A 528149-nucleotide genomic window follows, 5' to 3' on the forward strand; every position below is an offset into this window, starting at 1 on the left:
CTTGGCGCCGCAAACGGCGCGGACTCGCAAGTCACAGCCCCGCTTCGCCCGCGCACCGAGGGGCGCTTGCGGCTCAAGCCGGGCATCCCAGTCTCCCCCGGACGAGCCGCCGTCCCGGTCGACGCAACCAGGCCGCGGGGGGCGCCTTTCAGGATGTTACGAGCTAGCCGGGAACGGAGCGCTCTGATCAAGCGACCGTCCCGGCCGCCATTTTGGCTCCTCCTACCTTCGGTACTTACACCTTATACCAGGTCCATTTATCCCTTATCAGTGAAGTAGTAGTGTTCTAGCAGCTCAGGCTGATAGAGGTAGCTATAGCAGAGCAGCTTAGGCTGAACTAGGAGACATGCAAAGCTCATGCAATACCACTTATAGTTACACAGTACGTATGCACAAGTAAAGACAATACTCAGTGTTGCCAAAAATAAAGGTATTTATTTGGGTGACACAGTACCAAAAATATCTTAGAGACAATACTCCTTCTGGAGGTAAGTATTATACACAATATATACACTAGACACCAAAATTAGACAAGTAAATAGTCATAGAACAATGCAAACAGTAGGAAATCCTATAGAATGCAATGGGAGAAAATAGGAGCAACACAAACCATATATTAAAAAAGTGGAATGTGAATCACAAATTCCCCCCTAGACAAGTGTAGTATGTGCGGAATCACTGGGAGAATAAGAATACAGTAAAGATAAGTAAATTACCCCACCCCAGAGCCCAGAAAAGCAGGAGTAAAGTACTGGAAGTTTCCTTAGGACACAATACACCTCGTTTTGGGGATTTTGCAGGAGCCAACCAAGTCTGCAAAGAACAACTGCTGGATTATTGGACCTGAAGACCTGCAAAGGAAGGGGACTAAGTCCAGAAGTCGAAAGATGCTCCATGAAGGACAGGAGCCCCTGCCAACCCAGAAGAGGGTGCAAAAGAAGAGTCCCTGGTTAGTTGAAGACTGCAGAAATGCACCTTAGGAAGATGCCAGTGGGTTTCTGCATGATGCAAAAAATGTCGTACGGCGTGAAGATCGTTGCAGATGAGATTTCATTTGGAAGGCGCCAACAAGCCTTGGCTACCGCAAAAGTGAGTTTTTCATCAAAATGGTGGTGGATGGACCCAGGAGGGACCTGGGGGCCTTAACTCAGTGTGAGAAGGAAGAGGGGGCTCTCAGCACTTTAGAGAGCCCTCAGGATGCCAGACTGCACCCCCAGAAGCCACAGGATCCAGGATCAAAGGAGGTGCAAAACGCAGTTGATGCAGCATAACAAAAGAAGGTCGTATGCCGGCAGAGAACAACTCCGCGAGTTGAGCATCACAGGGTGGAGTGCTGGGGACCTGGGCCAGGCTGTGCACGAAGGAATTTTGCAAAGAGTGCACAGATGCCTCAGGAGGCTAAGAAGACACAAAACACAGGGGTACCGTTGTTGTAGGGGAAGGCAAGGTCTTACCTCCTCCAAATTGTGTCAGCAGGACCACAAGACAGTCCATGTTGATGATGTCTACCCTATGGCCCTCATTCCAACATTGACGGGCGGCGGAGGCCGCCCGTCAATGTTGCGCGTCAGGAATACCGCTCCGCGGTCCAGAGACCGCGGAGGGTATTCCAAGTTTTCCCCTGGGCTGGCGGGCGGCCGCCGAAAGGCCGCCCGCCAGCCCTGGGGAAAACGACCTTCCCACCATGAAGCCGGCTCGTAATCGAGCCGGCGGAGTGGGAAGGTGCGACGGGTGCTACTGCACCCGTCGCGTATTTCACTGTCTGCTATGCAGACAGTGAAATACATTTTGGGGCCCTCTTACGGGGGCCCCTGCAGTGCCCATGCCGTTGGCATGGGCACTGCAGGGGCCCCCAGGGGCCCCGCGACTCCCCCTCCCGCCATCCGGTTCCCGGCGGGAGAACTGCCAGGAACTCGATGGCGGGAGGGGGAGTCGGAATCCCCAAGCCGGTGCAGCAAGCTGCGCCGGCTTGGAGGATTCCTTGGGGGCAGCGGGAAACCGGCGGGAGACCGCCGGTTTCCCTTCTCTGACCGCGGCTAAGCCGCCGCGGTCAGAATGCCCCACGGGGCACCGCCGGCCTGTCGGCGGTGCCACCGCGTCCCGCGGCCCTGGCGGAAGTAATCCGCCAGGGTCGTAATGACCACCTATGTGTCCTTAGGAGCACGCTCATCACCATGAGAGGAGCCCCAGGGTACCGGTCGTCACCTTGGAAGGTGCCTGCTTGGAGCAGGGCAGTGACTCTTTCACTCCACAGGAGAATTCTCAGTCCTTCTGGTGCAGGATGAAGACAGGGAGTCCCCAGAGCATGCACACCTTGGAAACTGTTGCAGTTGCTGACTTGGAGCTGAGGTTGCTGAAGTAAAGTGCCTCTTGTAGACACTTTGTTGCAGTTACAGTGTTTCTTGGAGCAGGCTGCGGTTGATCCGAGGTCAGAGTATGCTGAAGTTGTTGTAGAAGATTCCTGAAGGAAACTTGCAAGCAGAATCTGAAGAGAACCCACAGGAGAGACCCTAAATAGCCTTGAGAAGGGGACTGGCTACCTTATCAGGTATGGACCTATCAGGAGGGGTCTCTGACGTAACCTGCTGGCACTGGCCACTCAGAGCCCTCCAGAGTGCCCCCACACCTTACAAAGCAAGATGGCTGAAGTCTGGGACACACTGGAGGAGCTCTGGGCACCACCCCTGGGGTGGTGATGGACAGTGGAGTGGTCACTCCCCTTTCCTTTGCCCAGTTTCCCACCAGAGCAGGGGAGAAGGGGTCCCTGAACCGGTGTAGACTGGTTTATGCAAGGAGGCACCACCTGTGCCCTTCAAAGCATTTCCAGAGGCTGGGGGAGGCTATCCTTCCCCAGCCTGTAACACCCATTTCCGAAGGGACAGGGTGTAACACCCTGCTCTCAGAGGAAACGCTTTGTTCTGCCTTCCTGGGACTGGGCTGCCCAGACCCCAGGAGGGCAGAACCCTTGTATGTGAGGTGGCAACAACTGTAGCTGCAGTGCACGCCTCAGAGAGCTGGTTTGGCAGTACTGGGGGTCCATGGTGGAGCCCCCAGGATGCATGAATTGGCTCCCCATTATCAGATTTGGAATGGGGGGACAATTCCATGATCTTAGACAGGTTACATGGTCATATTCGGAGGTACCATTGTGAAGCTACATATAGGTATTGACCTATATGTAGTGCATGTGTGTAATGGCATCCCCGCACTCACAAAGTCCTGGGAAATGGCCCTGAACTATGTAAGGGCACCTTTGCTAGGGCAAGGGTGCCCTCACACTTGGTAACTTTGCACCTAACCTTCAGCAAGTGAAGGTTAGACATATAGGTGACTTCTAAGTTACTTAACTGCAGTGAAAATGGCTGTGAAAAAGAGTGTTCACTATTTCACTCAGGCTGCAATGGCAGTCCTGTGTTAGGGTTTGTCTGAGCTCCTTATGGGTGGCAAAAAAAAAATGCTGCAGCTCATATGGATCCCCATGGAACCCCTACGCCCTGGGTACCTGGGTACCATATACTAGGGACCTATAAGGGGGTCCAGTATGCCAATTGAAATTGGTAAATTAAGTCACTAGCCTACAGTGACACATTTAAAAGCACAGACAAAAACATACTGACATTTAGGTTTTTATCTCTGAGCACTGGGGTCCTGGCTAGCAGGATCCCAGTGACACAGTAAAAACACACTGACACACACTCACAAACAGCCCAAAAGTGGGGGTAACGATGATAGAAAGAGGCTACTTTCCTACACAACCCCCTCCCCCAAACAAAGGACAATAAGGCTAACCTTGGCCAGTTGAGATTTTATTGTCTAAGTGGTGATAAGTGGAGAGTAGATCTGCAATAGAGTGGTTACTCCCTTTATCATCCACTATATGGTTACTTCCATGTGGGGATGTAAACCACCCTGTCTGGAGATTTCTACCTAACCAACAGTGTGAGTGTAACTTTCCAGAGTTCCTATTAGTATGTTTTAAAGTTGGGTAGTGGGATTGGTCCACTGGGCCTATGTCAAATGCAGGAAATGCTAGACAGGGATTCTGTCTCCATAAAGCCATAGCTGTGCAAAAACTTTGGCCCTATGGCTGTAAGAGAGAACAGGGTTGCTGTTTCTCTTGCGTTGGAGCAGGGCAGGGCTGCTGTCCTATAAGTTCCACACCACGGCAGGGCTGCTGTCCTAAGTGTTTAGAGGTAGTGCAGGGCTGCTACACTAAAGTTTCTCTGGGAGGGCAGGAGGGATGCTCCATATTTACTAAAATGGGGCATTTTTGCACATCTGGATTAGTAGTTCCACGGAGAGGTACTTGTACCTCTGGGAGTCCAGCTGTGGCAACTGATGGCTCCTTTAGTACAGGTTCCACCCTAGTAGAGGGTTCTCCCACCAGATGAATGGTATCCTTAGTGGTAGGGTGGGGAAGGGATACTTTGATACCCTTTTTTACCCGTGGGTAGAGAGGGATCCTCAGATGTCAGGCCTTTTTCTCTCCTTTGCTGTTTCAATTTACCAGAAATGAGAGGAAGCAATTCCTTAGGGATACCCAGCATGGATGCATGGGTACTAAACTCTACCTCAGCCCAACCTGAGGCCTCTAGGAGACAATCTACAGGTAAGCTAGGTAATACCACTACCTGCTTAGGGCCAGCAACTCCACCCCAACTAAGTTGAACTACAACTAAGGGGAGAGACTGAGTGGAGTTATTGCCATCAACAACTTGGTACTTCTGTCCAAGGAGGTGTTGTGCAAGTGACACCAGGTTTTCAGTCACCAAAGTGATACTGGCACCTGTGTCACTGTAGGCCTGGGCCTCAACACCATTTATTAAGATTGAATGCATGTACTTATCCATGTTTAGGGGACAAGCAGCCAAGGTGGCAAGGCCAATGCCACCACGTGTGTCAGAAACTGTCTTGGGACTGTCTACCCCAGTTTCTATTATGGTCCCAAAAGTGAACCCAACTACACCTTTAGTTTGACTATTGCCAGTAGTCCCACCACTATTACCATTACTGCTAGGGGTACTAGAGTCTGATGTCTTAGTGGTGGTAGGCTCAGGGGCTTTACCTGTGTAGGGCCTATCCCCTGGCCAATGGCCTTTATTTCTATGCACATAGCACCAAGGCTTTTTCTGATTGTGTGAAAAGTTTGAAGAAGATTAAGAAGTTTTATCCCCACCCCCAGAGGAGTGTTTTGGACCTGAAGAAGGATCTTTGTGTTTAACTTTATCCCCATGTTTGTCCTGAGATTTTTCACAATTTTTCTTCTTGCCATCTTTGTCACCCCCTGTATGAGCTTTTCTGCTCACCCTTGTTCTGACCCTTTTATCTGCCTTCTTTCCCAATTCTTGGGGAGAGCTAAGATCTAAGTTCTTCCTGGGACTAGGCTGCCCAGACCCCAGGAGGGCAGAACCCTGTCTGTGAGGTGGCAGCAGCTGTTGCTGAAGTGCAAGCCTCAGAGAGCTGGTTTGGCAGTACTGGGGGTCCATGGTGGAGATCCCCAGGATGCATGGAATTGGCTCCCCAATACCATGTTCGGAATGGGGGAACACTTCCATGATGTTAGACATGTTACATGGCCATATTCGGAGTTACCATTGTGAAGCTACATATACGTGTTGCCCTATATGTAGTGCACGCATGTGATGGCGTCCCCGCACTCACAAAGCCCCGGGAAAAAGCCCTGGATTATGTGGGGGCCCTCACACTTAGTAAAGGGTGCCCTCACACTTCGTAACGTTGCACCTAACATTCAGCAAGTGAAGGTTAGACATATAGGTGACTTCTAAGTTACTTAAGTGCAGTGAAAATGGCTGTGAAAAAGAGTGTGCACTATTTCACGTAGGCTGCAATGGCAGTCCTGTGTAAGGGTTTGTCTGAGCTCCTTATGGGTAGCAAAAGAAATGCTGCAGCCCACATGGATTTCCTGGAACCCCAATGCCCTGGGTACCATATACCAGGGACTTATAAGGGGGGTCCAGTATGCCAATTGAAATTGGTAAATAAAGTCACTAGCCTACAGTGACAAATTTAAAAGCAGAGAGAGCATAAGCACTGAGGTTCTGATTAGCAGAGCCTCAGTGACACAGTTAGGCACTACACAGGCATACACATTAGGCCACAAACTATGAGCACTGTGGTCCTGGCTAGCAGGATCCCAGTGAGACAGGCAAAGACATACTGACATATAGGTTTTTATCTATGAGCACTGGGGTCCTGGCTCGCAGAATCCCAGTGACACAGTAAAAACACACTGACACACACTCACAAACAGGCCAAAAGTGGGGGTAACCATGCTAGAAAGAGGCTACTTTCCTACAATCATGGATGCCATAGTGGGACCCTGTAGAAGTAAATAGGACATCACTGACCTTACATGCACTGTGCTAAGGGACACATATGCTAAGTAGCTGAGCTCCATCCCATAGTCTGCACTGTGCATGTGTGGACAGTATAAATGCTGATTCAGGTTTTATCTCTTGCAGGGGATCATGGTTTTGATATACAGCCGTGGATGATTGACCCCATTTGCAAACCCAAGCACAGCAGCAGAGTGTGCATACAACGAGGGACACCGTAAGACACGCAATATTGTGGAAAGAACATTTGGCATACTGAAAACAAGATTCAGGTGCCTGGACCTCACAGGAGGCAGCCTTCTATGTGCCCCAAACATTGTGTGCAAAATCATCCTGAAATGTGCTATCCTGCACAACATATGTGTGCGGATGAAAGTTCCGATGTATGACCAGGTAGGTGACCTGCCTGCGGAGGAGGAGGAGGATGGTGGTGATGATCTCGAGGGGGAACAGCATAAAACATATGGTTGTTGCAGGGTGTAGCACTACATGAGTCTCTGGCCCAGTGTTAATGTTCAGATGTGTGGCTCTTACTCACCTGAGTGTCTGTGTCATTGTGTGATTGTAGTGGTGTGTCTATTGCACTGTTTTCCACTAGGATTACTAGCTCACTCCTCTCAGCTAGTTCACACTGAAATTTGTTGTCCACTTGCAGTGACTGTGATATGACATTAAACATGGTTTTCCATTCATGTCTTACATGTGGACCTGCCCCCTACACAATCGGTGAAGTGTTGCGATTTCAGGACCCAGATGCATCCAGTAAGTGTGATAATGTGTGTCCTGTGAAGTAATCCAGGGTTTTGTGTGAGTGAGTCTTGTGTGTTGAATACAATGGCAGATGTGATATGCTTTCCAATGATCAAATATCAAAGTAGGCTGGATTCTGATATCATGGCCCTTTTAATGGATCCCCATGCACCACCAGAAGGTCACATCTTGTGAGGCATGTGGTGCACAATGGGCAGCATCGTGTACACAAGGTAATAAAAAGCCACATGTAGGGCCATATGTGACTACGAATGACAGAGTGCAACGCTGTGAGAATATTGGTAGTGGCACACTCCATCATTCTCACAACACAGGAATGCACCATATTGAACCCAATTTGGTGCATCCCTGTATTGTCACAAAGATGGAGGAATGGGCTGGCAGTTGTCCCCCAGCATGGCACTCTGTCTTTTGCACTCCATGCATGTCACAATTATGCGGTATGTAATTGGCTTGATGCAGGTCAAGGCCAAACATGTGCTGGCATGGAAATGGGTGTGTAAGGAATAGTAGTGGCAGAGCAGGTATTGATGGGTGTCTACATCTGGACACATGAATGTAGATGTCATAGTCCTATGGATACCAGCCTTCTAGTTGTCAGCCCTCCTAACGTATGGTCCACTCCTTGACTCCATTTATGAGTGGGCCTGCCTTGGTGGATGACCAGGACAATTGAGATGATGGATTGCATGACCATCCCCCCTTAGACTCAGGGGGAGTCGAATACCAAATTTGTAAGTAGATGCGATGATCACAGTGTAGGTGACAGTCAAATCAAATTCAAAGAAGCTTTATTGCGGCTACAAGAGCCAAAAAAGCACGAGCAGTAATAAATACAAGTAAATGCACATAATAAAATAAAATTGCAGGTAAATATGGTGATAAAAGGGAGTAAAACATAAATAAAAATTAAAATGGAATAAAAATGAGATAGAATAAAATGGAATGAAATTAGATGAAATGAGATGAAATGAAATGCACTGTGCAGGATGTTGGGACAGTCTTATTTGGAGTCTTTGTCCAGGAGAGTTTTCCCTCTAATAAGCCAACTAGCTCCGAGGAATTTGGCGATAGCGATCACTAGCGTTGGCCTGGTGTCTGATCTAAGGATTCGCAGAGCTAGCGCAGAGCAGCGTGCTCCCAGTAGTCTGCATGCCGGGGCCAGCCATTTCCTACGGGGGGCAGTATACGCGGGGCATGCAAAAAGAAGGTGAGGGAGATTCTCGACGGGGGCTTTGCAAGCAGGGCATGCGGTGGATTCGTTGTGTGACCAGCTGCTGGTGAAAAGTCTTAATGGGAGTGTTCCAATGCGGAGCTGGAAGTACAGTTTCCTTTCCCTTGGGACCGTGATTAGGTCCCAAAAAGTTTCGTACTTGCATGACTCTTTTAGGTTGGCAAAGTCACAAGATAATGTAGTGTGGAGTGCAGCCCGAGTGTCTTCGTTGTTGGCCCTTTGCCAGTAAAGTTTCTTTAGTTCGCTTTTCGAGGGAAAGACTGACGTGGCTGGTGAGTTCCAGAGATCATCGAGCCCGATAGAGTGAAGTAAATCCTTGATGGATCGTAGCCAGGGGATTCTGTGCAGGTGGTCGGCTTTTAGGATGACCTGTAGAGCTTCGGTGAAGATGTCAAGTTCCGGAGTGGTCCAGAGACGTCGCCAGTACAGCAGAGGTCGCAGGCGGGCTTTGTGACCAATGCGTTTGATGCCGAGGTCCTTGAAAAGAGGGAACAGTGGGGTGCTTAGCGGAAGGGACACAAGATTTCTTAAGAAGTTGTTTTCAGCGGTGGTTAGGTCTTGGGTTTTGGTATAACCCCAAAGTTCAGCCCCGTAGAGCGCTGAGGAAACTGCCTGGGATTCGTATAACTGTAATGCTGGGCGAATTGGTTTTGTGTGTGAGAGGTGGAAATTTTTTAGTAGAGCCCCAGTTGTTTGTCTTAATTTAAGGGCTTGTTTTCCTATGTGTGGCTTCCAGGACATGTTGTCAGTGAGTGTTATGCCCAGGTAGCTGAAAATGCCCACCTTCTCGAGTGAGGAGCCCTCTAAAGTAAATTTCCCTTTGAAAGATCTGTGGGGATTAAGGGTCATTAGTTTGGTTTTCGTTGCGTTGATTTCGAGTCCCTGGGATGAACAGAAATGCTCGAAGCACGCAAGGAGTTTCCTTAGACCACTAGGGGTCTTAGATATCAAAAGAGTGTCATCGGCAAAGAGTAAGACTGGGATTTTTTGTGTGCCAAGTGAAGGTGCGTCAGCCTGCAGTCTGAGAAGGGAGGGGACAATTTCGTTGATGTACAGGGAAAAGAGGGTCGGGGCAAGTACGCAACCTTGCCGCACACCCCTAGAGACGTGGATTCTATCGGTAAGTTGGCCCTTGTTGCCCCACCTGACTTGTGCGTAGTTGTCCTCGTGGAGTCGTATCAAAATGGCAAGGATGTGTTCCGGGATTCCCATCCGAGAGAGAGTGACCCACAGTTTGTTGCGAGGTACTAGGTCAAAGGCAGATTTGAGGTCCACGAAAGCTACATAAAGGCTGCCTTTACCAATGAACACTGTTTTCCAATATAATAATAGGAATCTGAGGGCTTGATCAGTGGTGGAAATCTTCTTTCGGAAACCGGCTTGGAGGGGGCTAAGGATATCGTGGTCAATTATCCATTCTTCTATCTTCCCTAGGAGGCAGTGGCAGAAGACTTTTTGGACACAGTCAATTAGACTAATGGGTCTATAGTTACAGGGAAGAGATCTGTCGCCCTTTTTAAAGATTGGAATAACAATGGCCGCTTTCCAAGAGTCGGGAATTGGCGCCCCAGATGCTATTGCGTTAGCTAGAATGGTGAGATATCTTGACCAGGATGCTAGGTCTGTTGAGAATAGGTCTGCTGGGACGCAGTCTGAACCAGGGGCCCTGCCGCGTTTTAGAGTGCTTAGAGAATAAGTTATATCACTTTGGGAGAACAACAGGGGTGCTGCGGTGGTTGGTGCTGATGAGTGAAGTAGGAGGGGGCCCGTACAAACAGAGGTGGGGCTATCATGATCAGGGGAGTACAGACTACTAAAGTGGGCTATCCAGTCTCTTGGGGCAATATTGGTTGTGATGTCCAAACCACTGGTTTCTGGGCCTCGCGCTGCCAGGGACCAGAACAGACTATAATTTCTCTCGCGCACAGCGTCGCTGAGTGCTGTCCACCATTTGCTATCTTGATCACGCTTGGCTATGCATATTGCAGATTTATAGGACTTCCTAGCTACGCGGATGGCGATGGGGTCCTTGGATTTAATGGCTTGAACTAGGCGCTTGTTTAGGGACCGGCACGTTTTGTTGAACCAGCGGTGCCTGGCTTTGGGTCGTTTGTCGTCGTGGGCTGGGGGTGCTGAGAAGTGGGCTGCGATATCCCTAAAGCAGGAGGTGTGGATTGAGCTAATTTCCTGGTGGGGTGTTGCAGAACCCGCCTCTAGGTCCCTTAGTGTGGATTTTAGGGTGTTGTTGGCAGCATTGATGAGTGCGGGCCGGGCCACAATATTGACCCATTTTAGGTGTCTTTTGTTGTTGGCCAGGTTAATACCCTCGGGTGCTACTGCTGCGGGGTTAGACGTGGCTGGGAGGTTACCTAGGGCTAATGTGTGGACAGAGAGAGGGTTGTGATCACTTTCGGTCCTTTCGATGATTGTCATGTCGATGACTAGAGGCCATAATCTTATATCGAATAGGCAATAATCGATTCTGCTGGTGTGGTTCGTTTTGTTGTATGTGTGACTACCGTTGGTGTCTGAATTAGTTCTGCCATTTAGCGCCCTGAGTCCAAACTCCATGGTCAATGATTTAACCTGAATGGCAACCGACGTCCACCTTTTGATGGGTGGAATTGACAGGGCGGGGATAGACCAGGCTTGATCTTCCTCGCGGGTGGACCTGAGATCGTCCCAGTCAAGGGGTTCGAATGTGACGTTGAAGTCCCCAGCCACAATGGTTTTATGATGGCGGGGATAATTTTGTAAGAGGGCTACGAGGGCGCAGAGGGTTTTGGAGACTTGACCCCCCCTGACCCCTCGAGCGTAGATATTAAAGATGTTCACCACAGAGTCAGGCCCAAAGGATAGACGAAGGCCTAACAGGTCGGGAGAGGCGGTAGGTAGCTGTGATATATGGCAGCTAAGCGATGTTTTGATCCAGATGGTCAGACCCCCTGAGGGCCTGCCTCTCGTGCTGGCCACAGCGGGGATGTGGAAATTTGAGTAGCCTGTTCGGAAGAGTGGGTCGAGTGACCATGTTTCCTGTAGGAGACATATGTCATGTTCGTCAATAAATGAGGAGAAGGATGGAAGGGGAAGAATAGATTTCAGACCTGCCACGTTCCATGAGACAAGTCGTACCCCAGATTGTGACTGAGTTGTCCTGCCTAAATGCCCGGGGTTTGTGAAGTTGGCTGTCGGGGGTTGGTTTGGCAGATGTGGCTGAGGGAGCAGAGATGGGTTGATACCAATGTTGACAGTCATATTGATCAGGCTTGCATGTGTACCTATCAGCTCTGACCCCTTATGGTTACCAACAGCATCCCATCCTCCCAGTAACATGTCCAAGTTCCTGCTGATGTATGGTTGTAAATAGACACAGATGATGAGGAATATTGGGCCTGATCTATGTCAAGTTTGCACTGCCTTTCCATTATTGTTTATAATGCAAAAGCAATGCACACTGCCATGTGTCTGGTTCAGTGTTCGCATTTTGCGTCGCCTTAGTGGCAATAAAATGATGCTAAGGCAGTGCTGTCGTCACAATTATCAGGGCCATTGTCTTTTCTAGAATCTGAGTTGGAGTGCATGTGTAATTGGATGTAGCAGTGTAAGCTACTAATCTGTACAAACTCCACACAAAGATGACACTGATGGTTGCCTGTCTCCATTTCACAGCTGCCAACATGAGCAATGACGAACTACAGGCATTCCAAAAGAGGGCAGTGAAGTACCACCATTTCCTTGGCAGTGGAATCTGGATACCATCAATGGCTCGCCGCTGCCGTGCTGAGAGGGCAACGTGGGAATGGCGGGCATTCCCACAAGGGGTCCCCACAGTGGCAAACAAGGCACCGCAGACACAGAGCTCCTCAGCAGTGCAGGGGGGCACATCTGCCACCACTCCCACTACCTCATCTGCACCTAATTTGACGACTACAACAGTGCAACAACTCACACCACCTGCTGCCATGGTCATGCAATTGTTGGAGGATCTGAGGAGGGACGTTTACGTGGTCCTGACATGTTTGTACAGTTTAGAAACAGAGGTGGCTGCCAACACCAAGCAGCAGAAGTTCATTGAGGAAAAGCTGAAGCAGGCAAAACTGTGAAAGACTTCTGAACTGCCACCTCCAAGTTCTATCCCCTCCCTTCTGCTTTTAAGTTATGTTTTATTGTGGGTTTTAGGGGGATAGTGTTAGGTTAGTGTGGGCATGTAGTTTAGTTAGGTTAAGTGGATTTGGTGGGGGTTTACTTATTACGTGTTATGTGTTTAATAAAAAAAAAAATATATATATATATATACACACACACATATATATATATATATACACACACACACACACATATATATATAGATACATATATATATGTATATATATATATATATATATACACATATACATATATACAAATAATTGTTTTGTTTAGTTAGTATATTTGTAGTATTAGTATATGTTGTGCTGTATGTGTCCTGTAAGTTAAGGGGGGCAATGTTTAGAGCGTGGTGTTAAATGTGTTTGTTAAGTTTAGCATAGGCTAATTAGCTTTAGTTGTTGGTTAAGTATAGCTAGAATAGGTTAGTTTAGGTTAGGGTAGGTTTTAATATTTTTTTAGTTCAGTTTATTACTTAATAAAAAAATGTTCTTACCCCTATACATTTTGTGTGAAATGATAGTGCCCAAGGGTCTTCCCATGAGTGCACAGTGCAAATTGTGTTTTGGCCTAGGGTTTCCATTCTGTCTCCAACTACCTCTCTTGACATGTGAATCACCTTTTGACAACTGAGCTGTTACATTGGCAGGACAACACATCTAATGGTCCATGCATCTGCCATCCAGTGTACCCACCACTCAAGGTGACTATGTTAATTTTGTATTGGACAGGTAGGTGTGGTAATTCAGCTGTCAGTGTTGGGGTCCTGTCTAGGAATGTTGGGGACTGTGGCACATCTGACAACATCCTACATTTGAACTCTATCCTGCTAAAGTGAGCAGTGGCAATCACTAATGAGGTTAGGTACCTCTGTTTCACACCAATGTGTTCTACTGGCACTCCCACTGACGATATTGCCCGAGAACTATTTCACAACCATTCCTGCTGTATGTAGTGAGTGAAGCATACATGTGTTCCTCATTTTTTACATATTCAGTGAATTGCTTGTAGGGGATGAGACCAGCATTGACATTTATCATGTAGGAAGTTGTGTGTAGATATATGCCCCCATATTCCTGCACTCTTGTACTGACACTCTGTGACTAATGACATGGTTACACACATCAGAATTCATAAGCATAGTAGATGTGTCACAATACACAAAGACATGCTGTTTGTGTAAGAGGTTATTTACAAGTGTTGTAGTGCAATATTTACAATGTCCAGGTCAGTGACCCCATTTGTGAAATCCATACAATTGTGACACAACACAAGTCCAGGGTTGAGGGACATGTCATGGGACATGCTTGGGTGAATGTTGTTAAGTGCAGAGGAACATGATTTGCCAATTTGTAGGTGAGAGACAATGACAGCCCATAGCAGACAGGTCAACAGTGTGTCTTTGACGAGTGCACATATCCAACTGTGCTAACACTGGCTTGATTTCAAGCACAGGACAAAGGAAAACACTGCCCATGTGGCATGGGCTGGTGCTACTGGAAATTCTTACCAGTGAAGATGATCTGTTCCACATCTTCATCCTCAGATGTGTGTGGTGTCTCCTCTGCCCTTGATGGTGGTGGTAACGAGGTAGAGGGGGCCACACACACTTCAGTGGTTGGAGATGTGGAGTCTCGATTCCCAGCAGCTGCCATCTGTGGCACTACATATGGCATCACTGTAGCAAGGAGGAACTGTTGATTTTTTAGAAGAGCAGCAACATCCCGGTGGTAGGCAGCCATGTCTGCCCTGAGGGAGGCCAGTTCCTGGTGAATGGAGTTCATTTTGTTCTCAAGCATGCTGCTGACAGTTTGGGAGGGCAGTTGTTGTGGCCTCTCCCTCATGGCAGCAGTTATATCCCTCAGACACTACTAGACTCCATGCTGTGGGGAGTGTGTGTCTCGTTTGGCTGCAGTCTGTTCATTGGCCGTGATGAGGCATGTGCGCATACCCTCTAGGCTGACTACCACAGTCTCCATCCCCATCTGGACTCCTACCACTGTCCTCCCAAAGCTGGTCCCTGGGTCCTCAGAGTCCTCAGCTGTGTTGGAGCTGGCAAGTCGTACTATTGAGGTGTTGGGTGGGGCATCTGGGATGGCTGCTACATTATTTGTCTTCTTTGCGACTGGAGGTGGTGTCTGGAGGGATACCAGGACTTCTTGGGGGGGTCTCTTGGCTGATGGTTGTCAGCTGATCATCTAGGAACTCCAGGACAGGCAGATCAGCAGGAAAACCATAATTCTCTGCAATTTGATGGTGTAAAATCAATCTTTCTGTGTTGTGGCAGTTGACATGTCACCTCACTGACTAGCTATTGGAGTCTCATTGTCATCTTCCTTCCCAAACATTGTTCCTGTACATCCTGGTTGCAGTCTATCAGCCCTGTCACATGAGGGGAAGCTCAGGTGGCGCAATTGGCTGCGTAATATCTACTAGGTGTCATGTATATCCTTTTTGTGGCTTGACACCATCTTGTTATTGTCAACCCTCCCTATGCATCCATTTGCATGGTAGGGCCTTGCAATGGGTGCTGCAGTGGTCAAGCCACAGCACCACAAATGGCAATATACCCCTGTCCCAGTTTCACAAACACCTGTGCGGTACTAAAACCTTGCACCACCACAGGAATGCATTGCCAGGGCACTATGCTGTTGTTTCCTTTGATAGCTCCTCATGTTGATGTATGTGTATGTGTGCTACATTGCACAGCACACATGGACCTAGCATATTTCCATTTCATCTTCTGTCTGTGCCGGAAGGTGCGCCTTCCTACACAACTATGACCACCCCCTCAATGCAGCCATCCTTGCACTATGATGCAAGAGATGCAGCATAGTGGCAGTGCAGCTAAATTGACATAGGCACAGGGTTAGACCCAGTAATGGCCAGCATGGGTATCATTTTTTGCTGTGTACATCATTTCGTACATGACAGTGCCTGATGGTAACTTAGTTCATGGACGTAGACAGTTAACTGGAGTTGAACTTAGGTCAGGGCCTCAAGCTTGTTTGATGGTGATTTTGCAGGTAGTCATACTCGTCCCTCATTACAAGTGCGGCAGTCCTATGACCACCTGACTGCCAATGTCTAAATGACAACCCCTAACAGCGCAGGTGGCAGTGGCACATGTTGTCAAATGGGAATGCCCCATGGGCCAATGACCTGGCAGGTTTCCAGCAGCTTGCAAACTGGCAATGCCACCTGTCTTATGACACCAGGCCACTATTACGATCAACACTACCCTCAAGGTCTGTTCCTGCTTTTCCACCAGCCTTTGAATGGAGGTGAAAGCCCCATGCAAAGGTTGGTGGTGATATGGTGTGGTGTGCCCCTAGGAGCCTCTGCACAGCCCAGGCACCTGGCATGAGCAGTGCAGGGTGTCCCATGCCCTGCCCCTTTGACCTTTCCACTGCCTGATTTTCAGGGCTAAGTGCAGCGTGTTCTGTCACACCCAATGCACCCCAAGACTGGAACTCACTCTATTTGATCCATCAATAATGTTGTGCTAAGAGCCCCACAGAGCTACCATGAGCAGACTTATTTCCACCCGCCATCCCAACATGTGACTCATACTGCCAACCGCAAAGGGCACACTGCACTGGCAGTCTTACCGACACCAGACTTGCCCATACACCATCTCCCGCCCGTCATTGTGGAATTATACACCATTATGTTCACAGTCATACACCATGGGGGTCATTACAACATTGGCGGTAAAAGCCGCTTACCGCCGTGCAGAAGACCGCCAATACACCGCCGCGGCTGCGGAATTCCACCACAGCTATTATGACCCACATCTCGGAGTCCACCGAAATTCAGACACCCACACAAGTCCGCCACACCAAAGGTCAGTGATAAACTGGCGAAAACAAATCCTCCACCGTCGTGCCAACAGAAACACGCCCATGCTATTACGACCCACAAATCCACGCGGCGGTCTTTCAACCGCGGTATTCCATTGGCGGTACACACTGCCGCGCTCAAAATACACACACTCTTACAAAACACAGCCACATTGGACAATTCGAAATACACACACCTGATACACATACAAACACCACTCCCACACAATCAATACTATATAAAACACACACCCACATCACCCACAAACCCCTACGGCAAAACATTTTGACGAAGGCCAGAGAGACACTACAGCAATAGACAACCCCACCACACAGAGGCACACAACACCATCACGCACACTACATCCACGCACCTCACACAACACACCACTACACATCACCACACTCATCACCACATACACCACCCCACACATCACCTACACCACCCCATGTCACGTCAAAGACACCCCAGGTTTTCCAAGGAGGAGCTCAGGGTCATGGTGGAGGAAATCCTACGGGTAGAGCCACAGCTATTTGGAGCACAGGTGCAGCACACCTCCATAGCCAGGAAGATGGAGCTATGGCGGCGAGTCGTCGACAGGGTCAACGCTGTGGGACAGCATCCAAGAAATCGGGAGGACATCCGGAAGAGGTGGAACGACCTACGGGGGAAGGTGCATTCAGTGGTCTCCAGGCAAAACATCGCGATTCAGCAGACTGGCGGGGGACCCCCACCTCCTCCCCCACAACTAACAACATGGGAGGAGCAGGTCTTGACCATCATGCATCCAGGGGCCTCGGAGGAGTCGGTGGAGGAATGGACACTGGTAAGTCAAATCTTAACTATCATATCCCCCACCCTACCTGCATGCTATCACACACCCCCACCCTCACCCCTCCCCTATCACTACAACTCCTCACTAATGTACTAATAACACAAACCACATATCCCAACACCAAGCCCTGCATGACACAACTAAGCATGGACACCCAGCACTAAAGCATGCTCACTGCACATACCCATACCATCCCCCCAACCATCATCATACAAGCCCCCACACAGGAATGCTTGCACTGGGGTACACGCACACCCACCTATTGCACACCATGACACACACAGATGTAATAATCATGCTCTTATACCACTGCAGGACCACTACGTAACGTCACCACACAGGAGGGTCCAGACATCTCCACTCCACCCACAGAAGAGGCCCACAGTGACAACAGCAGCTCTGGCCAACTGGATCAAGATGACCAGCCCGGACCATCCTGGGCCTTGGGACAGTCAGTTCCCCTTGCACAGGAACAGCCCAACACTGACCTTCCACCCTCTGGTAACACCAGCACAGCACCCACTCAGCGGGCCCATACCTCTGTCCCCAGGACACGTCAATCAGCAGTGTGTCCACCACTACAGGGAACCCAGGGTAACCCAACACCCCAACAACAACAGGACCTGGGGGCAGTGGTAGTGGGCACACAGTCCAGGGGACGGAGGCACAGGAACACAGGGGAACTGGGAGGGCAGCTGTGCGACAGGGGGCGGACAGGCCAAGGGAACCCACTCTCCACGAGGCCCTCTCCTCCATCATGGGAGCCTACCACCACTCCCAGGAGACGATGGCTACGGTCCTGGCCAAGTTTCAGGAGACCCAGCGCCTGCAGGACAAACAGTATCTGGGGTTCAGGGAGGAGCTCAGAACTATCAGCTCCGCCCTGGGCACCATCGTAGGGGTGCTGAAGGACATACAAAAGACCATGAGGGACACCGTGGCACTCCAAGGGGCCCCTGACACTAGCCTGGACGATGAACTGCCCACCACCTCTGCCGGCGCTAGTGGACAGGATGCCCCGCCACAGGACCACCACACCAGCACCCCACCCTCTGCAGACGGACAACCACCCCGCAAGCGGTCCCTGAGATCCAGGAACAGGACAGAGCAAGATGTCAAGACCCCCGCCAGGAAATGAGACCACCCTGTTTGTCCTCCCACTGTCCCACTTTGTTACCCGGTCCACATTGGAACTGCCCCAGCTCCACTTCCCATGCCCATATGGGCAGTGCACCTGTGAGACTAATAGACTGGACTCTGCCATGGACATTCCTCCACCATCACCCATCACCATTTTGCCACCCCCTCCAATAATTAGCACTTCAATAAACACCCTTGAACCACAAAACAATCTGGAGTCAGTCTGTGATTTTGAAAATGTGTATTAGCAATGACTAATGTAATGCCAACATACCTATGTCACACATCACATGTCCATGAAGGATGCAAGCAGATGACACACTTTGGTAACCACACCTGTGAAACCATAATGGAAATGTACAACTCAGTTAACTGCTACTAATTGACAGACAGGATAGAGGTAGAAGTGTGAAAGTGAATGTAATGGTAAAAAAAATGGTTCTCACCTGTGTGTCACTGGAAATATTGCTGTATGACTGACTCCAGGTTGTCTATGTCTTCTTCCTCAGCTTCCTCCTCATCACTGTCCACAGGCTCCACAGGCTCCACAGCTGCCACAACACCGTCATCTGGACCATCCTCCTGCAGAAAAGGCACCTGGCGTTGCAAAGCAAGATTGTGAAGCATCGAGCAGGCGATGATGATCTGGCACACCTTCCTTGGTGAGTAGAATAGGGAAACACCTGCCATATGGAGGCATCTGAACCTGGCCTTCAGGAGGCCGAAGGTGCGTTCGATCACCCTCCTAGTCCGCCCATGGGCCTCATTGTAGCGTTCCTCTGCCCTGGTCCTGGTATTTCTCACTGGGGTCAATAGCCAGGACAGGTTGGGGTAACCAGAGTCCCCTAATAGCCCCACACGGTGCCTCTGGAGTTGACCCATCACATACGGGATGCTGCTATTCCGCAGGATGTAGGCGTCATGCACTGAGCCAGGGAACATAGCATTTACCTGTGAGATGTACTGGTCTGCCAAACACAACATCTGTACATTCATGGAATGATAACTCTTCCGGTTCCTGTACACCTGTTCACTCCTGTGGGGGGGGACCAGAGCTACATGGGTGCCATCATTTGCACCTATGATGTTGGGGATATGTCCCAGGGCATAGAAGTCACCTTTAACAGTAGCCAAATCCTCCACCTGAGGGAAAACGATGTAGCTCCTTACGTGTTTCAGCAGGGCAGACAACACTCTGGACAACATGTTGGAAAACATAGGCTGGGACATCCCTGATGCCATGGCCACTGTTGTTTGAAATTATCCACTTGCAAGGAAATGCAGCACTGATAGCACCTGCACTTCAGGGGGTATTCCTGTGGGATGGCGGATTGGTCAGATCAGGTCTGGCTCCAACTGGGTACACAGTTCCTGGATTGTGGCACGGTCAAACCTGTAGGTGATGATCAAATGTCGCTCCTCCATTGTTAACAGGTCCACCAGTGGTCTGTACACCGGAGGATTCCCCCATCTCCTCAAATGCCCCAGCTGACGGTGCCTAAGAAGGACAACAGCGATCACAGAGTCAACAAATTCCCATGTATGTACCCACAGCTACACAGAACACGACACCAAATACATAACTCTTCCTGCATGTGTGTGGAGTGTAGGCCTAGGTATGTGTGACGCAGTAGCAAATGAAGCCATGTGGGCCCCTGAAATGGTGGCTGCCTGACCTCTAAACGGGGACAATGGGATGTGAGGTAACTGCGCCGGCGTTGTACACCATCGCGGTAGGCGGGCGTAGACCGCGGCGCAATGCTGCATTGGTTAACATTGGACCCTATGGGTCCCAGGAGCCAATGATGAAGTGCGCCGGCGCTGATGATACGCACCGCCACGGACGTGACCGCCGCGGACGTGACCGCCATTTTCTATCTGTTCAATCACTCGATACCTGATCTTCGACAGGAGAGGACCTACACTGCAGGTGCTGCTGTGACCTCGGTCTGGAAGAGACAATGGCTGCTGCGTCTGGGGAAAGGGCCCCTGCCTTCACTGCTCAGGAGTTGGAGAAGCTTGTCGACGGGGTCCTCCCCCAGTACACGCTACTCTACGGTCCTCCAGACCAACAGGTAAGTACACAGGGAGCACGTTGTATGGGCTATGCTGGAAGGAGAGGGCTGGATGTCAGTGGGAAGGGGGCAGAGTTCAGCGACCATGAAGGACTGTGAATGCATGTGCCACATGGCAAGGGTAGGATGGGGGCCACTCACTTACACGGTGCAGTTGGTAATGATTTCTCTTCTTCCCCTGTACATGTCATGTAGGTCAGTGCCCACCAGAAGAAGGATATTTGGCGTGCCATCGCCAAGGACGTCTGGACCTTGGGGGTCCACCAGAGATGGGGCACCCACTGCCGTAAAAGATGGGAGGACATTCGCCGCTGGAGCAAGAAGACGGCGGAGGCTCAGCTGGTGATGGCCTCCCAACGTGGGAGGGGTGCCCGTCGCACCATGACCCCCCTGATGTTCAGGATCCTGGCGGTGGCCTACCCTGAGTTGGATGGGCGCTTAAGGGCATCACAGCAGACACAAGGGGGTGAGTACAACATCATTCAGCGGACTTTGCGTGCAGTGGAGGGGTCTGGGTGGGGGAGGAGGGCTGTGGGTTTCCCTAGGCCAGCACGAGTTACGTAGGCTAGGCCCCTCCGTAAAGCAGGCCATGTGGCACCCCACCTCTGTAGAGTGCCAAGTACAGGTATTAATGCCCCTGTGTCATCTATGTGTGCAGATGTCCACCATAGACATGTAGGCCAGATCCCAGGAATTGCATCTGTAGAGGCCAAGAGCACGGCGTAGTGCAGGGGGCTGCTGTGTCTGTATTGTCCGTCAATGGTAGCGGTAAGCCATGCACTCAACCTGTCTTTCCTCTGTTGTCCCCCCCCTTTTTGTGCTACCCCTGTTCTTTTGTGCATCAGCATCATCAGGCGGAGGTACAGTGGCACCGGAGCACGAGGGAGCTGCATCCCACATGGCCATGGAGGGCCACACCACAAACTCTGAATACACCAGTGGGACGGAAGGCGAGGGGAGCTTCACGTTGGTCACCGGATCAGCAGACAACGACACGGATTCGTCCGCCGATGTGAGCTCCCTTGTGGTGGCGGCACCATCTGTGCCCCCCACTTCTACAGGTACAGCCGCCACCCCCCCTACCAGCACCGCCCTCCCAGCAGCCCCTCAGCCTTCGCGCTGTGCCCGCTCACCCAGGAGGGTGGGCATCACCTTCGCCCCAGGCACCTCAGCCCCTGCCCCTGTCACCCCTGCTGCCCTCAGTGAGGAGGCCATTGACCTCCTCAGGTCACTCACTGTTGGGCAGTCTACCATTGTGAATGCCATCCAGGGTGTAGAAAGGGAGTTGCAACACGGTAATGCATTCCTGGAGGGCAATCATTCTGGTCAGGCTGCCCATCATCGAACCCTGCAATCTCTGGCCTCAGCACTGATGGCAGCCATTGTCCCTGCGTCTAGCCTCCCCCCTCCAACTTCCTCCACCCAGACCCAATCCCCTGTACCCCAGCCTATCCCAAGCACACCATCAGACAAGCATGCACACACCTCAACACCCAAAAGTAGCTCAGGCAAACATAAGAAACACACAACCCACAGGCACTCACACAAGCATCACCCACATACAGACACAGCAACATCCACTGCCTCCCCTGTGTCCCCCTCCTCGTCGTCTCCCTCCTCCCTCCCAGTGTCATCTACACTCTCACCTGCATGCACTACATCTACAGGCACTAGGACTCGCACCAGAACACCCAGCACCATACCCAGCTCACCTGCACTCACCACCCCCACTACCATTTACACGTCCCCTGTGTCCACTCCCAGTGTGTCTGTGACGCCCCCTCCCAAAGTACACAGACGCGGGCACCCACACACCCAACATCCATCCACCTCACGACAGCCTCCAGTACCTGCACCTGCACCCAAATCACCTAAAATTACACCTCCTACAACCACCTCCTCTTCCTCCACTCCCAGACCCCCTCCAGCTACCCATCCCAGTGTTCGTCAGAAACTCTTCCTCAGCAACGTTGACCTCTTTACCACCACCCCCACCCCTCCAATTCATAGGTCCCGTAGTAGCACCTCAGCCAAAAAAAGTCTGGTACCAGTGGTGCGTGTCAAAGGTGTGTGGAGTGCACCGGCCACCAGGGCAGCCAGTATGACACGAAGCCAAAGCACTGCCAGTCTACCCCCTGTAAAGCACCTTAAGTTGGAAAGTGGCCGACGGGAGAGGGTGAAGACTCCTGCCGGCAAAACAGCTCACAAGGGTCCCGGGGGGAGTGCCGAGTCAGCTGTGACACAAACCACCCACTGTAGAGACTTGAGAGACTGTGGCTTTGCACTCCCAGGATGGTACAGTGGGCAAACCACCCACTGTAGAGACTTGTGAGACTGTGGCTTTGCACTACCCAGGATGGTACAGTGGGCAAACCACCCACTGTAGAGACTTGAGAGACTGTGGCTTTGCACTCCCCAGGATGGTACAGTGGGCATGGAGCCCTGTCGTGGATCTGGCGTGGTGCTGTCATCCGGCTGAGGTGCCCCCCCTTCCCTTCCCCCTGAGGTGCCTGTTGTATTTCTATCTGATGCCCCTGCAGTGTTCTCTCCGTTTGTGGACAGGTATCTAGTGTGGGTCTCGCCCATGCATTTTGGGCCCAGTGGTCCCCAGACATTGATATGTGCATACCTGCAGTACTACTCATGATGTATGATTTATATGTATCTGTATATATTTGGTTACTCTATTTTAATACATTCCAATGTTTGGACTGATTTCCTTTTGTCTTTGCATTCTTCCGGGGGGGTTGTGGGTTATTACTGTGCTGTTTGGAAATGCATTGGTGTGTGTGTTGTAGTGGGTGAGGGTCGGGTTGGGGGTGGGGGTGTTGTGTGTGTGTCCCCCTGACTTTTGCCTTCCCCCAACCCTATGTCGTAGGTGCAGTACTCACCGTTGTCTTCGGCGCCTACGTTGCTGATGTTCATAGAAGAGCAGGTAGACAAGCGCAGGGAGTATTTGGAGTTCGGGCTCCATGGTGGCCTCCTTCCTCGTGGCGTGTGTTAAGGTGAGCGTTTTCCCATTGCAATAGCTGTTTCCGCTGTGTTTTTATCCACGGTGAATCTGCCCCGGAAAAGGTGGCGGATTGGCGGGTTGTAATACTGTGGGCGGTACATTGTCTGTTGCCGGTGACCGCCGCGCTGCTTGTCTGTACCGCCGTGGCGGTCGGAGTTTTAAAGTGGCTGTCTATGTTGGCGGTTTCCGCCGCGGTCATAATTCCCTTTTTTGGTCCGCCGGCCTGTTTGCGGTATTACCGCAGCTTTAACACCGCCCACCAGGGTTGTAACGACCGCCCATGTGTTGCATGGTTGTTTTTATTTCCCTAACCCTACGTGTCTCACATGTTTGTGTCAGAGTAGTTGTGGGCTCAGCCTGTAACTGTTGTGACCTACTGTTTGCTATCTGTGGTACATATTTTCTGTAGTGGCACATTTCTGTTCAGTATCAAGGTGTGTGGTTCCACACTACACCAGTTTAGTTCCTCTGGGTAGTGGCCTGTTTCCAGTGATACAGGACCAGCCTGCGATTCCCTCAGCGCCTGCTCAGATTATTTTTCACTGCACCCAGGGGGCTTCCTCACTGCATGATGGCGTGGTGGCTGCCTTATGTGGATGTGTTGTCAATGTGTGGGCAGGTGGTGCTACCGGCACATGTCTGGGTACTGTTGGGACGGTTGCAATTAATTGTGTGCTGTGAGGGCAATGAGGCAAGGCAGTTGCAGGGTGTCACTGCAAGGGACACCACCATGATGTAACCCCAGCAATGGTATTGACTGACTACCTAGTCTCTGAAGTCTTGGTCGTATTGGTAGGGTTAATTTGACTATTTGAAAGGGATGTTGTAATGACACAACCAGAGGCACAGTCATTACACATGCCATGCTATCCATCCCATGTGTTGCATGTGTACATGTAGGTATTTTGGTGTTTGTGCAGTTTTGCATCAAACATTATAAATGTGGTCTTACGGTCAAAAGGAATCATTGCAGAGGGACTCTCACTGACCTTGGTTTGGTATGTTCCTGATAAGAATTCTCCATCTAGAATCTCAATCCATCTCACAGCTCGATGCTTACATGGGAGCAGAATGGAACCACACAGCTTCTGATCAGCATCCCTTAGAGATATAACACAGTGAACTATGCTCAGGCATGTGGGAGTCTTTAGAGAAGGGCCATCCAGGATTAGATTTTGCAAAGTTAGTAAAGTTTGTCACTGTGGGTTCTCCAGCAAAGTAGTTTTACATTCTCTGTTGTTAACAACTGGAATCTCCCTTTCAAACTGTTTTCATATATGTACCACAACTCACTTCATAATTTCCCCCAAAATCATAATTAGACTCTCAAAGATGTGTCATCACTTGAGTTCAGGGTAGATTGTTTAATTCATAATCTACTTGGACAGGCAATTTCCTCTCTGAGACTCGTTTATGAAACCCATCCTCCAGTGGTATACAAGCTATTCCTTTCTCACACAGGCAAATACTTCCTTGCTGTTCAATCTTACTTGCCACTACAAGCCATCCATGGTTACTTTTAAAAGGCCCCAAAACAAGTTATCATTACTTAATTAGAAATAATATTTATTCTTTGGTGCTACCACAATCTTCTGGGTTTTTCTGTAAGTGTATTTCAAACATTGTGTACAGTTCACATGCATTAAATTCTATGTCAGGATTGGAGGCAAGGATTGTGTAAGGTTGACGTCATGCAGGCCTCAGAGTGAATTTTAAGAGGAGAACTCCTTATCCTTCATGCAATAGGATGATGAATTTTACCAGGCGGTGGACAACGTCATTTATGGGGCTGTAAGTGAAGCTATGGCCTCCCCTAGAAGAGCGCCTATGTCACGAGATTGCACTGCAATGTGCCAAGTCCCCAAGGGCAGACCCCACACTATCCCCTTCTCCTATCTCCCTTCGCAGGAGGCACAGGATGACAACTCCCAACCACAAAAATGAAAACTTGAGACAGGGACGGACCATGACACGTTGGCACACCTCAAGAGAACCTTCTTGGCCCGTTGTAACCTCCCCGGTGGGTCCCTCCGATACTTTGGACGTTTTCTCCGGTCCTTCCAGGTCAGATTCCCCAGACCATCAATATGGAGGGGGATTCCCCCAGAGATTCGGACTGCAATGCAGGTCTGTCCGGACCCTAGTGCTGCTCTCCTGACCCTGCTTGTGTAGGAAGGTGCCTCTTCCTACACAAAAACAATCCTGCCTGCAACACAGACACCCGTACACTATGATACAATGGTGCCTGTGTTGGCACTAGGCAGCCAAAAGTGAGGGCGCAAGCGCAAGGAGAGGACAGGAATACACCATATAGGGGGTTATTACAACTTTAGAGGAGGTGTTAATGCGTCCCAAAAGTGACGGTAAAGTGACGGATATACCACCAGCCGTATTACGAGTTCCATAGGATATAATGGACTCGTAATACGGCTGGTGGTATATCCGTCACTTTACCGTCACTTTTGGGACGGATTAACACCTCCTCCAAAGTTGTAATAACCTCCATAATGTTTAAATGACATGCCTTCCTGGCCACTCCCTTTAACACACTGCAGTGCAGCAAGGTTTTTGATGTGTTGTGTTGCGGTGTGTGAATTATGGTGAATCTGCACCTGGGTTATTGTCTGAGAGAGGTCAGCCCTCTAATGAAATAATAAACACAGACTTTCTCAAATTGAACCACTCTCAGAGTAAACCCCAAAAGTCAGTGACTAAACTTGTGCCTAACCCTCTGGTAGCTAAACAGAACCAGTCAGGCTTAATTTAGAGGCAATGTGTAAAGTACCTATACTGCACTCAAACAATATTACAGTGAAAATACAACAAATGAAAATCCCAAACCAATTTAGGAAAAAAGTGTATGTTTTAATAAATAAAATGACACCAAAATAACAAAAATCCAATAAATAGAACCCGGAGCTATGAATTTTTGGAGTTTGAGATAGAAATGTCACCAAGAAGCCCAAAGGCTTATCTGTTTAAGCTGGACCATGGCAAAGTTACAAATTCAGGCCGACTGCAATGGAGCATGGGTCAGATGCAGGGATACCAGGATCATCCCAGAGGAGACTTTACCTTGTCACACAGTCCAATTCCACGTGAGGATCCTCAGCCTAAACTTCAGGCTGGTGGGGGCAGAGAGGAGACTGTTGTCAGCGTGAACAGCAGTCACTGTCGGAGCTTCATGTTGGCGAAAACCACAAGTGGTCATTGCTGATGGGAAGAGCAGGTTGCCATTGGATCTTTGCCCTGGAGGGAGACACATGCAGCTGTTTGCAGATACAAAGAGCCCAAAACTTCTAGATTTTCACCTGGGGTCCAGTTCTTTCAGATTTCTGGGTGGAGGAGTAAACTCCAACATAATCCAATACCCAGGGTATGGTGAGGCACCTTTTGGGGGTTAGGACTCAATCCAGCAGAGGCCAGTAGAATGGGCTCACACAGGTCCAGTTGGTGCTGGTCAGGTGGACAGTTACAAGGAAAACCTCTGGAAGCCTGTATGCCCCTGGAGCTCAATGAGGAGACTGGTCAAATTATCTTTGGAGTCACTTCTGGGGATCCGCAGTTCAAGGCAAGCAGGTCCAGTGACAGCAGGGCAGTCCTTCTGAATTTCCCACAAGTCCCTGAATGTTCTGATGAGAGGTTGTGAAGGTGGCTCTTTTATACCCAGTGCCAGCCTGTGTATGGGGGTCCCTCTCTTTGTCTACCCTAAATTGATTATGGTCAATTCTTCCCCTTACAATTCCAAACTGTCTGGGGTAACAAAGGACAAACAGGCCCAAGTGTGAGCTACATTTGCTAGTGACAGCACAGACAGCTTCAGGTGTCAGGGGGGGTTGGGCACATCCCTCAGGCTATCCTTTGACGCTCAGGAAGGACTGAGTACAACCCTAGGCCACCCTGCTCAGGAGAGGAACACCCTTCCACACACCCAAGGTGCATATGTCCCCTTTCTAGAAAGAATACACATCACAGAAGAGCCATTAACAGTCATGTGATGATGGACACTACAGAAATGCACATTTGGTTTAGGTAGATAAATAGCAACTTTCTAAGTGGCAGTTTCAAAACAGTAATTTAAAATCCAACTTTGCCATTGACAAGGATTTTAAATTATAATTCATATGTAGGGAAGAAGTATTTCTCCATCTATTTCCAAACTAAAGTTATCACTTATTAAAAGTATAATGAGGTAACCCAGTGTTAGTCTGTGGGAGAGGCAGACTTACTATAGTGAAAACAACTTTAGTTTTTCTCATTCAGGACATGGAAAGCTTAACTACATATGTCCTATTTTTTAAATACAATGCGCACAGCCCCAGTGAGCCTTTAGGACCTCACTTAGGGGTGACTTGTAAGTATTAAAAATAAAGTTTTAGGCCTTTCAAAAGGTTTATTTTACCAGGTTGAAAAAGCAATTTAAAACTGATCTTTAGATTGCAGTGGAAGGCCTGAGACAATTTCCATGGCTATTTTAGTGGGTGGGGCAATGCATGGTGAAGCCCACTTGTAGCATTTAATTTACAGGCCTTAGGTACATATAGTATTATATACTCTAGACTTATAAATAAATTAAAGCTGCCGTTTAGGTGTTTACCAATTTTACCATGTTTAAGGAAGATCACAAGCAATTTCCCATTGGTTAGCAGGGTCCTAATGCCAACAAAATCGGGTTCAGAAAAAAACAGGATAGTGAGGGCAAAATGTTTAGGCCAATACCATGCTAAATGTGTCAGATCTAACATGTGTACCCCCTCCTGCTTCCCAGCGGAAAGCAGGGAGAACTACCCACCCTTGTGGGAACTCTTATTGGTAAGGCAGAAACACCTAGAAAGACCATCAGTATTGGCATGGTCAGACCCAGGATGATGTTCCACTGTAAAGTCCATTCCCTCTAAGGAGATGGACCACCTCAACAGTTTGGGATTCTCATTCCTTATATGCATCGGCCGTCTGACGGGTCAGGGGTCTGTTTAAACCTGGAAGTAAGACCCAAACAGTTACGGCCTCAACTTCTTCAGTGGCAGATCACTACATATGCCTCCCTTTTTACTGCACTTCACCTCTGTTCCCTTGGAAGTAGCCTTCCGCTGGTGAATGCCACAGGTTAGTCCAATCTCTTCTCATTTAGCTGTGAAAGATCAGCCCCAATGCCTTGCTCTGAAGAATCTGTCTGTACTACAAATTCCTTGGATAAATTGGATGCCTTGATCATCAGTGCTGTGCGCATAGCTTCCTTCAGGGTATCGAATGCTTTCTGGCACATCTCTGTCCAGATCAACTTTTTGGGCTGCTGTTTGGAAGTTAACTCATTTGAAGGGGCTACAATTGTGCCATACTCTTAACAAATCCCCTTTAATATCCGGTGAGGCCTAGGATGACTTTCAATTCAGTCTGGATCTTAGGGCATTCCCAAGCCACAATGGTCTGTATCCTGGGCTGGAAGGGCGGCACTCTGTCCCCACCAACATGGTGGCCAAAGTGCACATTTGACACCCTGCTCTATCTGGCACTTACTGGCCTTGATAGCCAGGCCTGCCCATTACAGGGCTGGAAACACTGCTCAGGGGTGGTGCAGGTGGTGATCCCAGCTGAAGCTGAAGACAGCAATGCCATCTAGGTAGGCAGCACTGGAGTTCCCCAACCCAGTCAGGACCCGGTTGACCAACCTTGTGAAGATGGCAGAGGCATTCTTGAACTGAAAATGAATCATTCTAACTTGAAAGTGGCCCTCTGGGGTGGTGAATACTGACTTTTCCTTTTCCCCTTCAATTAAGGCAATCTCCCAGTACCATGATGTCAGATCAAAGGTACTCCAGAACTTAGCAGCTCTCAACTTGTAAATAAACTTATCAGCTCGGGGATAGAGTGAGCGACAGTCTTGGTGACTAAATTGAGATCCCTGTAATCTACAAAGAACTGCAGTTCTGTAGTGCTGCCCGGTGGGGCAACCTTAAGTACCTGTACCACTGGACAGGACCAGGAAATACGGGGGGCTCAGTCATCCCCTAATCCAGCATCCTGGACACCTCATCCTTAATACTGGCTCTCGCCTCATCAGACTGCCTATACATTTTGTTATTTATAGGCATGCTGTCCTCCGTGTCTATATCGAGGTATACCAATCGGTGAGCCCTAGAATAAGTGAGAAAAGAGGGATGAATTACCCCAGCAAGTGGCAACAGTTCCTCTGTAGCTCTGGGATCAGGGGAGGGGAGATGACAAACCCTTCTACAGACCCATCTTGCTCCTTGGAAGATAGGTGGTAGGGGAGAGGCTCGCTCTCCTCCTCCTCAATTTCATTTGTCACCAGGAGTACGGTTACTTCGGACCTCTCAAAGTGAGGCTTGAGTCGGTTTACATGAAGGACAGTTAAAGGGTTCCTAGATGTCCTGAGGTTCACCAGGTTGGTGACCACCCCTTTCTACTCCTTAACCAATTAAGGCCTGGTCCTCCAGTCCTTTAATGCCCTTAGCTCCACAGGCTTCATCACCTACACTTTCCTCACAGGCTGATAATTTACCAGAGTGGCCTTCTGATCGTATCAGTGCTTCATTACTTCCTGTCTGGCTCCCACATTCGCAGCGGTGATGAAACACGTGTTGTTATTTCATACATTGGAAAATTTGGAAGATAAAATAAGGAAGAGAAATAACGCTTGTAAACACAGACTGTTTATTGTGTTTACATAAAGGAGGATATAACAGAGAAAAGGAAATTACTTATGGAACATTGATGACATTATATGGTGCAAATAAAGACCATGCAAATATGTAGGATGAAATAAATTAGGTTTGGAACTATTGGGAATTAATAAAGTTCGGAATAATCATGTATGGTTTGTAAGGAGCTATGACAATTTGATATTGCAGGAAACCTAGGATCGCCAGCCTATTGTGTTAGAGGGGTTTCAATGCTTTAGCATGGCTATTCCTCCTTTTATGCCCTGTGTCAGGGGACCTATTGGTATGGATACATTTGTTGGCTGGTGGCCATTCCTTGCCTTTGGCTATGCCAGAGAGTGATTTCCATGCTGTTGTTCAAGGGGGTCCTAACAGTATACTTAATTAGCTTTTTATAACAATGATTTTGATAACATCCCTAATTCTAGGTTTCCTGGCCTGTTCCAGTACATTGGCTCCCTTCTGGATAACGCATTCAGTGAGGGGTGCCAAGTGTATCTGTGCCTTGCTGGGGAATGATGACCAAACGGGCCAGGATCTGGAGGCCTTTATATCGTCGTTCGATTTGTGCAATGTGATGGATGAGGTCAGTATTACCAACGCGCGGATACCAACATTCTGTTATCGACTACATTTTCCCTACTGGCAATTTAGTAAACTCCCTACTGTGTGGTGCCATCATAAGTTCACACTATGGAGATAATAACCCGATTGAGGCAGCTCTGGTCATGCCAGCCAGGGCATCTTTTGATGTGGGGAATGGGATCGGTGATTTACAGCCTTCTACTTACAATCTAAGAGTGGCATGGAAACTTCCAATTCTCCAAAATTCAATTTCTGGGCATAGTAGTGAAAGAGAACCTAGGACTGGTGCTGAGTTGCTTAGCAGATGACGGAGATGACAGGGGGAAGTTAGTGCATTTGTTTCCTTTTGTTTAAACATTAAAAAATCCTTCTTGAAACCCATTAGAGCACACTTTTCAGGACCACAATAGTTCAACTATGAATGCCCAGCAGCCAATCGTCTTTTGGGAAGGCCCCTTTTTGCCAGACCCAGGGACCCCGCTGTAGTTGCTACACTCCGAAAACAGTAGAAAGCTATTATTGCGAACAGGCGAGTGGAGGTCATCGCTTAGCAGTGAGACATACTAATGCATGCAGCGTCCAAGAATGACAATAAGTTATGTTGGAAAGCTATGTTGGCTATGAGAAATGTCAATCACATCCAGACGTCAATTGGCTGCCATATCGCTAGTGAGGCGCGGGAGTAGCACTTTACCGAAATTTACTCAGACCTCGAAACTACTTCACACTTTAGTCTCTATGATAATAATCATGCAGACATACAGGCTACCCTAGGCAAAGGTCTTGCCGCTAACCAAACATAGTGCAGGCGGCATGGTACTTAGACCAGATGGGGTCTACATTGATTTGATCAAATGTAACCTCTACCTTTGGGCCCCACTGCTGACTAATATCTATAACAATCTTAAGCATTCAGCAGTACCGAGTTCTTTGGCTTCATTCACTACTGTTCCCATTTTAAAGAAGGGGAACTGATCCTCGCCAAGTTTCTATAGACCCATCTCATTGATCGAATGCGCTGTTAAAAGTTTGAGAACAGTCCTTTATAACAGGATCAAGAAGTGGGCTGTAGATAATGCTGTTATACATTTCTATCAATACGGCTTTAGAAACTGAATTGATACTATCGAGCAATGCCTGAACCTTATCTTGATCCTAGGTAAGAACACAACTGAAAAGCTTTAATGGATCTGTCCATGTCATTTGACTGTGTCAATCACCCTAAGCTGTGGCAACTCCTTCCCTTACTGGGGATGGACATAGCCATGCTTATCTACATGAGAACATGAAGGCCAGGGTAAGATTTGGGCAAAATGGCGAAGTCTCCAAATAAATTATCAGACGTGGGATGTGGTAATGATGCATGCTCGCCCCCTTACTGTTTATTTTAAATATCAATAAGCTTAATACCCACACTTGTACTCCTGATGTTCTTAAGGTAAAGGGTGCTCCACTCCCAGTACAGGTGTACGCCAATGACGCTGTGCCGATGGCAGGTGCTCCTAATACTCTAAGATTGCTGGTAAACTCATTTGTATTGTTTATGGCCGAATTCGTTTTACAAACCAATTTTTCCAAATCTTATATCATGGCGTGCGGCCCTAAGGGTTCTTGGCTTTCTAGCACTGCAACCATCACAAACCGCTTGCAGAGCATCAGCATGTTTTCTTATTTGTGTGTCACCTTCGATGCAGCAAGCTCATGGGGACCTAATATCACTCAATGCAGAATAAAGCTCTCTAAGGCAGTCGGTTCTCTCCTCTGTCTCCCACAACCATCAGAGGGTAGGGCACTCGCCCCTCTACTACAGATATATCCTACCCAATGCGCCCCTGAGGCCACCTACCGGGCTGAGATGTGGGGTTTTGTGGATAGTGCTGATTTGCAAGTAGAGGAAAATTGTTTCTGTCACAACGTTCTGTCTTTCCCTTCTTCCTCCCACTTCATCTGCCACATAGAGCTGGGTTTAGACTATCTGAGTAACTGCATAAGAGCTTGCCCTCTGATCTTGTGATGAGGTTTGGAGAACCGAGAAGGTGACCATCACCAGAGATCATTAGCGACTGTCTTGCATGTGACAAAGTTAACTCTATCCCGTGGCTGGCGTAGGTAAGCAAACCTCTGCAAAAGACTGGGCTGACCCACGCATTTCTTAACCCTGCCCTGAGCACCAAATCAAACAGCCTCCAGGGGGCTATGAGACTCCGGAGCTGACTGATACCTTGACGCTCACTGCCATTCTTTGCCCTCTTTCGAAGACTGCTGCTCACAATGTGGTGATGCCCACTCCAGAGCCTCCATGGCGAGCAGACTTGGCTCCCTAGGTACTGAACTGAGCTTCCTATGTGATGACACATCGCAAGCTTGCAGATAAGGTTTTGGATGGGAGAAGACTCTGACTATCTTACCACTACTGGAAACTGACAACCCGGAGGCAATCCGGGACTTTCAAGAACATGTCCGATACCTTGAGGACAGGGTGAAAGACACAAAAGGCAGCTCCCGGACAAGCAATGTGCAAATCTTGGGGCTGAAGGAGGATGTTGAGGGTCAAGACCCCATTTCCTATTTAGATACTTGGTTCAAGACATTTACCTCACCACTGGATCTCACTCCTTTCTTTTCCTTCTTTTCCCTGGAGAGAGCTCAGCGTGTGTCTGCCCACTGCTCCCCCTAAGTGCCCCCCATCCCTTATCCCATGGTGGCTAAGCTCCTACACTTCCAGGACTGTGATGGTATTCTGCATGAAGACAGACAAGCAAGCCCACTTCGAGCAGAGGATAAACTCATCATGTTGTTCCTGGACTACACCCATGATGTTCAGTGCCAGCGCTCCTCCTTCCTGGAGGTTAAATGAAGTCTCTGCCAGTTGGGGGTTCAGTATTAGTTGCTGTTCCTGCCCTGCCTTAAGTTCATGTCCAATGGGACCTCCACATTCTTCACGGACCCTAGGGACGCCTGGGACTGGGTAGACAGATACGATTGGGAATTAGTGTCAGAACGGGCACGGCCCGCCCAGTGGAAGGGCAAACCACGAAACCTGCACTTCCTCAACTAAATCCCCTGATCTTGAGCAGATTATTAAGGGTAGCAGGCGAGCATTGCACGCTGCAGCTAACCTAAGAGCCCATGTTGGAACCACAGACGATGAGATGGGCCCACACATTTTCACATGTAAGGATGGAACGCTCTGCTCCGACCACTCACACCAGGGCTCCCAGTCTCCCCTGATGTTGAACCCTCAAACAGCAGACAACCTCATTTAAACACTTCCATCCTCCTTTCTTGGACACTGGGCAAACTTGGTGCATGCTGCTCATGTTTATATTGTTGCCTTGTTTATCATACTGTTAAATTCTTAAATCCATTAACAGAGCACACCACCTATTATGCACCCACTATTGCGCTACCCTCCCTTTACCCGGTAGGTACGTTGATATCACCTTCATTTCCCATTACTAGCAGATATGTTGCACCCATTCTGGTTCGCTGCCTCCTGTTTGCTTGCCCCCCTTCTTTACCCTCCTCTAAAGGTGGGTTCCTGGGCTTCTGGGCCCTACATGACTCAGCTCTACTTAAACAGGGCAAGCCAGGCCACACCCAGATGCTACATTAGAGTTCTACTTTGATTATGCTCCTTTTCGGCATACTACTGGTTGTGGTTGACTCCACTAGTTGTTTCCCCCTTTTAAGTCAAGTTTCTTCTGTCCCATTCCCCCTTTATTCACAGCTACCTATGGCAGCTGGCCTTGCAAACTTTCCGAGTCATGGGCTGTGTGGTCAAGGTGGTGGGATTTACCTTGACAGGCCAGCCACCATGCGTACTGCACATACCTCCTTTTATAAGTTATGGCTCCCACATGTGATATCCGACACCTCACGCTAAATGTGCGTGAATGCACATAGTTAGGAAGAGGTACACAGTTTATATTTATTCATATGCCAAACACCAACTGGCTCACATAATCCTTTTACAGAAAATCACATAATGAAAGTGGAACCAACTCGTCTCCGTAAGCGTTGGAGAGGAACCATACATGCCACTATTTACTCTGCATATGCACAGTGCGCCATGATCTAGATCAGGCCAGTAAGTCCATTTCAAGTGATGGAAACAATTGAAGAAACAGATGGCAGGTATGTGCTCCTCGAAGGCTGCCTGGACGGCAGGCCCTTGCTCATATGGTGTATATATGCTTTCAACGTCAATCAAGAGCCTTTTGGGCTATTCTCTTTGCCGAACTAGCACGTTAGGCGCCGATGCCGTAGATATTAGGGGTGACTACAACTGTGTAGTGGATCCAGAATTAGACAGGTTTCACCCTCATTTACTTAGCCCCCACCACCTCTTTATGCGCAGGCAGCTCACCTTCGGGTTTGGTCACATCAATTGTCCCTCTCAGATGCTTGGGTGCTCTCCATCCTTAGGCCAAATTCTGTTCCTTTTATACAGTTTCTCACAACCTCTGCATGCGCCTGGACCGTTTCCTCTGCTCTACTTTCTTAGTGTCCCTTCTTCGTCACTCAGACTATTTGAGACCTACTCTCTTGGGTTATGATGCTCACATCATAGACCTCCGATGGCAGCTCCCATGCTTTCCAACACAGATATGGCAGGTCCCGTGAAACTGCCTGGAGGATCCAGTTTTATTTAGATGCAGGAGACACATTTCCGGCAATATTCTGCCAAAAATCACAATAAGGTCTCCACTAGGACCCTCAAATGGGACACCTTCAAAGTAGTAATGAGAGGTGCCTGTATGGAGGAAATTGTGGGTGTCCGCAGGACACTGGACAAAGAAATAACAGAAGCTGAGCAGCTTCTTGTTGAATTGGGGAAGGTGGCAGACCGCAACCCTGCGTATATTCCTGCATTTGCACCAGCAAAAACTGACTACACAGCTCTCCCAGAATGTTTAAGGTGCTTTATCTTTACGGTCTATGCAACCAAGGTCTATAGAGAAGGGGATAAATTGAACAGTTTCCTAACCTGGCCGATTAAATAGGGGACCTCTGTCAGTCCCATCACAGAAACAGTCACATGCTCAGGAACTATAGTGTGTGCATAGAGTGAGACCCTGCAGGAGTTCCATGCCTACCATTCCTCGTTCTACCAAGCACCGCTGGACATCTCAGTGGAGACATTGTGCTTGTTCTTGATAAATATTCCCCTTCTGCCATTGCTGACCCCACCAGGCTCTTCCTGGATGCCATAATCACGACTTCTGAGGTCGTGCAGGCAATCAAGGATATAGCCCACAACAAAACACCAGGCATAGATGGGTTACCCCTAGAATATTACGCTACCTTCTCCTTGATGCTAGCCCCCTGTCTCGTGGAAATGTTTGAGCTAGGCCTCTACTTGATGAACTTCTGCAATCGCTCCAGGAGTCCCCCTTAGTCTCTATTCCAGAGCCCTAAAGGGACCTCATACGCCTGGGGTCCTATCGCGCTTTCAGCATCCTTGATGCACATTATAACATTTTGGGAAATATTCTTACCACCATGTACACCCAGATCCTCCCAGAGCTCATACACATATCATAACAGGTTCATCCCAGGCCGAAAAACCTCCCAAAATATAAGGCACCTTTTTCGTATATAAGACCAGCTACATTTGCCATTTCCACATGCCGCTGCCTTATATTAAACCTGGAGAAGGCGTCTGACACATTGACATGGGAATATCTTTTCTTGGTACTAGCTTGTATGAGCATCGGGCAAAGGCTGCTTGCATATACCAGGCTGCTCTACACCAGACCATCCTCTTGGATTTGCGTAGGATGGCTCATCTCTGCCCCCGTCTGGTGGTACATGGTATCAGACAGGGGGTGCCCGCTTACCCCACTTCATTTCATTTCAATGAAGCACCTTGCAATCTGATTGTGCGGGGAGTACCGGGAATGAGATATACCCTATGTGGATAGAACACATGCTGTATCGTTATATGCAGATGACCTACTGTTATGCCTCCTAGATGTGACATTGATCTCTCCCCACTTCACGACTCCCTAGCTGCATGTGCCGGGGCTGATAAACTCTGGGTCAACAGGCCAAAATCGGCAATCTATCCTCTTTGCCCCAGTCAGTCACCAGGAATTATATACCATGGCAAGGCACAGCTTCACTGGTGTGAAAAGGCGATCCGCTACCTGGGGATCTGTCTTTAGCATACCACATTTGATCTGTATGAGAGGAACCTCTAAAGGGGCCTAGCTAGCATCAGATCACTAGTGCAATTTGGCAGCCCTTTCCCCAATAGTCAAATTTGCGTTGGCTGAAATGTTTTTTTTGCCTCCCATATTGTATTACTTTGCAAACCTACTTGTCATCCCACAGAAGTCATTTTTAATGAACTGGATTCGTTTTGGTGTACACTCATTTGGGAAAACATGCTTTGTTGTGTTACCCTTAAGAAGTTACAGCTCTTGATGGGCAGAGGAGGACTAAGCACCCCCTCATTTGAGGCATACCTTCTGGCAGCACAGCTGCAATAGCGGTCCCGCTGAACTGCAGGACACTATATGGGAGAAACAAGAGATGAGCAAGGTTATCATACCAGTAGTCACGATATAGAGCTTCCTCCTTCTCGCATGTTGGACTCTGTCAAATGCCCCCAACACTCCGCCTGATCGGTCTCTCCCATTTCCCAGATTATTATTCACCCGAGAATATGGGACCCTGGACAAACCGACCGCTGATCACGGTGGGAGACCTATATTCTGACGGTCAGTATCTCACCTTTGACCAACTGACTATGGAGCACCGCCACCCACCAGGATTGTTTCTTACCCACCGACAACTTCCCAAACCCTCGGGCGCCTCAGTAATGGAACCCAGCATACATCCAGTATTGCAGGCCATACTCACCAAGGGCGAGGGTCGTCATCTGATCACATGGCTGTATAAAGCCATTCACAAATTTACGGATATTCCACTTACAGCACTATGGCATAAATAGAAAGATGATTTTGGGAGAGTACTCCATGATAGAAAATGGGAACAAGCGTTGGATTTCCTCCAGCAGGTTTCCTGGAATTCTCAGTTCAAAAACATCCAGCTCTTTATATTACACAGCGTACCTCTCTCCTGCTCAATTGAATCACTACTTTCCTGAAGTGAAGATCTGTTGTCCCTGACGTTATACCCCTGACGCAGACCTCACACATACTCTATGGTTCTGCCAGGCCCTAAAAAGTTGTTGCCAATCCTTACACACCACCGTACGGGAGGTCACAGAGCTGCCTGATCTCCACATGTGGGAAGCATGTACCTTAGGCATTTTAAGCATAGGATGCAAAACAAAGTGCGCACATGATTCGCAGCACTGCTTGCTAAATGCACGCTTGCACTCAAATGGCGATCACTGACAACTCCACCGGTGGTGGCCTGTCATGGGGCAATGTGCGGGGGCAGAGGAGGAGACCCTCAGCTATAAGGAGATCCGTCATCTCTGTAAATTACCAATTTCTCCTCAGTGGGCTACCCTTCTTATACAATTTCTGTAGGGGCTCAGAAATGATGAGCTCCAATTGTGAGCTATACAGACCAGCGCAGTGGTCATCGCTTAACATATGTGCAAGGGGGAGCCCCATCGGACCACCCCACCCCCAACCCCATCCTTATTCAGAACACCCCATTCCCAACACCGTCGGAGACCATCCCATCCTCATCAGACCACCCCAACCTCATCCCCATTGGGCCACCCCAACCCCATACCCTTCGGACCACCCCATCCTCAACCCCATCCCCATTGGACCACCACATCCCCATCAGACCACCCCGTCCCCAACCCCATCATACCACCCCATCCCCATCGGACCTCCCCATCGGACACCCCATGCCAAAGATCTGCCCAACCACTCATAGTACCAACATCTTAAAGAGCACAACGCATTTCTCTTCCAATAGTAAAGGCCTGCTATCGTAATTTCATCAACACGTCCTGTTCCTCCCCCAGTTTTGTTTCTAAACCCAATAAATGACACTGTGGCAAGCTACGAGAAGTACTCACTGGCTTATATCGCAAAATCCTACACGGCTCTCTTTTTTATTGAAAAATGTAATATGCACATTCCGTTATATGACTCTCCTCCATCAATGTACACTCACATGGGATGTTCTTCAACAAAGTAACTATGGATAGCCTATCTTGTCGCTTATGTTGTCTAAACTATAAAACTCAATACATACTTTTTTGAAAAAAAACAGATAAAGTGATCACCAGAATTGTTGCAAGCTGCCTGGGCCTCGGACTGCCACCATAAGTCCTCAAGAGTTTGGCACTCCCTCTGTGCTTTTCAGAACTCTGCCTGTGATGCCCCCCCCCTCCAGTTTGTAACCCTGCTAACTTAGGTAGGAATGCCAAAGCAGCAATGTCTTCCCCTATAGATACCAGGGTGTCACTCTCAGGATCAGCCTCCTCCCAGATGTGTGAACCTCAGAGGCGGGATTACGGCACCCCCGCTCTTCCTCTTTTTGGCAGGCACCTGGGCCATTTTTCCTGGCTTGCGATCCTGCTGACACCCCTGATGGGGTGCCATTGACCATGTGGTCTGGCACATCCAGTCAGGCAATCCCAACACCCAACATCTGAGCTCCACCCCTTTCTAGGTGGTGTGCTCCAGTCATTTCCTAACAGACAGTCAACAGGTATTGTTGGACTCTCAGCTACCTGAGATCCCGCCCCATTCAAAGGAATTACAGCCACTGGATAGTGGCTAACCTGGTTGTTTGCTGTCGCAATCTCGTGGACTACACCAGGTACTGCCTGATCTCAGGACACCAAATGAAACATTACAGTAGTCATACTGTATCCAGTGTCTCTTAGAGCCCCTACACTCTGCCCATTGATTGTGATCCACTGCTTAAACATCTTGGTATTGTCAGGCATGGGATCCTTTGGCACCATATTCCTGTCATCCAGGGACAGTAGAGTAATCTTGGTTCTTTCCCCAACACCAACTGGGGCCACCCCCTTACTGAGCACATCCCTGGGGGAGGCCCACCAGTTGGGGGAGAGGGGCTCCTTCTTGTGCTAACAGATGGGTTCCCCCTTAAAGTGCCCATACTGGTTTTACTCATGGCAGTAAGCTTAGGATCTACTATGTGTTGGAGTAGCTCTTGTAAACAATTACTGAATATGTGCTCTTTTAAAACAAGATTGTACAGCTCTTTATAATTATTCACTTTACTGCTCTTCACCCAGCCATAGGCGCCTTAAGAGTAATCAACTAAATCCACCCAGGACTGGTGAAACAGCTTCTGAATGTCCCTAACCTTCAGCTTGTACATCTCTGGGGTAAGGCCGTATTTCACAACCAGGGATTCTTTCATTAGAGCATACTTAATTGATCCTCCTGTACCAGAGGGCAAGTAGGGTATCCCTCTCTGAACTGGGAATATGTTTCTAAAGACTAGCCCCTCCATCCTCCTCAGGGACTCTGTGCATTTCTAAAGCCACCTCATAGGCCTCAAACCGCTTGTCAATGTCATCCCCCACCAAGGAGCTAGGCATTAGGTATCTTGGAATGTACTGCTGCTGCCATTCTCATTTGACTGTGTGAACCTTTTAGCCTTCAAGTCCAGTTCCTCCTAACAAATCTCATGGGTTAGCAACATTTTCTTCTCCTCCATATCTAGTTTTCTTTCCTCCAAGGCCCTCCCAGTCTTGGTCTTTTTCTTCTCTTAAAGCTCTTGTTGCAGCAGCTTCCACTTTCTTTTTTTCCTTTGCTAGAGCCATGATGCTTCAGCTCTCTTTCAGCCCTCCTGAACTCCAAATCTTTAGGTGTCAGGTTGTGAAGGGACACACAGTTTTCTGCTCTGGATCCAGCTGGAGATCTCACTGCTGTGGGGCCTCCTCTCTTCTCTGGTTCTAGGGCCATCATCAGGAGGTTATCTTTCTTCCTTCATTTTATCCTCCCCTGCCACATCATCATCATCCTCCTCCTGCTCCTGTGATGTGGAATGCAGCTGGAGAGCTATCTCCCAGACTCTGAGGGCTACCTGGTACTCCATTTTCTTGGAGCCTCTGGATACTTGCAGTCCCCTCTCCCTGCACAATATTTTCAGGTCCACCACAGTTTAGCCTTTACTGTTGCTGAGGCCTCCTTCCATTTTTGAAAATGAAAATCACAGGCCAAGGTATGTGACAGAAGGTGAATTAGGGAAACGGAAAAAAATGGCCAATCAAAAAATCTGATTATGATGTCAGACTATCACAAGGGATTTTTGGTGTTACACAAATCACTGAGTGGCACTGCACAAACAGAAGTACTGAATCCCACAGCTGAACACTAATGTAAGAAAACAAGTTATTAGTTGAGCCCCACTCAAATGACGGAATCTTTGTCAGGATGAACCTCAAAAATCACCAACTGAATCAGTGTTTAACCCTCTGGTAGCTTGGTACAAAAGCAGCCAGGCTTAACTTAGAGACAAGATGTAAAATATTTATACAGAACTCAAACAGAAATAACTTTAAAACACATCAGTGGAGGAATCGCAAACCAATTTTGAAAAATAGAGTTAATTTTAGTAAATAAAATGACGCCAAAATGACAATAATTTGATAAGTAGAATCATTGTTATTAATTTTTAAATATTCAGGGGCTACCATTAAGAAGCACAAAGGGCCCTTCGCAGATATCTGGTCGTGCTGGACTTGGTTAGAGGTACAAGCTGATGGGGTCCGCGATAGCGCGTGGGTCGGATAGAAGGTACCAGGTTTGTCCTGATGGAGAGTTTACCTTCTCACCCAGTCCATTTCCATGTGGGGATCTTTAACATGAGTTTCACACTGGAGAAGGCTGCAAGGACGATAGTTATTGGCTCCAAGAAGAGATTACTGTAGGAGCTTCACATTGGTGCAACCATGGGCAGTCGTTGTTCGTGTGTAAAGCAGGTCATCGTCAGATCGGTGTGCTGACAGGAGACGCGGGTGGTTGCAAACAGCCAAAAAAATCCGGATTTTCACCCAGAGCCTAGTTTTGGCAGATTGCAGAGTGGAGAAGCAGACTCTAACACCGGATCCAGGACCTGGGGAGGCACCTCTTGGGGCCAGGACGCACTCTTGCAGAGGCTAGTAGCAGGGCTCAGGCAGGCGTAGTTGGTGCTGGTCAGCTGGGCAGTAGCAAGGAAGGCCTCTGGAATCTTGCTATGTCCTTGTATCTCAAAGGGGAGGTCAGTCAACTAACCCTTACAACTTCGGGAGATCTTTGGTCGAAGGCAAGCAGGTCCAGTCTTATGTTCTGATGAGAGGTTCTGAAGGTGCCACTTTTATACTCAGTGCAGCCTGTGTGCGGAAGTACCACTCTTTGTCCATCCCTAAACTGGTTCTGTTCCCCTTCTGCTGGGCTTCATTCCAAACTGTCTAAAGTGACAAAGGGCAGGCAGGCCCAGGTGTGAGCTACATTTGCGAGGAACAGTGTAGGCTACATTCAAAGTCATGAAGGGGGCTGGCTATCCGTTGAAACTCAAGAAAGACTGATTACAACAACCCAGGCCATCCTGCTCAGGAGAGAAATACCTTTTTCCACACCCACAGCCCTTTTGTTTCTTGTCTGAAAGGAATACATATCACATCAGAGGACGGCCATTAACAGTCATTTGTCCACGAGCACTGGCGGAAAGGCATATTTGGTTCAGCCTTGCTACAGTGAAAAAACGACTTCAGGAGTTTTTCACTGTCAGGACATGTAAAGATAATTTCATATGTGCAATTTTTTAACCACCATGTGCCCTGCTCTACAAGTCTTCGGGCCCTAGGTTAGGAATGACTTATACATATTAAAAGTAAAGTGTAGGCCTGGCAAAATGTTTATTTTGCCAGGTCAAAATGGCAGTCTGCACTACAGGCTGCAGTGGCAGGCCTGAGACATGATTTACAGTGCTATTTAAGGTGTGTCAATGAGTGCTGCAGCCCACTTGTAGCATTTAATTGAGAGGCCTTGAGTACATGTAGTTTAATATACTAGGGACTTATAAGTAAATTAAAGGTGCCAACTAGGTGTATACCAATTTTACCATATTTAAGAGAGAGAGCACAGGCACTTTGTCATTGTCTAGCAGAGGTAAAGTGTACAGTCATAATAATATACAAACAAAACGGGTGCAGCAAAAACAGCGTAGGAAAGGCAACAAGTCTAGGGGAAAACAATGCCAAAGTTGTCAGGTCTAACAGTAAGTTTGTTTAGAAAATCTTTTTCTTTTTTATGGAAGACATCAGCAAATGGCATTGTGAGTAATTTTCGATCAGATTCTTCAGTGGCTGCTATGGTACATATAAGTCCTTCAGCTAAATTACTATATGGCCTTGCGAGTCACTATTTTTTTAAAAACAATGTTTCTGGCAATGTTGAGAATGGAAAGAAATGGTTAGAGAGGAGCAACTGATTTGTCGGCCATATAGTCATCCATGGAAATCTTAACAGCATCTTAAATTAGGGAGGCCTAATCACATTGAAGGAAATTGTCTCAATGTGACCATACCCGATGAACTGTAGGGTCACATTAATAGTCTGAAAATGAATAAATCCATAGGTTAGGTCCTTGCCATCTATGGCTGAAACCTTTTCTGGCTGTTTGGTTGGGGTCAAAGGGCGTGCAACAGAGTGTGCAAACTGAGCCTCAATGAAGTTCACAGTCGCTCCAGAATCAATCATTAAATTCACTGGCACCGAAGTATGGGGAAAACACAATACTGATAGTGTTAAATGTTCAATGGCCGATTGTAATGTATTCGCCATATGAAGGGGAAGGATACGGTTTGATGCCCAGGACAGCCTCTCTTATTACTGCTCAGTGGTCAGGTTGACTATCAATGGACGCTTGGGTGGACACGTCTTTCTGCAGTGTCCGGCATTACCACAGTAAAGGCACAGGTTACCGTTGTGCCTTCATTTTTTTCACTCTTAGAGAAAGAGTAATTAGTACATTCTTTCTGCATTGGCTCTTCCTCCCACTTTCGTTCAGTCTTGAAGGATAAAAATGAAAGCTCAACCAGTTTCTTTTCCCATCTTTCTGAAATCAAATGGTCCACATCGAATACGAGGTCAATCAGATCTGCACAGGTCTGCGGCTGAAGCACAATGCGTGACAGGGCTTAAAACATTGAGGCTCTATTCTCCTCAGGCCAATCAGACTCTGCCACTAACTGGATTAATCAGATTGCAAACCTAACCAGATTGCACAACAGAATGACTCCTATTGTATCTGAATTGCCTGGTTAGTGCAATGAAATTAGGCTAGCTCGCCTCAAAGAAGAGAGCAGCAATTTTGTACGTACCATAGTAAGAGTGGTGGATCTGAAGATGGAAAGCTTACCAGGTCAGTACCGATAGAAGGAGCTATAGGCATAAGCGAGAACCTTTAGGGACATGAACAAAGGACATTTTGGTTGAGTCTGAGAAATCAGAAATATAAATGCTGCTTGTGTATGGTAGGATAACATGTTGGTGGGTGTGTGCACAAGAGTCAAGTGATTGGAACTCGGGGTCACTAAGGCTGAGGGCAGTATTGAAGTAAATATGAAGATTATCTTGAAATTACTAGACATGGAAAACAAGTTAACTGAAAGATTTGAGCCTTTAGAAAATCCTACGAGGTGCATCAATCAGCGTATCACTAGTATCTGATGCCACTGATGTGGATGATATTGAAGACATTCACAGTAATTCTATTCAAAAAGCACAGTATTGAACGAGTAATGTGAGAAGGAATTTAGTAAAGAGATACAGAAGATACCTAGAAACCCTTTCAGGCATAACTCAAGAAGGCTTGAACCGAAGAAAATATTGGTTAATTGTGTGTCTATACTGCCAAAGAAAAAGCCCTAAATACAACTACAGCCACGAATGACTTCTAGAGGGCAGGTAATACCTTTACAATATGTTTGAATGTCCCAAGCAGCACATGGCATGTGAAGGGAACCTGGGAATAAAATGGGGGATTTAAGGGCAGGAGCTGCAATGGTATAGTTAAAGTTGTCTGCACTAATAAAGTAAAGGGGGAATAACAAGACGTCCGTGCATGAAGCTGACGAACTGCTGGAATCCTTCAGCATATATGTTTGAGGCTCTCTGTTGCTGAAAAATCCTGTCGTATTTGTATTCACCCACCTTTTTTACCGGTATACCTCAGTCTAGCAATTGTTTGATATAGTCACAAAGAGTAGATGCTCTGTGGGGTTAGGAGACATGGGGCCTCATTATGACCCTGGCGGGCGGCGGAGGCCGCCCGCCATGATCCCGCCCTCCAAATTACCGCGCCGCGGTCAAGAGACCGCGGCGGGTATTACGAGTTTTCCCCTGGGCTGGCGGGCGGTTCCAGTAAAACCGCCCGCCAGCCCTGGGGAAAACGACCTTCCCACGAGGATGCCGGCTCGTAATCGAGCCGGCGGAGTGGGAAGGTGCGACGGGTGCAGTGGCACCCGTCGCGTATTTCAGTGTCTGCAAGGCAGACACTGAAATACTTTGCGGGGCCCTCTTACGGGGGCCCCTGCCGTGCCCATGCCATTGGCATGGGCACGGCAGGGGCCCCCAGGGGCCCCGCGACCCCCCCTACCGCCATCCTGTTCATGGCGGCTTTCCCGCCATGAACTGGATGGCGGTAGGGGGGGTCAGAATCCTCATGGCTGCGGAGCGCGCTCCGCAGCCATGGAGGATTCCAAAGAGCAGCGGAAAGTCAGCGGGAGACCGCTGACTTTCCGCTTCTGACCGCGGCTGAACCGCCGCGGTCAGAATGCTCATTGGAGCACCGCCAGCCTGTTGGCGGTGCTCCCGTGGTCGGTGGCCCTGGCGGCCACCGGCCGCCAGGGTCAGAATGACCCTCATGGTCATTACAACCCTGGCGGTCGGTGTTAAAGCGGCGGTAAGACCGCCAACAGGCCAGCAGTAAAACATTTGGAATTACGACGTGGCGGAAACCGCCAACAAAGACAGCCACTTTAACACACCGCCCGCCACGGCGGTACAGACAAGCAGCGTGGCGGTCACCGCCAACAGACAGGTGGAAGACAATGTACCGCCCATAGTATCACAACCCACCAATCCGCCACCTTTTCCGGGGCGGATTCACCGTGGATAAAAACACGGCGGAAACAGCTTTTGCTATGGGAAAACGCTCACCTGAACACATCCCACGAGGAACGAGGACTCCATGGACCCGGAACTCCAAATACTCCCTGCCCTTGTCTTTCTGCTCCTCTACGACCATCATCTACGTAGGCGCCGAAGACAACGGTGAGTACTGCACCTACAACATGGGGGAGGGGAGAGGCAAAAGTTAGGGGGACACCCACCGAACACCCCCACCCTCGCATATTACAACATACACACCAATGCATCCACAAAAACCACAGTAACAACCCACAATCCCCCCGGAAGAATGAAAAGACAAAGCGAAATCCGCTCAAACATTGTAATGTTGCAATATACATGTCTTACAAAAATATACAGATATATATGAAAATCAGTCAGAAATATATACATTACGAGAAGTAGTGCAGATATGTACATAACAATGTCCGTGCACAGTCCAAAAATGCATGGGCGAGGCCCACACAAGATACCTGACCATAATCGGAGAGAACACTGCCGGGGCATCAGATAGAAATACTACAGGCACCTCAGGAGGAAGGGAAGGGGGGGCACCTCAGCCAGATTACTGCAAAGCCAGATCCACGACGGGGCTCCATGCCCATTGATGTATCCTGGGGAGTGCAAAGCCACAGTCTCTCAAGTCTCTACAGTGGGTGGGGTGCACACCGTGCCATCCTGGGGAGTGCAAAGCCACAGTCTCTCAAGTCTCTACAGTGGGTGGGGTGCCCACCGTGCCATCCTGGGGAGTGCAAAGCCACAGTCTCTCAAGTCTCTACAGTGGGTTGGGTGCCCACCGTGCCATCCTGGGGAGTGCAAAGCCACAGTCTCTCAAGTCGATAACATTCTCCACTGGTTCTGGGGGGGACTGGTGCCCAGAGTGCCTCATCCTGTGCAGGACTGAGGTAGTGGATGCATCTCTCCACTGGTTCTGGAGGGGACTGGTGCTCAGACTGGATGAGTCTCCCCGTGAAAGTTCCTGTCCTGTCACTGTCCCAGCTGCACATGGGATAAGGATGCCTGATGTGGCGGTCTATTCATTCCTACCCGGTGCTTGCCCTGTTCAGCGGTCTTCACCATGGCGGTCTTTGCCCTGTTCAGCGATGCTTTGCCATGGCGGTTCTGGTACGGACATTGGTGTGTGGCATGACGCTCCCTACACTGGGCATTGGTGTGTGGCATGACGTTCCCTAAACTGGGCATTGGTGTGTGGCATGACGTTCCATTATAGCCCACCTGGGCTGTGGCAGCCGGGGCCTTCCTGGGCACTGACTCCGGCGGTCGTCTCCTGACCAGTGACGATACTTGGGCCCTCCTGGGCTGTGACTCCGGCGGTGGTCTCCTGACCAGTGACGATACTTGGGCCCTCCTGGGCTGTGACTCTGGCGGTGGTCTCCTGACCAGTGACGATACTTGGGCCCTCCTGGGCTGTGACTCCGGCGGTGGTCTCCTGACCAGTGACGATACTTGGGCCCTCCTGGGCTGTGACTACGGCGGTAGTCTCCTGACCAGTGACAATACTTGGGCCCTCCTGGGCTGTGACTCCGGCGGTGGTCTCCTGACCAGTGACGATACTTGGGCCCTCCTGGGCTGTGACTCTGGCGGTGGTCTCCTGACCAGTGACGAGGCTTGGGCCCTCCTGGGCAATGACTCCGGCGGTGGCGGGGTCTCCTGACCAGTGACGACGGTGCTGGCGGTTGTGTCTCGACCGCCGGGAATGATGGCGCCCTTCTCCGCCGTGACACACACAACAGGCTGGGCAGACTTCCTCTGGCCCTTCCCCACCTTTGGTGGAGTCACAGCTGACTCTCCAATCCCCTTGGAACCCATGTGAGTTGTTTTCCCACCAGGAGTCTTCACACGGTCCCGTCGTCCACTCTCCAATTTTAGAGCCTTTACAGGGGGTGGGCTGCCAGTGCCTTGGCTCCGGGTCACACTGCCTGCCTTGGTGGCCGGTGCACTCCACAACCTTGAACAGGCACCACTGGTATTGGAGGCTTTTTGTCTGAGGCGCTACGACGGGACTGATGATTTGGAGGGGGGGTGGGAGCAAAAAGGTCAACTTTACAGAGGGACAGTTTCTGACGTCCACTGGGATGGGTAGTTGGAGGGGGTCTGGGAGTGGAGGAAGAGGAGGTGGTTGTCGGAGGTGTCACTTTAGGTGTTTTGGGTGCAGGTACTGGAGGCTGTCGTGAGGTGGATGGATGTTGGGTGTGTGGGTGCCCGCGTTTGTGTACTTTGGGAGGGGGTGTCACAGACACACTGGGAGAGGACACAGGGGACGTGTAAATGGCAGTGGAGGTGGTGAGTGCAGGTGAGCGGCTTGTGGTGCTGGGTCTCCTTGTGCGATTCATGGTGTCTGTAGATTTGGTGCATGCAGGTGTGTGTGTAGACGAGACTGGGAGGGAGGAGGGAGAAGAGGAGGAGGGGGACACAGTGGAGGCAGTGGATGTTGCTGTGTCTGTATGTGGGTGAGGCTTGCGTGAGTGCTGTGGGTTGTGTGGTGCCTATGTTTGCTTGAACTACTTGTGTGTGCTGACTTGTGTGCATGCTGGTCTATAGGTGTGCTTGGGATGGGCTGGGGTACAGGAGATTGGGTCTGGGTAGAGCAGTTTGGAGGGGGGAGGGTGGACACAGGGACAATGGCTGCCATCAGTGCTGAGGCCAGAGATTGCAGGGTTCGCTGAAGGACAGCCTGACCAGAATGAATGCCCTCCAGGAATGCATTACGTGTTGCAACTCTTGTTCTACACCCTGGATGGCATTCACAATGGTAGACTGCCCAACAGTGAGTGACCTGAGGAGGTCAATGGCCTCCTCACTGAGGGCAGTAGGGGTGACTGGGGCAGGGCCTGAGGTGCCTGGGGCGAAGGTGATGCCCACCCTCCTGGGTGACCGGGCACGGGGCGAACGCTGAGGGGCTGCTGGGAGGGCGGTGCTGGTAGGGGAGGTGGCGGCTGTACCTGTAGAAGTGGGGCGCACAGATGGTGCCGCCACCACAAGGGAGCCCCCATCGGCGAACGAGTCTGTGTCGCTGCTTGGTGATCCGGTGGCCGACGTGAAGCTCCCCTCGCCCTCCGTCCCACTGGTGCATTCAGAGTCCATGGTGTGGCCCTCCATGGCCATGTGGGATGCAGCCCCCTCGTGCTCCGGTGCCACTGTACCTCCGCCTGATGATGCTGATGTACAAAAGGACAGGGAGAGTAGAAAAAGGGGGGGGGCAGAATAAAGAGAGTTTTAGTGCATGGCATACCGCTACCATTGCCGGACAAGACAGACACAGCAGCCCCCTGCATTACGTCGTGCTCCTGCCCTCTGCACATGCAATCTCTGGGATATGGCCTACATGGCAATGGTGGACATCTGCACACATGGATGCCACAGGGGCAACTATACCTGTACTTGACACTCTGCTGAGGTGGGGTAGAGTGCCACATGGCCTGCATTACGGAGGGGCCTTGCCTACTGAACACGCCCTGGCCTAGGGACACCCACAGCCCACCTCCTCCACCCAGACACCTCCACTGCGCGCAAAGTCAGCAGAATGTGAGTGTACTCACCCCCTTGTGTCTGCTGTGATGCCCTCAAGCGCCCATCCAACTCAGGGTAGGCCACCACCAGGATCCGGAACATCAGGGGGGTCATGGTGCGACGGGCACCCCTCCCACGTTGGGAGGCCACCCCCAGCTGAGCCTCCGCCGTCTTCTTGCTGCAACGGCGAATGTCCTCCCATCTTTTACGGCAGTGGGTGCCCCGTCTCTGGTGGGCCCCCAGGGTCCGGACCTCCTTGGCAATGGCACGCCAAATGTCCCTCTTCTGGTGGGCGCTGACCTACATGACATGCACAAGGAAAGAGGATCAGTCATTACCAACTGCACCGTCGATGTGAGTGGCACCCTCCCTACTCTGGCCATGTGGCCCATTCATTCCCATGCATTAATGTTCTATGAACTCTGGCCCCTTCCCTCTTCCAACCAGCCCTCTCCACCCAGGCCTAGCCCATACAACGTGCTCCCTGTGTACTAACCTGTTGGTCTGGAGGACCGTAGAGTAGCTTGTACTGGGGGAGGACCCCGTCTACCAGTTTCTCCAACTCCTGTGCAGTGAAGGCAGGGGCCCTTTCCCCAGACGCAGCAGCCATTGTCGCTTCCAGACCGAGGTCACAGCAGCTCTTGCAGTGAAGGTCCTCTCCTGTCGAAGGTCAGGTATCTAGTGATTGAACAGATAGAAAATGGCGGTGACGTCCGTGGCAGTGACGTCTGCGGCGGTGCGCACCTGTTCATTGGCTCCTGCGACCCATAGGGTCCAATGTTGACCAATGCAGCATTGCGCCACGGTCTATGACGGCCTACCGCGACGGTGTGCAATGCCAGTGCAGTTACCCCACAATCCAATTGTCCCAGTTTAGAGGTCAGGCAGCCGCCATTTCAGGGGCCCACATGGCTTCATTTACCTATGCGTCACACATAGCTAAGCCTACACTCAACACACATACAGGAAGGGTTTTGTGAGTGGTGTAGTCTTGTGTGTAACTGTGGGTACATACCTGGAGGAATAATGACTGATTCGTCGCTGTTGTCCTTCGTAGGCACCGTCAGCTGGGACAGTTGAGAAGATGGCGGAATCCTCCGGTGTACCGACCGCTGGTGGACCTGTTGACAATGGAAGAGCGACATGTCATCGTCACCTACCAGTTTGACCGTGCCACAATCCAGGAACTATGTACCCAGTTGGAGCCAGACATGATGTCACCAATCCGTCATCCGACTGGAATCCCCCCTGACGTGCAGGTGCTGTCAGTGCTCCATTTCCTTGCAAGTGGGTCTTTTCAGACAACAGTGGCCATGGCATCAGGGATGTCCCAGCCTATGTTTTCCAACGTGCTGTCCAGAGTGTTGTCTGCCCTGCTGAAACACGTAAGGAGATACATAATTTTCCCTGAGGTGGCAGATTTGCCTACAGTGAAAGGTGACTTCTATGCCCTTGGACATATCCCCAACATCATAGGTGCCATTGATGGGACCCATGTAGCTCTGGTCCCCCCCCACAGGAGTGAACAGGTGTACAGGAACAGGAAGAGTTATCATTCTATGAATGTACAGATGGTCTGTTTGGCAGACCAGTACATCTCCCAGGTAAATGATATGTTCCCTGGCTCAGTGCATGACGCCTACATCCTGCGGAATAGCAGCATCCCTGATATGATGGGTCAACTCCAGAGGCACTGTGTATGGCTATTGGGGGACTCTGGTTACCCCAACCTTTCGTGGCTATTGACCCCAGTGAGGAATCCCAGGACCAGGGCAGAGGAACGGTACAATGAGGCCCATGGGCGGACTAGGAGGGTGATCGAACGCACCTTCGGCCTCCTGAAGGCCAGGTTCAGGTGCCTCCATATGACAGGTGTATCCCTATTCTACTCACCGAAGAAGGTGTGCCAGATCATCATCGCCTGCTCCATGCTTCATAATTTGGCTTTGCGACGCCAGGTGCCTTTTCTGCAGGAGGATGATCCAGATGATGGTGTTGTAGCAGCTGTTGAGCCTGTGGAGCCTGTGGACAGTGATGAGGAGGAAGCTGAGGAAGAAGACAACGACAACAGGGAGTCAGTCATACAGCAATATTTCCAGTGACAAACAGGTGAGAACATTTTCATGTTTAACATTACGTTAACTTTCACACGTCTACCTCTATCCTGTCTGTCGATTTCTACCAGTATTTGGTAACTGAGTTGTACCTTTCCATTACGGTTTCACAGGTGTGGTTACCAACGTGTCATCTGCTTGCATCCTTCAAGGACTTGTGATGTGGGACATAGGTATGTTAGCCTTACAATAGGAAACGCATTATGACACTGTCATTGATAATACATATTTACTAAATCACAGACTGACTCAAGATTGTTTTGTGTTTCAAGGGTGTTTATTGAAGTGCTCAGAAATGGGAGGGGGTTGTTAAATGAGGATGGGTGATGGTGGAGGAATGTCCATGGCAGAGTCCAGTCTATTAGTCTCACAGGTGCACTGCCCATATGGGCATAGGAAGTGGAGCTGGGGCAGTTTAAGTATGGACAGGATAACAAGGTGGGACAGTGGGAGGACAAACAGGGTGGTCTCATTTCCTGGCGGGGGTCTTGACATCTTGCTCTGTCCTGTTCCTGGATCTCAGGGACCGCTTGCGTGGTGGTTGTCCGTCTGCAGGGGGTGGGGTGCTGGTGTGGTGGTCCTGTGGCAGGGCGTCCTGTCCACTAGCGCCGGCAGAGGTGGTGGGCAGTTCATCGTCCTGGCTAGTGTCAGGGGCCCCTTGGAGTGCCACGGTGTCCCTCAAGGTCTGCTGTATGTCCTTCAGCACCCCTACGATGGTGCCCAAGGCGGAGCTGATGGTCCTGAGCTCCTCCCTGAACCCCAAATACTGTTCCTCCTGCAGGCGCACGGTCTCCTGCAACTTGTCCAGGACTGTCGCCATCGTCTCCTGGGAGTGGTGGTAGGCTCCCATGATGGAGGATAGGGCCTCGTGGAGAGTGGGTTCCCTTGGCCTGTCCGCCCCCTGTCGCACTGCAGCCCTCCCAGTTGCCCTGTGTTCCTGTGCCTCCGTCCCCTGGACCGTGTGCCCACTACCGCTGCCCCCAGGTCCCTGTTGTTGTTGGGGTGGTGGGTTATCCTGGGTTCCCTGTAGTGGTGGACACACCGCTGATTGACCTGTCCTGGGTAGGGAGGTTTGGGCCCGCTGGGTGGGTGCTGGTGTTACCAGAGGGTGGAAGGTCGGTGTTGGGCTGTGCCTGTGCAAGGGGAACCGACTGTCCAGAGGCCCACGATGGTCCGGGCTGGTCATCAGGATCTAGTAGGGCAGAGCTGCTATTGTCACTGTGGGCCTCTTCTAAGGGTGGAGTGGTGTTGTCTGGACCCTCTGGTGTGGTGACGGTCCTTCGGGTTCCTGCAGGAGCATAAGAGCATGATTATTGCATGTGTGTGTGTAATGGTGTGCAATGGGTGGGTGAGCGTGTACCCCAGTGCAAGCATTCCTGTGTGGGAGCTTGTGTGATGGTGGTTTAGGGGGTTGTATGGGTATGTGCAGTGGGCATGCTTTACTTTAGTGCTGGGTGTCCATGCTTTGTTGTGTCATGCAGGGCTTGGTGTTGGCATGTGTGGTTTGTGTTATTAGTACATTAGTGAGGAGTTGGAATGATAGGGGAGGGTGTGAGGGTGGGGGTGTGTGATAGCATGCAGGTGGGTGGGGGATATGATAGTTAAGATTTGACTTACCAGTGTCCCATCCTCCACCGACTCCTGCGAGGCCCTCTGGATGCATGATGGTCAAGACTTGCTCCTCCCATGTTGTTAGTTGTGGAGGAGGAGGTGGGGGTCTGCCGCCAGTCTGCTGAACCGCGATGTTGTGCCTGGAGACCGTTGAATGCACCTTCCCCCGTAGGTCGTTCCACCTCTTCCTGATGTCCTCCCTATTTCTTGGGTGCTGTCCCACGGCGTTGACCCTGTCGACTATTCTTCGCCATAGCTCCATCTTCCTGGCTATTGAAGTGTGCTGTACCTGTGAGCCAAATAGCTGAGGCTCTACCCGGATGATTTCCTCCACCATGACCCTGAGCTCCTCCTCGGAGAAGCGGGGGTGTCTTTGGCGTGACATGGGGTGGTGTGTGTGATGTGTGGGGTGGTGTGAGTGTTGAGGTGTGTGGTGATGTGCAGTGGTGTGTGGTGTTTTGTGCGTGGGCGTGGGTTGGGTGATGGTGTTGTGTGCCTCTGTATGGTGGTGTTGTCTTGGCTGTGCAGTCTCTCTGGCCTTCTCTCTGTAATTGTGGTGGTAGGGGTTTGTGGGTGATGTGGGTGTGTGTTTTATATTGTGTTGGGTGTGTGGGAGTGGTGTTTGTATGTGTGTCAGGTGTGTGTATTTTGAATTGTCCAATGTAGCGGTGTTTTGGAGATGTGTGTGTATTTTGAGCGCGGCGGTGTGTACCGCCAATGGAATACCGCGGTTGAAAGACCGCAGCGTGGATTCGTGGGTCGTGATAGCATGGGCATGTTTCTGTAGGCGTGACGGTGGAGGATTTGTTATCGCCAGTTTATCACTGACCTTTGGTGTGGCGGACTTGTGTGGGTGTCTGAATTTCGGCAGATTCCGAGATGTGTGTCATAATAGCTGTGGCGGTATTCTGCGGCCGTGGCGGTGTATTGGCGGTCCTCTGCACGGCGGTAAGCGGCTTTTACCGCCAATGTTGTAATGACCCCCAAGGTCACTAAATGAGAAGATTAATTTTATGTCTCTGAATCCCACTTTCAGAAAGACAAATACAATTAAATACAAAACATCAAAAGGATGTATGAATTCTCTGTCTGCAGTTTGACCCAAAAAGGTATCCTATAAGGACAAAAATTGGTCAAGGGTTGCCCAGGGTGGGGATGCAGAGAAGGGTTACCAGGGAAGTTGGAGGTGTAGGGAAGGAAGGTGATGGAGTGGGTAAAAACTAAGGGACAGAATTACGAACATTTAACGCAATGCAGTGAAGTAACCTAAGTTGCTCTGGAGTGTCATTTGACATGAAGAGAGCAGGACAGCACCATATCTATTGGGAATTGGTGGTGCTGCTTTCTTCCCAAGTGCATGTGCTCTTTCTGACTGCCTAGTGCCACACACACTTTTGCACCGTATTCGAAGGGTGTCTGCATGAGCCTAATATAGGATTTGTACTGGAAGGCTACCCTTCCAGTACAAAATCATGCGTGTGGAATTACTTGGAAACTGCTTCCAGGTTTTATGTGTGATGTGCACTACAACACACGTACAAAGTTAGAAGGCTTAGGAGAAAGGAATATTTTTCTCCTTTTTGTGTCTGTCACGAGGATGCATAATTATTTGATGCAAAGCCTTGTTTACAAATGTTAGTAGATAGGGTTTTGCAGCAAAAACTGTGGTGGTTGTGTGGAAATGCCCATACACTACCAATAGGACACCCCTTGATGCAAAGTAAAGCAAAAGTAGTTTTGTGTTCCCTTTGGGTAACTTTCCAGTGCAAAACACATTTTGGGCTGGAAATCAAATCTCAATCAGCACTTTGTACTGGTTTGAGCCACCTTTGTTGACTCTGTACTGGTGCAAACTCTGTATAAATCTGGCCCTAAGTGAAACAGTAGTCCTCAAGTAGCGTAGCCAGACGAGCTAATTTGTCACATTGTAGTGCTTTTGAAGAAAGCTGATGGAAATTTCAGGTTTGGTAATGCTCCTCAAGTTAAAATTTGGTCCTACAATGTTACCCGTCTGAGAGGGAAGAAAAAGAGAGAGAGTGAGAGCGTATTAGAGTACATTAGGATGAAAAATGTTGATGTATTATTACATTAGACACACTTACCTGAGCCTTAGCTTCATTATCTCCTAACATCAACAGGGGCAGAGGTATGTTTACAAAGGGTATAGCAATACTGATCAGATGAGAAAGAGATTAGGGGTGTAGGCAAGAAAAGTGATCTGGGGAAGAAAGGTCATTGCAAACATACAACTTGCTATCTTGCACTGCACTATAGCTTCAGAAGCGAACCTTAAGTTACACAGCTATTCTTCTGCTTTTCATTATTTCTTCTGTCCCTGTGTAGTTGTACTGGCACCTTCTCATCTATCTTCAGAATAATTTTGTGTTAGAGCACCTTACATTTTCCTAAACTATTGCTAAACATCTTAGCTTACAAGTATCTCATAAGACTGAAGTAGTGTTATCCTTAATTTGCAATATCTTTGAGACCTCAACTTTGCTGTTACTGACCCTCACAATAACAATCTTCCTTTTCTTGAACTCAATATATGTTGAAGTATCCAGTAACAATGATGGTATTCTCACCTTAGACCCCAGGGAAGTTGCCTGGTACTGTCATTTCTACCAATTTAGCTTTCGACTCCCTCTGATGTACCATATCACAGATCATGGTACAAGGAGGACATGAATCGGCCAACATCTGAGTATAATGCCCCCAATAATTACTTTATTATTCTTTGCAGACCTGGTGTATTCTTGCCATTGGCTCAACATATGACTGTATATGTCCCTTCCTATCACACTTGTGACACCATGATCTCAATGTGGGGACTCAATGGTATTGATAGTGTAGTTCTCTAAGCCACAATAGAAATGGTTAATCGCCCCTTCATCTACTCTTCTCTTTACGTTTGAAAGATGCATTTTTCCCACCATTAGTACCTACATAATTACTGACCTAGTTCTTTATTGGCTCTTGTACTACCCATAAAACATATCCTTTCTTCCACTCAGTCTTTATATTTGCAGAATCTTTGTTCCCTTTCTCTACTCACCCATCCTCCTCACAATATCTTCGGCTTCCTCAAGAATGGTATTCCTCGCACTTCATAGCTTTTCCAGAGTTTGGTGGTTTTATGTGATACTTATCCTCATTCACCATAGTATTGAACAAGGGTGTAAAGTTATGAAAGAATAATTAACCACATTAGTCTTCTTGCAAAGATGTTCTTCTAATTTCCTCCTTACTTTGCAGTAGACTGTCACTCACCTCATTACTCGACTGCAGGGTGTCACTCATGAACCTTTGTCGCCCTCATGGTCACTGGCAGACAAATGTCTAAAGATCCATAAAACTAATTCTCAAGTACAGGAGCGTTAATTACTTCTTTTCCTCTGAGAACCTTTTACATCCAGCAGCAAGCAAGCAACCCTAAAACAAGGCTTTCCACTCCTTACAGAATGTAAGCTCGTTAGGACTTGCGAAAAAAGCACAGGATATGACTAGACTATACACTACAAAACAGAATACGCCTCAAAGGTATACCAGAAACATTTACCTAACTGGCCAAAACAATTATCAGAGTTTCATACCTAGTTGTACAGAGAAAACATTGCTTGTTGGACAGTACTCAAGTACACTTACTGTATCTATGTTGCAAGCGTGCTTGCAACAGCACCTTTGCATACAGGGGTGTGCGTTGATCTTTATTTTTCAAGAGGTGTCAGTGCTCACACACTGCAAGTCAAACACTCTCATCAGAAGTCCCCTTCTTCTTGCTTGCATAAGCGGTACCAGTGGCAGATGTTCTGAGTCAGGCAGCCCTAAAGAGTTCAGCTTCCTGGACCTCGGGTTTGAGCAGTCCTTTCACTAAACTGAAATCCCCGTGCTGATACAAATAGCAGATCATCAGCTGAATATAACTCCTTGCACAGTATTTATCTATGTTAACTATGATGTTCGGTAGAAACGTCCCACCTCAACTAAAAAATGAACATTCCACCTTGCACATACTTCGAATACTGGTGTGGTAACTATCAACCATACTAGGAATATAATTTAGTTGTTCTTCAACATAGATCCTTTTAAAACGTTCCACCTTCTTCTCTAAGGTTCTTCCATTGCAATCGGAGTCCGGAGCACCAATCCAAACATGATTTATATCAATTATTAACATTACAGCAGCGACCGTAGTTGTGTCTAGGACCAATTGGGGAGTTACAGCAAATCACAGACATAAAATCCACTTGATGGGAAGCATTGACAATGACTTTAAAATGTAAGATATGCTTTGATGGTGACAACTGATCTGTGAAGAGTTCAAATTGAATATTTTAGTTTTGAACAGTTTCCTGATTCAGAAATGCCTTATGGTGGAGCTCAAGGCGGCCCTAAGTTTTTCAGTGCCCTGTATTCCTCAAGACCCATTATTGTTTTTCATCCTTTTGAACAACATTTTTTAACCTGGGATCCACGTCACTTCCTCTGAGGTTTGTTGACCATTTGGAAAATTAAAAAATAGTACCAGATTAATAAAGTATATAAAAAAGTATATACAAAATGTTCTGTAAATGTGACAGAACTTACAACTGTAGGCTAAAAATTAAGTTATCTATACCTTTCTTCACGGGAGGAGTGCAGTAAAGTAATAATAGAATCTAGCATTGATGATTGGTAGTATGCACTCACAAAAAAGAGCATGCGTTAGGAGCAAAAAAGACAAAGCGACATGCTAGTGTCTAGGATATCACTTCGTCTTTTAGAAACAAAATCAAAATTTGAAAAACTGCAACATTCCTATTAAAATTAGAGCCCTCTTTTTCAGTCCCCTCTGCTACTCACATACTGAAGCCATTCTCACAGAGAAGAAGGAAATACAGAGACTTAAGTGGAAAGGTGCCTCCACTGGGATCTCTCAACATTACTCCAAAGACACTGGCAAGAAACGTAAGGCATTTCTTTACCAAAGAAAAACTCTGAAAGATCTGGCAATACAATTTTCGTTTATTGGTCCTGCATGAATAAAAGCAACTTACAATAGTGAAACCATCATTTTTGAAGACCCTAAGAAACTGGACTTCTATGCTGTGGAAATCCAAGACCTGAAAATTACTTCTTAAAAAACTCGGAAGGAATGGCTAACACTTAGCACGAATCCTTCCTACTAACTTTCTACTCACTGAGTAACATTTGATAATCAAGGCTGCTAACAAATGGCCTAAACAAAACCCAATTCACGTTCTTCCCATAACGCTGCAGAACTATGATCCACCCATGGGATCCACACACTGGGGTACAAGCTCATTCTTCCCTAATAACTGTAACAGGCTGAAATATTTGTTTTTGAGTTGCTTCCACTTCTTTAAACCGAGACACGATAAATAAAGTGGTCAGCAACCTACAAAACCTTTACTAAACTAACTAGCACCTCCTAACCTAGTAATAAGCTAACAATAAATCAAACAACCTACTGTTAATCCTAACCAATGGTAAGATTTCTCTTCTCTTCTTCAACGATTGGTACTGTATCTCTATAACGGCCTTCAAACTACTCTCGTTAAATCGGATGTTTTATAATTGCCTTCAACCCGATGATGGATTTATTGCAATGTTTCATCTTCTCACTTTCAACGGAATTTAGATTTATCAAATCTCATATTGACATTAACTAATATTGATACCAGCCACACATTCATAATATCATACAAATCTAGTGCGACCCAATGAGTACTTAGCTGTAGTCCAATTGCTATCGAAACTGCGTTTTGACCCACAAACTGGACAAGACAAAAATTGCTAACGTTTATCCGCACCACCTGCAATACAGTAACCTGGAGCGACTTGACCGACTCACTTCCATATGTGTTGAATCAATGTTGAGAATATGCTGCCACTATGTAAACATTGTGCTGGTATTAGGTTGATAATATGCTGGTTCTAGGTAGACACCTTACTGATAACTCGTTGAAACTCTGTTAGCTCTACATTGACACTATGTTGATATTATGTTAGCACTATAATTAGAGTAAGTGGAGATTTACTTCAAACTGCACACTGCACTCCATAATTATTAAACACATCGGGTACCGTTTTTCACAACCCTGACTGTTTTACTTAGCAGAAATAATGACACATGTCACCAACTTACACCAACCCGCAAATAGCCACCTCAATCACTACAAATATTACACTTTCAATATATACTACAACTACTATACCTTCAAATACATTAATATAAACAACAGAAAACACATTATTATCCCCTCCCACTAAAAGCCAACTAGCTCATTAGGAACCACTATGGAAACAAAGCCAGGCACTCCAGCCGCCGCACAAAATAGGTAAACATACCCTACTTAGACACTGCGGTGACTCTTAATACACACCCTATTCTATACAGGGCGTGGCAAAACTGCACTCCAGACCTAGGCTTGACCACAAGTGTCCTCCGTCATCCTCTCCTAAGTTAGATTTTGCAAGATAACTCTCAGTGGTATCTAGATTCTAATCAGTAATATTTAATCACTCACCATACTATCATTTTCTTCTCCATTTTCCTTTTACGTTTCATATCTTTTCTCCTGTCCTGTACTTTGCTACTCTACTATCTCCTTTCCCTCCACCCTACCCCTCCCCTTCCTCTCCCACCCTTTCCGTTTCCCCTCACCCGTGCCATCCCTTCAAACCCAAACAACCACTCCCCTCCCCTACCTTAAATGCACTGGCAAATAATAACTGCCATTTAGCTGGTTACATTGATGAGAAGACTCACCTCCCACAAAAATGCAGAACATAAAAATACTCTCTCTTGACCCCTTCTGTGCCGTGGACGTAATGGTTACGTCCACCGGCACAGTGCTTCTGTGCTGAGGATGTAACCATTACGTCCTTGGCACTGAGCTCAGAGGGAGCACTAGCGCTCCCTCTGTGGGCTTCCCTTCCACCCCCCCAAGGCAGGGATGGAAGGGGAAGCCCTTCCCCTTCCACCCCCAACCCCCACAGGCTGACCTCATCATAGGCCACTTCCCCATTGCGCTGAAAGCTCAGCTTCCAGCGCGATCGGAAGAGAAATGCTTTGCATTTCTCTTCCGATCATGTGATGGGGGCCTGAGAGGCTTCAAAGGGAAGGAAAGGAATTTCCTTCCTTTTGAAGTCTCTCAGAGCATTTCAGAAGCCGGATCGTAAAGCGATCCGGCTTCTGAAATGCCCACTAGACACCAGGGATTTTTCTGTAACTAGAAATTGGCATAAGGGGAGCAACCCTTTAGGCAAGGGTCGCTCCCCAGGGGGGGCAATTTTTTTCAAGGCCTTTTCTGCCCCGGGGGGGCAGAAACCACTAGGCACCAGGGATCATTTTTTTTGTTTGTTTTTTGGAGTTGGGGTGCGACCCGTTAGGCAAGGGTCGCTCCCCTAGGGGGCACATTATATTTAGGTCATTTCTTCCCCCCTTGGGGGCAGATCGGCCTATTTTATGAGGCCTGTCTGCCACCAAGGGGGGCATAAACCACTAGACACCAGGGAGGGTTTTTTTTATGACGAATTCACGGAAGGGGAGCGACCCCTTAGGCAAGGGTCACTCCCCGGGTGGGCAAATTTATTTTAGGCCATTTCTGCACCCCCTGGGGGCAGATCGGCCTTTTGTTATTAGGCCGATCTGCCCCCAGGGGGGCAGAAACCTCTAGGCGTCAGGGATCTTTTTTTTTTTTTAGAGGTGGGGAGCGACCCCTTAGGCAAGGGTCGCTCCCCTGGGGTGCAAGTTGTATTAGACCATTTTTGCCCCCCTTGGGGCAGATCGGATGATTTTTGGTAGGCCAATCTGCCCCCAAGGGGGGCAGAAAACACTAGGCACCAGGGATTTTTTTTGTACCAATTTAACACAAGGGCCGCGACCCCTTAGGCAAGGGTCGCTCCCTGGGAGAGGGGGCACATTTATTTTAGGCTATTTCTGCCCCCCGGGGGCAGATCAGCCTATTGTTATTAGGCCGATTTGACCCGGGGAGCAGAAACCTCTAGGCACCAGGGATCATTTTTTTTTTTTTATTGTTTTTAGAGGTAGGGAGCAACCCCTTAGCCAAGGGTCGCTCCCCTGGGGGGCAAGTTGTATTTAGACCATTACTGCCCCCATTGGGGGCAGATCGGCTGATTTTTGTTAGGCAAATCTGCCCCAAGGGGGGGCAGAAACCACTAGGCACCGGGTATTTTTTTTTGCGTATTTTCACGCAGGGGGAACAAACCCCTTCAGCATAGGTCGCTCACCGGGGGGGGGGGGAGAATTTATTTTATGGCATTTCTGCCCCCCTCTAGGCGCCAGGGATAATTTTATTTGTTTTTTCTTTTATTTTTTTTAGAGGTGGGGAGCGACCCCTTAGGCAAGGGTCGCTTTCCTGGGGGGGGGGGGGGGAGCAAATTTATTTTTTGCCATTTCTGCTCCCCTTGGGGGCAGATCGGCATATTTCTATTACGCCGATCTGCCCCCCGGGGGGGGCATAAACCACTTAGGCACCAGGGATTGATGCATGTGTATGTGTGTGTTTTCTTTAGGGGGCAGCCCCTTGGGTATGGGTCGCTCCCCATGGGGGCACAATACTCTTGGCCATATCTGTCCCCCTTGGGGGTAGATTGGTCTATTTTTGGAAATAATAAATAAATGGGGCCAATTACCCCTGATCCACACCCCGGGGGGCAGAAAGTCTAATAGAAGGAGGCCGATTAACCTTTTGACCACGTTCGGAGACTTCCCAGTACGAGGTATCTTTCTGGCATCACAAAATCAATATCTCAATAACCCAATCAATCTCTTAGTAACTAATCAACAAGATAATGAACAACATTTAATAAGAATCAATAATGAAATCACCATGACCTTTCGGCCAATGAATAACCACACAAATCTAGTTAAGTGTTAGGATATTTATTCCCTATTGATTACAATCTACTAGTCATCTTCGTTAATCTCATTAGCAATCAATCTCATTAGTAACTCTTCAGATACATAATTTGAACACAGTCAATCAACGCATAGAGAATATTCATTAAGCATTAACACATCACTAATAAGAAGCAGATTAGCAAAGTCTCAGAGTACAAGATTCAACAAAGCAAGAACTCAGTCATTTGTCTATTTGCGTCAGATGTTAGTGAACACCTTAACTAACCTCGAATTAGCATCGGCATGTTGGGCTTCATGCAAAACAATTTAACAAACACACATTTGGAAAACATCTAACTATGGCCTCCATCAAAAGAGCAGTTGGTACCTAGAAAGAAAAGGCAAACAGACAATTACAATTATCATCCGATAGTTACCCCTCCAACAAATCAGCAAACAGCATCAGTCTTCGTCCTCAGGACATCAGTCGATTCGGCATCAGCAAAGACAGGACAGGGCAAAGTCTCAGTATGGCATAGCTAAGAATAAGGCTCTTCCCTCATAAGGAGGAGAAGTAAGTAAGGTAAGAGTTCACTAGAGGATGGTTTAAAGTATTAGAAGGATAAACAGCAAAGTCTCAAGGAATAATGGCAGAGTATGGCTCAGTGGAATGTCCAGAAATGGCTGATTTCTCCACAGGTCATGCGGTTATATCAAAACAGTCAAACTAGCCTTTAATTCCCTATTGGATCAATTTTGGTGCATCATTATCTCTGTCCAACAATTCTCCACACACCTTAGTAGAATTTTCCACAAAACACAGTTCTCATGCAGTTGGTTGGCTCCTGTAATTGACGTCTTCATCGGGTGGAATTTCAGGTAAGAAAAGTTACACTTTACGCTCCAGTCAGTAGTCCCATTGTCTTCTCCTAGTCTAGGCAGCCTTGCACCTGTTACTAATTACACTGTTGCATTCGGCAAGAATGTCTCCTTGTGCAAGTCTGGTCCCATGAGAAAAAATTTACTATGGCTACACACACATCTCTAGCTTCTGGAAAAGTACAGTTTCGTGTCCTTCAGGAAAGCAGTACATTGCACGTTAGAAAAACACAGTTTAATATGAGACCAGGCAGCTAGGCCCAGACCCTCGCTAACTAAGGCCTAGTAATTTATTTAGCAAAACCCCAATCCATGACTTTAATCATAATATGCTAATACAAATACATACGTTAGTGCATCATTAATTCATCATTAATAAGTTTCTTTAGTCTTCGTATACATTGGTGGCCACTCCCCGTGGGCATATTTCAAACGTGTGTATTATTTTCTACGTTAACAGATTTTCTATGCAGCTTCATTATACATTATATTGCAAGCTTTTCATGTTAATATTGATTTGAAAGGTCACACTCCAACAATCCCCCTCTGATGACTCTTGTCATCACACCAACCTTTCCCCTTACATTTTACATTCTAGAATTCGTTCATTTCAATTTCTTCTCTCAATCGTTCCCCCTTAGATTTTGCCCTGAATAATTTTTCCCTTTGTTTTTCTTCCCTCCTATTATTTTTCGCCATTTTCAATTTTATTCTTTTACTAATTTTACATGACAGCCATAATCCAAAGAAGCAAGCTATAACAATCAATATTCCCTGTATTATATTCGCCAATATCCCATGCCAAGTACTACTAAACCAACTCCCCACCGAAGCAAGTCCTTTCCCAACCTTTTCCCAAACACCTTGGGCCATATTTATACTTTTCGACGCACAACTGCGCCAACGCAGTTGTGCGTCAAAAAATTTAACGCCGGCTAACGCCATTCTGAAGCGCCATGCGGGCGCCGTATTTATTCAATGACGTTAGCCGGCGTTAGCCGGCGGAGCTGCCTGGTGTGCGTGAAAAAAAATGACGTACACCAGGCAGCGCCGGCATAGGGGAATATGGAGCTTGGGTGCCAAAAAATGGGGCGAGTCAGGCTGAGGCAAAATTTTCGCCTCAACCCGATTTGCGCCATTTTTTTAAAACTCCCAACCCCCATTGAAATGACTCCTGTCTTAGCAAAGACAGGAGTCATGCCCCCTTGCCCAATGGCCATGCCCAGGGGACTCCTGTCCCCTGGGCATGGTCATTGGGCATAGTGGCATGTAGGGGGGCACAAATCAGGCCCCCCTATGTCACAAAAAAAAAAAAAAATTACTTACCTGAACTTACCTTATGTTCCCTGGGATGGGTCCCTCCATCCTTAGGCGTCCTCCTGGGGTGGGCAAGGGTGACAGGGGGGGTCCCTGGGGGCATGGGAGGGCACCTCGGGGCTCCTTTCTAGCCCACAGGTCCCTTAACGCCTGCCCTGACCAGGCGCTAAAAAACTACGCAAAAGCGGCTGGACGTCATTTTTTTTGACCCGCCCACTCCCTGGCGTGATTTTTGCCCGGGAGTGTAAATACGGCGCACATGCCTTGGAGTCAATTTTTTAGACGGGAACACCTACCTTGCATATCATTAACGCAAAGTAGGTGTCCACGCAAAAAAGTGACGCAAACTCCATGGACTTTGGCGCTAGACGCGTCTAATGCCAGAGTATAAATATGGAGTTAGTTTTGCGTCGAATTTGCGTTAAAAAAAATGATGCAAATCCGGCGCAAACGGAGTATAAATATGCCCCCTTGTTCTTTCAGTTCCTTCAAATCTGTACTATCCCTAGTACGTTAGTAAGCTTGTTTCTACTCTCATTACTATTGTCAGGTATGTAAGCACAACAATGACGCACATTAAGCATCTTACAGACACCGCAATGTTTCGCTAAAAGAATGTCTAAAGCTAGCCTGTTTTGAAGCGTCATAGCACTCTCCGCAGCAAGTTCAGTATCCATCAGGAGTATAGCCCCTGTAAAATTTGTAAGCATGTTAATCCCAATAGTAGACAACTTTCGAATCTCTCGAATCCCCACTGACGGAACTATCGCCCCAAATATGTCTCCTACTACACCAGCAGCAGTCTCTCTCTTTTGTCTATTTCGATGTAATTCAGACAATTTCGGAAACCTTTTCAAGTCCTCAAGTTGATATATCTTTGGGAAAACTATCCCCAAATAACATGTCCCATACCATTCCTTTGGAAGATGGTAATAAGCATTAAGTCCACATATATAATAGATCCCAGGGGTTGCTGGATCCTGTCCATTTAACATGAACGTCCACTTACTCTGAAACAAAAACACATGCTTACATTCACTCATTCCCACAAACACATTGTAGCAATACGACTTTGGTCTAGATATGCAAAGCTTGCCTACGTGTAGTGCATCTAAAGCTAACTTCCCCTGTTCCCTAACCGCATTGTAACTCTAACTACTACCAAAAGTTCGCTGCTGCAATCCTTCCTGTAACTTACCCTTCAATGCCCTTCTTTTGTCTTCTTTATGATCTAAAAAGCTTTTCACTACAGGTGTAAGTAAACACGTCAAGTTATTGCGGTGTGCATAGGATGTACTAAATGTTAATGTTGCCTCAAAGAATCCCTTAACTAGCTTTATGCTATAGTACTTAGCTAATCTACTCAAATCCTCTATGATAGGCACATAAGAAAACACAAGGTCATGGTTCGAATAAAAATATTGAATCTCTTCCTGGTTATAGAATCTTGTTAGTAACAGACTACAACTTATCCCATATGTTAAAGGTAGACTATGATAGGTAACCCCCTCTTGTACCGAAACAGGAATCTGTGTACACACATAGGCCCTCATTACAACCCTGGCGGACGGTGTTAAAGCTGCGGTAATACCGCAAACAGGCCGGCAGACAAAAAAATGGATTTACGACCCTGGCGGAAACCGCCAACAAAGACAGCCACTTTAACACATCGCCTGCCACGGCGGTACAGACAAACAGCGCGGCGGTCACCGCCAACAGACAGGCGGAAGACAAAGTGCCGCCCACACTATCACAACACACCAATCCGCCACCTTTTCCGGGGCGGATTCACCGTAGATAAAAACACGGCGGAAACAGCTTTTGCTATGGGAAAACGCTCACCTCAACACATCCCACGAGGAACGAGGACTCCATGGACCCGGAACTACAAATCTTACCTGCCCTTGCATTCCTGCTCATCTACGACCAACAGCGACGTAGGCGCAGAACATACCGGTGAGTACTGCACCTACGACACGGGGGAGAGGGGAGGCAAAAGTTACAAGGACACCCACCAAACACCCCCACCCTCGCATATTACAACATACACACCAATGCAGTCACAAAAATCACAGTAACAACCCCCCCGGAAGAATGCAATGACAAAGCGAAGAGTGCCCAAACTTTGTATTGTGCCAATATACTACTCATTAAAAAATATACGGATATATATCATGAAATCTGTCAAAAATAAATGTACAAAACAAGAAGTAGTGCAGATATGTACACAACAATGTCCGTGTACCAACAGTTCAAAAATGCATGGGCGATGCCCACAATAGATACCTGACCAAAATCCGAGAGAACACTGCCAGGGCATCAGATAGAAACACTACAGGCACCTCAGGGGGAAGGGAAGGTGGGGCACCTCAGCCACATGAATGCGAAGCCAGATCCACGACGGGGCTCCATGCCCATTGATGTATCCTGGGGAGTGCAAAGCCACAGTCTCTCAAGTCACTACAGTGGGTGGTTTGCCCACTGTGCCATCCTGGGGAGTGCAAAGCCACAGTCTCTCAAGTGGATAACAGTGGGTGGGTTGCCCACTGCTTTATCCTGGGGAGTGCAAAGCCACAGTCTCTCAAGTCTATACAGTGCGTGGATTGCCCACTGCCGTATCCTGGGGAGTGCAAAGCCACAGTCTCTCAGGTAGATGCAGGTCTCCACTGGTTCTGGAGGGGGACTGGTGCCCAGACTGGATGAGTCTCCCCATGAAAGTACCTGTCCTGTCACTGTCCCAGCTGCACATGGGAGAACGATGCCTGATGTGCCGGACTATTCATACCCACATGGTCTTTGCCCTGTTCAGCGGTCTTCACCATGGCGGTCTTGGCCTTGTTCGGCGGTGCTTTGCCATGGCTGCCTATGGACTGTTCAGCGGTGCTTTGCCATGGCGGTCTTTGCACTGTTCAGCGGTCTTCACCATGGCGGTCTTGGCCTTGTTCGGCGGTGCTTTGCCATGGCTGCCGATGGACTGTTCAGCGGTGCTTTGCCATGGCGGTCTTTGCCCTGTTCAGCGGTCTTCACCATGGCGGTCTTGGCCTTGTTCGGCGGTGCTTTGCCATGGCTGCCTATGGACTGTTCAGCGGTGCTTTGCCATGGCGGTCTTTGCCCTGTTCAGCGGTCTTCACCATGGCGGTCTTGGCCTTGTTCAGCGGTGCATTGCCATGGCTGCCTATGGACTGTTCAGCGGTGCTTTGTCATGGCGGTCTTCGCCCTGTTCAGCGGTCTTCACCATGGCGGTCTTGGCCTTGTTCAGCGGTGCATTGCCATGGCTGCCTATGGACTGTTCAGCGGTGCTTTGCCATGGCGGTCTTCGCCCTGTTCAGCGGTCTTCACCATGGCGGTCTTGGCCTTGTTCAGCGGTGCATTGCCATGGCTGCCTATGGACTGTTCAGCGGTGCTTTGCCATGGCGGTCTTCGCCCTGTTCAGCGGTCTTCACCATGGCGGTCTTGGACTTGTTCAGCGGTGCTTTGCCATGGCTGCCTATGGACTGTTCAGCGGTAGCCTAAGATGGCGGTTCAGATACTGACATTGGTGTGTAGCATGACGATCTCCACACTGGACATTGGTGTGTGGCATGACGATCTCCACACTGGACATTGGTGTGTGGCATGACGTTCCATCATTGCCCAGCGGGGCTGTGAGATTCTGGACCCTCCTGGGCTGTGACTCCGGCAGTTGCGGTGGTCTCCTGACCAGTAACGAGACTTGAGCCCTCCTGTGCTGTGACTCCGGCGGTGGTCTCTGGACCAGTGACGATACTTGAGCCCTCCTGGGCTATGACTCTGGCGGTGGTCTCTGGACCAGTGACGATATTTGAGCCCTCCTGGGCTATGACTCCAGAGGTGGTCTCTGGACCAGTGACGATACTTGAGCCCTCCTGGGCTATGACTCCGGCGGTGGTCTCTGGACCAGTGACGATACTTGAGCCCTCCTGGGCTATGACTCCGGCGGTGGTCTCCGGACCAGTGACGATACTTGAGCCCTCCTGGGCTATGACTCTGGCGGTGGTCTCCGGACCAGTGACGATACTTGGGACCAGTGACGATACTTGAGCCCTCCTGGGCTATGACTCTGGCGGTGGTGTCCTGACCAGTAACGAGGGTGCTGGCGGTTGTGTCTGGACCGCCGGAAATGATGGCGCACTTCTCTGCCGTGATACTCACAACAGGTTGGGGAGACTTCCTCTGGACCTTCCCCACCTTCTTTTGAGTTACAGATGACTCACCAATCGCCTTGGATCCCATTTCACTGTTTGTACCACCAGGAGTCTTGACACGGTCCCGTCGTCCAATCTCCAATTTCGGAGCCTTCACAGGGGGTGGGCTGACAGTGCCTTGGCTCCGGGTCCTACCGCCTGCCCTGGTGGACGGGGCACTCCAAAAACCTGGAACACGCACCACTGGTACTGGAGGCATTTTGGCTGAGGCGCTACGACGGGACTGATGAATTGGAGGGGGGGGCAAAAAGGTCAATTTGACATAGGGACAGTTTCTGACGTACACTGGGAAGGGTAGTTGGAGGGGCTCTGGGAGTGGAGGAAGAGGAGGTGGTTGTAGGAGGTGTCACTTTAGGTGTTTTGGGTGCAGGTGCAGGTATTGGAGGCTGTCGTGAGGTGGATGGATGTTGGGTGAGTGATTGCCGGCGTTTGTGTACTTTCGGAGGGGGCGTCACAGACACACTGGGAGAGGACACAGGGGACGTGTATATGGCAGTGTAGGTGGGGAGTGCAGGTGAGCGGCTTGTGGTGCTGGGTGTCCTGGTGCGAGTCCTAGTGCCTGTAGATGTGGTGCATGCAGTTGTGTGTGTAGACGAGATTGGGAGGGAGGAGGGAGAAGAGTAGGAGGGAGACACAGTGGAGACAGTGGATGTTGCTGTGTCTGTATGGGTCTGATGCTTGTTTGAGTGCTTGTGGTGTGTGTGGTGCCTATGTTTGCTTGAGCTACTTTTGGGTGTTGACTTGTGTGCATGCTGGTCTGTAGGTGTGCTTGGGATGGGCTGGGGTACAGGGGATTGGGTCTGGGTGGAGGAAGTTGGAGGGGGGAGGCTGGACACAGGGACAATGGCTGCCATCAGTGCTGAGGCCAGAGATTGCAGGGTTCGCTGAAGGTCAGCCTGACCAGAATGAATGCCTTCCAGGAATGCATTACCGTGTTTCAACTCTCGTTCTACACCCTGGATGGCATTCACAATGGTAGACTGCCCAACAGTGAGTGACCTGAGGAGGTCAATGGCCTCCTCACTGAGGCAGCAGGGGTGACAGGGGCAGGGCCTGAGGTGCCTGGGCGAAGGTGATGCCCACCCTCCTGGGTGAGCGGGCACGGGGCGAACGCTGAGGGGCTGCTGGGAGGGCGGTGCTGGTAGGGGAGGTGGCGGCTGTACCTGTAGAAGTGGGGCGCACAGATGGTGGCGCCACCACAGGGGAGCTCACATCGGCGGACGAGTCCGTGTCGCTGTTTGGTGATCCTGTGGCCGACGTGAAGCTCCCCTCGCCCTCCGTCCCACTGGTGAAATCTGAGTCTGTGGTGTGGCCCTCCATGGCAATGTGGGATGCAGCTCCCTCGTGCTCCGGTGCTACTGTACCTCCGCCTGATGATGCTGATGTACAGAAGGACAGGGAGAGCAGAAAAAGGGTGGAGACAGAAGAAAGAGAGTTTTAGTGCATGGCATACCGCTACCGTTGGCGGACAAGACAAACGCAGCAGCCCCTTGCATTACGCCGTGCTCCTGCCCTCTGCACATGCAAATGGCCTACATGGCAATGGTAGAAATCTGCCCACATGGATGGCAAAGGGGCAACTATACATCAATTTGCCTTTTTTTTGAGCCGGGGTAGAGTGCCACATGGCCTACATAACGGAGGGGCCTTGCCTACCTAACTCGCCCTGGCCTAGGGACACCCACAGCCCACCACCCCCACCCAGCCAGCTCCACAGCACGCAAAGTCCATTGCATGAGGTTGAACTCACCCCCTTGTGCCTGCTGTGATGTCCTTAAGCGCCCATCCAACTCCGGGTAGGCCACCGCCAGGATCCGGAACATCAGGGGGGTCATGGTGCGACGGGCACCCCTCCCACGTTGGGAGACCATCCCCAGCTGAGCCTCCGCCGTCTTCTTGCTGCATCGGCGAATGTCCTACCATCTCTTCCGGCAGTGGGTGCCCAGTCTATGGTGGGCCCCCAGGGTCCGGACCTCCTTGGCGATGGCACGCCAAATGTCCCTCTTCTGGTGGGCGCTGACCTACATGACATGCACAAGGAAAGAGGAACAGTCATTACCTACTGCACCGTCGTTGTAATTGGCCCCCTCCCAACTCTATCCCTGTGGCCCATTCATCCCCATGCATGACTGTTCTATGTACTCTGCCCCCTTCCCTCATCCACCCAGCCCTCTCCACCCAGGCCTAGCCCATACAACGTGCTCCCTGTGTACTAACCTGTTGGTCTGGAGGACCGTAGAGTAGCGTATGCTGGGGGAGGACCCCATCCACAAGTTTCTCCAACTCCTGTGCAGTGAAGTCAGGGGCCCTTTCCCCAGACGCAGCAGCCATCGTCGCTTCCAGTCCGAAGTCACAGCAGCACTAGCAGTGTAGGTCCTCTCCTGTCGAAGGTCAGGTATCTAGTGATTGAACAGATAGAAAATGGTGGTGACGTCCGCGGCGGTGACGTCCGCGGCGGTGCGCATCATCACTGCCAGCGCACCTGTTCATTGGCTCCTGGGACCCATAGGGTCCAATGTTAACGAATGCAGCATTGCGCCGCGCTCTACGACCGCCTACCGCGACGGTGTGCAACGCCAGCGCAGTTACCCCACAATTCCATTGTCCCATTTTAGAGGTCAGGCAACCGCCATTTCAGGGGCCCACATGGCTTCATTTACTACTGCGTCACACATACCGAGGCCTACACTCAAAACCTTTCCCGGATGTGTTAATTGTCTGGTGTAGTCTTGTGTATGACTGTGGGTACATACCTGGAGGCATGCTGACAGTTTTTTCGCTGTTGTCCTTCTTAGGCACCGTCAGTTGGGACATATTGGAAGATGGCGGAATCCGCCGGTGTACCGACCGCTGGTGGACCTGTTGACAATGGAAGAGCGACATGTCATTGTGACCTACCGGTTTGACCGTGCCACAATCCGGGAACTATGTACCCAGTTGGAGCCTGACCTGATGTCACCAATCCGCCATCCGACTGGAATCCCCCCTGACGTGCAGGTGCTGTCAGTGCTCCATTTCCTTGCAAGTGGGTCTTTTCAGACAACAGTAGCCATGGCATCAGGGATGTCCCAGCCTATGTTTTCCAACGTCTTGTCCAGAGTGTTGGCTGCCCTGCTGAAACACGTAAGGAGATACATAATTTTCCCTGAGGTGGCGGATTTGCCTACAGTGAAAGGTGACTTCTATGCCCTGGGACATATCCCCAACGTCATAGGTGCCATTGATGGGGCCCATGTAGCTCTGTCCCCCCCGCAGGAATGAACAGGTGTACAGGAACCGGAAGAGTTATCATTCGATGAATGTCCAGATGGTCTGTTTGGCAGACCAGTACATCTCGCAGGTAAATGCGATGTTCCCTGGCTCAGTGCATGACGCCTACATCCTGCGGAATAGCAGCATCCCTGATATGATGGGTGAACTCCAGAGGCACCGTGTATGGCTATTGGGGGACTCTGGTTACCCCAACCTGTCCTGGCTACTGACCCCAGTGAGGAATCCCAGGACCAGGGCAGAGGAACGCTACAATGAGGCCCATGGGCGGACTAGGAGGGAAATCGAGCGGACCTTCGGCCTCCTGAAGGCCAGGTTCAGGTGCCTCCATATGACAGGTAGGTCCCTATTCTACTCACCGAAGAAGGTGTGCGACATCATCATCGCCTGCTCCATGCTCCATAACTTGGCATTGCGACGCCAGGTGCCTTTTCTGCAGGAGGATGATCCAGATGACGGTGTTGTTGCAGCTGTTGAGCCTGTGGAGCCTGTGGACAGTGATGAGGAGGAAGCTGATGAAGATGAAAACGACAACAGGGAGTCAGTCATACAGCAATATTTTCAATGAGACACAGGTGAGTACAATTTCATGTTTCACATTATATTACATTTCACACGTCTACCCCTATCTTGTACCTACATTTCACTCCCTATTTGTTAACGGAGTTGTCCACTTCCATTTCAGTTTCACTAATGTGTTGACCTACGTGTCAACAGCTTGTACCCTTGAAAGGCTTGTGATGTGTGACATTGGTATGTTGACCTTCCAATGGCTAACCTTTTTTAACACTGTAATTGACAATACAAAGTTCACAATCATTGACTGACTCCAATATTATTGAGTTTTCAAGGGTGTTTATTGAAGTGCATAAAAATGTAGGGGGGTTGTGAAATGGGGAGAAGTCATGGTGGAATAATGTCCATGGCAGAGTCCAGTCTATTAGTCTCACAGGTACATTGCACATCTGGGCATTGGAAGTGGAGCTGGGGCAGTTCCAATCTGGACAGGGTAATAAAGTGGGACAGTGGGGGGACAATCAAGGTAGTCTAATTTCCTGGCGGGGGTCTTGCCATCTTGCTCTGTCCTGTTCCTGGATCTCAGGGCCCGATTGCGTGGTGGTTGTCTGTCTGCAGGGGGTGGGGTGCTGGTGTGGTGGTCCTGTGGCGGGGCGTCCTGTCCACTGGCGCCGGTGGAGGTGGTGGGCAGTTCGTCATCCTGGCTAGTGTCAGGGGTCCCTTGGAGTGCCACTGTGTCCCTCAAGGTCTTTTAAATGTCCGTCAGCACCCCTACGATGGTACCCAGTGCGGAGCCGATGGTCCTGAGCTCCTCCCTGAACCCCAAATACTGCTCCTCCTGCAGGCGCAGGGTCCCCTGCAACTTGTCCAGGACCGTTGCCATCGTCTCCTGGGAGTGGTGGTATGCTCCCATGATGGAGGATAGGGCCTCGTGGAGAGTGGGTTCCCTTGGCCTGTCCTCCCTCTGTCGCACATCAGCCCTCCCAGTTCCCCTGTGTTCCTGTGCCTCCGTCCCCTGGACCGTGTGCCCACTACCACTGCCCCCAGGTCCCTGTTGTTGTTGGGGTGGTGGGTTAGCCTGGGTGCCCTGTAGTGGTGGACACACCGCTGATTGACCTGTCCTGGGTAGGGAGGTATGGGTCCGCTGGGTGGGTGCTGTGCTGGTGTTCCCAGAGGGTGGCAGTTCGGTGTTGGGCTGTGGCTGGGCAAGGGGAACCGACTGTCCTGAGGCCCACGATGGTCCGGGCTGGTCATCAAGATCCAGTAGGGCAGAGCTGCTGTTGTCACTGTGGGCCTCTTCTGGGGGTAGAGTGGTGTTGTTTGGACCCTCTGGTGTGGTGACGGTCCTTCGGGTTCCTGCAGGGGTATGAGAACATGATTATTGCATGTGTGTGTTTCATGGTGTGCAATGGATGGGTGTGCGTGAACCCCAGTGCAGGCATTCATGTGTGGGGGCTTGTGTGGTGATGGTTGGGGGGTGTTGTGGGTCTGTGCAGTGGGCATGCTTTAGTGATGGGTGTCCATGCTTAGTTGTGTCATTCAGGTCTTGGGGTTGGGATGGGTGGTTGGTGTCATGGGTGGATTGGTGAGGATTTGGGGTGATAGGGGAGGGTGTGATGGTGGGGGTGTGTGATAGCATGCAGGTAGGATGGGGGTTATGATGGTTAAAATTAGCCTTACCAGTGTCCGTTCCTCCGACGACTCCTCCGAGGCCCTCAGGATGCAAGATGGACAAGACTTGCTCCTCCCATGTTGTTAGTTGTGGGGGAGGAGGTGGGGGTCCGCCGCCAGTCCGCTGTACCGCGATGTGGTGCCTGGATACCATTGAACGCACCTTCCCCCGTAGGTCGTTCCACCTCTTACTGATGTCCTCCCTATTTCTTGGGTGCTGTCCCACAGCGTTGACCCTGTCGACTATTCTTTGCCATAGCTCCATCTTCCTGGCTATGGATGTGTACTGTACCTGTGCGCCAAATAGCTGTGGCTCTACCCTTTTGATTTCCTCCACCATGACCCTGAGCTCCTCCTCAGAGAAGCGGGGGTGTCTTTGGCGTGCCATGGGGTGGTGTGGGTGATGTGTGGGGTGGTGTATGTGGTGATGAGTGTGGTGAGTGTAGTGGTATGGGGTGTTTTGTGCGTGGATGTTGTGTGGGTGATGGTGTAGTGTGCCTCTGTGTGATGGTGTTATCTATTCTGTGCTGTCTCTCTCTGGCCTTCGTCTCTAATTTGTGGTCGTAGGGGTTTGTGGGTGATGTGAGTGTGTGTTTTAAATTGTATTGGATGTGTGGGAGTGGTGTTTGTATGTGTATCAGGTGTGTGTATTTTGAATTGTCCTATGTGGCGGTGTTTTGGAGAGGTGTGTGTATTTTGAGCGCGGCGGTGTGTACAGCCAATGGAATACAGCGGTTGAAAGACCGCCGCGTGGATTCGTGGGTCGTAATAGCATGGGCGTGTTTCTGTTGGCGTGGAGGTGGAGGATTTGTTTCCGCATATTTATCGCTGACCTTTGGTGTGGCGGACTTGTGTGGGTGTCTGAATTTCGGCGGATTCCGTGATGTGTGTCATAATAGCTGTGGCGGTCTCCTGCCGCCGCCGCGGTCTATTGGCGGTCTTCTGCACGGCGGTAAGCGTCTTTTACCGCCAATGTTGTAATGACCCCCATAACAATCTTTCACATCCATAGTGTCAACATACTCACTCAGCAAGCGATAGAAAACATTAGTTGATAATTCCCCTTTTGCGTTAGTCCACTCATGCAAATATTTTGTATCCTGCTCAAACTTCTCCCAGGCTGTTAGTGCAGTGGCAGTCTCAGGAATGGTAGCATTGTTAGTTCCACTCTTACCCACTAATGGCATACCCACAATCACAACTATAATGAATATCACACACACGACACCCAAATCAACACCCAAACATTTACAATGCCTACTTACCCTATTATCCTCTCTAGTGTTAGCCATGATCTATAAAGAATCAGAAAGTGAAGGATGATTAGTTCAAACAACAACCAATAGAGGACGGTTAAAACTCTTTTTTTTTTTCCTTTCAGCAAAGTTAAAGCAAGCGAAAGTCTTACTTCAGCAATTATTTACAGCTTTCCGTTTCACGCCCAGGATCCTTGTCAATTCAGGTTAGCAGCTTGTCAAAATCGTGTTTCAAAAGTCAACTCACGTTAACCATGTCACATTCGGTAAGTTATCAGTCTCTTTTCTCAACTTTTGTTCTTTAATTCAATTCTTAGGTCAACCCAGTCTCTTTGGCCAGACTCAGGTGCCAATGTATTGACCTGGGACTTCTCGATCAAAACAGAACGCCAAAAACTCTTTTTGCCATTCAGCTGACGTTGCATACGCCCATTCAGGACCTGCGTATCTTTTTGTTTGCTACTCTCTTTCTTTCCAACTTGCGATCACCTTGCAACTCTCCTTCACTCAGATCTTCTCTCCTTGTTGTATCAACCTCTTCCTCTATTGCATCTTCGACAACCACTTTCCCCCTTTTCACTTGTAATTCTGGGCACTTATCTCCTTTCAGCGTCTCTCTGGCCTTTGGTCTTCCTTGGGGCAACCCTTCGCCCTCCTCTGACTCTATGGTGTTTTCTCTTGATGGACATGTAATTTTTTTCAGGAGGAGTCTGTACACTCTGACTCTCTTCCGCCTCAACTCCTTCGCCTTCTGGGTCTGTCAGAGGCTCAATTTAATTTCCATATTCGTCTGCTTCTGGAAGAACCCCCTTCTGACTTGGCTCTCCAGGTGCCTCAGTTGAGATAGGCTCACCATCAACCTTCTGGGTCTCTTCTCCTTCGTCTCATACTGGAGTGACTAAGCCGTCCTCAACGGGCTCTCCTTCTGTCTCAGTTCCCCTTTGATCACTCTCCGGCCCAGAGACTTCCTTTTCTGTTGTGGGTACTTTCAACAACTCAACTTCCTTATCAGTTGGACACGTTACCTTCTTCGTGTGACTGGCATGGATCCAGTTCGGAATTCCCGCACACTTCACAGCAGTAATAGTCATTAGTATTACTTGATATGGCCCCTTCCAACGTGGCTCCAAACACGACTTCCTTACATGTTTCTTGATGACAACCCAGTCACCAGCCTTCAGGTTGTGCCCTGGATCATTTATGGGTGGCATGGTGGTAGCTTCCACCTGGGGAGAGAAAGAGTGGACCACGTCAGCCAGACCCTTGCAGTTGTCCAACACCATATCATCCGTGATATTCACAAGAGCATTCGCAGGCACTGCGGGGAGTCGCATAGCTCGGCCCATGAGAATCTCATGAGGGGACAGTCCTGTTTTCTTGTTGAGCGTATTTCTCATTGACATTAACACCAAAGGCAACGCATCGGGACATTTCAAATTCGTGGCTGCACACATTTTTGCCATTCTCGACTTCAGGGTACCATTCATCTGCTCCACTAGTCCTGATGCTTCAGGGCGGTAGCTACATTGGAACTTCTGTTCAATGTTCAATGCTGCACACAAGAGTTTAACCACCTTGTTGTTGAAGTGACTTCCCCTATCTGACTCTAAAGAGATTGGAAACCCAAAACGTGGTATTAATTCACTAAGCAGCAGCTTCGCTACTGTGATACTGTCATTCCTGTGTGTAGGGTATGCTTCGATCCAGTGGCTAAAGATACACACAATCACCAACACATATCTCAAACCTCCACACACAGGCATCTCAATAAAATCCAATTTCATTCTGCTAAATGGACCTCCTGCTCTCCTGATGTGGCTCAAATTTATCACGGTCCCTTTCCCCGCATTCATCTGTTGACAGATGATACACCTGTGACAAATCGCTTCTGCAGCTGGTTTGAACTTTGGGTTAAACCAGTCAATTTTGAACAAACTGATCATGGCATCTCTCCCAATATGTGCTTGCCCATGGTAAAACCTTGCAAACTGTGACAGAAGACTGTTCGGCAAAACCATTTTCCCCTCATCTGAGGCCCACAAGTCATCTGGTCTTTGTACACAGTGCATCCTAACCCAAGAATGCTTCTCATCTTTGCTGGCACGTCCCTGCAACAATCTAAATTCTTCTAACGTGTCAATCACCCTTAATGCGTAACCTGTGCATGTCTCATTTTCTGTTCCAGGTAACAGTTCCCACTGATCCTTAAACGATATACAGTTCAATGCGCAAAACCTTGCGACTTGATCAGCATATCCATTTCCCATTGAAACAAAGTCTTGTGATTTCAAATGGGCACTGCATTTCACCACGGCAATTTCATGAGGTAACTGAATCGCGTGCAACAACTCCTTAATTCTCTCACCATTTTTCACTGGAGAACCTGAAGAGGTCAAGAAACCCCTCTGTGACCATAGTTGGCCAAAATCATGAACAATTCCAAATGGGCAGAAGCATGGCATGCTCTAGTAAGAGCAACCAATTCAGCCACTTGAGCAGAATATACTCTCTCAAGCCAAGACACTTCAAGGATACCAGAGATCGTACATGCAGCGTATCTGGCTCTCAGCACTCCTACTTAATCTCTTAAGCATGAGCCATCTACAAAAATAATTTGGTCATTTTCTTACAATTGGGTATCTTTAATATCAGGCCTCGGTTTGATGCACATTTCTGTTACCTCAAGACAATCATGTTCTACATCTTCAACATCTTCAACTTCTGTGTTTTCATTTGGAAGCAAGTTGCTGGGTTCAGCACTGTACATATCTTCAACGTTACATTTGGTGACCCCAATATAATCGTTTCATATTTTGTCAGTCTTGCGTTTGTCATGTGTTGCGTTTTGGTACGGGTTAACAGGGTGTCAACTGAGTGAGGGACTATGACTGTTAAAGGATGTCCCATCACTATGCCTTCACACTGTGTGAGGCTTTGACCAACTGCTGCTACTGCATGCAGACAACCTGGTAAGGCTGCTGCAACTGGGTCCAAAGTAGCTGAACAATATGCTACTGGCCGGTTTACATATCCATGGACCTTTGTCAGGACAGACAAAGAACATGCATCACGTTCATGACAAAACAGAACAAAAGGCTTTGTGTAGTCAGGCATACCTAAAGCTGGAGCCCTGCACGTGCTCTCCCTTAGCTCAGTAAACGCCTTCATTTCTTTCTCTGACAGTACTATGACAACTGGCCCTTCTTTGACTGTCAGTCTCACCAATGGCTTGGAGATGACTGAGAAATTTGGGATCCACTGACGACAGTAGCCCACCATTCCCAGAAGCATCCTAACATCTCTCTGTGTCATTGGGGGATTCATCTGAAACAGGGCAGTCACGCTCTCCCTGGATAGCTTCCTCGACCCTTTCTCAATTTGATGACCCAAGTATTTCGCCTCTTTCTGGCAATATTGCAACTTCTTTGGGGACACCTTGTGCCCGTTCTTTCCCAAGTGGTTCAGTAAGGCAATCGAATCATACTTGCACTCATCCCTCATTTTGGATGTGATCAACAGATCATCAATGTACTGCACTAGAGTCGATTGAAAAGGCAATTCCAATGACTCCAAATCCTTCTTCAGTATCTGATTGAATATGGAAGGTGATTCCGAAAACCCTTGAGGAATTCAACACCAATTGTAAACCTTATCCAGGAATTTGAAACTGAAAAGAAATTGGCTGTCCTCATGAAGAGGCACAGAAAAGAACACTTGGGACAAATCAATTACTGTCTACCACTCTGCATCACATGGAACCTGGAACATAATTACAGCTGGATTTGGCACCACTGGCCAACATTTCATCACTATATTGTTAATCTTTCTCAAGTCTTGGACAATTCGAACTTTCCCACAAGGCTTTCTCAGCCCCATTATTGGTGAGTTACACGGACTGCTCATCACCTCTTTCAAGGCTCCCTGTTTCACAAAGTCTGCAATTAACTGCGCCACCTTTATAAGGACATCTTGCGCCATATGGTACTGCGGTACCTGGGGGAACACAGCATTTGGCTTCACACTAACTTTAACTGGTTCTACTCCTTTTATCAGTCCTACTTCTTTCCCTGTCAAGTCCCACACCTTCTCTTGGACTGTCCCCTGCAAGTCTGCTGGCTGATCAGTCACTGTGAACATTGGGAAGAAGTTAATCAGAGGATACTCCTCATCTGTGGTCTCTGTTTCAGGCTCTGAAACCTGCTCCTCGTCTCCTTCATCATCACTGTTTGTCTGAACCTATATTCCCTCATTGGAACAGGTGATCGAACACCTTGTCTTGCACATGAAGGGCCAGATGTAGCAATGTCCGATTTTGCGAATCGGAAATTGCGAGTCGGTGCAACTCGCAATTTCCGAGTCGCAAAATCAGATGCAGAACGGTGTCTCAGACACCGTCTGCGAATCGCTATGGAGTCGCAAAGACCCACCTCATTAATATTAATGAGGTGGTCGCATTTTGCGACCCCATAGCGATTCCCTGCACTCACAGGGATGGTGGCCTACTGGAGACAGCAGACCTCCATGCCTGTGACTGCTTTTTAAATAAAGCTGTTTTTTTTTTGTATTGCAGCCCGTTTTCCTTAAAGGAAAACGAGTTGCAATACAAAAAAAATAACGAAACCATTTGGTTTCGTTTTTTCAGAGAAGGCAGTGGTCCATTGGACCACTGCCTGCTCTGAGAAAACATTTCTGGCAACATTCACAAAGGGGAAGGGGTCCCGTGGGGACCCCTTCCCTTTTGAGAATGGGTTACCACCAGTGTGACACTGGTGGTAATTGTGAATTGCTTTGCGACCGCGTTCCCGGTCACAAAGCAATTTAGCATTGCGGTGCGAGTCGCAAATAGAAAAGGGACACCCCTTCCTATTTGCAAGTCGCATTCCCATTTTGTGAGTCGGTACCGACTCGCAAAATGGGAATGAGCATCGCAATGTGCATTTTGTATGGGGCAAACTGCAATTTTCGCAGTTTGTGCCATGCAAAATGCTACCTACATCTGGCCCTAAGTCTCTTCCTAGTAGGGACACGGGACTCGAATCGCAAACAACAAACCTGTGCAACCCCTGGAAAGTGCCAAGCTCAACCTGAACCGGATCTGTGATTGGGTTAGTCAAGAACTGATTCGCCACTCCTACTACTTTGACTGTACGTCCTGAAAGGGGCAATTTCAGAACCTCTGCACTTCTGACCGTAGAGCGTGTAGCTCCTGTGTCAACCAAGAATGAAACCTTGTGACCCATTACCTTCCCCTGAACATAGGGCCCTTTCTGATCTACTTCTAGGGACGCTGCAAGCCGGCACTCCTCACTATCTGAACTTTCATCCGACCATTCGTCGTTTATTCCATTCTCACCACGCAATGGGAACTGTTGTACTGCGTTACTTTGACTCATTCTTTGACCTGTGGCCTGTTGAGGAAGCATCACCTGTTGCTGTTCCATTGGCGCTAAGGGCAATTGCATTTGCTGTCTAGGTACCATGGGAACCTGCTGTTGCATTTGCTGTATCTGCATCGGTTTTACACGTGGCATCTGCACCTGCTGCATGGGTTGAAGACCCTGCATCTGAATCATGTTATTCTGAAAGTTCGGATTAGGACCTCTCAGCCTCGGTCCCTTCAAGTTTTGAAATGCACTGACATCATTGCTTTGATGAACAACACCCTCCTGCACCATCATCGGGCACTCCTGCTTCCAATGTCCAACGCCCCCGCAAGCATGACAATGTAACATCTTCTTCATCCCCTGCACATTGTTTTGAACCACTATAGTATTCAAGTCTGTGCTTCTGTTCACAAAACCTCCTCAACCTCTGCTTCTCACTTGCGCCTGAAACATCCTGTGTCCTTGCGGCTGTTGTAGACAACCTCCCTGCATCCCTGACTGTGCTGCCTTAATTTGCATTACCATCGCTTTCTCCTTCAGCTTCCTCTGCTTCAACTCAATCTCGTCACTACAGTACTTTGCATAGTGCAACACCTCGTCAATCCGCTTCGCTTGCCAACAGATCAAATGATTCTTAATCATCTGACTAATCTCTGGTCTCAATCCCTCAACGAATCTGAACACAAGGTGATTCATGTCCTTCGCCTCAACAACCTCTATACCACTGTAGTTCTTGAACGCTTTCAACAACCTCTCATAAAAGGCATGTATCAACTCTTTGGGTTCCTGTGCCGTCCTGTCAATCTTTTGCCAGTCAACATTCTGTGGCGAAACTCTCTGTTTCAAGAACTCAATCACCTTATAGTAGTATCTCATCACCTCAGGAGACGGTGCTCCTGTGACTCTATCCCTTTCCGGTTCCGCAGCCGGCCAATCTACACTCCTCTTGCAATCAAGCCACAGATTGGCTGGAACTATGATCTCGAAGAGAGTATTCAGGTCTTCCAAGAGACATTTCGCAAGCTTCACAAACCTGTCCGTCTGCTGATACCACTCTATCGGCTTCTCCCTCAGCCTGGGAAAGTCATTCGTAAATGACAAATATCACCTCTAGTCCACGGCACATGGACAAGAACGCCTCCAGCCATCTCTCTCATCAGTAACATTTTCATGGCACCTACATCCTGTGAGGCTTTGGCTGGCTGCTCTATGCATTTACTTTTCCTCTTGTCTCTTTTCTTTGTCCATCTGCCTTCCCATTTCTCGAAGACTCCCCAAACGTGTGCACTCTGCAGTATTTCTTTCAGGTGTGCCTTCATTCCAGTAGACCTCATGTGTTCAAAATCTTTAGACTCAAAGTCTAATCTGTAACTTCTCTTCAGATGTTTAGTACTTTCTATATTTATCTGCCAAATTTGCCAACTTCTGGTGCACCCTGCTTACTTCTTTGGTTATTTTTGGACACAAATACCTCAATTCTGCTTCCGTGTATGATTCTATCCTGTTCACTCCCATGCGTCCTTCAACTAGTTCATTTGCCTCCATGCCCAACCTCACAAAATTCAGATACTCTTCTCCTTCTGACCTCCCTGCTGCTGCAGGATTAGACTGTGGTGAATTTAACTTGTCTAACCAATTGTTTAGTTGTTGGACAGTTAAACCTTGTAAGGAGATATTCCCAGCCTGCACTATCGGCGTTTGCTGTATGTTTGTACTCGAGATCTGCGGAGTCAGCAGTCCCAAACCTGATTGTCTCATGGCATCTGGAGGAGCCCCAATCGAACTGAAGTCTAATAAAACCTAGACCTTTCGAATGTCGGTTCCACTGGAGTCACCCCTTGAGAGCTCCCTACAAACCCTCCTCTTGTCATCTCTTAGGTCATTATTCCTTGATCACATACACTAGGCTTCGCCTGTGCATACAATGGTACTGGTGGACCAACTGTAATGGGCACGGATATGGCGGCTGGCGTTTGCCTATTTCCCAAAACCTGTGGAGTATTGACTCCCATATTCTGGTTCATTATTGGTGCCATGGCTGACTGCGGTCCTGTGACTAAAGTGTAATTCGAAATCATTTGTTGCTGCACCTGGGGCAGTAAAGGTGGAGTTGGCTCGGTCTGTATCAGCTTTGGTCTCGTATATGTCGGATCTGAAGGCACCATCAAATTTGTTGTAGTCTCTAATATTGGGACATCAGGGTAAAGTCTCTGAACCTGAGGTGGCTGTATCTGAGGTCGCATCTCTGGAGCAGTAGACACACTAATTCTACTCTGCACCGGAACTGGTGTCGAGACAGGACCAACCTGTATTGGATTCACTGTACCTTGCTCTGAATCGAACTTACAGGACCTGTACTAGTACTCGGTCTGTTGTCATCTATTGCCTATGGCAGTGGTCGGTCGTTCAGTAACTGATTAAGGAACTCATCATCGTCTGAGTCATCCATCTCTGACCAGGGCTTCTTAGCCTCTTTGTCTTTGGAAGACCTTTTGTCAGTCTTACAAGTAGCTTTCCATCCTTTGTCTTCACCTTCTTGAGCTATTGCTGGAAACATCCTAATTCCGTCTATTGTTTCTCTCCTCCAAACTCTCTGTGCACTATCCCACCTAGCCTCCGCTAGTGTCTTTTCTGCTTTCCTCATTCTCCTCTCAAATTTCTGCTGCTGTTGTCGTATTGCCATCAATTCCCAATTTGCTAACGCCTCAAACTGTGCTGGCTTCTGAGGTGGCTTTAGCTCATTTAGCACCCTCCTCAAATTTTCCAAAATCCTAATATTGAACGTTCCGTGCTCTGGAAACGCCAAACACACTTCTTTCTCTGTCGCTTTGCACCATTGCCTTAGCCAGAGACATGGCGCGACTCCCCTCCCCTCCATTACGGCATAAGCCGGTGTATCCTCTGGCAGTGTAACCTCCCCTACACTCGCTGTAATATATGTATCTCCCCTCAAAGCGCTCTTTAAAGCCTTGAAAAACTTCATATTTGCGTATTTTATTTTGTTTGCAATCAAATCAGGAAGTGACTTTAATTCCCAGAACTCTCTTCGCTTACCTTCTCAACCAATTGCCTCTCACGGACGGCTGCTAATCCATGCACGACCCTTCTTACTAATCTATCCCATCACGGCTCCAATGACGTCACACTCACACACACTGCGGCTGACAAAGTCTTGCGGCTTGTCTTCCTCACTCTCGATTCACACAAAACTAATGCAATATATTGCGAGCACCAACAAAACTCAAATTTGCCGGTTTACTACAGGAAAGGGTAACACAATCGCTTCAGAACTTTACAGAGATTTTGCTTAGCCTCAGCCGCTACTCTCTCCTTCTCAGATCCCGCACTCGCAAGCAAAATTTGACCCGCAAATTTTACCCTTGACTTGTCAATGGGTTGTTCTAGTGCACTTTAGAACTCACCAAATCTCCATCGAAGTTTTCATTCACTCACATTGACTCAAAATCGACTCGTCAACCACGCCCAATTGACCTATTAAACGTGCAAATTACAACATAAACCAAGTGTCTCATACACTTATCAATATACTCTGGAGTCTGTACATCACCAACAACCACGTGGACAATTTTTTAGCACAAAGCGCCACACTCACATAAAGTTCGCCAACTTCCCTACTCTCATACTGCGGAGTACGCACACTCCTGCTAAAACATCATCATTTGGCCTAAAATCCTCACAGACTTCACACTTCACCTGCGGTATGCATAAGTTGTGCAAGCGCAATCCCTACTTCATTCACGCTATCACTAGAACGGCAAGAACATACTCAACTCACTTCGGCAGGCTCCGAGATTCTGGGAAAGTAATTTGGGACTTAGGGGCACATAATTTTTCCAATTTGTATCATTTTAAAAAGAACAATTTTCCCAAAACCCAATTTTCCGATACACCTTGCTTATTTCCAAACTACACTCATCAATTTTTACCAGACCCTTTGAACCAACAATCTCATCATACAGTGATCCCTCGTCCTGGGGCCCCAAAGGGCCAAACCATTACCTCTGCTACCAAAAACTTATAGCGCGCCAGAACCTTGATAAGTAAACATACAAGGAGACATGCCTAGGCCAATGAACCTTTTGACCACGTTTGGAGACTTCCCAGTACGAGGTATCTTTCTGGCATGACAAAATCAATATCTCAATAACCCAATCAATCTCTTAGTAACTAATCAACAAGATAATCAATAACATTTAATAAGAATCAATAATGAAATTACCAGGACCTTTCGGTCAATGAATAACCACACAAATCTAGTTAAGTGTTAGGATATTTATTCCCTATTGATTACAATCTACTAGTCATCTTCGTTAATCTCATTAGCAATCAATCCCATTAGTAACTCTTCAGATACATAATTTGAACACAGTCAATCAACGCATAGAGAATATTCATTAAGCATTAACACATCACTAATAAGAAGCAGCTTAGCAAAGTCTCAGAGTACAAGATTCAACAAAGCAAGAACTCAGTCCTTTGTCTATTTGCGTCAGATTTTAGTAAACACCTTAACTAACCTCGAATTAGCATCAGCATGTTGGGCTTCATGCAAAACAATTTAGCAAACACAAATTTGGAAACCATCTAACTATGGCTTCTATCAAAAGAGCAGTTGGTACCTAGAAAGAAAAGGCAAACAGACAATTACAATTATCATCAGATAGTTACCACTCCAACGAATCAGCAAACAGCATCAGTCTTCGTCCTCAGGACGTCAGTCGATTCGGCATCAGCATAGACAGTACAGGGCAAAATCTCAGTATGGCATAGCTAAGAATACGGCTCTTCCTTCATAAGGAGGAGAAATAAGTAAGGTAAGAGTTCACTAGAGGATGGTTTAAAGTATTAGAAGGATAAACAGCAAAGTCTCAAAGAATAATGGCAGAGTATGGCTCGGTGGAATGTCCAGAAATGGCTGATTTCTCCTCGAGTCATGCGGTTATATCAAAACAGTTGAACTAGCCCTTAATTCCCTATTGGATCAATTTTGGTGCATCATTATCTCTGTCCAATAATTCTCCATGCACCTTACACAAAACACAGTTCTCATGCAGGAGATTGGCTCCTGTAACTGGCGTCTTCATCGGGTGGAATGTCAAGTAAGAAAAGTTACACTTTACGCTCCAGGCAGTAGTCCCATTGTCTTCTCCTAGTCTAGGCAGCCTTGCACCTGTTACTAATTACACTGTTGCATTCGGCAAGAATGTCTCCTTGTGCAAGTCTGGTCCCATGTGAAAAAATTTACTATGGCTACACACACATCTCTAGCTTCTGGAAAAGTACAGTTTCGTGTCCTTCAGGAAAGCAGCACATTGCACGTTAGAAAAACACAGTTTCATATGAGACCAGGCAGCTGGGCCCAGACCCTCGCTAACTAAGGCCTAGTAATTTATTTAGCAAAACCCCAATACATGACTTTAATCATAATATGCTAATACAAATCCATACGTTAGTGCATCATTAATAAGTTTCATTAGTCTTCGTATACATTGGTGGCCACTCCCCGTGGGCATATTTCAAATGTGTATATTATTTTCTACGTTAACAGATTTTCTATGCAGCTTCATTATACATTATATTGCAAGCTTTTCATGTTAATATTGATTTTAAAGGTAACACTCCAACACAAGTGAGGTACCATTTTTATCGGGAGACTTGGGGGAACGCTGGGCGGAATGAAATTTGTGGCTCCTCTCTGATTCCAGAACTTTCAGTCACCGAAATGAGAGGAAAATGTGTTTTTTTGCAAAATTTTGAGGTTTGCAAAGGATTCTGGGTAACAGAACCTGTTCAGAGCCCCACAAGTCACCCCCATCTTGGATTCCCCTAGGTGTCTAGTTTTCAAAACTGCACAGTTTTGCTAGGTTTCCCTAGGTGCCGGCTGAGCTAGAGGCCAAAATCCACAGCTAGGCACTTTGCAAAAAACAGCTCTGTTTTCTTTGTGAAAATGTGATGTGTCCACGTTTGGTTTGCGGCATATTGTGTTGCGGCCGCTAGGCCTACCCATGCAAGTGAGGTACCATTTTTATCGGGAGACTTGGAGGAACACAGAATACCAAAACAAGTGTTATTGCCACTTGTCTTTCTACATTTTTTCCTTCCAAATGTAAGACAGTGTGTAAAAAAGACGTCTATTTGAGGAATGCCCTGTAATTCACATGCTAGTATGGGCACCCCGGAATTCAGAGATGTTGAAATAACCACTGCTTCTCAACACCTTATCTTGTGGCCATTTTGGAAATACAAAAGTTTTCTTGATACCTATTTTTTACTTTTTATATTTCAGCAAATGAATTGCTGTATACCCGGTATAGAATGAAAACCTATTGCAAGGTGCAGCTCATTTATTGGCTCTGGGTACGTAGGTTCTTGATGAACCTACTAACCCTATATATACCCGCAACCAAAAGAGTCCAGCTGACGTAACGGTATATTGCTTTAAAAAATCTGACATCGCGGGAAAAAGTTACAGACATGGAGAAAAATGCCTGTTTTTTTCCCCTCAATTTCAATATTCTTTTATTTCAGCTGTTATGTTCTGTAGAAAAAACTTCTAGGATCTACACAAATGACCCCTTGCTGAATTCAGAATTTTGTCTACATTTCAGAAATGTTTAGCTTTCTGGGATCTAGCAGTGGTTTCTCACCCATTTCTGTCACTAACTGGAAGGAGGCTGAAAGCACAAAAAATAGTAAAAATGGGGTATGTCCCAGCAAAATGTCACAATTGTGTTGAAAAATTGGGTTTTCTAATTCAAGTCTGCCTGTTCCTGAAAGCTGGGAAGACGGTGATTTTACCACCACAAACCCTTTGTTAATGCCATTTTCAGGGAAAAAACATGAGCCTTCTTCTGCAGCCCTTTTTTCCCATTTTTTTTTAAAACAAAAAAAGAAAATCGCTGTATTTTGGCTAATTTCTTGGTTTCCTTCAGGGGAACCCAAAAAGTCTGGGCACCTCTAAAATTCCTAGGATGTTGGAAAAAAAGGTCCCAAATTTGGCATGGGTAGCTTATGTGGAGAAAAAGTTAAGAGGGCTTAAGCGTGAACTGCCTCAAATAGCCAAAAAAAGGCTTGGCACAAGAGGGGAAAAGCCCTGGCAGCGAAGGGGTTAATGGCAAGGGCCTAAATCACCCAAACAAACAATAGACAATTCTAGACTATACAAATAAACTTAAGGGAGTCCTCATTCTCCTTTAAGAAACCAAGGTGACCATGAAAGATGCAATCCTCCTAAAAAAAAAAAGCATGGGTTAGTGACTTATAAAGCACCCCAGCCACAAACAAAAAAAAGGGATGATCACCCTTATCTTTAAAGCCTCTGGCCTCACTATCCTGTCCTTAGAAGCAGACACCGAAAGCAGATGGCTTCTTGCTAAAATGCAGAGGGACAACAATGAAATCGTAGCCATGAACATCTATGCCCTCAATAATGACAACCACATATTTTGGATTAATCTCAATAAAAAAACTCTCAATTTTACCTCCCAATTGCAGAATGATTCTAGAAGGAGATTTCAATTTACCCTGGGATGCCACCCTTGACAGGAATTCTGCATGTCAATTTAAACCCAACAAATCCCACAAGTAAATGATAAACGTGCAATTCTCTTAAATTTACGACATACGGAGACTATTCAATCCCACACGAAAAGATTACTAATTTTTCTCCCATCTGCACATTACATTCTCTCATATCAATTATATCTTAATTGATGAAACTCACGTCCCAGCCACCTCTTCTCCTACCATTGAACGAAACCTAGTCTCAGACCATGCCTCTATTTCATTACTCTACGATATCACTTGCAATGCATCAGGAACAAAAACATGGAGAATGAACGACTTCCTCACGAAGGAACCCTCCTTCAAGGAAATAATCAAACAGGGGATCAATGAATACATAGAACTCAATAGGTCTTCTGGTCCAAATGCACAATTCATCTGGGATGCCCTGAAATGCACTATCCGCAGGCACATGATTAAACGTATTTCAAAGAAAAACAAACTAGACAACAAAACCTTAGACCAACTAGAACTAAAAATAAAAGCATTAGAGAAAGATCTCAAACGAACCAAAGACAAAAGACAATTAAACAATCTAATTAAACTCAAGTATGAATACAACAAGATTCTGAGTAACAAAGCCCACCTAATAGTTTAAAAATACAAAAGCATCAATTTCTGTGGACGTAATAAAGCTAATTTAAAACAGGCCCATCAGAAGACAAGAATAACCTCTATAACCAACAAACATGGTGCCACATTGACAAATGAGAAGGACATCCTAAATACCTTCAAACAATATTACCACACCCTCTAATCCAAAAGTAATAACACTTCTTATGACATATGCATAAACAACCTCAACAAACTTAAAGGAACTAAGACAGATGAATCAACAAAAGAATAATTAGAAGATCCGATTTCTTGCAAAAAAATTATAAACGCAATCAAAGCAATGAAAGCCTGGAAGGCCCGGGCCCAGACTGCTTTCCAGCATCATTCTATCAAACTTGGGGTACCTCCCTAATCACTCCCTTAGAAGACTTATTCACCCACTTCTCCACTGGCTCCGTTGAGGGTTCCTCCGCAGGGGCAACCATAATTGGTATACCCAAAGAAAGGAAAGACCCATCCAGTCCCAAGAACTACTGGCCCATATCCCTCATAAACACAGACTGCAAAATATACGCAAAGATCCTAGCCCTCAGTATAAAGCCTGTTAGATATGGGGTCTTTGGTTAGCAGTCAGGTTACCCCCTGTCCAAGTAAGGACCCTCACTCTAGTCAGGGTAAAAGAGAATCACCCTCAGCTAACCCCGCTCACCCTCTTGGTAGCTTGGCACGAGCAGTAGGCTTAACTTCAGAGTGCTAGGTGTAAAATATTTGTACCAACACACACAGTAACTTAATGAAAACACTACAAAATGACACAACACAGGTTTAGAAAAATAGAAAATATGTATCTAAACAAAACAAAACCAAAACGACAAAATCCACAATACACAAGTTGTTATTATTTGAAAGCAAAAAGAGTCTTCATGTAATTTTAAACACAACGCTAATGCTGTTAGCGTGAAAATGTACCTTGGGTGTGTCAAAAATAACCCCGGATGGGCAAGTGTGCATCAAAAAGGGCTTGTAATGGGTCGATTTCACTCACAAGCGAGACCTTGCGTTGTTTCTTCTCTCCACAGGACAGCGATGCGTCGATCCGGTCAGTACTCTCGGGTCCGGGCAGGCCTTGCGTCATTTGTACACGCCCAGCAGTGTTTGCGTCAGAAATTCAGCCGCACAATGGTCCGATAACTACGCAGCGCAGTTGCGATCTCACCAGCCTCAGTCAGCGATGCTGCGTGTCGTTTCTCCAGCCGCAGGCGTCGATTTCCTGGTTGTGCTGCAGGCGAGCGTCGGTTTTCAGCCACGAAGCCGTGGCGTGTCGATTTTTCAGCTGCAGAATTGGAGTCGCGTCAATCTTTTCCCCGCACGGCGGTCTGTGCGTGGATTTCTCACTCTTGGGCTGCCAGCTTCTTTTCTCAGGGTCCCAGGAACTGGATGGGCACCACTTGGCAGAGTAGGAGTCTCTCCAGAGGCTCCAGGTGCTGGCAGAGAGAAGTCTTTGCTGTCCCTGAGATTTCAAACAACAGGTGGCAAGCTCTAAATCAAGCCCTTGGAGATCTTCACAAGCAGGAAGACAACACAAAAGTCCAGTCTTTGTCCTCTAGCACAGGCAGAAGCAGCAACTGCAGGATAGCTCCACAAAGCACAGTCACAGGCAGGGCAGCTCGTCTTCCTCAGCTCTTCAGCTCTTCTTCAGGCAGAGGTTCCTCTTGGTTTCCAGAAGCGTTCTAAAGTCTGTGGTTTTGGGTGCCCTTATTATACCCATTTTGCCCTATGAAGTAGGCTTACTTCAAAGAAAAGTCTCTCTTGTTTGTGAAATCCTGCCTTGCCCAGGCCAGGGCCCAGACACACACCAGGGGGTTGGAGACTGCATTGTGTGAGGGCAGGCACAACTATTTCAGGTATAAGTGACCACACCTCCCCTCCCTCCTAGTACAGATGGCTCATCAGGATATGCAGGCTACACCCCAGCTCCCTTTGTGTTACTGTCTAGTGAGCGGTGCATCCAGCCCAACTGTCAAACTGACCCAGATAGGGGAATCCACAAACAAGCAGTCACAGAAATGGTTTAAACAAAAAAATGCTCACTTTCCAAAAGTGGTATTTCCAAACACACAATCTCAAAATCAACTTTACTAAAAGATGTATTTTTTAATTGTGAGCTCATAGGCCCCAAACTCCACATGTCTATCCGCTCCCAAAGGGAATCTACACTTTAATCATATTTAAAGGTAGCCCCCATGTTAACCTATGAGAGGGACAGGCCTTGCAACAGTGAAAAACGAATTTAGCAGTATTTCACTGTCAGGACATATAAAACACATTACTATATGTCCTACCTTAACCATACACTGCACCCTGCCCTTGGAGCTACCTAGGACCTACCTTAGGGGTGCCTTACATGTAAGAAAAGGGAAGGTTTAGGCCTCGAAAGTGGGTACACTTGCCAAGTCGAATTTACAGTTTAAAACTGCACATCCAGACACTGCAGTGGCAGGTCTGAGACATGATTACAGGGCTACTCGTGGGTGGCACAACCAGTGCTGCAGGCCCACTAGTAGCATTTGGTTTACAGGCCCTGGGCACCTCTAGTGCACCTTACTAGGGACTTACTAGTAAATCAAATATGCCAATCATGGATAAACCAATCAACAATACAATTTACACAGAGAGCATATGCACTTTAGAACTGGTTAGCAGTGGTAAAGTGCTCAGCGTTTAAAAGCCATCAGCAACAGGTCAGAAAAAATAGGAGGCAAGAGGCAAAAAGATCGGGGATGACCCTGCATAAGGAAAAAAGTCCAACAAAGCCCATTCTCAGAAACATAATACATCCTTCTCAATCAAGATTTATCAAAGGAAGATTCAGCGCAGATAACATAAGACTTTTTAGACATGCAATTGAAATAGGCAAACTCCTCACCAACCAACCTGCACAATAGCACCAGATGCAGAGTAGGCCTTTGATAAGTTATTGTGAACTTTCTTCCAAGCCTCACTCACCTCCTTCAGCTTTGATTGTGCTCTCTCAAAAATGATCCTTCCTCTACACAAAGAGCCGAAAGCTAGAAAAAACATCAATGGAAAGTTGTCTAATCTCTTTTACCCTCCAGCAAGGAACCAGAGAAGGGTGCCCTCTTTCCCTCCTACTATTTCTACTAACGCTAGAATCCCTACTTACATTGATCAGAGAAAATCCATTTATCTCCGGTATCCCTTTCTCATCAGACCCACAAAAACTAGCCACCTACGCAGATGACATTCTCCTTTTTACCACCCAGACACTCAGCCTTGCCCCACATCATATCCACCATCAACGACTACTCTAAGATGTCAGGTTACTGCGTCAACAAGGAAAAGGCAGAGGTTCTTCCTCTTCATTTGTACTGCAACAGTTCACACATCAGCCCCTAGGAACTCAAATGGGCCCCAGATAAGATAAAATACCTGGGTATATGGTTCACCCATAACCTTAAAGACTCCATCGATGTTACTGAGAAAAAGGCACTAGATAACATTAAAGATAGCTTAGACTAATGGTAAACTAGGTTATTTACTTGGTGGGGTAGAATAGAATCTATCAAAATGAGGATTACCCCGCTCATTAACTTTTTAATCAGCATGTCCCCCATATACCTCTCAGACACCTTTTTTACTAAAATAGGCATGTTACCTATCAAATTCCTCTGGAAGTCTAAAAAGCACAGAATTGCTCTAAAGAAACTGATAATTCCTAAAATACTTGCCAGCCTAAACTTACCAGACTACCGGAGATACCATCATGCCTTCCCAGCGAAATAGGGGACCCCCTGGCTCCTAGCCACCACCAAACCCTTCCCACCATGGCTCGCTATTGAAATCTCACTTGCTAAACCCTTATCCCTCACTTCACTTCAAATGAAAACACACCACTCTATAATTCTATCCAGCACAGCACATGCACTGCGACAAAATTGACAAAAACCTACCCAACTAAATTAAACACTCATGTCTAGCCTTGCTATGACACAATAAAAACTTAAAACTAGAAGGGAGACCGATGTATATAGAGAAATGGGCAGGAAAATATATTCTCCTGGTGAGAGATTTCGGCACTCCCTCCGAACGCATATAATTCTCTCAAATTAAAGACAAATTTGATTTAAATGACCTAGACTTTCACTATTTCCTTAAAATAAAATCACTTATAGCGAAACATAAACCTTCAACCCCTCCAACCTACCCAACACATTACCTACCTGGAGGAACCTCACTTCCAACATGATAACTCCATCACTAGCACAAAGCAGATACTGGATTGCCAATATGGCCCACTGGCCTCTGGACAAACTTTATAAACTAGGCCTCCCATCCTCCGACACATGCTGGTGCTGTCAGAAGGAAACAGGAGACTTAAAACACATGCTAATGGAGTGCACCTCTACCAAAATGTTCTGGCAGGACATCGGTAATATAATATCTCAAATACTTCATACAAAATGGATTCCTATTAGCCTCTATTACACTGGGCATCCTCCCCACTGACATTAAACAGGCCCTAAACAAAGAAGACCGTCTCCTATGGGACACTCTAGTCACAACTGGCCTTAAAGTTATCCTCAATGAATGGAAAGACTCATTCAAACTATCCCCCACACATGGTGGGAATGGGTCCAATTCACCAGAACTGCCTGTAACTCACTAAACTTACACTTGATAACAACACCAATGAAGAACTGTAAACTCTGGTGCAAACTAGACCACTTTATGTCTCACTCGTCTATGTAACCACAATCATTTGATCACTCAATCATTCATGCATTCACTCACTCATTTTCCCACCCTCCCCACTTTCCCCCTCTCAACACCCACCCCCCTTCCTCATGTACTCCCTACTTTTCATCCCCTTCACCTTCTTCTTCTCTTCTCTCGTCTCCGCTCTTTTACTCAGACCTATTCATCTACAACTGAGGTACCTCAATCATCCACCACAACATCAAAAACCGCAGTTACAATACATACACTAATTAACCTCACCATTGCAAACAAATACACTTCTTTCCACCCTCTACTTTTATAAATGTGGACCAACTCCTCATGCTATACCCTAAACTACTGTTCCCACTTGATTTGATTGTATCACACAATGTATCGTTTCTTTGATGTTATTTAATTTTCCTATTGCATAAAATACTCTTGAAATAAAATTAAAATTGATTTTTGTATATTTTTTGTAAGTGAATTAAAATATGTTATAATGTGTTTGCTTAATGTATACTTCTTTCCTTATTTTTGTCTTTTGCCTTAGGATGTCAATATAGCGGATGCTTAGGCCAAGACACTTGACTTACAGTACTAATTCAGTAGGGGTCTACAGAAACCAAAATTTGAAGAACTGCTGCTTTTCGAGGGCCGTTGATAATTCCCCAGGGTAGACAAAGATTTGAGGTTTCTGGCAGCAGTGTAAGGAAGTGTGACATTAAGACGTTTTATGTGAACTGCACACATTGCAACAGCATTTATTATAAGAAAGGAGGGAAGAAGAATCAGGGGGCCACGTTGTATTAATAATGTGATCATTTTATCACATACTTGGTGTTGCTATATGCATATTTATATGTTTTTTAAAGAGGAAAACTAACTTGTATCTTGTAAGATTAGCTTCTATAATACAATTATACAAGTGTAAAAATAGAAGGATTAATTTTAACGGACAGGAAAAGGGCTCTAACAAATAATTCAACCAATCCGCCATATCCCTAGTAAAAGTAACAAATAAAAATAAAAGTTAGAACAATGTTGATTGCAATCAATTATGTTCACAAGAATGCAGGAGTATATTTTACTGATGAGCTGATAATAACTTTGGCAACAGAATTAGTGACATTTGGTGCAAAAGGGACCAAAGGAGGGCCTTGCATACACTCCAGGTAAATCAAGCATGTTTTTATAGTACATTAAAAAAAAATGAATTTGGGCAACAGCTACTCCACCCTATAAGTAAGATCGTCACAGCACATTAGTCGGACCGCCCAGACTTTGTTAGCACACAAACAACAGTTACCTCTAAAATCATTTACACTGCAGGATGTTTCAAGTGTCTTCTTGCAAAATCTGAATACCTCGAGTAGTATTCTATTGACAGTCTTTACTTAAATATTGACAGAAGAATGTAGCGGGCAATTTAAAGTGTACAGACTTAAACAAAACACCACACCATAAACTTGCAAATGTATTTTAACCTAGTCATTGTGTTTTCTATCTGGCAGGAAATGGAGGGCATGGCTTTATTTCTCAATAAGTTCAGCCTTGCGTCATGGTTCTATCTGTCCTTGATCCTGTTCTACATTCAGGGTGAGACTGGGGCAAAAAATAGGCCAGAGCAACAAAATAAAAGCGACCCTCATTAGCAAATCAGATACCTAAAAATGTGGCCCACATTTGCAAATCAGATCAGTTTTTTTTACTTTAGAAATACACGCAGTATAAGTGTTTTGCAAGATATGGAACATTGCATAAATTTAAGCTTGCTACAGGCAATGTTTATTCTAACACAACAGTAAAACCTTCTCACTGGGCCATAAAATAAGTCCATAAACAGCCAAGAAATTGACCTACACACTGATCTGTCACACCAGCCCACCTGGCATTGCCTGATTACCCTAGAAGCCAATCCGACCATGTCTACATTGGGGCAACTAATGAGATTTTAATCTCTTCATCGCCAAGGACGTAATGGTTACATCCCATGGCTCAGCGCTCAGGCGCCATGGACGTAAGCATTACGTCCTTGTACCGGCCCACGAGGGAAGTGCTAGCGCTCCCCGAGGGCCTCCCTCCTCCAGGGCAGGTACGGAAGAGGAATCGCTTCCCCTTCCACCCCGACCACACCCCCATCTAATGACGTCAGCTAACAATTGCGCGCTGACATCAATAGAGGGTGCCGGTCGAGCTGGAAGCCATTTGCTTCCAGCGCGACAAGGGAGAATAAGGTAAGTTTGTCCTCCGGCTGGGGGGATGGGAGGATTCCTGTAAAGGAGGCACCGGGGGAAAGGAAAGGGTTTTCCTTTCCCTCAATGGGGGTCATTCTGACCCTGGCAGTCATGGACCGCCAGGGGCAACGACCGCGGAAGCACCGCCAACAGGCTGGCGGTGCTTCCGGGGGCATTCTGACCGCGGCGGTAAAGCCGCGGTCAGAAAAGGGAAGCCAGCGGTTTCCCGCCAGCTTCCCACTGCCCCAGGGAATCCTCCACGGCGGCGCTGCCATGGGGATTCCGACCCCCTTCCCGCCAGCCTGGTTCTGGCGGTTCTCACCACCAGAACCTGGCTGGCGGGAACGGGTGTCGTGGGGCCCCTGGGGGCCCCTGCAGTGCCCATGCCACTGGCATGGGCACTGCAGGGGCCCCCTAACAGGGCCCCACATTGATTTTCAGTGTCTGCATGGCAGACACTGAAAATCGCGACGGGTGCAACTGCACCCGTCGCACACCAGCAACTCCGCCGGCTCCATTCGGAGCCGGCTTCCTAGTTGCTGGTGCTTTCCCGCTGGGCGGGCGGGCGGCCTTTTGGCGGTCGCCTGCCAGCCCAGCGGGAAAGTCAGAATGACCGCCTCGGTCTTTTGACCGCGGTACGGTCTTCTGGCAGTTCCCGCCAGGCCGGCGGCTTCCGCCGCCGGCGGGGGTCAGAATGAACCCCAATGTCTCTTTCAGCATTCCTGCTGCCCAATCGTGATGCGATCAGGCAGCAGGAATACCCGCTAGACACCAGGGATTATTTATTTATTCAATTTCATGTTAGGGGGAGCAGCCCCTTGGCCAAGGGTTGCTCCTCTAAGGGGTCATAATGTTTGGCGCCATTCCTGCACCCCCGGGGGCAGATCGGCCTATTATTTCTAGACCACGATGACACCTGGGACTATTTACTTTTGTTCTTTTTGTCTGGGGGCCGACCCCTTGGGTAAAGGTCACCCCCACAAAGGGGGCACAGCACTGTAGGCCATTTCTGCTTCCTTTGGGGGCAGAGCAGCCTATTTGTTTTAGGCCCATCTGCCCCAATGGGGGCAAAAGGCACTAAGGCACCAGGGATTTTTGTTTTTTGTCAACTTCAGTATGGGGGAGCGGCCCTTTGGTCAAGGGTCGCTCCCCTTTGGGGGGCAATTTGTTTTACACCATTTCTGCCCTCCTTGGGGGCAGATTGGCCTATTATTTTAAGGCCGATCTGCCCCCAAGGGGGGCAGGAACCACGATGACACCAGGGATTGTTTACTTTTTTTTTTTGCGTTAGGGCGGCGACCCCTTGGGTAAGGGTCGCCCCTCAAATGGGGCACAGCACTGTTGGCCATTTCTGTCCTCTTGAGGGCAGATTGGCCTATTTTGTTTAGGCCCATCAGCCCTCAAGGGGGACAGAAGCCACTATGGCACCAGGGATGGTTTTTGTTTTTTTGTGGGGGTGGTGGCCCTTGGGCAAGGGTCACTCCCCTTTGTGGGGTCAATATATCTGTTGCCGGTTCTGCCGATTGGCCTATTATCCTTAGGCCCACCCTCCCAATGGGGGCAGAAACCACTAGACACCCGGGGAAATGTCTAAATATTTGTCAAATTTGCGATTATATTGTTCCAGTTCAAAGCTTTTGCTTCCTTTGCTTTGACTCCTTGCGGTTTTGGCAGTGGTTGACCAACTGTTTGCGTAATTGCATGTTTTAAGTAAGAAAAAACTATTTACAACAAATGACTATTGTTGCCATGCATGAATGACATTTTGTAAGTGTTATACTAAATGCAGGAATGTTTGTGAAATTGTCCCTAGATTGGTGCACAATGATATTTGTGTTGTCTTATATGTAATTTTCTGTTGTTTTTTTCTTTTTAGTGGGATATCATTTGTGGTTGCTGTGGCTGTGCAGACTAGCTGCAGGTGAGTCTTGCTTTTTCAGAAAAGTGAGTGGTATAGTTTTTGAGTTTATAACTCTTAGAGATAGAGCCACACTTTGTTTATTACTTATCTTGCACAGTGCTGGTTGTTGGTGGTGCATTTGTTCAGTTACGTTTTGTCGGATTGATCAAGGCTAGCCGCAGGGTGATTGCTCAGCAGGTTGTTGGTATGCTTTTTGAGTCGTCTTCTGACCATGATTATGAGACTGACTCTGCATCTGAGGCAGAGGAGGAAGTGCAAGACTCTGGAAGTTAATTTTCTGTCAGAGAGGAAACATCTGATGATGAAGCTACTCTCAGTGCTGATGAAGTGCCTATTTTAGAGGAGGACACTGATGTGCCAATAGTGCAGCAGTCAGTGGCTGAAAGGCTTCCCATATGAAGACCTGACCTCTGGGTTTCCCCAAACATGGAGAAGCCGGAGTTGCCTGCCTCTACTGGTCTCTCCGGGTGTAGGGTGAATACAGAAACTTTTTTGCCTGTCAGTTTCTTCCAGTTGTTTATGGACAATGTATTTTTGGAAGAGATTGTTAAGCAGACTAATTTGTGTGCGGAGCAGTATTTGAGGGACAATGCTGCCAGACTTCGGCCACACTCTAGAGCTAGGCGGTGGATTCCCACAAATCTGGAAGAGTTGAAAAAGTTCTTGGGATTAACTTTTTTGATAGGGATGATAAGGAAGCCATCACTGTCTTCATGTTGGTCTACTAGTACCTTGATGGCAACTGCCATATTTCCTGCAACCATGAGTTGTAACCGGTATGAGCTTCCTTTTCGGATGCTGAATTTTGTTGATAATGCTTTAGCCTTGCCATGAGATCACCCTGATTCTGACCGTCTTTTTAAGACTAGACCTGTCCTTGATCATTTTGTAGATCGTTTTTCAGAAGTCTATGTTCCAGGGAAAGAAATAGCTGTGGACGAGTCTTTGGTCCTGGTCAACGATCGTTTGGTAATTAGTCAGTACATTCCTAGCAAGAGGGCACAGTATGGAATTAAAATGTATATGCTGTCTGAAAGTAGTACAGGATATGTTTATAATTTCCGGGTTTACACTGGTAGAGATTCCAGTATTGACCCCCCTAGTTGTCCACCCACTTTTGGAGTTAGTGAGAAAATTGTGTGGGAACTTGGTAAACGACTGTTTAACAAAGGTCATCACTTGTATGTAGATAATGTCTACACTGGAGTGCAGTTGTTCAAGGAGTTTGTTCAGAGTGGACACTGTTGCTTGTGGCACAATCCGCTCTAACCGGAAAGGCTATCCAAGGGAGCTTGTCTGTAAAAAACTTCAGAGGGGACAGTGCAGTTCCTTGCAGAATGATGAGCCGCTAGCAGACAGGAGGGATGTCGACATGCTAACTACCATCCATGTTAAGCGTACTTCACCTGTGGCTCTTTGGAGTCAGGTTCCTGAAGTGCGCAAACCTGTGTGCATTTTAGACTACAATAAGCACATGGGTGGTGCTGATAGAGTAGATCAGAGGTTGGAACCTTATACTGCTGTCGTAAGGCTTACGTTTGGTATGAGAAATTAGAAATTCATCTTTTCCATTTGGCAACTTTTAATGCTTTTGTTGTGTTCATGACTAGTTCTCCAGAGTCAAGGAAGGCATTTGTGAAATTTCAGGAGTCTGTCATAGCGAGCCTGGTTGTGGTGGAACAGGCAAGAGTTCCTAGAGAAGCAGTGGTGGAGGATGTGGCTAGATTGAAAGATTGCCACTTTGCTGAGCACATTCCTCCCATGGACAAATAAGACTTTCCCACTAGGAAATGTAGAGTCTGTGCTCAAAGAGGTATCCGGAAGGAGACTCATATATACTGCCCCGATTGTCTTTCAAAGCCTGGGCTGTGTGTGTGTGGCTGTTTCAGGAGTTACCACACCCAAAAACATTACGGGAACTACCGTGAGCGTAGACTGCCTGTTTTATATTTTTATATGTATAGTTTCATGTTTGGCATTACTGTCATGTATTTAGTTAGAGCTTTTGTGTTTGTAGTTTTGTACTTATTTATAATTAGTTAGCGGTTTCTTTGTTGTTTAAAAAAAAATGTGATGGCGGTGTGTATGGAGTGGCGCTTGGCTGGCGGTGTGCATGGAGTGGCGCTTGGCTGGCGGTGTGCGTGGAGTGGCGCTTGGCTCGCGGTGTGCGTGGAATGGCTCTTGGTTGGCAGTGTGCGTAGAGTGGCACTTGGCTGGCTGTGCAAATAGTGACTTGCTGTTGGCCACTACAACAAACTGCTAGCCAAAAGCCAGTCCACAGGCTCCCATTAGCTGGTGTGATTGCTGTATCAGGCATGTGGGCGAATGAAAGTGATGGGCCCTTGAATGGCGCTGTCTGTTGATGTGAGTGTTGTAATGTGCTGGGCCCGCAGCAGGCAGTGTGAATGGTCTTGTGTATGTCACGTATGAAAGGTGTCTGAATGGACTGTAAAGCGGTTGGTGCCTTGATGTGGCTTTACAGCTCACAAGCTGTCATTGGTTCGGTTTTTTGGTTTTCAGTTATTAATACTGCATTTCATTTTTGTCAAATCTCGTGGTAAGAAAATTTAATCTACTGAACCATCACTCACCCTCGTGCCAAATCCAATCCGTATGTGTGGTAAAAAGTAAAAAAACTGCTCTGCTGTAATCAGGAGTCAAAGCACACCCGTGACTTGCTAGGTATCTTGTGTGGGACTCCGATGATGAAGCATGCCACCAACTAGGTTGGTTGGTGAGGGGTCTTTTTAATATAACCTAAGTGCGTTTCTTTTCACAATTTTAGTGTTTGGAACATCATAAAAGGACATGGACACATCAAAAGGATCTATTACAAAACAATCTGTTTTTGCAGAGGGGAGCATCTACGGTTTTGGTCCCGGGTGCGGCGGTCATCTAGGGAAACCTACCAAACCCAGACATTTTTAAAAACAAGACCCCCGGTGGAGACCAGGGAGGTGTGGCTTGCATGGATCCCCCAACATTTTCTTACCCATACTCTCTGCAACCTTCAAAATCTGCTTAAAAAAATCATATTTTTCTCACTTTTCTTTGTAGGATTACCGCGCCAGCACAAATTTCCTACCACCCAGCTTCCCCCTCAGTCTCACAAGTAAAATGATACCTCACTTATGTGGTCCCCAAAGCAGAGTCAGACAAAAAATGTATAAAACAAATGTGCTTATCATCTTGCTGTGCTATCTCCTCACTCGCTACACGTGTTTGGCCTTTTCCTGCTGCAAGCACCTGGGCCACCCTCACAAGTGAGGTATCATTTTTATCGGCAGACCAATGGGGACATTAGGTGGTAGGAAATTTGTACCGGCACGGTGAGCCTACAAATAAAAGTGTGGAAATGTGTTTTTTTTTTAGCTATATTTGAGGTTTGCAGAGGAGTCTTGGTAAGAAAATGTTAGGGGATCCACGCAAGCCACACCTCCCTGGATTCCTCCAGGTGTCTAGTATTAAAAAATGTCTGGGTTTGGTAGGTTTACCTAGATGACCGCTGCACCTGGGACCAAAAACGCTGGTGCCCCCCTGCAAAAATAGGTAGTTTTGTAATAGATAATTTTTATGTGTCCACATTGTGTTTTACTGCATTTACTAATGCAGGCACTGGGTCTACCCCTACAAGTGAGGTAAATTTTTATTGGGAGACCTGGGGGAAACACTGGGTAAAAGGAAGTTTGTGGCCCCATCAGATTCCAGAACTTTCCATCAAAGAAATGTGAGGAAAAAGTGTTTTTGTTGCCAAATTTCGAGGTTTGGAAAGGATTCTGGGTAACAGAACCTGGCAAGAGCTCCACAAGTCACCTCATTCTGAATTTCCCCAAGTGTCTAGTTTAAAAAAATATATAGGTATGCTAGGTTTCCCTAGGTGGCGGCTGAGCTAGAGGCCAAAATCCACAGCTAAGCACTTTGCAAAAAACAGGTCAGTTTTCTTTGGGAAAATGTGATGTGTCCATGTTGTGTTTTGGGGCACTTTCTGTTGGAGGCACTAGGCCTACCCACACAAGTGAGGTACCATTTTCATCAGGAGACTTCGGGGAATGCTGGGTGGAAGGAAATTTGTGTCTCCTCTCAGATTCCAGATCTTTCTGTCACCGAAATGAGAGGAAAAAGTGTTTTTTGGCCAAATTCTGAGGTTTGCAAAGGATTCTGGGTAACAGAACTTGGTCAGAGCCCCACAGGTCACCCAATCTTGGATTCCCCTAGGTGTCTAGTTTTAAAAAATGCACAGGTTTGCTATGTTTCTCTATGTGCTGGCTGAGCTAGAGGCCAAAATCCAGAGCTAGGCACTTTGCAAAAAACAGCTCTGCTTTCTTTGTGAAAATGTGATGTGTCCACGTTGTGTTTTGGGGTATTTCCTGTTGTGGGCGCTAGGCCTACCCACACAAGTGAGGTATCATTTTTATCGGGAGACTTGGGGGAATCCTGGGTGGAATGAAATTTGTGGCTCCTCTCAGATTCCAGAACTTTCTGTCACGGAAATGAGAGGAAAAAGTGTTTTTTGGCCAAATTCTGAGGTTTGCAAAGGATTCTGGGTAACAGAACTTGGTCAGAGCCCCACAGGTCACCCAATCTTGGATTCCCCTAGGTGTCTAGTTTTAAAAAATGCACAGGTTTGCTATGTTTCTCTATGTGCTGGCTGAGCTAGAGGCCAAAATCCAGAGCTAGGCACTTTGCAAAAAACAGCTCTGCTTTCTTTGTGAAAATGTGATGTGTCCACGTTGTGTTTTGGGGTATTTCCTGTTGTGGGCGCTAGGCCTACCCACACAAGTGAGGTATCATTTTTATCGGGAGACTTGGGGGAATCCTGGGTGGAATGAAATTTGTGGCTCCTCTCAGATTCCAGAACTTTCTGTCACGGAAATGAGAGGAAAAAGTGTTTTTTGGCCAAATTCTGAGGTTTGCAAAGGATTCTGGGTAACAGAACTTGGTCAGAGCCCCACAGGTCACCCAATCTTGGATTCCCCTAGGTGTCTAGTTTTAAAAAATGCACAGGTTTGCTATGTTTCTCTATGTGCTGGCTGAGCTAGAGGCCAAAATCCAGAGCTAGGCACTTTGCAAAAAACAGCTCTGCTTTCTTTGTGAAAATGTGATGTGTCCACGTTGTGTTTTGGGGTATTTCCTGTTGTGGGCGCTAGGCCTACCCACACAAGTGAGGTATCATTTTTATCGGGAGACTTGGGGGAATCCTGGGTGGAATGAAATTTGTGGCTCCTCTCAGATTCCAGAACTTTCTGTCACGGAAATGAGAGGAAAAAGTGTATTTTTGGCCAAATTTTGAGGTTTGCAAAGGATTCTGGGTAACAGAACCTGGTCAGAGCCCCACAAGTCACCCCATCTTGGATTCCCCTAGGTGTCTAGTGTTAAGAAATGTGCAGGTTTGGTAGGTTTCCCTAGGTGCTGGCTGAGCTAGAGGCCAAAATCTACAGCTAGGCACTTTGCAAAAAACATGTCAGCATTATGCATTAGGCCTACCCACGCAAGTGAAGTACCATATGTATTGGGAGACTTGGGGGAACACAGAATAGCAAAACAAGTGTTATTGCCCCTTGTCTTCCTCTACATTTTTTCCTTCCAAATGTAAGAGAGTGTGTAAAAAAGACGTCTATGTGAGACATGCCCTGTAATTCACATGCTAGTATGGGCACCACAGACTTCAGAGATGTGCAAATAACCACTGCTTCTCATCACCCTATCTTGTGCCCATTTTGGAAATACAGAGGTTTTCTTGATACCTATTTTTCACTTTTTATATTTCAGCTAATTAATTGCTGTATACCCGGTATATAATGAAATCCCATTGCAAGGTGCAGCTCATTTATTGGCTCTGGTGACCTAAGGTTCCTGATGAACCTACAAGTCCTATATATCCCCACAACCAGAAGAGTCCAGCAGACATAACGGTATATTGCTTTGAAAAATCTGACATCGCAGGAAAAAGTTACAGAGTAAAACATGGAGAAAAATGGCTGGTTTTTTTCACCTCAATTTCAATATTGTTTTATTTCAGCTGTTATTTTCTGTAGGAAACACTTGTAGGATCTACACAAATTACCCCTTGCTGAATTCAGAATGTTGTCTACTTTTTAGAAATGTTTAGCTTTCTGGGATCCAACACTGGTTTCACACCCATTTCTGTCACTAAGTGGAAGGAGGCTGAAAGCACAAATGTGTGTTCTAAAAATATCATTTTTAAAAAGGTAAAAGATCCTGCTATGTTTGTCCTCATGAACTCTGATGCTTGTGTGACCATAGTTTGTGTAGCTTGGGATCTCAACTCAAGAGAGTGAATGAGGACACAAACAGTTGGAACATGGATACAAGAATATTTTATTGGCATTTTAATAGAAAACAAAACAATAATTGACATACAATAGAAACATTAGCTAAAAATATCCTGAAATTCTATGGTTATAAAACATCTCTCATAAATATGAGGCTACAGAAGCGCAAATGTGTTCACCATTATTAAATATTATAATTTCTGCCTATTTACAAGGTTATTTTAGCGCACTTACACTTATATGGGTGCCGGGATTACAGCATCTACATTGGAAAGCACCAGCAGGGTCTGAAAGGCACGACGGCTATGCTTATTTTTATTTATGCAACTCAAAAGCTTCATTAGGCGGACAGATGAATGGAGAACAAGAATGATCAATGGACGGACACCCATCGCTCTCCAATCAACAACAGGGTGTGTGTTGCACAGGGCGGCCACCCTGGAACAGAGAGAGCATGGTAACAGGTCAAGCATGGTGTACTTTAATAAAGCAGTCAATGACAGGACAGCACATGTTGTATTACTCTTCCTGGGCTTGCAGCTGTTTTAGTGTAGGGTTCATTTAAGGGGCAAGAAAAATGATCTTAGAAGAACTGTCTCCAGGAAGTAACAAAGGATAGAACAACAACCAGACACAGGGGCATATTTATACTCTGTTTGCGCCGGAATTGCGTCGTTTTTTTTGACGCAATTCCGACGCAAAACTAACTCCATATTTATACTTTGGCGTTAGACGCGTCTAGAGCCAAAGTCGATGGAGTTTGCGTAATTTTTTAGCGTGGACACCTACTTTGCGTTAATGATATGCAAGGTAGGCGTTCCCGTCTAAAAAAATTGACTCCGAGGCATGTGCGCCGTATTTACACTCCCGGGCAAAATTCACGCCCGGGAGTGGGCGGGTCCAAAAAAATTACGTACGGCCGCTTTTGCGCCGTTTTTTAGCTCCTGGACAAGGCAGGCGTTAAGGGACCTGTGGGCTCGGAAGGAGCCCAGAGGTGCCCTCCCATGCCCCCAGGGACACCCCCTGTCACCCTTGCCCACCCCAGGAGGACACCCAAGGCTGGAGGGACCCATCCCAGGGACATTAAGGTAAGTTCCAGTAAGTATTTTTTTTTTTTTAAATTGTGGCATCGGGGGGCCTAATTTGTGCCCCCCTACATGCCACTATGCCCAATGACCATGCCCAGGGGACAGAAGTCCCCTGGGCATGGCCATTGGGCAAGGGGGCATGACTCCTGTCTTTGCTAAGACAGGAGTCATTTCTATGGGGGTTGGGAGTCGAAAAAAATGGCGCAAATCGGGTTGAGGCGAAAAATTTGCCTCAGCCTGACTTGCCCCATTTTTTGGCGCCCAAGCTCCATATCCCCCTACGCCGGCGCTGCCTGGTGTACGTCGTTTTTTTCCACGCACACCAGGCAGCGCCGGCGGCTAACGCCAGCTAACGTCATTGATTAAATACGGCGCCCGCATGGCGCTAATTTTTTTGACGCAAAACTGCGTTAGCGCAGTTTTGCGTCAAAAAGTATAAATATGGCCCACAGTCTCTACATGTGTTCAGATCTGACACATGTATAGTGAGACACAGATTATGGTAGGACAACAAGGAATTAGACAACACGAGTGATGACAGGAGCCAGGGGGAGAGGACAAACATAAAATAACCATGTTTTGCTAGATTCTTTCGCCTCTAGGTGCATTTTAGAACCTGGAGGAATTGGCATTGGTCATCAGGTACTCCTCACCTTCCACTCCTCAACTAATTACACTGACACACAAATTATGGCAAGGAACAAATTGGCAAAACACTGGGCATAGGAATGACTAAAAGAATCAAACAGAAGCCGTGGTTTACCATGAAGTAATGGGATGTTCTGAGTGTAGTCTCTTCGTACAGAAGATGAGCACCTGCTGACGATGGAATGCAATGCGTGTGGATCACAGTGGTCTCTCTCATAAATGTATAGAGATGATGAGCTGTAACTGAATTAGATGACTGATGACTTTACCAAACTAAAGGGAACTGCGTGGGCTATGAGCTGGCTGTGAGTTACCTCTACAATTCTCTCTTGTTAAATTGCAAAGGTAGTGATTGAAGATGTGGTTAGAGGAGCTCACTGTTTTTTAAGTCTATCTTGGTGTAGTTGCTAAGCGATGAGTGGGGAAGATCCACTGAGTGTAATCACTGCTGGTGGTTGCTGGCACCTCAGGTTAGATGAAATAAGATAGTTACACACCTGTCAGTACTCTTGGAAAAGTGGAACAAGCTGTGAGGATGAAATGAGCCCTGTGTGGTCTCTGCAGAAGACACCTTGGCACTTGTCTGAGGGGTAGTAAGCTGCATGGGATATCTGCAGCTCTCTCAGTGAGATGGACAGGCAGTCACTGGGAAAGACTGGTTCTTGTCTCTCCCATGAGTGGCCAAACGATAAGTAGATATGGAATGAATTGTGGTCTCTAAAAGTGAACAGGCAGCAAGTGAAGATGGAATGAACTTAGTAAGCTTTTTGCAGGTCTCATAGACAAAGGGAGGGAATCGATTGAGCTTGGTAAGTTCTCAGCATGTGTCATAGGTGAATGTGTGAGGATTTATTGATAGATACATGCCTTGTGTGCAGAACTCTTGGTTCACTGATAAGGAATGGGTTGAACGTGATTATGAAATAGGTTTGCTCAGTATCTCAATGCTATTTTCGAGATCGCCTGAGCAACTTATGTGGACAGAACAACGGCACCCCATTTGAGAGTCTCTATTGGTTGCTTTTGTTGATGTTACCATGAGTTGTGTGCAGTACCTGATTGACTCACTTGATCAAATGGATGAATAACATGTCAGGATAAAATGTGCAGTACATATTCTCTGCATCTTACTTGACAGAGTCAATGGGCAGCGAGTGGGGGTAATATATTTTCAATCTCTCCTGTGAGCAGTGCGTGCAGTTAAATGAGTCGTGTGCAGTCTCTGCATGTGTGTTGTGCACCAGAGAGCCCAATTTAATTGGTAAATGCCGACTTCAGCTCTCTAAATGCAGCTCTTCGGTTTTGCATTTCCTCTTCTTGTCTTTTTATCAGTTCTTTCTCCGCCCTCATCTCTTCTTCAAATTTACTGCCAGCTGAAAGGGCCTGAACCTGCAAGAAAAGGGAAATAGAGAGAGATAATGTGAAAAACCCAGGGCCCGTGATTTATACCATCAAAAGAACTATTGGAACCAGTCAGTCATAGTAGGCAATTGTGAGACAATGTCATCAGTTGTATGACGCAACCAAGGGGAGCTGACGATCAAGACTACAAGCCCTGAGCACCTGTTCTCAACCGGGCTTCCTCGATTTTTTTTATCTAGTGACCTCTTTCTGGATTCCTAGGAGTCATGCGTTATACCTTCCTATTGGTTTTAGTTGTTTGTAGACTTCAAGCCTTTTGGTTATTTATTGTTGATTGATCTTTGCACTTGAAGCATCTCCTGTCCTGCCGGCCCAATATGTCTGATCTGTTGAAAGTGTACTCCATAATTGTACCTTAGGGCCCCGGCATAAAATGTATTACTTCTGCATATTTAGAGCTTTCAAAGTGAGGAGCTGCAAAAAGGCTTTGTGATTACCCATCCACCTTAGCGGTCTGTCTAGTCTGTACACACTCCCAGATTAATCAGAAACTTTGGTGGGCCTCAGGTTACAAAAGGGATGCAGAGCCTTTTTCAGGATTTATGGTGACACACACACAGTCCAACTAAGACTACCTGCCTAATTCAGTATAGATCACAGAGGCATGCCTAGCCTGGTTTTGTAATATATCAATAAGTTTTATAGTAGCAGCCGGGGCCTGAGCCAAATAGCCATAAATAGCACTAGCTACGCCTGCACACTCTTAAGGGGAAACTCTGTATGTGATCGTGTTTTCTATGTAGGACATGATACTCTTTATATTTTTGTCATTAGGTTTGCCACTTTCTGAATTAACTTATTTTTACCCCACTTGATATGCACACTACTGTATTTTCCCAGCCAGATACCGACCTTTCGGTCTATCCTTCGCTCTTACGTTTCCTTTTCATTGTGCACTGGTTAAGCAAAGCTCCTGTTATTGGTCACTTGTGTGAATCTTGTAATTACTGAGATGGTCCCACAGGCACCGTGTAGTTCTAGACGGTAACAATGGGTATATGTAGCTCGGCCAGATAAACGTGGAAGTAGCTCAAACCAGCAGGCGATCCTTGGTACACGGCAGTACCTTAGCGTATGCTAATCACCTGTGCTGCTTCTAAAGTTGATTCATTCTTTTGGGACAGTCTTTCTGAACTAAGCACATTCCACCACCTGGCTGCTATTTAGGCTGACAACTAATGCACCTGGTAATGACAATTTAACAGCGTGCTTACTGTCCATTGACCGATGGATGTGCAACATTTACTTGGATGAAGTAAAGAACTGTATAATAACCATTGTTAAATTCTCTAGTTAGGCAAATCTTGAACTTGATGGAGAAGTGTGGCACAATGGTTAGAGAGGCAGACCCTGATGCAGAGATCTGGCCTGGGACCAGGGTTCAATTCCTGCCTCAGCGGTTCTTGGGCTCAATTTCCCTGGACAGGATATTTCTCACCTCGGTGCCTAAACTAACTCATGGGTCTCACTCTGCAACTCTGGGCAATAGCTTGCTTAATCTCCACAACGGCCCCAACAGCGCTGGGATGCCTGGCTTCACCTTGGGGGTTGCCCAGGACTGGGCATCTTACAGGGAAAGCCAGGAGGGGTTCCACAGCTGTATGCGTTCAGCGCCTCGATACCTCCGGGAGTGCGCTTTACAAGTACGAATTTACATTTACATCAATAAAACTCGATTCTTCCACATAAATGCACTGATAAAAATCTTAACCTTAAGCTTCCTGCACTGGACACATGGGCTCGTATTTATACTGTTTTAGCGCTGCATTTGCGCCGCTTTAGGACGCAAAAGCGGCGCAAAGTTACAAAATACAATTGTATTTTGTAAATTTGCGCCGCTTTTGCGTCAAAAAGTGGCGCAAAGGCAGCGCTAAAAAAGTATAAATATGGGCCATGCTGTCTCAGCCCTTATTCTTTCTAGTGTGGACTTTTCCAACAGCACCCACCTGGGTTTGCCTAATTTCCTCCACTTCACTTGTAATGGTTCCCGAGTGCCTCTAACTGAAAGGTTCATGCAATTCGAACTCTGAACTGGCTGTCAGTCCTGAAATGAGTTATCTCTTATAGCCTTAGAACCCGCCGTAGCGAGCTCTACCGGCTATTAAAGGCCCACTCCCCGCGTCAAATGCCCGAGCCGAAGTTGAGAGGGACTTTAATAGCCGGTAGAGCCCGCTACGGCGGGTTCTAAGGCTATTAGAACATTCTGGTTTAACAAGGAGGACTGGGAGATTGGCCTGGTCCAGTGTACTTTCTCCCTACACGTAATCCTATAATAAATATGTACACTGTTCCACAAAGAAGAAAAAAGAAAAAGGAGTGGGCCAGGAAGGAAGACTGGAAAGCTGATATTGTGATGGTTGTAGGAGTGCCCTCAAGCATCACTATAGGATGCTAGGCATCATCATTGGGCTGACTCCTCGCCAGACTGGCACTGCAATATCTGACGGGCCACCACACAAGGGTAGTGGCTCTTCAACCAGGAAGTGATTCTACAGAACAGCTCAACTCCGCAAAATATATTGACAGAGGGAAAAAAAGGAGAGAGAAAAAATAAAATTAGCTATGAACACCTGATAACTCAATTTTATGTATGTAATACGGGTCAGGCCAAGGTTAAAAACTGGTAGGAGTAATCAGGGAATAATGTCTCCTATACTCCTAAGAGAAGGGAAGGAGGGAAGAGTCTCCACTCCTACCTCTAGGTCGACATGTTTCGCGCCTAATCGGTCAGAGATAGATCCACCGGCGCTTCATCAGGACCATTTCGTTGTAACTTCTCCTTCATATAACAAAATAAACCAAAAGATAGGTAAAGACCATAAATGCTAGGAGGTCACTTACAGTCTATGGACCATTCGTCACTGTCAGTCTAATAGAAAGTCGCCCATCCCATGTGAGGATAGGGCATCATAGGGACGCGTAAACCTTGTAAACACCGTGAGTTCATTGACCCTTGTGTACGGATGCCGTTTGTCTACCCCAGTCCGCGTCCCTGTATGACCTCCTACAACCATCACAATATCAGCTTTCCAGTCTTCCTTCCTCGCCCACTCCTTTTTCTTTTTTCTTATTAGAACATTCTGCCACTCAGGGCAGAATGTTCTATTAAAAAGAAAAATGTTCACGGAGCCCGAGGGGATTAAAATCCCCTCGGCTCCATGAGGCTTTGTTCACAGCTGTTGCTGTGAACAAAGCGAACATTGGAATGTTGGCGCTGCGGGCTTTTACCGGCCAGTAAAAGCCTGCAGCACTCCATTGTTTTCAATGGAGCCCCCAGCATTCCAATGTTCTAAAAAGCGTTTAATTCCAATGCTCCAGAAGGCTGGAGGAGGATGTTGTCCACTCAATGCTAGGGCTCAAGCCTTGATGGATTTCCAATAAACTTAATGATGACCCAACAACTCTACAGGCTGAGGCAATCGCTTAGGACTCATGTTACTGACCTAAACATGAAACTGCTTCCAGCATTTCACGGTGTTAATGTTAAATGTACACAGTTCTGACATATCACTACAGTGCTAGTCCAACTTGCTGGCAATGGCATGCTTAATAAAGTATGCATTGCATATAATGCCATAAAACATGATACACAACATAAACCATGAGAGTTCTAATTGTTCTTCAGAAAATGACATCACAGCTTCAGAAACAGCAAACAGAGGTTAACATGTTACCAATGAAGGAGCATTTATTGTGGCGCCATTAAAAATGAAAATGGGTGAAAAGTGGCATTTACAAAGCAGATGTTAGATTGAACTCTAAATAAGTCGGCACACATTCGATGCAGGTGGGATTTAACAGATGAGGAAGAAGAAAGGAAAAAGGAATATTAGTCACACTGGTCTCATTCATTCTAGATAAAGTAGCTGAGTTATGTTATGGTAATACCCAGAAGTATATAAGGGGATAAAGAAGATGTCCTACAATCCTGAAGACAGGAAAAATAATTTAGGTAGACTTTACTGTCAAAAGTATCTATCCCATTCTGAATTCTTGGGTAAGGTATGAAGCTCTGTAAGAACTGTCCATCAAAATAGAGAAACACTATGATTACTACACTTGTAAACTTCAAATGCACTTAAGTACCTTATTCGGGTTCATAAAAGGTGTTGCTAGGCAATGATTTTAAAGATGTCACACACAAAAGGAAATGTGATTTGAGCAAGGCATGTGGTGCTGTGAAGCATATACAAATCTCAAATAAGTGTCATTCAGGAATGATATCATCATGTATGAGGTGAGAGTGGTATTATTCAAACAATGATTCAAATATATTATATAGTTGCAGTTTGTCATGTAGAGGGGTGTTGTGTAGAATGTAAGTTTAATATGTTTATTTATGTCTGCGCTGGTGTGTCGGAGAGTTCTAGGCTTTGACAGATTATGGTAGTCGAGGTATGGAGCGAGTGTGAGAACACTGGTTCAACAACGTGTTTTGTTATATTAAAATATTTGGGGACATTTCTCGTGGTGAAACTTGTTTTATTACGGATCAACACAACATAATTTGGCGACAAGATGTTTGTCAGCACTGTTCAATGAACCTGCGTTTCTGTCTGCTGGCTATAGATACGTTCTCACTGCCAATCAGATTTCTTTGAAACTTCTTGTATGTTAAGGCTTAATTGCTTTACGATTTTCCAGTATGCAGGATTAAGGACACTTTACAAACTTTCAGGATAGGAAAAAGGATTGAATTCCAGTGGCGGCCGGCAGCTTTAGGAGGGAGGGGGGCGGGGGGGATACACACACACACACACACTCATTCTTTCACACACAGACACGCATGAACATCCATTAACAACACTCATACCATTCAAACATGCACGCACGTACCAAACATTCATTTTAAAAGATCGCACACACTCATTCTTTCACACACACACGCACACACATCCATCAACAACACTCATAACATTCAAACATGCACGCACGCACCAAGCATTCATTTTAAAACAACACACACACACACACACACTTACCTTCAGCCTCGGAGGTCCCAGGAGGGTTGGGACTGCTGCCTTCCCTCATTGGCTGACCTAGGGAAGGCAGCAGTCCCAGCCTCGTCACAGAGTGGGATGGGGTCAGTGAGACTGCTGACCCCACCCCACTCTGTGACGAAGTGTCACTGATTGACACCCTGGGCACTTCAGGGCTTAAACCTGAAGCGCCCAGGGAAAGTGTCAATTGGTGACGCTTTCCTCGTCACCCAGGGGAGGGCCTCGAGGCACCTTTGCTGAGCCGAGGAGGTCACACCCATAGGAGCTGTGACCTCCTCAGCCCAGCAAAGTTCAGCTCAGGCAGCCAGGAGTGTGCGCAAATCGCGCATGTCTGCTCCTGGCTGCCTGAGCTGAACATGGAGATTGTCTGTCGGGCTGACCTTTGTTCAGCCTGACAGACACTCTTCATGAGGGGCAAAAGGTGGGGGAGTGTGGCCACTCCGCCCTAAAGGACGGGCCGCCACTGTTGAATTCATTTTCAAATTCGACTGTTTGTGTCTCGTGCTGCTTGCGCAAGTCATTCATCTTGCTGAGGAGTCTTCGATCGACATTTGCGTACAAAATTCAGCTCTATCAGCTGTGGAAATTGACGTTTGATGATGTTGTCAGCTATCTTGGTTTTGGGCATAAAATAAGCCCTGTCAGCTATGGAAACTCACGTCTGACGACGCTGTCAGCCATCTTTGCTTTGGGAAATTCTTTACAGATTGAATGAGATAGCGACAGGCATGCTTTTAGTTTCCTGCAACTACCCATTTCACGGGGAGAAATACTTCGGGAGCAAGATACATGCAGCGATAGGCATGCTACTAACTGCCTATTGCATTACATTTCATACTAGCGTGCTATTAGTTGAAGTCTGTTGATTAGTTATGAAGTATGTTACTCATTCATGGGCACATAACATGATTGTTATGTAACTTTAAGTGCACCTTGATAAACAAGCTGGGTCTGTATTTTTACTAACATCTTCATTATCTAATACTATAATTCATTTATATACTTACAAGTTATTTAAAGGCTAATTTCTTCTTGTCAGAAAAAAAAAATGCAAAATGATAATGTTCCACTACCTTTTCTTCCTGAGCCAGGTGTACCTAGACTAAAGGGGCTTCATTGGTTTAGATCTTTTTAAAGTTATTTGGTGGCCACTGGTGGGGTAACATTTCTAGTGGCAAGGAAAAAGGCAATTTTGTACAACTGTCTTGGGGCAGAAGGTCGAAGAATTTTTGATAATCAACCACAATTATACCCTCCATCATCTATTCAGTGGAATGTGTTTACGAAAGCAGTGAAAAGACTTGAAAACCATTTTAAGTCTGATTTAAGTGTTATAGTAGAAAGAAATACAGTTTTCACAAGGAAACAATTTGAGTATGAAACCGTTGATCATTTTTTAGCAGAATTAAGACTTTTACCTCCACTTGCAAGTTTGAAGGTCCTTTGGATCAAAATTTAAGGGATCAGTTGGTCGTAAACTGTTTTGATGTCAGAGTTCAAGATAAGAATTAGTGTCGCAGAAACCCCAATTTAGGTGAAACATTAGGGGTAGCAAGAGGAACTGAACGTTCTGTGATGGCCTCTAAGGAGCTATGCAAAACTAAAATTGCTCAAACCGAGAATGTAGCGGTGGTTGCGTATAAAAACAAGAATCCAAAGAATTAAGGGCCATATTTATACTTTTCGACGCACAACTGCGCCAACGCAGTTGTGCGTCAAAAAATCTAACGCCGGCTAACACCATTCTGAAGCGCCATGCGGGCGCCGTATTTACTCAATGACGTTAGCCGGCGTTAGCCGGCGTTAGCCGGCGGAGCTGTCTGGTGTGCGTCAAAAAAAATGACGTACACCAGGCAGCGCCGACGTAGGGGAATATGGAGCTTGGGTGCCAAAAAATGGGGCAAGTCAGGCTGAGGCAAAATTTTCGCCTCAACCCGATTTGCGCAATTTTTTTTGACTCCCAACCCCCATTAAAATGACTCCTGTCTTAGCAAAGACAGGAATCATGCCCCCTTGCCCAATGGCCATGCCCAGGGGACTTCTGTTCCCTGGGCATGGTCATTGGGCATAGTGGCATGTAGGGGGGCACAAATCAGGCCCCCCTATGCCACAAAAAAAAAAATACTTACCTGAACTTACCTTATGTTCCCTGGGATGGGTCCCTCCATCCTTAGGCGTCCTCCTGGGGTGGGTGGGCAAGGGTGACAGGGGGGTCCCTGGGGGCATGGGAGGGCACCTCTGGGCTCCTTCCGAGCCCACAGGTCCCTTAACGCCTGCCCTGACCAGGCACTAAAAAACGACGCAAAAGCGGCAGGACGTCATTTTTTTGGACCCGCCCACTCCCGGGCGTCATTTTTGCCCGGGAGTGTAAATACGGCGCACATGCCTCGGAGTCACTTTTTTAGACGGGAACGCCTACCTTGCATATCATTAACGCAAAGTAGGTGTCCACGCTAAAAAGTGACGCAAACTCCAAGGACTTTGGCGCTAGACGCGTCTAACGCCAGAGTATAAATATGGAGTTAGTTTTGCGTCGAATTTGCGTAAAAAAAAACGACGCAAATTCGGCGCAAACGGAGTATAAATATGGCCCTAATTGTTTGAACAAAAGAGGGTTAATAGTAATACAACTTTTTATAGGTGTGGTTCCAAATCACATTTGGCGAATGCTAAAAATTGCCCTGCTTTAGGTAAGGTATGTGCAAAATGTAAAAAAGGTGGACATTTCGCTCAGATATGTAAGAACACTCAAAAAGTCATGGTTGTTGATTCACAACGTTTACCGGGCCAGACCCACTTCGATTTGATAAATAATGCTGATGAATTGGCTTTTGGAAAAAAGTGTGCGCTATCAATTAACATGCTGTCATCATCTAATACTTCACAAAGTAGTAAGTCTCATGGCACTAAGGATCGAATATGTGAGGTGCTAATTGGAGCAAATGTTATGAAGGTCACCGTTGATTCAGGTTCATCTAGCACTATAATTAAGGAGGATGATTACCATTATAAATGGAAGGAAATCACACTGTATCCACCGGACATTAAAACAGTTGCATTTGGGGGTCAAGAAATAAATATGATTGGTTATTTTGTAGAGAAAATTCTATATCAACACAAATGGATAAAGACCAAAATGTATGTAGCCAAGAAAGGATATATTATGTTAGGATGGAGAGACAAGGGTCAATTTGGAATGGTACTCAGACCTGGTACTGATGAACCTATTAAGTTTGTGGAGAAAATGAAAATGAAAGTGGAATTGTTACATGAGGTACTTAAGAAACAGGAGGTCATTTTTAAAGATAAATTAGGGATGGTGAAAGGTTTTGAACACAGAATTCCTCTCAAACCTGATCCTGTTCCTCTTGTTTACAAAGTGCGGAATGTCCCGTTAAGCATCAGAGGACAGTTAAAGGAGCATCTTAAAGGACTCTGTGATGAAGGTGTAATAGAACCTATAGATTCATCTCAATGGATTTCACCTATAGTGGTTGCTTTTAAGGAAAATGGTGATCTTAGACTATGCATTGACTTAACAACACTCAATAAAAACATAGAAGTCGATTGCTTTCTTTTACCTAGAATTCAAGACTTGCTGGCACAATTGGGAGGTATGAAAGTTTTTACTACCATTGATTTGAAAGCAGCATATCACCAAGTTGAACTTAACAAGGAGTACTGCTCTCTTACTGCATTTGTTACACCCTTTGGAGCATTCCATTTCTTATTTATGCTGTTTGGATTGGCTTCGGTAGCCTCTGTCTTTCAGAAACTTATGTATCATCTGTTTGGAGAAGTGGAGGATGTAATGGCCTATCAAGATGGTATATTGATTGGTTCAGATTCTGTGCAAAAGCACATATAAAACCTAGATATCCTGAAAGACCATGGTATCACAATAAAGAAAGAAAATTGTAAATTCATGATGGATACTGTGGAATATCTAGGACATAAAATATCGGCTTCTGGTATTTCACCAAAAGAAGATCTCATTATGGGGATAGAAAAATGTCCATTACCTACAGACAAAAACAAACTAAGATTGCCCATAGGTCTTTGTGAGTATTACTCACAATTTATACAGAATTTTGCACTACAGACTAAACTATTACGAAAAATGCTAAGAAAAGGGGAAACATTTTTATGGGAAAGTGTGCAGGAAGGAGCTTTTAAGACAATTAAGTCACTTATTGTCAGTTCTCCTGCTTTGCCCTTCAATGTCAGCACCCGTCTCCCCCCACTCTCCCATTTCCATGTCAGCACCCCCCTCACTCTTCCCGCATACATGCACATACCCCGCATACACTCATTCACCAACACATACACGCATTGACCAACACGCATACAAACATTCATTCACTCACATGCATACATACACTTGTTTACTCGCACCAACAGACACGCATTCACACAAACATTCCAGCATACACTCACTTCAATCATACACGCATTCAAACACCCATAAACACATGCATTGAAACACCCATGCACACACGCATTCAAACACTCAGGCACACATGTATTCATACACGCATACACACGCATGCGCACTTACATTCACACACCCAGACAACATCCACTCACACACAACACCCCCCTCCCCGTTGGACGATTGACTTACCTTGTCTGGCGAGGAGATCGTCCACCAGGGAACAGGAACAGGCGCTTCCATCGCCGGCAGCGCCCTGCCATCAGGACACCGCCACACCATATTACTGCTCGTAATACTGCGGGCAGAGTCCTTTTAGCGTGGTGGTGACGGCGGTGGAAGCACCACTGCGCCGCCGACTGCCAATACGACTGCTGGAGGATTTTCACCCAAATTGTGGCAGAAATTCTTCAGTACTCGTAATATGGAGGTTAGAAGACCGCCAGCACTGGCAGTCTTCTGGCGCCTGCAGCTTCCCGAAGTCATAATGAGTGCGTTAGTAAATCCAGTCCCAGATTAACAAGATTGTTATCAAAATTATATGACTTCAATATTGAGATGAAACATGTGGCTTGAAAATAAAACTGTAGGGCAGATTTTCTTTGTAGGTGTCACATGTCCAGGGGTGTAGAAGAAAGTGTGTGTCTGCAAGAAGAAGTATTAGTTGGAGTGATTGATTGTGTGAGTGTATTGGAGGGCATTATTTCACAACAGTGCTGGAGAGAGTCTGAGAGTAAAGACAAATGTCAGAAAATTTTGGCAAGGTACATCTCGAATGGGTGGCCCAGGGAAGGGTCACTGGCTGAGGATTTACAACCTTATTTCTAGGTCAAGGAAGAGTTAAGCGAAGAAGGAGGTTTGATAATGAGGGGAGAGAATTGAATTCCCTCCTGTGGATTTAAAGGGAAGCTTATAAAATTAGCTCACAGCTGCCATATAGGCATTACAGGCATGAGAAAGCGTATCAGGTAGTATTATTGGTGGCCGAAGATGGACAAAGAAATAGAGGTGATGGTGAACAGTTCTATGGAGTGTAATCAAGCTGATAAGAGAATGTGTGCTCGCAATGTACCACTGTGTCCAGGGCAGTTTCCAGAGAGACCTAAGGAAAAAGTGAGAATGGACTTTATAAGACCCATCAGTGATTTATGTGAAGTTAAACGCTATGGCTTGGTGGCTGTGGATTATCATTCCAAATCGATATCATATAAATTTTTAAGAGAAACTAATGCTGAAAGTGTGGTCACATTTCTTAAAGAGTTGTTTCGAAGTGAAGGGATACAAGCGTTTTTGGTCGCAGATAACGGTGTACAATTTGTGTTTCATGTTGTAAGAGAATGTTTGGAAAGAAAGAAATGTTAAACACCTTACTACTGCTTGTACAGTTCACAAGGTAATGGTTTGGTAGAAAGAGTAAATAGGATGCTTAAGGAGGTAATACAAATAGCCAATACCTCTGGGGGGTTAGTTCAGGATGAGGTAGCGGAAAGAGTATGGTGTTATCATAACACACCCCATTCTACCACAGGGGCATGTCCATTTGTCCTGTCAAGGGGAAGATATTCATCTAATGAGCTGTCTCTGACATGGGTATTTTACGAAACTAAAATGTGGGAAACTAGCCTGGTGTGTAGTGGGTACCTGAGGTACTTATACATTATACCAGCTCCAGGTATCCCTTATTAGTGAAATGTAGGCAGTGTCTAGGAGCTAGGCTCTCTAGAGGTAGCTGTGGATGAGCAGCCAAGACTTATCTAGGAGACATGCAAAGATCATGCAATACCACTGTAGTCACACAGCACTTACACACATGTGTTACAAAAAAAGGTACTTTATTATTGTAACACAACACCAAAATTACTATAGAGGCAATATTCCATTAGGAGGTAAGTAATACACAAGTTATATACACTAGGTGACAGAACACTGCAGTCGGGTTTGCGTGTCCGGATTCCACCAACAAGCCTTGGCACAGGCAAAACACGCGGTTGGTGGAAAGTGGCGCTGCCAGGGACCAGCAAGGCCCACAAGGACTCAGCCCAGAAGGGGGAGCCGGAGGTGACCCTCAGTGTCGCAGAGAGCCCACCGGAGCACACACAGGACTCCCACGGGACGGGGACACAGAAGGTACAAAAGGAGCCCACACAGCACTACGAAAAGGAGTCCTAGCCACAGGAGAGTCACTCAGGGAGCTGTACGTCACAGGAAGGAGTGCTTGGACTGGAGCTGCATGAACATGGTGCACGGGGTACTGTCCTGGGTGGGAAGACAAGGGCTTATCTCTACACAAGTTGGACGGCTGGTAGACAGGACCGTCTGGACCACTTCCGACCACCACCTGTATTGCAGGATCCACGCAGCTCAGCAGGAGAGGGGATCCAGGACCATTTGTCGTTGCTGTTGGTGCCTGCAGATGCAGGGGAGTGACTCCTTCACTCCAAGGGAGATTCCTCCTTCTTTCCTGTGCAGACTGAAGACGGGCTGTCCTCAGAGGATGCAGGACCGGGGAAATGTTGCAAAAGCTGGAGGGAGCCAGAGAAACAATGTTGCAGGTGAAGTCTTCGTCTTTGTTGCAGATTATCGGGTCCTGGAGAGTCCAGATTAAGTTTCTTTGGACAGAAGTTGAAGTAAGGGATGCAGAGGAATCCTGCTGGAATTTTGCAGGCCGAATCTGAGGAACCCCCCAATAGAGAGACCCTAAATAGCCCTGAAAGGGGGATTGGTCACCTAGATAGGTGACCACCTATTAGGAGGGGGCTCTGACATCACCTGCCTGGTCCGGCCACTCAGATGCTACCAGAGTTCCTTGCAACCTTGGATTCAAGATGGCAGAACCCAGGGACCCTCTGGAGGAGCTCTGGGCACCACCCCTGTGGTGGTAATGGGCAGGGCAGTGGTCATTTATCTTTCCACTGTCCAGTTTCACAGCAGAGCAGGGACTGGAGGTCCCTGAACTGGTGTAGACTGGTTTATGCACAGAGGGCACCAAATGTGCCCTTCAAAGCATACCAGTGGCTAGGGAAGGCTAGCCCTCCCAAGCCATGTAACACCAATTTAAAAAGGGAGAGGGTGTAACACCCCTCTCCTCAAGGAAATCCTTTGTTCGGCCTTCCTGGGCTTCAGCTGCTCAAGCAACAGGAGGGCAGAAACCTGTCTGTGAGGTGACAGTAGTTGGAACTGCCTGGAAAACCTCAGAAGGCTGTGGAAGCAATGTTGTGGGTCCTCTAATGAGCCCCCGGACTGCATGGAATCATACAACCAATATTTGTAAAAGTATTGGGGTATGATTTCAACTTGTTTGATACCAAATATGCCTAGTTTCGGAATTATCATTATGTAGCTGGACATAGGTAGTGACCAATGTCCAGTACATGCATACAATGGCGTCCCGGCACACACAAAGTTCAGGAAAATGGGTCTGGAATTTGTGGGGGCACCTCTGCTAGTGCAGGGATGCCCTCACACACAGGTACATGCACCCTGTCCTCTGGGCTGAGAGGACCTATCATAGGGGTGACTTATAGTGACCTGGTGTAGTGACCTATAGTGAAAACGGGTGTATGCACCCAGTTCATGCAGTCTGCAATGGCAGGCCTGTAGAACCATTTGCATGGGCTCAATTTGGGTGGCAGAATAACTGCTGCAGCCCATGGTGAATCCCTGGAACCCCCGTGTGCTGGGTACCTAAGTACCATATACTAGGGACTTATATGGATGCACCAGTATGCCAGTTGTGGGATGTAATACAGAGTTTTGGGAGAAAGAGCATAATCACTGGGGTCCTAGTTAGCAGGGCAGGATCCCAGTGAACGCAGTCAAACACATTGACATTAGGCAGAAAAGGGGGTAATCATGCCAAGAAAGACAGTACTTTCGTACATAATGTGAATGATAGAATCCCTGATATAAGTCAAGACAAGAGTTGATAATGCACGAGTGATAAGCAAGATGAGGTATGATTCGCTTAAAAATGTGAGTGATGTGCAGTTAAGAATAGGAGACAGAATTAAAGTTAGAGTACCTCAAAGGAAAGGATAGAAAGAGTCCAGATTTGACCCTGAAACTAAGGTGGTATGCACATCCCAACATGCAGTTAAAGTAGAAAATAGTAAGTGGTGGGATAAGAGAGATGTTGTTAAAATTCCAGACAGCATTACACTTTCCCGGAAACGTCAGAGAGGGACAAACAGGCGAGTAAATATTGGTGAAAGTGATGGATTTGTGGATAACATGAATAGAAATCGGGGGGATGTTAGTTGGAGCCTAAATGAGTTCCAGAATGATAATCATGAAGGGAGTGTGAGAAGTGTGGGTCAAGGAGATGGTGATGTGGATGAACTGATGAGGGGAAACGTGGTGGTAGGTTGAAGACACTCAAGTTGTAAATAGTAGTAGCACTGAGTATGTACAAGCAGATGTTAGAAATGAATTGGATGATTCTGCAGGAGTTGTACCTAATTTTGCTGCCAGTGATTTAAAGGGGAGGCTTAGAAAGAATATTAGACCTAAGTACTTGGATGCTTATAAAATGTTTTAAATAGGAAATGTTACTGATGATATCGTTTTTTTTATTTTCTGTATTGTGAAGGGGGAAGATGTGCTATGTAATAGCTGTGCAGAATGTAAGTTTAGAATGTTTATGTCTGCGCTGGTGTGTCGGGGAGTTCTAGGCTTTGACAGTTGATGCTGGTCGAGGTCTGGAGTGGCTGTGAGGACATTGGTGCTAACGTGCTCTATTATATTAAAATATCTGTGGACATTTGTTCGTGATGAAACTTGTTTTATTACGGATCACTCACAACAAGGGATCTCTCAACTCTGGCAGTCCAGATAACACAGTCAATCAGGAGAGAACTATGACCCTCCTCTTGGAAACTGGAGGGCTGATTAGGAGTGTGTAGGTCTGAAAAAGGTACATCGTTTCATACATTTCATCCACCGAAATAAACTATCCAAAAAAGAAACAAAATTACATGTGGAGGAGATACATTTACTATAGTAGTAAGACTGTATTATGCAGTACCTGAAAATATGTCTTTCCATTTTATAATTAGTTAAGTAGTGCATATTAAGCTTTGAAGTAGATAGTTATCACTGGAATGACATTCTATCAGCTTGTTCTGGGTGCTGATTCGTTTGCTGTTAAGTGCTTCTCACACAAGTTGGTTGAGCAGTGAATAAATCAGCTCTTATTTGATCCCATTGTATGGAACCGGCTTCCTAACAATTTGACAAGGTAATTTACACCACAAAGCTGCGCAGCACCAGCCTTGGACCATCATCTCTGGAAGAAAAAAAATGCCTGTATTGAGAAGGCAAGATTAGCATGTGTAAGGAAAAACACTGAGCAAATGACAACAAAAGGCTTGAACAAGTGACATAAAAGCTAAATAACCAAATGCAATTGATTTGAAGGGTCCACAAGAATAGCCTACATAAGTTGCCGGCTACTATTAACTGGCAAAGGAACAGGTGATAAATGGTTAGTATTTGTACGTGATGATGAGCAGCTCAATCAGTATAGGTGCTATTGAAGAGGGTTACTACTAGTGCTTTTAGACATTGTCGCGAGAGAGAGAACTTACCTGTGAATCTGGACCAAAGATATGGACATGGTGGGACGATAAGAAAGATACAACTGTTGCCTAGCTGTATGTATGTATGTATGTATGTATGTATGTATGTATGTATGTATGTAGGGGTATTTATAAAGCGCTTTCCGGCTCCGGAGAGCATCGAAGCGCTGAAAATGGAAGTGAGAACACAGAGCAGCGAGTGGAAGAAGACCAGAAACCTTCATCAGCTAACGTGGGAAGAGCCCGGTTTTAATCAATTTCCTGAAACTCAAATAACTGGATTCCTTTCTAATATAAAGAGGGAGAGTATTCCAGCATTTGGCCTGCTGCAACAGTAAAGGCCTTGTCCCCCCATCTAGCTTTGTGGGTCAGAGGAACCTGGATTTTAAAGGCCTCGAGAGACCTAAGATGACTCCTGGGTCTGTACCACAAAGACCCGAAACCAGGTAATGAGGGCCAATACCGTGCACCGCTTTGTGGGTGATACAAAGAGTTTTAAAAGTGATGCGTTGGGCCACCGGGACCCAGTGCAAATGTTTAATGCTGTTTGTGGCTGAAACAGAACAGGGTAACTTAAAAATAGATCTAGCTGCTAGATTCTGAATTAGCTGAAGTTTTTTCAAGGAAACACTGTCCAGGTTGCAGAGCAGGGCATTGCAATAATCCATCTTGGATGTGACTAGAGCTAGAGTAACTATAATTCTCCATTCCTGTTGCAGGTAGGGAAAACCTTTCCGCAACATTTTTAGCGTCCAATAACACCTGGAGACAGTGGAGTTTACCTGGTTTTTAAAGGGGAGGCGGTCATCGAAAATGACCCCCAAATTTCTACTAGCAGTGGTGGGGACAGGGAGAGCCCCACAATCTGCTGGACACCACAGAGGGCTGCACCGTTCAATGCCCGAGCCGAAACACAGAATTTCGGTCTTGGCACCGCTAAGTTTCGACCGATTGGTCCTCATCCAATTACTAATAGCTTGCATACAATTATTGCAGCGATCGGCTGCATCCTCCCAATTCTTGTTCACTGGGACGATTAACTGAGTATCGTCAGCGTAGAATGTGGGGAGAAAACCCAGTGGCCGAATCAAATTGGCAAGGGGGGCAATGTAAACATTGAACAGGGTCGGGCTTAATGAAGAGCCCTGTGGAACCCCGCAGGGTAAGAGATAGGCTGTAGATTTAAAATCACCTCCGCTTACCGAGGTCCATCTTTCAGTTAAAAAGGACTTCAGTAGCGTAAGTGCTTGATCTCTGATGCCTGCCTGAGAGAGACGGGCTAATAAAATCTGGGGAGAAATAGTGTCAAACGCCGCTGACAAATCCAGAAGAATTAGGATGGCCCCTTGTCCTTTATCCATCATTCTCCGGATGGAGTCTGATGATGAAATAAGGGCGGACTCCGTACTGTGGGCTGATCTAAAACCTTGTTGAGAAGGATCCAGAGTTCCTTCCTTCGTGAGAAACTTAGGGCCATATGTACGAAAGCTTTTTCCCATAGACACAGAATGGATAAAATACTTTGGTACATCTGGCCCTTAGTGAGTTCCTTATTAATATACTTTTCAAAGATTTTAGACAAGAACGGGAGAAGTGCAATGGGACGTAGGTTACTCAGATCTGAATTATCGCCATTAGGCTTTTTCTTCAGGGGGATGACAACAATCTCTTTCCAGGGAGCAGGATAGATCCCTAGAGAGAGGACCTCCTGAAAAATAGGAGCTATAGCATGTGAAAAGAGTGCAGGAGCCAACTGAAAGATAGAGGCAGGGCAGAGGTCCAAAGGGGAACCCGATTTGGTTTCAGCAATCAGCTTTTGAACACAATCCTGGGAAGGAGGTAAAAAATTGGCAAGGATCGTATGAGTATCGTTAGAGTCCAGGTTGGTCGGCATAGACGGGCTCACCAAATCCTCATGAATAATAAAACTAGAGTGAATTTGTAAAATTGTATTTTTAAAACGATCAGCAACCTTGTCACAAAAATCTTGAGAATTGATCAGTTCAGGTGACGAAGTAGAGGATGTGAGAGTTTTGATAACTTTAAAAAGCTCTCTAGGAGCATTAGAAGCCTTTTTGATTATAAGAGTGTAAAAATCTGATTTAGCTCTGAAACTCGCCAATTTGTAATTTTTAAGAGCAACTTTCAAATTGTCTTTCTCCACAGAAGGGGAATTAAATTTCCAGCGGCGCTCTTGACGATGATACACCTTCTGAAGATGTTTAAGATCTTGTGTAAACCAAGGTTGATTAAATTTCTTAGATTCGACAGACCTTAGTTTTTTGGGAGGGGCCAGTTGCTTCATAGCAGTTTCAATGCCCTGATTGAAGCTTTCTAATTTAGACAGGGACAGCTTACTTGCCCTGTTCCATCCCTCTTCTAAAGCCGGAAACAAATCTTCTGGCGTAACGCGATTCCATAATCTAATAAATTTACTATGGGCTGTGAGTGCCTGGGGGGGGGATGCTCGCTATTATTGTAAACATCAGAAGATTGTGATCCGTCCAACTCAGTGGAGTGTTAGTTAAGGCCAACTGATCTTCTGAGCGGGCAAAAACCCCATCTAATAAATGACCGGCTATGTGGGTAGCAGAAGAAACCCTAAGGGTCCAATCAAAGCTTGACATAAGGTCTAAAAATCCCCATACTGCCGGTTTATTAGTTTCCTCAAAATGCATGTTAAAATCCCCTACAATAATGGCCTTAGAGGACATAACTAAAGGCTCAATCAAATCAGGCCAGATTTGAAAGAAACTGGAAACAGGGCCGGGGGACGATAGAGTAAAATACCTTCTGTAGCGATAAGGAAACTGTAAGCTTTCCTGCACAGTTGAGTTAAGTGACAAGGCACACCTTGTGACATTCAGGGTGCAGAGGCGTATCTTAGGCAATATTGTTAGGAGGTGTGAATCTCAGATTTCCCAACAAGATACATAGGCCCATATTTATACTTTTTGACGCAAAACTGCGCCGGCGCGTTTTGCGTCAAAAATATTACTGACGGCTAACGCCATTTTGGTGCGCTGTGCGGGCGTCATATTTATACTTTGACGCACGGCGGCGCAAACAACAGGTGGGAGTCATTATTTTTGACGCACACCGCGGCGTCAAGTCGTAAAGGAAAACGACGTTAACGTGGCGGAAATGACTGTGGGTCGATTTACGACACCGCAAACCGGATATGCTCCGTTGTTTTTGACACAATAGCGTCAAAAACCCCAGCGAACACAGCCATTTCACCAGAGGAGAGCCAAAATGGATCCCAATGCCACTACAGACCCCAGGAAGATGACAGCAGACCAGGAACCAGCCAGAAGGACCCACACAAGAACCAGGACACTTTTAAGAAGAAAAGAAAGTGTTGCTTCAGTGCAGAGGAGCAGGAAATCCTGGTTAAAGAGATGACGGAACACCAGCACCAACTGTTTGTCACATCAAAGTTGCCAATCAGTAGAAGAGAGGCTATATGGCAACAAATTGTCAACAAGATTAACAGTGTGGCTGAAGTACGCAGAACTGTGATGCTGAGTGTGAACTGTCATGGTTCTGACATTTGTGTATTATTCATGTACATTATCAGAGGTTGCTGGTTGTGCTGAAAGCCCCGTACCCAATCCCTGCCTATGACCCTGGGACACTGTCACACTTTGTCATTCATGCATATATGCAACCCAGACAAGGGATGGGCCATGAATTTTGCATTTCCAAGAGGAAGTAACTCAAATGGTACAGTTAAAAGGCAGATGATGTTATACAATGTATTTGTGTATGCATGGAAGAAGCCCATGCCCAATGCCCCCTGATGAATGGCAGGTTTGCTAACGCAAGTGTGGTACATATGTAGACACAGGGATACTTTAGTGTGACGCACAGACAGTTGCCAGTCAGGCTGACAGAATGCAAGGTGATTCAGGAGCCAGCTACTGGACAGGTTACATAATCAGTGGTCTGACTGAGACTGTTTTGAGGACAAACTAGATAGTTGACATGTCAAACTGTGTACGTCCTGTGTTTTTGAAGGTGACAAATGAACCCAAGGGCTGTGTTACACGGCTTAATTAGTATCAATGGTTGATGGTGTATTTGACATAATGGCAACTCCTATGCTGGTCCAGGCATCATCAGGGGCAGTGCTTTTTTAAATGGGTGGTGTGCATGGAGGTGATCACAGGTGTGGGCTGCATCTGTTTCTCACCAGTCCTGTAGGTGAGACTTGCATTCTAAGGGCCAACAGACATTTTCACAAGGGGAAGCAATCTACATGTGCTAACAGGGCTTTGAAACTAGAAGACAGTGTATAAATTGACCTGACGTCCATGCAGTCAGATGTTATATGACAATGGCATACCTTAGGAAAGGGTGTAGCACACTGGTTTGCTAATGTAGGTCTGTGTGTGTAGAGGAGGTATTATCAGGGTACACATCTTAGTATTCCAGGGACCTCTTCCGACAGGTGGGTTGTGACCAGGTGCATGGGAGTGTCAGGAGTTAGGAAATGGGCTGACATGTGCATGGAATGTCATGTGCGCAATGCATGTCATATGTGTGGCACTTCTGCTGTCTCTGTTCTGCTTCTATGGGACTCTAGTCACAGATATTCCTTGCAAATATTGGATGCAGTTGGACTAACTGCTGTCAAGGGTCTTGTCAGACATTCCTGTTAGTGATGCCAAAGCACACTGACTGCCTCATGTATGAGGCTTGTTTTCCCCTTATTGAGTGATGGTGTCATAGTTGTGTGCCATATGCTGCGTTGGACCTTGCTTTCAACATGTATGTGTGAAATAGTTGTGGTCCTCTGCTATTGGCCTTCAAAGGAGATATGTACATGATATATGTCATTAAGAGTGTGTGTGTATGTGACCATTGTATGTTAGGCATCACATTAGCTCTGGGATGTTCCGTGTCCTACTCAGTATCTCAGCAATGCTCCATGAGGCAACACTCTTATTCTGATAAGTAGAGATGAAGGTGTGCAAAAAGGAATAGCCAGACCATGATATGGTGATTAGAATAGGTGTTTATTTAAATTAGTTAACTAAAGTGGTGAAGGTGATCATATTCAGAAGAAATTATTTACAATCTGTTGCCGCCTGCGTATACCAGCAGCTGTGTTCTGTAGTTCCCCCTCCTGTTGCAGGCCAGCATCCTCCTCTTCCTCCTCTTCAGGCATGTGTGGTTCTGGTTCCAGAAGGGGAATGTTTCTTCTGATACAAATGTTGTGCAATATTGCACATGTGAGGATGATCCTACAGACCATCTCGGGGGAATATAGGAGGCTACCACCAGTGATGTCGAGGCAGCGGAACCTTGACTTGAGGATGCCGAAGGTCCGCTCGACAATGCTGCATGTCCTCCTATGGGCCTCGTTGTATGCACGCTCTGCAGCAGTACTTGGGTTGCCAAATGGTGTCATAATCCATGGCTGGATGCCATACCACTGATCAGCTGCCACAGAAAATGAATGGGATCATGTTGATGTAGCTGGCACTATTGAAAAGACCTTTCATGGCAGTAGTTGTCTTGTGTTGTCTGTGACTCTTTTGTGTACTAATGTGACATCCTATGCTTGTAGGCTGTACCATCTGCAATGTGTTGTTTCCTTGGCTGAAAGAGTGTTTGTCTGCTAACCGTTTGTGAGCAGTATGTTTTGGGATTTGCAGTACAGTGTGCCCTCCCTAGCATTGTGACTTGTGATACAGGTGTCCGTGTGTCTTCACTGGGGGTGAGATGATAGTTCCATGCACAGTTAAAATTGAAAGTGTTGTTAACATGTTCATATCAAAGTACCCTGGACATCCCATACCTTGAAACTTATGCAATGTATTAATGTAAAGGTCATTGGGACACTTACAATTTGCAAGGTGACATTTAGGCAACCACACTCATTGACGTCTTGACATTAGGCTGTACAGTAATTTCCAATGTGTGACAGGTTCAATGGTGACTTAAGAAACATGGCTAGTGATGTCACGACCTCAGTGTGTTCCTGTTGACATGTTGCTGTTGTGGTGTATGTGTTGTGTGTCCTAGAGGGTTGCTGTGCAGTGAGTATATAAGTAGGTTTTTGTACTTACCAACAAGTAGTCCATTGCCATACCGTCCATCCTGGAAGTGTTCATTGATGGTGCAGTGACGGAAGATGTATGAGTCATGTACACTCCCAAGATATTTAGCCACGATGTTGGTGATCAATCCCTGGTGATCGACTATGGCCTGCACGTTGATGGAATGTGTGTACTTCCTGTTGCGGTAGAGGTGTTCAGTTGCAGCAGGTGGCACAAGGCGTACATGTGTGCAGTCGATTGCACCAAGGACGTGTGGAAAGCCACTGATTGCGTAGAACCCCTGTTTTGTTTCCTGCTGCTTCTGCACTGTGTTAGGGAAGCAGATGTGGCGGGGTGTCAGTCCAATGATGGCATCCAGTACTTTGGGCAAAAAGGCGGAGAATGATGGTTGTGATATTCCGCTAACCAGGGCACCAGTTTGGAAAGAGCCACTTGCCAGCATATGAAGTACGGAAAGCAGCTTTGTTTCTGTTGGGATGGTGCGGGGTGTCACCAAAGTGGGGGCCAACTGCTGTTCAATGTTTCGCAGCAGCTGCTGAATGGCCTGCCAGTTCAACCGGTACCTCTGGATGATGTCATGTTCCCTGAGGCCCTGAAGGGTTGTTCTTGGGCGGAATGTCCTCTCCTGCCTTCTGCGCTGCCTTTGGGGTCCCTGCTGGTGTTGTTGTGGCTGCTGTTGTTGCTGCTGGGCTCTGCATCTGCGTGCACGCTGGATTAGAATCACCTCATGGCTCCCTGTTGCTGCTGTGCTGCTCTGTTTGTTCTGTGTGTTCTGATTAAATACAGGTGTGTTTGCCCCATTTTAATGCCTGCCCTGACCCAGGTGTTAATTTTTTACGCAAATCGGGCTGTGCGTCATTTTCTGGCTCCGCCTCCCGGCCGTGCGCCATTTTTGCCTGAAAACATAAATACGACGCATGGCCGTTTAAGCCATTTTTTGGACGGGAACGCCTACCTTGCATATAATTAACGCAAGGCGGGTTGCCGCATCCAAAAAATGACGCACACGGTGGAATTTGGTCGTCCGCGGGCGTCAAAGTTTAAATACGGGCCAACGTTTGCGCTGATTGTGCGTCAAAATTTTTAACGCACAATCGGCGCAGACGGAGTATAAATATGCCCCATAGTGTACCCAACTATAAGGACCAGAGTGCTGGTGGTGCAGCTGAGTGGATGGTTAATAGGAATGCATGGGGTGTATTAGTGTTGAGCCATTTGGAACCAAATGAAACACAAAAATTACTCTTATTTCTGTTCTCCATTTGAGCATGTTCACCAAACCTTGAAAAGAATCTCTTCCCGAGATGTGCCTGTCCACGTGCACTGAGCTACAAATCACTCTTTGAGGTTATCTTGTCCTCTTGCTTCTTTTAAGGCACTGAACACCTACCCACTACCAAACCATGTTAGAAACACTGCCAACACTTTCTCTGAACCGCTTCACAATAATAAGGTGAAACAAAGACAAAGAATGTTCGGCCCCACCACCTTGCTCCATCTAAGTTGCAACACCCTCAGAAGCATCTTCTAGGGCCTTTGTCACTCAATACCAATAAACCTCTCACCCCAAATGCAGACAGAAAGCAGATTCGTCTCAGGGCTTTTCCTGAGACACTGGCCCCTAAACTAGCCACTAAGCCCATATATAGTGAGTCGGCTGAGTGATATGACTTCCTGGGATGGAAACTATAGGTTAGGGTCAAGGTAGGTCACTATGGCTTTTGGCTTTTCCAGGTACGAATCAGTTTTTGTCCTGTTGTAAACTTGTGCAGCTCAAGGCCTTTCTGAACAGCTAGGCTAGTAGTGGTCTCATCAAGTATTGCCTTCCTCTGCTTAGAGCAAAGGCAGTGGAATCCACAGAATTTAATTTAGTGAACTACAGGAGACATCAACCGGGCCTCAAAGAAGAGTATCTGGCAAACTTAATGAATCCATGGATTGGGTTAGGCTGTACCTACATTGCATCCTCTCTAATGAAAAGCACATCCATAGGGGCTAGAGTAATTTGGATTTCTGTAGGAAGGTACCATCTTGCCTGGCATGTTACCCCCATATTTCACTGTATATATGTTGTTTTAGTTTATGTGTCACTGGGACCCTGCCAGCCAGGGCCCCAGTGGTCATAAGTGTGCCCTGTAAGTGTTCCCTGTGTGATGACTAACTGTCTCACTGAGGCTCTGCTAACCAGAACCTCAGTGGTTATGCTCTTTCTGCTTTCCAAATTGTCACTAACAGGCTAGTTGCCAATTTCACCAATTCACTTTGGCATACTGGAACACCCTTATAATTCCCTAGTATATGGTACTGAGGTACCCAGGGTATTGGGGTTCCAGGAGATCCCTATGGGCTGCAGCATTTCTTTTGCCACCCATAGGGAGCTCTGACAATTCTTACACAGGCCTGTCACTGCAGCCTGAGTGAAATAATGCCCACGTTATTTCACAGCCATTTACCACTGCACATAAGTAACTTATAAGTCACCTATATGTCTAACCTTCACCTGGTGAAGGTTGGGTGCAAAGTTACTTAGTGTGTGGGCACCCTGGCACTAGCCAAGGTGCCCCCACATTGTTCAGGGCAAATTCCCCGGACTTTGTGAGTGCGGGGACACCATTTCACGCGTCCATTATACATAGGTCACTACCTATGTATAGCGTCACAATGGAAACTCCGAACATGGCCATGTAACATGTCTAAGATCGTGGAATTGTCACCAGATTGGCATTGGGGTGACAATTCCATGATCCCCCGGGTCTCTAGCACAGAACCCGGGTACTGCCAAACTGCCTTTCCTGGGGTTTCACTGCAGCTGCTGCTGCTGACAACCCCTCAGACAGCTTTCTGCCCTCCTGGGGTCCAGCCAGGCCTGGCCCAGGAAGGCAGAACAAAGGACTTCCTCAGAGAGAGGGTGTTACACCCCCTCCCTTTGGAAATAGATGTCAGGGCTGGGGAGGAGTAGCCTCCCCCAGCCTCTGGAAATGCTTTGATGGGCACAGATGGTGCCCACCTCTGCATAAGCCAGTCTACACTGGTTCAGGGATCCCCCAGCCCTGCTCTGGCGCGAAACTGGACAAAGGAAAGGGGAGTGACCACTCCCCTGACCTGCACCTCCCAAGGGAGGTGCCCAGAGCTCCTCCAGCGTGCCCCAGACCTCTGCCATCTTGGATTCAGAGGTGTGCTGGCACACTGGACTGCTCTGAGTGGCCAGGGCCAGAAGGTGACGTCAGAGACTCCTTCTGATAGGCTCTTACCTTTCTTACTAGCCTATCCTCCTTCCTAGGTAGCCAAACCTCCTTTTCTGGCTATTTAGGGTCTCAGCTTTGGGGAATTCTTCAGATACCGAATGCAAGAGCTTACCAGAGTTCCTCTGCATCTCCCTCTTCACCTTCTGCCAAAGGATCGACCGCTGACTGCTCAGGACGCCTTCAAAACTGCAACAAAGTAGCAAAGACGACTACTGCAACCTTGTATCGCTTCATCCTGCTGACTTTCTCGCCTGTTTCCTGGTGGTGCATGCTCTGGGGGTAGCCTGCCTCCTTGTTACACCAGGAGCTCTGAAGAAATCTCCTGTGGGTCGACGGAATCTTCCCCCTGCAACCGCAGGCAACAAAAGACTGCATAACAGGTCCTCTGGGTCCCCTCTCAGCACGACGAGCGTGGTCCCTGGAACTCAGCAATTCTGTCCAAGTGACTCCCACAGTCCAGTGACTCTTCAGTCCAAGTTTGGTGGAGGTAAGTCCTTGCCTCCCCAAGCTAGACTGCATTGCTGGGTACTGCGTGATTTGCAGCTGCTCCGGCTGCTGTGCACTCTTCCAGGATTTCCTTCATGCACAGCCAAGCCTGGGTCCCCGACACTCTAACCTGCAGTGCACAACCTTCTGAGTTGTCCTCCGGCGTCGTGGGACTCACTTTTCTGACTTCGGGTGGACTCCGGTTCACTCCTCTTCCAAGTGCCTGTTCCGGTACTTCTGCGGGTGCTGCCTGCTTCTGTGAGGGCTCCCTGACTTGCTGGGCGCCCCCTCTGTCTCCTCATCCAAGTGGCGACATCCTGGTCCCTCCTGGGCCACAGCAGCATCCAAAAACCCTAACTGCGACCCTTGCAGCTAGCAAGGCTTGTTTGCGGTCTTTCTGCGTGGGAAGACATCTGCAAGCTTCTTCACAACATGGGACATCCATCCTCCAAAGGGGAAGTTCCTAGTCCTCTTCGTTCTTGCAGAACACAAAGCTTCTTCCATTCGGTGGCAGCTTCCTTGCACCCTCAGCTGGCATTTCCTGGGCGTCTGCCCACTCTCGACACTGTCGCGACTCTTAGACTTGGTCCCCTTGTCTTACAGGTACTCAGGTCCGGAAATCCACTGTTGTTGCATTGCTGGTGTTGGTCTTCCTTGCAGAATCCCCCTATCACGACTTCTGTGCTCTCTGGGGGTTGTAGGTGCACTTTACACCTACCTTACAGGGTCTTGGGGTGGGCTATTTTTCTAACCCTCACTGTTTTCTTACAGCCCCAGCGACCCTCTACAAGCTCACATAGGTTTGGGGTCCATTCGTGGTTCGCATTCCACTTTTGGAGTATATGGTTTGTGTTGCCCCTAGGCCTATTGTCTCCTATTGCAATCTACTGTAACGTTACATTGCTTGCATTACTTCCTTTTGCTATTACTGCATATTTTTGGTATTGTGTACATATATCTTGTGTATATTTGGCATCCTCACACTGAGGGTACTCACTAATATACTTTTGGCATATTGTCATAAAAATAAAGTACCTTTATTTTTAGTATATCTGTGTATTGTGTTTTCTTTTGATATTGTGCATATGACACCAGTGGTATAGTAGGAGCTTTGCATGTCTCCTAGTTCAGCCTAAGCTGCTCTGCTATAGCTACCTTCTATCGGCCTAAGCTGCTAGAAACACCTCTTCTACACTGATAAGGGATAACTGGTCCTGGTACCCCTTGGTACCCACTACAAGCCAGGCCAGCCTCCTACAATGTCGCTGAAAGAACTCGAAGGGCCAGAACCAAAGAAGTTTAAGCAGCTTTCAGAATTGTAGGTGGTCTTGGTAAACTAATGGTTGGGGCATTCAAGAACTGGGTAACCTTGTGTTGCAATCCATTGGTAACTTTCTTGTTAAGACCTGTGTGTAGTGTTACCAAAAATCTGAATCCTACTGGCTCATTTTACAGATGTGTCTAGAGACTGAATTCACAATGGGAAGCCTCTTACGTAGAAGGTAGAAACGGCATCCAACAATGAGGCACGTACCTTCACAAGGTTCATGCCCCAATTCCAAGAGCTATGGGCTCAGATCAACTGCAGATGTCTCGTCCAAATGAAAAACAGAACAAACGTTGTACTTTATACCACAAAAATAGGTAATATTGATTGAAAAATATTGATGTATTTCTTTGTTTAGGAGTTTTGTAATGTTGTAGGTGTGACCATTAAGTAACTTCAGAACTTTCTTTACCATGTGTTTACAGGAGTCTATTTGTTCAGGGCCAAGAGCCAAGCATATACAGAATTCTCCTTTCTATCTAGGTGAATTCAAGGTAGAGGGTTTGGTGTAGAGGACATCTTCCATTCTGTGCATGGTCAGTTCTGTGTAGTGGAGCAGGCCCTTGCTGCTCCTTATATGCTGGGGAATGGGAGACCAATCAACCCAATGACAAAGTTTAGCTCCAGGGAGGCATGTGCAATCAGTGACTGCAGTCTCCCAAACACCCAGGATGCAAGGAGACCACAGGTACATTGTACAGGCACTTCACATGCTATTGTCACAATATCCATATGCCTAGTAGGCTGTAGGAGTTATCCAGGTATCTCATACATACAGGCATCAAGCAGGCTGCACAGGAAGTGCACACGCTTCTTGGAATGTTATACAGACATGACTTGAAGCAGGGTTTACAGAGACGTATGACACTCCAAAGACAGGGCCACGGCACCTCAGACTATTGATACAATATATGGTACCTCACGGGCTGCAGGTACATTCTACATATACTTTATCTGCTGACCAGGGTACTGGTGCCTCATGCTGTACGTAAGGCTGCGACCTTACCTAGAATACAAATGTGTTATATTACATGCAATGGCCTAGAGCAGGCTTATTAATACTCCAATGTAACAAAACAGGTGCCCGCAGATTATACAGAGTTCTCTGCTTCCAAGATGAGTATTATCAGAATCACACTCCAGAAGACATTTAACACTATAACAAAAGCGAAGTCCTGGTAATAGCATTATTAGAACTTTCCTGCCTTTGGGTAAATACTGTGCTTAGTGTGCCCCTAAAACCCCCATAAAGGTCACTTTACTCGCACTACAGGGATGAACGAGTTCAGGTGAACCCAAGGAAAGCAGCTGCCCTGCAGGGATTCTGTGAGTTTTACACCAAGAGCTACACATATGTGCCACACTAATCTGACGCCTGGTGACTCAGACACATGAGCTGTAAGCCTGCAAGAGTTAAACATCAGTACTGCTGCAGGGACTCAGAGTTAGAATCTGGCCTCGGCTCCTCGATGGAGACATGTGGAGGGTGGCTCCAACGTATGTTCTCACGTGTGGGGTCATTTCTTCACTCCAGCCCTGTCTGGACTAACAACCAGACCGACATTTGAGGGCTGTGTGACCCAGCTGAGCAATTATTGGGAGGGTGTTCATTCAAAACGCCCCCATTGAAGATATGCCCCTGCCAGGGTGTATGGGAGGTTGGTGGTAGCGCGTGGTGTTAGTGTAAATATAAGCTTCTGTCACTGTGCGCATGCGCTTTCTGACCTTTGCAGGATAGGAAGCGGAAGGTGGAGATTCTGGAGGAACATGCAGCCCGGTTGGGCATATGCACACTGTTGGGGAATGCGAAATTTCCTAGCTCTCGTTAAGGAAAGTTTCAATTCTGTTAAGGACACGTAGGCGAGGATTATGCAGAACTTTCTTCACTGTTTATTAAATAGCAAGTTCAAAGGTTAACAGAAAAAAAACACAAAGCGACTACAAGTCCCTTGAGTCCGCTTCTATGGCAACTATCCTCCAATGAGTGTCGGCCCTGCACGTTACTATAAATATCCTTGAGCACTTCACACTTCCTCGACTACACTGCGAAAGGAATGATAGGTGTCTCAAGTGGCCGTTGTTTCAGATCCTAAGGAAAAATATATGAAATTAGAGCAGAGGAAACATGGCTGATCGCCAATGAAAAGAAAATAACCTAATTGATATACAAGATGTCAGACGATTCCAATGAGATACATAGATATAATAAACAAAGGTCTGATATGTCTAGATGTTAACTGATGAACTAAAGCATGTAGGAAAAAACAGTTTTGTACATATGTATAAATAGATATACCACCTCAGTATGAGTAATCCGAAGACTTCAGGTGGGGTAAACACGAATGCCGTGTAGGGTGGGATAATCCTCGCCTCCGTGTCCTTATTAGAATTGAAACTTTCCTTCACGAGAGCTAGGAAATTTAGCATTCTATGGCAGGACCGGAGGTGAGGATTATGCAAGTTCAAAGCTTACTTACCACCAAAGAGACTGCCTCATGTATTGGTTTAAAGTAAAACTTTTTAAAAGTTGAGTCGGAAGACCAGTCTGTCGCATTCATGATGTCCTCTAATCTGCCACCAACATGGATGGCCGTTGAGGCCATGGCACCTCGAGTGGAGTGTGCCCCAAACACACGCACATTGATACCTGATTCTGCCAAAATCCATCTGATCCACCTGGCGATGGAAGGCGAACAGATAGCCTTAAAAGGTTTTTTTAATGATAGTAACAGTTGGTTCTCACCTGGAGGTCTAAGCTCCGCCGTTACCTCCTCGTAGACTTTCAAGCACTGTACCACACATAATTTGGAAGTATGAGGAAAAACAGGATAGGATACCGACCTGGTATTATTCTTCGTCCTCCTAGAGACCATAAAGGTTACTCCTTCTGGAGAAAACACTCTTGCTGAGATATCCAAGGCTCGAACATCCGAGACCCTTTTACAGGAAATGAGGCACAAAAGCATGGCTAGTTTAGCTGACAACTCCTTTCTTGAAAGATATTGATTGTCCTGCCATGAGGATAGTAGACGCAGTACTAGATTGACGTCCCAGAGCTCTGAATATCTGGGCTGCGGAGGTCTAGAAAGCCTGATACCTTTAAGAAGTTTACAGACCCAAGGGTGTTCCCCGATCGGACGGTTATCAAGAGGGGGATGACCCGCCGAGATGGCTGACCTAAAAGAGTTTATAGTACAATAAGCTAAACCCGACTCCGCTAATTCAGCGACGAAGTTTACGATGTCAGTAATGTGGGCCCCCATGGGATCGAAATGTCTGTCCATGCCCCAGCGAGACCATTTAGTCCATGCGGATCTATACCTTTTGCCCATCCCTGGTGCCCAGGCCTGTGCAATGAATTTCTTAGCCTCTTGTGAAAGTCGGCAATCTTGCCAGCGAGACCTGAAATCTTCCATACCACTAGAGGTAAATGACCTTGAAGGACCAGGGGGTGAAAGAGTCCTGTTGGGTCCCGGAGAATGGAGGGGAAGACCGGAAGACGAATTGGAAAATCGCACGAGAGTTCTTGTAGAGTCAGAAACCACGCCTGGGATCTCCACAGAGGGGTTATTAGAACTATTGTCGCTTTCTGACAGCGAACGAGAGCCGAAAACCTCTGGATAAGAAGGAAGGGGGAAAATGCATACCACTGGTGCGTTCCCCAGTTCTGCAGGAACGCATCCACTGCTGCCGCTCCCGGATCCGGGCGCCAACTGAAATACAGAGGAAGCTGCGTGTTCCACCTGGAGGCAAACAGGTCCACCGAGCAAGGACCCCACCGGTCCATGATCGACTAAAAAAATTGTCTGGTCCAGCTGCCAATCGCTGGAATCAGTCAGAAACCGGGAATTCCGGTAGAAAAATTATATATAGGGTAAACCCCTTTCCACTCTGTCAAAAGAAAGGAAAAAATTTTAAAATAATAAAATACTTGCTGTCTAAAAGAAACCTGAAGGTTTAGAAGCAGCAGTTATTATCTTCCCTAGCAGGGGTATTCAACCAATAGTGGTGTACAGTGGGGGGGGGGAAACACAGAGACAAGGCTCTGCTACCTTAATATGAAGTAAAAAAGGGAGTGCTGAGCGCAAAAGCGTCTCGAGCACTCCACGCGCACGTGAAAAATCAAAAGCGCACGCCCTCTAGCGGGCCCAATGTGTTACCAAAAGAAAAAGAATGCGCTCGGGCGAAACGCTTACCGCGCTTGGTAACGCGTCGCTAGCAACACTCGTTGCTAGAATAAATGTTGCTAAAAATAGCCACGTGCGCAAGCAGTCTAACAGCGCATGACAAGAATTTAAAGAAAGAGGAAGTGTGACGTGCTCGAGGATATTTATACTAGCGTGCAGGGCTGACACTCATTGGAGGATGGTTGCCATAGAAGTGGACTCATGGGACTTGTAGTCCCTTTGTGTTTTTTTCTGTTAACCTAAGAACTTGCTATTTAATAAACAGTGAAGAAAGTTCTGCATAATCCTCGCCTCCGGTCCTGCCATAGAATTACTACTTAGTTAGCACTGCAACAAATAGAGAACTTGGAATACTCAAAGGTGGGGCCTGCAAGAATGAAAATACCATGGTGTGAGGATTACAACAAAAGTACACTCCTTTCATTCAGTAGGGCAAAAAAAATTCCGGACTGATTTAAACAAGACAGCCCTGGCATGGAAACTACGTTGCGGATCTGAAAAAGCACTGAAAAGGGAAAGCTAACAAACGGACAAGTGATATGTTGCTTTACTGTATATATTTTGTGGTTTAAATTGTCTTCTATATAGTTATTTTAGCCTTGTAATTTGAAAGTGAGAAGAGGTGAAGGAGGGAGCTAGCATTCCCAGGTTTCGCTCTTCTTTTTTTAAATTGAGGACATTGATTTTGCCATGGAAACAATGGAGAACTCTTTTTGAAAGGTTTTAAATGACAACCTGAGGGTAAGACGTTTTCTCCCTGTGAGAAAATGTACATAAAGTTAATCATACACCATAGCTGCTAGGCATCTGTTTATCTTTATTATGTTGCCTTGTGCTCAACAAACCTCCTGAACTTTGATGATTGACCTTGTGCTCGCAGCCTTGGGCTGCAATCTGCTTATGGCTGCCATATTACTTTTTCCAATTACAGTTCTGAGAATTGTCGTGCTTAATCAGTAACTGCCAGAACAAGTTTGTACAGGTCGTTGCCTCCTCCTGCCAGCTGCATCTGTACCTTCTCCCACCACACGTGTATCCCTGAAATATTCTGAAGGCCGTAGAGGACCTTGAATACGCTAGGGGTGGAGTTGTCCTCTGACTAAGCAGTTTTGTGTGTATATAAGGTTGGGTGCCCCAGAGTGAAGGGGCAGCCTCCGTAGGACAGTCACTTGACTGTCCTGGGACTCTGTATCAGCTTGAGCTATAATCCATGTAATAAACTTCTCTTTATTTCTCCAGTTGGTGACTCTGTCTGATTTGTGAACTCTCTGCTAAACTGACCCTGAGGACAAGGGTGTCCCTCCACCGCTGGGAAGGAGACCCTGGGTGGGGGTCTAATCTTTCCTGGTTCCTCAGTTGGTGCCCGAACAGGGACCCGAGTCAGGCATCCTGGGGACCGACCAGGTGACAGAGGACTCACGATTGGATTTCCAAGGGAGGCGCCCCACACCAGATTCTGAGCTTCGTTCTCTGTTGTGGACCTGCGGATCTCCACTGTGTGTCTTCCAGCCGTCTCGAATTTTCCTGGCGCTGTCTGAATTCGGGTCTCTGTTTTCCATGAACTACTGGAGTCCCCAACTGTTGGACTATAACAGAAGTGTCAGGTAAGGACAGGAGTTGAAAGACTCCTGTCTAAAAATAGGTCTGTGAGTATTGTATGGTTTCTATCGCTCTTTGCAAAGATCGACATCAGTGGTAAGACTGACCTCAGTTGTCATTTAAGTATATAGGAAGCAAAAGGCATATTTGCCACTCATTTGGTATATTCAAACCACTGGTGTAAGAATATTTTTTATTTTTTTTAAATACTGAAAGAATGCCAGCGTTCAGTTGTTTCAGGAAATTGTGTTGTTGTCTTTGCAGTAGGGACTCCCGCCTGGAGGAAACATGCCCCGCTGCTCCGGCTGGGACTCCGAATCATGATATATATGTTAAATATGGTATAAGTCCGATTATTTGGTCTGATATATGGAGAAAAAGAACCAAAGGTAGTTCTGATTTACAATGGCCTATTCACAGGACATTTGATAAAGATAAATTAGACTATTTACAGGAACGTTTGTTTGTGACAAAAAGTATACCAGGGATGTTTGATTCACTACGGAATTGGCAGAAAGAAGCAGACCAAAGACGTAGGAAGGCAGAGAAAGAATTACAGAGACATAAGACCAGGACGGTGACTGAAAAGGTATATGACTCTGACGTAGCTGAACATCAACAGAAAATTTTAGAACATGACCGAAGGCTTCACTTAGAAACTGATAAGTGTTACCCTTCCAGAACAGTAGTGGATAAGCCACAAGAGGAAGACCCCCTTTTAAACGATATGTTAGATAAACCCCCGTTATATACTCCACCAATATATCCTACACTCCTACACTACATCCTCAACCTGCACCAGGTGACCCTATTGTGCCACCCCCGGTTGGATCTCAGGCGAGTGCTCCCCCACCCATCACCACCCCTCCTGTCACCAGACCTATAGGTGATACACCCCGCCCGACTGTACCCACCCCTCGACTGGCCCCCGTTTGGCCCACCCCTGACTCCTGTTTAGACACCACACATACCCCCCGTCCCATGACCCCGCGAAAGCGCACCCTGCGCGGACACTTGTACTCTAATTCACAAGAGGAAGATGTCATTGAAGAAATGACACAGAGGTGGATGACTAATTGGAATGACTATGGGGTCAGGGACATTGTCCACACTATGAAACAATGGGATAGTTTAGTTCAGTTACATGCAGCCACCCTTATGTGCAACATTATAATACAAGAATATGAGGATGATGGTTCCTCAGCTCCCGCGGGACTGGTGGACCTCCAAAAACACACCTCTACTGGGCTGCCGTTTGGTTCTGGTCTACATGATTATGTTGTTACTCTTCTCGTATATAGGGACCGCCTGTGGACATGTAGCCCTTCTATAAAGGCATCCATGTTTCCCATGAGAGAGGTTCCGCCGGTTTGGCGAGAACCGGTGACGGATGACGCTGGCCAAGTTATTACCGCAGGACATTTTCAACAAATGTGGGTACACACCCCATGGAAAAGATATGAAACATATACCCTAAAAGCTGCCTTACCTGACCCCCGTAAGAACCCTGCAGGATATTAAAAAGAATTGCAACAAATTCTTGAATCATGTACTATGACGTTGTCCGACATTGACATGTTAATGGCAGCAGTAGTCCCGCAGGAAGTATGGTCAAAAATACGGAGGCACGACCATGCTGAACTAGGGGGCACGTGGGACCAATTGCAAGCAGCAGAAAGAGACAGGGTTGGGGGAGCGAAACCAGTCCCACTTATATTGGCTCTCCCACTGCGTATTTTGGATTTAATGAAGACCATACTTGCACCACACAGGATAAATTGGGATAAATTGGCCGCCTGTAAACAGAAAAAGGACGAGGGTGTTTCAGACTTTTATACAAGGTTTGAGGGTGTCTTTTCTGATTACAGCGGCCAAGACATGACCACTGAAGGGGGGATAAGACTCTTTGTTGACAAATTCGTGGACAATTTATTACCAGACATAAAGGGAAAATTGAAATTGTGTGAAAGTACGTGGCCAGTCTCTACTGACAATGGCCCACTATTATGAGAACAGGGAGATAGAAGAACAAGAAAAGAATGAGAAAAAAACGAAGGAGTTGAAAACGAAGGTGTTATTTCAGCAGGCCTACCCTCAGCCCCGTCAACAGCAGTCCAGATTAAGGTCACAAGCACCTCCCAATGACAGAAGGCAGTCCCAACATCCTCCCCGTTCTTCCCTCTCCTACTATCAGTGCGTCTATTGCAAGCAGGAGGGCCACTGGAAGAGTGACTGCCCCAATAAGGACAACTTCACAGGCCGCCCCATGCCCCCACCGCAACAGGACTACAGACCACGCGGTAGGCCTGGTCCTGCAGACAGACCCCGCCAGCAGGCCCCTTCACGGTCCCACAGTACCCCCCGCCCGAATTATTTTGATGCTTCATCCCAGCGTCAATATTTTAATGACGACTATGATGCGTATGAAGGTCAGGGGTCCTCCTTTGACTAGGACAGCCTTCGACAGAGGGGGGTGGGACAAGTTTCTATTCCTGTTAGGCAAAATGGCCCTCACACTGAGGTACAATTAGACGGTACTCCACATGATTTTTTGGTAGACACTGGGGCCACCAAAAGTTCTGTCAAACAGGAAGAGGTCCAAGGGGTCCCTCTGTCTGGCAATATTAACGTCTCTATGGGTTTTTCTGGTGTTCCGGTGGCTAACCCCGTCTCCCAGCCTCTGCATGTTGCTATAGGTCCTTACACCTTTAGCTCCCCTCTCATTCTTACTTCGGCCTGTAGTGAGAATTTATTGGGTTTGGACTTATTAAAGAAATTGTACGCCACCATTTATTGCTCTCCGGATGGAGTTCATGTCACTTTACGTCCAAATATTTCCCCGTCACAATTTTTGTCAAAACCACTTCCACCCGAACTTCGAGATTTGCCAGACATTTTATGGGCCACACATAAGGACGATGTTGGATGTCTGGACATACCACCGTATATCATACGCTTGAAAGCCAATGCCAAATTGCCTCGTCTTCCCCAATGCAAATTATCCCAACACATTGAACAACAACTCAAAAATATTGTGACCCAGTTGATTGATTTGGGTGTCATTGAAGAAACGCGTGGTAATGATTGTAACAGTCCTGTCCTTCCTGTTCATAAAAAAGTATCTGATGGCACCGCGTCTCCAGGACTCCGATTTGTTATTGATTTATGGGCGGTCAATAAGATTGTAATACCCCAGTTCCCTGTTGTTCCTGACATTACAACATTATTAACAATGATACCTGCCTCCGCTACTTGGTTCTCTGTTATCGATCTTAAGAATGCATTCTTTAGCATTCCCATTCATCCAGACAGTAGACACATCTTTGGGTTTTCACTGGCTGGTCGCAGTTTCCGGTTCTGTCGCGCTCCACAAGGCTATACTGAATCGCCTAGCATTTTTAGCCATGCAATCAAGGGTCAATTAGATGCCCTTGTTTTTCCTTGCTCCTTGACGCTGGTTTAATATGTGGATGACCTTTTAATAGCATCCACTTCAGAACAAAATTGTAAAACAGATACTGTAGCCTTATTGAAACATCTTGCACACCATCACCATAAGGTCTCCCTCTCCAAATTGCAGTATTGTAGACAGAAGGTTATATACATAGGACACCTCCTGTCTAAGGAGGGACGTACGTTAACAGCTGAGAGAATACAAGCTATACGAGACATACCGGTTCCAAGGACACAGAGAGAGGTTAGGGCCTTTATAGGTATTACCTCCTTCTGTCGTCAATGGATTCCTAATTATTCTCGTTTGATAAAACCGTTTCTGCATCTCACCCACAAAGATTGTCCTGAAAAATTGAATGGAATGATGATTTTCAGTCTGGTATTGATGAATTGAAAAATACACTCTGCACAGCACCTGTACTGGGTACGCTTGATTATCGTAAAGATTTTCAGTTATATGTGAGCGAGAGAAATGGATGTTCACTATCAGTGTTAACCCAAGAGCATGGCGGCAAACAACGCCCCTGTGCTTATTTTTCGGCCCTACTGGATCCAGTGGCCTGTGCACTCCCGAGTTGTCTACGGGCAGTAGCCGCTGCAGCGGTCGCAGTGCGCCAGTCGGCCGGGATAGTCATGGATTCACCCCTCACCCTGTTGGTCCCACACACTGTTGACGCACTATTAAACAAAACAAAAACACAGCATCTTACTAATGCACGATTAACTACTTATGAACTGACACTTTTAGCTAGTCATATAACATTAAAAAGGTCCAACACGCTCAATCCTGCCACTTTATAGCCAATTACTTAAAAAACAGAAGATTCTTATGATGACATACATGACTGCATTCTCCAGACGGAGGATGAAACAAAAGGGAGAGTGGACTTACAGGACACTCCACTGAGAGACCCTGATGGCATATTATATGTAGATGGCTCATGCATCAAGCTACCCGATGGCACTACCTCTGCAGCCTATGCAGTTACAACAGCTACCACTGTAGTTGAAACAGCTAGAATACCACATAACTCTGCTCAGGCCGCAGAATTAATAGCTCTAACACGAGCCTGTGAGTTAAGTAAAGGACTTAATGTGAATGTTTACACGGACAGTCAGTATGCATTTGGCGTAGCACACAATTTTGGTCGCTTGTGGGCAGAACGAGGATTCCTCACTTCACATGGGACACGTATTCAACATGGGACCCTTATAACTAACTTACTTTCTGCCCTGGCGTTGCCCAAAACAATGGCTATCATGAAGTGTAGTGCACACAAAAAGGTGACGGATGAAACTGGACAGGGCAACGCCCTAGCCGATCAGACAGCAAAAGATACAGCGTATGCAAAGAGAGGACACATGTATGTGGTGGATAGTACAGAGAAGGTTCGTCCCCATGAAATATTTGGGAACACGGTAGAGAGTGTCAGCAAGATATAGGATGAGGCAACAGAACAGGAGAGAAAGGTATGGGAAGAAGGGAAGGCCAAGTTAGATGAAAATACGCTGTGCTGGACAGATCTGTCACAGAGGGAAAGATGGATGTTACCCGATGCATTCGTGCTGCCAGTAGTGACTATGGCCCATGGTCCTGCACACGTTAGTGCGAAAAGCATCTGTGATTTGCTTGATCCGGTTTGGTCTAATAAAAATATCAGAAGAGTAGCTGACCAACTGGTTCAATCCTGCATGATTTGTTTACAACATAACATAGGGAAGGGTGCCTCAGTCCCCGCTGGGCATTTTTCCCCACCAACGTATCCCTTTGAAGTACTACAAATGGATTATATTGAGATGGAAAGGTGTAAAAACTTGAAATATGTCCTAGTTGTGGTCTGTATGTTTAGTAAGTGGGTAGAAGCTTACCCTACTAAAGATAATACTGCCCTTACCACCGCAAAGGTACTTCTGAAGGAGTTCTTCCCACGGTTTGGGGTCCCAAGGTGTGTCTGGTCAGATAATGGGAGTCATTTTGTAGGGCAGGTGATGAAAAGGGTGTGTGAAGGGTTGGGCCTCCGCCAGACGTTTCATGCAGCTAACCACCCCCAGTCAGCAGGACTAGTTGAAAAATATAATGGCACACTTAAATTGAAGATGTCAAAAATATGCGCAGAACGCGGTATACGGTGGCCGGACGTGTTGCCCCTGGCTTTAATGTCTGTCAGGATGACGCCTCACTCTAGATCAGGGTTGCCACCCCATGAGATAGTGATGGGAAGGCCAGCAAATGTCTGGGGGGTCCCTCGACCTCACAAGTACTCAGAACTAGAACATCCTGTTTTGATGGACTATTTAAATGAACTCACTTAATTCTTTGCGTTCTATTCACCAACAGGTGCGTGAAGCACTCCCAATCGTATCCACTGATCCAGGCCACAAGATACTACCTGGAGACTGGGTCCTCGCAAAGAATTTCCAGCGGAAAAAGAGTCTCGAACCTCGATGGAAAGGTCTGCGACAGGTCCTTCTTGCTACTCGAACAGCAGTTAAAGTCGAGGGAGCTAAGAATTGGATACATGCATCCCACTGTAAGAAAGTACCTCTACTCATACCCACTGATGAAATAAAAAGTGGTGCCCACCAGACGACTGAGGACCATTTCAGCAACACTACGCGGAGTGATAAAAAACAGAACAACTGTGTGCTGCAGGAGGTTCCCTCAGATTTTGGTCACACTAAACAATTGTTTCCTGACCATACCATACCACAGTCCACAAGATACGATTTCCGTCCACGAAAATAAGAAAATGAACAATGAACTGATTGCTTGTCCCCTGTATTAAGTCTGACGATAGCTGCAGGGCCGTGATTTTGACTGTCGGGGCGGACCAGAGTGTGTCAATAGGACTGCTGGAATCACCCCACAGTGAAGCAACCACCAGTCACGGGCGGCACCTAGGTTGGACTAAACTGCTAGTGGGACAAGCAATAAAGAGAAATGGGTGTTGTCTCACCATAACAATACTATTTTTGGTACTCCTGTCTTGCATTGGGTGAGTAATACATGATTCTGACTCAGAGGTCTCACCAACTACGCCACACCAACTACGCCACTGCCTCAGAACACAGCCATGTTTCCTTACCACCCCATGAGGAAGGACGACGTAAGGAGTATGAAAACAATACCTTCATATCTATGTTACATCGACATCTGGCTGTAAATAGAACAAATTGTTGCATATGTGGCTTGCTACCGAGTTCCGTGCAAAGAAGGTTGCCATATATTGCATTCCCTTTTTCTTTTGATGGCTCCTGCAGCGCCTGGTATGAACTTTCAGCCATTTGGGCACCTCAATGGATACTACTAATTCCGGACTATGGGTCACACACCTATACCGGTTATGCTGGCCCACTGGAACGAGAGTTTATGGAACAAAGGAAGAAAAGTCAGAATATGCTGACTGACGAAATAGGTCTACTGACATATATTTTTTATCCTTTAATACCACCCCCCGGATTGGCCGAAGATTTTTTTGTGTTTTCAGAAAAGTGGTAATAGAAGTGTAGGTGTCAGTAACTGTAATGCTACAGTAATATTGAATGGAACTAATTGGCCTACCATGATACCATCACAAAACTCGTATTTTGTGTGTGGTAATAATGCCTACACCTCCTTGGTACCCACCTGGACCGGCACGTGTTACATTGCTTGGTTACTACCACCAACTTACACAGCTGGCCCTCAACACCACAGGACTCGGAGAGGGGTAATATCTGCAGAAGATACCTCAGCACAAGAAGCATTGGACTACTTTAAAGGAGGCCCTATGATGAACAGTAGGGATATAAGACATCTCACACGAGTCGTGGAAGCAACAATAAATGAAACAGCAGGAGCTCTGAGTAACATCACTGCAGAGCTCGCTGCTGACCGCCTTGTTCCTCTTCAAAACAGAATGGTTCTTGACATTATCTTGGCAGACTGTGGTGGAGTTTGTACTTTGATCGGATCGAGCTGCTGCATTTATATACCAGACAATGCCCCTTCAGTGTATAAAGCTATTCAAAGGTTGCATATGATAGCTTCCACAATACACCAAGACGAAGGAACATGGTCCTTGACCGACTGGTTTTGGGGCTTGATTTCCCAATGGGGCTGGAAGATACTAATATTCCTTTTTGTGCTTGCTGCTGTATTCCTCACCTGTTGTCTTTGTGTACAATGCCTACCTGCTTTGTGCGGTTGCTGTATGGCATCCCTTGCCCCCTGGCCTGTTCGCCCTCCTCAACACACGGCTATGCTGTCCCTTGAGCAGGAGATAAAAGACCTTATGTCCATTAACATAGACACTGAATGACGTTCAAATTTGCCTCACAATGGCAAAAGGAGGGATTGCGAAAATGTACATAAAGTTAATCATACACCATAGCTGCTAGGCATCTGTTTATCTTTATTATGTTGCCATGTGCTCGACAAACCTCCTGAACTTTGATGATTGACCTTGTGCTCGCAGCCTTGGGCTGCAATCTGCTTATCGCTGCCATATTACTTTTTCCAATTACAGTTCCGAGAATTGTCGTGCTTAATCAGTAACTGCCAGAACAAGTTTGTACAGGTCGTTGCCACCTCCTGCCAGCTGCATCTGTACCTTCTCCCACCACACGTGTATCCCTGAAATATTCTGAAGGCCGTAGAGGACCTTGAATACGCTAGGGGTGGAGTTGTCCTCTGACTAAGCAGTTTTGTGTGTATATAAGTTTGGGTGCCTCAGAGTGAAGGGGCAGCCTCCGTAGGATAGTCACTTGACTGTCCTGTGACTCTGTATTAGCTCGAGCTATAATCCATGTAATAAACTTCTCTTTATTCCTCCAGTTGGTGACTCCGTCTGATTTGTGAACTCTCTGCTAAACTGACCCTGAGGACAAGGGTGTCCCTCCACCGTTGCGAAGGAGACCCTGGGTGGGGGTCTAATCTTTCCTGGTTCCTCACCTGATAAAAGCAAATTGCTGTACTTCACAATGTGAGGCTAGACGTGAGAAAAGAATGGCCACCAATGTTAACGAAGAGTACTAATCAATGATTTAATACTTATGAAATGTTGAATATATGTTAGACTGATGCAGTAATATGTCATATTAAGGGTTATGAATTAAGCTTTAGCTTTATTAATTGTAGGTCTTAACTTAGCGAGTGTCTTGGCCTACTTGCCAGGCCTCATGTAAAAGCTGTATTTCTTAGCGTTTAATAAAATGGCTGTCCAAGTGAATTAAATTGTGAATTTCTATTACATTGTTTAAATGTGCTCATAACGGAAGCTTCTCGTGTGAACTGACTACTAGGAGATGATGTTCTTGCTAATGCAACATTTTATGTGTAATGTGTGTGAGACTGCCTTTCCCAGGACAAGAATGAAGATACTGACTAGAGTAGAAGCTGCAACAATATTGTTACCTGACTAACCGGATCATAAGAACATCGCAAGACAAACCAATCAACGACATGTGAACAGAGTAACATTAGAATTCATAGATTTAGGATTTTACTTTTATTGGCGTGTGTGAACATACGATTAACTGACCAATAGGGATTTGGGGGTAGTTTAGGTAACTTTCACTTAACAACACCGGACAGAGAGAAGACAGTCCTTTGCCCATTTTTTCCTGACCGAGAGGTTACTACTTTTCTTGTGCGTCTTGACAAGAGACGTGCTTAACTTTAATGCTAAAGACTTTGCCTTTCCTAAATCCTGATGCTGAAGCTTGATGCCTTGCTGATCGACTGATGTCCTAAGGACGAAGACTGATTCTGCTTTGCTGATCCACCCTGAGGATAGGTATATCCAAATTGTGATTATCATGCATATTTTCTTTTTATTTCTAAGTACCAACTGTGCTGTTTTGATAGAAACATAGTTAGATGTTTTCCAAATTTGTGTTACTAAATTGTTTTGCATGAAGCTAAACATGCTGATGCTAATCTGATGTTAGTTAAGGATCCTCACTAATGTATTATGATAACAGGGGTGAATGCTTGATTAATTTCTCAGCTAAACTTCATGTATGTTATCACATTGATGCAGCTGACTTTGCTGTTGAACTGCACCCTAACTTTAGAAAGTGTTGAAGTTCAAGCTTTGATTAGATTACTTTTTTTCCGCTGCTCTGGACAACCAGTATTGTTTCTGTATGTGTTTCATCTGCTATTGAGATTAATCTACATGACCTTAGCCTTGTTAATATGGGGAAATAAATATTCTAAACATTTACTAAAGGTGTGGTTATTCACGATTGAAAGGTCATGGTGTGTGACAATTACTGACTCCATTGATTATTGATTTTATTGATTGCTAATGATTACTGATAATTGCGTATTGATTATTGATTATGTACTGGATCTATGGTAAGAACATCTTAATTGCAAGTCAAAGGGTTCATCGACCTACCCACGTCCCCTTGTAAGTTTACTTATTAAGGTCAGATGCGCCAACACAAGTTTAAAGATTTTGGCAAGATATTCTGGGCCACGGATCTCTGCCAGGGAACAAGAAGTTAATAACAATTTGGCAGTATTATGCATTATGTCTTTAACATGTCATTTTGGTATGCACATAGATTCACAAATTAGAGACCAAGTAGTGTAATGCACCAATAATAAAAAAAGTACAGGAGAAACTGATTAGAAATAAACCCTAAGTTACAAGGAGGGGAACATTAGGGATAGCAGAGGACATAGAACACACTACTGGGGGATTAAAGAAATAAAACATAGGGGAGATAATAAAATGGCGGATGCAGTTGCAGTGGAAAGAAAAACAGATGGAGGCAAAACATTTAAATTATGAGGAATCAGAAGTATTAATAGGCTGAGAAGTAAGGGAGGTTTGAGGTGAACAAGAAGATGATTTGTACAACAATCACTTTCTTTTTACAAAAAAGCCTAGGGGTGATATTGTCACAAGTGGCAGAAGGAAAGGAGCAAGTAGTACCCTCAGACTCAAGAGCCCTGAAAGGAGTGAAATGTAACTAGTCCACAGTAGATTGGTAATCATTTGCCTATTATTGGGGTAGAGGGTGTTATAGGTTTTGTTTGTGGGGTGTATCTTTGGTTGTTAGCGCGGACCACAGATGGTTGGTGCATGTGTTTACATTAGAAGTATGGAAAGGGCAACACAAAGGATTGCGAGAAGAATGATATTAATGCAGGAACTCAACATTTATTGGAGTATATGCTGAGGGTGAAGAACAAGGCCCCAGCACGCCGACACCACTGGCCCTAGCCCCTAACTGAACAAGGCTATTTCGACACAACAAAAGTGAAAGTGTCTTAACAATGCATAGCGTTCAAACATTTACCTTTGCTTCAAAGAAGTTCTTGGCTCCCTTCACACCCTCAGTAGACACATCAATCTCTGAGAGCTTCGCAAGAGCCATGAGTCCACTGTCCTCCTGAAGTTCTCCTGCTGCCGCCTTATGAAAAATCAGCAGAAACTAGGAAGAATTAAGAGGATAGTATGTAAGCAATTTCTCCCACTGGGAGGGACATATTGAAAATATCAACATATCACAATATCTTTAGGAAAAAAAATCTGAAAATATTGCATGTAATAATTTGTGCATACCTTTGAAAATACATGCATTTACTGCAATAATACTACATTAAAAAAAAGCATCAACATGTGCATGAAGGTTGAAGAGGACTTGAATCCGGCATGCCTGCTGACCAAAGAACAATAATGAATTATTCAGGAGTCCCAGGGCTTTAGTGTTATTACTGATAATGGGGGTCATTCCGACCCTGGCGGCCGGCGGTATGTTGGCGGTAACACCGCCAACAAGGTGGCGGTGTTCCGCCAGCAATTCTGACCGTGGCGGAAAAGCCACGGTCAGACCGCCGGCCCCTCCACTTTCCCGCCAGGCTTCCGCCTGGCGGGCATAATCCCCAGGGCAGCGGTGCAAGCACCGCTGCCCTGGGGATTATGAGTCCCCGACCGCCAGCCTGTCCGTGGCGGTAAACACCGCCATTGAAAGGCTGGCGGTAAGGGGACTGGGGGTGCCCCTGGGGGCCCCTGCACTGTCCATGCACTTGGCATGGGCAGTGCAGGGGCCCCCAGGCATAGCCCCATCGCGCATTTCACTGCCCGAATTTCAGGCAGTGAAATGCGCGACGGGTGCTACTGCACCCTCTGCACATCAACATTGCCGCCGGCTCCATTACGAGCCGGCGGCAATGTTGATGTGCCATTTCCGCTGGGCCAGCGGAAATGTCGGAATAGGGAGGCATGAATACCACCGACAATGGCGGTATTCTGTCTCCCCCGGCCTCGGCGGTCTGAAGAAAAGACCGCCGAGGTCGGAATGACCCCCACGTCACAATATAGATCATGGTTTGTAGTCAAATCGCTATGGTCAGTGATAGGAGCAAATTCCTCTTGGTGTCTTATTCCTCGTTCAGTTAGCACTTTGCTGATACCTTTAAAAACCTATCTGAAACAGGTTAACCGCAATGCTTTGTCAAATGAGCAGCCATTTTTAATGGGTTATTTCAGCCACTACTCCCATTATTCAGGTTGCTACAATTGTGAACTGCAGTAGTAAACTATCATGTGTTTTCCACTAAGATGCGAAGATCACACAGAAGCATTAGATTTCAGGTATTTTGATGGCACAGGTGCTTCCCTTGCAGTTTTTAAGATGTCTCTTCCAAGAGTCATGGAACGTAAAGGGTCTCTTCAGCATTTTCTGCATTAGTATTCTGCAAAGGAAATGGCTTTTGGGCTTATTGTAGAAGAATGGGAAACAGGGAGTCATTTTAAGGTCTTGCCTGAGACAGCACATGCACTGTCATATGCAAGACATTTTGTTACCCATAAGGGGGCTTGGAGGCTTCCGCTTACCATTTGTTGGCTTGTCACTCTAATTTGCTGGCTCCTGATTGGTCACTGTGTGCCGGTTTTACTTTCTCTTTGTTTTTCCCTTCCATGGAGCACTGACCAAGTACTGATTGCCTTTGTTTGATTAATGTCCTTTTACTGTTTGTGTTCGGATTGAGGTCCTTTTTTAACTTTTTCACTCATCACCGTTGTTCCTTGTGAACCCTCCTGCGTCAATACTTGCCCCCTTCTGCGTTGCTGCTTGTCTGTCGTTGCTTGCTCTGTTACTGTTGCTTCCTTGTCCCGTTCCCCTGACAATCCTCCCCCCCACCAGTTGTTGCCTGCCCCTCCCTAGCCTTCCTGACACACATACACACTGGTAACGCCAAATGCTCTTGCATACGCAGTAGCTATTTGGGGTTATCAACGTGTTTTAAGCAATGTATTAGAGTAGCATGGCTGCTCTGCAGCATGGTCGAAAGTACAGGAAAAAAGCGCTGTGACATGGCTAACGTTCTTCACATCACAGATCTTTTTCATTTACTTTCAGTCATGCTGCACAGCTGTACAACATGTTCATTCTAGCAAACCTTCTTCTGGACCAAACTCAGTTTGGGTTCAGACCTGGGCATAGTACTGAAACTGCCTTAATTAAGGCCATGGAGGAGATAAGGGCTGAGCTGGATAGGGAAGGAGCTGCAGCACTTATCCTCCTCCACTTGGCCAGGTGGCCTTTGATGCAGTCAACCCCAAGCTGCTGATCGACCGTCTAGGAAAACTAGGAGTCAAAGATAAGGCTCTTTTCTTGCTGTCTTCATTTCTAACTGGCAGAGTACAAACCGTGGCTCTTGATCGGTATGTCTTCACTCCTTTCTCCCTTCCTTTGTGAGGTCCCATAGGAATCCTCGCTGCGTCCGATGTTACTCAATGTATGTGCAACAGGGCTTGCTACTCTTGTAAAAACCTTTGGCTTCTCCCTAACCTCCTATGGTGATGACACTCAAATTGTGGTACCAGTGTTAAGAAACAGAGAGATGCTCAGTTCATGTTCCAGGTATTTTTATTAAAGTTCAAGATTGTGAGAAATAACCACCACAACAGAGCCACAACAGAGCCTGCTCCTCCTGCTGCCTTCTTCCAACTCCCCTTGTTGCCTGGTTCCAGACATTCTCTGTGATGTACCCAAGAATCCATTAGGTACATCACAGTTAAAGTCACACCACAACAGCCAGCTTTAAATAATGATAACAACATCTGCACCAAATTCCACGACTGTATGTGTGCAACTAGTCTATGGATGAACAAACATTGGTGGAGGAACTGGGACTTCTTCTCATCCAGGTGACTAAGGCAAAGAACTTAGGAGTTGTCATTGACAGTAAACTGAACTTTGGAAGCCAGGTCAATGCTGTGGTTTCCACCTCATTCTTCACCCTGAGTATGATAAAAAATAAAATTCTGTGGTATATGTCGCCTAATACCAAAATAAAACTGTCATCACTGCTTTAGTATTATCTAAACATGACTATGTAAATATGCAGGGACAATATCTGAATAGATTACAGACTCTGCAAAATGTGCAGCGAGGCTGCAATTGGGTATTCCCAAATTGCAATTGTTTTCCCAGGCAATCTATAAGCTACACTGGTTGCCACTCAGAAGTCGTCTCAAATTCAAGGCTCTCTTTATTGCCCATAAGGACTTGCATGACACTGGCCCCGAGTTTCAGAGGTAGGTTTTTGAGTGGTACGAACCTAGCAGAATGCTGCGCTTCTCTGGGGCGAAGCAATGTGGTCTCCCGATTCCGAAGGACAAACTGGGGAGGAAGAAGTTTCATTACAGGGGCGACTAATTTCTGGAATCATCTTCCTCCACATAGCAGGGCTTTGCTCTCTCTGACTTCCTTTAGGAAGGAGCTGAAAATATGGCTTTTGATAAACTAATGGTCTATTTCTAGTTGTGCTTAAGTGAAGCTAGCGCCAAGACACCTACGGGTAAACTAATGCTTCATAAATCTATATAGCATTAACATTGACAAAGCCAATAGATCTCACATAGGAGAAACCTGCTTGCTTTGCCAATGATCGTTGTGTAAGCAGAAACTAGCTTGTTTCACCCATGCCAATTAGAATCTAGTATTGACCCTGTGGTATTCACCATCCCTGTCATCTTTATTGTTCTTTGGACCCAGGAGGTTGCACCTGGGCTATTTCCAGGGGTCCTAAAGTATCACTGCTTCTCGTTACTCTAATTCCCTTTGATGGCAACATTTTCTGTGGACTGGTATGCCATATTGTAAGTATGGGATCATACCATCTGCCCACACTCTTGGACTTTCAGTGTCCCCTTTGTAATTAGTCCTATGTTTGCCCCACTGCACTTGTGATTGCCAGGGAGTGAGATCTGGTTGTGGAAAGAAACAACTGCATCCAGACAACACCGGGGGATGCTATAGTCATATCATGTGCCTTCTCCCATGGCTCACAGGTCAGACTCATCCCATCTCCACCTCCAGGACAGTGACACTGTGCAAGCACTATTGCCCTCACTTTGCTCTTCTTAGGCTTTCTAGCATGGTTCCAGTAAATTGCCCTGGTGGTCATAGCTCTTTCTCTTAGCTGTCTTTTTCGTCTGACTGCAGAAGAAGGTTCAGGGGTTCCCTTGGTCTTTTATGTGTTCACATATTCCCCCTTCTGGCCCACTCTTAGCATTTTCAAAGACCCACAAAGATCTCAACTGCTGGCACTCATGAAGTCTAGTAGAAACTAGGAAGACAAGTGGTGCAGAATGTGGACATGAAAATGAACAGAACTAGAAGGAAGTCACACCAGGCACCGATGGCCACACCTATGTTTGCAGGGCTTTTGGTGGGAGTATCAAGGAGGCATGTCCTGTGGAATTAAGGGTGTGCCTTAAACTCAAACTAAATGTCCATGATTCCCTTAATGTGCCCACCCTCATGTGCCCACCCTCATACCCCCTCCGGATAAGTATTTTGGTTCTTCTCTGAGCTTTCAGGTATGCCATCCAGCTATATGACACACGCACTGACAGACAACCAGCCATGACTATTGGCTTTGTCAATGATTGCTGGCTGTAAAAGATAATTGCGTACCAACAATAGTTTTGTTGTAAATAATATTGAAAATGTTTTAATTCTGAAATGAAGAGACTGTGAATTAAAAATTATCAAGGAATGTGGAATGGGAAGTGGTCTTCAGAATGCCTCAATCACTCCTATAACATTACACCTTATCTCTTGTGTCTTCAGCATCTTCTTTTCACGATCTTTTGAATGCATCTCCTTGCACCTCCTTCACTTCACCATCCCCAATCACACAACCCACTCACTTTAACCACTGTGTTTTCTTTTACTTTTGCATTGTTAACATTTTGAAATCTGTGCACCTTCTTCACATACAATTGCAACTGGAATACATGACCGTTGCTCTGTGTGCTCAGCAGAGGTCTAGGATTGGATGAACATGTGTTCTGAAACTCTTTCGACCCACTGACATGCACTGCAAGAAAAACACACCTCCTTCAGCTCCATGTCCAGAGCTGTCAATTGCGGTCTGTTAAAAAACACCTAGAGGCGACTCAGTTTAAAGTATGCAGCCTAGAAGAGTGATACGCTCCATGGAATAAAATATAAAAATACAGCATCCTGGAAATAGCTTACTTAATCTTATATTCCCAAGTGTTAAACATGTGAAATATAAGCAAAGACTACATCGCTGACAAGGATTATCTTAACGTTTTTTATATTGTTTGTTTGAAACTCTATCAACGATTTTTGGCAGTAAAGTTAAGGACATTAATATAGGGCCCGATAGGGACTGGTTTCAATGTCCATTTTGATTTAATACCCGGTCTGAGACCAGGAGGGACCCGGTGCACCTAAAGACCTGTATGTAGGATTACTAACAGTCAACCTCTTACACTGCACCTGGCAATCTCCACTCGCAGAAAGGAGAAACCTGATAACCCTACAAAGTTATCATGGGATCAGTAGTGGCTCGTCTGCATGGGCAGAGTGGCCACACCACCCACTTTTTTGGACTGACAAGAAGTGTATCTGTCAGGCTGAACAAAGGCCATCATGACAGGCACTCCTATTAGTCAGGTCAGGGAGCCAGGAGCTAGACATGTGCTAAATGTCTGCCTCCCTCTGCATCTCCCCCCCTCCAACCAGGACAGGAATGAGTATTTAACAGTAAGTGCCAAATTTGACTCCTTGGCTTCTGTAAAAAGTGAGGAGAATGACCAGCAGCGTACCCTGTATTTGATGCAAAAGGCGTAACTCTGGTTGAGTCATGGGCAACCACCCTCAGCATTCAGTCCAGCTATTGAAGCCAGCCCTTGTTTAAAGATGGGTGTCAATGCTGAGGGAGGCAGATTACAACTTTAGCTCCTGCTTTGATGGGATTTGTTGGAGAAGATTCAATTCTATGTGGAGTTGAGGTTTACTGTTGTGATTAAGAAGACAAAAATAGTGATCAGGGGCAGGTCCTCCACTAAGGCAGAAGAGCCTCACCCCCCCTGTCTTTCAGCAGAAAGGGAAGGAAAAATAAAATGATAATAACGGAGAATTATTATCATTTTATTTTTCGGTGTGCCACGTTTGGGCGGGGTAGGGCTGGAGGGAGGAGTGGCTGGTGCACCATAAGTGTGCATGTGTGTTTGGCTGGCCGTGTTCGGCCGGCTAAACAGACATGCGCACTTTGCATTTCTCCACCTAACTGTATTGAACAGCCGGGAGTAGAAATTGTGCAGAGTACCACTCTCTCTGTGAGCGCCGAAGCAGGGCACTGATACCAATCACGGCACTGCTGTCATACCGATGACAGCAGCGTCATGATTAGAGGGGAGTCTGGAAGCCGGTGTGTCTGGGAAGAGGACGGAGGAGACGAACCCGTCTCCATAGGAAAGAGGTAAGTGGGCTTTTTTTATTTTTATTTCCCCCAGCCCCCCCTGTTTAGTGGCAGCCACCACTGATAGTGATGCTGATGCATTGTACTAAGACGTAAATGTGAATATCCTGTTTTAAAATGGTACTTAGTTTCAACATTAGTTCATGACTTGGTGTGGCAAATGTTGGCTTAAAAGGCAACTTCCACATTAAAAAACTGAGGTAAAGGAAGTTTAAGGCCCTGATTCATACTTTTTGGTGCAAAACTGCACTAACGCAGTTTTGCACCAAAACGTTTAGCACCAGCTTGCACCTTTTCTGTGCACCAGCCAGGCACCATATTTATGGAATGGTCTCAGTCAGTGCAAAGGGTAGACTAGTGTAAAAAAAAAAAAATTACGTTAGTCGGGTGGGGCTGGTGGTATGGAAAAAGGGGGTTTTGCACCAAAAAAATACATTAGGCAGGTTGAAGCAAAAAAATAAATTACTCTAACCTCCCTAGAGTCATTTTCTGACGCAAAACCATCCATACTACATGAGTTCTGTCTTAGAAAAGACAGGAGTCCTGCCCATCACCCCAACAGCCAGCAGAGGGGACCAGGGTCCTCTGGGCATGGCCATTGCACCCTGTGCCATTTATGGGGGCCCATTTCAGGGCCCTCTATGGCACTTTAAAAAATAAAATAAAATACTTACCTGTACTTACCTGGGATGGGGTCTCCAATCCTCCGCTGTCCTTCTGGTGTGGGTGGGGGTGTCCCTGGGGAGGGCACCTGTGTGCTTATTCCATGGTGTTCCACCATGGAAATAAGCCCACACGTCCTCTATCGCTTGCGCTGACCCAGGCGTTAAAAAATTGAGCAAAGCAAGCTTTGACCCCTCCTTCCTCCCGTGCTCCATTTTTGCACGGGAGTATAAATATGGTGTTAAAGCCATAGAGTTGTTTTTTGCACGGGAACGCCTACCTTGCATCTTATTGAGGAAAGGTATGTTTCAACGTATAAAAAATAACTTTAAGGCTCATATATATACTTTTTTAGCGCCGCATTTGCATCATTTTTTGATGCAAAAGCGGCGCAAACTTACAAAATACAGGGAGTGCAGAATTATTAGGCAAGTTGTATTTTTGAGGATTAATTTTATTATTGAACAACAACCATGTTCTCAATGAACCCAAAAAACTCATTAATATCAAAGCTGAATATTTTTGGAAGTAGTTTTTAGTTTGTTTTTAGTTTTAGCTATGTTAGGGGGATATCTGTGTGTGCAGGTGACTATCACTGTGCATAATTATTAGGCAACTTAACAAAAAAAAATATATACCCATTTCAATTATTTATTATTACCAGTGAAACCAATATAACATCTCAACATTCACAAATATACATTTCTGACATTCAAAAACAAAACAAAAACAAATCAGTGACCAATATAGCCACCTTTCTTTGCAAGGACACTCAAAAGCCTGCCATCCATGGATTCTGTCAGTGTTTTGATCTGTTCACCATCAACATTGCGTGCAGCAGCAACCACAGCCTCCCAGACACTGTTCAGAGAGGTGTACTGTTTTCCCTCCTTGTAAATCTCACATTTGATGATGGACCACAGTTTCTCAATGGGGTTCAGATCAGGTGAACAAGGAGGCCATGTCATTAGATTTCCTTCTTTTATACCCTTTCTTGCCAGCCACGCTGTGGAGTACTTGGACGCGTGTGATGGAGCATTGTCCTGCATGAAAATCATGTTTTTCTTGAAGGATGCAGACTTCTTCCTGTACCACTGCTTGAAGAAGGTGTCTTCCAGGAACTGGCAGTAGGACTGGGAGTTGAGCTTGACTCCATCCTCAACCCGAAAAGGCCCCACAAGCTCATCTTTGATGATACCAGCCCAAACCAGTACTCCACCTCCACCTTGCTGGCGTCTGAGTCGGACTGGAGCTCTCTGCCCTTTACCAATCCAGCCACGGGCCCATCCATCTGGCCCATCAAGACTCACTCTCATTTCATCAGTCCATAAAACCTTAGAAAAATCAGTCTTGAGATATTTCTTGGCCCAGTCTTGACGTTTCAGCTTGTGTGTCTTGTTCAGTGGTGGTCGTCTTTCAGCCTTTCTTACCTTGGCAATGTCTCTGAGTATTGCACACCTTGTGCTTTTGGGCACACCAGTGATGTTGCAGCTCTGAAATATGGCCAAACTGGTGGCAAGTGGCATCGTGGCAGCTGCACGCTTGACTTTTCTCAGTTCATGGGCAGTTATTTTGCGCCTTGGTTTTTCCACACGCTTCTTGCGACCCTGTTGACTATTTTGAATGAAACGCTTGATTGTTCGATGATCACGCTTCAGAAGCTTTGCAATTTTAAGAGTGCTGCATCCCTCTGCAAGATATCTCACTATTTTTGACTTTTCTGAGCCTGTCAAGTCCTTCTTTTGACCCATTTTGCCAAAGGAAAGGAAGTTGCCTAATAATTATGCACACCTGATATAGGGTGTTGATGTCATTAGACCACACCCCTTCTCATTACAGAGATGCACATCACCTAATATGCTTAATAGGTAGTAGGCTTTCGAGCCTATACAGCTTGGAGTAAGACAACATGCATAAACAGGATGATGTGGTCAAAATACTCATTTGCCTAATAATTCTGCACTCCCTGTACAATTGCATTTTGTAAGTTTGAGCCGCTTTTGCGTCAAAAGCGGTGCAAATGCGGTGTTAAAAAAGTATAAATATGGGCCTAACTCCATAAATTTGGCGCTAGACGGGGGTAGCGCCAAAGTATAAATATGGAGTTAGTTTTGCACTGAATTAGAGTAAAAAAAAAAAAAATTAGACTAATTCGGTACAAACAGAGTATAAATATGCCCCTAAATTATTAGACCAGGATCACACAGAGTGATTAAGTTGGTAAATGGGTCCTACCCGATTAGATCTCAACATAACATAACACGTGTATTTGTAAAGCGCACGTTCACCCAGAAGGGTATCTTGGCGCTGGATAACAGACGTTTATTGTTACCAAACTCAATGGTACTCATTTTTATTCATTTCCAACACGGCATGGGCCTGGTCTGTGCAGGTAGATCTCAATAGTCTGTTTTTTTGTATTTCAAATAACTTTTTTTCTTAATTAAAGAACGAGCGTAATGGTGCCTTAGATAAATGTTGAACGCAACTGCATAGTTATAATTTCCTTTATTTGTCTTGACGTGGAGGAAAGTAAGTCACAGGAAACATTTTTCACTTTAGTGTACTAGGCTCATTGTGGGAAAGAGAAGTGGTCACGTGGTTTAACTGGGAGATGGTAGATCCTGAAGACCTAACTGGATTAATATCTACTTCGGTAATTGTGCACTTTGTGTTAACCGGGCCATACCTAGGCAGCCTTTACGAGTCGCCCCTTAATTCTGGTGGGCAATGTACCGGAATTATAAGGTCTTGTTTCTTCTGGAGGTGTTGGATATTCAAAACAGCTGAATACTTTGGCAGAAACTGTTGGCAGGAGTGGGGAATTAAGGCACCACAAATTACTTATTCACTCAGCAATTCCCCATTAATTCGTTCAGTATCTTTGCGTGTGTGTTCTCTTTAAGGTTAACAATTGGAGTCCATTATTTGGCTCCGTTACTTTATTAAATGCTATATAGATTAAAAAAAAGTTGTTTGGATGAAATCTGGGCTCAGAAAATAAATATATTTATGAGGAAAAAATGCAGTGCAAAAACGAATCTAAAAACGAAGTTTTAATAAACCGCCACATGAGGGCAGCAGATTGCTCACTTTGCCTGGTTTGAGCGAAGGACTCGCTCAACATTACAAAAACAAACCTGCTCCCTTAGTTATATTGTGTTGCACTGTATAGATAACGTGCACTTCTACCATTGATTGGTGCGAGTATGTTTGGGTGTGAGATTTCCCGCAGACTGCATTGTATGGGCCGGATTACAAAACATTTTGACCGGCGCTATTTCATATCTCTGGTAGTAAGATGAGCTTGTGCTTGCTCCAAACAGCTTTTATTACTGCACTATGAAAGCAGGAGGAGATGTGTGACAACAATATTTGTGCATATTTGTTATGTGGTGTTTTTTGTCATGGTGATATGTTCCTTATTTTTGTGATGTATTATTGCATTGTGATTTTGTTGTACTGCACTGCAGGCATGTTGCATTCTGCTATAGTGTGATGTGTCCGATTCTGTTTTAAATTAGTTGTCACCTTTATTTCTGTATGTTATTATGCTATACTATCTGGTTTAATTAAAAATGTCAATACAAGCGGCTACGTTTTTAACAAATAGCAGTACAGGTCTTAAAAGTTCCTGCAACAAGTAAGCGCTGTCTAAGATGGTAAAATAGCGCTGCTCCAGCTCTTCAACTACTTAAGACTCCAGTGAACCCAAAACTGCGGTAGAGACCAAGTCTAAACTTAACACCCCTAGCGCTCGCTTTATGTCATATGGTGTAATAAGTCTTGATATGTCTTATTTCCAATGCTGTAACATCTCCACGTGTTCTTGTGTCCCTCAGTGCTGCATTGACCCCAGTTTCCTTATGTCCCAGTGTTAGTGTCTACCTAGTATGTCTTCCACTGACTGTGCCTCTGGGGTACATTTCAGGCGGTGTCTCCCTGTAACGCCTTATAATTGACAAGGTTGGGTCTGTACAGGACGGCTTCATCGCCATTCTCAAGTGGATGTGTGCCATGGTCCTTAGTGTGGCAAAAGCTCTAGGCCTGCTGTGTCACAGAGGGCCAGATTTCCGGACAGGCTGCCTACATGTGCTGCAGGAAAGATTTCGTGATTTTGCCCCATGTATGCTCATTATCTAGGATGCTCAGTACCTCCTGCAGAAGGGTGACACTGGATGAGTCGCTGGCTTTGGGCGAGAGGGCACAGCACAGACCACAGACACAGGTTTTGCAAGAAAAAACGCAGCTTTTTTTTAAACATGAGCACATCACACATTTTACTAGGCATTCTGCCTTATAAAACGAATGCCTCACTATACAAAAACAATCACCTACGCCATGCTACCCCCACCCCTAAATGTCCCCCCACATAACCTAACCATGTAACTATCTACATCCTACTCAAACTGAAGAAATCGTGACCTTTAACCTCCCCTATTTCTTATCACTGCATCTATTAATATACAAGTAAACTAACCTCATACAGTGTAATCTTTAACTTCCTGCCTTGTCCAGGTGTTCACACCCTCCCTTTCAGCCTGGTTTGCCAATGGTAGCAACAATAAAATGATCTAAACCCATACAAACGTCTCAGCCGACCGCCAACTGCACCTGCCTCAAAGCAACGACAATACAAAGCTCCAATCGGACCGGGCCCAAATGCCGCTGTCTGCAAATTCACACTCCTCCCAATAATAATAACCTGAGTGTGACCAGGGCTGAACTGGCCACTTTGGACTAGTGGCTTTGTTATAATTAACTATTATTGCACCAGTTCACAGGTAGGTCCTCTTGTACTGGCCACTTACCTTTAGGGTTACCACCTGTTTTTTAACTGGTATGATCCCAGTATTTAGTGTTCTGATTGGTACAAACCCGCAAGCCTCCAACACATGGGCAGGTGATGTTCATGATCCAGCAGGAGAGCTGGAGAAATTACCCCCCTCCGTGCCACCAACATGTGTAGAGCTGGACAGGTGAATGTTGTTTTTTTTACCAGCGAGTGTGGGTGGGCCATACACAACTCTGAAATTAAAAATAAAACTTGTGCCCTACTTCGTAGTCTTCTCCAACACCAGTCTGAGAGCAACTCTAGCTCCAGGTCGGAAGGGGAGAAAAAGCAATGCTCTGGCCCAGGCGGGCATGCTAGGAAAAACAAAGCTGACATCCGCTCCTGAGTGGTCTGCCTTACAGCCTAGGAGGCCAATCACCCTGTGTGCCGTGGTCACAGGGAAGGGTGCCTTGCCAGAAAACAACAGGCAAGACGCTGCCCCCGGATCCACATGGAGCACTCCGATGATGAGCTGCTAAAGACACATATAGTAGGGTGGATGTGGTGGTGATTATTGATTCGGCAGGCTACGCTGCACCCATGTTCACTATTGATGTATTTATCATACATTGTTTACATTTTCTGACAGTTACACGCATGCTTTTCATAGCGTAGCGAGCTCGCTACTACAGCTCTTTGTTAAAGAACACCCGAGGGGCTCTCATTATGCTTGATTAATACATTTTAGTCCAGTGATGTGGACACCAGCACTAACATTTGTTGCTCTAACCCCTGATGCGTGGTACTTGGCTGCATACTGTGTAAAATCTATTGATACCCATATACTGGCAACAGTTTGGTATCCAGCTGCTGCCTGCAATGGCGTAGCAATGGTGCAATGGACACTAATAAGAGTATGAAAAATGTACCCCCCTTGTCTTCATTTAAGTAGTGAAATACACAATTGGGATGCAAAAGGCCATTTATAACCCTGTTGCACTACTGTTAGCTACCCCTCTGCCAGCCTGGAGCCTGTAGACAGCAGTGCACTCCCGACAGCTGCCATGCATTTCTTGAGCCTACTGGGGGAGACTTAACTGGACATCTTGGAACATGCATCCAGATTCTATGTACGACCATGCTGACCGAAACCTTAAACTGCCTATATGATTATCAGAAATTCTGAGCATCTGCTACAACATGTTTCCTGTCCTGGACCTTACGTAAAAACCTAAGGCTTTACTGAAAGTTTGATTGAAAGGATACTCAGTAACAAAAGTGGTAGATGGCCCGTTTGCTGTACTACAAAACTATTACAGCACATGGCACTTGTAATACAATGGACAGGATATCCCTACCACGTTTTGATGGAGCATGCTGTCAGTCAAACTCTAAATAAGGGCTGATTTATGGTTTGGCAGAGTGTCAGGGCAATGGAGTACCTTCTCTGCCAAACTTTCAGTCCACCCTCCCAATTTAGAAGCATAAACCATCCTCTGATGGCCCAAGGGAGTAGGGGCTATCAGAAGAAAGTCATCCAAACATCCACCCTATGTAGAGTGGTCAGTTGGATGGGTTTTTGTTTACTGTCCATTCCCGCCTAGTTTATCCTGGTGGTGAGGGACAATAAATTAAGACAAATGAACCTCACACCATGGGAGGAAACTCCCATGGTTTGGGGGTCACTATTTTTTTTAGTCTTAAAAACAAACTAATACTTTAGGAGTTTGTTTTTCAAAAATAAAAAAAATGGAAAAAAGCGGATGGTTATCTATGTTTGATGGAGCCATCCATCAAACTTTAACTACACGGACAGGAGTAAAATCCTCCACCACCATGTCTGTCCTTACTCCATCTACTATGCTTTAAATCAGGTCCTTTGTTCCGTCCTGATGAAGTCCACAGCTTTGAAGGAATTGGACATTACCAGCATTTCAACATTAAAAACAGGAATAAGTATACATGAAAGTACGTCCCTCTTTCTAAATCTATTTCCCAACTTCTATTCCGGAAGTAAAAAACATCACCAATGTAAGCTGTTTGTTGAAAGTCACAATATTTTTTTTTAATTGGCACTATCGGGGCCAATGTCCTCAAACAACAAATGGCAAGATGTTCAGAACGTCATGATCATTCTATGGCCGTCAAACTCTTCACACACGATCCCTGCTAGACTGCTCACCATCAATAATTAAAGTGGGCTTCTGGATTACGGCACTTGTCTTAAATAAAGTCCTCAATAACAAAAGTATTGTTCCAGAGACTGTAATGAATGTGATTTGGTGTTTTACTGTTATTTGAAGAATTAAAAACATTTTCTAATATACATTAATAAAAGTAACACACATGAAAGATGACCCGGTGAATTTTTAGTGAGCTAGTGCATAATACTAAAATAGGACATATCAACTGCCTTTCAAATTCTGTGTCCAATTGATGTATATTAGAAATCACAAATACGTTCATATGTCATTCCCACAGCAACAGTTCAAATCAAAGTACAACACCCACAAATTTCACTCTTTCATATTGTAAAATCTGATCATTTTTTTAATGTAATTATTTTGCTCTGCTGAATTAGACAAATGAAAGAGAGGAGAGACAGCAAAGTAATCAAGAGGAAAGAGAACAGTAGAGCGAGAATGATGAAGTAGAGAAGGAGAAGATAAAGATGAGTTAAAGAGCTAGGTTTGGGAGAGATGTAAGATAAATGGAGAAGGTTTAGGTAGCCAGGAAGACGGACTCAGGGAGAAAGAAAGAGGAGGAAGTAGAGAAGGAGATGTTGAGAGATAGGTAAGGTTTTAGAGTGAGGTGGAGCTGTAGAGAGAAGGAAGGGAGTTGGGTACACTAATCGATGTGGCAGGAAGTGGAAAGGTAGTGAGAAAGGGAGAGGTACAGAGTCATGAGAGAAAGGGAATTGGTGAGGTAAAGGGAGAAGAGGCAACAAGACAGAGAAGTAGACAGAAAGAAGTGAAGTAGAGAAACAATACAGAGTAAGAGGGATGAGGTAGAGACAGAGGTATGTTAGACAGAGAATGGTAAGACGAAGAGCTCCAACTAAATGTTATAGTGGGCATGGTCCTTCTCAGTAGGTGACTTTGGAGACTCTCCAGCATCTATCCAAGGCTGTAGGCCCCTGGTCTGAGGCAACGGGCCTCCCCTGGGGATAAGCCCACAGTTTTAGCTCGGCTCCAACATCACTGCAAGCTCTAGGTGCAAAGTGCAGTTGCCTTTAGGGGCACCAAGCAGCAGCCGTTTAAGTGCACAAGATAAAAATCATGTCTTGTAATAGGCAGGGATCTCACATGCTTCCCGTTTTACAGTAAAAGTGGACATGGTCTTTCCCAACGTTTTGCGTTGGAGACTCTCCAGCGCTGGGTTCAAAGTCATAGGCCCTTGCATTCCTCAATCGTCCATCTAACAATGACCCCAGAGTTCTAGCCTACCATCGAGACAATAGCGAATTCAACGAGCGGGAGATAAGGGACAAGAACTTGCAGGTAAAATGCTGGCCCTGTAACGGTTATGGATTTTTTATTCTATATTCTTTCTTTGTTTCCTTTTTCTTTCTGATTTTCTTATTATTTCCTTTTTCAATTTCCATCTTTCTTTCACGTTCCACCTGTTTTCTTTTCCATGTTTCCTTTTTCTCTGTATTTCTTCCATTTACTATGTTTCATTCCTCCTTTTCTGTTTTAAAGTCTTCCCTTATTTACTTATTTTTTTCTGCTTCTGTTGTGCTCTTCCTGTATTTCCCACATACTTTCCCTTGAACTGCCCCTCTCACTTGTAATTCATTCTAATTTAAATAATTTCTCATGCTTTCTCTCTCTCTCTTGGCCACCATGTTCTGCCTCTTCGGATACTAAGGGGGTCATTCCGACCCTGGCGGTCCATGACCGCCAGGGCGGAGGGCAGCGGAAGCACCGCCAACAGGCTGGCGGTGCTTCCTGGGCGATTCTGACCGCGGCGGTAAAGCCGCGGTCAGAAAAGGGGAACCGGCGGTTTCCCGCCGGTTTCCCGCTGGCCCAGGGAATCCACCATGGCGGCGCTGCTTGCAGCGCCGCCATGGGGATTCCGACCCCCTTCCTGCCATCCTGTTCCTGGCGGTAATTACCGCCAGGAACAGGATGGCGGGAACAGGTGTCGTGGGGCCCCTGGGGGCCCCTGCACTGCCCCTGCCACCGGCATGGGCAGTGCAGGGGCCCCCTAACAGGGCCCTATAAAGATTTTCAGTGTCTGCTTTGCAGACACTGAAAATCGCGACGGGTGACACTGCACCCATCGCACCCCTTCAACTCCGCCGGCTCCATTCGGAGCCGGCTTCATTGTTGAAGGGGCTTTCCCGCTGGGCCGGCCGGCGGTCTTCTGGCGGTTGCCTGCCGGCCCAGCGGGAAAGCCGGAATGGCCGCCGCGGTCTTTCGGCGGGAACCGCTTGGCGGGCACCGCCTAAGTCCCTAACCTCCAGCCTTATAATCCTATTGCTTTACTTATGAGCTTCTAAACAATATAAACAACAAGCAAATAATTTGATAGAATAACCTGGATTTCCCAATTATTTTAATAGGAGGCCCAATGGAAGACATGGGGGGCTTGAGCAAATGTCCACTTTGCCCAGTGCATTAAAATGCTCTGGATGTCAATGTCACAAGTCCTTCCCTTCCTGAGACCATCAACATAACATAGGGTCCACTACTATTACCCTTTTTAAGGCACCTCAGGTCATCAACACTTTGAGAGTCGTTCGTCCATCATTGACATACAACCACACCAGGGAATATCAAGGGCGCTTCAAGGAGAGACAACATCCAGATGATCGCACATCCCCCCATGACAGATCTGCCTGTGCAATTTTACTCAGGATTCAGGTATAATTGGGGTTGGCCCCTTTGGAACCATTGACTTTGCTTAGATTTTGATGACATTGATAATGGGCATATTTTGAGTGACAATAGGAAGTAACATTCAATTTGCACAACAATGACTAGTAATTCTCAAGGACTGAAGTAGGCAGGCCTTCGGCGGTACCATCCCCAGTTCATCTGTCCTTCGGCGAACATTGCCTTTCTACATGGCATTTCTGATACCCCTGACATGGACGTCCATACCCACTGGTACCTCTCCCCTGCCTTAGCGGTGGCAAAAATGTGGGTCTTTCGCCACTGGCGTCAAGCTACCCTCCCCACCTTCGCAGAATGAGTGGTGGAGATTCATTGAGTGGCCCTGCATGAGCAATGAACATATAAGTTAAAGGATAAACTGAACGTCTTTGAAAGAGTATGCAGAGCCTTTATGGAGTCAGTCGACACCTTAGCCAGAAGCCCGCTTCACATATACTCCCCTGACTTTAACCCTTGGCTGGGTGCCCGACTACTATCTTGTGCCATCGTACCCCCTCCCGTACCCTTCTCCCGCTACACCTTCACTGAAGCGCGCATCTGCCCCTGTGCCCCCCACCCTCAGGCCTTACCTGTTCTATCATCGGAGCATCCGGAGGCCCTCGAGGGCCCATTACCACAGTGGGCCACCTGCCTGCATCACGCCAGACTGCCATACTGTTTCCTCCCTCCCTCCCTCTCTCCATAATTGGCTCACTCCCCCCTCCCGCTTCATTCGCTCTTCCCCTTATTAGAGGTTATGGTATTTTTGCGTGGTTGACATGGTTGGTTCTCTAAGCCCCTATCAGAGGTTTTTCCCTATGGTTCGGCCAGGCCTGGAAGTTTGGGGCCTGATTCTCCCCAACTTACTGCCTGCGGTGCATAGTTGTGCCTACGATGCCTTTGTTTACACTGATGCCCCCATTTATATCTCCAGACATGATTTATTATTTTATCAGCTTGTTCTGTGGGGGCTCTGCATATCTGTTTTTTGCCAGCCTGGTTGTGATGTTTTTGTGCAATGCTTTCTTCCATGGAAATATAAATAAAGGTTGTAAAAAAAAGACCTGAATTCCAGGTTTCTGTTACATCACTGTGATGGGAGCCCACTAGGTTTTGGGAATAAGGCCACGTTAATTATCTAAACTTAGCTTCTTAGGTGTTCTGAATGCCTTGCTGCTTAATACTAGGTTTTCCTTTCTACCAGCAGAAGGCTCAGGTTTAGAGGCAATGTGCAGGTTAGCAAGTTTAAATCGATCATTAAAAGCACCTCCTGCTAAAGGTGTAGCCATACTATGTTTGTGCACTTCTGCATTTTCTATGTGTTCCTTCTATTTTATGTTTTCTTGGGCTCTTTTCCCTTCTGCGACTTTCCCAACCGTTTCACCTGGGGTTTGTTGTATACTGAGGGGTTGTGTTAGTCAAGAGTAATACAGTAGGCACAGGGAGATCAAATAATTTGTCCAGAATCACAGGATATTGAGCCGATGTTGGGACAAGAATCTGGTTCCCAAGTTACAAAGTCGGCAGCACTGGCTATTAAGCCACATCTCATCTTTTCAGCCTGTGTGAATATTTCAGCATCAGGCATCTGTCCTTTACACCAATGGTTCCCAACCTTTTGACTTCTGTGGACCCACACTTTATTATTAATTGAACCCAGGGACCCCCACTGAATCATCATTGGAATTCAGGGACCCCCCCACTGAGTCATTACTGGAAGTTTGGGACCTAATTTGTCAATATTTGTCAATATTTCTTAATATTTTTTAAATATCTAAGCAGTTGCGGACCCCCTGAGAAGGCTTCGCAGACCCCCAGGGGTCCCCGGACCACAGGTTGGGAACCACTGCCTTACACCACTCTGCCTCCCACACACCAGCATATAGTAAGAGGCCACACTTCCTCAAGCAAGGTGATCAGCAGAGCTGACCAGTGAAACTACAGCATGAGTTGGGAGATACATTGATGGGAACACCTGCAGTAAAGATGGGTCACGGATGGTTTGGGGTAGCAGAGGCTCAAAATCTTGCATTGCATGATACTCTCATCCTACCTGTTGGCTGACATTGGTTTAAGCAGAGTGTATCCAACATGGTGGCGAGGTTGGTTTATTTAGGTCTCTGGTATCAATTTTTCTACATGTACATGTTTTCTGTTTATTGTTTTATAACCCAATGTTATTGATTTTTAGAGCTAACACACAGTTCATCTATTCCACACTGCTATGCAATAGGAACATAATCAGTTTATATACCATATTAGGATCCCATATCCAGCCCATGGCATTCCCACCACTTGCCTCAGATCTTGTCATGTTTTCCATGGGCATCCCCGTGCCCCTAAATCAGTCGCTCTTGGCAAGCGATAGCTGCTAGAAATGTCTTCTGTTTAAATGAACATGGACCAATGGTGAATTTGGTGTGGGCGCAGCTTGAGGGGGCATGCTTATTGTTGATGCAGTTGGTACGCCAACAGGCCATCTTTATTTTATTAGTATAAGACCATGTACTGCACCCATGACGAATTTGCTTTGCCATCTCCTGATTGACAGTCGTGTGTATTGCCTCTGTTGTCCTCTGTGTCTGCAGAATGGCAGATACTGGAGAAATACACATACCACTACCTGGTTGCCCTCCCATGCCTCAATAATGGAGACCACTGGTATTTGTATGAAAGAATAGAGGCTGCAGTTTATTGGCTGCTTTCACTTATCCATCATATGTTCAATTTGTGCTGTACAGACAAAGTGATAGCTTTATATTGTTTCTTTCTCCTAGACCCATCATATCGGTAACATCCAACACTCCATTCAGTCAGGTATACCAAGTGGCCTTATGGCAGAAGGCAAACGATGAACGTGTTTAACACATTCAAGAACAATCGTAACATAAAATGTGCTTGTAATATTAACACAGCAATGTTTCATACACCTTCAGCTAGTCAGGCATGCCATTCTCACCGCCTGTCAGTAACCAAACAGTAAGTTCCAGAAGGCACGAAACGTTTCAATATACTACCCCCATGTCTTGTTTAAGTGTAGATTCAGAGCTTGAAATGCCCGGAAATTGGGGGATGGATGTCAGTCCATCCTTAGCCTTGGGGCAAACCATATAATCCCTTCTAGTCTCCCTCAGCGGATGCCCCAGTAGTAGCCTGGCCATTTGTGTGGAGACGGGCCCGGAGCATAGAACAAGCAATGGCTGACGTGAGTTGGCACTTTGCCCCTTTCTACAAGCTTTGTATTTTTTTTGCATATGCTCTAGTAGAGAACTAAAGCTGACAGCAATTTGGGATAGGGCAAGGATACAAAAACATTTTACATTTATATCACCAAATCTTGACAAGTCTGTAGAGATTTTTTTTGCTGACATGAAAGTTGCGCAAGGATTGGACGAATGCTAGTGCTTTTGCCATGAACATTCAGTACCTTTCATATACAGAAATTGGTGAATGTGTGCAGATACTACATAATCTTGCCACCTTTAAAATCAATTTACACACGTCTTTTTTCTGCCAAATAGGTAACCTTTGCTGATTTTTTTAACAACTGTTTAACTCTTAGGTGCCTTACGAGAGATTTTTCTTGCTTGCATTTTGTTTAAACTCCCTTGGCCAAGTCTCAGTGTCCTTTAGCTTTCTTTCAAAGCCACTTTTCAGAAACACACAATACCCTTTGTGAATATTATAACACAAATGACCAATGAAAGTTTTGATAAACATTTTCCATAGCTTTGATGTGCTGAGGTGTTCTTTCCTTCTAAGGAACTAAAGGTCAAACATTTGTGGTTCTTCAGGTGAATGTATGAAGAGTATTCCCTTTTCATGCATTAACACTTTATTAATGTTTCTAGGAAATACCCTCAGCGGATGCCAAATGTTCTGAAAGATAACAACTGGCAGAGTTGATCTGATATTGTTTGTGATGATGTACAAAATCTGGGTGTTTTAGGCATAGCTATACAGAGGTGGGCAGGCCAGCCAACTCATAGAGAGAGCCGAGCAATAACTAAGCCAAGAATCTGGCTTTGCCATAAGAACCAAAACATGCGCCAAGATACTGAACACATTGGCAGACAAATCACACAACAAACACTATCTTAAAAATTAGAAGCACTAAAATTAAAACAGTTATTTTTTCAAACTTGGGGTGTCATTCCAACCCTGGCGGTCGGTGTTAAAGCGCCGGCCAAACCGCCAACAGGTTGGCGGTAAAAAAAATGCAATTCCGACCCTGGCGGAAACCGCCAACAGAGACCGCCACTTTAACACACCGCCCGCCACGACGGGACAAACAAACAGTGCGGTGGTCACCGCCAACAGACAGGCGGGAGACAATGTGCCGCCCACCCTATCACAACCCACCAATCCGTCACCTTTTCCGGGGCGGTAGCCCCGCGATAAAAACATGGCGAAAACAGACATTTCAAACGGAAAACGCTCACCTCCATACACCCCACGAGGAATCTGGACAGCATGGAACCCGAACTCCACATCCTACCAGCCATTGTCTTCCTGCTCCTCTACCAGGAGCACGAACGCCGGCGCAGAAGACAACGGTGAGTACTGCACCTACGACACAGGGGAGGGGGGAGGAGAAAATCTTACGGGGACACACATACACGACACACCCACCCCCACCCTCACCCACTACAACACACACATCAATGCATAGCAACACATCACAGTTACACCCCCAAACCCCCCGGAAGAATGCAAAGGCAAAAGGAAATGATTATAAATATAGAATTATATTGTAAGACTGAGTATAAAATATATCACACATCTATAACTTTATATACATAAATTGTCCAGTCCGATATGTCTATCAGCCATTGTTCGTGGGCCACTGGGCCTAAACACATGGGCAAAGCACACACAGGATACCTGCCTCCAACGGAGAGAACACTGCAGGGGCATCAGATAGGAAAACTACAGGCACCTCAGGGGGAAGGGAAGGGGGGGCACCTCAGCCAGATGAGTCCACGACGCCAGATCCATGAGGGGCCTCCATGGCCACTGTGCCATCCTGGGGAGTGCAAAGCCACAGTCTCACAAGTCTCTATAGTGGGTGGGTTGCCCACTGCCATATCCTGGGGAGTGCAAAGCCACAGTATCTCAAGTCTCTACAGTGGGTGGTTTGCCCACTGTGCCATCCTGGGGAGTGCAAAGCCACAGTCTCTCAAGTCTCTACAGTGGGTGGTTTGCCCACTGTGCCATCCTGGGGAGTGCAAAGCCACAGTCTCTCAAGTGGATAACAGTCTCCACTGGTACTGGAGGGGGACTAGTGCCCAGAGGGCTTCGTGCAGCCCTGCCTGACACAGATGCGGGCCTGCACCTTCCGCCAATGGGCCAGCGGTTCTTGAGATGAAGGGCCCAGTTCAGCGGTGCTTGAGACGGCGGTGCCCAGCGGAGCAGTGCTTGAGATGAAGGGCCCAGTTCAGCGGTGCTTGAGACGGCGGTGCCCAGCGGAGCAGTGCTTGAGATGAAGGGCCCAGTTCAGCGGTGCTTGAGACGGCGGTGCCCTGTTCAGCGGTGCTTGAGATGGCGGTGCCCAGCGGAGCAGTGCTTGAGATGAAGGGCCCTGTTCAGCGGTGCTTGAGACGGCGGTGCCCTGTTCAGCGGTGCTTGAGACGGTGGTGCCCAGCGGAGCAGTGCTTGAGATGAAGGGCCCTGTTTCAGCGGTGCTTGAGACGGCGGTGCCCAGCGGAGCAGTGCTTGAGACGGCGGTGCCCTGTTCAGCGGTGCTTGAGACGGCGGTGCCCAGAGGAGCAGTGCTTGAGACGCTGGTGCCCTGTTCAGCGGTGCTTGAGATGGCGATGCCCAGCGGAGCAGTGCTTGAGATGAAGGGCCCAGTTCAGCAGTGCTTGAGACGGCGGTGTCCTGTTCAGCGGTGCTTGAGACGGCGGTGCCCAGCGGAGCAGTGCTTGAGACGGTGGTGCCCTGTTCAGCGGTGCTTGAGATGGCGGTGCCCAGCGGAGCAGTGCTTGAGATGAAGGGCCCAGTTCAGCGGTGCTTGAGACTGCGGTGCCCAGCGGAGCAGTGCTTGAGATGAAGGGCCCAGTTCAGCGGTGCTTGAGACGGCGGTGCCCTGTTCAGCAGTGCTTGAGACGGCGGTGCCCTGTTCAGCGGTGCTTGAGACGGCGGTGCCCTGTTCAGCGGTGCTTGAGACGGCGGTGCCCAGCGGAGCAGTGCTTGAGATGAAGGGCCCTGTTCAGCGGTGCTTGAGACGGCGGTGCCCTGTTCAGCGGTGCTTGAGATGGCGGTACCCAGCGGAGCAGTGCTTGAGATGAAGGGCCCAGTTCAGCGGTGCTTGAGACGGCGGTGCCCTGTTCAGCGGTGCTTGAGACGGCGGTGCCCAGCGGAGCAGTGCTTGAGATGAAGGGCCCTGTTCAGCAGTGCTTGAGAAGGCGTGCCCAGCGGAGCAGTGCTTGAGATGAAGGGCCCTGTTCAGCAGTGCTTGAGAAGGCGGTGCCCAGCGGAGCAGTGCTTGAGATGAAGGGCCCTGTTCAGCGATGCTTGAGATGAAGGGCCCTGTTCAGCGGTGCTTGAGATGAAGGGCCCTGTTCAGCGGTGCTTGAGACGGCGGTGCCCTGTTCAGCTGTGCTTGAGATGAAGGGCCCTGTTCAGCGGTGCTTGAGACGGCGGTGCCCAGCGGAGCAGAGCTGGAGATGAAGGGCCCTGTTCAGCGGTGCTTGAGATGAGTGTCCTGGTCAGCGGATCCGGCCCAGGCATGGATGTCACTCGCCACCTGACATGTGGCTGGCGGGGCCTTCCTGCCCATCATTCTGGTGGCTTGCGGGGCCCTCCTGGGCTGCAGTACCCGGCCTGTGGGTGTCCTCCTGCCCACCTGGGACGTGGCTTGCGGGGCCCTTCTGGGCTGCAGTACCGGGCCTGTGGGTGTCCTCCTGCACACCTGGGATGGGGCTTGTGGGGCCCTCCTGGCCAGCTGCCGGACTTGTCGGGCGTGCTGCCCTTCCCACCCTTCCCTGTACGCTTGTGGCCCTTTCCCACCTTTGGCAGTGTGCCAGGTGGCACCCGACTTCCTGCCGGAGCCAATGTAGGAATTGTTGTCCCTGGGGTCTTTGGTCGCTCGCGCCGGGCACTGGCAATCTTAGGATGCATTTCCGGGGGTGGGCTGGCCGTGCCTTGGCTCCTAGCTGAACTGGATGCCCTTGAGGGTGGGGGACTCCACAGTCCATGGGCAACAGTCTTTATAGGTCGCGGTTTTGTGGTGGCTGAGGTGCTGATTGGAGTCTTATGAGATGGACGGGGTGGGGGAGTTGTAGGAAAGAGGTCAAGTTTGGAAAAGAAAAGCAATTTGGAAAGAGAGGGACGGGTAGGTGTAGTGGGTATGGGAGTGGAGGAAGAGGATGTGGTTGTAGGAGTGTGAAGTCTGCTGTCTTTGGGTGCAGGTGCTTTGGCTGGAGGCTGTCGTGAGGTGGATGGCTGTTGGGTGGGTGGCTGCCTGCGTTTGTGTAGTTTGGAAGAGGGGGTGACAGACACACTGGGAGAGGACACAGGGGACGTGTAAATGGTAGTGGGGGTGGTGACTGCACGTGTGCGGAGTGTTCTGGTGGGTGTGCTGGTGATGGACGTAGTGGCTGAAGATGTTGTGCATGCAAGTGTGAGTGGAGACGTCACAGGGAGGGAGGAGGGAGACGAGGAGGAGGGGGACACAGTGGAGGCAGTGGCTGTTGGTATGTCTGCATGTGGATGTTGCTTGTGTGAATGCTTGTGTGATGTGTGGTGCTTATGTCTGGAGGAGCTTCCCTTGGGTGTTGAGGTGTGTGCAGGCTGGTCTGTAGGTGTGTCTGGGATAGGCAGAGGTACAGGGGATTGGGTCTGGGTTGAGGAAGTTGGAGGGGGGAGGCTAGAGACAGGGACAATGGCTGCCGTCAGTGCTTAGGCCAGAGTGTTGAACGATCGCTGATGGGCAGCCTGACCGGAATGAATGCCCTCCAGGTATGCATTACTCTGGTGCACCTCTCTTTGTACACCCTGGATGGCATTCAAAAGGGTAGACTGCTCAACAATGATGGTCCTTAGGAGGCCAATGACCTCCTCACTGAGGGCAGCAGGGGCGACAGGGGCAGGGCCTGAGGTGCCTGGGGCGAAGGAGATGCCCACCTTCCTGGGTGAGCGGGCACGGGGCAAACGCTGAGGGGCTGCTGGGAGGGCGGTGCTGGTGCGCTGGGTGGCAGCTGTACCTGTTGTTGCGGGGGGCACGGATGTTGCCGCCACCACAAGGGAGCTCCCTTCAGAGGACGAGTCGCTGCCACTGACATCAGCACGAGTCCCCGCTGTGGAGCTCCCCTCGCCCTCCGTCCCACTGGTGTATTCGGACTCCGTTGCATGGCCCTCCAGGGCCATGTGGGATGCAGCTCCCTCGTGCTCCGATGCCACTTCTCCTCCGCCTGATGATGCTAATGCACACATGAACAGGAAGACCACAAAAAAGGGGGGGGGCGAGAAATAAAGACATGTTGAGTGCATGGATTACCGGTACCGTTGGCGGACTAGACAGACACAGAAGCCCCCTGCACTACGCCGCGCACTTGGGGTCCAGTACGCAATCCGTGGGACATGGCCTACAAGCCTATGGACGACAACTGCACACATAGATGACACAGGGCCATGGATACCTGTACTTGGCACCCTACAGAGGTGGGGGGCAGGGGCACAGGGCCATGCCTTACGGAGGGGCCTAGCCTACAGAAATCGCCCTGGCCTAGGGATACCCACAGCCCTCCTCCCCCACCCAGACACCTCCACTGCGCGCAAAGTCAGCAGAATGTAATTGTACTCACCCCCTTGTGTCTGCTGTGATGTCCTCACGCGCCCATCCAAATCGGATTAGGCCACCGCCAGGATCCGGGACATCAGGGGGGTCAAATGACGACTGGCACCCCTCCTACGTTGGGAGGCCATCCCCAGCTGAGCCTCCGCCGTCTTCCTGCTCCAGCGTCGGATGTCCTCCCACCTCTTCCGGCAGTGGGTGCCATGTCTGTTGTGGACCCCCAGGGTCCGGACGTCCTTGGCGATGGCACGCCAAATCGCGACTTTCTGGTGGGCGATGACCTATGTGACATGTACAGGGAGAGAAAAATTGTCATCACCTTCTGCATGCTCGATGTGAGTGGCCCCCCATCCCCACCCTTGGCATGTGGCACATGCTCTCATCTGTCGTTTGATGCATGCCTCAATCGCTCCCCTCCCCACCATCTTTCATCCACCCCACTCAACCCAGGCATTGCCCACTAAGCATGGTGCCAGTGTACTTACCTGTTGGTCTGGAGGACCGTAGAGTAGCGCATACTGGGGGAGGACCCCATCCACAAGTTTCTCCAACTCCTCCGCAGTGAAGGCAGGGGCCCTTTCCCCAGTTGCATGAGCCATTGTCTCTTCCAGACCGAGGTCACTGCAGCACTTGCAGTGTAGGTCCTCTCCTGTCGAAGATCAGGTATCGAGTGATTAAGCAGATAGAAAATGGCGGTCTCGCCCGCGGCGGTGCGTACCGCGACCGCCGGCGCACATCGTCATTGGCTCCTGAAACCCATAGGGTTCAATGTTAAGCAATGCGGCTTTGCGCCGCGGTCTTCGACCGCCTACCGCCGCGGTGTGCCACGCCAGTGCATTGACCTCACATCCCACTGTCGCACTTCACAGGTCAGGCAGCCGCCATTTCAAGGGGCCACATGGCCTAATTACCAACTGCGTCACACATACCTAGGCCTTGCACCAACACTCATACAAGCCATTCAATGCATTGGGAATCGTGTTATGTGCAAGCTGTGGTTACGTACCTCTGAGTTAGTTGACTCTGTGCTCGCTGTTGTCCTTCATAGGCACCGTCCGCTGGGACATGCGAGGAGATGGAGGAATCTTCCCGTGTACAGACCGCTGGTGGGCCTGTCGACAATGGAGGAACGACATGTCATACTGACATACAGGCTTGACCGAGCGACTATATAGGAACTGTGTGCCCAGCTGGAGCCAGACCTGATGTCACCCATCCGCCAACCCACAGGGATCCCCCCTCTAGTGCAGGTGCTGTCAGTACTCCATTTCTTAGCAAGTGGGTCATTTCAAACAACAGTGGCCATATCATCAGGGATGTCCCAGCCTATGTTTTCCAAGGTGTTGTCCAGAGTGTTGTCTGCCCTGCTGAAACACATGCGCAGCTACATCGTTTTCCCTGAGGTGGGGGATTTGCCTACAGTGAAGGGTGATTTCTATGCCCTTGGACATATCCCCAACATCATAGGTGCCATTGATGGGACACATGTTGCTTTGGTCCCCCCCAGCAGGAGTGAACAGGTGTACAGGAACCGGAAGAGTTATCATTCGATGAATGTACAGATGGTGTGTTTGGCTGACCAGTACATCTCCCATGTTAATGCCAAGTTCCCTGGGTCAGTGCATGACGCCTACATCCTGCGGAATAGCAGCATCCCGTACGTGATGGGTGAACTCCAGAGGCACCGGGTGTGGCTATTAGGGGACTCTGGTTACCCCAACCTGTCATGGCCAGTGAGGAATCCCAGGACAAGGGCAGAGGAACGGTACAATGAGGCCCATGGGCGGACTAGGAGGGTGATCGAGCGAACCTTTGGCCTCCTGAAGGCCAGGTTCAGGTGCCTCCATATGACAGGTGGATCCCTAATGTACTCACCAAAGAAGGTGTGCCAGATCATCGTGGCCTGCTGTATGCTTCACAACCTGGCTTTGCGCCGCCAGGTGCCTTTTCTGCAGGAGGATGGTCCAGATGGTGGTGTTGTAGCAGCTGTGGAGCCTGTGGAGAATGAAGAGGAGGAAGCCGAAGAGGACAACATAGAGAACAGGAACATAGTAATACAGCAGTATTTTCAGTGACACACAGGTAAGAGTACACACCGGCATATTACATTTACTTAAAGACTCCTACCTCTCTACTGTCTGACTTTTTCCCCCAGTGTATGGTAACTGTGTTGTGACTTTCCCTTCCGTTTTCAGAGATGTGGGCCCCACTGCGTGACATCTGCTTTGTTTACCCATGGACTACAGCTGTGTGACAGCGGTTTGTTGGCATCACAATATGAATGAACATTTTGGCACGGTCATGTCTAATACATTTGTTCTAAATCACAGCCAGACTCCAGATTGTTTTGTGCAATAAGTGTTTTTATTCAAGTGCTCTAAATAGGATGGGTGGTTGCAAATCGGTGAGGGGTGATGGTGGAGGATTGTCCATGGCAGAGTCCAGACTATCAGTTTCACAGGTGCATTGTCCAAATGCCTGTGGGAAGTGGAGCAGGGGCAGTTTAAGGTTGGACAGGGTGACAATGTGGGACAGTGGGATGACAATCAGGGCGGTATCCTTTGCTGGCGGGGGTCTTGACATATTACTCTGTCTTCTTCCTGGATCTCAGGGCCCGCTTGCGGGGTGGTTCTCCTTCTGCAGAGGGTGGGGTTCTGGTGGCCTGTTGGTCTTGTGTCGGGGCCTCCTGTCCACTAGCGCCGGCGGAGGTGGTAGGCAGTTCTTGGTGCATGCTAGTGTCAGGGGCCCTTTGAGGTGCCACAGTGTCCCGCAATGTGGTGACTACCTCATTCAGGGCCACTACGATGGTACCCATGGCGGAACTTATGTTTCTTAGTTCCTCTCTGAACCACATATACTGTTGCTCCTGCAGAAGCTGGATTTCCTGAAACCTGGCCAGGACCGTCGCCATCGTCTCCTGGGAGCGGTGGTATGCTCCCATGATGGAGGAGAGGGCCTCGTGGAGAGTGGGTTCCCTGGGCCTGTCCCCCCCCCGTCGCACAGCAGCCCTCCCAGTTCCCCTGTTTGCCTGGGCCTCTGTCCCCTGGACCGTGTGCCCACTACCACTGCCCCCAGGTCCCTGTTGTTGTTGGGGTGTTGGGTTAGCCTGGGTTCCCTGTAGTGGTGGACACACCACTGATTGACGTGTCCTGGGGACAGAGGTATGGGCCCGCTGGGTGGGTGCTGTGCTGGTGTTCCCAGAGGGGGGAAGGTCTGCTGTGGCCTGTGGCTGTGTGAGGGGAACCGACTGTCCTGAGGTCCCCGATGGACCGGGCTGGTCATCTAGATCCAGGGAGACAGAGCTGCTGTCCTCACTGTAGGCCTCTTCTGGGGGTGGAGTGGACATTTGTGGACTCTCCTGCGCGGTGACGTGGCGTTCGGGTCCTGCAGGGGTATAAAAGTATGGTTATTGCTTCTGTGTGTGCCATAGCGTGCAATGGGTGGGTGCCCGTGTACCCCAGTGCTGGCATTCCTTTGTGGGGGCTGTTGTGACGGAGGTTGGGGGGGGGGGGTTGTATGTGTATGTGCAGTGGGCATGCTTAGGTGATGGGTGTCCATGCTTTGTGGACGCATGCAGGGCTAGGTGTTGGGATGGGTGGGTTGTGATGGTGAGACATTTGCAAGGAGTAGGATGTGATGGGAGTGAGGGTGGGGGTATGAGTTGGCATGCAGGTGGGGTGGGGGTAAGAAGTAGTTAAGATTTGACTTACCAGAGTCCATTCCTCTGCCTACTCCTGCGAGGCCCTCAGGATGCAGGATGTTCAAGACTTGCTCCTCCCATGTTGTAAATTCTGGGGGAGGAGGTGGGGGTCCGCCGCCAGTCCGCTTCACCGCGATGTTGTGCCTGGATACCATGGAACGCATCTTCCCCCGTAGGTCGTTCCACCGCTTCCTGATGTCGTCCCGATTTCTTGGGTGCTGTCCCACAGCGTTGACCCTGTCCACTATTCTGCTCCATAGCTCCATCTTCCTGGCAATGGTGGTGTGCTGCACCTGTGCCCCGAACAGCTGTGGCTCTACTCGTACAATTTCCTCCACCATGACCCTGAATCATCATCAGAGAACCTGTAGTGTCTTTGCGGTGCCATGGGGTGGTGTGGGTGATGTGTAGGGTGGATTGTGTGGTGCTAAGTGTGGTGATGTGTATAGTTGTGTTGTGTGAAGTGCGTGCAAATATTGCTGGTTGACAGTGAATTGGGCGTCTGGGTGCTCGGATGTCTTTTCTCGGTGCGTGTTCACGAATCTCTAGGAGTGGAGGTTTGTGGGTGATGTGGGTGTGTATTTTATATTGTTATGGGTGTGTGGGAGTGGTGTGTGTATGTGTCTCAGGTGTGTGTATTTTTAATTGTCCAATGTGGTTGTGTTTTGTATAGGTGTGTGTATTTTGAGCGCGGCGGTGTGTACCGCCAATGGAATACCGCGGTTGAAAGACCGCCGCGTGGATTCGTGTGTCGTGATAGTGTGGGCGTATTTCTGTTGGCGTGACGGTGGAGGTTTGGTCATCGCCAGTTTCTCGCTGCCCTTTGGTGTGATGGACTTTTGTGGATGTCTGTATTTTGGCGGTTTGACTGTTGTGGGTCAGAATGACCGTGGCGGTTTACCGCGGCCGCGGCGGTGTTATGGCGGTTTTCTGGACGGCGGTAAGTGCCTTTTACCGCCGAGGTTGGAATGACCACCTTGGTGTTTAAATGTAGCACATTAGGCTATGTCACTACACTGTATGACATTTACTAAAAGTAATAGTTCTAAACATGCACTTAGAAGCATTGAAGAATAACCCAATCCCTGACGATGCTGCACTGAATGAACCAAGTAACTAAGTTTGTCATGTCTACTGTATGTATGAGCAATACTGTTGGTATATGAGGGCTAACATTATAGTCTATTAAACCATTTATTAGTGAGTTGTTGCACGAGACCGATAGTGATCTGCATTACTTCAAGGTGCTCATCTCTGCTAGTCAAGGAAAAAGAGACACCGTGAGGTAAAGTGGTTTGCTATGATCACACAATTTGGTCACATGGTGTAGCCAGGTTCTAAAGTGAAGCTTTCTTAATAACACGTAGAACAGTCCAACCGTTGGATGGATATGCCCTTGCCTTTCCAGTTTAGAACCAAAGGACATTGCTTTGTAATTATATGGAAACAACTTTGCATCGGGAGGAGGGGATAAATTGGGGGTCAAGGAATAGGAGACACAGGCCGGATGTAACAAACGGTTTTACCCATTCTGTGTCTATGGGAATATGTGTTCGTACATATGGCCCACAGTGAGGTAAAGTGGATCGCACAATTTGGTCACATGTTGTAGTCAGGTTCCAAATGACACGAAGAGCAATCCATCCACTGGATGGATATGTCCTTGTCTTTCCCATTTAGAACCTTTGCATCAAGGGAGTGGGGTATCCCATCTTTCTACTAAAAATGATAGACAGGGATTTGCACCAAAAGTTACACGTCTGTGAGGCAGATCAAACGTTGAAGAAACATTTTTTTACCCTCAAATTTTGAAATGTTATACATGTGCTGTACTGTACAGCACACATGCAAACTTTGAAAACTATGTCCTAGCATGGTATTTTGCAGTGGCAGGGTACACTTCCAGGACCAAACCTATGCTAGACATCATACACACATCTTTGCACTATGCGTTTGCATGGTGCAAGGCATTCTAACGTGCGTCAGGGCAGGGGAAGAGGTACAGTGCCATATCTTAGTAGATATGGCACTATTCTCATCTCTCCCTATTACATGTGCAACATTAATACATTTGGCCCTGCATTTTCATTCTAATCCCAGGCTCACACTTGAACAGACAGTTCACATCATGCCACTTGTCTCCCTATACATGAACCGTACCTGAGCCTTTGAGCTGAATGAATGAAAATAAAATCATACTAAAACACAAACTCCAGAGGAAGGATGCATCGCTATTGAGATGGTGGTATCTTAGACACCGTCTAAGTGGTGGTTCATGTTTGGGCATGCAGGTGGCACGCGATGCATTCAAGGACCCTGGAACAAGTCATGTGTATTTTGCTTCAGCACCCCCTGAATACCCTGAAAGGGAATTAAGGGGCGTGCATGGAAGTGGACAGTGGTCTTCAATTTTTGGATCTTGCAGTAGACGGGGAGGCAAAGGAGTTTGTAACAGATTTACAATTTAAAACTCCTGAAGCCCATTTAGTCACACAATGAGGATCAGGAATCAATATGGAAAGTTTAGTAGATTTATTACAAATTAATAATCACTGCAATATATATGCGCAGATCATTATCAAATTATAAAGATACAGCATTAAAACTGGCAAGCTGAAATGCCAGAATAAATTCAATCTCAACAGCATAAGACATACATAATTTACAGTCACAGCAATGAAGATACTAAGAAACAAAATTTGACATTCCTTAAAGGAATTCAGATTGATCCATCTAAGCATAAACAGATATAAAATCATCTATCTCAGTTCTAACTAAGAATGGGAAAACTCAAACTAAAGGGTCTCAAATGGTTCGGGAATGAAGCAAGGCAGGTGTCAGCATCATAAAGACTCCAGTAGAAGTCTTAAGAGGAAGGGATTCCATGTTAGCATAAAGCTAAACACTCTCAAAGGGCAAGGGAATGTAGAGAGGTCTGTACATCTCAAGGTCCAAAGGAATCTGATGTAAATTTAGCAATGCGAACACTAACTTAAAGTGGAAAGTTCCAAGAGCATCCATATCTCCAAACATGTCAACAGAAACAAACAATATTTCTCTTCCTAACGAAGCACACTTGCCACATTGGACGAATCTCCCATCCCACAGAACTCCAAAGACCAGGTTAACCTTGTAATGAATTGGAGGCTTCTTCTGCTTATTAAATCGCCCAGTCCATGACGAAAATTCACTTCTCAGGATGCTCTATCTCTAATACACAATACTTCTTTCTCTAGCGAAGAAATCACAAATGCACAGCCACAAAAGGAAAATACGCAGAGTATGGAAAAATACAAATTTATGTTAAAATGAGGACCTAGGTAAGCTAACTTAATAAATTATCAATGTACACTTCTAATACACAATTATTAGAGCATTATGTCAAAATAAATGCAAAACGTGAATAAATGAATTCATGATTACATATGCAATGCACTTTCAATAAATGTAATACATCAAATTCTGAGTGTAAGTGTGAATGAGAACTAGCTCCATGTTAAACATAAACATTAGAACACGCAAATATATGTACAACTCTACCTTCTATAGAGAATACACCTACAATATTATGTTTTGATGCTTCACTTTACATAACTAATATTAAGGCACAGAGAGTATATGATGTTGATTATATAACTGTATTACTTTTGTAACATATAGGGGTGCAGCCAAAGGTATGCTGCTCCAAGATAAAAAGGCAAATGATCAGTAAGTGGGCCTTCTATTTAGTTTTTATCTTGTAGAATCGGCTGCGCATTCAAAGGCAGAAGTCAAAATTCAAAAGTCAGGCAACATCTTCTGACAAACAGCTGTGTACTCTTTTTTTTTATCACAGAGATTGGTGCTTACTTTTCACTTCTCTTACTGCAGTGAGTGAATTTTTCAGCCAAGTGAGAATCCTCCTAGGGTACAGAGTGCGTACAAGGAAGAGGCTGCACCATGTTTCCTAACACAACAAAATTGAAATACTTGTAAACCAACTACAAATAGTTCAAAATATATCAGCGGCAAGTAAATAGCACATGAGTACAGAAGCTAGACAAGACAAACATTGAAAATGTGATGGAAGCAGAGATTTTGATAGGGTCAAAACAAACAAAGACACTTTACTTAAGTGACAAATATACACAGAAACAACATTTTCACACATTGTTTCTGCACCATGGGGTTTGAAATAAAATTGACTGTCTGATGCATATTTAGTGGTCATTTCAGCAGGATAATTCAGTAAAAAGTGCGCTCTCTGTAAACGGCAGTACCCAACCGCTCCATGTTTTAATACTATATTTGGGAAAGTGTGCTGCAAAATGCACACGCTGAACGCAGACTACAACCCTACCACCCTCCTGCTGAATGGACGTGGCTTATTTGCTACACTTGTCCTTCTTGAAGTGCTTTGTGTTTTTTTGTTTATTTTTACAAACCCTGTGACTCCTGAGAGGTAACATTGATGGCAGCACGTCCTCTCTGAAAATTGTTCCGGCACCACTAACTGCACTGCCTCTGGGTGTCTATTTGCAGGTTTGGGGCTTTAGAAAATATACAGGTGCGTATTTCACTTCCAGTCCCAGCCCATCCCAGCCCCACACACATTCAGTAGCTGAGTAATGGTTACTGTTCGCAGATGTCACCTGACTGCCAGATCAGGAGCAGCGATGCCTCACATACCACGTGGTGATTAATCATGAAAACAAGGATCTGTAGCACCCTGTGATCCGGATATTCATATTGTATATATTTATTCTGGGATGTAGGTGGCCTGCACCAACAAAAAGCAGCACGGGGAGTTCTAGGACTCCGGTTTCCTGATGCCGTTTGATGTCAAATACCTGCTCTGCGCTGGAAGCTGCCACCTCGATGGCTGCCACTTTGCTTAGAGTGACCAGCTGGCTCCATATTATCGAAACACCAGTTTTCCGTTCCTGGGCTTTGTTTTAGCCTATCACTATTATCAGTTGTGATGGCCAACTGCCTCTATTAAATTGAACCAGGACTACAACTTCCAGACAACACTGATCTGTAAAAAGCAAAGTCCAGATATGGAAAAGTGTTGTCACGGTGACATGGAGTCATCTGGACACTTTATTCTTGCTCCATGTCCCATTAGAGTAGCATCACTCCCGCACACAGCCCACAGGAGTTCATCTTAGTGCTTTAACCTCTTAGCGCTACAGAATTTGTGAGTAAATTAATTTGATAGCCATAGTGTCCATTTAAACTTGGAGAAGTTCTGCAGATTTGAGATTCAGTTGTCAGTGGCCTGGTTCTCACTAGACCTGCACAATGTTTTTGTTAGGCTGGTGCAATCTTGCGAAATTCCTGAATTTAGCATTGGAAAAGAAGAAAGGGAGAGTAGGCCTGTCAGGATTTAAACTTGTGACTAGGGGTCAAATCCAGATTCCTGCAATGAATGTATTAGTCTACCTAGTCACAAATTATGGTGTAATTCACTGATTTGGACAAGCTAAAAAACTTGTCTCTAAAATATATACACTACTTCCACTTTAAGAAAACAAGGTCGAGTGGAGACGTGGTGGGCTACTCACTTTATTAAAGTTAATGACCTCTAGTTCTAGACGTTATATGCTACGTTTTTCAGGCCTGGGACAAGTCTTTTTCTTAATTTCACTCAAAAGTCCTTTGCACAAGTTCATATAATGTGATAAACTTCAGAGGCTGGATTAGTAACAGGCTCTATTGTTTCAGTGCCAACAAGTTAACAGCTTCACGCATTAGGCTGGTGATCCTGTTGTCTGCATGAATGTTTGCTTGTTATCTTTACAATCCTTTAGGGTGGAGCCTGTAGATTCTTCTAGATTTTAGGGTCTTCTTGTCAATTGAGTACCAAAGGAGATCTGTGCAGGTTTTGCTCTTTGTTCACTATGAGGTGGGAAGAACGTTGCAAAATAATTAATAAAGGTGTAGAAAATAAAACCTATTCAGTTATCTCCTGATCCTAATCCAAAGCAAAAAGAACATTTGTGTACTGATTCTTTCACACATGCAGCAAATTGCTATGTGAGTGCATTGGTGACTTTATTAAAAACTGTGATTTTAGTGGAAGGTTTGTACGTAAGAGGGCATTGTCACTTCCAGAGATGCTCATAATGGCAAAGAACATATGACATTATTTCCTTATGTGACATTATTCTTGTCATGTTCTCAATCGCTCCTTGACGAAAGAAGACATTGCAACCTTTCACGCACCCACCACCCACCCCAGTTAAAAAGGCTGGACACTGTCGTTCCAATCCATTGATTTGAAGACATTGAGAAAACTCTTAACCCAGCAGTCCCACAGGCCTTCAAATAAAAGTAAAATCTTGAGAAAATTAGCTTATTTTGGAGGATTTTGCTAACAGAATAATATTACATAAAAAAATATACAGTGTGAAGTTATTTTTTTACAGATAACATTTTGTCCATGAGAATCTATGCAAACGTTAAAATCTGTTCTACTGTATTTCAACACATTGAGGAGTAAGCATAAATGTTGAGCAATGATTTTTGGAAATTTCTGTTTTAATTTAATCTGGCAATTCTTGGATTTGTATGTTAAGGAACGGGGTGAAGTACAACTATTTCACAGTTTTAGGTGGCTGATTTCAGATATTAGTTAAAACAGTGAGTGGATCAGAGACATTCCATACCCTACCGTGTAGCTGGTTGGCATGAAGTATAACAGTGTAAATGGTCCTTTTGCCACTGCAGAGCTAGTCAATCCTTCACCCTGGGCCCAGGACCTCTTGGCCCTGGGGTGTAAATATCCTTTATTTTCACAGTGACTGTATGTTATGCTCGCATTTGTATAGTGGGGTACAATATGTTTTCATTGTTTACAGTTATCGTATGTGATAGGAAATTGTGGCACAGATGTGGAACAACGGATGGCTATTCTTATCTTGATGGTCCCTGGACAGTTATGCTACAGAAACCAATCTAGCAAAAGTTGGCAAATCCAATTGGTCTCACTTTTTCAAAGCATTGGCATGATGAGGCAGGAGGAGGCGTGAAGGAGTTGGAGGGAGCAACAGCAGCAGGCAGCCATCTATAGTAAATACATTTTCTAAAATGGGCACCCTATTTAAAAGATAAACACACAGCCTGGGAAAAGGAGGAAAATGTGATGCTCATTCAAATTTCAGAGCACCTGTCCGTGGAAATACGCCAGGATCTATAAAGATTGCCCTCACCCACTAGAAGTGGCGTGCTTCATCCTCGGGCTTGCTACAACATTCCCGCGTAGACCACCGTCAGGGTTGGAGCACTGGGGAAAGACAATAAAAAAACACACATATGGGGATCTACTCTGCAGAACATACACAAGGAATAAATAAAACTATTGCATGAGGGTCCTACTCAAATTTTACTCACAGCCTCCCTGGACAGGATTAAAAGATAGATTGCCATTATGAAATGGGGATGTTAATACTCCTTTACCCCTACAATCTGCTCATTTGTTGACATGTTTCGGTCATTCAGCATTGCCCACCTCGGTCGGTCGGCCTTCCTCCGAGCCCATGTCCCTCCTTTTTAACACCCCGTATTTGTAATCGTTGTCTAAGGAATCGGGATGTGGTAACCTTAATAGTCCCTTATCAGTAAACACAAATGGGCGTTCCTAAAATAAACATAGAAAAACAAACAAAGTAGAAAAATAAACATTCATATTTCCAAGCATCCATCCATGGTTCAGTAACCATGAAACAGTCAATTCAAATCTGACATCATACACAGTGCACTATATAAGAGATTCCATGTGCAGAACCCCCTCTGTTTAATGACTTGTTGTCCAAACATAGTCAATGCATCACCACAAACGCATATCACCCAAGAACTCTGAAATGTTTCAGTGTATTCTGTAAAATACAACAGTTTTTACTCACAGAGTTTCATTTTTGATTTCTCTAAAATTGGAGTGCCAGTGGGAGCGCCTATATGTAGTCACACTCTTTAATGTGGGAAGATGACGTACAAAAAAACCCATTCAGTTAATATTCTTGCCTCCATTTAATTCCTCAACTACTTAATGCCCCGCTGCCCCGACTTCTCTCTCGGCCCAGGAATGTGGACCTCCATCGGATATAAGGGCTCAATGCTTTAACTTGGGAGTATTCCCTCATTGAATCAGCCGTGAAACAGGATTCCTCCTACCTGGTTGATCCTGCCTCCCCTTTCACCATGTGCTGCTCATGACCCCTTAGATTACTACTCACTTCAGATGTGCAGAGGTTGTCCTTATGCTTGCTGACCCTGATGTCTTGCTGATAAGATTCCCGGAATGCAGTATCCCGTGGAGAGGTATTTTCCTCTCTGCCATTTGACCTTACCCTTGAAATGCCCTTTTTAGAATTAGTAATACTTTTATTTTGCCCTTTCATAAGGCTTGTGCCTGAGCTTCTGATATTCTGACGATTTCTCTTTTGACGTATCTTTTGCCTAATTTAGATAGTATTCTGCAGTCCACGATTATCTTTTTTCAAATTATTTTTGTTCTTTTTGTGTTTTGCTAGCATGTATTCCTCCCCACACATGTATTTCCTTAATTTGGTTAGCTGTAGGTTTGACCTGTGCCCAACCTAAGATTGTTGACTCTGCTAAATTTGAACTGTCTAATGATTGTAAATTCTGAGCATTGCGTTAATTTATGTGCCTCAGATAGTTTTGTTAACTTTATTTATTCTTCTTCTTGAATGTCTAGTTTTATTAATGTCAGTTCGTCTGAACTCATTTCAGTACCTTGGGCAACCTTTGGTGATTATCTTTATAATTTGTTTTTTCGCATAGTCTACATGACTTTGAGCTTGTGTTTGTAATGAATCTTTTAACTATATTTCTGATTGGAGTTTTCCTTCTGTGGCCACATTAGTCATGGGCCCTCATTCTGACCTTGGCGGGCGGCGGAGGCCGCCCGCCAAAGTCCCGCCGTCAGGTTACCGTTCCGCGGTCGAAAGACCGCGGCGGTAATTCTGACTTTCCCGCTGGGCTGGCGGGCGGTCTCGTTCAGACCGCCAGCCAGCCCAGCGGGAAAGAGGCCTCCACGATGAAGCCGGCTCGGAATCGAGCCGGCGGAGTGGAAGCTGTGCGACGGGTGCAGTTGCACCCGTGGCGTATTTCACTGTCTGCGCAGCAGACAGTGAAATACATGTAGGGGCCCTCTTACGGGGGCCCCTGCAATGCCCATGCCAGTGGCATGGGCACTGCAGGGGCCCCCAGGGGCCCCGCGACCCCCCCTACCGCCATCCGGATCTCGGCGGTCCGACCGCCGGGATCTGGATGGCGGTAGGGGGGGTCAGAATCCCCGCGGCGGTGCAGCAAGCTGCGCCGCCGCGGAGGATTCAATGGGGCCGCGGTACACTGGCGGGACCCCGCCAGTGGTGCCGGTCCGACCGCGGCTTTACCGCCGCGGTCGGAATCCCCATTGAAGCACCGCCGGCTTGTCGGCGGTGCTCCCGCGGTCCTCCGCCCTGGCGGTCAAAGACCGCCAGGGTCAGAATGAGGGCCATGGTGTCTAAATTGTTGGGGTGGTGTTGAATATTGTTGATGGTTCACCACACATCTTTCTGGGTCCAAAGGTCAGTCGACCTTGTTGCTCATTTGATTCCTGTGCAGGATGAAAAAATGCGTACATAACACATGGAAACTGCCAAGAAAGAAGATGGAATTAAGCGGTGTTCAGAGGAAAAAAGAGAGAACTGTAATAAGTGACTTTATCATCCTGGAAATAGTACAGCAGCTTAAGGCCCCAGGTGTAGAGTTCCAGCAGAAGAGTGAAATGGGAAACAGAAAGAGAGTGAGTGGGACCCCGAGAGGAATCACAATACCAGGCAGAGGGGACACCCAATTACAGTTGGAAATTATGCAACCTTGAAGGTCTGTAAAAGAAGAAAGTAGGGAAACAGGCATAAAAAGAGATAAATGTAGAGTGAAGGTGCGGTGGTAGGCATAAATAAAAGGGAGGAGGCAACTCCAAAACAATCTGAGAAGAGTGGATCTTTAATGCCAGTTAGAGCTCCTAGAAGTGTGAAGAATGGAGAAGGATAAAATAGAAGAGATAGTCTGTGGGTATATCTGTAACCTTGTGGAAGAGAGCTAGGTAGAAAGTGTGTGAGGAAGCTCAAGCCTCTGAACCGCTCACACCTACTACCAGTGCTGGCCTAATGTCCTGGTTTATGTGAGATTGCATCGTGGGACATCGGGCAAATAAGGTTTACAACAAACCTAGAAGGAAAAGAGGTGACAAAAGCCCTCTCCTACTTTGGATGTGTAAAGCAGATGGTGGTGAGAGCTGAGGAAGAATTAGAGAAGGAGGGCATAAGACTGGTGCAGACGAGTGAGCTGGGAATACAAGGGAGGAGCCATTGGGCCCCGACCAGCCATGCAGGACTATGCCGAGATCAAGTGCAGCACAGCTCATTAGGGGTCCAACATATAAGAACATCTGTTGATAAAAGTGAGGTCAGTCTACGTATAACCATAGCAAATGACGCCACAGGTTCTAAGTTGAGCAATCGATTTGAGCCACTCTCTAATTCTATTTTAAGTTGCACTAATAGTAGTACGGGGAGATCAGTGACCTGGATTAGGAATTAGAGCCTACGTACAGCCTGCTGGTTTTATCTTGAATTTAGGGGGATATAAAAAAACACTTAACCCAAGACAGCTTTAAAGAGATGTTGGGAAGATATGATATCATGTGTTTTCAGGAGACTTGGCTGTGCAAAGTAACCAAACCATTAGACAGATTTTTAATGCTTTCTAACGATGCTACATGGCTAGGTCCATGTCGATCCTTGGATGGTCTGATCACCTTAGTACCAACTAAAATAGCCAACAAAGTAAAAATGCTGAAAGTTAAAAGTCGATGACTATTGACCAGTCTGATAGAGCGGTACAGTGGTCCTGGGGTTAAAAGACAAATAACAGTAATCAATATATATATATATCCAACCAGGTAATATTGTAGACTATGAAGCCCAGTTGAGATTCTTAGAAGAAGATTTGGAACCAATCTGCACGGCCAAGACAACTCAGTTGGGAATGATACGAGGAGATTTTAATCAAATTATATCCAACCGTTAGCAAAAAGATGCATAAAGATTTGCTGGCCGCCGTGCTGGTGCCCCCGGCTATTTTCCCTGGATCGGACAATACAACATGTGATGTAACCTTAGGAAAAATTCTAGGCTCCATAGAGCTTTTCTTTGTCAATGGACGTGTGGATACAGACCATCCTGCAAGTCAGACCTTCCGAACAGGCCATCAGATTTGTCCAATTGATTATGTCTTTATAAATGCCTGGCACTTCTCCGAGGTAGAGGAGGTTGAAGTGTTGCAAATGGAGGGTGCTGATCACTGGCCACTACAGGTAACACTTAAGGCAGAGAATGAAGAACAAAGAGATAGAGTTGTTGCGCTGCATCTAGAGTATCCTCATCGCATAACTGCCCATATAAAAGGACAGTTTAAAGCTGCTCAACGACCTGATGGTAGATTACAAGTTACTCAGCCTGGCTGAGGACCAGAATAATGCTCTGATATGGTACAACAGGGTAATTGAGCAAGTGATAAATTGGTTGAGGGTAAAACTTAAATCAGTGCCTGTGAATGAGGAACACAATCATGATAATTGGGACAAGAGAAATAGTTGGTTTAATCATGAGTGTAGGAGCCTAAAATTAAGGGTACGAAAATGGGAAAGAATATTAAGTAAACGGCGAGACAAGTTAACAATGGAGAGCCTCCACCTAGCAAAACTCAAGTACAAAAATACGCTGAGGAAAAGAAAACTGGAGTATACAAATATTAATTGGCAAAGTGATAAATACAAATAGTATTAGGAGGTTCTGGCAGTTGGTGTGCGACAGGACCAGGCCAGGAGAAATGAGGTGCTTAGTAGAGGAAGATGAATGGATTAACCACTTGGGTAATTGTAAGGTAATACCAATGCTGTGGAGGATTTAGAGAATACTGTTGAGGTAAGTGCGGATATTAAGTTGTATTTCTCTCTCCAGAAGATAAGAGACACCATCCTGTTTCCCAAGTTAACTAAAGCAGCAGGCCCAGATAACCCATCAGCAGTTATAATAAAAAAATAATTGGATTGGTGGGCAAGCCTTTTTTATGTAACATTTCAAAAAGTTGTGGTCTCTGGGTGTTTTCCAGAGAGTTGGAAATGGGCAATAATTAGGCCAATATATATGAAGGATGATGCCACACAGCCTAACTATTGTCTAATCAGTCTGCTTGATGTGGGGGAGAAAGTATTTGCTAAAGTGTTATTAGGTTTAATGAAGTCTTGGGTAAAGCAAAACAATATAGTCCCAATAGAGCATGGTGGCTTTAACCCCTTCTGTGCCACAGACGTAGTGGTTACGTCCTGCGGCACAGTGCTGCTGTGCCGAGGACGTAACCACTACGTCCTCGGCACACAGCCCAGAGGGAGTGCTCTCGCTCCCTCTGTGTGCTTCCCCCCACCCCCCCAAAGTCAGGGATGGAAGGGGAAGCCCTTCCCCTTCCACCCCGACCCCCCCACCCCCCCATAATGACGTCAGCGCGCGATCTTTCATTATGGGGATTTCGCCGCACAGGAAGCCATTTGCTTCCTGTGCGGCGAACGGAGAAGAGGTGAGTTCCTCTTCCCGGTGGGTGGGGGGTTTGGGCTAAAGAGGCACCGGGGGAAAGGAAAGGCTTTTCCTTTCCCCCGGTGTCTCTTTGAGCATTCCTGCTGCCCGATCGCATTGCGATCGGGCAGCAGGAATGCCCACTAGACACCAGGGATTTTTTTTTTTTGTTTATCTTCACCCTTTCTTGTTTGCGGGGAGCGGCCCCTTGGGCAAGGGTCGCTCCCCTTGTGGGGGCAATTAGTTACGGCCATTTCTGCCCCCCTTGGGGGCAGATTGGCCTACTTTTTAGGCGGATCTGCCCCCAAGGGGGGCAGAAACCACTGGATCACCAGGGATTTATATTTTCTGTGCATTTATGTTGGGGGGGGTGCCCCCTTGGGCAAGGGGCGCCCCCCCCAAGGGGGCAGAGAACTGTTGGCCTTTTCTGCCCCCCTTGGGGGCAGATCGGCCTATTTTTTTTAGGTCCATCTGCCCCCAAGGGGGGCAGAAGCCACTTAGGCACCAGGGATTGTGTGTGTAGTGAATGGGGGGGCGCCCCCTTGGGCAAGGGTCGCTCCCCTGTGGGGGGCATGTCCTTTAGGGCCATTTCTGCCCCCCTTGAGGGCAGATTGGCTACTTTTTAGCCAGATCTGCCCCCAAGGGGGGCAGAAAAAACTAGATCACCAGGGTTTTTTATTTTTATGTGTATTTATGTGGGGGGGGGTGCCCCCTTGGGCAAGGGGCGCCCCCCCCCAAGGGGGCAGAGAACTGTTGGCCTTTTCTACCCCCCTTGGGGGCAAATCGGCCTATTTTTTTTAGGTCCATCTGCCCCCAAGGGGGGCAGAAGCCACTTAGGCACCAGGGATTGTGTGTGTAGTGGATGGGGGGGCGCCCCCTTGGGCAAGGGTCGCTCCCCTTTGGGGGGCATGTCTTTTAGGGCCATTTCTGCCCCCCTTGAGGGCAGATCAGCCGATTATTTTTAGGCTGATCTGCCCCCAAGGGGGGCAGAAACCACTAGAACGCCAGGGATGTTTTTTTATGTGTTTATTTTTGTGGGGGGGCGTCCCCTTGGGCACGGGGCGCCCCCCCAAGGGGGGCATTGACCTGTTGGCCATTTCTGCCCCCCCTGGGGGCAGATGGGCCTATTTTTCTAGACCCACCTGCCCCCAAGCGGGGCAGAAGCCACGTAGACACCAGGGATAGTGTGTGTGTGTGTGTGTTAGTGGATGGGGGGGGGCTTGGGCAAGGGTCGCCCCCCACTTTGGGGGCACATGTACCCAGGCCATTTCTGCACCCCTTGGAGACAGATCAGCCTATTATTTTTAGGCTGATCTGCCCCCAAGGGGGGCAGAAACCACTAGAACGCCAGGGATTTTTTTTTATTTGTTTATTTTTGTGGGGGGCGTCCCCTTGGGCACGGGCCGCCCTCCCAGGGGGGGCATTGACCTGTTGGCCATTTCTGCCCCCCCTGGGGGCAGATGGGCCTATTTTTCTAGACCCACCTGCCCCCAAGGGGGGCAGAAGCCACATAGACACCAGGGATAGTGTGTGTGTGTGTTAGTGGATGGGGGGGGGCTTGGGCAAGGGTTGCCCCCCACTTTGGGGGCACATGTACCCAGGCCATTTCTGCACCCCTTGGAGACAGATCAGCCTATTATTTTTAGGCTGATCTGCCCCCAAGGGGGGCAGAAACCACTAGAACGCCAGGGATTTTTTTTTATTTGTTTATTTTTGTGGGGGGGCGTCCCCTTGGTCACGGGGCGCCCCCCCAAGGGGGGCATTGACCTGTTGGCCATTTCTACACCCCCTGGGGGCAGATGGGCCTATTTTCTTAGGCCCACCTGCCCCCAAGGGGGCAGAAGCCACTTAGGCACAAGGGATAGTGTTGTGTGTGTTTTTTTTGTTTTTTTTTGTTTGAGGGCTGTCCCCTTTGGCAAGGGTCGCTCTCCATGGGGACACAGTACTAAAGGTATTTTTTGGCTTCCTTGGGGCAGACAGGCCTATTTCTTTAGTAGGCCCATCTGCCCCTATGGCAGAATCCACTTAGGCACCAATTTCTAAAATGTTTGATGGTGGGGTGTTTGTCAACTGAAGAAGTCTTTGCATTTGTGATAAAAAATGTTTTCCTCCTTTTTGTTCTAGTTCAAAGCTTTTGCTTTATTTGCTGTGGCTCCTTGCGGTTTTGGCGGTGGTTGACCTGCAGTTTGCACAGTTGCATGTTTTAGGTAAGTAAAAACAATTTACTCCAAAGGAGTATTGTTGCCATGCATGAATGACATGTTTGCAGGGGGTGTACTAAATGCAGGATTGTGTGTGAAATTGTCCTTAGGTTTGTGCACAATGATATTTGTTTTGTCTTATTTCTAATTTGCCTTTCTTTCTTTCTTTTTAGTGGGATATCATTGGTGATTGCTGTGTAGTTGCTGGTGAATCAAGCTTTTTCAGGCAAGTGAGCGGTATAGTTTTTGAGTTTGTAACTCTTACTAACAAAGCTACACTTTGTTACTTGTCTTACACAGTGCTGGTTGTTGGTGGTGAATTTGTCCAGTTAATTTTAGCAGGAGAGATCATGGCTAGCCGCAGGATGACCGCTCAGCAGGTGGTTGGTATGCTTTTTGAGTCACAGTCTGATCATGACTATGAGACGGACTCTGCATCTGAGGCAGAGGAGGAAGTCAGAGATTCTGGCAGTGATGTTTCTGTTGGAGGGGAATCTTCTGATGATGAAGCCACACTCAGTGCAGATGAAGATTCTGTTTTAGAGGAGGACATTGATGTGCCAATAGTGCAGCAACCTGGGGCTGAAAGGTTTCCCGTTAGAAGACCTGATGTCTGGGTTGCCCCAAACATGGAGCAGCCAGAGTTGCCTGCCTTTACTGGTCTACCGGGGTGTAACGCCAATACAGAGAACTTTATGCCTATCAATTTCTTTGAGTTATTCATGGATGATGTGTTTTTGGAAGAGATTGTTGAGCAGACTAATTTGTATGCGGAGCAGCATTTGAGGGACAACGCTGCTAGACTTAGGCCACACTCTAGAGCTGCCCAGTGGATTCCCACAAATTTGGAGGAGATAAAAAAGTTTTTGGGTTTGACTTTTTTGATGGGGTTGATAAGGAAGCCGTCACTGGCTTCTTATTGGTCTACTAGTCCCTTGATGGCAACAGCTATATTTCCAGCTACCATGAGTCGTAATCGGTATTTGCTTCTTCTTAGGATGCTGCATTTTGTTGACAATGCATTAGCCTTGCCACGAGATCACCCAGATTCTGACCGTCTTTTTAAGATTAGGCCTGTCCTTGATCATTTTGTAGATCGGTTTTCGGAGGTCTATGTTCCAGGCAAAGAGATAAGTGTGGACGAGTCTTTGGTCCTCTTCAAGGGTCGTTTGGTTTTTAGGCAGTACATTCCTAGCAAAAGGGCACGATATGGAATTAAATTGTATATGCTGTCTGAAAGTAGGACAGGATATGTGTATAGTTTCCGTGTGTACACTGGTAGGGATTCCAATATTGACCCCCCTGGTTGTCCTCCCACTTTTGGAGTTACTGAGAAAATAGTGTGGGATCTTGTTAGACGACTGTTCAACAAAGGTCACCATTTGTATGTAGATAACTTCTACACTGGTGTGCAGTTGTTCAAGGAATTGTTTAGAGTGGACACAGTTGCTTGTCGCACAATCCGTTCTAACCGGAAAGGCTATCCAAGGGAGCTTGTCTGTAAAAAACTTGAGAGGGGACAGTGCTGTGCCTTGCGGAACGAGGAGCTGCTAGCTTTGAAATTTTCAGACAAGAGGGATGTCTACATGCTAAGTACCATCCATGATGAGAGTACTTCCCCTGTGACTGTTTGGGGCCAGGTTGCTGAAGTGCGCAAACCTGTGTGCATTTTAGATTATAATAAGCACATGGGAGGTGTAGATAGAGTTGACCAGAGGTTGGAACCTTATACTGCTATTCGTAAGTCTTATGTTTGGTATAAGAAGTTAGCACTTCACCTCTTCCACTTAGCAACCTTCAATGCTTTTATTGTGTTTAGGGATAGGTCTCCAGACTCAAAGATGACATTTGTGAAATTTCAGGAGTCAGTGATAGAGAGCCTTATTGTGGTGGAACAGGCCAGAGTTCCTAGAGAAGCAGTGGTGGAGGATGTGGCTAGATTGAAAGATCGCCACTTTGCTGAGCACATTCCTCCCACACCCAAAAAAGACTTTCCAGCTAAGAAATGTAGAGTGTGTTTTCGAAGAGGTATCCGGAGGGAGTCTCGAATGTACTGCCCAGATTGTCCTTCAAAGCCTGGGCTGTGTGTCGGTGCTTGTTTTAAGAATTACCACACCCAGAAGAATTTCTGGGAACAACCATGAGTGTAAACTCATGTCTGTTTTGTATTTTCATGTGTTTAGTTTCATGGTTAGCATTTCTGTCATGTTCTTAGTTAGAGCTTTTGTGTTTGTTGTTTTGTAATTCTTTCTACTTAGTTAGGGGTTCCTCTGTTTAAAAAAAAAAAAAAAATATGATGCCATTGTGTGTGGAGTGGGGCTTGGCTGAGACTGTACATATTGACTTGATGTTGGCTACTGCAACACACTGCCAGCCAAACACCAGTCCACACACTCCCATCAGCTGGTGTGATTGTTGTATCAGGCATGTGGGCGTATGTAAGTGATGGGCCCTTGAGTGGCGCTGTCTGTCGATGTGAGTGTTGTAATGTGCTGGGCCCGTGGCTGGCGGTGTGAATGGCCTTGTGTGTGTCATGTATGAAAGTTGTGTGAATGGACTGTAAAGCGGTTGGTGCCTTGTCGCGGCTTTACAGCTCACGAGCTGTGAGTCATTGGTTCAGTTTTTTGCCTTTCAGTTACTAACAGTGCTTTTCATTTTTGTGAAAGCTCTTGTTAGTAAAATTTGATCCACTGAACCATCACTCACCCTCGTGCCAAATCCAACCAGTATGTGTGGTAAAAATGACCAAACCTGCTCCGCTGTAATCAGGCGTCGCAGCACACCTATGACACGCTAGGTGCCTCAGGTGGGACCCCGATGATGAAGCATGCCACCAACTTGGTTGGTGGGTGAGGGGTCTTTTTCACATAACCTAAGTGTGTTTCTTTTCAAAATTTTAGTGTTTGGCACATCACGGACGTATGTGGGCACATCAAAACGATATATTACAAAACTACCTGTGTTTGGGGGGGGAGAGGGCACCTATGTTTTTGGTCCTGTGTGCGGCCTTCATCTAGGGAAACCTACCAAACCCAGACATTTTTTAAAACTAGACACCCCAAGGAGTCCAGGGAGGAGTGGCTTGCGTGGATCCCCCAACATTTTCTTACCCACACTCCTCTGTAAACCTCAAAATGTGCTTAAAAAAAGCATATTTTCCTGACTTTTCTTCGTACGATCACCACTCCAGCACAAAATTCCTACTCCCCAGTGTTCCCCTCAGTCTCCCAAATAAAATGACACCTCACGTATGTGGGTCCCCACAGCAGAGTCAGTCTAAAGATGTATAAAAGAATATGTCCTTATAAACTCGCAGTACTATCCCCTGTATCTCTACAAGTTTTGGGCCTTATTCTGTTGGAGGCACCTGGCCCACCCACACAAGTGAGGTATCATTTTTATCGGGAGACTTGGGGGAACGCTGGGTGGAAGGAAATTTGTGGCTCCACTCAGATTCCAGAACTTTCTGTCACCGAAATGTGTGAAAAATTCGTTTTTTTAGCCAAAATTTGAGGTTTGGAAAGGATTCTGGGTAACAGAACCTGGTCAGAGCCCCTCAAGTCACCCCATCTTGGATTCCCCTAGGTCTCTAGTTTTCAGAAATGCACAGGTTTGGTAGGTTTCCCTAGGTGCTGGCTGAGCTACAGGCCAAAAACTACAGGTAGATACTGTTCTCAATGAAAAAATGTGATGTGTCCACGCTGCGCTTTGGGGCGTTTCCTGTCGCGGGCGCTAGGCCTACCCACACAAGTGAGGTATCATTTTTATCGGGAGACGAGGGGGAACGCTGGGTGGAAGGAAATTTGTGGCCCCTCTCAGATTCCAGAACTTTCTGCCACAGAAATGTGAGGAACATGTGTTTTTTTAGCCAAATTTTGAGGTTTGCAAAGGATTCTGGGTAACAGAACCTGGTCCGAGCCACACAAATCACCCCATCTTGGATTCCCCTAGGTCTCTAGTTTTCAGAAATGCACAGGTTTGGTAGGTTTCCCTAGGTGGCGGCTGAGCTAGAGGCCAAAATCTACAGGTAGGCACTTTGCTAAAAACAGGTCTATTTTCTGTGATGTGTCCACGTTGCGCTTTGGGGCGTTTCCTGTCGCGGGCGCTAGGCCTACCCACACAAGTGAGGTATCATTTTTATCGGGAGACGTGGGGGAACGCTGGGTGGAAGGAAATTTGTGGCCCCTCTCAGATTCCAGAACTTTCTGCCACAGAAATGTGAGGAACATGTGTTTTTTTAGCCAAATTTTGAGGTTTGCAAAGGATTCTGGGTAACAGAACCTGGTCCGAGCCACACAAATCACCCCATCTTGGATTCCCCTAGGTCTCTAGTTTTCAGAAATGCACAGGTTTGGTAGGTTTCCCTAGGTGGCGGCTGAGCTAGAGGCCAAAATCTACAGGTAGGCACTTTGCTAAAAACAGGTCTATTTTCTGTGATGTGTCCACGTTGCGCTTTGGGGCGTTTCCTGTCGCGGGCGCTAGGCCTACCCACACAAGTGAGGTATCATTTTTATCGGGAGACGTGGGGGAACGCTGGGTGGAAGGAAATTTGTGGCTCCTCTCAGATTCCAGAACTTTCTGCCACAGAAATGTGAGGAACATGTGTTTTTTTAGCCAAATTTTGAGCTTTGCAAAGGATTCTGGGTAACAGAACCTGGTCCGAGCCCCGCCAGTCACCCCTCCTTGGATTCCCCTAGGTCTCTAGTTTTCAGAAATGTACAGGTTTGGTAGGTTTCCCTAGGTGCCGGCTGAGCTAGAGGCCAAAATCTACAGGTAGTCACTTCGCAAAAAACACCTCTGTTTTCTTCCAAAATTTTGGTGGTGTCCACGTTGCGCTTTGGGGCGTTTCCTGTCGCGGGCGCTAGGCCTACCCACGCAAGTGAGGTATCATTTTTATCGGGAGACTTGGGGGAACGCTGGGTGGAAGGAAATTTGTGGCTCCTCCCAGATTCCAGAACTTTCTGCCACAGAAATGTGAGGAACATGTGTTTTTTTTAGCCAATTTTTGAGCTTTGCAAAGGATTCTGGGTAACAGAACCTGGTCCGAGCCCCGCCAGTCACCCCTCCTTAGATTCCCCTAGGTCTCTAGTTTTCAGAAATGCACAGGTTTGGTAGGTTTCCCTAGGTGGCGGCTGAGCTAGAGGCCAAAATCTACAGGTAGGCACTTTGCTAAAAACAGGTCTGTTTTCTGTGATGTGTCCACGTTGCGCTTTGGTGCGTTTCCTGTCGCGGGCGCTAGGCCTACCCACACAAGTGAGGTATCATTTTTATCGGGAGACGTGGGGGAACGCTGAGTGGAAGGAAATTTGTGGCTCCTCTCAGATTCCAGAACTTTCTGCCACAGAAATGTGAGGAACATGTGTTTTTTTAGCCAATTTTTGAGCTTTGCAAAGGATTCTGGGTAACAGAACCTGGTCCGAGCCCCGCCAGTCACCCCTCCTTGGATTCCCCTAGGTCTCTAGTTTTCAGAAATGTACAGGTTTGGTAGGTTTCCCTAGGTGCCGGCTGAGCTAGAGGCCAAAACCTACAGGTAGTCACTTCGCAAAAAACACCTCTGTTTTCTTCCAAAATTTTGGTGGTGTCCACGTTGCGCTTTGGGGCGTTTCCTGTCGCGGGCGCTAGGCCTACCCACGCAAGTGAGGTATCATTTTTATCGGGAGACTTGGGGGAACGCTGGGTGCAAGGAAATTTGTGGCTCCTCCCAGATTCCAGCACTTTCTGCCACAGAAATGTGAGGAACATGTGTTTTTTTTAGCCAATTTTTGAGCTTTGCAAAGGATTGTGGGTAACAGAACCTGGTCCGAGCCCCACCAGTCACCCCTCCTTGGATTCCCCTAGGTCTCTAGTTTTCAGAAATGCACAGGTTTGGTAGGTTTCCCTAGGTGGCGGCTGAGCTAGAGGCCAAAATCTACAGGTAGGCACTTTGCTAAAAACAGGTCTGTTTTCTGTGATGTGTCCACGTTGTGCTTTGGGGCGTTTCCTGTCACGGGCGCTAGGCCTACCCACACAAGTGAGGTATCATTTTTATCGGGAGACGTGGGGGAACGCTGGGTGGACGGAAATTTGTGGCTCCTCTCAGATTCCAGAACTTTCTGCCACAGAAATGTGAGGAACATGTGTTTTTTTAGCCAAATTTTGAGGTTTGCAAAGGATTCTGGGTAACAGAACCTGGTCCGAGCCAGACAAATCACCCCATCTTGGATTCCCCTAGGTCTCTAGTTTTCAGAAATGCACAGGTTTGGTAGGTTTCCCTAGGTGGCGGCTGAGCTAGAGGCCAAAATCTACAGGTAGGCACTTTGCTAAAAACAGGTCTGTTTTCTGTGATGTGTCCACGTTGCGCTTTGGGGCGTTTCCTGTCGCGGGCGCTAGGCCTACCCACACAAGTGAGGTATCATTTTTATTGGGAGACGTGGGGGAACGCTGGGTGGAAGGAAATTTGTGGCTCCTCTCAGATTCCAGAACTTTCTGCCACAGAAATGTGAGGAACATGTGTTTTTTTAGCCAAATTTTGAGCTTTGCAAAGGATTCTGGGTAACAGAACCTGGTCCGAGCCACACAAATCACCCCATCTTGGATTCCCCTAGGTCTCTAGTTTTCAGAAATGCACAGGTTTGGTAGGTTTCCCTAGGTGCCGGCTGAGCTAGAGGCCAAAACCTACAGGTAGTCACTTCGCAAAAAACACCTCTATTTTCTTCCAAAATTTTGGTGGTGTCCACGTTGCGCTTTGGGGCGTTTCCTGTCGCAGGCGCTAGGCCTACCCACACAAGTGAGGTATCATTTTTATCGGGAGACGAGGGGGAACGCTGGGTGGAAGGAAATTTGTGGCCCCTCTCAGATTCCAGAACTTTCTGCCACAGAAATGTGAGGAACATGTGTTTTTTTAGCCAAATTTTGAGGTTTGCAAAGGATTCTGGGTAACAGAACCTGGTCCGAGCCACACAAATCACCCCATCTTGGATTCCCCTAGGTCTCTAGTTTTCAGAAATGCACAGGTTTGGTAGGTTTCCCTAGGTGGCGGCTGAGCTAGAGGCCAAAATCTACAGGTAGGCACTTTGCTAAAAACAGGTCTATTTTCTGTGATGTGTCCACGTTGCGCTTTGGGGCGTTTCCTGTCGCGGGCGCTAGGCCTACCCACACAAGTGAGGTATCATTTTTATCGGGAGACGTGGGGGAACGCTGGGTGGAAGGAAATTTGTGGCCCCTCTCAGATTCCAGAACTTTCTGCCACAGAAATGTGAGGAACATGTGTTTTTTTAGCCAAATTTTGAGGTTTGCAAAGGATTCTGGGTAACAGAACCTGGTCCGAGCCACACAAATCACCCCATCTTGGATTCCCCTAGGTCTCTAGTTTTCAGAAATGCACAGGTTTGGTAGGTTTCCCTAGGTGGCGGCTGAGCTAGAGGCCAAAATCTACAGGTAGGCACTTTGCTAAAAACAGGTCTATTTTCTGTGATGTGTCCACGTTGCGCTTTGGGGCGTTTCCTGTCGCGGGCGCTAGGCCTACCCACACAAGTGAGGTATCATTTTTATCGGGAGACGTGGGGGAACGCTGGGTGGAAGGAAATTTGTGGCTCCTCTCAGATTCCAGAACTTTCTGCCACAGAAATGTGAGGAACATGTGTTTTTTTAGCCAAATTTTGAGCTTTGCAAAGGATTCTGGGTAACAGAACCTGGTCCGAGCCCCGCCAGTCACCCCTCCTTGGATTCCCCTAGGTCTCTAGTTTTCAGAAATGTACAGGTTTGGTAGGTTTCCCTAGGTGCCGGCTGAGCTAGAGGCCAAAATCTACAGGTAGTCACTTCGCAAAAAACACCTCTGTTTTCTTCCAAAATTTTGGTGGTGTCCACGTTGCGCTTTGGGGCGTTTCCTGTCGCGGGCGCTAGGCCTACCCACGCAAGTGAGGTATCATTTTTATCGGGAGACTTGGGGGAACGCTGGGTGGAAGGAAATTTGTGGCTCCTCCCAGATTCCAGAACTTTCTGCCACAGAAATGTGAGGAACATGTGTTTTTTTTAGCCAATTTTTGAGCTTTGCAAAGGATTGTGGGTAACAGAACCTGGTCCGAGCCCCACCAGTCACCCCTCCTTGGATTCCCCTAGGTCTCTAGTTTTCAGAAATGCACAGGTTTGGTAGGTTTCCCTAGGTGGCGGCTGAGCTAGAGGCCAAAATCTACAGGTAGGCACTTTGCTAAAAACAGGTCTGTTTTCTGTGATGTGTCCACGTTGTGCTTTGGGGCGTTTCCTGTCACGGGCGCTAGGCCTACCCACACAAGTGAGGTATCATTTTTATCGGGAGACGTGGGGGAACGCTGGGTGGACGGAAATTTGTGGCTCCTCTCAGATTCCAGAACTTTCTGCCACAGAAATGTGAGGAACATGTGTTTTTTTAGCCAAATTTTGAGGTTTGCAAAGGATTCTGGGTAACAGAACCTGGTCCGAGCCACACAAATCACCCCATCTTGGATTCCCCTAGGTCTCTAGTTTTCAGAAATGCACAGGTTTGGTAGGTTTCCCTAGGTGGCGGCTGAGCTAGAGGCCAAAATCTACAGGTAGGCACTTTGCTAAAAACAGGTCTGTTTTCTGTGATGTGTCCACGTTGCGCTTTGGGGCGTTTCCTGTCGCGGGCGCTAGGCCTACCCACACAAGTGAGGTATCATTTTTATTGGGAGACGTGGGGGAACGCTGGGTGGAAGGAAATTTGTGGCTCCTCTCAGATTCCAGAACTTTCTGCCACAGAAATGTGAGGAACATGTGTTTTTTTAGCCAAATTTTGAGGTTTGCAAAGGATTCTGGGTAACAGAACCTGGTCCGAGCCACACAAATCACCCCATCTTGGATTCCCCTAGGTCTCTAGTTTTCAGAAATGCACAGGTTTGGTAGGTTTCCCTAGGTGGCGGCTGAGCTAGAGGCCAAAATCTACAGGTAGGCACTTTGCTAAAAACAGGTCTGTTTTCTGTGATGTGTCCACGTTGCGCTTTGGGGCGTTTCCTGTCGCGGGCGCTAGGCCTACCCACACAAGTGAGGTATCATTTTTATCGGGAGACGTGGGGGAACGCTGGGTGGAAGGAAATTTGTGGCTCCTCTCAGATTCCAGAACTTTCTGCCACAGAAATGTGAGGAACATGTGTTTTTTTAGCCAAATTTTGAGCTTTGCAAAGGATTCTGGGTAACAGAACCTGGTCCGAGCCCCGCCAGTCACCCCTCCTTGGATTCCCCTAGGTCTCTAGTTTTCAGAAATGTACAGGTTTGGTAGGTTTCCCTAGGTGCCGGCTGAGCTAGAGGCCAAAATCTACAGGTAGTCACTTCGCAAAAAACACCTCTGTTTTCTTCCAAAATTTTGGTGGTGTCCACGTTGCGCTTTGGGGCGTTTCCTGTCGCGGGCGCTAGGCCTACCCACGCAAGTGAGGTATCATTTTTATCGGGAGACTTGGGGGAACGCTGGGTGGAAGGAAATTTGTGGCTCCTCCCAGATTCCAGAACTTTCTGCCACAGAAATGTGAGGAACATGTGTTTTTTTTAGCCAATTTTTGAGCTTTGCAAAGGATTCTGGGTAACAGAACCTGGTCCGAGCCCCGCCAGTCACCCCTCCTTAGATTCCCCTAGGTCTCTAGTTTTCAGAAATGCACAGGTTTGGTAGGTTTCCCTAGGTGGCGGCTGAGCTAGAGGCCAAAATCTACAGGTAGGCACTTTGCTAAAAACAGGTCTGTTTTCTGTGATGTGTCCACGTTGCGCTTTGGGGCGTTTCCTGTCGCGGGCGCTAGGCCTACCCACACAAGTGAGGTATCATTTTTATCGGGAGACGTGGGGGAACGCTGGGTGGAAGGAAATTTGTGGCTCCTCTCAGATTCCAGAACTTTCTGCCACAGAAATGTGAGGAACATGTGTTTTTTTAGCCAAATTTTGAGCTTTGCAAAGGATTCTGGGTAACAGAACCTGGTCCGAGCCCCGCCAGTCACCCCTCCTTGGATTCGACTAGGTCTCTAGTTTTCAGAAATGCACAGGTTTGGTAGGTTTCCCTAGGTGGCGGCTGAGCTAGAGGCCAAAATCTACAGGTAGGCACTTTGCTAAAAACAGGTCTGTTTTCTGTGATGTGTCCACGTTGCGCTTTGGGGCGTTTCCTGTCGCGGGCGCTAGGCCTACCCACACAAGTGAGGTATCATTTTTATCGGGAGACGTGGGGGAACGCTGGGTGGAAGGAAATTTGTGGCTTCTCTCAGATTCCAGAACTTTCTGCCACAGAAATGTGAGGAACATGTGTTTTTTTAGCCAAATTTTGAGGTTTGCAAAGGATTCTGGGTAACAGAACCTGGTCCGAGCCACACAAATCACCCCATCTTGGATTCCCCTAGGTCTCTAGTTTTCAGAAATGCACAGGTTTGGTAGGTTTCCCTAGGTGGCGGCTGAGCTAGAGGCCAAAATCTACAAGTAGGCACTTTGCTAAAAACAGGTCTGTTTTCTGTGATGTGTCCACGTTGCGCTTTGGGGCGTTTCCTGTCGCGGGCGCTAGGCCTACCCACACAAGTGAGGTATCATTTTTATCGGGAGACTTGGGGGAACATAGAATAGCAAAACAAGTGTTATTGCCCCTTGTCTTTCTCTACATTTTTCCCTTCCAAATGTAAGACAGTGTGTAAAAAAGACGTCTATTTGAGAAATGCCCTGTAATTCACATGCTAGTATGGGCACCCCGGAATTCAGAGATGTGCAAATAACCACTGCTTCGCAACACCTTATCTTGTGCCCATTTTGGAAATACAAAGGTTTTCTTGATAGCTATTTTTTACTCTTTATATTTCAGCAAATGAATTGCTGTATACCCGGCATAGAATGAAAACCCACTGCAGGGTGCAGGTCATTTATTGGCTCTGGGTACCTAGAGTTCTTGATGAACCTACAAGCCCTATATATCCCCGCAACCAGAAGAGTCCAGCAGACGTAACGGTATATTGCTTTCGAAAATCTGACATTGCAGGAAAAAGTTACAGAGTAAAACTTAGAGAAAAATTGATGTTTTTTTCACCTCAATTTCAATATTTTTCTTTTTCAGTTGTTATTTTCTGTAGGAAACCCTTGTAGGATCTACACAAATTACCCCTTGCTGAATTCAGAATTTTGTCTACTTTTCAGAAATGTTGCGGTTTATGGGATCCAGCGTTGGTTTCATGCCCATTTCTGTCACTGACTGGAAGGAGGCTGAAAGCACAAAAAATCGTAAAAATGGGGTATGTCCCAGTAAAATGCCAAAATTGGGTTGAAAAATTGGGTTTTCTGATTCAAGTCTGCCTGTTCCTGAAAGCTGGGAAGCTGGTGATTTTATCACCGCAAACCCTTTGTTGATGCCCTTTTCAGGGAAAAAAACACAAGCCTTCTTCTGCAGCCCATTTTTCCAAATTTTTTTAAAAAAATGAAATTTTCACTGTTTTTTGGCTAATTTCTTGGCCTCCTTCTGGGGAACCCACAAAGTCTGGGTACCTGTAGAATCCCTAGGATGTTGGAAAAAAAGGACGCAAATTTGGCGTGGGTAGCTTACGTGAACAAAAAGTTATGAGGGCCTAAGCGCGAACTGCTCCAAATAGCCAAAAAAAGGCTCGGCACAGGAGGGGGAAAAGGCCTGGCAGCGAAGGGGTTAAGGAAGGTCATTCAACAATACATCACTGCGTTAGTTTATGGGCAATGGCAAATAAGTCAATTGAGCTGTTAGGCAGGTTATTTTATTTTGTTGCTTTGAGGACTTCCAGGCCACCTTTGATCTGGATGATCAGAAACTGCTGTGGGATATGTTGAGGCAGCTCTGAATCAACAAGGCATTACTCTCACTTATTCAGGAATTGCATAGCCAGACCTGAGCCCGAGTGATCCTAGATACCCTTGGGACCTTATCAAAGAGAATATAGATAAAGAATGGCCTATGGCAGGGCTGTGTTCTGGCTCCCCTACTGTTGTCTTTATTCTTGTCCGACCTACCAATGTGAGTCTGGTAGTCTATGCCCCAACATGGGGAGGGGGAATGGGGGCATATCTCCTGCCTATTATAAGTTGATGATCTAGTGAGAGTTGACATGACAGAGCTGGGTTTGCAGCAGAAATTTTATTTTTTATGATTACTGCTTAACGAAAAAACTTACAGGTTAATCTAAATACGACAAAAATAATGGGGGGCGTGGACGAACGCGATGGAGCAAGTCACTCTGAGTAAGCTCGCACTGGCTGACCCCATCTGGCACAATCCTGACACTACAAATGGCTGTGGACCTCCCATAAAAATTGGGAACCTTTACCCAACGTCCCAAAGTGCTGGCGGACGACAGCTACTAAGAGCATTTGTAATTATGTGTGGCAGTGGAGAGCCAAGATCCAAGAGAGGAGTAGGCGGCCCCAAGATCGCAACTGGGGCCTCGTACGGAAAAGGGACTGATGTGCCAGTGCCCTTATTGAGGAAGAAATACTGGCCTGCAGGATAAGTAGAGGCAGCCGGGAGCGATATTGAACAGTGGATCCCTGGATGAAGACAAGAGGATGTTCTCGAGACTAATGGTGAGGACTGGGGGCATGTTCTGGCATGGGATAATTAGGCCCCGTGAAGCTGGGGAGAGCAGTGCGAAGGAAGAGAGCAGCCTGCGCATAGGATAGGCGGCACTGAGCCATGACAGAGCTCCGATGCTGGCACTGAAAGTTGGGAGTGGGCCCTGATGAAATTCGAGCCTGCGCCCGAGCCCTGGAGGCCCTGAAGCAGAACTGCTAGGGACGTTTTCTGCGGGCGGCAGAAGAAGGGAAGCGGCTGCGGCCTCACGGTGAGGTGGGGCAGCGCCGCCCGCTTGGGGCCTCTGATGCCCACGCTGCACAGTGCAAGACGAACAGCCACCTGAGTTACACAGCATTCCCCCTAACTCCTCTATTTCCAGTGTCAGCAGTGGCGCTCCAGTAGAGCAGATACAGGGCCCTATCAAATGCAGATGCCAACAACATAAATGGTACACAAGCAGATAAGAGGACCCAATAAGAGGCGAACAGCAACTCTGCACCTTATTCTCGTGTAACATGAAGGTGGTCACTCCTACCTATATACATATAAGAGGCTTCTACCCGTGCACGCTGAAACTGGGGGCCGGAGTACAGACTAGTAGTGGACAGACCCCACGCTAGCAGAGACCTGCTGGACCTTTACTGGGCCATCTAGGATTGCCACAGACCATGACCACACAAAGGTACTAAGCAAGTAGCACACCTCACTCCTGGAGGGCTAACTCTGAATCTGGCTGGGGCAAGAGTGAGTATTGAGCTGCACCACCATACCTGGTGGTGGTAATACCTAGACTGCATCAGTTGGGCCCCTAATAAATGGAACTAACTGACCTGGCCGACTGGATGGGGGAGTCCGGCAAGATGCTCCATGAATAAAGAGCCTGAGCGGGCCCACACTAAGACTGCATTTGCCCACTCTTCCTCACGGTGGGACCAAAATCAGGGAAGTCCAATCCACCACCCACCTTTGTTTCTTTTCGTCAGCTGAATTTCTGCAAAATGCTTCCCCCGCCCCCTCTGTGAGAACTAAGGCCTCACATACACATTGCTTTCTGAACTGAGGAGTGGGTAGTCCTCTCCCCTCGAAAATCATGGGGAAACCCACTAAGAAGAAAGACTTGAGACCGGAGGGTGCCCACTCTGAGAACCCCACTGCATCATCTCAAGCTGGAGGTGGTTGGGCAGACAATCACAGAAACTAAGGCAACCCTTCGCTCCATGACATATTACAAGCTATCACTGCCTCCAGAGAGATATTAGAGGCCAAAACAGACTCACTAGCAACAGACATGGGGATACTACGAGATGACCAACGGTGCCTATCTGAACAAGTCAGCAAAACTGAGAAAGACCTGAAAACTACTTTCCCGGCAGTCACTGATAGACTGATGGCCATGAAAATTAAAATCTGCACCCTGGAGAGGAGAGCAGAAGACGCAGAAAACAGGTTGTGCTGCAACAACATAAGGGTGATCGGTCTGTCAGAATGAATTGAAGGAAGTTGCATGGTGAGCTATCTAGAACACTGGCTCCGGGGGGAGGTAGTGGGTAAGGGCCTCTCCCCTTTCTTTGCAGTGGAGAGAGCACCCCTCCCTCTATATAGCACTCAGATTCTCCTGCGTGTATTGCACATTGTTTTGTTTAGATGGGTGTGCACGCCTGTTTATCCTAGGAATGGGGGTTGTGTTGCTAGTAGGTGGATGTTTGTGGGGGTTTATAAAAGTCATGTGTCACTTGGGTTTGCACGACTGCTAAGTATTGCATTTCTACGGTCGGTGAGATGGAAGGAGGATGGTGAGAGGGAGGGAGGATGATGAAGGGAGGTGTGGTTGGGAGAGATTGGCATCGCCATGATGGTTTCTACTTTGCCTTATAAGATTTTGTCCTGAAACTTAAAGGGGATTCACACGACGACAAAGTAATACAAAGAGTTTTCTTATCTGAATAGGAGGGGGATACATGTGGCGCTAATAGAAGAAACAAGCTCACTGCCAAAAAAGGAGCAGCGCTACATAGGTGTTGTAAAGGCCAGGCCTATTACACCACTTACTCTGACTATGCCAGAAGGACACTGATCTGGGTTAGGGCAGGGGTACCATTCAACATACTGATGACCTCATTGAACCTGAGGGCCGCTATGTAGCGGTAACTGGGCACCTAGAAGGTTGAGACATAGCTCTCAAACATATATGCTCCAAACATAGATCAGGGACCCTTCCTGACACGCCACTCGGCTAACTGGTCGCCCTACTTGGTCCACGCATCTGTAATTGGGGAGATTCTAACTGCATAGCTGACCCTATCCTAGACCATTCCCATCCTCCACTTCGGGACTTCCCAATTGTTAGGACAGTGCACCACTTTATGGAATGGCAGAAGAAAATGGGGCCTCATAGGTTCATGGTGCAGCAGGGACCCACAACAGCATGACTAGTCTTTCTTTTTGACATTACATGATCTTCACACACTATTAGACACCTTCTTGTGTACACCAGAGGCCCACAGTATGGTGCATGTGGTAGAATACCTGACCTGCACAATATTGGATTATAACCCGGTGCTTCTCTACCAACACTGGGGACGTCCCAAGGCTGGTACCCCAGGTGGCGGCTGAAACCTGAATCACTTGAAGACCCGACGTATCAGGAGGCAATCAGAAATCACATCGCCCAATACTTCACAGAGAATTAGGGCACAGCCTCCACGCCGTTAGTGGAATGGGATGCATTTAAAGCAGTCATGAGGGGAAAGTGCATAGCGAAGTTGGAGACAGGCACACTTCACTGCGAGAGTTTGAATGAGCAGAGCATCACCTGAGGGAGGAGAACAAGCGCAGACCAGGCAACCTGGTTTTCCAACATGGTAGAAGCCAAAGAGGCAGTAGCAAGTCATGTAGAGAGATGCCACTGTTTTGATTACAAACACTACATGATGTAGGCTCATGCGGAAAGGGATAAAATGTATTCCCTACTTGCATGGCTGGCTAACCTGGCCAAGAGAGACTACGTAATTGTGGAAATGCAGACAGGGGACAGTCAATGCCTATACAGGCAAGGTGACATTAATATGTGCTTAATGCACTATTATTCTTCTCTCTACAAGAGTCTAGCTAGAGGGGATGGTGATGAACTGTGCAACTTTTTTGCACCAATTGCTCTCGCCTCTATCATGTGGGAGGAAGCGGAGAATCTTGGAGGAGACATAACTCCCCAGGATTTAACGACACCGACCAAGTTAATGGTGCATGGATGGATGGGCTCCAGGCTGAATTTTACGTGATTTTTGCAATGGAATTGTCACCTTAATTAACAGACCTGTACAAGGTAGCAAAATATAAGGGGGTAATACCGTCCACTATCAGAGAGGCACTGAAAGTGACCTTATTAAAGCCAGGAAATTAGCGCAGGATTGTAAAGCCTAAATGCTCAATCTCGATTACAAAATCCTCAATAGGATTTTGGCCATTAGACTCCTTCCCTTGATGCGCAGACTTGTGCACCCTGACTGAACGGGGTTCATTCCAGGTGGCAACACAGCAATTAATGTTCACAGGCTCCTGGCAGGTTTGGAGGACACTACATATGACAAGGAGGAGGCCATGGCCTTCACTGTCAATATAGAGAAGGCTTTTGATAGCCTAGAATGGGAGTTCCTTTATGCACTCATGGCTAAGATGGGGCTGGGGGAAGGATTCATAGCATGGGTGAAACTACTATACATGAATCCCACAGCTAGAGACCGCACAGAGCACATAATCTTGGAGAGCTATCATATAGAGAGAGGGACAAGACAGGGCTGCCCCTTATCGCACCTACTATTTGCTCTGGCTATGGAGCCTTTGGCCAGTGCAGCACAAGAGGGAAACAGTTACTGAGGTCTCCAACTGGATTCATATTACCATTGCATAGCCCTCTATGCTGACGATCTGGTGATCTTCCTCTGAAATAAAACCTCAGATCTGGATGGAGCCAGAGATCTGCTGAAGATATCTGGTGACCTCTCTGGTCTGAAAATCAACTGGCAGAAATCCCACCTGTTCCGCCTGAAAGCCAATAGTACCCCACCAGAAACACCAGGAGAACCCCAATGCCTACCCTATTAGGGGACCAAAATATACCATGGCAAAAAAGACCTACTGGACGGCAATGTGGGCCAAGCCATTAGGTCAATTAGGTCCTGCGATGAGTTTTGTGCCACCCTACCCTTTTTATTAACGGGCAGAGTGACTCTACTTAAAATGATCATTCTCAGAAGGTTAATTTTCTTTTTCTTTCTTTTACAGTACTACCTTTGTTGATCCCCACGTTAGTGTTTAAAGACCTTGACACTATTGTGACATCCCTTTTATGGGGAGCAGGGTGGAGGAGAGTGGCCCTTATGAAACTGGAAAGACCATCAACAAATGGTGGTATGGCAGTCCCAGAATTAGAAACGTATTACCTTGCAGCACAACTGCAATTGTATGGTCAATGGCTGGCAAATCGCCAAACCCTGAAGATGACAGTGAGATTATTTACCCCCACACTAACAGCCTTAACTAGAACACTGCTGAGGGTGCGGAGGGGACCTGCTGAGGACGACTCATATGAATTCTGAGTAATACGTACATGTTGGCACCACTGCCTAGAGAAAACAAGAACACAGATCTTGTATTATCTAGACATGCCTTTGATCATGCTGAAGACTATAACCCACGGCGGTAGTTGGGCCGGGATGGCGGAATGGCGGAATGGCTGACGTTGGGGGCGACGAAGATGGGAGATTTATTTCAAGCTGGGGAGCCTCTCCCTTTTGAGGACTTCTCTGCAGAATGTGATATCCCACAAAACCACTTCCTTCTCCACAAGGCAGTTACTGCAGCCTTTCGCACACATTGGAAGACTGGACAAACAGAACTGAGACCGCATGCTGCTAGCCAATATCTGGTCCTTTCAGCAGGGACAATCAAAGCTGTCTCCTGTTTATACATAACACTGTGTGGGACGTGATTCAGCCATTGGAGACCTTACAGACAAAATGAGGGGAGGGCCCGCGGGGCCCTATTCCTGATAATGACTGAGTGATGATACTCAAGAGAATTCTGAAGACGTTGCAATGCCCGATTTAAACTGATTAACTATTTCATACTCCGAGGGCCTACCTCACCCTGGGTCATATTAACAGATGCTTCCACATAACGACTGCGACGTGCCCACAATGTTTGGAGATTGGGGCTGAGTTTACATATGATATGGGACTAGCCACATCTGAGGCTATTGGAGAGCAGTTACCAGAGTAGTGGCAGAAGGTACCAATAAAGAGGTACTGAAATCGATGAAGCATTGTATACTGGGTAGGTTCCCTCACATGGCTAAGACAAAGGTGACTAGAGGTTCAAGGACTTGGCCTTGGCGAAAAGGGAAATAACACGAGACTGGCAGGTGTTGGGGCCTGTGCATTGACACTTGGCAACGGAAGCTTGAGAGATAGGTGCTCCTCAGAGAAGCTAGACGGGAACTATGACAGATAGAGAGTGCCCGACCTTGAGAGGGGCTGGTGGATGGCCTAAAAGAGCCAGAGGAACAGCCTGAGTGAACTTCACCAGCAGGGTCGCCAACACAATTCCCCAGATCTCTCTCAATCTATTGAGAGAGATTAGGGACCGAACTGATTAGCACAGGCTGTCTTCTTCTCCAAATGTGTCCTTTCACTCCTCCTCTACACACAATACATTCTATTGGAAGATTATTCGTACAATCGCAGCAACAACCCAGCGACAGCTTCACTGCAGCACATTCTGCTACGGACTACCAATTGAGGGAGGGAGGGGCGAGTTATATGATAATCGCATTATATTCAGATGTTAAAGACTGATTCCTAACACCCGATGTATGTCTCTATTAATAAGAGGAAATTGTTTAGATGCACCTGGAACCTGGTGCTGTACTGTGTTATATAAAATTGTCAATAAAGTCTGTTTACAAAAAAAATAAAAAAAGATGAAAATAATGTTGCTGGGGAAAGGAAAGGGAGTTTTTAATTGGCGCCTGGGAGGGGATGACGTGGTTGACAAATATAAATACCTGGGTATGTGGTTCGACTCCAAACTAAGTCGGAGAGAACATATTGAGTTGATAAAATCAACAGCATTATCATCAGTATGAGGCCCACAACAGTTTAGTTGTAATTATGGAGGGCCGTCCGTACCCCCCATATTGTCTACTTTTAATGCAATGCTGCGTAAACAATTTCAAAATGGGGTGGAAATGTTAACTTTAACTGGAGAGATGGAGTTGAATACCGAAGAGAGTATATGCACTCCCAGCCTCAACCATGATCAATGGCATAACGGCATAACGCAGCTTACAGCATGGAGTTGCCAGGGGCTGCAATCAATGTTCATTTTTTGGCAGAGATTGAATGGAGAGGGGAACCCTAAAATAGCATATTGCTGTAAAAGGAAGATAGAGACAAATGATTTGAATTGGGCCTTCCAAGTTAGATGCATGTTAGGGAAGCTTTGTATTAAATTGTCATTAGCGGCTGACCAGTGGAAGACAGGGCAACAGATCTCTAAGCAGGAGTTATGCGCCATCGTAAGCAAACATACTAGAGAGGAGGACCTGTGCTATATGGAGGGCAAAATATCCACCCAGTTTTTTGGGCAAGGCTGGAGGAATGAGGATATGTTTCCTTATATTGAGGCCTTGCCATGTCTGAAGCTTAGGAATGCTGTGCTACAATTTAGGGTCAAATTAAATCCATGTTATGCAGACATGAAAATAAAAGCAGTAAAGAGAGATGCGCAGGGCTTGTGTACATGTGGGGTGAAAGTAAAATGTAGCAGGCTACATATTTTATTGGATTGTCTGTGGTTTCTAGGTGAATGGAAATAGTTTTTAAAGCTGATTTCCATTGCTTATAAGATTACTAATTGAGATCAAGCCCTCAGCTTGTAGATAAAAATGAAATTTTTAAATGTAGTATGTGCCATTGGGAGATTTTTAAATGCTATATGGGAGATCCTAAATGGGCTGCCATATAAACTGTAAGGGGTTAGGTGGGTGGCTTGTGGCTTTTTATCAACTGATTTACTTTTAACTTTCTTGTATGCACAGAGCTGCGCTTTCTAACCGTTTTTATATTAGTAAGGACCATAGTAAGTTAAATAGAGCATGTTTTCAGGCATAGTATCGATTGTGCTCCTCCATGAAGCTTAGAGATTTGCGCTTTATGATGCTTCTTTAGTTGGTTCTACATCTGAACTATGTGACATGATGATATTTTTTTTGTCTTATGTGCATGACACTTTACAATATCTTCATAGGTTTTCTTACCTTGGAGTATTGTTTTAAGATTGTGTATTTGGGCTTTTATGAAGTGATTTATAACAGTTTTTATAATTGTCTAGACATTATACTTCTTTATGGACTATGGCCAAATAAAGTCTATTTGAAAACTGAAAAAAACTGAACAAATATTCATGGGCTTTGTGCTGAATGGGAGCCCCTTGAAAAGATTGGGGGCCCCAGGAGCTGCAGGGACTTATTACACAGCTCAACAGAACTATAAGAGATGTACCCGAACAAGAGTCAGGAAATGCTACAGACAAACTAGATTTGGAATACAATTATACGGAATGCGATGTCAGGAATAAAAGATCAAGTAGGCTTTAGGGGAAGAAACAGGTTGACACACAAGACCCATGGGACACACATAAGACCTACAAGAACAATAAATGAGGCTCTAGAGATAGCGCTGGGATTTGGGAGAGGAGGATACGTAAATGACAGCTTGATACTGAAGAAGAAAGTAAGCCACAGGTAGGAAAAATAGTGTAAGGGGCAGTGTTACTAGAGATGGGGAAGAGAGCGCACAACTTCAGGGAAATTACAGTCACAGAACTGAGGTGGCAGAAGGAAGGGGCGGAACCAAGGACTGGTAGAAGGATCACTGCATGAATTGTTCTAAAGGTGCCACTCAGCGAGCTAAAGTCGACAAGACCATCACAGAGGAACAGAAAGAGCCACAAGAGGGATGCACAAGTAGAAGTGATAGACTTAGAGGTAGGATCACTGGGGTAAAGTGAGTCACAGGGTGGGATGTACCACAAGAAGGAGCAGAGGATGGAACACTAGGTGGAGAGATGCGGCCTGTTCAATAAACGGAAAGAATAGGGTCTTGGGTACAAGTGGACTCTGGCCTACTGCATTCTTCTCCCACCTGCAAAACTCTCTCTCGGGACACCAGAGATTTAAGTCAACTTAAACGTTCATCCTGTGATCACAAGTTCGAAATCTGGCAAAGTCCATTTAGCCCTCCATCGTCCTGAAGGTCAGAATGTTTGCTACTTCTAGGTATTACTAACAATCACTGATTTACAGGACATGAACCATCGCTGCTCTAGGGGAAGTGCAGCAGAGAAACTATTGCAGAGAACACCGTCATCTTTGTTCTGTGTGCTTGTCGCCCGAGTAAAGGTTGGATGGCTCTTGTCTTTGGAAAGCGCCAAAGATTCTGCAGCGGTGCTAAGTGCCTGGCTGAAGCTGTTTGCACGGAAAACGTTCCATCTTTGAGGGACAGCAGAGGTGTTGCTACAAATGGAAACAAAATTACTACAATATTCAGTGAATGAGCAATAAGGCTCTGGCATAGAAGCCACTGCAGCTCACTCACACCCAGCCCTCAGTCTTACACAGCTGCCAGGTTTTCAGGCTGCTTATGTGTGACATTTCCATGGTGTTAGTGGATCTCTGAGTGACATTTAACTGCCAAATGTGTGGCACAGACAGTGACACTTTCCTGTGAATAAAACCACGTACTAAGGTGCATGAAAAGAGATAAATATCAGAAATTACACACAATGAGAAGTTCTAAAAATATCTTGCAACTGAAGCAAAACCCCTGTGAGAAATTGGGTTGTTGGTTGACTGGGGTGTGAGCACTCGTCAAGCAACAGCCACAACCCCTTGCAGGGTGAACCACAGAAAGTCATTAAATTAACCTGTGCTTAACCCTAGGTAGATGGCACAAACAACAGTCAGGACAAACTTAGAGTCAATGTGTTAAGTATTTATTCAGCACATAAACAGCAAATCAGTGAAAACACAACACAATAAAAATCCCAAACCACCTTAGAAAAACAGAACATTTTAATGAATTATTTGACACCAAAACCATGAGAATCCAATTAGTAGAACAAGAGTTCTAAATTTTCAAGGCTTAAGGTTCAAAGTAGCAAGTCCTCAGTTTTAGAAAATGTCCACCTGGGCACCTTTGGCACCCCGACCAAAGGTCCAGGGTGGAGGGAGACCTCTTGGGGGTGCAAGACTCACTCAGGTTGGGTCCAGGTGCAGGTTTAAGATAATGGAAGCCTGTTATGTCCCTGGGGCTCAAAGAAGGAGACCAGCTGAACTAGCCCTTGGAGTCACTTCTGGAGTCCTTGGTGAAGGTGGTGATGCAGGGCTCTGCAGCAGGGCTGGTCTCTGAAGGTCCCAAGCAGGCTCCAGGCAGCAAAGCAGTCCTTCCAGGTACAGCAGTAATCTGGCAGAGTGCACAAAAGGTCAGTGCAGCAGGCAGTCCTCAGAGTACTTCCACAGGTCCAGAAGTGAACTATGGAGCAGGTCTGAGATTGCTCTTTTTATACCCTGGTGCCCTGCTCCTAGAAGGCGGGAGAAGTTTCCAGAAGGGTTCACTGAAGTTCAAGTACAGCGACGTTAAGCCTATTGTGCGGTGGCAGATCCCAGCCTATTTAGTTGCAAGTGGGGCTGTGCTTAGCTATGCCCCCCTTCAAGTGAGTTAATGGCTGATCCCACTATTGTGTGACTGTCAGGCACTGGTGTAGGTTGATATTTTACATTACTATTTTAGAAATGCCACTTTTAGAAAGTGGGCATTTCTCTATGCTTATAAAGCTGGTGCTTTGCAGCATGGTTCCAATGCACGTCTAGGCCAGGGTGACACCTCCACTTTGTGCATACTCCCCTGACAGCCATTCATGAGGGAGGGTTAGGTATGACAGGGTTACATCTGCATACTGATGGTCTTCTTTAGCTGGGAGATAGGGAGGCAGAGAGCACTTTACACCTGAATAGGTTGTGTTTTGCATTCACACAAAGGGCTTGTTTACCCCCAACTGATGTCTGGAGCCAGGGTAGAGGAGAAGGTGAATTCATGGAACTGGTTAGATCTAGCTGGAACTTTCTCCCACCTTCTAGAAGGTGGGCATTCTGAGTATAAAAGGAGGGGGTGTAGCTCCCTGATTTCTAGAGCACTTTGAGAGCACTTTTGAAACTGGGACCGAGCCTCTGTCAGAAGGACTGTACAAAGGACTCATCTGGACTGCTCTTCTGTTTGTTGTCCTGCTGCTTGGTGTCTGCTGGGTGGAGCACAGGACTCATCAGGATTGCTTTTCTGCTTGTTTCCCAGATGCCAGTAATCCCTTACTTGGACTTCCCTGGCACTGCTGGACTGCCAGGAAGAACCGCCACTCTTTGCCCTGGTGTGCTGGCCTGCCTAGCCCTGTGTACCCCCCAAGGGCCAACATGGGGAATATATCCTTGGGACTCTCTGGTCCTCTGTGTGCCCATGATTAATTGCAGCCAGCGCTGGGCATACCTGGGATCTTTGCCTGGGTTTTTGGAGTATAGCGCTGTGATTGCTGACCCCAGTGTTGTGCCCTCTTCCCTTTCAGAAAGAGCTCAGGAAAGGGAGAGGGGCAGCGACGACCATGGACGGTTCCAGCTCGGCGTAAACGAGGTGCGCACTCTGTGGTGCCCCCAGTGTACAAGCGGGCAGTCAACGCTGAAGCCAGAGCTCCACCTGACTGTTTGTGGTGCTTTTCACGAAGGGCAGAAAAGTGCTGTGCCTTCACCCTCAGAGACTGACGGGGGAGCCCGAGATGGAAGGAGTCTCTGGGCCGTCTCCCAGAAGTCGGAAGCAGTGTTGCATGGCCGAGGGCCGCCCGCTCTGGTGAGTGGAGATCCCTGACAGAAGGGAGGACCGAAGGAGGCCTCCCTGTCAATACCAGAGGTGTGGGGGCCCACCCCATGTGGCACATCACTTTGGGAGCAGTGATTGTGCTGATAGCCGCTCCGGTGTGGAGGCGGGCGGCTACTTGGAGTTCAGCCCTACAAGGGGACCCGAAAAGGTCTCCCCACCAGCGTGGGAACCATGTGTTTGCCCCCCCCAACCCTTGGGGATATACTTTTGCTTGTGTGGCCCGAAAAACAGGACAGGGTTGTGGTGACCCTTGACTGACGTTCCCGATCCTGCTCTCATTATTGGAGAAGTACTGCCCTGATGTAGAAGGGGTGCAGGAGGTCTTGGGTGGACCGAGGGCCTTTTTAGTTACCGCCCTGATATAATAGGAATGGGACGAGGAATGGACAAAGGAGATAATGAACACTAAATGCTTGAACATTTTGACGCAGCCTAGCTTATACTGTGTGTAATACAATTTTAAAACAATGTGCATATTCACATGCTTAGAGTGGCAGGCGGGGGCCTCGTAGCACTATAATACAGCAGTAACCAGCTACCACTGAGACAAGGAAATACTTCTGTTCCTCTCTGGTTACACACAAAACATATGCAGCGATTGCATTAACCAATTGAGATTCCGTAACATTAATGTAAAAGAATGCATTCCCCATGATTTTTTGGTTCATGCATCATTGCATGCATGATCATCTTTCATTTAAGGTGAGTGGTTATTTTGCATGTAGTTGTCTAAGACCAACAAAATGCCTATATTTGTTTCTGTTTTGCTGTGAGACTGGGGTTGCAGTGACTGCTGTGAGCAGTCAGAGCTAAACAACACTTATGCCTTACGACCTCTGTGGTTTCAAATATGACCACATATTTAAGAGTGTGTTTACAGCAAGGCATCCTAGCAACACGTGATGTTGACAGCTTGGCGTCTACAGCTGCATAGAACTAGAAATTGGCAGATATCACTTGATCGCACTTACAACAAAAATACAATTCATCCTCTGTGTGAACCAAGTAACCTCCTAGGCTCAGTCTGAAATATTAATGAAGAGAAACATTCCTGCATACGGTGGAAACTAACGGGCGTTGCGGCCTAGTATTATTATTATTATTTTTTAGGGATTTGAAGAGTGCAACAGTAACTCCGGTGAGTGTCCCGGCACTGCATAGCAAGCCTGATCCGTGAATTACAATAAGACTAAAAAGCCGAACTAAAGAGCCATGCCTTAGGAAGTCTCTTAAAAAATTGCAATGTCTCCTGTAGTAATCTCTCTTTGGGCTTACAACCACGTCCATGTCACGTCAGTCACTTTCATTGGTTCATGGCCTTGCCTTTTAAAGTCCGCTTGCTTTCATTTGTGAAAGGCATGCATACGTCGCGTATTTTCCAGTGTTTAACCCACCTACACAGCACCGGTAAACTACTGAAAACATACAAGGCTCGATTTTTCAGCATGGTTTCCGGGCTACTTTATCTATTTATTTTCCACGTAGCACTATCGTGCTGGGGTTTACATAGCGCGATTGCGCTTAGTCTTTCCGTTTTTAATATCAGCACGATCGCGCTGCATTTTACATAGTGCAATCGCGCTTTTTCTTTTAATTTGTGTGGCAAGAAAAGTCCGGTTAGGAGCTTACAACTCTAACTGGTCTAACTCGAGCAAATGCGAGACCTGTTGCATTGAAAATGCTTGTTTCATATTGTTAAGCACATGCTCCAAAATCAGATGAATTTGACAGATTAGACTGAGAAATAAGGATTATATTCGATTGTAGATTGAGAATGCGTGAATGACTCACCTGACTGCTGCCAGTAAACAAGTGCTTGTGGATTGTCTTTACCAGACTGAGCGCTTCACTGCTTGCTTTCTCTTGATCTGCGTCTTGGGGCTGAAGGTCTTTGGTTGGCTGGGCATGGAGGCTGTGGGGGGCACAGGTTGCACCAGCAGGCGGCAGTTAAAGCGTGTGCCCGAGTGAACATCGAAGACTTAGAAGCAGCATTTCTTCGCTCAGAAGCATCTCATTCTGGCTGAGTGGGCGATAGCAGTGGCACTTTTATTGCTACTGTGTGCTCTTCACCAGGCTGTCACCCAAGCCAGAGCAACCACCCCTAACTAAAACTTACTGAAATTACAGAAAATGGGTTACCTGGCTGGCGAAATGCAATCTCTGTGGGCAGGAAGAGCCACAGAAGAGTAACCAAAGGGCTCTCTCTCTCTGGTGCCATTAAACGACAACCTGTGTCCTCTTCTGGAGGTAATTGCTTCGACCATCTGCCATCATAAGTCAGCCTTGGGTACTCAATGGCCGCACAATCCTCATGGTGCCACTTGTAAGGGCGCGCACGCACAACCTCTCACTAGTGCTCATCACTGCCATCTGCATCAATAACCTGCTGTTGCGAGCTGGGCCCAGAAAACAACAGAAGGTGCAGGTTCTAAGTGAGGTTGGGCGGGCGCTTTGCTGTTTGTTTAGTTTGTTTTTAAAACTTCGACTCCCCCTGACCTTAAACCGCTTGCAGGATGATCCTGGCAAAGCAACATGTCCATGTTTTCTCCCAGAGAGGCTAGAGTGCACAATTATGGCTGTATATTACCTAGGAAGACAGACCGCCGCAGCAGTGCATAATCAGTACTGCGCATGGGCTGTTTTCTTTCAGTGAAACGCCTCATGATCTCTACAGAGTGGAGGAGCTCTACAAATGCCTGATTAGTGTGTTTTAGTTTGGTGATGCGGACACCTGCACTAAAATGCGTTAGTCTGACCCCGGATGCGTGGTACTTGGCAGGGCTTGTCTTATGGCTGTGTCCACTCTCGACTGGCAGGATCCTGAAGGAGGCAAGCGTACTCCGTGGTGAGAGCTGGTTGCGATGGTGTTACACTCCTGGTGTTGCAGCAAAAGAGGTGTTTGAGAAGGGAGAAAGTGGGCCTGGGAGGAGATTTCTGCTAACAGTCCATACACCCACTCCAAGGATGGCTTTCTCTCCATGAGAAACCCTTCCCTGAGGCTTCTGTGACCGGGTGACTGCTCTAGATGCGCACGCCCAACCACTTTTAAATGTGATATGCAGTCGAAGCATTAAAAAGAAAAATTGTTCTCTTACGTCAACAGTGGACGGATGCATTTCATCCAATCAGAACACTGTGCAACGAAAATCCTCCTGGGAGGGACAAACACATGAACAGGGATGAAAGTCATCAAATCAGAAGCAGGGAGCTGAAATAACAGTGAGCCTTCCAACTGTGGGCAAAAGGCAGACATAAAGCCTACTCTATATGTTAAATCAGCGCTTTATTTGAGCATATGGTTCCTGGTGGGGCCACCGGCTCTCATTTTTGGAGACTGGCACTTATGTTTTTGCATTAGTCATTTACTAAGAGTAAGAGAGGGAAAACAGAAATTGGAAAGAAGGAGGAAGAGAAATATAGAAACAAAGTCACAAAGGGAGAAATCAGGAACCTGTCAGAGTGAGATAAAGGGACAGGTAGTGTCTGGTAGTGGATTAAAGAGGCCTGAGGTGGATTTAAGCTAACGCAATCTTGGTATTCGGCATGCCACCATTTAGTTGTACTACCTGCCAACTTCTTGGCAGAGCTTTGGGCACCAGCGCCCATTCTTTTACAAATTAAGCATTGTAGTCAAGTATTAGTTACATTGTTGTCTATGACACAGTTAAAGTTGCCTGTAGCAAAACTGCAAACATGAAACAGCTACACAGCTAACACAGGGGTTTAAAAACACACAGGGACTTCACATCCTTTGCCCCACTGGAACTGAAGCCTGGAATATTTCGATTGGGGTGCCATTTCACACAGCAACAAAAGTGCACACTTTGCTCTAAAGACGTGCAGCAAATTCCCAAATTTGCAATAATGCACGTGCAGCACAACTTAAAATTATTTCTGGTAATTTACAATAAACACTATTTCACAAAAGCCTGAAGGATCCAATAAAAAAATAACATCAGCAGCAGTGACAGATGTAAACTATAACTATGAACACAAACTGCCCGAAGGGAGCCAGTGTTTGTTCTTTACTACAAGCCCCAGCTCCATCTATGTGCCTGTTCGTCAATGTTCTATTTCACTCGACTGAAAATCAATTTCCTTTCCAGCCACCCAGTTTTTGAAAGCGGAAGATCCCTTTCAACAGGTTGTTTACTTTTGAAGCAGGAAGCTGCCACGCTGGGACAGCAGGGACGGCTTTGCTAAAAGGCTTTTTGGCCCCAAACTATTCACTACTTGCTATTGCAGGGACTTTCAGCTCGAACTGTAGATGAATAGTTGGCCGCCAGAGCTACCGCCGGAAGAAACACCTCTGAAGACCAATATAGATCGCGAGGGACCTTCAAATTGTGTGGAATTTGCTCATGGTTGTGCTAGGTAAAGCCACGCAGAGCAACTGCAGTATTAGAGTCTGAATAAAGGCCGCCCTGGAACATGAGTTTAGCACCCCTATACTGCTCCGAACAAGAATAGTGAGTTGTTTCATTAGGTGTGACCTAGAGACAGTTGTAGGTACCTTACCTATAAGGGAATTTTGTTCAACCGTCTTCATCCACTGGTCTATTCAAGCTTTATTGGCACTTTGCTTCCAAATAAATACATATAAACAGACATAAAGGGTCTTTGAGTCAACTCCGCTCTTCCACTGATCTGTTTCACTGTCATTCACGTTCTCGGTCAGCTAACCACAGCATATAGCACTGGGCAATTGGTCAGCTCACTTCAGCCTTTGATTCTTGCCCTGGGAGTGACAATATTTCGCCTGACCACATGTGCACAGCTCTCTAAAAAGAAGTGTTGGTGGGGCAGTATTTAAATTTTCCTATGTTTTTTTCCTTTCCGTTTTTTTTTTTTTTTTTTATGTTTTAATCATCCTTCTATGAAATGTAGCCTGCAGGTATATTTGAAGTCAATAGCACCTTTTCTTTGAGCCGATGAGAAATATATTTTCATTAATGTGAATTAAAATAAAACAATTGTTTTCCATACTTGCCTCCTAAAAACACCTGTATTGTTCTATTAAATTAATATGCAATGGTTAATTGTTTGAAAATGTACCATTTTTATTGCAAGCATATGGCTGCCAAACTTAGGCGTGGTGTGTTTCCTTTTTCGTGGTATGTGCTGGCATTGAACATTTTAAAAAACATGACCACTGCATCAGCTTGCTAAGGACAGACCTACTTTCTTTGATAATGCGCGTTTTTATTTTGTATTATCAAGCTACTTTCGACCACCTGGCATTTGTGGCACCCCAATTCCGATACCTTAAATAATCAGAGTAGAATCCAAAGTACACATTATTCAGGACCAATAAACATAACATTTTCAGGAAATCGTCTGGCTGCTCAAGGACAGTGAGAGTTGGAAAGAATGATACATATGCTTATAAGGCTGATGGGGGGTTTCACCTATGAGACATAGAGAAAGAATTTAAAAAGTTTCATAGCCCTGAGTGGGTGTTGGGACAGAAATGTTCTCAACATGGTGCCAGACGGGCATCTGTGCCCTAACTGCCTTAGCTGCCTGCATGGATATTTGGATCCCTGGTACTGATTTTTGGTTACAGGTAAACACAGATCAAGCATGTGTGCCAAGATCTCATGGTAATGCAGTCTTGTTGGACCAAGAGGGGTGCACAAAGCACAGCCCTCATAGTGTTAGAGGGTTACTGCCTTTGACAGAAGAAAAGTAACACGAGCTCTGTAATTGCAGCATACCAGTATTGTGTTTAGTGAGAATCAGTAGGTTCAACAGGCCTTTTTTACCTGTGTTGCTGGAGTGGTGCATACTAGCCCACTCATGTAATGTTCCACTGCTGTGTACTTAACTCACCCTTAGTCTACATGGTGATTGTGTGTGGCGCCGTACAGCATGTGAAATGTGCACATGCGAGCTAGGATGTATGCGTGCACCTGTGTGTAGTATATAATATGGATGACTGCGGGCTCTATTTTGAAAACCCAGCACCTTGAAAGGCTAGAGCAGGTAAGGACTGCAACCCCCTGACACAGGATGGGGATTTCTGACATTTCTGATGGCTGGGGTTGTAACGCACACACAGGAGGAAGAGCAGAGCAACACCTCAAAGGTCTCTTGATTCCAGGAAGAGTTAATGGTCAGGGGGAACTGGCCTCATTATTTACAGAGACGAGGGTCTCATAAGGTTGCCACTGTAGGACCAGGGTATCATGAAAGATGAGAAGGCTTAGGGTTTTGAACCTCTAAAGGCATATTTAAGTGAAGGCTGACAGCTAGCTGAGATCCCCAGTTACTCCCTTGAGTTGTGTCGTGGGCCAGTTGAAGCTGGAATCGCTACTGCTATGGCAGACTGCTCCTTTGACAAAGGACTGGATAGGAGAGAGGGCACTTCAAAGAAGTAGACAACCACAGTAGGAATATCAAAGGACCAGGCACTAAATCACACCAGTGTCTGGATTTGTGCTATAAAGGTGGGAGCCTGAGTCGCACAAAGTGTTCAACAGGGGGATTTCAAGCTGCTGAGCCAGAACTAGGGACCAAGGTATGCTAGCCTCCCTGCTGGGTGAGAGCCATCACTGGGGAGGTCAAGACCACTTGCCCTGAGAATGCAGGATCAGCTTTCTGCCTGTCAGCCAAGATCAATCGAGCTTGTGAGGAGGAGAGCACCTGTAGGGAGTGATGCCCAGCATGGAGCACACCATGTGTATCCCAGTGAGCAAAGTGTGAGATGCCTAGTCTGGTCAGGACTGCTGCACAGAAGAAGTCAGCGACTCCTGTGAATCAGCAGGGGGCCACAGAAAAGGGAGGCTCTTTGCCCTGGATCATCGTGCGCAGGCTGATGTGAAGAACACTTACCAATTGCCGAGGGAACCATGGAGATGTGTGCTGTTTGGAGACTGAGGAAGCTCAAGGCATCATCAAAGAAAGGCTGCAAGAGGTCACAGACACTCAGCATTGGTAAACAGAAGCCGGCAGAGACGCTCCCCGATCTTCCAGCACTTGCTTACAGCCACTGGATCAGGCAAAATTTGCACATGTTCAGCTTGTAGCGCTGCTGAAGTTGACTCTTAAGGCCAAACTTAGACTGTCGCTTGGGGAGTAGTGTGGGACACAATGGAACGTTGCCTCCATTATGGAGTGGGGAATAATCAGCCACACTAGAACAGACAGAGGACTCGGGGATACCACATAGGACGACGCTAGAGCACCAACCTTAGATTGTGGATATTATTTAGTGTGTCGGTTCTATGCTCTGTATGCCGATATTAAAATACTACCTTTTTTTTAAATAAAAGCAAGTATTTGACTGAACAATCAACTTATTGCGGACACAGTTTGTACTTTGAGTCTTGTGCTGGTATATGCCTCACACCTACCTTCCTCTCGAAGAGCCTCGGACTACTGGAAATGCACTACTACTAACAGTCAAGTGCTGAAAGGGGTATTACCTGTCCTGGTTACTCAGAATCCGTAGTAGATTGGCCCATGGACACCAAGAGTAAAAGGCCACAACCCCCATGGTTGGGCCAAGTAACCCCTACTTTCCCCATTGCCCTCTGAAAAGGGTTAGGACAGTGGGTCTGAAATAACCAGGCATGTGCCATGAAGTCCAAGTACAAACATTCTTCCATGATAAAGAACAATACAACCTCTCCCTAGGTACACTGATCTGCAAATGACTAGACTAGTGGTAACCAGAAAGAGTCATGCGTGAAAATGATTGGTTGGGTCAAATAGAGGTATGTTGGTTGGAGCTAATCACAGTACCCTCCAGGACCCTTGGGCTTGCTGAAGTGGCTCATGCTACCCTCACAAGACCAAAGAGACAATAAGGTGATGGAAGGCAACTAGAAGGGGAACTTGTGACAGGGATTTCTCAAGTGGACCAGCAACCCTACCCTCCAGCGAGCAACACTCACCTGAAAGAAAGTAGACACGATATTGAACAAGGAAGTAACACAAGACAACTAAGGATACTATAAAATCCTATAATAATGAAGAACTCTGTAGCACAAAACAAAGTACATGGATCATTATCTACCAGAGTTTGTTTACTAACAGCTCAGCAAGAAATATAGGTTTCTTTCAGCAAGACTCGTACCATCAGCAAAAGAGAGGCATAAGAGCAGATCCATGTAACACGCTAAGAAGATCGCCTGTGACGTCCATGTTAAAAACCTTCTTGTCCATCATCACCTGGGAACATGCATTTTGGAAACAAGACTGATGGTTTGGGAGTGGTAGTGTTTTCTTCATGCAGACACACATCACCTCCTGTGCTGCTTTTGTTTCCCCTGTTTGGTTCCTGCTATCTATGGTCATCAGCACAGTAGAGCATTCTAGTTAGGGGGCCAATGGGCAAGTACAGTGGCCACAGGAGAACTGCCTGTGCCTCCGGAGCCAAACATGTAGGGACTGTATCACGCCTTCCGTCACTATGCACTGTTCATTAGACCCTGCATAAAACAGCACATAGCCTTCTACCCAGAGACTCAACTGCACGACAAAGAACTGCGGTAGTAGCTTTAACATGCCTTAGTCTCTTCATTTTGGCGTAAGCCAATTAACTTTTACACCTTTGTCAAACGGTGGGGTGGTTTCTAAGAAGGGCTGCGTTAATACCTAAAGAACCAAAGCCCACCACCAGGAGCTAAGAACAACCTATCTCAATTCATGTACTTATACAGAACAGTCAGTAGGGAAGATTGTGCTCAACCCATGCACTGGGAGGTGACAGGTTCATAACATAGTGCCAATTCATGCACTTCCGCAGTAAGCCCTTTTCCAAACATTGAGGAGGGTGGAGAGGGGCACAGGAGAGAAAGAGGATGACGGGGACACACACACACAAGCGCCATATAATCAATCCTTCATCTGTGGCATTATCTGTAGATTTTTTTTTTTTTATGTGTTTCTAGCTGAAACGGATCAAAAGTTACTACAAACATAGCAACATTTGTTCCCGCGCAGTGGAAGGCCTTTACAAAGGTTAACTCTTCACCTTTCATGTTCTTATTGCTGTATTTCGTTGCTAAACTGATACTAAGATGAAATCTTTGCCCAGACAGTGTTGCCATGTGTAAAAATGTCAAAATAATATTGTAATACTATCACAAAATGTGGCTTGTTATGCCACATAATGTGCTTTTTCTTGCCACCACTATCACATAACTTGGTCTTCCCCTGCCGCACACTTCCAGTCGCCCTGAGTAATGTGTGTGTCTTATTGGGATGCAGATAAGAAAATGTCATCTCACTAATTAAAGTGGTGCTCACATGGAAGGTCTGTGTACAGCTTTCAGCACTGAGTTTTTTTTTTATGTCAACACTCAGGTCACCTCGAATGTTTCCTTATGAATTGTTCACAGTGCTCTGGTTTGTCCTTGTCCTTTTTTTTTCCTAAATCAATATTTTCTCCGGTATTAGCTCTGCAGGTCACCACCAAGCCCACATTTACGTCACCTCCACGGGTATCTTTTTTCACGAGCTCAGCATTAAGCATTGCTGACTCCAACAAGAGCTCCTTGAACACGTCACTATCTTTCTAAGCAGTACGCATAATTATAGAAGACATACCTAAAATGTAAAGCAGTGCAATTTCATGCATTTCATCCGTTTTGAAAATGATTTTATTTTTGCTAATGAGATAAGTTCTGGGCGCTAATGCTGAGCAAAAGAATAAACACCGACCTAGTATTTCAGAACTTCGAATGAAATTGGACCTTGTCATGGTCGTTGGAACTGTGCAATTCTGCACCCATTGACGTGTTTTGCATAACTGTTCCTTTATTCCACTATTAACATAATCCACTATCTGATAAAAAATGTGAAGATTTCAAAGCAAACCGTTTCTAGAGCAAATAGATTAAATTTACTAAAAATAATAATAGTAAAAAAAGATCCGTCGCACGCAGGGTCGCAAAATGGTAGATCATTTGCTAGGATTAACTGTTCGCATTTCAGTTGCTGTTTGCTGTGGTGACGTCTTTGACTGGTGACACTTTTTCCCAGGCAGTTTTCATGTGTGTTAACAACACAAAACAGCAAAATAATACTACAGTGTTCCAGATTATGTAGCATAATTAGCCTTTTCTTGTTGCATAATTTAGACAACTGTCACATAATTTGATTTTCCATTGCCACATAATTCCAGTGGGCTGCATATGTCAAAGGATCCTTGTGCTTGGCCTCCCAGGGGCTTCTAATTTATAGTGAACAGAATCAGTATAGTCAGTATGAAACCATTTCATTGCAGTCCATCCATTGCATGGTGATGGCTGCATAATAGCAACTAGTTGTATTGACCCAATGCCGAATCAAATGCAATGAGAACAAGAAAACAATCCCAAATAAGGCTGCACCCTATATCATACCCAGCTCTGAGATGGTCAGTTTAGTACTGATGTCTCAGAATCTCGACTGGCAGTGGACATGCAACATTTTTATGACATGAGGCCAGAAGCGGAATTGCAATAACTTTCCCTTTGGTAATATGTGTTATTTTTATGAAAATTAAGCAATATTATGGGGAGAGTGCCTTACTTTGGCTTCTTCTCAGGGTGTGTGAGGAGTAACTTCCTTTGCAAACTAGCAGTAACCGGAGCCCCTGCTCCACGTTCTCCACATTAGGCCTTCCTCAGGCCCACATCTCGCATCCTGCGTGTCCGGCTCAATACACTTAATTGGGACTATACACCCCACCAATACCACTTTTACTGCTGAACCTATATGGTGCACAAATAATGAGTGGAGTTTGGGTTTCATTTGTGCATCATACAAGTAAAGCGTCTTGGCTGGTTTTATCCCTTTTAAAATCTTTGTGTCAACCACACTTCAAAATTACAAACACAGTCACCTCATTTGTAACATCTATACTGCTGATATATTTTGAAATAGTTGTCTGGTTCATTTACAAGTATTTCATTTTGTTGTGTTAGAAAGCTTTTGGCATTCTTATGTTTCACACTCCCTGTGCCTCAGCAGGCTGGTCACAGGGTTAATGTGACAATATTCCCTCACTTTGCAGCCTGAGAAAAATGAAGTAAAGAGCAATCTCAGTGTTAAAAAACACGCAGGAGTTTGTCAGAAGACTTTGCCTAACATTTGACCTCCGGCTTTGAAACGCACAGCAAACGGGACGAGACAAAAACCAATATTCAAAGCCTCCGTATTGCTCAGCAGCCTTCTGAACTCATGCAAGGCTATGTTGTCACTTTCAGAGCCCCTGCACTTTACTTTGCAGAGGCTCTATTGTTAGTAATGGTTTGGGGCACGTACTGCAGGTAATGAGTGGGGGTCACCTGATAAGGCAACAGGAGAGACGAGCTAGGGCAACAAGGCAATTGACAGCTATAATTTGCTGTACATTGGTACGCCCTGAGCAACTCATACATTTGAAAACTGGCCCTAAAGGGAACGCACATTGAGCGTGGAGACACTTTCAGGGATGGATTGGCCACTTTGCTACAGCGGCATCTGCCTGGTAGATTGTATTCTACTTTCAGAGCAGAATGGAATGCCATGACCCAACCGTGCCCCACTCGCCCCATTCTAATTGTGGCCTCTAGCAATGAGGGGCTGGTTTGATCATTTTTACCGGATGATTGGATTCCTATCCATCCCTAGCCCTTCTTGGACTCACCTCTACCTCTCTCTGAAGACAGCAGTTAACCCTGCCTCTCACAGAATTGAACATGTGTAGTGGCAGGTATGAAGGATGCGAGGCAGCCGGGTTGCATTGTAATATCTTTTATGTCTTGCCGCAAGAAACAAGGCCCACGAGGAGCCGGCCAGCGCGCAACACCGCGCTTGTTCGCGCCTCTCTCGATCTCGGCCGCGCCGCCCCCTGACGTCACGACCATCCTCGATACGGATTGGTCGTGACGTCGTGAGGCGACCAAACATAGAAGACGGACCAATTCTTTCCCTCCCGGTCTCGTACGTTAACTCACGTACGACAACATGGTTCTTATAAATGAGTATTGATCTCTGTCCAGGCCACACCACCTTAAAGATTTTACCGTCTCTAGAATTCACAAACCAAACATCGCCTCGCTTCCCCCAATCACCTTTCCACTTCCTCAAGATTCATTTATTTTTGCCCACCATACCACTCCACTGGAACCTCCTTCCCCTCCTTCTAGAGTTGGCACCATCTGCTGTCAAAAATACTTGAATCTCAGCTCTACAACGCTCCACTATTGATGTATCTTGGACAGAGTATCCCGTGTACTCTCTCTAGCCTCAGATGTAAAACGCTTGAGCTGAACTCTGTATTGGTCTAGTAATGCCTCACTCACTAACTTCTATCATGACAATGGCTTCCTTCCAGCACTGACCGACAGGTTGGTGTGTAGTATTCAATGCAACTTCTGTACCACATTTCTGTTTGAGATGCTCAGGAAATGTAAACAAAGCTAAACTCTGAATTATCGTGCGTTCCCTCCCTGCCACTAGCATTGCATCAGAACGTAGAAGAACCTTGAAATTCTCCTAGCTGTGTTATATGGTCCACCGTTTCAACTGATCAGACGTGTTTTTTCTTAGGAATGCGTTCAAGCTATATTAGCACGTCTTTGTTGTATGTCGGAAAACAGGATGTTTTAGAGAGTATAGAGTACAACAGATTTTAAAGCTGTGCAAGGAAATTCAAGACTTGTACGATGATAGCACTTCAGACATGAATGCCCTTGAAATATCTGATGTTCTAGCGACATTTTCAGCCTCTGCCAACAAGAGCAACACACTTGCAACACTGCTGGAAATAATAACCTAGATTTGTACACAAACCTGGAAACTGTGCTACGTGTTTGTCAACTCTGTCAATAGCAGCTCACTGTGGCGACAGTTACCCGATTCACAAACATTTTTGTGCAACTAAGTGTTACTTAGGTGAACAAAAAAGCAGTTTGTAATACTACATTTCACAGCCTCATTCCCAGAATCAGAGTCTTGGGGTTTTACGATTGTAAATTTAACTTTAGGAGTGGTAGAAAGCAACATTTTAGGGGGGGTCCCACTGCAAAAGGCATGAAGGTTCTAAAAACTTGTAAAATTACAGGTATTCACAGAGATTTTTGTAGGTAGCTACCTACTCCGGAGAAACACTAACATTTGCTCCTTTGAAATGCAGGAGTGAGTTCTTTGCTAGTTTTCAAAGGGAAAAGAACACTCCGAGTTGCAGGGAGGATATTATAAAAAAAAGCTACAAATACAAATATACACGCGTTCATCAGGCATGATTACCTGGTGCAGATCTTTTACCGGGTGGAAAATCCAAGAGTAACCTGTGCATAGCCAGAGCATTCCTAGAAATTCACTAAAGTCCTAGAATTGGCATGGACATGCCTCCAATCCTGAATCCCACAAACCAGAAAGCTATCCCACAGAAGGAGGAAACCTGTGGGAGTAGATTTCCCACTTTTCCAAACGAGGTTATGTGATTCGGAGCCGTGGTTTATACTGAAGGAAAAGGTGTTTTCTCTCCACCAAGATATGAGTGATTGCTTGATTGCCTGGGACATCAAGTAAGCCGCAGTCACTTGAACGTCTGCAGACCTCAAAGCTCAGTTTTATGAGTGAACTGCATAAACTGTAATTACAAACATGAGTCAGCTCACATATTGTAAAAGTTTATTGTACTACAATAATCCCACCTGACCATTCCATGTACACCTCTGCACGCCCTGCAAAGAGAGATAAGAGGCTGTTTCTGTAGTACCTGTATTGTGGGTACAAAGTTTCCATGATCTTTTGGTTTTTGTTGGGTGCTTTGCAGTCACAATAGGTAGGACCACTGGAAACATGCGATTTTGCGTTTGCCGCCTTTTCCACACATTTATGGTTTTCCAGTAGTTATCTCATAATCCTTCATCTGCTGCATAATTTGTCGAGTTAAAAAAATATTTCTATTTTAAATGGATAAAAAGTTACTGAAAACTCAGCAACTTGTATTGCCGCGTGCTGTGGAAGGCCCTTTGCAAAGGTTGACTGATCCCCTTTCTGTTGCTTATTGCTGTGTTTGTGTGTTAAATTGGTACTAATGAGATGTAACCTTTGCCCAGAAAGTGTCAACACGGGTAAATAAATGACAAAATAACGAAGTAATACTATCACAAACTTTGCTGCATTAACTTGAATAATTAGCCCTTTCTTATCTTTTAATCTAGTCATATCAGACGCATAATTTAATCCTCCCATGCCACATAATGCCACTGTCCCTGGCTTGACAAGCGCTAACGTGTTTTCCTCATCCTTTGCAGGGTTCTAAAACGCTTTACCCGAGGTCGATAGGATTTTTGGACCCAGTGAAGAGAGTGTGGTAGTCATACACAATCCCAAACAATACATTTAAGCACCATGACCCATTTGGCCACTGAAGAAAACTCCAATCAATAAAATGTTTCAAAGTTTTATTTTATAACCACAAAGACAAAGGCACGTAAATAGTGCACAAAATCAAATTGTAAAGGTAAATAAACACCATAAGTGGACCAAATCTATGAAACAATGTCATTCTACTCAACATTACCACCATTAGACATTCAAGAAGAATAAAGCATATTAATAAAGATAATATTCGAGACACAGAAACGTTCTTTAAATCAGACTGTGAATATATTAGTCAAATCGAATTGCAAAGATTCCGAAATCAGGATTTGGACATGTTATACTTACTTCCAGCCAAATTAGGAAAGACATGTGCGGGAATGGGCTAACATATGCAGGTAGAAGTAAAAAAAAGAAGACAAAAATGAATTTGAAAAACTTCTATTGCAGGCCAAGTTAAACTAAGTAAGAAAAATAAAATAAAAAAGGTAGGTGTCAGCATGCCAATTTCTACTAAAGAAACGCAGGTCAGGTGAAAATAACTTTGCAATAGAACATACTGCTCCAATGGTCAGAATTCAATTCAGTTTTATCAGTAATGCATGTAGATCGTCAGCAAAGTCCATTACAAGTGCCATTAGGGGAAGTGCAGAACACAGGCTGCATACGGAAATCAGGAAACATCCAAGGAGCAAGTTAACAGAACGAGATTCTAAAAGGGACTATCTCGCACTTACTAAATCCACCCCTTTATTTAAAATACTCCAAACAGTTTGATTGGTCAGTTAAATGAGTCGACATTATGCAAAAGGGGCAGTGTCCAATTATAATTTGTGCACAAATCAAGTTTGTAACATGACAGTAATTTCTCAGGTCTGGGGAGAAGTCGTCTCTCCTTTCCGTGCACATCAAATAGTTTAACCAGTTTGCACATCACTTGTTGCAATCCATATTCTTTCCCATAGCGCACAACAATTTCAACTGTTCACATGAGAAAAGTTCAGTTGATCAGTAGCAACTGCTTTAGCTTTTAGTCTCCAGGTCTCAGTGCACCAGAATCAAGGTCATTGGGAAACAAGTCTTATACAGTGAATAATGGGACTCTTTACTATTCATGAGAAACAACCTAATGGAAAAAAATCATGTTAAAGAAAATAAATGATTCATCACTTTTACATGACTGCAGATACAAAGTCTTCAGGCCTAGCTATGCTAAGACAAGAAATGTAATGCATTACTATTGTTAACAATAAAACACACAGAATATGCAATCTTATAAATTCAGCATCCATAATATATCATCAGAATATGAAAACAATTTCAATAATAATTGCAATCTTGTTAAAGCATCACATTAAGTATGACAGAGAAATCCATTTATTTCTCTGCACATGTAAGTTTATACTAATAAATCACATTAAACATTATAAATCAAATTATTTTTTATTAACAGGTACTCTAATACAGAAAATGTAATTCAACATCATTTTAATCTTGTTAGCACATTGTCAATTCTGGTAGGTACAATGTCCACCACAATAATAAAACATGTGCACTTTTAAAATGCCTGTCAATGCAGACTTTTCTTTATGTTAGGCTTTGAAACGTGAATATAAATGTCACCAAATGCTGATATCTGGGTCACTAAAAGAATTACTAAAATGTTACGCTCCAACAGTCCCTCTTCTCACAGCAATCTATGCTGTCAGTAAAGGACACTCATTTTAATGAGGCAATTCAAAGATTTGTGGTCTGATAGCGTGGCCTTGGTCTACTGAAATTCTCAATTCTTTTCAGATTCTTGCAATAAGCACTCCTCATCTTCTCCATTTCAATCTGTTCCCCCCTCTGTTTACTCTTAGCTCTCTGTACCTTCCGAAATTTGTATAGCTTGTAAAATACATATGCAACTACAGCACACAATGACACAATCAACAATGGTCTCAGGATCATCCTTACTATTCCCTTTCTCACATCTCCAAACCATGATCCAATGCTTACAAATCCTTTACCTACTGCCTCCTTGACACTTGTCTCCTTTAAGAATTAGTCATGCTAGAGATAAACCTCCTTATCTCCTTACTATGGTATAAATGTGCAACAATTTTGTGCCTGTAAAACTTTACAGACTCTGCTTTCCTTCGCCAATAAGATGTCTAACGCAAGATGATTTTGCAAAACCACTGTTCTCACAGCAACCATCTCCGTATCCATGAGCAACATTGCTCCAGCATAATCAGTAGACATTTTGTCCACAGTTGTTGACAACGTTCTGATCTTGATGTCATTCAAAAACATGCCAAATGATGGAAAAATGGCACCAAATATATCACCTGTAAGCTCTGGTGAACTAGATCATCTCTTGGCTCTGGATTTCGGTCTCTCCTTCCAGACCGGATTGTGAAAATTGTCCACATGGTAGATATTCAGAAAAACTACCCCTAAATAATAAGCACCATACCAGCCTTTTGGCAGCTTGTAATAGGCATTTTTTCCATAAATGAAATAAACACCTGCTACGGCAGGGTATTGTCCATTTAACATAATATCCCAAATACTCTTCAACAAAAACACATCTACATTCACTAGTCAACACACATTTTGTGTCAGTCTTTGACTGCAGCCTATATATATATATATATATATATATATATATATATATATATATATATATATATATATAAAGTTTCACTACATGTTGCCAATTTAAAGCTAAGCGTCCTTGTGTATAACTATCTGCAAAATGGGTAGCATCCTTTTGCCAATCCTGTAAAAGTACTCCTTTTTCTATTTTGGTGTTCATTGGTTTTCTCCTGTCATCCATTGGATTAAGGAACTCCTTCTCAACTTGTGTGAGAATACAGGTGTAGGAGGCTGGCTCTCTACGTTGAGTGCAAAGCTAGGCACTCTGTGCAGAAAGTCCAGGCAACCACATGTTGGTTTACAGAGGAAGAAACTAGACCACCTAATGCTCTAATTTTTATGGTAGCCTGGTCCAGTAGTTAGGTCAATCCTGGGGAAGTGCAAAGCATTTGTTGTACTCACAGTATCAATCTTGCAACTCACACACTCAAAGGAATAACTCGAGAACAATTTATAAAACCAAGATCATCAGATTTGGGTAAGTATTTTTTGAGATATGAACTTTTGAAGTTTAATAAAAATAGTATTTTTGTGCGTGAATATGCACCATAGGAATCAATGGAGGATCACCTTTAAAAATACATATAAAATCATACAGTTGGTTTACCAAGTTGCAGGTTGGTCGAGGTTGGTGGGCCCACTGTGCCAGTTGGAGAAGTTCGGGCAGCTCCTGTTTCCGGCGGGAGCAGTGGGAGAATGTCTTTGTAGCTGGTGCAAGGCCACTGCGAGGGATACTTGGAAAAGCACTGCACAATTAAGTTTGTGAATGAATCCTGGGGTCCCCTTGGAGAGCCAAGGTCGCAAGGGGTTGGGGACCGTTAGTGGACAGTCGGTTCTTTGGATGCAGGACACATAGCAGCCAGGTGCAGAGCGAATCAGTGAGCCGGGAGCTGTGTGGAAAGATGCCCTCAGGAGCAGGAGTTAAGTTGATTCAAGGGGCGTTTACAGGACAATGGGGACACTCTGATAGGAGGTCGAGGTTACTTCTGAAGTCCCTTGACTGGGGCTTCTTCCTGGTCCTTTAGCAGTCTGGGACGGGCTGTTTTTCTTGGTGTTTGATGTTGGCTGACCAATACCCAGAGTATTGGAGCGAATTGGCCAATGGAGGGCGCAGTGCCACCAAACGTGGCACACTGATAGGGTTTGTCCTCGTGGTCAGAGTGCAGTTTGGTCCAGTGGCGATGTCCAGTTTAGGAGTTAGCGACTGGTCAGTGAAGTGACCCTCAGTGGCTTGCTGGTTCCTTATAGTTTTAGAGTGGTACCTCTACTCTGAAGCGAGTTCTCTGGCGATTGGCAAAGCCTGGAGGTTTAAGCCCTGAAGTGCCCAGGACGAGTGTCAATCAGAGACACCTCGTCACAGAGTAGGGTGGGATCAGCAGTCTCACTGACCCCCATCCAGCTCTGTGATGAAGTTGGGACTGCTGCCTTCCCTCATTGGCTGACCTAACGTCAGCCAGCGAGGGAAGGCAGCAGTCCTAACCCTTCTGGGACCTCCGAGGCAGGTGGTAAGTGTGTGTGTGATCTTTTTAAATGAATGTTTGGTGTGTGCGTGTTTGTTTGAATGTTGATGAATGTTGTTAATGGATGTGAATGCATGCGTGTGTGTGAAAGAATGAGTGTGAGTGTGCTTCCCGCCCCCTCCCTCCTAAAACTGCCGGCCGCCACTGACTCATTATCTATTTGAACACAGCCTACTCTATTCCAACTTCTATGTTCCTTTTCAGTCACCTCTTCCTGCAATCCCTTAACCTCTTCCTAGGTATCAATTGCTGTCATAAAAAAACATTGGTTTGTCTCATTGGTGCTACTTCCATCGCTCCACTCCTCATTAAAGGATGTGCTGTGGTGTGCACAACATCTGGCCACTTGGTCAGCATAGGTATTGCTTAACAAGATGTAATCACTTGACGTTTGACAAGCTGCACATTCCACATCTGCAATTTTCACAGGTAATTGTATTGCTTTCATTAACTGGTAAACTCTGTCCCGTTGCGGATAGGTGATCTAGAAAAGGTCATAAAACTTCACTGGGACCATAACTGTCTGAAGTCATGAATGACACCAAAACCATATTGACTGTCAGTTAAAATGGTCACTGTAAGCTTGTTCAGAAGCACAGGATGCTCTAGTAAGAGCCACCAGTTTGGCTACTTGGGGGGAAAAGATTCCTTGAAGCCATGAAGTTTCTATCACTCCTGAGATTGTGCAAACAGCATATCCAGCTCTCAGAGTTCCATCACTGTCTTGTAAACAGGAGCCATCAACGAACATTACAGTCATTTTCATCAAAGGGAGTATCTTGGATATCAGGTCTTGGTTTGGTGCACAGTTCAGTCACATCGAGACAGTCATGCTCCACTTCTGAATCATTAACATTTTCAACATTACTGGGTAAAAGCATGGCTGGATTCAACACATTACAGCGTCTGATATTAACATTTGATGAACCTAGGATCAACTGCTCATAATGGGTCAAATGGGCATTGGTCAAATGCTGAGTTTTCGTATGTGTAAAAAATACTTCAACTGAATGGGGCACAAAAACCTCCAGGGGGTGGCCCCATGACAATGCTTCAGATTGTCCAATGCTGACACTGGCAGCAGCAACTGACTGTAAACAGCTGGGCAAAGCAGCAGCTACAGGGTCTAGTGTGACAGAAACATAAGCCACTGGTCTGTTGACCCCTCCTTGTAACTCCGTCAAAACAGAAAGTGAACAACCATCTCTTTCACAACAAAATAAAGAAAAACACTTGCTGCAATCAGGCATTCCCAGAGCTGGGGCTCGGCACAGGCTTTCTCTCAGCTGGTAGAAGGCTTTCATGCACGTGTCAGTAAATGGTATCGGATCAGACACCTCCTTGTGTGTAATGTTCAACAAAAGTTTGGACAACAGTGAAAAATTCGGAATCCACTGGCGGCAGTAGCCGACCATTTCCAGAAACATTCTGACATATCTCTATTAACAGGGGATTAATTTGCATTTTGCTGAAATGCTCTCCTGGGATAACTTTCTAGCACCTTCCTCTATGTAGTGACATAAATACTTCACTTCTCTTTGACAATACCGTCATTTTGCGGAGGACACTTTATGACCATTTTCATCCAGGTGGTTCAACAGAGCAAAGGTAACTCTTCTACAGGTTTCATGCGAGTTTGATGCAACTATCAAATCATCAATGAACTAAACTAGGATTAGATGGCATTTTAGGGGACTCTTTTTCAGAATCAGATTAAAATGGATGGTGGCGCCATATACCCTTGAGGCGTACGACACCACGAATAACCATGGTTTCTGAATGTATTAGCTATCCTCATTAAATGGAATGGAAAAGAATGCCCGACACGGGTCACTGACAGAAAACCACTTTGCTTTGCAAGGAATCTGGAACAAAACCACTGCAGGATTCAGTACCACAGGAAAACATGGAACAACAATCTGGTTTACCTTTCTAAAATTCTGGACTATGCTAGATTTTCCATTGGGCTTCCTAATTCCCAAAATAGGGGAATTACAGGGACTTTAGACGATTACTTTCAAGACACCCAATTCTACAAAGTTTTCAGTTATGGGGTAATACCAGCAATTACTTCTGGAGCCATATTAAAAGGCAGTATCCTTCGAAACACTGCATTTGGCTTTATTGTGATTTTAACTGGCTCAACTTCTCTTATAAGTCCAATATCCTTTCCTGAAAAATCTCAAACTTTTACTATAACGTCTCTTGCAGCTCCTTGGGCAAATCCTTAACTATCATATTTAGGAACAATGAAATGAGAAGGTACATTTCTTCAACTGTGCTGGACATTTCATCATCAAAATTTGTCTGAACTGCTATTCCCTTGTGGGTGCAGTTAATGGAACAATTTAGTTTACACAATAGTTCACGTCCTAACAAACTTACAGGACTTGAATAGCAAACCAGGAATTGGTGTTGGTCCTCAAAAGACCCTATTTTATCTTGAATATGTTCTGTAATCGGGTTAGTTAACTGCTAATTTGCTACTCCTACTACCTGAACCTTTCTTCCTGACAAGGTCACATTTGGTACTACTGCGGTTGTGACAGTGGAACGCGTTGCTCCTGTGTAAACCAAGAATGAAACATCTTGTCCCATAACGTTGGCATTTACATACGGACCACGTTGAGCTACCTCTAAGGATGCAGCTAACATGAATTCTAACTCATCAGAACTGTCACTGTTATATGTTCCTGAAACTTCACCATCACTAAAAATCAATGAATAGGTATTGATTTACCAACTGATTCACATTTGTGTTTGCTCTTGGATTCATGTTTTGCTGAGGAACCATCACTTGCTGCTGTTGCACTGGGGCTTGAGGAGCCTGCATTTGCTAAGGGACTGGAATCTGTTGGGGGACCTGCATCGGTTGTAATCATGTAGGAACAGTCACATTTTGAATTTGGGGTCTTTGGATTCTCTGAATTTGAACTTGACTATTGTCCACAGTGTGAGCAACACCACCATTCTGCACCAAATTATTCACATTACTGTAAGAACACTCCCACTTCCATGTGCCCAAAACATACTCACGCATGAGATGGACACAGTTTCTTTATTGATTGAACATCCACCACATTAGCACTCTGATCTAACCAAACACCACATCCTGTACCGCTAAATTGAGGCATGCGGTTAACATGCTGTTGCACACCTTGCATCCCACTACTGTTTACCATCATTTGCGAACTCTGTGTTCCTGTCTGGGCAGCTTTAATTTTCCTGACCACTAATGTCATCACTACAGTACCCAGCATACTGCAGTACTTCATCAATTGGTTTATTCTGCCAACAAATCAAATGCTGCTGAATCATGTTGCCAATTTCAGGTTTCAATCCTTTGACAAATCTAAACACAAAGTGACTCATGTCTTTTGGCTCAATAACTTCTGACCCACTATGCTGTTTGAAAGCCTGCAGAAATCTTTCATAATAGGCATGAATTGACTCTTTTGTTTCCTGTGCTGTCCTGTCAATCTTTTGCCAATCAACATATGTTGGGGAAGGTTGCTTTTCAGAAATTCAATCACTTTGCAGTACCCTTTCATCATCTCTTTAGAAGGCGCACCTGTTACTGGATTTCCAAAGTGGTTCATGAGTTGGTCAGTCAGCACTCCGCTTGCACTCAACCCATAAATCAACTAGAACCACAATGTTAAACAAGGTGTTCAAATCTTCCCACAGGCTTTTTGAAAGTTTCACAAATCTCTCTGTTTGCTTATACCATTCTACTGGCATCTCCCTCAATTTCGGGTAGTCATTGGTAAATGACAATATGTCACTTCTGCTCCACGGGACATGTACATAACCTACACCTGGAATCTCGCTCATTCTCTTAAGCTTGATTTGCTCCTACCGGAGGCAAATTCTGCTTTGCTTCATTAATCTCTTTTGTTTGCCCATCTTACTTCTCATTTATCTAATGCTACCCATGTCAAAGTGTTTATGCTTAATTCTTTACTGTGCATTCTCATGCCAGGTGATCTCATGATTGTGTTATATTTGGAACTAAAATCTGTAACTCCTTTGTAAAGGGTGAACTTCTCTAAATCCACATCATATTTATCAGCCAATTATACTAATTTGTCATGTCAGTCCTGCATGTTGTGTAACATCTTTGCACATGAAGCACAATTCTTCTTCATTGTCTGTATCTAATTGTTCCAGCTCAAGTGTTCCCCCAATTAATTCACTCAATTCTAATTTTCATCTGGGTACATTCACTGTCCTGTATCTTTCTGGGGACTCTTCTGTTCATTTAATTGTTGTGCTGAAAAACCTTGAAAACTAATATTACTCATCTGTGTCATATTTTGTGGGATATTACAATGCATACTGGCAATCTCATCTGGTGTGGGTATGTGTGGAATTGGAGTACCCTGCGACATCTCACATCTATGATTGGTCCTGCTTGATTTAACATCTGGCTAGAGTTTGAAATTCGTGTAGGGTTTAAGTTCAAACAAACAAAGCTAATTTCTCTATTTATGAGTTAGTTGAGTATACTGATCTCTGCATATCGCATGGTGTCATCCCATCAGATATGGGATTAGGAGTCAGAAGGTTACTGCCACAATTATCTGAAGCATACAATGGACAAATAGTAACAGGGACCGTCAGGGTACCAGGTAGTGTCAAATTTGTCTGACGTTGAGCAGTTTACATCCCAGCACTTTGACTTGTTAATACTGTACCAAAGGTCTGCCCTGTTTGACTCAGGGTATTACTTGGGATTGTCTGTACTGGAGTATATATGGGCTTAGTCTAGTTCTGATTACAATTTTGTACGGGTGGGGGGAGGGGTTAAGGTGTCAAGATGGCGGTTGCACTTCTGTAGTGGTCCGGACCTCTCCGTCATCTGCCTTCCACCAGGCTAGTAACCCGCCCTCTTCGGCAGCACCTTACTACTCCCGAGGCCTCGCCGCCCCCCCCTTGGCGGGTTGAAGACACCGACCGGCTCCTCGGCCGACTGCACGGCGACGATCGAGCGGGGCTGCTCTCCCCCAAGATGGCGGCCGGCGGGCAGGACCGGTGTCCCAGGCCGTGCTGAGGGCCCTGGGACAGAGCAGCGCCGGATTCCCTTTTTCCGGGGCCACGTGGCGCTCGGAGTGAAGCGGCGGAGGGGCACGCACGGTGCCACTGGTGGGCTCTCCTGCCACGTAGACCGGCCTGGGACAGACCAGGGCTTTCTGACTTCCGGGGGAAGGGGCAAAGCCAAGGCCCAGGAGTGGAGTAAACGGAAAGGTGAGCAAACCCCAAACACCACCATAAGAAGATTTATTCTTAAATTTCCATCAAAAATTACCCTAAGAATACTTCCTATATCTTCCCAATACTTACTCAAAATTGAGCATTGCCAAAACATATGAACATCATCTGCATTGGTTTCCCCACACCGTGGACAGCTTTTATTGGGTTTCCCAATAGCCGTTAATCTAGCTGGTGACCAGTATACCCTGTGTAGTGTAAACAAATGATTTTTCTTCAACCCCGCAGGTTTAATAGTGAACCACAACTCTGAACATGACTTTTGCCACAAAGATATGACTTCTAGGGTTGGAAAAATCCTCCCCCATTTCGACAATGGGAGGGAAGAAGCACCTTCCATTGTTTCCAACTGTGCATGGTACCAACAAGCAATTTATTTTTTAATACATGTCTGATCTAGTTTTCCCTCCCATGAGCTCCTCCCTATATCTCCTGCTCGTCGAGACTTAACCCAACTAGATAACTGAAGATACTTAAACTTGGAAATTGTCCCTCTAGTACAATCCTGCAATGCAAACCAAGATAATAATTCAGAACCTTCCATAATCTGCCCCCATCTTACCATCCCCGCTGATTCTCAAAGGAGTTGATAATTTATCCATAAGACAATCAGGCGTACCAGGTGAGTCCCAGATGGGAGCAGAACTGCAATAATAAGCTATCCCTAGCACCTTCCGAAAATGTATCCAAACCTTACAGGCATGTCTGGGAAGCTTCAAGCGCACCTTCTTAAAGTACTTTGGATGACCAAATTTATATAAGAAATTATCCGCTCCTTCCTCCAGATGCGCCGTCAAAGCCCTCCAGACCAAGGAGTACTCTGATTTCTTATTCAATAACATTCTAATATTTTTTTGTTGAAAAGCCAGATAGTACCTAAAAAAATCTGGAGATGCAATGCCCCCCCACTCCTTCTTTCTACTCAACTTTTTCCATTATATCCTTACTCCCTTGGAGGCCCAAACAAATGAGGATAGTTTACCCTGTAGTTTTTTAAACCAGCTCACCTTAAACTCTAAAGGAATAGTATTAAATAAGAAAGTGAACTTTGGAAGGATACACATCTTCAATATATTGGATCTTCCAATTATAGAGAGTGGGAGAGCAGCCCACGCCTTTAACAATTTTTTAGTTTCCCTATAAGCTCTATCAAAATTTAACTTAGCTACATCATTAAGATCAGTTGTAAACCGAATTCCCAAGTATTTGATCTCCTGTTTAACTAAGGGAGAAACATAAGCCATATTCCAACACATAGGGGGTTATTACAACTTTAAGGAGGTGTTAATCCGTCCCAAAAGTGACGGTAAAGTGACAGATATACCACCAGCCGTATTACGAGTCCATTATATCCTATGGAACTCGTAATACGGCTGGTGGTATATCCGTCACATTTGGGACAGTTTAACACCTCCTCCAAAGTTGTAATAACCCCCAAAATTTCCGTCTTTTCTGTATTTATGCTGTAACCTGAAAATCTACCAAATTGCTCCATCAATGTATTGATAATGCGTAAAGTAGTCATCACATCACTAGTGTATAGCATAGGGCCGTCCGCATATAATGCTACTTTCTTTTCCCAACCCCCATTCCGAAACGGGGGAATGTCCTTGCAAGCCCGTAATGAGATTGCCAAAGGTTCGATATATAAATTAAAGAGCAAGGGAGACAAAGGACAACCCTGTCGAGTACCTCGACTAATCCTAAATTCCTGCGATAGCTGACCATTAACCAAAATTCTCGCAGATGGGCATCTATACAGTTCCCTAAAAGCCCTGATAAAAGGAATTCCCAAGCCACCTATTTCCATCACAACCCCCAAGAAGGACCAGTTGACACGATCAAAGACTTTTGCTGCATCGAAAGTCAAAACCACTAATGGAGCCTTTTCTTGTTCCGCCAAATCTACTGCAGCAAATGACTCGTGAGTTAACTCATGAAGTTGTCTACCCTTCATAAAGCCCTTATGATCTGAATGAACCAAATTGCCTATAACTTTCCCCAATCTCCTAGATAAAATCCCTGTATAGAGTTTATAGTTTATAATCCGAATTCAGCAAAGAAATAGGTCTATACGATGAACAAGACATTGAGGGGGTCATTCTGACCTCGGCGGTAAAAGGCTCTTACCGCCGGTCAGAAGACCACCATTCTACCGCCGCGGCCGCGGTAAACCGCCACGGTCATTCTGACCCACAACTGGCAAGCCGCCAAAAACCCAACATCCACGGAAGGCCGCCTCATCAGCGGTCAGCGATAAACTGGAGATGACCAAACCTCCACCGACACGCCAACACAAACACGCCCATGCCATTACGACCCACGAATCCACGCGGCGGTCTTTCAACCGCGGTATTCCATTGGCGGTACACACCGCCGCGGTCAAAATACACACCCAGCTCCAAAACACAGCCACATTGGACAAATTGAAATACACACACCTGATACACATACAAACACCACTCCCACACATCCAATCAACTATAAAACACACACCCACATCACCCACAAACCCCCACTACTAGAAATTCGGAGAGAAGGCGAGCGAGAGAGAGAGAGAGAGAGCACAGCTATCGAAAACCCCAACACACACAGGAACACAACATCATCACCCACACTACATCCACGCACAAAACACCACACACCACCACACACACCACACTCATCACCACAAACACCACCCCACACCACCCCATGGCACCCCAAAGACACACCAGGTTCTCGGACCAAGAACTCAGGGTCATGGTGGAGGAAATAATTAGGGTAGAGCCCCAGCTATTCGGCACACAGGTGCAGCACACCACAATAGCCAGGAAGGCGGAGCTATGGCAAAGGATCGTCGACAGGGTCAACGCTGTGGGACAGCATCCCAGAAACTGGGAAGACATCCGAAAGCGCTGGAACGACCTACGGGGGAAGGTGCGGTCGATGGTGTCAAGACACAACATCGCTGTGCAGAAGACTGGCGGCGGACCCCCACCCACTCCACCCGAATTCACAGCATGGGAGCAAGAGGTCTTGAACATCCTGCATCCTGCGGGCCTCGCTGGAGTAGGCGGAGGAATGGACTCTGGTAAGTCTAATCTCAACTACCTTACCCCCCCCAACCACCAGCATGCAAACCCACACCCCCACCCTCACCCCCAACCCCCCAGCACACATCCTCCCTGCCAATGTCTCACCAGCACAACCCACCCAACCCAACACCAATCCCTGAATGCCAACACAAACCATGGACACCCATCACCTAAGCATGACCACTGCACATACCCATCCCCCCCCACAAACCACCCTCACAACTCCTCCCACAAGGGAATGCCAGCACTGGGGGACAAGGGCACCCACAAATCGCACGCCATGGCACACACAGAAGCAATAACCATACTCTTTTACCCCTGCAGGGCCCGAACGCCAACACACCGGCCAGGAGGGTCCAGATTTGTCCATCCCGCCCCCAGAACAGGCCCCCAGTGATGACAGCAGCTCTGTCGACCTAGAACCTGATGACCAGCCCGGACCATCGGGGACCTCTGGACAGTCGGTTCCCCACACACAAACACAGGCCACAGCAGACCCAACCCCCTCTGGGAATACCAGCACAGCTCCCACCCAGCGGGCCCATGCCTCTGTCTCCAGGACGCCTCAATCAGCGGTGTGTCCGCCACTACAGGGCACCCAGGCTGACCCACCACCCCAACAACAGGGACCTGGGGGCAGTGGTAGTGGGCACACCGTCCAGGGGACAGAGGCCCGGGGAAACAGGGGAACTGGGAGGGCTGCAGAGCGAGAGGGGGTGGACCGGCCCAGGGAACCGACTCTCCAAGAGGCCCTCACCACCATCATGGGAGCATACCACCACTCCCAGGAGACGATGGCGACGGTACTGGCCAGGTTCCAGGAGATCCAGGCACAGCAGGAGGAACGGTACATGGGGTTCAGAGACGAACTCAGGAACATAGGTACCGCAATGGGGACCATCGTCCTGGCCCTCAACCAGATAGTCACCACATTGCGGGACCATGTGGCACCCCAAAGGGCCCCTGTCACTAGCCCGGACCACGAACAGCCTACCACCTTCGTCGGCGCTAGTGGACAGGAGGCCCCCACACAACGACAGGCCACCAGAACCCCACCTCCTGCTGAAGATCAACCACCCCGCAAGCGGAACCTGAGATCTCACAAGAAGACAGAGTAGGATGCCAAGACCCCCGCCAGCAAACAATACCCCCTGATGTCATCCCACTGTCCCACATTGTCACCCTGTCCAACCTTGAACTGCCCCTGCTCCATCCTTCCACAGGCATATGGACAATGCACCTGTGCGACTGAACTGGACTCTGCCATGGACATTACTCCACCCCCACCCATCACCGTTTTACTATCATGGACCCATATGCAGCACTTAAAATAAATCACCAATTGCACTTCAAAAATCAGGAGTCTGCTTGTATTCTTTACAAATGTATTACACATAACGGTGCAATAATGTTCAGTCACAATGTGATTACAACATACCAATGTCTATAAGCATTAGTCTATGGGCAAACAAAGCAGCAGTCACGCTGTGGGTCATACAGCTCTAAAAAGGGAAGGGAAAGTCAAAAATCAGTTAAAAGGAACTAGGGGGAAACACAGAAAGTAGAGATGCAGGAGGGCAGAAGTAAATGTAAAAAGGGGTGGGTGATTCTTACCTGTGTGCTACTGAAAATACCGTTGTATAACTGTGTCCCTGTTGTCCGTGTCGTCCCCGTCGTCTTCCTCCTCTTCACTCTCCACAGGCTCCACAGCTGCTACAACACCACCATCTGGACCATCCTCCTGCAGGAAAGGCACCTGGCATCGCAATGCAAGATTGTGAAGCATACAGCAGGCCACGATGATATGGCACACCTTCTTTGGTGAGTACATTAGGGATCCACCTGTCATATGCAGGCACCTAAACCTGGCCTTCAGGACCCCGAAGGTCCGTTCTATAATCCTCCTAGTTCGCCCATGTGCCTCATTGTAGCGTTCCTCTGCCCTGGTCCGGGGATTCCTCACTGAGGTCAATAGCCAAGGCAGATTGGGGTAACCAGAGTCACCTATTAGCCACACACGGTGTCTCTGTAGCTGTTCCATCACATAAGGGATGCTGCTATTTCGCATGACATACGCGTCATGCACTGATCCAGGGAACTTGGCATTTACATGGGAGATGTACTGGTCAGCCAAACAGACCACCTGCACATTCATCGAATGGTAACTTTTGCGATTTCTGTACACCTGCTCATCGTCTTTTGGGGGTACTAAAGCCACATGGGTCCCATCAATGGCACCAATGATGTTGGGGATATGTCCAAGGGCATAGAAATCACCCTTCACAGTGGCCAAATCACCCTCCTCAGGGAAAACAATGTATCTCTGCATGTATTTCATCAGGGCAGACAACACCCTGGACAAAACCTTAGAAAACATAGGCTGAGACATCCCTGATGACATGGCCACTGTTGTCTGAAAAGACCCACTTGCCAAAAAATGGAGTACTGACAGAACCTGCACCAGAGGGGGAATCCCTGTGGGTTGGCGGATGGGGGACATCAGGTCAGGCTCCAGCTGGGCACACAGTTCATGTATAGTGGCTCGGTCAAGTCGGTATCGAAGTATAATATGTCGTTCTTCCATTGTCGACAGGTCCACCAGTGGTCGGTACACGGGAGGATTCATCCTTCTCCTCGCAAGTCCCAGCGGACGGTGCCTAGGAAGGACAACATGGAGCACAAAGTCAAGCAACCCACAGGTACGTTCACACAGCTTGCACAGTACACGAATCGCTATGCATTGAAAGGCTTGTATGAGTGGCAATGCAAGACCTAGGCCTGTGTGACGCAGTAGAAATGAAGCCATGTGGGCCCTTGTAATGGCGGCTGCCTGACCTGAGAGGTGTGACAGTGGGATATGAGGTCAACGCGCTGGCGTGGCACACCGTGGCGGTAGGCGGTCGAAGACTGCAGTGCGAAGGCGCATTGGTTAACATTGAACCCTATGGGTCTCAGGAGCCAATGAGGATGTGCGCCGGCGGTCGCGGTACGCACCGCGGCGGTACGCACCGCCGCGGGCGTGACCGCCATTTTCTATCTGCTTAACCACTCGAGACCTGACCATCCACAGGAGAGGACCTATACTGCAAGTGCTGCTGTGACCTCGGTCTGGAAGAGACAATGGCTGCTGCGACTGGGGAAAGGGCCCCAGCCTTCACTTCAGAAGAGTTGGAGAAACTTGTGGATGGGGTCCTGCCCCAGTATGCGCTACTCTACGGTCCTCCAGACCAACAGGTAAGTACACTGGGTGCACGTTGAATGGGCTATGCCTGGGTTGTGTATGGTGGATGTAAGATGGTGGGGTGGGGAGTGAATGAGGAGTGCAAGGCACGACAGATGAGAGCATGTGCCACATGGCAGGGTTGGGGAGGGGGGGGCAATCACATCTAACATGCAGAAAATTGATGAAAATTCCTTTTCCACCCTGTACATGTCAAATAGGTCAGCGCCCATCAGAAAGTCGACATTTGGCGTTCCATCGCCAAGGAAGTCCGGGCCCTGGGGGTCCACAACAGACGGGGCACCCACTGCCGAAAGAGGTGGGAGGACATCCGCCGCGGGACCAGGAAGACCGCCGAGTCACTGCTGGGGATGGCCTCCGAACGTAGGAGGGGTGCCAGTCGTACCTTGACCCCCCTGATGTCCCGGATCCTGGCTGTGGCCTACCCCGATTTGGATGGGCGCGTGAGGACATCACAGCAGACACAAGGGGGTGAGTACCAGCACATTCTGCTATTTTCACACGCAGTGGAGGCGTCTGTGTGGGGGAGGAGGTCTGTGGGTGACATTAGGCCAGGGCGCTTTCTGTAGTGTAGTCCCCTCCTTTAGGCATGGCCCTGTGCCCCCGCCCACCACCTCTGTAGGGTGCCAAGTACAGCAATCCATGGTCCAGCATCACCCATGTGCGCATTTGTTGTCCATAGACCTGTTGGCCTAGTCACAAGTACTGAGTAGTGTACCCCGATTGCGCAGCATAGTGCATGAGGCTCCTGTGTCTGTCCTCTCCGCCAACGGTGTTGATAATGCATGCACTCAACCTGTTTCTATTTCTCCCCCCACCCTTTTTCTTTATCTTCTTGTGCATGTGTGCATTAGCATCATCAGGCGGAGGAGAATTGGCATCGGAGCACGAGGGAGCTGCAACTCACAAGGCCCCGGTGGGCCATGGTACAGACCACGAGGTCACCAGTGATACGGAGGGCGAGGGGAGGACCACAACGGGGACCCGTGGTGACACCAGCGACACCGACACGTCCTCGGAAGGGAGCTCCCTAGCGGTGGCGGCAACATCCGTGCCCCCCGCCTCAACAGGTACAGCCGCCACCCAGCGCACCAGCTCCGCCCTCCCAGCAGCCCCTCAGCCTTTGCTCCGTGCCCGCTCGCACAAGAAGGCGGGCATCTCCTTCGCCCCAGGCACCTCAGGCCCTGCCCCTGTTACCCCTGCTGCCCTCAGTGAGGAGGTCATTGACCTCCTACAGACCATCATTGTTGGGCAGTCTACCCTTTTGAATGCCATCCAGGGGGTAGAGAGGGAGGTGCATCTGAGCAATGCATACCTGGAGGGCATTCATTCGGGTCAGGCTGCCCATCAACGATCGTTCAATGCTCTGGCCTCCGCACTGACGGCAGCCATTGTCCCTGTTTCCAGCCTCCCTCTTCTAACTGCCTCCACCCTGTCTCTGTCTCCTGTTCCTCAGCCTATCCCATCCACACCATCAGACCAGCCTGCACACACCTCAACACCCAAGGGCAGCTCATCCAGACATAAGCACCACAGATCACACAAGCATTCACCCAAGCAACACCCAGATGCAGACATGCCAACAGTCACTACCACCTCTGTGTCCCCCTCCTCCTCGTCTCCCTCCTCCCTCCCTGTGACGTCTCCACTCACACCTGCATGCACACCACCATCAGCCAGTACTTCCATCACCAGCACACCCACCAGTACAGTCCGCACACGTGCAGTCACCACCCCCACTGCCATTTACACGTCCCCTGTGTCCTCTCCCACTGTGTCTGTCACCCCCTCTTCCAAGACACACAAACGCAGGCAGCCACCCACCCAACAGCCAACCACCTCACCACAGCCTACGTCACAAGCACCTGCACCCAAAGACAGCACACCTGACTCTCCTACAACCACATCCTCTTCCTCCACTCCCATACCCACTACACCTACCCTTTACATTGGTCCTAAAAAACTTTACCTCTCCAAACATAACCTCTTTGCCCCACCTGACCCACCCCCTCCATCTGCTAAGAGGTCCAAGAGCACCTCAGCCACCACCAGCCCTGCTTCAAGTGTCACCATTGTGCACGGGTTTTGGAGTCCACCCTTTCCCAGCACTGATACATTGGCCAGCAGCAAGGGGACAGCCAGCCCCCCCCCTGGAAAGAGGACCCGTAAAATCAAGGGCCGCCGCGAGAGGACTGACACGGCTGCCCCCAAGGAGCAAAGTCCTGGGCCGTCACCTGCCACAACATCCAGGGGAGGCAAGGGCCAGAGACCCTCATCGAAGGAGGGCAAGGGCAGCAGGGCGGAGAAGACAGCCAGCAGGGGCGCGGACCAGGAGGGCCCCACAAGCCCCATCCCGGGTGTGAGTGAGGACACCCACGGGCCCAGGACTCCGTCACAGAAGGGTCCAGCAACTGCACGGTCGGAGGGCGACTAAGCAGGGAGTCCTGGCCAGGTCTGGCTCCCTTGAATGACTGGACAGGCACCGCTGAGGAGGGCCCCGCCGTATAGAAAGACACCGCTGAAGAGGCCCCGCCGTGCAGAAAGGCACCGCTGAAGAGGGCCCCGCCGTCTCAAGCACCGCTCCGCTGGGCCCTTCCTGTCAAGCACCGCTCCGCTGGGCCCCGCCTTCTCAAGCACCGCTCCGCTGGGCCCTTCCTGTCAAGCACCGCTCCGCTGGGCCCCGCCGTCTCAAGCACCGCTCCGCTGGGCCCTTCCTGTCAAGCACCGCTCCGCTGGGCCCTTCCTGTAAAGCACCGCTCCGCTGGGCCCCGCCGTCTCAAGCACCGCTCCGCTGGGCCCCGCCGTCTCAAGCACCGCTCCGCTGGGCCCTTCCTGTCAAGCACCGCTCCGCTGGGCCCCGCCGTCTCAAGCACCGCTCCGCTGGGCCCTTCCTGTCAAGCACCGCTCCGCTGGGCCCCGCCGTCTCACGCACCGCTCCACTGGGCCCTTCCTGTCAAGCACCGCTCCGCTGGGCCCCGCCTTCTCAAGCACCGCTCCGCTGGGCCCTTCCTGTCAAGCACCGCTCCGCTGGGCCCTTCCTGTCAAGCACCGCTCCGCTGGGCCCTTCCTGTCAAGCACCGCTCCGCTGGGCCCTGCCTTCTCAGGCACCGCTCCGCTGGGCCCTTCCTGTCAAGCACCGCTCCGCTGGGCCCCGCCGTCTCAAGCACCGCTCCGCTGGGCCCTTCCTGTCAAGCACCGCTCCGCTGGGCCCCACCTTCTCAAGCACCGCTCCGCTGGGCCCTTTCTGTCAAGCACCGCTCCGCTGGGCCCCGCCTTCTCAGGCACCGCTGGGCCCTTCCTGTCAAGCACCACTCCGCTGGGCCCCGCCTTCTCAAGCACCGCTCCGCTGGGCCCTTCCTGTCAAGCACCGCTCCGCTGGGCCCCTCCTTCTCAGGCACCGCTCCGCTGGGCCCTTCCTGTCAAGCACCGCTCCGCTGGGCCCCGCCGTCTCAAGCACAGCTCCGCTGGGCCCTTCCTGTCAAGCACCGCTCCGCTGGGCCCCGCCTTCTCAAGCACCGCTCCGCTGGGCCCTTCCTGTCAAGCACCGCTCCGCTGGGCCCCGCCTTCTCAGGCACCGCTCCGCTGGGCCCTTCCTGTCAAGCACCGCTCCGCTGGGCCCCGCCTTCTCAGGCACCGCTCCGCTGGGCCCTTCCTGTCAAGCACCGCTCCGCTGGGCCCGCCTTCTCAAGCACCGCTCCGCTGGGCCCTTCCTGTCAAGCACCGCTCCGCTGGGCCCTTCCTGTCAAGCACCGCTCCGCTGGGCCCGCCTTCTCAGGCACCGCTCCGCTGGGCCCTTCCTGTCAAGCACCGCTCCGCTGGGCCCCGCCATCTCAAACACCGCTCCGCTGGGCCCTTCCTGTCAAGCACCGCTCCGCTGGGCCCTTCCTGTCAAGCACCGCTCCGCTGGGCCCGCCGTCTCAAGCACCGCTCCGCTGGGCCCTTCCTGTCAAGCACCGCTCCGCTGGGCCCCGCCGTCTCAAGCACCGCTCTGCTGGGCCCTTCCTGTCAAGCACCGCTCCGCTGGGCCCCGCCGTCTCACGCACCGCTCCGCTGGGCCCTTCCTGTCAAGCACCGCTCTGCTGGGCCCCGCCTTCTCAAGCACCGCTCCGCTGGGCCCTTCCTGTCAAGCACCGCTCCGCTGGGCCCCGCCTTCTCAGGCACCGCTCCGCTGGGCCCTTCCTGTCAAGCACCGCTCCGCTGGGCCCCGCCGTCTCAAGCACCGCTCCGCTGGGCCCTTCCTGTCAAGCACCGCTCCGCTGGGCCCCGCCTTCTCAAGCACCGCTCCGCTGGGCCCTTCCTGTCAAGCACCGCTCCGCTGGGTCCCGCCTTCTCAGGCACCGCTCCGCTGGGCCCTTCCTGTCAAGCACCGCTCCGCTGGGCCCCGCCGTCTCAAGCACCGCTCCGCTGGGCCCTTCCTGTCAAGCACCGCTCCGCTGGGCCCCGCCTTCTGAGGCACCGCTCCGCTGGGCCCCGCCTTCTCAGGCACCGCTCCGCTGGGCCCTTCCTGTCAAGCACTGCTCCGCTGGGCCCCGCCGTCTCAAGCACCGCTCCGCTGGGCCCTTCCTGTCAAGCACCGCTCCGCTGGGCCCCACCTTCTCCGGCACCGCTCCGCTGGGCCCTTCCTGTCAAGCACCGCTCCGCTGGGCCCCGCCGTCTCAAGCACCGCTCTGCTGGGCCCTTCCTGTCAAGCACCGCTCCGCTGGGCCCCACCTTCTCAAGCACCGCTCCGCTGGGCCCTTCCTGTCAAGCACCGCTCCGCTGGGCCCCGCCTTCTCAGGCACTGCTGGGCCCTTCCTGTCAAGCACCACTCCGCTGGGCCCCGCCTTCTCAAGCACCGCTCCGCTGGGCCCTTCCTGTCAAGCACCGCTCCGCTGGGCCCCTCCTTCTCAGGCACCGCTCCGCTGGGCCCTTCCTGTCAAGCACCGCTCCGCTGGGCCCCGCCGTCTCAAGCACCGCTCCGCTGGGCCCTTCCTGTCAAGCACCGCTCCGCTGGGCCCCGCCTTCCCAAGCACCGCTCCGCTGGGCCCTTCCTGTCAAGCACCGCTCCGCTGGGCCCCGCCTTCTCAGGCACCGCTCCGCTGGGCCCTTCCTGTCAAGCACCGCTCCGCTGGGCCCCGCCGTCTCAAGCACTGCTCCGCTGGGCCCTTCCTGTCAAGCACCGCTCCGCTGGGCCCTTCCTGTCAAGCACCGCTCCGCTGGGCCCGCCTTCTCAGGCACCGCTCCGCTGGGCCCTTCCTGTCAAGCACCGCTCCGCTGGGCCCCGCCGTCTCAAGCACCGCTCCGCTGGGCCCTTCCTGTCAAGCACCGCTCCGCTGGGCCCTTCCTGTCAAGCACTGCTCCGCTGGGCCCCGCCGTCTCAAGCACCGCTCCGCTGGGCCCTTCCTGTCAAGCACCGCTGGCCCATTGACAGTGCCGGTTCTGTGTCGAGCTAGTGTTCACGCTGCACTCGGGGCACCCTGCCTCCTCCATTACCTGTGGAGTCTGTAATCCACCTGATGGCCTGTGTCTCTGCACTCCCCAGGATGGCACAGTGGGCAGACCACCCACTGTAGAGACTTGTGAGAGTGTGGCTTTGCACTCCCCAGGATGGCACAGTGGGCATGGTGGACCCTTCGTGGATCTGGTGTCGTGGACTCATGTGGCTGAGGTGCCCCCCCTTCCCTTCCCCCTGAGGTGCCTGTAGTTTTGTCATCTGATGCCCCAGCAGTGTTCTCTCCAACGGACTCAGGTCTCCTGTGTGGGCTTTGCCCATGTGTTGATACACTTTGGCCCACGGACAGTGGAAATTTAAGTGACTGTGCAGGACTTATTGCCTATGTTTATAGATTTCGCATTGTTCATTCTTTATTTTTTATATTTCATATTGTTAATTTTCCATGACTGCAATGAACCTATTTTATACATAAATTATAAATCTCAATTTAATTATGTCTTTGCATTTTTCCGGGGGGTTTGGGGGGTGTCACTGTGACTTGTTGCTCTGCATTGGTGTGTAGATAGTTGGGGGGGGGGGGGTGGGGGTGTCGCATATGTGTGTGCCCGTAACCTTTCCTCCTCCCCCCTCCCCTGTGTCGTAGGTGCAGTACTCACCGTTGTCGTCTGCGCCGGCGTTCGTACTCGTGGTAGATGAGCAGGTAGACAATAGCTAGTAGGATGTTTAATTCGGGTTCCATGCTGTCCTCCTTCCTCGTGGAGTGTGTATAGGTGAGCGTTTTCCTGTTCGTAGTCTGTTTCCGCCGTGTTTTTATCGGCGGGGCTCCCGCCCCGGAAAAGGTGGCGGATTGGTGAGTTGTGATAGTGTGGGCGGTACACTGTCTGCTGCCTGCCTGTTGGCGGTGACCGCCGCGCTGTTTGTTTGTGCCGCTGTGGCGGTCGGAGTGTTAAAGCGGCGGCCTGTGTTGGCGGTTCCCGCCACGGTCAGAATTCCCTTTTTTTGACCGCCAGCCTGTTGGCGGGTTGGCCGCCGCTTTAACACTGACCGCCAGGGTCAGAATGACCCCCTGAATCCTTACCTGGTTTTAACAATAAACAAATTAGAGCTTCTCTCCAGGATTTAGGTACCTGTGCTCCTTCTAAAAGCATAGAATTGAATAATTCCAATAAAATCGGAGTAAGTTCCTCCCCCAGTACCTTATATAACTCGTTTGGTAGATTATCTGGCCCAACTGCCTTCCCTTTCTTTAAGGCTTTTATAACTTCGGCAAGCTCTGCCCCACTTATCTCACAACCCAATGACTGCCTTGCTGATTCATCCAAAACTGGGAGATGCGCTTTTTCCAAAAATGCTCTAATCGACTCCTCTGAATTTACCAGACTCTCTGAATATATTTCTTGAAAAAAAGATACAAATGCTCCCTCAATCTCAGATTGCTCCCCACAAATCTGATTCGTATGGTCTGATTTAACCGATAAAATAGGCTTTTTAGAAGAGTCTGACTTAACCTTCCAAGCTAACAGTTTGCTACAACCTTCTCCGTATTCATAATGCGCATATCGACTACTTTCCCACTTTAACCTATTGCGATTCTCCAAAAAGAATTCTAAGTCCATCCGAACCTTTTTCTCTTGACGTACCATCTCCTCTAGTGGCTCTTCCTTCCCTTCTCTTCGTGCATTATGAATTAAAACTTGAAAGGTATTTAAAGATGATTCCATACCCCCAACTTCTCCCTTTCTTCGCGACGCTTGTATATTGCCAGGCTCACAAGCCTCCCTCTAATATAGGCCTTATAGGCATCCCAGACACACCATAAACTTGCTGTTCCTTGATTTAAATAAAAAAAATCTCTTGTATCTTTCTTTAACATCTTTACTATTGAGTCATCTAAAAGTAAAGAGCGATTGATTGTACTCCTAATACCCTGACTTACCACCTTAATATCCAAGTGTAGTTTTACAGCTGAGTGATCCGAAAGGTGTGCTGGGTTGTGGGCTGCCTTCATCACATCAGAACATAAACTCTTATGTATTAAAAAGAAGTCTATTCTGGATTTATGTCCATATTTTTTATTGTGGAATGTATATCTATCTCCTTCACCCCCTTTCCAATGCCAAATATCTATCAGACCTAAATCCCGCATGGCTTGCTTCACCTGTGCCCTAGTTTTAGGTGAATTAACCGTACCCGGGGGGTCGATTTATCAAGAGCAGGATCCAACAATATATTAAAGTCCCCACCTAACACCACTGGGTACCTAGCTAGAAGTAAGATATTAAATAATTCTTGAAATGGCGTCGGGTCATCTACATTTGGACCGTAATAACCTGCCACTGTGACCCAGTAGCCATATACACACACTTCTACCACTACCCATCTACCCCTGGAGTCTACTTGCACCTCTCCTATCTTAAACCTTATAGAATTTTTAATCAAAATTGCTACACCTTTGATCGCACCAGATTGAGTAGAGCATGCACTAAATAATACCCAATTCATTTGTTTAAGCCAATTTTCCCACTCTTCTCGTTGTAGATGAGTTTCCTGCAATCTAATAATCTCCTCCTCAACCAATCTTAAATACTCAAAAATCTTCCTCCTCCTATGTATCACCCTTAGGCCATTAACAACTTTAATTGTAAATTACCATACTTAGGCCCTCATTCTGACCCTGGCGGTCCTAAACCGCCAGGGCCGCGGGCAACGGAAGCACCGCCAACAGGCTGGCGGTGCTTCATTGCCCATTCTGACCGCGGCGGTAAAGCCGCGGTCAGAAAAGGTTTCCCGCCGGAATACCCCTGGCAGGGCTGAACCTCCATGGCGGCGCTGCTTGATTCCGACCCCCTTCCCGCCAGCCTGTTTCTGGCGGTTTTGACCGCCAGGAACAGGATGGCGGGAACGGGTGTCGTGGGGCCCCTGGGGGCCCCTGCACTGCCCATGCCACTGGCATGGGCAGTGCAGGGGCCCCCTAACAGGACGCCAGCATGATTTTCACTGTCTGCATAGCAGACAGTGAAAATCGCGACGTGTCGCACCCCTGCAACACCGCCGGCTCCATTCGGAGCCGGCTTCCATGTTGCAGGGCCTTTCCCGCTGGGCCGGCGGGTGCTCCTTTGGTGGGCGCCCGCCGGCCCAGCGGGAAAGCCAGAATGGCCTCCGCGGTCTTTTGACCGCGGAGCGGCCAAATGGCGGTGACCGCATGGCGGGCGGCTATAGTAATTTCCAAGAAAGAAAGAAAAAGAAGGCTTGGACACAAACTTCCCCCCTCCTATCTAAGCAAGTTATGAGGACTCTCCTATTTTTGTCTTTTTCTACCCGCCTACCCCTACACCCAGTGCCACACCAACCCTCCACCCACCAAACCAACACCAACACACAACCAAACCCCCCCCCCCTAGGGGAACCCTCCCTATTTCTCCTAGGATAACCATCCTGCTATCCTTTATTCGAGCTCTCCGTCGGACGGGATTTTCTCAGTTCTACTAAGATGCCTTAATCTGTTCTATAAAAGCGCTAACCTCCCCCGGATCTCTCATATTATACATTTTGTTTTTCCACATAATACGTAGAGCAGCCGGAAACCTTAGCTGAACCGTGGCCCCAAGAGAACGGAGCTCCCGCATAAAATTCCCCAATTCCCACTGCCTATCTAGCGTTGCTTTAGACACATCCGATCTTACACGAAAGGACCAGTATCCTTTAGAAAAGGCTCCAACTTTAAGGGCTTTGAATAGAATTCTCTCCTTAATTGTATATGTACTGAAATTTATCAAAATCCTCCTGGGGTTTTTCCTTCCGGGGTTCTTCCTGTACGGATCCCGATGGACTCTTTGGATATCCTTGTCTAAATTAAACAATGCTATGCTCGGGATAGCCTCCTTGATTAAAGCAATCACATAACCTTTAATATCCTCCCCTTCCATTCCCTCAGGAACTCCCAAGAGCCTAATATTGTTTTTCCTCATGTTGTTTTCCAATGATTCCAGCTTATCCTGCAGCATCTTTTCTCCACGTTTTAACTGTGAAATATCCTTAGTATGTACCATCAACCGCTCCTCCTGAGCCTCCACCACAGCCTCCAGCTTACCCAACCGATCCGATAACAGATTAATTTTGCTCTCCAAAACTTCACAGGCTTCCCGGGGGGGAACATGGCGGCCAGTTAGAGAGCTGGACCGTGAGCTCTCCGTCGGACGGGAAGGAAGGCGTCAGAACGTAACGCTGTGCCCGGAGCATTGGAGCTCCCAAGCCGTGCACATCTGTAGCGGCGTTTCGGGAGCCGCTTAGTTGTTTCTTTTTCGCTGGGAATCTCGTTGAATGGCTTTACCTGGAGCCCGCTTTTCTGATGAAACGCAGTTCAAGTCGGCAGGTTTCTTCCCGTTGTATGGTCCGGTACAGATTACTGCTTCTCTCTGGCTTTTGCTCGCTTTTCCTCGGCACAGCTGCATTATTTGATTGTTGCTTGGGGATCGCGTTTTTGCCGATGTGAACGCCGCGGGCTGACTCGAGGGGGGGCCTGGCTGATATTTATCGGTTGGGGTTTGTTGTGACCTGCAAACCTGCCTTTAAAAAGGATAAAAAAGGGATTCGCACTAAAAACAGAAGTTCAACCTGTGGCTTCATTTGTTAATGCTTATAACTGAAACCTGGAATTTACAACGTGAAGTGAGGTCTTCCTTAGCATGTGTATGGCGCAGACAGCTGTAACAAGATTGTGAACCCTGGCGTAAATTACCCAAGGTTTCCACTGAATATATTGGTGAAACTTAGACCAATACAGATTCGTTGATATAAACAAGAGACATTTTTCTATCTAAATAAATAAAAACATTAACGAAACCTTCAGAAATCACAGGGGTTCATGCTTTTTTCACCGGTACGGCACGTTGTATCAGGATTAAAGAAGCAGTTTGGAGTGTTTTTGAGCTCCTTTTTTTTTTTTTGTGCTCGGTCACAGCCCTGATGGGCTGGGGAGCATAACGGCAGATAGGGGAGCTCTAAAGTCATATGTTGCTATGCGGCCATTTATTTATCCATCTATTCTTTTCTCTGCCACATTGTTTTCCTGGCCCGGGACGGGTCATTAAGAAAAACGTCAGATAGGAGAGGGGAGACACGCGCTCTGGCGAAAGATGGTGAGGTGGTGAGCTGGAAGCTCGTATCGGACTCCAGCATTTGGGCAGAGGCGGTGAGGGGTGTACGCCACGGGAGATGTTACACCTCTCGCTGTTCTCTTCGTGGAGGATTACCAGAGACTCCGGGGTCTTCAATTAGGAGAAACCTAAGTGGAAGTTTGAGAAGAGGAGTACGGAACGGCGTTGGAGCTTCACAGTGTATGTCGCCAGCCAAGCGTCGCCCCAGGGGTGTCCGGGCAGAGGTTAGTGAGTTGGTAGGTGTGAAGAAAGGTAAGCCTGGCCCCCTGGGGGCGAGTATTAATCCCCATTTACCAGTGACCATAGCAGCGGCTATTGTAAGTACAGGATTAGAGACCCGCAGTAAAGGTTCAGTCAGGAGGGGGATTGAGCACACAGTGTCACACTTGGAAGTGCCCCAACTCTCCCTAGAGGAAGGCAGGGTTGAGCCTGCGGGGAAAAGTGAGTCTTTGATTACAAGGTATTTTCGGAACACAATCCTTCCCCCGCAGAGTATGGTAAACGTTCAACCTCTTTTAGGCGATTTGGGGTCACCAAAACAGGCTGTGAGCTCGGATAATAATATGTCAGATCAGGTAGCAAAGGAGTTGGTAGGGCAGAGGGAGGCCTCTTCCATTACATTAACCTTGCCGGAAGTAGAGGGTACCCCCCAAGCCGTTTCAGCGACTCACAGTACAGATGTGCAGGTTTTGTTAATTTCTCTTACTAAAGAGATTAGGGAGAAATTTGAGATCTCAGAAAATAATCAAGCTACTTGTTCACTCTCGCTAACTGGAATAGACATCTCCTTTCAGCACATTCTTAAAGCTTTGAAAAATTTCATTTTTGCACTAAATCTCAATCAATAATATGAATTTAAACAAAATCAGGAAGTAAATTCAATCCCACAATTCTTTTCACATGCTGTTCTTAACCAATGGCAACGCAGTATTGTCCACCAACACTGTGGGAAACTGGCTTCCTATTGCATTACCCACCACAAACGCTTTTGCCTGGTTACTGACTACAACTTGGACTGTGGTGCACTAGGTACCTGCTAATCAGATTCCTAGTGACAGTGTTGTTCTTCTAAAATGGATACAAATATTGTCATAATTGGCAACACCTTTAGCTGCCACTATAAGTCCCTAGTAAATGGTACTTAGATACCCAGGGCATAGGGTAATAAGGGTAGGACCCTGTGGGCAGCAGCAACGAATGTGCCACCCTCAGGGACAATGCATCAAAGTGCACCCAGAACTACCATTGCAGGCTGAGTATCCTCTTGCAATCCTAAAATGCACAACTGACATGTCACACACCCTGTGTGACCTGTCCACCACACACTGCATGCAATAAAGGTAAGTCATCCCTGTTGTAGGCCTTTCAGCCCTAAGGCAGGGTGCACTATACTGTATATGTGGGCATAGATGCATAAGCAATATGCCCCTACTGTGTCCTTACCAAACCTGGGACATAGCAAGTGAACAGGGCAGACATTTTAATACATGTGCTGTGCACTGGTCAGTACGAGTTTCACAGCTACATGATGGCCACTCTGCAACTGGGGTTGGTTGGTATCAAACCACTCAATAATAAATCCAAACTGGTACCAGTATTGGATTTATTGCAAAATGTACCCAGGGGCCACCTTGGAGGTGTCCCTTGCAAAAGCGAACTACTTTGATATCAAAATGTGAAGATTGAGGCATCGTTCTACCAAGCCTAGCCTTTGTGTGAATCCCATATAGAACATCTGGGAACCATCCCCTGTCCGCCACCCACGTCTCTAGTCTCTCCTGAAGAGTTCTGCCCATAAGTTTGCATGTGGAATCGATCAATGAAATCGGGCGGTAGCAAAGGAGACCTGATCTATTATCATTTTCAAAGATGGGTATTATATTTGCACTACTCTACATTTGAGGGGGGCCAGCTTTACACACAGATCTCAAAACATTTTCTATTAATGAGGCCCACAATTCTTTCCTTTTTTTATAAATCAAAATCAAATTGTAAAGGTAAATAAACACCATAGGTTGATCAAATCTACAAAACATGTTTAATCTACCAAACATTAACACCATTAGACATTGAAGTATTCAAGAAGAATAATACATATTAATAAAGATACTATTTGAGACACAGAAACATTCTTTAAATCTGTCTGTGAATACATTAGTCAAATTACAAAGATTGGAAATCAGGATTTGGACATCCTATCCTTACTTCTAGCCAAATTAGGACAAGCATGTGTGCGATCGGGCTAACACATGCAGGCAAAAGTCAATAAGGAAGACAAAAATAATTTAGAAAAACATTTATCTTGGACTAAGTTAAACTATCTAAAAAAAATCAAATAGGCAGGTGTCAGCATGCTAACTTCTATTAAAGGAACGCAGATCAGGGGAAAATAACATTGCAATAGAATGTACCTCTCCTAGGGTCAGCATTCAATTCAGTTTTGTCAGCAAAGCATGTGGATCACCAGCAAAGTCTGTTTGAAGTACCTTTAGGAGAAAGGGCCGCACAGGGAAATCAGGAAACATCTAAGGGGCAAGTTAACAGAACAGGATTCTAAAAGGGACTCTCGCTTACTAAGTCCATCCCTTAATTAAAAATACTCCAAACAGTTTGATAGGTCAGTTTATGAGTCCACATTGCACAAGAGGGGCAATGTCCAATTATAATTTGTGCAGTTTGTAATATGACAGTAATTTCCCAGGTCTGGTGGAAAGTTGGCTCTCCTTTCCGTGTGAACCCAATAGTTTAACCATTTTGTACATCACTTGTTGCAATCCATGGGCCAGATGTAGCAAACGTTTAGCGAGTCGCAAACGGCAAAATTTGCAGTTTGCGACTCGCTAAACGCGTATCCCAATGCAGAAATGCATTTTGCGAGTCGTTACCGACTCGCAAAATGCATTTCAGACTCGCAAATAGGAAGGGGTGTTCCCTTCCTATTTGCGAGTCGCATTGGGATGCAATACCATTTGCGACCGCATGTGCGGTCGCAAATGGCATCGCAGTTACCATCCACTTCAAGTGGATGGTAACCCAATCGCAAATTGGAAGGGGTCCCCATCGGACCCCTTCCAGTTTGTGACTGGACCCCAAAATATTTTTTCAGGGCAGGGAGTGGTCCAAGGGACCACTCCCTGCCCTGAAAAAAAACCGAAACAAAAGGTTTCGGTTTTTTTGAAGTGCAGCTCGTTTTCCTGTTAGGAAAACGGGCTACACTTCAAAAAAAAAAAACAGCTTTATTGAAAAGCAGGTCGCAAACATGGAGGTCTGCTGACGACGGCAGGCCTCCATGTTAGCGAGTGCCTATACTCGCAATGGGGCCGCAATTTGCGACCTACCTCATGAATATTCATGAGGTGGGTCATTGCGACCCCATTGCGAGTCGCAGTCGGTGTCTGAGACACCGTACTGCATAGCAATTTGCGACTTGCAAATTGCGAGTCGCAGGGACTCGCAATTTGCAAGTCGCAAATTGCCGACTTGCTACATCTGGCCCCATATTCTTTACCATAGTACAAGACAATCTAAACAGTTCACATGAGAAAAGTGCAGTTGAACAAAAGCAACTGCTTTAGTTTTCAGTCTCCAGGTCTCAATGCACCAGAATAAAGGTAATTGGGAAATACGTCTTATACAGTGGACAATGGGACTCTTTACTATTCATGAAAAACAACCTAATGGAAAAAGTCATGTTAAAGGAAAATAAATGATTCATCCTTTTTACATGACTGCAAATACAAAGTCTTCAGGTCTATTTATACTAACACAAGAAATATAATGCGTTAATATTGTAATTTATAAAAAACACATAATATGAAAGCTTATTAATTCAGCATCAATAATATATCAGAATATGAAAGACATTTCATTAATAATTGCAATCTTGTTATTGTATCACATTAAGTATGACAGACAAGTGCATTTATTTCTCTGCACATGTACCTTTATACTTATAAATTACAGTAAATATTATAAATCAAGTTCATTTCTACAAGCAGTTACTCTAATACAGAAAATATACTTCAATATAATTTTAATCTTGTTAGCACATTGTCAGTTCTGGTAGGCATGTCCACCACAATAATAAAATGTGAGCACTTTTAAAATATGTGTCAATGTAGCTTTTTCTGTATGTTAGGCTTTCAAACGTGAATATCAATGTCACCAAATGCTGACTTCTGGGTGACTAAAAGCATTACTAAAATGTAACGCTCCAACACAAGCAAGTGTAATAATGGTACACAAAATTTGCCAAGCAGGCACAAGCTTATGATGTCACGATCAAGAGTTTGGTAAAGGCGGCCCGGACTTCCATGCTGGTTATTCAGGTACCTATAACTGCATCACAAACATTCCTCCAATGCACAATAGGTAGGCAGCTGAGGAACGGTGGCTTACTTTTCTTCAATAGGCAAAAAATGAGGCAAATCTGATGTATTTCACTTAGACTCAACAAATGCACTGGACTGCTGCAGTCTCATCCTGAGGCCAGCAAAGCAGGGAACTCCTGAACAGATGGGGCAGATGTATAATGGGCAAAGCTAGGTCTAAGTGAGGAGGCATACACTTTGCTGGGAGGGATGAAGTTAAATGAATGAGTGAGTACAGCTAGAAAGTAAATATAATGTCACATAAAGAACTGTGAGATGAATGAACGGAATATCTTCAGCAGGTTGTTTATTTTCACGAGGGGCTCAAGTGATCCCTTCGCCTCTTTAAGAGACATGCACTCCGCAGCTAACACATACAAAGGACAGGAAATTATTTGGGAGATTGTTACATGAAACTCTCCAGACCCCTATTTGGTCATAGAGGAAGCTCACTTGGTACACGGACTCTAGAGCACATGGCTGCAACAGTTGCTGAAAGACGCATTGCCCCGTGGGAACGGTGTAATTCGAAGCAAGTTTTCGAAGGCCCTCGCCTTGGAGTTTACTGCAGCAGGCACAGCATGGGCATAAGGGCGGAGAGAGAGAGGAAAAAAAAAAAAGAGAGCAAGAGTAAAATGTCCACAACTTCAGAGAGGCTTAGTCCGAGCCCTGGTGGGACCAAACTGTGCATAAAAAGCGCCAACGTTATCCTCCATCACGCTCACCTACATTGGATTTAAAAATTAAACATGCTTGAGTGATAGCAAAAATCAAACAACACAGCTCAGTAAAGTTAGTAAGGTCACGACCTTGTTCTTTCAGTTCCTGCTGTCACATGTAACATCCACACATTCAGGCCGTGAGCCATATTGGATTACAAAATCAAACGTACTCCAAGGCTCGGAGCATTATATAAAACCGATTAACAAAATCAGTGTGAGTCACGGCCTTGCGAGTCCAGCTGTAGTACCTACCACATTGATATATGGGCCTCAAAGCATATTAATGCTCTAAAATAAATCGTAGGTTACCTTTCAAGGCCATCAGACACAGGACATCCCCAGGCAGGAGTGGGTTAAGCACTCGCCTTACTGGGCCCAAGGGTCACACGCACTTCATACCCAGTCAGTCCACACATTGGGACTGGTTTAAACATGAAACACACTCTAATGTACACAAACATCAAAAACACATAAACAATCTAGCCATAACCAGCATTGTGCGAACTTTGATTAAAACAAATCACGAAGTATTATTCGGCTTCTAAAAAATATGTCCCTTAGAAGACGTTCTCAAACAGTACAGAAATGTAAAAAGCAAAACGCTGTAGTAAACCACATAATCCCATGATGGTTGCATGGTCAGCCAAAAAAAAATAATAAAAAAAATAAACTGATGCTTGACCTAACCATTATAAGTGAGGTAAAAACATTGAAATGTACTTAAAAGAATAAAGTTAGAGCAAGCAAGGGTTCAAAGGGTTGCCAGCAGTGGTTACAGCACAAAACCTCAAAAGAAGTGAAATTCACAACGGTACAAGCTGAACCTCCTCCCCGACCTCCGCCATACTAACATACCGTTTTATGTGGGCTACGATACTATGCCACTACAGCAGTGACTACACAAAATACACAACATGCACCATCTGGGCTGCACACAGGGGGTCCCGAACCGATGCTGCTGCTGGGAATCAGACATGCACCACTCCTGCTGTAGTAACCCATCTGCGATGTAACTGCTGGAGTTGCTTCCAGCAATACGTCTAGGACTTGTCTATACTGCCAGTGTTAATAACTTACTGAGGATTGTCCCAATGTTCTATACGGACAATTCCATTTCTGCTTTTCGTAGCAAGTAGGGGATGTCTGAACACTGCCTAGAATAGTCCTGAGTCTCCTGTAGCTTGGGACCAGCCCAAGTGCCAAAGTCTCAGGCGAATCCTATTTCCCACTTCTCCAGCACAGACAAAGGAAGTGTTTCAGGTAACACTGGGTTCTTGTGAGCGCTGCTGAAAAGAGCTCTTTGGTGAAAGCAGTGACTGAAAGCGGTATTAGTGCAGCAGCATAGAGTGTTCAAAGTCGGCCCACCTACCGCATCCACCATTGTCCAGAGGCCAGATTACGGTTCTCTTGCAGGTGAATGTAGTTGTGTATGTTTTTTTTAAGGGATTTCATTCTGTGTGTGACACGGAAGAGCCTCAATGGTATGTGTGGTGAAGGGAATAATCCACTCAGTGTTGTGTGCTACACAAAAGTTACATTCCCACGAAACTCTATACATGGCATGCCAACAAAAAAGTGACCCCAGTGGATCATCAGAGAGCTAAAAATGTGGCCCACATTTGCAAACGGACAGTTTGATTTTTTAAAGGCAAGTTCTGTAGGTGTTTTGCAAGTTACGGAAAACTTCATATATTTGTGTTTGCTGTAGGCAAAGTTTGTGGTTATATCAGACAAATCAACAGTAAAAACCTACCTAGAAGACCATAAAAGAGGCAAAAAAAACTAGTGTTTGCAATGCAGTGGCTCTCGCGTTTGCTCGAGTTATAGCTGTTAACATTGCAAATTCCTAATAGAACTTTTCTTGCCACTTAAATTCAAAATGAAAAGTCAAACAGTTGACATAAGTGAGCTGATTCAAAGCGCCATGTCCACCATAAGCATGAGCGCGAAGGAGAGACACAAAAGGAAAAAGAAGTTTACTCGCAGTCAAAGGTATCAGCAAAAGTGCAATTATCCATGTAACATGGACGATATCCAAGGTAGTAACCAAACCGCCCCAAGGAGGGATAAACGTAAACCGTTTACCAATTATAACAAAGGATTTTTGAACGGCAAGCCCATGAACAAGTGATAGTGATGGGCGTAAGGTGGCGTGGTTAAAAGCCTACAGATAGATTACAACTGGTCAGAGTGCTAGTGCACTCGGCCTAAAAAATAAAAAAGTTCCACAAGCTGACCTGTCAAAAAAGCCCTGTAGGCCCTGCCATATTGCTCTAGATGCAAGTCTGACCCTGCCAGACAGCCCTTTTTCAAGGGATATCAGCCCAGAACCAATACTCTCTTTGAAATTTGTTTATCTTAAAGCATGTCAGCTCCATTGCACTAATGATTTCTGTACTCTGTTAAATGTTTAATGCCTGATCACCTGAGATACAAAGCGACTGGCACAGATCCACCTGGAAAGCAGAGCAGATCTACATTGCTGGAAAAAGGCCTCATGCCAATTGACATCTTAAGCTGGTCCTGACCTTTTAACCAGCTGCAGTACTTTTCACATTGGGATTTTTTTTAGGTTTTAGTTACAATTTTCACAGCAGAATTATGAGTCCCAGAATACAAGGTGCTGTTGCTGAAAGACCTAGGAATACATGAAGTTGTCACATACTACATGGTGCTACTGTGCTACTACAGGCAATTGCATCTGCCAACAACTATTGCCGGACCTTCTAGAAAAAGAAATAAACATCCTCATGCACAGTCCCAGTCTTCGGTCGATCACTTTGCTTCCTGTCATCAGGATGCCGATTCCAGTCTTGGGCTTTTACCTGAGGCATCATAACTATCGGGGATGCGCTACTTGGTTGCTGGGACACCGCAAGGCCACATCGCCAGGGGTGGAATTACATCCCCCAGGCTCCTCTGCTCTATATTGCGTTCTTAAGCGTAAGCAACGACCTCAGCGCGGGACGAGCGTGGGACGTGCTCGGGCGAAGACTGGGCCAAGACGGGCCCGTCTTCGCCTGTCATCGCCCGATAGAAGCCGGGCTAGGTGTATTTCCCTGACTTTTTGAAGTAAGTTATGTTTATAGAAGGTAACCCCAGGCTTTATTTATTGTTACTTTGTTCATAACTTCTGCTGCTTAGTGATGGGGAAACGTGAAGCTGTGGATGCTCCTGCAAATTCTAGTGGTATAAAAAAATAAAATAAATGGGCAAATAACCCAATGAGTTCCCTGCCCAATAAAGGAAGTAATCCCCTAGAAGACATTGATATATTGTTTGAAGAGGTGGAGGTTATTTTAAGAAGCAGTTCCAAACCCACCATCCACAAAGTGTGGTAATTCTGTTAAAAAAAATCCAGATATATTTAAAAAGAAGTCACAGTTACCCAACTCCTTCACGGAGATTGAACCAAATTCAGCACCTCAAGTTCCTAGATCTAATTCCTCCCCTGTGTTGACCACCACCTTATGTAGTGATCTGGACGTTGTATCCTGCGTCACAGGTGATCCTCCCATGGGGAAAGAGGCTCCCTGCTCCCCACTAAGCCCGGAGGTTATGGTGATTCCCAATATACCGTGCTCTAATCAGTTTGGGCCCCTGGTGGAGTATGGGGGTCCTATGATTGTGTTACACATATACAACCTGGAGCTTGTGTTGACGACAACATCATGACTAATTTGCCTTTGGACATTGGTAGATTATCATTGTCTTGCAGGGAATTTGATTTGGTTACTATTCTCCAGAAGTTGGACGAAGTTAAGAGCCTAGTGTTATTGTTGATGGACAATCTAACGGGGGATCTAGCACAGAAGTGTGTGTGTAAGTGTCAGAGGTTAAACAGAGGCGGGATTATGTCCGCTCCAGGGGTTTTGCCCACTAATACTATCATGCCTGAATCTAGGACCAGAGCAGGCAATCATCCCCTGGGGCTTGCTACCTCTCCCCCTTTAGAAAGTTCAACTGCACCCCATGTTGAGGGATCCCAGACTGCGCCAGTAACTGTAAGGCAGAAGTATATTACTGCTCTTAAGGATAGGAATACCTGTGGGCCACAAAGACCGCTGAAGTCTGCTGACTATATTGAGGGTTCCCGAGGGGATGTTGGTACTCAGGTGCCTGCTGGGGAAGCTACTTTCACAACGCATTACATTAAGTCATCTGATGATATATATCAGGCTGGCACAAGTCGGTCAGTTTTTATGAAACAGGTACAAGGTTCGAGGAGCAAAGGAGGCACTATCCATATGGTTGCGGTACCAAAAACCCTCTGGCTCTTTGGAAACCCAGGATTCTCTGATCAACAAGGTCATTTACTGGTTATGTGTCCAGCGCAACTGCCTTTCCGCCGTTCACGCAGATATTCTTGAGGTGGGCAGATATAGTCAGCCTGGCTCAAATTTTGATTTCATTTCTATCAGCTTTGTGGATAGGTTGTTGGTGGACAAACTTATTGATTTCGAACTATGCACTTGCCATCTTAGGAATCCCAGAGGGGTTGGTATTAGACTTAAATCTTTCCTGCCAAATTAGTCCACTTATATCTCACGGCGGCCAAGTGGGGAGGAAGTTTGACCCTACCCAAAAGTGTGCTCTAGCTCTGGCAGTAAAATCCTCCCACACATTATCAGAAGTTGACTGACTGTATACCGATCCCTATTCAATAACCTCAACTTTGATTTCGGAGGCTAAATTTGGAGTATCTGATAAGGATAAAAATCATAGGAAGGCCCGTGTTCCAGGCCCTTATTTTTGACAGTTAGTTCTGAACTTTCTATTATGTCTTAGAATTTCGCTGGGCGAGGTAGGAAGATGGGAGATCCTGAGTGGGTCAACTATATAAATAAGCAGGACATAAACCTATTCCAGGAGACATGGGACGAGGACCGAGTTTCCATGGATGGGTTTTTATCATACTATGTTGCGGCCCAGCCCGCAGAGGGGGGGTACAGGCCGTGCCAAATAGGTCTGTCCCACGGGGACTAGAGTCTCAGACCTTGGCTCAGTTGTCTGAATTTATGGATACCATGCATGCCTCGACAAAATTAGTGGTTGCAGGGGATATGAACTGCACCTTTGAACCCTCTTGTTTAAGTAGCGATTTAACGGTCGAAGAGGATGAACTTTGGGTTATTCCACAATTGATGAACAAGCGGCAATGTATTTGCTCCTGTGCTGCTTCCCAGTTGACATCTTTATGTCTTAAATATGGACTTAGGTCTTGCAATGGCCGTACTCACTCCAATTCGAGTATTGCACCTACCTTCAAGCGAGGTCAGTCCCCAAGTGTTATTGACTACTTTCTAGTGGATGCCAGGCTATGGCCATCCTTAAAAGATATGAAGGTGGATTTTTGCCACGAGAGCGATCATAATCACTTGCTTCTTATTTTACACAATGGCGTACTTAGGAGACACAGAATGTCAACCTTACTGTGGTCCCAGAGCCACTGTTGGATAACAGCCATACTCGTGTTAGCTGACCAAAAGTGTTGTCTAACCCTTATTTGATAAAGGGAATTTGCCAACTGTTTGTTGATGTTATGGCTGACTACGAGGTCAGTAACATTCCTATGCTCACCATTCATGAAGAAATGTTGAAAAAACTGGTTTTTAGGCTGATGCTTCTATACTGGAAATATGTAGTCCTTGCTCAGCAAAATTTATATGTCGCCTTTGTGGACCTTCGGTCTGCTCTCGACATGGTTCCCCGAGAAAAGTTATGGGATGTCCTGCATAGAATGGGTACTCCCGCCCATATAATCCATCTATTACAACGGCTACATGAGAACACATATGCCCAGGTGAGATGGGGTAACCAGGGAGAATTAACAGATAATATTGCCATTCAGCAGGGGGTTCGTCAAGGATGTGTTTTGGCACCAACTCTATTTACTTTATTTATAAATGAGGTGGTACAAGCTGTGTCTTTCTGCCAAAATGATGCCCCCTCCTTAAATGCGCAGAAAATTCCCATATTACTTTTTGCAGACAACTCCCTACTTATCTCTAAGACCCCAATGGGTCTTCAGATTCTTGTTGACAGGGTTAAATCATTCGGTGCAGATTATGGCCTAGAACTGAATGCTAGTAAAACTAAATTAATGGTGTTTAGCTCAGAACCAGCTATGAGATGTACTATTATTTTAGATAGGACCCCCTTAAGTAAGGTTAGTTCAGTAGACTATCTGGGAGTGAGGATTTCAAATAATCTACATTGGGAGGATCAGATTAGCAAAAGTGCGTCACTTCATCAACATAGGTCAGGCGCGATCTTGCGCTTTTATAAAAGCACCGCTATGAAAGCTGTCTCCCTGGCTATTAAGATCTATTTGGCAAAAGCGCAGGGTGCGGCTGCCTATGGCGCTGAGGTGTGGGGATCTTGCAATACTAATAGATTGTCTGTGAGCGAAAATACTTTTCCTAGAGCACTACTTGCGTGTCCACGAAGTATACCCTAGATCCCGTTTTTTGGGGATCTTGGGTTTAATCGCATTTCTGATATGATAGCTCTGAGACCCTTACTCTTTTGGGTAAGGATCTGGACCACACCAGAGCTTAGCATTTACAGGGAATCCCTTCTTGACATCTTAAAAAGACCTAATGCAGTTTCTATCCCATAGCTCAGGTATGTGTCAAAATGGTTTCATACTTTGGGACTTGGGAGCTACTGGGAGAATCCACAGAATTTAGGAAATGCCTATAAACTATCTTTTTAAATTCTGTTTATTGGTCCTATGTAAGAAATAATCTCTTTCTCTGTATATCATATGGTCGACTGACTAATCAATTTCTTGATTTTAAGTGGTATCCCCAGTTTGAATCTTATTTAGATTGTATTCCTGATTCATTGGGTAAGAGCTTGAACGCCCGCTTCCGCTTTGGGGGTTTACCGCTGCTGTCTCTAACTGGTAGCTGGAGATTACCACCAACATCTGATTTATGTCCTGCCTGCAATGATGCTATTGAATCTGTTGAACATTTTATGTTTTTCTGTCCAGTGTATGCCCTTTCCCGGCGCAAGTGGATTCGTACAGTTTGCCGGAATTTGGCCATAAGACAATGCAGCATTGCCTTAAGGATTTTGAAAAGTGACATTTTGACTACCCTAATTTCTGCTGTTAGCAGGTTCCTTGTGGCTGCATGGCATATACGTATCCGCTTTTTAAAAAAAATGTAATATTCTGTAAATATGTATGCTATTGGACAAGGAATGAAAGGCTTTTTATTCTATTTTAAATGTTGAGTGATATTTTAAACTTCTTTTGTTTTTATTTATCAATTTATATTTTCTTCCCCTTTTATCCAATTTGTAATTTTTCTTCTCTGATTACTGGTCTTTTATTGCTCTGATGGTTATGTATGACCGAATAAAGCTTGTGTTATGAAGAACATCAGAACTATCATTTGCATTAGTCAATAGTAAGTATTACTTTATTTTGACTTGAAGAGTCAAAAAAGTTTTGCAACAAAATATATATTAGAAATATACAATCATAAGATATAAACGTAAATGAGACTTTAAATGTGCAGTACACTACAAAAATATATTCACTGCTCTCATGGTTTCTATCTAAATTTCAGACATTTATAAAATCTTTAAAATTATAACATTTAAAAAATGTAAGTACACACTAAGTTGGAAATTTTACGACAAACATCTGTTTCAATATAATAGACTGTTAAGTCAAATTAATAGATGTTCTAATACGTCACACACATCAGGATTCAATTCTCTACAGTTTTTTACAAGCTCCTGCATAGCATGAACTGTTACAAATAAATATTGCAACAAGCCCGACCATACAGCTTTAGGGATTGTTAAAGGTCAATTCTTTCAATCTAATTTCCCAGACCCAATGTAGGAAACGGGTAACCGCAAACACTATTGTCTCCTTTTGAACATATTCAATACTCTTGGAGCCTCCCAGTAATGCCTCTCACCCTCCATCTTGCATACCACAATAATCCATTTCTTGAGGGGAACAGACTAACTGGGGCAGAAAAAGAGGAAATGTTCTTCCATTTCCTTTAAATATGGGCAATTAGGAGAATCTCCAATTTTATCCCACTTAACAGAAAACGATTATAGTGGTAAAACACCCCATCCGAATTGGATATATAAACGTTTTGCTTGCAAGGGGTAAAATCTATACAAGTACGATTCAAACTGGAAGGAACATTTGTGGTCTAAAAACGGATTAGTTAAGCTCCCCACTTTGTGGTCATACCAGATGTTTGCTATAGCATTTTCACAAATATACTTTTTTCAATTTCTCAGTAGCTCCCTGGCAGTTTCCACTGGAGTATTCAATAGGCTACCCATAACCATCGCTAGAGATTAACTCGATTAGTGATTCCCTATATGGAGTCAGCTCTGGAGTTGACCAAATTTGCACCCAGTATAGCAAGGTTTTTAAAGCAGATGCTTTATGAATACAACTCAATGCTAGGTAAAACCTTATGGGAGTGATAGGTGTACTCATGGGTAGATTAAAGAGCCCTCTAATACATTTATGTTCTGGTATTGTGATTGTGGTAGCATCAACATAGATATCTCCATATCTCTGCCCCATAGGTATCTGCTGACAATGCCGTGGCTCTCTATATTTTAAGGGGAGGAGACACAGCACCACCTGATGTGCCCCTATATTTTTTCCTAATTAGTAATGCTCTCTGCTTGAGCACAGTTTTACATTTCTTCATTTGCGGACCCCAGGTCATTATCTGACAATCTTACTCCTAAGTAATCAAAGTGTCTGGCCTGTTTTTTGGGGGGTCCCTCAATAGTCATCCTGCCTCTAAAGGATCGTTGTGGATTTAGAGCATTATATATTTTGATTTAGCTAGATTTAATTCTAATCCCCTAGCTTTACAGTTTGCAGAAAAATAATCCAATTCCTTTTATAAACAGGGTTCTAGAGATAAGGAGAGCGTTGTCAGAGAACATCAAAAGTGGGATTGATACACCTGCACTCTTGGGAGAGTCGCGCTTACACTTTGACACCCATTTGATTGCCCCTTTAATATAGAGGCTAAAGAGTGTAGGAGCCACTACACATGCCTGTTTAACTCCCTACTTTATGGCAATCCTGTCCGTATAATCTCCTTCCACGTTCCACCTCACCTTGGCAAAAGTATCCCCGTGAAGGACCCTTAATAGCCAAAGGAGGTTGTTTGGCATTCCATACGCCTTCAGGAACCTCCATAAGATGCCTCTCAGAGGTCAAAAGCTCATCTCAAGTATATAAAACAACATAGAGGTGATCCTTCCTCAAAGTTATGTATTTACAGCATAACACCTCAAAACGAAAGACCTGGTCGAGGGTGCTAACTTTTTTCCTGAAGCCTGCTTGTGTGTCTTCAAGGATATGATTTTGGGAGAGCCATGTTTGAAGAATTCCCAGGACCCGCCTACAAAAGATTTCTTCACTATTATCCAGAAGACTATTAGGTCTATAGTTGACTGACAGATCTTGGTTACCAGTGTTAAAAATTGGAGTAATAACTGCACCCAGCCAGGATGGAGGAATATCCTCTTTCCTCATTATTGCATTGCTCAGAGCATTGAGTTACAGAACCCACACTTCAGGATGTGATAAGTAGAGATCTCCAGGGATACCATCCCTTCCAGAAGGGTTGAAGAATCTCACTCTGGAGCAGAATCGTATTCCCTAAACTTCACCTGGTCCTCATCTCGGTCCCACACACTGTATAAAGCCCCAACGTGAGTTACCCATTTATACGGTTGAATTACTGCTTCCAGAAATCTGTCTTTTGCACAGGTACCAGCCGAGACTAACTGCCAAAAGGCCTTTAAATCATGCCTCTCAAATGAGTCAGCAAAATCTGTCCAATGGGCCGTTTCCCAGGTCCTTCTAGCCTTGGTCATAATCAACTTACAGCTTCTCCTATCGATCACTGTGGCTGGACGTCTGCCATTCTTTATAGCTTCTAGTAACCGATTTTGTGCTGGGCAGCACTCTTTAGTGTACTACCTAGGGGAATTTATATTTTGAGAAATGCCCCTTTTTCCTACTTTCACAAAGAGTTGCTGCAGTTGCCTCATCAGTTGGCCATGCAAAATTTTAAGGTTAGGAGTGGCAAGTTTGAGCTCATAAAGAAGCTGCCTTGAAATCTATTGCTCAACGCATGATGGTCACTATCTGGCCTTGGGACTATCTTCCTATTCGCCAGAAAGGGCCATGGTGTCTGGTCCAGAAGTATGTTATCTATATTGGTAGTAGTGAGACCCCTCTTTTAAAGGTTGGACACAGAGGGAAGCTGGATCTTATGTTGCCATTACTATTCTAAGACCATTATCAAGTCTTCCAACTGGACTGCCACTGCAGTTGATCTTTTTGGGTCACGTTTGGGCACCCTAGATCGTAATTGTGGGTCAACTAGATGCACCATCTGCACTACTTTCTCATAATCATAGTTGAGTCTCGGGTTACAGTTGCCTGCTAGAACTTTAATAGCTGTCCTTTTGAAATGTCCCAGCATATCATCAAGTAGATAAACTGTATAAGGTTGGGAATGTGGAGGAACATATCTAATATACATGTTTACTATGGCTATGTGTCCAGCCCCATGGGGAGCAGTTATTTTTTATATCAATGCCCCTTAACTCCCTTCTGTGAGACAGGATTACTTTAGCTACTGAGAAGCGATCCAGTCTCAACCAGATCAATAAAGCCTCCTGAAGCTCTTCCTGCCGAAGATGGCACAACATTTACACTAAATGTAACATAGCCAGCTCTAAATGCTGTGTCCACCGTCCAAGTCTCTTGAAATAGGGTGATATGATATTGGCCTATGAACTTCCCCCATTCAGGATCTTCAAGCTTTGCTCTAATTCCAGCTAGGTTTTACAACAACATCCTAAGGTGGACATCTAACAATAGTCCGTTCTCTGGCGAGGGGAGACTAAGCCACAGTCCTGGACTTCGTAATTTAAAGGGTGATTATCCGTGCCCAGCAAGTTATAAAAGATTATTGCACTTTTTGCTGCTACATCACCTAATTGCTTTTTACCATCTGGCCCAGGAGTCTTGAGCCCATCGATAATACATGGGACAAAGTATTACCCATAAATACCTATAGTCAACCTATCTCAGAAAGATTTAAATCATCATCCGCTGGGTAGGAGTATTTTGAGAAGGAGCTTGCAAATTATCTGTCCAGGAACCTGTTATGTCTGCTAAGGGGTTAGGAGCATTAAGTTTGAACATCATTTGTGATCTTAGATTAGGTCTAAACCTAAATTCCATTGCAATTGGCCACACTATCAGATCTTGAATTTTTAGCTTCAGTCCTATATAGTCATACTGGGCACTATGATCACTAACTCGTTTGGCATACACTATGTTGTCCCTTTTAATGGATCTACAGCGCCTAATGTAACTCAGCCAGAGAATAGAATTATTGACAAGTGAGTTGTGTGATTGCTTGGCTGCATGAGAAATTTTAGGGACATTTATCATGTATATATCGTGTGACCTGTTCATGGGCTCATAAGTCTCAAATATTGGGCTTCCTGTGGGTGCTGTGTGTGATCGACTAACTTGGTCTAGGAGTTAGGTTTGTAGTTATGATCTGAGTCTTATTAGGGTAATATCTCCCACCAACCAATTTCTCCCTGGCATTAGGGGGGAAGTCAACTCTTCTTTATCATGTTTGTCCTTGGTTGGATGAGCTGCTTCACTCAGACATTGTTTGATGTTTTGCTTGTCAACTGTAGGCCAAGCTTTTTCTTTGGTAACCTCTCATGTATTGGTAACATTTACTGCCAAGGCTGAAAGTCTATCTAATTTCTCATTAAGGTGGTCATTACAACCCTGGCGGACGGTGTTAAAGCAGCGGTAAGACCGCCAACAGGCCGGTGGCAAAAAAATTGCAATTACGACCGTGGCGGAAACCGCCAACAAAGACAGCCACTTTAACACTCAGACCGCCACGGCGGTACAAACAAACAGCGCCACGGTCACCACCAACAGACAGGCGGGAGACAATGTACCGCCCACACTATTATGACAGGCCAATCCGCCACCTTTTCCGGGCCGATTCACGACGGATAAAAACACAGCGGAAACAGGAATTTCGAAGGGAAAACGCTCACCTCTACACACCCCACGAGGAACGAGGACACCATGGAACCGGAACTCCAAATTCTACCTGCGATAGTCTTCCTGCTCCTCTACCAGGAGCCTGAACGCCGGTGGTGAAGACCACGGTGAGTACGGTACCTACGACACAGGGGAGGGGGAGGGAAAAAACAGGGACACACACATGCAACACCCCCACCCTCACCCACTAAAACACACACACTAATACATGTTGATACATTACAGTTACACCCCCCAAACCCCCCAGAAGAATGCAAAGACAAAAGGAAATGATTGTAACGATTGTAATCCATTAAAATCCAGTACTCCAAAATATATATACACTATAAACAAATATATACACCAATAATACAAGTCCAGGTATTGCACCATTTATAGTCCGTGGACCACTGGGCCCTAAATGCATGGGCGAGGCCCACACTCGATACCCGATCAAAACAGAGAGGACACTGCAGGGGCATCAGATAGAAATACAACAGGCACCTCAGGGGGAAGGGAAGGGGGGCAGCTCAGCCGAATGAGTGTACAACGCCAGATCCACGAGGGGACTCAATGCCCACTGTTCAATCCTGGGGAGTGCAAAGCCACAGTCTCTCAAATCTCTACAGTGGGTGGGTTGCCCACTGTTCAATCCTGGGGAGTGCAAAGCCACAGTCTCTCAAGTCTCTACAGTGGGTGGGTTGCCCACTGTTCAATCCTGGGGAGTGCAAAGCCACAGTCTTTCAAGTCTCTACAGTGGGTGGCTTGCCCACTGTAACATCCTGGGGAGTGCAAAGCAACAGGCTCTCAAGTGGATAAAAGTCTCCACTGGTTCTGGAAGGGGACAGCTGCTCAGAGTGCTTCATCCTGTGAAGGACAGAGGTAGTGGATGGATGTCTCCACTTGTTCTGGAGGGGGACTGGTGCCCAGAGTGCTTCATCCTGTGAAGGACAAAGGTAGCGGATGGATGTCTCCACTGGTTCTGGAGGGGGACTGGTGCCCAGAGTGCTTCATCCTGTGAAGGACAGAGGTAGCGGATGGATGTCTCCACTGGTTCTGGAGGGGGACTGGTGGCAAGAGTGCCTCATCCTGTGAAGGACAGAGGTAGTGGATGGATGTCTCCACTGGTTCTGGATGGGGACTGGTGCCCAGAGTGCTTCACCCTGTGAAGGACAGAGGTAGCGGATGGATGTCTCCACTGGTTCTGGAGGGGGACTCGTGCCCAGAGTGCATCACTCACCCCGTGACGGACCCAGTTGCGTCAGTGTCCCTGCCGCTCATGGGCTAGCGATGCTTGAGTTGGCGGTGCCCTGTTCAGCGGTGCTTGAGTTGGCGGTGCCCTGTTCAGCGGTGCTTGAGTTGGCGGTGCCTGGCCCAGTGGTGCTTGAGTTGGCAGTGCCCTGTTCAGCTGTGCTTGAGTTGGCGGTCCTTCATGTCCCGGCGGGGCTTGTGCTGGTGGTCCTTCATGGCCCAGCGGGGCTTGTATTGGCGGTCCTTCGTGGCCCAGCAGGGCTTGTGCTGGCGGTCCTTCATGGCCCAGCAGGGCTTGTGCTGGCGGTCCTTCATGGCCCAGAGACGCTTGTGCTTGCGGTCCTTCATGGATCAGCGGGGCTGGGACTGGCGGGGCCTCCTGGGCAGCTGGGCTGGGGGGCCCTCCTGGGCAGCTGGGCTGGGGCTGGCGGGACCTACTGGGCAGCTGGGTTTGGGCTGGCGGGGCCCTCCTGGGCAGCTGGGCTGGGGCTGGTGGGCCCTCCTGGGCAGCTGGGCTGGGGCTGGCGGGGCCTTCCTGGACAGCGGGGATGATGGTGGTCTTCTCCGCCGTGCAGCGCTTCCCAGACTTGCCGGGTTTCTTGTGGCCCTTCCCCACCTTGGGAGGTGTCACAGCTGACTCCACACTCCCACTGGGACCGGCTTTGGTAGCTGGAGTCTTCCCCCTCTCCCGCCGGGCACTGGCCAACTTCTGATGCTTCACAGGTGGGGGACTGGCTGTGGTGTGGCTCAGTGCCACACTGGCTGTCCTGGTGGCTGGTGCACTCTGCATACCTGTGGCTACAGGCACCACTGGTCCCAGAGATGTTGTAGCTGAGGTGATAGTTCGGGACCTATGAGATGGACGGGGTGGGGGAGGTGTGGGAAAAAGGTCAAGGCTGGACATGAAATATTTTTTGGACACACTGGGACGGGTAGCTGGAGGGGGTTTGGGAGTGGAGGAAGAGGTGGTGGTAGTAGGAGGTGTACGTTTGGTGACTTTGGGTGCAGGTGCATGCGCTGGAGGCTGTTGTGATGTGGATGGCTGTTGGGTGGGTGTGTGGCTGTGTTTGTGTATCTTGGGAGGGGTCGTCACAGACACACTGGGAGAGGACACAGGGGACATGTGAATGGTAGTGGGGGTGGTGAGTGCACGTGAGCGGGGGGGGTGCTGGTGAGGGACGTAGTGGCTGTAGAGGTAGTGCATGCAGGTGTGAGTGTAGACGAGACTGGGAGGGAGGAGGGAGACGACGAGGAGGGGGATGTTGGTGTGTCTGCATGTGTGTGTTGCTTGCGTGAGTGCCTGTGGGATGTGTGGTGCTTATCTTTGCCTGAGCTTCCCTTGTGTGTTGACATGTGTGCATGCTGGTCTGTAGGTGTGCTTGGGATAGGCAGAGGTACAGGGGATTGTGTCAGGGTGGAGGAAGTTGGAGGGGGGAGGCTAGAGACGGGGACAATGGCTGCCATCAGTGCTGAGGCCAGAGTTTGAAAAGCTTGGTGAAGGGCCACTTGACCAGAATGAATGCCCTCCAGGAATGCATTAGTTTGTTGCAACTGCCTCTCTACACCCTGGATGGCATTCAAAATGGTAGACTGCCCAACAGTGAGGGACCTGAGGAGGTCTATGGCCTCCTCACTGAGGGCAGCAGGGGTGACTTGGGCAGGGCCTGAGGTGCCTGGGGCGAAGGTGATGCCCACCGTCCTGGGTGAGCGGGCACGGGGCGAAGGCAGAGGGGCTGCTGGGAGGGCGGTGCTGGTAGGGGGGGTGGCGGCTGTACCTGCAGATGCGGGGGCACAGATGTTGCCGCCACCACAAGGGAACTCCCATCAGAGGACGTGTCCATGTTGCTGGTGTCAGCTCCTGTCCCCGCCGTGAAGCTCCCCTCGCCCTCAGTCCCACTGGTGAATTCCGAGTCCGTAGTCTCGCCCTCCAGGACAATGTGGGATGCAGCTCCCTCGTGCTCCGGTGCCACTGCTACTCCACCTGATGATGCTAATGCACACAAGAACAGGGAGACCACAAAAAGGGGGGGGGGAACGACAGAAGAAAGACATGTTGAGTGCATGGATTACCGCTACCGTTGGCGGACAAGACAGACACAGAAGCCCCCTGCACTACGCCGCGCTCTTGGGATCCACTGTTCAATTCCTGGGCAATTGCCTACAAGGCTATGGACGACATCTGCACACATAGATGACACAGGGGCATGAATAGCTGTACTTGGCACTCTACAGAGGTGGGCTGGGGTGCCACATGGCCAGCCTTACGGAGGGGCCTTGCCTACGGAACTCGCCCTGGCCTAGGGAGACCCACAGCCCTCCTCCCCCACCCAGACAACTCCACTGCGCGCAAAGTCAGCAGAATGAGAGTGTACTCACCCTCTTGTGTCTGCTGTGATGCCCTCAAGCTCCCATCCAACTCCGGGTAGGCCACCGGCAGGATCCTGAACATCAGGGGGGTCATGGTGCGACAGGCACCCCTCCCACGTTGGGAGGCCATCCCCAGCTGAGCCTCCGCCGTCTTCTTGCTCCAGCGGCGAATGTCCTCCCATCTTTTCCGGCAGTGGGTCCTCCGTCTGTGGTAGACCCCCAGGGTCCGGACGTCCTTGGCGATGGCACGCCAAATATCTTTCTTCTGGTGGGCGCTGACCTACATGAAATGTACAGGGGAAGAAGAGAAGTCATTACCAACTGCACCGTCAAAGTGATTGGCCCCCATCCCTACCCTTGGCATGTGGCAAATCCATTCACCGTCTTTAATGCACACAGCACTCTGCCCCCTTCCTTTTTACATCCAGCCCTCTCCACACAGGCATAGCCCATACAACATGCTCCCTGTGTACTTACCTGTTTGTCTGGAGGTCCGTAGAGTAGCGTGTACTGGGGGAGGACCCCATCCACGAGCTTCTCCAACTCCTCCGATGTGAACGCAGGGGCCCTTTCCCCAGACACTCGAGCCATTGTCTCTTCCAGACCGAGGTCACAGCAGCACTTGCAGTGTAGGTCCTCTCCTGTCGAAGATCAGGTATAGAGTGATTGAACAGATAGAAAATGGCAGTCACGTCCGCGGAAGTCACGTCTGCGGCGGTGCGTACCGTCACCGCCGGCGTACATCGTCATTGACTCCTGGGACCCATAGGGTCCAGTGTTAACCAATGCAGCATTGCGCCGCGGTCTTCGACCGCCTACCGCAACGGTGTACAACGCCAGCGCAGTTACCTCACATCCCATTGTCCCACTTTACAGATCAGGCAGCCACCATTTCAGGGGCCCACATGGCTTCATTTCCAACTGCGTCACACATACCTAGGCCTAGTCTCAACACACATACAGGCCACCTTTTGTGTATGATTGGTGTTCTGTGTAAGCTGTGGGTACGTACCTCTGAATTGTTTGACTCTGTGCTTGCTGTTGTCCTTCATAGGCACCGTCCGCTGGGACATGTGAGGAGATGGCGGCATCCTCCGGTGTACTGACCATTGGTGGACCTGTTGACAATGGAGGAGCGACATTTGATAATCACCTACAGACTTGACTGTGCCACAATCCAGGAACTGTGTACCCAGTTGGAGCCAGACCTGATGTCCGCAATCCACCATCCCACAGGAATCACCCCTCAAGTGCAGGTGCTGTCAGTGCTCCATTTCCTTGCAAGTGGCTCTTTTCAAACAACTGTGGCCATGGCATCAGGGATGTCCCATCCTATGTTTTCCAACGTATTGTCCAGAGTGTTGTCTGCCCTTCTGAAACACATGCGGAGCCTCAGGTGGAGGATTTGCCTACAGTGAAAGGTGATTTCTATGCCCAGGGATATATCCCCAACATCATAGGTGCCATTGATGGGACCCATGTGGCTTTGGTCCCCCCCCACAGGAGTGAACAGGTGTACAGAAACTGGAAGAGTTATCATTCTATGAATGTACAGATGGTATGTTTGTCAGACCAGTACATCTCCCATGTGAATGCCATGTTCCCTGGCTCAGTGCATGACGCCTACATCCTGCGGAATAGCAGCATCCCTTATGTGATGGGTCAACTCCAGAGGCGCCATGTGTGGCTATTAGGTGAGCACCTGGAAGCAAGTCAGTGGGAATGGTTGCCTGGGTGTGGGGTTATCCCGCCAGGTTAGTGTGTGTCTAACAGTTGCCCCTCACCATTTGCAGGTGACTCTGGTTACCCCAACCTGTCATGGCTACTGACCCCAGTGAAGAATCCCAGGACCAGGGCAGAGGAACGCTACAATATGAGGCCCATGGGCGAACTAGGAGGGTGATCGAGTGGACCTTCGGCCTCCTGAAGGCCAGGTTCAGGTGCCTCCATATGACAGGTGGATCCCTATTCTACTCACCAAAGAAGGTGACTCCAGATCATTTTGTACTTTAGGTGTATTTATTTAAATGCTAAATATTGGAGGTGGTAGTGAAATGGTGAGGGGTGATGGCGGAGGAGTGTCCATGGCAGAGTCCAGTCTATTAGTCTCACAGGTGCATTGCCCATATGGGCATAGGAAGTGGAGCTGGGGCAGTTTAGTTTTGGACAGGGTGACAAAGTGGGACAGTAGGATGACAATCAGGGTGGTTTCATTTCTTGGCGGGGGTCTCGGCATCGTTCTCTGTCTTGTTCCTGGATCTCAGGGACCGTTTGCGGGGTGGTTCTCCCTCTGCAGGGGGTGGGGTGCTAGTGTGGTGGTCCTGTGGCGGGGCGTCCTGTCCACTAGCGCCGGCGGAGGTGGGGGGCAGTTCATCGTCCATGCTAGTGTCAGGGGCCCCTTGTAGTGCCACAGTGTCCCTCCTGGTGTTGAGTACTTCCTTCAGCACCCCTACGATAGTGCCCAGGGTGCAGCTGATGGTTCTGAGTTCCCCCCTGAAGCCCATATACTGTTCCTCCTGCATGCGCTGGGTCTTTTGAAACTTGGCCAGTACCATTGCCATCGTCTCCTGGGAGTGGTGGTATGCTCCCATGATGGAGGAGAGGGCCTCTTGGATTCCGTGGGTTCCCTTGGCCTGTCCGCCCCCTGTCGCACGGCAGCCCTCCCAGTTCCCCTGTGTTCCAGTGCCTCCGTCCCCTGGACCGTGTGCCCACTGCCACCGCCCCCAGGTCCCTGTTGTTATTGGGGTGGTGGGTTATCCTGGGTTCCCTGTAGTGGTGGACACACAGCTGATTGACGTGTCCTGGAGACGGAGGTATGGGCCCGCTGGGTGGGTGCTGTACTGATGTTTCCAGAGGGGGGAAGGTCTGTGGTGGCCTGTGCCTGTGTGAGGGGAACCGACTGTCCAGAGGTCCCCGATGGTCCAGTTGGACAGAGGTGCTGTCATCACTGTGGGCCTCTTCTGTTGGTGGTGTGGACATGTGTGGACCCTCCTGTCCGGTGACTTTGGGTAGGGGTCCTGCAGGGGTATAAGAGGATGTTTGTTAAATCTGTGTGTGTAATGGTGTGCAATGGGTGGGTGAGCGTGTACCCCAGTGCTAGCATTCCTGTGTGGGAGCTTGTGTGATGGTGGTTTAGGGGGGTGTATGGGTATGTGCAGTGGGCATGCTTTAGTGATGGGTGTCCCTGCTTTGTTGTTGCATGCAGGGCTTGGTGTTAGGATGTGTGGTTTGTGATGTTGGGACATTTGTGAGGAGTTAGAGTGATGGGGCGAGGGTGGGGGTATGTGCTGGCATGCAGGTACGGTGGGGGATGTAATAGTTAAGATTTCACTTACCAGAGTCCATTCCTCCACCTACTCCTGCGAGGCCCTCAGGATGCAGAATCGCCAAGACCTGCTCCTCCCATGTTGTTAGTTGTGGGGGAGGAGGTGGGGGTCCGCCGCCAGTCCGCTGAACCGCCAGGTGGTGTCTTGAGACCACGGAATGCACCTTCCCCCCGTAGGTCGTTCCACCTTTTCCTGATGTCCTCCCGATTTCTTGGGCGTTGTCCCACTGCTTTGACCCTGTCCACTATTCTTCGCCATAGCTCCATCTTCCTTGCAATTGAGGTGTGCTGCACCTGTGATCCGAATAGCTGTAGCTCTACCCGGACGATTTCCTCCACCATGACCCTGAGCTCCTCCTCTGAGAACCTGGGGTGTCTTTGCCGTGCCATGGGGTGGTGTAGGTGATGTGTGGGGTGGAGTGTGTGGTGATAAGTGTGGTGATATGTAGTGGTGTGTTGTGTGAAGTGCGTGGAAGTTGTGTGGGTGATGGTGTTGTGTGCCTGTGGATGCTGTTGTTCTTGCTGGTCGTGTCTCTCTCTGGCCTTCTTTCTGAATTTTTTGTTGTGGGGGTTTGTGGGTGATGTGGGTGTGTTTTTTTTTATTGTAATGGGTGTGTGGGAGTGGTGTGTGTATGTGTCTCAGGTGTGTGTATTTTGAATTGTCCAATATGGGGATGTTTTGTAAGAGTGTGTGTATTTTGAGCGCGGCGGTGTGTACCGCCAAGGGAATACCGCGGATGAAAGACCGCCGCGTGGATTCGTGTGTCGTGATAGTGTGGGCGTATTTCTGTTGGCATGACGGTGAAGGATTTGTTTTCGCCAGTTTATCACTGACCTTTGGTGTGGCGGACTTGTGTGGGTGTCTGAATTTTGGCGGATTCAGAGATGTGCGGCCGCGGCGGTGTGTTGGAGGTCTTCTGCACGGCGGTATGCAGCTTTTACCACCAATGTTGTAATGACCGCCTAAGTGTCTTGGCTATCAAACCCATGCACTCACCAAATCTGCAATCTCCCCCCTTAAACAGTTCAGCTGTGCAGATGTATCTTTTTCACCCTCCCCCTAAGTGATCTTCCTATATTTTTTCCCTGTATGTTCGTGCAGTGTGTCATATCCAAGAGGCTCTAGGACTGTGAATAGATTAGAGCACTCAAAATTATCTAAGGGAGCGGTGACCATGTGCTAGCTCAACTGGGTTAGCCTGAGGGGGAACTGTTAGGGTGCAAACATTAGATCTATCTAATAGAGCAATACTGGTATTGGTTACCTTATTGCTGTACCCTGGTGCACTGCCAATAGCTTATTTGCTGAAATAAGATCTAATGTCTTTGATTATTCCTTGCGTCACCCTTCCCTGAAAAGGAACCTTTTTTCCCTAGGAAAAGGCAAAAGAAGACCCTGTACTTCTTCAACTAGCTTGTCAATTTCATTAAAAGGGCAATTTTATGAGTGACTAGATAGTTTTTTTTAGCTTCCTGTGCACCTATTAATTTATCCGAGGCCTTCCATTTCACCATTTTGCCATCGTGCAACTTTCTCTTCTGTATGCACTCAATTACAACTAAGTCAAGAGATATCTAATCACATGTGGACACTTAATATTGGCAACAATGCAAGATTAGCAAGTATGATGTACACTTCCCCCCGCGGTTAAGGCAGCTAAAGGCAATGTGTACACAGTAATACATTTTCCTTCATACTGCAAACTACTTCCCAATGCCCTCTTCATTTTGCCCTCCGTAAAAACATTATTACTAACAAACCCTGCCTGAGTGTATATCCTCTATCCCAAGCCAATTCAAGCCACAGTTCAAGTGGTTAAGCAAGATCACAAGTAGGATTCCCCATTCGAAAGGCAGTTCTGATATTTGTACAAATGCATTGAAACAGTATCAGTGGGTGAGGCTGTAGTGATATTGTCTCTTTGAAGCAGGGACCACCTCCCGGGGACCTGGATGTTATGGCCAATGCAGCTCCCACACTGACACTCCACTAGTGAACCCGCGCTGCAGGCCTGAAGAATGCGCTATATAGCGCCAACAACACAAAACATGTGCTGGATTATGCAGGGACCACCTTCTGGGGCCCTGGATGAGATATGCAATGTAGTACCCACGCTGACACTCCGCTTATTAGGAGAATGGAAGCCAATCAAGACACCACACTAAGAATGCACTAGTTTGTCACAGGGAAGGCCAAGACTAAAAACACAGTTATCCGTCACTGTACTATAGGTCTCAAGCTATACCTCACTGATGAGACCAAAGTATATCAAAACGGTCTAGGGTTGCTTGTGTTTCCATCTAGAGGGGACCTAGCCTTGGATTTGTGCGAGACTGTTCCTACTGGAGCAGGATCAAGACTAATTTGCGTGAGACAAGCCTCTGTCTAAAATAGCACAGTGGGTGAAAAAACATGATTTGGATTGCAACCCAGAGCAATCACCAGCCGCTGAGACTAATTCAAGCATACCTTCAATCACCTTGATGTTTTTGCAGTAGATACCTTAAGTGCAACAGGTATGCCCAGAGGTGGGTCCTGTGCTCTGTTATAGGACTCAAGCTATATGTCAGTGAGGAGACCTAAGTAGATCAAAGCTGGTCTAGGGTTGCTTGGGTTTCCTTTGGGAGGGGAACTGACCTGGCAGTTTGAGATGGACAGTTCTTACTGGAGCAGGAGCAAGACTGATTTATATAAGGTGGGTCGCTGATTAGAATGACATAGTGGCTGAAAAATGATAGTCTGCGGTGCGGCCCAGAGCAATCATCAGTGGACTGAGATTAATTAAAGCATTCCTTTCATCACAGAACTGTGATGTCACAGAGCTGAAGAGGGGATAAAAATCTGCACTGTACTTAGGGATAAAGAAAGGCTGAGACCCAGACCAAATTGTTAGATGGCCATGGGATGATGCTACTAGGAGGACCGGCCTAGACCCTATTCGGAAATACTATTTGTGGATGAGTGACCAGCGTTTTGCTTTTGCAGCAGGTGAGCTTGGATTTCTACTGGAGTAGGCTTCCGACATGTTCCACATTTGCCAAATATTTTTTATGGAGCTTAAGAACGAATTGAAAGAAAAAAATGTAGGTCTCTGGCCTCCTTACACACTTGTTAAAACTCTAACTATCACCATTTCCAAGCACTAGGCACAGTCATCAGCACTGTATTTCTAAAAAGAAATGGTGGTCCCATCTTCCCACCTCTGTGGGAATTAACCGTCTGAAATATCTGAAAAAATATGTGGTTCATTTGGGCTAGTATACACAAATACCAGAGTAAAACCTCTTTTTTTGTTGGTCTAGTAGTGTTCCAATGCCTGTGAACATCAGCCTGGTGCTCCACAGTGTCCTACAGTTAGTTCAGATCTTTTAGTGCCTCCACTTCTCCTTCTTGGTACCTAGGAAATGGGCAAAGTCCTTCCAATTCTTTAATTTATTTCACACTTCATATTAAGATTACTCCTTAGAGAACAATGCCCATACTATTCCAATCTTTATTTAATTTAAACCATGTTTACACATAATTCCAGCCTCCTCCTTACGAGCTACAGCCAGCTTTATATTGTTCATGTGTCTCTTTGGTTTCCCTAGCCTTTCTTTAAGGGACCCAATATAAATGGGCCCCTTCACCTACTTTATGACTTACTTTGGGCCAGTAGTGATATCTTGGTGTCATGCAATACTTTTTGGGTATAGTTTTTTATTGAGTGCTCCGAGTTCCTAAACATTTCAGCTCTCCGGTGGATCTCTGTCCTCTCAGGTGGCTTACCATAAAGAACCTCAGAATACAATATCACTTTATCTTCCACACAAATCCAAACTCCATCCCCCCCCTGCCGACATGTTTTTTATTTGTAAGTCTGTTTTAGGCTTTTGTCTTGGTCAACAGATAGAGAATCTCTTAATCTCTGCTCACACGGATCTCTTCTCACTAGGTTTGGTGTTGGTGAGAACTCACACTCCATTGTTGAAATAGCTTATAAATGTCCCTTCCCCTTGTGAGTCCCTCCTTTGTTTCCTGCCCATGTTTTATGACACTCATAATGCATTTATGCATGCACAGGAGGATATAGGCAGGGTTTGTGATGGTGTGTGAACCACGACATATGGTGAATGAGGGAGACAGTGGGTGTTAATGGTATCGGCTATCAGATTTTCTCTTTTGTTCTTGCTGGGCGAGGACCCAGTCTCCTCCCTGGACAGTTGATGACTGGGCCCTCCGACACCCGTCTGCGTACTCCTTCATTTAGGCTTTCTTGGCTCTATCCAGCTCTGCCAGCTCGTCATCATCAGTGGCCTGTTGGACACACCAGGCTGATTTCTCCCAGGTGGGTATTCTTGTGATCATGGTGCAGCCTAGCATCAGGGTGGCTGGACATTTGTTTGTGGTACTGTGTGATGTGGTTCTGTATGCTCTCAGCACTTCATTCAGTGCTGCCTGGACATCCTGTTTGGCTAGTTCTGCTTATTGGATGGTTTTCTTCAAGGTGGCCATGAACCTCTCCACCATCCCATTGGCCTGAGGCCACAGGGGAGTAATCTTTCGATGTCTGAGGTTGAGGTGCTTCAGAAATTCGGTGAGTTCTTGACCTCTTAATGGAGGACCATTTGTTTTCCCTACCTCAGGGATTCCCCATGCCCCAAAGACTTTGTCCAGTTCAGGTACTCGTAAATGATACTTGTTGTGCCATTGGGAATATTCATGCATTATGATGAAGATGTATATGCCAGACTGTAGAGGGTCACAGAAGTCTACGGCCACTTGCTGCCAGACTCCTTCTGGTAGTTTGGACATTTGCAGCGGCAAGTGATGTTCTTCTTGGCTGACCAGTTGGCACTGAGGACAGACCTTTAACGTGTCTTCAACCATCATGTCTAGAGAGGGGAACCAGACATGATCCTGCAAGGCTCTTTTGGTGGCTACTATGCCCCAGTGTCCCTCATGAGCTAAATTGACCACCCTTTGGCATACATTTTTCGGAATGATGATCCTCATTTCTCTCAGCAAAAGGCCATCCTTTGCAATGGACAGTTCATCCTTCACGGGTGGAAATGAGGTTAGTTCTTTAATGTTGATGGGTTGGTTGCTTTTGTGTTTTTCCACTTGGCCCCACCAGTTATTTTGGATGTGACGTGTTACTTCTTGCAACGTGGCATTGGCTGCAGTGGCCTCAATGGCTTTGAGGTTGACTGCCGGTGGTCTTGGTTGAGCAACGACAAAGTGAATGTACTCCTCTACTAGTGATGGTTTTGTTGTAGAAGATGTTCTAGGGTGCCGTGACATGTAGTCTGCTAGATTTGCTGCTTTACCGGGTTTGTGTATGATGATTTATGTGTGGTCTTGCAAACAAATTACCCATCGCTCGATCGTAGGAGGCATCTTTGCTCAGGGATTTCCGAATATGGTTATTAATGCCTGATGATCCGTCATGAGGGTGAAGTGTTTCACATGTATGAAGATGTGGAAGTGCTCACAGGCCCAGACAACAGCCAGACTTTCCTTTTCCTGCTGTGAGTATGCTCTCTCAGTGTCGATCAGGCTGCTATTGGAATACGCTAGTATGTGTCTTTGATCACCTTCTTTTTCATACTGGCCTAGGATGGCTCCGAGGCCCACAGGACTGGTTTCCACAGTAATTTCAGTCTTCTTGCGGGGACTTAAGTCTACCAGATTGCTGGCTGACTCAATGGTGTCCTTGACTGCCTTGAACGCCTGGTGACATCTTGCTTACCACCTGAATGGTTGTCCTTTTTTAGTAAGCTCCCTGAGGGGGTAGCTGATGGTAGCATAGTCTTGGATGTACCGGGCACAGTAACTGGCCATTCCCAGAAATGACGGAACATTCCCAGCATCTTGAGGGTGTGGAGTGTCGGTCAGGTCCATAACTTTCTCGGGTCTGGCCTCATTCCGTCACCTGAAAAAATGTGTTGATAAAACTTCAAGGTGGATGTGTGGAATTCACACCTGTCCTTGTTGAGGGTCGGCTGGCTTTCATGAGTGCCTGACATGCCTGTTTCAGAGGTTTGTCATGTTCTTTTTACTGTGGCATCAAATGGGAGAATGTTGTCGCTGTAGTTGAGGGCATTGGGAATGTGTTGGATTACTCACCTGATCCCTTCTTGAAATATCTCAGCAGCTGATGAATTGCTGAAGTTGATCGGTTTGTACTGAAATAACCCTTGATGTGTTGAAGATGTGGTGATGTAACGTGAACGCTCAAGGAGCTCGAGCTGGTTGTAGCCCTTGTTGAGTTCCAGCTTGGAAAATACTTTCACCCCATTCAGTAGTGTGATTGTGTTGCTGATATGAGGTCCCGGATGTCTTTCACATTCAATGGCAGTGCTTGGGGCCCTCATGCTCACACATAGATGCACTTTGCCACCTGATCCTCGTTTAGATACCCCTACCAATGGGGACACCCATGGGGTGGGTCAAGAGGTTCTCTGTATGATGTCTGCCCTGCGGAGGTCCCATAGTTCATCCTCAACCGCCTGCTGGAGGTGAAACGGTACCTTTCTATGATGCTGGGCCACTGGTGGTACTTGCTTGTTTGTGTGCCGGTGGACTTGAAAGTGCGCCGTATTTCCAAGTCCCGAGAACAGCTTTGGAACTTGTGGACAATGGCTCATTCATCCTTCACTCAATATAGTATTTCCAACAGTCTTAGTCGTTTGGCTGTGGGCAGGCTGAGGAGAAAATCTGCTTCAGGCCCTTCGATCACGTGAATCTGTGCTTGTACCATTCTGTCTTTGTATGCAAGGGGTGTTTGAAAATACCCTAAACATGGAAGGGGATCCTTGGCCACCCCCTGTGTAGGCATTGCACATCCGCTTTGTGTAGTTTTGGCTTCTGATTCATTCTGGAACACTGATGTAATTGAGGGAGGCATCCCTGTCTAGTACAAATGTGGTGGAGTGTGTTTCTATTTGAAGATGTAGCCTTGGGTATTTCTTTAGACTGTCGCGTTCCACGACCTTGCAAATGTATTCTTCACTGTCTTGTGAGATTGATGTGAGGGACCTCGAATTATGGGATTCAGAGCACTGCGATCGATATGTGTTGCGCGAGTAAAGGCTTGATCTGGATGAGCTAGTGGAACGTTCCCGTTGGTCACGTACAGCCTTCGCATGATGACGCGGCCTGGGCTCCCTGGTTTTCCATTGTATGTTCTTCTGCGAGGCCTGGCACAACTTTTCAAAGTGGTTTTATTTTCTGCAGCGTTGACAATACTGCCCTAATGCTGGGCAGGGATCGGTGTATGGAAAGTCTTGGCCGCAGAGAAAGCATTTCAACAGTTGCTCCCTCCTCTGGCCCCGATTGCAGGGGCTGCGATGATGCCCTGTACTTTGAGAGAATGTTGTGAGTTTCAGAGCCGGTGACTGACGTTTCTTGTGACGAGTTTGAAACCTGAATGCATGTTCCAGTTCTCTAGCTATCCTGCTTCCACCTTCTTTGCATGCTTTTTGGCTTTATTCCAACATTACATGGGTCACCTTACATCGGGAACCAGTTAGGGCACATGCTTGCCCTTACTGCTACTTCCCACATGCTAGGCAAGAAAGAGACTGCAGTGGCATTTATTTTTTATCTCAGTGGGGCAGAGAATCAAAGTTTATATTCATTCAAGCTCCCTCTCTCTTGATGTCTAAACAAAGTAGAGTGCTACCTATCCACTAAAAGCAATTTAGCATACTGTCTGAGATTTAAAGCAGTGTATAAATACAATGAGATTTTCAATGTAATTCCTTTTGGCCTGGCTGAGCCTTAATCTGGATCTGAATCTCTGTCAGACACAGACCTCAAAAAAATAAACATGAATTGATTTTTTTTTTTTTAAACCACTTACCTTCACTCGTCGCTGCTCTGCTCCTCCGTCGCAGACTGCAGGCACAGGCTCCCAGGTTGCCCTGCGGCCAATCCTGACGCTGCTCAGAGCGGTGTCAGGATTGGCTGGGAGCGCCCAGCCGGGGCTCTCCCAGACAGACTAGAAGCTTGTGCAATCTCTCTCCAGCCCGGCAGCTGTGTTGCTGGGCTGGAGAGAGACTAGTGCGCATTGTGTGTTTGGCCAGCCCGAGACGGCCAGCCAAACACACATGCACTCTGAGGGGGAATGCACAGCACTCCCCCTCACTGCTTGTCACCCCGTAGCCCTGCTCCTTTACAAGAAAACGATAATAAACAGTTTATCATAATTTTCTTGTAAAGGTATTGCAACTGCTGCTGCTGGCGGGGGGCGACCCGCCTCCGCCCTAACGAAGGAGCCGCCCCTGCCCCGTCCCATGGCCCAGTTCCACCCCTCCCTGCACATGCTAACTCAGCCAGCAAACAATAATAAAATATTGTTTTATTTTTCAGCTGCTGGCTCTTAGCCAGTGGGGCGACGATCCTTTGCCACTGCGGAGGAGCCGGCCCTGGAGCTATGTCCTTCCCACCAGTCCAGCTGTATCTCTTGAGCACAATGCCCTTCCATGCCAAAACCAAAGTGAAAAGCTTCATGTTGACAATCTGCAGAGAGAAGGGGGACATTATAAACTATACCAAGATGAGCATGCAGAGAATGAGGTGCTCTTGAGGGCATTTCAAAGCCTACAGGTATCAGGCAGGGCAATGTTGTGTGGCCGAGACCTTATCCAAGCCTGTGTCACTGCTTGATATCTGGTGGATATATAAGTAACAAATACAGCTAGGTAAGGACAAAGGTGAAGTCCAGTCTGCAAGGGATAACACCAGCAAGTTGTGGGCTAATTGCGCACGCCATGAAACAATCTGGGATCTCTGGAAAAAGATCCTTTCATAGAAAAGAACTTCTAGATTGGCCCAAAGGTTATGAGGCAAGATTTGAAAGTGAGGGCCACAGATACAACTGGTGGGGCCACCTCTAGCAAGTATTTGTGAAGAGTGACCACACATAAGGGTTATGCATTACTCTTTCACCCACTTTCATTCTTTCTTCTTCTCTTTTATTTTTGTGTTTTTTTTCAGTCATTCGCTCTTCCATCCTTTTTCAGTTTTCGTTTTCTTTTTAGCTGCTATCAAAGCTGCATTTTGTTCCAATTTTGTGTTTTTCCTGTTTCTTCCTCTACAATCCTGCATCCTCCTGCAGGCTTAGTTGGAGTCAGTTTTCTATTTGTTTGTTTTTTAATGCTCTTCGCTTATGGAGAAGGGGTAGGGGGGAATCAGCTTGGGCACCGGTCCTACCCCCGTGACGCCAATCTGTGTGACTGAAAGACGAAGCAGTGAGAACATCGGTGTGCAGGGCCCTGGCAGCCGCTCTTAAGCTTTCCTTGCCATTGGCGACTGAAAGGATTCAGACAGCGAACAAGCCTTATTGTGGATGGCAGCTTGGCAGAGTCTGCAATGAAATTCCACAGAGAAGCCATTTTTCTTCATGCGTTGGTTCGTAAGAGAGTGGGGGTAAGCTGTGGAGTATTTTGTGACTGACAGAGATGTACTTATTGGGTACTGAGCAGAGCCCGAACCAGGAAGGCAATCGTTGGCTGGGGGAGCAGAGAGTGAACGTTAAAGGGGCAACTAAGGCCTCCTTGGCAACTGCCGACTCTCCAGGGGCACAGTGGAGAGGAAAGGATGAGTGAGTGCATGGGGTGGGGGATTAGCGAATGACAGTGATGGAGGGCGAGTGTATCCATGGCCTATAGGATTTGTGACTACAAGGGATGAATCCATTTGTGAGGCAGAGAATGCATGGGTGCGTGGTCTATAAAATGCCACTGTGCATGGCTGGGGGATGAGTGCCAGCCAGTGGTGGACGATCTGTGTGTAAGTGTAACCAAGGATGGAACGTGCGTGAAGAGAGGGTGGGTACAGTCCATGGGGTGCGTGCCTCTGTGGGCTGGAAGGTTTGTTTGTGTGTGTGTGTGTGTATGTGTGTGTCTGTGCGCGCGTGCGGCAGCGAATGGATGTATCAATGGTCTATAGGATTTACACACACATAGGATGGATAACGTGAGCGTGCATGGGCTGCGGTATGAGTGCCTCCATATGTCGGCTGATAAATGTGTGGGGTGAAAGGACAGCACGTGTCAGCTCTAGGGAGTATCGTTAAAAAGTCCAGGGTGATTGTAAAGTGTTGTATATGATTCACGCCTTCACTGTTCACACACTGCGCCGTCCGCACTACAGTCAAGAACATAGTGTATTGTACCTCTGTAAATATCAACTCTACGAACTCGTTAATAACAGCAGATACCCGAGTCTTTCTATGGACAGATTTTTTTCAGCATACATTTACTGTTGTCTAAATGGGTTTTGGCTTAACACCATTGATCTTTCACACTCAGTCTACCAAATGACCCCACAGGACCAGTGGTCTTGGTATAATATCCCGGTCCTGGTGGGCATAGAGCAAGGGTCCTTGCGCACGAAAGGGGAGCATCTACCAAAGCCATAAGAGGCTGAATGAACCCTGATAATGTCGACGTTTTATTACTCCCTCAGCAGAGAAATGGGCCGTTTTCCTTGCTTGCAGCAGGGCCGTGGCAGCCTCACTACGCTACGGAAACACGCGATGGGGCGAGACTCTGCAAAGACTGGAGGTTGGATGGCTTGGAGGATATATATTTAATCTCGCTTGGGTGGATGGACAGCTCGTATGGCAAGGTGCCCGAGTGTGCACTTGGTACTGATGCATGTATGCGTGGAGTGGTGCACGATCCACTTGTGCCTTTTGGCCGGGACACATTCCATTACCGCTCTCTGAGCTCAGCCCCCTGCGCATCCAGTGTGGGAAACACCCCTCCGGGCCCACGAGAGTTCTCTTCCTCCAGGATCTGGGATCAGCTGCCGTCGCCCAGCTGCTCGGGCTTCAGGGAGTGGAAATATGCCGATCAGCTGTGCACGGAACAAAGCAAGCCAAGCAAAAGCTAGAGGGGGGGGGAGAGTCCAGGGAGGGCACACAAAAGGAAGGAAGAAAAACTGCAGAAGGCGAAAAACCTAATAGGGTGAAAGAAAAAGGAGGAAGGGAGGGGGTGCAAAAAAAAGAGGGGCGGCGAGGGAGACGTAACAAATCTCAAAAGTCAGTTAGAAGCGTATCTACAGTAAAGTTAACTTGGAGAAAAAAGTCGGGATGGGAAGGGGAGAGAAAGGACACATGACGCTCACTGCAACCCTTTAACTGTGCCCCCCAAGTCTCCATAACCACTCTCTGGCAGATGCAGTTAATCAGTTTTATAGCGCCACTCATTCTAGTTAAGGGTGTTGGAGCACTTTACGTTGCACACACATTACACCAATCAATCATAAGTGTGTAAATCAGTGTATAAGAAATATTACATAAGACAGAGGACCTCAAGATGTAGGAGTCACATGCCATCCATACTGGCAGGCTTTATAGTTTAAGAGTGTTTGCTCTGGAGAAGCACAAACTGAGAATTTAAAGTGTAACACAATAGTTGGGGGTTCTCTTTAATAAAAGGAATAGATTTATACCCAATTGAATCATTTTTGCAACATTAGGATAAAGAAAGACTGGGATGAGAATAATAATGCTCTACTATATACATTGCGGAATGTAGGCAGTTCTTTGATGACAGTTAATAGTTTACTGTTCTATATTAGGATTTTAATTTATAATCCCTAAATTACAAAACTACCTCTCTGACAAAAGCAGTAACTCACTGATCTATTAGCGTTATTTGCACTTTGTGATCTGCATGGTACATGTTCTTTGCAGGAGGCATATTAACCCCCTGCGCTACCTTAAAACTTCCAATAAAGAAAACTCTGAACTCTCTTCTGGCAGAACATTAATCACAGTTATTTTGCCATTTTTATCCGTTGCCCGAAAATTGCTAGAGGCAAGGAACGCTGGCAGCAGAGGCTTTTAAAAGTGTAGTATACTTGGAAACACCGCCCTCTCCCAAAGTCAGCACCCGGTGCGGTGCACCGGTCGCACCGCCCTAGAGCCGGCCCCAGAAGGCAGCCACAGTTATTCACATGTCACATTACTGACCCTGCAACCAGTCCTACCTGTTTTTTTTGTTTTTTTTAAAAATAAAAGCACTTTATTGATTTTATTTCAATCTCATCAGCCACCGATAGAACAATCATGGTAAAGCTGGATACCATAATGTAACCGAGAACAGACCGTACCACAAACAGTTGACCAACTACGTACTAAAAGCACGGCCCCAAACAACTGCCACCCCACCCACCATCCCCCCAGTTTCAATCCTGCATAGGTCTATAACATGTGTAAACGTCATTATACAAAGCCAGAGACAGGTCCCCACACAGTTCAAGGAGGATCCCCCTGTAATGGCACCACTTGTTTCAGATTTTGTAGTGTTTCTGCAGGCAACTTCTGTCCCTGTAAATGGGGGACCTCCAATCTCACGAAGTGGCCAAAGCCACTCCTCTATCCTTCCAGGGGGGGAGAGTCAACGCTTTTCCATCCTTTGTCAATGTCCCTCTTTGCCACAACCAATCCGAGCCACATCACAGTTGGTTGATCTATATTACAATTAGTGTCAGTCATTATGTGGAGAAGTGCAAATTTGGGGTTTCTGGAGAGCCTTTACGCCAGGACCTGCCCCAGACATGTAAGCACTTCTTTCAAGAAGGGCAACAATGGCTTGCAGGGCCAAACAGTAGTACTTAATTTGAGCTGGTGGTTTCCGGTGCTCAGAACCGGCACCTAATTGTTGGCACCGGCACTTATAACAGTCTCCGATACGGTGGCACAGTTTGTGTAATTTAGAGGTGCGCAGAACAACAGTTATTTATTAATACACTACACAATAACACAACTAAATACCTGCACCACAACCATTCTTATAGCTTGGCGGGCCTGAAATAGTCTGAATTTTCACACTTTTATGAGTGTGATGGTTAGCAGTAGTATGGGTATTGTAGTTGGTAGTGCTGGCAGGGACAATGGGTGGTGCAAGCTGCAGTGGCCTTTTGATGAGAGCCCTGGCCCTTATGTTTTTTGTACAAATTAACCACTGCCAAACAGTGTGCATCAAATCACCTCCTTGAGATCCATATCCCAGGCAGTTCTGTGAGGCCATCACACACACCCTCCACAGCCTTTCCCCCGTACAATAGACTCTGTGTAGATATTTCAGTTACATGAGCCTAAATTGTGAGGCAATGGCATTTATGCCGGGGGAGGCTCATGCCTTGTTCCAGTCATCATCTGTTAGAGGTCCCAGGGCTCTAGTCCACGCTTTGCGTAAGTGATCAAACCTGTCTTTGAAGGTGACCACCAGTGAGCGAAATGCATAAGATATCTTATGAGCAGTCAACTCCTCTATTAGAACTTTGGCCTCAATGAGATTAAAGTCAGGCAACTCTTCTAGGCCTAATAGGCATGGTGTAAAGGCATGCTGGAGCTGTAGGCATCTGAAAAATTGACTGTGGTGTTGATTGAACTCCTCTTGTAAATCTGAAGAGGATTTCAGCAGCACGCCGGACATAACGTGTCATAATTTAGAGTTACTGATGATGTCCCAGGATTTGAAGCAGTGCAGTTCAGATCCTTGTTGCAATACCACCCAAACCACATGGGGGTGGGTTTCTTTGGTCAGACGCCCCAACCACCACAGGGGCTTCTTAGTGTCTTTCCATACCTGAGGCAGCACACTTGTGGCCGTGGGAAGGGACCTTGCAGGGCCACCCCCATAAAGTAACCATAGGAGTGTTTTCATTCATAGCCCACTTTTTGTATGTAAATGCAGGGTTCCCAGGAGAGTAAACCACCATTCATTAATAATGATGATTAGATGGGATGCCCTATAGTATGTTGTGATGTCAGGTGCAGCAACACCTCACTTTTAGGTCGATGTAAAGAAATTGTGCAGGGCAATCCTCAGAGACTGATGGTTCCAACAAAAATCCCGCAGTAGTGCGTCTCATTGTCTAAAAAAGGAGCATAGAAGAAGGAAAGGATAATTTTTCTAGTTGATCAAAAAAGCGAGGCAAGACAACCATCTTATATATCGAAGAGCACCCAACAAGGAACAGTGGGAGAGTCAATAGGAACCCTAACCAGTCAGATGATCCAGCTTGGCTGAATATTCATGTCCCATTCCCTCTGTGGGTTGTCAATCACAGAAACCTCAAGACATTGAAATCTTTCCATTAAGACCTGTAGGTCAGTGTCCCATTCTAAGGACGAGGTAGGGCAATTTATACTGTATACCAAGGACTTGGCCCTGTTGACCATGAGCTTTGAGAACCTACTGAATTTTTGAAGTATTTGGAAGACCCTTGTATTCTTAGACAACCCTCAAGAGTCTTGAACAAGGACATCCTACCTGCTTTTAACACAGGTCTGTCTCTGTCTCAAAAATCTTCCATGGCATGTCTTTCTTCCTCCTGTTCTTTCCCTGCTTTCCCTTTTCTCACTGCTCCACATATCAAACAGCAACTCCTTTCTCACTTATGTGTTCCTTACCAGGCTGTCAACTGTGACCCTATCTGCCCTGCCTCTTCCTAACCAATGTTTATCTTCCTCTACCCCGTCTCTCTTGCTGTCCTCTGCCTTAGCTCTTTCTCTCTAACCCCTCTCCCTAATACAAGCCATATGTTGGAGAGTCAATGACTCACAACTCAACTTGTTTTTGGCTTCAGGGTCCTCGAGGGCATCAGGCCAAGCCAGACCCAGAGCCACTCATCTGACTCAGACTCGTGCATTCTAAAGGGCATTAGGCCGAGCCAGAGACATTCATCTGGTGCAAGCCTTAAGAGGCCTCTAGCCGGGGCATAATAAACTGAAAGAGTGAATGAGGACTGTTGAAAATGGGGTCTCTAGTTGGCAGAGGTATACACCCTTATCCAAGTAGGGACCACAATCCTAGTCAGGGTAAGTCACACACAATCCAAATTATCCTGTGCCCTCTCTCTGGTAGCTTGGCAATAAGCAGTCAGCTTAACTTACAAGGGAATGTGTAAAGTATTTGTGCAATAAATCATGCAATAACACAGTGAAAACACTACAAAAAATACACCACAAGGGTTTAGAAAAATATAAGATATTTATCTGTCTAAATTAAGATCAAAACTATCAAGATTTGATAAGCACAAGTAGAAATATCACTTTTCCAATGTTAAGAAGAGTCTTAAGTCTTTAAAAATCAACAATTGTCTCTTGTGTGCACAAAGTACCTGGTTTGCGTCAAAGTTACACGCAAGGAGGCCCCAGAGGAGGAGATGCTTGGAAAAACGAAGGTGTGCCTCGGATTTCCTGACATGGCACAGACAAGGCATTGTTTCTTCCCATGCTGCAAGGGCTTTGCGTCAATTTCTGGCGCACAGGCCTGGATCCTCACTGCGTTGCGGGGTCTTTCGACGCCCAAGGATGATTCGTGGAAATCCTGGATGTGCGGGATGAAATCACAGGTGCTGCGTGGATCCGGTAGGTGATGTGTTGGAGTTTCTGTCACACGGCAGGCGCTGCACTATTCTTCCCTCAGGAAGTCAGGCTGCATCATTACAGCTCGCCCGTGCGTCGATCCGGTATGGCTGAGCATCAAAGTTCCGGTCGCAACACAGGCACTGTGTCGATCTCTACTCGGGGAGCCAGGCTGCATTGTTCCGGTTCGGTGATGCAGCGATTTTCTCACCACTGCGCAGGCTGTGCGTCGATTTTTGCAGCACAAGGAGTTTCCTTGAAGAGAGAACGTTTTTTGGGCCCTGAGACTTCAGGAACAGGAGGCAAGCTCAACCCAAGCCCTTGGAGAGCACTTCTCAGCAAAGTCAGAGGCCAGCAAGGCAGAAAGGCAACAGCAAGGCAGCAGGCCTTCACAGCAAAGCAGTCCAAGTGAGTTCTTTGGGCAGCCAGGTAGCTCCTCTTGACAGGTTGCAGGATCTGGTCCAGAGTGTCTGTTCTAGGGAACTGTCTGATTTGGTGGGGTCAGGGACCCAGTTTAAATACCCCAAAATGCCTTTGAAGTGGGGGAGATTTCAAAGAGTCGTTTTGAAGTGCACAAGGTCCCCTTTCAGTACAGGTCTGTCTGTCAGGGTCCCAGTAGGGGGTTTGGCAGTCCATTGTATGAGGGCAGGCCACTAACCTTTGAAATGTAAGTGTCAGGCCCCTCCACCCTTCCAGCCCAGGAAGACCCATTCAGTATGCAGATGAGTGCAGGTGTGACTGAGAATCCTGTGTTTGTGGTTGTCTCTGTAAAATGCACAAGGGAGCTGCCAACCAGCCCAACCCAGACGTGGATTGGGGACAGGCTGTAAGGCACAAAAGGATTTTAAGTGCAGAGAAATGCTCACTTTCTAAAAGTGGAATTTTTAAAATAGTAATATAAAATCCAACCTCACCAATAAGCAGGATTTTCTATTACCATTCTGGCCCTACTAGACATGACCTGTTTACCCCTTTCTGATCAGAATCTACCACTTGAACAGTATATGAGGGTAGCCCTAATGTTAGCGTATGAAAGGAGCAGGCCTCACAGTAGTGGAAAACGAATTTAGGAGTTTTCCACTACCAGGACATATAAAACACACAGGAATATGTCCTGCCTTTTACCCACACAATACCCTGCCCTATGGCTTACCTAGGGCCTACCTTAGGGCTGAGGGGAGTTTAAGGCTCTGCAAGTACTTTTGAATGACAAGTCGAAGTGGCAGTGAAACTGCACACACAGGCCTTGCAATGGCAGACCTGATACATGGTTAAAGGGCTACTTATGTGGGTGGCACAATCAGTGCTGCAGGCCCACTAATAGCATTTAACTTACAGGCCCTGGGAACATGTAGTGCATTTTACTAGGGACTTACAAGTAAATTAAATATGCCAATTGGGTATGAGCCAATGTTACCATGTTTTTAGGGAGACAACATATGCACTTTAGCACTGATTAGCAGTGGTAAAGTGCGCAGAATCCCAAAATCAGCAAATACAGTGTCAGAAAAGTGGATGGAGGCAGGCAAAAAAGTTGGGGGATGACCAACCTTAAGGCTGGTAGGTCTAATAAGGACTAGAGAGAGAGAGAAGAAGCAGGAGAGCTGATGGGATGACAAGGAACTTGAATAATGTACGTCCCTTAGAGTGTCAAAGCTGTAAAGAGGCTCCTCTTACCTTGAAGGAGGTCCCCTGGAAGGTATACGAAGGGTCTAAAAAGGTGGAGGGGTGTGTGGAAACAGCAAAGAAGCTGTGTAGGTAGCACTGGGCTGAATCACAGGATGCAATGCTGGGTGAAGTGTAAGCACAGCTCAAACTATTTGTGGGCAGTGGCGTATGAGGTGTGCCACAGGCCCTAATGCAAGCAAGGAAAACGCCCCACTCCTCATCTTCTAGTTTTGTAATCAAAACAGCTGTATCTGAGGTGCCGTGGTCCAATGTTAAGTGCAATTAAAAATGTTGGGAGTCCCTAAAATCGGTGTGGTCAAGAAATGCACCTGAGAATCCTTTTCGGGAGGCGGGTCTATGTAATTAATGGTGTGGCTTAAAAATGTAAATTAAAGTCCTCTGCTTCACACATTGTGCCACCTCACCAGTATTTGGGTGCATCTGTGAGTTTTTTGTTATTACATACAGCTGTATAATACAACAATGGACATAAGCCTAAAACAGCCTGACCTATTGTGTTAGCAATATCAAATAAACAAGAAACAACCATAATTTTGTTATGAATAATTAGAGCTGAAAATGTTTCAATTCTGAAAACATAAGACAGCAAATTAAACACTACTAGGTTCTGTGCAAGGTGTAGTGGTCTTCAGAGCGCCTCAATCAATCCTATTTCCCCTTCACACCAATTGTCTCTGTTGTCTCTCACTCAGGTAGAAACTTATGCCCCTGTATTCCCCACATATCTCCGAATACCTCCATCTGCACCTCTTACACGTCATCTCTCGACTCGACATCACTGTCCTTTCACTCTCACGAGCACATACTCCCTCTCATAGTTTCCATTTGAACACCCCCTTCACACACAATCCACCCTCCCACCTGTAATGACTGCATTTTCTTTTCCTTTGCTGCTGCTATTTTGCTATGTCTTTCACACACTTTGTTACAGAAACAATTACAAAGGGCACATATGTGATCACTGTTCTGTGCACTTTGCAGAGAGGCCAAGGACTAGACTGTAGTCTGTACCTTTATGGCCCACGGATAGGCACATTGAGAACTGCCTCTTACTGAGCTCTTAATTCTTCCCCGTCATAAACCCCCACCCTCAAACTGAACTCACCCAGACACAAAAGGAGGCGGCACAGCACACTGTATACACCATTCAAGAGCCATATGCTGTATTAAAAAACTACAGAAACACATCTGAATGATGCAAGATGATGTAGAATGTGAAAAGTAAATAGGGATTGCATCACTGACAAGTATTACCTTAAGGGTTTTTACAGTCATTGTTGAGAAACGAGTCAAAGATTCTGCCTTAAACTTTAAAGTTAAGGACATGAAGATCATAACTACAAAGCCCAGTTTCAAAGCCAGTTTTTAATCACTGCCGGGTCTGACACCTCGCGGAACCCACCCCTACCCTGCTGTGGGTGCATCGGACCTCTGGGCCTTGCTGCCACTGCACCTCCTGTATTATTGATAGGGGGTGCAGTGCCTGCAGCGTGTGTGCCCAGAGTGTGAGCCCAGAGTGTGAGCCCAGAGCTCTCAAGTTCCACAAGTCCTTGTTTCAGTAGCTCTGCCACTATTCCTGGGTTTGTTTTCTTTATCTCATTATAAAATAAATACTACAAGTCCCAGAATGCAAAGAAAGCAAACCTGGCCTGGGTTGGATTCTCATGCACAGATCCTCAAAGTTGAGATCTGTGTAAACCAGCTATCTTAGGGCAGAGGACATACAGCTGACCCCAGGTCCTCCGTAGCAGCTGCTTTCCGTACGCCCTATATTCACCTGCCCAGAAGGATCAAGCAGGTTCTGTCCGCTCACTCACCCTCTCCCTGGAAGCTGCTTCCCTTGCTTCTCAGAACCCACGTATTGCTGCCTGGCTGAGCCTGTGTTAAGACCGTAGATTCCAACCGGGGACAGCTGCGGGGGCCATGGGAGGGCCGTAGAAAGAGAATGCATTCAAAGCACTCCAGGCAAACAGACCAAGGTTCCAAGAGGGGACAGCTGCAAGGGGCATGGGAGGGACGGGGAGAGAACAATCAATAGTCCAGGAGAGAGTACACACAAACTACCCCAGGCCAACAGGCCGCATGCTCCAGCAGGGAACAGCTGCATGATCCATGGGAGGGACAGCAGAAGAACAATCAATGTTCCAGGAGAAACTGCATACAAACCACCCAGACAAGTTGCAGATACTTTCATATGTGGTCAGCTCATAGGTCTCTCCCACCTCTCTAGCCAATTCCTCACACAGATTGTGACCCTCCCTATTGTAATGACTACATTGTCAATGGCACGTGCTCCTATCCGTGTAATGTCCAGCTTGTCCCTATGAGATCCCTAAGCACAAGGGACACACCTAGTGTGTGGTCACCCTGTCCGACTCACTAATGCTCTATGTGGATACACAAAATAACTTAGCTGAGGTTGGACTAACAAACCAACGTGTTCTTCCCAGGAATATGTGTTCTCTCTTTCTTTCTCACTTCACTTTTTCTCCCGCCCCTGCCATTTGAATATAGCCAGCCATACCCAAGCAGATAAAGCGGCTCACACCAGGGTGTGGGCCAGTCTGCCCACCTCAGGCTAGCTCCCTCCATATACAGTAACTCACCCCAGTTTAGAACCAGGCTGCCCCTTCCAGGTATTTTCCATATACAAACAGTGGCTATCCTATTACCCCTCAAATCTGTCCATACTGACTCACAACAGAGTGTGATCTGCTAGATGAAGGGTCAAACACACAAATGCCAATACATCTTTATTGTGATAAGTAGGAAGAGAGCGGCGTCTTGCAACATACTCCTCATCTCTTCTGTTTATTTGGGTAACAGTAGAGAGGTAATCGATCTAAAGTACACAGTTCATCTATGTGCATTTTTATCTATCTACAGGGAAGGTATCTAAAGTGCTCAGAGCCCTTTTCATAGGGCGGGCACATAGCTCTCTGTCCCAGAAACACCACTTTCCAGGTCCATCTTTTTCAAGTTTATCAGTGTAGTTGTTTCAATAGAAACACTCAGAGTCAACAAAACCCAGAACACATTAGGTTGTCAAGTGAAACTTCTAGACTGGAAAGAAGGTTTGCAGATCGCATTTTGCGCAGTGCTTACTTTCATATAGCTCATGATTTTTCTCAGTTATAGCTGGTCCTGACTTTTAGATATATACGTTTTATTTATTTTTCTTCCTAAAAACCTATTCTACTGAATGGTAGTAGGCAATTTTATCTATTTATGGAGAGTGGAAAGATATACAAAGATTTCTCCATTGAAAGAAATTAAGTTATTAGTTAAGAGGGAAAGTACCCACCTCAAGTAATAACCACAATCCTAGTCAGGGTTAACCACTAAAGTCGCTAAATAAAAAATGCTCCAGAGCCAAATACGCTGGTAGCTAAGAACCAGAGCAGACATGCTTAACTTGGAGGCAATGTGTAAAGTATTTATGCAGTGCTAAAACAATAAAATAAAAAAGCCGGAAAACAATCAAAATCCCCAAACAAACTTAGAAAAATAATGTAAACTTAAGTAAACAAAATGTTTAAAAATCCAATAAGTAGAACCGGAGATGTGCATTTTTAAAGTTTTAAAAAGCACTAGCACAAATAAGCACAAAGGGCCAATGATAGTCAATAGTCGGGATAGTCCGAGAGCAAGGGGCAATTTGATGCTGACCGTGAAGAAGCACAGGTGGCGTCCACCAACCAGGTTTGTCTTGGTCAAATACCTTACCGTCTGACTTGTCATTCATGTCCCAATTTACCTCAGGAGTAAACTTCTAAAGCCCTTCAGGGAAAGCACTTTGAGACTTACAGGTTGGCAGGCAGAGTCCAGTCAGGTGCAACTAATCAGCTGGGCAGTTGCAGGAAAGGACTCTTGGTACTTGTTGTATTCCTGTAGATTGCACTGAATAGGAGGTGAGTCTTAGGACCCTTAGAGTCCACGTCTTTGTCCTGGGTACAAGAGGGAGAGCAGGTTCAGTCCTATAGGGCTCTCCTCAGGTCTCAAGTCTCAGGCACCACGTTTAGTCCAATTCTGATCTTCCACATGTTCAGGAGTGTACTGAAGCAGGTGCCTGGAGATGCCACATTTATGCCTGCCATGAGCTAGTGGGTGGGAATGACCTTGGTGTACCCATCAACCATTAGGGTAAAGGTTCCTGGGGCTAACCCTAACCACTTTTGAATTTTCAAGATGGCTGAAGTCTTTCACCCAGTGCTTAATTTGTGCTTGTTGTTTCCGGTGCTGAGCACTGTCACTTATTTGTGAGGGCCGGGGCTTATTCTTCTGCCTCGAGCATTTGCTGCGAGCAAAAGACACATATGAGAAAGACGGAAGAAGGAAAAACTAAAAAGCGTCATAAAGGGAGAAAGTAGAAAGTTGCAGGATGAGCTGAAGGGGTTGGGGTGGTCGCAAATGGATTGAAGAGGCCCGAAATGGCTTCAGGATTACGCTGCCCCAGTATTCAGTGCTGGCAGATTTTATTACAGCATCCTCGTGTTTAAGAGAAGGGCTTTGAGCACCTGCACCTCTTAATTTACAAATTAAGCACTGCTTTCACCACACTAAACTTGGGCTCTGAAGGCTGGAGTGTGTGTGTGGAATGTACTATAGTAATCCAGGTGTCCTCCCACATCTAACATGAAAATCCTGATTTAGGCTGTCCCTGTACCCCCAATAAACTCAGAGATAGAAGTCTGTAAGGACAAAGCTGAGCTTTCAGCAACCAGACAATAGATACACAGAAATTGTTTTGGGGTCCTGTTTCCCACATTTGAAGTGTGCGTAAAATGTCATATGACAAACCCCAATAGACCTGTGAAACAGGTCTCAACACTCTAGCACGATCTGACACTGTGATGTCAACATGAGGCTAACTGTGATGGATGCCAGGCTGGCTAGAGGGACAAAAGAAGGATGCAGTACTAGGTGCTACCTACGTCTGTTTGTGACAGGGTAGGTCTCTTTGTAGTTAATCAATTCCTTGAGCCCAACCCACAGGCCATCCTGTCAAAGGCACAACAACACCTCCTCACACCAAAGGCTTTTTGTCCCCATCCTGGGAGTAACTTCCCACCTTATTTGTGTCCACTGAAATACTAATTACTGGCTGGCAAATGGAAGACAGCAAAATATAGATTTAGCTACCAGGGACTTCAGGCAGGACAAAGGTAACTTCTTAGAAGTCATCCTTCCAAAATATTTATTACAAATTCTACTTTACCAGTGAATTGAGCATATAATAGATATTTCAAAAAGTCCAACATTTTAAATTGGAGTTGTTTCTTAAGCAGAGATAACATTTATTAAACTTAATCAAGTATCCTAATGCTTTTCCATAGAACAGGCACATTTTGCTACAGTGAAATGTCTTTGCAGTGCTTGTCAATTTAAGGACATGTTTAACATTAACCTTTACATATCTCACTTTTAAATAATATGCACCCTGTCTTAATCGACAGTAAGACTTTCTCAATGGTAGTGTATAAGTACTGAAAAGGAGGGTTTTAGGCCTGTCGAAAAGGGGCTATTTGAACAGGTTGGATTTACAGTTTAAACATTCACAGCAAAGCTGCTAGTGGCAAGCATCCAGTCATGTTTCATTTGTCACTGGAATGGGTGGCACAATGAGTGCTGCAGCCCACGTTTAACTTACAGGTCCTGCCCACTGATGACATTTAACTTAATGTCTCTGGGTACACTATGGTACCATATACTAAGGACTTTTAGGGAAGTGGAATATGCCAATCAGAGGTATACCACTTTTACCATAGAGAAAGAAGAAGCACCAGCACTTAACCAATGGTTAGCAGGGGTAAAGTGCACAGAGTTCTAGCCAGTAAAAACAGGTTTCAGCAAAAAGGCAAAAAAAATCTGGACTGACTCTGCAGAAAGGGCAATTTTTCAACATCTGTCAAACCAAGCTATGATAGAACATACTGGGATTTGAATGTTTGGTCCATTCACGCGCACACCCACCCACCCACACACACACTTTTTAGTTTTTCAGTACAGAGATTCCAGCACACATAACCAGGAGTGAGAACAGGCTTTCTGAGAGGTCTGTGGATGTATAAGTACAGCAGAACCATACATTCTGTAAACCAAGATAAAGATGTATGTCTTAGTACTGGGATTGTGGTGCATGATGCAGTCAGAGTATCTGAGGTGGTTTGAGAGTATTCTTGGTTCCATCGTGTGGCAGCTGTACCGGTCACAAGTCATGATAGATGTGCTTAATGAAGCCTCTAAAAATGTGTCAATAATCAGATACACGTGCATTGTGCAAGACAAAATAGAGGGGTATTGTTAGGCCTCTGTGAATGCCTTAGTACTGAAGTACTGGTGAATGATGCAAGGAAAGCATCGACTCTGCAACATGCTGTGGCTGTCAAATTCTGAAGGTGCCTAGCTTTGATTCCATGTTATGCCTCTTTCTTCCACCACCCTGCACTTCCTTTATCTGTGTCTCTGTCTTGTAGGTTATTTATTGTTGCCATTTCCTATCTTGGTCTCCCTCATTCAGACTCCCTTTCCTGTCTGTCTCTCTCTCTCTCTCTCTCGATCTGACTCAAAGTCAGATGATGAAAAATAAGTCCTATTTGCCAAAAACGACCACCGGTGTCCACCACATGCAACCGCCTGCACAAATTAAGAACTGCTCTCAGGTGTCCTTGTGTATATACTGTTAAACCCTATTTAGTGACCCGCTAGTTGTTCCTCCGCAGCTTCATAGATATAACAACCACTGCTATGTGTGACCAGCTTGCTGAATCTCCTCCTTAGCCCATGTCCTATTACTTCCCCAGACAATCAGTGCATCACTTTTGCAGGAGTCCCCACTCTGCGTTCCTTCTTAATTCTGTTTCCTCACCTCACGAAAGTTGAGCTTGCCATCAAAGTCCTCGTCCACCTCCTTGATCATATCTTTGAGCCCAAGGTGGGTCTGTGGTGCTCCAAGTTTTTCCATCATTCGCTTCAGTTCCATCAAGTCAATGAATCCATCTTTCCCGGAGTCATACCTGCAGGGCCAGAGAGAAAAGATTGTTCTTATAATTCTACATGAGGAAATGTTTGCGGAGTCATCGTAGGAATCACCTCCCCAAAATGTTTAGTGCAGGCCAACCTAAACCATTATTTCACTGTCTCTTCAGATGGACTTCAACGTGGGCCTCATGAGATCAACGGTTTTCAGATGAGCATATATATATATTTCACATTACCCCAAAATACATACACCACTACTTATCATTTACGCTCCGTTCGCAAATCTCAGGGCCCGATTTACGAAGCCTTTTACAAGTGTACACCCACATGTCCCATTTATGCTAATGCCAGTACATAAAAAGATTAATGAGAAGCAGAAATTATTTTACCACTGCATAATTGCATGCAACGACTGCCTACAATTACGTGGTAGTAAACCTCACACAAGCGACAGGGAATGAGAGGGTCAAGGTGCAGTTTTGTCTTGCGATCGCCCACTATCATGTATTTGTGGGCATTCACAAACACCTCTCCAAATCTTTTCCACATAGTAAATGATCAAAGAGTTTCTCTAGCAAAGAGAGAGAGTAACTCACCTTCCCGAGTGAGATGTGAAATGGATCACTCATGCTTAGTGAATGTGTAGGTGGAGTGATTTTTCACAGGGGAAAAGTGTTTGTCCTCCGACAAAAACAAGAAAAAGATAAGAAAATGTATATTTGTAAAGCAGACTGCCTTTCTCCAAAACAGAGAGGTTCACCCTACGTAGAACTTGGAGGAATAGCAGACGCAGCATTCCAGGCATTTTATCGGGAATGTCTGAATTTCCAAAATTGGTATACTTACTATTATGTGTACAAATATTTGTACAGTGACAAATGTAGTTCTGTTTGTAATTAGGAACCACAGTGTTTCTTTGTCCCATGTTAATGAGGACTGCACACAGCAAAAATGTGGCAGTATTACTGATATTACAGAAAGAGGATTGCGCACTCTTCCGTAATACTAAAATGGTGCCATGAACGAAAATTCGACTACGGCCACTGCAATTTATGTAACGTGACATTTAATTACTAAAATATTGTGAGAAATCCGGTTAGGCAAATTAGAACTTAGTGGGCCCCATGTGTATCAATTTAGGTCGTTTACATCTGATGTCTTATGGCATCCATACTGTAAGTCCAAAACTGGGGCCATAGGCCCAAATGTACGACCATTTTTAACGGTCACAAGTGGAGATTCGGCCCATTTGCGACCACTAAAACAGCTTCTGGCATGTACAAACCCTATTTTCGAGTTGGTAATATATTACCGACTCGCCAAATAGGGTTTGTGAGTTGCTATTAGGAATAGACATGCCAGGGACGTCCCTTCATAATAGCAATTGGCAAGGGATGTATGATTGTTTTGCAACCGGAATGCAGTTGCAGTTTACCACTCACTTCAAGTAGGTGGTAAGCCAGCTGTAAATGGGAAAGGGTCCCCATGAGACCACTTCCCCTTTGTGAATGTTAGCGAATATGTTTTTTAAGAGTAGGCAGTGGTCTCACGGACCACTGCCTACCCTTACAAAATGAAACAGAAACATTTAATTTTTCTTTTTGAAATGCATCCCATTTTCCGTTAAGGAAAACGGACCGCATTTTTAAAGAAAAAGTTGCTTTATTTAAAAGCAAACACACACAGTGGTCTGCTGTCCCCAGCCGGCCTTCATCCCAGGGTTACTGCCCATTCTCAAAGGGTTGCAAATTGTGACTTGCCTCATGGGTCAAATGAGACCATAAATGTGCCTGTGAAACATTCGTAAATTTCCTTTTGTGACTCGCAAATTGCGAGTCGCAAAAATTTGCAGCTCGGATAAGACTGAGATCCTCATCCTTGGCTCCAACAGCTCAGCATGGGACGACTCCTGGTGGCCTGCCACACTAGGAACCGCACCACACCAACTCCCACCACCCACGCACACAACCTCAGCTTCATAATAGATTCATCGCTCACCATGACCCAGCAAGTCAGCGCTGTTACAGCCTCATGTTTCAACACTCTCCGCATGATTCGCAAGACCTATAGATGGATCCCCATCAAAACCAGAAGAACGGTCACCCACGCCCTCGTCAGCAGTAGACTGGACTACGGCAATGCACTCTACGCGGGAACAAAGGCCAAGCTCCAGAGGAAACTTTAGCGTATTCAGAATGCCTCTGCACGCCTCATCCTCAACCTCCCACGCCACAAACACATCTCAGCCCACCTCAGAGACCTTCACTGGCTCCCCGTCAACAAGAGGATCACCTTCAAACTCCTCATCCACGCTCACAAGGCTCTCCACAACGCAGGACCTGCCTGTAGGAAAGTACCATCTTGCCTGGCATGTTACCCCCATTTTTACTTATATGTATGTTTGTTTTTGCCTGTGTCACTGGGATCCTGCTAGCCAGGACCCCAGTGCTCATAAAGTGTGCCATGTATGTGTTCCCTGTGTGGTGCCTAACTGTATCACTGAGGCTCTGCTAATCAGAACCTCAGTGTTTATGCTCTCTCTGCTTTTAAAACTGTCACTGCAGGCTAGTGACTAATTTGACCAATTCTTATTGGCACACTGGAATACTAATTCCTTAGTATATGGTACCTAGGTACCCAGGGTATTGGAATTCCAGGAGATCCCTATGGGCTGAAGCATTTCTTTTGCTACCCATAGGGAGCTATGACAATTTTTTTTACAGGACTGCCACTGCAGCCTGAGTGAAATAACGTCCACGTTATTTCACAGCCATTTTACACTGCACTTAAGTAACTTATAAGTCACCTATATGTCTATCCCTCACTTAGTGAATGTTAGGTGCAAAGTTACTTAGTGTGAGGGCACCCTGGCACTAGCCAAGGTGCCCCCACATTGTTCAGGGCAAATTCCCCGGACTTTTCTGAATGCAGGGACACCATTACACATGTGCACTACATATAGGTCAATACCTATATGTAGTGTCACCATGGTAACTCCGAACATGGCCATGTAACATGCCTAGGATCGTGGGATTGTCACCCCAATACCATTCTGGAATTGGGGGGACAATTCCATGCATTCCCGTGGCTCCAGCATAGAGCCTGGGTACTGCCAAACTAACTTTCTGGGGTTTTCTCTGCAGCTACCGCTGCTGCCAACCCTCAGACAGGTTTCTGCCCCCCTGGGGCCTGGACAGACCAGTCCCAGGAAGGCAGAACAAAGGATTTCCTTGGAGAGAGGGTGTTACACCCTCTCATGGCCTCTGGAAATGCTTTGAAGGGCACAGATGGTGCCCTCCTTGCATAAGCCAGTCTACACCGGTTCAGGGATTCCCCCCAGCCCTGCTCTGGTGCGAAATTGGACAAAGGAAAGGGGAGTGACCACTCCCCTGACCAGTACCTCCCAAGGGGGGTGCCCAGAGTTCCTCCAGTGTGTCCCAGACCTCTGCCATCTTGGATGCAGAGGTGTGAGGGCACAATGGACACCTCTGAGTGGCCAGTGCCAGCAGGTGACGTCAGAGACCCCTCGTGATAGGTGCTTACCTTTATCTGTAGCCAATCCTCCTCTGACGGCTATTTAGGGTCTCTCCTGTGGGTTTCTCACCAGATAACGAATGCAAGAGCTCACCAGAGTTCCTCTGCACTTCCCTCTTTGACTTATGCCAAGGATCGACCGCTCACTGCTCCAAGACGCCTGATAAACTGCAACAAGGTAGTAAGAAGACTACCAGCAACATTGTAGTGCCTCATCCTGCCGGCTTTCTCAACTGTTTCCTGGTGGTGCCTGCTCTGAGGGCTGTCTGCCTTTACCCTGCACTGGAAGCCAAGAAGAAATCTCCCGTGGGTCGACGGAATCTTCCCCCTGCTAACGCAGGCACCAAACTTCTGCATCACCAGTCCTCTGGGTCCCCTCTCATCTTGACGAGCGTGGCCCCTGGAACACAGGAGCTGGATCCAGGTGTCCTTGACAGTCCAGTGGCCCTTCTGTCCACATTTGGTGGAGGTAAGTCCTTGCGTCCCCACGCCAGACAGTAATCCTGTGTACTGCGTGAACTGCAGCTGCTAGGGCTTCTGTGCACTTTTGCAAGACTTCCTTTGTGCACATCCTAGCCCAGGTCCACAGCACTCCGTCCTGCATTGCCCAACTCACTGAGTTGGACTCTGACTTCGTGGGACCCTCTTTTGTTGTGCTGAGTCGACCGTCGTGCTCAGATCTTCTGAACGCCTGCTCAGGTGCTTCTGTGGGTGCTGCCTGCTTCTGTGTGGGCTCTGCGTGTTGCTGAGCACCCCCTCTGTCTCCTCCTCGAAGGGGCGACCTCCTGGTCCTTCCTGGGCCCTGGTAGCATCCAAAATCCTCAACCGCGACTCTTGCAGCTAGCAAGGCTTGTGTGCAGTCTTTCCGCGTGGAAACAACTCTGCATCCTCCAGCACGCCGTGGGACATCTAACAAAAGGAGAAGTTCCTGGCACCTTCCGTTGTTGCAGAATCTTTGGCTTCTTCCACCCGGAGGCCGCCCTTTTGCGCCTTCATCCGGGGTTTAGTGGGCTCCTGCCCCCCGTACACTTGCCTGACTCTTGGACTTGGTCCCCTTCCTTTGCAGGTCCTCAGGTCCAGGAATCTGTCGTCAGTGCTTTGCAGTCAGTTGTTGTCTTTGCAGAATCCCCTATCTCGACTTTACTGTCTTTCTGGGGTAATAGGGTAACTTTACTCCTTCAGGGTCTTGGGGTGGGGTATCTGGACACCCTTAGTGTTTTCTTACACTCCCAGCGACCCTCTACACACTACACTAGGCCCTTGGTCCATTTGTGGTTCGCATTCCACTTTTGGAGTATATGGTTTGTGTTGCTCCTAGGCCTATTGTCTCCTTTTGCATTCTATTGTGTTCTACAGTGTTTGCACTACTTTTCTAAGTGTTTTACTTACCTGATTTTTGTCTGTGTGTATATTTTGTGTATTTTACTTACCTCCTAAGGGAGTATATCCTCTGAGATACATTTGGCATATTGTCACTAAAATAAAGTACCTTTATTATTGGTAACTCTGAGTGTTGTGTTTTCTTATGATATAGTGCTAAGTGATATAAGTGGTATAGCAGGAGCTTTGCATGTCTCCTAGTTCCCCCTAAGCTGCTCTGCTATAGCTACCTCTATCAGCCTAAGCTGCTAGAACACTACTAATCTACTAATAAGGGATAACTGGACCTGGTACAAGGTGTAAGTACCACAAGGTACCCACTATAAGCCAGGCCAGCCTCCTATACTGCCTACCTCAACGAGCGTCTCAGCTTCCACGTCCCCACCCGCCAGCTCCGCTGCGCCAACCTTCGCCTTCGCCACTGTCCCCCACATCCATCGTACCACAACCGGCGGCAGATCCTTCTCCCACCTCGCTGCCAAAACCTGGAATTCCCTCCCCGTCAACCTACGTCTGACCCAGGACCTCCTGACCTTCAGGAAACAACTCAAGATCTGGCTATTCGTGCAGTAGCAACCCCTCCCAGCGCCTAGAGACCCTGACGGGTGAGTAGCGCGCTTACCAAGTGATTGATTGATTGATTGACTCCTCCTAAAGCGGTTTCCGCACCTACTACAGCACCAAGACCGCCCTGATCGCTGCAATGGATGACATCAGATCCCTCCTCGATCACAGAGAAAAGGTGTCCCTGATCCTCCTCGACCTCTCTGCCGCGTTCAACACCATCTTTCACCACATTCTCACTGCCACACTCCACCACATTGGGATCCAAAACAAAGCCCTCAAATGGATCCACACCTTCCTCACAGGATGCACTCAAAGAGTCTGCCTCCCTACTTTCACCTCAGAACCAAAGAGCATCATATGCGGCGTCCCCCAGGGGTCCTCACTCAGCCCCACCCTCTTCAACACCTACATGACGTCGTTGGCTGAGACTGTTTGCTTTCACGGACTCAACATCATCTTTTAAGCCCACGACATACAATTCATACTCTTCCTCTTCGAAGACCACACATCCCGTAGAACCTACTTCAGCAACACCATGGCACAAGTCGCTTAATGGATGATATCCAACTGCTTGAAACTGAACATGGACAAGACCGAGGTGATCATCTTTGGAACAAACACCTCCCCTGGGTAGCTTATGGTGGCCATCCACGCTTGGACAAACACCAACCGACCACGCCCAAAACCGCAACGACCTCAACATCCAAACTCACCTTCAAATGACAGATAGATGCAGTGGTCTACTCCTGTTTCCCCAACCTTCACATGTTACAGAAGATTTTCAGATGGATCTGCATCAAAACGAGAAAGATGGTGACCCAGGCCATCATCACCAGCAGACTTGACTACTGTAACACCCTTTACGTCAGACTCCCTGCCCAGCTCCTACACTGCTTCCAAACCATCCAGAACGCAGCAGCAAGACTCGTCCTGGACTTTCCCAGGAGGACCTGCATCATCCCCGACCTCAGAGATCTCCACTGGCTGCCTGGGCACAAGAGGTGCAAATTCAAAGTTCTCAACCTCGCATACAAAGCCCTCCACAACATGGGACCCAAACTCATCAATCACAGACTCTTCTTCCACTGTTCCACCAGGAAGCTCTAGTCCACAACCCTCGCCCAAGTCCAGAGAGTGCACCGCAGTCGCAGTGGCAGACAATTCTTCTCTCACAGCGGCGCGAGGACCTGGAACGACCTCCTCCTCCATATATGCACCACTCTCACACACCCCAACTTCAGGAGGAAGCTCAAGACATAGATCTTTGATGAGAAGCCACGAGCCCGCAGCAACAATACCCCCAGGGGCGAGAAGCGGCGTTTTATAAATCCTATTTTTGATTGACTAATTGAATGCTAAAATTACTGGCATTAGTTGTCACAATAGAAACATTTTTTATGATTTTGTATTATTTTGAAACTTAAGACCAATAGTAATATCAAGCAGTATATCTTGATGGACCAGCTGTAACATTTAGAGATACATTCTCACATGACAAAGCATACAAAATGGAGGGTCACAAGCATCAATATATAAACATTTGAAATGGATATACATAGGTCACAAATCACAGTCTATACATTGTCTACATAAAGAATCATAAACATAACTGCTGTCAGCAAAACAGCATATCCAAGGCATGTTAGTTCCTGGACCCAAAATGGTGGGAGGGGTGTGGGGGGGACGTGAGGGGAGGAGAGGGGGGGAGAGCAAAGGATATTTGTTCACTTGGTGGTGTGGGAGAAGTCAACAAGAGTGTCTCCTATATATGACATAAGTAGAGCTGCGTCCTTGTCCCTATTGTGCCTTTCCAGGAAGGGGTTGGGATACTTGGCAAGGGGCCGTTCTAACTTAATTCGATTGTCCCGGGTGCAAGTATAGTATGTTAAGTGCTCAGGGTGGTCCTTCATCTGAATTGGCCTCCACCCTTTCCAAATGTGTTTGTCAATAAGGGGTTGGTGGTGGTCGGGACTGTACTCCTGTACCCTTGGCTACACAGTTCCTGTTGATCAGCTAATATACCAGATCGTAGATCTGTCAGTCTCATTTGAATGGAGGGAGCATGAGCAGCTTTCCAGCTCATGGCAATTCAGTGTTTAGCCACAGCCAAAGCTAAATCAATTAATTTATTAATGGGCTTATGGGCTACAGAGTGGGAGGTGACGCTCAACAGGCAGTATAGTCCGTCTCTCTGGAGCAGAGAGCCTGAACCCTCAGAGAGGAATCCCAGTGTCTCGTCCCAGTATGTAACAAAGGGCAGGCATGTCCAGACCATACATACAAAGCCGACAGTGGGGGTCTGGCAGCGTGAGCAGGTGCCAGATATCTCCAGGTACATAGGCGCCAGTCGCTCTGGTGTGAGGTAGGTATGATGAAGGTAGCTGAATTGTGTGTATTTTAGTCTGGCAGTTGTGGAAATAAGTTTGAGTACCTCTAAGTACTGCGCCTACTGTTTATCTGTGAATGTAATGCTCAGCACAGCATCCCAGTAGTTGTGAAGTGAGTGGATTGTTATTACCTTGTCAGAGCGTAGGGAGCTATAAAGGTATGTGACAGCCCGACACCCACTCCCACACATCAACAATACCTGGAGGAGGAGTGAGGTCTCTGGTTCATCATGTGTTTTATGTCAAATCTTGTGTAATTGTTGCGTTAGCGTAGTGTTGATATGGAAGGAGCCTTGGTGGAATACTGTAGTTATCTATTAAGCACTAAAACGTACTAAGGATTTTGTCTGAGAAAAGATCACCCGATGTGGTGAGGCCAGCCTCTGTTCAAGGAGTCACGTCAGGCCTTGACCGAAGTTCAGAGCAGCCCAGGAGCGCCCATAAAGGTAATTCTGGGGCATATGAGGGATGTAGAAAGTGCTTAGTCATGTATGTGAGCCAGCATGTTTTTGCCATGCGAATCAGTAACTTCCCACTTACCTTGGGCACCCTTTTGAACGAGCACAATAGCCATCGCAGCACTGGGGATGATGTGGTGTTTCCAAACAATGCACTACTCATGACCTATTTTGTCCTGCCAGCCAGTGATTGGGCTATTGCAGCTTGGCTGCGGCAAAATATTATTCGTAATTTGGAGTACCCAGGCTGCCTTTATCTAGGGGAGCATACAATTTAGCAAGAGCCTCTCACCACCTGCCTTTGCCCCATATCAGTGCTGTCGACAGTGAGCGTAGTTCTGAAAACAATCTGCGAGAAAGCAGAACTGGGATGGTGGGAAAAAAATATAATAACTGGGGCAGTATCAACATCTTGGGGGTGTCAATCTGGGCGGCTGGCGAGAGCAGTATGGATGCCCAGTATGGATGTCTCGCCCCGGTCAAGGCCCTGCCCACGATACCATCCACCAGGTCTTTATCTGACGGATAAATACTGATCCCCAGATATTTATTGGATGCACAGGACCAAGGTAGGGAGGTATGCAGAATTCTCGGTGCTGTGCCTCGGAGAGGGCCATTAGAGGTAATAATTGAGACTTTTCCCCATTCATCTTCAGCCCAGAGACATCATCAAACTGACATAGAAGCTCCATGAGTCTAGGAAGTATTGTGGTCTTGTTCCTAAAGGAATACCAAAGCATCATCTGAGTAGAGTGAGATTACTTGCCAGCTGTTGTCTGCTTGAAAACCCCAGGCAGAGGCTCGCATCATGAGTGTACACGCAAGGGGTTCCATAGACAGGGCAAAAATTACTGGGGATAAAGGGCAACCTTGGCGAGTGTCAAACTCAATGTGGAAGGGAATCTGATATAACATGTAAGGTTTTCACCTGAGCGAGTAGGGCATTATATAATGTAGTAATCCACTGGAGAAACTTGGGACCTATCCAAATTCTTGCAAGGACCTCTTTAGGGTAGCCCCACTCAACATGGTCAAACACCTTCTCTATGTCGATTGCTGCCACCCAGGGGCCCATACCTGTAGTCCGCGCCCAGTCCATTAACATAAATAAACTGCATAAATTTAAGAACGTGTTTCTGTCAGATATAAACATGTTCTGATCAGGTTACACTACATGCTGAGCCATAGGTATCAACCAATTGGCCAAAACTTTTCCAAGGACCTTATTGTCTGAGTTTAATAAAGAGAGGGGGTAATATGATCCTAGCTGTAAAGCATTCCTGTCTGGTTTAGGCAGGACCACCAAAATTGCCTCCTGGAAGAAGGAAGGAAGTATACCTGCGTCACAGGTAGAATTAAAGACCTTTAACAATTGCGGAGATGGTCACAACAGAAACATAACAGATTACACATTTAGTATTTTTACACCAGCTGCCTAGCAAGGAAGGACCTGAATACCTGAACAACCGCCTGACTCTTCACCACCCCACCAGACATCTGGGCTCAGCCTCCCTTGCACTCACCATCATCCCCTGAATCCAGCGCACTCCAGCCGGAGGACGCACATTTTCCCACCTTGCTGCTAAAGCCTGTAACAACCTCCCCACCCACCTCCGTACCTCCTCCTCCCTCGCCAAATTCAGGAGCGGCCTCAAGACCAGGATGTTTGGGTAGCCAAACCCCCCCCCCACCCCTCTCCCCCAAACACACACACGTAGTGCCTGGATACCCCCAGGGTGATTAGCACACTTTACAAATACTAATTGATTGCTCGACCAATAAGCAGAATCCGTTACTCTCAAGGTATTCACAAATGTTAATTCCTCGGAGTAAAGTGACAAATAGACCAGCTTTTACTAAGGTCATTCATTCTCCCTACTGGGAGACTTAGAAAATGTGCTTCCTCCCTGCAAACTGGAGCTTGAGACGGTTCGCTGAGCTTCAGGTGACCCACAGGCCATTTTCCAACACTGCTGTTTTCCCATTCCATTGGAAGACACTTGTTTAATCGACTATGCAAGTACCTTATGGAGCATGCTATGACTGTTCTTTGATTTATCATATTTTCGTTAAGCCATAGTATGCTTTTCTAAGCAGAAGCAACACTGCTCACCCAGAAGAGAGGGTATCCACACACTTTTACAGGAGGGCCTGCTTTCAAAGGAGCACCAAACACATTGTGTCCTGGGGCCACCACAGGATCCGAGTTTCCTGCTGCCTACTGCTCTTTCTCCCTTTATTCCTTTGACAGGCTGTGGGATGTAGAAGAGTGAGGACAGGGCAGTAGTACAGGCAAGGGACTTGAGTAATCAGGACAAGGAGGCTACATCAATGAGAGGCATGATTCCATCAGTCTTGCCTGCATGGTCCATGGCCCTCACTTGTCATTCTCATAGGTTATGGCAAGGCTGAGTCCCAAGGGTTTCTGTGGTTCCCCAGTGGGACAACTCAGTCTTCAGGAGAACAGAAGGAAATGCACAACTGCATGCAAAATATCTTGCTTCACCCCTCTTTCTAAAGCCTAATCCTGGTTTCTGGCAATTGTGCTTAGGCCTCAGGAAACCACTGCATGCTCGTCCCTCAGAGCTCCCCACTAGGTAAGAGAGGCCACACATAAGTGGCATTTAGAAACATAATTATGACGGGCCTCACCAAATGGACTGCAGTGGGCTTTGAAACATTGTGCTCCTTGGTGTGTGCCTTAGCTGCCAAGACCAACAGTTAGGGCTCTCCCTGACACCGAATTTTCACAGTAAAATGTTTAAATTTCTTCTAGCACTAATGCTTCCCACCTGGCGGTTTTCTGACCTGGGATCTTCCTGGCAGTAGCCACCCAAGGTCGTCTTTGCCTGCACTCCCCACCCAACAAGACCTTTAGCTGATTTCATGGTTAGTGTGGGTTCATCAAGAATCTGCAGTACCCACTCCTAGTGCAGTCAACAGAAGCCTTAGGGGATGCTCTCCTTCAGGATCCTCAGCATATCAGAGGGAAAGGAGGGTGGGTGCAGCCAGCTCAACAGCAAGACCACAAAATCCAGAGTACAACCCAAGGGTGCCCAGCCTTCAGGCACAGGAACATCAGTTTAGGCTGGTCCTTTCTCTCACACTGGTTCCTTCGCTGCTCCGAGTCTACACAGGGACTTTAAAAAGAAGTTTTCTTTGATTGTTGAGGCACTTGCCCAGCCTGCCCACCCCCTTACTGGACTATTGGAAGGTTTTAAAGTGGCAACTCCCTCTGACATTGTGGCACATCTCTCTCTCCCAAGCCACTCTCCTCCCACTTCGTCTTGGATTCATCCCTCTCAAACATAATAGCAAGCTCCAGTGGTGACTGGAGCCAGATATCTGTCTGTCCCTCCCATAGCACATTGTGGGATGATCCTCCAAGCCACAGTACGAGGAAGGATGGTTAACAGCTATGGAAATTCCTAACCTGCTGCCTTTCTCTACCAGGAGAAGCCTAATCTCTCTGGAGTGTCCCTTCTGTGTCCAGGAGTCTTTGATCTGCAAGTCTGACCAACACAGCAAATAACTCTTCCAGCAAGACAGCTCAAAATATATATCTCCATAAGGCTGGCTCAGAGAATTATGTCCAAATTAAAATATTTGAAAGAATCCAGATATGTGAATAAATACTTCCTATGTGAATTCCGGGCCCAATTATTTATATACATGGCAGTGATTCTGATCTTTGTATTATAAGGCTGTCTGAAGGTACTGCAAAACGCAATGTATGCATACTGTGTATGGTGGAAAGAAGTACACATGTTACACTCTATCCATAATCGGATGGTGCCTTTCCTTTTGGTTTCCAATTAAATCATATTTATTCTGGGCCCGATCTGTCACAATGCTACATATGCCCAGGAGACAAGCTGAATCAGACAACAATATTCTCTGCTCAGCCTGCACGTGAACCCGTGTGCTCATAATGTTGTGCAGCTTGAACACAGCTCCCTACTCCAGCTGCACAACAAATAACCTTATTTAAAAAAGTAGCCACTTTACTAAAGAGCTTACAGGGGAGCCAGACCCCAAAAGGGGGTTCACACCAAAGCAGAAGTCGAAAAACCATGCGTCCATAAAAAGAGAGAAAAAACAAAAGTCGAACGGGTTAGAATCAAATTCCTTGCAAACACATACAGGTATTTGAGCTCAAAATGAGCCAGACCAGAGTCACCCATCTAACATAGCGAAACCATTATAGCAACATGCGACTTGTGAAGTGCAAGAAGAAACTTGATAATTTGACTACAAATAGTCAACTAAAACAAGAGGCGAACACAAGTTAACCCTCTGCTAACAGCACTGGCTCGCACGTTAAGTGCTATTCAACGTGAAACTACTCTCCATCTCATTTACATTCACCTACAAAGATGCTGCAGGACCAGTATACAATCAATTTCCCATCCTTAAAATGATCTGTGCATAGACACCCATATCAAGCAGTTTAGAACAGGTGATGACTGTAGGGAAAAACGCAACTTCCTCACTCTCCCACAGACTTTCCTTTGTGCTGTTTTTTATTTTTTATTTTACGGGTGAGAACAGTGACAACATGTTGAAATTTCAGCAAGAAACGTGTTTGGAGTTAAAACATTAAGATACATTGCCTCATGACAAGAACTGCCTGACTGTTAATAACACTATACTATCTTAAATACCCGACATCTCCCAATCTTCCCTGTTGGTACATCCTTTCTGACACCTTTGTCAATTTACAGAGTAAGACACCTCACAAGAGTTAGAAAATATACCGCATGGAAGAGATGGAGAACGGACAATGGAGACTATAGTCATGGAGGTAGGGTCGGAAACAGACTGTCCAAGCCACAAGAGAAGAGTTGACTTCCCGATCAGAGAGGGCAGAGCCCCATAAAGCATTAATGGTCGCAGAAGAACGTGTCTGGCATTGCTTGTTTCAACTCACTGTTTCGCACCTGTTTTTCCATTCCAACACCGGTGTTGTTTTTCCCTGTTGTTGGTTCCTTCGGTCTCCCTTCTCCTGCTTCCTTGTACTGACCCTTCTATTTGTTTTTGGACAGTTCTTGGTATTTTCACCCAGCTAATGCTTTTTGACTTTGCTCCAGTTATCCTCTGTGATTTAGCTTGGGCAATTAGAAACCAGTTTGAGACCTGGCTTCTAATTTCCTCTTTTGGTCTGGCAACTAAGATTCAGCTATCCTGTGGAGTGGAGCGCAACTATTTTTTAGTTCGCAGGCAAGTTTCCAGGTTTGACTGGAGTCTGATTATAGCGATGCTTCACGTCACACCAGGTAAGCTGCCGGAAGTATTTCTATAGCACTTATCTTTTATAGGAACACTTCTTCCGTTATCTGATGCTCACTGTCTTCGGTTTTCTCTCGACAGTGAGTTGTATTGTGCTTCTGTGACGCTGTCTCATCCTGTATCTTAGAAAATACAGTCAATGTCACCTACCAACCATCCTGCTGGAGACAAGTTGAGTATTATATCTCTCTCACTAATGCCTTACTCCCTCTCCCCCTTTTAGAATCTAGCTCCCCTACTTCTCTAGTGTGATGCGGAAAGTAGGACCACCTAGAAGAGAAGGCAGGATTAACCACACTGTCCTTCAACCTGAGTTGCGTGGTTTTTGACACTTTCCTACCACCTTGTAGAGACTCCAAGAATTTCTGGCAATACCAGGGAAGATTTCCAGTTAGATCTTGGGCAGGTTTTGATTCCTTCTCCTAGGATAAGGAAACGTACACCCCATGACTGAGCATCACTAACTCTTCGAGAAGCTTCGGCTCCAGATATGTCCAGAGGGAGATGGCAGCATGTGGTTTGGTGGCACCTAGTGCAAGGAGCTGAGTTAGAGACTATGGAAATACAACAGCCTTTAGAGCATTGAACTGACAACCTACATAGGCAAACCCTCGCTGCCGGATGATGCAAATCTAGCTATATAAGGACTGCGATGAGGAAGGCTAGGACTTGGAACAGTAAAGTCTACTGGTGAGTAACCAGGTCCTCTGCAGCGACACTAAGAGAAGGGAACGCTTTGCACAGGAAGCAGCGCGGTATTCATGCTTTCATCAGCAGAGTTAAAAATAGGCATCAAATAAATTGTTGAAAAGACAGAAGGAAAGGAGGAAATGAGAGCGAACTGACTTGCAAAAAAGACAGCGTGAAATAGATGTTGCAAAACTGTAGCATGTCAATAAGTAAAAATCATAAATGGGACAGAATAAGGGTACAGCGGAAACGTTTTAAGGCATGGGTAAAGTGACCAATGGCTCCCATCTTCCAAGGGGCTCCTGGGAAAAGGATGTTTGTCTCAATCACACTTGTGTCTATTTCTCCATAACGAGCTTGGAACCTGGGGCTTGAATTATCATGGAATGTTGATAAAATACAAAGTTGTTCCCAACAGGGGTCCCTAAAATATGTCTTACCTGGGCCCTTAAATTCTTAAGATGACACTGGCTACAGGGGAACACGCAGTCTCAAGATGTAAATCAAAGATAAACGATTAAGACACTGGGCAGTGAATGCAGTCTACATTCCAGGGCGGGGTTCTTAAAATAGACAGCTAAGTCGCTGGAATTCTGAGCTCTTCCAGAGGGAGAGGCGGGTCTCAGATACTCGGCGCTGCAGCCTGGTTGTGGGAGTAACAAAGAGACGTTAAAGAATATCAAAGTACCAGGCCGCGCCATCCCGCTGTAGCCTAACTCCTCTCAGAGAAAGACGCAGGGCGAAAACGCTCTGTCACCTCTCTAAGGGACACACAAATAATAATACATCTGAAGATTATTGCATTTTAAAACGCTTCTTATCGCACTCCCGCGTTTCTAAGCGCTGTAAATGGAATGTTTCAGTGACAGCGATCAACTCATTAAGCCATTCTGCCAGCTCAGTTCCCCCCACTCGGTTAAAGGAGGATGCTAACCTGCAACACCATATAAATCAGTAGGGACAATTAATTAGGAGGCAAAGAAAATGTAATTATACAGAAAGAACATTAAAAGTAAAATGAGAGCAGGAACAACAAGCATTTGCAATGCAATGGGTCTCGCATTTGTTCCAGTTAGAGCTATTGGCGTTGTAAATTCCTAACTGGACTTTTCTTGCCACAAATTGAAAATGAAAAGTAAATTATTAGTTGACATAAGCGAGGCGATTCAAAGCCTATGGCTGCCATGAGCATGAGCGCAAAGGAGACACACAAAAGGAAAAAGAAGTTCGCTCAGTGTCAAACATATCGGTAATCGTACAATTATACATGTAACAGGGTCGATGTCCACGGTGGTAACAAAACCTCCTCAAGGAGGGCCAAACGTAAAGCATTTACCTAAGAGAAAGGATTTTTGAAAGGCAAGCCCACGAACAAATTAAAGTGATGGGCATGAGGTGGGCATGGTTAAAAGCCCACTATGCTTACAACAGATCAAAGCGCTTGCGCGCTCGACCTAAACAGGTAAAAAAGGCCAACAATAAAAGTAGGCGCTCAAGGAAAAAAGTTTCAGTTTTTATCAGCTGCAGCGCGCATAACCATGGTCATCTAACTGCAAAATAACCAAATGAGCATGTTCATAAAACATACAATAGTCCTTATTGAATAGAATACTCATTTCTTACAGTCGGGCTGTTTTACAGCTGCATGTTATGAATTCTGTGTGCACTGTGCAGGATGGGTACTCTTACTACTCCCATATTTGTTTTACAGAGCACACATTCCTTTCGTTAATAGTTTTGTTTAACCAATCATCATATTTATATATGCGCATAGTCTAGGGAGCAGGATGTATACTTTACGTTCATCTAAAGCAATTCCTATTTGTATTTGTATTTTAATTAAATATAATGGCATTATTTTTGGTATGGTACTGAACACCGAACTACAAAAATATTATAGCAAAATATCGAAGGTGAGCATATATATGCAAGTATAAGTTTACTTTACTTAACTACACATATATTGACCATGCCTATATATATATATATATATATATATATATATATATATACACACACAATATGGGTACACATAGAATTTGGTAAAGTAGATCTATACTTACCAATCTATTCTTACTTCCATTGTATTTTGGTTGCTGAGATTTCTGCTACGATATTCTTCTCGTACATTTCTGTTCTCAGTATTCTGACATTGAACAATATTTTAAGTGGCGTAACATTAGCCCCCGCAGGCCCTGTAGTGCGGAGGGGCCCCAAGCTCCAGGGGACCCCCTCAGCACAGTACGCTGATGGGGTCTGGGTGGTGGTCCGTGGTGGGCCTCCATGTACTCTGCAGAGGGACCCCCTCAAGTTTTGTTAAGCCACTGAATATCTTCATAAATCTAACACATATTGAGAAGTGGAATCTTCCATAGCTGTAAAGGAAGGCAACAAGTCACGCATAAATTCGTGCCATCATCAGTGAGGTAGGTTGACGGCTGGTTTCTCAGATTCTGGAAGTTAAATTCAACCCAACACGAACAGTGATACAAGGGAGAAAATACATCTTCTTGGTTCAGGAGTGAAGAAATTCTTAAAAATCCACAAGAGCTACGAGGTCATTGGAACCAAGAATGGTTTCAGATAGGCAAAATCTGTGGGCCTGATTCACAAAGGTAAACTTACATTTTTGTGTAAGTTTACGATTTTTTGCTATTCACAAAGGGTTTTACGAGTAGTATATTTATCGGTGTGGAGTCTCTCACATAAAAATATAGGACTGTCCTATTGTTTATGTGTGAAGACTCCGCACTCATAAAGATACTACTTGTAAATACCCTTGTGAATAACAATTGTAAATTTACACAAAGGTGTAAATTTACCTTTGTGAATCAGGCCCTGTAATGTAAATTACCTCTATCTATAGTGCTCTATCAAGATCAATATTGCATCCCCCCCCATTTCTGCTGCAGTTTTTCTAGTGACCACTAGGTGACACTGAAAAGCAGCAAACTATTTGTTTGAGTGCGGCCCTGTCTGCAATTTAGTATTTGGGGGAGAAAGAATGACAAATCTACAGAGGCGAAACTCTTGAGGTCGGACTAGGCATAGAAATGGAGGAAAGCAACAAATAGGAGTAAGGTAACTGAGACTGACAGGAGAGACATCCAATCTTGAGCAATGATTAGATCTTTGGCGTACAGCATACAATCACGCCTCCTGACAAACTTCTGAAGCTGCCTGTAGCAAAACTGCAATAAGTAATCTTACCAATCACTTGTGTGAGTTGGTTTCATTCACTAAAATCTCACATGATTACCTAGGATTCCAAAACAGAAAAGGTCTCTAGTTAATGAAAAAAGCTTTTCTCTTCTTTGTTCTCCTTGTCCCGAAAGTAGAGTAAGGATGTGGTGAGATAGAGGGGAGAAGGACCTCCAAGCTGGGTGTGGAACCAGCTGGGGTGCCTGGATCCTGGTAAGGTAAAGGATTCTTCGCCAGTCTAAGCGAAGCTAATGAACTTTGTTGCAATGTCAAAGGTGGGACATTTCCTTGAACCTTCCCCCGTAATTGCCTAACATATTTATTAAAGCAAGAGTTATCCAGAAAACCGGTGGCTATTAGCTGACAAACTGACTAGATGTTAGTCAACAATTATAACCACTTGTGCTGAGATGATAAAAATCAAGTCAACTAGTTAATTAGTGTTAGTTTCACCACAAATGACACACACCTTTACATTTCCTAAATCTATCCACTACCACAATGAACAAACAAGCTTATACTTGAATGAATAAAATAGTATATCTAACAATGTATGCCTCAGGAATCTTTTGTGTGAATAACAACAATCAATGGCTGAAACGTGACAGATGGGGATAAATTAACTTTTCTCTCCTGAACATTTTAAACATGTGAGAGAGAACATGGGTAGGAGCTATTGGCTCACATCCACCAAAAAATATAACAGTGCACCTTTGGTAAACATTAAATGTTTTCATTTAGATACATGATAAGCCTCGCTCCTTTTACCAATATGTTTTGGGAAGATTAGTCAATTTATCAGAAGAGCGAGGACAGGTGCATTCATACCTGAAGGCAAAGTTGTGGGCCTTTACTGTCTGTAGATTGCCTTACGAGTGATGTCCCCTAATCCCAGAGTCAATCGTAGGAAACCCTGCAGTTGGGGATACTCCATGTGGAAGTTCCAAGCCTTTGAGACATTGTGCAATAACCCTGGAGGGAGTGGGCATGGAAAATATAGGTCAATGTTCAAAGGATTCATTTTAGTGTGATTTGAGATCCTGGGAGGCTTTTATAGTCAGGGGGGTATGAGTGAGAGTCACTTGCAATAAGTGCTGCTTGAATTATATGCCTGAAAAAATAAGCCTAGCAATCAAAGAAGGTCACAGACATTCAGAATAACAAATAGGGCTAGGGTATTATTAGGCCTTTGGCAGGGGAGAAGGTGGGGTGAAAGCTGTTGGGTCCTTATGAGATAAGTGGGTAAGGCTTGCTGACGACGTCTAATCTGAACTTAGGTCTGGTCAGAGATCACAGAGGGTGGCTGGTCCAAGCTTTGGGAGCAGTCTGATTAGAAATAGAGTGCTAGTGATTTAAGTCTGGAAAACATCTGGAGGGCGATATACTAAAAGTTTTATGAGATTAGGTGTAGTCAGAGGTTTGGAGTTGATCTGCTCAGAACTCAAAGTGGAAATTTAATCAGGGCACAAAAGGTCTGCTGAGAGCAAGGGGCAAAAAGATCTAGTCAGATTTTAGGGATATATTCTGATCAGAGCTTGAAGCAAAGGCTAGTGAGCCTGGTAAGAGTTTTAAGAGGATGTCTAATCATACCTTAGTGAGGAACTTTAGCCCAAGCTTGAAAAATATGGCTAATGAGGGCTTAAGAAAAGAGTGATAGTCCACACAAGAGGTTGTGTCTGAGTTCAGTGGGTGCATTTAGTAAGATGATGTGGGGTTACAGTATGAAGATGCGGTCTTGTAAAAGCATTGAAAGCAGGACTAGTCATAGTTGTAGGAGATATGGCCTTAGAAAGGAGGACTAGCTAGAGCTTCAGTGAAAAGGTTTAATCAGAGTTCGGAATGAAGGTCTTGTCAGAGCTCAGAGAGGCAATCTGACCTGCACTACAGATAGTTGGCCGGGGTTTGGAGAGGTATTCTGATCACAGCATGGAGAAGAGGTTTGATCAGAGGGTTAGTTAGGGAGGTCTGGTCACAGCTTTAGGAGGGGGTTGTTCGAAACCTAGACAGAAGGTTTGGTCAGAACCTTGGGGGTGGTCCTGTCAAAGCATTGTCAACAGGAACAGGATAGTCTCAGGAGCAGAAGTCTGATCAATGCTTGCATAGACAGCAATTGACTTTCCCCTCACAGCCTCAACGTTAATGCTTGATACATATTAGATTAGTGGTTCCCAACCTGTGGTCCGTGGAACCCCAGGGGTCCGTGACACATTCCCAGGGGGTCCGCAGGTCTAGCCTGGGAGGAAGGCACTTCTCTAGCTGGGGCCTCTGACAAACACGTGCGTGTGTGTTTTCATATTTATTACTTCCTTTGTTGAACAGTTTTAAATGCACTGCAAAGCTCCTTGTACTGCAAAAATAAAAGCGTCAAGCTAACTCAAGTGGTTAATGTATCTGCTGGAGAGAGATGGGAGTTTTGCGCAGTGGCAGTTTTGACTTAAAGGTAGCACAGATGGTTCATATGCCTGCCACAAAGAATGTGTATCATGCAAAAAACAGTATTTTATGTGCATGACACAGTGGGTTACTGCTTTTGTTACAGAGATTCTTTTGTTACTATGCAGTTCATAATCATGATCTAGCACAGTGAGCTGTGAACTACCATTAAAGAGCTGCATGCAAACAGCATGGCACAAATTAGAAAGTTGTTTTTTCCCTATTCTTTCATTTTCCTTATTCTGCTAAAAAGGTTTGCTTGTGTAGAAATACATTCTTATTGCTAACGCAGTGCTTAATTTGTGGTTGTTTTTTCCGATGCTGAGCACCGGCACTTATTTTTGAGGGCCGGGGCTTATTCTTCTGCCTCAAGCATTTGCTGTGAGCAAAAGACACATATGGAAAAGACGGAGGAAGCGAAAAATGAAAAAGCGTCACAAAAGGGAGAAAGTAGAAAGCTGCTAGAGTGAGCTGAAGTGGCAGGGAGTGGCTTTATATGGATTGAAGAGGCCCGAGATGGTTTAGGATTATGCTGCCTCAGTAATCCAGGTACCCACATTTAATTGCAGCAGCCAGTTTAGTTCCTTTCCCCTTCACTTATTTATGTGAAAAAGCTTACTCAGATCTTGCATACCTAAAAAATAAAAACAGAAATCGCTCCGGAAATGTAGAATCTGACCTGAGGATTCACCTTTCCTAAAAAAATAAACATTGAAAAGGTAGTTGCCGAGATGCAGCGTCAACCTTCCCAATAAAATGTTTAGATTTTTGCATATTTTTTCAATATAAAAGAATTTTATCTTTAGTAATTTGAGTATTTGTTTGGTGTGAACTTGTTATATTTTTTGCGAATTACTGTTTTAATGTTTGAAAATTAAATCATACAAATTGCTGGGGGTCGCCGGCTTACAGTAATGATTCATTGGGGGTCCTCAGGAGTCAAAAGGTTGGGAACCACTGGTTTAGGATTATGCTGCCTCAGTAATCCGTGTACCCACATTTAATTGCAGCAGCCACATGTTTAAGAGGAGGGCTTTGGGCACCGGCATGTTTTTATTTACAAATTAAGCACTGTGCTAACATCATCGCTAATCACTGTGCTGTGTTCTGAATCCTAAGTTTTTGCTTCTCCGGACCAAGCCCTCTTAGAAAATGCCTACCAGTGTGGATGACATGTGAATCCTACATCTTGTAGTCCCCTGTAAAGTGCCCTGTAACCCTACAGTGGTATGAGAGGTGCTATAAAACAAATGAAGTACATGTGACAGAGAGGCTAGGGGGAGATGAGAGGCCCTTATGGTTTAGTTCCTTTATCCTTCACTTATTTATGTGAAAAAGCTTACTCAGATCTTGCATACCTAAAAAACAAAAAACAGAAATCGCTCCGGAAATGTAGAATCTGACCTGAGGATTCACCTTTCCTAAAAAAAAAAAAAAATATTGAAAAGGTAGTTGCCGAGATGCAGCGTCAACCTTCCCAATAAAATGTTTAGATTTTTGCATATTTTTTCAATATAAAAGAATTTTATCTTTAGTAATTTGAGTATTTGTTTGGTGTGTACTTGTTATATTTTTTACGAATTACTGTTTTAATGTTTGAAAATTAAATCATACAAATTGCTGGGGGTCCCCGGCTTCCAGTAATGATTCATTGGGGGTCCTCAGGAGTCAAAAGGTTTGGAACCACTGTATTAGATTGTTTTTTATATGTTTTAAACTCTAAGGCTAACATTGATAGTAATTCTATTCTATTATTTTAAATGGATTTCCATTATATGCTTTATTTTGTAAAACCTCATTACAACACAAAAGATGAAAATAGTATTTGTTGTTGAATGTGACATAATATTTGCTTTTTATGGTAGCCTATCTTCTGCAGAGTCACAGGTTCTATCTTAAATGTTGTGTTTTCTTTACATAAATGATGTTTTACTATTGAACTAACCAAACTTTAAAAGTGGGTAAGGGGCTGGTCAGAATTTAAAGAAGAAACCGTGAGTCAACATTAGGTGAGAAGTTCTGCGAATCCTTGGGAAGATATTTATATTGAACTTAGGAGTGACCATCGGTCGGAGATCAAAAAGGACAGCATCACGGTCAGATCTGAGGTGAAAAGAAAGTAAAGGAGGTCTGGTTGGAGCTCAACCTCGGGTGTATGCGGAGCTTTTTTGTTGCTAAAATTCAAAGCACTTCTAGAGCTATGTTGCATATCACACAGCTGTCTTACTTAGGCTAAGCAGCTGTGACCGCGGCCTGTTGTAGCAGTGCCCACTGGACGCCCCCACCGCCCTGGCTGGAAGCCTGCACTCACCGAGACCCCAGTCTTCTCAGCAAGCAGTGGGAGGCACAAAGCACGAATTGTGTAAAAAGGTCCGTCAACAATAGGCTCCCACAGCAGAAGAGATCTGTGCTCGCAGCACAATACACAGTGAACACTGTGGAACAATCCAGCCCCAAGCGACCGGCTCTCAGCAGCAGGTTATGACTTCAACAGGGGTCGAGCTAGAGCGCGCTTATTTTACTAGAGGCTGAATTAAGTGCGCTACAGGCCAAACCAGAATACAGTGTGCAAGCAAAGGCCAAACCAAACGTGTGCACCTCTGGTGCAGGTAAGATCAGGTCACAATAAATGGTGTGTTTCTCCGGCACAGGCCAAACCAGAGGACAGTGTGTTAGCACATACAAAACAAGCACTGGCAAAGCCAATAGGTCTGGCATTGCTTAGCACCTTTGACTTTGCACATGTTAGTGAATGTTTTTTGTAAAATTATAAAAGGGGACTACTTACTCCATGTAGTACACAGTGTGTAAAAGCTGAATGCTGTTAGAGAGGTAAGCCAATGGCTGAATGGGCGCCCCGGTGCTCCTTACTACATGCTGTGGTGGGCAGACCAAACATATTAAAATCAACAGTTTCCCCTGATGCCATAGCTAAAAAGATGCAGCGATATTTGGACAGGTGAAACGAGGGACACTGTCACTGTGCCGCAATTCTATGGACAGGTCAAGGGAGAGGCGCAATCCTCTGCCATGCATCAGCTAACAGAAACACATAGCTCAAAGGAGGGGCACACTACATCAGAGGCCAGACGAGGGGCAGTGATGTAACACAGGCCAAACGAGGGAATAGTGCTCTGACAATTGGTAAACTAGAGAACGAGTACCACTCCAGGCCAACCCAAGCTCTGGCGACAAACCAAGGCACAGTAACCCTAAGCCAAATATGTTGTTGTACAGACAAAACCTGGGACACAAAGGTCCGGTACCACTGAAGCAAATATATAGATCACCAGCCGGGTCAAACCAGTGCATAAAACTGTGTAACAAACCAAACCAAGGCACAATTGTTTGGCAGTGGTCGATCTAAGGTCTACTGCTCAGGTAGGGGAAAAATCAAGGGACAATGTCTCTGCAGCAAGCAAAGCCATGGACCAAATCAGATGCAATGTTCTCTGCTGTAAGGCAAACCAAGAGAGGTTACTGTGGCTCAAGCCCAGCTACAACCAGTGCAACCGTGCCCTCGAACAAAAAAAACACAGCACACAGATGGTGGCGCAAACCTAAAGAGGGACACAGTGCTCCATTATAACGAGTAGACGGCTCTGGCGCAGTGGTGCACGCAAGGCCCAACCAAGCTCCAGCAGCAAGCAAAGCAGTGGACAATGCTTAATCACAGGCTAAACAAAAAACATCGTGTCCAGTCATAGCAAAAATCAGGGCCACCCAGAGGTAAAGTGCTTCTAAATATGTTGTCAAACTAGTAATCCTACAGTTATCAAATAAAAGGCCCATCCACCACCAACAAATGTCAAACGTGGCAGGTAAACCAAGGAGCAGTGCTCCAGTATAGGTTAAATGCAAGGTGCTCCCACACCAGCCGAAACAGGGCACAGTTCAATGGGCATGACATTTTGACAATGTCCGAAAGAAGGAGCACAAAAAGCGTCAGTCCTGGGATCAGACTCAAACTATCTCAGTGATGGAGTGCTACGAGATGGAAATGCCAGTGCACGTTCCATAACTCGTCTTGAGCCCTCTCAGATGAGTTCAGCACTCAGGGCCCTTAGAGGAGTTGAGAGGTAGAGGTGAGATTGCGAGACATGGAGACGGAGCAAGAGATTTGAGATAAAGACTGATGAAGCTGAAAGAGTTGGAGGTAGTTGGAGAAGATATACAGAGAGTTGAGAGAGGCGGGCCAGAAATGTGTCCTGAAAAGGGTGAGGTAGAGAGATGAGCTAGAGAAAGCAGAGACAGAAAGGGGTTCTGCACATAGAGAGGTATAGAGATAAAGAAACCAGGAAAAAGAAAGGGAGGGGGACCTTAAAGAGGTGAGGTAAAGAGAAACATAGGACCGAAAGTGGGTGAAGGAAGTAGTCAAAGTGAGTTACTGATTGATGAGTATTAGATGTGACCGATCAGCCTTTGGTGTGGTATTCCCCCAAACATTTTGCCTACTCTCCCCTTTTTGCTGAAATTTGTTTTTGTTGGCTTTGGTGCCTGTAGCTTGTGTTGTGGGTCACATGACTAGGTGTAGATGGCAGCTGGCAGTTGTGTACTCCTCCCAGACAGTGAGACAAGGAGGGACTAGATGTAGACATGATGGGAGAGGCAGAGCTGTTCCCTGCCCACTTACATTTCAAAATGCAGGTGTAGCCTAGAAAATTACCCCCGCTTCAAAGGCTGGCACCAGGTATAAATATAGGACCCTCAGACCAACTTCAGTAAACTCCTGGATCTGTAGAAGACTTCAGAAGGACTGCCTTGTACTATAGATGCGCTTTCATCCCATCCTGGCATCTCTCCTAAGAAGCAGATGCAAGCTCCTACCCTTCAGAATATAGGGAAGCTTAGTAGAATTGCTACATCATTGAGCCCCTTCTGTAACTTTTTCTAAGCAGTAGATGGAAGCTACTAGCCTTCAGTATATAGGGGAGCTTTGGGAAATTCTCCAGGACTCACGTCGCCCTCTCGGTTCAAAAAGAGAGATGTCACGAGAGGCTTAATGATGAAGGATGCCACCCAGTGGGAGCATGAGGGCCTTCATCCTTAATAGGAAAGGTTTCACATTAGGTTAAATAACTTCTGAGTTAATTTTAAGATCTTAACAGTTGGTCCATTTTGTGGTCATTGTAGGTAGGGAGGTTGAACTGATTGTTAATCAATTCTCCTGACTCTGTTGTGTGATACCACTTTTATATAAACATTTAAAATTAAATATCTCCATTTCTATGGATGGGACTTTTGTTGTTTTAATTCTAACTAATAAAATGTGATCTACTTTTCTAAATTGGTTTACGATTTTTATTATGTTGTGTTTTTACTCTATTACTATTTGGGTGCTGAATAAATACTTAACACATTGCCACTAAGTTAAGCCCGGCTGATTTTGTGCAAGCTAGCAGAGGGTTAAGTAGAGGTAAATTTAGTGACTTTTATGGTTCACTCTGACGAGGATTGTAGGTGTCACTTGAGAGGGTTTCCAACCCCCTCAACCAGTAACCCACTTTTCACAATGTGGTTGAAAGAGAAGGGAGATGAGGTACAGGATAGAGAATTATAGAGAAACAGGTGAAGTAGAGAAAGGTGAGCCAGAAAGAGAAGGGAGAGGTAAAGTGAAGCAAGGTAGACTGGGAGAAGCAGTGGGCAAGGGTTGAGAGAGGGGTAAAGTGGATGAGAACAGGGTAGGAAGGTAGAGATATTACAACAAGAGGTGGGCGTGGTGGAGAAAGAGAAGTCAATTAAAAGAGTGATGGGTGAGGCAGAGATAGGTAAAGAAAGAGGCAGGCAAAGAGAAGGAGAGGTAAAGCTAGAAAAAGCAGGGAAGTGAAAGTTAGAGAGAGAGTTCTGACTCACGCAATCACTTTACAAGGGAGCCCCATGGAAAAGAGGGACGGTGCACAACGACCTATGCCATAAAACAGCTATACCTCGTGCAGCACCAGTGATGAGCAGTAATGAACTGTCTGTCTTCAGAAATCTGAATACTGCAAAGATAAGTGAGTTGGCATAGACTTGGCCTCCCTACTACACCAGTGTGAGAAAGTAGCCTCTTTCTAGCATTGTTACCCCCACTTTTGGCCTGTTTGTGAGTGTATGCCAGGGTGTTTTCACTGTCTCACTGGTATCCTGCTAGCCAGGGCCCAGTGCTCATAGTGAAAACCCTATGTTTTCAGTATGTTTGTTATGTGTCACTGGGACCCTGCTAGTCAGGACCCCAGTGCTCATAAGTTTGTGGCCTATATGTATGTGTTCCCTGTGTAGTGCCTAACTGTCTCACTGAGGCTCTGCTAACCAGAACCTCAGTGGTTATGCTCTCTCATTTCTTCCAAATTGTCACTAACAGGCTAGTGACCAATTTTGCCAATTTACATTGGCTTACTGGAACACCCTTATAATTCCCTAGTATATGGTACTAAGGTACCCAGGGTATTGGGGTTCCAGGAGATCCCTATGGGCTGCAGCATTTCTTTTGCCACCCATAGGGAGCTCTGACAATTCTTACACAGGCCTGCCACTGCAGCCTGAGTGAAATAACGTCCACGTTATTTCACAGCCATTTTACACTGCACTTAAGTAACTTATAAGTCACCTATATGTCTAACCTTTACCTGGTAAAGGTTAGGTGCAAAGTTACTTAGTGTGAGGGCACCCTGGCACTAGCCAAGGTGCCCCCACATTGTTCAGAGCCAATTCCCTGAACTTTGTGAGTGCGGGGACACCATTACACGCGTGCACTACATATAGGTCACTACCTATATGTAGCTTCACAATGGTAACTCCGAATATGGCCATGTAACACGTCTATGATCATGGAATTGCCCCCTCTATGCCATCCTGGCATAGTTGGCACAATCCCATGATCCCAGTGGTCTGTAGCACAGACCCTGGTACTGCCAAACTGCTCTTCCTGGAGTTTCACTGCAGCTGCTGCTGCTGCCAACCCCTCAGACAGGCATCTGCCCTCCTGGGGTCCAGCCAGGCCTGGCCCAGGATGGCAGAACAAAGAACTTCCTCTGAGAGAGGGTGTGACACCCTCTCCCTTTGGAAAATGGTGTGAAGGCAGGGGAGGAGTAGCCTCCCCCAGCCTCTGGAAATGCTTTGTTGGGCACAGATGTGCCCAATTCTGCATAAGCCAGTCTACACCGGTTCAGGGGACCCCTTAGCCCTGTTCTGGCGCGAAACTGGACAAAGGAAAGGGGAGTGACCACTCCCCTGACCTGCACCTCCCCTGGGAGGTGTCCAGAGCTCCTCCAGGGTGCTCCAGACCTCTGCCATCTTGGAAACAGAGGTGCTGCTGGCACACTGGACTGCTCTGAGTGGCCAGTGCCACCAGGTGACGTCAGAGACTCCTTGTGATAGGCTCCTTCAGGTGTTGCTAGCCTATCCTCTCTCCTAGGTAGCCAAACCCTCTTTTCTGGCTATTTAGGGTCTCTGTCTCTGGGGAAACTTTAGATAACGAATGCAAGAGCTCATCCGAGTTCCTCTGCATCTCTCTCTTCACCTTCTGCCAAGGAATCGACTGCTGACCGCGCTGGAAGCCTGAAAACCTGCAACATAGTAGCAAAGACGACTACTGCAACTCTGTAACGCTGATCCTGCCGCCTTCTCGACTGTTTTCCTGCTTGTGCATGCTGTGGGGGTAGTCTGCCTCCTCTCTGCACCAGAAGCTCCGAAGAAATCTCCCGTGGGTCGACGGAATCTTCCCCCTGCAACCGCAGGCACCAAAAAGCTGCATTACCGGTCCCTTGGGTCTCCTCTCAGCACGACGAGCGAGGTCCCTCGAATCCAGCGACTCTGTCCAAGTGACCCCCACAGTCCAGTGACTCTTCAGTCCAAGTTTGGTGGAGATAAGTCCTTGCCTCACCTCGCTGGGCTGCATTGCTGGGAACCGCGACTTTTGCAGCTACTCCGGCCCCTGTGCACTTCCGGCGGAAATCCTTTGTGCACAGCCAAGCCTGGGTCCACGGCACTCTAACCTGCATTGCACGACTTTCTAAGTTGGTCTCCGGCGACGTGGGACTCCTTTGTGCAACTTCGGCGAGCACCGTTTCACGCATCCTCGTAGTGCCTGTTTCTGGCACTTCTCCGGGTCCTACCTGCTGCTGAGAGGGCTCCTTGTCTTGCTCGACGTCCCCTCTCTCTCCTGGTCCAATTTGCGACCTCCTGGTCCCTCCAGGGCCACAGCAGCGTCCAAAAACGCTAACCGCACGATTTGCAGCTAGCAAGGCTTGTTGGCGTTCTTTCGGCGGGAAAACACTTCTGCACGACTCTCCACGGCGAGAGGGATCCGTCCACCAAAGGGGAAGTCTCTAGCCCTTTTCGTTCCTGCAGAAACCTCAGCTTCTTCTGTCCAGTAGAAGCTTCTTTGCACCCGCAGCTGGCATTTCCTGGGCATATGCCCATCTCCGACTTGCTTGTGACTTTTGGACTTGGTCCCCTTGTTCCACAGGTACCCTAGATTGGAAATCCACAGTTGTTGCATTGTTGGTTTGTGTCTTTCCTGCATTATTCCTCTAACACGACTTCTTTGTCCTTAGGGGAACTTTAGTGCACTTTGCACTCACTTTTCAGGGTCTTGGGGAGGGTTATTTTTCTAACTCTCACTATTTTCTAATAGTCCCAGCGACCCTCTACAAGGTCACATAGGTTTGGGGTCCATTCGTGGTTCGCATTCCACTTTTGGAGTATATGGTTTGTGTTGCCCCTATCCCTATGTTTCCCCATTGCATCCTATTGTAACTATACATTGTTTGCACTGTTTTCTAAGACTATACTGCATATTTTTGCTATTGTGTATATATATCTTGTGTATATTTCTTATCCTCTCACTGAGGGTACACTCTAAGATACTTTGGCATATTGTCATAACAATAAAGTACCTTTATTTTTAGTATAACTGTGTTTTGTGTTTTCTTATGATATTGTGCATATGACACTAAGTGGTACTGTAGTAGCTTCACACGTCTCCTAGTTCAGCCTAAGCTGCTCTGCTAAGCTACCATTATCTATCAGCCTAAGCTGCTAGACACCCTATACACTAATAAGGGATAACTGGGCCTGGTGCAAGGTGCAAGTACTCCTTGGTACTCACTACAAGCCAGTCCAGCCTCCTACAACCAGCTTTCTCCAATAGACTTCTGAATCTTCCCCAACCTTCCCCCAGGATGACTCCTCCAAAACGTACCTTCCCAATGTGGCCCTATGTCATTTGTGATAGCTTCAGGCAATCCTGCCTTTTAACGTACATCAGAAGCATTATGTAACACGTAATTTTGCTTTCATCTAAAGCTGTCAGTTTTCTGCTTTTAACCGATTCTCCATAAAAATGTGGTGTGAAAATAACGTGTTTCCGTTGGGACATAAAGTTCCTCCACAGTTGTAATAGGTGTCCACCCCTGCCCTGTACTGATGACTGGATTCCTAATACTGATTGTTGTGGTCATAGGCAAACACAGTGCTGCTTCCTCATGACATAAGGCTGTCTGACAGATCTCAGTCTTGTTGGACCAGGAGGGGCAATCAAAGTGCTATCCTCATTGAAGTGGACAGCTACCTTGTTCACCAGGAGTTAAGCAGCATGGAGAACAGTGATGACAGCATACCCTGTACTGATAAGTAGGAGTGAACAGGTCCTTCTTAAGCTGTGTCACTGGAATGAGGCCTACAAGCTGGCACTTCAATGGAAGAAGACACCCAGCATAAACTTCAAAGGTGCAGGCTCTAAATTACATTTGGTGTATGGAAATTGACTAAAGAAGGGGAGTTGGAGACCCCAAAAATATTAATCTGCCAAGCAGCAAGACAGCCTGTGTGAGGAGGGGAAGCTCTGTAAGACTTTTGCCTGTGACTAGGATTGGGGGCCAAGACCTTCTCCTCCCCCTGCTGAGTGAGGGGACTATACCCAGGGGATCCAAGGCCATCTGCTCTCGAGCCTTGAGCAGCAGTACCTGCCTGCTTGCCAAGACCAGTGTGCCCTGTCAGGAAGAGGAGAACATTGAAGGGGGCAAGGTCCAGTAGGGAACCCTGTGGAGTGGACTCCCTTTGTGAGGAGATGACTGCTGAATGGACTGGGTCATTGCCCGTGTACAGGACAAAGTTGGCAATCCTCGTATGCCAAAGGAGGGCCATCATGAATTGAGCCATGTGCACTGCTGCGCCAAACGCTCCAGAGCCCGTGTGTAGTGGGGAGCAGCGACCACGCCATGTTCGGGGGGGGGGGGGGGGGGGGGGCACTGTGAGAAAACTGCCTTGCGGTGAGCGCGTAGTCCATGTGCGGTGGTGGGCTGTGACCATGTATGCCAGAAAGGGCCAGCACTAGGACTTCACACTGCTGATCAGGCTGGAGCCTCCATACCATGTGGATACAGTGACGCCATATGCCAGAGGAGGGCACCAGGACCAGCAAGATGTGTGGCACTGATGAAGTAATCCCTAGATTAGTGAGAACGCTGTGGGACCTCACTCACCTGCCACAAATGTAGGATTTGTGGCATGATATTCACACTGGCTCCCCCCCCCACCACTCCATCACAGGATGAACCAGAGACTTACCCTGCATAGAGGGGCAGCCGTGAACCTCCAGCTGCTGTAGAGCTGTGAATACGTGTTAGTACTCCTTGACCGATGAGTGGAACCCGATTGGGCCGCATGCAGCAAACTCACCTGAATCAGCTGCCGCCACTCCAGTTCCCACAGAAGAAGCACACTCAGGGACTCCAGTCGCTCCAATCCTGCAAGGTGCGGGTAAGACTGATTTTGGGGCAGTTGATAATGGAGGAACTTTCTGTTGTCTTTAAAATAGAGTCATAGTGGATTCATAAGACTCAGAATACTAACAAAGCTTACCATGGATGTTGCCTTTAATGACTGGGGAATAACCAGCACTGCTAGAAGGGGGAGGGAATGGTACCCACTGAACCGCCTAATGAAACAGTACAGCCCCCAACCTTATGGAGATGTGTAGGTGTTACATTTTTCTTTTGGGAGTTGGTAGCAGTAGAGATAAATGATTTATTGCTGCTGCTGCATACATTTTGAGTTGTGAGCCTGTGTACACTCGCATCTACACCTCGCCCCCGAGGGAGCCTTAAACTGCTCAAACCACGCCAACCCTGAGATTTAAGTGCTGAAGGGGGGCTCGGCCCAGTTGCTTAGAATTTATAGTAGGTCAGGACACCAGGAGGAAAAGGCCTCAACTCCCACTCTTAGGCTCAGAAGGCACTGCTTGCACTTGGTCCTTTGAAAGAGGTTTTGATGATTGTCCCAGTCTATACTTATTTATAACAATGTAAAATGCCGAATTCGGGTGTTTGAATGTCTGCCCATGCTGTCTACATCTTGGCAACACAAAGACTTCAGAAAGGTCATCATCATCACCATCATCATAAAACTTTATTTGGCCGACAACACAGTCATAAAAGTACAAACGCATAATAAAATCACATTTTACCCAACATAAAATCAAACATAAAATTGAGCATCAGATAAAAATATCAAATAGTCATTTGAAGTGATCCTAAAACAATAGCAAAGAGCAAACACACTTGGAAACACCTGGCACTAGGGTGCAAGCTCAATGTTTCACATAAAGTGCAGTGCATGACCCGACCACCATGTACTTCACAAAGATTCTCAGATGTGTCATATAGTACAAATTGCCTATCGGACCAGTTGTGGTGTTAAAAGTACTATAGATCACACAAAAAATGCGTAGCTAGTCAAAGTGCATAGTGCCCCTTGAGCGAACTGCAGCACACAGAAATGAACTGACTCAATAGCACGTTCGAGTATCTGGTAAATCCCTGCGAAGTTGGTACGTTTGCATACATCGTCCCTGGTTTCTAGCCTTCAATATAGGGGTCAGAAATGCTTAGTGAACTTTTTATAGGAACCGAAAAGGAAAGTGCAGTATCGACTGACCAGATTAATCAGGCACACGGCTGAGAATCGAGATTATGCCAATAACCCAGGGGGAAGGGGAGCAAATATTTAACAGCGTCAGCCCTGAACCGAAATGATAAAGATCGGTCCCATCTTCCCCGGATTCCACAGATAAGTAGTGAGTGGCTTTTCCGGGCACAATCTCAGGTAGCTCACTACTGTGGATTTAAGGGATTTCACGTCCAACCTTTGAGCTTTTGCCTGCGCTAATAAAAGCGCTCGGACTTGTTTTTCCCCAGTTAAACTGCATCGTGCTGTGTTCATAAATACATGGCTTAAACCAATATCCTCGAATGTATTTTTTTTTATGTAGGCCAGCCACTCTATAGACCTTTCTCAATACCAAGCAGTAGCTAATTATGTCCCTTGTAAGGGCAGTGTGATGGAATAAAATGATGACTCCAATGTATATACAGCCCTTAGCTTCTCCAACTGTCTCCCACCAACATTCCACCCATTTCCATGACATATTTAGAACATTACCAATTCGCACTTCTCCCTCTTTACACATAACACCTTTACATAATCAGCTTATAATTTTCACAATCACCTGAAAATAACTTAAATGAACAACTACAGAACCTAAACCTATATATAAAGATATGGGAAGACACTCTTTTAGTTATACACCCTACTAAACCAGCACAATTTTCAACTTCTAATGCAGTGGTTCCCAACCTGTGGACTGGGGAACCCTGGGGGTCCGCGAAGCCTTCTCAGGGGGTCCACGAGAGCCTAGAAAATTAAAAAATATTGCAAATATAGACAAATTAGGTCCCCAGCTTCCAGGAATGACTCAGGCAGGGGTCCCCAGATTCCCATGATGATTCAGTGGGGGTCCCTGGGTTCCATTAATGTTAAAGTGGGGGTCACAGAAATCAAAAGGTTGGGAACCACTGTTCTAATGTAATCATTTAAATACTTTGGAAAGGTGTGTGTTCTCATACTCCTCCTAATGACAACATCATGTTTTCCTTCCACATTACGTTGGTTGCACCAGAAGTATTTCGTACATGTGAGTCTGTCAAATTTGCATCTTCCTGTGGGGAAACCACATGATTCAAATTCCAAATCCTACAATCATCCGTTTTAACTGCACTTTTACATACTTTTACTATCCATTTTGATTTAGTGAATTTCGACCGTTGTTGACATCCTACTGGTGCTTTGATTTTCACACAATTTTCAACTCTACATTCAATACTCTTAACATGTTTATGAGCATCATAATAAGTCTTCCTTTTTGTTGATGAAAAAATAATTTTTCCCTCCATTCAACAATTTCATTACTTTTTATACCTTTCTCAAAAGAAATCCATCTCAACAAAGTTTTGAATTTGCTGCTCTTACTTATTGGGGCGACAGCCTATAAGCATTAATTCTCTTTTGTACTTAATTTTTCCAATCTAAATTATTTGTTCTTGCCACTTGGATACTTTCTTTTAATGTCTTATTGAGTCTCTCAATGGCTCCATTGGTTTCTGGATGATACACTTAGCTCTTTTTGTGAATAATACCACAACTATCCAAATAATGTTCCATTTCCTTTGAACAAAACTGTGTTCCATTATCCGACAGAATATTACGCAGATAACTCCCTCTTTTTAAAACTTCCTCTAAAAACTTCTTTACAGTAAATGTTGAAATATCACGTACACAAGTTACCTCCACACACCTTGAGTACAGATCTAAGAGCACAATCAGATATGGTATGATGCTCTCCATGTAATGGTCCGACAATATCCATTGCCACTTCATATCATGGATACTTAGGTAATGCTCTACAAACCATGGGTACATTACTAGTTTTATGTACTTTATCACTTATACTACAAGGAATACAATCCCTCACAGCCTATTCCACCATCAGATCTAACCCAGGTCACCAGAAATCCGAATGTAAACATTCTTTTGTTTTAACAATACCCAGATGTCCTTCATGATCTATATATATCAACTTTTCTTTTAATGGTTCTAGTGGAACTAATCTAGTGCCACGCATCAATACGCCCTCCTTCACTGACAACTCTCCCTTGATATTTACCCAAGGTTTATTTAATTTATCAACATCCCCTGTCCTTATCAACTCTATTACCTTGAGTAGGAGAGTGTCCTTCAATATCTCACTGTTCCTCTCATTTTCTTGTATAGCTCCCAACATTAACTTACACACTATAAAATCGTGTTCAATTACTTCATCCCCTTCCCCCTGTGTATCTTGGGAGTCAATACTACCAACTAGATGCAATAAACAATCTGCTGTAAAATGTCTCACACCTGGAATGCACTCCATTGTGAAGTCAAATTCCTGAGGGGCAACCACCCATTTCATAATTCTTGAAGATATAGAATCCAACTCTTTTTTCCAAACACCTCCTTCAATGGTTTACAGTCTGTCCTCACCCTGAAAGATGAACCCCAGATCCAATTCCTAAAATTCTTCAGTGCCCAAAATAGTGCCAACGCTTCTTTTGCAATGACCAAATAATTAGTCCCCGCACCTTTCAAACACCTTGATGCACATGCTATAAGACTTTCTTTCCCATTTTAATCTGAATTAAAGTTGCCCCTAAACCTGTGTTGCTAGCATCAGTTATTATCACATTGTCACTACCTGGGTTACATGCTTGTAGACTGGGTGCCTTTGCATGATATTTTTTTACTTGCATAACTTCTTCATCACACACCTTACTCCATACAAATTCTTCTTTCTCGCCCAACAATTTCCTTAGATGATTAGTCTCATCCGCAAACATTTTTACAAACTTATAACAGAACTCAGCCATTCCTAAAAAAAGATGTCACTTCTTCTTTAGATTCAAGTTTTTTTTTTATTTCAAAATTGTTTCAACCAACTACTTCTTTGGTTTTTATACCTTGACCAGAGATCTGATGTCCCAAATAATTGACTTCAGTTATGCAAAACTTTTGTCATTTCTTAATGTCGAACTTGCCTTTCGTAATCTCTCCAAAACACACATAACTCCAGTGTCATGTTCTCCTATAGTTTTACCAAAGATCAATACATCATCCTGATAACACTTAACTCCCAAAACTCCTTTCAAGATATTTGTCATTATCCTCTGAAATACTGAGGCAGCTGAGGCTAACCCAAAAGGCATTCAAATAAATTTGTACGCACCCATTGGTGTAATAAAAGCTGTAAGATCCTGTGGTAACTCATCTAATGCTACCTGATGATAGGCAGAAGCTAAATCCAATGTTGTGAAATATCTAGCTCCACCTAAAGTTGATATCATCTTATCAACATAAGGGAGAAGAAGTCTGTCCACAATAATCACCTTATTAAGTGCTCTCAAATCAGCACATAACCGAATTTTATTAGGTTTCTTTGCTATCACAATGGGAGCCAACCATTCCGTAGCCTATACAGCTTCTAGAATGTCTTTTCCTGAAAGATTTGTAATTTCTTCTTGAACATGCTTTTGCATGTTAATAGGTAGTCTCCTCACTTAGGCTACAGTGGGCTTAGCATCTGTTCACAGTTTATTATGAAGTTTGTAACCACGCAGATACCCTAACTTGTCACTAAGCAAGCCAGCAAACATTCCGACAAACTTGTTCTCAACACTTACAACCTCCTGAACCTGTACCAGTGGATCTACATTAGGATTCAGAATGATTTCTAAACTCCCTTGATGAGGCCAACTCAATAAATGTTCTCCTTTATCTGCTACATATATTTTAGCATCTGTGAACCTCCATCGTACTCTAACAATCCACAAAAATAACCCAATAACCTTATAGGTGAACCTCCATATGCTGTTGGTCTAACATTTGATCTGTGCAGCTGTATTTTGCCAGCAAAATTGTTATCAAGCTCCTTTTTCAACATGATAATTAATTGTGAACATGAATCAAACTTCATTTTTTTTTAACAATTTTCCACTTTTACCTACTCTGAAGGATGCTCAATAGTAGCATTATTCACTTGGAAAAATCTCTTTTATCTCTAATCATTCTTACCTTTTCCTTTACAACATTTAGCAAAGTGCCCTTTTTTACCACACCGTTTACACATGACCTGAAATGCTGGACATACACTTGCATTTACCTTGTGTCCTACTCTTCCACATCTAAAACAAATGCCGTTAAAGACCCCCATCATTTTAGATTCAACTGCATTGCCTTGATTTTCTAAGATATTATGTCTGTGTTGCACCATGCAAACTACCTCATTCACTTTATCCTCCGAGTTTTTTAAACTTATTTTCTTTGCTCAGTTCTACCACACATTTCATCATATGTTCAACACGCTTGGCAATAGCTATTACTTCCTCCAGTGCTGGTTCATCCTTCAACCATAACTCTTCTCTTATTTTATCATTAACACGCTTTATCACAAATTGATCTCTAATTATCTCTTCAGTAAGAGTTCCAAATTTGCAACTAGAAGCCAACTTCCTAAGAGAAGTTATAAAATCCTCTACAGATTAATCTTTTCCTTGTTCTCTTATCCCAAAATAGTATCTTTCCATTATAGTGCTTACTCTGGGTAAGTAATGTTGGTCTAATTTTGTAAAACTAATTTCATATTCATTTAGATTTCTCTGATCATTGTCAATTACGTCTGGCAAGCACTCTAATACATCTTGACCTTCCCCTCCCAGACAATGAAGTAAAAAAGCATTTTTCGGCTCTGCACTATGATTTGTTACACACACTCTTGCATAGTTTGCAACAAATAAAAAGTCCACTTCTGCCACTTCACTGGAGGTTCCCCTGGACTAACCAGGAAAAATGGAGGGCAAGTAACATTTTGCATTTTCAAATTCCTTTTTAAATAGTAAATAAAAAAATACAACATCCAAAAAAATAATAGTAATTATAATAACCTTAATAAAAATAAAATCCCACACACCTGAAAAATTATTCAAGTTAAAGAGATTACAGCTAACAATTGTAATTGCATTTGGTGACAAGCAAAAATCACCTGTGTCTGCCACAGAATCCTTTTTACATATTGAAATAACCATTTCTTTTTCTTTCCTTTTCAAGAAATAAAGTTTCTACTTTCAAGATGTAAATCTTCGTGCACACATTATTTAAATGAATCTTCGTGTAAAAAAACGTGCTCTCCTGCATCCTTTCGCACACGGTCAGAAGTGTGTGTCACCACTTGAACTTGTAACTTCTCTTGCGTCTCTGTGGCGACGCTTAATTCATCAAAGTCCCATATGTGCACGTCCGCGCTCGTTCCATCAGAGGATTGCACGTGCATGTCTGTGCGCGCTGAGGATGGCAAATAAACCTTTGGATCTTCCAAAATTAATGAAAGACCTCGGAACTCGTAGTACCGTCTGCCGTCAAGACCACACAATTGTATATTCACCGGCATAAAAAAAAAAAAAAACACGGTGTGCTCCTCCTCCGTCCCAAATTTCAACAGCTTCCTTCTGCTGCCATGTAGGGACCAGAAGGTTGTCAATATTCCTCCAGGGCAGTTGAGGTGACTCCTTGGTATCCCATCTCCTGTTGCCAAATGTGATGTCGGAATAAAACAATGACTCCAGTGTGAATACAAGTAAAAGTTTTCTTTATTCACCTCATCAGCCCTTAGCTTCTCCAACTGTCTCCCACCAACATTACACCCCGTGTCCATGACATATTCAGAACCTGTTCCCATGACATATTTAGAAAATTACAATGTCACAGGCAGCTTCTTACGTTTTCCACACGGACAACCAAAGCAAGGGTGGGCGAGAGCAAACATCATCAGTCAAATATCCTAAGCCTAACTCATTGTAGCAAATAAAATGTGAGATAGGATGGGGAGCGTGCAATAACTTCCTACAAAAACGGTTGTCCTCTATTTGGACAGCCGCGTACTTACCCATACCCAAAATTTCCACCCCGTATGCCTGGGGCACATTGGGAAGTATATATCTTGATGAATGGGCCCAAAGGCTTACCTTCCTGTGGGGAAGGAAGGCTAATCACTGATTGCTCAGGAAAGCTTTTCCCTGTGATTTGTTATGTTTGGGGCCCAAGAACATGCTGCACTGAAAATGACCCCCAAATATGAACACGCATTTGCAATGCAACAGGTCTCGCTAGTGCTTGAGTTAGAGCTATTCACATTTTGAACTCATAACCAGACTTTTCTTGCCACGTAAACTGAAAAGGAAAACAGTTTCACATAAGCGAGCCCACAGCCACCATGAAGCATGACGGAGACACACAAAAGGAAACAGAAGTTCTCTTGCAGTGAAACTTATCGACAAAAGTGCAATTATCCATGTAACTGACAAAAGTGCAATTAGCAACGTAACAAGGTCGATGTCATGCAAAGCGCTCGATTACTGCCCAGCGAGATCACTCTGCCTGTGAAATAAAAAGTAGTTCATAAACCATATGAAAAACATGGAGCCTCGTATGTTTTCAGTAGTTGGCCGGTGTGCTCAAGGAGGGCTAAAGACCCGAAAAGCCATGACGTATGGATGCCTTCCACTAATGAAATGAAGCAAATTTTAAAAGGCAAGCCCACGAACCAACCAAACTCACGGGCATGGTTAAAAGCCCATGAAGAGATTACACCATGGACAAAGCGCTTTGCGCTCGATCCTAAAAAGTGCAAATACTTAAAAGGCAGTTTGAGCGGACTGAGATACTTGGAAGGCACAATTACTTTGGACAACACACCATTATAACTGATTTGGAAAATGTTTGTTAAAAGATCAAGATTGCCCATAAAATTTACAAAAGAGTGAACTAACAGATGCAAAGCAACCGTTGCTCAGTTGGTTAGATTCATAGTAGGACAGAACATTAGGAGTAAAAGGCATCTATTCCCACGCTTAGACTCAGTAGCCCTTGCTGTGGCCCTTTGAAAGAGGTCCTGTCTATATTTCTTTATAACAATGGAAATGCTGAAATCAGGTCTCTGAGTGTCTGTCTATGCTGCCAATCAAGCTTGCTAGGCTACAAGTCTACATACTGACAACACAAAGACTTCAGAAAGGTATATAATGTCCTAAAGAAGCTTAGATTGCTGCAGATAGGCATGTGATAAAATACTACAAAGCCAATGTTTTCAGATAACTGTGCACTGTCAAACATGCATCGTCAAAGTTTGAGTGTATGTATACCAGTTAAATGGGGACATATGCTAGTTGCAATTTCATTTTTTCCATCTACCGAAAACAAATACGGATAAATACCAATAAGATATGACAAAAATACACAAGGACGAATACAGAATGAACTGCAGAAAAAACACCACCAAAAAAACAGGAGACCCACTTTTAAAATTAAAGATTTGAGCTCAAAATCCCAGCATGTAAAGTGCTTTTGGCTGATAAGGCGGACGTCACTGATGGCACCAATATTTGTCTCATAGTTAGGTTGTTCATGCACATGCCGTGCTACACAGCGTTCCGCATATTTGCTACAGAGATCCACGTACACCCTGCGGGTTATTTTATTTACATTTTGTAGTAGACATTTATAAAGCATGCACCTAGGCCCCAGGTTTGCCAGGAAGTGGGGTGGTGGGGTAAGGGAGAGTTGTACATAACAACACGATACCTAACCCACACGAGAGAGATGAAAGTCATACAGGTATGATTACAAAGCCAAATAAGTGGAAATTCAGAAAAAACACCTATCTCAGAGAAAAGAAGGAAGGGGTGTGATGCCTTTTAGGTTGGAATGAAATCTGTGAAGCAATTGGGTTAGAGATCTCTCTTGAATGGCACCATCGATGGAAAAAGCCTGAAGTGCAAAGGGGGTTCATCCGGAGTTTTGGCCCAAGTGCCGAAAAAGGGCTGGTAAGACAGCTCAATGGACACTGGATACAGGAGTGACTCCATACAGAACTAACACACACTTCCATTCTTCAAATGGTGATAGGGTGGATGCAGTTGTGTTGGGTGTAATTGTTTCTTACTATTAAGCACCAAGAAACAATTGAAGGGCTATATAAATGCATAAAATCGAATGTCCTCACTTGCCCTCAATAAAAATGTTATTCGATCAGTTTACAGATTACAATATGAAATGTATCTTCCGACTCAACCAAAGGTAGCCACCCTTTGAGGTGCACAGTTTACGGTCCCTTGCACATGTTACAGTATATATTGACATAGTTCCTCACAGCTCTTATGTATACAAACACACAACTAATTTGTGAAGAACTTGTTCAGAGTCAGGGCAAGGATGGGGTTTCATTCCATGGAGAACCATTTGAGAAGGTCTCTCAACAGCAGTCTGCAGATTAATTCCTCTGCCAGAAAGCCCAGTGCAGGTGGGGCCTCTCTTCTTAATCTTACCAGCTGGCCTCTCTGTCATCAAAGCCCACAAGTTCCAGTTCTTGGGTTACCTTTTTCAAATCACTGTTTTCAAATGTGTTAGTTCACTGTGCTAAATTGAAGTAAACAAAGATTACAACACCTTTGATACAATTGATTGTTAGAGGAAAGCCCTGGACTGGAAAATGGTTTCTCTGTACACATCTAGGCATCCGGTAAGATTACATCTTCTTTGTGGCTGAAGGACCAGTTGGGTTTTGCAGTAGCCTGGGCTCCACTAACCGGCATTTACACATTTATTTCATCATATTTCAAGTAAACATTTGATTATCATACAAAATATGTTTTAATGGGGGAAGCCTTCTTTCCAAGATGACTTCTCGGTTCGGCAAACAGCCTCTGATAATTTCTGCTGCTTTTGAAAACAATGCACCTCGCTGCAATGGAAGAGCTCCCTGAGAGGTGGATTAATACACCGAATAGCCAGCAGCATGGCAGTAATGTAGATATACTGCTCTGGGTGGACTAAGGAGTCACTGACACAGTCTCAAAGCAATGAATGGAGATGGCTGACTCAACTAAATCTGAAGTGGGCTAACCCAACACCCACACTCCGTATACTGTTTAAAAGGTGTCGAGCAGACAGCTAAAACTGTTAAACTAGACCAAAAAATGGACAGATCAAAATATCTGAACCAATGCCTCTTGACCAGTAGACATTTTTTTGAGCAGCATTTTTTTTATTTAGGTGTGGTTCAGATATAGCGTGGACAATACAAATAATCTTCAGATTATTTTCCAAAGGCAGAAAAAGCAGGACACTTGGCATTTACACAACAAAGATAGGATGACAACTGTTTACCACATCAAAAGAGAATCTGTAAATATTTACAACTGTATAAGCAACATGAGATAATATTTGAAATTCAAAATAAAAGATTGCTGAAAGCTGATTCAGAGGAATTAATAATGGAGGTGTAGTTAACCCAAACATGCATAGAAGGAGATTGGAAGTGATCAGAATAACAGGAACAGTATGGTAGAAAATACTTGGGAGGAAGGTGTTCGTGTCAGTGTTAATCTGATAAGTGAAGGAGTCCGAAAGATTAGTAATATGTATTCCATTCTGTTTTTATTTTTAGCTCGCCTGTACTATCAGAAAGGAAATAAAATCTATGCAAATCAGCCCCACTAACATCTCAAAAGAGAGGATACAGAACATCCTCCCAGCATATGAACACACGCAGCTCGGATTTCAGACTTTTAGGTATTTTTTTGGTATTATGAGGTTTGAGTTCCTATGGCATGGAGAGGTTCACAATTGGCATTATCACTGCTACCCAGTGAGACTCGTCGAGACAGACAAAACATGAAGGATCAAAATATCGGAGACACTTCTCAGCCACCGGGGATTCTTAATTAGGCTGAAGACTGCTTGTTATTTTATTCTGCTGCCCAGAATAAAATAGTTCAGTTACGCAACCGCCACCTGCCAGAAGGTTTGGCACTTACCCTCTGTGGACTCACAATAATTTACAACTAGGTCCTAGGGACAACTTAGCTCGGTCAACGTTACAGGGAGAACTGCAGAGCGGAAAACACAAGAAATAAGGAGATCTTCGGCTGGGTGCAGGCTCATAAGTGACAACAAGTTTACAGAGGTTAAAATCTTACTAAGGCATATACATGTCCCAACGTCATGGAGTGTGTTTGGGGAAAATATTTGTTAGGTGTGTCTCTGTTCCATTATGTAACAGTGGTCCCTAAAAATGTCAATTTAAATTGTCACCACTGTTAGTTGTTTTGCTCAACAGCCTTTCATTAACATTTAACATCCATACAGCAATTTAGCAGCCGAAAGAAAAAATAAATGAAAGGTTATGAACTTAAATCCACCATTAGCTGTTCCGAAAAAGAAACAATGCAATTGTGTACCATATTGGAATACAATTGTTGTTCCAAGTTCATTGGTGAAACAGAAGAAAAATATAGGTTGACAATGACCAATCAACAGTCCAATAATATGGTGTTACACAATGAACTTTGCTCCATGTCTAAGCCTCTGCTCGTGTGTACAAGAAAAAGGGGGTGATTTTTTTAACAGGGGTAAAAATTGCAAGGGAAGGAGAAGTTGTCTTTGGTATGCGTACTGTCCGGTAGGAAGCGCAGAGCGCAGCCGGGATTCAAAGCCTTATAACCCTGGGGGTGTGAGTGGGCCTGGAGTAGAGGAACTTGGATACGTAAGCCGTTGAGTCAAACAGGTGCAGCGCGTGGAGTCTAGGAGGTTGGAAACAGATATTCTAAACAGGACATATAGGTGTCCATAGGTGCCATAGGTGAGATGAGAGTTGTCCATGGGTGCAGGAAGGTCTCATCAGTAAAGGTTATTTTGTGTGTCATTTGTTCCAAAGCCATAGTATGCCAGAGCTGCGTGAACCAGGACGCCACAGGCAGGACAGTTGGGGATTTCCATGCTCGCGATATAAGCTGCTTAACTGCTCCAGTCATGTGGCCTACAAGGTACCAGTCGGCATATGTCATGTCCTCTAAGGAGGTCAGCCAGATTCCCAATATGACTGTGTGATAGTCTGCTGGTATTGGATAGCCCAGTGTGCTCTTGATATGGCTTAGAACCTCTTTCCAGAACATGATCAGAGAGGGGCAGCTCAACCATATGTGCTGAAAATCTCCCTCGTGTGCCACAGCACAGCGAGGAGGCCGTAGGGTAGATAGTGTGAAGACGAGCTGGAGTGTAATGTCATTGCAGCATAATCTTGTATTCTTGTAATCTTGGGGATTGCTTCTGTAAATGCGCAGGATGTCTCTCCATAATTGCTTCTACTGCCACTGGGAAATATCTGTTAAGGCGTCTTGATCCATTTCCACTGATAAGGGTGGAAGGGCAGAAGACGCGAGCACATACTTTTTGGTAAAAGACCCTGTGTGCCTTCAAAGTTTGCAACAAGTATTTCAAAGGGGGGCAGAGGGCAGATGGCCGCCTGTGTGTTAGGTGGGGGGAAGAGCCCAGTGTTGTAACTGGAACTATTGGTGTTGAGTTGTGTCTAGGAGAATAAAGTCTGTTTTGCATTAATTCAATGATTTAATAGTCTCATCTTGTAAGAGGACTTGGAGAATTCTGCATTCTCCCTCTGTCCAATCCGAAAAGGAGCCCTGGGAGAGGGTTGGTGTGAAATCAGGGTTACGGGCAATGGGGGAGTTTGGCAATGGAAATGTGGACAGCACTCGTGTCGTGGCCAGTCTGTCCCATATCTCCAGTACCATGCATGAAGAAGTGGCTATGTAGGAACTGCAGGACGAAGTTGCTTCGGGAGCCATGCAAGGTCCCATAGTGGTCGACAGGCAACAAGCTCTATCCATATGTATCCAATGTTTTACACTTTCGCGCACCACCCATTCAGAGATACAACGTAGGTGGGAAGCCCAATAATAATCTTGTAAATTAGGACAGGCAAAGCTGCCTCTATTTTTGGGAAGAATAAGAAATGTGTTGGAAACCCAAGGAGTTTTGCCCCTCCAAATGAAAGAGCACAAATCAACCTGCATTCTTTTGATGTCCTCAGAGGTGGCAGGGGTAGGCAGGGATTGGAAGAGGTACAACAGTCTGGGGAGTATATTAATTTTTACCACATTTATGTGCCCCAGCCAAGAGACCTGAAGAGGCCGCCAATGCCGGATATCCTCCAGTATTGCTTTGTGGTAACGCAACCAATTGATTTAGTTCCATGTGGTCATGGCGTTTGTGATGGTGAGGCCTAGGTATTGAATAGAGTGTGAGGATCATTCGAAGGAGGTGAGCTCCTGCCGACGTAGGAGGTGAACCAACGACAGGGTGAGATTAAGCGCATGTGATTAGGTAAAGTTGATTTTGTAGCCAGAGACCTGTTCGTAGAGATGGACCACAGAGGGGAGAGAGGTATCCAGTTCTGTTGGGGCAAGGAGAAGGTCGTCGGCATAGAGAAGAATCTTATGGTCTTGTCTGCCAAATGAAATACCCCTAATGTCTGGAGGTTGTCTAAGACTAAGAGCCAAAGGTTCCACTGTAAGGGCAAATAATAAGGGGAACAACGGGCACCCCTGTCAGCTGGCCCTAGATAGTTGGAAAGATCAGATTGCCCAGCCATTAAGTCGAATTGAGACAGTAGGTGTCACATACGAGGCCATGATTCTACTGATCATAACAGGCCCCAGTCCCACCTTCAGCAAGACAGATTTCAGGAACCTCCTGCTCACCATGTTGTAGGCCTTTTTACCGTCAAGGGAGAGGAGAAGTGCAGGGATGTTACCCCTATGTGCATTCTCAACTAAATGGGCTAGCCTACAGATGTTGTCTGAGCCTTGTCTGTGGGGTATAAAGCCCACGTGGTTCAGATCTATCAGGCCCAGCAAAAGGGGTGCTAGACAATTAGCTAGCATTTAAGTGTAAAGTTTGGCATCTGTGTTTAATAAAGCTATCAGGCGGTAAGAAGAGCAAAGTGTAGAATCCATGCCGGACTTGTGAAGTAGCATTATTGCAGCATTGGACATTGTCAGTGTAAGGCCTGTGGATTGCATAAAATAATTGTACAGCTTAAGCAGGTGGTCTTGGAGCTGTGGGAGAAATATTGTATAAAAGGAGGGCGTAAGGCCATCGGGGCCTGGTGATTTCCACTTGGGGAGGTCTTTCAAAGCTTTATGGAGTTCTACCTCCCTGAAGGGCTCCTCTAATTCCTCCAGTAGTCTGGAGGACAGGCCTGTAGGTATGGGTCAATGCAGACTTGGTTCTCTTACCCCACCCCCTGAGGTATAGAGGTGCTGATAAAAGGCTAGAAATGCATCTTGTTAATCTGGTTCTCTGAAAGCCCAGACTTTTTGAAGATTGGTGATATGTGCTCTTGCCTTCCTCTGGCAGCACCTGAGCACTAGAAGGGTACCCACCGTATCCCCCCGTAGTACCTCATTTTTAATGTGAGGAGGGATCACTCTGCTTTATTAACTCTGTGAGCTCAAAGTTGCCCTTGGAGGATAGCAGGTTGGCTCTTTGCTCTTCTCGGGGGACAGGCTTTATCTATGCGTTCCAGAGTGAGAATCTTTTCCGTCCGCTTTGCCTCCAACAGGCGAGATTCTCGGGCCCTAGCTATAGCGATTGAGAATATAACACCGCATATGGTGCCTTTGAAGCCATCCCAGAGGGCATAAGGGGCGGTTTCAGGGGACATGTTGTTACCACTGCTAGTTTTGTCAGCAGAGACAAGGAGTGAATGAGCATTGGGGTCTTAACTCCTTTCTGTCTCCTTGGCATGGTTGATACTCCCTGGCAAGCAGGTGGGGGTGTTTTTTATAATTAAAACTACACTGCAAATTCTAGGAGCACCAATGTCAACCCCCGAAAAAGCACAACTCACCTACGGGCTAGGTGCCCCTCACAGCTAGCCACCACCTACTTAACCCCCATCAACTTAATACTTTCTCCATCCTCTTATTAACCATAGCTCCGGTTCTAGTCCTTCCTAACCCAGAAACATTTTCTCTGTCTCCTCTCGCTTCCTACTCAGCCATCCTCATGCATCACATCCACTGCTTGGATGCAGGCACTTGAGAATAGTTCCACCTCTTACTGCACCTCCCCAACTTATTCTAGACTACTCCTTGAGTTTCATAATAAAAAATGCTTAAACTCCCCTTTCACTTACACTCTCTCCTCCTTTTGACCAACAATCTATCCAAATCCCTCTATTTCTACAATTCTCTGCTGTCTCCTCAGTATGGATGCTGTGTTACACCTTGTTGAAACTCATGCCTGCTATCCCCACCTGCTCCCCTGACTCCCCAAACTTTGTCAAGGCACTCCCCAACCTTCCTAAAGATGAAGATGAGACCTCCACACAAGGTCCCACCTTAAAGCCTATCTCACACCACCCACAAACTCTATTCTACCTCCACAGTCTATCAAACTGATGGGCACCCCTTGCAGCTAAAATGCACGATTCATAAACACGAACTGCTTCAACAGCTACTACTTGATGTTAGACTTATCACCTGACCGTCTATTTATCACAGAAACACGGCTTAGTGATGATCTCCCACCAATCTGCCCTGGGCCATTCCACCAACATATAGTAGCAGCAAATGTAGAAGTCTTTAGTAAGACGGAATGGGAATCTACTCTTGAAAGGTGCTATCATGGACCTTCGTTCTCCTGCTCACTTTTGTAACCAGGACATCCCATGAGATGCTCCCCTTAATCTGTGGAACCATAGCTCATCTCTTCTAAACGAAGCCTATCTCAATACAAAGTCGAAATACATCCAATCCACTCCGATTGGACAATAAGAAATAGCAGTTCTTTTTTCAACTTTATTTATATGTATTTCAACAAAACAATAAAACTCTGAAATTTCTTTTGAGTTAATAACAAGCAAGCTACATTTCATATAGGTTTGAAACATTACATTACAATTTTCTTCTGTGAAAATAACCATGTAAGAGAATTACACTGCATCACATGAAGGCAACAGCAAATGAAGTAATGTAGGAGTATCATGTACCATATTGAGCAACTTCAGTAGTGGGGCTTGAACCCTCTGGGGAATCAATAGAGCTGTTAGCTAGATAAGATCTCAATGGACCCCATATATCTTTAGGTTTACCTTTAATAGGCAATATACATATACATTTGTTAAGGGTATCTGCATAGATCACATCATTCATCCACTTTTGAAGCATTGGTAGAGGACCTTCATCTAAGACATAGCAACTCTACTCTTTGCAAGAAACAATGTCATCGATGTCAGTTTCCTCACTCGGAGGGGCATCTTGTGTACATATTCCAGTAACCCTTTCTTGTGTTAGAAAGGGTGTTCTTGGCACCGGCAGAGTGCCAGGAGTTAAAGAGACTCCATCCCCTATCGCCCTTTGTGCCAGGAGGCACCTGTATCAACAGCTGCAAGGAAGGAGCCGGTGCCGGAATGTGCTACAAAGCACCTGCCGAAGTCCCACTGCCTGGGACATTTTATGTGTTGGAAAGAGGAGTTCTTGGACCCCGCAGACTGCCCTGATTTAAGGGAACTCCATCTCCTATAGCGCCAGAGGCCCCCACGGCAACAGCTGTGAGGAAGGGGGCAGGGCTAGAATGTGCTTAAAAGCATGAGCTGCAGTCAGGCTGCTCTTGATGCGCCCAGGCAAGGGTGAGCATGTCTGCGCCAGGAAGAGCCGGGCCGGGGCCACCCACCTTGGTTTTGCAGCTTGACATCTGACGGCATCTTGTGTTACGACTTTACACTCATCTAGTTTATGCCCTATGGTCAAATTTCTCCCGTTTGTCTACCACAAAAGACCTGTGTGCCCAACTAGTGTACTAGGTATCTGGGCTGCCAGGCTTTTTGAACTGCATCATAGGGTTACTATCGCAGAATCGCAGAAGATAGTGGTTCAGGTGTGGACAACCCTTGTGTATTTCCAGGGGACTTGGACATTGTACAAGTGTGCGACCCACTAACTGCGATGGACACTGGTTCACCACTGTCTAAGAAGCAGAAACGCATAGTATGTTAGATTAAAACCAGCTCAAGAAAAGCCACTGCGGTCAAAACACATCTTAGTAATGCAGCCATAAATGTACCATCTGAGAAGGGCTTATTGCCCGTTGCTACAGATAAAAGAGCTACCCACTTATAGGTACTGAAACTAGGGCTGATCTTATTCGGTCAGATCTAAAACACTTGGAAAATGTATTCACGAAACTGCTCAACCCGGTAATCTCAGCGCTTAAGGGCACTGAAGGGGGCACTGAGAGATCTTAGAGCAACCTCCCAGTCTAGCTGAGCAGGTTGAAGTGAGAGACGAGTGTCCCGGCCACAAACACAAACCAGCCAACGTCACAGAGAAAATTGCAATGTGTAGTGCCCCCAAGGAACACCTTGCAGGACAGTTTATGAACAGCCACTATATAATAGTATGATCGGCACTCCTGCACCCCCCTTGCAGTCTGTTGCCACCCAGCCACTACTTGGCTACCGGTCGGGGTACTGAATGAGCCGTCTACCACAAGACATCCTGAGACTCTACAGCTACCCTGAGGCAGCCTCCCTAGTGATTATAATTTAACAAAAGTGCCGGTTTTGCACGCAAGGCAAAATGAGGATATGTTGCAACAAAAAACATAAGATGACACACAGGATACGTGTCTCACGAGGGAAGCTTAACAGCAAAACCATCTTTCTAATTATGGCTAAAAATGGGGTTTCTGGTTGGCTAGGGGGTGTACGCAAGCGAGGCAGAGCCACCACTCTAGTCAGGGTGAGTAAGTCATACACCAAAGATAACCTGTGCTCCCGTCTGGCACCTTGGCACAGGGCAGCCAGGCTTATCCTCAGAGGTCAAGTGTAAAGCGTTTGTGCAACACACTCACATCAGTGACACCATAAAGTACACCACAAAAGAAACTCCACACAGGCTGATATAAAAATATATATTATACATTGTGTGTATCATAAGACCAAGACGACATGAGGCATAAATGCTGCTGGACAGATTATTCAAATTCTGAGGTCATACTCGTTATCCTGACCAGGTGAATCAAAACAACATACATAACAGTAACAAGCCCTGAGTTGCAACAGTAAAGCACATGAACAGTCATTATTGTGCCATGTAAACCACTACTGAGAATAACACAGTTTATTCTAAGCCATGCACGGTAAAAACATAAGGCATCTCACAGTAGTGCAAGCATCAATATGACATGTAACATGGTCTCAGGACGTGTAGCCATACAACATGACCATCACTCTAAAAAATCCTGCTGTGTCACTGGTAAGTATATTGGTCGCTACAGGACTACCGAGCACCTAGGATGGATCATTATAGTGTACCTCATATGTCTTCCAAATGTCACCATCATACAACAATCAGGGCCAGCCCACACTGGTCAAGGGAGCTTTGCGCTCCTACTAGCGTGGTTATAGTAATTTGTGTAGTCCTGGTGAGAAAGTGGTTTGCAACTATAGCTGTAGGCTTGCAATGCCTTGCAAGGGATTGCGCTGGTGGCTCTAGTGCAGGCCGAAGAAAGGGGTGCACACAAGGTAAGTGATAGCAAGGGGGAGGTAGGTGGGACTCTAGTGGTCTCCACCACATAAAGAATCTGTCACTACAGCTTCCAGTGTGGGTGCATGGCAGCTGCCGACGCTGTACCTCATGTCCTGGGTGGTGCTCGGTGGCTCCGCGGCCCAGAGGGGATCCCTTTCGGCCATCAGCAGCCTCTGACAGTCATGGGGGACCTATAGCAGAACCAGTAGGCCTCAGGAATAAGACCCGATTCTCCCAAGCCTTCGCTGCTCTCAGGAAAAGCAACCAGACTCCACGGGTCCTCAGCACCGTCAGATGCAATGCTCTCCCGTCGCACCAGTGAGATTCTCCGCAGGTCTGCCTTTCTTTAGGAGACTCTGCTCATCGTGTCCTTCCTGGTGGCGGGGCCCTACAAGGGGATTTCTGGCGTTCGGCAATGCCGATTCCTGTGCTGCAGGACGGCACTTCTATGGCCTGGTGGTGCGTCGCAGTCCCTTTGAGAGGGGTGACCATGCTGGTTACTAATCCTCCCGCACTGATAGAAGGAAAAACGCTCGCAACGCACCTAGGGACACCAAGGACAAAAGTATAAAGTGCCCACTCCGTGCTGTGGACAGGGGGGCACGGAGCAAGTTAGCCTTCAATTTGTAGTGGCCAATAAAGCGCTCACCACGCCCTTGATTCTTGAAACACAGCGCAGGCCGTCAAGCTCTGGCGGGGGGACACTCTGAGGGGGCACATGTAGTGAACAGCAGGAGGCCAGTTCATCCTGGCAGGTACCAGGTAGGGGTGGAGTTCCTCCCGGCAGCCCACAGTGTGGAGTGAACCCCAAAGTCAGGGAACAAGCTGGCAGCAGGGCAATATACAGAAGAGCAATCCAGATGAGTCCTTTGGGCCACCCATCAGGCAGCAGGGTAACAAAAGAAGAGCAGTCCAGATGAGTCCTTTGCCAGAAGGACTGCTGGATGGCTCATAGGTTCAGTCCCAGTTTCAAAAGTGCTCTATAAGTCAGGGGGCTACAGCCCCTCTATGTATATACTCAGAAATGCCTTTGTTCAGGGGTAACTTCGAAAGAGCCCTTTCAAGTGAAGCACAACACCCTTTCAACCCAGCTCTGTTTCTAGACATCAGTAGGGGGTAAACAGTCCATTGTGTGAGGGCAGGACACAGTCTATTCACATGTAAGGTGTGATCGACCCTCCCTTTCACCATCTCAGGAAGACTATCAGTATGCAGATGCCTCTTCTGTCACACCCAGCCCCTCCTCTGTTATGGCTGTCTAGAAAGCATGCCAAGTGGAGCTGTCACTCTGCCCCAGATGTGGATTGGAGTCAGGCTGCAAAGCACTGGAGTTGTAAGCACAGAGAAATGTCGACTTTCTAAAAGTGGCACTTCTACAATAATTATAAAAAAATCAACCTACACCTATAACCAAGATTTCTCACAACCATTCCAAATGTACCCAACATGCCCACGCTATTCCTCACAGATCAGAAGTTACCACTTAGACATATGCAAGGGTATTCCTAATGCAAACCTGTGAGAGGAGCAGCACTCCCATTAGTGAGTAACCAAATAGGCTGTTTGTCACTACTAGGACATGGAACACATAAAGACGTGTCTTACCTTTTACATACACAGAACCCTGCCCATAGGGCTATCTAGGGCCTACCTTAGAGGTGACCTAGTTGAAGTAAAAAGGGAGTTTAGGCCTTGGCAAGAGGTTTGGCTTGCCAAGTCAGTGTGTCAGTAAACTGCGCACCCAGGCCCTGCAGTGGCAGGCCCGAGAAAAGTTTGAAAGGATACTTCTGTGGGTGACACAATCAGCGCTGCACGCCCACTAGTAGCATTTATTTTAAGGGCTCTGGGTGTATGGTATACCACTTTACAAGGGACTTATAGGTAAATTAAATAAGCCAAACATTTATAAACCAATTATACTATGTTTTAGGGAAGAGAGCACATGCACTTTAGCACGTATTAACAGTGGTAAAGTGCACAGAGTCCTTAAGCCAACAAAAGAGGGTCAGAAAAATAGGAGGAGAAAGGCAAAATGTTTGGGGATAACCCTGCAGAAAGGGCCATTTCCAACAATTACTTTGGTGGGGAGAGTTTCATGGAAAGGAAACAGCACCAAGAGGGAACACGGAGACTGCATTGTTGTTCAATGTCGGGATGCACACAAATGGCTTTCTATTGCACAGCCCAACAAGATTGGCCCCTATTAAATACACTATACGAGTGGTGCTCTTGGGATACTTTTATAGGCCACTCTCTGTTGCTTTGCCTGAGAAGAATCTTATGAATCCATCATTATGACCATCAGTACTAAGGCCACGGGCCACGCCATTTATTATTCCAATGCATAATTGTTTCTGTGCGTTAGCTGATGTAGACTGACTGGGAAAACACGATCGCATGCTTACAAAAAACCCAGGCTATTTTACATTAATCACTCTGATTTGGAGACTTGCAAGCATGAAGTAAGATGGAGGTCCAAGTATTTGGAGGGTGATATGTGTGACGTGTGGGCCTGCTTCAATAGGCCCATACTCCAGTCCCACCATGCCAGCAGACACAATCAAAACTTGGGAGCAAGGAGAAAGCCAGAGGCCTGAGGTCTATGAAGACTTTTAGTAGGGGCTTGACCCAAACGCTTATTCCCCCAGGTCTAATTTGTCACTGGACAAAGGCAATATTGTGACACAACCCACAAACTCCAGTTTGAATAATAAAGTAGTGCAACCTTCTAATTAATTGCCAGCAATAGATGCCATCTCCAGCGTCTGAACATGGCCCATTTCAACTATGCAGACCACTAAATTCCTTTTTTTGGAACACTGCAGGAATCACAGCCAAATTGACAGACTCTGATTGGGTTAAAATGATGAACGACCACCAGATCATCTACCTACAGGAGACTTTAAGAGCCTCATTATGAACTCTGCAGGGATTTCCCACAGAGTTCAGGCTGGCGGTCTAAACACAGACCGCCAGCCCTTTGAGGACCCCGCCAGCCCAATAAACAACATTCTGCTGGGCCTGGACATTGCCGACGGCTCGACATGGATCCGTCGTCAATATAGCAGTGCAGCGGGTGCAGCAGCACCCGTTGCGCATATCACTGCCCGTAAATCGGGCAGTGACATGTGTGACGGGGCTGTGCACGGGGGCCCCTGAGCACCCCTTCCACCGCCAGGGAAAGGCTGGGGGAACACAGGTTCTTTATCCGGCGGGCAGCCCTGTTTGCAGCACCCCCCTGTCAGATAAGGAACTCCACCATCGTCAAGCTGCCTGGCGGTGGTAGCATGACGGTGGCGGAGTATCGCCTGTGGTAGTCTCCAAGTGAACAAAATATGGTGGTTCAGACCGCCATGCCAGTGGCGGTAATTTCTACCACCACCGGCATGGCGGTCCGGACCGCCATGTTCATAATGACCGCCTAGGTCTTGTATCAGTATGCATATTAATGGGTATTGTTTATTGTTTAGTGACGACGCCTGCTGTGCCATCTATACATCGTCACAACAGTGGTGGCTTTTTTACCTTAATCAGTGTCACACTATCTTGCAAAACAGTTAAGTCTTGTTTAGACTCTCCTCCCTTTCAGATAATTTATCTTTCTCCTCCCACCCCACCATATTATTGATAAACTTTTATCATAACAATTTTAACTGTAGAAATCCAGTCCTATTGGACTCCTTTGACAGTGCCTTAAGTGATATCATAAGTAGGACACAAGGGGATTTCTCCAAATTGTAGGGTGGGGATTTTAACTGTCGCCTTTGTCCTATTTCCAACAATACTGTTTGTGGTCTCTGGGATAAAGACACTATAGATCACATTGACCAAAGCCCTTGGGATGAAGTGTTAATTAAAATGATGGCAAGATAGTGCCTTATACTTACCGTCCACTTGATAGAGGAGGCAGTCTCGGACCAAGTGTCATTCATTGGGAGGGGGAAGGGCAGTTTGATTTTATTGCTGTAACAGAAGAGCTGGGGGAGAAGATAACTCATTTTTCCAACCCTCATTGTGATATCAGTGACCACAATCCCCTAGCCATATTTTTATCATTGGGAAACACAGTGTTACAACACGGCTATCTTAAACTCCCAACTGACTACACAAGAAATAAAAGCTTCTGTCGCATGTGAGCAGACATTGATATGGGGGCAATGGTAGGACGTTTAGTGCAAGGCAGTATAAAGCACATCATAGCATGTGTTGAATGTGATACCAGCCCATTAGTCACTCCAGAGGCATATGTGTGTGTCTGTCAGCATGCCTCCGAACTGCTGACAGCTCCCATGACACCTCATGTGGTAAGGCCAAAGAAGTGCTTTGACAAATATGCCTAAAAGCACACACCCTTTTAAAAACCACACTGAAGGAGACACCCAGGTATTTTGAGGAGGTACTATGCTGCACACATCATTATAAAGAAATGATTAGGGCGAGGAAAGAAAACATAAGAAGGGAAGCATGGAAACAACTTGAGAGGGCAAGTGCATCTAATGACGCCACCCTGTTTTGAAGAGTGGTGAATTTGTCATATTGCACCAGCTTATATAATACCATCACTGACCTCTCCATTCAGTCTTCCACATGAATGGCACACTTTGTGAAGGTGTTGAATCCAAACTCAACTCCCCACTAGCGTGGGTAACTATATAGCAGACCTCACTTCTATCTCTGGGGGTGGTGAACAACTGATGTTCTCATTAGAGGAGGTCTTCCTGGCAGTGAGACTGTGCCCTAGTAACAAAGCCCCAGGGCCGGATGGCGTCCCCATTGATCTTTTTACAAACAATGTGGGCACCACTTTTAGTTAATGTCCTGAACAGTGCCATCACCTGTGGCCCAACTAAATCCTGGTCAAAGGCTATCATAGCCCCGATTTTCAGTATTACCGTATTTATGCTGACAATTGTGTACTTATGTCTAGAACCGGGGTTGGTTTAAGAGATTGCTGGATAGATTTCTGGGGTACATGGACAGTTTGGGGCTGCATACAAACAAGTCGAAATCATACCCTATGATATGTGGTCAACCTAAGAGCAAGGTGAGGGCATTCCAGATTAGCTGTACAAATTACAGACATTATCAACCTTCATCTATCTCGGGATTCCTTTCCATGATAAGTGCACATGGAAACAGCTTATAAAAGTGAGATGCACACACCTTGGCCAGAATAGGGCATCCATATTTAAGTTTGCTAAGAAACTGGGATCTTCCTCCCCTTGAGGCAATACTTAACATCTATAAACCAGATGCACTTTGACTGCCCCTTACAGGGCATGCATTTGGGGCAATTGTGACCAGACACCACTACAAATTGCAGAAAATAGCTTTTTACAGAAATGTTTACGTCTACCTCAATGTGTACCTGACATTATATGTTGCGATGTGTTGGGCCTAAAACGCCTGGAGCATAATCCAGATAGCCCCAAAATTACTTTGGATTTCCATCTGATGCAGACCAGAAACCACACTCAACAAAAAAGTGGTTACAGACTGCTTGGCCCTAGATGGAGCATGAAATATTCAGTGGTTACAGCACGTAAAGTCGCAGATGTATTCAATTGGTCGCCATTATTTTTTTGACAGCTCTCAGACCTTAGCGAGGCATTCTAAAGCACTTTTTAAAAAGGAACAGCTAGCTCTTATGGCAACCAAGAGAGAAGGGCGGAGTGTGGCAAAAGGCTGGTGGAGGTTTATGCCCTATTGAGAACGACCATCGGTATAGAACCCCACCTGGTCACCATTTCTAGCAAACAGAAATATTACTTGGTAAGATTTCGCCTCAATATAGCCCATCTGCTGGTCTCCTACCCATCACACACCTACTGTGACAAATATCTCACAGTCTGCCCTTGTGACTCTAAATGACCCAGTCACAGTTGCATTTTGACTTTTTTTGTAATTTATATAAGGACCCAAGGAAAACCATACTGGTCCCTTTGCTTAGAACCCTTGATATTAGATCACGTAGACCATCGTTATTGTATATACAGCTTTGGAGCTGTGGTTCTTAACCTTTTGATTTCTGTGGATCTCTACTGAATTACTGTGATAGCCGAGGATCCCACCTTCAAAAAATTCTATGATTTGAGCCTCAAGACAATATACAAAAATTCAGTAACAAGTATACTTTAAACAAATATACAAATTACGAAATATTTCATTTAATTCAAAATGAGCAAAAACAAAATGTACAAAAATCTAAATGTTAATTTAAATAGAAAGTAGAAAACTTTTCAAAATGTCATTTTATTTCTAAAAGAGGAACCGCGATGCTATAGATTTTAGCATACCACTTTGTCCTTTTTGCTCCTAAGGCTTAGTCCCTTTTTGTCGGCGCATACCAATGCCTCATTTGAGACTCTCAATCATCCATAGTATATTCTGTTTGCTGTACTTGCTCTGCTCCCACGAATCAAGCTAAGAACACCAACTTAATGTTTTGCGTCTAGTTTCAAATTCTTTCACATTTACAGAATGTTTTAAAATTTTCAGTTTTACATTTTGTTTTATATGTATGTATACTTTATGGATCTACTTATTTAATTTAATTTTATAAACAGTCGCATATCCCCTAAGTGGACAATATGGACCCCAGGTTTAGAACTGCTGCTTTTGACTTAACAAGATTCTATTACACTCCTGGCAATGGTTGAATACATTCAACCATTGACCCACTAGCAAGCACTGTGCATACTTAACTGCCGACTCAATTCAGTTGGCCTGGCAGCGTCCGATATTACATAAATTCAGAATGCCCATATTTGAAGTTATTGAGAAAATTATAGACTAGTATATGCAAATGTGCCTATTAGTAGGGTTACCCGTAGTATAAAATCTTTGTTTTGTTGTAGAACCATAAAAGCAGACAGAACAATACACAGTAACCAAGGTAAAATCAGAATCAATGATATCATTACAGATAAATAAATAAGTATTTAAATGAACAATTCGCCAATTCCGTTAACAGTCTCAGCACATATTAAAATCCTACGTATAGGGGACATGCCAATGCCAAGAATAGCAAGGTGGTAGCAATGAAGTAAACGGCACATGTACAATAAAACTGGTATCGTCCAGTGTACGCATGTATAGCATACCCCCAAACCTGTGCACTATAAAATACCGTGACCCTATTCAGGGTCTGATATGTACAGGCACTTATGGCTCCAAGGAAAGGGTGGTATAAAACCAAATACAACTCATTAAAATGTCAGTAAGCAGAAAAATATAACAGTGCATTGAGCGGCATAAAGTTACAGTAAAACTGATATCCCAGTCATGTGGTTCAGGTTCCACTATAACTACATACAGTTCTGTTCAAGTTCCGCTGTAACTACATACAGTTATGGGCTGCAACAACAATCTTTAATAGTAAAATATCCAACTCAGGCTTGTAGCAATGGGTAGGATTAGAATGTTATTAGAATGCGATGTGTAGGGTTCTAAATGGGAACTCCGGCTGGAGAGACAGTTGGAGCTGTGGCCGGGACGAGACGTTTCTTGGTGTGTGGGGCTTGTAACGATATTTCATAAAGGAATTAAATACTTTAAACCAACTCGCCTCCGGATCGTTCCTACAAGGCTCAAGGAGGTATCAACGTTCCATGCTGTTGATAGCGTTTGAAGTGTGTTCTGCTGTCCTTGGTAGCCACTGGTAGAGGAACTGTGGCAAGTTATGATTTTCTTTCCCACCACTGGGCCTTAGACTGGAAGAGGTCTGAAGAGAAGTGATTTCTGTGGAAAAATATGAGATGAGAGTTGGTGGGTAATGGTGGGGATAGATGGGCTGGAGGTCTGAACAGGGCAAACTGTATATATGTATGTCTTTGTGAGCACATGTGATAACCACTGGGTATTATGTTTCCTTAGATTAAAAAAGTGGGTGTGCCTTAGGGGACGGGTTACATTGGGTGGGCTGATGGGCCTGATGTGAAGTGCTTAGGAGTGTACATTTGGGTGTTACCAATTTTATACTGTTGAGTCGTGCATGGAGTGGTGAGTTTATGGTGGGGTGTGTTAAGCTCAGGATATGCATAGTTTTGAGAGGTTTACATTGGTATTATTGTGATTAGGTGCCATACGATTCATGCTGTGAGAACATGGGGTTTTATGGTGGGCTTGTTGGAGGATCTTGTGTAGTATGGTTGAAGTGGGGAGTGAAAGAAGGGGCGTAAAGGGAGGTCTGATGAGGTGTATTTTTGCACAATTTTGCAATGCTGTCAGAGGCTGCAGATCCAAGATGTGGTGCGACACAGATGAATGCAGTGGGGAATTGTAGAAAGGTGAGGCGTGTATGCATAGCATATGGCATTCAGGTTCCTGTGATGTGTGGTAAAATACGGTCTGGATGGTGTTTTAATCTAGTGATACTTGAAGGAATGGGACAGTGTGTCTCCTCTGGTGTAGAGTGGAGGATGATGTAAAAGAAGTCAGTATCTGCATGTGGCATGGTGTGTGTTGTATGTGCATTTTTGCTGTGATGGGACCTATTGGTAGGATTTTTTGGCTATGTGATTGAGTGGTGTAGCATCCCCAGGGTGGTACTGATCATACTATGTGCCAGATAGTTTTGGAGAGTTGTTGAGTGGGAGTGTATTTATGGGATATTGTGAGTGGAGGGTTATGGTGATCATAGGAGAAAACCATTGAGTGTGGTAGGTAGCTTGAGGCAGTCATGTGTAGATGTGATTAAGTTATATTATGGGGGATGAATAGGACTGTTGTGATATTGCACAGTGGGATTTTTATACGATCTGGGGCCAGATGTAGCAAAGTGTTTGCGCCTCGCAAACGGCGAAAATCGCCGTTTGCGAGGCGCAGAAGCCACTTTGCTATTCAGAAATGCATATTGCGAGTCGGGACCGACTCGCAATATGCATTTCCGACTCGCAAATAGGAAGGGGTGTTCCCTTCCTATTTGCGAGTCTGAGTGGGATGCAATACCATTTGCGACCGCGTATGCGGTCGCAAATCGTATCGCAGTTACCATCCACTTCAAGTGAATGGTAACCCACTCGCAAATTGGAAGGGGTCCCCATGGGACCCCTTCCAGTTTGTGAATGGACCCCAAACTTTTTTCAGGGCAGGTAGTGGTCCAAGGGACCACTGCCTGCCCTGAAAAAAAACCGAAACTAAAGGTTTCGGTTTTTTTTTTTAAGTGCAGCTCGTTTTCCTTTAAGGAAAACGGGCTACACTTAAAAAAAAAAAAACTGCTTTATTTAAAGCAGTCACGAACACGGAGGTCTGCTGACTACAGCAGGCCTCCATGTTTGCGAGTGCCTTGACTCGCTATGGGGCCGCAATTTGCGACCCACCTCATGAATATTCATGAGGTGGGTCATTGCGACCCAATAGCGAGTCGCAGTCGGTGTCTGAGACACCGTACTGCATAACATTTTGCGAGTTGCAAATAGCGAGTCGCTATGACTTGCTATTTGCAAGTCGCAAAATGTTTAGTTGCTACATCTGGCCCCTGGTGTGTTGCAGGAAGTAGAGATGTGCAATCTTATACTGTGTCCATTATGGCTGGGTTGTGGACATGAACATCAATTTACCAAAAGGCCTGGGGTAACAGGAGTGACATCACAGGCCATTTGTCCTTTACATTCATTCACACATGCTTACACATACATAAACGATCACACATACACTCTCACATAAATGCGCTCTCACCTGCACACAACATATATTTTATTTTAAAACAATTATTACTTAACTTAGTTGGCAGGGAGGGTCACATTCCAGCTAATTGGACTCCATTTTTTACTATAACAATAGGGAATATTATTATTCACTATTAGTGTTATAAAAACATTGGAAAAAAAACAAGGAAATTGGAGCCTCAATTGATTGCCATAAGGAGGAACTGCCCCTGTGTTCCTGCCACTGATTTTGCCACCTCGGAAGCCAGGGGTCGAAAATGCAGTGACAGGGGTCCCCTAAATGACCTCCATGGTTGTGGAGTGGTATAGTGGGATGAGGCTAGGTATTCTGGTATGAGAGAGATGTAGTGTAATGTGGTATACTGTGATTAGGACAGGAGAGTTTGGCCCTCCTCTCTTTACCACATGTATATGGATATATATTTATATGTGTGTGTGTGTAATTTTATGGATTCTTTTCGTACCAGATCCTGACAAACATCTGGGCTTTTCAGGCCTTCCTAAGAGATTCTTCCAAGAGTTATTACAGTGCAAATCTTCGAACCCTAAAGTTTGTTAAAGGGGAGATATTCAACACCAATATCCTTGTCTATAAAGTTAATCTGTGATTTTAATTATACCAAAGTACGTCTTAAAAGCCTATTTGCTTAGCATAAACATTTGATAATAAACTAGGCTTTTATTTTTGTTATAACTTTTCATACTAAACATACCACACCTATGGCATATGAAATAACTTTTCCCAATAAACCAATCAGGCATATTGACTTTTTTCATTGTTATCATAACCAACAGAGGCCTAATGTATGAAGCATAGGCTTCCCAACAAGGCAACCATCAGGTATACAGTACAAAATTACAACTATTACAAAGTGACAATCCTCAAAATGACACAGAAACTCCTAAAAGGGCCTAATAAGGATTATCACATTGCAAATCTTCTATCTCCATATAATTTGTTCAAGAAGGTCACCAAAACAAAAACCCTACCTTGCTACTGTAAACTGTGAGATTCTGTGTAGTAAAACACCTGTCTGTAGTAGTTAACGCAGAGTAATAATAATCCAACTGTAAATGGCTATTACCTTCAATACGTGATTTTCACAATAAGTCAGTCAGGCCTATTGGCCTGGCCATAACTGTTCAAGATGACCAGATCTGACACAAGGCTAATGAACTGCGCATAAGCTGACAACCATCATGCACACAGAAATAAAATTACAAATGTTCAAATTTACAGTTGTCAAAAAATTATCCGACCTCTTGCAAAAGGGCCTAACAAGGATTATCACAGTAAACATCTTCTAAAGCTTGAGTTTGTCACAGGGGCTCACAGACCCCAAATCCTTGCCTACTACATGGTAATCTGTGAGATTTCATGCAACAAAATACCTGTCTACAGCCTCTAACACAGTGTGATAACAATCTACCATTAAAGGCCTATTGTCTTTAATAAACACTTTTTTCCTATAAATAAAATAGGTGTTCTGCTTTTATCATAACTTTTTACAATAAACAGACCTTTGGCATCTGACAAAATGTTCCCGGTGAAATAATGAGGCCCAGCAAAAACAGGTGGAGAATGCCAAAGACGTTCGCACATCGACATAGGTTTATCAAATGTTCATTAGTAATTGTCTTTTTCGAGCAACAGCTAATAGTGGGTGCCAGGCTAGCCGTGCACCTGCTACCTCAGGTGTCAAAGGAACACCCACTGGAATCAGTGAGTGCTAGCCTGTGTAATTAGAACAAAAGGCCAGGGCACACCCAAAGTATAACTTCATATGGTAGATCCAAGTGGTGCTTCAGGAATTGAATCAACACCTTCCTTGACTGACACCGACGCAACCGGCACGGTTACACTTTAATTACTACAAGACTTATTATAGCCCCTTTTGCTACTACACTCCACATGATCGACTCATCAATATACTTACATCATCCTAATGGATTCTTGGGACTCTGTTGCATCTTACTTTGACTTACATATATCCGCATAGCTAAAGCCTTGACAAAGTCTTGAAGACGAAACACGTGTCAGCTGTTTTTGCTGTTTGGACTTGTACTTTATGTGGTCACCTGATTGGAATTTTGAACATTTTGTGCTCACCTGTAATAAATATCGAGTGTCACCTGTTTGCCGGACGTTGATTCAATTCCTGAAGCACCACTTGGATCTACCATACGAAGTTATACTTTGGGTGTGCCCTGGCCTTTTGTTCTAAATAATGAGCCACGTTGCCTTTATTACTGGCTTATCTCCAAATCCAACTTAGCCTTCGGTATGGAGCATAAACTTTCCCCCAGGGCAACCATCAGGCATACAATCATAACATTATAAATATAAAAAATCAAAGCCAAATATTAATTTTCCTATGAGAACCTAACAAGGATTACCACAAGGCAAATCTTTTTTGCCCATAGTTTAGTCCAGGGGGCCACCAACACCAAAACTCCTGCCTATTATGGTAATGGGTGAGATATCATGTAAAAAAATACCTCTTTGCAGGCTTTAGTAGAGCAATAACAATTCACCCTTAACTGCCTAGTGACATTAATATATGTTTTTCACAATAAATGCGTCAGGCCTACTGTCTTTATCATATCTCTTCATAATAAATAGGCCAGGGCTATAGCCTCTCTCTCGGTACTACTACTGGAATGCACTTTTTCTGCTTCACATAAGGCAATGTCAAAACTGCATCGTCATGCCAGACCGAACATGAAGGGACTAGGGGCATGGTATGTAGAATTGCTTTGGATGTGGTTAACAGGGAAGTATTTAAACGTCACAGCTCAGGAATCGAGCTTAGCATGCCTTAAATGTGGAATCATCTGTTGGCATACTTGTGCTCGTAGAAACAGAGGCCCTGATCAACTAACAGTTCATGCAATGCAGCGCAACCAGGTAAGTTGCTTTAATGTGTTGCATGACGGGAGAGAGATGATCATCACCAAATTTTCCAAAATATGGCAGTGTGCATCTTTCTCCCTTTGATGGTGCATTTGTGGCTTCCTGGCGCCATCGCAGGCACTCTTACACCATCGTGCAAGGGTGTCTGCACTGGGGGCAGGATAGTTTGCGTGCAGGAAGAACACCCAGGCTCCTCCCATGTTACGCCTTTCCGATGCAGGGTAGTGAAGACAGTTCTATGCACTGCATTGCATAGCATTTTGTTTTTTCATATACTCAGGCAAAGCCACACCAATCAGGCTTTAGGTTGCTTTCTAAAAAAATATTTTTTCGTCAGGGCTGTGCCAAAAAAGTGACACTTCCCCAATGCAAAATCTTAATAAATCTGACCCAAATTAACAAAGTGTGTTTGCATAGACAGCACTTCCATTCAAGCGTTTCCTGGTATAGTAACATGACTCATTACTGTACATTTTCAGCTCATGGTCTATTGTAATTACAATGATAAATCGCTTGGAAGACACTGTGGGAAAGTAAAATAAACACAGCCAGTCACATGGGCATCACAAAACAATTAAGAAGAACTTGTGAAGCTGTTGCAAATGAAAACATTTAACTCATGTGAAAGCGGAAACATGAGTTTAAAATAGTATATACACCAATATATGCTTAGCACAGTAAAATAACTCAAAAGAATGTGTATCATGTTTCTACTTTTCTTCTTCTTAAATCACTAGCTGTAGTTAAATTAAAACCAGTAATAAGAAAATATGTCGATTTTAGGTAGCTTGATCCACATATTCTGGATACTATCTTCTTAATCCAAAGCTTTTATTGAGCAATTAAAAGCATTCTGGTAGTTGTAGTCTTTATTTGCTTCAGTTAACCATCGCATTTCACCATAGTGTGCGAGTGGAAAATCCATGACTGAATACCAAATGCTTGATGTAGATAGAATGATCTGGTAAACCTATGTGTAAGAATTAGGTACTCAATTCCAGTACTGCATATGGATGTGAACAGCAAGAAAGCAAAACAATGTAATGGGCATATAGAGAGGACCAATATCTGATCACCCCAAAGAGTACATTAACAGGAGTGGGAGACTTAAGTATTCCTTCTCCCAGCAAGAGGATGTTTAAGCTTTGACACCAATCTTTCCTCTACTTAACATTTAGACTTTTGCTGTTTAAATAAAATTTTAAGTGAATATGGAACCGGCAACCATACATCTGTCCTTCCTACTGTTTTTCCTTCCGTCGTTGTGTGCACCATGTGCTTGCTACAGCTATTGTGTGGGACCCTATTTAGCATTTATGTTTGCTGTCTCCGAGTGTCAGCCTCCGTAAGCTGGTTTGTAGACGTGTCTCTTAGTGACGAGTGATGTATCCTGACTTTTCTTGAATAGTTTCTTGTTCCTAACTGTCCTCCAGGTTCTGATTCCTTTCACTGCCTGTCCTACTTCTTTGTTCTCCCTCTTGCTGTCCATTTCACTTTCCTGCTTACTCTCTGCCCACTCGCTACCTAGATTTGGTTACAAACTACCACTATTTCGGCACCTATAATTCCAACCAAAAGGCTCCTTTCCTAATTCCCTCAGTTATTCCTTCTTCTCTGCTCTATTGTCACATCTAACACTTTGACGTGACCTAACAGACCCGTTAAGGTGCTAAATACGCAACTAACATAACATATCGCTCATTCTCAATGTGTGGTTCACTTCATGTCATGTGCTATTGGTATACGAGCGCCTGTAGGTCTGTGCGCATGGGTGTCTGTCCGCTGATTTGTGTGTCTGGTTTACAGTGTGTGTTGAACTGTGTGTGCATGGATGTCTGTATATTTGTTAGACTGCCTGATTATTTGCATGTATGTGTAATCTAAATCAATGTGTGTGAGCGTGTATCTGTCAATGTAAGAGCATGAAGTAGACAATCTTCAAGCCTGTAGACTTTGCCAGTGCTTGTTTCCAAAGCAGTGGATAAGTCCCATTCGCCTGGCACAGTGTGAGGGCAGGTATGAGAAAGTTTGCAAGGGCTGCTTTCGGTTCCCAGTCTGAGGTGCTGGTGTGAGTGATAGGAGAGATGATCACACAAAATATGCAATTTCAGAATAAAACGTTTTCACCAGAGAGGAGGGGCTGAAAGGCATTCAATCCCCAGAGCCTGCTACATGAACGGAAGGATCACCACAAAAGAGGGCCCGTATTATACATAGGGCACACTGTCTCTGTACCACGGCACAGACCGGGATAGTATGCCCTATTGTCATGAATGGGTTGCCCTAAGGCAGCAGTGAACTTGAGCCGCCTTCAGGGCAGCTCATTCAATGAAAGACTGAGTGCAGCGTGATGCAGCTGCTGCATGTTCCACTTAGAAAGGGGGACAGCGATTCCCCTGCAGGTAGGTGAGGAGAGAGCTGTGGGTGGCGGGGGGAAGGGGGGGGGGTGTAGCATTCCCTTTCAACCATCCCGCAGGCTGCCCTTAGGGGGCTCTTTGACACCATCTCTTTGTGGCTCCTAAGGGCCCGTTTACTTCTGCACCTGTGTTTGTAATAAGGCACTGGCGCATGGCAAAATGAATCCCTCGTTTGCAAGGGACCACGAGGGAACACTCCCTCAAGTTAGCGCTGGCTACGTGTGCGTCAGTGCTATCAGGATTACAAGATGGGCCACCTAAGCGTCTTCGAACCCCTTCTGTAATGCATAGTGCCCCGGCGCGCACTAAGCTGGGACACATGACTGTGGCCCTGATGCTCGAATATAGTCCCCGAAGTGCAAAAGTATAGTAGACACTCACGAGTAAGGCATGGGGAAGGAGCGATGACTTCACTCAGCAGTCAGAGGTCACAGCTTGTACTGCAGGTACGATTAAACAGAAAGTCCTTTCCTCTAGGCCTTGGAATGTTTTTTGGTGGAGGCCTTGAATCGATGTGGGGTGGGATGTGGGAGCTGTCCTGGGCGGTTGGCATGGGTGCAGCATTTGATAATTTTTTCAGCTGAGTTCAGAAAGCACCTCTGCCTGGCACGGTGACTTGGGCCGGTAATGGGAACTGGCTTGATAGAGACCTCTTTGTTAGACACTGGAACGGAGGGGGCGGGGAGAGTGGGAAACTCCCACAGCCTTAAGAATGGAAAGAAGAAACCAAACTCTAAAACTGAAGGAAACAAGGATGGCTGAAATAGGAGACTAATGTCTGCCAGAGTTTGCTAAACTTGACAACCAACAACACGTATTGAGAAAGTGAACACATCTTGCAGATACTGACGAGCAACTGATGAATTCCACGTCTAGTAGTGTATATGAAGAGGGCACTTTTTCATTTGGCATGGACTCAATTGGAATGGAGGGTTCAGGCACGGAGCAACTAAGGGCCACGCGAATGGACAGTGTGAGAAGATACCTGTACATAGTAGTGTTTCATCAAAATCCCATCCTGAACAACTAATTGGCTCGAGGTCCCCCGTTTCCAATGAAAGCTTAAAGATTTTCAGTCGCACATTCATTAACGTAAATATGTTTAGCTATTAATTAAGGAGGGATTCTTTCCAATGCGCACAAATGCATGTGATTATTCAAATTCACACCTTATTAAAATCAAAGTTTGGCCACCTGGGTAAAATTGACAAACATCATTCTGGGGTAAGGTGACCTGGGGATGTCACAAGGTAAAATACTGTTAATCAACTGACTGTTATACACATCATCGGATCCTCACTGGACTAAATAAACATCCTGTTCAGGAGTTCAGTGTCCTGGGCCCAGCCGCAAAAGACATTGTGACAAAGGCTCTTCATCCGAGGGAGTGTGGCCAACGGTAAAGGTACTTACATGTGTAATGGAGAAATAGACAGTTTTCAAGCAGTAACAAGGCAGACAGTGTACGCTCTAATTACTGGGTCGCTGCGTTAATCCAGGTACATTTACTGGTAACATGGAAAAGGTACTCCACCAGGCGCAGGACAAACTCCCTGTTTAGCTTTTCCATCTCCAAGTTCTGACACCACTACTTCTCCACTGGCAACCAACACAGTGTGTCCAGTGCTTAATTTGTGTTTGTTGTTTCCGGTGCTGAGCACCGGCACTTATTTTTGAGGGCCGGGGCTTATTCTTCAGCCTCAAGCATTTTCTGCGAGCAAAAGACACATATGAGAAAGACGGAAAAGGGAAAAACTAAAAAGCGTCATAAAGGGAGAAAGTAGAAAGTTGCAGGATGAGCTGAAGGGGTAGGGGTGGCCGTAAATGGATTGAAGAGGCCCAAGATGGCTTCAGGATTATGCTGCCTCAGTATTCAGTGCTGGCAGATTTAATTACAGCAGTCTCGTGTTTAAGAGAAAGGCTTTGAGCACCGGCACCTCTTTATTTACAAATTAAGCACTGAGTGTATCACGTCATCCTATACCCGAGGTGAAAGAAATACTACTTTCTGGTCATGTTTCATCACTTCTGGTAGCTACTCTATGTAAATGTTCGAACTTTGCTTGTTCCTATGTTGCTTGCTCGCAGCCCTTAGTTTTGTCCTATTGGTTTTCTCCTGCCGAATTATTTTGCTGGATTTTTCTCTCTTTGTCCACGCTTGCTGGTCTGAGTTCCTGGAAGGTTTTTCTGGTCTCCAGTCTTTCTCCTTTCGCGTGCCATTATTCTCCCTTGGTAATTCTGGGCACTCTGTGCAATCTGGAGCCTAGAACTGCTTCTGAGAAGCGTTGGTTTTATCTTCATGCTAGAAGGACCATTCCCTAGAGGACTTGTCTCTGACATTGTCAAAGTAGTCCCTTGTACTGAAGTGAACTACTTGGTTTGCAGATGGGCTCCTTGTGAATGGGCAGAGAGGGTTGTAACTCAGACTGAAGTCAGCTAATAGCTGAAGTGAGCGGACCTTCTGCCCATGTTATATGCTGTACAATGCACAAGAAAAATACGAATGACTCCAAACTGAGTAACGAACGAAGCAAGCTGACTGAAACTCCCATATGTAATCCTAGTAAAATCAAAAGATCTTCACTAACACTAGACCTAAAAACAAACACACTTACTGCCAAACACACCACAAAAAAGGAAGACAACAAAGAAGCAGAGAAGGGCAAATCACACTGGAGGGCATCACACAAATCATCGAAAGCATGAAGGAGCACAACAATCACGATCTCTCTCTCTCTCACTATCTGAAAAAAAACAAAGGTTACAGGGATGTTACAGTTGGGGACGCATTTTTCATCCTTCACAGGAATCAAACGCACTTCGAGGTCGACTGATCTTTTGACCTAGAAAGATGTGTGATGAACCGTAAACAACTGCATCACAATCACTTCGATAATTTAGACAACCATGACCAATGTGGCAAGGGAAGGAAAACTCCAATCAGGAATATAGTTCACAGCTTTATAACAAACACAAGTTCAAGGTCATGTAGACGATGCGCAAAACAAAGTTATATAGGGCCAGATGTAGGTAGAAACCAATTTGCGAGTTGCAAATTGCGAGTCCTTCCGACTCGCAATTTGCAACTCGCAAACTGGTATGCAGAAAGGTGTCTCAGACACCTTCTGCGACTCGCTATGGGGTCGCAAAGACCCACCTCATAAATATTTATGAGGTGGGTCGCAGTTTGCGACCCCATAGCGAGTCTAGGCACTCACGGGGATGGTGGCCTGCTGGAGACAGCAGACCACTATGTCCGTGACTGCTTTTAAATAAAGCAGTTTTTTTTTTCTCTTTGCAGCCCGTTTTCCTTAAAGGAAAACAAGCAGCAAATAGAAAAAAATACCGAAACCTTTTTTTTTTTTTTTTTTTTTTCAGAGTAGGCAGTGGTCCATAGGACCACTGCCTGCTCTGAAAAAACATTATTGTGAGCATTCACAAAGGGGAAGGGGTCCCACAGGGACCCCTTCCCGTTTGCGAATGAGTTACCATCCACTTCAAGTGGATGGTAACTGCGGGTTGATTTGCGACCGCTTTCGCGGTCACAAATCAACCCTACATCGCGGTGCGACTCGCAAATAGGTAGGGAACGCCCCTTCCTATTTGCGAGTCTGGAACACATTTTGCGAGACGGTACCGACTCACAATATGCGTTTCAGCATCGCGTGAGGGCATTAGCGCCTCGCAAACGGCGTTTTTCACTGTTTGCGAGGCGCTAATGCCTTCCTACATCTGGCCCATAGATACATCATCACCAAGGGTTGCCCAAGGCAACAAAATAAATTCAGGCATACCAACATTAACAAAACTAAGCATTCAAAAAGAATGATAGAGAAAGTCAATAGAAATATCTGAGACACATATCACACGGTGGCCAGATTTCACAATCCTTTAGACAATTCAAATTCAATTAAGTCAAAAAATCATTAGCTAGGCACATGTCAACCATACGAATAACCACGTTAGGGAAATACATGTGGGAAAAATAAAAAAATACAAAAAGGACAAAAATAATTTGGAAATGATTATAACTCGAGCTACATGAAACTAAGACAAAAATAATTTGAAAATGATTATAACTTGGGCTACATGAAACTCAGAAGAAAAATAAAAGAAGCATCAGCATTGTAGAGCTTCTAATCTAAAAAGAGCATGACAAGGGACAAGGGAAAATATTAGAGAGGGAGGTACCTCTCCAAGGGATACAACATTCAGGGAATTTTTGTCAGCAAACCATATGGTCAGCAAGCATAAGGAGAGTGTGTCTCAAGCCAGGACAAGACTGCTTCTGCTCTGCATCTCCTCTACATTTGAGCAAAGTTCAATCAGCAAACGATATATCAATCCACATGAAATGTTCCAATTGGCTTCCAGGATAAGCCCATATTACAACAAGCATTTACAATGCAACGGGTCTCGTGTTTGCTCATGTTAGAGCTGATCGCGTTGTAAACTCCTAGCCCGACTTTTCACCTATCGGGCAAAAGTGCATTTATGTACATAACCCGAAAAAGTGAAATTAACTATGTAAAGCGCTCGACTTCTGCCAAGCGAGATCGCGCTCATAAATTAGAGAAAAAGAAGTCCACCAGCCCGATGGAAAACAGCGAGCCTCGCATGTTTTCTGTACTTGGTCGCTGCGCTCGAGGAGGGCTAGCCACCGGAAAAGGAATGAGTTATGCCTGCCTTCGACTAATGAAAGCAAGCCGATTTTATTAGGCAAGCCCACAAACCAATAAAAACACTGAGGTGAAGTTGACAGGGCTCTGAGCCCTTTTCTAAATACAAAAGAGTCTCGCTGCGATACGCATGCGCGAGCGCATGCAACGCAGGCTCGACCCTAAAAAAGGGGCATCATCCAATTAGGATTACTAAACTGACTTCAGGCTGCAACAGACCAACATTCTCCCAGGTCTGTCATGAGAACAGCTCCTCTTCCATGTGACTCCAAATGGTTGAAGTAATTTGTACGCAACTTCGGACCGTGTTCCTGCATTACATTCATTTCAAGGCCAAATGAGTACAGTTCTTCTATGGTTAAACAGGCTTTTCACAAATGGGACTCTGCTTCTCATTAAACAAAATCTGAAAGAAGGCTTCAGGATAAAAAACAAAAATTCAGCACTTTTACATGACTGCGAAATGCAAGCTCTGTAGGCCTCATTACGCTAACACAAGAAAAAATAAAATGCATTTAAATAATACCTGTTAATAAAACACACAATAAGTAAACTTATAAATTCATCATTAATAATTCATCAATATAAGTAAAACTTTCAATTTAAAAATTATATAAGATTTGTTATTGCATTACATCAAGTATACGCAGAGAACTGCATTTTTCTCACTTGCACATTTTGTCAATGTCATAAATCTTTCACAAGACATCTACATTTGTTTCAACATTGTCTATTGGTTCAGAGTCTAAATTACATTTTGACATTGACTTTAACCTTCTAGCATGTGATTAAACTGAAAATGCACCTATGTCGTACTGTGAAATACAAGCAAATGGCACATTTAAAATGCATGTCAGTGCAGCTTTTCTATGTTAGTTTTTCTCTCTTCTACGCTTGTGACTGAACGTTGTCACAGTCTGCTGATTTCATTGACACGAGGAAAAGAACTAAAATCTACACTCTATCACAGGAACTCAAAGTTAAAAAAACCTTAGAAATTTACAAAAAAACTAAAGGTTATATGGACGTTATAGTTAGGTTCACATTCTACATGCATTAAACCCATAGAAATTCAGCAGTTTCTATGTTTTTTTTAACATAAAGTAGTATTTCATTACAAACGTTAATCCAACCTCTGCCCCGCCTGGCCTTTGGCAATGTGTGGCGGGGTTGGCCACAAGGCCAGGCCCGGCAAGCAACTTCCCTGCATGCAGCCAACCCCATGCTGTGCACTGCGTTCAGTTGTGCGTGGTGGGGGGCGGTGGCCACAGGGCTTGCCCGCTGCCAAACCCTCAAAGGCAGTCAACATGGGTGGGGGGCACGCAGTTCCCTTTCCCTGGGCTGATTTTGGCTCCAACCCCCCATGGCCTGCCACCTTTTTAAGGGGGGCATTCAGCCCCCCTCCTGGGCCAATACTGGCCCCAGGGAACCCATCCCCGGGGGCCTGCCCAGCATTCAGTCCCCCACCCTGGGCCAATTTGGGTCCAGGGACCCTATCCCCCAGGGCCTGCTTGACATTTACAAGGGGGGGATTCCCCCCCTGGCCAATATTGGCCCCAGGAACCCCATCCCCAGGGTCTTCCCAGCATTTAAAGGTGGAGGGGGCATACTGCCCCGCCTCTGGCCAATATTGGCTTCGAAGACCCCATCCCACAGGGCTTTGCCTTAAATTGTAGGGTGTCCTGGCCCCACCCAGGGCAACCATTTCCTCCTAGGTGGAGGCCACTGGGCAAGCCCCAATGTAGGGTCGGGGAGGAGAGAGGGGCACTGGGAGGAGGTGGCATGTCTAGACAGGGCTAGGAGGGAAATAACAGGTGGCATGCAGGTGCGGCAATAAGGAAAAGGGGAAGGAAAAAGCAGTACAAATGAGGGAAAAACATGGAAAGGCACCAAAAAACCGGGGGAAAAGCAAGGTGAGAGCAGTGAAAATGAGGGGAAAGCAAGGAGAAGGCACCCAAAAAGGCATAAAAAGCAAGGCGAAAGCAGTGAAAACGAGAAAAGAAAGGAGAAGGCACCGACAAAACAGTGAAAAAAGCAAGTAGAAAGCCATGAGAACGAGGGAAAAGCACAGGGAAGGCACTCAAAAAAACACAGGGGAAAAAGCAAGGAGAAATCTGTTAAAACGAGGGAAAAGCAAGGAGAAGGCACACAAAAAACGAAGAAAAAAGTAAGTTGAAAGCAGTGAAAATGAGGAAAAGGCAAGGAGAAGGCACACAAAAAACGACAGAAAAAGCTAGAAGAAAGCAGTGAAAACAAGGGAAAAGAAAGAAGAGGGCACAAAAAATGCAGGAAAAAGCAAGGAATCAGCAGTGAAAATGAGGAAAAGTAAGGAGAAGGCACTCAAAAAATGTGGGAAAAAGCAAGGAGAAAGCAATGAGAACAAGGAGAAAGCAAGGAGAAGGCACACAAAACAGAAGAAAAAGCAAGGAGAAAGCAGTGAAAATGGGGGAAAAGCAAGGAGAGGGCACACAAAAAACGGGGGAAAAACAAGGGGAAGCAATGAAAACAAGGGAGAAGCAAGGAGGGGCACACTAAAAACTGCAGAAAAAGCAAGGAGAAGGCACACATAAGAACGGCAGAAAAAGCAAGGAGAGAGCAGCGAGAATGAGGCAAAAGAAGAAAAAAACACATTATTAACATTAGTCCCCGGGCCCTGGCCCACTGGGGAGCTTCAGTATGAACAAGCATGGGAGACCACACTTCAATTTTTTATAAAATAAAATAACTTTTTTGGCCCCGGCGTGGTCCCTGCGGGACTCCGTCACCAGGCTTAGATAGTCAGGGTATTCCTACCCTGCCTCTGTATGTTTTTTTTTCACCATTTCTCTTGGGACTCTGACAAGTCAGAGTATCAAGATGGCTGCCAACACTTCCTGGTTGAAGAGCTGGAAGGCAATCAGATCTCAGCATGAGATCTATCAGTTCAGCAGAGGATTTGCAGCCCTAGATATACACATTTCCTTTTCCTATAATATCTCCAAAACTACTGAATGGATTTACACCAAAATCACAAAAAGGCTCCTCTGGACCAAGGGCTAATCCTCCGATAAATTTTCTGTTCAGCGGTTCGAGCTGTAGTTGTGTTTAAAATCCATATGGGAAACTGCATGAGGAAAACAAATTTTGGGCCTGCCTCTCTCTCGGCTCCCGCATCACAGATCACCCGGAAACTTTCCAGAAAGCAGCTGAAGTGACCAGGCCACTACTCTTTTAAATTTCGTGAACATTCATCAAATAGCGCCAAAGTTATTAGCAAAACAAAAACATTTTGTCTATGGGAATTAGGCCCTAAGTAGGACTACCGACTGCCAGTAGGTAGGTAGGGGTGTGTGTGTGTGTGTATATATATATATATATATATATATATATATATTTATTAACCCCATTGCTGCTGGACCCCCCCCCCCAACATCCTGGGGATATTAAACTTATCCAAGGTTTGTGGATTCCCCTGGAGGGGACTGGGAAATTAGCCAAAATATAGCTGCATTTTGTTTTAGGGGGAAAAATGGGAAAAAGTGCTGCAGAAGGTAGTGTCTGGTTTTGATCCTGCAAATGGCATCAATGAAACATTTGCTGTGCTAAAATCACCATCCTCCCAGCTTTCAGGAACAGGCAGACGATTCAGAAAACCAAATCTTTTACACAGTGTTGACATTTTACTGGGAGATATCTCATTTTTTCCTATTTTTTGTGCTTTCAACCTCCTTCCAGTTTGTAGTGGAGACGGGTGTGACACCCATAGTGGATCCTGGAAAGCTTTAAATTTCTGAAAACTGGACAAAATGCCGAATTTAGCAAGGGGTCATTTGTGTAGATCCTTGAAGGGGTCATTTGAGTAGATCCTCCTTCAAGCTTTTTCCAAAGAAGTTCCAAAGTGTTGAAATAAAAAATATTGAAAATTAGTAGAAAAAAACCTGATCCTTTGTGACAACAATTTCATTTGTAACTTCTTGTCACAATGGCTGATTTACAAAAGCAATATACCATTAAATCTGCTAGACGCTTCTGGTTGCCAGGATATATAGGGTCTGTGGGTTTTTCAAGAATTCGAGGTACCCACAGCCAATAACTGACCTGCATTTTGCAATGGTGCATTGAGAATCGGGTCTACAGCAATTTGCATGGTAAAATATAAAGAGTGAAAAATAGATAAAGGAAACCTATATATTTCTGAAATGGGCACAAGATATAGAGTTTCGAAGCAGTGGTTATGTGCACATCTGCGTATTGGTGGGTACCCATAATAGCATGGGAGTTAGAGGGCAGTTCTCAAAATTTCTTCTTTCTTACACACTGGCTTACATGTGGAAGGCATAAATGCAGAGAAATACAATTGGGAATAACACGTGTTCTATTGTCCTGTGCTCCCCTAAGTCTCCCAATAAAAACAGTCCCACACTTGTGTGGGTAGGGCTAGTACCCGCAGCAGAAAAAAACCCAAAATGCAACATGGACACATCAAAATTTTCCACTGAAAACTGACCCTTTTTTGCAATGTACCTAGCTGTGGATTTTAGGCCCTAGCTCAGTTGGCACCTATGAAAACCTACCAAATCTGTAAATCTTTGAAAACAAGACACCTAAGGAATCAAGGAAGGGGTTGACTTGGTGGCTCTCACCAGGATGTTTTACCCAGAATCCCTTGCAAACCTCAAACGTTGACTAAAAAACACATTTTTATCATATTTCTGTGAGGAAAGTTCTGGAATCTGTGGGGAGCCACAAACTTCCGTCTACCCAGCATTCCCCTATGTTTTCTAATAAAAATGATGTGGGTAGGCCTAGTACCCAGCGACAGGAAATGGCACAAAATGCAAGATGGATACATCAAATTTTTCCACTCAAAATGGACCAGTTTCTTGCAAAGTGGGTAGCTGTGGTTTTTGGCCCTAGCTCAGCCGGCACCTTGGGAAACTTAGCAAACCTGTACATTTTTGAAAACTAAACAGCTAGTAGAATCCAGGATGGGGTGACTTGCATGGGTCTCTTTTTTACCCACATTGCCTCGAACACCTCAAACTTTACCTGAAATCACACATTACCCTTACATTTCTGTGATAGAATCTTCTGGAATACATAAAATTCTTACTACCCAGCATCGCCCCCTTTGTGCCGATAAAAACGCTGTGCCACTTGTGTGGCTGGCAAAAAAAGATTTGGCATATTACATATTAGGGGCACAGATTATTCTGTGCGCTACTGCAGGTAAGTAGAGTAAGTAAATGTTAAGTTATAAAGTTTTTCAACTAGTGATATCTTGTAGAACAACACTACTGGAAGTAGCAAAGAAGCCCAAAAAATAAACTAGGCTGCACATGTAAAGTTTCAGATTTAGTACAAGAACAACTGAAAGACCCATTTATGGTCACATGCTAATGGAAACCCATAAACAAATACATAACAAATAGAATACACTGCATGCGCTCTGGCTCATAAAATAAAAAAGTGCCCAACAAGCCAAACAAAAACTCTCTTCCTTATGTACTCCTATGCAACAAAATGGAAAATTGACATAGCAGTGAGCAACACAAACTGCTATATGGAGGACATGATAATTAGAGATTAGGAAAAATAATAATAATCTTATTTTTTATAATAACAGTTAATGTTTTTGTTCACCGTGGGCCTCATATGTAGCACAATCCTACTAAAAGGAGCAAGGAAGCCCAAAAAATAAACTAGACTGTAAAGTTTCAGAAATACTACATGAACAAGTAAAAGCAACTTTTATGGTCACATGTAAAACAATAAACAAATACAAAAGATAAAAAGAAAAAAATCACATTAAATCTGATTGCCACTCCGCAGTTATAGTTGGTATTCCCAAAGATAGTAACTCCTCGGATATTACCTCCCTAATAACTTTCCACCTGTTTGACGTATCACCACAAAACTTCCAAGGCCTATAGCATTGTCTACATTTTGAGATGATGTACATTTTTATGGTGAATCATTAAGGGGGTGCAAAGATAAAAGGGGATCCCAAAATGCATTTTTCCACCAATCCATTGTCCATGGACTGTTGTATTTAGCATATCGCAAAAACGGCTCAGTGGATTTACATGAAATTTGGCGGGAAACATACATTATGGTGCAGCGATTATACTTTTTAGGCACTGCAGTTATGTAGGGTATTGTTAAGTTAAAAGGCATATAAACACAGTGACATATGTCACTGGAGTACTTTCGTGGAATTTCACTAAATTTTGTGAAATTACCACAGTATATGGCCGTAAACTTATTTAAAGATGTAGAAAAGAAACCCTGCCTATTACCACTTTCTCAAAGTGTTAATAGGAAGAAACATACTACTTTCCTATATCTAAGGCCCTAACACTAAACACAGCCAAAGTGTAGTAAAACAATGTGGCTGCCTTTCCATTCTAAAAAAAAAGCAGCTGTTACCTAATTTTGTACTGTCTTGTCATTGCCATGTACCACAGTATACTGCTAAATTGTTCATGGCATACCACAACCAAAAATGTAGCTGTGTTATTGATCTGCGGTACCCCTTGCATCACTCAGTGTTGCATGGGCAATGCAATACTTAAGACAGAGTTACAAAAGGAACGCAGGGCCATCATGTATGGGCCTGAGTTGATTGGTATTTCTGAAGAAATGCAAGGCAGTGCAATTCGCTGTTTTGTGTTACTCTACACATCATACTCTACACTGCTGCTACATTTCACATACATCTGTATGCCACACCACTGTAGCCACTTCACTATGTGTTTTTTTTACTTTATGCCACTCCATGCCTCTCCACTGTGTGAGACTCCACTCTACACCACTTCCCTCTATGCTATTACACTGTACGCCACTCCAGTCTACGTCACTCCACTGTGCGCTGTTTCACTTGACACTACTCCTCTATACGCCATTCTACAGTATGCCACTCAGCTCTACTCTGTTCCACTGCATGCCACTCCACAACACTCCACTGTACGCTTTTCCACTGTATGCTACTCCACTCTACACCACCCCAGTGTATAGCACTCTACACCACTTCATTCTACGCTACTCGATTGAACCCCACTCCAATGTAAGGCACTCCTGTCTACTTTACTCCATTCTACAGAAAGCTCCCAGGTTTCTGTTTTTCTGTTTTGTTTTTTTTACAGATAAATACAGACAGAAATCACAGTGGTTTTGGTCCGTATGAATTTTTTGAAGCAGAAAAATACAGCAAATTGAGATTCTTGTGAGTAACCTTTATGCTTTCCTTCGTGAATTTGAGGCTAGTAGCCGAGCAGATACAAGCATGAGAAGTTAAAAAATCAGAATGACATTTCCTTAAATACAGGCATGTGTTTGCATATATTTGTATATAATGCTAATATTTATCTCTGGGTGTAATATTTTGTTATAGGTGACTGCTTAATTTGCTAAATCCCAATAGGCATCAAAGTATGAGTGAATTCCTGTCAGTTAAATGTGGAAATATACAATTTCACAACTTAATTTATTCTTGAAAAACAAACTAAATATAGATAAATACAAAAAAGATTGACAAAAAATAAATATGGATAAATACAGATGGAAATGCTTAAAAAATAAATACCATGGAATCGGGAACCCTAATTATACACCACTCCACTATACACTATTACACTCTATGCCACTCCAATGTACAACACTCTGCTCTACCTCACTCCACTCTAGGCTATTACACTGTGTACAACTCCACGTCACACTATTACTCTGCATGGAACTGCAAGCTACTCCACTGCACGCCACTCAACCTCACGCTATTTCATTGAAAGCCACTCCACTGTATGCTATTATACTCTACCCCATTACAGTGTATGCTACTCTAGTCTACACCAATTCACTGTACACCACGACACTGTATGCTACTTCACTCTGCGCCACTCTACTGTACACTGCTCCACTCTACGCTATTCCACTGTATGCCACTCTACTATACGCAGGGCCACTGGAATTATGCATCATGACACTAACAAAGTATGCAGCAGGGTTTAGTAAATTATGCAGCAAGAAAAGGCAAAGTATGCGGCACATTTTGTAATACTATCAATTCATTATTTCAACATTTTAATCTTGGTAACACTGTCTGGGCAGTGGTCGCACCTCATTAGTACCACGTTAATACCCAAATATAGCAATAAACAACAAAAAAAGGTTACCAGTCAAGCTTTGCAAAAGGTCTTTCACTGTGCGGCAACACATCACTGCATTTTTAGTAACTTTTGAACCGTTTGAGCAAGAAAATGTTTTTATTTTGTTAAAATCTGTAGATGAGGGAGATAATTGATTATGTAGCAAATGGGGCAAATCTGCAATTATGCAAACATTGCTGCAGCCACACAATCACATAATTCCAGTGGCCCTGACTATACGCTACTCCACTCTACGCCACTCCTGTGTACAGCCTCCACTCTACGTCCCTCCATTCTATACTAGTCCATTGGAAGCCACTCCACTATATGCTATTTCACTCTTGCCCATTACACTGTACACTACTCCAGTCTACACCACCCCACTGTACGCCACTCCACGCTATTCTACTCTATGCTCTTCCACTCTATGCTTATTCTACTCTATGCCAGTCCACTGTACTCCACTCTATTGCACTCCATTCTATGCCATTACACTGTACGCAAATTCAATCTTTAACCCTCTATTGCATGGTATCCCACTCTTTTGCATGCCACTGCACTGTTTTCTATTTATGCTGCTACACTATATGCTATTAAACTTTACGACACTCTACATTACTACACTATACGCTATTGCACTCTATGCCACTCCACTGCACACCACTCCAGTGTACGCTACTCCACTCTATGCTGCTCCACTGTATGCTTCTCCACTCCAGTGTACTCTCCTACACTCTATATGACTCCACTCTACAAAACTCTACTACCCTCTATGCCGCTTTACTAGACACAACTCCAATCCATCCCGTACACACCACTGTCCAAAATTGCAGCTCTCCACTCTACTGTATGAGATGTCACTCCAATTAATAACAGTTTCCTCTACTCTACGCTACTTCAATGTATGCCAACTCACTCTACGGAAATCCACTGTACCCTTGTTCATTGTATACCACTCCACTGTATGCTACTCTAGTTTATGATAATCCACTCTATGCCACTTCACACTACGCCGCACCCTTGTATAACACTCTCCTCCACTCTATAAAAGTGGACCACACTTCATGACACTCAACGACATTCTACTCTACTCTATTCCCCTCTACTCCACTGTCCAACTCTATACTCCAATCTATGCCAGTACACTACAAGGCACAACACTCTATTCCCTTATACAACACTTTTCTATACAATACAGCACTCCACTCTACTGTATGAGACCCCACTCCAATTTCTAGCAGTTTACTATCTACGCTTTGCCAGTAAACTCCACTCTATGCCACTCTACATCACACCAATATACTATATAGTACTTTATTCCACACTCCACTTGACTGTTCCACTGAGAGATTTTACCTCACTCTACGCTACTATAAAACAATCCACTCTACCCAGCTCCACTGTTTCACATACTACGGTACTCTTTGCAACACCATTCCACAACACTCCACTACACTGTATGCCTTTGAAACTTTATTCCTGTCTGTACCCCTCCATTCCCCTGTACAGCACTCTACTCCACTCTAGTCCACTATATGACACTGTATGCAACTTCACCTCACCTTACTCCACTGTACTCTGACACAGCACTCAAATCTACTGTATGCCACTCAACGCTATGCTAGATAACACTGTATGCAATCCACTCTACCAGGCTATACAACACTGTACTGTACACCACTCTACAGAATCTACTAGACTGTATGCCACTGTACTCTACATCACTTTTCAATACTGTACGACACCCCATTACACTCTACTGTACAACACAGAACTCCAATTTATGACACTTTACTCGGTCATGCTATATCACCCCACTCTGCTGCAGTTCAGGCCACTACAGTCTATGACATGCCACTCCCCACTATGACACTTTACTCCACTCTACACTATCCCACTCCACTATACTTCAATTTCTCCCACTCTACGCCACTGTACTATACTTCGCTCTGCTGTTCGAGACTATACTTCACTGTATGCCACTGTACTACACTGTATGACACTTGACAACATGCCACTCAACTTCACTCTACGATAATCCACTCCCCTATCTGAAATGGCACTTCACTATACAACACTCTCCTCCACTGTACTCTATGGCACTCTACTTGACTATACTCCACGCTATGAAAATCTACTTCACCCTACTGCACTCTAAAACACTCTACTGCACTCCATGACACCCTACTCTACCATTCGACACGCCACTCTGAAGTACAAGTCGCTGCTAGTCTATGATACTTGACTCCACTATAAGAGACACCATGCCAATACACTATAAAACACTGCACTACACTTTATGATATGCTACTATACACTACTCTATTCCATTCTACAATGCTCCAGTCTATGACAATAGAATTTATAACACTCTCCTCCACTGTATGACATTCCACATAACTCTCCATTGGACTCTACAATTTAAAACACATTTTTATTAAAAATGTAAACAGCACTGATAATCTATGAAAAACAACAAATGTTAAAGCTAATACTTAGGAAAACTATTTTCGCGATACAAACCAAGTTCAAACTACACAAACTTTAAAATTTCTAAAGTTATAGTATTAACTTTCATTTACAATGTATCCACCACCTTCAAATTATTGTAAAGATTGGGCCTCTTGTTACACACTCTTTTCAGCACGCTAACTAGACAACATTTACTATACTTTTAGCCATGGGCACAGCCAAGCTTCTCTACAACATGGCTAAACGAGATTGGCAAAGCTAATAGCTTTCTCATAGGAGAGACCTATTGGCTTTGCCAATGCTTGTTCCATCTTCAGATCGCATTGATTCAGCACAGTACATATATAAAGGTGGTATTCGGTGTGTACCAGAAGGAACATGCACACACAGGAGATAATTCCAAAGAAAGCAAAATATAGCGCTAGCCCTTGGCAGCATGTACAGCAGTAAGAGTCTACAAAAGTATGCAATGTCTCGTGGATGATGTTCCTAGTACTTGTATATGCAAAATGAAAAAATGCATTTATGAAAACTCATACACTTATTCTACTAGGGTAAAAGTAGAACGAAAGAATTGTACATGAAATGAAAAGTCATATGGTGTACTGAGGCACTGTAAACATGAAATTCTTTTTATGGCACCTAAAAGCGACGCCTAGCTTGGTTCCAGGTGCTCGCAATTGTGTCAGATCTGAGTAGGGACAGTGGGACTGTGGGAGATAAAGTGTTAACTGTGTAGAGCAGATAGAACTACGGGTGGAAACCTGAACGTGGCCATATTGCTGGACAGGATGTATGCAAACTACATAATTCATACATATAACATGACAAAGCAGAAGAATTCAATATAATCATTATAGTGCCACAGCTGCCTGCCCCTATAACAATTTGTACAGGTGATATCCTATTCCCAAATAAATATACACATTCATCAGTATACAAGATATGTCTAAGGTGTGTGATGCTGGTAAATGTTATTTGTATACACACACACACAAACACACACTTGCAACCTCCCACCCCACACACACTCTAATTCAAGGTTGGACAATGGGAGGGTGCATGTAGGAGGAAAGAAGCAACAACATGGAGAAGGGTGGCAGAGGAGGGTAAGAATCAACATGGAAAAGGGTAGAAAGTGGGAGAGGGTGAAGCAATATGGACAATTGTAGTGAGGGGATGAAACAACAGTGGATGGGAGTGGAAGAAGCAACAGGGACAGGAAGAATAAATAAAATAGTACCTGAATCAAAGCAAACAGTGGATAAACAGCGGAAGGACACTAATCAAAATAAATACGTGAGTGATTGGTCCATTCTCCAAATGAAAGAACAGGAAGTGACATGGGCAAGTGCTATTAACAAGCAGCAAATAAGACTGATGAAGCCACCGAATGGTAAGCAATGGGCGAACACCAAGCCTCTTATAGTAAACAATACATCACACAGAAACAATGCGTGCGCTGTCAGCAGGCCAGACCTAAAAACAGACTTTGAAATGGGCCCCTAACAGGCCGTCTTCCAAGTCCTTAATTTTACAAGCAAACACAATAATTTATTTCTAGACAATGTATGCAAGAACCCATAAAGTAATTCAAGGCAGTAAGGTTTGCACTATCGCATTTCACACAGTTTACTTTTTTGTATAGCACATGCGTCTCTATTACTAAGAGTGTTCTTTTCTCCCAGATGTTGTCTTTCTGCACTTTTGTTTTTCATGTAGCATAGGAGTACTGTATAGCGCATATAGAGATGCCTATAGGGGTCAGGGTGAGTTCAGGAAGTGGATTGGTATTTGGACTTGTGTGTTTGGCAAGGAGAGGTCTGGATTTGAGTTGCATTTGGCACACAACCAAGAGTCCAGCACACCATAAGCAAGGTCATGATGAAAAGGGGGTTAAATAATACTCAAATGCAGTCAATATAAAAAAAAATATATATAATTACCAGGACAGGGCACAGTTCTCAACCTCTTCTTGGACATTCACCATGATGCACTGAACATTAACAATACTTGCACTTTCTTTATTCACTTATTAGTCCAGCGAGATAACCGTTCAGTACAACCTTCAAATTGCTCCCTGTCTCAAGGATGTAAGTAAGATGAGGGGCTTTGGGAGCGTACGACATTAAGGAAATCCTTGTAAAAAAGATGCTACTTGCCCCCCATGGAACCTCAGGAACGAGCTGCGAGCTCAATAAATTGTCAAGTGCCTATTTTCCAGGCTTTGGCTTTTTAGATGTTCTCAGGCTGAACAGTCAGGCCTTATTCTTGTCCTATTAGGGGGATGGAGAGTACTTCCAAAAACCTGCTACAGTCAGTGGTGAGCGTATGTATGCACAATCACACAGACACACCATTACATACTTATAAATGAGAATTGGTCATTAACCGTAATGTGGTCTGTATTTACTATTCTGATTCTATCTGTGCCTGTTATACAACAGACCAAAGTAAATACATCTGCGCTTTTATTTTCTTAAGGCTCTCACTTGAAAATACCTAAACAGACTACAGGTACGGGTGCCCAAAATTTTATGGTTCTCACAAACTGTTTTTGTATGGCTTCATTGTGGATTCCCAAAACTGTCAGGACTGCTTTGGTCCGGTGCCCACAGTATGAGTGGAGTATGCCCACACTGACACACATACACACACTCACATACTCTCACAACTCTCTCTATCACACATACTTCTCACTGATTTATAAGGGAAAGCCATTAGGTAGTCTTCCAAATGGGGTTCAGTTGAAAAGGACACCACCACACAGCTATCAATGTATACTGGTTTATATCAAGACTGAAATCATGATCTTAAGGAAAAGCAAGTTACCGTAGGACTCCAAGTGGTGGCCAACAGAGCTAGAACCAACACCCACCCCCACCACCTAATGCCACAACCTGGGATCATCAACAGCAAACTCAACATGACCTCCTAAGTCAATGTAGTCACTGCTTCATGCTTCAATACCCTGAAGATGCAAGAAAGATATTCAAATGGCTCCCAATCAGAACTGGAAAGCCTGTCACACATACCCTGGTCACAAGCAAACTGGACTATGAGTACACCCTTTATGCCAGGGTCAACAGAAAACTCACCAGAAGGCTGCAGATTTCAGAACTCAGCAGCCAGAATCACTCTCAACCTCCCACCCCACACTCACATCACAAGTGAAGGAGCTCCACTGTCTTCCCATTCAGAAAGGAGCACAATTCAAACTCCTCACTGTAGGAAGCTGGCTCTTTATATAGTGGGCCAAAATGATGTACACTGTGCAAGGAGTCCAAGTAAACCCCAGCGTTATCACAGAGGTATAACTGACATCCCTAATGTTCTTTTGGGGTAGTGTGGTCGAGCAGTTATGCATATCACAGGGTAATGCCAAGTATGTAAGGCTCAGACTCATACATTAGGTGAGACGCACTCAAAGAAATTTGATGCCAGTTTATAAATATAACACATACATTTACATAAACTTTGATGCCAAGATCACGGGAATCAAATGAGTATTTTTTTAGATAGGAATTCTTACAGTTTTTAAAAGTTGATCCAGTTGCAATTTTTGGGTGCACTAACTATGGAGGAAAAACATGTACTGCCTTCGGACACTTCACATCGATTCACAGGACTGTTTTCTGAGACTTAAGGTGAGTATGAGGCAGGGTCCAAGACCACACCAAAAGGTCACCTCAGGAAGCTCTGCGGTGTCCGGGTGCAGAGGTGTGTTATGGGTCCGATGTCCCATTCACTTCTATCGGAAATGATTTAGTCTGGAAGTTGCTGCAAATTGGGGCTGGAAGGTCAGTCCGGGGGAACCCACAGGAGAGCTTGACCCTTGAGGTCCTCCAGCACATGGGGATACCATTGGTCCACTTCTCATCGGGCTGTGGGGCTTGGTGCAGTGGCGTCTTCTGGCATCAGGTCCAGTGCTGCAGTTACTTGCAGCCCACAGAACCAGGCTACAGGCATGAATTGGGTGTCCAGTCTGACCAAGCCAACAGGTGGGCTCAGGTCTACAGAGAATGGGAGACGTGGGGGGGCACCCTTGATCCTCTTCTCCTTGGTCTGGGACAGGTGCAGAGGTGTCGTGAGACATCGGGTCTTTGTCTTCAGGTCACTCGACTGCTGAAGGGGGCTGCAGAAACAGGCTGCAAACCCCGTCTGGAAGTCCACAGTGTGCTAACTCAAGGTGGGATTAGTCTTTGGAAGGCCTGGGAACCACGCTGACACCGTTGGCCCACTTCAGCTCAGGTTAGGCAGCTTGCGAGCAGTGGTGATGTCCAGCATTGGGTTTGTGGCAGTCCAGGACCTCACAGTTCATTCTTTGGGTGCCTGCGGTGCAGGGAAGCAGCTCCTCTGCTCCAAAGGAGTTCTTCTTGGAGATCTATGAAGCACTGGCAGCTCTCCCAGTTTCTTGGAGGCTGCAGAGGCAGGACAGGTCAGTTGCTCCGTAAAGGTTGGGTGCAGCAGGCAGGCTGTCAGGGTTGGTGCCAAGTCAGTTGGGCTCCTCGGTTTCTGGGTCGGCAGGCTTCTTGTCTACTCCTTCTTTCGTGCCCAGCACAGATCTGAGGTCCTGATATTAGGGTGTCCCCCAAATACTCAATTTCAGGAGTGTTAAGGGGAATGAAGGGTAGGATCCAATGGACTCCTTACCCTTGGGATCAAAACACTCCCTAGATTACCACTTCCTTTTGGGAGTGTGCATCACTCTGTCCCAGGATTCCTAACTCCACCACACCTAAGATGGCGTCATTCCTAAGGCTGGGTTAAATTCAGGCTGGTCATCCTAGGAGTGTGTCCAGCCTGGAAATGCAACACGCCTCCTGCATTGCTAGTTTTCCCGCCTGTCAAGGTGCCGAATGGACCTTGGGGCGGGGTAGGTATCTCTCTTCGGAGGGAAGCCAGGTCTGCATGCCAAAGACGGTGGACCTCTTTGAAGCTCCCCTGCCTTGGAATGCAGATTTGTGGGTAATCCTGTTGGATGGGTGTGCTAACACCTCTTCCAGAGCAAGCTTTGTTTCAGACCTCCAGAGAGCAAAGGCTCTCACCCTTGGAGGCAGAACTTCGTCTGTTGGTGGGAAGCTGAGTAGAATTAGTCAGTACGCCTATAAGGTGTCCTCTGGGTGCATGTATTAATAGATCCATCACTGGAATCAGTGAGGGATTAATACAAAGTGTTTGATACAAACATCCCCATTTTCAATGAAGCCATCCAATAGCTGGGGAACTCGTATTGACCAGTGTCCAGCACACATATTTAAAAAGGTTTCTGTGTTCACTTACTATTTCTAAGAATCAACAAAGACATAGCAGGGGCATATAAGTGCTCCTGCAGATATGTCCACACATGTAATGCATTGTAATGCACCCCGCCTTTAGGCTGTGAGGCCTTCTATAGGGGTGACTTACAAATATTACATGCAGTGTTTTAGGGGACATGGCACATAGGCTGTATGTCATGCCATGGTTTCACTTTTGGGGAGCACCTTGTCACATAGCCTGCAATGGCAGTCTGCATGAGGTTGGTGCTGGGTCCCTTAGAGTGGTACAAGTTGTACTGCAGCTCTTAGGGTTCCTCTTTAGTACCCATTTGCTAGGGACCTAAAGAGGTGAATATTTGCTAGGGACTTAAAGAGGTGCTAAAGGGAATGGCCACTTGGGAATCAAGTAACCAGGTGTCTTGTTGTGGAGAAGGAACACTAGCACTCGGGACCTGGTCAGCAGGAACTCAAAGTTGAATAAAAAAACAGGCACAAAAGTGTGTGTGGGGGGGTGCAACCAAACCCAGCTTCCTACCCTCACTGCATGGTAATTAGTCAGACGCATAACAGGACATTATTACCCCCTTCCAGCATGGCTGCCACATGCCTACTAGGACAGAGTTTAGTTATTGGGATTGTGCTACACATGCATGGGTTTGAATCCTATCCTCATCGCAATCAAAAATGTAATAAGAGACAGAAGCAATAAGTCAGCTTCAATGTACAAAATCCAATTTTAAATCCAATTTAGAATCAAAAGTCACCCCTGGGCAGCCAGCAGCTCTGCCTCCCAACTGTGTGAAGCTGAATACTCATAAGACAATCACCAGAGATTCAAAACTAGAGTGTTACCGACAGTAAATCCATTTTAAAAAGCCTGCAGATTTAAAAGTCAATTCTCTGTAGAACCACTATTAATAGAACAACACCAGCTCTTAACGGCCTACTGTCGTACTTTTCACCCTTTGACTGCCCCAGGGATGTATAAATACAATATAAAACCCATACAAATAAACTTTGGCAACAAAGGGTTTGGACAGTTCAGAATTTGAGGACAGTCTGGTCAGAAAATCCTCACTCCGTTCAAATCTGCATTAACATTTAATATCACAATCACAGACGCAGCGGCAAATGTCAACTGGGGCGGGCGATAGGGAAGGGGGAAACAACTGAAAAAAAAAAAACATTTACCTTTCCTGCCCTTACTGCTACCGACTCCTGCAGCCTCGCTCGTTGCTCCTCTTCTTGTGGTGTCCCAGCATTCACTGGGACACTAGCACAGACTCCTCTGCAATCCTTGTGTTGCTTTCATGCTAAACCTAGCAGGAAAGCAGCACCATGATTGGGCTGAGCTGCTCGGACTGTGGCTCAGACATAGCCCTGGGGTCTGTGCAGTTTCTCCAGCCTGGCTGTTCAACACAGCCGGGCTGGAGGACCTAAGTGCGCATCAGTGTTTGGCCGGCCTGAGACGACCGGCCAAACACACATGCGCACTTAGGTGCACTCCCTCCTCTTACCCCTCCCATCTCCCATGACCCAGCCCCGCCCCTTCCTGCACTGCTGGCCGAGCCAGCAGATTAAAAATAAAACAATAGTAAGCTATTGTTTTATTTTTCATCTCCTGCTCTTGGCCAGGGGAGCGACGCTCCTCCACCACTGTGGAGGAGCCGCCCCTGCCCAATCATAATCCTGAACAGTATTGATGAAAATTGGCATCGATAAGGCCCTGCCTTGCTAGGATTTCAGAAATATTGCTTAGGTTGGTTTAGGCATCTTTATTAATGCAGCTAAGGGTCACTTCAGCCAGACCCAAAAACAGTAAAGTGTGAGATAGCTGGAAGAATGGATGGGGTATACAGAGGAACGAGGAAAGGGAAGGAAGGGATCCAAGAGAGAGTGAAAAGAGACCAGGTAAAATATAGAAGTGATAAAACGAGATCGGAAGAGTTGTAGCAGATAGGAAGGGAACAAACAACATATTAGATAAAATACAGAAAGAATAGTAGAGGGAGAGGAAATACACTGGGATGTCTAGTAAGAGTGAGGAATTGAAGAGTACGGGATGGCTGAGGGAAAAGAAAAAGAAGAGGCAGAAACACTGAAGAAAAAGGTCAGTTAGGTGGCAAGTTAAAGGTACACGGGGCAACAGCAGACAGAGAAACGGTGTTCAACAGAAAGAAATTCAAGCTGAATAACCATAGTAGGTGAGAAGAGTGGGAAATATTATAAATATAGGACGAGAGAACAACACCAGAGGAGCATGAAGTCTAAAGAGGAAATGAGAGATGAAAAGAGAAAGACTGTGAGCGAAATAGAAGTATGGGAGAGGAGCGAAAAGTACAGGAGGAGGGAAGCACAAAATTAGGAAGAAAGGTATGGAAGAACAGCTGCAGAAATAGGGGAGGAAAAAGGAAAGGCGTGCAGAGACAGGGAACAGTAATGCAGGACATATGGGTGCGCCGAAGCAGTGCAGAGAAGGAAGAAAATGAAAGCAAAAGGTAGAGAAGAAAAGGGGAAAATGTGGTGGGACACAGAGAGGAGAAAGGTGCAGAAAGAGGAATACAGGAGGAAGGGAGTACAAGGGGAGACGGGGCTCGACGAATATGGGTAGCACGAAAACAAGTGAACGAGTACCAGGGGAGAAAGCTGTAGGGGAGTTAGGGAGTACAGTAGGAGGGGAGCAGGCATACATGTCATTAGACAAGATTCAAGTGGGATATTTCCGATTTTTAAAGCCAAAAATTATTCTTTTAAGCTTTCTCCCTCATGAAAATGCCCCTGATTCAGTGTTAGTCAAAGGAGATAAGAAGTCCCCCCAGCTTTTTAGGGTCAAGCCTGCAATAGCATGTGCTAGCACATGCATATCGCTTATGAGACACTGTTGTAGTTAGACAGGGGCTTGGAGCCCGCCTGTTGCTTTGCATTTGGGGGCTTACCTGATACTCTTCTTTACAGCCTCGTAATAAGTCCACTTCAGCCCTGGTATACTTTCTGGTCCTGTATTGGAGCAGGGATCAAGCACCGATTAATTTAACTTAATTAGCGCCCGTCAGCTGTTCTCGACATGATTGAGGTACTATTTCTCTTGCTTTCCTGTCCCCTGAGCTCCTCCCTCTTTGCCCACCCCTCCGCCCGCTTCCTTGTGGCTGCTGCTTGCTTCCGCCGTTCCTGCTTTTTTTTAGGCACGGGAAGATGAAGTGATGTGCCCACAATCACCAACTGGTGAGCCGACACCAGGACTCCAACTCGGGTTCCCTTATTTACAAGGTCAGCAGCCTTGGCCCTAAATGTAAGCATGGTAATGCCTGCTATTATTATTATTTATATTGATACTTCAAGTGTTGTTCAAAATAGTTTAGAGAGTGCATCATTTAGACTAGTGATCTTGCTGCTGTCTAGTGAACGTGCAGCAGGTTAGTGCTTGTTTGAAATGCTTTTAATAACATTTTTGTAGAAAAGCTACCCTTGTGCCTTATGCATTGACGAGTCTTTTAATTTTTAGAAGCAAACACGTGCGCACAAGTTTGTCTGTAATTCTTGTACAGCGCCTGCTCCGTCACCATAGGTGCTCTCTCATCTGAAGGAGTGCGCGCTTGCTGAATTGAGAGAGCTAGCTTGCACTCAGATATCGATATGCAGATGAAGAGACTAAGGGCCATATGTACGAACACTTTTTCCCATAGACACAGAATGGGTAAAAACCTTTGCTACATCTGGCCCTAAACTACTGCAGAGATCTCCGAGGGCAGCAACAACTGACATTTCCAGCCCCATGCAGTCATTCCCCCTGCTGCTTTTTGGAACGAAGGTGGTGGCTGTGGGGCATGCATGAAGTGTATGTGTGAAATGCTTCCTCGTTGTTTGGGGTTCCTGTTGTATGTTTGTATGAGGAAAATACAACCTCCTCACACAAACGGAGAGTAACAAATTACTCAAAGTACGTGTTCAAAATGTGTGTTAGGAAGCAGCTGTGTGTGAGACAACTGCACGATTGTGTGCGAGTGTGATAGACCAGTGGTTCCCAACCTGTGGTCCGCGGACCCCCAGGGGTCCCTGACACATTCCAAGGGGGTCCGCAGGCCTGGGCTGGGAGGAAGGCACTTCTCCAGCTGGGGCCTCCGACAAACACGTGCATGTGTGTTTTCATATTTATTAGTTCCTTTGTTGAGCAGTTTTAAACGCACGGCAAAGCTCCTTGTACTGCAAAAATAAAAGCGTCAAGCTAACTCAAGTCATTTATGTATCTGCTGGAGAGAGATGGGAGTTTTGTGCAGTGGCAGTTTCGACTCAAAGGTAGTACAGATGGTTAATATGCCTTCCGCAAAGAATGTGTATCATGCAAAAAACAGTATTTTATGTGCATGGCACAGTGGGTTACCTTTTTTTGTCACAGAGATTCTTTTGTTACTATGCAGTTCATAATCGTAATCTAGCACAGTGAGCTGTGAACTGCCATTAAATAGCTGCATGTAAACCGCATGGCACAAATTATAAAGTTGTTTTTTTCCTAGTCTTTCATTTTCCTTATGCTGCTAAAAAAGGTTTGCTTGTGTATAAATACATTCTTATTGCTAACGCAGTGCTTAATTTGTGCTTGTTGTTTCCGGTGCTGAGCACCGGCACTTATTTTTGAGGGCCGGGGCTTGTTCTCCTGCCTCAAGCATTTGTTGTGAGCAAAAGACACATATGGGAAGACGGAGGAAGGGAAAAACGAAAAAGCGTCACAAAGGGAGAAAGTAGAAAGCTGCTAGAGTGAGCTGAAGTAGCAGGGAGTGGCTTTATATGGATTGAAGAGGCCCAAGATGGTTTAGGATTATGCTGCCTTGGTATTCCGTGTACCCACATTTAATTGCAGCAGCCACGTGTTTAAGAGGAGGGCTTAGGGCACCGACACATTTTTATTTACAAATTAAGCACTGTGCTAACGTCATCGCTAATCACTGTGCTGTGTTCTGAATCCTAAGTTTGTGCTTCTCCGGACCAAGTACTCCTAGAAAATGCCTACCTGTGTGGATGACATGTGAATCCTAAGTGCCCTGACACCCTACAGTGGTATGAGAGGTGCTATAAAACAAATGAAGTGCATGTGACAGAGAGGCTAGGGAGAGATGAGACGCCCTTATGGTTTACTTCTTTTCCCCTTCACTTATTAATGTGAAAAAGCTTTCTCAGATCTTGCATACCTAAAAAATAAAAACAGAAATCGCTCCGGAAATGTAGAATCTGACCTGAGGATTCACTTTTCCTAAATAAAACCAAACACTGAAAAGGTAGTTGGCGAGAGGCAGCGCCAACCTTCCCAATAAAATGTTTGGATTTTTGCATATTTTTTCAATATAAAAGAATTTTATCTTTAGTAATTGGAGTATTTCTTTGGTGTGTACTTGTTATATTTTTTGTGAATTACTGTTTTAATGTTTGAAAATGAAATCGTACAAATTGCTGGGGGTCCCTGGCTTCCAGTAATGATTCATTGGGGGTCCTCAGGAGTCAAAAGGTTGGGAACCACTGTGATAGACTATACAAATAGGGCGACCTCTGACCCTGGTTCTCAGGCAGGTCGCTCCCCTCACCGCCTCACAGCCTCCAGCGTGACCGCTCTCGCTCCTGTGCCCTGTGCTCCTGTGCCCTGACTGCCTTCCCGCCTCCAGTGACCTAGCACCAGCGCCCTCTTCGTTGTGCCCGAGTGCCTGTGTCCGCTCTTTCTTCTGTACCCCGAGTGCCTGTGCCCCTGGTATTGTTCCACTGTATTGTATTGTTTTTACCTTGTTTGCCCTTACCGTGTTCTTCTCTCTTCCAGCCTCGTCGCGTCACCCCATCGCCGCCCGTTCGTTTCCTGCCGCTAAACTCCGGTAGCTCCACCCCCTTGCTCCCCATTGGCCGCCCCGCTCCCACCTCCCAGCTGCTCCTCCCTCCCTCTTCCCCTCATATGGAGGCCGCGCAGCGATAGAGAGAGCGACCTCTTACCCTGGTTCTCAGGCAGGTCGCTCCCCTCACCGCCTCACAGCCTCCAGCGTGACCGCTCTCACTCCTGTGCCCTGTGCTCCTGTGCCCTGACTGCCTTCCCGCCTCCAGTGACCTAGCACCAGCGCCCTCTTCGTTGTGCCCGAGTGCCTGTGTCCGCTCTTTCTTCTGTACCCCGAGTGCCTGTGCCCCTGGTATTGTTCCACTGTATTGTATTGTTTTTACCTTGTTTGCCCTTACCGTGTTCTTCTCTCTTCCAGCCTCGTCGCGTCACCCCATCGCCGCCCGTTCGTTTCCCGCCGCTACACTCCGGTAGCTCCGCCCCCTTGCTCCCCATTGGCCGCCCCGCTCCCACCTCCCAGCTGCTCCTCCCTCCCTCTTCCCCTCAAATGGAGGCTACTCAGCGGCCGCGCAGCGGCCGCGCGCAGCGGGCGCGCCGCTGGCGCGCCGAAGGCGCGCCAAAGGCAAGCCCGTCTGCGCCCGTCCGCGCCTGGACCGCGCCCAGCGCCAGACCCCCTGGCCCCCACCGCTGCGAGCCTACACGCCGGACCTACGAAGCCGCCACCCTCATCGCACTCAACACCGGCCGGATCCCCGGGTGCTGCGTGCCGCCCCAAGACGCACCCACGGACCCTTCACCTGCCAATCCTGAAAGTTCTCCTGCATCCAGACCCGCACCGCACCCGCCAAACCAAGCACCAACAGCAACCACCTGAAGTGCATCCTGCTTAACACCCGCTCCATCCACAGACACGCCGTGGAACTCTGGAACCTGCTCGACACCACATCTCCAGACGTCGCCTTCCTCACAGAAACCTGGATGAACGCCTCCTCAGCGCCCAACATCGCCATCCCCATCCCGGACGGATACAAGATCACCCGGAGGGACCGCATCAACCAGACAGGAGGAGGCATCGCCATTGTCCACAAGAACACCATCCGCATCACGACCAACTCCGACGACACCCTCACAGCTGCCGAACATCTCCACTTCCAGATTCACACCGACCCAAAGACCACACTCAGAGGCACCCTCATCTATAGACCCCCAGGACCCCGCACACAATTCAGCGAAGACATCGCAGACTTCATCAGCCCTCACGCCCTCTCCTCCGCCGACTACATCCTCCTAGGGGACCTCAACTTCCACCTGGAGAACAACAACGACAACAACACCACCACCCTGCTGGACAACCTCGCCAACCTCGGACTCAAGCAACTGGTGAACACCCCCACCCACTACGCCGGACACACGCTTGACCCAGTCTTCTCCTCCAGCAAGTACATCTCCTTCAGCCACTCCACCGGACTCCACTGGACAGACCACAGCTGCGTCCACTTCAGCTTCAGAAAAACCACGACTCACCACCACCCACAACAGGCTCCACGCAGGAGCTGGAACAAGATCACCGCCGACCAGCTCTCCACATCACTGAGCCAGAACCCTCCCGCCAGCTCAGCGGACCCCAACCAAGCAGCCAACAACCTTACACAGTGGATCACCAACTGCGCTGACAACCTCGCACCTCTGAAAACCCATCCCATCAGGCCCAACAGCAAGAAAGCCTCCTGGTTCAACAACGACCTCAAGAACTCCAAGAAGAACTGCTGCACCCTCGAGAGAGCCTGGCGAAAAAACCCGACTACAGACAACATGACCGCCCTCAAGTACGCGTCCCGTAAACACCACCAGCTGATCCACACCACCAAGAAGACAGCATTCAAAGAACGACTAGACAACAACGCACACAACAGCAAGGAACTCTTCAGCATCGTCAAAGAGCTCTCCAACCCCAGCGCCGGAAACAACGACATCACCCCCTCACAAGACCTCTGCGACTCACTCGCCTCGTTCTTTCACCGCAAGATCGCCGACATACACAACAGCTTCGGCGCACAGACCACGCACCCAACCACCAAACAGACGCCCCCCAACACCACCCTCCGCGCCTGGACCCCGGTCAGCACCGAAGACACCATCCATACGATGAACACTATCCATTCCGGATCACCAACCGACCCATGCCCCCACCACGTCTTCAACAAGGCCGACTCCGTCATCGCACCCCATCTCCGGGACATCATCAATTGCTCCTTCAACACCGCCACCTACCCGGAGAGCTGGAAGCATGCCGAACTCAGCGCCCTCCTGAAGAAACCATCAGCAGACCCCACCGACCTCAAGAACTACCGCCCCATCTCGCTCCTCCCGTTTCCTGCCAAAGTCATCGAGAAGACCGTCAACAGACAGCTGGCCGCCTTCCTCAAGACTAATGGATCCCTCGACCACTCACAGTCCGGCTTCCGAGCCAACCACAGCACCGAGACCGCCCTCATCGCAGCCACTGACGACATCCGAGCCCTGCTCGACAATGGGGAAACAGCGGCCCTCATCCTCCTGGACCTCTCCGCAGCGTTCGACACGGTCTGCCACCGCACCCTAGTGCAGCGCCTCAGCAACATCGGAATTCAAGAGAAGGCTCTAGAGTGGATCATCTCGTTCCTCACCGGAAGAACCCAGAGAGTCCTCCTCCCCCCGTTCAGATCCGAGGCCACCGAAGTCATCTGCGGCGTACCACAAGGATCTTCACTCAGCCCCACCCTCTTCAACGTCTACATGAGCCCCCTCTCAGCCATCGCACGCCATCACAACCTCAACATCATCTCCTACGCCGACAACACTCAGCTGATCCTCTCCCTCACCAACGACCCAGCCACCGCCAGAACCAACCTGCACGAAGGGATGAAAGACGTAGCCGAGTGGATGATGAACAGCCGCCTGAAACTAAACTCAGACAAGACGGAAGTCCTCATCCTTGGATCATCACCATCTGCCTGGGACGACTCCTGGTGGCCCCCTGCCATGGGCAGCGCACCCAAACCAACGGACCACGCACGCAACCTGGGCTTCATCCTGGACTCCTCCCTCTCGATGACCAGACAAGTCAACGCCGTCTCTTCATCATGCTTCAACATCTTACGCATGCTCCGAAAGATCTTCCGATGGATCCCCACCGAAACCAGGAAGACGGTCACCCAGGCACTCGTCACCAGCCGACTGGACTACGGTAACACCCTCTACACCGGAACCACGGTCAAACTACAGAAAAGACTCCAACGCATCCAGAACGCCTCCGCACGCCTCATCCTTGACATCCCCCGACACAGCCACATCTCCGGACACCTGAGAGACTTGCACTGGCTCCCCATCAGCAAGAGAATCACGTTCCGCCTCCTCACCCACGCACACAAGGCCCTCCACGACCTGGGCCCCAGGTACCTCAACAACCGCCTGACCTTCTACACTCCCACCCGCCAGCTACGATCGACCAGCCACGCCCTCGCCGCTGTGCCACGCATTAGAAAAGCCACCATGGGAGGAAGATCCTTCTCCTACCTGGCAGCCAAGACTTGGAACTCCCTCCCCATCCACCTCCGTCTGACCCACGACCACCTCTCCTTCAGGAAGCAACTCAAGACCTGGCTGTTTGAGCAGTAGCGGTCCCCCCTCCCCCCCAGCGCCTTGAGACCCTCCGGGTGAGTAGCGCGCTATACAAATTTTTTGATTGATTGATTGAAATAGAGAGCAGAATGAACTGCGAGTATGCTTGTGAGAAGAGTGTGCCTTTGAGTAAGTGCAAACGGTATGCCTGTTTGTAAACTGTGTGCCACTGCAAGTGGAAGGACAGTGTGTGTATGTGTGCGTGTGTGCAAACCGTCGGCTAGGCCAGACATGAATATGAGTTAATAGTGCTAATGTGTGCAATAAACTGCATGGCTCCATGCAGGAAATAACCATGCACCGTGAGAGAACCGTGTGTCTGTGTGTGAGTCAACTCTCTTTGCGACTGAAGTGTGTGCGTGAACCATGAAAGTTGCGCCTCTTCACGTGCTCTTGCCCTTTGCTCTGACTGTTGCCTCCTACTCTGATTGCAGCTGCATGGATCTATGATTAATGGTTTATACAAGAGTCTTTTTATTTAAAAGAGAACTTAAGTAATCACTTTCACATGTCAGGGACTGGGGAGAGGGTCTTTGTTTGCTTTTCCCTTGTTTGCCCTTGGCTTTCTCTCTTTTCAGTAACATTTGCTGTAAACCATTTACTGGCATCTCACATTCCTCCAATCTTATTGCCCTTCTCTATTCTTCCCAATCTTTTCCCGATGTTGCCTCCTCTGACCTCTTTGTCTTCCTACTGCCCCGTCCTCTGCATCCTATTGCCCACCCTGCCCGGATTTACCCAATCTACTTCCGTTTGCCAAAGCTGTGCCTCTTGCCCCTTCTCTGCCTCGTGACTAACCTCTAGTTCGACTCCAGCAAAACCGACTGATCTTTCCAGTTTCTTTTTATCTCCCCTACCTTCTTTTGCCTCTTCATCCTATTGTCTTCTCTGCTTCCCTTTGCCTCCTCTATTCCCATCCTTTTTCCTTCTAACTCTCCTTTTTAGCCATCTCTGTGCCCCCATTTTGGCATTAACTCAGCCACTGTTTGTTTTCTCCCTCCCAAACCTTTGCCTCCTATCTACCCTCTTATACTCTCTACCTGTATCCTACTTCTGTCATTCTGTTTGCCACCCTTTACCCTCAGCTTCACCCCCTTCCCCTCTCTCTTTGGCCCCCTTTTCCTTCTGTGCCCATTTTTCCTCACACACCTTCATTCCCCATTGTCCACTTTACCTGATCAGTCCCATGTACCTCTCACTCTCACATCATCCTGCCCCCCCCACCCCCGGACCTCAGTGTAATTGCTATAATGCAGCCAACGCTGACCACAACAAAGCTTTTTTTTTTCTTTTAACTTTTAGTCATTCACCACAGCAGTGCTGCTGTACATCATAGCTAGTTTCCTACTTGAGATTTTAGTCCCATTTCAGGTTGATTCTACAAATACGTTATTTTTGTGATTGGTGTATAACTTTTCCCCTCTCGTTTTACTTGTGTGTATCCCTTCTTTAACTATCTACCTACCTTGGTATAATTCTCGGTTTACTTTTCCTTTTCATGTGGCCAGCTTTTCTATGCCTTTTATCTGCCTTCGTGTGTCTCCTGGTTGCGTGGCACATGCCCGTCCAAATATTCATTCATTTTTTGCTTTTTCAATCTCCCTGCTTCCACTTTAGCCATTGCTCACTGCAACTGTCTCCTTGCTGTCATTTCCATTTTTTTATCTGTGTGCCTTCCTTGTTAACTTTACTTTCTGACTGTCCTTTCCCATTTACTATCTATCTTAAACTTTTCTGCCTAGCTTTTGAGCACTTGAGCACTCTGCCTCGTTTACTGTTCTCATTTTCTATGTGCGCCCCTTCAATCTTTTCTACTTGACATTTTTTTTAACATTCCAACAGTTAACATATAAAAAAGGCAAGGGGTGTGAGGAGGTTATCATTACATATTTATTTTGTGTCTAATTCTCCCCTCTTGTTTTTGTACCTTTCTCTATACATTTGTGAAGTTATGTTGTCTTGTTCCCAAGAACTGTGGTGCAATGCACGTAGATGCTTCGCAAGTGACTGTACAGCAGCTAGGCTTCAGCAGTGGTTTATGCCCATGTCAAGGGTCAGAGGGAACTGAAGACTGACCAGCATTTTACGGTGCAATATGTGCACACACAGAGAACATCTCCGCTCCCTGCAGCAAGGAGTCCGCATAGCCAGCACGCCGGTGGTGGATCACTCAGATTCTAGAGGAGCAAGCAGTACTGACTGGATCATTACGTCTTAAGCACCTTCTTCTCCCAGCATCTTATGGATCTACTGCACACACTATTGTGAGTATGGACCATTCTAGCTCAAGAAGCAGGTGCGATCGCTCGAAATAGTACATTGATGTGAAATAGAGGCATTACGTACTGTGACGTGCAACAAGAGTGTCAAATTGACTCAATTTCTCAATTATGTACATATTGAGATACACGCACACACACACACACACTTTGTTACAATTTGTAGCCTTTGCTATCCATCCATTTGCCCACTCATCCACCCACCCACCCTCTGTCCTTCCAAAACCCACCTCTTCCCATCTACCGTCCAGTCATTGTCCTTCCACCAAACACCTCCATCCGTCTTTCCATCCACCCTCTCACTGTTCTTCAAACACCCAACTCCCTCCATTGGTCCACTGTCCTTCCAACAACCATCTACATATGTCAGTCCATTTACCCACCCACTGTCTTTCCAACACCCACCTTTGTCCGTCCATCTATTTCCCATGCAGGTGCATAATATGCAAATATAAATAAGCACCTAATGGGGATTAAAGATAGGTGACATGCATGCACTACCACTACAGCCCTTTCAGGCTGTAACATCAGCATATACTGATGTTGCTGTTTGCTGAAGTCGGCATATCTTGATGATGGCATATCTTGACATCAACATATTTTGATGTCAGCCTATCTTGACATCGGCACACCTTAATGGTGTATCTTGACGTCCGTAGATATTGGTGTCTACACATCCTGATATGGGCTATCGATTCTGTGCAGCTCTCAACTCTATATTCACAATGCCACATAATTCCACTACACAAATTCACTTCACGCCACACACAATTTCACAGCTAACAATTCCAATCCAACCCACATAATTCCAATCCACTCCACTTCAAACCAAAACACATAGGTAAAAAACATTGTAATTTACAACGCCAATAGCTAAAAACTCTCACCAATACGAGACGTACTGGCATTGCCAATGCTTGTTTTTATTATCTCCCTCTATCATGTTTTGAAATGTAGGCATATATGAGCAGGGTCAGACTGGCCACTTGGCTTACGGTCTAATACCCGATCGGCTGACTGCATTAAAGGCTTTAGGGACGGCCCCACGGTGGTTTAAGACTTCTTCATTGCATGTGATCACACTCATCCCTATTAGCATCGCTAAAGTTAAACAGGTTTCTAAAGCTGCGTTGTGCATGACACCTGCTGCGTTACAGCCTCACCCTCCCATGTAAACAAATGCAGGCCACTCACAGGCTCGTGCTGACAGTGTGCAGTTCTGCGCCAGAGACACCCTGCCCAGTCACAAGGCCAAATGAACGGCTGCAGGAGCGCAGCTCCAGCAGAAAACACCACACTGTGCAACCGCAAGCAGACAAGTGACGGCAAAGTCACGAGTGTGTGACTGCAGGCCGGGGAGGGCGCGCGCAATGGCGTAGCCTGTGCGTCAACGGCCCTACCGCAAGGAAAGAACCGTTGTCCTCGTCGATGTTTGAGCTGTGAAATACAGCAACAATCAGGGGCAAGTGTGCCCCGGTGCCACTGCACCTGATGCACCAATGGAAGCTACGCCCCTGGTGGCACGGGCAGGTCAGGAAACAAAACTAAATCAAATCGGTCAGTAATGTGACCTTGGTGTTGTAGAACATGGAATTCACTTCCTCATATGCTGCCCGCGGGTCAGAGGAAAGCGCTACTCTGAAGATTCCGCCTGCACAATCCCTGACTAGTAAATCTTAACAAGTCACCGCAGGTTTTGCACAATGTTGGGGGAAATCCCGGAAAATACATCAGAGTACTTATCAACGTGCCACCAAGGGCATACAAACTGTTATGTAACCACGTTGGAATTACATGCATCCGCAAGAACTCTGGTAACAGTTATAAACACATAATGTAAAATATTAAACCATTATTGTACTTGTGAGTGTGGAGGAGATAAGAACAAGGGCAGCGTCTAAAGGTGAACCACGTAGAGTCCAGCTGGACTCGTTCTAATGTTTCTGCTAGCCACTCTGCTGAGGGCTGGTCATACATGTGCACCCCATATTACAAACCAGGGCACAGAGAGCCCGGCAGCATTCCTGCATCACAGGGACAGCAAAACATGGAAACACTAAGCTGCACAGAAGGGGATAAACGAAAGGAGAGAGCAGGCCAAGAGAAGAGGAAGAGAAATAAGACAGTCTAGAAAGAGAGTGAGGATAGTGGGAAGTGAGATGAAGACATGGATAAAGAAAAAAAAAGGAGAGTTGTCAGCAAGGCCGGCCAGGCTATTAAACTCAGTGGTCATTTCCCCAGTGGGATGGAGCCTTCAGAGGCTGTTTTGTGAAGTTCCAGGGCCATTGCTGGTGCCAGTGATGCCATGGAGGGGGGGGGGGGGGGGGGGAGGAAAGAGAGAGAGAGAGTAGGCAAAGAGAAACACATATGAATGAAAGCGAGTGCAAGGAAAGGGAGAGAGGAAGGAGAAGAGACAAGAGAGAAGGGGAGACAGAAAATGGGATGAGGAAAGAGCGAGAGGTGGCTGGGAGAATGGAGTGGGGTGGATTTTAATATTTTTGCCACAGCTTTTTTGGTTACCAGTCCGGTCCTTGTAAACCATACCATGACTATACTTATAAGTTACATTTTTCTGAATATTATTTTCTTCTTTTTGTATAAATGTATAACCAAATACGATTTTCTCTCCCAATGGTAAGATTAAACAATTCTATTCACTTTTCATTCATCAAGATTTTTTTTGCATTATTCAATTAACCAATCATCTTTAATTCAACTGAGCTCTTTCCATTATTTCCCAAAGCATTTTGCAATGAAAGAACTTAAACATGAGATCTCATAAGTATGGTCACTAAGCCCTCAACGAAGCAGATTATGTAAAAATCATGCTATGAGAAAATAGGAAGATTGATAAAAATTAATACAGAATATTAATTAAAATAATTCCGCCATTCAGCATGAGTAGACAAAGGGTAAAAAGTAGGATAAAAATGAGTAAAGAATAATAATTAAATGGATTGCACCAATCAGCCTTAGAGTGCAAGAGGTAAAAAGTGGCAGATTGCCCTCAAATGAAGAAGAACAGTGCCTGTTGGCAGAGCACTGCACCCATGAGTCATAGATATTCAACCCAAAATAAAGGCTAAAGTATTCGACATAAAAAATAAGCAAAGGAATCAATAATAACATTGAGAGGATGTACTGGTCACTCCGTTACTTTCTCACATGGCACAAGAAGCCACGTTAAGCCTCTTCAGAAGCTCAGGGATGTGTCTGCGGTAGTTCAATGAGTTAAGTACTTGTATTACACAACAAAACAAAAATCAGCTGAGATTCATGGGGAGGATTCAACTTTCAATGACCGTATTTCCATAAAATTATACCTCAGAAAAGTTCCAGAAATCATTATTGAATAACAGATGCAGAGTGGCTCATCTCAGCATTTTGCCGCGGGCCCCGTGTTATATTAAGAGTGGTCTGAATAAGCACAGTTGAACATAGTATAGGAGGAGAGCAGGACAGAAAAGAGTTTTCAGATAAAGCACAGAGCACAGGTAAGAGGAAGGCCTAGGGTGACCACCTCATTCCAGGTCAGCAGGGCACAAATCTCAGTCCTGTTTTATTTCTGTATGTTAGCTTAATCCATTCTGCTCGTTGTAGTTCTGTTTTGCTTCTTTTGAACTATCCAGTTTAACATATTTGAAATCAATAATTTTTAGGAGAAAAGTTCAGGATTGGAGACATTAGGCCTGATTTAAAGTTTGGCGGACAGGGAACTCTGTTACAAATGTGACGGAGTAGCCTTCTGCTAAGCCCCTAGTCAGCCCTCATAATTTAGAGTCGGACAGACCAGACTGTGAGTATTCTGTCAAAGGAGCCCCACTGGCTCAATCGAGGGAGTACTTCCTCCAACGGTTGGATGGAGCAGGGCCCATCGGAGGAAACATTTACACTGTCTGCTGTATTTAGGATGCACAGTTTAGAGCCTTCAATTTCTGTTTGTCACTGTCACAAAAAACCTAGGAGTAACGGGCAGGATAAAAAAGTAGTGAACCCCTCCCCATACAACCTAGGAGAAAATTCTAATGGTGTGGGGGGCATTAGTTTTTTTATTTTTCAAAAACAAATTCCTGCTTTGTGAGTTGCTTTTGAAAAACCAAAAACTTTTGAAAAGTTTATCGGTTGGACATCATGGCTGACGGTACCATCGTCAAACTTTTCTTACATTGTCAGGAACCACCATGGTGACAGTTCCTGTAGATGTAGGGAGTCGTCAGTTTAGAGACAAGTCTAAATTTGGAAGGCAGAGGTTCCTCAGAATTGTGGAGGTGCTGTGTTCCACCATCCCGATGCAGTAAACTCTGTCAGCCAAACTCTAAATCGGGCCCATTGTCCATAACGCCCTGGAGTGAGGTGGTTGCCATAGGGACAGCAGAGGAATAATGACGTACAGAAAATGAGATGGAGGTACAGGAGACAGACCAAAATTTAGGAGTAGAGACAGAACACAAGCATGAAATACTGGATCAAAATAGTTCAAGGGGAGAAAGGAGAGGAAGATGTAAAAGTGGAATAAGTGACAAGAGCAGAGTGCAGAAGGAGAGGATCTGTTTAGGAGCAACGGCATAATGCAGGGAGGCCTCCAGCCCTGTTAGGGGCCCCCTACCTTTCAGGGGGGCCATATTCAACAAAAAGCCAATGAATATCAGTAAGCTATAGGAGACTGAGGGGGCCCTCATCCTTTTCTGCAGGGGAGGTCAGTCATTTTGTATTACACCAATACACAGGAGAAAAGAATTCCAGGAGTAGGAGGTGGAGGAAAGAGGGGTACAGGAAGAGGAGAACCCAAAAGGAGAGTGCACAATTAAGAGGAATGCAAGGGGGAGTGGGGTTCAGAAGGATAGGGTCTGTGATGCGAAGCATCCTGAAGACGAGAAATCGAGGGGTTACAGGAAAAGATGTGAAGGAGGGCAGGAAGTGGAGAGGAGTATGCTGGGAGTAGTGCATGAAATTAGCATGGGGAGAGAGAAGTAAGTGTAGGAATAGATAAGAGTACGTGGATGTAGGGGTTGACATGAAGAACGAGATGGGAGAGATCAGGGAAAGGCATTCAGGATGGACGAATTCAGGATGGTACACCACGGAGGATAAGGGACGTGCACTACGGTGTGGCTACTTCCAGGAGTAAGTAGTACACAAGGAAGGCCCTGCTACAGGGAAAATGCCTGAGCAGCACTGGCCATTCTAACTACATACCTGTCAACTCACGCACCTTTGGCGGAAGACACCCTCTTTTTAAATACACCCTTATAAAAAAGCCGCCACCCACCATAAACATCAGTTTGGTCATCCTTTATTCACACTTGCATCACCCTCAACAAAAAGTTTTTTTTCCTTGTAACACTAGGGTCTTAAGCGGGATGAAGAAATGGGGGGGGGGGTGGTTTACAAGGGACATGGCCTATTTAATTAACGGAATGGCTTAAACACAAACTACATTTCTGTGATTCCCATGGTGCGCTGAGCGACCAGTATTTTTATTCTTCTCAGCTTTGTTATTGCATTCAGAAATGTAACACAGCTGACGTACAACTAAAATCACCCACGTGTATTGGTTTTGTCAGTGGGTGTTGGCTGTTTAAGATGCTTGAGCAACAACAATTATTTTGTTGTAAACAATGTTGAAATGTTTTCAATTCTGAACTTGTGTGATTGTGAATTAAACATTAGTGAGGCCTGTGGAAGGGGTAGTGGTCTTCAGAGAGTCTCAATCACTCTTGTTATGTTCACACTGTTAGACATGTATGCCCTTTTTCTCTCCACATCCCCTCCATCTGTCTTACGCTGCATCTCTTTCCTATTCAGCACCCTCCTTTCATCTCTCTCCCGAAGGCACTTTCACAAACCTTCATTTCTCTACCCTCAAAAACATCCTCTCACCTGTAGGCACTGCATTTTATTTTACTTTGTTATTGTTTTGACAACTGTGACTCTGCTTCACAAATATTTGCACAGAATCACAAGTGCAACCGGAATAGAGACATTTGTTCCGTGGGCGCTGCAGAGAGGCCAAGGATTGAATGGCCACTAGTTGTGAACACCTTCTTACAGGCACTCTGAAAACCTCACACTACTTTCAGCCTCAACTCCAGAGCGCTAAATTGTGGCTCCTTACAATCACTGGGAGGCAGCTCAGTTCAAAGTATACCCTATCCGCGAGTTGCATGCTACCCGCAACAACATAAGAAATCCATCCTGTAAATAGCTGACGGTTTTAGGGAATGCAAAACTAAGTAAAACATGTAAAATATAAATGTGAGTTGATGTGGATTATCTTCACGTTTCTAACATTCTTTGTTCAGAAAATCTAGTGGTTTTGACCCGTTTCAATACTTGTTTTAAATTAGTGCCGGGTCTCTCTCAGACCGGAATGACTCGGTCCAGTTAAACCCCTGCTGCATCACCCTCCATTCACTTTAATGTGTCACCCTCTAAACTTCGCGCCTCACTCTCATTCGAGCCAACATCCTGACAGGTATGTTATAGAAGGGCTCTGGTATGCACCAGCCCCGCGGCACAAGTTCCGTGCCTTCGCGCGTGAATGGATAAAGACACTCATTGTATTTCTCGGTTTTGTCCCTACGTATTAATAAAGCACTGTTGTATTGCAGGGGCCCTCTACTCACTCACAGTCTGAACATGTCCTCCATGTCCTTGACCTGCCTGCGGCTGAACTCCTTGAACTCCGTGTACGGGTTGAAGACCTTGCTCTGCCGCGGCCGGGCGCTGCCCTGGTTGATGTCCTGCCTGCGGCTCAGCTTGGCGCTCAGCTCGGCGTCGGCACTGGTAGTGGGCGGCTTCTCCTCGGGGACCTCATCCCCCGCGTAGGGTGCGCTGCCCTCTGGGGCCGGGGGCTCCGTGTCCCCCAGCAGCAGACGGCGCTGCAGCTTCAAGGCCAGCTCCTCCGAGGCCATGGCGGGGTCTGTCACTGAGGCACCGTGGGCAGCAGGGCGGAGGTGCGGGCGAGGCCAGGCTCTGGCTGCAGGGCCGCGATATGAGCCAGGCAGTCAGGTGTCCGACCGAGTCCCTGGTAGAAGTTCACTCTCAAAGTCTGAGGGATGGAGGGTGGAACGAGTGAGGACAGGGAAGGCTGGGATTTAAGGAGGCTTCCAGAGCCCTATGTGCTCTAGCAGCAGGCGTGAGCTCACTCTGCTGGCAAGAGAAAATAGTTCACACAGAACCGCTACCCCTCCCACCAGCAGGGGAGCACATGGCACTGAGCCGGCTGCTGTCCTCGCCCACTCCGGAGAAAAGGACACGCAGCTTGCTCGTTTCGTCGAACCCCTAGGACAGTGATAAACAACGTGTCCTAATCACAGCACTAAACTATGGGGGGAAGCTTAGCCTCACCTCTGGCAACAAAAGGGACGACCGCCCGTTTTACTGCCCACTATCTTATCCCTGCTTCCCCACCTGAAGTTTGATGTAGAAAAAGTCGAACCTGCGGTCTTCCCAACCCTGACACAAAGGGGAGGGGCACTTACTGGCCTCGATATGCAAATCTTTCGCCTTAGCACTTGCCTCTAAGGAGAAGTGGAAACTTGTTCTCCTCACCTTACGTCTGATGAACGGAAGTGTCACCTGTTTACTTCGCCCCGCCCCTAGGGTTGCCACCTGAGCCGCTTTCTATTGGCACGACCAGCATTTTAATGTCCCCGCCGGTGTTAAAATAAGCAAAATTACTTAAAACCGTATTTTTTAGCCTTATGTGTAGATACTTCAAACGGTAAGTATAAATATAAAGCACTTTTAAATGTGTTTTAGAACTTTGTTAATGAGCCATGACTTACAAATACAGATATAAAAGGTATGTTACAAACCAATACTTGCAGATTTGTTTAAAGTCCTATAAAGTACCATGTCCGAACCTTTGCATTCTATTTAAAGCGACAAATAATGGCCAGTGTTTTCTCTTGGAAAATGTGGCAATCCTACCCACCCCGAATGAAGGAGAAAGAGACGCCCTGTACTCCTTACCTCACCCTTGATGTGAAACACAACCTGTCCTCCTCACATTACTTAGGATGGAAGGAAATGCAAATTAATGAGCTCACAACTCTACTTATTGAGAGGATGAAGGCCTCTTCTCGCTCCATGCACCCCTCATCTCACCTTTAGTGGAGGGAATGCCTACCTGTCAGCCTCTTGACTCATAAATGCAGGCAAAATTAGACATTTAGGAGGATGATCCCATTAGGGCAAATTGAGAAGGAACAGTTTCCTGGAGGATGTTTAGGTATGAGAAACAGGTGACTTCATTAAAGTCTATGGAGATTGTTAGACTTGACAACCTTATGGTGGTAAGCCGTCAACTTTTTGCCTGTCTCCCTCCGTTTTTCTGACACTGTTTTTGCTGGTTTTAGGACTTTGCACACTTTAACCACTGCTGTCCAGTACTAAAGTGCATATCCTCCCTCCCCTAAACATGGTAACATTGGTTCCTACCCAATTAGCATATTTAAGTTACCTGTAAGTTCCTAGCAAAGTGCACTACATGTGGGGCCTGCATCACTGATTGTGCCACCACATAAGTATCCCCTTAACCATGTCTCAGGTCTGCCATTGCAAGGCCTATTTGCAATTTCACTGTCACTTCGACTTGGCATTTAAAACTACTTGCCAAGCCTTAAACTCCCCTTTTTCTACATGAACATCACCCCTAACATAGGCCCTAGGTATCCCTTAGGGCATGGTGCTATGTAGGTAAAAGGCAGGACATGTACTTATGTGTTTTATCTGTCCGGGTAGTGAAACACTCATAAATTAGTTTTCCACTAATGTGAGGCCTGCTCCTCTCATAGACTACCATTAGAACTGCCCACATATTATTTTGAGTGGTAGATTCTGATTGGAAGGAGTATCCATGTCTTGTTTGGTATTGCCAGACTGCTAATAGAAAATCCTGCTTACTGGTGAAGATGGATTTAATATTACTATTTTGGAAATGCCACTTTGAGAAAGTGGGCATTTCTCTGCACTTACTGCCATCTGAGCCTTATAGCCTATCTCCAATCCACATCTGGTCTGTGCTGGTTGACAGCTCCCCTTGTGCATTCCACCAACAACCATAAACACAGGACACTCGTCACATCTGCATACTGATTGGGTCTTCCTCGGCAGGAAGTGTGAAGGAGCTCACACTTACATTTCAAAGGCCAGTGGCATGTCCTCCCACAAAGGTCTGATAACCCCTCACAGAGATCCTGGCCGACAGGACAGGACTGGCCTGAAAGGGGAACTTGTGCACTTCAAAACCACTCTTTGAATTTTCTCTCACTTCAGATGGGTTTTTGGGTATATAAAATGGGTCTCAGACTCCACCAAATCAGACACTTCTGGATCTACACCTGAACTCTGTCAGAGGAGCTGCTTGGCTGCCCAAAGGACTCATCTGGACTGCTTTGCTGAGAATGACTGCTGCCCTGCTTGTTGCCCTGCTGCGTTGCTGGCCTCTGACTTTGTTGGAAGAACTGTGCCTTCCCCAAAAGTGCTCTCCAAGGGCTTGGCTTGAGCTTGCCTCCTGTTTGGATGTCTCAGAGACAGCAATGACTTCACCAACTAGCTTTCAGCTAGATTTCCGACTTCAGCGATGCCAGGAACGACTTCAGCAACTCCAGCTTCGACACTGCAGCCTGCTCCCGCTCCGTGGACATCTCTGCATGCAACAACTGCAGCCTGCAAAGCAAGTCCGATGTTGCCACGACACAGCTGACATCACGCAGGGTCTTTGCGCCACTGCGAAGTCGACACATCACATTTTGACCGACTGGATCCATCGAACCTGCTGAGTCACAAGGGACCAACGCATCGCCACTGATGTGCACCAGCTCCCCCTGCAACAGGACTGAACCGATGCCTCGCGTGCACCTACCTCGCAGTGCAGAACCGATGCCTCATCTTCCCAGATGCTGTTAGGAACTGAGGCCGCCCCGGCCCCAGCGAGGCCTCATCTCCCCGACTCCGTGCAACGTCTTTGTTTTTTCATTTAAAAAAAGTACTGTACCTGGGGGTCTGTGCAAATCCGTGACAGGCACCTGTGGCATCGCATTATTGGGAATGACTCCGTCAACTACGCTGTGATAGCCCCAGTTGGAGCTATTGTGTTTCTAAGTGCTTTAGTGGGATTTAATCTTTAAAAATTCATAACTCTGCTTGAGTTCATTGGATTTTCATTGTTTCAACCTTATTTTATTCAGATAAATATTGTCTATTTTACTAAAGCTGTGTGGTGTATTTTGTAGTGTTTTCACTATGTTACTGTATCATTTATCGCACACATACTTTAGACCTTGTCTTCTAAATTAAACCTGCCTGATCGGTGCCAAGCTACCAGAGGGTGGGCACAGGATAATTTGCATTGTATTGTGACTTACCCTGACTAGGATTGTGGTCCCTACTTGGACAAGGGTGTATACTATTGCCAACTAGAGACCCCATTTCTAACAGAGATATTTTATTTGTCAGGCTGGGAAATAGAAGTAAAACGAGGGTGACCTGGAAAATGTGGTGAGTTTACAAGCTGGGGAGAGGCAGCCTTTTCACCTCACCCTAACCTTTATAAAGTGGAAATAAAAATACTCCCATTTATTCTGATGGAGAGGAAAGGTAAAATGCTAAATTTATCTAAACTGGAATGAAGGGAAAATGCTCAGATTACCTACTGCTAATTATCATTACCTCAACGTCTAGTCTCTCATTGCATTCATTACAGAGGTATACCAAAGTAGAAACAAGTGGCCTTCACTTCAAACCAAAAAAACACACACAATACTGATGCTGCAAGACCATTTAAAATATATTAGGCCACCAGAAACCAGATGGTCAGTGAAAGTTACCTAACGATCCCCCAGGACCAAAATACCATCCATCCAAGTCTAATCTCTTCAGCTTGTAATGGTTCATAAAACGAAGTCAAGAAGCATATTTATTGGGCCTGCAATTTTGTACCATTGAAATAGCATGCGATTTTGCTTGCGAGGCTGCTATTGGCCTGGTGGACAATCCTATGTCCCCACGGGTAAGGGACCACACGCAAAGGAACATTTTGAGAAATAGCAGAATTAACTCATTTTTGGAATGAAACTCTAGAGACAATGTGCGCCTGATGCAGGTCCCACAAGTAATCAACAGGTTGGTAAATTTCTTCAGCACCCAATACCTTTCATAGTATAGCAGAAGTGTTAGCTCCCCATCCCCAACACACACAAGGCTGGTTATGAGCACCAAAGAAGGAATCAGAAAAGAGGAAATGGCATAATCTGGGGTCCTTAGAAACTCCCAGCAGTTCATCATTCCCAGAGCCTTCCTGGGCACACCAAATGCCATGATATTTTCCCATTGGCATCTCAAAGTGGATGCATGATTCATAAAAAAAACTTTTTACAGATTCAAGAACATTCAAAGAAGACTTTTTACTATAGCTTTTACTTTTGGGCAAACAGAAGTTGCTGTACTGTAGAGGTCTTCCCCATTCTCTTGGTTCATGTATTCCACTTTCACCATGCTGTTTGACTGAGCGATACTGGCAACATTTTAAGCCATAGTTGAAAGTATTTCTGGCCCTGAATACTGCTACCGGTTCCCACCAATTCGAGGTGTGGTCCCCTTCTGAAAATGACCAGCTAGCCAACACAGTTTCATAGAGCTCTCTCCCTGATCCCTCTTCCTGATGGACACTAGCATCTTTTGTGACAGGCTTGGAATAAGATTAAAAAAGAACAGATGGATGGAATGCTGAACAATGGCAAACATTCACCCCCAGTCACAGATCTGGGCCTAAATCCATTGTTTGTTTGCTGGCCACACCATTCCAATTTGGACCCAAGCATATACAAATCAGTCTTGATCCATCTCCCCATGGGAACAGTCCAGCTCGAATTGCCAGGTCCTCCCTGGACAGGTGACAAATGCAAAAAGAACAGTTGACAGACGGAATGCTGAACAAATTCAAACATTCATCCCCAGTCACATATCTGGGTTTTGCTCACCATGCCATTCCAGTCCGGACACAGCCATCGACAAACCAGTCTTGACCCTGCACCCCATGGGAACAGTCCAGCCCGAACTGTCAGGCCAGGTCCTCTCTAGACCAGAAACTGCCCAAAAGCAACTTGGCCTCAAGTGGACTGAATCCTGGTATCGATCCAATGGGCGGCAGGTGAGTGCCCGGGGCATGCCGGAGCTGGAGGTACTTGAAAAACTGCGTCCTGTACAGCTGAAACTCGGCCTGTAACTCCTGAAATGATTTCAATGCATCCCCTTTCCATGCATCACCCACTAATGATATGCCCAGCAGGTCCCATTCAGCGAACCCTTCCAGTGCCACCGATTCACTCAACCACCTCCCATGCCACAGCGGGGTTTGTCAGGTGATAACAGCGTTCCATTGGACATGTCGCAGTGCCGCGCGACATGCCAAGAAAACCACCCCCATTACCGACTCCATATCCCTAGGGAGTGGCGCACCATAAAGCAAAGCAAGAATACAGGGAAAACCCAACATCTCCAATTCCACCTGGTAGGCCGGGTCCACCCACCCCACTGTGAACCAATCATGAACCACCAGGAGCTGGGTCGCCAAATAATACAAGTAGGGGTCAGCCATTCCCAGTACCCCATCGTACACTCCCCTCCGATAGTGCTGTGCAGCCACCCGATGTCTTACCCCTTTCCAAAGAAATTAATTGGTGACTTTCTCCAAAGCCCTGAACCATGAGCGTGGAATCGGGAGAGGGACGTTCTGAAAGACGTATAGAATTCGCGGTAATACCATCATTTTATAGAGGGTTACACGGCCCAGTACGTTCAGCGGCAGTGTCTGCCATCTTTGCAAGTCTGCCTTAGTGCAGGCTAGTAGTGGGGCCAGGTTCTTGGCCCATGTGAGTTCAGGAAGAAGGGTTCTCCAAATACCAAGATATTTGAAACTGAGCCTAAGCAGGGGTATCTCAGACTGCCAATCAAAGCAGTCTTGTGAACTGGCCAGGGGCACCAACACCGATTTGGCCGAGTTCATTTTGAACCCCAATGCTTCTTCATAACACCGTAGAAGATGGAGGACCCAGGGACCTGTCACACTAGGTTCTTCCATGTATAACAGGACGTCAATCGCATACAGGGCCACCCTGTCCTCAGAGGAGTGCCCCAATCTCCAGCCACGGTATAGTGGATCTGTCCTGATCATTTTTTCTAGCGGCTCAATAGCCAGGGCAAAAAGAAGGGGAGACAAAGGGCAGCCCTGTCGCGAACCCCGACGAATAGTGAGGATCGAAGATAGGGTACTGTTGACCTGCACGCGTGCTGTGGGGTTGGTGTACAAGGCCCGGGCTAGGTGACAAACCTTGGCCCAAAGCCCCCCGTTGAAGCATTAAAAGTAGAAAACCCCAGTCCACCGTGTCACAGACCTTCTCAAAATCGATAAACAGAAGGGCGAGGTCCCGGGGCAGCCGGTGGCGTCCAGCCAAGGCCACATGCAATCTACGAATGCAGTGGTGCTTGCGGCCATAAAACCACATTGGTCCGGATGAATCGTGGCGTAAATTGTAACTTCACTATTAATTAGAGATATCAGTCTATAGTCAGCACAATATTGGGACGGGCTGGGTTTTTGGAAGCACCACAATAGTGGTGACGTCCAGTCCGTCTGGGATGGAGTCCTGGCAATCCACCTCTGCATATAACATCGAAAACGTGGTGATAGATCTTCCAGTAACACCCTATAGTATTCTGAAGGAAAACCATCAGGTCCCAGAGTCTTACCCGTTCCCAGCGCATAAAAGGCCTCCCCTATTTCCTTTTCGCTAAGGGGTTCGTCAAGCTGTTGCACCTCCATCGAGGGCAACCTCGGTAAGGGGACATCTTCCAGGAGCCATCGGGCATGGTCCAGAACAATCATCGCCGAAGCCCGGTAGAGCGCCTTGTAATACTGAGCAAAATCATCGGCTATATCCTGGTGCCGGGAGACGCGGACCCCCTAGTCATTGTAGATTTCAGGAATGATCCTAGAAGCCTGTTGTTGGGACGTCAGCCAGTATAGCAACTTTCCTGATTTATCCCCCCAGCCATAGACCCTGGCTGTAGATGCCTGCCAGAGGTGTTTTGCCACTTCCAGAGATTGGTCTCGGATTTCCTTGCGGATCAGTAGGAGTTGCCTAGTTACCCACTCTAGTTGGGCCGTGCACCCAGTTCAGCCTCCAGACGCGCGGCCCTTGCCTCCAACTGCTCAACATGAAGTATCTGGGAACGCTCCTGAGCTCGGACAAGGCCCCTTGCCGTTCCCCGTAAAACCGCCTTGCCAGCAGCCCACAAGGCTCAAGGGGACGTCACTGACCCCTCACTAAGAACAAAATATTCCTGAAGAGCCTGTTGCAACCGCTTAACATAGGCCCCATCCTGCAGGTACCATGCGTTCAGTCACCACATAGGACGAACTTGTGATTGGGTATATCTGACTACAAAAAGGAGGGGTGCATGGTCGTAGATTCCACACGCTAAGATTTCAATATGGGCAAGATAGCTACAATCTGTGCTAGGCAGAAGCACAAGATCAATCCTAGATTGTGTGCCACGGGCCGCCGAGGTATGTGTGAATTGCTGAAGCCGTGGGCTCCACACTTGCCGCGCATCACAGAGTCCCACAGACGTTATCCACCCAGTGAGCCCCGCTGCCATGGCCTGTCTGTGGGCTGAAGGTGGGCCGGTCGCGTCCACCACAGGGTTTGGGACCACGGAGAAGTCCCCTTCCAGTATGGTAAGTCCCTGGGGAAGGTCTAGGAGTAACCTAGTCAGATCATTGAGAGTGCCACGCACCATAGTCGGCAGGGCGTAAACACTAACCACATTCATCGTGATGCCCTCCACCTTCCCAGTGATGGCCACATAACGCCCTTGTCGATCTCTCCACACCTGGATTATCGCTATGGGAAATGAGAGGTGCAGCAGTATCGCCACCCCGTGACCCAGGTGTGAACCCTGCTTGATATACTCTATCAAAGCCCTTGCAGGCTAGAAAAGGACACTGGTCTCCCAGGAGGTGTGTCTCTTGCAACAGGAGGACGTCAGGCCGGTGCCTGTGTATGGAGGTAAATACGGCAGTGCACTTAATTTTGTCTAGCAGACCATTAACGTTACACGAGATAACCTGAGTCGGGCCCATTAGTGTGAACAGTTTTGTCTACCATGACATGGTTGCTGAACCCCATCCTGGTGCCCTGGGGGTTCCCTCTCTCATCCCAGCCCGGCCTGCACCCAGGGGCGGCGGCGCTCTGTCAGTTAGCATCATGGACCCCACCTTCTGTGCAGCAGCTAATAAGAACACATAAACAATCACATCAGTTAATGATAACAAACATATTAATGCTAGGTTTGAACTCCTGTACCCCCAACTCCCACCCCACCCCATACTTCCCCCCAGAAGCATCTGTCGCCCTTATATACCATCTCACTCCCAAACACAGTGAGTTGGAAACACCAATTGGTTGAGCAGTGGTGGACCCATCCATATTGTCGGATCAAAGAGCATTAAATAACAAGCAGCCTTATTGTGATAAAGTATCCATCTGTGCGGGCATCATCTGTCCCATTATTTCTTTTTTAACTGGCAGAGTCAGAGTGCCGGACTTTGGGACAGATCAGAGTCCTCCAATGTCTCCAAGTGAGCCTGTGCCGATCCCTGCAGCCCTAGGTCTCCCAATCATCCCTTTGACTTGCCTTCATCCGTTGTCCCGACAGTTCCTTGGATGGGGTTTCCATGGGGGAGCCTGAGCGAGAGTCCCGGCGTGCTCTATGCCTCCTCGAACGCGTCCGTTGGCGAAGGCCAGATGACCGTCTCTGTTGGTTGTTTGTTGGCGCTCTGTCCTGGACCTGCCGTTGCCTCTCACCGGATGAGCTGAGTGGTACCTTCTCCGTTAACCACATCCTCGCCGCAGCTGGCTGCTCAAAGAAGTGAGTCTTGTTACCGTGTACCACTCGGAGTTTCGCAGGGAAAAGAAGTCGGTATGGTATGTCCATCGCTCTCATTTTCTGCTTCACTTCGAGAAATGAGCGACATTGCAGTTGTACATTCTTCGTATAGTCTGGAAAAAGAAGGACCTTTGCCCCGTTACAGAATAGATCCCCCTTGGTGCGCACCTCTTGCAGTACAGCATCCCTTTCTTTAAAATTGAAGAGACAGAGTATCACTGGTCTGGGCGGCGAACCCGGTGGAGGCCTGGACTGCAGCACCCTGTGGGCACGCTCAATCTCGAACCAAGGAGTGAGACGGTCCCCCGGCATCCAGGAGTGGAACCAGTCCTCCAGGAAGGATGCCAGGGATGATGTCGCAGTGTCCTCTGGAAGGCCCACAATACGAAGGTTGTTGCGCCTGGACCTATTTTCAGCATCTTCCACTCTCCGGCATAGTTCTGATGTACAGGTTAATAGTCCTGAAACTTGTGTTTTCAGGGCAGTCAGCCTCCGTAATTTGGGCCGTTGCGTTGCAGAGATCTTGATGTACCAGGGCCACATCCACTCTTACTTCCCAATCTTGGCCTCTACAGCTGATGGAGACACCTTCATAGCTTGAAGGATTGCTGCCAGGTCACTGGACGTAGACGGTGGACCATCATCGCCACCCAGGGATCGGTCTTCAGCACGGGACCCGCCAGAGCCCGTAGTGAATTGGTCTATGCGAGTCTGCGCTGCGGGTTGTCGCGTCAATTTGTCCTTGCCCATTGCCTCCTTTCGAGATCCAGCTGTTCCTTAGGGCACCCTGAGCGGAGTACACAGAGGGCACCGCTAGTCCCTTAAGCGAGTTCGCAAGGTTACCAGTGCTGCCCTCCAACGCCACAGCTCATATGCAGAAGTCGTTCTTTACCTCAGGACAGCAAGGCCAATGCAAGGAACATGGGATCACTATTCAATCATCCAGTCACGTTTATTACTAACTGTGGCGCTTTGGTGTCAAGATTTGGGAGTCCATATGCCTGCAGGTGATCTGCTCAGCTCACCCACAGTCCGACCACTCGATCCTCCCCAGCCCCTCCGGCCATGCGCCACTTCTCCTTACTTCCACTGGGCCCCAGCCCTCATCGGGACCCACCGAAACTGCCATGGGGGGGAGGGGAAGGGGGAAAGATGAACACTTGCAACCTGTTACAAGTCCTCCACCACTCACTGCAGGTCCCCCTTCTCACATCCGACCCATCCAACCCGGTCACTCCGGCCAGCAGGGAGGGGGCCGACGACACCACTCTCCCTCCGTCCGCGCACAGCGCTGCTACCTGCAGCTCACCAGCCGGTTGGGCCACCGTCCCACGGCCCACAGTCACTTCGGCCCTCAGGTGTGTCTTTGCCGTCCCGGCCCTACGGTCTGAGCCTGCGGCATCTCCTGCGGCAATCATGGCGGCTCCTCCTGCTTCCATTGCGTCTCTTCGGCGGTCATCCGCCTCTGTACCGCCCAGCAATGGCGAGAGGCTCCCTTCTTCTGAGCCGCAGAGGCTGTCCTTCGATCCTCCACGGGCACTGTCACCTGTTGCTCACCGGCCTGCTGGGCCGCGCAGCTGCGGTTCCTGCCCCCAGGCCCTCAGGCACTTCCTTGCCACCGCCGCGCTCCAGCCCAACACCACGCCGTCCCCCGTGGTGGCCACACCGGCCGGAGGCTCCTCCTGTTGTCGCCGCCAAAGGCAGATGACGGAGGGGTCTGGAGCACTTTAAAAGTGCGACCGCCATCTTGACGCCTTGGCCACGCCCCCACTGAGTGGTACACTTTAACCCCCAAATACTTGAAAGTGACTGGCATCCACTGTAATGGCAGTTGATGTAACTGATCTAAACAAGATTTCAGTGGAAACATACAGGCCTTTCTTCATAAACCCGTCAAATGTCTCCATTATAGATGGTAGGTCACCTGTGAGGTTTTTCAGATAAAGGAGTACAAAATAGTCGAAAAAGTATTTTTGTCATGAAATGTTACAATCTGCGAGCCGTCACCCCACACAAAACAAGCCAATGGCTCCATTGCAATGGCAAACAACAACGGTGATGTGGCAGCCTTGTCTTGTGCACCCCTGCAATCGTTAAGTGGTATGTAGCACCCTGCCAAAAGTTCATAGTTTTGAATGTTTCATGCATAAATGTCATTTTGAACCCTTTTTGAATGTCTCAAGATGCTTCCTATCCATATGGCACATCCGCTACTATAGCCTCCTTAAATTTAGGTAAAGTGTTCTTTCCAGTGATAAAGCACTTTGTCTGGGTGGGAAGGTTGAAGAGGACAGGTAGGGGAAATAATCTTGGCCACTGGTAATTGCTTCATCCAGAGAGGACCTGGTGTGGCAGTTCAGACTGGACTGTTCCTATTGGAGCAGGGTCATGACTAATTTGCAGATGGCTGAGTCCAAACTGAGGTGGCATGGTGTGCAAAATAACGATGGACTGGGATGCAGCTTTTTACTTACTAGTGGCAGAGATTAATTCTAACACTTCAGCTATCACTTTTTTTGTATACACTTTTTTTGTATACTTCACTGTGGCACACTAAATGAGACAGCTATGCCCTGATGTCAGTCACATGCACAAATTACCACTGGAACTAAACTACACCTGGCTGATGAGCTCTCATGAGAGTGAAACCGTTCATGGGTTGCTTGTGTTTTGGTTCAGGGAGAATCTGGCCTGGCAGTTCGGGCTGAACTGTTCCCTTTGGATCAGGGTCAAGATTGATTTGCATATGATTGGGTCCAAACTAAGGTGGCATGGTGTGCACAAAAAAGGATGGCCTGGGATGCGGACAGAGTAATTACCAGAAGCTAAGACTAATTCTAGCATTCCATCCATCCCTTTTTTGTATACATCAGTGTGCTACTCTAAGTGGGACGGTATGCCCAGATGTCGGTCCCATGCAAACATTGCCACTGGAACCAAGCTATACACTATTGATGAGCCCTAATAATGGCAAAACTGGTCTGGGGTTGCTGGCATTCTAGTTCAGGGAGGACCTGGGCTGGCAGTTCAGGCTGGACTGTTACTATTGGAGCAGGGTGAAGATTGATTTGCATACGGCTGGGTCCAAACTGAGGTGGCATGGTGTGCAAAATAACAATGGAGTGGGATACGGTCCAAAGTAATTACCATGGGCCGAGATTATTTCAAGCATTTCATCCATCACTTTTTGTATACTTCAGCGCACTGAACCAGAGTCTTGCTCACTCTAACCCAACTCATCACCACACTTTACTAAAGCTGTTAGACTTTCCTTGCACTGTCTCTGCATTCATAGTTAACTTATTTCCTTTCTTCCCTGTTAATCCACCATTACAAATAACAAGATAAACAGCCCCTTTACCACATCTGCTGCCCTCAGACGCCATGTCAGATAGCCCATCCCCAATGAGTCTGAACTTTAGTGCACACCAAGGTGATCCTGTATCCAGAACTCTTAAACATAAGCTTTGTCTGCACTAATATTGTTCTCATATAATATTCTTTCCAAAGTAGGAGCGTCAAACAATGAACATTTAAACAATGATGTTACTTCAACGGTTAGGCATTTCGTTTAGCAATGAAATGAATACTGTAAAATTCACTGTCTGATTTTCACAGCGATCCTTTGAAAGATTGTTTGTCTCTTTGTGAGCAGGGTTTAATTCAATTAAACACTTTGTTTATTTGTTCAAGGCAGCTGACAAAATATATACTTGGACGTAAAACTGCTGTTAATGGCTAACAAAATAAAGGTATTTAAGCACTTTAATAGCTTATTTTTTCCAATCTTGCAAAATGCATCCCCACACTGATACCATACCATACCGCAGGCCATGCATGCCATATAATAATACTTTTATATAAAACTTAAATTCTGTTTATAAAACATTGACTTGTTTCAGAAAAAAAAGTTGAGACTCAGAAAATGTATAAAAATGGTTCACTTTTAGCTGGCTCTTTGCAAATGACCATGCCAAGAACCTACAGTAAACTTAAAGCACATCCATTCCTTACCATTAGTTTGCTTTATTGTCACTCTCATTTGTTTGCATCCTTCTAGGTCTCACCTCACACAGAGCATGTCCTGCTGTTCATGAGACATTTTATTACCTTAATACGGTCTTAGAGCCCACCCATTGCTTACCATTGGTTGACTTCATCATCACCCTCCTTTTTTGGTCAGAGTGTGCTGGCTTCATTTCCCCTTTATGTGTTTCTCTCTCCCCTGGAGCATGGCCCAAATACTGCTTCCTTTCTTTGTGAGTGTTTTTCCACTGCTTGTGCTTTCTGGCCTGTGCTATTTTTTCACTGCAGCCTTCACCAAGTGTGCATGTGTTTGCAAGCTGTCTCCCCTACTCCCTCCCTGTCCCGGTCCTTCTTGTTGTCTGATTTGTCCCCTTCTCCACTCCTGTATTGTTGCTTTCCCCACCCCGCAACGTTGTAGCATGACCCATGTCGCAGCCCCCCCCCCATCGTTGCCTGCCTTGTTCCACTTGCCCCCATTGCCCTGTTACCCTGCCTCATCGGCGTTGCATGTCCCATCACCCTCTTCCCTGCATTGTTGCTTGACCCGTTACCCCCCTCTCCCTCAGCTGCTGTACAAGATGTCAAACAAACATTGACAGAGCCAAATAGGCCCACTTTTTGGCTTTGGTATTTTTTTTAAAGATTAATGATCAACGTATCGTGGCCACACGTGTGCCTCCAAAATATAAATCTTAGTATGCATCAGTGTATGTATTTGTTGTTCCCGCAAAACTGTGGCTGCCCGCCATCTGCCACCCAGACAAGGGACTCACACTCTCAACCAGCCACCCGACCAAACTCAGCGCTGTCAGCCACGTTAGCAGCCTGGGACTTTGAGTTACAGTGTCAGTCAGTGCACCTAGAGTGCAATGTACCAGTCTGAAGCAGCACTGGCAGCTGCCTGATAAAATTGGTCCCCTTGCTGGCAGTTTGTGCTGCGAGTGCTTACAGTGGAGATGAGCGACAGTCTAGTGGGTGAGTGACAGTGCTGACTTACTATTATACACTGCACCAGCCGGGACTGTATTACTCATGTTGGAAGGCTCATCCAATTGTCCAGCAGTGGTTCAGCGCCTGAGATCCTGGATGCTCGGTACTGGGCAACTCTTCCCCTCACAAGGTCACTCAAAACATCCCGGTGTGCGGACCCCACGGTGCTCTCCAATCATCTGAGCTAACCAATCAGGAAAGAGAAGCTTCAAAGTGGATAGCCTATTCCTTTCTCAGAGCAGGAGTATATATATTGGCTCAGCAAACCTGACACACATAATACTAACAGCGTCTGCAACAGCAGCACTCACTGTCCTAAAAAGCTGGGGAAAGTAATGAGCCATGGTTGGCATGGTACACTAAAATTAAACATGAATTGTGTGACGATTTCGGGTGCTTGAGGTCATATGAGGAAATCTCCCAAAGGCGTTAGGGTAACCGAGATACATGGTATTTGGTGGGGCTACAGAATGACTGGGTGAGAGATAGCCGTCACATGAAGACTGGGACAACACAGATTCTGAGCAACACAGAAATCCTGTAGGGGTGTCCCTAGCTAGTGTCTCCACAGTAGGAAGGGTTCTGGTTCTTCTGAGTCTGCCCAAGCAGGTAGATGATATCCCCATCTTTCTAGTGTACAATCAGTTTTTGATTTAACATCCCAGGTGCAAGTCTAGTCTTGGTGCTATCGCCAGAGACCTTGTCTTCCACTGGAGTCTTCTCCTTCCGAGTATCAAGTCAAAGTGAGAGGACGTTGGCATGCCCTTTCTCACGACTGATGGAGTCTGGTGCAAAACCACTTCCAACTGGGTGGTTCTACTAAAACAGTTTTTTTATTTTTTATCTCTTGAGGTCAAATAGAAGTTCAGCTGTCCTGACCATTTGAGAATGGCCTACAATCTGCAGCTTTGTGAGCAGCAGGTCTCTCCCACAGACAGGGGATGCACTGTTATTGGCATGATTTCTTAGTAATGAACTACCCTTACATCACACAACTCCCCTTGCTGGATTGTCATTGTAAGGAAATGCCTCCTTGGCATGGTTGCCCCCTGACTTTTTGCCTTTGCTGATGCTATGTTTACAATTGAAAGTGTGCTGAGGCCTGCTAACCAGGCCCCAGCACCAGTGTTCTTTCCCTAACCTGTACTTTTGTATCCACAATTGGCAGACCCTGGCATCCAGATAAGTCCCTTGTAACTGGTACGTCTAGTACCAAGGGCCCTGATGCCAAGGAAGGTCTCTAAGGGCTGCAGCATGTCTTATGCCACCCTGGAGACCTCTCACTCAGCACAGACACACTGCTTGCCAGCTTGTGTGTGCTAGTGAGGACAAAACGAGTAAGTCGACATGGCACTCCCCTCAGGGTGCCATGCCAGCCTCTCACTGCCTATGCAGTATAGGTAAGACACCCCTCTAGCAGGCCTTACAGCCCTAAGGCAGGGTGCACTATACCATAGGTGAGGGTACCAGTGCATGAGCATGGTACCCCTACAGTGTCTAAACAAAACCTTAGACATTGTAAGTGCAGGGTAGCCATAAGAGTATATGGTCTGGGAGTCTGTCAAACACGAACTCCACAGCACCATAATGGCTACACTGAAAACTGGGAAGTTTGGTATCAAACTTCTCAGCACAATAAATGCACACTGATGCCAGTGTACATTTTATTGTAAAATACACCACAGAGGGCACCTTAGAGGTGCCCCCTGAAACTTAACCGACTGTCTGTGTAGGCTGACTAGTTCCAGCAGCCTGCCACACCAGAGACATGTTGCTGGCCCCATGGGGAGAGTGCCTTTGTCACTCTGAGGCCAGTAACAAAGCCTGCACTGGGTGGAGATGCTAACACCTCCCCCAGGCAGGAGCTGTGACACCTGGCGGTGAGCCTCAAAGGCTCACCCCTTTGTCACAGCCCAGCAGGGCACTCCAGCTTAGTGGAGTTGCCCGCCCCCTCCGGCCACGGCCCCCACTTTTGGCGGCAAGGCTGGAGGGAACAAAGAAAGCAACAAGGAGGAGTCACTGGCCAGTCAGGACAGCCCCTAAGGTGTCCTGAGCTGAGGTGACTCTGACTTTTTGAAATCCTCCATCTTGCAGATGGAGGATTCCCCCAATAGGGTTAGGATTGTGACCCCCTCCCCTTGGGAGGAGGCACAAAGAGGGTGTACCCACCCTCAGGGCTAGTAGCCATTGGCTACTAACCCCCCAGACCTAAAACACGCCCTTAAATTTAGTATTTAAGGGCTACCCTGAACCCTAGAAAATTAGATTCCTGCAACTACAAGAAGAAGGACTGCCTAGCTGAAAAACCCCTGCAGAGGAAGACCAGAAGACGACAACTGCCTTGGCTCCAGAAACTCACCGGCCTGTCTCCTGCCTTCCAAAGATCCTGCTCCAGCGACGCCTTCCAAAGGGACCAGCGACCTCGACATCCTCTGAGGACTGCCCCTGCTTCGAAAAGACAAGAAACTCCCGAGGACAGCGGACCTGCTCCAAGAAAAGCTGCAACTTTGTTTCCAGCAGCTTTAAAGAACCCTGCAAGCTCCCCGCAAGAAGCGTGAGACTTGCAACACTGCACCCGGCGACCCCGACTCGGCTGGTGGCGATCCAACACCTCAGGAGGGACCCCAGGACTACTCTAAGACTGTGAGTACACAAACCTGTCCCCCCTGAGCCCCCACAGCGCCGCCTGCAGAGGGAATCCCGAGGCTTCCCCTGACCGCGACTCTTTGAATCCTAAGTCCCGACACCTGGGAGAGACCCTGCACCCGCAGCCCCCAGGACCTGAAGGACCGGACTTTCACTGGAGGAGTGACCCCAAGGAGTCCCTCTCCCTTGCCCAAGTGGAGGTTTCCCCGAGGAACCCCCCCCTTGCCTGCCTGCAGCGCTGAAGAGATCCCTAGATCTCCCATTGACTTCCATTACAAACCCGACGCTTGTTTCTACACTGCACCCGGCCGCCCCCGCGCCGCTGAGGGTGAAATTTCTGTGTGGGCTTGTGTCCCCCCCGGTGCCCTACAAAACCCCCCTGGTCTGCCCTCCGAAGACGCGGGTACTTACCTGCAAGCAGACCGGAACCGGGGCACCCCCTTCTCTCCATTCTAGCCTATGCGTTTTGGGCACCACTTTGAACTCTGCACCTGACCGGCCCTGAGCTGCTGGTGTGGTGACTTTGGGGTTGCTCTGAACCCCCAACGGTGGGCTACCTTGGACCAAGAACTAAGCCCTGTAAGTGTCTTACTTACCTGGTTAACCTAACAAAAACTTACCTCCCCTAGGAACTGTGAAAATTGCACTAAGTGTCCACTTTTAAAACAGCTATTTGTGAATAACTTGAAAAGTATACATGCAATTTGGATGATTTGAAGTTCCTAAAGTACTTACCTGCAATACCTTTCGAATGAGATATTACATGTAGAATTTGAACCTGTGGTTCTTAAAATAAACTAAGAAAAGATATTTTTCTATAACAAAACCTATTGGCTGGATTTGTCTCTGAGTGTGTGTACCTCATTTATTGTCTATGTGTATGTACAACAAATGCTTAACACTACTCCTTGGATAAGCCTACTGCTCGACCACACTACCACAAAATAGAGCATTAGTATTATCTATTTTTACCACTATTTTACCTCTAAGGGGAACCCTTGGACTCTGTGCATGCTATTCCTTACTTTGAAATAGCACATACAGAGCCAACTTCCTACAGTCATGTCCCTCAACAATAATGGGCAAGCTCTGCAGACTATCCTAACACACATACCTGTGATCTTGACTTTGAAGGCCTCCCATTCCACTTGGGCCTCACAAAGTTAGCATATTATGGTGTCAAGAATTATACCTCTGAATCTTGTAGGCTTTTAGGAGATCAACAGAGGGCAATGGTTTGATATTATCTTGCACACATATTCCGCTTTTTGGGTCACTCCTGATATGTGTGGTATAATGAGGAACATATCAAGACTGAAATGTAAACTATAGACCATAGAACAGAATGTGTGTATCCTAAAGAGTGAGTGTCCCTATAGAAATCCATCATTTTTCAGTAGTCTTTCCACTCCTTAAACTCCACGCCTGATATGTCACTACCTGCCCCAGGCAAAAAAAGGGTAAACCCATTTTAGGTAAAATCCGCAGTACAATTGAAGCCTCCCCCCGTACTGTTGGCGCGTGTGCAAGGGAGTAGCCAAAAAATTAAAATACCCTACCACACTTTGAACCAAGGTTTTTATGGAACCAAGCAAGCGAAGCAAGTCATTGCTACACTACCAAGAGGAGCTTGCTTGTTTGTTCCATCCAAGCGTCTTTTCATCCTTCCATCCACCTGCTGATATCCACCGTTTCATCTTTACATTCTGTCATCCATTCAGCCTTTCATGCAATATTCAGTCCTTCACCATTCCGTCCATCCATCCGCCCTTCCATATCCAAACCTGCACATCTATATTTAAATCTATCCATTAAACATAACCATCCTTTCACTCAGTCACCCATCCTTTCACTTTTCTATCCCTCTTCATCCATCCACCCATGCATCCATCTATGCATCATCCATCCATCCTTTCAGACATCCATCCACCTGTTCACTCATCCATCCACCCTTTCAGTTCATACAGCCATTCATTCTCCCTTTCACTCATCCATTATCTGCCCTTTCACTCAGCCATCCATCCTGTCACTCATCCATACACTCTATGGCCCATCCATCCACTCATCCTTCCATTCATTTACCCTTTAACTCATCCATCTATCATTTCACTAATTAATACATTCATTCACACTTTCACTCATTTATTTGGCCACTTTTTAATTCGGCCACCCATCTACCCTCCCTTTCTTTTGTTCATCCATCCATCCTTTCACTCATCCATCCATCCTTTCACTCAGTCCATCCACCCATCCACTAATCGATCCATCCTTTTACCCTTTCACTCATTGATCCATCCATTCACTCATCCATTCATCCATCCATCCATCCATTCTTTTACTCATCTATTCATTCTCCCTTTCACTCATCCATCCTTACATCCATTTTGTCACTCATTCATGCATACCACCTTTTAACTCACCCACCATTCCACCATTTCACTCACATCCATCCATCCATCCATTTATCCTTACACTCATCCAAACTTTCACTCACTCCTCCTTCTATCCATCCATTCATCCTTCCACTCTTTCATTCAGCCTTACTGATTCATCCATTCTTCCAGTCATCTGCCTGTTCATCCTTCTATGTATCATCCATCAATTCACTCATCCACCCTTTCAATCCATCCATCCATCCATCCACTCTTTCACTAATTGTCCGGACTTTCCCTCATCCATCCATCCACCCTTTCTCTCATTGTCCATTCACCCTTTCACACATCCATTATCCATTCATCTATCCTTCCCCGTTCACTCATCCATCCTTTCACCCACTCAGCCATCCTTCCCCTGTTCACTCATGCATCCTTTCACTCATTCATCCATGCATCTGTCCACCCCTTCACTCACTCGTCCATCCATCCATCCACCCACGCATCCATCCATCCATCCATGTTTTCACTGCCGAGTTCCAGACAGAAGAGGCCCTTCAAAAGCCCCACCCCCCCTGTAGCTGCTAAAGCAGGGGGTTGAGACACAAGGCGTTATACAAATTATTACTCCTCTAGCATATGAGAAGTATTTTATTCAGAGCATCACTGACCTCTAGATCGTTTTAGTTGTTTCTGCCTCTCACTATTACTGACGTACCTCTCTTGCAGGAAGGCTATATAATGCTCCTATGTACTAAATATGCACGAATCTTATGACTTTTGGCTGGGTAAACCATGTCCTAAAACTTCAAGTTACAAAGGTGTTGGTGTGGCATTGCGGTGTTCTCTATTGAGGGTCATACTTTACTTTCACATCTGTGGAACTCCTCATTGTGCGTCTGTTGTGTAGTTGGGCTTGTCTCTTGTATTGCAACAAGCATAGTGTTTGCTTTGCCTACATTGTTGTATGATGCAAAACGTCTTCGGACCAACATTACCCAAAGTAAAAACAACATTCCTCAATGTAAAACTTTGAAAAAACAAGATGATAGTAGAGAAAAATCTAAGCAGTAAATTGTATCAAAATCAAGTATTGTCGATGTTGATCCATCTGCCCAACTCACGGAGAAATATCTTTCAATATGGGTTGCCAGTACTGTGAGAAAACAGGGATGATTGCAGAAGCCCCCTAACTCTTTGCCCCCATTTTTCACTTTTTGCTGGTGTTTTCCTGACTCTGATGGTGCCCTGGGTACTGTTGACCTGTCCCAGGGCCTGTGCTCTGTATAAAATAAGTATGCAAATTAGGCTAATTATATATGGCTGTGTCAACCTACCTATAAAACCCTAGTATATGGTAGGGCATATAGGTTTAGGGACACCAGCATAGGTAGTGCAAGCATAGGTGCACTGCTGAGGTGTCCAGGGATAGGTTAAAGGCAGGTCTGCCTTGCTGGCTGCTTTTAAATTAAAGTTAAATGCAAAATTGACTGTGGAATTAAAAGTACTTCCAAAGTATTAAACTACCGTATTTTTACATATAAGTCACCCCTAAGGTGTGCCAGATGTGCCCCTAGGTTAGGGTGCCATGTAACTATAAGCAGGGATCTTATAAAATAACTTTATAAGCCCTGGTGAGGTAAAACAGCCACATTTGTTGTTCCCTGATTGTAGTAAATGGCCTTCATAGGTTAAAATGGGGAGACTTTATTTTAATTACCAATGTCCCCTTAATTGTCAGATACCTCGAGTTTGGTATTAAATTAATTCTTATAATAAATCCCACAACTTACAATTATTGGACTTAATATAACTATTTCAGTTAAACAGTTTTAAACTCTACCTAAAAAGTTGCCAACTTCAGCTGTGTAGTGCCCTTCTCTGATTGGCTAGCCTCTGGCAGCCTGAGGCGTGGAGTGTCCTGGGCCAAACACAAAGGATGTGCCTGGGGGAGGAGAACAACCTCAGCTGATGGGGAAGCAGGAAGGGGGAGGGCTGCCAAACTGGTCTTCAAAGGCAGGGAAGGACATCTGGAGCAACCCAGCACCTCCCTCATATCCCGAAACCCCAGGTGCCCTACTGATTAGATTAGAAGAGGGCAGGAGAGGCGTGTGTTTATGATTTTTAGCCACACCAGTGGGTGGGTTAATCCGGATGTAACTTCCAAAAATCAGTTTCAGCCATAATGGATTTTTGAAGAATGTTGCTCCCCCGGGTTGATTTTTGCCACACTTCCCAGGAAGTGGTCATCACAGGGAGAAGGACCCAGCAACTGATTGGAGAACCAGGACCCCCCTGTTTTTCACCCAGGAGCAAGGATCAATATGGCAGAGCTGCACCCACACCTCAGATCCCTACCAGATCCCTACAAGGAATAAGACAAGGCAGAAGAAGGACTGCGCTGCTGGACCCCTGACCTGCACCTGGACACTGCACCCTGAAGGACTGCGCCAGCTGCACACTTGGGCTTCACCATTAAAGGACTTTGCCTGTCTTCTACTGCTTTAGGAAGAGACTCCCTGTTTGCTACAGGTACTGCCCAGTGTCCCCTACATCAAGTCCTGCAAGCAGAGCCCAACTGACCAGCATCCAGTGGCCATTTGAGGATTCTGACCAGGTGCATTCTGGGAATTGTAGTCCCAACTCCCAAGGAGCAACTCAGAACTTCTGGAACCTTGGATCAAGTTGTGGACACTTCAAGGACCCAAAAGGGACCTCTGGGAGGAGATCCAGAAGTTTGGAGACGTTTGGAGCAACTCCCTAAGTTGAAGAGGTGCATGGTGGGAGTTGTAGTTCCAGACCCCGCGAGGCAAACCAGAGCCTCTGAACCTTTGGCTGGTGATGTGGATCACTCTCCTAAGTGTGACAGTGTTACCTCGTGGGTGACCTGAACTCTGGACTTTGTCCCTTTCCAGCGTGATCTTTTTTAACCCTTTAAGCGCTAGTTGCTTCTATGCGCTAGAAAACATTAATTCCTTAAACATTCATATCTCTGGTTCCCCGAATCCGATTTTAATCGTTTTGGTGTCATTTTAAAGATAAAAATATAATCTATTTGTATAAGTTGGTGTTGGATTTTTATCATGTTTTGTGTTTATTTATTTGCTGTTTTGTGATTTTTAAATGCTTTACACACATCATAAGCCAAGCTACCAAGGGTTGAGCTGGGTTTAATTTATTGAGACCTAACTGGAATTACGTGGAGGATAGTGGCCTATTGCTAAGTGTAGGTACTTACCTGCCAATAATCCACTTTCCATCAGGTACTAAGAGATCACATTGTTCAACTGTTTGCTGTGTCCCACAATTGCTTGTTAGGCTTTATGGTTTTTCATGAACAGGTTGACATATTGTTTCTATGCTCTTAGCGATGTCATCTGCTGTCATTGGTGATTCTTGGAATCTTGGCAGTACTCAAAGTTGATGCTCTTGACCCAGTTGACGAAGAAACACAGCCTACTTTCATCCACTTTCGCCCATCTGAATGAGGAATGAAAAAATGCTGTCTTCATGTAAGGAGACTGGCTCGGAGAAGACATAAATCATAGGCCCTATGTGTTCTCAGAACCTGGAGTTACAAGATCATTTAATGAAATTACTTGCACTATACATATGGATCCCGGGGAGGTTGATGTTGGGACGGAAATGTCCCTTGCCTGGTAATAAATGTGAACCTCTGCACTGAGTGTCCCTGCTGCAGTGATGTCTATATCCTTGCTAATCATTTTTGGTAATAGGCGAGCATAAATGATGTGCATGTGCCATGATCTAGGCCTGTCTCACGGATTGTGGCTTGGTTAGGCCAGGAGGCACGCAAAACATGCTACCCTCATAAAAATGGCCACTGCCCCCTAAGAGCTCAGTTGCATGAGCACGGTGGTGCCAGTATACCATTTTGTAATAATTAATTAGTAATATGACTGGGCCTTTTTACCTGCGTCATGGGAGTGGCGTTTAAGGGCTCACTTATGTAAAGTTCTTCTGCTGTGTACCTAGCTCCCCCTTGGCCTACCTTAGGATTAGTGCAGCTCTCTCTAGAAGCTCATGCATGTTTGTGGGCACCGTATGGGTGCGTATGTGTGCAGTACATAGAGGCCAGTGAGCAGGTTGTTTTGAGTGCACTGGTGTGTAAGAGTGCCTGTGCTCCACATGGAAGGCTACACACGTGTCTGCATGCTGTGCCTAAGGATGCATGTGTTCTTGTTAGTGGCACAGTGTATGGGGATCTATGGGGTCCATATCAGTAACCCCAGTGCCACCTGGAGAATGCATGTGAAGGCAGAGAAGTCCCCCAGATAGATTTGTTGTTTACTACATTTCTAAGAGCTGAGAGGGGCACACACATTGGAGGAAAGAAAAGCCAAGCACTTTCTGCACATCAAGGGGGTTCTTTGAAACTAAAGGAGGTCCCTGGCCAAAGAGGAGTGGGCATATCTCAGGAAAGGGGTGGGGCTAAGAAGAGAATCATAAAAAGAAGGCCTGGGGCACTTTGTCAACCTTTTGTTGATCATAGATCAGTAATGTTGATATCCAGGTGGAAACCTCGAGACCCTCGCATGGCCTATATTGTGATGTTATCAAACTTTGAATTGCTCCTACTGTGATAGACTGCCTCCTGGACAAAGGACAAGACAGAGGAAAGGGCACTTCAAAAGGAGCAACACCCATAACACAAATTTCAGAGACTGAAACACTAAATCACATTTGTGTCTAGACATGGATTATCAAAAGGTGAGCTTGAGGTTTTCAAATTTTTAAAGCGAAGCTGTACATCGGCGGGGAGGAGCTCAGAACGACTTCTGCCTGTTGTGATCAGGAACAGGGAGTGAAGGTCTCCCTGCTTGATGAGGGTAGGTCACTCAGCCGAATCAACAACACTCACCCTGGAGCCTGGACACCAGCCTTTGCCTATCCCGAGACCAGAGGAAGCTTTGAGGATGAGATGGCCTGGAGGGTGCTAAGTCCATTGGGGATCCTGGGAGTGGAGTGTGAGACTCTGTTTCGCTGGGAGCGTCAATGCTTGGTCTGCACACTTGTGTGTGCTGTTCTTGACCCCCGTATGCAAGGTGGGGGCCACAGAGAAGAGTATGGGTCAAAGCCAGGGTGCTGTGCTCTGCTGTGATGTGAAAAGGGCCATTGCTCTCTTCAGTGTCATGACCTGATAAAGGTTGTTGCATTATTTGTGTTGCTTACAACTCCTGTATGCCATTTGGGGGCCATGGTGAAACTTTATGGCCATCACCCTGGTGCATCTCTGCAGTGAGCGGAAGGCCATACCTGTGCAGTTCTATGACCTGAAGGGGCCATTACCTTGTGTGCTACTGTTGCAACCCCCAGTCTGTTGAAGAATGCATCCCTCTACAACAGCATACATCTATGAAGAAGTGGGTTGTAACCCACAGAGGAAGAGCAACAATTCAACTACATGAATATTGGAGCACCCGAGATCTGCCGCCAAACTCATGGAGACTTACCAAGTGCCATGCACACCTGCCGCCTTGATCACAGACTCTAGGCTTCCGCATCTCCAGGCCACAGATGTACACTTGGACTCTCCACACCACCACTCCAGTGAGAATAGGTAAGGCTGAATACCGGGGAGCTAGGCCTCTGAGGGAATTTGCTCTGACTCATGCACTACAACACAGAGACACTTTTACTTCCTCAAAGCCATTACGGAATTTGTAAGACTTGAACTCACTACGAAGGCCTAGCTTTTATGTCTTCTTACATAAATGGGGAATAATCACAGTGACTTATAAAGACTGTGCATATTGTTTGTGCTGTGCTGTATTTTACTTTGTGAATATAAATACTACATTTAACATAAAAGCAGGTGTTTGACTAGACAATCATTTATTGGGGTGTATAGTAGGTCAGTGCCTCAGTCACCGCAGTAGGGTCCAGAAGCTCCTGCTTGCCCCTTGGCCTTCTGAACAGGACTCTCACAGTTGTTGTACAGGGTTCTTTAGAACCCTTTTGATTGCAGAGTGGTAAGTGGGGCCACCAAAGACTATTGGCCTGATTTAGAACTTGGCGGACGGGTTACTCCATCACAACGGTGACAGATATCCCAACCGCTGAAATCTAAATCCCATTCTGTTCTATGAGATTTCAATTTTGGTGGTTGGGATATCCGTCACCATTGTGACGGAGTAACCCATCCGCCGAGTTCTAAATCAGGCCCTATGAAAGGATGCTGACTCCTGAATTTTTAAGGGTTACACAAAGACTGTTCACTTTTAAATTTGAAACAGGGCAGGAGCACTGTACCTTGACATCCCAGCACCCACTTCACTCTGATGCGTTCTGCTAAATGCAGTGCTTGGTAACAGTTACTTTCATTGAACAATCTTTCATTCTCACCATGGTTGGTGCAGCCAGTTCTGAGAATATCGAGACATAAGTTCATGTTTCAGGATAGTTGTCCTTCATCAGTAGAGAGTAACACACACAGTTAAAAGTTGTTGGCGCTGCTCAACAGTCTTTTCAGGCACAGTACCACTCCTTGAGCGCAGGTGCATCAACCAGAGCTCGTCAGCTCAGCCAGTTTAAGGGATCCTTATCAAACAAAAACAAGGCAGGAGCACGGTGCCTTGACATCACAGCACCAAGTTCACTCTGATGCATTCTGGTAAATGCAGTGCATGGTAGCACTTACTTCCATTCAACAATCTTTTGTTTTTACCATGTTTGGTGCAGCCAGTACTGAGTATCTCTAGACATAAGCTCTTATTTCAGGAAGGCAGTCCTTCATCAGTCACGAAATACATACAGTTGGAGGTGCTGTGAATGCAGGGGAGGAAGGCACTCCACTATTTATCACGTGGCATTGTTACTAACTACTACTGGTGTTGTGTTTCACAATCATTTGGTCCAACTGCTTATAGATGTTTCACTCTTCACCACTTTTGTACAGAAGCAAGTATGGCAGGCCTCTTGCGAAACAAAGAATAAGGTAACTTCTTAATAGTGGAAAATACTTAAAAATACAATAAAGCCCACCCTTACAGCTGTAAACCTGTTTCTCTTTCGGCCTGCTGCTATTCAAACCCTGTCTGAATGTGCATGTTTCAGTATATTTTTGTGAACAGTTCGATTCAGATGGTTTCGTCTGACGAAGTACATAAAGTTGACTCTTTGTTCCATTCAGGGCTTTGAGAGGGCTGGGTCCCTTCAGGTCTCACAGCCAGCAGTAATTAAAAACAGACATTTAACAGAGTCCCTTTCGGGGCCTATAATGATGTATTTAACTTTACCGGCAAAACCAGTGATTGGATGATTGTAAAAACCCTTAAAGTAACCCATGTCAACGTTGTAGTTCCTGTTTGCATTCCACAATGAGAGAACGTCCTGAAGGTCAGGTCTCTATTTTAGCTTGGCCCGACTCCATCTTAGCACCTGGACATTGCCATGTTCCCTGTTATTGCAGAATCATTGTGATGTCTGTATGATAACACCATTGTCGCCAGACCTTATCTTTCCAAGAAACAAGATATCATACAGTTTTTTGATCAGTGACAGATACAAACTCTAAGGCAACATTCGTCTGGGTCACATTTTGATTCCTCCTTAAGTCAAGGATACATAACAAATGATGTATATATTCGATAAAAAGAGTGTAGTCTGAATTGATGTTTTCTTTCTCTATATGCCCATTACACTAACATCATGCGTATACTTTGATGTCCACAATCTAGCACACACCTTCCAATCTCTGATAAAGATTTAGGGTATAAGAACTGTTATTTGCCCACTTGATAGAGAGGTCCTTTGCCCAGATTGTCACTTAAAATTTTCTGACAGAGTCGATCTCAGCCATTGCCAGCACACATCAAGCTTCGCAGATGACACATCTCGCCTGATGCTTGCAGCTGATGTAGCCCAGTCCCAGTGGAAAACTGACTGCTTGACTGCTACAGCAGTGGGTGTTTGCTCTTCACGAGGAACACTGCCTTCATGCCTTCCCCGATAACAACAGCTTTTTCTGTCAACAAGGTATGCAGTGCATCTCTTCTCCCTAAGAAACTCTAGAATGTAAGTTTCTTTGCCTTTCATGTTCGCAAGGTAAATCACATAGACAGGCAATAGGGTGTTAGATTTTAGATAATATTTTAATGACATTTTAGCAATGCTGGAAATGTTCATTTCATTCTTGTTACTTGTAACATGTCTCCTGGCTGTTTCTATGATATTCAGTTTGGTGGTTTTAGATGTAGTGAGAAACAAATTCTTTCTGTAGTAATAAATACGTTTAACATAAAAGCATTTCATTCTTCTTTAATTAAATTAGGTTTCTGCTGTTTCCACGAGGTCCTGATCACTTCAAGGGCTTGTTATCCCAAAAGTATTACTTTTATGTCAACTACACATTGAATAGTGTCTTATGGGACTACAATGACTTGTTCTTCACAATCAACACTGATAAATTAAACCATGTTTGACTAGTATGACCCGTGGGTGGGAGAGGACCCCCTGTAGAGTTTTGCCAAAGTCGTAACTTACATAACAGTTGGCACCCGACATGGGATTCATATCTTACGGCTACGCCTTGAGTAGTTCTTCCTTATCACATACATTTTTAAACCATTATAACATCATTACGAGGATGTCCACAGTAATCATGCCTACCTCCTATTGCGAATATGGGAGCACATATTTCCACAGTTGCACTCTGTAGGAAACCAGTACAGTAATACAATGAACCCTGAGCTCCAGGCCTGCTGTAGTAGCAGGACTTTCTGCTCCCTCACATATATACACAATTAGTCCACAGACTATTAACACTATCAAGGCACAGGACCCACGAAGCATGATGAAATGGATTTCTGCATTGCTCACAACACCAACCAGTTAGAAGCAGTGTATTCACACACTACCGCCAAGACAAACACAAAGGGACATATTTATACTCTGTTTGCGCCGGAATTGCGTTGTTTTTTTTGACGTAATTCCGACGCAAAACTAACTCCATATTTATACTTTGGCGTTAGACGCGTCTAGCGCCAAAGTCCATGGAGTTTGCGTCATTTTTTAGCGTGGACACCTACTTTGCGTTAATGATATGCAAGGTAGGCATTCCCGTCTAAAAAAGTGACTCCGAGGCATGTGCGCTGTATTTACACACCCGGGCAAAAATCACGCCCGGGAGTGGGCGGGTAAAAAAAAATGACGTCCAGCCGCTTTTGCGTCGTTTTTTAGCGCCTGGTCAGGGCAGGCGTTAAGGGACCTGTGGGCTCGGAAGGAGCCCAGAGGTGCCCTCCCATGCCCCCAGGGACCACCCCTGTCACCCTTGCCCACCCCAGGAGGACGCCTAAGGATGGAGGGACCCATCCCAGGAAACATAAGGTAAGTTCAGGTAAGTATTAATTTTTTATTTTTTTGTGGCATAGGGGGGCCTGATTTGTGCCCCCCTACATGCCACTATGCCCAATTACCATGTCCAGGGGACAGAAGTCCCCTGGCATGGCCATTGGGCAAGGGGGCATGACTCTTGTCTTTGCTAAGACAGGAGTCATTTCAATGGGGGTTGGGAGTCGAAAAAAATGGCGCAAATCGGGTTGAGGCGATAATTTTGCCTCAGCCTGACTTGCCCCATTTTTTGGCGCCCAAGCTCCATATTCCCCTACGCCGGCGCTGCCTGGTGTACGTCATTTTTTTTTACGCACACCAGGCAGCGCCGCCGGCTAACGCCGGCTAACGTCATTGAATAAATACGGCGCCCGCATGGCGCTTCAGAATGGCGTTAGCAGGCGTTAGATTTTTTGACGTACAACTGCGTTGGCGCAGTTGTGCGTCGAAAAGTATAAATATGGCCCAAAATACTTACAATGCATCTCCATTTTGGGATAGTGCCTCTCGTAGAGGAGTGTAACTCCTGGGGAAGGATCTATGTATACACCTATAATAGTACGCATGGTATACCTTCATTGGCGGTTCTCCCTGATGTCCTTAGACAGGTACACAACGAGTACAGAGCTGCACCAAGTCTGGATTTAGGAATTCAATTAATGGGAAGCTTCTATGCAATTTCCTCTATAGTTCTGAGCAATATAAAGGGAGAAGGTTCCGTTCTGACTACACGTTAGAAACTGGAAGCAGTTGTGTGGAAGCATCAATGAGTAGTACCAAAAATAATTGTAGAAGACTACACCTCTGTAGCAGGGGCGTAGGAGACAGTAAATTTCTGGGGGGGACAGGGACAACCTTGAGGACTTTCAAGTGACCCTATACAAATCGCCCATTGTGTGAGATCACCCGGGTAAACAAATACAATCGCATATTTTTAAGTGAAATATTGAGAAAGGCATTCCTTGTAGTCACAGTTTACAAGTATGCTTTATTGTTATTTACATTCACAAAGTAATTGGACCAAATGCACATTTTTTTTTTTATAATTCTCGCACCTTCATGCACCAAGCGAACAAAGGTGGGACAAAAAAAGGACGAATAAACTAAATGTTCTTGGTGAGATTCCTAAACCTCAACATGCAATTGGCCTAATTAGAAATGATTATTTCTTGCTGTAGGTATCTATAATAAAATTATGAACTTGAATTTGAAAAGCCAAATCATTTCTTGCGCCGTTCACTGCGGAGGACAAATTGCTTTGCTATTGTCTGTAGGTCAATTGAGTCCATCGTCTCTTTATGTATATTGCATATGGCAACATGATTCAGTCTTTTCTGGGACATAGTTGATCTTAGCCAAGTTTTCAGGCGGCGGAGACCACTGAAGCTTCTCTCAGCCTCACAAGAAGATACTGGAATAATTAAAAGAATCTGCAGTAGCTTCTCAACCTGTGAAAAGAAAGCTCTCTCTTGGAAGCATTTTTCGGAGTATGTCTGCCAGTTCTGGGACTGAAGAGTACTTGAACATACTCGATAATATAGTTAATTGAGCTTTGAGCAGCAAAGGGTCAATTTCTTTGTACTGAGCAATAGAGTCCATGCCACTGCCTGTTAAAAGCACCTGTTCAAGTTTTTCATATCTTTGGATGCCTTCCTGGTCAAAACGCTGAGTGACATGAACAGAAACTGTATCCAAAAGTTCAAAGTACTGAGGGCGATAGTAGTCCCCCACGGTTGCAGGATGAAAACTTTCTGCTGCTCCATCATCTATTCTTTTAGGGAGTCGCTGCAGTCGTGGCACTTCAATGGCATTAAGATGGTACTTAGAAGTCATGTGGTTAGTGGAATGGATCAGACTGTTGAATGACTCATCATTACGAAGCTTCAGTATGGCACTTTTTACTACATTCACAGAAGCAAGTAGCCCAGATATAGTTTGCTGGCGGCCTTGCATGGCAATATTCAAACATTCCAGAAGCTGCAGTATTTGGAGAGCAATCTGAAGACCTAGGACAGTTGTTCCTCTCTGAAAGTGTGCAAGCAAACCACGAGCACGAGCAGACACATCACCACTGGACTTGGATGTTGATAATTGTTCTGGGGTTTCCAGAATAGGTTCATAATTATCCATTACTTTTTGTACAGCTTTTACACGGACCGTCCAACGTGTTGGACACAGTGGCTTTATTTTTAACACATTTGTAGGGCCTTCAATGCTGTGCTGGATGAGGTCTGAAAATATTGTACGACATGTCAAAGATTGCCCAAACATATTTCCAAGTTCTTGGACATAAAGCAGTGCATCTTCCATTATGGAACATTTATGTGCTGCAGCCTGCATAACCAGATTTGTACAATGTGCTCCACAGTGAACATAAAGAGCAAGAGGTTGTTCTTGGCGTATTAATGCTTGTGCACCATGGTATTTCCCTGCCATATTTGCTGCACCATCATATGTTTGTGCTCTCAACTTTGACAGAGAAAGACCATGGCGGCATAAAACATCTTTAACAATTGTAGCAATTGCAGTACCAGTGGTATTATCAGCCTGATACAGTCCAATAAAATGCTCATGAGGGTACAGATCTTGGTCAGTGTAACAAATACAAAAGCTTTCTTGTTCCTGACCAGATATATCCTGTGTGCCATCAACAATTACTGCATATGGATTGTCACCAATATTCTTACGAATCTGGTGCAAAACTGCATGGGATAATAACTGAAGGACTTTGTTTTGGATGTCTGGGGTGAGATATTCTGCTCGATTTGCTGTAATCCACTGTTTCAAAGAAGGTACATCCTCTGCTCGTGCACAAAGAAACTGACGGAAATTCCCATTGCTGTCATCATGACCTCGAAGTGCAAGGCCTTGCTTTGCCAGAAAAGCAATAGTATGAATGATTTTGTTAAGACAAAGCCAGGCTTCGTTTTGCTGTTGTTGGATTTGCTGTGAAAACTGTTGATTGATTGGTTGGCATCCTCTATAATGTGCTAATTGGCTCAGTGCATAAGAATGAGCATAACTGCTCTGGTGCTTTTTAAACCTTTCTATGGCCTTCTTCCAGTTGGTATAACCAGTGCTGCAGAATGCTTCCTCTGCGTTCTTGGAAAGCTCTGTTAATTTCAGCAACTTAGCTTTTGCACAGTGAAAGCACAGTACTCCTGCCACTCTGTCGCTGTAATGTAGCCAGGGAAAATCCTGGAACCACCTTCCCTGAAAATGCAGAATACGTTTTTTCTTAGTCTGTGACTGTGTTTCAATGATTTGAACAGGCATGGTGCTCTCAGACGGTTGGTTTGGTGTCACTGTGCTTCCAAGTGTTTCCTCATCATCCTGAAGACTGGTTGCTGTTGCAGAAGAACTGTTGCTTGATTCATCTGAGGAAGTGACAGCTTCACAAAATGTTCCTGGGACTGGGGTGTAATCACTTGATATTTCTAAATCGGCCACCCTAACTCCATATTGAATAGCAGACTGCAGATCTGGCATATCATTGCAATGAATTGTATTAGTTTCTGAGTTGTCTGAATATAGGGTCACTTCACTTGGCTGTTTCTTTACAAAGAATTTCCGGATGTCCATTCTAGGAAAAAAACAGAAAAGATAAGTTTGTAGCAGTTGCAATTTTGGAACATACAAATTAATTAACTGCAGTTTAAAAGTAGCAAACAGACTTTTGTGTGTATCCGCATATGTAATTAACATAGGAAGTGTTAGAAGCACAATCTGCCTCCAGCATAAGGATCCTCTCCCATTGTTGTGCAACAGTGAGGGGAAGTGATGCTAGCATGTGCAAAGGCTTCCTAGAAGGTCTATCCAGCTGCTTTAAAACACCGTTAGGTTTCCACAGCAACTCTACTTGACAATTTACCTAACTAGAATGTTTCAGCAATTCATATAACACTCCAGCATATACTTAAGAGTGGCAGGGAACTTAGCTGAAAAAGTTCCTTAAGCTGAAGATGACAGATAATGCGATCAAGCAGGTCTCCAAAAGTGAAGTATTTTTGTACTTGTGGCAAAAATGAATCTATTGGGGAACATTATATGACATTGTAAGGCGTTTGATTTTGGTCACAGTAATACAAGTATAGTGCTACAGAATTGTTCTGTACACAGCATACAAAGAGAAAATGCACAAATGTTGAGATGCTGAAAAAGGAAGCGCATTATCATAATTTGACTAAAAAAGCATCCAAACAGGTTGGGCACAAATTATTCATGTTTTACACTAGACAACTCACTAGTGCACTTACTTATTGGAAGCGGTAGTAGTAGCAGTGGCCCTTTTTTCAATTATCTTGATCCACTCACTGACTGTAGGTTGTTGATCTGGCTGAATGCTGCGTTCTGGTGGCATGCGGTGCTGTGTTTCCTTCTGCTCAGGGACTCTGGAGACTTACCCCAGGTAATAGCTCAGGTGAGCCGGAGCTGAGTCTGTGGACTTGGAGTTGGAAGAGGCGCTGGTTACTCAAGGGAGGCACAAAGACGCACCTGCTCAGATATTAAATTGTGGCACATTTCAGAAAAGAAGGCCAACCACTGGCGCATGCGCAGTGGGCACAAAGCTAGCATTTGCCCTTGGGTGGTGGGAGCCTGAGTGGTGGAGGGGGCACCCAAGGTAAGTATCCTGGCGGGCAGGCGGGCCCCCTGCACAACGTTTGCACCCAAAATGGCAGCAGGGGGAGCTCTCCCATATGGAGGGACCTGCCTCAGGGCCACATAGCCAGAGGGGTGGATCCAGGCCAGGAGCTCACCGTTGGGGCCAGTCATTATCTCCTCCAAAGTCACTGAGGTGACTGCAGATGAGATTTTGAAAGTATGCTTTGTGTCATATTTTTATGTATTTTAAGATGGGGTGCAGAGATGTGGAATTCCTATCACCCACTGCTGAGGACATACTGTTTGGGGTCAAGGGCAACAAGTTTTCATATTTATTTTGTCCTTGGGACAAGTAGGCCCAAACCCCAGCAGCACAAATGCTTTGGCTGCCAGTTTACAAAGAAGGGAACTGTCTGTAGTGGATGTAATATTTGTATCCATAAGTTAATGCTGTTCACACTTGTATTTATGGTTCATTAATGAAAAGCCTTCATTATAAGGGTGAGTGCTGTAAATAAACGTTTTAAGGTCACGTTGCACTATTGACAGTGGTTCCAGTAAAAAACATGAGTGTACACACATGTTTGAAAAGCTTAATAATATGAGGCTAAGTATAATGCTCCCAGAATGCTCTGTGATTATATGCAAAATGTTGGCAGAAGTTTGTAAGCAAGAGTGATGATTTTTTGTTTTCAAAATAAAATGTTCGGAAAAAATGCAAGTAGGGAAAAAAACGCTTTGCTACAATGAAATTTTAGGTGTTATTTCTTTGAAGCGTCACTCAGTAAAATATGTTGATGCATGCTAGTATTTAAAAAAAAAAATTCCTAATAGAAAATGAGTGTAACAATTTTCAATTTTTTTTTGGGAAGCATGAAAATCAACAAGCACTGGCAAAGCCAACCGATCTGACACTTTTTGTGAGTCTTTTGGTTTTGTCAATGCATGGCTTTTTTTGACATACTTTTTGTAACACTTTATTGTTGTAGGAGCTTCTAGGCCCTCGTCATTGAAAAAAACAGTGGCAAACAGAAAGAAAAAGGGTTTTGGTCTCAAAAAGCACACACTGTCACCAATTATTAATAGTCTCAAAAGTGCACCCATGGTATACGTCTTTGAATTTGTGGCTTTCATGAATTCACAAGAGCTGACAGAAGTAGACCAGGAAATCGTACTCCTAGAAAATATTTGTGAACTGGATTTCAGCACGAGCATCTACATGTGTAGATTTGCTCATGTGAAAATCTATTGAGCGTTTACAAGTTCACTTTCCCTCCATCTATTTTTTCCCAAACCTCGAAGAATTTCTACTATTGCCATTGTCAGGAGTACATTTCCAACCTTTTGTCATTATGGGAAAAGATTAGAGAAGAGCTGGTGAAAATACTTAAAAACATGCAAGTTAGTAGGTTTGGAGACTCAAAGGCATTCCAGCCCTGGAACTACTGCTTACTTCTTCCTCCAGCCCCAGTATGTAGATCTGCGGAAAGGTGGCAAAATAAGGAAATTGCTATAGTAGGGATTGAAGTTGCAAGTATTCAAGCCCTACTATAGTAGTAGCCCTAGCATAATCAGAGAGGCTATTATCAGAGCTCTTACATAATGAGATTGCTGCCATAATTTGTCGCCGCACTACATGGCACCAAAGGGACAAGTAGATTTTTTTACAGGGCAAGTAGATTTAAGAAGCAACCTGTCGCATGGACAAGTAGATATTTTATTTAATTCCACACCCCTGGGGTGAGATCATGATTGGTGGGGCAATTCAGCTTACCATTCTTGCCTGAGCAGGACACCAAGGTCACAGAACCCTCCAAAGTGTGCTGGCAGAGAATCGGTGGCAACATCCAGGATCGCGGGAGTTGCAAATGATCACTGGCATCTGGTCCCTAGAGCCAACCACTAGCGCATGCACAGTGGGCACAAATCTAGCATTTACCTTTGATGAAGGGTAGGTTTTAGGGTACAGGACGGGGAGGTCACGTAGTTTTTAGGACAGGGCCAGGTAGGTTTTAGAGTTCAGGGTGGGGGCGAGGTAATTTTTAGAACAGGCCTGGGTAGGTTTTAGAGTACGACGGGGCGCCGGGAAGTTTTTAGGACAGGGTGGGTTAGATTTTAGGGTTCAGGGCAGGGGGTCAGGGTAGTTTTTAGGGCAGTGCAGGGTAGGTTTTTGGGTACAGGATGGGGAGGTCAGGTAGTTTTTAGGGCGGGTAGGTTTTAGGGTTCAGGGTGTGGCGGGGTAATTTTTAGGACAGGGTAGTTTTTAGGATTCAGGGCAGGGGGGTCGGGGTAAGTTTTAGAACAGGGCGGGGTAGGTTTTACGATACAGGGTGGGGGCAGGTAGTTTTAGGGTACAGGACGGGGAGATCAGGTAGTTTATAGGACAGGGCGGGCTGGGTTTTAGGGTTCAGGGCAAGGGCAGGGGGTCAGGTAGTTTTTAGGACAGGGCGGGTAGGTTTTAGGGTTCAGAGTGGGGCGGGGCTCAAGGTAGTTTTTAGGAAAGGGTAGAGTAGGTTTTAGGATTCAGGGTGGGGTCGGGGGTTCGGGTAGTTTTTAGGACAGGCAGAGTTTTTTAGGACAGGCAGAGCAGGTTTTAGAATTCAGGGCAGGGGCGTCTGGTAGTTTTTAGGACAGTGCTGGGTAGGTTTTATGGTTCAGGGCAGGGGTGGGGTCAGGGAAGTTTTTAGGACAGTGCAGGGTAGGTTTTAGGGTACAGGGCGGGGAGATCAGGTAGTTTATAGGACAGGACGGGCTAGGTTTTAGGGTTCAGGGCAAGGGCAGAGGGTCAGGTAGTTTTTAGGACAGGGCGGGTAGGTTTTAGGGTTCAGGGTGGGGGCGGGATCAGGGTAGTTTTTAGGAAAGGATAGAGTAGGTTTTAGGATTCAGGGTGGGGTCTGGGGTTCGGGTAGTTTTTAGGACAGGCAGAGTTTTTTTTAGGACAGGCAGAGCAGGTTTTAGAATTCAGGGCAGGGGCGTCTGGTAGTTTTTAGGACAGTGCAGGGTAGGTCTTAGGGATCAGGGCAGGGGTGGGGTCAGGGAAGTTTTTAGGACAGTGCAGGGTTCATTTTAAGGTACAGGATGGGGAGTTCGGGTAGTTTTTAGGACAGGGCAGGGTTACTTTTAGGGATCAGGGCGGGGGGCTTTAGAGCTCAGGGTAGGGGGGAAGTGGGAGTTTTAAGTGCTTGGGCGGGGTGGAGTATGGTATCAGGTGTAAGAGGGCAGGGCAGGAAGAATTTACCATGCATGTTCCTTTACCAAACATGCTTTTACAACGAAATTCACTGTAAAGGCTTGCATGGTAATGGTGTGCATGGTAAAGGCATGCATGATAAAAACGTGGCCGTTGTTGAGAACAATTTGTTAAGGCATGCGTGATGTACGCATGTGTTGTTCCATCATACATCCCTCATACCAGTGTAGGCTGTCAGAGCACTTTACATCACACAGACATTACACAGAGACAATCATCATATGTGTGTAACTCAGTCTATAGGAAATGTTACATAAGACAGAGGACTACAAGGTGTAGGAGTCACAGGTCATCCATACTGGTAGCAGGTATAGTTTAAGAGTACCCTGTCTGGAGAAGCGCAGGCCCAGAATTTAAAACATAACACCATGGTTGGGGGTTTTCTTTAATAATAAGAACTGATTTTCACTGAAATTAACCCCTTTTGCAACATTAAGTTAATGAAACAATGGGGAACAACCATAACGTTCTAATCTATACCTCGCAGTTTGTATGCATCTCTTTGCGCTAGTACTATTTTATGATGACTCAAAACTTCCACTAGACAAAACCTCAGTCTCTCTCCAGGAAGACCATTAATCACCGGATTGAGATTTTTATTGTTGCCTGAAAACTGTCCGGGGCAAGGAACACCCAGCAGGTGCTTTCAAAGCCACTTTCAAGCACTGAGTCAACTCAGGGGACACTAATTAGCACTGGGGCAGGCGAGACCCTGTGACAGGGAGACAGAGGGCGACAGAAACAGGGCCCTAACAGACATTGTCACACAAGCGCGCTAAAACCTGCCCTGCTCATATCTTACAGTGAATCAACAATACTGTATAAAAAAGGGAGATGCTCGGCAACACAGCACTTTATTTAAAAAGTAAGTTAAATACTTTATTTAATTACCCAAACCTCCTTACCTTATTTAAATCTTGCTGCTATCTTCAGGCTAGAGGGCGGCAGGAACGGATTTCAGACAGCAATCAACAAAGGGCCTCTCTCCCTTTGTTTTCAGAAGTGCAGACTCCAGGCAGCTGTGGGCTGTTGGCGGCAAGGTGTGAAAGAACTCCTCCTGTGCTTGCAGCACAACAAAAGGGCAGAGGGAGAGTGGCCTTTGTGACGTCACCCGACCATCAGATTGGTCGCAGGTAGCTGGAAGCAGGTCACAGGTCAAGTGCAGGGCCAGTATAGGTTGCGCTTTCGCGCGCTCATGGCCCTGCAAATCAGATCATAGAAGGGGAAATCCTTTGTCCCCTTGTCCCTCCCACCCATGTCCCCTGTGTCCCCCCCACTCCAAAATCTGGGGGGGATATATCCCCCACATCCCCCACACTTCCTACGCCCATGCTCTGTAGGTAGAGATACTTTAGGTACTCAACCCGTTAAGCCACATTGAAAACCTAAAAATTAGAAATGAGGGTCCTGTCAAGGAAAAGTCCACAATGAAAGGAAAGAAAAAAACAACAGATGAAGATAAAAGATGGCCTGAATCACCCGGTTCTTGGGAATCCAACAGGAGTGGTTATAACTTAAGAGATCGCTAAACAATGAATAAGCCTGATCGGTATTAGTATTATGATAGCCGTTCTTCACGTTCTTTACTGGACTCCGAAGATAAAAGGACAGAAAGGGGAAGCCAATCCAATTACTGAAGAAAGGAGGAGTACAGTAGAAAAGGTGAAGGAGGACTCAGGACTGACATCATCATAAAAAGGGTAGAGAAAAGGTTTTGATTCTAAAACCCCTGTGAAAAAGAAGAAGGTTTCAGGACTTTCTCAAAAACATGCAGATTCAACTACGGGTCCTATTGAAAAACAGGACTTGGGCAAAAGCACTTCTAGAGAGAGCTGCAGAAGTCACTATGAAGACTGCTGCCCATTTCATAGACCTTCTAATGTTTAATTCACTCATATTTTCAAAATGTAAACTTTATTTAACTCTAAATATTGACAAAATCATTGGTAATTTATTTAATTCTGGTAACAAACATTGGTAGATCAAGTAGATTTGGTTTGTTTTATGGGCATGTCCGTTATAGTGTGTTATGTCCTTGTAGCATTGGTATTTATTATTATTTGCTATTTATTTGTATTCATGTATTATTTGTATTTGCCTGTGCTTATTGCCTCTTTTCTCTTTTACCTTTTGTTAGTATTTAACTCTGTTAGTTCCATTCCGTTCCATTAACAGAACTCCTATGTTAAGGTTCTGTATTCTGTTGTGGGGCAGTTGAAGGCTGACTTTCATCTTGTTCAGTCGCTTCTTTGCCTGCCGTGGATCCCTCATTAAACCTTGCACTGGAATTATTTATCACGCTTCGCCTGCGAAGAATTTGTCCTTCATTACTCTACAAATTTTGGTACCAGGAGTGGGGTGGAGAAAACCCTGCATTCAATATATTTCGCGGAGCAGTTTCACAACGGAGTTGGTGCCTGTCCAGGGATCCACCGACCGGCATATGTAAAGGCTTTACCCACAACCATTGGGATCGGTAACGTGTGCATTTCGCTTTTTGTTAAATCTGCTTCTTATGCGTATTATAAGACTTACTTGTGTAAATTTTACACGCGCCGTCTGTCGCGAGCTCCAACGGCCTCAGCATTTCTGACGTCGTGTCGTCACGCGCTGTTTTCCAGGATACTAGCGCGTTCACCCTGCTGACGTCGTAGCATTGTGGTGGTCTCCTAGGAAACTGACGCGCCTACACCTAGCGAGGATTTTAGAAGGAAAAGCGTCCCGATTATACGGACGCGTCGATGCATTTCTAGGAAGTTGATTTGCCAAATTACGTGCACCACGTGTATATTTGATTTAGGGGGCCGGAAAATTGAAAGTGTCATTTATTTGATACACGATCTCATATTTTAACAATATAATCTGAACTAAAGTAAATTTAAATAAGAAAAAAAAACAAAAAAAAACGTTGGCATTTTCACAACAGTACAAGCATCTTACCTGCATTGTTCTGCTGTCTCATCATTGCATCCAATAATTTGGTAGTACAACCTCCACCATTTTTAACCAAGAGTGGCAAACCGGACATCAAGTGGAGAGAATGGATTAGAATTTTCGAGAATTACTCAGTGGCAATTGATGCCAATGACTTTCCTCCCTCAAGGAAATTAGCTCTACTTTTTAATCACCTTGGTGTGGCTGGTCAACGTGTTTTTGACAACCTACCCATGATCTCTCCACCTGATGAAAGTGGTGGTGATAATGTAACGTGGAATGCATATCTTGAGGCGAAAGAATGGATTGGGAAGCAGTTCTTGGATGAACACAATGTACTTTTGGAGAGATTCAATTTTGCAATGTACAAGCAATCTGTGGATGAGACAGTGGACGAATATGTGGCTAATTTATTTGTGCTAGCTGCCAGGTGTGATTTTGGCAATCAAGTAGACTTACATATTAGAGACCAGTTTGTGTTTTATTGTTCTTCAAAAAACATTCAAGAACGGTTGTTAGCTTGTCGTAATCCCTCATTAGAGGAGACATTAGACATAGCTAAAGCCGTTGAGAGATCCATTGTTACTTCCAAACTAGTTTCTGGACACGTTGAAGGCATAGCGGTTAACCAAATGACACCAGATTCTGTTATTAATTATATAAAGGAGAGAACTACAAAATTTAGTAAGAATGTACCGATATGTTTCCGTTGTGGGTCACACAATCATTTAAGCAACAATCAATCGTGTCCAGCATTGGGGAAAAAATGCTTGAAATGTCAGAAAATTGGCCACTTTCAGGTTGTCTGTAGGCAACATAACCGTAATTACAAACCTGTTAACTATAATGCCAGAGTTAAAGTCAGTAATGTATATTCCAAATGTGATCAGGTGGAGGATGGTGTAAATGACTGTACAAATATTCTATCTAATGTTGTGCTAACTGTGGATGTTACTACGGTTAGAAATATTAAGGGGCCCATTTGTCAGGTTGTTATTGATTCTATTGAATTTTCTGCCATGGCTGATTATGGTTCACCCATCACCATCATTGCAGAAGCCACTTACCGCAGACATTGGCCCTCAAATAAAACACTAATTGATGCTGATATTAGTCCCAAGGCTTTTGGGAACCATGACATTAATCTTCTAGGATATTTTTCATCTACATTATCTATCTTGGGTAGGAGCACAATGACTAAGATTTACGTAGCTGTGGATGGTAGAAATATCATAAGGTGGAAAGATCTTGCTAAATTAGGCATAACTTTACGTCCTGGATTTGACAATCCTATAGTATTAGGAGAAATGCCTTTAGAAGTATCAGAAATCAGCCTGCCCATTACCAACATTTCAGAATCTTTTACAATGAAATACCCTGAAGTATTTGCTGACGTGATTGGGGTAGTAAAAGGTTTTGAACATTATATTAGGCTCAAGCATGGAGCCATTTCTGTTTCTCATAAAGTGAGACCTGTCCCTATCTCTGTCAGAGGGCAACACAAAGATCTTTTAGAGAAACTAGTCAAAGATGGCATCATTACCCCCACGGATTCCTCGGAGTGGGTTTCGCCCATTGTTCTCACCCCCCAAAAAAAATGGGGACTTAAGGCTATGTGTGGACTTAAGATCATTAAACAAAAACATAATTGTAGATTGTCATCCCCTACCTCGTATACAAGAGATGATTGCTAGTTTGGGGACGTCTAAATTTTTCTCCACTATTGACTTGCATTCAGCATATCATCAGATTGCTCTTAGTATAGACTCTCAGGAACTCACTACTTTTGTGACTCCTTTTGGAGCTTATAAGTATCTCAGACTTCCTTTCGGATTAGCCTCTGCAGCGAGCGTTTTCCAGAAATTAATGGATTCTTTATTTAGTGATTTTGATAATGTATGTGCCTTTCAGGACAACATTCTAATACACACTAAGAACATAGAAGAACATACTATTATGTTAGACAAAGTGTTTACTATACTCAGAGACCACGGGATTACTATTAAAAAGGACAAATGTAAATTTTTGGTCCAGAACGTAGAATACTTAGGCCATTCAATTTCTGCTGATGGTATTAATCAAATCAAATCATTAGCATTTATAAAGCGCGCTACTCACCCGTGCGGGTCTCAAGGCGCTAGGGACAAAGGGGGTGGTTATCGCTGCTCGAACAGCCAGGTCTTTAGGAGTCTCCGGAAAGCGGAGTGGTCCTGGGTGGTCCTGAGGCTGGTGGGGAGGGAGTTCCAGGTCTTGGCCGCCAGGAAGGAGAAAGATCTCCCACCCGCCGTAGAGCGTCGGATGCGAGGGACGGCGGCGAGTGCGAGGCCAGAGGAGCGGAGGGGGCGGGTGGGGACGTAGAAGTTGAGCCGTCTGTTGAGGTATTCCGGTCCCTTGTCGTGGAGGGCTTTGTGTGCGTGGGTGAGAAGTCGGAAGGTGATCCTTTTGCTGACTGGGAGCCAATGCAGGTGTCTCAGGTGTGCGGAGATGTGGCTGTTGCGGGGTACGTCGAGGATGAGGCGGGCTGAGGCGTTTTGAATGCGTTGCAGGCGATTTTGGAGTTTGGCGGTGGTCCCAGCGTAGAGGGTGTTGCCGTAGTCCAGGCGGCTCGTGACGAGGGCGTGGGTCACGGTTTTTCTGGTGTCGGCGGGGATCCAGCGGAAGATCTTGCGGAGCATGCGGAGGGTGAGGAAGCAGGCGGAGGACACGGCGTTGACTTGCTTGGTCATGGTGAGAAGGGGGTCCAAGATGAAGCCGAGGTTGCGGGCGTGGTCTGCGGGGGTCGGTGCGGTGCCGAGGGCCGTGGGCCACCAGGAGTCGTCCCAGGCGGACGGGGTGTTGCCGAGGATGAGGACTTCAGTTTTTTCAGAGTTCAGCTTTAGGCGGCTGAGCCTCATCCAATCTGCGACGTCCTTCATACCCTCTTGTAGGTTGGTCTTGGCGCTGGCGGGGTCCTTGGTGAGGGAGAGTATAAGTTGGGTGTCGTCGGCGTAGGAGGTGATGATGATGTCGTGCTTGCGTACGATGTTAGCGAGGGGGCTCATGTAGACATTGAAGAGTGTCGGGCTGAGTGATGAGCCTTGAGGTACGCCGCAGATGATCTCAGTGGGTTCTGAGCGAAACGGAGGGAGGTAGACTCTTTGGGAGCGGTTTACGAGGAAGGAGGCGATCCAGTCCAGGGCCTGGTCTTGGATCCCGGTGGAGCGGAGGCGGGTGATTAGGGTACGGTGACAGACGGTGTCAAAGGCAGCCGAGAGGTCAAGAAGAATGAGGGCGACTGTTTCACCGTTGTCCATCAGGGTTCTGATGTCGTCTGTGACTGAGATGAGGGCGGTTTCAGTGCTGTGGTTGGTTCGGAATCCGGTCTGTGAGGGGTCGAGCAGGTTGTTGTCTTCCAGGAAGGTGGTCAGCTGTTTGTTGACGGTCTTCTCTAATACTTTGGCTGGGAAAGGCAGAAGGGAGATGGGGCGGAAGTTTTTCAGGTCGCTCGGGTCAGCCGTAGGTTTCTTTAGTAGGGCGTTGACTTCGGCGTGTTTCCAGCATTCGGGGAAGGTAGCAGAAGAAAAAGAAGAGTTGATGACGGTCTGGAGGTGCGGGGCGATGATGTTGTCGGCTTTGTTAAAGATGAAGTGCGGGCAGGGGTCCGAAGGGGCGCCGGAGTGGATAGAGTTCATGATGGATTTGGTTTCTTCCGTGCTGATGTGGGTCCAGTTGTTGAGGGTGATGGTCGGGGATGTGGGTTCGGTGGTGTTAGGTTGGGTCTGGTGTCCGAAGCTGTCGTGGAGGTCGCTGATCTTGCGATGGAAGAAAGTGGCGAGGGATTCGCATAGATCCTGTGAGGGCGTGACGGCGTTGGCGTTGGCGCTGGGGTTGGAGAACTCCTTGACGATGCTGAAGAGTTCTCTGCTGTTGTGGCTGTTTTTGTCCAGTCTGTCGGTGAAAAAATTCCTTTTGGCAGTGCGGATCAGGTGGTGGTGTTTGCGGGTAGCGTTCTTGAGGGCGGTCATGTTGTCAGCGGTGCGGTCCTTGCGCCAGGCTTTCTCAAGTGCGCGACAAGTTTTCTTTGATTCTTTGAGGGTGTCAGAGAACCAGAGGGGTTTCTTGGTGTTGTTCTGTCGCTGCGAGCGTTTGAGGGGAACAAGGTTGTCTGCGCAGTTGGAGATCCAGTTTGTGAGGTTGAGGGCTGCGACGTTGGGGTCGGTGGTGAGGGTGGGTTGGTTGGTGGCGAGTGCGGCGAACAGTTGCTCTTCAGGGATCTTGTTCCACTGTCGGCGAGGGATGGGTTGAGTGCGGAGGTGGCGGGTCTCGCGTCGGAATGTGAAGTGGACGCAGCTGTGGTCGGTCCAATGAAGGGCGGAGGCGTGGCTGAAGAAGACGTGTTTGCTGGCGGAGAAGATAGGGTCGAGTGTGTGTCCGGCGATGTGGGTGGCAGTGTTCACCAGTTGTTTGAGGCCGAGGTTGGCGAGGTTGTCGAGCAGGGTGGTGGTGTTGGGGTCGTTGTTTTGTTCCAGATGGAAGTTGAGGTCGCCTAGGAGGATGTAGTCCGGTGAGGCGAGGGCGTGCGGGGAGATGAAGTCGGCGATGGTGTCGCTGAAAGGGGCGCGAGGTCCGGGAGGACGGTAGACGAGGGATCCTCTGAGGGTGGTCCTCGGGTCGGTGCGAATCTGAAAATGCAGGTGTTCAGCGGCAAGAGGGGAGTCTTCAGTGGAGGTGGTGACGCTGATGGAGTCTTTGAAGACGATGGCGATGCCTCCTCCTACTGGCGATGCCTTCCCCTAAACAGGGGAACCTAGATGCTATCTTAAATGCACCTTACCCATCAAATAAAGATGAGCTTCGCTCATTTTTGGGCCTTTGCGAATACTACTCAAGATTCGTACATGGCTATGCTATGTTAGTACAACCCCTTAGAAACCTCTTTAAAAAAGGCAGCAAGTTTGAATGGAGTGAACAAGTTATGGAAGCCTTTAATGCTGTTAAGAGACTTGTACTATCTGCTCCGGCCTTAAAGCCATTTATATCGGCAGCCAAATCCTTTATAGCGGTGGATGCCAGCATGAAGGGCTTAGGGGCAGTTTTTGGCCAGTGGGTGGATGGTCGTGAACACACTATCGCATTTGCATCTAGATCTCTCTCAGATACTGAAGTCAATTACAGCACCATTGAGAGGGAGGCTCTAGCTTGTGTCTGGGCTGTACATAAGTTCAAGACTTACATTTGGGTATGGCTTGTACCCTCTACACTGATCACAAGCCACTTGTTTTCTTAATGGAAGGGAATGGGCTAGGTAAAGCCTCTTCAATGTTAGTAAGACTGTTGTCCAAGTTGCAAGAGTTCAATCTAGATGTAAAATACATTCCTGGTGGGAAAAATGTGAGGGCGGATTGCCTTTCTAGGTTGCCGTTACCTTTGTTTGATATTGAGTATGAGGACACTGAATGTGTCATTGGCGTATTGGAGGTAGCTTCATCCTCTGATGGTCTTTTTTCTGAACAGGATTGAAATTCTGCGATGTCTAGAGATTCAATTTTGTCTAAAGTGAAATTTCATATTACTCATGGTTGGCCCAAACATCAGAAACTTTGTGGGGAACTGAACACCTATTGTCAATTGGCTGCTGAGTTATCGTATGAGAACGGGGTGTGCATGAGAGGTCCTCTGTGCATTCCTCCCTATGATTTGAGACCATTGCTTATAAAGGCTGCTCACGAAGGGCATTTAGGCATTTCAGCCACATGCAGAAGGTTAAAAGAAAAATACTGGTGGCCATGTATTGACAAACAAGTGTCGGATTTTGTTGATCAGTGCACCTCTTGTGTGGTGTTTGACAAGCATTGGAAATGCCAGACTAAACCCTTGCATAGTATCCCGTTTCCCAATGGTGCTTGGGAGAGTATCGCAGTAGATTTTTCTGGTCCTTTTAACACTTTACCTAGGAACATGAGATACATGATTGTTGCCATCGATTATTTTTCCAAATGGATATATTATGACTTTGTGGAACATACTGACACAAATCGGTTATTGCATTCCTGTCATCTATGTTTTATTTAGAAGGTCCACCGTCCAACATTGTCACTGACAATGGGGTGCAATTCATTTCTAGTAAAATAGAAGGTTTCTTAGTCAAATACAACATAAAACATTCATGCGTAGCTTTATACAGTCCTTCTTCTAATGGATTGGTAGAGAGAACTAATCGCATTCTTAAAGAGGGGATTCAAACAGCCATCGCCACCAACTGCAATGTAAAAGAATGTTTGAATGAAAAACTGTGGGCATATCTCAATACACCACATTCCACCACAGGTCTGTCACCGTTTGTATTACTTCGAGGGAGGGAATCTAGATCTAAATTAACACCATCATGGATGACCATTCCTCACAAGGAGGTGAAGGTTGATATTAATGAGTTGAAAAAGAGAGTCTCTGAGAAACAACTTATTCAAAAACGTAATTATGATTCTCGCAGAAACGTGTGTGAGATATTAGTTAATGTGAATGACTATGTCCTGATAAAAAAAACTTGCAAAGTGCCCAAAGGAACTTCCAAATATTCTTTACCTGTAAAAGTTTTAAGAGTTTCTAAAACTGCTGTACTTTTAGAGGGGAAGGGGTGGTGGAATAAAAACTCTATTATCCCAATTTCTTCTTCACAAGCTGACATTTTTAAACAAGTCTATGCTGGACATGAGGAGGAGGCTACTTCTAGCGCCACATTTATAGACAGACCTATCAAGAAAGAAGACAAGACGAATTCCATGCAAAGTAATTCCAAGGATCAAGTTCTCGTTTCCCGTCATCAGGAAGGACTGGATGTTCCTGATTTATCCTCGTCGGTTGGTCCAGCTGTAGAACCTCTGCATACACGCTGCCATAGAATTGTTAAACTTCCGTCTAAGTACAGTGATTATTGCTTATATTAGTAAATATTTTCAACATCTATATTTTTACATTTGTATGTTTTACTTGTATTTAGGTATTTATTTATTTATTATGCATTCAGGTATTATTTGTATTTGCCTCTGTTTAGGTATTATTTGCATGTACCTTTGTTTAGCTGTTATTTACTTTTCATTGCTAATTTGTTTTTTCTTTTGCATTGTGAAGGAGGAAGATGATGTAGCATTGGTATTTATTATTATTTGCTATTTATTTGTATTCATGTATTATTTGTATTTGCCTGTGCTTATTGCCTCTTTTCTCTTTTACCTTTTGTTAGTATTTAACTCTGTTAGTTCCATTACGTTCCATTAACAGAACTCCTATGTTAAGGTTCTGTATTCTGTTGTGGGGCAGTTGGAGGCTGACTTTCATCTTGTTCAGTCGCTTCTTTGCCTGCCGTGGATCCCTCATTAAACCTTGCACTGGAATTATTTATCACGCTTCGCCTGTGAAGAATTTGTCCTTCATTACTCTACAGTCCTTGATGAAAACTTACAGAAAAGCGCCAAAATGCTATGGGAAGGATAGGCTTTTACTTTACATGTTTTGAGTTATGCCCTTAATTATATAGGTCTTGACCCTTGGGAAGAATTCTAAGCAATGCATCTCAAGGACCCCTCCACTGTTTTTAGTCCACTTAAAGCCCTAGTTTCATTGGTGTCAGTTTGGTTACAGAAATAATGCATGTTTCAAATATGAATTAGGTGGACTTTTATCCCTCCTGTTAACTTATATTGGAGGGGAGAAAGTCTTAAAGGCTGAGCAAGTTAAGCATTATAACCTATGTAGCCTCTCTCCAATATCGGGAGTGCGGGCAGGTATGTTTGTTGAGTGAGAACAAACTGGTTTCACTCTAAAGCAGACTATTTAGTTTCGTGAGTGCTTGGGCGCCATCTTGTGGATAGGATGAGCTTTACAAGCTAAGCTGTTTCGGATAGTTTTTTTTTTGTTTTTCTCAGACATCTGCTATGATCCTGTGGGCAAGAACATGCCTCCCGTTGAAGCATTGTACTGTGATTCAGAATGTAATTGTCGTTTGATCGCCTGAGAGGATGTTTCGCTGTGACTCGTGATTTATATGAATGAAAGAAAGGACTGGGTGAGCCCGCCCCTAAGGTAATTTGATATATAGTTGGACAGTGTGTTCAACCCTGGGAAAGAGTGTATTTATCAATCTCATTTCTAAAACTAGTTGTTTCAGCTACAAATTATCCATAAAACAAATCACGCAATTTATATAAAGCAGTAATACAAATATAAAAACAACACATACCCCATAACATTGTACCAATGAAACATTATGACATTTACCAAGACAATTGTTAGCAATGCCCTAGGTGAAATCCATCGTTTTCACTTTATGCATCAAATAATAAATGATGATGCACCAATTTAATTTAATCAACATATATCAGTACATGTGTGGCACAATCAGAATGGTTTCAAAACAATTAAAAAAAAATCATCATATAAGGAGCCAAGCCCACTTAAATACTTACATTCTGGGATTTCACTGCTAACAAGTTATCCACAACAAGATATTTTGACTGTCTATCCTGAAGCATGCAGTTTGAGTGTAGAGGTATTCTGAAAGAGCCAATTCTAACTACAAAATGTTATTTCAGAGAACAGTATCTAGAGATGGACAACCTAGAGGGTTGCGCCCTAATTAGTATGACCGACTGTCACCAAGTCAAATACAGGACATTGGCTGCAAAACCTGAGGACAAAGCCAATTTTGTTGGTACAACAAAATAAAACAACTAATTAAAAAGTGTAAAGCTAACACAAGAATTATTGTTAAATGTAAGATTTATGTTAAATGTGTTCCACGACCTGTGTTGCACAGGAACCAGGATTACCTTTCTGAGAAGATGACATCCTCATCTCATCCAGCCTTATGGCCAGACTAGCGAGAGTCCACAGTGTCTTTTACTTCCCAGCAAGTGGTGGCTGGTAAATAGTGTGGCTTAAGCAGAGGACCCTTGTTTCACCAAGCAAGCAAGCCTGACCCACCTTCGGGGAACTTGGATACTGGGAGGAGGGGTTCCCCAAGACACGTTTTGAAACAAACGGACCAAAATGGTGAGTGTTTGGCACATTTTCTGATATTTTAGTCAAACAGCAGAGATCACAAAGGTAGTTCTAGAAGGGAACCCATGGAATATTTAAAAACGTTAGAGTTTGTCACACAACATAGGAATATTGTCTTTGCAGCAGCAAGTAATTTACCTGTGAGATGTGTACCTTACACTCTAAATCGGATGTATGTCTAAGCCCCCCATCAGCAACCGAGTCCTTTCTTCATACTCACAAATCTACTTCTGGCACTCCCAGAAGAAACCATAGGATTTCAGTGTGGTCCAGGGTCCCAATGTTGAGTGTACCGGCATCCCATCTAGGCATACATGTGCAAGGGCCGTTAGCTCTCCAAGTGCATGAACGCCCTCGGCTTGTGCGACACATGGCGACTGTGGTACCCCAGGCAGCGACAATACACACTTACCGTGGTGGCTCATCATTCACACATTCATATAGACCTTATACCCACATGCACATCTCTTAGATACAGATTCTTCCTTGAGGAATCTCTGCTCACGTCCTTATACTCCTCCGTCTAGGCTCTAGGGCTAATGCAAAGCACCCCCTGTGGCGGAATTAATGCATGGAACCCTAAGGATGAGGCGTACTCTCGAGCTCTAGCTGATGAGCACTAAGCATATTTCCCATCTAATCATCGAACTGTGAAATCCGCTGGCACCTTTTGGGCAGTCTGCAAGGCTATCATCAGAGGATATGCTAAAAGTATTCTCAGATCGAAATAGATTGACATGCTCCAGCAGGTGACTTCACTGGAGGCCCAAGCCCTCCTGCTGGAGGCACTACATCCTGATGTCCCATAGTGTGAGGCCTCCTGACAGCTCAAACTTATCTGTGCTGAGATTTGCCTTATTTTGCTCGACACAGCATGCCAAGAATGGTGGGCCTCCACGGCTAGGGTATATGAGTGAGGTGACAAAGCATGTCAAGTTATTGTACTGGCTCGCTACTAAGCCCCTGGCTGCCAGAGTGCTTCCTGAGGTGCTTGATGCTGCTGGCACCCTCTGCACTCCACCCCGGCCATGGACCAAGCATTTGCAGATTCACCAATATGCAGCAGTTCCGAGACCAGAGGCGGAACTAGACTCCCCCGTTCTAGATGACATTCCACTGCCTAGAGTGTCATGGACTGAAAGACATGCCCTGGAGCAGCCCGTCACGGCTGAGGAGATCGCCAGTGTTCTCTCTGCCCTAGCAGCTGGGAAGACACCTGTCCCTGATGGATACCCTACTGAATTTTATAGCAAATACTCTCTCCATACCTGCTTGCCCTCCATACTGAAGCCACCGAAGTTGGTCAATTTCCAAAGGAAATTGATATGGCCACCATTGTGGCCATTCCGAATTCAAGCCCTGTGCGGCTTACCAACCCATCTCACTTACTAACGGGACAGTAAGCTTTTTGCCAAAATACTAACCACACATCTGAAGACCACTCTGAACACCCTCATACACCCAGATCAATGTGGCTTCATGCCGACTAGAGGCACGAGGCACTGCCTCAGGTGACACATCTTGACACCCTCCGTTGCCCTGCTGTTTGTTAAATATGTGTATTAGCATTTCAAACCATGAAGACAAAAGAGCAAAGGCAAAGCAGTAGAGGTGGTGGGTAAATTGCCCATCATACATAATATATGAGATCAGCTTATGAATCAACAACAACTTGTACCCCATATAATAATAAAAGGGGCGAAACATGGTGGTGGTCAGTTTACTGTAGGGAAATCAAGTCAACTCTCATAAAAGAAATGCGTAACATTTATAGTAAGGGAAGCAGGGGCACATACATACAACACCAATGCTACATCCATGTAACAGCCCAGGCTAAACATATTCCATACCCATAAGAACCAAGGAAGGGCATTCCATTGCAGATAACAATCCCCTCTGTGTGGCTCTGGGTGAGGGGGCAGTCAAAGAAGAACCCTCTGGCATGATGAGACCCTCATGATCTAGTCAAGGACAAGCAGAGAACAGTGCATTCCATGCAGGCAGAATAGGCCCTTCTATCCCCCCTCAGGGCCTCCTCACCACAAATCACTTCTCTCTCACTATCTGCCCACTTAACCAGTTCCATCCACCATTTGTACAAATCCAGCCAACAAGAGGTTATTTGCTTCTGAGCAAGAATCAATGCCATATCTGTAAATCTGTCCGTAACTTTCCTAGCTGCAATGACTTTGTGGAGGCTCAATTAGTACAACTGGGGGAAGAGCACAAAATCCTGTTCAGTAGCCAAACAAATCACCTGTAAGACAGTAGTGCAATACAAGAGCAGCAATAGGCAGTCCGACACCATATGAAAGAAACCTGCATCGTCTGCCTCGCATCTAGGGCATGCCGATGTCACAGTTGGGAACATAGGGGGTTATTCTAACTTTGGAGGAGGTGTTAATCCGTCCCAAAAGTGACGGAAAAGTGACGGATTTACCACCAGCCGTATTACGAGTCCATTATATCCTATGGAACTCGTAATACGGCTGGTGGTATATCCGTCACTTTACCGTCACTTTTGGGACGGATTAACACTCCTCCAAAGTTAGAATAACCCCCATAGTATGTAGATACCGGGGAAGGCAGGGGCGGGGTGAGATAAGCCCTATGTAAATAGCAAAACTGAATGAGCTTGAAGTGAGTATTTCTATAAACCTGAGGGGTAAACTCAAGCGCTCTCCCCCAAGTTGAATCTGACTAAAGGGATCTTAATTCCACCTCCCGGCTCAACAGCATGTTCGTCAGTCTTGGTTGCACCCCCCGAGGGAGAGACCTATAGAGCAGCATGACCGCCTTTGTACGCCCTGTAAGGAGGAAAAGGTAGCCAAACATTTGTGTTCAGATAGTTCAGCAACTCTGCAACCCCACCACTGCAGTACCTCTTAAGCCCTAAAATTAATAGACTTAGAGAAAGCATTTGACACTGTGGACTGGACTTACCTGTCTCAGGTCCTGCAGCAGGCAGGGTTGGGACCTTGTTTCTGTGGCTGTGTCAAATTGCTTTACTCCAGTCCAACTGAACAAGTGCAGATTAATAGTGTGGTCTCTGACCCATTCCCTATTTCTCGGGAACCAGGCAGGATTGCTCTCTATCCCAACTCCTTTTTGCTCTTGTCATTGAGCCCTGCCCGACTTATTTGAAGTGATGTGCAGTTTCAGGGATGGGAGTGGGATACGGGACATGACAGCTGCATCACACTGTATGGTGATGACGTCCTCCTATTCTGGTCCAAACCTGGGGAGACTGGCCCAGGTTGCCTTTGTCTCCTTCAGCTTTAAGTGGAGTCCTCCAGTCTACCAGTCAAGCAAGTAAGGTCAGTACTGGATACACACCCCGCTCGAGAATGTGTCTAGTGGCAAACCACCATTCTAATGCGTCACTTGCACTTCCGCTACTTGGGATTCCATGTCGCACTCTATCCTGAGTTAGCGTGGAATCTTAATTTCACCTCGCTGATCCCCAAGGTGAAAAGGAATCTGAAAAGGTGGCAAACCCTCCCATTCAACATGAGAGGGCAGGATTGCCCTTTACAAAATGATGATATTACCAAGGTTTCTATATCGCTTTCAAAATTTCCCACAGATGGTACCCCGACAGTGGTTCAGAAATATGGAGTCCATGGCAATGTCCTTTTTCTGGCACAACTTCAGGCCAAGATTAGGTCTTGTAAGATATCAGTCGGTGCCGTATGATGGGTGTTTGGGCATGGCTAATCTATATTTCTACTACTTAGCATCCCAGGTCCTGGTTATAAACAATTAGCTTAATCGTGGATGGTCCGATCCAGCATTTAGGGTGGAACTGACCTTGCCGAGACTTGAGGTTGTGCTGGGTCTGCTTTATAGTGCCCGAAGCCCTAAAAACCTACCGGAAGTGACCTGAGTGGTCTTTCTCTGCTGGCCTGCTGTGCTTCGTCACACAGATTGGGACTCCAAACTTATTCTACAGGCCCCCTTGTGAAGGGGGAGATGACTTCGAGAGACAACTGGCCTGGGGGGATTTTCTCCCTGGGACACAGTAGGCATTTCCCTCATGGGGAATATTTGGTCTGGCATCTGACTATATTCCTTTCAAGAACTTCAGTCGACTTATGCCCTATCACCTACATAATTTCATGAATACCTTCAACTGCCGCATGTACTGAGGGTGCACATTTCCCAGGCACAACACTCCCTGAATTCAGTCCCCTAGATGCTAAACCCCTACTGGATGCGTTATCAAAAGGGATATCTCCCAGATCTACAGCTCATTGATCATTAACACACCCGACACATTGACACAATTGTTGACTCAATGGTAGGAAGGGGTGGGCAGCTGCAAGCTGACTATTGGAGTGATGCCAAGATGGCCCCCTGTATTATCACAATTTCTTCTAGGCTAAGGCTGGAACAGATGTACTACCTTCACTGTGCCTACCTCACCACCATCTGCCTCTACAAAGCACACCTCTTCCCAAGTCTGATATGCTTGAGATGCCCATATGCTCCTGTGGATTTCATTCACATGGTCTAGACTTGCCCTGCTATTATGACCTACTGGAGTGAAGTGACTGAAACATTGAAGGGACTAATCAAGCACTATTTGGGGTGGCCACCATGGTGCCCAAACAAGACATAGCTTATATATGGAAATCAATCAGCCCCCACTTGTTGTCTCAAAGGCGTTGTGGAGTGGACTGGTGTGCCCAAAAGTCAAAACCAATACATGAAGCCTGGTGTTTGCCAGAAAAACACATGAAGATCCTGAGTAAATGGTGGGACTACTTTGGCTCGACTTGCTGTTGTAAATGTACTCCGGATGTTCACCCCAGTGTTATTTCTGTGGTCTTAGCGCTATTGATGCTGCAACCTGATATCATGATTTCCACAACTGGATGTGGTATGGATATTTTTCTTGTCAAAAACAAAGTTATTTAACAAAGCAGATATTAACTAAAATGGTACCTGATTCCCTGTGCCATTGACCATTGAGAAACAAATACCATTTGTGATATGTGTGCTATTAGAAATTACATAATTGTAAATGCTAATCCAAGACTTGCAATGCACACAATCATTGTTCTGCCTTCTTTATCACAAACATAGCCAAAAGGCACCAGAGCGCTGTACATGGTCAAAGAAAAACATAAGCTCAATGAGTAATAAGAGAGGAAACTGTTTTGTGGGCTGTTAGTGCAGTGTTATTTAAAGAGGTGTGTATTCAAATCTTCCCTAAATTGGAGCAGCGTTGGGACGGTCCTGAGGAATATCAGAATGTCTTTCCAAATCTTGAGTGCATAGATGGAAAAAGCCTGATGTTTTGTCTTTTTTCACACTTTTTCTTAGCGTACACTGTGATGGTGTCCTGGCTGTGGCTTTATCAAGAACCGAAAGCTCTCTACAAACACTAAAGATATTTAAGAAGTTAACTTCACAGAGTCAGGTTTGCATTTGTTGCTGCAAGTTACCAATTGCAGTGCCAGTACTATGCTGTCACTGGAATTACATACATGGTTATATGGGCAGTAGCAGCTCCTCCTCCAACACAGCTAGGCAGGTGCTGTGTGCAGATGTCTACACAAGTGTGTCTTGTGGGTGTCTCTAGATCACTATACCACCACTACTTAGGTCTCAGATGAGGACAGGAATCCATAGAGTCCTTGGGTCAAAGAGAGACTAAGCCAGATCACAAGCATTCATCACTAACCCGGGCAGAGTTGTAGCTGAACCTTAAATGGATGGAGATAGCATACTTGTCTTAGTCACATGTCAGTTTGATAATACATGAGAAGGGAGCAGCAGCTGGCACATCTGATCCATCAGGTACCAGCTTTGCCTTGGTGTGCCTGAGGGAATGTAGTCGAATACCTGTGGTGGAAAAAGCAATAGAAGGGAGTGTCTGTGCTCTGCTTCTACTCCTTTTCTTCCCCTGGCATTCACTGGAAATAACCATAGTACATGCCCATCTTTCTATCACTAAACTCTCAAGCTTGGAGCCAGTAGTAGGGTGACATTTTGCAGCAGGGTGGGGAGGTTTTCCAAAAGTTTCTAATCAGAGATCATTTTCTCTGCAATTAGAAAATATATTAGCGCAGAAAATCTGCAATACAGGAAATCTTCTACAGACTAAATCATGGAAAATATGGACCAGTGCTCCCCATAAACCTAATGTTGCAACTGTTCACCTTCTATGACCTAGACTGCTGGCGGCTCCTGTGGGAAAACAGCAGTTCATGCAGTTTCCCACAGGAGGCTCATGGCACTGGTGATATACCACCAAAGTTCAGGAGATTCCTTTTGGGGGATTTTCAACTTAGCTACAGTCCTTGGGGGCCTAGCCTTTCTGTTCTGGGTGCCTGGTAGGTGCTTTGGCTAGCAGCCTCCAGTCTGCGCCTTTTTGCTGTTCAGTCTTGCTAAAAATGGAGAAGGGCTGAGGAGTCAGTACTCATCAACTACTTTTTGGCCTTCCTGGAAGAGGATGGCTATCTCTAGTCTAAGGGCCTGTTGGAGTTTTTATTAACGAAGTGAAGTTCAGTCCTGGTTTTCTCTGTATTGTATACTAGTTCCAAGATGGAGATGCACTAGATTTTGCATTTCTTTGTCCCAAACTCCAATGGCTCCTGTCATGTCAGCTCTATATAATTTCTCTATCAAGTTTATACACTACTTAAAAACTTCCTTTATCAATTGCCTCTCTGTCAGAACCCAATCATACTATTTTTATGGCAGCATCCATGCTCCCATTGTTGTGTAATTTTGTCCCTGATTTTTCGCGAAGGTTCTGAAAATCCTTCACCCTGACTTGGTCCTGTTCCCATCTTCTTCAGTCTTCAAGGATCCCAGTCTTCAGTTTTCCTCTCCCAGAGGTTGTGTGCCACAGGCTTTTCTTCCAGTTACGCCCCTTCTGCGGACACCTGGCACTTATTGTGGAAGGGCATTGTGTCTGCAAGAAGGAATCGCCTTTACCCCGGTGTCACCAGAAAATGGAATAGGAACATTCATTAGTGTCCAGTCTTTGACACTTAACAGTTCCCCTGGTCCATGTCAGTACTCTAGAGAGGTCCTGAAAGGTTTTGATGCTTTAGAAACTGGGGTATCACAATTTATTGCCACATTGACAAAGGGAGGGGGACACACAGACATCTGTTCAGCCAGAGTCCTGTATCTACACAGTCTGGGCAGTCACTTATCTGCTTCCTAGCCATGTATCACCCATAAAATCACCAGATACATACAAGAAGAGAATGGAAGGTATGGGAAATGGGGCCATGGCATTTTGGAAAAAATCTAGAAAACTAAACACAACTTGGGGTGGGGCGGGCTGCCTGGGGCACAGAATCAGGACTGGTAGAGTAGGCACGTAACAGCACTTAACATGTTATCTTGCTTGATAGCAACCCATTGGTTGTAGTGGCTCCCACTTCATTTTAAGGCTCGGCCCTGTGTCCCTTCACCCTCCTTGTTTAGCCATACCCTGTGACCCCTCCCCCCCATCAGGTCGATGGCTCTTTTGCTGTATCAGGAGTTTTCTTTTCAGTGTTGGTATTTTGCTAGAAGTCTGGTCTCATCACTGCTACTTCTGCCATGCATTGGAGTAAGTCTGTCTCTTCCATTCTGGGGCGTTCCTAACCGCACTATTACTATTGTGCATTTTTTCCTCATGTATTTCTAGTGCTCACCTAGAACTCATCCTGACAGCACGCTGCCACAACAAGAACCTCAATAAATGAAACACAGGCAACTGTCAATTTTCATAGGCAAAGGTTTATACATGAATTAATGAAGACCATCCCTTGACAGCTGCATGCCCAATTTGTGGAACTTCCACTCGATCTTTTATTCATGAAAACCACAAAAGGCATGAAAATGCTTGTCCAGTCATGATATAGAAAGAAAAATTACTTCAGCGCTAAAACCAAACACAAGGTATGATGTTGATCTACAGGTACAGAAATTACAAATAATTGGAAAAAAAATCCAGCCAATCAAAATGAAATGGTAACTCGTGATATAAGCGGGATACAGAAATAGCTTGCATGCCCCATAGTGGGGGCCTGGTACATGCGTAATTATGATGATTCTGCACAATTCCTACCCAATTAGATGTAGGTCACTAGGTCTTTGGCAATATATGATCATAGATATGTCTAACTCTATCTGTTTCTGGGCAGGCAAGGCAATGCATACCACGTGGGATGTCTTTTATGCAAGCCTTGCGTTACAAGCTGTTCAGCAGAGTACATTAGCTAACCCGAGGTCATTTGACCTTAGACACACCTTGAAGGCCTTGTTATCATTGACTATCACAGGACAGAGCAAGGGGCTAAATGGATTCTAGTAAAGATAACAATGGCTTCCATGCCAGTCGTTTTTTCCCTTTCCCTTTTTCTTCCTCATTCTCTCACAGTGTATTCATACCCTCAGACATTTCTGGAGACACTCTGATGACCCGGGTTCTCAGCACATCTACGTCTGTGACAGTTTGCCACGTACCTCAAATTAAACATGGATCCGGCTGCTATTCTCCTTCAGAAAATGGCTCAAGACATTACTAACATCTGGGCCAACCTGTGACAGCTCATCAAGGAAGGGTGTTTGTGTTATGTCCTTTTAATCAACTAATGCCACACACCATACGCTTACAGAGTCTAACTCAAGTAACATACTGCATCCCTGCTACAAACAGCACCTCCCAGGGTAACCACACAGTTATCAGAGTTCCATTAGCAGAAGTCCTCTTAAACCATCACCCCTCCTAGGCCCTCCTGAAGACCACTCCCCGTAATCCCTTACATTTTCAGTAAATTCTCACCCTATGTCAGTTCTAGTTTCTATTCAGACTGCAGAATTATCTGATGACATGATTAAAGTAGCTTTTATACTGTCATACATCTGTGTCTTTCTGATTATAAACACTTTAGGTGATGTTTTGGGAAATGGTAAGCCCTTCAGATAGCCTGAACCAAGCTTCTCACATTGAAACAAGGAAATATAGGTATTTTCCCCTACCTGCCAGTTTTAACAGCAAATGGCAAATGAAGCATAGGTGACTGAGGTAATGGCTGATATCTTTTTATGGGGCCACAGAGAGGAAGTAAAGGACACATTTACTCTAGTGGTTAACAGGTGTGCCGCTATCAGAGCTCTTATACACATACACTTTAGATTAGTACATACCATTGTTGTATAGCTATTTTAGTCATGTTGTTTTAAGCTAACTAGGCCTGCTGCTGTGCACTTTAACTCTGTTATATTTTATTCAGCATTGCTTTATTTTTATAGTAATAGCAACATTTGTGGTGCTGTTTTATTTTCTTTATCTCATTGTACTTTTGCCTGGGAAAACATCATGGCCCTTATTATGAACTCGGTGGGAAATCCCGCCGAGTTCTGAGCTGGTGGTCTAAACACAGACCGCCAGCCCGTTGAAGAACCCGCCGGCCAAATAAACAACATTCCGCTGGGCCGGCGGGCGGAAACAGTGTTTCCACCCGCCGGCCCAGTGGAATGCAGGGCCTGTACTTGACGCCGGCTCCAGTGCGGCAGGCGCAGCAGCACCCATTGTGCTTTTCACTGCCCTTAAATCGCGACGGGGCTGTGCATGGGGCCCCCTGCACTGCCCATGCCAAGTGCATGGGCAGTGTGGAGGCCCCCAGGGGGGCCCGGGGCACCCATTCTGCCAGCCTTTCCTTTGCGGGATAAACGCCATGGAAAGGCAGGCGGAAAACAGGTATATTATCCGGCGGGCAGCACTGCTTGCAGAGCTGCCCTGTCGGATAAGAAAGTCCGCCATCGCCAGGCTGCCTGGTGGCGGTAGCCTGGCGGTGGCGGAGTTCCACCTGTGGCAGTCTTGCCATATTCACCATCATGCCGGCGGCGGTAATTACCGCCGGCATGGTGGTCCGGACTGCCAGTATTCATAATGACCGCCTATGTTCTTGGTAGAACAGTTTAAAAAATGTGAACACATTAATTTTCTGCTTAGACATCCCTTGAAGCAGACTTATTCTGTCCAACACAGCACTATACTTTTATTTACGTCAGAAATAACCCTCAGGATACCCTCTGCATCTACAGCCCTCTCAAAGCTGGTGCCAGTGTCATCGGAGTCCTCAGCTGGGTCGGAGCTGGCAGGTAGTACAATTGGGGTGGTGGGTGGGTCCTCTGTGATGGCTGCTACTTCTGTGCTCCTCCTTGAGACTGAAGGTGGGGTCTGGAGGGCTCCAAGGACATCTTGGAGGGTCTGCTGGCTGATGTTTGTCAGCTCATCATCCATGTCATCACAGAAGTCCAGGATAGGCATGTACCCAGGAGAGCCATCATCCTCTGCAATGAGATATTGTACAATTAGTGTGTCTGTGTTGTGGCATTTGTAATGTGACGTGCCTGACTTCCTATTAGTTGCATTTTGTGTTCTTATTTCCTGTTCATTGTTACTGTCATTAATATTAGCATTCTCCCAGGCCTATGCCCCACCTGCATGTCACATGTAGTGTGGGCAGTTTGGGGAAATGTCAGCGTCACATCCTCCAGGTGTAGGTTCTGCCGAAATTGTATGTTGCCACCTTCTTGTCCTACTCAACCCTCCGTCTACTTCCATTATCATGGTGTGGCCTTGCACTGGCTGTGGGTGTTCTGATGGCGCTTGCACCACACTTAACAATCTGGAACTGACACAGTCTCAGATATTTCAAACTGACACTGTGCTATAATGGAAACATGGTTTAGCAAATGTCCTACTGTGGCAATCTTGATGAGGTAGGTCTCAATTTGTATGCACCTTGGGAATGGCAGCAGTCACAGGAATGCTGGTCTGCTGATCTTAGCCTACACCCATGTCTGTGATAGACTTCATACTGGGAAGTTAGCTATTGTACATATGCTGCACTACATCAGCAGGGGTGTACCAAAGGTAAACTTACAAACTATTTTGGCACCTTATATGTATGATGGAATAGATCAGGGGTCCCTTGCACAACATCATGCAAGTAATAAATTGTGACCATGCATTCACCAACTTCAGGTATCCCATGATGACCCAATAACTTATGCGAATTGCATGGCTATAAAGTGACACAGATGGCAAATGCATCAGCTCTGTTCCAGCAATTGTGCCCAAGGCAAATTAAAACACACAGGAACAATGAACAGAGGGCCAGATATATTTTTTTATCCTCAATTTGTAGCATTTGCTTCATGTTTAACGCTACAGCTGTGGAAAGTAGCACCAAACATTTAGATATGAACCCGTGTGCATTACTTTGGCATCCATTTCTAATTTAAATGCTGCACAAACCAAGTCAGAGTATCATCCTAAGATATTACCAGAGTTTAGGAAGAACTTTGTATGTATGGCCAGGAATACAGTTCAGACATGTATTCCAAATAATTGAGGACTACATTAATTCCTTGCTTTAGCTTGTGAAATACATCTCATTCCTGGTACACTCACAGACCATGAATGAAACATAAGTTAGAGCAGCATTACCATCATCTATTGAGGTCGAAGGAGCCATAATTGACAAGATCAAGTTTTGTTTTGTAAGTTTGTGCAGCTGTTGCATCGATAAATGACTGTAATGTGTAGCAAATATTGTATAAATCAGGGCCACTGTATATTTAACTTGCGTTCCACATGTCCACAAACATTGCATGCAGCATGTCAACAAATCTGCTACTGTCACTACAGAGCATTTAAATGTGCACATTAGTCTGAATTGTACTCACCAACAGGGCCACCAATCTCCACACCCAGGTGGTCCAGCAGGTCTTGCTCTCTGGCAACAAGGTCAGCCCAGCGATGCTTGAGTTGGAGGCCGTTGCACGGTGTGTTGAAAATTCTCCTCAGATGGGACAGCACCTTGGACCACCTGAGCCTCCTCGCCTCCGTGTGATACCTCTGTATCACCCTGCCGCCAGCCTCTAACATCAGGGGGAGGAAGTGGCACACCAGCCAAATGAATGCCCCCAGCTCCTCCTCACCCATTCTCCCCAGACGTGGCCTACCCAACATGACAGAAATAATAGATATAGGAAAGGGTACAGAGGAATATACAGGGAAAGGAGGGAGGAAAATTAAAGTTAAGTAACCCACAAACAGCTCAACAATCCCCAAACTAACAATACCCACTACACACTCCCAACAGTACAAAGTCAAAATTTGAGACAAAAAATGACAATAACACACTTACACTGAATAACTGAGACAATTACAAAAATAACAGATGACAAATAGGATTGCACACATGAGACAAAAGCACAATTTGGACAGACAAAACTCTCAGCACAGCCACACAGTCTAGAAGAATCACAGACTGCAAAGTGAAAGTACACCCACTGTACCATTTCTGTAAACAGGATGTCCTAGTACATCACTTCCTGTCTCAAATGCGGTGCGTTTTTATTCTGTTGCGTGAAAAATTTATGACGATTACGGGCTGTGCGTAAATTTTTTTGATGCAAATGCTTAAAAATGTTACCCTGCATTCATAGTTCCATATATTTTTCATTGATAACCAATTTCATGGGGTACAGTGTAGGAATTACCGATAGGGCCCAATGGATGTATATTGGCTGTGAGGGTCATTTTTCAACGCACATGCGGTAAAACTTGACAGATATGCGTCTTTTTTGATGAGTTTGCGTCAAAATATCTGTCTTTAACTGTGTTTGTGTAATTTCTCTCATTTGTAACGTACATGAAAGCTGTCACTGTACAGAGATAGTCTGTTTGCGCCTGCATTGTGTGTTCCAGTGTTTGGGCACATGTGGCAGACCACACTACCGCAGACCATAATACTCATGTTGTTGTACCGGATGAGCACTCTTAACTGATGCAACAGTGACCCAAACATTTGGAATATAAATTTGTGTTCCCAAATTTGAGCAGGTGGTGTGTCAATAGAGGATAGCAAGTCTACGGAACTCAATACATTCACTCCTAGCCTGTGTGTTTATGTCTGGGAATTGGCTATTTCAATTGTTGTTGTGCCTCTGTGTGAACGTCACAAGATGTGCTTTCATTTATGTGCTTGTATGCATGTGTTGTAAATGTGGATAACCATCAGATGCCATTCAGTGTGGTACATCAGTCAGGATATGTGTTTGTCATACCCGTAGCATCTAATGCTGTGTGAACTTCTCTGACTTTTGGGACCAAACATCTCCCATGACAAACTATGCACAGGATAGATAGAGGACGGTTGATAATGTCAATGTTACAAGGGTAATCCATCACTTGTACTGGAAAGTTGGATACCACTTCCTGGTCACTTGTCTGTATACTATGCATGAATCAGGCATTTGAACATGCTAGTTAGGTACAGTGTTTGTGACAGAGTCCCAAAACCAATCCAAAAATGTAATGTTACACCACAGTTTGAGTCATATAAACAACCTATGTTTCTCCTGTGGCAGTGGAGGACCAGCAGACCATGCTGCATATGTTCACATATTTCCAGTGGTTCATTGTACAAAGGTGTCCAGGTAAAGTGTGTGGCCATGAGTACCCAGTGTCACTATTGGCCTCCAAGTTGTCACAGTTACATGCAGGTCTAGTCATGAGTCTGTGGAGCCATTCCCTAAATCAACAGAGTATCCTTCAAAGCAGATTTTAACGAAAGCCAAAGAGAATTTGATGACACACATGGGGATAGTCCAGCTATGGCACTGTAGAACTTTTATGAGGCCGACAACAGGGCAACCTTGGTGTGCTCACAAACTTTATGGATCAGTAATATGAAACAGGCAGGTTTCATCCCAACATTTGTACACAGGGTGGCCTCTAAAATTCCCACTGCAACAGGGAACATCAGTGCCTCTGTGCTGATTAATCTCACAGCTAGTCACCACGAAAGCACCATCACTAGTTTGCAGCCAATATGAATCTGTGTGTGGACCATCATGGCACAAACATGTTTTGTCCTTTCATACACATTAGCAACCCTTGATTGTTATGCTGGAGGCACCCTACAAAATCCATGCATACAGCCATAGTACACTGTCACTGTTTGTCACTCATGAATACATGACACCCAGACAAGGGATGGGGGCTGGATTAGGCTATTTGAATACATGTCCCAGAACATGATACAATAAGTAAACTGATTACAGGATACAATCTATTTGCGGATTCATCGTAGACCTACCTGACACAATACCCCATGAGGAAAGAGAGGGCATGGAAAGCAACTATGAGACAAATGTAGCCACAGGGAATCTTTATGGTAACGCAAAGACAGGAACCAGTCAGGCTAACAGGATGCAGGCTTTGTCAGGAACAAACATGAACAAAGCAAATACACAGTGAGCAGACTCTGCCTGGGAAAAGCTGGGACAACACCGTGTGAACTAAAAAATGTATTTGTGCTGTGGGCTGCAACATTACAAAATATCCCAAGGGCTCTGTTTCACAAGTGATTTATATAACAATGCACAAGAAGGATTTTCATAAAATGGCAGCTTCTAAGCAGTTCCAGGCAGCAGCAATGGCAGTGCAGGTTCAAATGGCTGGTCTGCATGGTAGTGCTCACAGGTGTGTGCAGCTTCAGTCTCTCACAACTCCTGTAGGTGTGAATCAAGTTCAAAGGGCCAACAGTACCTTTCACATGGGAAGCAATAGACAGGTGATTACAGGTCCTACCGACTACCAGGCAGTGCATTATCGGACCTGAAGTCCATGCAGACAGATTAACTATGACTATGGCATGCCATTCTAAAGAGGGAAGCACACAGGAGTCAGAATGGGAGTCTGGGTGTGTGTAGATGGAGGTTATCAGGGTAAAAATTTCCATTTACAGGGCCCCCTAGAGAAGGATGGGGAGAGATTGAAAACTTGGCAATGTTTGTCATACCTGGGGCACTCGTGCTACCCATTTTCATCTTAGATGGACTTCTTGTCCCACATGCTCCTTGCAGAGATAGCTGATGTCACACTTACTGCTGTCAAAGGTGTGGTCATACATTCCTGTTACCTATGCAATAGCACATCCACTGCCTCATGTATGAAACACTATTTAACCTTATGACTGATGGTGTCTTAGTTGTGTGTCATGTGCTGCAATGGCCCATGTTGGCAACATGGATGTGTCTCAGAGATGTAGTCCTCTGATTTTGACCTTCACACGTGAAATATACTAGACATATGTCATTTCCACTGTGTGTGATGTTGGTTGTACATTCATACCCATCAAATGTGATGTGGCTTTTTCAGTATCCTAATCTGTATTTCTGCAGTGCTCCATGAGGCTAAACTCTGATTATGATTCCTAGGGATAATGTGATGCATAAACAATTACCCAGGGCATGATTGAGTGATGAAGTGAGGTGTTTAATGACATATGGTAAGAAAGTGGTGATGGTGACTATAGTTAAAAGACGTTTGTACAATGTGTTGTCTGCAACGCATTCCTGCTGCAGTGTTTGGATGGTCTCCCTCATGTTGATGAACAGGATCCTCCTCTTCCTCCTCTTCCGGCATTTGTGGGTCTGATTCATAGAGGGGAATGTTCCTCCTTACACAAATGTTGTGCAGGATGGCACAGGTCAAAATGATCTTGCACACCATTTCAGGGGAGTATAGGAGGCTGCCTCCGGGGATGGCCAGGCACCTGAATCTTGACTTCAGGATGCTAAAAGTCCTCTCTACTATGGTGCGTGTCCTCCGATGTGCCTCATTATAGGCACGCTCTGCTGCAGTGCTTGGGTTTGCAAATGGGGTCATGATCCATGGCTGGATCCCATACCCCTGATCAGCTGAAAGATAAAATGAGTGTAAATATTTGGATGCTGCTTGCACCTTGATTATCACTTTGCATGGCAGTTGTTATCTTGTGTCATCTGTGACTCATCTGTGTTTGTGTTATTGTGTGGGATCTTCGGCTTTTACGATGTTCTGTCAGCATTGGGTTGTTGCTTTATCTAAACTGGTGTTTGGCTGATTGCCCGGATATCAGCGGTATATTTGTAAACTTGCAGTATATTGTGTATCTCCCAAGCATTATGTCCTGTGAAAGAAGTGTCCATGTGTCTTCAATGGAGGTGACATGATACTTTCACACAAAGAATCGATTCCACTGTGTGGTAACACAGTTGCACTATGTGGCCTGAACAACCCATCCAATTCAACATATGTAATAGCATGTGAAACACATGAGGCCCTTTGATTTGACTAGGTGACAATGTACAACATATGTCAATAAGTTCGCAGCACTGAAGTGTTGACAATTGACAATGCACAAATATCCCCTGTGTGACAAGTTCTATGCAAACCTATTTTTGTGCTCTCACCGAGTTGGCTCATGTGGAAACGTGTACCTACACTACTGAACCTGGTCCAGGTGAGCTGGCTAACCTGGTTTTGGGGGTGAAGGTTTAAGTGTCAGAAGGTCCATATGCCTGTACATCTTTTGTGTATCTGAGTAACTGTCTCAATCTGTATGTGTCACAATGTGCACTTTGAAATAATGTCACATCAATATGTGTTCATAGCACAGTCCTCTTTCTTATTGGTAGCGGGCAATGTCACCTCAGGAGTGATGTGAGATGTTGGTACAGCCTCAATGATTCCATGTCACCTTCATTAGAAACATCATCATCATGCTATGTGTCTTATGGTGTTTGCCATGCAGAAAACCACATTACACACCCCTTTCACAGTACATATTAGTTGGAAGTATGTGTGATTGAGTGTTATTGATGTGATATTGTAAGATTCATCTTCCAAGTTGTACTACCAGTTAAGGCCATGTCATTGTCACTGTGTGGTTTCAAATTGGTCCCTTGTGGCTCTGGAGTGGCATCTGTTGTTATTTGCATCTGTCATTTGTCCATAGGTGTGTATCCCATTGGGTCAGGATATCAAACATGACGAGCGGTGTCACAACCTCAGTGTCTTCCTGACCACGAGTCCATGTAGTGGTGTATGTGTTGTATGTCTTACAGGGTTGCTGTGCTGTGTGTAAATTACTGGGTTTCTGTACTTACCAACAAGTAGGCCATTTCCATATTGTCCATCCTGGAAGTGTTGATTGATGGTGCAGTGGCGGAAGATGAATGAATTATGTACACTCCCAGGATACTTTGCCACGATGTTAGTGATCAATCCCCGGTGATCCACAATGGCCTGCACATTGATGGAGTGTGTGTGCTTCCTGTTGCAGTATAGATGCTTGGTTGCAGCAGGTGGCACAATCAGTACATGTGTGCAGTCAATGGCACAAAGCACGTGTGGGACGCCGTTGATTTGGTAGAAGCCCTGTTTGGTCTCCTGCTGCTTCAGCTGTGTGTCGGGGAAGCTGATGTGGAGGGGTGTGAGGGAGATGATGGCGTCCAGTACCTTAGGTAGGAAGGCAGAGAATGAGGACTGTGAGATCCCGGCAACCAGGGCACCTGTGGTTTGAAAAGAGCCACTTGCCAACATGTGGAGGACCGCTAGCAGCTTGGTCTCTGGTGGAATGATGTGGTGTGTTTGCCCCATTTTAATGCCTGCCCTAACCCAGGGGTTATTTTTTGATGCAAATTGGGCTGTGCGCCATTTTCCGCCTCCGCCTCCCAGCCGTACGTCATTTTTGCGCGGTTGGATAAATATGGCGTACAGGTGTCTAAGTCATTTTTTGGACTGGAACGCCTACCTTGCATGTCATTAACGCAAGGCGGTTTCACGCACCCTCAAAATGACGCACAAAGCGAAATTTTTATGTTCACGGGGTCGGGCGTCAAAGTATAGATATGGTGTTAGGTTTGCGCTGAATTTGTGGAAAAAAATGACGCAAATCTGGCGCAAGCAGTGTATAAATATGCCCCTAAGGTTGTAGGAATAATTTGAAGGGTATGCTTTTGGTAAAGGCTTGCCACCAGCAAGAGGCTTTCACACCAGCAAGCATCTCATTAGCAAACCTTGTATGGAAACAAATTATTGCAGCAACAGAAGATGTAGCTACTGCAGATTTGGCAGCTTCATCAGCCAAAGTATTTCCTACAGCGTGTATTCCTACACATTGTTTGCCCAATGTATGTACTACATGAGCTTTTGGAAGTCTGTCCCGAAGGTCAGCTACCCTCCCCCCAAGTTTCTGTGTTTGATGGTGTTCCCTTTTGAATCTCTAAAGCCATTCAGACACCAGTGATTCAGGTAATCATTATAGAACTGGACACAATAATACAAATAACATGCAATTAGTGTTGGTAAGTATGGATCCGTATGTTCCAGTACCAGGGCAAGAGCCTTAAGCTGTGCCAATTTTGCCGTACAGTCCCTTAGGCTTTGCGTGTATGTGTTTTGAGAGTGGAAGATACCATTCCTCATCACTCCGCTTACAGCTGCACAAGGGGCTGAGAATTGGAGTTTAGTACCTTCTGCTGGTTGTACTGAACCATCATTGTAAATTATAGTTTGGTATTGTTCAAGTGGTAATATATTGGTAGGTGTGGGGTACTCCTATTTGTACTGGAGGAATTCTTGGGTCTGAAGCTTTGAAAGATGTAATCAAACTCAGTGGCAGTCAGGGAGGTTGCCCAATGAATCCAATGTGGATGTAATGCTTTTGCGTTTGGGACGCTAGATTTGGTAACTGTCTCAAGGGCAGACATCAGGGTAACAACAATAATGCGCTTCCCTTGGGCAAGTGGCCTCTCTTTAATGGCAGCCATTGGTACGGCAGTCTGTATTTGTTCTGTGGGTACAAAACATTGTTCTGCATTTGAGTACAAATGAGATTTGTATGATATGGGTACTGTGTCACCTTCATTAAAAGTGACATCGGTGAATCCTATAGAGCCAGCAATTTTACTGATGACCAAGTTTGTCTTGTTGTCACATGTGTAAGTGTTTTGCTTCTAACATGTCCTGCTGCAGTTTTCTAAGAATGCGTGTGTTCTGCTGTCCCGTGTTTATTTGATAAATCTGGACGAATTAGATCATAAAGTTGGTTTATGTGTTGTGCATAATAGGGTATGTAGGTTCTGCCAAATTTAAAAAAAAACAGCAGTGAATGCAGTTTCTTAATGGTGTCTAGGGGTTGAAGTTGAGTGCATTTTTCTAGAAAGTGCAGGCCCAGGCTCTTGCCTTCAACTGATAGCTCGTATCCCAAAAATAGGACACTGAAGAAAGCAATTTTGGTTTTCTTGAAATTGAATTTGTTGCCCTGGGAGGCGAATCCTAACGTGATCTGATCCACTCTGGCCAGATGAATGTTGAGGTGGTCATCTGTGAGATAAATGTCATCCATGTAAGACAACGCCTCAGCATCAGTCTCTTGTAGTATTGATGTTACTCAGGCTGAAAACAACCCAGGGCTGTTCTCATATCCTTGTGGTAAACGACAAAAGTGGTGTTGCAAGCCTAATGATCTAAAGGTGCTAAGATCCCGACTTTCATGCTCTAGATTTTGGCAGAAAAAAAGTTAGAAATATCCAAGGTTGCTTAATTAGTGCTGTGCTGTGTGGCTTTTGTATTGCATAGGTGTGTGTGTGATTGTTTAAGTGTCTGCAAAATTGGAAAATGGGTTATTGGTAAGGGCAGGTAAGTACCTATACTTAGCATTGGCCACGAACCTCTACTTAGGTCTCAATAAATTAAACCCAGCTCAACCCTTGGTAGCATGGCAACGAGCGACAAGGCTTAACTTAGGCGATATATGTGTAAAGCATATAAAGATCACAAAACAGTAAATAAATAAAACACAAAACATAATAAAAATCCAACACCAAGTTATAAAAATAGATTATGGCCCTCATTACAACCCTTGCAGTCGGTGTTAAAACGGTGGTAATACTGCCAACAGGCCGGCGGAAAAAAAATGGGATTACGACCACGGCGGAAACCGCCAACATAGACAGCCACTTTAACACTCCGACCGCCACGGCGGTACAAACAAACAGCACAGCAGTAACCGCTAACAGACAGGTGGAAGACAATTTACCGCCCACCCTATCACAAAATGCCAATCCGCTACCTCTTCTGGGGAGGAACCAATGCGAACAAAAACACGGCAGAAACAGTACACAGAAGGGGAAATCACTCACCTCTCCACACCCCACGAGGAACCAGGATGCCATGGAACCAGAACTGCAGAACCTGCCGGTGATGGTTTTCCTGCTCCTCTATCAGGAGCTCCAGAGACGGCAGCAACGACCACGGTGAGTACTACACCTACAACACAGGGGAGGGGGGAGGGAAAAGAGAGTGACAGACACACGCAACATGCAACACCCCCACCCTCACCCACAACACCATACACACAAACACATGCTGCAACATTACATATACACCCACCCACCCCCCCTTGAATAACACGAGGACAAAAGGAATTGATTTGAACGATTGTAATCAATAAAAATCCAGTACTCAAAACTCTAAATACAGTAAATTCAATTATGTACACCAACTACACAAGTCCGGATAGTGCACCAATCATTGTCCGTGGACCACTGGGCCAAAAATGCATGGGCGAGGCCCACACTAGATACCTGACTCCAAACGGAGAGAACACTGGAGGGGCATCAAATCGAAAATAAACAGGCACCTCAGTGGGAGGGGGGGCACCTCAGCCTGATGAGCGCATGGCGCCACTGCTCCAACAGGGGGCTCCATGCCCATTGCTGTATCCTGGGGAGTGCAAAGACACAGTCTCTCAAGTCTTTTGCAGTGGGTGGGTTGCCCACTGCTTTTTCCTGGGGAGTACAAAGCCACAGCCTCTCAAGTCTTTTCAGTTGGTGGGTTGCCCCTGCTTTATTAACCACTAAAGGTGTGGGATAGTTGAGGTTGAGGGTGGAATTGGACCAGTGTTCCCTCAGTTGCCAGTACCAGTTGGGTCAGGGATTTGTGATGGAAAGAGAGCGTGTGTGGAGAGAGTGTCTCTAGAATGGATGGCTGTGTTGAATAAGGGGGGAGTTCCTTTACGGACTAGGTGGTCTCACACACATAATAGTGTCTTGCTTCATCATTTGACCACCTAGCCCCACCCAAGTAAGATGATACTACTTGGGCGGACTCAACCTCTTTGTTAAAAGGACAAGAGGGAGTGCTGAAATTAAACTTACTGGATAAATAACAGGGATCCAGATAGGGTGAGAATAAAATTACCATACATGTCACCTATATCAATTAATTAAACTTTAATGGAGGTGCATGTTGGTAAGGTTAAAAACGGGGGAGAAAAAGGCTCACTAGAGATTAATGTCTCTTAGAGTAAAAAAAAATATATATATGTATGACCAACATGTTTCTGCCCTCTCGATGTGCTGGAAGGTCAGGGGCATTCGTCAGGGTCTAGGATCCCTGAGCACTACTACTAAGGGGTGTGCTCGTTAAGTGAAGTCTAAAAGCCTACCTGAACAGGTGGTTCATAATAAAGTAGGTCCCGTAAATAGGGGCGAATGGCCTCTGGTCTGGGTAACGCCGGGGGTGGGGTTTTCCCTTGTAGTCACACTCACTCCAAAAGGAATACCCGGGGAGAGTACCTACATGCCGGTGCCCGACCGCTCTGATGGCCCTGCTTTATCCTGGGGAGTGTAAAGCCACAGTATCACAAGTGGATGCCTTTCTCCACTGGTTCTGGAGTGGGCTTTGTGCCCAGAGTGCTTCATCCTGCCAAGGACAGAGGTAGTGGATGTGTTTCTCCACTGGTTCTGGAGGGGGCTTTTTGCCCAGAGTGCTTCACCCTGCCAAGGACAGAGGTAGTGGATGTGTTTCTCCACTGGTTCAGGAGGGGGCTTTGTGCCCAGATTGCTTCATCCTGCCAAGGACAGAGGTAGTGGATGTGTTTCTCCACTGGTTCTGGAGGGGGCTTTGTGCCCAGAGTGCTTCATTCTGCCAAGGACAGAGGTAGTGGATGTATCTCTCCACTGGTTCTGGAGGGGGCTTGGTGCCCAGAGTGCTTCATCGGACGAATGACCACTGGGTATGGCAGCCATGTCTGCGGTGGTGCCACTGGCTCAGGATGTCACGGGGCCGCTGGCGGTGCTTGCGTCGCTGCCAGTCACGGCGGTGCTTGCGGTGGTTTCAGTCGTGACGGTGCTGGCTGCGGGCTCTGTGGCGGCGGTGCTGGGTGCGGGCTCTGTGGCAGCGGTGCTGGCGGCGGGCTCTGTGCGGCGGGCTCTGTGCTGGCAGTGCTGGTGGCGGGCTCAATGACAGTGGTGCTGGCGGCCGGCTCTGTGGCGGCGACGCTGGTGGCGGGCTCTGTGGCGGCGGTGCTGGTGGCGGGCTCAATGACAGTGGTGCTGGCGGCAGGCTCTGTGGCGGCAGTGCTGGTGGTGGGGTCTGTGGCGGTGCAGGTGGCAATCTTCTCCGCCATACAGGTTGGCGTCGGCGTGGACAGAAGGTGTGACACTGGTCCCTCAGTCGGTGCCACCATGCCATCTCCTGACCTGCTCTTTAGTTTCTGGTCCTTCCCCACCCCGGATGGTGGCGCAGCTGTCTTTCCACTATCGCCTTTCGTTTTCCCTGAGCCCTTGGTGGCAGGTGTTTTCTGCTTCTCCCTCTGGGATGTGGGCAACTTTTTTTGTTTTGCAGGTGGCGGAATGTCCTTGCCTTCGCTCCGTGGCACACTGGCAGCCCTGATGGTTGGCGCACTCCAATAACCCGCATTTGCTGGCACCACTGTGCCTGGGGATGTGGTGGCTGAGGTGATGGGTTGGGACCTGGAAAGCCTGGCCCCAGGGGACGTACGGGAGGGGGAGGTGTAGGGAAGAGGTCAAAATTAGCCAGCAAAAGTTTTTTAGACACACTGGGATGGGAAGATGGAGGGGGTTTGGGAGTGGAGGAAGAGGTAGTGGTTGTAGGAGGTGTATGTCTGCTGAATTTGGGTGAAGGTAGATGGGCTGGAGGCTGTTGTGAGGTGGATGGCTGTTGGGTGGGTGTGTGCCTGCGTTTGTGTAGTTTGGGAGGAGGGCTCACAGACACACTGGTAGAGGACATAGGGGATGTGTGAATGGTAGTGGGGGTGGTGAGGGCACGTGAGCTGTGTGTGGTGATGGGCGTGCTGGTGATGGAGGTAGTGACTGAAGATGTAGTGCATGCAGGTGTGAATGGAGACGAGACTGGGGGAGGAGGGAGACGTGGAGGAGGGGGACACAGTGGAGGCAGTGGATGTTGGTATGTCTGCATGGGTATGGTGTTTGTGTGAGTGCCTGTGGGATGTGTGGTGCTTATGTTGCCTGAGCCACCCTTGTGTGTTGAGGTGTGTGCATGCTGGTCTGATGGTGTGCCTGGGATAGGCTGAGGTACAGGGGATTGGGTCTGGGTGGAGGAAGTTGGAAGGGGGAGGCTGGACACAGGGACAATGGCTGACATCAGTGCTGAGGCCAGAGCCTGAAATGCTCTCTGTTGGGCTGCCTGGCCAGAATGAATGCCCTCCAGGTATGCATTTGTTTGTTGCAAATGCCTCTCAACACCCTGGATGGCATTCAGAATGGTAGACTGCCCAACAGCGAGGGATCTCAGGAGGTTAATAGCCTCCTCACTGAGGGCAGCAGGGCTGACTGGGGCAGGACCTGAGGTGCCTGGGGTGAAGGAGATGCCCACCCTCCTGGGTGAGCGGATATGGGACACACGCTGAGGGGCTGCTGGGAGGGCGGTGCTGGTAGGGGGGGTGGCGGCTGTACCTGTTGATGCGGGGGACACAGAGGGGCCCGCCACCGCAAGGGAGCTCCCATCAGAGGAGGAGTCACTGTCACTGCTGTCACCTCCTGTCCCCGCCGTGGAGCTCCCCTCACCCTCCGTCCCACTGGTGGCTTCAGACTCCGTTGTTTTGCCCTCCAGGGCCAAGTGAGATGCAGCTCCCTCCTGCTCCGGTGCCACTGCTCCGCTGCCTGATGATGCTATTGCACACAAAAACAGGGAGCCCAAAAAAATGGGGGGGGGGGAGACAGAAGAAAGACATGTTCAGTGCATCAACACCACTACCGTTGGCGGACACTACAGACACAGCAGACCTCTGCACTACGCCATTGACTTATAGTTCCTAGATTATTCACAGGGCCATGGGGTACAAGGCCTATGCCCGCTTGCTGCACACATGGAAGTCACAGGAGCCTGACTAGGTGTAGATGGCACTAACCACTAGTGGGGTTGGGGTGCCACTGAGCCGGCCTCACAAGGGACCTTGCCTACCAAGCTCGCCCTGGCCTAAAGGGAACCCACTGGCCACCTCCCCTACCAAGACACCTCGTAATGCGCGCGGAGTCATATGATTGTGACTGTACTCACCCCCTTGTGGCTGCTGTGATGCCCTCAAGCGTCCGTCCAACTCTGGATACGCCGCCGCCAAGATCCGGAACATCAGGGGGGTCATGGCGCGACGGGCACCCCTTCCACGTTGGGAGGCCATCCCCAGCTGGGCCTCCGCCGTCTTCTTGCTCCAACGGCGAATGTCCTCCCATCTTTTCCGGCAGTGGGTGCTCTGTCTGTGGTGGACCACCAGTGTAGGTCCTCTCCTGTCGAAGGTCAGGTATCAAGTGAGTGAACAGACAGAAAATGGCGGTCACGTCCGCGACGGTGCGTACCGTCACCGCCGGCATACATCGTCATTGGCTCCTGGGACCCATAGGGTCCAATGTTAACCAATGCAGGATTGCGCAGCGGTCTGCAACCACCTACCGCAACGGTGTTGAACGCCAGCGCAGTTACCTCATATCCCCTTGTCCCACCTTACAGGTCAGGCAGCCGCCATTTCAGAGTGGCAAATGGCATTAATAATAACTGCGTCACACCTATCTAGGCCTTGCATACACACAGTAACAGGCACATTGCGGATTAATAAATGTGTGCAAATGACATTTTGTAATACCTCACTGTTGGCTGACTCTCTGCTCGCTGTTCTCGTCCATAGGGCACGTCTGCTGGGGCAGGTGATGAGATGGCGGCATCCTCCGGTGTACAGACCGCTGGTGGACCTGTCGACATTGGAAGAGAGACACATAATAGTCACCTACAGACTTGATCGTGCACCAATACATGAACTGTGTGCCCAGTTGGAGCAAGACCTGATGTCAGCTATCCGCCATCCCACAGGGATCCCCCCTCTAGTACAGGTCCTGTCAGTACTCCATTTCCTGGCAAGTGGGTCTTTTCAAACAACAGTGGCTATTGCATCAGGGATGTCCCAGCCAATGTTCTCTAATGTGTTGTCCAAAGTGTTGTCTGCCCTGCTGAAACATATGCGCAGCTACATCGTTTTCCCTCAGGTGGAGGATTTGCCTACAGTGAAAGGTGACTTCTATGCCCTGGGAGGGACATATCCCCAACATCATAGGTGCCATTGATGGGACACATGTGGCCTTGGGACCCACCCACAGGAGTGAACAGGTGTACAGAAACCGGAAGAGCTACCATTCGATGAATGTGCAGAAGGTGTGTTTGGCCGACTAGTACATCTCCCATGTGAATGCCAAGTTTCCTGGCTCAGTGCATGACGCTTACATTCTGAGGAATAGCAGCATCCCTTATGTGATGGGCCAACTCCAGAGGCACCGTGTGTGGCTAATACGTTAGGACAAGGACCCTATACCCTGTGAATAGTTGTCTGGGGTTGTCCCTACAGGTTAGTGTGTGTCTAACAGTTGTCCCTCAATATTTTCAGGTGACTCTGGTTACTCAAATCTGTCATGGCTACTGACCCCAGTGAGAAATCCCAGGACAAGGGCAGAGGAACGCTACAATGAGGCACATGGGTGAACTAGGAGGATTATAGAAAGAACCTTCGGCCTCCTGAAGGCCAGGTTCTGGTGCCTCCATATGACAGGTGGTTCTCTCTACTACTCACCAAAGAAGGTGTGCCAGATCATCGTGGCCTGCTGTATGCTGCACAACCTGGCTTTGCGATGACAGGTGCCTTTTCTGCAGGAGGCTGGTCCAGCTGGAGGTCTTGTGGCAGCTGTGGAGCCTGTGGACAGTGAAGAAGAGGAGGCAGAAGAAGAGGATATTGACAACAGAAACAACGCTATCCAGCAATACTTCCATTGAGACACAGGTAAGAAGATATCACTGCCTCCCACATCTCATACTATTGTTTGACCTATCATTAGTCTGTCATTTTCACCCATTGTATGGACCCTGACTTGTCACTTTGCCTTTCCAGTTAACAGATGTGGGTCCCACTTTGTGACCTCTGCTATATTTCCTCATGGACTAGAGCTGTGTTACATTGGTATGTTGACATTTAAATTGACATTGCTATATTCCATAGTTATTGCAATTACACATTTGTGAAAACACAGACTGACTCCAGAATGTTTTGTGACTGATGTGTGTTTATTTTTGTGCAAATAAGTGGAGGGGGTTGCAAAATGGTCAGGGGTGATGGTGGAGGCAGAGTCCAGTCTATTTGTTTCACAGGTGCATTGTCCAAAGGGGCATAGGAAGTGGAGCAAGGGCAGTTGAAGGATGGACAGGGTGACAAAGTGGGACAGAAGGATGACATTCAGGGGGGTCTCATTTCCTGGCGGGGGTCTTGGCAATGTTCTCTGTCTTGTTCCTGGATCTCAGGGACCGTTTGCGGAGTGGCTCTCCATCTGCAGGGGGTAGGGTGCTGGTGTTGTGGTCCTGTGGCGGTGCCTCCCGTCCACTAGCGCTGGCGGAGGTGCTGGGCTGTTCATCATCCAGGCTAGTGTCAGGGGCCTTTTGTTGTGCCACAGTGTTCCTCCTGTTGTTGACAAGGCCCTGCAGCACCCCTACAATGGTGACCAGGGTGGTGTTGATGGACTTGAGTTCCTCCCTGATCCCCAGATAGTGTTCCTCCTGCAGCCGCTGGGTCTCCTGAAAGTTGGCCAGTACCGTTGCCATCGTCTCCTGGGAATGATGGTACACTCCCATGATGTTGGAGAGGGCCTCGTGGAGAGTGGGTTCCCTGGGCCTGTCCTCCCCCTGTCGCACAGCAGTCCTCCCAGTTCCCCTGTTTCCCTGTTCCTCTGTCCCCTGAACCGTGTGCCCACTGCCACTGCCCCCAGGTCCCTGATTTTCTTGGGGTGGTGGGTTTGCCTGGGTCCCCTGTAGTGGTGGACACACTGCTGCTTGACGTGTCCTGGGGACAGAGGGATGGGCCCGCTGGTTGGGTGCTGTGCTGGTGTTTCCTGAGGGGGAGGCTCTGTGGTGGCTTGTGCCAGTGTCAGGGGAACCCACTGTCCCGAGGTCCCAGATGGGCCAGGCTGGTCATCTTGATCCAGTTGTGCAGAGATGCTGTCATCACTGTGGGCCTCTTCTGTTGGGGAACGGGACATGTCTGGAACCTCCTGTCCAGTGATGTTGGGTAGGGGGTCCTGCAGGGGTGTAAAGGCATGATTATTGCATCTGTGTGTGCCATCGTGTGCAATGGGTGAGTGACCCTGTACTCCAGTGCTTGCATTCTTGTCTAGGTCCTTGTGTGATATTTGGTTTGAGGTCTGTGTGGATATCTGTTGTGGACATGCTTTGGTGATGTTTGTCCATGCTTTGGTGTTGCATGCAGGGCTTGGTGTTGATATGTGTGGGTTGTGATAGTGGGACATATGTGAGGTGTTGGAGTGATGGGGGTGAGGGTGAGGGTGGGGGTATGTAATGGCATGCAGGTCGGGTGGGGATATTATAGTTAAGAGTTGCCTTACCAGAGTCCATTCCTCCTGCTACTCCTGCGAAGCCCTCAGGATGCAGTATAGCCAAGACTTGCTCCTCCCTTGTTGTTAGTTGTGGGGGAGGAGGTGGGGGTCCGCCGCCAGTCCTCTGTACTGCAATCTGGTGTCTTGAGACCACGGAACACACCTTCCCCCATAGGTCGTTCCACCTCTTCCTGATGTCATCCCGTGTTCTGGGGTGCTGTCCCACTGCGTTGACCCTGTCAACGATTCTGCACGATAGCTCCATCTTCCTAACAATGGAGGTGTGCTGGACCTGTGATCTGAATAGCTGTGGCTCTACCCGGACGATTTCCTCCACCATGACCCTGAGCTCCTCCTCAGAGAACCTAGGGTGTTGTTGAGGTGCCATGATGTGGTGTGGGTGATGTGTGAGGTGGTGTCGTTTGTGATGTGTGAGGAGATGTGATTGTGTGTGTTGTCTGAGGTGCGTGGATGTTGTGTGAGTGATGATGTTGTGTGCCTGTGGATGCTAGTGTTGTTTCTGGTGGTGTCTCTCTCTGTCCTTCTATCGCAATTCTGGTCGTAAGGGTTTGTGGGTGATGTGGGTGTGTGTTTTATATTGGATTGGGTGTGTGGGAGTGGTGTGTGTATGTGCATCAGGTGTGTTTATTTCGAATTGTCCAATGTGGTTGTGTTTTGTAAATGTGTGTGTATTTTGAGCGCGGCGGTGTGTACCGCCAATGGAATACCGTGGTTGAAAGACCGCCGCGTGGATTCGTGGGTTGTGATAGTGTGGGCGTATTCCTGTTGGCGTGACGGTGTCGGTTTTGTTATCACCAGTTTATCACTGACCTTCGGTGTGGCGGACTTGTGTGGGTGTCTGGATTTTGGGGGATTCCGAGTTGTGGGTCGTAATAGCTGTAGTGGTATTCCGCAGCTGCAGCAGTGTGTTGGCAGTCTTCTGCACGGCGGGAAGCCTAAGTGTGTATCTAGTGCAGTCTTCCAGAGTGCGGTGTCCAGGTGCAGGTCAGAGGTCCAGCAGGGCAGTCCTTCTTTTCCTGTAGGTCTTTCTAGTAGGGATCTGGTGGGGATCTGAGGTGTGGGTGCAGGTCTGCCAGTTTTATCCTTGCTCCTGGGTGAAAAGCAGGTGGGTCCTGGTTCTCCAATCAGGTACAGGGTCCTTTCTTCCAGTGATGACTGCTTCCTGGGAAGTGTGGCAAAAATCAATCCCAGGGAGCAACATTCCTCAAAAAACCATCATGGCTGAAAGTGATTTTTGGAGGTTACATCTGGCTGAGCCCACCCACTGGTGTGGCTAAGAATCTTAAACACACCCTTTTCCTGTCCTCTCATAATCTGATCGGGGGGCACCCAATTGTCTGGGTTTGCAGGATGTGAGGGAGGTACTGGGTTGCTCCAAATGTCCTTTCCTGCCTTTGAAGACCAGTTTGGCAGCCCTCCCACCTTCCTGCCACTCTATCTGCTGAGGGAAGATCTCCTCCGTCAGGCACATCTCTTTGTGTTGAGCCATGCCACTTCACAACTCACCAAGCAGCCTGGCCAGGCTGCCAGAGGCTGGCCAATCAGAGCAAAGCAGAAAAACACTGCAGGGCTGAAGTTGGCAAATTTTCAGGTAAAGTTCAAAACTCTTTTCCTGAACAAGTTATATTAAATCCAACAATTGTAAGTTCTGGGATTTATTATGACAATTTGATACCAGACTTGTGGTATCTGTGACTTAAGGGGACTTCATAAATTAAAATAAAGTCTCCCCATTCTAGCCTATTGCGGCCATTCACTACAATGAGGGAAAAAGAAATGTGGCTGTTTTACCTCACCAGGGCTTATACAATTATTTTTATATAAAGTCCCTGCTTAAAGTTACATGGCACCCAACCTTACGTGCATATAGGACACACTTTAGGGGTGACTTAAATGTAAAATTAAGGTAGTTTAAGACTTTGGAACTGCTTTTAATTCCAAAGTCGACTTTGCATGTAACTTTATTTTAAAAGCATCCAGAAAGGCAAGCCTGATTTCAAAATTACCCTGAGCATCTCAGCAGTGCACCTATGGGGGCACCACCTATGCTGGGGTCCCTAAACCCAATTATAATTAGCCTAATTTGCATACTCATTTTATACAGAGCACAGGTCCCGGGACTGGTTAGCAGTACCCAGGGCACCATCAGAGTCAGGAAAACACCAGCAAAAAGTGAAAAATGGGGGCAAAAGGTTAGGGGGCCTCTGCAATCAGCCCTGGTTTCCCACAACTATTCTATACGAATGATCTGGATTTGTAATGGGGAATTCATTGCAGAGATTTAGGGCCCAATTACTCCCTGGTATTCAAGTTGTGTGAGAATCTTTCTCACAGGAGCTTTAGCCTAATGTTTAGTAGGATATTGGGGTTGAAGCTGTAGTGAAGATCTAATAGGTATTACTTGGTAGGGGGAATCTTTACCCCATCCCTACGTGGTTGCAGTACAGTAGGGGGGCCTCTGCCAGAGCCCAGCCAGCGGCATAGGTTTCCTCTACAACATCTGGAACCTGGACTGAAAAAGAAGGCAAAATGACATCTTCCCCATATGGGAGCTTGCAGATATATTCAGAAGGCAAATCTTTTTCTGCCAATTGAATATCACAGTTTAAGGTTTTCTAAAATATTACTTCAATGGTGCCCTCTATGTCCCCCTCAATTTCGATATTTGATTAATAAACCCTGTTGTGTGGGAAGACGTGCCTGTCCACTCTCTCAGTGACAAGAAAGTTGTTAGTTGCTGTCACATCCAGATGATCTACAGTATAATATTCTGGTGACAAATCATGATCTCTGCCACGCTGTCTAACAGAGTCACTGCCCAAGTCCTGTTATTCAACAGTGTTCTCTGCATGACTGGCATTTTTTATTTAAATTGCCACCACCATTTTGTTTTAAATTGGGGCTTTTGTTGAGGAGTTTTGTCTTCTTTTTTAACGTAAGCATCTGAGGAACATTGTGAGTCCTTCTTCGGCTTTGTGTAGTCACTTCTCGTTTCATACCTTCCCCTCTCTCACTTTATTTGCCTGGTGTGTCGAGAGGGATGTGTATCAGTGGATTGGCATCTATCAGGAATTTTTAAAGTTTCTCTATTTTGGAGATTATGGGGGTCATTCTGACCCTGGCGGTAAAAACCGCCAGGGTCAACGACCGCTGGAGCACCGCCAACAGGCTGGCGGTGCTCCCATGGGCATTCTGACCGCGGCGGTACAGCCGCGGTCAGAAACGGAAAACCGGCGGTGTACCGCCGGTTTTCCGCTGCCCTGGGGAATCCTCCATGGCGGCGCAGCTTGCTGCGCCGCCATGGGGATTCCGACCCCCATTACCGCCATCCTGTTCCTGGTGGCCGTGGCCGCCAGGAACAGGATGGCGGTAAGGGGTGTTGTGGGGCCCCTGGGGGCCCCTGCAGTGCCCATGCCAATGGCATGGGCACTGCAGGGGCCCCCGTAACAAGGCCCCACCATGATTTTCAGTGTCTGCCATGCAGACACTGAAAATTGCGACCGGTGCAACTGCACCGGTCGCACCCCTTCCACTCCGCCGGCTCCATTCGGAGCCGGCATCCTCATGGAAGGGTGTTTCCCGCTGGGCTGGCGGGCGGCCTTCTGGCGGTCGCCCGCCAGCCCAGCGGGAAACCCAGAATATCCGCGGCGGTCTTTTGACCACGCAGCGGTATTCTAGCGGTCCCAGCTAGGCCGGCGGCTTCCACCGCCGGCCGGGGTCAGAATGACCCCCTATATCTTCTCTCGGAGGTCTCCGGCTGCAGAGTTTCTCCTCTCTGACTTCTTCTGTCTTTATTTTGTTTTTGTTTACCCTAGTGTTTTTAGAACACTGTTGTGCTTGTTAAGTACCTTCCTTAGGTGTGGTACTCTGAATTTGTGGTTTAGTTGATCTGTTCCCCAAACTATCCCGTACTATACTAGTATAGGTTTTGGAAATTATTTTTGGAAGCTTGCGCTTCTGTTCCAGTTGAGGAATCTCCCGGAGCCGTTGGTGAATGGCCAGCACTGCTGCTTCCCCTTTAATGTTTCTCTGTAATTGTATTTAGGGTACCTTCAGTGTGTATGAGACACAGATACTCAGGAGACTCGTATAATTAATGCGTACACCATTGTTGGTGGCGCTATGTTATAAGGAGTCTCATATAACAACAAGACTGCTGGATTTGGGGCAGCAGCACTTCTGCTTGCAGGTGACTGAGTCACTCCCACACCAGTTGACAGCTGTCAGACTACCCTCCCGGCTCTCAACAGCACCTCACCCAAACCCAAATGGTAAAGATGACTTGTGGCAGCCTTGCGCATGGAACTCTGAAAACCCCTCAGGGAAATTGTGGTAAACAAGCCTTACCATTTTCTCTCCACATACAAGTCTCTTACACACACATTGGCAAGAAAAGAGATGTAGGATAGTTTTCAATACATTTATTGAAAAGACTGCAATCTACAATAAAAATGCATGAGCTAAAATGATTAGGATAATGAGGTATAACAAAATCAGGATTGTGAAAATCAGAGATGTAGTAAATATGAACAACCGCAACATACTGCAATGACATGGATATACAGTTCCTACCAGGAATCTAATTTCTAGCTCCTGGTGAGAGCATGGCCATGTAAGCCAAATCTGTCCATGCAGTGTCCATGAGAAACATCCCCCACCCCCGTCACCTTGGTACAAGGTCAGGCCTTCAGTCTCTAGAACAGGCTCCACAGAGACACAAAGGCTGAGGTCAGCTGCAAACCGGCATGCAGTATGGATAGAAAATCCTGTCTGGAACTCCCTCTGATGCCCTTTGTCCTACAAGATGTTTTATAGGGGACATGTTTATGTTCTTGCACAGAAACCTGACGGGGTATGTACCTAAGCCCTGGACTGTTTATGTAGTCTTGTGGCTGCATTACAAAATATTATCCTGTATGCCTCACATTCTGTTCTTGTGAACATGGGGTAAAGAAACACAATGCAAAATATGTCACCTGTAACACTGATAGTGACACTCTTGCAGAATAGCGACTGATTATGAAAATAAAAACATTGCCACTAAAACAAGCTGAAATAAAATGAATAAAATTGAATAAAAATGAATAAGTGAATCCAGAGCATATTATCTGGGAAAAGGGTACAAGTGGCAAGCCTAAACTATGCCACCACTATGCCCAGGCAGGAAAATGCAATTGGACCCACAACAGCAGGTTCCTTGAATCCCATTTGGGAATCGTAAAAGGTGTCTGAGACACTGTAGTACATCGCAGTTTGTGATTTCCTAATAGTGAATCGAAAAAATTGGATATTATAAAATCGAAACCACTTTTTTGTACATCTGGTACTTAACGATTTTTGCATAGTAAGTTTACTTACGAATTCTTCAGGATTTCTATCCCTCTTGCTGAACTTTCAACATTCCTGATATCAACTGTTGTTTTAGATTGGGAACTTAATAACCCTGTAGTTATTTACGTGCATTGAAACAGATGCTAAGCCCAATTTGAAACCTTGATCATTTCATTTGCATCGTTAAACGAACATATACATATTGGCATTCTTAGCATTGCTGCATACGTTTCTAGGGACTCTTTTACAAGTTAATATGTATAATAGCAGTTATGTCTTTCCTTCATGATGGCCATAGTTTTAGCAAAATGCATCTTCACGCTTTTCAAGACAATGAGATATATGTGACTTCCTTCTTTTTTAACAGATGAGATTTGGTCAAATGGCCTCCTGGCCTCAGCTCCTCGACTCTTGTGTAACAGGCCCTGGTGTCTTGCTGTGCTGTAATCTGTGCCACCTATAGTCTACAAATACATCCTAACGCTTTTTGGCCACCGTCATCATTTAACATTTGAAGCTCCTGAGACAGTAAAAAAAGGTTGCTGGTACTGCAAACCCATTCATCACTCTTGTTAACTTATTTAATTGAATTTGTATTTGTTCACTAGTAGCCTATGATGACTGAATCGTTGGCCTTATATCCTCAATTGTGCCTGCTCAGGCATTGAAGAGAAAAGACACACACAGGGGGTCATTCTGACCCTGGCGGTAAAAGGCAGTTACCGCCGGTCAGAAGACCGCCAGAACACCGCCGCGGCCGCGGTAACCCGCCAGGGTCATTCTGACCCACAACTGGCAAACCGCCAAAAACCCGACCTCCACTGAAGGCCGCCACATCAGCGGTCAGCGATAAACTGACCAAACCTCCACCGTCACGCCAACAGAAATACGCCCATGCCATTTCGACCCACGAATCCATGCGGCGGTCTTTCAACCGCGGTATCCCATTGGCGGTACACACCGCCGCGGTCAAAATACACACACATCTACAAAACACTGCCACATTGGACAATTACCAATACACACACCTGATACACATACAAACACCACTCCCACACAATCAATACGATATAAAACACACACCCACATCACCCACAAACCCCCACAAATCGAAATTCAGAGACAAGGCGCAATACACAGAGAGAGAGCACAGGGAATGCAAACCACAACACACACAGGAACCCAACATCATCCCCCACACTACATCTACGCACAAAACACCACACACCACTACACTCATCACCACAAACACCACCCCACACCTCATCCACACCACCCCATGGCACCCCAAAGACACCCCAGGTTCTCAGACCAAGAACTCAGGGTCATGGTGGAGGAAATACTCAGGGTAGAGCCCCAGCTCTTCGGCACACAGGTGCAGCACACCACAATAGCCAGGAAGGGGGAGCTATGGCAAAGGATCGTCGACAGGGTCAACGCTGTGGGACAGCATCCCAGAAATCGGGAAGACATCCGAAAGCGCTGGAACGACCTACGGGGGAAGGTGCGGGCGATGGTGTCAAGACACAACATCGCTGTGCAGAAGACTGGCGGCGGACACCCACCCACTCCACCCGAATTCACAGCATGGGAGCAAGAGGTCTTGAACATCCTGCATCCTGAGGGCCTCGCTGGAGTAGGCGGAGGAATGGACTACGGTAAGTCTAATCTCAACTACTTCACCCCCCCCCAACCACCAGCATGCCAACCCACACCCCCACCCTCACTCCCAACCCCCCAGCACATATCCTCCCTGCTAATGTCTCACCAGCACAACCCACCCAACCCAACACCAACCCCTGAATGCCAACACAAACCATGGACACCCATCACCTAAGCATGACCACTGCACATACCCATCCCCCCCCCCAAACCACCCTCACAACTCCTCCCACAAGGGAATGCCAGCACTGGGGGACAAGGGCACCCACAAATCGCACGCCATGGCACACACAGAAGCAATAACCATACTCTTTTACCCCTGCAGGGCCCGAATGCCAACACACCGGCCCAGAGGGTCCAGAAATGTCCATCCCACCCCCAGAACAGGCCCCCAGTGATGACAGCAGCTCTGTCGACCTAGAACCTGATGACCAGCACGGACCATCGGGGACCTCTAGACAGTCGGTTCCCCTCAGGCAGCCACAGGCCACAGCAGACCTACCCCCTCTGGAAACCCCAGCACAGCACCCACCCAGCGGGCCCATGCCTCTGTCTCCAGGACAGGTCAAGCAGCGGTGTGTCTACCACTACAGGGCACCCAGGGCAAACCACCACCCCAACAACAACAGGGACCTGGGGGGCAGTGGTAGTGGGCACACCGGCAAGGGGACAGAGGCCCAGGAACAAAGGGGAACTGGGAGGGCTGCTGTGCGACAGAGGGAGGACAGGCCTAGGGAACCCACTGTCCAAGAGGCCCTCACCACCATCATGGGAGCGTACCACCACTCCCAAGAGACGATGGCGACGGTCCTGGCTAGGTTCCAGGAGATCCAGGCCATGCAGGAGGGCCAGTAGATGGGGTTCCGTAAAGAACTGCGCAGCATCAATTCCGCAATGGGTACAATCGTGGTGGCACTCAACCAGATTGTCACCACATTGCGGGACCATGTGGCCCCCCAAAGGGCCCCTGCCACTAGAATGGAGGAAGAACAGCCCACCACCTCCGCCGGCGCTAGTGGTCAGGAGGCCCCGACACAACAGCAACGGGCCACCCGGACCCAACCCCCTGCAGAACATGAACCACCCCGCAAGAAAGGCCTGAGACCTAGGAAGAAGACAGAGTAGGATGTCAAGACCCCCGTCATGCACGGATCCCCCCGGATGTCATCCCACTGTCCCACTTGTTCACCCTGTCCAACCTTGAACTGCCCCTACTCCACCTTCCACAGGCATATGGACAATGCACCTGTGCGAACGAGACTCTGGACTCTGCCATGGACATGCCTCCACCATCACCCATCACCCTTTTTGAACTATACACCAATTTTTGCACTTCAATAAACACAATTATTGCACAAAAACCATCTGGAGTCTGCTATTTACCAACCAAAAATGTCCAATTACATTGTGATGACAACATACCAGTGTCACACAGCGGTAGTCCATGGGGAAATAAACCAGAGGGCACTCCGTGGGGACCAGATCACTGAAATAGGAAGGCAAATTCACAACTAAGTTACCATACATTGGGGTGAAAGGTCAGACAGTAGAGAGCCAGTACTGTTACATATATAATAAAATGCAGGAGTAGATTCTTACCCGTGTGTTACTGGAAATACTGCAGTATCACTCTGTCCCTGTTGTCTGTGTCGTCCTCTTCGTCTTCCTCCTCTTCACTCTCCGCAGGCTCCACAGCGGCCACAACACCACCATCTGGAACATCCTCCTGCAGGAAAGGCACCTGGCGTCGCAAAGCCAGGTTGTGAAGCATGCAGCAGGCCACGATGATATGACACACCTTCTTTGGTGAGTACATTAGGGATCCACCTGTCATATGCAGGCACCTAAACCTGGCCTTCAGGAGGCCGAAGGTCCGCTCGATCACCCTCCTAGTACGCCCATGGGCCTCATTGTACCGTTCCTCTGCCCTTGTCCTGGGATTCCTCACTGGGGTCAATAGCCAAGGCAGGTTGGGGTAACCAGAGTCACCAATTAGCCACACACGCTGTCTCTGTAGCTGTTCCATCACATAAGGGATGCTGCTATTTCGCATGACGTACGCGTCATGCACTGACCCTGGGAACTTGGCATTTAAATGGGAGATGTACTGGTCAGCCAAACAGACCACCTGGACATTCATCGAATGAAATTTGTTTTGGTTCCTGTACACCTGCTCATTGTCTTTTGGGGGGACCAAAGCCACATGGGTACCATCAATGGCACCAATGATATTGGGAATGTGTCCAAGGGCATAGAAATCACCCTTCACTGTAGGCAAGTCACCCACCTCAGGGAATATGATGTAGCTCCGCATGTATTTCATCAGGGCAGACAACACTCTGGACAATACCTTTGAAAACATAGGCTGAGACATCCCAGATGAAATGGCCACTGTAGTTTGAAATGATCCACTAGCCAAAAAATGGAGTACTGACAGCACCTGCACTAGAGGCAGAATCCCTGTGGGTTGGCGGATGGGTGACATCAGGTCTGGCTCCAGCTGGGCACACAGTTCCTGTATGGTGGCAGTGTTGAGTCTGTAGGTGAGTATGACATGTCGTTCTTCCATTGTCGACAGGTCCACCAGCGGTCTGTACACGGGAACATTCCTCCGTCTCCTCGCAAGTCCCAGCAGACGGTGCCTAGGAAGGACAACATGGAGCACAGAGTCAATCAACCCACAGGTAAGTTCCCACAGCCTGCACAGTACACGAATCTCTCTGGATTGAATGGCTTGTATGAGTGTCGATGTAAGGCCTAACCATGTGTGACGCAGTAGGAATTAAGCCATGTGGGCCCTTGAAATGGCGGCTGCCTGACCTGTGAAGTGTGACAATGTGAAGTGAGATCATTGCGCTGGCGTGGCACGCCGTGGCGGTAGGCGGTCGGAGACCGCGGCCTCAAAGCAGCATTGGTTAACATTGAACCCTATGGGTTTCAGGAGCCAATGACGATGTGCGCCGGCGGTCGCGGTACGCACCGCCGCGGGTGTGACCGCCATTTTCTCTCTGCTTAATCACACGAGACCTGAGCATCCACAGGAGAGGACCTATACTGCAAGTGCTGCTGTGACCTCGGTCTGGAAGTGACAATGGCTGCTGCGACTGGGGAAAGGGCCCCCGCCTTCAGTTCCGAAGAGTTGGAGAAGCTCGTGGACGGGGTCCTCCCCCAGTATGCGCTACTCTATGGTCCTCCAGACCAACAGGTGAGTACACGGGGGCCAATGCATAGTGGGCAATGCCTGTGATGAGTGGGGTGGATGTACGATGGAGGGGAGGGGAGCGAATTACGAATGCATGGCACGACAGATGAGAGCATGTGCCACATGGCAAGTTTGGGGAGGGGGGGCCACTCACATCGAGCATGCAGAAAAGTGATGATGTTTCTTTTCCCCCCCTGTACATGTCACATAGGTCAGCGCCCATCAGAAGATCGATATTTGGCGTGCCATCGCCAAGGACGTCCGGGCCCTGGGGGTCCACAACAGACGGGGCACCCACTGCCGCAAGAGGTGGGAGGACATCCGCCGCGGGAGCAGGAAGACCGCCGAGGCTCTGCTGGGGATGGCCTCCCAACCTAGGAGGGGTGCCAGTCGTACCTTGACCCCCCTTATGTCCCGGATCCTGGCGGTGGCCTACCCCGATTTAGATGGGCGCTTGAGGACATCACAGCAGACACCAGGGGGTGAGTACCAGCACATTCAGCTATATTTGCGCGCAGTGGAGGTGCCTGGGTGGGGGAGGAGGGCTGTGGGTATCCCTAGGCCAGGGCGATTTCTGTAGGCTAGGCCCCTCCGTGAGGTATGGTCCTGTGCCCCCGCCCCCCATCTCTGTAGGGTGCCTAGTAACGCTATTCATGGACCTGTGTATTCTGTGTGGGCAGTTGTCGCCCATAGGCTTGTAGGGCATGTCCCAGTGAATGAGTAGTGTACCCCAAGTGCGCAGCGTAGTGCAGGGGGCTTCTGTGTCTGTCCTCTCCGCCAACGGTGTCCCCAATGCATGCACTCAACTTGTCTTTATTTCTCCACCCCCCCCAATTTTCTTTGTTTTTCTGTGAATGTGTGCATTAGCATCATCAGGCGGAGGAGAAGTGGCATCGGCGCAAGAGGGAGCTGCATCTCACATGGCCCCGGAGGGCCATGCAACGGACTCCGACATGACCAGTGAGACAGAGGGCGAGGGGGGCTCCACCACGGGGATCCGTGCAGACGTCAGTGACACCGACACGTCCTCGGATGGGAGCTCCCTTGCGGTGGCGGCAACATCCGTGCCCAACGAAACTACAGGTACAGCCGCCACCCAGCGCACCAGCTCCGCCCTCCCAGCAGCCCCTCGGCCTTCGGCCCGTGCCCGCACGGCCAGGAAGGCGGCCATCTCCTTCGCTCCAGGCACCTCAGGCCCTGCCCCAGTCACCCCTGCTGCCCTCAGTGAGGAGGTCATTGACCTCCTGAGGACCATCATTGTTGGGCAGTCTACCCTTTTGAATGCCATCCAGGGTGTGGAGAGGGAGGTGCATCAAAGCAATGCATACCTGGAGGGCCTTCATTCGGGTCAGGCTGCCCAGCAGCGATCGTTCAATGCTCTGGCCTCAGCACTGACGGCAGCGATTTTCCCTGTCTCCAGCCTCCCTCTTCTAACTCCCTCCACCCAGTCCCACTCCCCTGTTCCTCTGCCTATCCCATCCACACCTACAGACCAGCCTGCACACACCTCAACACCCAAGGGTAGCTCATCCAGACATAAGCACCACAGAACACACAAGCATTCACACAAGCAACATACAGATGCAGACATGCCAACAGCCACTACCTCCTCTGTGTCCCCCACCTCCTCGTCTCCCTCCTCCCTCCCTGTGACGTCTCCACTCACACCTGCATGCACACCACCATCAGCCAGTACACCCATCACCAGCACACCCTCCAGCCCAGTCCGCACACGTGCAGTCACCACCCCCACTGCCATGTACACTTCCCCTGTGTCCTCTCCCAGTGTGTCTGTCACCCCCGCTTCCAACCCACACAAACGCAGGCAGGCACCCAACCAACAGCCATCCACCTCACGTCAGCCTCCAGCCCAAGCACCTGCACCCAAAGACACCAGACTTGACTCTCCTACAACCGCATCCTCTCCCTCCACTCCCATATCCACTCCAGCTACCCTTCCCATTGCTCCTAAAAAACTATTCCTCTCTAAAGTGAACATCTTTTCCTCACCTGACCCACCCCCTCCATCTCGTAAGAGTTCCAAAAACACCTCAGCCACCACCAGCCCAGCAACTCCCAAGAACGTCGTGCCTGGTTTTTGGAGTCTGCCCTTTCCTTGGGCAGGGACATCGGCCAGCAGCAAAGGCACAGCCAGCCCCCCCCCTGGGAAGAGGGGGGGGGGGAAACTGAAGGGCAGGCCCGAGAGGCCTGATACGCCTGCCCCCAAGGAGGGTAGCCTTGCACCGTCACCTGCCACATCGGGTAAGGGAGCCAAGGGCCACGGAGAGTCTGCCAAGGAGGGCAAGGGCAGCAAAGCGCCGAAGGCAGGGAGCAGCCGACCTGGCCATGAGGGCCCCACCAGCCCCATTCCGGGGGTATCGGAGGAGACCCAGGGCCCCAGGACTCCATCACAGGAGGGCCCCGCAATGGAAAGGTCCGATGCTGACTGAGCGGGAAGTATTGGCCAGGTGTGGTTCACTCGAAACACAAGGCAGGCACCGCTGAACAGGCCCCACCGTGAGAAGCACCGCTGAACAGGGCCCGCCGTGAGAAGCACCGCTGGACAGGGCCCGCCGTGAGAAGCACCGCTGAACAGGGCCCGCCGTGAGAAGCACCGCTGAACAGGGCCCCGCCAAGACAGGCACCGCTGAACAGGGCCCTCCTGTCAAGCACCGCTCTGCTGCACAGGGCCCACCGTGAGAAGCACCGCTGAACAGGGCCCCGCCAAGACAGGCACCGCTGAACAGGGCCCTCCTGTCAAGCACCGCTCCGCTGCACAGGGCCCGCCGTGAGAAGCACCGCTGAACAGGGCCCCGCCAAGACAGGCACCGCTGAACAGGGCCCGCCGTGAGAAGCACCGCTGAACAGGGCCCCGCCAAGACAGGCACCGCTGAACAGGGCCCTCCTGTCAAGCACCGCTCCGCTGCACAGGGCCCGCCGTGAGAAGCACCGCTGAACAGGGCCTCGCCAAGACAGGCACCGCTGAACAGGGCCCGCCGTGAGAAGCACCGCTGAACAGGGCCCTGCCAAGACAGGCACCGCTGAACAGGGCCCTCATCTCAAGCACAGCTCCGCTGGGCCCTCCTGTCAAGCACCGCTCCGCTGGGCCCTCATCTCAAGCACCGCTCCGCTGGGCTCTCATCTTAAGCACCGCTCCGCTGGGCCCTCATCTCAAGCACCGCTCTGCTGGGCCCTCCTGTCAAGCACCGCTCCGCTGAGCCCTCCTGTCAATCACCGCTCCGCTGGGCCCTCCTGTCAAGCACCGCTCCGCTGGGCCCTCCTGTCAGGCACCGCTCCGCTGGGCCCTCCTGTCAAGCACCGCTCCGCTGGGCCCTCATCTCAAGCACCGCTCCGCTGGGCCCTCATCTCAAGCACCGCTCCGCTGGGCTCCCCTGTCAAGCACCGCTCCGCTGGGCCCTCATCTCAAGCACTGCTCCGCTGGGCCCTCCTGTCAAGCACCGCTCCGCTGGGCCCTCCTGTCAAGCACCGCTCCACTGTGCCCTCATCTCAAGCACCGCTCAGCTGGGCCCTCCTGTCAAGCACCACTCCGCTGGGCCCTCATCTCAAGCACTGCTCCGCTGGGCCCTCATCTCAAGCACCGCTCCGCTGGGCCCTCCTGTCAAGCACCGCTCCGCTGGGCCCTCATCTCAAGCACCGCTCCGCTGGGCCCTCCTGTCAAGCACCGCTCCGCTGGGCCCTCATCTCAAGCACCGCTCCGCTGGGCCCTCCTGTCAAGCACCGCTCCGCTGGGCCCTCATCTCAAGCACCACTCCGCTGGGCCCTTCTGTCAAGCACCGCTCCGCTGGGCCCTCCTGTCAAGCACCGCCCCGCTGGGCCCTCCTGTCAAGCACCGCTCCGCTGGGCCCTCATCTCAAGCACCGCTGGCCCATTGGCATGCCCGGTTCTGTGTCGGGCAGGGCTTCACGAGGCACTCTGCCCACCATGCCTCCTCCATGACCAGTGGACTCTGTAATCCACCTGATGGACTGTGGCTTTGCACTCCCCAGGATGGCACAGTGGGCAATCCACCCACTGTAGAGACTTGAGAGACTGTGACTTTGCACTCCCCAGGATGGCACAGTGGGCATGGATGCCCTTCGTGGATCTGGCGTCGTGGACTCATGTGGCTGAGGTGCCCCCTCTTCCCTTCCCCCTGAGGTGCCAGTATTTTATTATTGTCATGCCCCAGCAGTGTTCTCTCCAATGGACTCGATCTTGTGTGTGGGCTTTGCCCATGTGTTGCTGCACACTGGCCCACGGACATTTGAACTTTGCAAAACTGTGCCGGACTTTTGCTACTTGTATATATATAGTTCTAGATGTGTAATAATTCTGTATATATTGCTAAGTTCGCTATACTTCATTATTGCTATAATATAGTTCTATTTTTACAATCATTGCCTTTTGTCTTTGCATTTTTGTTTTGGGGGTTTGGGGGTGTCACTCTGACTTTTTAATCTGCATTGGTGTGTAGGTATTTCGGTGGGGGTGAGGGTGGGGGTGGGTGTGTGGCATATGTTTGTGCCCGTAACCTTTCCTCCTCCCCCCTCCCCTGTGTCGTAGGTGCAGTACTCACCATTGTCGTCTGCGGCGACCTTCGTGATCCTGGAAGATGAGCAGGAAGGCAATGGCTGGGAGGATGTGGAGTTCCGGTTCCATGCTGTCCCGATTCCGCGTGGAGTGTGTCGAGGTGAGCGTTTTCCATTGGAAATGTCTGTTTCCGCCGTGTTTTTATCGGCGGGGCTACCTCCCCGGAAAAGGTGGCGGATTGGTGAGTCGTGATAGGGTGGGCGGTACATTGTCTGCCGCCTGGCTGTTGGCGGTGACCGCCGCGCTGTTTGTTTGTGCCGCCCTGGCGGTCGGAGTGTTAAAGCGGCGGCCTGTGTTGGCGGTTCCCGCCAGGGTCAGAATTCCCTTTTTTTGACCGCCAGCCTGTTGGCGGGTTGGCCGCCGCTTTAACACTGACCGCCAGGGTCAGAATGCCCCCCACAGTGTTGGATAGGCAAATGGCTGGCCCAGGACTGATGATCAGCACGCAGGTGTGCATTTTTATTAACCGGCTCGTATCATGGATGCAACCATTAAGCACACTACAAAGGAGGGGAGGACACCCCGACCCTTAAACCTAGTGTCACATAAGTGTTATTCTACATTCCTACCGTTACAGTTAACAAACAGCAAACAACACAAAGGCCCTCATTCTGACTTTGGCGGGCGGCGGAGGCCGCCCGCCAAAGCCCCGCCGTCAGAATACCGCTGCGCGGTCAAAAGACCGCCGCGGTTATTCTGAGTTTCCCGCTGGGCTGGCGGGCGACCGCCAGAAGGCCGCCCGCCAGCCCAGCGGGAAACCCCCTTCCATGAGGATGCCGCCTCCGAATGGAGCCGGCGGAGTGGAAGGGGTGCGACGGGTGCAGTTGCACCCGTCGCGATTTTCAGTGTCTGCTTGGCAGACACTGAAAATCATAGTGGGGCCCTGTTAGGGGGCCCCTGCAGTGCCCATGCCATCGGCACTGCCGGGGCCCCCAGGGGCCCCACGACACCCGTTACCGCCATCCGGTTCCTGGCGGCGAACACCGCCAGGAACAGGATGGCGGTAAGGGGGTCGGAATCCCCATGGCGGCGCTGCTAGCAGCGCCGCCGTGGAGGATTCCCCGGAAGCACCGCCAGCCTGTTGGCAGTGCTTCCTCTGCCCTCTGCCCTGGCGGTGAGACACCGCCAGGGTCAGAATGAGGGCCAAAGATGCCAAAACAGTTGCTGAGCGAAGTCGTTTATCATTGAAATGGTGGAGGATTCTGTTTATACCTTGATTTAGTCATCCTCAGACACAAGAATGGACCTGAAGAAAATAAATATTTAAGAGACTTGACTTGGTGGCTGCACACTGACCTCTTGAGGCTCACCTGCCACCTCATCAGTTGCTGAGTTACTAGAGCTCTCACTGATATACTGTACCACATCACTCACTGATGACACATCATCTTCATCAGGCAGAGACTGTCCTTTACACTTTCGGTAAAAAAATGATATGTTCCTAGTCAGTTTTAGTTCCTTTCCTGGCTGTCACTTTAGTGTTACTTTTGTTCCTGCAACCCTTACTAAAGTGTATGGAGCAGTCTCAAATGGGAATCAAAATTTGCACCCGGTGGTGCCAGCCTTTAAGCAGCACCCTTTCCTCAAGAGTTATTGTGGATAGCTTGGATCTTCTCCAGATACTACACCTATCATTCCTTCTTTTCCAATGAGCCGAAGTACGTCCATCATCAAGAGATGCCAGAATCTATGAAGGATGGTGTGAAATTACATTGTATACTATTGTCCTTAAACACAGACGAGGTGGCACTCTTTTGCTGGTAGGATGAAGAGGCAAGCAATATTGGTGGCCCACTCTGCACCCAAACTATGATCAGCAGTATGAGCAATTTGGGTAGGCTTTGCCAGAGTTTTCATAAAGAGTTCAATCTTCACATTTGCTTGGGGCCAACAGAGAGATATCTTCAAATTCTTAAACCCAAACAATAATAAATATTCTGATACATATTGGCCCTGGATTATGAGTCTATTGTCAGGTCTCAGTTCTTTGAAAACTCCATGCATGGCATTATTTATTTTAGCTTCCGGATCACATCGTCAACTGATGTGTAATTTACCTTTTCAGCTTCAGCAGAGTGACCAGGTGTCCCAGATTTGTTGGGACAGTCCCGGGTTTTCACCAGTTGTCCCAGTAGATTTTGGGAAATTTAGCTGATGTCACGGTTTTTAGGGAGGGTCACCTGAAAATGGTTGAAAGTGATTTTTTTTGTTTTCCAAAGCAGAGCTATTTAGCATGTGTTATCAGAAAGCAATTTAATTAACAGACATTACACTGGCTTTAAAAATAAGTGCCTCTTCTGTAATTCTCTGCTGATGAGAGCTGCCATTCTGAGCGCTCAGTTGAAGTAAAATTGTAGTCCTTCTATTTGTGTGAAATGTCCCGGTTTTTGGCTTTCAAATTCTGGTCACCCTAAACTTGAGGATACTTGGAGTAATGGTCAACAGCCACTAAAATGTGTCAGCTGACTAGGAAAGAGACAAAAATTTCACTCACCCGAACCCAAGGATTGGGTTGGTTATTCTCTATTACGAGGGGACTGGTGACTCTTGAGAATTGACTGTTTAGCAGGGAATGTCCCACCCAATGGTTTCTTCCACCCCCTGATCTAATTCAGGAAACCAGACCTTGTTTGAAAGCTGACTTTTGGTCCTAATGAACCATTGGTGCCTGATAGGAGCAAGCTGCATTGTGTGCTGGGCTAGCACTCGAGGAATAAGTAGTCAATTTACTCCTAATGGGCACCTGTCCACCATTACTGATAATTTGTGGTGAGGGTTATTTGCGATTGAGGTGTGCATACTGACAAATTCTCATACAGCACCCTCCAGTTCCTTTAATGTGTGGGAAGGACAGCAATTTGTAAACATTCAACAGTGGCTGCTTACATTTTTTCGAGAGATGTGGGCTTTGGCCATTATCTCTCCACTGTGACTTGTATATATTCCTCAGATTCAAAGGCCACATTCAGTTCAAGACCGGTCACAGGCCGAGGATGTCGGGAAAGGAAGTCTACATGATTGTGTGACTCCGGACAGTAGTTCACAGAAAGCAAGTACTAAAGAATCTACCACTCAATTCTAGGTGGAGGTTTTGAGGAGGACCCCTTGAATAACAGGATTAGAGGTTTGTGATCAGAGGTCACTCTGAAAGGTTGGACATAGAGAGCTGAAAATGGTGACACCCCTATGAACCACAATGGTTTCTTTAACAATGTGGAAGTATTGCTGCTCAGTGGTCAGCATCTGACTTCCAAAAGCAACTGGAGCTGATTCACCATACCATTGTATTTGTGACATTACAGGACTGAGCCATGTGGAGCTAGTAGCCATCAACAGTTGTTTCTTTAGATGGATCAAAATATTTCAACTAGCCCTCTTCAGACACCACCTCCTTGGTGGCATGAAATGCTGCTCCCAGAGCCTCACCCCAAAGCCAGAGTGTGGTTGACTTAGTGAGCTCTCTCGGTGGCTTTGATGATGAATTGAGGCTCTGTATGAACCTGACACAATAAGTCACCATACCCAAGAAACTCCTTACTTTAGATACTGCAGACAGAGGTGGTAAAATTTTGATATGTCACCTCGGCTAGATCCAGAGTGAATCCCTGCTCAGAGAATAAATATCGAAAGGAACTAATACCTAGATGCTAAAATTCCCATTTTCTTCTACCTAGCGTGAGTCCGGAACTGCTTAGTCTTTGAAAAACATTTTAGAGATGAATATGGTACTTCTCAATAGTTGCGACAAGTATGAAGAAATTGTCACTCACGTTGACTGCCCCTCCTAATCCAGCCAGCACCATTTACACTGAAAAACCTCTGTGTCAACATCCCAAAGTACAGTTGTTTGTACCAATTGAGTCCGAGGTGCATCAAGAAAATTATTACATACCTGGATATCAGATCAATAAGCAGTTGGTGGTACCCTGATTGAGCTTGACTTTTAAGAACCAACTTGATCCGTTTACCTCTTTCACTAGCTTGTCTTGTGTTGGGTCAGGAGGTTTGCTAGCAACAGTCAGGAGATGCATATCCACGAAGAAATGCACTTCATCAGGTTGTCTGTGTTTGCATGTGACCCTGGAAGTGGGCCTTTCCAATTGTTTAATAATGTCTGCTTCCTCCAGCTTCTACAGCTTTGGGCCTGAGATGGAAGGCCACCTTTCTGTTTTGAAGGGCAAGAGGTAAGACCAACTGCAGTCCCTGAACAAGATTTCATCACCACCCTGAGTGACATACATTTTTGAGGTTAGGGAATAATTATTGGATATCAATTCTGTATGGAAGACACCACACAGGATTAGCAGCATCTTGTTACTACATGCAAACATTTTTACTTTAGTCCATTTTCTGTTTGGTAGTGACGCTAGAAGATCAAACGGTGTTGCCATTACATTGATGGAGGCACCTCTGTCAATCACAGAGGTGATCATTTGTATACGTACTTGCACTTGATAGCTCGGTTGTGGCCACCTATTCTTTCTGCCTTGTTCAGTGGTGTAGGCCACATGGATCATACCATTGTCTTGCTGATCGTCATGCATGCCATCACTCTTAGTGGCGTCTGATAGAAAGGCAACATTATTGATGGCCTTCTTTGACAGATTCTTGCATCTTCTGCATGCTCCACACTTTTTCCTTATCCTAGGCACTCTCCAGTATACAGAAACATATTTCATCAGGATTCACTAGTTTTGTTTTTATCCTCTGTCAGTGCTGATTTGGTACTTGCTACCCTCTTTCGTGAGCAGTTGACAGGTTCTTCTTTCGTAATGGAGAAGCACGAGAACTGGAGAGTTCTAAAGTTCACCTCATCCTCAGCATATCTGGAAAGGTATAGCCTGGGATCAGATGTCTCAGCTTTTCAGATACACATCCATGGATGAACTGCGCCCGATGACATCGGCATCATTTGGTAGAGTGCTTGTGCAGCTTTGTTTGGCTAGTCTTAAAAGAATGTGTTCTTAATCCGAGTTGGTAAACGGGGCTAAGTATACATTGAGCGCAGTAACATTGATGGTGTATGTGAATGGGGGGCCGGATCACTACCTGCAGAGAGTTTATATATACCTTCTCCTGCAAGATGAAGCTACATGTCTCTTCTTGGGTCTTCAACAACAGCAGTTGCAGCTGCTAGCGCGCCTGGTCCTTAGTAAGTAAACTTACAAGGGGACGTGTATGGGTCGATTAACCTTTTGATAAGCATGGAGTATCCTAGCTACGGTGTAACCAATGTGCATCAATAATCATATACACAAGCCAATAACCAATGAGCAAATTATTAATCAACAGTTAATAAATCATACCATGATATTTAGTCATGAATAACCACAACGCAGTATACGTTAAGTAATTTTTATTCCTTATTAGTTACAATACTAAGTCATGAGGTTAATTCAAACTTTATTCAAATCAGCTCAAGATTAATTCATTAGTAATTACCGATAACATAATCTAATCAAAACGTGAGAAGATATGCGTTCTAATACCTCAACATAAGCCAATAACGATGAATATGTTAACATGAGTAGCAGAGTTCAGCAAATCAGTCCGTCAATCATTTGTCACCGGTAATGTCAACATCTCAAGATAAGAACCCTACCTAACCCAGATTAGCATTAGCATGTGGGACTTCATGCGAAAACAATTTAGAACATGAATTTGGAAAAACATCTTACTAGGAGAAAAACTATAAAACAGCGCAGTTGGTACCTAGAAAGAAAAGGCACAAAAAGTCAATCAGTCACATTGTCATAGCTACCTATCCATGGTATGGATCTGCAACAAAGTCAGTCTTCCTATTCAGGTCATCAATCGATCAGCATCACATCAGGCTCCCAAGAGCTTGAGCCTAATGACAGAATCTCGAATCTCTTTTCCCTAATATCGAAGGTCTCTCTTCCAAAGTCTGCCCCTAACAACTCTCCATCAGTTCTGAAGTTTTCCCCCTTTGTCACTGCATTATATTAAAGTCACCCAGACTATCCCCTAATTCCTAATTGGTCAATTAGTCACAAGTGATGACACTACCCAATACTTTCAGTTCTTCAAATCTATGAATTCTAGTATTACACGATTTTCAAGGTGTCGATTGGTTCACTGTACGATGTTCTCATCATTCAGCTCGTCAGGTATCGAAAATGTTGCATCTTCTTCTCCAGTCAGTGTCTCCATTGTTCGAGGCCTAGGAAAGTATATCTTGTCTGCTTTACACAGTCCTTGTTACATTTATGATTCCGTCTTTTCCTGTCCGTCGGTACACGCATAGGATTTTTGCTGAGCAGATTTTATTAAACAATAGGCAGTTCAGGGTCAGTTCAGCACATAAGCTTCTCTACATTGCGCTAGTGACTCAGTTTCTGCATGAGGCCTGGCAAAACTAGGCCACAACTTCGGCTAAGTTAACTCTACAATATAATGCAAAACGTTATATATCTCAATATGACATACTACTATATTACTTTAATATATTTACTATAATTCATTAATGTTATTCATATTATTAGTACATTTTGTGAATCTTGGTAGCCACTCTCCGAGGGCACATTTTCAAACAAGCACATTATTTTTCTACATTATTTTTCTCTACATAAACACTCAGTAATATTTCTAATTAACATATTGGCTTCAACAATCCCTCCTCTGATGACTAAGTATGTCATCACACTACTTTTTCCATTAACATTTTCATAGCTCGACTTCTGCAGTATTTTGTCTCCTTCTCAAATCTTCCCTATAAATTCTTTCCCTATTTGGTTCTTCCCTCCTCTGATTATTTTTAGATCTTTTCAATTTAATCTTTTGACACAATTTTCATGAACCTCATAATCCTAATACGCAAGCAATCACAATTAATATTCCCTGTATTATTTCTAATAATACCCCATTCCAAATGTTACTAAGCCAATTCCCTACTGAAGTAAATCCCTTTCCAACTTGGTTCCTCCAATTCCTTTAAATCCTTACTTGAGTTAGTCAGGTTAGTGAGTGAGGGCCAGATGTAGCAAAGTTTTGCGAGTCGCTAATGGCCCGATTCTCTATTTGAGACATCGCAAAATCAGAAATGGGATGCAAAATCCCATTTCCGAAATGAAAATAGCGATGCGACCCATTACCGCACAAATCGCGACCTGATTTTGTAACCTGCAAATAGGAAGTCGCAAATTGCAAGTCGCAAACCATATGGAAAAGCTAGTCACAAATTGCGACTAGTCACAAAAAGCCCATTTTGCACATCCAAATTACTACTGATTCAGAGCAGGTGGTAACCAGAACCAAAGTATAAAAGGAGACCCAGAAGGCATCTTGGTGACTCAAAAGTACTGAACTGTACGTGATAGCATGGAGGAGGAGAGTCCAGGCGGCCCAGCAGAGGAGGAGGAGGCAGAGACAGGCAGACACTATTTCAACAAACTGAGGAGGAGATATATGACAAATATAGACTGAGCAGTGCTGCAATCTTAGAATTAATTGAACTACTGAATCCTCAGCTTGAACGACAGACAATGCGCGGCAGCGCCATCCCCACACATGTGCAAGTGCTATGCTCACTGCACCTTTTGGCCTCGGGTAGCTATCAGAGGGTGATTGCTGTGGCAGGTGGGGTATCCCAAAGTGCACTCTCACGATTCTTCAGATCTTTCCTAGATGCCATACTCACACACATGTCCAGATATATATACCTTCCCAGGAATGAGGCAGAAATTAACAGCACCAAGTTGGACTTCTACAGAATTGCCAACTTCCCCCATGTAATAGGGTGTGTGGACGGGACACATATAAAATTTTTCCCTCCTGCAAATCTGGAATATGTGTTCCGCAACAGGAAATGTACCCACTCACTAAACATCCAGGTGGTATTTGATGCCCATAATGTCATTACTGACATTGTAGCTAAATATCCAGGGAGTACACATGACTCATACATATTCAGGCAAAGTGGGATACACCAACGCCTAGAACGTGGGGAGTTTGGAGACGGATATCTATTAGGTATTGCTGACTACACCCTGAAGCCATACATACAGGTCACTGTGTAAACCATTCATGCCCTGCTAAATTTGGCTTTTTTGTCAAACAGGTGAGAGTGCATTTGCCCTGAGACCATGGATACTCACCCTGTACCTAACACCTGGCAATCAGAACGAGAGACGATATAACAGTGCACATCGGCAGACCAGAACTGTCGTGGAGAGGACCTTTGGCTTGTTAAAGGCAAGATTCAGATGCCTCCACAAAAGTGGAGGTGCACTCCAGTATGCCCCAGAAACAGCATGCAAGATCGTTGCCGCCTGTGCCATCCTACACAACATTGCCACCAGACGTGGGCTATATCTCACCCCTGAAAACACAGACACAGAGGATGAGGAGCAAGAGCTACCACATCGCAAATGAGGGCAGACAGAGACGGAACCACATTGCAACCCAATACTTTGGCAGGTAGGTGGCAACCGTCACCACACTCACTAATGTCAGACACACATAGGTCAGTTATGTAGTGAAACAAACAAAACCTTTTTATTTCTAAACTATGTGAAAGAAAGATTACTGCAGTATGTCACAGTCTGGAATTGTCCATTTGCAGTTAAGACACATTAAAATCGTGTGCCTTATTTACAGTACAGTCTGGTGGCTCACACCCTCCTCCTAGTGCGGCCACCATGGCTCATCCCTGGTGTGTCCCCTGCCGTACACTGCTACTCCGTAGCACACAGGACTCGCTGGCAGACACACTACTAATGGTCAACCCCTCCTCGCTGTCCTGAGGGGTCTCCCCTGTGCCCCTTTCAGCCTGCCTGCTCTCCATAAGGTCCACCGCATGGCTGATGCGGCTAAGTCCTCGCGCCACTTCCCCTGCGAAGTGGCCAAGTTCCACCTGGAGGCTGACTGTACGCCTTGACAGGCATGTTGTATTTGTGGCAAGATGCCCAATAGATGCTGCCAGTCGGTCAAAGCATGCGGCAGTGTGGCGCTCCCTGCGCCTTGCATGTGCGATGTCTGCCACAAGTTCAGTCACCAAATGTTGAATGGCCTGTGTTAAGTCCCCCAGATGTTGATTCATGCGTTTGAACTGACTGTACACATTTGCCATCCCATTTGTCATTGTGGTCTGCAGTGTATTGAGGGTTCTGGTGATGGACCTTAACTGTCTGTTTTGCAGGCGCTGACCATGAATGAGCAATGCCTCCAAGCCCGCAAACACTGCTTCTCCTACATCATCCTGGGGCACCGACTGAACTCTGCCCGGGTGTCTGCGCACTGGTCCAGCTGCTGGCTCTGTGCGCCTCTCTGTGGGGCTGGGCCCTGGTGTAATTTCTGCTGCCTCCATGTCCTGAGTTTGCTCTTCAATGGACCCTGATGGTGTTCTGCAATGTCACCGGCAGCCTCCTGCAGTGGGTCTGGCCCATGTTCTTCTCCCTGCCTTATGTCGCTGCTGGGGGTGTCTTGTGGGAGACCTGTGGGACATAGAGGATACACTGTCAGTCTTGCACATCTGTTTTATGCCCCATCATAAACATTTGTCTATATTTGGACTGCTGTACTACATTGCCCATAATGTACTATTCTAGAGGTTGCTAGACTGGAATGGAGCTAGTCTGGTGGTGCCTGCTGCTGTGTACTGGGGTAGTGTGTATACTGCATTTGTGGGTGTCAAAGCATATCTCATGGTACTCACTTTTTGATGTCCCAGGCACTAAACTGTCCAGTTCTCCCATGCCCAGTATGGCCTCTGGCTCGAGTGTCTGCTCCACCATGCTTTCCAGGGCTGTGGGTGGTGGGAAGGTGGATGGGCCTCCTCCGGTGCTCCTCATCTCCCTCATGCGCTCCGCAACCCTCTCCTTGGTCCTGGAGCGCAGGTCATACCACCTTTTGCAGATTTCCTCGAGGGTGCGGTTGCTCACCCCTATGGCATTGATTTTATCCTGTAGCTGCTGCCATAATCTTTTCTTCTGAGTGTCTGGGACACTCATAACTGCCTTTCCAAAAAGTTAATCACAGTGCAGGCAGCATTCTTCTGTCAGCACCTCCAACTCCTTGTCAGAAAATTAAATTTTCCTTCTTCTGCCAGCACTGCCTGTCTCCTCCATGGTTGCTGCAGCTCCTCTCCGCTGGGTGTGGCTCAGCAGTTTGAAATGGGTGTAGTCCTCCCTCCTCCCAGGTCTATTTGATGACTTCCTGGTTCTGATGTCATCACCAAGAGCCAGGAAGTGCGACACCCTTCTCGCAAATTGCGACCTCGCTAACTGCGAAGGTCGAAAATTGCAGTGCGACACCTCTGCGACTCGCAAATTGGTATCGCAAATTGGTATCGCAAGTCTTTCTTGCATTTGATTTTGCGAGTCGGAAATAGCAATTCGCATGGAGTCGCTATTTTCCAATCGCAAAATGTCTCCTACACCTGGTTCTAAGTCTCTTATCTCCTTATTATCATCTTATATGTTTGAGCAACAATGCCTAGAGTTAATCATTTTACAGACTCCGCCGTCCTTCATTAGAAGGATGTCTAAAGCAAGACGATTTTGAAGAGTCATAGCTCTATCTGCAGCTAATTCTGTATCTATCAGTATTGCCCCTGTAAAATTTGCCAGCATGTTATCCACAATAGTAGACAGCTTTCGTATCTTGATTGAGTTCAGGATGACTCCCAGTGAAGGAATCACTGCACCAAATATATCTCCCACAATAGCAGAAGAGGATTCCCTCCTCTGTCGCTTATGATGTAATTCAGTCAATTTCTGAAACGTTAAGTCATCTATCTGATAAATCTTCAGGAAAACTATCCCCAAATAACATGTCCTATAACATCCTCTTGAAAGACGGTAATAAGCATTAAGTCCATAAATCTAATTTATACCAGGAAGCGCAGGGTCCTGACCATTCAACGTAAACGACACTTACTCTGAAATAAAAAAACATGTCTACATTCACTCGTTCCCACAAATAAAGTGTCAGTGCGTGAATCTGGCCTATATATACAAAGCTTCCCTACATGTAAGGCATCTAAAGCTAATTTCCCTTGCGCTTTAACTGCAGTGTAAGCATATTCATTCTTGTAAGTCCTTTTCTCTAAACCTTTTTCTAATTTCTCTTTTAGTGCTTTTCTCCTATCATCAGTATGCTCTATAAAGCTCTTTTCAAAAGGCATAAGCAAGTATATGAGATTGTTTTTATGTGCATAAGCAGTCTCAAATGTTAGTGTAGGCTCAAATAATCCTCTAACTAATACTATATCATGATCCTTAGCTACTCTACTCAGATACCTAATAATAGGAACAAATTAAAACATCACATCATAATTAGAATAAAAATACTATATATACTCTTCATTATAGAACCTTGTTAGTAGCAGACTACAGCTTATTCCGTAGGTTAATGGTAGGCTGTGGTACACACAAGACAATCCCCTGCAACCATTTTCTCAACATTTTCACTCAACAAGCATTAGAAGATGTTAGAAGAAAGCTCTTCTTGAGCATTAGTATAGTCAAGCAAATACTTCTCATCTAACTTAAATCTCTCTAAAGCCATTAGTGTAGTAGTTTCCGGAACAGAAGTTTGATTGGCTCCTTTTATGTCATGAACAGACATTCCCACAATCACTACTATAAACTAAATCCCACACATAATCACCAATCCAATGCTCATATAATTACAGCGCCTAGCATTCCTAACTTCATTATTTAACTTAGCCATGATCTGTAAAGAATCAGAAAGCAGAAGGAACTCTTATATAAGTGCAGTCAAAATCGATTAGCAGCTTGTCACATCCGGTTTTATGTCAAATCGGTTTATCAATGTTTCTTTCGGTTTATTTTTCAACAGTCTCCTTAAGGTTTTTCAGATTGGTTCAACAATTCAACTTCTTGTTCACCTTCAGGTTACATCAAAGTACTGGCAACCTCTCTATTAAAACAAAAGGACATAAACTTGTGTTGTCATTTATTAGTGGTTGCATACCCCCATTCAGGAGCTGCGTAGCGCCGACTGGCTATTCTCTTTCTTTTTAACTTTCGATTGCCACTTATTTCTCCTTCACTCAATTCTTCTTTTCTCATAGTGTCTACTTCTTCCTCTATTGTTTCATTTATGACCACTTCCTTTATTTTCTCTACTCGTGTTTCAGGCAAACTGTCTCCTTTTCTCAATCCTTTTGTTAATATCCTACTCAGGATTGGACTTTTCTCTTTTTTCTATGGTGTTTTCTCTTGATGGACCTGCAACAGGCTCAGAAGGAGTTGGATCACTTTGACTTTGCTCTGTCTCAACTTCTTCTCCTTTGTGGTCTGGCACCTGCTCTGTCTGTTTTTCAGCTCCGCCCGCTTCCCGGAGAACCCCTGCTGAGCTAGGTTCTCCTGCTGTATCAGTGGAGATTGATTCTTTCGCTCCCTCCTGTAATTCTTCACTTTTGTCTCTTACATGGGTCACAGAACCATCTTCCACAAGCTCTTGTTCAATTTCAGGCTCTCTTGGTTCTTTTTCTGGCTTAGGTGCAACAACCTGTTTCACTGTTGTTGGTGCTCTCAGCAACACTTCTTCATGATCCAGTGGACATGCCACCTTCTTCGTATGACTCGCGTGAATCCAGTTTGGAAGTCCTGCACACTTCACAGCTGTCATAGTTGTTAGGACCACCTAGTAAGGCCCTCTCCAACGTGGCTCTAAACACGTTTTGCGAACATGTTTTCGGCCAACGACCCAGTCACCGGCTCTCAGATTGTGTCCTGGATCGTGGATGGGTGGCAACGCAGTGGCCTGCACCTGCTGAGAGAAAGAGCGAACCACATCAGCCAGACCCTTGCAGTGTACCAACACCATATCATCTGTAATGTTTACAAGTGCATTTGCTGGAACTGCTGGTAATCACATTGCTCTGCCCATGAGGATTTCGTGGGGCGACAGCTCTGTCTTCCTGTCAGGTGTATTTCTCATTGACATCAACACCAAAGGCAATGCATCGAGCCATTTCAAATTCGTAGTTGCACACATGTTAGCAATTCTGGATTTCAAAGTACCATTCATCTGTTCCACTAGTCCTGATGCTTCAGGGCGGTAGCTACAATGCAACTTCTGCTCAATGTTTAGTGCTGCACGTAAGAGTTTAATCACCTCGTTGTTGAAGTGAGTTCCCCTATCTGATTCTAAAGAGATCGGAAACCCGAAATGTGGTATCAACACCCTGAGCAACACCTTTGTGAGACTATCATTCCTTTTTGAGGGGTATGCTTCAATCCAGTGAGTAAAAATGCATACAATCACCAAAACATACTTCAAACCTCCACACACAGGCATCTCAATGAAATCCAATTGTATTCTGCTGAATGGACCTCCTGCTCTTCCAATGTGGCTCAAATTTACCACTGTCCCTTTAAACACATTTAGCTGCTGACAGATTATAAGGCGATGACATACTGCTTCTGCTGCCTGCCTTAACTTAGGATTGAACCAGTCAATCTTGAACAACCAAACAGTTGCATCCCTCCCAATGTGTGCCTGCCCATGATAATACCTGGCCATTTGCGACAATAAACTATTTGGAAGGACCATTTGACCTTCCTCAGAAACCCGTATTTCGTCAGGCCTTTGAACGCATTTCAGTTTAGACCAAAGTCGTTTCTCCTCTTTGTCAACATTATTTTGTAGTGTTTTCAACTCTTTCAAAGTATCCATCACTTTCAATGCAAAACTTGTACATGTATTATCTTCTTCTGACATCAGTTTCCACTTGTCTTTGAACGATATACAGTTCAATACGCAAAACCTTGCGACTTGATCCGTATATCCATTTCCTAGTGAGATGTAGTCTTGTGACTTTAGATGTGCACTGCATTTCACCACTGCAATTTCTTCAGGTAACTGTATTGCATACAGCAGCTCTTTTATTCTGTCGCCATTTCTCACTGGTGTACCAGTAAAGGTTAGGAAACCTCTTTGCGACCACAACTGAGCAAAATCATGGACAATTCCAAATCCATCTTGGCTAACTGTGTAGATGGTAACTCTCAATCTTGCAGCTACGTGGCATGCTCTAGTAAGAGCTACCAATTATGCTTCTTGTGCAGAATATACACCTCGAAGCCAAGAAGCTTCTAAAGTACCTGTAATTGTGCACACAGCATATCCTGCTCTCAATGTTCCTGTACCATCCCTGAGACATGATCCATCAACAAAGACAATTTGGTCAATTTCTTCCGATCGTGTATCTCTGATGTCAGGTCCGGGTTTCGTGCACAATTCAGTTACCTCAAGACAATCATGCTCAATGTCTTCCTCTTTTTCAATTTCAACAGTACCACTTGGAAGTAATGTTGCCAGGTTCAGCACTGTACATCTTTTCAATGTTACATTCGGAGCACCTAGAATGCTGGCCTCATGCCTTGTCAGTTTGGCACCAGTCAAATACTGTGTTTTTAGCCTTGTCAGTAAGATCTCAACAGAGTGAGGTACTGTTACCGTCAAAGGGTATCCCATCACTACTCCTTCACACTGTGAAAGACTTTGGCCAACTGCGGCAACTGCACACAAACAACACGTTCATGACAAAACAATATTAATGGCTTCATGTCATCATGCATTCCCAACGCTGGAGCCCTGCACAAACTCTCTCTCAACTCAGTGAACACCTTCATCTGATCCTGATCTAAGGTAATGGGATCTGTAACACCCTTATGTGTCAGCTGCTGCTATGGGTTGGCAATCTCAGCAAAATTTCATTGACAACAATAACCTACCATTCCCAAAAACATTCTGACATCTCTCTGTGAAGTCTGGGGACTTCTCTGCAATATCATTGTAATCCTTTCTTTGGAAATTCTCCTTGACCCCTTCTCAATTTGGTGTCCCAGATATTTCACACACTTTTGACAATACTGCAATTTCAAAGGTGACACTTTATGTCCACATTTTCCTAAATGATTTAATAGGGCAATTGAGTCGTACTTACACTCGTTCCTTGTTTTAGATGCAATCAGTAAGTCATCAATGTATTGCACAAGAGTCGATTGGTATGGTAGTTCCAATGATTCCAGATTCTTCTTCAAAATCTGATTGAACAAGGATGGTGACTCTGTGTACCCTGGAGGAAGCCTGCACCAGCTGTAGACTCTGTCTAGGAATTTGAAACTAAAAAGAAACTGACTCTCCTCATGAAGAGGCACAGAAAAGAAAGCTTGTGGCAAATCAACCACTGTGAACCATTCTGCATCACATGGAATCTGAAATAAAATTACCGCTGGATTTGGCACTATGGGGCAACACTTGACCACCATGTCATTCACTTTTCGCAAGTCTTGCACAATTCGTACTTGCCCGCAAGGTTTCTTCAGGCCCATTATCAGTCAATTACATTGACTGTTAAACACTTCCTTCAAAACCCCTTGTTTAAGAAAATCTCCAATTAATTGCGCCACTTTCATCAGAACATCTTGTGCCATTATACAGTGGAAGCTGCGGAAACACTACATTCGGCTTCAAAGTGATGTTAATCGGCTCCACTCCCTTAATCAAACCCACTTCTTTACCTTTCAGGTCCCACACATTTTCCTGCACTGTTCCCTGCAAATCTGCATGTAATTCTTTCACAGTAAACATTGGGAAAAATTCAATCAATGGGTACTCTTCATTAATTGTTTAATTCTCAGTTTCTGGTACATGTTATTCCTCATCATCACTATTCGTCTGAACCTCTACTCCAGCAGGTGAACAACTAATCGAACATCTGGTCTTGCACAACAAGTCCCTTCCCAGTGGAGATACTGGACTTAATTCACAAACTACAAACTTATGCAGTCCCTGGAAGTTGCCCATCTCAACCTGTACTGGATTTGTGATCAGATTTATCAACTATCTATTTGCTACTCCCACAACCTGAACTGTCCTGCCTGAAAGAAATACGTTCGGAACTTCTGCACTTCTTACTGTAGGGCACATAGCTCCTGTATCCACTAGAAATGAGACCTTATGACCCATCACCTTTCCTTTCACGAAAGGTCCTCTATGATCTACCTCTAGGGACGCTGCAAGCATGCATGGCTCCCCATCCGAACTCTCACACATCCATTCGTCATTTATTTCATTCTCACTATGTAATGGGAATTGGTGCACTGTGTCACTACTTCTGTCTTGTCTCTGACCTGTGACCTGCTGAGTATGCATCATCTGTTGCTGTTACAACAGGGCTTGAGGTATCTGCATTTGCTGTCTAGGTACCATAGGAACCTGCTGCTGCATTGGTTGCAACTGTGTCATTTGCGCACGTGGCATTTGCATCTGCTGTTTGAAAATTCTGCACTTGATTCATATTATTCTGGAAATTCGGATTAAGTCCTCTCATTCTAGGGACTTTAACAGTCTGAAACGTATTGACATCACCACATTGCTGAACAACACCATCCTGCGCCATCATTGGACACTCCCGTTTCCAGTGTCCCACATAACCGCAAAGATGACAGAGTAACATATTTTTCATCCCTTGCACATCATTTTGAACCCCTACGGTATTAAAATCTGGACCATGATTCATATTAGCTCCACGACCTCTACCTCTCACCTGAGGTTGGAACAAAACAGTTCTCTGTGGTTGCGGCATCTGCTGAACTAAGGCTCCCTGCACTCCTATCTGAGCTGCTTTAATTTGCATCACCATTGCTTTCTCCTTCAGCTTCTTTTGTTTCAACTCAATCTCATCACAACAGTATTTCATATACTGCAACACCTCATCAATCGGCTTTGCTTGCCAACAAATCAAATGGCTCTTAATCATCTGACCTATTTCAGGTCTCACGAACCTAAACACAAAGTGTAGCATGTCTTTCGGCTCAATCGCTTCTTTGCCACTGTACTCCTTGAACGCTTTCAGCAACCTCTCATAGTACGCATGTATCGACTCTTTTACCTCCTGCACTGTTGTGTCAATTCTCTGCCAGCCAATATTTTCAGGTGGGATTCTTGTCTTCAGGAACTCAATCACCTTATAATAATGTTTCATCACTGCAGGTGATGGTGCACCTGTAACTCTATCTCTTTCCGGTTCACTCGTCGGCCAATCCACTGCTCTCTTGCACTCAACCCACAACTCAGCTGGTACTACTGTCTCCAACAAGGTATTCAGGTCTTCCCACAGACATTTTGAAAGCTTCACAAATCTATCTGTCTGCTGATACCATTCAACCGGTTCCTCCCTCAGCTTTGGATAATCATTTGTGAATGACAAAATATCACTCCTGTGCCATGGAATGTGAACAAACTGCCCTCCTGGAATTTCCCTCACTGGTAAAATTTTTACAGGGTCTTTTTCTTTCTGAACACTTTCGGACCCTTCTTGTGAATCTTGTTTCCGTTTATCCTTCTTCTTTGCCCATCTGCCTTCCCACTTCTCCAATGCTCCCCAAATCTGTGGACTTTGCAATAGGTCTTTAAGATGTGCTTTCATCTCAGCTGACCTCATGTGTTTGAAATCTTCTGCCTCAAAATCTAATCTGTAACTTTGTTTCAAATGCTTCTTTTTCTCAATTTCTATGTCATGCTGTAGGAAAGTACCATCTTGTTACCCCCATTTTTACTGTATGTATGTATGTTTGTTTTTGCCTATGTGTCACTGGGATCCTGCTAGTCAGGACCCCAGTGCCCATAAAGTATGCCCTGTATGTGTTCCCTGTGTGGTGCCTAACTGTATCACTGAGGCTCTGCTAACCAGAACCTCAGTGTTTATGCTCTCTCTGCTTTTAAAATTTTCACTGCAGGCTAGTGACTAATTTTACCAATTCTCATTGGCACACTGGAACACCCTTATAATTCCCTTGTATATGGTACCTAGGTATCCAGGGTATTGGGGTTCCAGAAGATCCCTATGGGCTGCAGCAATTCTTTTGCCACCCATAGGGAGCTCAGACAATTCTTACACAGGACTGCCACTGCAGCCTGAGTGAAATAACATCCACGTTATTTCACAGCCATTTTACACTGCACTTAAGTAACTTTTAAGTCACCTATATGTCTAACCCTCACTTGGTGAAGGTTAGATGCAAAGTTACTTAGTGTGTGGGCACCCTGGCACTAGCCAAGGTGCCCCCACATTGTTCAGGGCAAATTCCCCGGACTTTGTGAGTGCGGGGACACCATTACACGCGTGCACTACATATAGGTCACTACCTATATGTAGCGTCACAATGGTAACTCCGAACATGGCCATGTAACATGTCTAGGATCATGGAATTGTCACGCCAATGTCATTCTGGTATTGGGGGACAATTCCATGCATCCACGGGTCTCCATCATAGAGCCCGGGTACTGTCAAACTACATTTCTGGGGTCTCCACTGCAGCTAACGCTGCTGCCAACCCCTCAGACAGGTTTCTGCCCCCCTGGGGCCTGGGCAGCCTGGTCCCAGGAAGGCAGAACAAAGGATTTCCTCTGAGAGAGGGTGTTACACCCTCTCCCTTTGGAAATAGGTGTGAAGGGCCTGGGAGGAGTAGCCTCTCCTGGCCTCTGGAAATGCTTTGAAGGGCACAGATGGTGCTCTCCTTGCATAAGCCAGTCTACACCGGTTCAGGGATTCCCCCAGCCCTGCTCTGGCACGAAACTGGACGAAGGAAAGGGGAGTGACCAATCCCCTGACCAGCACGGTGCCCAGAGCTCCAGAGGGCACAATGGACAGCTCTGAGTGGCGAGTGCCAGCAGGTGACATCAGAGACCCCTCCTGATAGGTGCTTACCTTTCTCTGTAGCCAATCCTCCTCTGTGGGATATTTAGGGTCTCTCCTGTGGGCATCTCACCAGAAAACAAATGCAAGAGATCACCAGAGTTCCTCTGCACTTCCCTCTTTGACTTCTGCCAAGGATCCACTGCTGACTGCTCCAGGAGGCTGCATAACCGCAACAAAGTAGCAAGAAGACTCCCAGCAACATTGTAGCACCTCAGCCTGCTGGCTTTCTCGACTGTTTCCTGGTGGTGCATGCTCTGAGGGCTGTCTTCCTTCACCCTGCACTGGAAGCCAAGAAGAAATCTCCCCTGGGTCGACGGAATCTTCCCCCTGCTAACACAGGCACCAAACTTCTGCATCACCGGCCCTCTGGGTCCCCTCTCATCCTGACGAGTGTGGTCCCTGGAACACAGGAGCTGGGTCCAAGTGTCTTCGACAGTCCAGTGGCCCTTCTGTCCAAAATTTGGTGGAGGTAAGTCCTTGCTTTCCCACGCCAGACAGTAATCCTATGTACTGCGTGAACTGCAGCTGCTCGGGCTTCTGTGCACTTTTGCAAGACTTCCTGTGTGCACAGCCTAGCCCAGGTCCCCAGCACTCCGTCCTGCATTGCCCAACTCGCTGAGTTGGACTCTGACGCCGTGGGACCCTCTTTTGTTGTTCTGAGTCGACTGTCGTCCTCAGATCTTCTAAGTGCCTGTTCAGGTGCTTCTGTGGGTGCTGCCTGATTCTGCGTGGGCGAACTGTATTGCTGAGTGCCCCGTCTGTCTCCTCCTCCAAGGGGTGACCTCCTGGTCCTTCCTGGGCCTTGGCAGAACCCAAAATCCTCAACCGCAACTCTTGCAGCTAGAAAGGCCTGTTTGCAGTCTTTCTGCGTGGAAACAACTCTGCATCCTCCAGCACACCGTGGGACATCTTCTGACCAAAGGAGAAGTTCCTGGCACCTTCTGTTGTTGCAGAAACTTTGGCTTCTTCCACCGGGAGGCAGCCCTTTTGAACCTTCATCCGGGGTTTAGTGGGCTCCTGCCCCCCCGGACACTTGCGTGACTCTTGGACTTAGTCCCCTTCCTTTACAGGTCCTCAGGTGCAGGAATCTGAATTCAGTGTCTTGCAGTCAGTTGTTGTCCTTGCAGAATCCCCTATCTTGACTTTACTGTCTTTCTGGGGTAGTAGGGTAAATTTACTCCTACTTTTCAGGGTCTTGGGGTGGGGTATTCTGGACACCCTTAGTGTTTTCTTACACTCCCAGAGACCCTCTACACACTACACTAGGCCTGGGGTCCATTTGTGGTTCGCATTCCACTTTCGGAGTATATGGTTTGTGTTGCCCCTAGGCCTATTTCTCCCTATTGCATTCTATTGTGTTCTACATTGTTTGCACTACTTTTCTAACTGTTACTTATCTGATTTTGGTTTGTGTGTATATTTGGTGTATATTACTTACCTCCTAAGGGAGTATATCCTCTGAGATACTTTTGGCATATTGTCACTAAAATAAAGTACCTTTATTTTTAGTAACTCTGAGTATTGTGTTTTCTTATGATATCGTGCTATATGATACAAGTGGTATAGTAGGGGCTTTGCATGTCTCCTAGTTCAGCCTAAGCTGCTCTGCTATAGCTACCTCTACCAGCCTAAGCTGCTAGAACACCTCTATTCTACTAATAAGGGATAACTGGACCTGGCACAAGGTGTAAGTACCACAAGGTACCCACTATAAGCCAGGCCAGCCTCCTTACACATGCTTATCTGCCAAATCTGCCAATTTCTGATGTATCTTGCCCACTTCTCTCGTAATTCTCGGACACAAGCATCTCAGCTCTTCTTCTGTATAAGATTCTAACCTATTCACTCCCATTAATCCCTCAACCAGTTCAGTCACTTCTGTAGCCAGCCTTACGCGATCAATTTGCTCTTCCCCCTTAAACGTGTTTCGTGGGGTATTCAGGCTATCTAACCACTCATTTAACTGCTGTGCTGTCAATCCCTGTATTGAAATCTTACTTGCGTTCGGCAATGGCACCTGTTAAACCACTGCTCGTGGAGTTTGCGGTGTCAAAAGCTTCAAGCTCTGACTTACACTCGGGCCATTTACAGCATCTGGAAGCACCATAAGTGGACTAGGATCCATTAATGGCCTAGATCCATCAAATGTATGACCCATTGTTGAAACTACCTGCTCTCTCACCCCTCTCCTCACGAGGCTTTGTGACATATCACCCTGTTCTCCTGCAATCGTCTTCTTCTGCGCAAATAATGGTACCGCTGGACGAACAGTAATCGGCAGGGTTATTGCATCTGGTGCCGCTCTGACACCCGCATTTTTTGGAAGGGCTACTCCCATACTCTGATTCATTACTGGTGTCACATCTGACGGAGTCCCGGTCATTGGTGTGAATTTCGGCAAACCCTGTGGTTGTGCCTGAGGCAACAACATTGGAGTTGGTTCGGTCTGAACTAACATTGGCCTTGGAACCACTTGCTCCGTAGGCACAACTAAGTTCGAGGTTGTCTCAAGAATAGGTATCGCTGAATAAATTCTCTGTATCGGTGGTGGGTGCATCTGCCCTTGGACTACTGATATAGTTACTGCATTCGGAGTACTCTGCACTACCTCTTGTATCTGTCCATTTTTTGCTTGCACTGGTTCCACTGTCCCTGACACTTGAGCTGCGGCAGTCGGAGCAGAACTAGTACTTGGAACCCCCTCATGCATCGCATATGGTGGAGGTCGGTCTCTCAACACCTGTGTAATAAGATCCTCAACATCTGAATCTTCCTCTCCTACAGAGGTCTTTTTCTTCTTCTTACCCCGATGAACTCTTGCCACTCTTGCTAGTTTCCTCTTTCCCTTAAGACTCATCTTCCTCTGTGATAGCAGGAAATAACTTAACAACCTGCAACGTCTCAGTTCTCCACCTTTTCTGTTCCCAGTCCCATCTTGCCTCAGCTGAAGACTTCTCTACCTTCCTTATTCTTCTCTGGAATTTGATTTCTTGTTGCTGTCTCGCTATGAACTCCCAAACTGCTAATGCCTCAAACTGTGCTGGTCTCGGGAGAGGCTTTGTCTCATACATTGTCATTCGCAATTGATCCACAATTCTCAAATTAAACGTTCCATGCTCTGGAAACGCTAAAGCTCCCTGTTTCTCTGTCAATTTGCACTACTGCTTTAACCAAAGACATGACGTGACACCTCGCTCCTCCATCCCAATATAAGCCAGAGAATTTTCCGGTGGGGTAGGCTCCCCCACTGTTGCCTTAATGTATGTATCACCCTTCATGGCACTCCTGAACGCTTTGAATTTTTTTATCTTTCTCCGTTGTATTGATTTAATTCAATAAGGAAATGACTTTTACTCCCAGGATTCCCTTCACCTGCTTTCTCAACCAATTGTCTCTCACGGACGGCTGCCAATCCGCTCGCTACTCTTCTTACTTACCAACCTATCCCAGCACGGCTCACTCTGACACCACACTCACACTGCGGCTGACAAAGTCTTATGGCTTGTCCTCCTACTCTTCAATTCACACAAAACTAATGCAATTTATTGCGAGCACTAACCAAAAACCAATAATCAAAAGAAATCTGCTAGTTTACTACAGGAAGGTACACAATCGCTTCAGAGAACTTATAGATTTTCACTGATGGCCCTTTCGCTCATGAAGCTATTCCTCTTACTCAGTCTAACGCATTCACAAGCAAAATTTGACCCGCAAACTTTACTCTCAATTGATCAAAGGGTCTGTCCTGGTGCACATAGGACTTGCCAAGTCTCATTTGAAAATTTCTCTTACCCACTTAACTCACACACCGACTTGTTGCCCACGCCCGATCAACCTACTAAACCAGACAGATTACAACATATAACCAAGTGTCTCCTACACTTGTCAATATACTTTGGAGTCTTAGACCACGCAGGATCTGTACATCACCAACAACCACGTGGACAACTTTTTGGAGCACAAAGCACCACACGCATACGACGACTTCCTTACTCTCATACTGCGGAGTACGCACACTCCTACTTAACTTTATTGGAGTACGCAACCCTCCTACTTTCCTTACATACTTCACAATTCACCTGCTGTTTGCATGAGCCTTTGCAAGCGCAATCTATTCACTTTCACACTATCACAAAGACGCCGAGAACATACCCAACTCTACTTGCAGGATCCAGGACCTGGGAAAGTCATTTCTGGGCCTAAGGGGACATCATTCTTGCTACAATTGCCATTTCAGAAAACAAAATTCAAATCTCATAACAATTAATAACTAACCCTAATTTAAACTACCACCATAGCCATCGGTCACCACATAACTAGTTCTCCAAGGAAACTAACCATCGATGCTCTACCAAAAACTTACATGGGGACGTGTATAGGTCGATTAACCTTTTGATTCGCATGGGGTATCCTAGCTATGGTGTAACCAATATGCATCAATAATCAAATACACAAGCCAATAACCAATAAGCAACTTATTAATCAACAGTTAATAAATCACACTGTGACCTTTAGTCATGAATAACCCCAACACAATATACACTCAGTAATTTTTGTTCCCAATTAGTTACAATACTAAGTCATGAGGTTAATTCAAACTTTATTCAAATCAACTCCAGCCTAATTCATTAGTAACCACTGATAACATAATCTAATCAAAACTTGAGAAAACATGCGTTCTAATGCTTCAACATAAGCCAATAATGATAAATATGTTAACAAGAGTAGCAGAGTTCAGCAAATCAGTCTGTCAATTGTTTGTCACCATTTATGTCAACGTTTCAAAATAAGAACCCTACCTAACCCAGATTATCATTAGCCTGTGGTACTTCATGCGAAAACAATTTAGAACATGAATTTGGAGAAACATCTAACTAGGAGAAAAACTATAAAACAGCGCAGTTGGTACCTAGAAAGAAAAGGCACAAAAAGTAAATTAGTCAAATTGACATAGCTATCTATCCACGGTATGGATCAGCAACAAAGCCAGTCTTCATCTTCAGGTCATCAATCGATCAGCATCACATCAGGCTCTCAAGAGCTTGAGCTCAATGACAGAATCTCAAATCTCTTCTCCCCAATATTGAAGGTCTCTCTTCCAACGCCTGCCCCTTACAACTCTCCATCAGTTCTGAAGTTTTCCCCCTTTGTCATGGCCTATGAAAGTCATCCAGACTATCCCCCAATTCCTAATTGGTCAATTAGTCACCAGTTATGATGCTACCCAATACTTTCAGTTCTTCAAATCTATGAATTCTAGTATTACACGATTCTCAAGGTGTCGAATGGTTCACTGTACGATGTTCTCATCATCCGGCTCGTCAGGTATAAAAAATGTTGCATCTTCTTCTCCAGTCAGTGTCTCCATTGTTCGAGTCCTGGGAAAGTACATCTCGTCTGCTTTGCACAGTCCTTGTTACATTTATGATTCCGTCGTCTCCTGTCCATCAGTTTACGCATAGGATTTTTGCTGAGCAGATTTTTTTAAACAATAGGCAGTTCAGGGTCAGTTCAGCACATTAGCTTCTCTACATTGCGCTAGTAATTCAGTTTCTGCATGAAGCCTGGCAAAACTAGGCCACAATGTCGGCTAAGTTAACTCTACCATATAATGCAAAACATACGTTATATATTTCAATATGACATAATACTACTACATTACTTTAATACATTTTCTATAACTCATTCATGTTATTCATATTATTAGTACACTTTGTGAATCTTGGTAGCCACTCTCTGAGGGCATATTTTCAAACATGCACATATTTTTCTCTACATTTTATTATTATTATTCAAAATGCATAAACACTCATTAATATTTCTAATTAACATATTGGCTCCAACACAGCTAAGTATGTTTCAAGTCTGTTCACGAGTGAAGGCTTGCCAGGGACCAAATGGTGGCACTGTGCTGATGAATGACATCTTTGATGTGGTTTCCCTTCTCCTGGTCTGTAAAACGGCCAAAGGTGTGGTCTGGCACTTACTTTCATGTTTCACTTTCCGTGCATGATCATATTTTGCCATTTTTCCTTATCTGAGCAGAGACAATATGGCAATATTTCTTTATTCTGATTTGTTAAACTTTGCGCTATAAACAGGGCTTGACCAGCACGATGTGCAAGCGAGGACAGCTTTTTGTTTCTTCTCATAGGCTGTGCAGGAGGGCGAAATGATGTGGTTGATGAAGCGCTGCTCTCTAGTGGCGATTACTTGGTATGTCAGGACAATGTATTTTTAAGCTGGTGGTGGCTCCCATGTTAGTAAGTTAATATCAAGTTTTAAGTTTTTAACCATCTTAGTTGCCATCACTGCATGCGCTCTCTTAAAAAATTAATGATCACTCATTTGCAGTCCTCGTGTTTGCCTCGGACGGTGCCACTGGGCATCAGCCAGGTGCTGCAGTAGATGGGTGGGTGAGCGAGCTTTCATCCTGTTATAGCCTATGCTAGGAAACCATTTGAGCTGCGGGCAGGGTTGGGTGGCCATTGGTGACATTCTGCTCCAACGTAAGTATCTAGGTGAGACAATTATGTTATAGTGAAGTTCCCACTGTTTTTAGAATGCAGTTAACAAACATCATAGTTTAATCAATAGTTTATTGTTCCTTAATGTTAATTCAACAGTCCCAAGGGATGCAGATGCGGTGGACCGACCACGTATTTCTGTATCTTCGCCCTGGCAGCAGGATATGCACTGTGTTTTACCTGCACATCGTTTTCAACAGTCCTCGGCTGGTGGAGAATGTGGTCACACCCTCCTCCTTCACAGACCAGACACCTTGATGAAGGGCAGCAGCAGTGGGTTCTCTGGATGGCATAGCCAGACGATTTCTGGGTGGGGTGGGAGTGGGGGGTTGTTGAAAGTTGTGGGCCATTGCTAAGCCAAATGTTATTGCGACGTCCAGGCTGAATCTTCTTACAGTGAAGCCTTTAGGCATTGGCAGCCCTTGAGCAGGTGGGTCTCTGTTCAGCTGTGCTGCAGTCCTCTTAGTCCTCTTCCATGGCAGCAGCACTCAATGACTGCATCCACGGCCGATTGCCAGATGATCCGTTTCAGGCCCAGCTTGGTAACGTTCACTCCACAAACTGCACAGGGGGCTGGAGTGACGTTCCGCGACACAGATCTCTCTTAGCCCATTTCTTTGATCTTCAGCTTCCTCTAGAGTGCTCCTCGAGGGAACACACAGGGCCCCTGGACAGTCTTTCCTCCTGCAGAGCCAAGCACTCTCACCAGGCGGGATGCTAGGCACTTCAAACAAACTCTCAGCTTCTTCAACTGGAAGTGTTGACTTCAGGTGATGTCCTATCACCTCTGGGAGGCTGGCTGGCAAACAGACACCAACCTTTGGTATATAGCACCTCTTCACGTACTATGTAGAGTACTCCTTTTTTTAGTCATGAAGAACTTGGGATTGGAATTATGTAAATTGGCTTGCATCCTACCCTCATACATTTTCCATATTGGAAAGGTGGATTCGCAGTCTCAAGTTTCAGAACCGGTTTGGGGTAGTTCTGTATCAAGTGTCCTTCTCAGGCTCTTCTCCAAAGACAGTGTTTGTGTAAAGTGATGCCTCTTATACAAAGTAGCACTGGGGCTGGCTCCAAGGTGAGGCCCAAAAGATGGATACAATCAAGTTTGAGTTTTATGCTTGTTCATGTTTTTTGCCCTGAACTGCACCCTCAGGGCACCATTGGGCATGGAGGACACTTGAAGGTCAAAATTACTATTCTACTCCAGTCCTAGAATATTTGGTGAAAGAGCAACTTCACCCAATATATTTCAGGAGGCTTATATAGTATTCTAACCCCAGTTCTGGAATATTTGGGGGAAGTTATACATTCCCCAAGTGTTTTTAGAAATGGTTTAAAAGTAGAAATTTTGAATAGGAGAATGTGCTGCTCTGAGGGTGCAGCCCAGGGCAAAAACTAGGAATACCAACTTTTCAGCACTGGGCTATCATCAGTCCTTCTCAAACACTAATCAAGGACAGACAAAAAGGACGGCTTGGCCAAGAAACATTCTCTCCTTGAACAACCAAAACTATAGTCCCACCCTTCACCCTTACCATCTACTAAATGACAGTACTCATGTAGAACTAATGAACAGCCCCTTCCTAACAATCTTAATGGAATTTCTACTGGTGACCATGTCCCCATCCTCCTCACTTCAGTCTTGAACTCCAACCTCTAGTCACAGGAATGCAGGCCATTCACTTATACCGTCTGGGGAAGCCATCCTTATCCTCCATCTTGCGTGCCATGCTACAGCCAGGGACATTCAAAATAGATCCCATTGGCGTCAGTGCTCAGACCCACCCATACACAGAGCCGTATTAACACACATGTACTACATGCATACTATAAACACACATACTCAATGTACACACAAAATGTCAGTGCAAAGTTCTAGGTTTCACATAGAAGTGGAATTTTACATACCAGAGGTCAGTAGGCCACAGTCTCATTCACACACATAAAAAATGTATGGTCACTCTAGGTACTTACAAAACATGGTGCTGTTAGCCACTGTCTACTACAAGGACATGCTTGATGCACTCTTCCAAGTCTGAACAAATCCTGGGCCTTGTATTGTTGGCCTATTAGTTGAGGCCTAGACCTCAGCTTCAAAACTAACAAGTTACTTACCTTCAGAAACGCTCTTTCTGGTAGAGACCATCTAGCCACAGATTCCTCACCTTTTGAATATTCCCCAGGTGTCAGACTGGATCACTAAATTTTTCTGCAATACCTCTGCGGGCTGGTTGGTGGCGCCATAAACTCTGCATGGATGCCATTCCACTTCAGAATTGATATCAGTTGCTTTCCACTTTGTCTACACCCCCAGACACAGTGCCCTAAAAGCAAAGTCGTGTGATGAGTATGCAGAATTCTTGACTTGGGATCTTATGAAGGGATAGAGAGCAATCACAGAATGGCTAGCAGGGTGGGTGAGCAATCTGTGGCTAGATAGGGTCTCAATCAAAAAAAGCCTTAACAGAGGTTAAGTAACTTGTTCTTCTGCTAGAGACTTCTAGCCACGGATTCCTCCTTTTTTGAATAGACACACCAAAGCAGGATCTAATTGAAGGTGATCTATGAATGGAATCAAACCAGAAAGTCCTGTAGAACAGAATGAGAAAAATGCCTCTCTTTCATACCTGACTCTCCAGAAAATAGTGCTTTGTGAACGTATGGAGGGACGCTCATGTAGCTGCCTAGTAAATGTTTAGGACATGGACTTTGCATACTAAGGCAGTGGTAGCAGCTTTGGCCATGGTAGAATGAGCATGCCATCCTTCTGTAGGCTGCTTTATAGCCAGTGCATAGCAGATCTTAATGCAGAGCATGATCAAGCGGGAGATGGTTCTCTTCTCCACATCCTTGATTTTTTTTCACTCCGGCAAACCCCACAAAGAGCTTATC

The 528149-nt window shown here is 46.5% G+C and overlaps 1 protein-coding gene across 1 annotated transcript; it reads right to left on the reverse strand.

Moving 5' to 3' along the window:
- Nucleotides 1-103772: 103772 nt before the first annotated feature.
- On the reverse strand, nt 103773-409690 carry EFHD1 (EF-hand domain family member D1). Its single transcript, XM_069213785.1, has 4 exons — nt 409136-409690; nt 305881-306028; nt 149572-149706; nt 103773-106869 (listed from the first exon to the last, which is right to left on the reverse strand). The coding sequence occupies exons 1-4, from the start codon at nt 409417-409419 to the stop codon at nt 106735-106737; spliced, it is 702 nt and encodes a 233-aa protein (XP_069069886.1). The 5' UTR covers nt 409420-409690; the 3' UTR covers nt 103773-106734.
- Between the last annotated feature and the right edge of the window lie 118459 nt (nt 409691-528149).

Source organism: Pleurodeles waltl, chromosome 11, assembly GCF_031143425.1.
Source record: "Pleurodeles waltl isolate 20211129_DDA chromosome 11, aPleWal1.hap1.20221129, whole genome shotgun sequence".
Taxonomy (NCBI): domain Eukaryota; kingdom Metazoa; phylum Chordata; class Amphibia; order Caudata; family Salamandridae; genus Pleurodeles; species Pleurodeles waltl.

Excerpts from the sequence above, each read along its gene's own strand:
- EFHD1 (XM_069213785.1), bottom strand. The coding sequence starts at position 409,419 with ATGGCCTCGGAGGAGCTGGCCTTGAAGCTGCAGCGCCGTCTGCTGCTG. Across the intron at positions 149,707-305,880 it reads GCAAGCTCAACTTTCGTGAG|TTTCTGCTGATTTTTCATAA; the intron begins GTGAGGAAACAG and ends AATTCTTCCTAG. Across the intron at positions 106,870-149,571 it reads AGAACTTCTTTGAAGCAAAG|GTTCAGGCCCTTTCAGCTGG; the intron begins GTAAATGTTTGA and ends CTTTTCTTGCAG.